A 576,716-nucleotide genomic window follows, 5' to 3' on the forward strand; every position below is an offset into this window, starting at 1 on the left:
TTTTAGAATTTGTGTTCTTATGTCCTATTAAAAATTATTTGCCTTACCCAAGGTCACTAGGATTTTCTCCTATATTTTCTTCTAGTAGTTTAATAGTTTTAGATTTGACATTTAGGTCTATGATTCATTTTGAATTAATTTTTTATATGATGTGAGGTGAGTGTTCAGATTCATGTTATCTTTCTAAATTAACATTCAATTTTTACAGAATCATTTTTCTTCTTCGAGTTTTATTGAGATGTAATTGACATAAAGCACGATGTAAGTTTAAGGTGTACAGCATAATGATTTGACTTATATACATCATGAAATGATTATCACAATAAGTTTAATGAACTCCATCAATTTATACAGATATAAAATTAAAGAAATAGAAAAAATATTTTTCCTTGTAATGAGAATTCATAGGATTTACTTCTTAACAACTTTAATATGTAGCATACAGCAATGTTGATTATATTGGTCATGTTGTTTTACATTATCTCCCTACTACTTCTTTATCTTATAACTGAAGTTAGTACCTTTGACTGCCTTCATCCAGTTCCCCTTTTCGCACTCCCCCATGGCCTGCCTCTGGTAACCACAAATCTGATCTCATTTTCTATGAGTTTGTTTGCTTGTTTGTTTGTTTTTGAATTATAAATGACCTACATCACTATATGTTACTTCCTGTTATACAACATAGTGATTCAATATTCTATACATTTCAAAATGATCATCACGATAAGTGTAGTTACAGCATGTCACCATACAAAGATATTGACTATGTACTCCACACTGGACATTTCATATCCATTTATTTTGCAGCTGGAAGTTTGTAATCTCCCTCACCTATTTCTTTCCTCCTCTCAACCCCTTCTCCAGGTGGTTGCCTGTTTGTTATCTGTATCTGTAAATCTGTTTGTTTTTTCTTATGTTTGTTCACTTAGCATAATACCATCTAAGAGGTCCATCCATGTTAGTGCAAGTGGCAATATTTTATTCTTTTTTATGGTTGAGTAATATTCCTGTGTGTGTGTGTGTGTGTGTGTGTGTGTGTGTGTGTGTGTGTGTATGTCTCATATCTTCATTATCCATTCACCTATTGATGAACATTTAGGTTGCTTCCATGTTTTGGCTATTGTAAACTATGCTACAGCAAATATGGGCATAGTTCTGAATTCTCATAGGTACTTTGAGGCATAATCATCACATTTCCGCAAGTCCATTTGGTAATAAAATCTTGCTAAAGAGCCACCACAGGTAAAGTAAGAAAAAATAGAAGGCAATGGTGAGAAGGTAGAAAGCCAGTCCTAGAATAATAGAATTTCCCTTCCCATCTTTTCTTTGGTCTTTTGCCATTTCCATACATTCCTTCTATTATTTTGTTTTCTCTTTTTTTTCCTCTTTTATAACTTCATCCTAAACTTGTGTTCTATTTTCTATGTTAATAGGCTATGTCTCAGTTCTTATGCATAAATATGTGTATATATGTATGTATATATATGTATATATATGGGATGTATGTATATATCTTCACACATGCACATCTATATTCAATGGCCTTATCAAGAAAATTAAAAGTTCCTTTTAAATTATAATACGGTATTTCCTATAACTGGTATTTTTGGGGTCCTAGGAATCTCATTGCAACATTTGTTCCATATTTCCAGAGTTGCAAGTACATAATTGTTAAATAAGATAACTTCAGATTTCCCTTTGATGGATTGATTGAATGTGATTCTGTATCTCCAAAATCCTGATTATCTGCTTTTAATAATGAAATACAAATGCATTCTGATTTTTTTAATCCGTAAAATTTCTTTGCAGATACTTTTAATCACAATTCCTGGATTTTTTATTAATTATATCTTAATTCTTTGGTATCTGGCATCTGTGAATAAATTACTTTTGAAAACCACCCAATGGTTATTATTTTCAGCTATCCTTATGAGTTCAGATCCCATGCTGACTGCAGCTGCTGTAAGAGACCTTGGTAGGTATAATTTTATCTTTTATTCTATTTCAAATTTTGTCAATATTTAAATTGTCTAGCTTTAAGATCTTTTGTTCACAGCTTTTCTCTATGTGAAGTGGGGTGCTGTGGCATTAGGGACTGAGCATAGAGATTCAGGTGGTGATGTTTAGAACAGAATGAAATGCCAGTAATGGGCTTCCTAAAAAAAAACATATGTGTGTGTGTGTGTGTGTGTGTATAAAGTCTTACATTCAATTGTGGAATAAGGAAGGGGATTATTTGGAATATTTGACTTTATACATGCTTCTACCTTGAGCCAACAGAACGGTTCTGGGGACATTACAATATTGCATGTACATTGTGGTTACATTTCTATTGCCCAGCACCTCTTTTCTGTTGAAAACACTGTCCTTAGGATAATGCCATTTGATAAAAACAAACAAACAAACAAACAAACAAACAAACAAACAAAACCTTTGGAGTCATTGTCAACATTGAGACCAAAAGCCTAAAAAGTCAAAAACAAATCACTAGGGGCAGTGTTTTCAGTGTGTACTGTTTTAGGAGAAAGAAACCTGTATTTAAAAGTAAAATACCAAGTCAACATAACCCAGAACAAAAGCCAAGAGCTTCATTCAAAAAAATGAATAACCTGTGTTTCTTCAGTTTCTTTTTAATAATGAGGACTAGAACATTTGTTTTAAAGTAGAATTTTAATATGGCCCATACATGCGCGTGCGCACACACATGCACATAAAGAGAAAAGAGCTATTTTCATTTTGTTATAGTTCCATTTTCTAAAATGGAATAGTTATACAACAGTATCAGTTGGTTTGGGGGTGGTTTTTGAGTAAAAGTCACTCTAAAACAGTGGCTTAAAACCACAATTATTCATTATTTCGGATGAGTCTGGCAGTTCTGATGATATAGACTGGCCTCTGCTGATCTTGGCTAGGCTCACTAAGGAAACTGCAGTCAGCTGGAGGGTCATCTGGGGGCTAGGTGTAGGATGGCCTCAACTGGATGACCCACTGTTCTTCCACATATTTCTCACATTCCTCCATAAGGGTAACCCGGGACTGCTGCCATGATAGTGGCAGGGATCCAAGAGAGAGGAAGCAGAAATCTTTCTCAAGCCTCTGTTTGCATTAAGTCTCAGAACAAAACAGATCTCTTGGGTGAGAGAAACTGCAGAGTCTTACAGCAGAGGGCATGGATGCAGGGCAAGGTGAAGACCTGGACCATCAAGGCAAATGAACTTTCACAGAAACAGACTGCCTTGGCTTTTATTCTCTTCCAACTGCATACTTACTGTATTGGATTGTGACCACAGATTGTTGGTTCACAAAAAGGGCTTTTACCATTTCCTTAATTATATTTCCTTCCTGTGGACATTTTGAAAATCATTAAAGATGCTAAAAATTATAGTTTTGCCCTACAGACACACTGAATAGCAAAGAAAAATGATAACTGATGGATATCTAAACATAGAATATCATCATAAATGGAGGAGAATTAGGATGAAGGTAGGTAATATAAAGGTGCCGGCCATTCATGGAGCATGATTTCTAAAACCACCGAAAGGGATACATGGGAAAGCCAGACAATTTCAAACTATAGTGAGATTATCTGGACAATTGCCTTAATATTTGACTTAAGTATTGTGGTATAATGCCTTAGTTTATAATTGACTTTATCCCTTAATCACTGCTTTTTGTCTTGTCTTAAATTCACAATCTGTGTATTTACATAGGCTAAGTCTCAGAACAAAAGAAAATAATAAATTTTATGTTTTCATCTGTGCTTTGAAAGAAGGCATGAGAGCTCTGGTTGATTATCTCACTTAATCAACCACAGTTAATTTGGTACCTAATTATGATGGTCTGGACTTCACTTATAGTTGATCTATAAAGAAATTTTTCCTTGAAGGGAGTTTTCAAACATGACTAAAGTTTATTTAAGTATGTAGGAAAAATATGCAATACAAATCTGTAGCTAACAACATCCTTCTACTTGCTGATAAAATTTTATTCTTTATTATTGATGTTTTTCCCACCTTAAAAAAAAATATTTTCCCCTCCATAGGTCTTTCTAGAAGCCTTGTCAACTTAATTAATGGAGAAAGTCTGATGACCTCTATAATGTCTTTAATTTTGTTTGATAGTATTGTGGATGTTAACTTCAGCATGCAAAGAAAGACAAACTATTCCTTAAGTAAGGACTGATTTTTTTCTTAACTTCTTAAAATTAGAATCCTATATTTTCTGGAAGCTGACATGGATTTCATAATACCTTACCCTAAGCTATGCTTGTACAAACATAATTGTGAGTATTAGTATAGTGATTTACCCTTTACATACCCCTTATTTAATATTGGCTGTTGTTTTGTTGTGAGGCTGAGAAGGGACTTTTCCTGAGGACACGTATAGAAGTAGCATTCCACAGGCCTAGGCTGAATCAGAATGCTTGGCAACAACAATGAGAGATAATGAGATTTTTATGTGTTGAAGGTGAACTCAGAAGATAAGCTGGGTAGTGTATCCACTGGTGGTGAGAGGAGGTGGCTTCCCTTCCCTTCACCCTGGGACAATCTCCTTGCAGGCAACACAGAAAGCTGTCAACCCAGGGAGGAAGTGTGAGTTACAGGGCCACTTACAGGCCTGAGATCAGTGCTTGTAAGCAGAAAGATTGCAAGGTGCACATGAGCTCATTTGCCACATTCGGATAGCCCTGAACCATAGTATGTCTTTTCCTTTATCATATGTATATGTGTGTATAAAATAAATTACATATGCACACTATAATGAGTGATTATAAAGTACACAGATGGGTAATTTTCACTCAAGACAAGAAATACAGTGTTACCAGCTTCTCCAGGGGTATCTTTCATGCCCCTTCCTGATTAAAACCCCATACTTTCTATGATTCTCAGAGTACAGTCTCTGAGTTGGTGTGGGAGAGGGTCTACAGGACCTTTTAAGGCTGTCCAAGAGGTCAGATATTTTTGTTAGAATACTAAGAAGTTATATGCCTTTTTTACCGTGTTGCCATCTATACTCATTTTGGGAAAGCAATGATTATAATCTTCCTGAGAAAATTGCTGATGTATACTATTCCACTCACTGGATGTCTTCTGTGTTATCATTCCACCCTCCTACCCAACTGAAAAAAGAGTGTTTAGGAGGTGCTTATAGACTACATTCTAGTGTATCAAGAGGCTGTATGGTGCCAAATAATCCCATATACTGAAGTGGGATCCTTCTACTACCACCTGTCTGCAGCGATCAAGCACATCCCAAGTTACCTTCCCAACCACTCAGGAGAGGAAGTTTTAGCTACGACTGTTTTCCCCGTCCCTGGAGAGCACTTAGTTGTTGGGCAGCCAGGGACCCTGTTTACCTCTATTCTGACTCGCCCATGCCTTACATGATAATAATCAATGCCTAAAACTCAGAATTGAAGACTATTGTTTCCCAGAAAGAATCAAAGGAGCTGGTCCAGATGGTGGTGAGTTACCCTACTTGGGCATAAGAAGCACTTGCCCTCAGCCTTGTTCTGTATCCAACTAGTTGACCCAGACCATGGCAGCTTGGAACATCTGTGGTGATCCTAGAGCCCAAATTTAGTGCAGGAAGGTAGGTACATCCTCTTTAAATGCTTAGTTTATGCCATCAAAGTGGTGAGTGAGAAAACCAAACCAACTCCATTAATACAGCCTTTTCCAAAATCCAGGGTACAAAAGGAGGTGGCACAATACAGCACTCAGACAATTTTTTACTATAAAACTTGGTGTAGATAAGGCCTTCCTGAAGATGACTAAGGTGAGCAAAAAAAGAAATGTTTATATTCAGAAGTGTCTTAGAAGCTCAAGAACTATCCCTGGGGGAAATAAAAAATGCAAAGGAGTGCAGGCATTGTGCTGGTCAGAGGATCCATGCCCCACCTCTGTACCCACTCTAGTGTTCTACCAGGTCCCTTCTAAGTAAATACTGACCACAGACTTTCAGGGAACTTTATCAGAGATGACATCTATAATCTAATCAAGAGAATTTATTTGATATTCACTGGAAGAAAAAAAAGATATTGGTATGGGAGTTCATTCATTCATTAATCCAAAAACTATTTTTGAGATAGACTATGTGATAGCACATATTCTAGGCCCTGGTGATTCAGCCATGAACATAACAGTCCTTGCTTTTGTAGAGCTTGCCTCATAATTTTGACAGTAATCAAAAGAACAGAATTTTGGTTTTGTTTAGGTTTCGGAGGAGTAAAAACTGTTAAGTAAGCACTCTTAAAATAATCATAGTAACAGCTATAATAATAAAAGTTCTGCTGTAGGAGGACGAGAACAATGAACTTGTTACTGAATCAAATGGGTCTGCTCACCCGCCCGGAGTGAAGCCAATATACGGACACTGGGTTGTGTTGAAGAAAAATGCAGTATTTATTGTAAAGTTGCCAATACAAGAAGGTCGGGTGGCTCATGCTCTAGGACCCCCAGATTCCTCGAAGGGTTTTAGCAAAGCATTTTTAAAGGCCACATGTGGTGGGGGAGGGTCACAGGGTATGTGATCAGCTAGTTCACAGTTCTCTGGTTGGTTAATAGTGAGGTAACAGGGCAGTTAACATTATCAGTCCTTAGACATCAGTAGGTCTGGGGCTCATGATCATCAAGTAGTTAATTTCTTCTATTTGGTAGTGGTTTTAGCATCTGTAAAACAACTCAAGAAGTGTGCATCAGACACTATTATCTAGGTACTTCAGAGAGGAGCTACAGCAGAAGATATGAGGGAGGGGCTTATCCTGGGCAGGCCCCATAGGGTCCTGCTCAGTTACAAACTTTTTTCCTTTGCCATTAGGACTTTCTCTGAATTTTTAATAGAAGAATTTCTCTTAAGAAATCTGCTTGATAAGTTTTACTGGTATTTCACTTATACCAAATGACACAATTACGAAATAATTTTCATACTAATTATTCTTCTTCTAACTTATGTAATTATTTAAAGTGTTGCTCTATCTTTGAAGTTAGCACATATTTCATAACAGGGAAAAACAGGAAGAGTTATTGCACTCAGAGTTCCTGCCTTTTCCTACTTGTATGTTAGAAGTTTAAGAACACTGGAAGAAATAATGGATTTGCTTTGAGGCTTTTCCCGGCCTAATAAATCCATTTGGCAAAACATTTTACTCATTGAGAGCTATTTTTCCTTCTTAAAAGAGAAAGCAGCTTTTAAACTGGGCCTTTTAACTGCAGTTTCCTTCATCATCCGACACCACAGTCAGCCTCCACCTTAAAGGAGGTGCTGGACTTTCAAAATTGTTACCAAGGCCAACTCCATACCTAGAATGGATGTGACCTAGAGGGTCATTTATGAAACTCTCCTCCCAAGTTCACACTGATCCCTACAGAGAATAAATCTTTCTACTTGGCATATCTGGATACAATGGCTCTCTTTCAGCCATGGGAATGAGACTAGGTATGAAGGAATCTAAATCTTGTCAGCATTCTTAGCAGTGCCCTCCTCAGCAGTGGACATTTATGAATAAGGGTTCATAAAGGGATTCTTTCTCCTTCATATTACTACAGCTCTAGGATTTCCTTCCCCAAATTTAGCCTGATTTTTTTGATGTGGCTGCTGCTACTCTTTTTTGGTGGCCATTCTTTAGTTTGGTTTTGTTCTTGCCCTCCACATATTCTGTTGGAGTTGACCCTTCAGGCTTTCCTGACCCCAGGACCCACTCTCACCCATGATTCAAACTTTGCTCCACTGTTGCGCACCCTGTAAAGGTGGGAAGGCCTTTCTCACCCATGGCATGCCTGATTCCAGCCATCGAGGCTGTCAAGGCCTCAGGCTTCCTGGTTTTCTGGGAAGGGCATCATAATGACTGTAGAAAGCAATTTGGCAAAATATAGCCATATCAATAAAGGATCAACTATCCTTTAGTGTAGTGATTCCACTTCTGGGTCCTAAGGAAGTAATCAGAGAAATACAAAAATTTCTATACAGAATATACACTGTAGAATGGCTTCTCAGGAAAAACTGGGAACAGTGAACCGGCCAACATTAAGGAACCAGTCAGGTTGGTTTGGCAGGTCAAGGCGGTACAGGAGATTCACTCAGCTAGGACCCAGAGGCATTCCTTTTTCTGTATCCCTTGTGTGTATCATGTTAGACCTAGAATATGAATTCCACGAGTTTAGAGACTTTCTACTTCTTGTTCAGTACTGTTTTTCTAAAATGCATTATACAGTTTGGCACTGAATAAATACATATGCCTTAGTGGGGACTGGAAAAAAGCTCTTAAACTAAACTGAGCAAATTTTACAAGCTTAAGTGTGGCTTCTAACATTTGAAAAGAAACTCTCTCAATTTAGGAATAAGAAAATACCCTACATCTATTCTGAAGGCTATGAGCTATTTTTAAAGATAATGAAAAAGAAAAGTTTGACCCAGATTATCACTTAAAATTAAGAACAAGTAAATTCTATTAATTGTTTTCTATTTACTCTCTTTTCTTGCAGACTATAGCATCATGACTAAAATTTGGTCATATTTTCTAGCAAGTTTCTTGTTTGGAATTCTAAGCTCAAAACTGATTCAACTGTGGATGGCTACTGTTTTTGGTGATGACGTCAATCATATAAGTCTCAGCTTTTCAATTCTGTACTTCATCTTTTTTTTCTGTAAGTGAGGGGACTATGCCTAAAACTAGAAATGACATAGAAAATGTCAAAATAAAATGACATAGAAAAATTCAAAATAAAAATGTAGGAAATACATACCAAGCCAAAAAAAAAAAAAAAACGCAACTGATCTAGAAGGAATATTTTTGAAAATAATGTATCAAAGGAGATAAAAATATTAAGATCTATACAACAGAAAACAATACACCAAGATATATAAAGTAAATTCCAGTATAAAAAATGAGAGAAATTTGACAAAACCATAATTACAAGAGATACTTTAGCATGCTTTTCCTAGATAATTTCATAACCAATCAGAGAAAAAAATGATTATGGCTTTAAAAAGATTTAAACAAAAACTTAGCTTGGTTTATAAGCTGTATAAAGAGTTTTATCTCCCAAAACAGGATGCTTATCCTTTACATAGACTTGTAGATGTTAATAGAAATAAATGACCTAGACTAGGAGAACATTTCAATAAAATCCTAAACATTGTTCAACCACAATGCAATTAAATGCTAACTACAAAAGGAGGGTCTTTAAAAATAAACATTCTAATTTCCTGAAATTAAATACTTTTCTTGGTAACTCATAGCTCATAAAGGAAATAAAAATAGAAGTTACAGATCAAGTAAGGCTAAATATTAGAAACTCTATCCTAAACATTACTAATCCATTTACCACAACTCCCTTCTCAAGAAGTACAGCAGACATTGATAATTAGCCACATGCCAGTTTCCTGATACAGCCTCAGAATCACGTTCAACCCAGCTTTTCAGACAGCTCTACAAATGATTTGAGTTTGGTATGTGTGATAGTACCTACTTCTCAACTTACACATGTCTTTCCATTATGTTTAAGAATAAGGCAGTGTTGCCTAGCCTCATATCCATGATTATAAATGGTTCTGGAAGTTCTAGCTAGTATGATAAGAAAAAAAGAGAGAAGTTTATATATATTTTGAAAGAGAAAATGGTTACATTAATCACAACATTTTAGATTACACAGAAAACCCAAGAGATTAATTAAAAAACTAAGACAGCAAGGCTGTTTAATAATTTGATATAAGGTAAATACACAAAAAATCAGTAGTATTCTTATAAACCAGCAGTAACTAGTTAGAAAAAATTGATTGTCTTTGTATTGGCAAAAAGTTACGGAAAAAAAAAATCAAGGAATAAACTTAGCAAAAAATTTGAACCTAAACAGAGTACTACAAAAGTTTTTGGAGAAGTATAAAATTCAAATAAATTGAGGCATTTCTCTTTAGAAATGCTAGAGTAAAAAGATTCATTATTTTCATGTCTGAGGAAGGAAAGGCAGAACATGGATTCTCGAAGTTTCCTCACTAATCAGTGGGTTCAAGCCAATTAAAATCTAGTGAGTTTACAGAATCAGGTTAATGAATTAATAGAGAGTGAGAGAATGATTGGTCAGTACGAGTATATTCATTATGTCCTACTTTAACTATGTATACCTAAATCTACAAAATATGTATTCCAGCAAAAATAATTTCCTCTAACATCATTAAGTAAGTAAGCATAGTCTCAAGATTAAGCATTATGCTGAAGGAGAAAATTTTTTTATTTATTTAATTTTTTAAATTGAAGTATAGTTGATTTACAATATTAAATTAGTTTCAGGTGTACAACACAGTGATTCAATATTTTTATAGATTATAATCCATTTAAAGTTATTATAAAATAATAACTATATTTTCTTTTGCTGTACTTTATATTTTTGTTGCTTGTTTATTTTATATATACTAGTTTGTATCTCTTAATCCCTTACCCTTATCTCCAAGAAAGAAATTAAAAAATTTTAGAGTCAAGATGTCTCAATAAACATTTCAGGAAAGAAAAAAAAAACCTGCCTAGGACAGAATTTCATGAAAACAAGATGAAAGGTAAATATAAATCTAATGTAAAAGAGCTGTAACTCTGACCTGGCTTAATGTTTATGTTATTAAGATCTTCAAGATAGTCATCATAAATATTTTCCAAATCTCACCATTACCTGACAAGTTACAATGACTAGTCCAGGATCTGATCTGCTCAAAGCACCCATGTTCACATCTCCCTTTTCTTTCATGATTCAAAAATGACTGACTAAATTGTTCATTTTTAGCTTAGGTATCATTCTTAGCCAGGACTAAAATAAAGAATATAAAACTTGTAATTTTCCATATCAAGAAGAAAAGAGTCAGTAATGTGATAATGATATTAATTTCATCAAACTAAGATTATCACAATCTGACTCAATGATAGAAATTTGGGGGGATGAAATTTTACAAAATAATTTTAAAAATTCATCTGGAAATATAAACTGTGAGACTATGTGAGACAACTTTTTAAAAGTGAAGAATTTTCCTACTAGGTAGGTATGAACATTTAATAAGCCTACAGTAATTAAAATACAACTGATGTAACAAAGGAATACATAGTAAACCAAAGAAACAGACGGGGCACAGAACTGATCCATGTATGACAATTTGATAAACACGGCAATATGATAAAAATGGCATATCCATAATATTCGTTAGCAGTAAAACAAAAAATGTTGATTTATTAACTTGAACAATTTCTGGTAAACATTAAAAGAAAAAAAGAACACTGTTAGAGAACTGTGGTACTGTAAAATCCCTTTGAGTTTTTTTATGAGTGACTTTGAGTATATGTATGTTGAATATGTGCTGCTGTGAGTGTTCACTGGGTATCCACTCCTCTCAAAGATCTTGATCCAGTTATCTTAAATTTCCAATTCTATAGCCTATGAAAACCCAAAGATATCTCCTCATAACTTTCTGAAAATTTCTGGGGTATTCTTCCTTATAATCTCTGCTACCCACTCTTAAATATATAGAAGTTTCTGGTACCTAATGAACTTTACTGAAGATGCAGACAAGGGAAGCTCACAGGGAAAGTTACATTGTGTAGCTCACGGTTCTATGAGATCTATCAGCTCCTCACTTTTCCATGTTTCCTGCTTGATTTTTACCACTTGCCTCCAATATAGAAATTCAGCAAGCAACCTTTCATGCTTGAAGCTGCCTGTGGGTTGCATTCTCTATTCTCAAGTAACTTATCAAATTATTTTTTCTAGGTGAATGTAGTCCTCTCCTCAATAGAAATTTCAATCAAAATTGTCCTTAAGTCTTGGCAGTGGAATTATGGTGTTCCCTCTTCCCAAAAAACTATGTAATCTCTATACTATACCATGTTATTTGAATTTTTCACAGTGATAATATACTACTTTCATAAGCTACTGTCAGAATTATTTTCCCCCTCTAGCTCATGAATGCTAAGAGAATATTTGAGAATATTCTACAGTTTTTTTTTACACTTTTCAGTCCCCCACAGTAAATATACCAAGCCAAAATTAAACTGGAGAGGTCGATCCATACTGGGTTTCTGCTGGCTCCACTCCCTTAGTCCTGCCACGAAATCAAACCATTTCTATCTCCTGCTGTCTCCCAAGAAGAAAATGTGAAGCTCTCTAATCTGTAGAGAGCTCATCATCTCACTTCCATTTAATTCATCCAGATCCCGTCTTAAAAAAGATTAGACCTAACCTCACTAGGGAACATGAAGAATTTTGTGAGTTCCACACTATTGCCAATGATCAGAAACCAAAGCAGTGCAAGGATGTCCAGTGTAGACTTTTCTACATAGTTGGGTATGAATCTGAGAAGGACGAAGGACATTGGGTGGTGGTAATAATATGCAATATTATCCAGTTCAAACCAAGTGGGAGAGCCTCTCTATAAAGTCACTGTACTGTCAGGTATCTGATGTTTTCGTCTCTGGTAAAATTTGTGCTACTGCTGATATTGAATTAATACTTTATATTTACTTCTTCTAAAAAAATAGGTGAACTAGTTGGAATGTCTGGAATATTTACCCTCGCCATTATGGGCCTATTTTTAAATTCTACAAGTTTTAAACCAGGAGTTGAAGCACCCCTTCTCGAGTGAGTGGCTAGCATTATTTTCACTTTGTTTCTCACATTAGAAGTTATACTGTTGTAATAGTAACTGTATCTACATCCGCATGGTCAAAGTAAGATACAGACTTGAAAACCAGACAACTAAAACACTCTCTAAAAACTCTATTGCCTGTGCCTTCTAAACCTCTAATGTTAGGGAAAATTTGTAACGTCACCTTGAGTTCATGTTGACTTTATTTCACCACTAATTCCCTAAGTCTTTGATCATATTACTCAGTAAAGTTCAATGTAATTCCTTAGACAGGGCCAGGATTAAGATAAGGCAAGTGAGGCCCTCATCTCAGGCACAAAATTTAAGAGGGTGCCAAAAACCTCAGCAGCCAAGATAAATAATATTTTAAAATTGAAATGAATGCAAAAAAATCCATAGTGAAAAGTACAAAATTTTAAAATAAAGAATGTTTTAAGGACACTGAAGAGAACATGCAAAGTCAATTAAAAGATTAAGCTCAGGCATTTTATAAGATTGTCAGTGTTATAACAGAAAATAGAAAAGTATGAACTGTGCCCCACTCAGCTGAGGGATGAGTGGAATCTGTGTCAGTCTTGAAGAAGGATGCATTCTGTAATGTTCCAATACATGCGATGGGAGTTTGGTCTCAATCACACAATGGTAACATATGTGTTAACAGAGGCCCTGAACATAATCAATGATTTTTTGGAGTTTGGGAGGACATTATGGAAGATGAAGTGAGTTCAGAAGTCAGAAGCTTAAAAATACAGGATTTTATAGGATTTGAGAGCACTCCACACACACACATACACTAGTACATGTACACATCTATTAAATGGGTTTGGAGCTTAGTTGTTCGGCTCATACCCACTCTCAGTTTGATGGGCATTGCTTCCTTAGAGAATCTGGTTTCCTTTTGTTGGGTTTTCTCCCATTACTTTCTACCATATAGGAAAGGTCTTGACAACTCCTCAATCATTGTTGCCTAATTGATTTGATTACATTTTGTGTTAATGAACAAGACTGGGATTTTTGGTATTTGGAGGCATTTTTCAGTGTGTTAAGGATAAAAATTTAATTATGTAATTGTTACATGAATAGTGAAGTATGCCAGTGGGTCATAGTCACCACTCAACTGACCAAATTATCCTGCTCAATATTTCCTAGTGATTTTATCAATTACATGGGTAGGTTGGCATACTGCTTTGAAGAATATTATTTTTGGTGCCTATGTAGGTGATGTAACAATTGGATCTGCTTTTGATAGTATGGTCAAAAGAAGGTTAAAAAATGCAGGAATCACACAATTGTCATAAAATATGTCTTAGTGTGTTTCCCTTCAAGTTAATGTTGTATACAATACTTAAATCCAGAAAATAACAGAATTAAAACTATGGCTATATAAATACAAGAAAGGGATGATAGTTCATGGCCTAGAGTAATTAGCCTAAGTTGAGTCATAGAAAAAATATTTTTAAAAATTTGATTTAATGTTTCCTAGGCTAGAATGTTTTATATTGAAATGTTCTTTGATAATGCCTTGGTATTTGTGTTTCAGGGACAGAATCTGGCAGCATATGGGTAAAACCAAGCTATTTGCCTCTCATAAAATGATATTCATGTGCCTTTTTAATCTTTTCAATTATTTTGCTGTAAATATAATGTTGACATTAAAGACATGAAATACATAGAAAGGTAACAAGAAGTAAATTTTAAATAGCTATGGTCTCAACACCCCAAAATGACACATATTGGTGTCTGAATGTACTTTTTTAAACTGCTTTGCCTGCAGCTAGTGAGAACATGAGCTTTGGGAATAATGAAGTCTTCCTGGGCTCTGGAGTACTTGAGTAAGCGCAGGCTCAGAAATCACAAAAGGAGAATCTACAAAGGGCACATTCTTGTGAATAAAAGAGTCATTCACATCCTCTAAGTGCTAGCTAGATTTTAGGCAAAGGCTTAATTCTGACACTATGTAAATCAGACTAGCAGTTCAGAATTCCCTTTCAAAATGTTTGATTGTAGCTCTTCCTAATGATACAAGGACTTCACAATCAGTATTTTTGAGCTATGTGAGCCATGGTACCCGAATGAGCTTAGTCGAATACCATGGCTACAACCTAACATGTCTTTCAAGGTCAATCCAAAAAGAAAGATACTAATTTACATTCGGTGTAAACTGGTTAAAATTGCTTTAGAATTATTTGTTTACTTGCCTTAGTGCTCCTTTCTCCCTAGTTAAATTATAAGCCCCTTGAGTGTTGATGAATGCCTTATTCACCTTTATTTTCTTCATAATGCCTAGCACAATGCCTCCCATAGATAAGCCTTGTGTTAAATGTTAGATTAATTAACTATATTTACTTTTTTTTCTGAAAACGCAGGTTCTGGAATTGTCTATCATTTGTTGCTTTTCTTATGGTGTTTACTTTCGTTGGACTTCTAATTCCTGCACATACATATTTATATGTATCATTTTCTGATGTGTATTATTCATTAAATGTCTACTTAACACTTATGGTTTTCAGGTAAGAATGTCATTTGAATTTTTCTATTTATAGAACATAAACTAAGCCTAAAGATATTGTTTAAATAACAGAAATATTTCCTTCCTTAGAATGAAAAATTCACTCTTAAGCTTCAAGGAATCATCTGCAAATTAGTGCTTAGTCCCCCCCCCCCCCCCCAGTTTTTAACTACATTTCAAACAATGCAAACACTTTGAAAAGTTTTTGAAAATTAGAAAAAAGAGAAAAAAATCTTTCATTATATTATTTCCCAGAGGCACCCATTATTAACATTTCGGATATTTTAGCCAGTGGTTTTTTTTTTTTTTTTATTCTATGAGGTTTCATGAAGTTAAATACCTATCACAAATAAAAATTTTATCTTGTTTTGTTTTCTTAATATTATATAGCAAATAATTTCCTATTAGTAAATTATAGTTGGAAATAGCTTTTTAGATATTGTAAGGAAGTCCTCCATATAAATATCTTTTTTGCCTAATAAATTTTGTAGTCCCTTTCTAGTATTAAGAGGCAGAAAGCAGTCTGCCCAAGTAACTGAAAAGGACATAACATAGAAGAGGAAAACCACCATAACAATCCTTTCATCCCCATCACCCAAAATGCTAACATTCTGCCTCTAGCGGGGAAAATTAGTTGGGAGTCGGCATCAAGTCAGCTAGTGCCAAGTACATGGAAATTAGTTCCAAATTATCAGAAACAATTACTGTGAAATATAAGAATGATATGTGACTGAAAAAAGAAATAGAAACGAATTAACCAATACCAGACAGATTCAGTAAGATTAAAATCTACAAAGAAAGAAAAAGTGAGGACATTATTTTGTGACTTCTTATTTATTAGATTTGTTTTTATTTGTTTGGGGGAATCTAAGATAGAGTATATTTACAAAACATCTCCAGTATGAAGAAGCATCATTCAAGGGCAGTGTGGAATCACCCTACTACTTACCTGACAGAAAGAAAGAAAGAAAGAGAATAATGCCATTCTCTTGGTGTGTCTGTCTCTGTGTGGAACGCCCTTCTGCCTTCCTCGGGTGCCATGCTGACGGTGTGTGAGAGATGGCTTATTTGTCTAAGAGTTGGCAGTTCCACGGGGGATAGATTGATCTAGTGTAGAATGGAATGGAAAGAAATTTCTATGACAAGAATAACTTTTTAAAATTTGTTTTGTCTTTTAGACTTCTGGTCTTTCTATTAATAAGCCCTCTTTTGTCTCGACTTGGTCATGGTTTCAGCTGGCGCTGGGCATTCATAATGGTCTGGAGTGAAATGAAAGGGACTCCCAACATAAACATGGCCCTTCTGATTGCCTACTCTGAATCTTCTCTTGGATCTGAGAGGGAAAAATCTCAAGTAAAGGAAGTTGTTTTTTTTTTTAATTTGAATATTTTATAAAAATTGTTTCTATGTACTAAAATATGCTTTTGTCATGAGATTTCTCAACCCCATTGGGGCTGTGGGAGTGGATTACCCACGATGAGAAAACTGGGATGAGAAGGAACAACCGACAACCTTCCTCTTCTCCATTCTAGTTCAGGGATCCCTGAATGCCTCCATGACACTCCAAAACATAGGTTTATTGTGAAAGTCAAGGCATTAAACCTTATAAATCATTTTATAATTTCCTCATTCCAAAACAGACTTAATAATACTACCAATGGCTTGCTAGTAAATATTTAACAAGTAACTTTCTTGGAGAGGGAGACCCTAATTGGTAGTGTTTGCCAGTTTCTGTTGTGTAATCACTTTCATCAACAGAACATCAGTCCACTCATACACTTCCTGAAAATTTAATGATCAGCCCTCAGAAACTGATAAGAGCCAGGTCTGTCTGGCTATCTCACTGTCTCCACTATCTCAAAGGGTCATTATGAGAAGCTGAAAATATACATAAAATGATGCACACATTGTTTAGCATATAGGAAATGTACAAAATATCTGAGCGATGATGATGATGATGATAATGATGCCATGCTGACCTGCTTTGAAATAAAACTTTAGTAAATAAAATCATTTAGAGAGATTACCTAGAATAGCAGTAACAATTTTGAAAAAGAAGAACAAAGTTGTAGGATTTATCTTATCTGAGATCAGGACTTATTATAAAAATATGGTAATTAAGTTGGTATAATATTGGCATAAAATAGATAAATGGAATATAATAAAGAGTCCAGAAAAGACTCACAGTTATACAATCAGTTGATTTTTGATGATTGTCAAAGCAGTTCAGTAGGGGAAAGGATAATCATTTTGACAAATGGTTTTGAACAATCCTGAAAATGGTGGACATTCATTTAGAAAAAAAAGAAAAGAAAACTTCTGTTTTTACCTCACACCATATGTAAAACTGATTCCAGGTGGATCATAGACTTAAATATAAAATCAAAACCTCTAAAACTTCTGGAAGAAAACCTAAGAGAACACCTTTGAGAACTTGGAATTGACAAAGGGTTTTTAGAACAACAACCACCAAAAAAACCACAACAACAATTGGAGGTCAAAAACAAAACAAAACAAAACAATTGGAGGTCATTAACACTAAAAATATTTGCTTATCAAAAGATAGCTTACAGAAATTGATAAGGTAAGTCACAAACTGGGAGGAAATGTCTATAATATATATATATGACAATGTACTTTATCCAGAATATATTTTTCAAAATTCCTACAATTTTATAATAAAAGAAAAACAACCCAATTTTTTTAAGTAGGCAAAAGAGCTGAATAGATGTTTCAAAAAAAAAAAAAAGAAAGAAAGATATATACCGCTAGGCACTACATCATTAAAATGCTCAACATCATTACTCTAGGGAAATGCAAATTAAAACTACAATGAGAAACCTAATATTTAATTTATGTGAAAGTTTTAAAATTGGCAATTCTCATCTATAGAAATAAATATAAGAACAGTGGTTGCTTCTCATTGCATGAGAGATTGACTGGGAAGCAGCACTAGAGAAATTTGGAGGGATATGGGAATAGTCTACATCTTGATAGAACTGAGGGTTATGTGGGTGTATGCACTGTCAAAACATCAAGTGAAACACAAGTACATTTCAATGTGTGTAGATTATAGCTCGATTTTTCTAATTACCACTGCTTGGGCTGCAGCCTTGAAGAGTTAAATCAGAGCATTCAGTGGGAGCGTCCTGGGCATCAACTTTTTAAAGTTTCTTGAATGATCCTAGTGTGCAACCTTGAGAGCCTCTGGTGTCGTTTCATGCTCTATTTGTAATCCCCATCTGTGGCCAGAGAACAGAGGACTGGCTAGGAGTCTAACATAAGTTCTGAAACTTAGAATTCCATAAGTTAATGGAAATATGTAGTATCAGATTGAAAAGTGGTTTTCAACCTGTCTGTGGAGGCCTGCTTGAGATTAAAGTGGAGAAAAATAATCCAGGGGCACAAAAGACATCAGTTGCTCCTCCCTGCTGGCAATGAAGGATGCCAGAGAGAAAAAGTATGAGGTGGAGCAAATGTATCAAGGCCTTTGAGTTCTCTTTTCCTAGGTGGGGAGAATTATTTGATACAAATGTGCTGGTAACATTGAGCAGAGAACCGTGTGGCTACGTACATGGAGGTGTGTATGTCAGATAAGAATTGATAAAGTACAGGTATATTTCCAGGGCCCAAGAAGTGCAGTAATGGAATTTAAGAACAAGTTTTTTTTTTTTTTTCCCCTAATGTCTCTATAAGTATATCAGTACTTGTCAAACCATGTGTCTTGACTTTTGGTTTGGTTTTAAAAACATGAATGCAGTACACACAGGAAGAAAGTGAGTCCCCAGAGTACTTTCGTCATGTCTGATACCCAATTCTCTTCTGCCCTGAGCACCTACTGACATAGTACAACCTAGCTTAAGTTACATTGGTAAATACAGAGTGCATTATATGAAACTGTCATGAACACTTATTTGTATTTTTTTTCAATTCCAGATATTATTTCATGGAGTGTCAGTATGCTTAATTGGCATGATTATCAATAGATTTATTTTGCCAATGGCAGTTAGTGAACTAGGTAAGCCCTGCTAATTCCTACTCTGAGTGAAGAGGAAAATATTCCAAATATGCTAAAGAATTGCTAATAATGAAGAAAGAAGCCATATAAATACGAATCAACGGTGTCTGATTGAAGAGGAAACTGGAATGGAATGGAATGTCATTTGAATTGTTTGGGCCAATAAGCTTGTTTATTTTTAAAGATTACTTATTTATATTAGTCCAGTTTAAGTAAAATAATACAATAAGTTTATTTGATTATTTAACAAACTTTTATTAAGAGCCTCCTATAGTGCCAGGCATTATTCTAACAATGATGCATTATGCAGACAGACAAAATTTCTGAGTTGATGGAGCTTACATTGGAGAGAGGAGAAAAAGACAGTAAGCAAGTCAAAATAAAGTAATATCAGTGAATCATTTGTGCATCAAAGTAAACAAAGCACATAAAACTAAAATAGAAAACACAACAGGTAGTAGATTCCTGAGGAAGTCAGAAAGCGAGTGTGTTCAAGGACAGAGGGTGAGGTGTTGGAACCTTCGAGAACAATGCCGACAGAGGAGGATGGCTGGTGGAAGAGGTAGGGAAGGAGTTAGATAAGGAAAGCCCTTGAATTTTGAGATTTTATTCTAAGAGCAAAAGGAATTACTTGGCTGGTTTTAAGCAAGTTAGTATAATTTTATGAATAAGGTCTTAAAAACGACAGCTCTAGTTCTGTGGATAGCTGATTGGCTTTGAAGAGAATAGAAGCAGAAATACCAGTTTTATTGACTCTGAGGATGCAAAACAACGGATATGAAGAGCCAACTGTAAATTTATATACAGATTTTCAACTTCGTGGAGTGTTGGCACCCTTGACTCCTGTGTTGTTTGAGAGTCAACTGTATATATCTGGAGATAAATAAATATATACCATAAATACTTGTCATATGTATGATCTTACATATAGGTAGGAAATATATGTATATGTGTACACATACTCTGTGTACACATATATGTGTATCTATACCTCCTACATATGTATCTCCTTCACATCTATGTGTATATATGTACATATATTCTGTGTTTACACAAACACAGGATATATGTACATATACATATAGATGTGTAGGAGATACTTTGTAGGAGGTATGGCTATACATGTATACATATATAAAAACCCTAATATATGTAAATGTACATATATTCTCCCTCTCTTATCTCTATACATATATATATATATGTATGTATTGAAAGAGATTTATTATGAGGAACTAGCTCACGTGATTATAGAAGCTAAGAAGTCCCAAGATCTTCAGTCCAAAGGCCTGAGAACCATGAAAGCCGACAGGGTGGGTTCCAGTCCCAGTCTGAAGGCAGAAGAGGACCAGTGTCCCAGCTCAAAGACCATCAGGCAGAGAGAGTGAATTTTCTTTTGCTCAGCCTTTTATTCTTCTGCTTAGGCCTCCAGTGAATTGGGTGAGGCTGCCCACATTGTGGAGGGCAGTCTCCTTTTCTCAGACCACCAATCTAAATCCAGAAATACTGTCACAGACACAGTCAGAATCATGTTTACCCAAATAGCTTTTACTATTATCATTATGTACCTCAGCTTTTGTGAGACAGAGTATGAAAGTATGAAATTGTTAGTATTCCCATTATCAAACAATATGAGTCTTTAACTTAAAAAAACACTAGTGACAATAAGAACTAAAGGCAGCTTATTAATTCGTATCAAAATGATGGTGTTTTTACTATTTATAAAGTGTGCTCCTTGTATCAAAGGTCTTCGTGATGTCACATCAACAAGATGTAAGTCACTGTATTACACATTTCAACATTTTCAAGAGCTAACCAAATCTGCAGCCTCGGCACTCAAATTTGACAAAGACCTTGCCAATGCAGACTGGAACATAGTGGAGGAAGCAATTATACTTCAAAACCCATATGCGGTAAGCAAGTAACACCTTTTGTTTATTCCTTCAAGGTGGATATGATTGCTTTTAAATAAGTATAAATGTTATACTTATTAATTCACAGCTTTTAGGGAATTTTGTGATCACTGTGGGACACAGTAGAGGGGACAGCTCCTTTTGAGTGTATAGCAAATATATATTGTAATTTCAAAAGAAGGAGCAGTGTATTGGAGCTGCCTTTAAAAGAAAAAGAAGAGACTGAGCCTTGGAAAATGGCTAGTTTTTTTGTTTGTTTTTTTTTTACTAGATTGAGGGTGGACAACATTTATTCAGCATTTATTTAGGCTATTATACAGTATATAATACACTTACATATGTAAGTACTTGCTAGCTTATAGTTAATATCATTTTTAATATAAAACAGGATCCAAACCAATATCGTAAGATAGTATGTGGTGAAACATCACCTCCTGCTTCTGAGATATGCTGTAGAATCTCCGTGGTCAGATTTCTTATTCATTTCTGAGTACGTAACTCATCAGTGGTCATGATTGCCTAGGGGGAAATAATAAAAGTTGTTCTGGGATCTGCTCAATGCTTCTTCTGGTTTGCCATCTCCTATATCACATCCAGTTTTCACTGCAATGTTTCTGCATCACACAACATGAGGGGTCAACTTCTAGGAGTGTAGATATAATTGGTTGCTATGGAATAGGATTTCCAACAATCCATTTTATATCCTTTAAAAGGTACCTGAAGCTCCAGATGGGGGCCCAGAATGAAACCCTTTACCTGACAGGAATACTGCCAAGATTTCTGGATAAGAACACCAAGTCAAGTCTATGGACTTTAGAGTAGCTCCCAGCATCTGATGGTGGCCTTTTGCTAACCTGGCTGCATCAGAATCACCTGCAAAGCTTATTAAAAATACAGATTGATTTCCCAACCTCTACCCAGGAGATTCTGATGCAAGATGGTCTGAGGAGGGTCCCAGGAATATGTATTTTTAATCCATTTACCCAGCTAATTCTAACGCAAAGCCTCAGGGTTAAGGCTACCACTTGGGCACTTGATCTGTTTCAGAAGGCAGGTAATTTTAAAAAGCTGCATTCTCTTTACAATGCAGACACGACGGATATTCTAGCATTCCAGATAGAACAATGGCTTTGGATTCAGAAAATCTGGGTTTGTGTCCTAGCTTTGACACTTAATAAGCAGCTTTGTGATCTGTTGTAAGCCTTTCTTTTATCTAAGCCTCAGCTTTTTTCATCTGTAAAATGGAGTTATCCATATATCCATCTCCTAAACGCCATGTTCACTTTGTATTCTATCTTAAGTGATTAGTTTAAAGCAGTGGTCGTCACACTTAAACTGTAGCAGAATCACGGAATAGGTTTGTAAAAACACAGTTTGCTGCTGAAACCCCCAGAGTTTCTGATTCAGCAGGTCTGTGGTGGGGCCTGAGAATGTACATTTCTAACAATGCCCAGGTGAGGCTATGCTGCTGGGGGACCTCACTTTCAGAACCACTTGTTTCAAGTGTGATCAGAAATGTAGTAGCTTTTACACACTACTAATGATGCCATTAAAGGTAAAGCTTAACTCCTTCCCCCCAAAACTGGCAATTATTTTACCTTCTAGATGACTGTGCAAAGATGAGGAAACTCATCTGAACATTTTTCTGTATCTAGAAGATTTTGTATAATTTTTCAAACCAAACAGATATGTGAATTGCTTAAAGTTTATGCTAAAAAATATGTTAACATTTATGGGTTTGTTTGTTTGTTTGTTTGTTTTTTGGTTTTGATTTGTGTTTTACTTAGTTGAGCCAAGGAGAAACAACAGAACATCAAAAAGTGAGATGTCTAGACTGTAACAAGGAAATAGATGAGACCCTTAACATTGAAGCAATGGAGCTGGCCAACAGGCGTCTCTTGTCGGCACAAATAGTTAGTACTTTATTATATGCTTTTTAAATTACTGGCTATCAGTCATATCATTTGCAAATATGTTTCTCCCGTTCAGTACGTTGTCTTTGCGTTTTGGCAATAGTTTCCCTGCTGTGCAAAAGCTTTGAAGTTTAATTAGGTCCCATTTATTTATTTTTTGCTTTTGTTTCATTTACCTTAGGAGACAGATCCAAAAAAAATATTGCTATGACTTACATCATGGACTGTCCTACCTATGTTTTCTTCTAAGAGTTTTATGGTTTCTGGTCTTATGTTTAGGTCTTTAATTTATTTTGAGTCTACTTTTGTATATGGTGTAAGAAAATGTTCTAATCTCATTCTTTTACATGGAGCTGTCCAGCATTCCCAGCACCTCTTTTTAAAGAGGCTATCTTTTTCCATTGGATATTCTTGCCTCCTTTGTCGTAGATTAATTGACCATAAGTGCATGGGTTTACTTCTGGGCTCTCTATTCTGTTCCATTGATTTCTGTTTCTGCTTCTGTGTCAGTACTATACTAAAAGAATTAAAATTAAAAAATAAATAAAATGCTGGGCTAAAATTATACTGAAAATTTCCTCCTTGCTTAAGACATCTTGGTTATATTCACCTGCATATTTTAATGGATTGCTTAGAAAGGCAAAGGGAAGTTTGGCATTGTCTTGGGAATCTGCTTGACTGCAAAAAGGAAAAGAAAAGGCAAAAAGAAAAAAAAATCCACTTAAATTAGCTTAAGTAGGTGTTTTATTTTGAGAAACTGGGAATTTCACAGATCCCAATGGCAGGAATTACAGCTGAGCTCTGCCTTCTGATGTGTTATGCAGTCAGTTCCATGACACTGCCCATATCTGGGTCCCAACCAATTTTTCGTTGAAGAATACCACCAGGTCCACTAATAACTGTGGGTAGTATGTTTTCATATCAAATCTTAGGTAAAAATTCAAGAAATTCTGTAGCACAGCAGCATATAGGACTCTGTGAGAAATTGTTAATAGCCCAGTTAACATTTTCTGTCCAGGTCAGAGTCTTGACTAGTTGGCATGACTCATCCTCTTGAAATGTTCATGCCGGGCCTTCATTTCTCAGCTATTCCATGCATACAGGATTCTGCTTGCTCAGTGTAACATGGAAAATGGAAGTTCTTTAGGGTACGACAGTTCCCTCTTCAGCAGTAGTCCTGGCAGACAAGTTGAGTCTAAAAGACAGCTTTCCAAGGTCCTCATAAAAAACTTCTTTGAGTAATTGAGGTAGTGCCATGAAGGATGAACTTATGCCTATGTGGTGCTTTGTTCCACCAGCAGATTTTATGAGATCACGTTCTTGAGTCACTTCCAGATTTTTAATTTATTTCAGGAAATATGATATTCAGGAACCCTTAAAATCAATGCAGAAGACTCAATTTTGGTTTCATTATTAATATGATGTATGACTCAGGGCTTATTCTTTTTAGTCTTCTTTCTCCCCATCCATAAAAGGGGAAATTTATGCTAACTGAATGACTTCTTAGATTCCCGCCATGTGTGATAATCCTATGTTTTCTGCAATATATACTCCCAGATCCTTTTTGATTTATTGCCTTAAATGTTTGTTTTCTGTTTCTGCTGTTATATCTTTGTTGATTTTGTGCTATGTGTTAGGTCTTAATCTGGAAATCTTATTTTTCAAAGGAGGTTGGATCTCTCTGTTCTATTCTCCAGATCTTCATCTCACTTCATGGCTTTTTAGTCCGTCTTCTTTCTAGACATGTTTTCTTGTTTATCTTGGCTTGTTGATTTGATTTCTACAATCTTAACTCTAATGTTCACGGCTCCCAATAGTATTATTCATTGGTTATTACAGTTTTCAAAGCTTTGAGAGTTTTTATTTAAATCTCAGCCAGTTCTTACTAACTGGAGCAATATCTCTTCCACAACTGTACGTTAGAAGAGAAATAACATCATGGCAAGATAGTGGTACCGGAGAGACAGCATAACCTAATGGGGAATGGGGGACAGACTCTAAATTCAGAGAGAACTGAGTTTCTGATGTGATCTTGAGAAAACTACTTGACTCCCTGAGCCTCAGCTTTCTCATCTGTAAAATGCCAATTAAAATACCTTACTCATAAAGTTGTTGCAAGAATTAAATAATTTTATGTAAAACATAAATTATGATGTTAGTTCAATATTATATTAGAGACCTCAATGAATGGCAGTTATTTTTAGGAATCAACCATTCTCTAAATTGTTCTTACATTTTGATGTGAACGATCATTTAAGAATTAACATTTTTCTAGGATTGAACTCCTTCGTTGTTTGTGTGACAAATGACATGAGTTCCATATTATTTTCACCTTCCTTATTTTTCCCATTTTTCCCACAAACTACAGTGTTTATCTTTGAGGATACTGAAAATATGTTAATTTCAGGTTATTTTACAAGTATTCTAATGATGTTTAAAAAGGAAAATGATACTCTACTGAATTTCTGTAATTATGAACAAATAGCCTTTTGATTTTTCATCTTTAAATTTAGTTCTATCCCTTTCTAGTATTCCCCTAAGAGCAAAACCATGTTTTAATGTCCATAAATGATTATGCAGACAGAATGTCTTCTGTAGAACCTGGGAATCCTTAATCATGTCATGCATTCCAATTTAGGAAGTTGACTCTCAATAATGTTCAACACACTGAAGCAAAGTGGTTCTCAGGACATGGACTGACTGAATGAATATCTGTGTTCTGCACCACAGGGGAAGTACATTTCATGCTTGAAATAAATTGGAGATGAGAGAGTGCTGTTGTCAAAATATTTGGGAAACTGGAATTAAGCAAAGGCATAAACCAGAATCCCTTACTGTAAGATTTCTCAGTGCCTCTACTGTTCTAGTATGCATTATAAACTTTTCAGATGGGGAAAGTTTGTAGCAGTTCCCACACTTACTTGGCCACAGAACTCCACTCATTTTTGAAAATCTAATTAACATCTAACAGGGGCCTAGTTTCCTGCAGAACCAGTTTCATTCCACCCAAAGCTCTGACCTACTTTCTGCACTGATCTCATAGTATGGTCTCCATAGAAAGAGTCTTTATGTAAAGGTACTAGATTACTTGGGGATTTTGACTTCCTTCTCACAGATTATTTTTCCATAAAGGGAATAATACATTGTCATTATCATCCATATTATATAATATTTGACACAATATTTCTTTTAGGCGAGCTACCAGAGACAATACAGGGATGAGATTCTGTCCCAGAGTGAAGTCCAGGTGCTGGTAGGTGCAGCAGGAAGCTTTGGTGAGAAGGGAGAGTAAGTATATTTCCAGGAGAAGGTTTCCATCCTAAGCCACTGCATTTAGGAAATTGTGCAAATGAGTTTCTCACTTTTGTCTGGTAACTTGAGGATATATGTGTGAGCCCCTGCCTACTCTGGCCACCACAACCAGACCAAATCACCTCCTTCCAGTTTCCCAAACTTGCTCTGCTCATTCCCACCCTTGTGAATTTGAACAAGCTGCTCCTTCTGACTGGGACGCTCTTCCCTTTCTCCCTTTGACCCCCAAAGCTAAGCTATTGTAAACCACTCTTCCTTTCAGGCTACTCGAATACCTCACGAAGTCAAAGACTTCCAGGCGCACCTTCTCAATGCACATCTTCTTTTGCTACACTTGTAATGATTTCTTTAGATGGAAGCCTCCACAGTTAGCAGTGAGTTCCTCAAAGTCAGTGTGGTAGGGAGTACCCTCAGACCATCCCCTGTGGCTGGATGAAGGCTGTATGACTGGGCAGGGGGCAGAGTTAAACCATAGGGCAGTGCAATAACATCAACCCCAAACCTGAACGTACCTTCTTGTTCTAAACCTCACTCCTAGTACCAAGGACACCAAAAGTCCCTGCTCAAATGGTCCTAAATTTATTTCTAGGGTCTTCTTGGCCCTTTTCCCCTGTGCCATCATCTCACAAACAATCTGGGCCTTTGGTGTGCACCCCTCAAATCCTAAGAGATGTGCCAGCCTGGTGTCCACGTACGTGCACCAGCTTGAGGTTCAGTGAGGGATAAGTCATGTGTGGGAAGAGAAGCAGCCAGACACTGGAGCAAGTTCTCATTGTAGTGCAAGAACAGATTTTCAAAGAGTCTGAGGGTTTTCATTTCAAACCCAGCCCCGTAAATCATTATGACATTGTATTTCCATATATGGTACAAGGGCTTCCACTGGCCCTCTTGCTCTAGGCCCTTCAGATCCTTAGGGGACCTGAGTGATGTTCACAGAGTAGAAGGAGGGGGCTGGGCATATGGGATCAACTTAGAACAATATGATTCGTACTTTAAAGAAGACAGATGTACAGTGTACAGTGGAAATTTTTAAATGTATAGATGATATGCTGAAAAGCATTATCACTGCATTGTCCAGGAGAGGTGAACACAGATATTTTATACATATATATATACACACACACACATACATACATACACACACACACACACAAACACACAGCACCCGTATAGAGCAATTTAGCTCACCACTTTGATTTTTCCTTTTTAAATCCTCCTTGAAGGCAGAAGCAACATATGCCTCTGAGGATCCAGATTTAATGGATACAAAGAGGAGATAAACAGTGGGGAAAAGGGGTTAAGGGTTGAAAGGACTCATGGTGGACAGAAAAGGCAAGTTTTGCAATGTATTACACTTCATTTGTACATGCAAGAGATAAATATTCAACACTAGTGTGTGCAAAGCTATATGCCAGGCACTGTGGAGAACATCAAGATTATTGAAATGGTGTTCAAATCCCAGGAGGACTGTCTATGAATTACACTTGTATTCAGTAGTTGCTTCTTTGCTGGGCTGCCTTAAAGCTGATTTTGCCATTTGCTGATCATTCTTATCAGTAGCCCTATGGGCTGGGGTGTCCTGTGGCAAGAGAAGAAGTCTAAAAAGATAGAATGGTTGGTTTAAACAGAGGTCCCGAGACCTGTGCTAAGTGCCTAAGAAGAAATGCTTTGAATAGAGATTTTATTTATTGAGTCTTATGTCAGACACAGTTTTAAACATATTACTTGTATTACCTATTTAATGTCATAAAATTCCTATAAGTGCTTTTATTATTATCATTTTGTAGATGGGCATAGTGAGGTTAAATAATTCACCCAAGGTTACTTGACTAATGAATTACAGAGCCCGGATTCAAAGCTAAGCTGCCTCTCTATCCAGTTAAAGAGATCATACTGTTTTCCTAAATCAGGTGTAAACAGTGAACATGTTGATGTAACATAGGAATTCAGGACCTTAAAAGACACAGTAATTTGGTCTGTAAAACATCACACACATTGATATCACAGAATTTTAGGATTCATAGGAATTTGTGAAATGGTCAGATCTTAGCTTAGACATTAATTCCTTCAGGAAGTTTTCCTGATTCCCCAAGACTATATTAAACACCCCACCTTCATGGGTCCAGAATGCCCTCTTATTTATTATTTCTGTAGAACACTTACTGCAACCTACTGTAAATATTTTAAAAATCAGAAATGAATAAAGTCATATACACATTCATGATTTTCCATATAACTACTACATGGAAAATTATGTTGACTCACAGATAATTGAATAACTTCCTTGTTTTAAATTATATCAGTATTCCTGTAGCAGAGAAACTGCCCAAATTTTAGAGTGAGAACGTTATAATCCATAGGGAGAACAAAGTCCAACTTTGACCTTAAGCCCCCAATGCCCTTCCATTAAGGTAGGGCCCCAGATCCAAGACTGGAGCCCTGTCCTCCATCCAAGAAAGATAATGAGCACATGTGGTCAGCAGCAGATAAATTCCTCATAAAACAAAGGAAGTTCGCTAAGCAAGCAAATCATAGCACATTGATTTGAGCTGTCTCAATGGAGAAGTCAACAGAACTTTATAGGCAACTTGAGACAAGTGCTACCAAAATGTTTTGGGAAGGTTATGAGCACTGACTTCTCCAAGTAACCATTTTGCTCTTTCATTTCACTACTTGTATTTTCCCCATAAATGCCCTGATCACTTGCCCAGAAGGTAAAAGAAAAGAGATGGGAAGATATGCAAGATGGGTGCCTCATACATACTTTCTCATTGAATCAGCCCAGGCTGGCATAAGTATTTTTATCTCCATTTCACAGAGCAAATAGGTGAGTGAAGTGATTCACTCATTGCCACACCAGATAATGGAGGATCCAGCATTAAAACCCACATATATTTGGATCATGATATGCTTTCTCTCCCTGAACCTTGACTTCTCTACTATTTTGTACCATTTCTCTCCAATTTTTTATACTCCCTGTTTGATGTCCCACAACCTAACTTCATAATTATATATCCGCTTATATCTACATCTTCATGACTTGCACCCATGCCCATGAAAGTGTCTCATTTCCTCTCATCACTGGACAAAATAGTCTTTCTGCTTCCTGACAATACTGCATTAAACATATTTCAAAAATTTTAAAGTATTTTTTTAAAATTTGTCTTTTTTTTTAGATATATTAATGCTGATACCATAAAGAATTATTCTGAAAGCAAAAAAATTCTTGTCTTTACTAGAAAAGTATTGCTCAATTGGGTGTATAATACAAAAAAGGAAAAAGGGATACCATCAAGGTAAGTGCTTTGAACCTTACCAGAAATACTATTGTATTTGAAATTTCCTTTGTATTGTTCTTTAAAAATTTATATTCTGAATACTTTGCAAAATACCTGAGGTAGTTTACAACTCAATTATTTACATACATATAAAAAGTTACTTAAAGAAAAAAGATATGGTGTCATAACTTTTATTATTGAGGTAAATTTCACATAAGAGGATTAATCATTAACCATTTTTAAGCATACCATACAGTGTTACCTAGTACATTCACAGTGTTGAGCAGCCATCACCTCTATCAAATTCCACAACATTTTCATTGCCCCAAATATAAACCCAGTACCCATTAAGCAGTCATTCTCATTCCCACTCACCCTACTCCAGCTCCTGAATAGCACTAGTCTGCTTTCTGCCTCTATGAATTTACCTATTTCAGATATTTCATATAAATAGAATCATACAACTTATGAAAAATCATACGATCATACCAATAGATGCAGAAAAAGAATTTGAAAAAATTCAACATCCATTTATGATAAAAACTCAACAAACTGGGTAAAGTTGAAACATATCTCAATATAATAAAGGCCATGTATGACAGTTTCACAGTGAACAATATAGTCAGTTATGAAAGACAGAAAGCTTTTCCTCTAAGACCAGAAACAAGACAAGGGTGCCTCTCCTTATCAATTTTATTTAACATAGTCCTGAAAGAGAAATTAGGCAAAGAAAACAAGAAAGAAAATTATCCACACAGAAGGGAAGAAGTTAGTGTCTTTATTTGCAGATGACATGATATTTCATATATATATAAGGACCCTACCAAAACCTGTTAGAACTAATAAACCAATTCAGATTTTTAAAGAGTCAACTCATGGGAACAGTAAAAATCAGTTACAGGAGCTGAGGGGTTGAGGAAATAGAGAGAGGTTGGTAAAAGGTTACAAACTGTCATAAGGTGAATAAGGTCTGAAGAGCTAATGAAAGACATGGCGACTATAACTGAGAACAATTTTGTAATTGAAATTTGCTAGAGAGTAGAGCTTAAATGGTCGCACCTCAAAAAAAAAAAAAAAAAGAATTCTGTGCAATCTTAATGAATGTGTTAATTAACTAGATGAGGGACTCCTTTCACAGTGTATATGTGTATCAAACCACTATGATGTACCCTTCAAATGTCTACAATTTTGTATGTCAATTATACCTCAATATGGCTGAAATTTTTTTAAAAAAAGAAAGAGAAAACTGTCTGGAGAGAGGGCTGAGAAGGGCAAAGGCAGTGTTACCATGAAGTTAACAAGGCTTACACTCTAGGGCTTCTCTCTCACTGGCACTGCCTGAGGCCTTGGAGGGTTTCTGCAATTTGATGACAGGATCTTAGATGTAGTCATAGTTTTTTTTTCTTTTTCTAAGAATAGCTAAGGAATCCAGCACTTACCCACTCTAATCAGTAATTGATTAATCATTTCATTTGAGTTTTAGCAATAATAATGCATTATTATACTGTGTGAATAATTTAAAAATAAAATTAAAAATACATTAAGTAAATCCTCTCATCCACAATTCCACTCTCTAGCATACTCAGTATAGAAGTAGTTTTTAAAGCATATACATTAATTTATATTTTTTGATAAAATGTGGATGCATCCTGTTCTACTACCAAACATCCTGGGATTTGTTCCAGATTATAGGCTTTGACAAGGAAAAATGCTCCTGATAACACTGCTAAAAGGAAAAAATAGGTTATAGAATAATACATATGATATAATTCCTTTTGCATTTTTAGATAATGATTATATAAACAAAAAGACTGGAACAATATTCAAGCTAGTAATAGTAGTCATCTCTGAGAAGTGGAATTGCTAGAAGGTGGGAGGGATTTTTACTTTTTGTTCTTAATATTTCCAATTTGAAATATCCCTGTCTTACGACCTAAAATATTTGTATTAAAAGTATAAGTAAAAATGAGTAAGAGGTGAGGTGAGGAAAGTCAGAAGAAAAGAGGGAAAGCCAGCCTGGAGACATCTAGCAGAGGAGGAAATTAAAGGGACAGTACTGAAAGTAGGATGCCAGAAAGTGCCTGGAAGTGATGGCTACTTCTCAGAATTAAGCTGGACTCTGTAGCTATTGATGATTAAACAGAACTGAGCATACAATTAAAATAATTCAGTGTAATTTTTTATCAGATAAAACTATCTCTCTCTCTTTTTTTTTTTTTTTACAGCCATTGCTTTCTTCGTGGATGCCATAGAATAGTTTTTGCTGATGAATTTGAGTATGTCGGATACCTTGTAACACTAATGAATATATTTCCTATTATAATTTCTTGGATACCTGGGTTAAATGTTATCTATGAGCATGAATTAAGACATGCTAACTACTTTTTTCTTGCATTTTATATTGTGGAGGCCTTACTTAAGGTAATCTAAAATGTGTGTGTGTGTGTGTGTTTGTATGTGTGTGTGTGTGTGTTATATGTCTAACAGGGAGATTTCTCAATTTCATTTTTCAACACTAACTGCAGTCAGTTTTCTACAAAATTCTCTCTCACTTCTCAATACAAATAAACTTTCATTTTTAAATGTGATTTTTTGGGTATTTTAGAAAATATTCATACTTTAAGGACTGATTTTTATTTGCAAAAAAAATTTTAAAATAGTGTGTCAAGGGGACACAGAGTGGGTTACAAAGGTATTGACAATGTTCTTCAACTTAGCAAGATGGTGAGCACATGGATGTTCATTTTATTATTTTTAATACTAGGTAGATAAACAGATGAAAAGGTAGATGACAGAGATTCATTTATACTTGAAAAACATTTTGTAATTTGATTTTTTTAAATCCCATATAAAGGTAGTTGTTAAATGATGGAAATGTATGCCCACAAATTGATAATAGTATTGTTTCATAGTAGATCAAGTTGTAATATAAAATGTTTTAAGCCAGAGATTTAAATAGAAGAATTATATTTATGTAGACAAAATAGATGAATCTTAAATCTTTAGTGGAAAATTAAAATGCTACTGCAGAGTTATGATTGGTAAGGGGAGGGGAATGAATTCCTATTCAATCACATTGTGGGTAATAAATTACAGGTTACTTGTAAAGACCATGGGAGAGGCCACATAATTAAGAAGAATTTAAGGAGTTAGGGTTAGAGTTAGTACTTGGGTGCGGGTGAGAGTAAAGCGTTCCCTAAAATCATATAATATGTACTGTCATGGAAAGAGCACTGAGCTGGGGTGCAGCAGAATTGATTCTGGTTTCGATTTTCTCTGACAAACCTGTTAGCTGTTTACCACGTTACTCAACTTCTCCCAATCTCAATTTCTTCTATAAAACGTCAAAGTTGGCCTAAATGATAGATAAAGATCCTTCTAGCTCTGTTGTCTTTGTGCTTTGCCAGGTTTAAGCTGCTATCATAGCTGTGCACAGCCGTAGCTCCATTCAGTCAGGTCCACTTAAGACAGCAGAGCAGGACCGCAGAGACACCATTACACCCTGTAGCTGAGAGGATACTCCCAGCTGTGCACTCCTGTTCCTGTCTCTCCCTTCTATTTAACTCAACATTCATCTTCGCTGCCCAATTTGCATGCTTGCCTTCACGTATCATATCCTTCAACATCTTTTCTTTTTAGTTGAGTTTTGCCCCTTTGTACTGTGCCTTTTTAAATATCATGTTAATAACAGTAATAATAAATGATCACCCATAAGGTACCAGTCATTTTGATTACAACATTTCAAATCATTAAATTAACCCTTTAATGTAGACACTATGCCATGCATTTTACAGGAGCGGGACCCAAGTCTCTGATAAATTGTGTAACTTGTTTAAAGTCACATAGCTCATGAATAGTAGAGTTAGGATCCAATCCCTCAAACTTTGTCTTCTTTCTAATATACAATTATGCTTTAACTTTCCTTTTTGTATTTTCAAACTTTCCCTCAAACACTCCTCAACCTATTAGTGTGATGGGTCTTTGGAAACTTTCTCAGAAGAAGGTAATGACTCTTCTGCATCTGAATGCCACGGACTTCCATTACCAGAGCTTCCAACCAGCCTTTTACAGCCATATATTCAACAAACCCCTCTTCCTTTGAAGCCTACACTAGCCTTTTACACCAAGCTCTTCTTTTCCTGTGGCTGTGTTCTACTGACCTCCAAATAACTCCTTCATGTGTCTGAATACTTGGTATCTGGATAAGGTCATACTCATTATACCAGTTTTTTCACGTTCCTAAGAAAATGATACAGCCTATGCTCTGTTTCAATAAGAATGAAATGAAGCACCTGTAGGAGCTAAATTGTTCCTTGAGCAGGACCTAGTAAGACCAGGACCTGGTCTTCTGCTTTCTAAATTTAGACATTGAATTTCCTCCGCCCTGCCAAATATGAGCAGATTCAAGGGAACTGACCCTCTACCACTAAACACACAGGAGTTGGTTTATAAACAAGTTATGGCTGCAGGGGAGGGTATAGCTCAGTGGTAGAGTGTGCATGCACAAGGACCTGGGTTCAATCCCCAGTACCTTTATTAAATAAATAAATAAGTAAATAAACCTAATTATACCCCTCCTCAAGAAAAAACCCCACAAAGTATGGCAATCTCTTAACTTACAATGGCACATGTGCTTTTCTGGCCTAAATGTGTCTGTCTCCTATACTTTCTCTGAATCACAGTGAGTAGGGGAATCAGGCTGCTAAAAAAAACCCAAATTAATCAAAATTACAAGTTAGTATCTTAAGTATTATAATAGAGAAATACACAGGGTGCTATGGGGGAAAAAAAAGCAGTTCTTTACACAGAATAGTAGGGTCAGAGAAGGAAGGCGATCAAGGAAAGGAGATGCTTGAGTTGAATTTGAATAATGAATAGGAGTCAAAGTAGAGATCGAGGATGTGAGTATGCAGCACGGTGGACGAAAAGAGCAAGGGAAAAGTTAGAAGCAACGGTGTGACAAACAGCATTATTCCTAATGACAGGAGCCTGGGGATGGGTTGGTCAGGATGGAGACTGCAGAGATGTTAAATCAGAAGACTTTTCCATATCCTCCACACAGGAGACAGGAGATAAAGACGTGAATTAAACAGCAGGTCTCGTGGGCCATGCTGTCTCAGCCACTTCCCTGCCACCAACGACCATTCACAGCCTAATGACTCCTCAAACCATGGCTCCAGCTCAGATTTTATCTAAAGCCTCAGATCACACAGACCACTGATGACTGGATCTCTACAACAAAATACTGTGCAAACATCCCAAACAGCATATTCAGAACAAATTTGATGTCTCTAAATCTACTCTTGCTTTAAAATTCCACTGGAAACCCGGTTTCCCAGGCTAGAATCCACAGTCATCTTTGATAGCTACTATTCTCTTAGTTAAGTAGCTTTTCAATAAAACCTTTTTTTTTAATAAAGAAAGAATGAGTGAACTATCATAAAAGAATAGATATTTTGAATATTTTCTCCATTGGAGGAGATGCTTCAATATTTTAACAATTAAATTTCAAGTTGATATGACCACTTACTAGTATTTCAAAAAAGGAGTCTGAAGGTAGGTCAGAGAAAACGCTAACTCGCAATGTTTTAATTATTATGGAAAGTGGTGTTGTAAAAGCAAAAACAAATAAGGTAATGCAATTTCTTTTTAAATCAACAGGTAGCAGCAATGAGGAAGGAGTATTTTTTACATGCCTGGAACCTATTTGAGTTAACAGTTACATTAGTTGGCATCATAGATGTAATGCTTATTGAGACAAATGCTACTAACTCTAGTTATTATTTGATTCAAACTGTGGTTTTTATAAAAATTGTTCGATTTCTTCGCATTCTACGCATTTTGAAGGTAAAGAACTATGAAATTCATGCAGTTGCAAACTTCTCCTGACAGCTTCACATAATATGGACTAAAATCAATTTACCAGTTTTGTGGCTTCCACTTTCTGTTGGACTGATGCTTAAATTTTAAATTTTAGATCTCTTTGACAAATTAATATTCATAGCATTATGAATATTCAAATTACATTAGAAATTCATTTAGCACATGAAAGTACAGAAATATTCATCACAGCTTTTCCTTTGAGTAGAGAGCACATAAAAAAAAATCTGTATTAGTGTAAGTACAAATTAACCCAAAAGTAATGTTTATTCATATGAATACCAAAAATAAAAGACAGAATCAACAAAACAAACTGTACACACCATTCATATTGATAAAGCAAATAGTATACATTCATATACATTAAGAAACCAAAAAAGTACACATTTTGTGTTATATGAATTCATAGTATTATAGAATCACAGCATCAAAAATGAGCTTGGATTGTCTAATATGTCTTTCTATAGCAAGAATAATGGGTAGTTATTTATTTTCTATATGAATGTGGAAACTGTGGAGCACAGAGAGGAAAACATAGGGACGAGCCAACTCTGCTGAAATTAGGGGACTGTACAGGGGTAACAGATAACCTGGAGGCTTAAAACTTAGCAAAAAAACAACTAGAAATTAATGGTGGGGTCAAATAAGGAGTATAGCTGCGGTGGGCTCAAACCCAAATGAACCACCTAGTGAGAAGGTTAGGAGGAGGTTTAGCAGGTAAAAGTGGCAGTACTTCATAGACAGTCATTTTATGACCTAAGCCCAGAAGAGTAATCACATGTTTTTCAAGGATTTGAACCAGGTGCAAATAGCATGCAATTCTCTAAGACAAATAAGTAAAGAATAAATCATAACTTACAAAGGAGTCTGATATTATCAGTTATGAGGAAATTGCTCTAGCCACGAAGTTATAGAGATACTAGAAATAAAATAACTAAAAATCCTGACCAGTTACTATAGTTACCATTGACAGCGTATCATTTCCTATTATTACCTATCTTAGTTAAACTAACCAACATAAAATCAACTAAAATTTGTACAATCTGTGTTAAACGGCAGTCCTGTTTTTTCAGCTCGTGACACCAAAGTTGCTGCAAGTAATAGACAAAAATATGAGGCATCAGCTGTCCTTTAGGTATGCTATCCTAAAAGGGTATGTCCAAGGCGAAGCAGACATAATGACCATAATCGATAAGATTGCAAGTTCTAAACAGATTAAACAGGTGAGGAAAACTTTAAATACCAAGAACAGTGTATATTTACCCCATCCCTCAGTTGCCCTCACTCATCATGTCTTCTGCCTATATGTGTAGGTGTGATCTTTGACTCCTGGTTTGCTAAGAAATTTCTGTAAAAACTTAAAATAGTCTACATTTAGATTACTCAAATGGCTCCTCACTGCAGTGTCTGTACTGTATTAACAAGTTATGAGTGTTTTGGAACACACCTTTTGATCCTTGTGGAGCTGTCACAAAACCCACATGCAGTTGTCAGCTTTTCTCAATGCAAGTTCCAGGATCTGTCAGGCTACAGATGCATTAAATAGGAAACACTGGAGGATGAGAAGTGATGGCACGGTTGAGCAAACAGACCTAACTCATCATTTCCAAAGGCTCCTTCTATTTCTGTCTATCCCTGATTTTTCCATAGTGAATAAAAGAAGTAAAGGATGGGGATCTGGCAAGTGGAAAGAAGAACCAGTAACTTATTTAGAGGGAAACCTTGTCTAATTCTCTCACACAGATGAGAAAAATGAAGCCAAGAGAGGTTAAATGATTATGTCTAAAGTCACGTACATAGCTAGTAAACAGCAAAGAAGGTTCTAGGACCTTAAAGTTCTAGATCTTGTTTTTTATTTTCTCTGTTGAGGCAGATTAACACTGATATGTGCCCACAAGCTTGCCAGTTGTGTGGAATTAAATGATCACCTTTCAAGGTAATTTAGAACATTTAAATGCTATGTGTTATATGCCAAAATCTTTGTAGTTGAAAATATTGAGCATTCAGTATGTAGTAGAACACAAAGAGCAGTATTTTTTCTTTCTTCACTGCCTATAACTTTAAAACTATTTTCCGGAATTTTGTTACCTTTTCTAACCACTCATATTTAGCACTGTAACTTAAGGATACACCGTAGAAAATACAAAAGGGCTTGAATCTCTAAGATGTTGGCCGGTTTTAGTCCTCATTTCTGCTCTCACATGGTTTGGCTAAAACTACCTCATTTAAGGTTGAATGCCACCCCTATTTCCCAAATTTGAAGGCTGTCAGAAGTCAAATGGGAAAGTACCTAGCATGCCTGCATTTTTCAGAATCAATAGTATCTTAAAGGAAGCTACTTTAAGAAAAAAGATATGACTCATCTTTAGGCTTCTCAAAATTGGTCCGGGTAATGCCACTTCTTACCCTCTCCACCATGCTTGCTGGCGTAAAATAAAATTCACAGCACAAAATTCAATTCTAATTCCTGAAATGATCTCCATCATATTTCTCTATAAAGTTATTAATTTATGTTAAAAATTCATCAGTTGCAAATGTAAAGATATTTTTGTAACATTTACTTTCCAACGGGGATAACATTTCTTTTGTTTTGTAGATGTTATTAAGGAGGGTAACGAAGAACACGGGACGTGCTATGAAAGAACTGGGTAGGTACCTCTCACCCTAAAGATCCAGCATGACCATCTCTTAGCATTACTACTTCAGAGAGGCAATGGTTTTGACAACTAAACTAACTGATCTTTGAGGAAGCCTACCAACTATCAGTAATAAAGTGGATAAATTCAACAATCAACATGATCATATTTTTAGCTGGCTAGGAACAGTGAAATACTACCTCTTCACATTTGTTTTCTCTGTCCTATACCACAGTGAAGGACTGTTAATTTCTGCTTAAAGAAAACACATTAGCATGTCACAATTATGCATGGTAGTATCATCTTATAAATTCTAATTTCTTTCAAACCAGAGGTACACATACCTTCCGGAGCCACACAAGGAAAGAAGTTATTTTTTCCTCCTTTTGCCACAGAGTTGCCAACTGGGGATTTAGGCTTTAAAATGAGTTGAAATCAGAACAGTCTAACAGATCACTGGTATGACTGCTAGGAGGCTCGATGCCCAAACATGACGACAGCCTATTTTGTGAGTCATGCTGGGTAGACAATAGGTCATTACCAGAAAAAGCCAGACAAGAAGTCATGACCAAGAAGAAAACCAAACAAGAGGTCATGACCAAGAAAAAGGCCAAATGTGGAATTTAAGTGGATGAAACTCTGATGAGCATCCAGAGATCTACATCAGACAGGCCGAAGAAGATAGATGGATAAGTCATCTGGATGCCCAAGCAGGGTGGGTGGAAAGGACCCAGGCTGAGTGACAGAACTTGATCAGAAGCCATATCTAAGGACACAAACTGTAGTCAGAAATCCTGGTTCAAACAGAACAGAAAAGTGGGTCATGGTCTCCAGACCTAGAGCCCTGAAGAGCCTCTTGGTGTCCAGGGCAAGTGCATTAGTGTAATTGTTAATCCCAGGACCGCAGCTATCTGTGCTTCTTCATGGGCTTAGAAACAAGTATGGGCTGCTGACAAGAAAATGTCAGGCAGAGCTCTGCAACTACTGGTAAACTTTGATTGACTATAGCAGTCTCTTCAGGGAGAGATACATTTCCCGGTGATGAAGGTTGTATTCTATGAATTTGAGCAGAAATATTAGCTTATTGTTCACATGAAATATTTAAACAATATCCTTATTTCAACTGAAAATATTTTGGGTTTATTTAGGCTACTTAGAATACGATCACCCAGAAATCGCTGTCACTATGAAAACAAAGGAAGAGATTAACGTCATGCTCAATTTGGCCAGAGAAATTATTAAAGTCTTCAGGTTAAAAGGAATTCTTCATAAAATTGAAGGTTCTGAAATTAATAAGGTAAGGTAGAATATTTTCAAAGCAAATATACTTACTTGATATAGTCAAGTATGATCTTCAAACCTGCTTTTGGCTCTTCCCAATATAGGCCATCCTTCAGATATAAACATCTAACTTAAAATAACTGTCTAAAGAAATCACTCACCAAAGAGAGTTTCCTTCCTGCAGATCCAGTGGTCAACTTCCCTTTCCTTTCCTGCCGCAGTAAGGGACCACCTCTTTCTATGCTCTGCACCCAGGTTAAAGATATAATGAAACTATTCCTCATCCTAGGCTACACTGGATATCAGTATGTTTGTGGGAATTGCCTGTGGCATAGAAACCATGATTTATAAGAACACTCAACTATAGGGTAAGAATCAGTTATATTTCCTTTCTCTAAGTTATTTAAATGTGAAAAAATAGAGAACAACCCAACTCACCCTGTAAGTACAAATTCGGAATAGCATAAGAAAAAACATTAAGCTATTGTACTTGTGAATACATATATAAAACTTCTTAACATAATAGTAGCTAATTGAATCTGGCAGAATATTGAGAGCATAATACACTATGACTAAGGAGGTTTTATCTCCCAAAATAGCTATATAACTCACTCATTAAGCAACTAAAGAAGAAAAATCACTTGATAAAATTCAATTCTCATTCATAATGTTCAGAGGATAATAAAAGAAGTGACAATCTTAACTGGATAAAGAATATCTAGTAAAAATCTGAAGCAAACTTTGTATTAGATGACAGAACATTTAGAAGTATTTTCATTAATGTTAGAAACAAAAGAAGAATAAACAGTGTCATTCCAAGTATTGAATGCTGTGCTGTAGGTCTTAGCCAGATCAAGAAGGGGAAGAAAAAGGAACTTGAGAGATGGAAATTTTGGAAAAGGGGGAAAACTATTATTACTTGTTGATTGTTTAATCTAAAATCCTAGGGAATTAACTTAAAATTAGTAATATAGGACCAATAAGATAATTCAATGGGATATCCAGCAATAAGATCAACATTCAAAATTCTTCCCTAATGGAAGAAAATGTGGAAAAATATTATATTCACCGTATCATTTAAAAACATTAAATCCTTAAGTATGAACCTAATATAAAGTATATATAGCACTGTGTGGCTAGAACTAAAAGGTATACTTGAGCAGGCAGAAGAAAGAATCAGTCACCTTTAAAACAAAACCATGGAAATTACAGTATCTGAGAAACAAAAAGAAAATAATTAAGGAAAAGTGAACAGAATCTAAGGGACCTATGGGATATCATCAAGAGGACCAACATATTCATTGTGGATGTCTCTGCAAGGAGAAGAGAAAGAGGAAGAAACAGGATATTTGAAGAAATATTTGCCTGAAAGCTTTCTAAATTTGATGAAAATTATGAATATCAATATTCAAGAAGCTCAATGAATTTCAAGTAGGGTGAACTGAAAGAGATCCACACAAAGACACATTCTAATCAAACTGCCAAAAGACAAAGAGAGAATTTTGAAATCAGCAAGAGAAGAGCAATGCATTACATGCAAGGGATCCTCAATAAGATTATCAGAAATTTCTCATCAGAAACTTTGGAGACCAGAAGGAAGTGGGTTGATGTATTCAAAGTGCTAAAAGAAATAAAAAAATCAACCAAATATCATATATTCAGGAAAGCTGTCCTGTAGAAGTGAGGGATAAATTAAGACATTCTCAGATTTTAAAAAAGCTGAGAGATTCATAACCACTAGACCTGCCCTGAAAGATGATAAAAAAGCATCCTGCAGATTGAAATGAAAGGACACTAGACATTAATAAAATCTATATGAAGAAATAAAAATTTCTGTAAAGGTAAACACATGGGCAATTATTAAAGCTAGTATTACTGTAATAATGATGTATGATTCCACTTTTTGTTTTCTACATAATTTGAGAGACAAATACATTTTTAAAGTAATTATTAGTCTAAAACCTAGAATTCTTATAGCTTTGGCTTATAACTCCATATTTTGTTTTCTACATAATTTAAGAGATGAATGGATTTTAAAATTTATTAGTTTATGTTTTAGACAGACAACATATAAAAATATAATTTTATGATATCAACTACAAGGGATGACGATGGAGCTGTTAAAGGAGCAGAGTTTTCTAAGTTACGGAAGTTAGATTGGTATAAATTCAAATTAAAGTGTTATATTCTAGGATGTCAAATGTAATCCTCATGGTAACCAAAAAGAAAATAACTAAAGAGTGTACATAAAAATAAATGAGGAAGGAAATTTAAATGTTTCACTACAAAAAATCAACAAAATACAAAAGATGACAGTAATGCAGAAAATGAGGGACAAAAAAGCTATAAGTCTTACAGAAAAAAATAGTAAGATGACAGAAGTAATTTTGTCTTATCAGTAATTAAATGTAAATAAATTAAACTCTCCAAACAAAACACAAAGAGTAGCAGAAGTGATAAAAATATTATTCAACTATATGCTGTTTATGGAAAAAATTGGATATCTACGTACAAAGGAATATAGTTGGATCCTTACCTAACACCATATACAAAAATTAATTTAAAATGAATACATCATCTAAATGTAACCCCTAAAATTTTAAAACTCATAGGAGTAAAAATAGGGCATATCTTCATGACATTGAATTTGGCAATGATTTCTCAGAAATGACACCAAAGGCACAGACAACAAGAGAAAATAATAGACAAATTGCATATCATGAAAATTTTTAAACATTTTAAATGCACATGATTCACTTCTTGTGCATCAGAAGACAGTATCAACAGAATAAAAGGCAACCTACACAATGAAAGAAAATAGTTGCAAATTACATATCTGATAAATAATTAATATCCAGAATGCATAGAGAACTCTTAAAACTCAATAACAAAAACCAAACAACTTAATTTAAAAGTGGGCAAAGAACATGAATAGATATTTCTCCAAAGAACACTTTGACAGATAAGCACATGAAAAGATACTTAACATCACTAGTCATGAAGGAAACATAAATCAAAACTACAATGAGATATCATCTTCATACCAATTAGGATGGCAATTCCCCCAAAACAAAAATAAAACTAAAAAACCTTACGCTGGTGGGAATGAAAAGTGGTATAGCCACTGTGGAACACAGTGTGGTGCTTCCTCAAAAATTAAAAATAGAATTACCATAAGATCTGGTAATTCCACTTCTGAGAATATATATTAAAAAATAGAAAGAAGGCTCTCAAAGAGAAATTTGTACACCATATTCATAGCAGCATTGTTCACAATAGCTAAAACAAGAAAGCAATACAAGTGTCCATCGATGGATGAATGGATAAGCAAAATGTGGTATGGGCTTCCAATGGAATATTATTCAACCTTAAAAAGGCAGAAAAAAATCTGACATATACTTAAAACATGGATGAACCTTGAGAACATTCTGCTAAGTGAAATAAGACAGTTATGAAAAGGTAAATACTGTACGATCCCATTTATATGAGGTACTTAGAGCAGTCAAAATCTTAAAGATAGGAAGTAGATGGTGATTTCCAGAAGCTGGGGGTGGGGGGGTGCAGAGAATGGGGAATTATTGTTTAATGGGTGAGGAATTTCAGTTTTGCAAGATAAAAAGAGTTCTGAAAATGAATAGTGCTGATGGTTGTACAATATGAATGTACTTAATACCAGTGAACTGTACACTTAAATATGGTTAAGATAGTAAATTTTGTATTTTGTGTATTTTATCAGAAGTGAAGAAATGGGAAAAAGAAACAGTGAGCAGTAGTTACCCTACTAGATAGTAAAACATGCTATAAATCCATAATAATCAAATAATGTGGAATTAAATAGAATTAGAAAATAATACGTAAATGGCACAGACAAGTTCAGTAGCAGACCTAAATATACATAGTGATCCAGTATACAGTAAGGTGGTATTGCAAATTAGGAAAAGCTATAGATAATTCAATAAGTGATGCTGAGACATTCAAGATTCATATGGAAAAAAACAACTTTGGGGTCGTATCTCACAACACATAGAGAAGGAAAATCTTCCAGATTTAAACATGAAAAATTATGCAAATATCATAATCAAATATAAAGAATATCTTTGCATTCCTGATGTGTGAAAAGTTTCGGTAAACCATTCACAAAACCCAGATACCAACAGAGGAAAGATTAGTAGATACTACTGAATACAATTTAAAACCTTATATGTTGAAATATATTACAAACAAGTTAAGAAGCAAGGCACAGCTTTGAAGGTATTTGCAACAAAAATTACACAGTAGTGATAGCAATAATACCTAAAAAGTTCTCACAAAACGATGAGAAAAGGACAAAGAATGCTATAGAAAATGAGAAAAGAATACAAAACAGGCATTTCACGATGTGAGAAGAAAATTTGCCAATGTGATTGAAAAGATATTTAATATTTCTAGTAACCAAAGATAAAGAAACTAAAGTATTAACAAATGCTATATTTTGTCCATGAAATTAGCAATAATAGAAAAAACTGACAATGTTCAATGGTAATGAGGTAATGAGAAAGTGTCAGACTTAAATATGGCAGAAAAAAATGCAAATGAATACAGTGATTCTGGAGGGCAATTTAACAAATGATAATTTTTAAAATACATACCTTTAAAACCAGCAATTACACATGTATAAATGTGTAAATATTCAAATGTAAACAAAGATATATGTTCGAACATATACTAGGAACGACCTAGTATGACCATCAAATTGGAATGATTATGTAAATTGTGATAATCCACACAAATGAACATTATGTACAAAATAGTATTACATAAGAAAAATCTGTATGTACTGACACAAAAAAATTCACCAAGATATATCGTTAGTAGGGAAGAAGTAATTTATAAAACAATATGTATAATATGATCAACTTTGATTTTTTTAAATTGAAGTATTGTTGATTTACAATCTGTTAGTTTCAGGTGTACAGCAAAGATTGATTCAGCACTATATATATATATATGTATATGTATTTCATATTCTTTTCCATTATACATTGCAAGATAGTGAATATAGTTCCTAGGCTATACAGGAACTATATAGCCTGGGAACTGGTTGTTTATCTTATTTTATATATAGTAGTGTGTATGTGTCAATCCCAAGATCCTAATTTATTCCTTCCCCCCCCTCTTACTTTCCCTTTGGGTAACCATAAGGTTGTTTTCTATGTCTGTTAGTCTATTTCTGTTGTGTAAATAAGTCCATTTGTATCATTTTTTTCTTAGATTCCATATATAAGTGATATCATATGATGTTTATCTTTCTCTAACTTAATATGATAATCTCTAGGTCCATCCATGTTGTTGCAAATGGCATTATTTCATTCTTTTTTATGTCTGAGTAGTATTCCATTGTATATATACATCTTCTTTATCCATTCATTGTCGATGGACATTTAGGTTGCTTCCATATCTTGGCTATTGTAAATAGTGCTGCTATGAACATTGGGGTGCATGTATCTTTTCGAATTGGAGTTTTCTCTGGATATATGCCCCGGAGTGGGATTGCTGGATCATGTGGTAACTCTATTTTTAGTGTTTTAATGAATCTCCATACTATTCTCCATAGTGGCTGCAACAATCTACATTCTCATCAACAGTGTAGGAGGGTTCCTTTTTCTCCACACCCTCTCCATAAGGGAGAATAGAAAAGGCCATCCTACCCCCCTTACACCACAGTGGAGCCATTGTCATAAACTGACTGTGTATATGCTGATGAGTTTCTGGACTCTTTTTGTTTCATTCTTCTACTTATCTATCATTGAAACTTTTTCAATGTATATCATACTGTCTTATACTGAAATTTAATAATAAATCTTCATATCTCACTGTGTATATCTTCCAGCTTTGGTGTTTATTCTTTGTTCAAGATTATTTTGACTAGTTTTGGCATTTTGTATTTTCAAATAAATTTTAGAGTCATCTTGTCAGTTTCTACTCATAACCTCCTGAAATTTCTGATGGGATTCCAGTAAGCCTGTACATCTATTTAGAGAAAATTGACATCTTTGTGATATTGATCCAATCTATTAACATAGCTCTTCACTTTATTAGGTCTTAATTTTGTCTCAATAGTTTATTTTTTCCACGTTAAGAGTACTTACACCTATCTCATTTGTGAATCTGAACTCTTACACCACACACCAGATGGATAGTACAAAGGTAAAACAATAAGCTTCTGGAGGGGAGGATATAGCTCAAGCGGTAGAGCGCTTACTTAGCATGCATGAGGTCCTGGGTTCAATCCCTAGTATCTCCCCTAAAAATAAATAAACCTAGTTACCTCCCCCCACCAAAATAAAAAATAATTAAATAATACAATAATAAATAGAACATAAATAGACCTAATTAAAACAATAAGCTTCTAGAAGGTAAAATAAAAATTTTTATAATTGGCTTAAGCAAAGATTTCTTGAACAGAACAGAAAAGTGGATTTAAATAACATTAAAATTAATAATTTCTTTTTATTAGAAAATTAAGGTAATGAAAAGACAATCCACAAAAAGGTAGAGAATATTGTCAAAATAAATATATCCAACAAAGTTCTCATGTCCAGAATATGTAAAAATCTCTTATAAATCAATAAGAACAAGACAGAAAATTCATTTTTTTTTAAAAATCAGCAAAAGACTTGAGCAGGCACTTCACAACAGAGGATGTTCTAATAGTCAATAAACGTAAGAAAAGGTGCCAATATCATTGTCAAAAGCTTAATGCAAATTAAAACCAAAATGAAAATACCAATACACAACCACCATAATACCTAAGTTTAAAAAAAACAAACAACCAGACAATACCAAGTGTAGGCAATGATGTGGAACACATGGAACATTATTAGAATGGGAGTATAAATTGATGCAATTACTTTGGAAAAATTGTTTGGCAGACTCTACTAAACTTGAACACATACATATCTTAAGACCCAGAAATTAGATTATATAACCATATATACAACAGAAATGTGTACATATGTACAGCAAATACTTCCAGCAGCATTACGAAATTCCAAAACTAGAGCAATCCAATCTCAATCCACAACAGATAAATAAAACTGTAGAGTATTCATAAAACGTAATACTAAACAACAGTGAAAATGAAATGAATGAATATTTGCTCCTTGCAACATCATAGATGAATCTCAGAAACATAATGTTGAGCAAATGAAACCAAACACAGATAAGTACATACTCTTTGATTTCATGCAGATAAAGCTCAAAACCACACAAAGCTAAAGTGTGGTAATAGAAGAGTGATTAATTTGGGGAAGAAGTAATGATTAGAAGAGAACATAAGGGAGGATTCTAGGGTGCTATAAATTTTTATTTTTTAATCCGAGCACTGGTTACATCTGGGCGATGTTTTCATGTTGTAAATGTTCCTTCAGTGGACATTTATGATTTGTGCACTCTTTTGTATATTTCCTATACTTTGGTAAAAAGGTTTACTTTTAAAAGTTCAGAATAATGATAACAGGAAAATGCTGTAACAGAAGAGGTTAGAGGTTTCCATGAATAACAAAAATCTCAGAAGAACAAGGAGAAGAAATAGTACAAAGCCATAATTATTTTAAACATTCTGTGAACACCGGTTTTCTTCATCTCCTTTCTTAAATGTTGTGGTTTTAGTTAATAACAGCCAGAAAAAGAGAGATACTTGATCTTCAACCTATATACAAACCGATTACTGTTGATGAGGCACTCCATCATGTTCCGTGGCTAGATAAAGACCAAGACTACATAAGCTTTATTCAGGTAATATTTTTATTTCTTAGTAATACCATCTTTAATGTACCAACAAATGATCTTTTTAAAAATAAAGATTTAATCACAATATTCTTCACTTTTAAATTCTTTAAATACCCTTTATTGCCTATAGGATAAAATCAAAATCTCTTTGAATGGCATGCCAAGTTCTCCCACAATCTGCCTCCTCCTACCCCTCCATCTTTACCTTCTGTCGCCCATATGTCATATGCCCCATACTCTATTTACACTAAACCACTCATGGTGCCCCAGGCACTATATGCTGTTTTCTAAGTCCATTCCTCTGTGAGTGCTATTTACTTATCTTGAAGTGCCCTTTGCTTTCACTTCTTTTCCCCCAAAACTTTCTCTGCTATTCCTTCTCTGGAAATAACCCCCCCAAAGCTACTCAGAAAAGCAGGCTTTGGAGTCAAACACCCCACCAGTAGAAGACCATCCTGTGGTCCATCCTGAGTTTGGAGGACTAAAGGTGTCACCATTGTCTCCATATATACCTTTATTATAGCATAATTACATTACATTACAATTATTATCTTTATATCTCTCTCCCCTACTCTATTTTTCACCTCTTTCAGCTTTTGAATACTCAGCCCCTACAATGTTGCATCTCACATAGTGGGTACTCAATAAACGTTTAGGGGGTGAACAAATAAATGAGTCTCACCTGTTATAATAACATCTTTTTCTATATCTAGCTAGTACCAAAAGAACGATTATATTTTTCCCCTACTTAAAATATTTTGAATGAATAAATTTTTTATTTACTTCATCATTTCAGAGCATGGGTATGTATAAGACATATATGTACCATTAGCTTTCATCTGTCCTAATTATTTTTCATCCAAATGAAATATTTTCATCCTTCCATTACATTCTTATTCGTAGATTAGACTGTTTCCTAATCTATGCATAAATACCCCATCTGAAATTGTACATACCCATGAATATCCACCTTCTTCTCTTTATTAGCCACAATTCCTATCTTCTATTACAAATTTATTGCTAACACAGTATCTCAGATCTTTTTGAGTAGTATTTACTTTAAAAGTGTAAAACTTTTATTAAAATGTAAACTCCAATCATTGCTAAAATATTTGTAGCTTATGTATTTGGTGATATTTGTAGGAAAGAGCCAGAATTATAACATATGACTGTGGAAATAATATATTTGAAGAAGATGATGAGCCCCAAGGAATTTATATAATTATTTCAGGCATGGTGAAGGTAAGGCAGAGTTATTTATAAATGCACTTGTGAGCGTTAGTTAAAAACATCATATGATTGAGAAAAATATCTTTCAATGTTAAGAACTCCATTGTTCCTTTTTTAGGACAGCAGCTACCATCCAAACAACAGTTTTCTTCCTCAGACATAATGGATAACACCACCCACTACCTTTTAAGCCATACCTTCCTGTAGATAACAAGAAACCTCAAAAGGATCATCATTAAGATGGAAAATTATAATATAAATTGTTATTTATCTTATGTTTGAGTTGAGCATTTAGCCATTCTGAGTAGGTGGAACCAGAAAGCTCAGAGTATTTAAGAGTATTTAAGAGTGCTTTGTTTCTAAGTCATTGCTTATTTAATAAATATACCTTAAAAGGTATGAGTAATACCTGTTCTCAAAACAGTATGTCAATATTAAAATTGTTAAAACCAAAGGAGAAAATGCCATAAATCAGATAGTTTTGATAAATTAACTGGTATATGTATTATTTTTCTTTCTTTGTCCCTGAACAGCTTCAAAGATCAAAGCCAGGTTTGGGAATTGACCAAATAATCTGGGAGTCAGAGGAGAAAGATTATCAGATAACTTACACAGACTTTGTGATCAGTGGGGCAATAATAGGAGAGCTAAACTGCTTGACTAATGAACCTATGAAATATTCTGCCACCTGCAAAACTGTAGTGGAGGTCAGAAAACATCTCTTTACGACTTACTGTTGAATCTTGTTAAATATCTAGGACCAAATTTAAGGTTATTTCTGTGCTTGTATATGTTTACAGTCTAGTGATAAGTTACAAAAACTGTATGTACTTATTGTCATTTTGTTACCATAGTAACCAGGATAACACAGATATATGTACATATTTGTGTGTATGTGGCATACTACTTGATCAAATTAAAAACCTATGATAGATACACAAAAACTAAAAATAAAGGAACACCAGTCCACTATTAAAGAAAATCATCAAACCACAAAGGAAGAAACAAAAAGAAAAAAGGAACAAAGAAGAATTACAAAAATAAGCAGAAAACAAGTAACAAAATGACAATAAGTACATAATTATCAATAGTCATTTTAAATTTCATGGTACTAAATGCTCCAATCAAAAGACATAGGGTTGGGTGAGGGTATAACTCAAATGGTAGAGCACATGCTTAGCATACACAAGGTCCTGGGTTCAATTCCCAGTACCTGCTCTGAAAATAAATAAATAAGTAAACCTAATTACCTCCTCCCCCTACACACAAAAAAGATTGGATGAAAGGCTGATTGGATAAAAAACAAACCCCATTTTTACGCTGCTTACAAAAGACACACTTCAGAGCTAAAGGCACACATAGACTGAAAGTGAGAATGGAGGTAAATATTTCATGTAAAAAGAAATGACAAGAAAGCTGTGGTAGCAACACTCATATCAGACAAAGTAGACTTTAAAACAGAGACTATAACAAAAGACAAAGAAATTATATAATTATAACAGGATCAATACAAGAAGAGGATAGAACATTTTTAACATGCATGCACTTAATATAAGGAACACCTAAATATGTAAAGCAAATATTAACATATATAAAGGGAGAAACTGACAATACAATAATAATAGGAGACTTTTAACACCCCATTTACATCAAAGGATGTATCATCTAGACAGAAAATCAATAAGGATACAGTGGTCTTGAACGACACATTAGACCAGTTAGACTTAATAGATATCTGTAGAACATTACATTCAGTAACAGTAGAAGACATTTCTTTTCAAGTGCACATGGAATGTTCTCCATGATAGATCACATACTAGGCCATAAAAGAAGTCTCAACAAATTTAAGGGGATAGAAATTATATCAAGCTTTTTTTTCTAAGCACAATGATAAAAAACTAGAAATCAATTACAGGAAGAAACCAGGAAAAACACAGATATATGTACGTGTGTGTGGGGAGCATATTACTTGGTCATAAAAAATAATGAAATTCAGCCATTTGCAGCAAAATGAATGGACCTGGAGGGTATTATGTTTAGTGAAATAATTCAGACAGAGAAAGACAAATGCTATATGTTATCACTTAAATGTGGAATCTAAAAAATTAAATAAAGGAATGTAACAAAACATAAACAGACTCAAAGCTTTAGAAAACAAAGTAGTTACCATTGGGGAGAAGGAATAGGGTGGGACATGATAGGAGTAGGGGATTAAGAGGTACAAACTACTATGTGTAAAATAAATACGCTACAAATTTATATTATATAGCACAGGGAAGAGTCCATATTTATAATAACTTTAAATGTAGTATAATCTATAAAAATTCTGGTTTACTATATTGTACACCTGAAACTAATATGATACTGTAAATCAACTGTGCTTCCATTTTAAAAATTAGGCAAAGGATTTGAGCAGATGCTTCACAAAAGAATATACACATGGCCAACAAGCACATGAAGAAGATTCTTAATATCTTTAGCTCTCAGAGAAATGCAAATTAAACTCATGATAAGGTGTCACTACCCACCTACTACATTGGCTAAAAACAAAAAGACTGAAAACCAGATATTAGTAAGGATGTGAAGCAACTGAAACTCATATATGACTAGTTAAAGTGTCAAATATTACAACCTCTTCTGAAAACAGATTGGCAGTTTCTTATAAAGTTACACACTCACTTCCCATATTACCAGAAATCCCTGTCAGATTCCTACCCAAGAGAAATAAAAGCCAACATACACCATGGCTTGTGAATGTATAGGAGCTTATTCCCAACAGCCAATAGTCTGTTCACTGTTAATATCAGTATTTTAGTATTGACCAAAATGTTTGCTCCCCTGATATGTTTTTAGAAATAATTATGTCTCTAGTTTGAAAGGTTAAATGATTTTGATACTTTGCTTCCTAATTTTTTCAGAACCGCCAAGAATGATAAAGAACGTCTCATTGGATCATGTGGCCTTTTAAATTTAGTGTATGACAAGATCACACGAGTATTTATTAAATATGCACATATTGTTAGGTTTCCAGGCAATAATATGAATCTATATCACTTAAATTCTTAGTTTTAATATTACAAATGTAAGTGAGAAATCTTGTTCCCTTAAATCACAGGTGCACAGAATGAAATATTAAATTGATATCTTCTCTCTTCCAGACATGTTTTATTGCCAGAAATCACTTGTATGAAGCTTTTGAACAACTCTGTCCTCACATTGAATATAAAATGTGGCTAAAAATTGGACTTTCTATTACTGCCAAAAAAATCAGAGAGCATTTATCTTATGAGGTAAGAGGTATTTAAGTAAAATTGTCCTTCTCTCTGAATGAAACTGCCCTGAAGTATTGTCAGAAATTAACTATTTAGGAATTTATTTTAAATTTTATAATGAACAATAGATTATGAAATTGTTTTTCTTGTAGGATTGGAATTACAAGATGCAGTTAAAACTCCATAACATTTATGTAAGAGATATACCAAAGTGCACCAAAACTGATATCTATGATGAAACTGTAATTTATGTCATCCTCATCCATGGAGCTGTAGAAGATTGTCAGTTACGAAAAACTTATAAGGCTCCTTTCTTAATTCCTATAACATGCCATCAGGTAAAGAAACATTGGTTCATGTCTTCAGGTCAATGTGCCATTTTTCCAACAATGTGTTAATATTAGCAAAATCATCACTTTTCCACCTTCTCATTCTCTCCTTTTCTCCTACCACTCCATAAACACACACACACACCACACACACAGCATACGCACCTCAAGTCCACTGATTGCTTTGGCACTGGGTAGCCCAAACACCAAGCTATTCATGTTCAATGTCAATGAAGCAAGCTAAGTTATACATTTTGGCCACAGTTAGATTTGGATGCAGTTGTAAATAGTAAAAGAGGGCCTATTAAGTTCATGTACATATTGCAGAAGGATCACCGTCTCTCTGGACCATATGAACAGTACTCTAACAAGGTTCTGCCAGCTCCATGCTGAAGTGAGTCCCAGTAGTATTTCCCCAGCTACTTTGAAAGAGAATGTGAAAGTGAAGGACTTCTCGTATTTAAGCTGTTAAGTTGCACTTCCAATCAAAATGAGAAGCTGTGCCCTGGGAAGGAGGAAGACGGTATATATGCATGCTTGTGTGTGTGTGTTTGTGTCTGTTGGGGTAGAGTAAGAGAGGCACTTGTCAGGAGGAATCAGGGAACATATGAAATAGAGCTACAGAAAGTAAATTGGAAGAGGGACTTAGTCAATTAAATAAGGCACATATTCTTTTAAGCAACTGATACATGACAGAACAGTGCTAGATGCTAAAGTGGTCAAGACAAATGAGACTTGGGACTTGCCCTCAAAAATCTCTCAACTAAGTGAAAATATATATATACACACACATACATAGATTGATAAACATTTACAGCTTTGATAGAAGTACTTAAAAAGTAGATTTGAGGTGGGGATAAGAGGACTCCTGAGGTGAGAACAGTCACAAGAAAGTTTTCTAAGTGGACGCCACCGGCACCAATGTGACGTTCAGTGAGAAGAAGCGAAACATTATTCCTAATTATTCCTTACCTCTATTCTTGAAACCATAACAACAGACCTCAGTTAGGGGTGCTGGTTGGGAATTTAGTTGGTCAAGCAAGAGATTCCCAAGGCAACCCAAATCTGCCCAAACATGTCCCATGCCCTGGGCATAAAGCCCTGCTCGCTGTGGATCTGGGTACCAATGTAATTCAAAGCATACCGAAAATGGCCATGAGGTCAGAGGATTTCTTGAAATCCATTGATTTTTAAACTTTCTTTTTGCCACAAAGAAAAACTCTCTGGGTGATATTTTAAAGGGTTTTTGTTGATTAACTCTTGAACACTTTTCCCAGTTGTCAGAAAAATGAGCAAGATATTTAAAAGTCAGTGAAAGCATATAGAATGTTGACTTTCACAAAACCAACATATCCAGGTATTTAAAGATATGTATCTAATATGCATTAATATTTTCTATTTATTAATATTTAGAAAGGGCCTGAGATAGTAGCTTACTAGAAAGACATTTTAAATTGTATGGGATTTACTCAGAAATTAGCTTGTAATCTGTCACCTTTCAGATACAAGGCACTGAAGATTTCACAAAGGTAATGATTGTTCAAACTTCAATTGATGTGAAAAGATTCAGATGGAAGACTAGAAAAGATATACCGTCACAAAAACCATCTCGTTCAACAACCTCAGGTATGTGAGTGACACTTCTCTGAGTAACTGTGAACTTACTTTCCCTTCATAAAATAGTCATATTTGTATTTGGAAACTTACATGCACTCAGTCTAGAGTACTGAGGAATCCTTTTAACTGCCATATTTGACATTCAATGTGTGAATTAAGACTGATAACATCTCAGTTGTAGTTACAAATTATTCTGTATTTTCCATCTTGCATTTTTTTGTTTGTTTGTTTGTATGTTTGCTGGTCCGTCTGCTCCAAGAAAGCATGGATCGTAACTCGTTTGCTTTCTCATGTATCCTCATTACTTACCAATGGGCCTGGCACTCTCAATGCATATTAATATAAAAGTATTTGGGGGATGTTGGGACAATACATGATATTGTCTCTCTACTTTCCAAACTTTCTGCATATTTGTTACCCAATCCTTAAAATAAAAGACTTTTAATCTCTTTCTAAAAAGTGACCCTACTTCTTACCAATTGAAATTTCCACCACTTCACATCACAGGCCCTGGGCCTAAGTGATCCAAACCTGTTTGAATTTGATGGTTGGACTAATTGATGCGGTCCTTTGTTTCATTGCTTGACCTAACACAGTCTTTTCTGAACCAGCTGCAGGCAGAACAGATGAAGAACGCTCTCAAGATGAAATAAGTACTCAGGTAAACTTAAAGCAGTCTTCTGAAAAGTTTTATTTTGGGTAAAAGGGTCTCTGGAATTTATGGAAACTACCAGTGCGTTTCTCTTGCTCTGAAGGAGTTCACCTGCTAATTATTTTATAGATTTTGATATGAACGCTTTCCTCCAGCACACGGTACAGTGGAAACTGTATTTATATTTTTAGGTTAATGTCAGAGAAATTACAAAGAAAAATAAAGTTCAGGAGATGCCAGAATATTCTTGAATTACATTAGCAACCAGGCCCCACCAGGGTGCGTACGGTCACAGTGTAGAGAGCCCTTCTCCACTTGTTCTCAAACTTTGATCTGAATACGTTACTGCCACCTCAGCTACGCATTTAGGATCTTCCGATTTGCAGGTGGTTTGCCCTGGTATTCACAATGCCTGTCACAAAGCAGGAGCTCAATAAAAAAATGCTCTAATCTAGCCTACCCCAGGCTAACTCAAGTTATGCAGAAAGCCCCACAAATATTGATTAATTCCATGGTCCATGGTGAACTTGGATAGGTCGTTTGGGGATGTAGGAATCTTTAAAATCCTGGGCCAACTTTGTAGCAAGATCCCAAGTTATAAAACACTATCAGGCCATGGAATTGACACTGGGACAAAGAGAAATAGAGTGAAAGTACAATTGACTTTCCAAATTCTAGAACGTGGAACCCATTCCCATTTTACATAAGGGACTTGAGCATCTGAGGATTTGGGTTTTCACAAGGGGTCCTGGGACAAATCCCCTGCGGATACCTAGGGACAACTGTACCTCATTACTTCTACCTGAGCCTGTCTGTAGACTGGATTTTAGGAAGCTTCAGGTAGGGTAGAGAATTTACTTTTGATTCTAGTCTTTGCCAAGCTGTTTGTATTCCTGCGGGAGATGCTGATTATAATACCCAGAATCTGAGAAATATCTGCTACCAATACACAAGCCAGAAAATTGTATATTTGATTGTTAAAAATGTCTACATTAACCACGTCCATTTGCTCTACTAACAGTAGGCACAAAACTCAAAACACATGGTCCCTCTCCCCCAAACCTCTCCTCACAAGTGTATGTTGAATAAAAGGTGATTATCGGTTCTGTGGCGGATGCTAAAGGTGTTTTTCTCATGTTTGTCTTTAAGTCAAATGTGTCCAGGTTCTCAGGCCTTCAAGAGGCCAACACTTGTCTTTAATACACAAGTTCCCATCCTGCATGAAAGCAGGAAGTGGACTTCCTCCCTAAGAACTTTGGAGTCTTCCTGGGGAAGCTTTCCCCAAATCTTCCCTGGTTGTTGCTTCTTGCCTGGAACTCCTGACCCAATAGCATAGGGGCTAAAAGCAAGGGCTCCAGCATGAGACTCTCTGGCTTGCCTCCTGGTTCCATCACGTATTAGCTGTGTGACCTTGGGATGCATTTCTCATCCCGCCTAAGCATCAGTTTCCCTGTCTGTAAAACAGGGATGTAACAATCCCTGTCTCATATGGTGCTGCTGTGGGGATTAAAGATACATGCTGCATTTGGCATATAACAAGCAATACATGCATATAATGTCCATTACTCTCTGCTGACCCCTCCTTACCATTGTAAACTACTTCTCCAAACTTCTCTTACTCTCCCCATATTAATTTTCTAAAAAAAAATATATACAGTCACCACCTCTAATTCTAGCAGTGGCTGCTGAAGACTAGGAAATAACAAAGGAAATTACAATTAAAAAACAACCAGAAAAAAATGATGAGAATGACATTTAAGATAACACATTAGATGGCTTCTAAAACTCACCAATTAGGCCACCATCTCCTCAGCCCTGGCAGGCTGCCAGACCTGTAGGATTCCTCTGAATAGCCTATTTGGGGGAATAGAGGGAGGAGCCAGGTAAGCTAATGCTCTTCCAGTACATATTCCCCTAAAATGCTGCTTTTTCTTAATTAAAAAAAAAAAGATTGCATGGTGATTGTTAATGTAGAGGAAGCAGTGTGGAAGTGAGAGACAGTCCATTAAATGGTAGAAACATCTGCTAGTGAGACAACCAATTGTGTTACTTAGTAGATGCTTTTCCTCCCTGATGTCAGGTCCTAGCTGTGTTGGTGGGCTGGCTCCCTTCCCACTCCCCTCAAACCATTCCCCCACCACCACTGCAGAATTGTGGCTTTACCTTTACACAGTGAAAAAGCCTTTCACAACATCAAGCAGCCCCTTACGAAGGTTCTGGTCCCCAGGATGGAGCACGCAGTGTCTCCACTGCCAGAAGTCCCAGTTCTTGGTCCCCTGCTCTACAGACCAGATTCAATACCAGTCCTGTTTTATAAATCTTATTAAGAGTCTCGCTCTTTGACTCCTGTCTCCTATCTCAAATTCTAGAATCAACATCTCAGAGAATCAACTGATATTACCAAGGAGGAGATGAACATCTATGAAAACCTCCAGAATAAACCTGAATGAAAGTCTGGTAAACTGCCTCAGTTTCCCCGACATGATCAGGAGCACGCCTGTCCCTGGAGATGCAGACTGAAGCCAGAAGTTTCTTTGTCCTTTGTGTGATAGCGTGCATTATCCCACTTTCCATGAGCCAGCTGATCCTTCTAATGACACTAGTTCTAAACTCTAATTTGGAGACTTAACTTTAGAATAAGATTCCTTTATCTAGATTTCTGAAAACTTTATACTCTCATGGTTTTTTCTCCATATTCTGTTACTTAATCTCGAATGCAACACTGATTGCTCGTAATTCGGCAAGTCATTTTTCAGGCTGCCATGTCTTGTGGAAGATAGAAACAGGCCATAAGCTATGACTTCATTTTCAAGAGCGTATGTTCTGCTTAAGGAGACAAAACATACCAGAAGACAATTAAATAACAATACAAGATACACTATGAATAGTGCCAACTGAAGCTAAATGAATTTAAAAGAGAAACAGGTAGAGACCGAGCATAAACAAAGACTTTGTAGAGAAAGGAAGCAGATGTTCAGAACAGAAGACACAAGAGAGCGAGACTTTTGAGGAACAATGACTAGACCGGTCTGGCTATTGGCTATTCAAAATGTGGTGTCTATGGGGAAATATTTGTGTATATATGTGCTTTATATGGCTCTATATTACATTAAACATATCCCTGGGTTTAAAAATGACCTTCAGATAAATTGTTTTATTTCTTTTTTTTCCTTTTTCAGTTTTATTATGTAGAATTATTACAGTTCAACTGCACATACACATTATATTGCATGTAAATACATATATACAGTATACTTTGAAATTATTTTATCTCCATTTCAAAAATGTTAGCTCTTGCATGCCACTTCCTATGATAAAGATCATATTTAAAAATAGATTTAATGGCTAACAATACACCATGAAAAAAATTATTTACAAAAATTACTTGCAACACAATGAATATCTTTACATGGGAAAGATGTATACATAATGCCTAGGAAAACACTGTGATTCCAACAGGTAGACTTATGAACAGCCATTCAGAGACAAGGCAATAACCAGTACATGGAGAGAATTTTAAACGCAAAATTAGACAACATAAAGTATCAACATTTGCTTTCTTAAATGAGCAATTTTATTCAATGGTAAAGTTTATTTCCTTTGAAATAGATGAAAATAGAGTGAAACTTGTTTTCTCATAGACAAGCAAAAGTAATTTGTAACAAAAGTCATAAAAATGCTCACATACAATTCAGTGATTTTTCTTCTGAGAATTAATCTAAAGAGAGTAATTCAAAGTATTCAAGTAGATATATGTACAAAATGTCTAGTTACACTACTATTTCTAGTAGCAAAACTTTTTAAACGTCCAAGTGTTCAACAATAAGAAAGTGTAAAATTTCACTACAGAGCATCTGCACAAGGAATATCATACAACCATTAAAAAGACTGGTTGGAAAGGGGAAAGGGGGTGGGGGAGGGATAAATTAAAAGTTTGGGATTAGCAGATACAAATTACTACACATAAAACAGATAAACAGCAAGGTCCTACTATATAGAACAGGGAACCATATTCAATATCCTGTAATAAACCATAATGGAAAAGAATATGAAAAAGAATATACTTGTGTGTATAAGTATAACTGAATCACTTTGCTGTACACCAGAAAGTAACACAACATTGTAAATCAACTCTACTTCAATTAAAAAATAAAATACAAAGAAGGATAAACACAACTTAAATTATGTTAATTATATTACAAAGATTTTAGGAATATGCAAAAAAATAAAATGGTTAAGTAGTCCAATATAAAAGAGGTAGGCAAAATTGCACAAACAAATTTTTTAGCATGAAACAAGGCCAGAAAAGATAAATCCAAATGATGCAATTGTATGTTAGAAGGTGAGATTGGGGAAGGTTTTGTTTACTGCTCTTATCTTAAGTGGTTTTGTTACTTTTATAGTGAAAAAATATGATCATAAAACTATCAAGCATGATTTAATTCACAGTGCTAGGAAAAGGAGTGGTAACAGCCAGCGCTGAATCAGTGAGTGATAATGACTCCAGGCAGTTATTCCCACAATGGGAAACCTTCCTCCTGAAAATCCATAATCTAGCCCTGACCAGTTCCACAGACTCCCCTGGTTTCTTGGATTTGGGCTCTCAGTTTAAATCACGCTGCCACCGCTTTATGACGAGTGATTCACACTCACCTGCTCAACTTTATTCCTTGGCCTCATCAATAATGATCCAAAGATGTTTCTCATGGGAATGAAACTGACCCTCTAGTACATCCTATTCTGGGTTGTGGATCAACATTGAAAGATTCCAAAGGTTTTGTTTTTTTTTTCCTTTGTTTTTTCCCTTCTCCTTTCCAGGAATGGTTGACAAGACTGTTCTGAAGACTAACACACGTATTGGCACTGCTGTCTTGAGACGCCTCCTGTTTTTGAAACACATTTCCCCCCCTCAAGAGGGATCAACTTCAAGTCGAATCTTGTGTGGATATTCTCGGTGCCACAGGGAAAGAAATTTGGTCCTTGCCACCATTCCATTTAAAATACGTTTTTTGCAAAATTTCCTTGATTTAAAACATCTATTATTTAAAGTGTCTAAAATATCAGAAAATCTTTAAGTTTTAGTTTTAGAGCCAGAAAATAAGCTTATGCCACTTAGATAGTTTGCATATTATTCTTAGAGCAAAAATGTTTTGATTCACTTTATGAAAAATAAAATGTTATTAAAATGTAGTTAAAATGTTGCTCTTGAACCAAGGATTGATTTTTGCCTTTCATTACACTTCACTCCTCTTGGAAGCACTCAGTGAGTTCAAACAGTAGTGAATGGAAACGGATTTAGGCTAAACCATGTAACTCTGTCCTAAATGAAACTTCCAGTATCCACTTTGTTCACCATTACATTTATAACCATGAGCACAATGCCCAGCATGTAATTTTTACAAATAACCTTAACAGTGAAAAGTTACTGAGTGCTTTCTGTATGCTAGTGTAAAACAAATGCTATACAGTTATGAATATATTTAAACTTCATGGCAACCATACAAGGAAGGTATTATTATTTCCGATTTACAAATGAGTGAACTGAAAGAGTGAGTGTAACTTGCCAGAAATCTCACAGCTAGTGAGAGGCAAGCAAAGATTTGAAAACCAACCCTAAGATTAGCTATTTTACCATATATCCCTCCAGTATCTGAAGAATTAATAAAAATTTAAATATATGTCTTCAGGATCGTGCTTCCACTCAGGGGTTGGGAAATGCTGTTCCAAATTTTGTTCTTGCCACACCTGGTGGTGGGCACGTTTTCAGAAGCTGAGTGGGGAGACTCTGTTCACAAAATGTGCTTGTGGAGAAGACAGTCTGGTCAACTGCTGTTGGGTAAATTGAACCAAACTATCGCTTCTGTGCAAGACTAACCCCAACTGGTTGTTTTGCTTCCCCCCCCCCCCCCCAGTGATAATTACATGAAAGCTGTTTTAGTGTCTGAAGAATCTTATTAATGAACACCCTTCCTCTCCTGATTTCTGAACCGATTGAAAATTAAGGATGAAAACAAAGGATGAAAGCAGTTAGAGCCTAAGACACCTCCAACCCTTGCCCTCCGCCCCCGCCCCCACCCCGCCGCAAATACACACACCTTTATTAGTAACTGAGGTGACATAGAGCACGTGGTCCCCTTCTGACCCCCAAATTTGGACAGATTGACCACTGCAGGCATTTACCATTCACTGAGTGCATAACTGAGACCAGCAGAAAGTAGATGTCTAAGGGCAAGCTCACTTCCAAAAGAAATCAAGAAGGGGTTGGACAGAGAATATCCAGGTTCTGCTTCCAAATCTATCAACCTGATAAGTTACTACACCTCAGCAGAACAGACAAGGAGGTGGTGATAAGGCAACGGGGCGTTAAGGCAACGGAGAGTGAAGCCCTCAGTCTGGACACCGAGAGAGGAAGACGTGCCCTCCCTCAGTGACAGCGAGCTTAGTGCGCACCAGACCTCTGCAGGGGGCGTTGCCCTCATTTTAGCTTGGGCAATCAGTACACGAATTTTAGGAGGTAGGTACTATTACCACCCCGTTTTAAACAAAGTAATGGAGCTTAAAGAATTCAGGTAAATTATTCCAAGTCACAGCTAGACGTGACGACACTGAGACCCAAATCTCCCAAGCGCATTCAGAATAATTTACAATGCTTTTAAACTTCTTTAGATTTTATTTTGGAAATCTAAGCCATTGGAGAAGAGAAGGATACACTCCTCAAACGTTAGTCATTGTCAGTGTTCGACTAGGTCTGTGTCCTCGAGCCTAAACACTTCCACGTGGGGAAAGAAGCCTGAACAAGGCACTGAGATGTGAAATAATCCCAGCACCTTGCGTCCCCACCGTCGTCAGCAGGGTACTGTGACTGGGTGCCCAGGATGCTGCCTTCACAGGAAGGAAGGTGTTGCTCAGCCTTTGGCCTGAGGAGGGCGCTTGGAGCTCACTTTCATTTACTCTTCAGGGGAAGTTACTTATTTGCTTACAAGGCCCAGAACACTCTGCCTTTAACATTTTTAGATAAAAGATTTTCCTTGGTCCCTTGACCACTGGGATTTTTTAAATTTAGCTTTTAACTTTTACAGTGCTTAAACCTCGTTTGTATTTTTTTCCCTCTAGTTACATAATCTATATTCTATGTTAGCCTTACTGATGAAAAACAGGAAACTTTGCAGCTGAAGGATCTTTCTTCCCAAGAGCCATTCATTCCCACACAACGGCCCAAACAATGACAGGGAAGTGTTATGCCATCCACCTGCCCAGTACATCATTAATCTATTAATATTAATCTATTAATATTAATATTATGTTATATTATACATTAATTTATTAATGTATACATAATTAATGTATCCCCAGTACATACCTTAAGAGTCCTCTTAATGAGCTGAACAAATTCCCATTTTTGTTTCCAAACAGTCCCCTTCCCATTAAAAACAACCTTCTGTTTTATTATTGCTCTCAAGAAGACATATCCCCAGAAAGCAAAATCCCCAGTCCCAAAGTCCACTTAAAGAGGTCTTGGAACTGTGTTGCTACTTCCTTTTTAAAGCCAAATACTCCCTAATGAGGAATATCAGCCATTAACAGTCATAGTTTTCAAACACATAACTCTCTGACACTAGCCAGGACTCCTAATCGACTCACATTCTGGACCACGGAGTAAAGAATTAGAAAATCACACTCAGGGAGATGTCTCAGTACTACCCCCCAGGCAGGCCTCGCCCCTCTACAAGACTTCTGCAGGGAAGCAGGCTGCAGAAGCCACTAAACTCTTAGATCCCCGACTCCAAGAATTCTTAAATGAGCTAGCTCTTGTCCTGTCATAAGAAGCTCCAAAAGAATTCTTCTTAGCATAAATAGCTCTCCCAGCTCCCATCTCTAATCACAAAAGCCTAAAAAGGAAGGACTAGGCCAGAGGTGGATTTACACCGTCTAGTTCTTTGAGGCTGAAAGGGTTCAAAGAGTCACTCTTAACCCAAAAGGCCTCTAAGCTGCCTTGGCAGCTGAAGTCAGGCTGGACTGGAAAGTGCCAACTAAAAATCACTGGCCATGGGGCTCTGCAAGAGCTAAGTCATGAGCCATGGCAGCCACTGCCCTTAAATGCACCCTGCCAGGGGCTCGGGGTCGGGGTCAGGAAGGAGGAGCTCTGTGCTCTGGGAAGACAGGCGGGACAGGACTTCAGGTAGTTAAATATTTTCAGAAGAAAATTTTATAAACTTATTATTTCTTCCCATACTTAGAGAAGCAATAAAATCATTAACTGAGGTATCTGTTCTTCATGACTACCAGTAAACTTCTACTGAGATGTGTGCTTGGTTGCAACCCCTCCTCCAAAATTACGTGTGTGCTGACCTCCCCCTTACCTCTTCGGAGCAGTTCCTCAGATCTACCTGAGAGGCTGTCTCCTGAGCCGTAGTCCTCAGTAAATCCCCAAATAAAACTGAACTCACAGCTCTCACGCTGTGCATTTTTTTTGGTTGACAAATGCACACAAGAACTGGGAAGTCATAACATACTCCAACCACTTAAATATGTTTTAGACTTTCTGAACGCAGTGGAGTGATACGGGCCCAAGTTCAAAGCCAGACCCATCCTTCCACAAGTACTTATTGAACAGGACAATGGATAAATAAAGTCATGCCCTGTTTGAACTTATATCCTAGCTCTCTTACTATTGGGGTGTCTGGAGCAAGTCCCTTGACTGCTATGAGCTTAGTGTCCTCATCCACAAAATAGAGGAAATGGTATTTAACCCACAGAATTCTTACATGAACAAATAAGAAATTGTATCCAAAATGTTTTAACACAGTGCATGGATTATAGAAAGCTCTCAACAAATGATTGTTCTGATTTTATTCTCCTGTGATCTTGCAGGTGTAGCAAAACAGGCTTAGCATTGGTCATGAATTCTTACAGTAATGCCTATGGGTAGGAAAGTAAATTTAAAGATGCCAACTCGTTCTCCCTCTGATTTCACCATCATCCGCTTACAAACATCCAGGCTTTTATTTCTAGTTCAGTTAATATAATTTCTCATTTGTATTAGGCACTAGAGTAAAACCAAAAAAGATAAAGAGAATGTATGATTCAAAGGTTTGTTATTTTGGCTTCTTTGTGTGGATGTGTATTTGCTGTACTTTTATTTGTGGGATAGAAGTACGTTACTTAATCCAGAGTCATTTTCACAGCAATAAATGTGTATATTGTAAGTGCCCTGCTCCTTCCTGCTACCTTACACAATCATAAGACATTTTCATGATCAGTAGCTAATGCTTCCACAGCTCAGCTTCTCCATCTAATGGCCTGAGTGAAACTGAAAGTTGAAAGTTAGGGCGCAATTCCCTAAATTACAATGGCAGACTGATTTCTAACCCTCACCCCTATGGTGTTGTCTCTTGGATTCAAGCCTTTGCTCAACCTGGAAACTAACTAAGCCAGTCCTGGGGCGGCGTGCAGGCTGTTTGCTCAAGCGGCCCCACCCTGGGTGTGGGATATCTTAATTCATATTGGTGAGGAGTCACCAACAGCCTCACTGACCGCTAAGCTCCCCTGCCCTTTTTGCCTTTCTCCAGATGCTGAGAAACTCTGGTTCCTGCTGCTGACCTCTAGAGGGTGCAACAGGTACAGAGGCCACTGGGGAGGGAGACTTTTAAATTGAATGTTAATTTTTTTCCTGAAAGTAACAGGGAAGAGAAGGATTAGTTACAACAGTGTATCAAGACTCCTTCATCTCCCTCACACACACACACACACACACACACACACACACACTCCTTCTTTACACACAAAATGGCAGACCATTGGCTGTTATCTCCGATTTCCTATATATACCACAGTGGAACAAAACTTGCCACCCCAGAATAGCTCTTTGGCTTGAGGATTATTGGGGGCTGATTGTTTTTAAAAAACAAAAAGAGCTTAAGAGCTCTTTCTTTTTACCTCTCTCTTAACTGCCTAGAAGAATTTAGATAAAGGGCCTGGTCCAGGAAGAGTACTATTACCCAAGACCTCTACAAAGAACATGGGCTGGTGTGGCAGGGAGACCTCAGCAGGTCCCGGGGACCAACGTGCTCTCTGCATCCCACTGTCTCTGAAGGGCCCAGCAAGCATCTGTATCTCCAGCTCCATGTGAATTGCCTTCCTCCTGAGTCTCAGACCCTACCCCCTCTCCTTCTCTCAGAAGGCATATAAGCCTCAATTGCCTAACTTGTCCTTGAATGTCATATTCTTATGGAGCCCGCGTATGTTTACAATTAAATTTGGGTTTTTTTCCTGCTAATCTTTCTCCTGTTGATTTAATGCTTAGACCAGCCAGGATAACCTAGAGGAAGTTTTGGGGTTTCTTTTTTTCCCTCCCCCACAACAGAATAGAAAGCTTTAGGTGACTTGTAAGGTATTCCTTAAAATTTATGATAATTATCCAGCCTGGGGAAAGAAGTCATTTTAACAGAGAATGGGAGGAACAGACTAGGGCAGTCATAGATTTCTTAGATCTGTATGCAGTGGACATCCTTAATTTTTAATAGATGCTTTGTTTAGGATTTTCTTTCTTACTTCACTGCTTCATCTAATTTACTGAGGAGTGGGTTTCCTCACCCTGAATTTTAGTTATTCTGGAAATAAGAAAATCTGCTATCTTAATATCTTTCCTAGGGTTAATTACCTAAGAGATTAATGAAAAGTTGAATGGAGGTATGGTTGGAGAAACATAATTAAAAACAAAATCTCCTGCCACCTCAGAAAACCTCCCACCAAAGTAGAAGAAAAAGAAAGTTTTTATTATTGAATAAGCATTAAACCAGAATGTAATGAGAATTATCGGCAACCCACTAAAAAGATTACAAAAACAAAGAAATCGTGCCCTTTTATATAGACAAGCAGATACAACCCATTGTATACATTTTCTCAAGATAATGTCTAGTCCTCCAATAAGAGGACTTCACTGCACTATTTGTCACACATTTTTCATCCTAAATGCATTTGGCAATATGTTTAGTAATTGTCCTTAAAAGACAAAATTTCCTCTTATCTTTTTGTCTGGAGGTAGGTTTGCAATTTGGAGCCAGGTGCCAGATGAAGTCTGGCTCCTCTCCTCCCAGAAACCTGGGAGATAAGGGCCCTATTTTCCCTGATGATTACATTTCAAAAATATGGCCCCCCAGGTGCTGGAGGAAACATGCTTGGATTGCTTATTTAGCTCTTTAAGAGATTTACATGTATTTTAAAGATGGAGAGACAGAATTTACAAGTTTTGGAAAATAACTGCTCTAAGAAACGGGAGGGGAGAAAGTCTCTGTCCTTATTTTCAACAGACAGAATTAGTCTTCTTATTTTTCATTTGTATTTGTACTGACAGTACTAAAATGTAAATATTACATTATAAATTATAAGTAATAACATATTTTGATTCAAGCACCAAGCCCTCCTAGGTTGGCATTACCCTCCTTTCCCTGTCACAGGCCCCCCTCATTCCAGAATACCTTCTCCTAGGCAAGGGGTGTCTGCCTTTTGGCCCATCTGAAATAACGTGCTCCTGGTAATCCCGCATAGAGGCAGCCTGAAGTCTGGAGAGCGGCTGCAGGGCCCAGGGTGCTTGCTGCGTGATGGGTCTGGTGTTGCACAACTGGTACCCAATTTCTCTAACGCTCCTTCTTCTAAACTGCCTCCCCACATGGCCCTGCCTGTCGCGAGTGTGACCTCTGTATTACTCCAGGACAAGCCATAAAGTCTTTTGCACTTTGTTCCACTTCAAGGAGCTCTACAAAGGCAGGCCTGTATCTGCTCTGTTCACTGCTGAACTCACGGTGGCCAGCATACAGCAGGCACTCAGCATATCCTTGTTAAAGGAATGAAGGAACACATGTGTGACCAAACTGAAACTAACCATCAACTATAAGAATAATTCTAAAAATCCACAATTTCTGCCCCTAAGTTCATTTCTTTCTTTTCTTAACCTCTTTCTATTGAGATATAATTTATGTACAGTAAAACACACTCTTTTTGGTATACAGATCTATGAATTATGAGAAACATACACAGTTACGTCACCACCACCACAAGATACAGAACAACAAAAAAATTCCCTCCCGACCCTTGAAGGTCAACCCCTCCCACCCTCCTCTTGGCCACCACTGATGTGTTTTAGGTCCCTATGGTTTTACTTTGTCCTGAATGTCACAAAAAGTAGGCTTTAAGTCTGGCTTCTTTCACTCAGCATAACGCTTTGACATTCACCCATGCCATTGTATATGTTAGTAGCTCATTCCTTTTTATTACTGGGCAGGATCCTATTGTGTGGATGTGATATAGTTTGTTTAGCCAGTCACTACTTGAGATCACTTGGGTTATTTCCAGGGTTTGAGGGGATGGCAATTGTGAGTCAAGCAGCTACAAATATATGCATACAGGTTCTTAGAAGTCTCAATTTTCTTTTTCACTTGGGTAAATGCCTAGGAGTGGGGTGGCCAGGTTGTATTTAATTTTATAAGAAACTGCCGTACTGTTTTCCAAAGAGGCTGAACAATTTTGCATTCCCAGCGGTAAGACTTCCAGATGCTCTGCTTCCCTTGTCAGCACTTGGTATTATGAGTTTTTGTTTTTTATTCAGTGTTAGCCATTCCAGTAAGTGTGCAAAAAATACTGCACTGCGGTTTAGATTTACATTCTCCTAATGACTATGGTGTTGAGCATCTTTGCATGAATTTATTTGTCAATTGTACATTTTCTTTGATGAAATACCTGTTCAAATATCTTGTCCATTTATTATTGGATATTTGTTTTATCCTTAGTGAGTTCTGAGCGTTCTTTATACACTTTGGATAAAAGTCTTTTTATCAATGTGTTTGCTAATATTTTCTACTGGTCTGTGGCTTGACTTTTGTGTTAAGCTTTTTTGTTTTAAAAACAAAGTTCCCCTCTCTGACGTTTCTAGGTCTACAAAGTGGTTTAATAAGCTTAAGGCATCTGAAATTAAAAACCCTCAGGGCCTGTTTATAAATGCAGACAGGGCTTCCCCATTTGCTCATTGACGAATGGCTTCTGGTTAAGGGCAATAACCCGGTTCTTTCAGCCTCTGATATTTTAGGAAGTGGTGCATGTGACTTTTCTGAATCTCCTCCCTCTGGGCTCCCCTCCCCTCTGCAGAGGAAGACTCTTCTGCATTCAGCTCTCTCTGCACCGGTGGCCAGAGCAACGCAGCCCCGTCTCTGAGTCAGGAGCTGCTGCTGTCAGGGCACAGGGCAGGCTGGGGGAAGGCACCAGGAGGACTGAGAGGATGGGGAACTCTCTGCTGAGGGAAAACAAGTGAGTACAGACTTCCCAATTGGAAGCAGAGGAGATGGGTAGGGCAGAAAGAGAAAAAGGGATCTGCTCTTGGGAGAAGGCAATTGGGTAAGGGACTAATGAGAATGAAGTGCCTACTATGTGCCAGACACCATGTTCAATTCCTTGTAGGTTGGCTTTCTCCTCAGAATCATAGTGAGCAGCTCGTAGAGAACAGCTGGAACGCAGAAGGACTTTATCAAGGGAGGTCTGTGCAGTACACTACCACCTAAGAAATGGGACAGCTTTCTGGGGCATGGAGGGGATGCTCTCCTGAGCTCTTAATGCCCCACAGAGTGCTCAAAGACATCACCACACTTTTAGTTGCTATTAAAGTTCTATTAAATAAATAGCAAGCTCCTTGATACCATAGACCTTGGCTGGTGCACACTCTCTGCAACAGGTAAGCAGAGGTCATTGAAATTGGTAGAGAACTTGGCCTTTCTTGACCTCAGTTTCCTCATTTTTAATGGAAATAATAACACCATAGCTACATTGGAGGGTTCTAGTGTGTGTGTGATACATAGTAAAGTTCAATAATTAGAAGATACTATTTTTTGGACCATCATCTTCATTAACATCAAAGCAGCCATTGTAAAAGTTAGTATTACCCAAAACAGGGGAATTTCTCAAGTATGAAGCGAACTGGTCTAGACAGAATGAGCTAGCGTAGCGGGTGGAGGGCAGGAATCTATACAGGATTGTGTTTGTTGTCCCAGAGCTCAGCTCATGTCACTGGGAGCTAAGACACAGAATCCAAAATGCCACCTGCCAAAAGGAAGATTGGCAAACCCACAGGATGTATCCTAGACCTCATGAGGGTCAGTGTTGTCTGAGACTTCTCCCCAGATCCTCACGGCGGTTTGTCAGACTGCAAATCTAGCATTCCTCTATATAAACCCCTATTTTTATGTCTAGATGTGAGACCCTTATTCATCTTCGAATTTCTGTTTCCTAGCATCATTTCTGGCATACAGTTGGCTTTCAATAAGTGCTGGATGAATGATTGGAATCATAAATAATAACTGTCTTGAAAAATAAAACAAAATCCCGATATGATGTGACTGTGAAAGTTATGATTGGTGTCACAATTGTAATTTTGCTTCTTAGAACTTTGGTATGAGGTGAAGGATTGTGACACTAATACATGTTAGTTGTAAAAGAAACTGGAAAATACATAAAGTATTAACAAGAAAATAAAATAAACTGGGGAGTCACAGTTATAGCTACTGATACCATTAGGAGCACTAGCTTTATTTTACTGTTTTGTGTTTATCAGCCACTTGTATTCCTTCCTTTGTGAAGAGCCAGTACTATCTTTCGCCCATTTTTGCTTTGGATTTTGGTCTTATTGATAAAAGAGTTGTTTGTCTTATTGGTAGTAAGAGCTATTTGTACTTTGAAAAAAGTAGTCCTTTCTCTTAAATATCATGAAAAATATTTTTCCATTCTGCGTGTCTTGTGCCTCCCAGAATTTTTGGTTTTTTCTTATCATATTTTAAGCATAATTGAATTAGCTCTTGAAAGCTTTATGATTTCTGCCAATTTATGCTTAAAATTCTTTTCCCATCCCAAGATAAGACAAATCCACAACATAATTTTTATGGTTTTATTGCTTTACATTTAGCACCATACATTCAAATGTGGTGTCAGATAAAAATATATATTTCTTCCACATTGTTAATCCGTTGGCTCAGCGTCTTCATTTCTATGCTGATTTAAATTGTCTCCCTTTATATATTCAAAAGTCTTATATTTACTGGGATCTGATTTTTAACTTCACCCCTGCCACCTGGTTATCATCCAACTAGCATCCCCACCCCAACCATGTCTCTCCAGATCAAATTTGTTACAAAAACCCAGGCAATTCCCCCCATCAGGCAGAATGGCACCTACCCCTTCCTGAGAGGTGCTCCGAGTCTTAGAGAAGGAAGGCAACTGCCAGAAGCAAACTCAGCTCCCCCACCTACTTGTCCTCAGACAAGTCGTCTAACTTTTTAAACCTCAGTTTCTTCAACGGTAAGAAGTAGAATCATAATATCTACCTCATAGATTTATTCTGGGATTAAATGAAATATAGCATAGAAACTGTACGTTATTTACTTCTAGTAAGTAATATGTATAGTAAGCAGTATTGATGTATAATAGTGAGTATTTATAGTGTGTGTGCATATATACTTAGTAAGTACATGGTAAGTTGTGTGTCATTTTTAGTTTCTTTTTGTCTATACCCTAGACTCCCCACAAATAAAAAGATAGTTATACAAAAATCCAACTCAAACAATGAACCAATTCGTTTTCTTTATTTAATTCTTCCCCTTTTGTCCCATGTTCTCTGCTTTGGTGCTTTTGTGAAAATAGCAATTCACATGAGACAAGGCCAGTACCCTTCCCCATTCCTGTGCACAGTCCCTGAAACTGCGCCAGGCAGATGGCCTTTTCTAGGCATTAATGTTCTCAGGGTCATCAGCGAGGATTCCTGGACGTTTGGGAACAAATGGTTTACAACTGATTGTAGATGGCGGTTGCTGGAGAACGTTGAGGGGCTGTTGCTATGGAAATGAAGAAAAGGTCAAATCAAGGACAGACTGAGGATAGATCGAGGGCACGTTAAGAGGTGGGAGAGCAAGAAGGAGAAGCCGAGGCAGTTTGGGGGTTCCGCATGAGCAGCAGAAATGAGGGCAGTTGGAAAACTTACAACGAGAGGTGGAAAAGGAAAGACTTGGCTGGTTCCCTGTGTGTGGAGTTCTAGGTGGCACCAGAACACTCAAGAGCTACCCTGGAATCTGAGGAATCAAAGCCACCAGCAGAGAACATCCAGGTGAGCGCAAATCCAACAAAACTTCCCCCAGCCTTTGCCCATGACGAGTGAAGTCTGTCGGGTCCTGGAATCGCACACCCTGCAACAGAGGACCCTGCTCAGACCAGACCTAGCAGAGGTCGTAATGATAGTAAATGTGAAGACAAGACAAAAGAGTAAAACACTTTGAACCTTTGGGCAGGAGATGTGCCATTTTGCTAGGAACCTAGTGCAACCCCTGGCAACTGTAAATAAGGATCTGCTTTCTGCTTGTTTGTCTCAAGTACCTTTGTGCTCCAGCTCCATCCTGGCCATTTCACATTGAGTTCTAAGTTTCTATTTCTGAGGTAACCACATCCCCTACATGGCTACAACTGCTAAAAGGTTTGTGGAGAGAGGCGCTTGTGAATACCCTGATGCTATTCAACAAAACCTGCCCCATCAATCCTTTCTGACCAGGCTTTTTGAGTCCAGGAAATCACTACAATATGGAACAAGGGCCCCTGAATCCAAGAATACCAAAGACTGGCAAAGTCAGTTGTTCTGTAGCTTGAAGGGTTATGTGCACTTCCCCATGGTTTCAGGAGAAGTTCTTGAAAGAGCATCAATTAAAAAGTGACCACAGGGCCAAAGCCGGTGTTAGGAGCTGGGAACCTAGAGATCCTTCCCAGCAGAGTGCTTTTCTTCTGTGCAAACTAAGGATCATGCATTTGAGGGGTATTGGATGTATGTTAAGGTACTCAGTCCAAATGATGAAACAGACTGGGAGGGCATTATAACAAAAGAAGGACTGGGGAGACTGAGGGGCCAGGGAAGCTCTGTGTAAGAGACAGGAACCTGGAATTGCTGGTAACATAGTCTGCTGTCATAGAGAATCACCTGGCCTCCTTTATGGAGGTTGTCTGAACCTACCCTAGACCAAAACATCCAAATTGAAATGCAAGAATATATTGCAGAAAGGTGGAGTGGAGGAAATAACCAGTTTAAAAATAGCTTTTGCCCATGTTTAACTTTGTTCGACCCTTACAACTCCATGAGGTAAGCAGCGTAGGAATCTTCATTTCGTACATAAACTGTGGCTCAGGGAGTCCAGAGGTATCAATCCAGTAACTCAAAATCATCTTTTATCTCACACCCATATCTGCTCAGAGAACCTAATTTCTTAACATTGTTGTGATTTAATAGTGTCCTCCTAGTGTTTTTTTAGCCACAGAAATAGGAAGTGTAAGCAAATGGGTTAAAGAAATCAGAATATAGTCTGAAGAGGAGAGAGAACCAGCCATGCCTCTCAGCCCCAAAGGCTCCAATGGCACACGGACCCCAGAGGCTGTCCGGGCACTCAGCCACGTTGGCACCCACAGCCAAGGTCACATGCCCCAGCCTCTCCTCCATTGTCCTCTCCAAGAGAACTTCCTGAAACAGCTCACTGGGGGAGATATTTCTGGATGGTGTTTTCCAAGCCTTTGTATATTGTGTTACTGGTACATGCAGTACTTTATAAAAGGCTTTCCTGTTCAACCGTGTAGGTAGTTAACTCTGTGTCAATTCAGAAAGATGCCCACAATGATACTTAGACTTCAGCCTAGGTGTCTGAATGCAGAGAGGTCCTGAGCCTTTCTGCCATTAAATCCTTTTTATATAGCTGTACCTTGGGGTCAAGATGGTGGATATGATGATCTGAGCCGGTTAGAGTTGATCTGTTCAGGGCTACTCCTTCATTTATCAAATACTTACTGGAAAATGGCACAGGCTAGCGATATATACCATGATGAACAGATAAATATGGTTTCCCGACCTTGTGAAGCCCACATTCTAGTGTAGGATATAGACAAGTGAGCAGACATGGTAGTGTAAATAGGAGAAATTCAGATGCAGTGGAATCATGTAAATATTGCCTACCCAGTGCCTGGAAGAAACTTCTAAAACAAACATACCTTGATTTCCTGGAGATAACTCTTATGTGCCCTTCATCTCAAGATGAATAAATAACTGGAGTTGGGGGTGAACAAGCCTCTTTCTTTTGCTAGGAATACAGCAGAAAGTTCCTTCTCTGATTGAGAGTTGATAATGTCATCTTCGTCCTTCCAAAGGGCCAGTTTATGTCCTGGGAGGACAAAGGCATTCTAGTATGATAGACGCGTCCAAGTCACCTAGAACAGATTTTCTCCTGGGGGAAAAAAGCTTTTTTCACAGAAATGAGAAAGGGAAGGGAGTCACCCTAACCAAGCTGCAGAAACTAAACTTGTGATTTGTCACCTCTTGGGTATTTTAGACGCTGGGACTGCCACTTCGCTGAAGGGTGTTTCTGCCTTCCGTGGTGAGTGGAGAACTGTCTTCCAGAGTTCTTTCCCCAACTGCGTGTAAGTTATCTGTGAACTCCCCTCTGTCTGTGACCACAGTGCTGCCTGTGACAGTAGAAGCCTCTCACTAACCCAGACACCATTGTCTGAGAGTCAGTCAGGGAAGCGATGCTCCAAGTTGGTAAGAAACAGGAACAGTAGTCTCATGAGTGGTACTCATTCTTCAAACGAGAAAGCCTCGGAAGCAAGGATGAAACTGGCTACCCATGGAGAGAAAGACCACTAATCACTTGCAGATCTCAGAGTCTGCCTTTAGGAAGCACGCATTTCTGTCCCTTGCACAGAGAACATATAGCTAGGATGATTATATAATTCATTGTCCAAACTAGGAAACATTTGTGAGTGAAAAGGAGGCTAAAAATAATTAAGGGTCACCAAGTGATTGATAACGACATTAACTAGACTGTCTGTGCCAACCAGGACACATGGTCATTCTCCTTAGAGCAGATGTCGTCCTTGTCTCCTGAAATGACAACAGGTTTCCCTCATATTTATACTGTGTTTTTTTCCGGGGGTCATCTCTATAGCGTAGTTACCTCTGTGCTCACATGGGGAGGGTGGCGGGTGCTTGCTTGGGTATCATAGATTGGGGTTGGGATTGGGATTGGATATAACAATACCTCCTTAACTCATTGCTATAAAATAAATTGATATTTTTATCAGAAAAAAAAATCCAAAAAAGTTACCCATAACATCACTATAGTTCTCCGTCTATAAATCAATTCCGTATCAGCCTCAGAAAAAGGAGAAGGAAAGAGAAAGAGGGAGAGAAACACAAAGGAGTAGATTTCTACTTGACCTTGTCTTTCATTTTTTCCTTTTTAATCTTCTTTTCTGTGCTCTAAGGGGTATCACAAAAGGCCTATAACTTTAACAAGTAGGTAAAAATAAGTTTGTACAGTTGAGTGTCACGTCCTTGAGTTTCTGAATACTGGAGCAACCAATTGCCTTTCCTTTTCTTTTACAGGAAAAAAATGCACATTTTTAAAGCAAGACAAGATTCCCCAAAGCAAAGTAAGTTATTGCTTTCACATCATTTTTACTTTTGACACTTTTATTTCCGAGCTGCCCCTTCCCTGTGCTCACAAAGGTCCTTGGGCATATTTTGTCTAGGATAATACTTAACACATTTTGCTGTAGTTTGTCTGATTGCATGTCTGTTTGGCCACTAGATTGGGAGCTCAGTGTGGGAGGAACTGGCTTGGTGATCTTTGTATCCTTCTGTTAGTCCCTGAGGCTGAAGGAGTTAAATGAGACAATAAAAGCAAAAGGTGGGGGTGTGAGGCACCTATAAGAAACTGTGAGGAGGCCAGCGTGGACACAGGATGCACAGAGGAGGGGCAGAGCCTTAAAGTCAAGTTTAAGGTTGAAGTTTTTGTCTTGAGAACCACAGGAGGTACTGAAGGGCTTTAAACAAGGGCCAAGTACGCTCACATTTGCATTAAAGACATCACCCTGTTTGCTGTGTGGAGAACAAATTGCAGTAGGGAGAGGCAAGAGCAGGGGCTGGAAGACCACTTAGGAGGCCGATGCCATGGTCTCTGGTGATGGAACAGGGCTGAAGTTAAGGAAAGGGAATTCGAAGGAGAGGGTGGTGAATAGAGCCGTAGGTAAGAGAGGAAACAAAGAAAGTACAGGCCTGCGGACAGGCCGCTGCATTTCTAAAGAAAAACAACTGAGTTTTGCCTGTGCCTTCTTAGGTTTAAAGAGGAGAGCCTTGTTTATGAACCCTGAATCTTAAAAACCAGCCATGTAGGCGTGTAAATAAATAATACAGCCCTCCCACCCGTAGTCATTTCACCCAGGGGAGTTGTGGGTGCCAGGAATCCCTGGTCTCCACCAGAGCAAAACATGGTGGAAATAAGGCCCCTAGTGCAGAAGCTCACAGAGCCTTTTCTTTTTTGAAATTTTATTGGTGTTATTGACTTGCAATGTTATGTTAGAGTGATTTGATATTTTATACGTTTCACAGTGATCACCACGGTAAGTCTAGCTACCAGCTGTCACCACACAGTCATTACTATACTAGTCACTGTATTCCCTGTTCTGTGCATTACGTCCCCGTGACTTGCTTATTTTATAACTGGAAGTTTGTACCTCTTAATCTGCTTCACCTATTTACTGATCCCTCCACCTCCTCCCCTCTGATAACCACCGGGTTGTTCTCTGTATGGGTCTGCTTATGTTTTGTTATTGTTTGTTCACTTTTTTTGTCCTTTAAGATTTCTGGGGTTTTTTTAAACTATTTTTTTAGAGCAGTTTCAGGTTCACAGAGAATAGAGCAGAAAATACAGAGTTCACACATAGCCCTCCCCACACATATATACTGCCCTACCCTCAACATCCCTCATCAGTGTGGCATATTTTGTACAATCGATGAGCCAATGTGGATACATTGTTATCAACCAAAGTCAACAGTTTACATTAGGGTTCACTCTTGATGTTGTACATTCTATGGGCTTTGACAAATGCATAATGACATACAGCCACCACTGTAGTGAATAATAATAATTATTATTATTTTTATGAATAATTTCATTGCCCTAAAAGTCCCTTGTGCTCCATCTATTCATTCCTCTCTCTCTCCCTCTCCCCAAACCCCTGGAAACCACGATGTTTTTATTGTTTCTGTAGCTGTGCTTTTCCAGAATGTCATTTGGTTGGAATTGTACAGTTTGTAGCCTTTTCAGACTGGCTTCTTTCATTTAGTAATATGTCTGTTAAGTTTCTTCCATGTCTTTCATGGCTTGATAGCTCATTTCTTTTTTTTTTAACTGCACATAGATTTTTTAATCTACATATATGTAACACTTATTGTTTCTAAGAGTTTTGTTTTTTAGATTCCACATGTAAGTGAAATCACATGGTATTTCTCTTTCTCTCTCTAATTTATTTCACTTAGCATAATACCCTCTAGGTCCATCCATGTCATTACAAATAGCAAGATTTTATTCTTTTTCTGGCTGAGTAATATTTATTTGTATATACATATTCCACATCTTCTTCATCCATTCATCTGCCAAGGAACACTTAGGTTACTTCCCTATCTTGACTATTGTAAGTAATGCTGCAGTGAACACTGGGTTTCATGTATCTTTTCAAATTAGAGTCTTTGTTTTCTTCAGATAAATACCCAGGAGTGGAATCCCTGGATCATATGGTAGTTATATTCTAAATTTTTTGAGGAACCTCCATACTGTTTTCCATAGTGGCTGCACCAATTGACAATCCCACCAATAGTGCAAGAGGGTACCCTTTCTCCACATTTGTTATTTGTTGTCTTTTTGATAAGGGCCAGTACAGCAGCCACTGTAGTAGCAGTACCATAGTGCTATAATAGTAATAGAGTTTGAAATCACGGAGTGTGATACCTCCAGCTTTGTTTTTCCTTCTCAAGATTGCCTTGGCTACTCTGCATCTTTTGTGGTTTTATACAAGCATTAGGATAATTTATTCTAGCTCTGTGAAAAATGCCATTGGTATTTTGATAAGAATTGCATTGAATCTGTGGATTGCTTTGAGTGGTATGGACATTTTAATAATATTAATTCTTCCAAGCCATGGGCTTAGTATATCTTTCCATTTTGTGTGTGTGTGTTGTCCTCAATTTCTTTCATCTATGTCTTACAGTTTTCAGAGTACAAGTCTTTTACCTCCTGGGTGCGATTTATTCCTAGGTATTATATTCTTCTTGATACAGTTGTTTTCTTAATTTCTCTTTTTGATAGTTTACCATTAATATATAGAAATGTGTCAGATTTCTTTATATTAATTTTGTATCCTGCAACTTTATGGAATTCATTTATTAATTCTAAGAGTTTTTTGGTGGTCTTTAGAGATATATATATAGTATTATGTCATTTGCAGAGAGTGATAATTTTACTTTTTCTCTTCTAATTTGCATGCCTTTTATCTCTTTTTCATGTTTGGTTGCTGGGCTAGGACTTGCAATATGAGGCTGAATGAAAGTGGTGAGGGTGGGCATCCTTGTCTTGTCTCTGATCTTAAAGGAAAAGAGGTCAGCTTTTTGTCATTGAGTAGGAGTTAGCTGTGGTTTGATGTGCATGGCCTTTATTATGTTGAGGTACATTTCCTCTATACCCAGTATGTTGAGAGTTTTTATCCTGAATGCATGTTAAATTTTGTCAAATGCTTTGTCTGCATCTATGGAGTTGATCGTATGATTTTTTAGCCTTCATTTGGTTAATGTGATGTATCACACTGATTGATTTGTGGATATTGAATTAATGGAATAAATCCCACTTGACCATGGTGTGTGATCTTTTTAATGTATTATTGAATTTGGTTTGCTAACATTTTGTTGAGGATTTTTGTTCCATACTTTCACTTTCAGTCTGTGTCTGTCTTTAGATCTAAAGTGAGTCCCTTATAGGCAGTATATAGATGGGTCTTCTTCTATTTTTGTTGTTATCCATTCAGCCACCCTGTGTCTTTTGATTGGAGCGTTTAGTCCATTTACAACTAAAGTGATTATTGATAGGTATGCTGACTGCCATTTTGTTCATTGTTTTCTGATTGTTTTTATAGTTCTTCTCTGTTTCTTCTTCCCTTGTTTCTTTCTTTGTGGTTTGATTATTTTCTTTAGTGTGATGTTGAATTCCTTTCTATTTCTTTTCCGAGTCTCTGCTGTGGGACTTTGGTTGATGGCTACCATGAGATATATGTGTATCTAAGTTTGTTTTAAGCTGATAGTTGCTGATGTTTGAATGCATTATAAAAGCACGACATTTTTACCTCCTACCACGTTTACATTTTTGACATCATATTTTACATTTTTACTCTGTGTATCCCTTAAATACTTACTGTAATTATAGTTGATTTTACTACTTTTGTTTCTTAACTTTCATATTAGTTATTTAAGTGGCTGATTCACTGGCTTTAATATATATTTGCCTTTACCAGTGAGTTTTTTTTCTTTCATATACTTTCTTATTTCTAGTTGTGGTCTTTTCTTTTCTGCTTAAAGGAGACCCTTAAACCTTTCTTGTAGTGCCAGTTTAGTGTGATAAACTCCTTTAGTTTTTGCTTGTCTGAGAAATTTTCTCTCTCCTTTGGTTCTGAATAATAACCTTGCTGGGTAGAGTATTCTTGGTTGTAAGATTTTTCCTTTCGGTGCTTTTATTCATGCCATTCCCCTCTGGCCTGCTAAGTTTCTGTTGAAAAGTCATCTGACAGTCTTCTAGGGGCTCCCTGGTATGTGACTGGCTGCTTTTCTCTTGCTGCCTTTGAAATTCTCTCTTTAATTTTTGCCATTTTAATTATAATGTCTTGGTGTGGATCTCTTTGGGTCCATCTTTTTGGGGATTATTTGAGCTTCCTGGACCTGGATGTCTATTTCCTTCTTAAGATTAGGGAAGTTTTCAGCCTTTTTTTTTTTTTTTTAAATACATTTTCTGCCCCTTCCCTTCACTCTTGTCCTTCTGGGACTCCTATAATGTGAATGATAGTACTCTTGATTTTTTTTTTCAGAGGTCCCTTGAACAGTTCTTATTTTAAAAATACTTTTTTCTTTTTGCTGTTCTGATTGGGTGATTTCTGGTCTCCAGTCTTCCAGATCACTGATCTTTTCCTCTGTCGTCTAATCTGCTGTTGATTCCCTCTGGTGTATTTTTTATTTCAGTTATAGCATTCTTCAGCTCTGATTGATTCTTTCTTACATTTTCCAAGTTTGTTGAGGTTTTCACTGTGTTCCTTTAGTGTTCTCCCAAGTTAGGTCAGCATGTTTATGATTATTATTTTGAACTCTATCAGATAAATTTCTTACCTATATTTTATTAGGATTTTTATCTGGTGGGGGGTTATCTTGAAAGCTTTTGGAACATTGCTCTGTCTCCTCATTTTGTTTGACTTTCTGTGTTTGTTTCTATGAATTAGGCAAAACAGCTACCTCTCTCGGTCTGGAAGTCATGGCCTTATGTAAGTATGTCCTCTGAGTAGATTGTATGTGTTACGCAGCTTTGGTGGGATGGCTGCAGCTGAGGTAGACTTGTGGGGGAAGCGGCGGGGTCCCAGGATGCACCTTTCTGGTGTTGCCTTCAGGGGACGGCTGGAGCTTCTATGGACATGGGGCACATAAGGGCAACGTTGGCAGGCTGGCCGCAGCACCTGGTCTGCGTTCCTACCTGTGCTACCAAGGTGGAAGGGGAATGCAAAAAACGGTGCTTTCCTGTGCCTTTGACCCTGAGGATTGTTCCAACTGTTCCCCGCCCATTTGGCAGGTGTTCCCGGGTTAGTAAATGGATTTCCTTCACATACTGTCTAGATGCACTTTAAACTGCTGTTTTTATTACTGTGCCCCAGAAAGGATAAGTCTGTGCATGGGCATCCCAGTGGTCTCCCTCCCTCCTGCAGGTCACTGCATCAGGAATAGGGTTCCCATCGATACCACGTCTCCATCTCCCCTACCCACCTCTGTGTAGTCCTTCTGGCATTTATTGTGCAGAAACTGTTCAATCAGCCTTCAGTTCTTCTTCAGAAGGAGTTTCTCTGTATGTAGGTATAGACTCAATGTGTCCATGGGAAGTGCTGAGGTTAGGGTCTTCCTATGCCACCATCTTGGACCCCCACAGGCCCTTCTCCTGTAGTGATAATCGTGGAGGTCCTAGATAGCCACAGGAATTTATGCAGATAGGAGAATCTGGAATGCCAGTGTTGAGGGAATCAACATGTGGTAAGGTGGCACATCTGCCTCCCGCGTCGGGTAGTGCCCTGAAGCTTCCACATGGAAGTTCAGGCTTGCTTTTTGAGCTTGTGCCCTTGCCTCTTTGCTGAGTGGCCAGAGCCAGCTGGTTTTAAGTAAATTGGCCTGCTTATGCTTGTGCCTGCCAGCAGTTTCAAAAATGGGAACGTTCAATTAAAGAGTTTCCTCCTCTGTAAAGCTTTCGTTGCACAGCAGGTTCCACACTGCCATCATCCCTTGTCACCTACTAGAAATAGCAGCCGTCCTCTGCATTGTGGATCTCTCTTAGGTCCTTGTCTGCCTCCTCTGCTAACCTGTGAGCCCTTGAGGACAGGGACTATTTCTGATTCTTCTTTGTCTCCCCAGGGCTTGGTACAGAGGAGGTATGCAATACGTTTGGGGTAACGAAGGACAAGGAGGGGAAGGAGTGAGGAAGGGAGGGAAGTGTGATTTCCTGTCCAAAGATCTGTGAATGTGTTTCCCTCCACCCAGCCTCTCAGCTCAGCGCTGGATGTTTCTTGTGCAGATAGCTTGTCACTCCCCAGCGATGTGTTGTAGATCAAGATAGCCTGATAAGAGCTACCCCCGCTGTTCCTTGGCTCTCTGCTTATATTTCCTTGCCCCACCTCCCCCCTCCCTGAAATCTCCCTAGGACCTGAAATTCATTAAGTGTATTTTCTTTCTCCAGATGAAGAGACATCATCTGCTCCCACTCAGGTAATGCAGACACCTCTGAGCCTTTTCCTTTTTCTGAGATGACAGTAGAAACGCAGGCACCTCAGACGGCAGGAGAAGGCTTCCAGGACGTCTGTGATGTTAATGTGAACCACTTTAGATGCCAGTGCTTGTGAGCCCAGGGGCACGTGCAGGGCCTGGAGGTGGAAGCAGTAGCCACCTCTGTTGCTCAGTTTATTGAAAGGAATGAATACTTATCGAGCATTTAGTTTATGCCAGGCGGTGGGCTGAGTGCTTGGCCTGAATCATCTCATGTAACTGTCACAACAACCCTGTGAGATGGGGACTGTTATTTTCCTACCCATTTTACAGATGAAAAAACTAAGAGATTAAGTGATAGTCTCTCAAAGCCAGACAGCTGACAAGATGGCAAGGGCACGGTTCAGAAACGAGCCTCACTCCTAAATCTGTACTCTTTCCCCTGCGCTTTGCTGTTTGGCTGTTTATCTCCTGAGATTTCACCGAATGACACCTTCTCCTGACTGGTTTCCCTTTTCACTCATGCAAACATCTCTGGAATAGGTAGTTAAATATCATAACCCAAGCACTCTAAGGTGTCCTCAGATTGTTCTCTTATGAAAGAATGAGCTGCCTCAGGGTCTTTGCGGACTTTGGGAATTATATGGGGCGGTCAGGGGTCACTCTGGAGCCCGGGGCAGAGAGGACATGCCTGAGTGGGCTGAATTCTCTGAGCAGCATGAGGACTCTGGCTGCTTGGGCTAGTGGTTGGGGTGGGGGCAGTCATTTAGAAAAAATAGCCAAAAGATGGAGGGGAAGTGGCTGTGGAAGGGAGACTTTGCCCCAGGCTGAGCTGTGCTGAGACTGGAGTATAAAGGGAATGAGAAGAGGCCAAGTCTTGGTGATGGCTCTCCTTTGACCCGCAGGAGAATGCTTACCGGAGCTCCTCGGAGGACTTGTGCTATGCCTCCATCAACCACAGTGTCGCTGGGAGAAGGCCAACAGGGAACTTGGCTGAGGAGTGCTATGAGAACGTTTCCCTCACGGCTGAGAGGCCGAGAGAGTCGCTGGGAGGAACTGAGACCGAGTACTCGCTTCTTTGTGTGCCTGCCACCCCCAGGCACCCATCCTCCCCAGAAGATCAGTATGAACTTCTTATGCCCAGTAGAATCTTCCCTCACTCTGTGCGACAGCCGCACTCACTTACGTCCCCTTCTCAGGCTCCATTTTCCCATTTATAATGAAGTGGTTGGACCAACTTTTAACACCAGCAAATAAAAGCCAGTGGTAGGGAGTTCTGGTTGAAGCAGGTGTGGAGCACAAATTACCCCAACACGCGCGCACGCGCGCACACACACATACACCAGTTCTTTCTACAGGGGTCTCCGTGGAACATGGTTTCCAAGCCACAGGGCCTCTTAGATCCTCCTCAGTGTCCAACATCCAAAGATCAACAACTATCTTGAACACCCACTCTTCGAGAAGGGAGTGACCATCTTTGGTTCCAAGTGGCTTTGAAAATGGGCCACACTATTCAGTGGTGGGAGGGACTCCCTAGTCCCCTGCTCCTCAGTTCAAGTTCTTCTTATAAAAGGTCCACATGATTGTCCTCTGAAGTCACAAGGAAGCTTCATCCATCATATTGTGTACCCAAAAGAGAGTCCTCATTCCACCAGTGTTTCTGGACCAGACTCCTCACCCATAGCCTTCCAGGTGGGCACCTGTGGCATTCTTGTGTCTCCATGCCTCTAAGCAGCGTCTTTTGCATTGAGTCCTTTGACTCATTGGCCGTGGTGGCTTGGTTAGTTACGTTGGTTGAATTAGTAAGTTCCAGGCCAGGTTTTTATATAATTTTTCATATAATTTTAGACCATATTTTTTAACTTTGTATTTCTCCCTAGAAGTCTTAAGAAAATCATAGCATCAGAGGAGGATAGAGTAGAGTAGAAAGATCTTTGGAGATCCTTAAATCCCACTATCTTTTTTTTGGCTCAGAGAGGATAACTAGCTGAATGTAACATTGCCAGTGAATTGCAGAACTTCATCTAGAGCCTGGTTTCCTGGCTTCCAATTCAGTGCTCTTCCAATATACCACATAGAACAGCCTCTATGATAAGGCATATGTGCGTGTTAAATAATATGTCATGTATAAGCTGTGAATTAAGTGTCCTCATGAGAAAGATTGACACACACATGCGTGCTCACACACAGACATATATTCCTTCTCTAATGAGCACTTCTCCATTTGCCCTGATTATTCATTTTCCCTCATTTTTTTTTAATGTTCCAAGAATTGTGTCTATCCCCAAAACAGGGGTCAGCAGACTATGGCCCATAGGCAAAATCTGGCCAACTGCCTGTTTTGGTAAAGTGTCATTGGACACAGCCTGCTCATGTGTCTATGTACCATCTATGGCTTCTTAACCTCAGAAGAGTTGAAAGGTTATGATACACACTGCAGGTACTACAAAGCTGAAAATTTTGCAGACCTCTTCCTAAACAATCATAATTAGAGATAAACTGAACAAAAATGTGTTTGAGTATTGGTATAACCCTTAAGAGCTGGTACGAATAAAATGGTATGGAAATTACTAAACCACAAATTAGATGAGTGAGACCAAGAACAATTAGCAAATTAGACTATTTCTATATGCACACCTGTGTTCTCAACTTCCTGTTTTATTTAACGCCTGGCCATTGTCCTAATTTTAGGGATGTTAAAATAGGAAGAAGTTCGTTGAGACAAGCAGTAGATGCATTATGAGTTTAATTACTGTTTTGTTTCCCAAACGAACCAAGGTTAAATAACTTTGCTATTTAAAATGTGCTAAGTGCCCAATGAGGATGAATCCAGTGGCTTGAGGTTGGATGTATCAACACAGGTTTGCTGAGACTTCAGCCAGCCAAAGAACCAATCACATCTTAGAATCTTGTCCTCCACTAACTTCCTATTTTCAGCAACATTCTTGCACATGGAATCTTACCTTTGACCCTTGGCCAGGAGTCACTCCAGTTCAAAAGGAGGCATGCGTGGTAGCAGGGAATACAGTACAAGAGGCACATGGCTTCAGGGGTGGGGGGTGGACACTTGAGTCAGATAATCAGTGATTAAATCCTGGTTCTAGCTCTCCCTCCCGCTGTGACCTTGAGCATGGAACTCAGAGGCTCGGCTTCATCACCCTCAAACAGGAGGATTCCATCTAATGGACAAAAGTCATCTGTCACAGACCCTGAACAAATGATATCAAAGAGCAAAAGGAAACAGAAATCTTTATGACACAAAGAGAAAAACGTGCTGACATGCTGGTGCTGCAGGGTTACCACAGTCTCCCAGCAAGGCAGACACACAAAACTGCTGGGCCTTAAGCTGGGATGTTTCACTTGGACATTGCACCACTGTGGAAGTTGATTGGTTTAAAGATTCTTACTACAACATGATAAGTTATACCTGATAAGTTATACAAGTTATATTTGTTTGAGTCTTATCTTGTGAAAGCATTACCTGTCCCAAATAGCCTTTTGCAGGGAACATATTAAGTATAAATGTTACCAAGAGGAGGGAAAAGGGCAACCCCGTTACAGAAAATGCACATTCATACACACACACACACACACACACACAATATTTGTATAGAATTTCAAAGGGTAGGGCATGCAACCCCTAAGTTAAAAAATCCCTGTTCTTGATAAAGAAGTGAGGCTGAGGATTTAAATTGCCCCCTTAAGTCACAGGGATAATCAGAAAACTCCCCTCCCCAGGGCTGGTCTTGAAACTCAGCATAGTCAAAGTTCACAGAGGCATATTTTACGCAGTAACTGCAGGCTCTGTGGTTTCTGTTTTACGTTCATACTAGTATCTATAAATAATCTGTATAAATTCTTAGGTAGAGCAAAAGAGAGGTACAAGAAAAGGACAAAGATAGGTCAGGAAAGTCTACCGTTGACAACAAATAAATTCAAATGCTAACAGTTTTAAGACAACCTTGGGTGACAGATGCTTCAGATATCCCAAGGGATGGAAGGGCCCAGGGAGAACAGGAAAGCTGAGTCCCCAGGATTGCACAGGAGCCTTTAGAGAAAAGGAGATTCTGTTTACGTTTATCTGACTCTGTGCTCTTCCAAGCCAACCTGTTGAAAGCTGCTTGAAAGGCACTTGACCCGAGTGTGCCTCAGTTCTGCCACCTGTTAAACGGATCAGCGTTAAGTCTCTCCCATGTTCCCAGTAGGGGGTTCCTTTGTAAGGCACTTGGAGAAGTGTTGAGTGGTCACTGTCACCCCAGAGTCTTCTACAGTCTGATGACCACGTGTCTCAACCCAGCCCTTCCCCCTCACCACCTGTGCTTCTCAGGGGCTCCCAGATAGCCGCTGTGCCCGAACTGAGCGTGACCCTGGGAGGCCACCAGGGTTGGAGGCCAATGATCATGTGTGGTTGTCTAGAAGGCTGGACTTTGGGGTGCCAAACTGGGACCCTGGGCTGGTCATTTCACCTCTCCAGACCTTGATTTCCTAACTATAAGATGAGGGGGTCGCCTTCTGATGCTAAGAGTATAATGAGCTCAAATTATAAAGGATAGATTAAGGAGTACTACTGCCAGCAATGCAAAGTGTGGGCTAGCTTATTTCCAAACAATGAAACAGTAATGGGAGCAGAGAAGGGAAGACTTACAGAGATTTCTCCCATTCCTCTAAGCACTACTCAGACTCAGAGTAAGGCAGGAGTCCACACCCAGAGTCCACATCTAAAAGGGAAAGGAGAAAATGTGCACCTCATCCAAATAAACCCTAGACACATGCAAAGGAAGACAAATCTGTTTATTCAAGTCCCACCACTGCTTGAGGGTTCAGCTTGAGTCCTACTTCCTAGGCAAAGCCTTCTCCAATTAAACCATACTGATCACCCTTTTCTCTGACTGCCCACAATGCAACAGTTTGTATTTATTGTTAACACTTGCCTATTTTATCCTGCTGTTTCCTGTTTCATCTGTGCAAAGTCTGACTTCCTAATAAGACTAGCACCTTTTTCCTTATCATCGTCCTCTTCTTCTCTGTTATCTCCTGTAGCCTTCTGCAAAACACATCATTAAAAAATCTACAGAACTAAGTTAAATTGAGAGGCAGAAAGAACTGGACATGTGTCTAGAATTCTTGTTGGGGACGGGAAGAGGCATGGGTTCCACTGATCTGGCTGTATCCTTTCTGCCTATACCTAAGTGACCTAAAAGACCAGTTTTTCCTCTCAAATCTTTTGGGTGATTTCACAGGCATTTGTTGATACTTTATTCTGCCCCAGGCGCTCTGCTCATCATGAAGATGTGTGGTGGCCAGTCAATTCATCTCCTATAGCAGAGCGGTGTATATGTAAGTGCCATTTTCCCCCAAAGACCTCAAAATGCTCTTAGTCACAAAGTTCAGTTCTTTCCATACCATTTGGGCAGAAGAGACAAACCCACAGAAAATCCTCTCCATGCTTTCAAGTGGTCAGAACCCAAGCCCAGGTGCTTGCGTCTTGGTGGTTTCCAGAGAAAAGGGAGGATCAGAAGGAAGCCCAGTCCTGCCTGCAGACAGGAACCCACCCTTCCTTCCAGCCCTGGGCACTTCAGACTCCTGGTCCTGCCCGCAGGGTCCGGGGGGGAAGTGGAGAGGAGAGTCGCCCCCTGCTCCCCAAGGAACAGGAACAGAGAGAGGAGGACCCAGCCCAGCCGGGTTCAGTGGTATTCATTCAGAAGGGGAAGCCGCCCTCAGGGAAACACAAAGATCACTTGCAATACTATTTACTATGAGAAAATGCCAGCCCAGATCCTGGCCCTGGAGAGCCGGCCCCTACGAAACAAACGTCAAGTCTGCGATGCAGAGGCAAAAATAATTTATTGTCAATATTTTAAAATCCTCATCCACTGAAGTTATTATTTTCTAAAAAGTACAAACACACGGAAGTTTACGTCTGACATGTAAAAAATAAACAGAAGGAAGAGAAATTCATCTGTCTGACTAGTTTGAGGAACTATCCTCAAAATGAGACTCGAGTTACAATAAATGTATCTTCTAGTTAAATAAGAAAGCAAATCCACATTATCCAGAGTCCTGGGTCATAAAGAGCTCAAGGCAAACCTGGCCTGAGACATGCATGCGGACACATCCCCGCACACAGCGGCCCCCACCCCGACGTCCCCCCAGGGCCAATTTAGCCAAGATACTGAGGCCAGGAACCTCTCGTCACATGACTACAAAACTCTCCTGGAAAATTTCCAGCAAAGTAGTTTTCCCAACAAAATACTCTCTTCCCCCACGGCAGGCAGTGCTCTCTCTGGAGATGACCGAAACTGTTGCTGTTGTGCAGTCCCCACCCCGGCCCCCCAGAGGCCCTGGCACTACATTTCCCACAGTTTATTTCAAACGAGAGTGGGTCTTCCTGTTTCACGACCTTCTTCAATAAGACACACAGCCAAGGCCCGAAGACACTGAGTCCCACAGGAAGGCTAAGAACGCCGGACATTTACAAAAAGCCAACATGTGCGATCTACAGCAGGTGGGAAGCAGTCTTAAAGACTCTCCGATGGAAGCTGGTGACAATATAAATGGGGAGAGTAGTGTGTTCCAAACTCACAGGGGCCCATGTTTCCAAAAGAGGTGTTCAGAGGTCACAGGAACAATGAAGAGAAGATGAAATGAAGAAACATACACCTCCTTCTGTAGCTCCATATCACACAGTGACATTGGATGACGTGTCTAAGGCTGGTCTGCTAAGAGATGCAGCTACCGGTCATGGAAGCAGACACAGCGAAGCCGCTTACGTCTGCGGAGGTGCCTGCCTTTCCCTCACAGCCTTGCTCAGAGGTAGATCAAACGTCATGGTGGGAGGGCGCAGGTGGGAGGCGGATTTCAGCAAGTGATCGCTTGGGCTCTGCCTCACCTCGCCACCTGCCTGCCTCTGTTCTCCACCAGCTTAGGCTGGTGGGGTCCTGCCGGAAAAGGCCACCTTCACACCAAAGAGAAAGTGTCCACATGTGGGTAGAGGCAGCTAGGGCTTCAAGAACAGCAGGAACCTCCCACTGCAAGGCTCACCTGCCACCTCGTCCCCCCACCCCCGCCCCATCTGGCTTCGTGCCTTTGTCGAGACTGGACCCAGCCGGGGCAGCGCTCGGGGGCTGTTCTGCTGGACGTAGGGCCAGACTCCGTAACTGTGCAGAATCAGGAGAAGGAGGACCGTCTCCACCCCTCCAGTCATTGTGAGTCCTTATACGTTAATTCACAGGATCCTTTCTGGAAAATGGAATGAATTCTCTTCATCCCAAAACTCAATGGAGCACTGCTTCCAGACAAAGGTCGGCCTCCACCACTTCATTCTGGAAAGAAAATGCAAATGAAAGTCACCACTTTAAAAAAAATAATAATGGACTATTTTAAACATTTCTGTTTTTATTTTATTTCATTGGGCTTGATTATAAACTCTTAAGTAAAATTGGAATGTTTGTAAATTTCTAACAGAGGACATTTTGGACAACACACACACACACACACACACACACACACACACACACATACTCACACAAAATTCTGAATACTTTCCAAAAGGCAAATAACACATTGTTTGCTCATTTGTTTTGGTGTAATTCCTGATAAGTACCATTCTGATGAGACATTTTGGATGCTGAGGCCATTTTACAGTCAGTCTTTTCTCATAATCTAATCATACAAATACCTCTAAATTTTCAGTTTTTTAATACAGGCACAATCTGATTTGGGAAAAGGTGCAGAGCTGGCCCGACTAAGGGGCAGGTGCCCTGGAAGGACTGGGGACACAACATAGACTGTGGGCTGCACTGTGGAGCGCTGGCAGGTGAGGTCTGGGGCTGGACAGTTCTTTGCTGCCAGGAGCTGCCCTGTGCGTTGCGAGGTGACTGGAAGGACCCTCGGGCTCCCCACTAGATGTTGGTACCTCATATACACTCCCAGTGTGACACTTAAAAATGTCTCCAGACTTTGCCTAATACCCCTAGGCAGGCAAAACTGCCCTGGGTGAGAAGTAGGGCTCTTTGGCTAATCTCTCTGCGTTTCCTGGGGAGTCTATACACAACCTTAAGTGAGCTCCCTTGACACCCCAGGGAGTCCTTTCCAGGGCAGGACGCACGCGCTGGCCTGTCCACCAGCAGCCGGCCCATCAGTTTCTCCCCAACTTGCACAGAGTTCACTGTTCTTACTACCTGGAGCTTTTTCCTCTTCTCACATTAATTGGTCTCTGCTTTTGTTCCTTACCCAGTCTACTGGCGACTTCTTCACGTGTGAGAAAACAGTACAAAATAACTAGCCCGTGTCCAAAATAACTCATGAGGTCCAAAACAACTCACGAAGTTATTTTTTACATTGTTTTACCTTGTAAAAGAGAATTCCCCTCCCTATGCCTGGGTCCCACCCTCCACACAGTGAAGAAGCTCAAAGATGGGGAAGAGGGGTGATCCATTAAAAAATTCCCTTAATCTCAAGGACATTATGCTAAGTGAAATGGAGGAAGCCAAATACTGCCTGATCTCACTTAGATGAGGAATCTAAAAAAAAAAAAAAGCTCATAGAAAAAGAGATCAGACTGGTGGTTGCCAGAGGTGGGGTGTGGAGGAGGGCGATTGGATGAAGGTAGTTAAGACAAGTAAGTCCTGGGGATGTAATGTACAGCACGGTGACTGTAGTTAACACTGCTGCATGGCACATGTGCACATGTGAAAGTTGCTAAGAGAGTAGATCCTAAAAGTTCTCATTACAAGGGGAAAAATGTTTCATAACTATATGAGGTGATGGATGTTAACTAGACTTATTAGGCTGATCATTTCGAGATATATGTCTCAAGTCATTATGTACCCCTTAAAGGAAACCATATGCAAAACAAAATGACAGCCTATGGAATGGGAGAAAATCTTTGCAAATGATGCAACTAATTAATTTCCAGAATATACCAACAGCTCATACAACTTAATAACAAAACACCAAACAACCAAATCCAAAAATGGGCAGAGGACCTAAACAAGCAATTCTCCAATGAAGACATACAAATGGCCGATAGGCACATGAAAAATGCTCAATATCACTAATTACCAGAGAAATGCAAATCAAAATTACAATGAGGTATCACCTCACACCAGTCAGAATGGCCATCATTCAAAAGTCCACAAATAATAAATGCTTGAGAGGGTGTGAAGAGAAGGGAACCCTCCTACACTGTTGGTTGAAATATAGTTTGGTGCAGTCATTATGGAAAACAGCATGGATATTCCTCAAAAAATTAAAGACTTACCGTATGATCCAGCAATCCCATTCCTGGGCATATATCCAGAGGGAATTCTAATTTGAAAAGATGTATGCACCCCAATGTTCACAGCAGCACTATTTACAATAGCCAAGACATGGAAACAACCTAAATGTCCACCGACAGATGACTGGATAAAGAAGTTGTGGTATATTTATACAATGGACTACTACTCAGCCATAAAAAAGAATAAAACAATGCCATTTTCAGCAACATGGATAGACCTGGAGATTGCTGTTCCAAGTGAAGTAAGCCAGAAAGAGAAAGAAAAATAACATACCATATGACATCACTCATATGTGGGATCTAAAAAAAAAATTTAAGACACAAATGAATTTATATACAAAACAGAAACAGACTCACAGGCATAAAAAACAAATTTATGGCTATCAGGGGGAAAAGAGATAGGAAGGGATAAATTGGGAGTTTGAGATTTGTAGATATTAAGTACTATAAATAAAACAGATAAAGAACAAGCTTGTACTGTATAGCACAGGGAACTATATTCAATATCTTGTAGTAACCTCTAAAAAGAATATGAAAGGGAATATTTGTATGCAGATGTATGCCTGAAACATTATGCTGTACACCAGAAATTTACACAACATTGTAAACTGACTATATTTTAAAAAAATAGTAGATGAGTAAATTTATTATCATCATCTAGGGAAAGAGATCAACTTGTATTTTTATGCCCTTCTATTAATTTCTTAATGGACTCTGTGGCTTTCAACAGAAAAAGAGATAGTTTCCGCATACTGAAGTAATCTTTCAACAATTTGGCTGTATTATTTGTTTTGAATTCTTCAGCACTTCTTCTCTTGTGAAACCACAGTGTTTCCACGAAGGTTTCTAATGATATTGTGACGTGGGATACGTGCTTAGAACGTGGGTGAACCACAACAAGGAAACACGTAGCAACCCTCATCTGTAGTTTATTTTTTTCTGTGACTTTTTTTTTCCAACTGTTTTCTGTCCGCTCATGAAGGGCAGGGACTGGGGAACCTCCCCAGAGAACGGAACATCACCCGCACAGAAGTCGAAGTGAGCCACCCGTCCTGTCTGGTTCGTTTACCGTCACAGCTCTGCCTGCTGAACTTGCTCGACTTACCATAGAGCAAGAGGGACCCTGGAGCAAGCCCCAGCGTCTCACAGCCAGATACACTCTGATCATGGACATCCTGGCGTAAAACACCCAGCACCAACTCCTCACTCATCATATACTTCATAAAACTGTCCTCTTCCGACGGAACCCCAAACTGCAGTTGATAGGTTATTGTGGCGTTTTCACCACTGAAAGGCAAACCAAACAGCGACCATTAAACATAGCAGTTGAATCACACTGCAACTCAGGAAGCTGGTTTTAGCAATACTATTTTCTTCGTTCTGCATGCTCTTCCAGTACAGAAGAGCAAGGCCTGTGCTCTCTAAGACCCCTGGTCCACAGGTCCATCACACAAAGTTGGGTGGTCCTCGCCTCCTCCTTCCACCAGAACCCATCCCCTAGGAGTCCACTGAGCGAGTGCTGGTTGGGAGAGGCTGACTCAGCTGCTGTCAAGGGTGGGCACAGGGCTGCCCAACACCAGGCTTTCCGCTGAGGCAGCCCAGGGAAGCCGTTTCTCCTGTTACAAATCCTCTCCGTGTCTCACATCCCAGCCTCTCCCTGCCCCCACAGGGCGTGTCAGAACTCCTCGGTTTAACCACTTCATTGCTTAACCTATAAAATGCTCAAGGTAGGGCCCAAAGCTCCCTGCCATCGGCCAGGTACAGACTCCTGAACTCCCACAGATGGCCCTGGGTACCAGCAGCAAATCAAGCCTCCCTGATTTGTCCCCAAAGTGAGACTTTTTCTGTCCTATTTCCACTTCACAAAGTTTCGCAACTCTCAGTAAGGGGACCTAAGGAAAGGGAGTTTTCATCTTCCTAGAACATATTTTTCCTGTTTCCAAAATAAAGATAATCATAAGGCTATCCTTAGTTAATTAATAGCTTATACAGCTTGTTAAATGCTACCACAACGTGAGGTTTCTTACAGTTAGCCTTTGGCTCAAGAAGGCCCCGATTAAGAGCCAGCAGTCAAATAATTAAGCGTGGCCACATCTAAGACTCTCACCCAGTGGCAAGTTTTGCAGAGGAGCCAGTCCCAGTAACGAATCAGAACGCTGTCCCTGCCAACGAGAGGCAAAGAGCTCCTTCTTGTGGCCAGAGGTCACATAAGCCAGTACTCTTGGATGCGGCTGACAGCTGAGTTTACAAACCCTACTAAAGCCAAATGTGCCAAACCTTGGGGTTCAAACGAATTACAGTCAGGACTTGAGAAACACACAGGTTCAATGACGCACTGCTGAAAGGTGAAAGATGTGCTTTCAAACTCTAAGCCAGCGACTCTGGTTTGGGGGTGCCCTGTCCTCCACCTTCTAATTATGGGAAACAATGGTCAACATCCTGACACGCAGCCACCCTGCACTCCCACAGGCAAGGACTGGGGTCGGCTGATGGTAAAGGGCCGGAGGCTGGCTTTCAGAAGACCTGGCCAGAAGCTGAATAAGACGGTCACACTGCCTAACTTGGCCTGACCAGACCCACGCAGTCCCTCCAAGTCAGGTCGCTGGGTGAATTGACATAAGGCTCAATTGTGAGGGGAGAGGAGGGGTTTTCAGGGAAGCAGAGAACGCTGTGGGCTTTGCTTCAGCTGCCCACCACTAAACTGGGCCCAGCAGCTGACGAACCAAAGGGCATCTTCCCAGGTTCCTGCAGGCGGGTCCAGGACCAAGGTCAGAATCCCCACGGACACAAGTCCGTCTGCTAGGGATGTAGCCGCCTCCTGCCCACGTGCAGCAGCAGCCTTTTGGAGACAATGGCTGTTGTTTCTCAATTCAACATTGTTGAAAATCTACCTGGACTTTAAAAAATGCAACAAAAATGTTTCTCAGACATTTCTTTATCCAAAAATCATAAAACTCTTGGGTTTTTCTTTCAAATAACTTTAAAAAATATATTCTCTAACACTTAATCTTTAGATTTCTAACACATTTTACTCAGTTTTCTGATGGGTTTTACCCCAACCCATCATGGAATCCCACCTCCTCTAGACCCACAGTGTAGGCTGGATTCTTGGAAAGACCCTTCAGGCTCTGAGCATCTTTCCTCTCCCGACTCTGTCTTTGAATTGTAGGTTAGGGCAGGTGCACAGAGGAAAGTTGGGTCTGATTATGTATTCCTCCCTTTTCTATTAGCATTTTAATGCTAATAATTTATGATTAAAATAAGCAAGGTCAAAGGTGTCACCATAGGTGATATGCACACTGGGGTTTTATAAAGAAGGAGGACTAGTGTTGTTGCCAAGGCAACCTGTCACTGGATGCGTTTTCAGACTCCGGTCCCTTTGGTTCTGCCCACTGTGCACCACAGCTTTACATGCTTTCCCTCCCAGGTTCGAAATTTATGGTTTGAGAGGGGGAACTCAGCATAAAATTGCCTTTGATGGTCACATTCCAGGGATACCTTAGGAATAGGGGCTAATAAAGCTTTGCCATGTAAATCTTGCTCTAACTATACAAAAGAATAATAAAATGATTCCTCTACATGCATACACGCTTTAATCTAGGTGTCTGTAGACATATATAAAAACATTAAAGATTAGGAGAAACTAAAAAAGGAAAAATATGTATGTGTGTGTATCTGCTACACATGTATGGTACATAACGTATATACGGTAAATACATGTATAGAAGAAATCACACAGACGGCAGATGGCTGTTCATTTTGTAGAGAGGGGTAGAATTCACTCAGTGTATGGAATTGACTGGCACGTGAAGTGTCCAGGGGACGTGGGGCGGGGGAGACAGGAGGTGGACTTACCCTGTAGCATGTGTCTTTATCTTTAATATTATACAAGGAGCATGGATTTATGTATGACTTGGGTTCCTCAAAAGCAAAAGCCAGTACACGCAGTATATCATATCACATCGCTATCTGAGATGTGTTTCTAGTTCTACTCTCAGCTTATTCAAGCCATTTGCTGGGGAACAGCCATGACTTATCTGGGCATTTCCTCTCCTCCCTGTGCACTTGTCGGGTTGTAAAATTAATCAGTTAGTCTGGGCTTCCTTTTCCTCCTTTATAGAGCACGGGCATTGAACTAGTTGGCCTCCAAAGACCCTCCCGGCAGTGACACCATGGTTCTATCTAGCACTGGTCCCCTTTGTGCTTTGAGACTTGGGAAGTCATTTTTGGTAACTGGTGATGGGTGTCACTTTCCAGAGAGAGACCAACACGTGATGCTCCACATTCTTACCTGAAGTCCATCAGTTCAGCAGAAGTAAAATAACGGCTCAGAGCTGGTGATGAACTGTACACATCTGTGATCTAAAACAAACAGGAACAAATAAAGCACCACACACATTACCGCCAGACCATCCCGCATCACCTGGCAAAGCAAAACTACTCCTAGACAAAGGAGGGTCCACTCTGGCCAGGAATTAACTTATCTGGAGGCTCTGGATGAAGAAACAGGAAGGAGCAGGCCTCCCACCAACCCAAATTCAAGTTAACATTCTTTCAAAAGAACTTCATTTGAAAGGACCAAGTGACCAGGCTGGCATTTTCAACATCTCTTGTATGTTGTGCTGACACCTTGTGGTCTTAATGGTCCCACACAGACCCCAAGCACCACGGGAAGGAGGGAACCCTTTAGGGGGCTGGGAAGACTGCAGAACAGGCCGCTCAGGCCTCCATATCACGGAACAAGGGCCTCTTCTCTCCTTTCTCCAGAGCTTCACTCCAAGGAGAAGCAGTCACACTAAGCCACTTTCCCCTGCATAATGGAACCAATGTTATAATGGAATGCAATGGTATAATTGCCAAGATACAGAGTTCTTATTTTATGCATGAAATGTGGTAACCATAAAGAATAATGACACCTATGTGCCCACCACCCAGATGTCAAGCCTTCACACTTTACCATACTTAGCTGAGCCCTTTACCTGAAGAAACAAAACCAAGCTAAATCTACCCTTACAGACTATCCCACTTTTCCTCCCTCGCTCCCCACTGCTAACCATTGTCCTGAAGTTGGTATGTATCCTTCTCATGCATGTCTTTACAAATGTAATGCTTCCCTGTGTAATCATAACCAAACATAAATGTAATTTCCGTTTATATTCAAAAAAAGGTACCCTATTTTACACAATCTTCTCCGACTTGCTGTTTTTCACTCAGAATCACATTTAAGATTTACCCATAATGGTCCGTCCAGATAGAGGTCATTCAGTCTAACTCCTGGCTCTGCAGAGATTCCGTGAAATGACTGCACCGCCCATCCCTCCCCCCACTGGTGGCCATGCGCTTTGTTTGCGATTTCCTCCCGTTACAAACTATGCTGAGCTCATCATCCTTGAACACATCTTCTTGTACCTGGAGGGGTTTCCCTGGGGCATATACCGAGAGTTGGACTTGGGTCCAAGAGTTAGAGCATCTCCACCTTAACTAAGTCTTTCTGAATCAGTGTCCACTTTACTCCCCTCCCAGCAAAGTATAAATACTCCACTTTCCACAGACTTGCCAGCACTTAATATTACCAGATCTTTTCATTTTTGCCAAGGGATATATAACATTGTGTTTTTTACTGTTTTAATTTGCAATGTCTTGCTTGTGAGGTTGAGAATCTTTACATGTGTTTATTAACTCCCTGGGATTTCTCACCTTTGAATTGCCTATTAGAGTCGTGTCTTTGTCTCAGGTTGTCTTTTTCTTGCTGGAACGGATTGGTGTTACATTCCAGATACCAGCTGTTGGTTTTATGTTACAAATACCTTCTCCCAGTTTTTGATTAGTCTTTTCGTCATATGTCAAAGATGTGAATGAACTCTAACCTTTGGTACCTGAGAACATGTGGCTGAACGTAATTACATTGCATTTTTAAAATTTGCTTTGAAGGTTAAATGCCTTGTTCTTAGCAGACAGGAGCACTGTGCTGGGATCTGGTTATAGCCCCCAGCATGGACCCAGCGCCGAGGCTGGAGCAAGCCCACAGCCAGGCCTGAGAAACCAGCCAGACCCACTCCTGCCGGCCTGAACCCTCAGCTCTGACATTCTGAAATCTCACAGACACCCGCAGTTCCCAGCGCTGAGCCCGGTGCACACAGCTGCACCCATCCCAGTTCAGGGCCCCACTGCCTCACCCAGCAGCAGGCGGCAGAACTACCCCGACAGCAGGTCCCCCAGGGGAACGAGCCCATCTGTCTCCCATCCGAGTCCCAAAAGAATCTCAAGGAGGCTGAGTCCACGGAACACTTCCCGCTTAACTCACTGGTGACAATTCAGCCTCTCCAAGGCAGAGCAGAGAGGATTAGAGCTCCAAGTCCTGTCATTATGGCTGTGATCTGCATAAGAACCTGCCAGAAGAGGCACTGCTGTCTCTCCCCTTTTCACTGATTAAAAAAACAAAAAATTCTAGCCCCAGGTCACTCTGCTAGTAAGGACTTCAATCCTACCTGTTACAGACACTAATCCTGGCTTCCTCACATTTTACCACACTACCCAGGGGCCACGAAGCAAGGAGGAAAGTGTCTCCTTCTGAATATTAAGAAGGAAAGAAGCATAACTTGTTAAGAACTTTGGGGCAAAGAAAGAATAAAATAATGCCATTTGTAGCAACATGGATGGACCTGGAAATTGTCACTCCAAGTGAAGTAAGCCAGAATGAGAAAAAAATACCATATGATATCACTTATGTGTGGAATCTAAAAATAAAAAGACAAACGAATTTATTTACAAAATAGAAACAGACTCACAGACATAGAGAACAAACTTATGGTTACACGGTGTGGGGAAGAGGGTGGGAAGGGATAAACTGGGAGTTCAAGATTTGCAGATACTAACATATATAAAATAAACAACAAGTTCATACTATGTAGAACAGAGAACTGTATTCAATATCTTATAGTAACTTATGGTGAAAAAGAATACGAAAATGAATATATGTATGTTCATGTATGACTGAAGCATTGTGCTGTACACCAGAAATTAACACAACATTGTAAACTGACTATACTTCAATAAAAATGCATATATTCAAAAAAAGAAAGAAAAAAAAGAGAGAAAGAACTATGAGGCAGTCATCTTATAGTTTCTGAGCCCCAGAAAAAAGAAAGTTGCCAACAGGCCAACAGCCATTTCAGAAACCCTGGAAGTCGGAAAGCGGCTCTCACCTGGCCACTCAGAACGCAGGGAAGGGGGTGGGGGTGCTCTAGAGGGGAGTTTTTTCAAGCACTAAAAATGATAACAATAATGTCGCTCCCTTCCTTTCAGACTGAGCTTCTTCTGTCGGGAATTGTGCTTGTCCTTCCTTCTCTGTTCCCTCCCTCTCATCCTTCCTTGATGAATCCGTAGGGCCCTGAGCACTGTGTTTTGCACAAAAGAGGCGCTCAGAAAAAGCCTTAAGGTAAAATTTTATGTTCGGAGATGGAGCGGTATACCAGATCATTTTCAGTGTCTGCTCTAAGACTCTTTTTGGTGGCACGGTTCCCAGCTATCACTGGGACATATTTACATATTTGGGAGCTATTAATCACACTACCCATTTTGAGGCCAAAGAAGCGAAACAAGGCACTCCTCACCCCTTGCTCTGGTGTCTCCCTGCTGTGCCCACGAGGCTGGGTGCAGACTGAGCTCAGAGCCAGTGAGCTGAACCCCAGTGTCGGGCACAGTGGCTCACAGAAATCAGCTTCCAATTACTTATAATCGCCAGGATATGGAAGCAAACTAAGAGTCTATCAACAGATAAATGGATAAAGAAGCTGTCGTATACATACACAAAGGCATTCTACTCAACCATAAAAAAGAATGAAATTTTGCCACTAGCAACAACATGGATGGACTTAGAGGATATTATGCTTAGTGAAATAAGTCAGACAAATACTGTGTGATATCACTTATATGTGGAACCTAAAAAATAAAACTAGTGACTGTAACAAAAAAAGAAACAGACTCACAGATATAGAGAACAAACTAGTGGTTGCCGGTTGGGAGAAGGCAGGGGGAGGGGCAAAATGGGGGTAGGAATTGAGAGGTACAAACTTCTACATATAAAATAAATAAGTTACAAGGATATAGTATACAGCACAGGGAATACAGCCAATATTTCACAATAACTATAAATGGAGTGTGACCTTTAAGAATTGTGAATCACTATGTTGTACAGCTGAAGCTTATAAAATATTATACATCAACTACATCTCCATTTTTTAAAAAGAGATAATGTTAAGAAAAAAAAAAAAAGGAAGGAAGGAAGGGAAGAAACCAGCTTCCAGAGTAAGAGGGATACCTTCCTGCATTATCAGAGGGGTCACTGTTAACTCCTGCATCCAGCATGTGTGCTGAGGTGGGACCCACACAGCTGATGGACTAGCTTAACCAGGGTAATGGCCTCAACCACAAAAGAAGGAAACTGGCAGTGAGATATGAGAGGGGCCAGGAAAACTGTGTTTAGAAAAGCAAGACAATAAAACATAAGAGGGGGCACAGGGTTTCAATATCCACTCCCATTTTCCTTCCACAGCCAGAAACTTCTGGAAACTGGCCTAGCTGGAGGAAGGAGGTTCTTGACGTGACAAGAAGGTAGTACTATCTCTGAGTTCCTTATTTTTGTTCTGAACACATTTGGTTGGGAAGCCAGGGGCAGGAGCCTTTTCACCTCACTGCGCCTTATGTTTGTCATCTATAAATCAGATCATTCTTTTAAAAATGCACCTCACAGGCACCTGTGGGTATACAGGGAAAGTACGATGATTTCCATTTATCGGAGCAGGAACCAGCTCAGAGAGGCCTGTGAATTCGCCCCAGGGACCCCTGATAGGCCCTGTTCTTCGGCCACTGCACAGTGATGAGCTAAAAACACCTGTAGAATCTGCTCATGTCCACTTCTGTGCAAGAGATATGGCTCGAAGGTGAGTGATTAATACGGTTTCCCTTTGACGTAGATTTCCCTTTGACAGAGCTAAGTCCCGTCTGTAACAGGTGGACACACAGGGGTGCTGACTCATTTGGTTTCTGCTCAGCCAATGCAAAACCCCTCTGTTAAAAAAGCAACCAAGAGGAAAGTAGCAAGAAGTATTCAGTCAGCGACTTGCTCTGGAAGCAGGTGGAAGGAAAGGCCCTGCAGATAAGATAGTAACCAAGGGGAGGAAGGAGGAAGAGAAACCCGGAATAATCCTCCCAGGTACAAACTCCTGTGATCACATGGCAGGTATACGACACCCAGAAACTGACTCTGGGGTGACCTCAATGGAATCACCTCCTTCAGCTTTTGTAGGAGCCCAACAGGAGCCAAATAAAGAGGACTCACTCCACTCGGCCTATCAACTGCAGGGAAGAGGGGAATGGATGGCAGGCTGATCATACAGATTTTCTCACCAAAACGTTTTTCTGGGTCTGGCTGTGAACCCCCCTGTCTTTGACAGGGTAACCAGGACCACCCTGACCAAGCCTCGTGGTCTGGCTGCAGAGCCAGTATGTTGCACGGAGCTCAGGGTCCTGCATCTCCCAGTCCATGACAAAGTCACCACCCACCCACGTGGCCACCTGACCAGGAGCCCAGAGCCATACTCTCCCTCAGCACCATGTCCAACCAGCCACGACGTCCTGCTGAGTGAGAAGACCTCTGAAATCTCACTTGAACCTCAATTATTCCCCCACCATTGCCCTAGTTGAAGGCTCCCTCCTTTATCACCTGGATTACTGCAGTACCTTCTAACCAAGTGTTCCACCTCCAGGGGTTTTCCATCATCACACAGAGAGACTAAAAGGAGAAGCTGACCATGTCGACCTGCAGATTAAAATCTTTCCGTGCCTTTCCAAAGGACATGGAAACCTTCATGATCTGACCCTTCCCTTCCTGTTCAGCCTCACCTCTGCAAGTCTGCTACACAGTATGCGGAGGCCAGAGTCCACTGCCAGGCAGATCCCCTAGTGTTTCCTGCCCTCTAATCTGGAACACCCCTGTCTCACATTTTGAGACTTATCCCGAGTATCACCTCTTCCAGGAGGCCCTCCAAGCCTTCATCCCCACCTCAGGTAGTTTAGATGCCCCTCCTCTGTGGCTGTAAAACACACTGTACACATCTCAGTGATAGAACATATCACACTGTTTATACCTCTCTATTTAATTGCTTCCTCTACCTGGACTGTGAGTCCCCACTGAGGGCACAAACTCTGGCCCTGGCATTGGGCATATTGTCTAGCACATCACAGACCCTCAGTGAAACTTCAGGTTGATTCAAAGGTAAAAGCAGAGTAAGGATACAGAACGCTGTCCTCTGGGAAGCATTTAGCTGGAGGACAGGGCTCCTCCCTCTGGGTCCGCACTACAGAAAATCCATTCCTAAGCATCAGTTTCTGCCAATATCCAGACCAAGAATCCAACCTTGAAGCTACTTACTTGCTGCATAGCACTAAGCCAGCTGTTCCGGAAGAATTCACACATACTCCAATGCTAAGAACTCAGTGAACAATGCATGAGATATCTCACCCTTTCCGTGAGCAAGTCAGGCAATTCCTCTTCAGTGACACATTCTTCTGGAAGCTTTAGCACCAGTAAGAATGTTTTACTTGACGATAATTCAAATGTATCATTTTCATCTTCATCGACATAAGTCACTAAAGGGCGGGAGGTGGAAATAAAAAGTAAAAGTAAACACATGCATAAAATAATAAACTTTTTTACTCCATTGACAGTCACTATACTTAAAAAACAAACCAACAAAAACAATGAGCATTCAACAAGCATAAAGCCTGGACACAGGAAGCAAGTATCAGCTGAAATGCTTTCTCTTCTCAGTGAGACTGAATAAAGACAGGGGCTTGCCTCCATCATGATAAGAATTTTGCTTCTTCGTTTTATGCCACAGGGGTGTCGACTCCACTGAACAGGGCTGGGAGGAGGGCGGGAGGAGGAGGCGGGATGAACGTCTTTGTTAAGCTGACCCTGTAGCTTAGCTACCTGCACAGGTGTCAAGGCAGGTGCTGGAGGCAATCTGGAGGGATGAACAAACAATGGGTGCGGCGGGACGGGAGCAGAGCAGGGAACTTTGTTGAATCGCCTTCCGTCTGCGCACGCGCTGAGGAGTGACATCAGCGAGCAGAACTGCGCAGGGATTAGAATCTGAGCGAGTGAGCGTGAGGTCATCACCCACAGTCTGTCCCCCGGGAGGGAATGTGGACACACTCTGTTTGCAGAAGGAACCCAAACTACACCCAGAGCCTCAGGGCCCATGGGACTTACCTTCCTGGGACAATGAGTTCTGGGTGACTGCTGGTGTTCTAAGGGCTGTGAGCTGACTGATTTTTCAGCAGTTAGAACCAAAGGAAAAACACACAGAGTTGGGAGCCAGGAACTGGACGCTGGCGCACTGGAACTAATCATGCTCTCCTGGCTCCCTGCCCGCCTCCCTGCCAGGGCCACGGGGGGGACCACCTCTCGTGCCCTGAGAAAGGCGTGGGTGGGAGGAACCAGGGGTTCCTGTCGTGTGTAATTTTCTCTCTGATCCCACGCCTCAAACATAACATAATCAGCCTCTTTTACTGGACTTTGAAAAGGACATGGTAGAACCAATTCCGGGTTTATGATGGAAGTAAGAGCCTGGGCCTCACTCCCTGAGGACGTCTGGAAGTGTGAGGCACCAGGAGCAAGGGAATGTGCAGGAAAGAGTTAACAGAACAGGCTGGAGGCTGCCAGCCTCAGAGAGGCCATTAAGGTTGACCCCTGGCTGGAGTCTGGAACTTGGATTTCAGTTGGGGGATAGGGAGGTGTCCCACATTTGCTGGTTAGAGTGGCTGGCTGGGTCTCAAATGTTTGCAGGGACAGCATGGGTCATGCTGAACCTCTCCTTTCCTTCTGGGAGTCTGGAGTCTCAGAAGGTGCCAGACAGAGGCGGCCTATGTGACAAGCTCCAATAAAAACCCTGGGCACTGAGTCTCTAAGGAGCTTCCCTGGTGGACAGTACTTCACACGTGTTGTCACAATTCATTGCTAGAAGAATTAAGTGCACTGTGCCTGCACCGAGTGAGGACTCTTGGAAGCTTGCACCTGGTTTCCTCCACATTTTGCTTTACATCCTTCTGCTGTAATGAATCATAGTCATCTCTGTGACTGTATGCTGAGTCCTTCCAACAAATCACTAAATCTGGGGGTGATCCTGGGGACCCCAACACAGGGAATTATCCCTGCTTCCTTATTTGTTGTAAGTCATTAAATTATTTGTCTGACAATAAAAGTTATGCTCTCAAAGCAGGAAACATGCAGAGTATAGGAAATTGTAGCAAAGCAAGAAAAACATTACAAAAAATAATTCTTTAACCAAAAGGCTTTTTGCCCATATTTCATATTATATATTTGAGGTCTTAATGAGAAGGTAATTTGCATACTGCTTTTTGTTGCTTACTGTGGTCACTGCTTATCTGCCTTGATCCTTTGTTGTTGCTGTTGTTAGCACGTCAAAAAGCCACTCCCCAGATGTTTGAAATTCCTTGCAAAGATTGTTTTAAAGGCTGCATTAATGTTCTGAAGTCATTTAGTGTGTTTAGATTTCCAGTGTTATAAATAATGCTGCAGTCGGTATCTTTGAGATCTACATGCACCAGGCACATTTCCAGAGTAGATATCATTGCCTCAAAAAGGAATAAAGATGCCAGAAGATGAATACAGGAGTCACAAAACTGCTAAACTCAAGGGCACTAAGAAATGCCAAGTTCGAAAAGAGGTCTCCAACAATAGCTTTAATGACATACACTTAACTTGTTAGTACAAGTATAATGAATCCATATAATGCATCTGTACAAGACCTGGCTCAATGGTTGTGTTTGTCAAAACACTATCAACAACAAAAACAGGCTTACTCAGCAGAAGTTTACGTCACTAATGACTTAATCTGCGCAGTATTTACACGTAGAGAAAATGGCTTTAAACAAAAATCATGATACATACACAAAGCACATTGGAAGTACACAAAAACAGCTCTTTGGCTGGAATATAAGAAATGAGGCTGGAGAGGGAGGCCTTCAATGCCAGATGTCTTCGGGAGTAATGGAGGTTGTCAAAAGCCTCCCAGGAAGGGGGTGGAGATAAATCTGCTGGTGATGGATGAGATAAAATGGAACTGGGAGAGACTGAAGGCAGAGAAGCCACTGGACACAAGAATGGGAGAGAGAGATTTTGATTGAAAGCAGTGGGAAGTGGAAGGGAGGAAGGAAGAGAGGGAGGAGAAAGTCCTGGATGGTGGAAACGGAGCTGGCTATCAAAGTCTTATTAGCTACTTATTAGCCATGTGTCTTGAGCAAGTCACTTAAATCTCTGATGCAGTTTCCTCAACAGAAATATCAAGCCTACATTGTGGGTGATGGTAAAGATCAGAACCACTACATATAAAGTACCCAGCCAAAATACGGTACCTTGGAGTAAGCAGGTAGTTAATGTTAAAAGTTACTATCAAGACACTACAAAAGGATGATTGGTAAGACTTGGTCATTATCTAGTTATGGGGGAGAAGAAGAAATCAAAAGTGTTCCAGAGTATCAAGCCTAGGTGACAGGAGGAATAGTAGCTACCGTACTAAGCATTGTGCACAGACTCTGCTATGCACTTGTAGTTCTTACCTCATATAATCCTCAAATCAACCTAATGAATTAAAGATTAATGTTTTCATTTTAAAATGAAGACATTGAGGCTTAGAAAAAATATACATAATTTGCTCAGGTCAGTTGAGCTAGGAAGTAGGAGGGTTAGGGTACATTTATAGACAAAGATTCAGAAATCATTTCTGTTTTACAAAGGTGGAAACTGAGACCAAGAGTGTTGAAGAATTTGCCTCATATTACACAATTGGATGGTGGCAGAGCTAGAATAAACCTGGCCTCATGATTCACTGTGAAAATATAAAGGGTGAGCTCACTGGGGAAGGGGATACACACAAATGGTAGTTTCACACGGATAACGATTGAGATGATGAGTTATTTCCAGGTAGAGATCTCTAGCAGGACTCAAAGTCAGGAAAAGCATGTGCATCCAAGAGAGGGCAGGGAAAGAATGAAGAATGAGAAGAGTAAGAAGGTTGAAGACAAGTCTCCAGCAACCACCTGTGTGGAGGCTAAAGACAGAAATGAAGTCCTAAAGCCCACGAGTTCTGAAGATGTGGAAAAGTACAACACAGTCGACAGAGCTGAAGGCTGCAACCCGGGCAGGGGACGCGAGGCAGGCCATTGGGTTTCATGATCAGGCACTTGCTGGTGACCTTGGGAAGGACAATTTGGGACCAATGGATACAGGGATTTAGGAGTGAGCAGGAGGCAGGATCCAAAGGCAGATCTCACTTTCTAGAGTTTGTCAGTGAAAAAAAGGAGAGAGAAAAATATCTAAATGAAGTAGCAAGTTTCTGATGGAAGACTGCTTTGAAGGAGAGACTGCATGAGCACATTTGAAGAGACCCAAGAGGATGCTTACAGAGAGAGATCTGAAGGTCCACCGGTCAGAAGAAGTGGAGAGAGGACCCTATGCAGAGCACAGGTGAAGAGGTTGGTCCTGGGAAGACAGAGAAACAGAGAATTGAGGGAATGTGAAGAAATTTCAAGGTACTGGGCTGTTAAGTTCTGCCCCCAAGGACCTTACTGTCTGCCTAGGATTTTCCCATGAGTCACCCTACACCAGGGAGCAACCTGTGCAACCAGCTTGTCCGCCAGGATTGTGTGACATCATAAGATGTGGCTCCCATTCCAACTGAAGGCAATGCAAATCCAACCAGCACAGCATCACGCAGGAAGTCCCTTCTTATGTCTCACAGAAAAGCTCACACAGGAAGAGCAAAAATAAAAGTGTTTCCCTGATTTAAAAAAAAAAGTAAACGTTTGAAAATCTCTTACAGCATTAACAGTTTTAAAACACAATTTTATAACCAAACTGAAAACGAAGTTTGCACCACAAGTATTAAAAAGTTCTTCCCTGAATATTACCCTATGAACTCTCACGTCCCCCCAAGAAACTGTGGCGAGAAATGGAATCCCTTCCTCTGCAGATTGCTCTTAGTGTTTTGAAAATGTCCGATGACTTTTTAAGAATGGAAGACAGTTCTTGGGTCTTGTGCTTTAGAATCCTGAATATCAAACCAACTAGATCTATTGCATCTTCCTTTGTTATAGGTCCCAGATGCCAACAGACAAATCAGCCAACTTTGAGGACAGCACTGGCTGGTTATGATAGGATGAGGTGGTGTGACTCAAATTCAGTTTCAACATCCACATGTGAGAGTTGATGGGAAGAGGGAGTTTCAATGCTTACACCAAGACTACTGTCCTCAGCATGATGGAGGAGGTACAGCACCTCCTACCAACTTCTCCCTACCTCAGGACCAGCCTATGGTCTCAAAGACGCATCCATGCCACCCCATCAATGCCTGAGTTACTCAGTAAACATGGTGCCTGCCTGAGACGTTCACACGCTGGAGGTTGACACATGTCAGAGTTTTCCTATTCCTTTAGGGACTATAAAACCTTGAAACAGGTGATGAAAGGGTTGGGAGAAGGAGGAACAGGGGGTGAATGACAAATGCAGTTCCTGAGAATTCCTAGGGCCCCCTCTGGAGAGACTCAGGGGCTGCCCACTCTTGCTCTCATGCGATGACCAGGTTTGCTATGGAGAGCCCGGCTCAACTCCAGTCCTGTGGTGACTGGGTCACCCTCACAGGTATCCCAGCTCCAGAAAAGCACCCCCCCAACCCCCGCACCCTACCATCACCCCCACATACAAGACACTTACTTTCCTTCCTATTTTGAAATTGAAATGACTGCCCACTGGGGGGTGCTATATTTATGCATTGTAAAATCCTTAATACTCATAATCTGAAAAAAATTAGCAACTACCTAAAAGGCTTTAAAATGGTGTGGAAGACTGCATCATGCAGTCATTAAAAAAAAAAAAAAGAAAGATGTTCACAAATAATTTTTAATGAATTGGCAAAATGATCTCAACATAAAATTAAAATCCTAAAAGTGAGCCACAAAATGATAAAAAAATCTGATCTCAGATTTTTTTTTTGATCTCAGATTATTTCTAAAATGCAATTAAGAAAAAGACTGGAGAAAAATACAACAAAATATTAGTGTGGATGGGTTTTATGGGTAACTCAACATGTTAGTACAGACATGTCTCATACTCATAATAAATAATAAATAAAATGAGATAATGTAAAATATATAGTTAGCACCATGTAAGTTTTTGTTTTGTAAGCATATACAACACACATATAATAGTGATTTCTAAAATACGCTAAAATAATAGTAGCTTACAGATACATGGTTCTATAGTTTTTTAAATGCTTTCAAATACATTATCATTTTATCATTACAATAATATACCAAATACATCAGATAAAGTTATCTTTATACAAATAATTACCTTTTACAGTAATTATCTTTACTTAGCAAATTGTTTTAAAATTTTTTCAAATACATATGTGTAAGATATAATAAAATACAAATTAAGGTTTACATAATCAAAAATTTAAGAAATCTTTACCATCCAATGGGTAGAGTTTAAAGTAAAACACACTTCTTTCAGAGTTTATAAAACAAACAAAAAAATGTAAACAGAAAAACATGAATCGTGTATATTTCCCACCCATACGACATACCCCAAACCACTTTTAAATTCATATTATAAACGATAAAATCGCGGTGAGTCCACCTTCGATTTCAGCACAAGTCATAAGCATTACAAAGTTCTTAAAATGCATCGACTTAGTCATGTTAAATGCTCTTACCTCCCATAAGACATAAGCTTATGATGATGACTATAATGAAACCCAGGAAAATGGAGGCCAGGACCATCCACAGTTTGCATCTTCCAATCAAAGTCCTATTACAGGCGCTCCAAGGGCTTTCCTGGTCAGCCTGGAAAGCAGACGGAGACTGTGAGGCAGTCATCTGGTTTCAACAGTCGTGTTTTAACATGGGCCGGGTATTCAGAAATGAAGGCAGCAGGACCCTGACCTCAAGGGGCTCCGCTCTATTGAGTCGAGTTTACAAAGGGACAGAACGGAACCTCAGGGAGAAGTCGGCAAGAAAATGCTCTGGGGACTCTGAGGTGGGAAGGACAGGCAGGATTCTGAAGGGTGGACAGAGAGAGGCATTCCAAACCCAGGAAAGAGCAACCTCCGTGTTGACTCGTAACGGAACTGGCCACAAGAAGCATCTGATGGGAATGCGGGTTTCAGAGGCTAGTAGTGAGAGTTATGATTAGAGAATGAAAGGCTGGAGCAAATCTGAGAGGGTTCTGAACGCTGCAGGGCAGTTTGGACATAATTTGGGAACCAGTTGAAGGTTTTGGAACACAAAAGCTGAGCAGAAGATTAAGAGAAAAATGATGTGTAGTTTAGACCAAGAAAGAGCTAAGAAAATACTGCTGTGGCCTGGCCTCTAAGTAATAAGGGCCTGGAAAGGGGAAATAAAGGGAAGGACAAGCATGTGAGAGACACCGGGAAATAAGCTGCAATGGGTGTAGTGAGGCAGAGGGTGGGGTCAAAGTAAATAATTACAACCGCTGTGGTCTACTGACACCAACACCGGTTCACTTCATCCCAGCAACCCTGCAAGGGCGGCATTAGCCAATTTCAAAGGTGCATTTGGGAGAGATGGACCAGGACTAACTCCCGCTGCATGTCACTGCCCCACTCACACCCTCTCCCTCCGGACCACAGGCTCCCTGCATCACTGTGTGGAGCTCCTGGTTAGGAGGGCGCCTGGCTGCCTCCACTCCCAGTGCCATCACCTGCACTCTCCCCCTACTTCCCACTGGGCCGTTAGGCAATTCCTACATGAGGACCATGGGAAACAAGGGAATATGATGGGGGAAATGTGTTTCCCTATCAGGATCCCAATCCCAGTTATACCACTTAGGCAGGGTGACTATCATCAGCAAACTACTTTGTGAAGAAACTCACCGACCCCAAGGTCCTCAAGTGTAAAATGTACAAGTAACCAGTCTAGCTCACAGGGCTGCTGTATGAGGTCACGTACATGAAGCACTTTCTGAACAAGGGTAGAGCAGAGATCGCACTTTGGAGCCCCTGAGTGCACGTCACAGGGCTCTCAACACACGGGAGCCAACAGCCAGGCAGAGTGTTCACCAGCTCCACCAAGCAGCGGTGGGCACTTTCGGGGACTCACTCCTGAACCCATGCCCTGTTCACTTTCTCCGCAGTCATGATTTGAGTGGCAGCCATCAGCAGAGGAAACCGTTCATGTTGGGACTGCAGTTCAATCTTTCTCAGTGAGAAGGTCCCAAGCCTGGCTGCATATCAGAATTACCTGTGGAAGAATTAAATGACACACATCCAAGCCCTACCTGGACCGAGGGAATTAGACTGTAGGGGAGGTGGGGGCAGACCCCAGCTTGTAACTGTGAACGTCCCAAGGTGCATCGATGGCTTTACCAGAGTCGAGCCCCTGGTCTGGAGCCTCTCTGCTCTTCGGAAACCAGGTCAAACCTCTCTTCTCATGGAGGCCTCCCTACCAGCCCACCCAGGGAGACTTCTCCCAGGCCGTGAGCTGTCCACATGGCTCCTCCGCTGCCAGCCTTGTCTGGTTTCATGTTCAAATATAAACAGATACCGGCCTTATCTTCCTAGGGAAAGTGAAACCACAGAGAGGGAGGGGAGGCTCTGAAAATGCCCGACACCTCTGCCTCGTACAGGTAATAGGCGCTTAATAACTATGTGTTGTTTCTTTAGAGCAGGCTTCAAGAATTGTGACAATGTACTGTGAGAAGTTCTAGAGTAGTGGTCACACTTTGGAGCCCGTACACGGGCTCTTCGGGGTGGTGGTGGTGGCGTGAGGGATGCAGTAAAGGCCCTCGCAACATCTGGACAGAGGAAAACCCTCTTGAGGTAAGTGTTCCTGGAGTCCAGGGAGAGAGCCCCCTCTCACCCCAACCTGAAGACTGAGAATTGCTCCAAGGTCACCAAAGCCAGAGGCTCGATAAGGCCTTCGGGAAAGAGAAGTCCCAGGACAAGAAGCCTTTAATGTCTCAGGGCACAGAAACGTAACTTTCTGTTTACAGAGCTCCTGAGACACGGCCATTTTCCCTCCTTCCACAAGGGACGGCAGGGACCATAAAAATTAGTACAAAATGAAACGGTCTGGAGTCTGAAATGAGCCGGAGAATGAGGGTCAATGTGCCTCCTTGGCCTTTCGTGCCTCCCCTTCTGCTGTCCCTCAGAGATCATCAGCGAAGACCCTGGTGGTTTGAGGAGACCAAGACTCTGACTTCCTGGGGGAACTCAGCTCAGAATTACACAGCCCTCCTCTATAAGAAATGCCTCTTCCTGTCCAGCCCAAAGATGCTATCCTGTAGCCTACCCTCTTCGTCGTCCTGTCATCAGCCCCAAGGCAGAGACCACTATCTCTAGAGTGACTCATCTTCACATACTTAAGTCAATGTAAAACAGTCCGTCAGCTGCTCCCAACCCAACAACAGAGTACAGTGCTTCTCAGCTGTCCACACATCAGACCCAACCAAGGAATTCTGTTTTTTAGAAGTGCCCCCAGGAGATTCCGCTGTGCACTGAGGGTGGAGAGCCTTGGATCCAGCAGATGCTACCTGTGCGCACTGGGTCAGGAAAACATCCTGCTCCTTGACTGCCTCCTTCATTCTGTCTTGCCCAGATTCTAGGTTATGAGGAGAGGCCACAGGCAGGCTTCTCTTCAGGATGGCTTCCAAATATGTGTGCAAACCGCAGCTCACATTCTGTAATGGCATTATATGGCCCAAGAACTTTGGTGACTTTCCTCTGAATATTCCCCCAGATACTCCCATCCCTCTTCAGATAAGGTCCAAACACATGATGTAAGGTCCTGCAAAAATGGCAGGACTACTGAACTCTTAGATACAAAAAGCTTTTCTTCTCTTTGGCTCAATCAGCAGGAGATATTATACAGATCAGGGGAAAATTTTCTTAGCACACAGTAAAATCTATACTTTGTAATCTTCATTGTGGGATTTAATCCACCTGTTGATCCAAGCACAAAAGTCAGTTGATTCTTGTCCTAAATTCTAAACAACACATGGCAATGGGGTTGATTTTTAGCTAGCCCATTCATATAGGTCTTGTCCGCCTCAAAACTATCAATGTACTGGATTATTACTGCCATTAATATAATGATGCTGCCATCCCTTAAAATGTCTTTGGGATTTCTATTTGGAAACTGAGGTTAGAGCCCATGAAATGAGCCACAAAAGTAAACCAGTCTCCCTCAATTATCCCTGAGGCCTTTTCTAGTTTTGATCCACCTGTATTGCCATGTTTACAGTGACAGCAGGCAAAGTGAAGTTCAATGGCTTGTCTTCCTTTCCCTCAAGGCCCAAGCGCAGATCAAGAAAGGGGAAGTTCTTTCCACTGCCTTTGAACACTCTCCCAGATAGCTCTTCTGAGTAGGTAGATACCCATGATGTGGAATGTCTTCTTCCCAATGACCCCAAACTGTTCCCTACTCCTCACCATCTACCCATCTGCACAAAACCCCCTCATCATTCCAGACACGCTACTCAACTCCTCATATTTCACCCACATTCTGTAACTTACAGAAATCAGTAATAATATACAATTTAGGCAATTATATATAAATGAATATAAATTATATATTATATTTATATAATGTATAAATATGTGTTTATATACATATCTCTGTGTTTTTATATATATATATGTATATATACATAAAATAAATCAATAAAAGCAGCTTAGGTCTGAAACCTAAAAAGCCTGCATTCAATCTTAGAGCCACCATTGCATGAACTTGAGTATTTTGGTAACTCCTCTGAGCTCAGTTTCCTCATCTGTCAAGCCAGAATGCTGCTACCTTCTTCTGAAGTTTGTTGTACCAATTAAATGCATTTATGCAGCAGAAGTATTTGGCACATGATGGGTACAAAAACATATAGATAATAAAAACTCATGAACTTACACCACATTTCAAAGTTGGAAATCTTAACATGTGGTTTAAAGAGACCTACACACAAAATTCTGAAGAGTCTGGATCTGGTGCTTGTGCCACCCACTTTAAAAGGCTCTATGTTAGTTGACTTTTCAATTTAAAATACACTTCAGCTGATTCCATGGAACCGAAGAGAACACTTGGCACATTAGATGAGGATTTCTTTCTCTCTGTTTTAAGTTTTTCTTCGTCAAGCATTTCTAGAATGTTCTCCAGGTGCTCATGTAACCCTTCATCTTCACGCCATTCTGTCCCTCACACAGCTTTCTTATTCAGTGACCTACAAAGCTAGTTCACAAGGAAGTCTCAGATATCTGTATACACCTGGCTAACGAGGAAGTAATTAAAACATGAAAGAGCAATCTCTACTGGGTAAGTACTAAACGACTATAAAATATCGACACCCTGCATGTGTTCCGTACATTCTACTCCTCAGTCGTCTTCAACACGCCATCCCCCGGCCTCACAGAGAAGACTGGTTAGCCACGTTACATCGCAACCAGCTGACAATGGGAAAATCCAGACCTTAGTGCCTTGCCTCAGGACATAGCTTTCAGTGGGGAAGCTGTCACCAGAACTCAGATCTCTGGATTCAGTCCCAAACCAAGAGTCTGTGGAGTGTCCTGGGTCTGCCTAACATGAGGTAAGCACCCCCAATTCCCATTCCTAGACACTGGCTTGGAGGATCCAAACTGTGAGTCCACGGTTATGGCCACTTGCACAGAGATCAAATCATCTTCCTCCCGCTTCCATTCTTCTGTGTTGTTCCTCTTTCATTCAAATATAAAGTACTAATCACTCTACAGGGTAACCATAAAAGCAGACTTTACAATCTTTCCAGGAATCAATGACGAAGCAAAAGCAATGCTTTCAACTACTGAATTTCCTGCTTATCCCTGAAATCAACAGTTGAGCAGCCAAAGGGATGGGAGTGGAGGAGTGAGACCTAGAAAGGTCAGGTTGGAACCACACACAAACACACACACACACACACATACATACAAATATATGAGGCTTTCCAGATACCCAGTAGACATCAAGCCAGTTTGAAGGGTTAATCAGAAGACAGATGTTCAGAATTCAAAGTCTCTGCTGTTTTATAAGCATTTGATGAGAATGAATAATTTTCCTGTTAACTGGTAGGGCTGAATTAGAAAAGAGTTCAGCCTAAACATCACCAGGGACTTCCTTGGAAACTGAGATGAGCAAATAAGGCATAGTTCTTTGAGACAAGAACTTGGAAGTTATTTCCCTCAGTTGAGCAGGGCAAGTTCACAGCCCCCACCGCCCCTGCTCTGCCAGCCTTTCTGTACTTGCCCCCACCTCCACCCTTCATCTCTTCCTGCGAAGTCAAATAGCCAGATTGGGAAGAGATAAAGTGTGGGTCTAGGTGAGCCAGGATGGGGGGAAGGTGGGAGATGGGTGGAGGTTAGGGGAGGGTGCGGACAAGCGGCAAGGCAGACTAGGAAAGAGGAAGGCAGAGAGATTCTGAAGAAAAGGAGACTCCAGAGATAACTGGAGTTCTCCCTGCTGGAAAAAGGAAAACTAAAAGTTACAGAACTTTCTAAAACCACCTCTATCTAGGGGAATTCTCTCTCTGAAGAGAGGAGCCGTACACCTCCCAGATAAGATTCCTCAAGTTCCCCGGAGTCAGAGGGGTCGGAGGGGCCTCGGGCAGCCTCCGCCTGGAGGGCATTCCTGCGTCCGCTCCATTTAGAATATTCCAGCGCGCACCGCCTGCGCTCGGGGTCTGCTGCGCCCGGGGAGCCGTGCGGTGCCAGGCCCGGGTCCTAGCCGGCAGCCTGGCTCACAGCCCCTCGGATAACGCCGCCAGCGCCGAGACGACCTTACCTGGGCTGGGCAGGGCTCCTCGGTCGAAGAATGGAAGCCCTGGACGGCTCCATTGAGAGGCGTCTGCTCGTCTGGCTGCCCTTGGAGCGCCGAGAGCTCCAGCCCATCTCCTGGCGATGGGGGCCTGGCCCCCTCCATGGACGAGTGGAGGAGGACTGAACAGCCCGCCAGGAAGCAGGACGCACACACCCGAGGGTGCAGAGTCCAAAGTGGCCTTGCGGGTGGCTCACACTCCACCCCGGCGGGCGGGGGCGGGGGCGGGGAGACCTCAGGCTGCGGCCGGGGCGGGCGGGGGGCGGGTCCTCGCGCCCCGGACGCGCCCCTCGCTCCTGCCCCGCGCCGCCTCGGTGCCCTGCTAGGAGCAGAGCCAAGGAGGGCTGTTTTTCTGGTTTGTTCAGGGCGCTGTCTGCCTTTTTCTCTTGGTACAGATACAAAGCAGAAGCTGACTGGGGACCGGAGTGGGCGGCGGGTTGTGGCCTGGATGGGCCCTGTAGCCCCTTGCCACGGAAAAGTTTGGCGTTCCAGGCACCCCAGGAGCTGTCTGTTACCAGGGCTTGCCCCGGCTTTCGCTGCCTGGCAAAAGTTCATTCAGTTAATCAACATATGACTATGAACATATAACTTTCGCCTGCGTGCCAGGCATCCTTCAGGATTCTGAGCATACCAGAAAATATGCAGGTGAATAATACACAGGAACACACTTCTTCCTCCTGTAAGTCCGGAGTCATGCAAAGAAAGAGTAAAGAGGGGTGGAGCGGACAGTAGGCTCAGGAATCAGGCTGCCCAGGCTAATCCCCTCACAGAGTTCCTAACGGTGAGACCTGCGTCAGAGTTCCCTCATGCGGGAAATTGGCATAATGTTAGTACCCACCTAATTAAGATGTGGCTAGAATTTAAAGAATTGGCATCAGCGAAGTACTCAGACACTAACAAACATGCATAAGCATTGATTATTATTATCTACCTTAGGGAAGAGGAGTCACAGACACCCCATCCCCACCCCCAGCAAATACACACACACACACACACACACACACACACACACACACACACTGAGGAAAAAGTATATGCACCCAGCCACAATCCACAATCCATAGTTCAGAACTTCCAGTCTCATGAGCCTGAAATTGTTTGCTAAGCAGGTGTGTGTTGACCCTCTCAAGCGTCTGTTCAGAGCAGGCTTGCTTCCTTATTTCTCATCCCTGCCCCCAACAATCACACATATTGAGATGAGTTTGAGATGTGGACGGGATATACATAAATCAACTTCATTTCAGAAGATGTTGACTTGTGTTCAAAAGTCTGGCATCCTCGACACCTGCTGTTCAGTCTCTGTCTACATACCAGGTCTCTAGTTGTCTCTTGCTTGCTACCAGATCATCTGGGTTTTGGACTCCATCTGCCCACCCAATGGGGTCATGCTCACTGCAGCCACTCAGCTGCTAGCCTGCTCAGACTTCTGCTTTCTCTGCTTTGAAAGGCTGATTCTGTAGGACTCATGTTGTATTCTCAGCTGGGATTTTGTAACAGAATTTTAAATCAAGGAGCAAGGGTTAAGGAAATCAAGAAGGGGCTCCGAGACACCCAGAGACTAACAACAGTCGAAAGCCCTCAGTATCCTGAGACCTAAAAGGGACTGAGCCTGATTAAGGACTGGAGCCATCAAGGAGGGCTCCAGATAGGATCTGTAGGCACAGAAGTTTGCAGCCACTGTTAGGACTGGGATCCAGAGGGGAGGAAGCCAAGAGGAAAAGTACTCTGAACTTTCTCTCCACCTGCCAGTGTCCTGCTGGTAACTCCCACTGGAAACTGGTGACAGAGGTTGGGGTTCAGCCTCCCAGGCTCAGAGCAGAGAGTAAATCTGCGGTGCAAAGAAAGGGGAACCTGCATGTACACCTTTCTCTACAATAACTGACTTTTGATCTTCCTTCTCAGACATTCAGTAGTCAGTAGACTCCTCTGGTCTGACCAGATTCCTCTTCCTGGCTGGCCCCTTCCTGTCCAATTCTGTTGCCACCCCCACTTCTTTGTATATGATGTTCCTTCTGCTCAGAATGCTTTTCCTCCCACTCCAGCTCACTTTCTGCATGGATAACTTTCGTCCATCTTTAAATCCTAGCTGAAGCGTACTTTTTCCATTAAATCTTCCCAGACTCCTCCTCCACTGAAAGTCATCCACATTCTTCTTTATTACCAACACACATTGTTCCTGTGCTAATTACATCACATATTCAGTTCAATTTCATTCCACAAGCAGTACTGAGTGCTTGCTACAGTCTTCTGGATGCTTGAGACACGTCTGAAGAATATGAAGCAGAATAAAACAAAATCACTGCCATTGTGAGGCTAATATTTAATGAGGGGAAGCAAACTTAATAAATAATATTTCTAGAATATTAGAAGGTGACGTGTGCTATGGAAAAAACAAGGTAAAGCAGAGTAAGGGAGGCTGGAGTGCTGATTGGTGCAGGTTGGGAGTTGTCATTATAAAGAGGGTGACCGACCTATAAAAACAATTTCATTATTTTGGGTCCTGTGAAAACCCGATTTACTATTTTGGGCCCCATTTGAAAATAGAATTACTATTACTTTTTTGACTTTGTCCCAGCGAAAAGAATAATATCATTCTTCTTTCTGCTGTTCTTACCTATTTGGTGATATTATTAAGTCCGGCCTCTGTTAATGAAAAGATTATTCTGAGATTAAGTGTGAAACACTCTAAATCGAGATAAAATAAATCAATAACTCTGATGTATGGAGCATGTACCACAGGTTTACACCTCTGCTAGGTATCACAAGGCTCTGAAAATAAAAGAAAGTCTTGGCCGTTGAAGTTTTATAGAAGGATCAGAAGTCAGACGATATTTCTGAAATTTTTCTCTTTCAGAACAATCATCCAAAAAGTCCTTAAACTGCTGACCAGCATTACCACAATTTTCTTAAATCCCATGTACATATTTTCAATCCAACTACCACAATGCTTCAGTCTATTATTTTAGTGAAGATTATTGTCAGTTTTGTTGACTGATATTTTCTCTGCACACAATATTACCATTTTTCTCTGAAGAAAAATACCCTATATGTTAGACAAATTGGATTGGAAAATAACAATAGAGGTACTTTCTCTGTCAATAACTGAGTTTAACGTAATTTGCATTTGTGAAGGAGTCATTTTCATGCAATTAACTTCACTAGAACACTGAAGATCAGGCATGGGTTTTTTAATGGAACTTACTTCAATAAATCAGATTTGCCTAGATCTTTATAAATACCTGCACCTTGAATGGGAACATAAATTAAACTATGGATTCCTGAGCATCTCACTCATTTCTTATTTTGGAGACTTGGTTGATGACATTACTTTAGTTTTCTTCCATTCTTTAATTAATGGCCTTCTGATGCTTAACAATGAATACAGTTGTACCCTTGAGGTAATATTCCATGGAATAAAATACATATTAATCTTTCTGTCTTTCAATAAATACCAAATGCATGCAATCTGAAATTTTCAGAAGAAAAAAAAATTGTGTCTCATTTTATTGATAATTACTGCATTTTTTAAAAAAGAATCTATCACATAAAACACAGTCAAAAATCAAACTTGTGCAGTTACAAAAGAGAAGGGACATATTTATGAATCCAGGGAACAAACTTTGACACCCTTGTATAAACACCAGGAAAGTTTGGTCTTCCGCATCCATGTCCCCAGCTAACAATGCCAGTCAAAATCCATGTTCCATCACTTTTTCTTCGACAAGATAAAGGTCCACCCGAATCTCCCTACACAAGAAGATAAATAATGTCAGTATAAAGTACACTTGTCCCATGATCATCAACTTGTCATTAAGTGTCTAGTAAATTGTGTTCAGACTCCCACCCTGACAGGTTTTTGCTTGACTAACTACTATGCAGTTTGGGGAAGTGTCAAGAAATAATGTGAAACTTCTAATGTCATTTTAGAATTATTTTTCCTATCATCAAAAAGACGCATTCATGGTTAAGAAACTTGATTCTTTAGGCCAAGAATAACATTAGAAGATTCTTGCAAGGAAATAACACTCACATACCTGCGAATAAACAACAAACCTCAACAGTAGTAGCAATAATGATAATAATAGCTAAAGCTTATTTAGTGCTGGTATGTGCTAAGCACTGTTTTGGGTCATTTAATCCTCACAATAACCTTTCAAGGCATGGTTATCTTGGGGGTAGGTTGACCTCTACCTCTGCCCATGTGTTGCCTCACGCATGGCCCTGAGGAAGAAAGGAAAGGAGACCCTGTTTAGTTGGTCAAGTCCAATGAGGCACGTCTAAGGATCACTGGCTGACAGTTGTCACAGGCAGATCACCCTCACTTGAGAGTCCTTTCTGATATCTCAACTCTAAAAGCAAAGGCTGAAAAAATTCAATATTTAAACTGAATTCCTGCTGTGTTCGTTGTTTAAATTATAATATCTGGGTTTTCATTTTCTTATATTGGAGGATAGCTAAAGCTGCAGCTTACTCAGAAAGTGTTTCAAATTGGCCCCTGAATTCTACAATTCTAAACCTGATTAGGTAAATTCTAACTAGTAGAGAGACTGGGGTCTTTTAATTTTAACCGTTGCCACACCAACTCTGCTTATTTAACCTGTAAACCCTGCTGGTTGTGTGGAACAGCACTATATAACTGACTAGCTGCAGGAAACATTCAAAATATCGTAGCTTAAACTTTAGAGAGATAAGGGTTCAAATCCCAGCTCCACAGACTGTGTGACCTTGGGTAATTTACTTCTCCTCTCTGTGCCCTAGGTTCCTCTTCTGTAAAATAGGGATAAAAGAATAATTTGAATGTAGGTAAAGGACCTAGCATGGGGCCTGTCAGAAGATAGAGGTCATAATTGTAAGGTGAATGCTTGTGGCCCAGTGCCGAAGGTTACGGAAAGAGGTGGGAACAGCTCCCACTGCCCTGCCCTCCTCATCTTCTAAATAATCTGTTCACGTTTTGGCAAGCAAATTGATATCTGCATAGATTGGAATCTGAGGCTCATAAAAATGTCCCCCTAAAAGTGACCTTCAAATATACCACCGTCAGATGCGTAAAAATAAGAGTTCCTGACACTTCTCCCATTCCTCTTTCCTTTCCCCAGCCTTTGCATCAAAGAGTAAGTGAATACAATACTTCTTACTTTAGAAGGTAAATAGCCACTTTTAAGGAAATAGGTAGCAATCCTAAAACACTGTGTGTGTGTGTGTGTGTGTGTGTGTTTCTTTATTTTTCAGTTTTTGGTTATAAGAAAATCATGGCAAAATGATAAATGCTGACTTCACTCTCTAATTGTTGGAGTAAAATACATAGGGACAGGAAAACAAGTGTTTAAATCCAATTACTATTTAACCACATTTCCCAGATCTTAGGCAGTGGGATTATAATTAATATCTGAATTAAAGGAAGCACCTGCCTTAGGCATTGCCCAGTGTAGATTAAATAGGAAAGCATTTATGGAAAGTAGGTTCCATAAATGGAACCTACTTTCAGGCAAGGGAAAATTAAGATGACTTACTCTGCAGGCGTCTCTCTTGCCTGACAGGACTCCTGCACAGAGCATCCTTGAAGTGATGATCCCATAGGTGGAAACACAGAGGGTTTGGTCAATGAGCTCTACCTCTGCTTGCTGCAAAACAAGGGAGCCTTTATTGTCTGGAAAACACAGAGAAGTAGAAATCGTGGCAATGATTACATTTACTTTATTAGACAATTTATTCATATTATCTCCTTGTACCTTTCCAATTTTTTAAGGTAAATTCTATCATGATCCCCATTTTTCTGATGAAGAAATGGAGGCTTAGGAGGATAAAGGACTTATCTAAAGGCACACGACTAGCAATTAACAGAGCAGGATTCAGACCCAAGTTGTGACTCAGCCTTCCTAGCCACTGTGCCATATTCCTTCACCATGTACCTCCCGCTCTCAGTAGGACTGTGAGTCAGCAACAGTTATTACTGATACTCACTGGTCAAGGGGGCCCCTTAAGTGGAGCATTATAACTGACAGATGGGAGTCCCCTAGGAACCATAAAAACATAATAGTTTGGATATAGCCCTCTCACATCCTTTTTAACCTGTCTGGCTAAGATGATTCAGAAAAATCAACTCTCACACACTCATGCTTGTAAACAAAATGTCCCATGATAAACTGGTTGAGTAGACTCTTATCTTTTATAATATATGATAATGTCATTAAAGCCCTGAGCCCAGTCCTGTTATGTTATGAATGGTGTTATATATAATTGAGTAGTTTTGCTGCCTTCCCTTGTTGGGACCCATGACCTCAGCAGGTCCAGACAGGTGGTAAATTTCATGACTTCGATAACTAATTGGAGGCAGTGAGCACTTGAGATGCTACCCATGGTGAATCTTTAGAGAGTCTTTAGAGACTATCAAAGCGAGGCTAAGGGGAAGGTCAAGAGTTACAGAAAATGTATCTGTCCTAAACCCTTGGAAATGACTGCGAGGGAATCTCAGGTGACTGGGAGATCAAGGGAAAGCACTGGCACCCATCTTCGGGGAGATGTCCACAAGGTTTTGGATTCTTCTTCTCACTGTATGTTTAGCATCCTAGACATTAAAACCTTGGCAGGGCAGATATAGAGACTTCCCTACCATACAGTCTGACCTTTGTGCATATGAAAAAGATGCCCCCTTCTGGGTGGACCACTTCTAGGCTAATAAAAACCCCAGGCCTGAATTTGCAATCTGGGGAGCTAAGGGCAGGCTGGATTTCAGCCCTCACTCTTATTTACTTGGCAGTTGCCCTTCTGAAGGACATATTTGCATAATCCTCCACACAATTTTCTATGGGTTGACACAGTCAGACGTGTGAGTGTGTGTGTGTGAGAGAGAGGGAGGGTATCCTACTCTTCTTTATGAAAATGAGTCTCTTTTTTTGGATGAAAGGAAACCTAAAAATAAGAAGGAATTGCTCTTCTATAGTGAAAACCCTAGCAAACCCCTCAGAGTTTGAAAAGGACCCATACTATCTATCCAATCCTGCCTTGCTCGTAAGAAGTGGGTCCCACTTCTTTTGAGCATCAGGGGGAGAATCACGAAACAGGAATTATAATACTCTCCTCCATTCTACCTCTCAGAGTTGTTAGAAGGTTCAGATGAGACCATATACAAAACTCCTCTCCATGAAGCCCAAAGCACTACATCAACAGCCGTCAGTGTTATCTGGAGGGGAAGGGCATGGCCATTCACCGAGACACACACCTGCCTCGTGCCTCCGCCCCCAGCCGGTCACCCAGCACTTCACTCCGCCTCGCACTTTCTGGCCAGCGGGAGGAATGCATATCGGCTGAATGAGCTGTTTCAGGGTCTCGGGCCAGGCGATACTGAGCTGTAGCAAGGCAATATCGTAGTCAAAGGTCTGGCTGTTATAGTACTCATGGACCACAATTCTTCTCACTGGGGAGACGAACTTGGCAGTCCCCTGCACATACATCCCAAGGTGCGCGGTCCACGGTGTGGGGTCGGACAGTCTGGTGCAAAAGGAATGAAGAATGAAGTCAGAGGCAGAAGAACCGTACAGGGTTTGGAAACAGAGGAATGAGGGCTGTGGAGAGGGCGGTCTGACTTTCAGTCCCTATTGCAGTCACTGGCTCTGCCCTGTGGATACAGCAAGAGGCACACTGTCTCGGAGCCTCCCTTGTCGCCTTAATAAACCAGAGATGAAGTAATGTGTAGTTGGGCCGGTGAACAATAGCTATGTTCCAGAAAATGTCCTCAATGGCATCCTAAGGACACGCTGAAAATTTCCTTGCCACTGTTATTTCATGAACCACATACGGGTCAAGACTGTTAGTCAAGGAATTAATTTGTTTCATTGTCCCTATTGATGCTGACAGTGGTATTTGATGGAGACAGACAGGGCCAGTGAGTCAGTGGTTTAGGGATCCTTTTACGAAATTCAAATGACACGAATACCAAGACAGGTTAGAAATCAGTGCTACAAGCAGGAATTTAATGAAATTCCTTCCTGCAAACTGCCAGAAGCCTTAAAGATTACTCTGCTCTAACTGCTCAAGCTTGACCATTCATAGGGCCCCACCTCTATTAGTCCTTTCAGAATTCTAATCCTGACCCTAGTGGCCTTGCATGAAGTCACTGAAGGGCTTGTAGTCTCCATCTGAGGTTCCATCTCCATCAGCACAGCAACCTTGCTCTGGTGGGGTGAAGAGAATGTGGAAGCGTTGGGAGAAAAATGAGGACAGATCCCAAAGAGTGTGGCCCCTAATCTGCTTAGCTGACATCTCACAGGCAGCACTGGGGACCCGGGGACATGTGACTAAGGGTCACATATTACTCGGAGCAGTTTCACTGCATAAAAGATTAAAGGTAGAACAGAAATGTAGCCATTTTAGTCATTAACATGAATCCTATCATCTCCAGGAGAAACAAATATCCTAATTGAATAAATTCATGGAAATACTCCACTTTAAAGAATGCTGAATGAGAAATGAATGATATATTTGTGTACCTAAGATCCAACAGATTCCAAATAAGTTTACCTTTTAATTCAAGTTGTTTTCTGAACTTTCTTTTCACCCTTATCTGGGAGACTGTCTGCCCCATAATAATCCCACTGGTAAAGGCAGACAGAGCCCTTCCAGTAGTGACCCTAACAGACTTTTTCACGACTTCTCCTCTGTGATACTGTGGTTCATAACAAGAAATACGTATGCGGTCTACTTTCCATTTCTGGCACAGAGCTCCTAAAACCCTTGGAATTTTGTAAGTGATGTGAGGGACCAAATGTCTTTTGTTATATTAATGAGGTTACTTTGGGCCAGCAACTAAGACTCGGGAATGGTCACCAGGAGAACCAACCAAGTGATTGGAGTGCTAGAACTTTCAGTCCTACCTCCTGACTTCTGGGGAGGATGGAGAGGCTAGAGGTGGAATCCATGGCTAATGACCAATGATTTAATTAATCATGCCTATGTAAGCCTCCAAAAAAGCCAAGAAGGAGAGGGTTTGGAAAGCTTCTGGGTTAGTGAATGCACGGAGATTCAGGGAGAGTGATACACCCCAAGAAGGCAGGGAAACCCTGCCCGCTTCCCCCATACCTCACCCTATGCATGTCTTCCATCTGACTGCTCCTTAGTTATATCCTTGTATAATAAAATGTGTCTGTGAGCTGCTCTAGCAAATTAATCAACCACCAGGAGTGGGTCATGGGAGCCTCTGCTCTATAGTTAGTCAGTCTGAAGTACAGGTGACAACTTGGACTTTCAATTGGTGTCTGAAGTTGGGGGGGTGGGGGTAGTCTTGCAGGACTGGGCCCCTAAACTGTATAATCTGATGCTGTCTCTGTGTAGAGAAAGCCAGAATTGAGTTGAATTGTCGGACACTCAGCTAGTGTCAGAGAACAGCTTGGAGGGGGGTGTGGGAGCCCTTCCCACCAGCACATTGGAAATTGGGATGCCGATCATCACCTCCAACTCTAAATAAGGATCCCTGGACTCCAGTCCTCCTCCAGGGCCCATTTCCCACGCAGTCCCACACTCCACATTCCTCACACATTCGCACAGAATTCCTTCTGACTTGAAAGCCCTATCCTATTTTCTTAGCCTCGTAAAAGCCTATTCATTCTTGATGTTCCTTTGTGTTCTTATATTTATATCAATAATACCTAAAAAAAAAATGTTTGGCATACAACTGGTGTCACAATAAAAACAAAACAAAACAAAACCACCAACAGAACTGATTAAACAATTCCAACAGGGAATTTCTTCCCACAGTGTGAGGGCATTTGTATGGTCTGTGGTCAGAGACTGTGCCCCTTTAGAGTAAGGATTGAGATGCCCCACCTGTTTCCATGGAAGCAGTGGGCAGCGGAGAGAAGCCACTCCCTGGAGATGACTGAGGCCCCGCAGTAGGCAGATCCGACAAAGTGGAGGCTGACTTGCCACGGCCAACCCCCTTCTTGGGTGTCGATGCCCCCAATGATGCGGTGGAGGGTGGAGGAACTCCTGCTGCAGCCTTTAGGAGAGGAAGGGTCACATGATTTAAAGGCAGACTTGGAAGAAAAACTGGAAATACAGTCAACTTTTGAGCTATTGGGAACTGACTAACCAGGTAGGCAACTTGAAATCCCCTGCTTATCTGGAAAGGCAGTTTGTGGGTTCATCTAAAACCAGCACCAACAAACCACTCCCTCCCTCCCAAAAATAGGCCTTGACACAGAGTTACTGACTCCCCACAATAACACACACAAAGGGAGGAGGGGGCCTATTAGTAACAGCTGTACTGACGGGGACAGCAGACGTGGGGTTCAGGTTGTTAGGTAGAGAAAAAAATTAGTTTCAAATGCAACAGAATTGAAAGTGTCACTGAAATTGTGCTGATTGGAGGGAAAGCATTTGGGGGAAAATTTGTAAGTCCAAAACAAATGAAAACCTAGTTAAGAAAAACTAGCTAAGAAAAACTGGTTATCAGAGCAATTACTTTCCAGTGTAAACAGTATTGATAAGGATGTATAATTAACATGTTGTCACATGGCCAGTTAGAGATCACACAACTAATAATAAAAGAAAGCACGTTGGAGTTCTCAGGTCATAGCTAAAAAAAGAACCATATCTGTGGTTAAGAGGGCGCAGTAGTGAGACCAAGAGCTCACCTCCTCTCACAATGACAACAAAACCACAACTGACTACTAAACAATCATCGATAAAAAAAGACTACAACCTGACAAAATAGATCTTATTCAACTGGAAACATAAAGAGGGAACCACAGCAGGATGATAGGAGAGGTGTGTTCACGATATAATTGGGCCCTATAACCCCTGGGTGAGTGACCCACAATCTGGAGAATAATTAAATTACAGAGGCCCTCCCATAGGAGTGAGAGTTGTGAGCCCCACATCAGGCTCCCCAGCTCAGGGCTCTAGCATTTGGAGGAAGAGACCGCAAAACATCTGGTTTTGAAGGCCAGTGGGGCTTAACTCCAGGAGCTCCACAGGACTTGGGGGAAACAGACACATCACTCTCTTGGGAAGTGTACACAGAATCTCGTTTGGACTGAGGCCCAGGGCAGAGCCCTTCTAGTAGTGACTCTAACAGGGTCAAAGGACCTGACTCCAAAAACCACAAGACACTGAAGAAAGACATTGAAAATGACACAAGCAGATGGAATGAAATGCCACGTTCTTGGGTTGGAAGAATCAATATTTTTAAAATGGCCATACTACCCAAGGCAATATACAGATTCAATGCAATGCCTATAAAATAACCAATGACATTTTCAGAGAACTGGAACAAAAAATATTAAAATTTGCAGGGTAACACAAAAGACCGTGAATAGACAAAACAATCTTGAGAAACAAGAATAGAGCTGGGGAATTATGCCCCATGACTTTAGACCATGCTACAAAACTACAGTAATCAAAACAGTATGGTACTGGCACAAAAAGAGACACACAGATCAATGGAACAGGATAGAAAGTCTAAAAGTAAATTCACACACTTATAATCAATTAACCTATAATAAAGGAGGCAAGAATATACAATGGAGAAAAGACAGTCTCTTCAATAAATGTTGCTGGGAAAACAAGACAGCTACTTGTAAAAGAATGAAATTAGAACATTCTCTAACACCATGTACAAAAACAAACTCAAAATGGATTAACATACTAAATGTAAGACTGGATACTATAAAACTAGAGGAAAACATAGGCAGAACACTGTTTGACATAAATCACAGCAATATTTTTTTTCAGACGAGCTCCTAGAGTAATGGAAATAAAAGCAAAAATAAACAAATAAGACACAATTAAAGTTAAAAGCTTTTGCACAGCTAAAGATACCATTAACAAAATAAAAAGACAACTTACAGAATGGGAGAAAATATTTGCAAATGATGCAACTGACAAGGGACTAATTTCCAAAATATACAAACAGCTCAACATAAAAAACCCCAAACAACCTAATCAAAAAATGGGTAGAAGACCTAAATAGACATTTCTCCAAAGAAGACATCCAGATGGCCAGCAGGCACATGAAAGGATGCTCATTGTTGCTATTTATTAGAGAAATGCAAATCAAAACTACAATGATGTATCACCTCACACCACTCAGAATGGCCATCACTAAAAACTCTTCAAATAATAAATGCTGAAGAGGGTGTGAAGTAAAGGAACCCTCCTACACTGTTGGTGTGAATGTAAATTGATGCAGCCACTATGGAGGACAGTAAGAAGGATCCTTAAAAAATTAAAAATGCACTTACCATATGATCCAGCAATCACACTCCTGGGCATACATCCAGAGAAACTATAACTGGAAAAGACACATGCACCCCAATGTTCACAGCAGCCCTACATACAATAGCCAAGACATGGAAACAACCTAAGTGTCCATCACCAGATGAATGATAAAGATGTGGTATCTATCTATCTATCTATCTATCTATCTATCTATCTATATTTGTCTATATATATATATAAAATAATGGACTGTTACTGAGCCATACAAAAGAATAAGTAATGCCATTTGCAGCAACATGGATGGGCCCAGAGACTATCATATTAAGTGAAGTAAGCCAGGCAGAGAAAGGATACTATTATATGATGTCACTTACATGTGGAATTTTTTAAAAATGATACAAATTTTATTTATAAACCAGAAATAGATTCATAGATACAGAAAAAAAAAACACTGGTTATCAAAAAGGAAAGGGGAGAGGGATAGATTAGGAGTTTAGGATTAACAGATACACAATATTATATATAAACTAGATAAACAATAAGGACCTACTGTATAGCACAAGGAACTATATTCAATTTCTTGTAATAAACTGTAATGGAAAAGAAACTGAAAAAATATATATGTATGTATATGTATAACTGAATTGCTTTGCTGTATACCTGAAACTAACACTGTAAATCGATTAAACTTCAATAAAAATTAAGAAGTAAAAATAAGGCAGAGAAATAAAATAAGAAATAAAATAAGACAGAGTGGCTGAGTGAATGAAAAGAAAAGCCCATATATATGCTACTTACAAGAAACTCACATCAGATCTAAAGATACACTAGCCGGAAGGTACGGGGATGGAAAAGGTATTCCACACAAATGGAAATCAAAATAAAGCCAGGGAAGTGATACTTATATCAGACAAAATAGGCTTTGAAACAAAGATGTAACAAGACACAAAGAAGGACATTACACATTGATAAAGGGATCAATCCAACAGGAACATGTAACAATTGCAAACATATATACACTCAACCTAGGAGCACCTAAATATATAAAGGAAATAGTAACATACATAAAGGGAGAAATTTACACTGATACAATAACAGTAAGGGACAATAACACCCCATTTACATCAATGGACAGATCGTCCAGACAGAAAAATAATAATGATATAGTGGCCTTAAAAAACACTTCAGACCAAGTGAACTTAGTAGATCTATATAGAACATTCCATCCAAAAGAGCAGAATACATATTCTTTTCAAGTGCACATGGAACATTCTCCAGGATAGATCACGTGCTAATTCATGGAAGAATTCAAGTCGCAGTAAGTCTAAGAAGATTGAAATCACATGAAGCATCTTTTCTAACCCTGAGGCTATTAGACTAAAAACAAACTCTAAGAAAAAAATTGCATAAAACACAAACACATGGAGGCTAAACAATACGCTACTAAATAGCCAACGAATCACTAAATCACAAAGAAGAAATTTTAAAAAACACCTGGAGACAAATGAAAACACAATGATACAAAATATATGGGACACAGCCAAAGATTTCTGAGAGAGAAGTCCAAATGATACAAGGGTACCTCAGGGAACAAGAAAAATCTCAAATAACAATCTGATCTTACACTTAATGGAACTAGAAAATTAAGAACAAACAAGACCTAAAGTTAATAGAGGGAAAGAAGTCATAAAGATCAGAGCAGAAATACATGAAATAGACTTAAAAAATAGAAAAGATCAATGAAACTCATTGCTGGTTCTTTGAAAAGATAAACAAAATTGATAAACCTTTAGTCAGACACATCAAGAAGAAAAGAGAAGTGTTCCAAATAAATAAAATTGGAAATGAAAGAGAAGTTATGACTGACACCACAGAAATACAAAGAATCATAAGAGACTACTATGAGCAACTATATGCCAATAAAATGGACAACTTTGAAGAAATGGAGAAATTTCAGAAATGTGCACTTTCCCAAGACTAAAGCAGGAAGAAATACAAAATATGAATAGACCAATTACCAGTATGGAAATCAAATCAGTAATTTAAAAACTCCCAACAAACAAAAGACCAGAACCAGATAAATCACAGGTGAATTCTATCAAACAGTTAGAGAAGAGTTAACACCTATCCTTCCCAAATTTTTTTCAAAAAATGCAGAATACGGTATGTTTCTGAACTCATTTATGAGGACAGCATCACCTGGATACCTAAACCAGATAAATATATCACACAAAAAGGAAAATTATAGGCCAATATCACTGGTGAGCATAAATGCAACTTTCCTCAACAAAATATTAGCAAACTAAATTAAACAATATTTAAAAAGAATCATGCACCATGGTCAAATAGGATTGATCCCAGGAATGTAAAGATGGTACAATACCTACAATTCAACCAGTGTGATACACCACTGTAACAAACTGAAGAATAAAAATCATATGATGATCTCAACAGATAAAGAAAAGCTTTTGATAAAATTCAACATCCATTTATGATAAAAAAAACTCTTCAGAAAGTAGGTATAGAAGGAATTAACCTCAGCATAATAAAAGCCATATATGATAAGTCCACAGCTAGGCATGCACTCTGCCACTGAGCTATACCTTCACCCTTCTTCCAAAGAATTTTTAAAGTAATATTTATTTTCCATGATGGCAGGAACTTTTTTCCCCTCTTTGGTTCACTCTTCTGTATCCCAAGTCTCTATCTTTTGTGTTTGTAACTTATTCATACATGTCATAATTACTAATAGGGCATTTTTTTCCATTTAATTTTTTACCTTTATATGTCATTTTGGTAATATTTTTCTATTTTCTCCTGTGCTGTCTTTCATTAGGTTAAATATTCTTTTTCTAGTTTCAGTCATACATTATGCTATTCTTTTGATGCTTTGCCCTAACTTACTAAGAATAATACTTATATTTATTTTTTAATGTCTATTTCTTAAGCATATACATCTTGGCATAATTCTCACCTACTTCTCATAATCTTATTACCTAAACCCTTATGTCCTTCCATGTAGGTTTGAATTTTTGTATTATTTTATTATAGATACATGATTTGGGGGAATCTTGCTTTTTTAGGCAGTTACAAATTTTGATAAGTTATATGTCCTTTCTGCATATCTTTCTATGTAGCATCCTCCTGGGTTCATTTTTCTTTTTTCCAGAATGCTTTTTTCAAAAGTGTTTTCAAGGAGAGTCCTGATATAATACATTTTCTGAGGTTTATATGCTTAACAAAATCTTTTTTCATCCTGTCATTTTGTAATATTTTGCTCTTAAAATTTAGGACAGAGTCTTCCAGTAGTTTTAAAAAATTGAAGTCCCACAAAATATCATCTACACAATTGGGAAAGAAAAGAATAGAGAAAGATTAAAAATGAAGAGGAAGAGATAAAACAAAAAATAATCTAACAGAATGATGTACACATGTTTAGGAAAAGCCATGTATAAAAATGTTTATAGCACCACTATTAAAAATAATCCCCAAATGGAAAACACACAAATGTCTAGTAACAGTAAAGTAGTAAATAAATGTGGTGTTTACAGAATGGGATAGTATACAGCAGTGAGAATGAATGACTCACAGCGACATGCAAAATCATGGATGAATTTTTCAAATCTACTGTTGAGTGAAAGAACCCAGATACAAGTGAGGACATACTCCATGACGTCATTTATATCAAGTTCACTAACAGGCAGGCCTATTTCATGATGCTAAGAGTAAGAGAGCAGTGGGTGGTGGCAGAGGCAGTAGTGCAGGAAGAGTGAGCAAAGAGGGTGGAACCGGCTCTGTGGGGCTGGGAACCGTCAGGGTTTTATCTGCTCACAGCTATGCAAGCATGTTTACTCTATGGCAATTCAAACTGTGTACTCATGAGGTATGCACTTTCCTCTATGAATAACACAATCAAAAGTGAAAAGTATTTTTTAAAATATACCTTTGTAGCAATATTTATAAAAGGCAAAGTGGAATTCAAAGCTGATTTTCTTTAATATTTTGAAAATTAGCTCATTGCATCCAGCACTGCCTTGTGACAAAGTCACTTTGTTTCTTTTCTTCAGTGTCTCTACTTCTCATTTTTGAAGCTTTAAGAATTTTCTCTTCGATTTCCTTACTTTGATCTTCTTCATTTCATTATAATATGTCCTTAAGTTGGCTTTCTCTTATAAATGCCTGTTTGCCACTCTGTGAATCTTTTGGTCCTTTCAATGTGTACTTTATGTTAATGTTTTTCTGAAAAAAAAAATCAGTCATTTTTTATTTACAGCCCTGGGATTTACAGCCCCATGAATCCTTAAGTAAAGGCTCTGTTCCAGCACCTTGTCAGAGGGGTGCTGGTGGGCAAACAGGAAAGGCTTTAGGAATTGAGCACTTCATTGATCTGTTTGTCTTTGTTTATTTTTTAAGAGCCAAGAACTCTGGAACTTGTTAAAATAAGAAGAATCCTCAGCATCAACGCAAGTGTTAGAAAATGCCTCACAGAAAAGAAATCCAGTCACACTGGTGAAAGAGCGACGTTGACGGCTTAAAGATACAATTTGGTTCTGGATAAAAATAAATATACATTTGTTTTTTGTAAAGTGCTTCTTGGTTAGATTCGGCTTCAAAATATTTGCATTTTTCAGAGGTGGTAACTGGGGAAACTGTAACACTGCTCAAAAATCATTTCCTACATGCCTGCTCCACAGCGCAGACTGCCATTCCTCCCAGCGCGAATGCCGTGAAACGCTTCACGTCCTCCGATCTCGCCCTGTATCCTTTCTCTCTGTAAGATGAAAATGGGAAAAGTGTATATTTTTTTCAAACACTTTCTCCGTTTCCCCAGTTGCCATCTCTGAAAAATTCGAACTGTTTGAAGATAGAAAAAAGATGAGCATGTTTTTAGAAGGCATTTAATTGCCTAGCACTAACCTACCTGGCCTCGGCTCCTTTGTGTGTGTGATGTGTGTAAGTGTGTGTATGTGTGTGTGCAGGGGAAAGTAAGGGGGCGGGGCAGGGGGAGGAGTGAGGGGCGGGGAATCACTGCGATTGCGGGGGGCTTCCTAGTGGCGAGGACCTTCCTCCAGCACCCCGGGTCTGGCGTGAGATCCCTCCGGACCTCCAGCTGAAGCCCGCCAGCGCGCGCGGCCGGGAGCGAGGATGGAGAGGCTGGTGAGCCGGGCCAGGCGAGGGAAAGAGGGCTCGGGGTGGGCGGTGTCGCGCCGGCGGCCCTGGGGCGGTGGCGGGCTGAGAGCGCCAGGCTGCGGCCCTCCTCAGGCTGGTCCGGAGCTGGGATTTTTGCTAGCGCTTTCCTCTCAGCGCTTATCCTTGCAGAGAAGCTGATTTTGCCTTCTAGCTGATGGTTTACAGGCCGTTCTGGCCATCCGGTTCTCTGTCTCAACGTGCTAGAGAAAGGATGCCGCCGGGCGGTGGCTCCGCAGGCGCTTCTCCGAAGACCATTGACATCCCTGGAGGGGAACCGGGCCTGGGGGTCGCGCGCTGGTGGCAGGGATAGAGGGTGCTGTATTGGCTCCGTTTAGGCCCTGAAAGCTGGGGTGGGGTTGTGAATTTCGGGATTACTGTCCCTGGGAGAGCTCGCTCCCTCCATGACGCTCCAGCCTCTTTCTCCATCCTCTGCGCCTTTGCCTTGGGAAGCCATAAACGATTGGCTACATCAGGGTTAAAACCCAGGCTATGAGAGACAGACATTTTGTTTATTCAGGATCTGTATACATGACAAAATGAAGGAGAGGGTTTTCATTTACACTGGTATAATTTTAGAAAACAATAAAAATTAACATCCAAATACAGGTAATGCCTCAGGGTATATTTTTTTTTCATATATAGTTTATTGGCAAGACCCCACAGCCGGTTATTTCAATGTCTTTCTTAACAAAGGCCTTCAAGTGATGTTTACCATGTGCTAGATGCTCTTAACCTTCACAACTATCCGTCAAAGGAGGAATTATTACCCAATTTCACAAAGAAACAGGCAGAAAATGTCTCCAAGTCCATGTGACTGTGTAATATGTCAGGGTCAGGATTTGGACCTAGAAGCTTTCAGGGAACGAGGTACGTATAGGGACAATGGAGCTGCCAGGCAGGCAGCTGTCAGGTAAGAGCCAGGGCTCTGTGAACCCTGGCGCTTTTGGCACGGGTTATAAATGGACTTCTCCATTTCCATTACTGTAAAATTTGATTAATGGATTATTATGACCACGTAACACATGTTGGCATTTACCATATCTTAGGCACTATATTAAATTCTCAGTGTAACCCAATGAGATAACAGCAACATTGATTTAGTACTTACTTCTATCAGTCACTGTTCCAAGAGCTTTACATATATGACCGCATTTAGTCTTTTTAACAGAAAGAAGGTTGGGAATATTTTTACTGCATCTCAGAAATGTAAAATGATCTGTCCCAGCTTACACATCTAGTCTTTGTGCTCACCTGAACTCAAGTCAGCCAGAGGAAATATGTATATATTTAATAGCAGGCCTTTCCTTCTAATTCCCTTTGCCTCAGTCACTGTGCTTCTGTTTCTTGACCACTGCTGGCTCCCAGTTCACATATCTTGTGTTTTGGCTTTCTCGCCTATCCTAAAACACAGATTTTTCACGCTGAGAGCTAAATTATTCTGCATTCCTCAAAACAGCCTTTGCTAAAGCCTGGATTTCCATGTGGCATGATGGTTTAAAAAAAATTGATATGGGATTAGAATGCCAGAAAAAAACTTTTTAGTTTCAGAAGTCAAAGTTGTTAAATAGCGAGAGCCTAAGTATTTGAGTTTTAAAAGCCTAAATGCTGAAAGACCAAGGATAAACGTTCATCCAAGAAGGAGTTGATGGGAAGAATACAAGGTGATGGAGGAAGCAGCTTTTCTGACCCTAGGCTGGGGGAGCAAAGAGGGACTGACTAGTGTCTATGCTAAGACACCAGTTTGTGTCCTGAAAAGGATGCTCTGTGCCTGATCCCCAGGAATGGGGAGTTCAGGAGGATGGTAATAGAACTTGGTTGAAATTCAAGGGCAGAAAGCATCTGTGCCTTGCTTTCCTGTGTTTTCTGTTTCACTGTTCCCTTGCCGTGATGCCAAGGCCTCCCATTGCTAGAGACCACCGTAATGAGATACACGCTGCTGCTTTTCTGCCACAAAACCAAAGGTTTCCAGTGGTTAAACTGTAGCTGCAACACTCCCTGACATAGTGATCAGATCAAAGTTTCCTTAGCCTTGTCCTCATGCAAATGCCCATTTCTGTCCTTTGCTTTCTGTCTTCAGGTGTTCAGGAGGCTCTTCTGTCATCTGTTCACCTGCAAACTGATCTGGTTCTTGTCAGCTCTGATGCTATGCGAGGCACAAGGTAAAGATACTCCATTGCCCTGCTTGGAATCCAGGAAACACAATTTCTAGAGTGGAGCCATTTGGCCACTATTGTTTGTGCTGTGCTGTTTCGTCTGTCTGCGTGGATTATTTCAACGTGTGATTCGTTTGGAAGAGTTTTTCTTTCTACTTTCCCCATTTTTGTTATCAAAGACTTTGATATTTAGAAACTGTTTTCATAGATAAAACAGACATAAAAACTCTTTCTAATTTAAGATATAATTTTTCATCTATCAAGTTGAATAATGTTTAAAATATTAATTTTCTATGTTTGTAAAGAATTGGGAATACTTGGGGGAGTATAAGTGAATAGGGCCTTTTTGGAAGGTAATTTAGCAATAAGCCTTAAAATTGGGTGTGTCCCTCTTCTACAGAAAAATATTAAAAATAATGAAATAGGGAGGTTACATAGGTTCACATAGTCTATTGCCTAAACCATACACCTGCACTGCCCACTTATCTGCTGAGTTTCCTACTTGTGTTAGACCTTTCTCCATGATTCCATAAGACACCACCCCTCACCTTGCTGCTGGCGTGTTTGGTGTTTTTTTATTGAAATATAGTCAGTTACAATGTGTCGATTTCTGGTGTACCCCATAATGCCCCAGGCATGCATATACATACGTATATTCCTTTTCATTAAAGGTTGCCACAGGATGTTGAGTGTAGTTCCCTGTGCTACACGGAAGGAAGTGCTGCTGGGCTTTTATCTCCTCCTGCGTGCTGTTGCTCTCCATCAGCCTTCACGGAGTGGGAAGGGGAAGCGTCACACCATCTACAGCGCAGGATTTACCGACTGGGGGACTCTAAATGGAATTTCATACAAGCAGCAAAGAATTGTAGACTTTCCACTAAATTATTTCTTCCATAGTCAAAGAGGAAAATCGCCCAAGATGTTAAAACTCTAGCTTTGATACCCTTTTCTCCTCTCCATTCTAAAAGCAGCAATTTCTTCACATCTCTGCTCTGCAACATCTCAACCAATGTTTAGGAAACACCTGTCCTAACAACGGGTGTTGCCCTGGAACTTTGCACATCCACTGAGAGTACCCCTCACTGAAACAGGACTTATGCACCACTCGGGGCTCCTGATTTGTACGTGTCGCTGTGCCCATCTCGTTATTCCTGATGTTCAGGGTTGTTGAGAGGATGTTGTTGGGCTGCCTTCGTTTTCCCTGATTACTCTAGCCAGTTTATCTGTATCATTAGCATTAGAAAAAACAGATTTTGGTGTTTTTGATTAAGTCTACATTTTGTGTACCATTTTATTAATTTGCGCTTTTAACTTTATTAACTGACTCCTCTTATTATTTTGGGGGGGATGGGAATTTTGGATATATGTGTGTACTCATTTTTCAACCTTTCTTATTTCTTAATAAATTAAGTTAGGATTAAATATTTCCCTCTGAGAACTGCCTTATCAATTTCTACAGATTTTCTACAGATTTTCTACAGATTTCTCATTGTCATTCATAGTAACTCGTAGTTCTTGCTATGATTTCTGGTATAATTAAAGAGTGAAAAGAATTATGTAAACTTCTAATTTTATTGCACGATGGACAGTGTTCAACATCATTTTTTGTGTACTAAATTCAGGTTTGGGGTATTTTCCACGTGTTGCTTGAAAAGACTGTTTTCTTTTGGGTAAAAGAGGCTACCATCACTCTAAGTCCAAAACCAGACAAAGATATCACAAAAAAGAAAAGAAAATTACAGGCCCATATCACTTATGAATATATATGCAAAAATTCTCAACAAAATACTAGCAAATTGACTCCAACAAAGCATTAAAAGGAAATTAAGGAAACAATCCTATTTACAATCACTCAAAAAGAATAAAATACCTAGGAATAAATCTACTAGGAGGCAAAGGATCTGTACTCCAAAAACTGCAAGACACTGAAGATGACACAAGCAGATGGAAAGAAATGTCATGTTCTTGGGTTGGAAAAATCAATATTGTTAAAATGGCCATACTACCCAAGGCAATATACAGATTCAATGCAATGCCTATCAGAAACCCAAAAACATTTTTCACAGAATTGGAGCAAAAAAATGTTAAAATTTGTATGGAAAAACAAAAGACTCTGAATAAACAAAACATTCTTGAGAAAGAAGAATGGAGCTGGGGAATCATGCTCCCTGACTTTAGGCCATACTACAAAACTACAGTAATCAAAACAGTATGGTACTGGCACAAAAACAGACACATAGATCAACGGAACAGGATAGAAAGTCCAGAAATAAACTCACACACTTGTGGTCAATTAATCTATAATAAAGGAGGCAAAAATATACAATGGAGAAAAGACAGTCTCTTCAATAAATGTTGCCGGGAAAACTGGGCAGCTACTTGTAAAAGAATGAACTTAGAGCATTCTCTAACACCATAAACAAAAATAAACTCAAAATGGATTAAAGTCCTAAATGTAAGACCAGATACTATAAAACTCCTAGAGGAAAACATAAGCAGAACACTCTTTGATATAAATCACTGCAATATTTTTTTCAGACGAGCTCCTAGAGTAATGGAAATAAAAGCAAAAATAAACAAATGAGACCTTATTAAACTTAAAAGCTTTTGCACAGCTAAGGATACCATCAACAAAATGAAAAGACAACCTACAGATCTTAACATACAGCATAATTAACATAATCATTAACGGCATTCCAGTACTTACTTCTTTTTTCATAGGTTTTTTTTTTTAAAGAACTTATCTGATTAGAGTTATTAGACAGTGAAAAATTTTCATTATAAACATCCGGTGCATTAATGCTTGTCAAAAAAGAAGATAGAATCCACTCTAGGATTTTAATTCTGAGAAACCATTTCAGATTCAGTTAATTAATATTTACTATTCTTCCCTGGCCTGTGGCAACTTCTGCCAGGGAGATTATACCAAGAAGGGAATGCAAATGCAAGACAAATCAACTGTGGAGGAAAGTACAAGGAATCAGGGGGAACGTGTTTCTACTCACTGCAGCCTTCCTCGTCGCTTCCATCTGGGCAGTCCACAGTCCCATCACATTTTGCATTTTGTTTCCTAAAGCAAATATCATTGCCACACCTAAAAGTTCTGTTGCTGCATAGAATACCTAAAAATGAGCAGAAGAAGGAAGAGTTTTTCCTTCCCAGAAACAATTTTGAGTGAATGATACTGCACTCCATCCATGAAGGATGGCTTAGCTACAGGATCAGTGTTTGCTGCTCTGGGAAACATGGCAGAAGGAAATGAAGCAACCCCATGTGTCCTGTCCCTGCATCTCAACAGCTTCACTGGAAGACAGGCAGGGGCACCTGTTGAGAATCAATCCAACAGCCTCTCCTTTCTTCCACTGTAAGTGAGATGCAAGGCAATTGGCCATATCAGTGACTTAAGCCATGATCTCTTTGCCATTACTTTGTCTTATTCTCCAAGAAAATGTTTGAGCAAAAGTCAACACCATACTTAGTCCTTTTATGCCATTAGAGGCAGGGGAATGGACAGATTTTATGAATTATAGCATATTTGTTCACATCTCAGGTTGTGTGTGTTTCTGCAGGGGCTGGAATAGAACACGCCCCATTATGGTATCTGGCAAGTCCTGCTGTATCAGAATCTCAGTATCCTTTAGTCTGGAACAGCTTTAAAAGCAAGTAAGCAAGAAAAGTTTTCCAGTATTCACACACACACACACACACACACACACACACACACACACACACACACACACTCACTCCACCCCACCCCAGATAAAGTGGCCAACTTTTCCATTTTGTCTGCATCCAAGAGGATTCTTGGGACCTGGGATTTTCAGTGCTAAAACTGGGGGAGTCCTGGGAACACTGGGACAAGTCAATTGCCTTAGCTCAACAGTTATTTCAGTTCTGACTTAGAAGAGTCTGCTAGGAAGAACAGCAAAGTACAGAGGGGTCTTCCTCACTCTGAGTGCAGTTCTGCTCATCCTGGCCATCCTCACAGTCCCTGAAGCCATCGCAGACCAGAGGGCTGTGCTGCCTGAAGGAGCTGGCATTGCAGGCAGGTTTAAGGGTCACTGGAACGAGAACAGACATGAAGTCTTGTGAGCCTGAGACATCAGCAGACTGATGGCCAGCAGTGCCCTTTAAAGGTGCAAGTGTTTAGGATGACTTAAATCAAACAAAACTGTGTTTCCTCAAAACTGACACCTCCATGAGGAAAAGCAAATGTTTACACTTTGGTGTGATTCCTAGCGCCCTGAGTGTGTCAGATCTGACTCTAGCTGTGCGTTAAATATATGAAACTCTGGTGGTTTGTTTATCTAATTACAATTAAATGCATCGTTAAGATTTTAAGGAAAATAAAAATCATAAGCTGTTTTCTAAGTTGAACTTGTCTACCTTCCTAAACAAAGTGGGAGTATCCTGAGATTGGGGATTTTGTCGTATTCATCTCTGTATTTCAAGCCCCTGATCAAGTAGTAGGTGCTCACTAAGGATTTGTTGACTAGGTGAACGAATGTGAGACCTTAAAAAGCAGCAGACTTGTAGTCTATTGGTAAGGAAAACTCTCTTTTAAATTATTTTATCCTGAGAAATTTATTTCCTGAATTGGGAAATACCAGTGTAAATCTATTACAATATTTCTTCTTTGGTATATTTTTATGAATTGCCTATAGCCATGTGACAGACACAGTATATTAGCAAGCACTCTTATAGAGTATGATTCCTTAGACATTTCTGGGTTTTTTTGAAAAGTTATCATTTTTGTTATCTGCTCCTGTTTTTTCAGATGTATGTCTTGTGAGGGGCAGGGGGAGAGCATTGCTGCCCTGAAACAGTTATTAAGTCTCTGAGAGTACCAAGTCAACGCCTGGAGAACAGCTTCCAAATTGGCATGATGAGAAATAAGGATCAAAGAACGATCCTTGTTATGAAGTAACAATAATCACTTTTGTTTGGAGCATCGTGGTAGGGAATCATAATAATATAAAAAAACAAAAGCAACCTCAATCACTATAATTGTATCCTTTTCTTAGGGAATAGAAGACCCTATAGATTTAAAAGGTCAATGAAGCATAAGCTAAGAGGGTTATATTTTGTTTTGTCAATAAAAAAAATGTAGAGTCACAGGTTATTTTTCATGAATATGATTTTTTCATGGTTAGCTATATTAATTATAATATTTTCCCAACAATATGAAAATGGTTAAATAGCGTCACTATTGCAATTGTATTGAAATCTAACTCTGGATCTTTAGGAGAAAGTGCTGCCAATGGTGTCATATGGTCGGGTGAACACTTCTCCCAGCCCACTAGCTCAACAAGGAGAAGAACCATGAGGAGAATAGTGACCCCAACCTGTGAAGAACCAAGCTCAGGGGGACCACTGCTTAAAGCAGTGCTACCCCACTGAGCCCAGCCTAGATCAGTCATATCTCACACAACCCACAGATGGATGATCCGGAACAAGTGATTGTTGTAAGTCACCGAGTTTGGGGGTAGCTTGTTATGTGGTCAGAGATAACAGCTACAAAGACCCAGGATATGCAGCATCAGTAACAATGGTCCTGACAAGCTCTCTGTTCCTGAGAAAGTCCTGGTAAAAGCTTGAATACCCACCACAGAAAAGTTCATCGCTCTCATCAAAGCAGTCATTTACGCCATCACAGCGCTGGGCTTGAGGGACACACAAACCGGAGGAGCATCTAAAAGATCCAACAGGACAGGCTAGAGATAATAAAAAACAGGAAATGTTGTGTGGGTCCCTAAAAGGCACCAGACCACATTAACAAAGAAGTATGAAGTGTTAAATGGCTAAGCGGTGGCAATGCACCAGTAGTAAATATACAATTTCTCCCTCAGAGGAGACTATTGAAAGGTCATTGAAACATATAAATTAAATAAATATAAAAATTGAGTTAAAAAATTGAAATAATAAGCAAGGTCACTGAAAGACCAAAATGGAGAATTTAAGAGAGCAAAGAAAGCAAACTAATCCTGCAGGAGTTCTGGGTCGACACTTCATCCAGGTCACATGTACAATCTAATTCCTACTACCTCCATCCTTGACTCCTCAACTTGACTTTATCACAGACTTGAAGAAAGAGAAAGCTGGATGATACGTTCAAGTCCAGCATGCCCAGTGTGTTGTCTTCAGACTCCCCAGGGAATTACAAATGGTCTTCTGGTGTCTCTGAATCCTCTATGATCAGATGCATTATTCTGAGGAGTCTGTGCCTTTACTTACATTTTCAAGTGATCTTTGTCCCAAAATGTAGTAGTAACCACCGACCTTAGAAAGTGGACCTAAGGACATTAGTGACTGGCCTCAGAACTGGGGCTCCTGCTTCCTACCTCCCAGTGCACTTCAACTAGGCTACTCATTGAAGATCCATTCCCTGCCTGGTCCAGAATCATTATTCCTGGGCTTACAGCCAAACATGAGGAAAGTAATCAATCCTTGCTCTCTGCCACAGTCTGAATTTTGTGTCCACCTCCCACCACCCATTTCAGGTGTTGAAATCCTAATGCCTAACGTGATGATGGTTTGAGGAGGTGGGGTTTTACGGAGGTTTTACAGAAGTTACGAAGGCAGCTCCCGCACGAATGGGATTAGTGCCTTTGTAAAGGGGGCCCCACAGCACTCCCTTGCTCCTCCCACCATGTGGGGACAAAACGGAAAGTCTGAGATCCAGAAGGGGCCCTCACCCAACCAGGCTGGCACCGTTATCTTAGACTTCCAGCCTCCAGAGCTGTGAGAAAGAAATTTCTGTTCTTTATAAGTGACATTGTCTGTGCTTTGTGCAAAAGATTAGGGAGAGTGCACGATCAGATCAACCACCATTGCAACTGCACACGATGGAAAGCGTGAGTCCCTAGGAAATATTCCTGGTTTGCAAAAACAGTTAAAAATAAGATGGCTTACTATATAGCTGGATCCTTGCTGGAAATTGTAATATTCTGATATTCAGAAGTGTAATATTCTGAATCCAGAAGCAGGTATATTCGGATTGGCAAAGAAGGAAGGGTCTAAAAAGCCTTATCCTCATAGTTACCTAAGTGGCTAACCCTTACTTTTCCCCTTTTAAAACGGGTTGAGGATTTCCTGAGTCAGTATCTACTCCCTCCAGCACTAATGCCGTCCCTCAGACGTTGCCATTTCCGCTGACTGCTTCCTGCCCCCTTGCCAGCGGTTCTCAGTGTGAAGTTCAACATTCTGAGGGCTGGTATTTGGGCTCTCCTTGAGCGACCAGCTCTCCCTACACATCAGAGGCCACAGTGAGTCGAAACTGTTGCCTTCGGATCCACCAAGTCTTTGTGTATACCTCCCATCTACCAAGAATCGTGGCTAGCAAGAACAACAAATCAAGAAATGAGCTTGCCCTCTATTTCAGGAATGATGTAAGGAACTATTTTTCATTTGTAACAACTGTGTTACTTCTTCTATAATTTAAACTTCAGCAGAATAAACACATAATTGTATGTATTATTTATCATCTATTTTGTTTACATTACATATTTATTTATATATTCCTATAAAAATATCCCTTAAATTCTCAAAGTTTAGAGTTGTAAAGGGGTGGCCTCTGCTTAACCCCTTCATGAAGGTGTTCTAAGGAGCTGATCCCCGGCTTACGTTGACTGATGTAACTGCCGTATTCCACCAAGAGGGGCTTGTCCAAGAGCCTTGAACTGCACTGAAGCTGCACGTGAACGAGGGGGCTGGGCACTCGGAAGATGGTCTGGTGATCCATGTAGGAGCCACAGTACCTGAGGAGCGAGGGTCAGAGACACACAGCATGAGGGTCCATCAACCACACTCCTGTTGACAGTGAGCTCACTGATACTTTGGTCATTTGAGCTTCGTGAACGGAGATGCTTATGGTGGAGCTGACGGTAGCTATCCGTTCTATGCTAAGTGCCTCTGAGTCACTTCTGTCCCCGTGATTTTCTCCTCTGCTAAAGAAAACAATGGCAGTACTATCAGCTATCATGTTGCTTTCCCACAATACAGAAGAGATATGGGTTTAATGCTCCTAGTCCTCTCTTCTTTAGGCATAAATAACTGCCTAACAAAAAGCATTGACTGCTTTGGCCACAAACCTCTAGGGCAGAGTGGAATCCACGAACCCAGATTAAAAATATGCAAAGAATCCCAGCAACACTTACAGCCAAAGACAACAATATTTCAATCTAAATTCAAGTCTGATGTGCAGTTCAGGGCTTGTCCTTGACAAAATTTCAAAGTAGTGATGTCTATCTACAATGCTCCCCTACCTTGATTTTTCTTACTTCTCATCACCTAAGAGAAAATGTCTCTCCTAGTAGTAATTCTAATGTGAGCACTGTGGTTACTGGGACATGTAGTACTATTACCCGGGGGGCCCATGGCAAGTTAGGCTCCTGCCCTTTGTGGGCGAAGCTCTTCCCTGGTGAAACATGCAAGTTCTTAAAGGGAAACAGCAGACAGAAAGCTTGAGGGGGGACGTCCTCCCCTGAGATCTGTGAATGACAGTCACTCCAAACCCTCAAGGCATTTAGGAACCACACATGTTCCATGGATCAGACACTGGCATATAGTGGGAGGAGTACAGGCGGAACCTATGGTTTTACGGTTTAAAACATTCGTGTATATTTCAGGAAGACTCTTTGGAATTGGCTGAAGTTCAGGACCTGATGGGTGGGATACCAGGAAGAGGCAGCAGCTGCAGGTGACTGCTAGGCTAAGTGGGAGCCAGGGTATGAGAGGCACCTGAAAGGTGAGTCAAGATTTGGGGGGCCAGAGTCTACTCTAGTTGGTCATCCTGGGATCAGAGTCCTGCATTCTGAAAACATGATGATTGCTATCTGTCTCATAGTGATTTTATTCATGCTCTCCATAAACATTTACTAGCGTTTTCTTGCAAAGAAGAGCCTCACTTGGATGTTAAGGAGGAGTCAGGAGGAAAGGGATAGTTGAAACTATGCATGGACCGGAGTCTACAAGGCTTATGTAATGGGGCATAGTGGTAGTTTATGGAACAAAAGTAAAATAAAGTGAGAGACTGGAGAAACCCAGTGAGAGCTAATTTACATGGACAGGCACGTGACAGGCAAGAAAACTGAGGTGGAAAGAGGTGAAGTAATTTGTTAAAGTTCAAATAGCAACTGAGTAGAAAGGCAGGATGGAGACACAGTCCACCTGATACTAAATCTGAGCACTTCCTAGCGCACCAACAGCCTTCCCCTGAGGAACTTTGCTGCACACAAGCTTCGCTGGAAGGCTGTTCAATTCTGCAGGTTTATATACTGCATTTCGGCTGCCCTGAGCAGTCACACCCCTCCCCCACCCCCGCCTTGTTCTCTGAATTCAGGATCACTAGGCTTCCCGGTGTTGGCATTACTTCTTCCCTCCCCAGCACAGACCCAGTGCTAACTTACCAGCAAGGTGTCCCAAATTCGTTCAATTAGAGCCTTTCTGATGGAAAGGACTGATAATAGGAAGGGCTGGCATTTTAAATCCCAAGGGTACAACTAGTGTCAAAAGAATCTGATAGGATTTCAGCCAACCCACAAGTGAAGAGCTGGCCCTTCAGGGAAAGTATTTAGGGCAGAGAGCTTTCCTGGTATTTGTGGGAGGAACTCTAGCACTACATAGTGGGTGGTCGGGGTTGTTACTTAGCGGAAAAAAAAAAATCTCATTTTCAAAGCACTGCTCTGTTTTAAGCACACAAGTTTACAAAAGAGCTGCAAAGATTTGTTTTCTGGACCTCTAATTAAATACCAAAATCAAAATGCAGTATCTTTAAAGCCCTGGGTACATTCCATAGTATTTATGCGTTCAATATCATTTCCAAAGCAATTTTATTAATCGTATTAATACAGTTTTTGGTGTGTGGTAAGCATCATTTCATTGAATACTTAACAAAAAATCCTCACCTTATTACCTCATTTTACAGACTGACAATTAAAGTGGTTAATTAATTTGTTCTAGTTAATGTAGCTACCAAATAACAGGGCTGCAATTTGAACCTAGGTCTACGCAATAGACCCTTGATTCAAAAAATACTCCCAAAAGGAGTACAGGCCACATCTTGATAATGGATCCGAGGATGCCTTTAAATCAGGTAGAATCCATTCCAATGAAGACAGGATCAGTGACTATTTGGCAAGTCGTGTAAGAGTCTAAAGGAAATGAAAGAAGATTGTTCAGGAAGATCATTTAGAAAGAGAAGGTTTCATTCATGGAATAGCAATGAGCAAAGAATTAGCAGATTGATCCCTCAGGCCAACTTCACAGGGATCCTTGAAGTAACTGAGAAGCTGTTCTGCAAAGACGGAGCATTCCTGTATTTTTAAAAATAAAAGACCTATTATAACTTTAGAAGCAAATAAACAATAACTACAATCAAAGGACGAATTAAGGGTGAGAGTGAGGACCTACTGGGTCATGTCAGGAAGCCTGGGCAATTAGGTGTCTCTCAGCTGCTTTCTGGTCCGCCTCAACCCCTGTCCCAGCCTCAGGATACAGCCAGGACGAACGGGCCTCTCCTGCTGCACGGAACCAGCTAATGGTTTCTAACCTTTGTCATCACCAGGACCTGTACTCTGTTTCCCTCCATGGGTGCAGTGGCTTATCTGCCAGTTACGTCTGCACAGGATAGAGTGCCACAGCCCATTTATACTCCATCCATAGCCCAGCAATAAAGAGCAGTGATAGAACTTGGGGCCATACGGACTTGAATCCCGGCTTAGACACTTAGGAGCTGAGCGACCTCGAGCAAGTTATTTAATTCCCATATTCCTCAGTTTCCCGGTCTGTTAAGTGCAAACTCTTTAGGGGACAGGAATTCAGGGCTTTGAACTTCTGGGCAAGGCTTGTCATTGGATTCTTCACTCATGGAAACCACTTACATGTGCTCATTAATTTCCCACCATCCATGGTCACAGCCTTTCACACTCTTCTTGGCTATTGAATAGTTATGGAATTTCAGTGCTATGCCAAGAGTTGATAGGGGAGTCTGTGAACAACGAGCAGAAGTCAGAAAAATGATTCAGCTGAAGAATATGTTTCAGACTAAGATTTTATTACCCAGAGCTCATTCCCCAAGCTTGCTGTTTTAAGGGTGTTTTATTCCTTGTGCCCTGTGGCCTTTGATGGGGTAGACCAGTTCTCCTGAACAAACTGACCTGAGAAGAAGAGCAGGCAGAGAAAAAGTGAGCCTCCCAGTGCTCAGGGAATAGCTGTGAGCCCCAGTGTGATGAGCTGGGTGACGTGGGACACATTAGATCACCTCTAGGTTTCAGTTTCCTCCTAGTAAATGAGCTTAACTTTGAGAACACCCACTTACTAATGAGTGTACACACTTTCCTCCTCCAATGACAATAATGGTGTAGTTTATTTAAGGCACTGTTCTGATTCTTTAGGCAGAGGGATGAATCAGCATCCTCTTCATATTAAGCCTGTGTGTTCTGGAAGGCAGTCACTGAGTCATTCCTATGTCTTCTCCGAAGAGATAGATCAAACAAGAGAAGTGGCTGCTTATTTGAAGCATGCACAAGTGACCACACACACACACAAACACACACACACACAATGCAACTGACCTTGTTATGTCATTGTTTGATAAGCACATACATCACGACCAACATGCCACAGTTTTAGTTTTAATTTTCACTTTAGCCCAGGAATTATTTAAGAGAGTTCTTACATTTCTAGGGAGTAGAATTTTGGTTTGTCTATTTTCAAATTTTAAAATTCTATCTTAGTTAGAGAAGAGATTACTTATTACAGTATAGCTTTTGATTTCTTAACTTATTAAGGATTTTGTTGTGATCAAATTTATAAATGCTCCAATGTAATTTTTTAAAGGGTGGTTTCTGTTTACATGTATTACCAAATTCATCATTTGTATGGTTTAATAGTCTCCCTTGCCTTATTTATTGTCCCCAACTGTCTCTGTCATGAGCCAAGAGAAAGGAAAATCTCTTATCAAAGCACTCTTCTTTTCTCTTTGTCTGTCTTACAGGTTTTATGAGTGTTAGTTCTCTGTGCTTTGGTGAGTAATTGTCATAATTAGATCCTTATGTTCATCGGCCTCTTTATCACCGTAGATTGCCTTCCTTTTCTCACTGAATGCTCCGATTTCGGCTCTGCCTGGCATTAAGTTTGCGATCCCTGCTTTCTTATTGTTTACATTTGCCTGGCATGATATTGTCCATTCTTTTATTTTCAGCCTTATTAAATCACTTTTTAAATTCATTTTGTCTTTTGAAAACAACATACAGTTAAGTTTTAGGCAATACTTTGTGATTCAATCCTACTGTCTTTTTCCTTCAATAGATGAATTTTGCACGTTGTCTTCTATTGTTCTGATAGACATTTGGCTTTTCAGTTATGTTGTCATATTTTGTATTATAATTTCTTTGTTGTGCTGTGTGCTTCTTTCTAATGTGTGTTTGGGGTAGCCCCTCTCCTTAACCTACCTTTGAGAGGGGATGGATTGGGTACAGTGACTCACATTGAAACACCACGACAGGGGAAAGGGAATAGCTCAAGTGGTAGAGTGCATGCTTAGCATGCAAGAGGTCCTGGATTCAATCCCCAGCACTTCCTCTAAAAATAAATAAATAAATAAACCTTATTACCTCCCCCCTCAATAAAAAAATAAATATCACAACAGCACGGTTAGGCAGGTAGTATGATTCCCAACTTATATAAGAAGAAACCAAGACTAACCAAAGAGAAGCAACTTTCCCAAGGTGAGGAAATGCTGACCAGAGACTTAAACCAGTCTTGCATTTCTCTGAGGGCCTCCCTTCCTCAGTGCTGTTTAGAGACCAATGTTGGGAACTCAAAAGGATCGGGACTATCTTTTGTTCACCATAAGACTCAGAAGGCTCATGAGAACATGTATCACATTTTTTCCACTCTGGTCATCTGGTTATTTCTTCCCATGTAAAAAAAATAGATGCAAACTGAGAGGTCCCCTCCCCTACTTTATTCTTCTCCATAGCGTTGCACCATCATGGAACACACTGTATGTATTTCACTGGTATATCTGTTTATCGCCTGTCTCCCCCTACTTTATAGTATGTTCTGTGAGAGCACAGCCTGTGTGTCCTCTCAGAAATGATTTCGCACATATATAGCGAAAGAACCAAGGTGACTGACTCCTTGCTGTATCTCCCTCCTCTTGATACTATAGGCAGAGAAAGAAAAATAGTTTACAGACTGAGATTCTAAAAACAAACAAACAAAAAGCAGGAACTCCTTGTCTACCATCAGAGGGAGATGTGTATTTCATATAAATCTACCCTCTGATTTGCTTAGACGACTGAAATATATGTTGCCGAATTCAATTTATTATTTCTTTATTATTCTTGTTATAATGCTGATGTAGTAATTAAAAATTAACAAATGAGCTCTACCATAATGAAATAAATTGTCTGATCCTGTCACAATGTCTTTGCATTTTTTAATACAAACAAAATAATAGACTGGAAAAATGAGCCCCAGTCTGAAAAAACAGTTAATCCGGGCAGAGGGTTGAAATTACAACAAAGTTTCATGTTGTAGGTAATATATTTCAATAAGGTTTAAATATTATAAAATTAACTAACATTTTGTTTGGAATTTAAAAACTAAGTATAAGTAAATTCAAAAAATAGGATAATAGTATTTTTTCTAAGATAGTGGTAAAACTAGGTTACCTGAAATTTCCAGGTACACTTGCATTTCGGAGGATAGTAGCTGGGGTAATACGGACTTGAAATTTTCCCTTCAAAGCCAGTGATTTCTTTGACCAACACTGTGTTTTCACATTCTGAAAAATATCCAATAATACACAATGATTTGTAGTCGCAAGATTATAGGAAATACACTGCATACATTTCTTTAACTATAAATGCACACTTCCTTAATCAAGAAGATTATATATTTTTTGAAATGCAAACTAATGTTTTAAAAAGCAATAGTACTCTACAGTTGTATAGCTAAAATACTTGTACAAAGTCTTTATTTGTTTTCAAATTATACATTTTGGCTACAGATGTATAGGATGCTATTACTTTCTTTAAAAACATGGTTTAAATATACATTTTTTCTTCTAGTTTTACTGAGATACAATTGACATACAGCATCATACATATCTTTTGACATGCAGCACTGTAAATACATATTTTTAAAATTTCTGAGTTAATTTTCTTCAAATTAATGTGTATTTGTTGTTCAAGAAAAACACTGTAAATACATATTTTTAAAATTTCTGAGTTAATTTTCTTCAAATTAATGTGTATTTGTTGTTCAAGGAATATACCCAGTTTACATAACATGTTATTCTGCTTAGATAAGACAGTCTAAATGCTTATTCTTACTGAGGTAGTCATTTTTTGCTAGAATATAAGCTGCCCGAGAGTATTGATTTTTGTCTGTTTCGTTTACTGCTGTTTCCCTAACATCTAGAGTCATTTCTGGCACACAATAGATGTTCAATAAATATTTGTTGAGTGAGTAGAAAAATTCTAGTACAATATTTCTGATATGATTCTATTTTTAACCTTTGGAGTTAGAGATAAGTTTTGACCTAAAAATATTTCAAATATCTAGTTCAATTTTGTACAATAAATCTATTTTATATTTGGTTTTGTAATAATTTGATAGAGAAAACCTATCAAAATGAGCCACTGGCCTAAAATATAGATGAACCTGAGGCTCTTACCATCTACTTAAGCCAAATTCCCTTCCCTTCTCACTTCCATCTCTCATTCTGATCCCTTTAGCTTTGTTGATGCTCATAAGGACAATGTGACCTCTAAGATCTGACCAGTTTCCAGGGCAACAAATATTACAAAAACATGACAGTTTCAGTGAAGTCTCTTTTTATTCTGTTCTGTTTGCATCAAACCAAGTCAAAACGAGAACGCAGAAGAACGCACTTTTTGCTCACTAGAAAAACCCATTACATCGTCTGGGTTCTGCATCACAAGCACCTTCCAGGACGGCACTCTCTCTATAAATGAGAGCCCACAGAAGACAGCCTGTGAGCTGGTTACTGAGCTATTATTGTCTCTCACCTCCAAACCCACTCCTCTCTACTCTATTCTGCAAGGCTGGGCTGGGACTCTGCAAACCCCTCTCTCCTTTCCTACCTGACAGGCTCTGCCAGTAGGGGGTGCTAAGGGGAGACCAGAAGCCTGGAGGCAGGAGAATGGGACTTCTGTCAATTTCTTATTCCAGGGAGTGTCACCCAGCAGTGCTGCCCACCCCCGCAGCTACTCTTCCTTCCTGCAACAGAGGTGAATCCTGCTAGCAGTTTTTCCAACTTCCGCTTTATTGCATCTCCCTCAAAGATGCCAGCTCAGCTGCCTGGTACTCTCTTCTCAAAGATCCAGGTCCCCAGTTCATGAACACCTGCCTCTGAACACACAGACACCAACATCAGCTGGGCAGCACCCCCTTCTCCGAGGTCTGAGTTTCATTTCACAGACACCCTCCTCCATACCCTAAGTTGGAATCATTAAATCGCTTTCCTTTGTTCTTTCATACCTACAGGTGTTAGTTGCTTCCTACACGTGTTACATCATAATACTTGACATTTTTGTTTTGTTTTTGCCTTTTGCGTTACCCAATTAACACCTTTACACTGAGTGAACAGTTGTTTATCTTACATTCTCTCTGTTAGAATAGCTAATGTGATCTCTCTCTTCTTACTGGACCGTGAATCAAGGTCCTGATTAATGCAACTAGTATTACAACACAGCCTCGGGAGAGGTAAGACTGAAGTATCCATCAAAACAAATGTTTCTCATGACTGTTTTTCAACTAGGGAAGACTTACTTTGTTCTGGAATGACCTCAAAATATGCCCGGATTCCTGACAGCCTCCGTATCTGAGGAGACTTTAATGTCACCAACATCAGATTATTTGTAGAAACAAATGACATTAATGTTCTTGTGGGTTCACAAATTCTGAAACCAGATAACCAAACAAAAGGACATAAATAATAGGTCATTGAGGACTGGACCCCTACATCCACCATGAATTCTCCCTATTTCCCGGGCCATTTGCACAGTTCTTGTGAATCAGAGTCTGTCAGCCAGGTCTTCAGTAAGTGACCACAGGGCATTACAGATGGAGGGGCACTGGTATAGGTACAGAAATTTTTGTCCAATAACTACTGAAGAATTTTCTGTGATGGCCGTCAGAGGACGCTCTTTGAGCACAAACAAGGTGCACAGACAAGGTATTGAATGGCTGAAGTCACCGGCTCTTCACCAGGGAAAATTGGGTTCAAATTCAGCTCCATCACATAACTGGCTGAAAGATTCTGGGTAACGAAGTAACTAAATCTTCATAAATGCCAGTTTCCCAACTATGAAATGGTAGTGATAAAACAGTATACTCCTCATAACATTGAGGTGAGGATTAAATGAAATAATAACTAAACACACCTGGGAATGATTAAAAGAAACCAAACTTTTCAGTACAAATCTTTAGACATGGTTTGAATTTTTAATGTGTTCATTCACCACCAAAATATAAATTCATACGTACATAAAATACTATTGTATGCATACATAAACATTAAAAATGATAAGATAATTCATATGCCTATTTAGCACAGTGAGTAAAAAGAGCAAATTCTTAATAAAGCCTGACATTATTAGATTATCAAAATATTAAGTACTTATAAAAAGATAGCTACTAGTAAAAAAGAAATACTAGGGTATGTCTATGTATATGTGTGTGTGTGTGTAATTGTGTATATGTATGAATGAAAGAATGCATGCAAAAATATAACATTTATCCTGGGTAATGAGAATGTAAAGTCATCGACATTATTTTCTCTGATTGACCTCACTTTCACAATGAACACTGTATTATGTTTATAATAAGGAAAAAATGTAATTGTTTTACTAACGCTAGGCAATCATAATAGAATACATACTCTCACATTCTATTGAAATAGTAGACTTCATTGTGATTGCAATAAAAGTAAATTTAAACAAACAAAACATCTGTTACCTATCAGAAACACTAGCTGAAGCTCCCACTGTACTGATTTTGACTAGGGCATGCTACAAGGGAAAAGCAAACGTTGTGTTGCTAAACAGGGCACGGGGCAATCTTTGACCTCATAAGAATACACAAAAATGGTTTTAAAAAATCCAAAAGGAACCCAGATACTGCAAAAGAGAGATGTTGTAAAAATTCTTTTCACTCGCCAGCCAGGGTGCCTGGGTGATACCTGTACAAGACTGTGCTCCGGAGGGGCAAGAGGGAGTCATAAATGGTCAGGGAGTCGCTGACACAGTTGTCGGCCTCAATCTGGACAGACTCTATGGAGAGACGAAGCAGATGGCCCACTGTAGCCACCAGCTTGAAGTGGCACGTCAGCCTCCCTGAGGTTGCAGAAATCTCCAGAGGGTAGCGGAGAGACAGATGTTCTGCGTAGAGGTACTGAGAGCAGCCTCTGTCTGTGAAGACGGCACTTGGTTTGGTTTTGTTTTAGGAACGAGTTTTCTAGAAATCTTTATAGAAAAGAGCCAAAGAGGTCACAGGGAGGACATCTGCTGTCTTTGCCAGCCTGGAATCCACTCTCATCTCTTCTGATAACAGCGTCTAGAATTTACTTTGAGAAACTATTCCTACCCTGTCAACCTGGCTTGCTTGGAGTTAAACTCACCCCCAGGTCCAGAGGTGGGCACACAACCCAGACTGACCAATGAGTCAAAAAAGCGGGTTCAGGAGTAGGCATGTCAGTCAATTTGAGACAGTGAGACTCAGCCCCAGGACTTCTGCAGGAACCATCAGGTGAGGTTTTTTTTCCACCATGACTGCTAAACTGATAAATTACAAAGCTTGGATCTGCTGGTGGCTATTTATGCCTCCACATTGGAAAAACCCATTTGATAAAGCCTCAACAGAGGAAAGCAAACATGCAGAGTCCTGATATTTTATCTCTTAGAACCTGGATCCAACCATGCCTGCAGCCAGCCTCCTCCATGAATGTCCCAGTTATATGAGCCAATCAAGCTGCTTTTGTGCTTAAGCTGGTTTGAGTATGTATCTGTTACTTGCAACTGAAAGAGCCCTAATACACACCGTCATCTGAACAGGAAAACTACAGTCAGAAAGCATACTGATTTGGAGGCAGTTGGGGAATGGGAGGAGGGAGAAACCACATGATATAATTTACCAGATCCTATGGTTGAAGAGTAATCTGACCGAAGCCCAGCTGCATCGAAAAAGCACATAGAAAAGAGTCAGTCCCAGCATTTCATTTTGTTAGAATCTTGCTTAGTAAAAGTATTTTCAGTCATTAAAAGCAAACCAACATACCTGAGAATTTGCTGTAAAATAATCCTGAAGGGAAGGGAGGTTGTTTAGGTATTTAGAGCTCAAATAGGAGAGCCAGGAGCTCCCAGTTACTGAAGCTGAGCAAAGGGTGTGAGAGAGTTCATTAAACTCTTCTCTTAGCTTTTGTGCTTGAAATCACCCATAGTAAGAAGTTTTAAACATTTTTTAAAGATAAAAAAGCAACCAGACATGATAATTAGTTCTGTATCTCAAACAGTATATGTGGTACAGAATTTTCCACCAGAGATTTTGTTCATTCATTTGTTACTTATTACAAATACTTATCAGCCACCTACTATCTGCCTAGAATATACATAATTTAAATCAAAATAGAAAGCTGAATAAGTTTTGAATTAAACAATGATTAAACCACTTTACTGTCAAGACAATTGATGGAATTTGCATTTTGACTGTGCTACGGAGCAAGCCACCTTGAAGCATTGGGACACACTATGTAACACAGGCATGGCTCTGTCTCAGCAAGGGAAGAAACGAGGAAGGTACACCTCTGCAACACGTTCCTTCTCCCAGACTTTGTTCTGTGGAGCCTTAGTCTGAAGATGCATGAAGCCAAAATAAATATAGAGAGGGGTACACTTTAATAAATTCAGTTTCATGTATATGACCCCAATTCTATTGTCCAATCACTGTGTGTAACATCTAGCAGGTTTCTTTATCAACAAAGCTCCAAAGTCTTCAGCTAATCCTGCCCCATGGGATTGGGGAAAAGAACACAGTTATTCCTCAGTATCCAGGGAGGATTGGATCCAGGACCCCCACAGATTCCAAAACCATGGATACTCAAATCCCTTATGTAAAATGGTGTAGTAATATACAAAATAGGTAAACAACAAGGTCCTCCTGTATAGCACAGGGAATTATATTCAATATCTTGTAATAACCTATAATGAAAAAGAATATGTATATCTATAACTGGATCATTATGCTGTACACCAGAAGCTAACACAGAATTGTAAATCAACTATACTTCAATTTTTTTAAAAAGCTATTTGCATAAAACCTATGCATATCCTCCTTTATACTTCAAATCATCTCTAGATGACTTCTAATACCTAATACAATGTAAATGCTTTGTAAATAGTTGCCAGCCTGCAACAAATTGAAGTTTTGCTTTTTGGAGCTTTCTGGAATTATTTTTTCCAAATATTTTCTATCCACAGTTGGTCGAATCCACAAAAGTGGAGTCCATGGATACTGAGGGAAGATGGCACTTTATTACAATACTGACTATGATAAGGGCATAACAGGAGTGCTGCAGGAAGGAAAGCTTAAAGAATGACTTCACAATCACCATTTAGTACCACAGAGTCCATGTCCACAGCCAGACCCTGCAAGCTTCCCACCGAGGTCCGGTTTATGATGCTCGTCTGGATGGAGTCCTTCAGGATGGCAGCCACGCAGTCCTCACAGAAGACATGGCCCTTGGCATTTGGCATGACAAACACAAGCCAAAAGTGCACAAGGAGCCCACCTTTGTTGTTACTGCTACAGTGAAAAGAGAAAGAAGTTCAGGGATACCTCTTAGGAAGCGGACTTTCCTAAGGAGCCAGTGACCCAACTGATAACCTCAAGGTAAAGCCAATGCGCACATCCTTCAACTGAGCACCATTTCCTTCTTTAGGAAATCATTGACTCCTATTAAGGGAATTTGAAAAGCAAAGCACCATGATATGTGTATTCTTGTGCTGGGTTCAAATCTAGAACAGTTAGTATATTTTGCATCTCTATGGAGAATATACTATTTCTGCAGAAATCACTCAGTATTCACTGCTATTACAAACAACAAGTTAGAATGTCTGCTACCTCACCATGTCCAGACACAGGGCTACATCTGCTTTATCCCACTTAATCTTATGAGGAAGGTCTTATTATTATCCCAGTATTACAGATGAGGAAATTAAGGTCCTCTACAGCTCAAAAATCACACGACTCCTAAGTAGCAAGTCTTGGAATCAAGCCTAATTTGGTTTTCAGTCTGACCCTGGAGCAGAAGCTCCTAACTACACAAATATTGCCATGTTTTACGGGGGGAAAAAAAACATAGTGTTGTAAAGCATAAATTTTGGAAATGGAAGGTGAAGGAAAAGAAACAAATTGCTTTACTCCAAGACTTCTCAGTGCCTTTAATCTGTGAATTTCCACAGATCTATAGAGAGTGGGGGAAGGTGGGATGCAGTTCACGATGCACAATGTTTCTTAAAAATTATTTGACCATGGGATCCTTTTTTTTCTCAGAAGATCTCTAGTGATCAGTATTTTTACATATTGAACATGTTTAGAGAGACATTGGCCTGTGTTTTATTTTTGCCCCCACCCAATATAGTGGCCATGTTTACAGCCATTTTGCCCAGTGGCCTTAATGCAGAAGTCCAGGGTCCCAGTTCTGGGGAGACAGCAGGCTTTAGTAAGTGAAGAGAAAAACCCAGCATGACAGCTTGGCAAAGAATTGGGTCACTAGTGTGCTAACAGGAAGTTACTTGAGAATGGCACTATTTCAGCCCTTCCACAGCCTTTCAAGGAATTTACAGCAATGAACGGACAAGTCCCAAAGCAAGATGCACTCATTACCTGACCTCTGCAACGACAGACTGCTTGTAGAATTTGGAAAAGGCAGATGTTGTATAAACCAGGTTTAACTGAAAAAAAAAAAAATGAACCAAGGTGTCAAAAGTCTCTTGAACTTGGTACCCAGCGTGCTGTAGTTCCAAGCTTGGACAGCTAGCAAGGAGAAAAGCAAGACTCCAACTAGAAGCCTCTAATGCCAAACCCAGACATTGTATCTTGAATTCAAATAAATTCTTACTTTCTGTAGCAGTCTTGGGTTACCTACTGTCATTCCGCTGTCTGTGAAGATTCATCAGTTACCTTTACCCATTTATTGTTGTCTTTATACACCCTAATCAAGCTTAACTTCTGCATTCTGCCTACTCCAAAGGTTCATTTTCTCCACAATGAGTAAATCAAACTTCTTTAAGCACATTTTCAAAATATTTGACCCAATCTCTTTTTTATCAATGCACAGTACGGAAAATTTATATTCTCAAGGACACGTTCCTATATTAGCCACTAGAGGGCAGAGGGTGCCCACAGTCAGGTCTTCATCCCCTTCAGAACTCTCTAGTTTCCAGGGAAGCACCCAGCTTTTAAAACACCATAAATGAAGCTCAAAAGAGAGCTATTTCGATCAATTGACCTTTTTTTATTTTGCCATTACTTAGTATTTCTAAAACCAATTTCTTCTGCCAAAACTTCTCCTGTATTCCCCTTCTGACAAAGAGGCAAAATCACCTACCAGGAGAAAAAACAAAAAACAAAAGCCAAAAAACCTTAGAAATAATATAGCATCATGAAAAAAAATGGGCTGTGGAGTCTAAATTCACCTTGCAACACATAACACGTTACCTAGACCTGCTGAGCCTCCTTTTTTTCCTTTTTCTCTTTTGTTCTTTCTTTTTTAATCTGTAAAAATGTGATCAAAATGCCTACCTCTTTGGGCAGGTTGTTGAATAACTGCAATGAAATGTATTGAATGTAATACAAACTATACAAACAGGGTTTACTCAAAGCCAGCATTGACTCTGCAGGAGGCCGGGGAGGACTTCACAGAAAAGGAGGCCCCTGGATGGGTCATGAATGATGGATGAAATTTCACTCAGTAGAGATTGGACAGAAGGCTTTGGGTCCAGAGAGAATAGCACTAAATCAGGGCCCCCAAACACGCAAGAGCAGTGATTATTCATAACACAAGTAATGACTGCCTTAGGTCACAAGGTTTCTTGTGGGAGAAAGTGGTAAGAAATGAGACTGGGACAATCAGGGGACAGAATTAGAAAAGTGCTTGCCTGCCATTCTTAAGAATCAGTACTTTATCCTTCAACTGAAGGTGAAATACTGTTTTTAAAGGATCGCTCCAGCAGTAGAGAGGAATGGCTTTGGGTGGGGAAGGAGGAATACTGCTTGTGACTAGGAAAAATGGTAAAGAGAATTTTTTTTAAATGTCTAGCCCTTTGGGCTAATTTGAGGAATAACTGACATATAGGAAAGGTGAAGGGTTCTGCGATTTACCCAGTACATAGGAGGCCTTCGGTCAGTAAGAGCTGCTATGCCCACTGTAGCCTTTGCTCTCTCTCGGTTCTCCTCCATTCTATACCCCAGTGTGCCTGTCACCGCAGGCGTCTCGCCCCCGCTAGGCCACCCTCTCCATCACTGTGAAAGTGCAAACTGGCAGAAGCTTTCTAACTGGCGACAGGTACCAAGAGCCAGGAACAGATGTCTTTCCATTGGACCAGTTGTGCTTTTAAAAAAAATTGGAAACAAATATCCAATAAAAAAGCACTTGCTAACTTTGTAGCTATCCAAACTTATGCTTTTTAAAGAATGTTTACTTGCATAGAAACATGCAACCTAATATGAAGAGGAAAAAATCAGATTATAAAACTGAGTATCTACGAATACCTCAATATTCAGTTATGTCCTACGTCCACGTGGTCCAGAATCAAAAGGGGCTCTGTCTCTGGAGACGATGTTAAAGATTTTATTTTTTAAATACTTCTTTAAATTTTTTAAAATGTTTTACAATACATATGTATTAGTTCTACAATATGAAAGTTTTTTTTTTTTAAGTAAAGAGATGCCAGTGCATCAGGGTTGAAATAAATGTGTATGGGTCAAAGAATCATCAGTATGCACGTAACTTCTGTACTACAGGGTATTTTAAAGATCACTTGATCCAGTTCCTTTATTTTATAGATAAGAAACACTGAAGCTCAGAGACACATTTTGTTTTACTTTCAGCAGAAAAAAAATAAATAAGCAGTTCTATCAAATAAGCAATTTTATCTTACAACCAAGATGCACTAAATCCCTTGCTTCCCTGAGTTCTTCCTTCATCCGCCCTGCTCAGCTGCAACACAGTGACCCCCACCGCCATCTCCTGCCCCACCCCCAACCTCACCTTCCCCAGACTCTCAAGCTCCCCCCATCGCCTCACCACTTGCTGCACAGTCTGTGCCACTGACAGAAATTCCCTGGACTCCTTCTGCCGGTATTCAGGAAGAAATTCAATGTTGGTGAGGCGAAACATCCCCACAAAGTAAAAAGCATCTCTGCTCTCTGTCTTACCTGTAAGCCAAGAGAGAAGGTGGTTAGGAGGCTTTTCCATCTGTGTGGCAGCGAGGCAATGTCTGATCTCTGTCAGTGCAGGCTCCTAAAATGCCTTTATTCTAGACAGCTTTGTAGTTTACTGGTCACAGCCTGTGAAGCTCTAAATGTAATTAACAACATCTCTTCCATCAACAGTAATCAGCCTACCTCTTTATTCTTTCTATCCACTCTGGCCAATACTTAAGAACAAGATTAAAAGGTAAAAGATAGACCTGTTCCCGGATTCGAGTTCTTGTGCCCGAGGAACCGTGAGGCTGAAGAAACCGAAACGCCGGAGTTTGCAGCAGAGAAAAGTTTACTGCAGGCCTGAGCAAGGAGAAAGGGGTGGCTCACACCCAGGAAAACCCTGAGCTCCCCAAAGGGTTTCAGCAAAACATACTTAAAGGTCAGGTAAGGGAGGGGCGTCACAGGGTACGTGATCAGCTTGTGCACGACTCTCTGATTGGCCGATGCTGAGGTCACAGGACGGTCAACACTATCAACCTCTGGGCGCCAGAAGGCCTGAGGCCATGTTCCATCCTCAGGTAGTTAACTTCTTCCCTTTGGTGGTGGGTTTTAGCATTTGAAAAACTCAGGAAATTTTCGTGAGATACTATTATCTGGGTCCTTCCGAGAGGAGCTGCAGCAGAGGAAGTTGGGGAGGCATCTGTCCCGTGAAGACCTCACAGGGTCCTGCTCAGTTACAGACTTTTTTGACTTTCTACATGTTCTAGAGTTACTAAGGGGCCAAAAAGAGCAGAGACAACGTTCATAGATCTCGAGTCTGTGGAAGGTAAGGAGGTAAGAAATGCACACAGCCAAGCTCTGAAGGGACATGAGCCCAGTGGGAGGAGGGGGAAGGGCCCCCTCACCCTTCACCAAGCCGCAGGCACTGAGCCCCTTTCTGACTTGTGTGGCTGATGCCCCGGGTGCCGGGCCAGTCTTCAGCTCTGGGCAGAGCGTGGAGAATTCATCCACAAAGTGTGGTCCTCAGCCCAGTATCAGGTCACACCTGCTCAATACCCTGCCCGGTGAGGGCCATGGGACGGGGCATCAGGTGGGGCCAGAAACTGCTGACCAGACAGTCAGCAACAATGCTGGGTCTGAGCTGCCTACAGGCACCTGAGAATAGCTTCAGGAGATGGGGACTTTCCTTTCAGCCTTTCCTCTTTGTTACAAGGTCTTACTGCTGTCTTTCAGTCCATAACATAGGGTAGTGAGTGCCTGATTTAGCTTGGAAGCTCAATAGATGTTCACAGGCAAGAAGGGAGAAAAAAGAAGAGAGGGAGAGAACAGTCTCTAAGCACAATGCCCAGCAGGTGGAAATGCTAAAGAAGTGATGGCTGCATTAAAAAGAAGGTGCATTTTTCTTTCTCTTTTTGGCTTACTTCACTTAGAATGATGATCTCCAGGTCCATGGATATTGCTGCAAATGGCATTATACTCCATTTAAAGTTATAAAATATTGGCTATATGCCCTGTGTTGTACAATATATCCTTATATCTTATTTATTTTCTACATAGCGTTTGTAACTCTATTAATCCACTACCCGTATCTTGCCCGTCTTCCATGCCTCTCCCTACTGGTAACCACTAGTTCATTCTCTGTATCTGTCAGCCTGTTTCTGTTTTGTTACGTTCGTTTGTTTTATTTTTTTTAAGATTCCACATATAAGTACTAACATATAGTATTTGTCTTTTTCTGGCTGACTTATTTCACTAAGCATAATATCCTCCAGGTTCATCTATGTTGTTGCAAATCGGAAAATTTTGTTCTTTTGTATGGCTAAGTAATAGTCCATTATGTATATATACCACATCTTTATCCAGTCATCTGGTGATGGACATTTAGGTTGTTTCCATGTCTTGGCTGCTGTAAATAGTGCTGCTGTAAACATTGGGGTGCATGTGTCTTTTCTAATTATTTTTTTCTCTGGATATATGGTTTATTGTACAGAAATTATATCACAATAAAATTGCCTTAAAAGTATTTTTTTAAAAAAGGTGTAACTTATGTAAACAGCAGGAAGCAGCCTCCCTGTGTGATCCATGCCAGGTCACATTAGCCCCGGGCAGCGTAGTGAGGCTGTGGAGCGTGGGGAAGCGGCAGGAGGCCTGAGCACCTCTCCTACATTTGTTCTTTTGACTTATGAAACCAAGTCCCCTTAAAACCGACCTTCTCTGCCAACTTCATGACTAACGTCTCTATCCAAAATTTATTCCTTCTCTTGTCCCACGCCTGCTCACCTCAAGATGAAGGAGTATTAAAGAAAAGGGGGTATGAAAACCAAGCAGGAACCTATGGGCCCCTCCTGGGTAGAAAAACCTTTCCATGTTCCTCATTTCTTGTTTGTAGGAAAAGGACTTCGACCTCCCAGACCTTCCCTGAGTTCCAAAGAGCAGATTCAGACTGCTACTAATTAGGGAAGTGAGGGGATGCAGAAACAAATGAAAAGCAGTCAAGAAACAATAGTGCAGCAATAAAGCGGGTTTCTAGTTCCTCCTCAAAGGATGTACATGACCATCTGATACATCTCTCTTCTACAAGAAGTAAGGCCCCCACCCAGGTGGAGGACAGTGACGAGGCTGAGCACAAGCAAGTGGACCTCAGACTGGTTAGAACCAGAGGCTAATGGCTGGGATTCCTGAAACACAGCCCTGTTACCTCACCACCAACCAATTAGAAGAAAGTCACACACACTGCAGCCCTCTTCCAAAAATGTGCCTTTAAAAATTCTTCCCTGCAGACCATCAGAGATTTGTGGTCTTTTGAGCACAAGCTGCCTTTCTCCTTGCTTGGTCCTTAATATAAACCTTTCTCTGCTCCAAACACTGACATTTCGATTTGTTTGGCCTCACTGTTTGTCAGGCACATGAACTTGGTCTGGACAAGCTTTGTGACCTTGGACAAATCACCTTTCTTTACTAGGACCCTTGTATAAAGCAATAGTAGTTTTCATCTCTGATTTTACCAGGAATGTAATTCTTAGATTTTCTTTTTCCCTGTAGATTCTTTAAAATTTGAATGAAAGTGTGAACAAAAAATACTGCAAGTCATATCAGTAAACAAAGAATGCTGTGGCCCTCAAGTCGTCAGCCACTACTGCCACCTCCGACAGTGAGCTGGGGGACTCAGATGCAGACAAGCAGGCAGCCTGGCCTCTGCAGCCACCCCTGCAACAGTGCACCCTGAGATATGTGAAAGCACAGGATTCTGGCCCTGGATAGTTGGTGTGTATCAAAGGAAGGGTTTCATTGAGCCCAGACCTTTGCATCTTCCCGTGCATAGAAAAGCACTAAATTCCTTAACTTAAGCTATCTGGTTTTCTTTAATTAACAGTAATCTATGATGTTCTAACTACCTGGTCTTTGTTGCAAAAACTCCTGTGTATCCTGGCTCTTCCCTTACCTCTGCAGAGCAGTCCCTCAGAGCAATCTGAGAGGCTGTCATCCCAGGCTCGAGGGGTTCAAGTCCTCAGAAACGTCCACCGAATAAAACATAACTCTCAACCTTTCTGTTGCGCATTTCATTTCCGTCGACAAAACCCGAGACTTCTACTTAGAAGCACATATATCCTTCTTCTATCAGTAAGTTCTCAAGGGGTTAACAATGCAAGAGAGGTCAGTTTAGCCTTCAGCAAGATTATGTTTATCTCACTCTGAGCTCAGCCCAGTGCACAAGCCACACAAGGTCTCCCTGATGAGCTGTGCACCTCATTTCTGTTAAAAAGAAATCACAAGCCCCAAATGGAGTCACTTACTCCCATGACCGACTGCAGACCAAGACTTAATTGCAATTTCAGTCTCTCCCAGGAATGTGACCTTTAAACAGACAATTGGAAATGTCCAGATCAACTCTAGTGAAGTAATCTGCATGATAAAGAGCCCTGCTGCTCCCTACCCCCAAAAGAAGATGGCCTGTCCCTGAACAATCCTTTCTTTTCTTTCACTATTGTGCTTCCTTGCCCCACCCTCCTGCCTAAAAAAATGGTCCATTTCACACACCCACTCAGAGTGCCCTTTTATTTACTAGATGGGATGTTACGGACTCATGAGCCATTGAATAAAGCCAGTTAGATCTACAACCAACTAGATTTGCTTGGTTGAATTTTTGTTTTTTAACATTTCTCAAGGCCACCTTCCATGCCCAAATTTCTTGTGTCAAAACTAACCTCTCTTGTTTAATTGAAAAATTCTCACTTTTTCATAAATTTCTCAGTTTTCCTTTGCTCAGACTGGTCTGTCTTCCTGAAATGCCCTTGTCTGATTCTCACACAATCAACAAATTACCTCTACACAGTGATGTCCCAAAACTGTACATAGAAATGCTAGGGTAGTGCAAACATATCAGTTCAGGGCTAGCAGAGAACTGATGGGAAATAAGTTGGCCTGTTCTGGGTTGGGATTGTGTGTAATTTTGTGTTTCTTAGTTGCTTATTGGCTTGACTTCCCATACTAGTCTGTAAAGACAGAGTCTTTCTTGTCTATTGCTCTATCCGGAGCCTGTCATGGGGCTCAGTTCATAGTGGGCCCTCCCAAGATGTGTCTAAGGAATTTTCAGGAACCAGTTCATGAAGCCTTATCTAGACTCTATCCCTGAGCGGGTCAGATGTCTCCCTTCTGTGATTGCAAAGTAATTGCTCAAGTGAAAAAAAAAAGGAAGAAAGAAAAAAAATCAACTCACATTCCCTCTCCAGCACCAAACTGTGAGTTTTTTGAAAGTAGAAAGTGCATCTGTGAGCTTTTTGAAAGTAGGAGACGCATCTTGATATGCCTAATGTCTTACACTGGGCCACGAAAAATATAGGTGATCAATTTATATATTGATTTATATATTGATATTATAAGTGACCTGAACAGCTCAAGACAAAATTCATTAATCCTTTGCCTATAAATCTGGCTTTCCAACCAAATTTCCATATCCTTGAGAGTACACATACCTTGCATCAAATATATTAAGATGCATAAGGTGAGAAGCCCAGCATGAATCAATAAATACTATAGTTCCTGAGCTGCACAGGTAAGTGCTCTCTAAGGAAGAACTCAGTTATGACTCCTATCCAAAAGGATCAATAAGATTGACAAAAATGTAATCCATTGGATAGACAGAAATACAAAAACGAGAGACAGGCGCAGGAGTAAAATGAAGCTCAGGGAGCTGGAAATCCAAGGTTGCCTAGGAACAGGCAGTGGGTGGATGAGGAAATACAACAGCCTAGCATTCCATTCATTTTTTTTTTTTAAGCTAAAAATGCATTACATTTCTGAACCAGTCAAAGCTCCCAAGCATTCTCATCCTATTCCCCATCTCTGCTCCTCTGGGAAGAGAGCACTGGTGGCAAAAGAAGAAATAAGAACGACCATTCGGGTTTCTTCCTCCTTAAAACCTCAACAGTTTTGAAAATGGCTATCAGTCAGGGAAATAAGAAAATTCTACCAGACACCCCCCAGGGGCAGATTGAGCCTGCCTTGCTGAGCAGAACCCACAGGGCAAACCCTAACCCCAAAGGCACACGGATTTAACTCACTGATGTAGAGCCACAGCAGTGTCCAGGCTGTGACCGCTAGGATGAAGAGAAACACCGTGAAGAGGATGATTTTGTTTTGGACGTTCCAGAAGGGAGCTTTCTTCTTGAGCTGCTTCTTGGGTTTGGCTTTGCCGATGGGCTTTCTTGGTGGTCGTCTCCCTGGTGGCCTCCCTTGGGCACTGACCACCTGAACTGAGATATTGGATATCTTCCAAAAAATAAAAGAGTTATCAATCAGAAGCAGTCTAGAGCTGAAATGCAACCACCCCGGCAGGAGAATCTTAGTGCTGAAAGGCCTAAATGAGTCAGTCAAGTTATTTATGTAAGCGTCCTAAATTGACTTGCATTGAATCACATAGTGAAGATCAATCAGAGAAAAAAGACATTGTATGAACTCTAGTGAAATGGTTCCCAAGTCCTTTCCTCAACTCTCTAACTCCACTACATAGATGCTGTAGAGGATAGTCCTGAATTTTATGGAGTGTAGACCAGAGGACCTGAAGATCCCAAGGTTAGGCTCCTATGTGGCTCGAGTCATGCGTGCACAGCTCTGGGGATGTATGCACTTGTATCATATAGCTTTTCTCCCACAATCAGTGTCTTCTGGGCTGAGGCAGGATTGAAAGTAAGAACATAAGTGAGTTCCTCAGAGAAATGAGTTGATTTCCTAATTAGGGTTTCCTGACCTGGTGGTAAGAAGAAAACGTTAAGGAAGATGCTCTGGTTTGTGTAGGGCTGTAGGACAGGGATCAAAGGGCTTATTTCACTGTTGCCTCACGTGCATGTACTTCAAAGCCAGCCACCGAACTGATTGTGACTCGGGTTCTCAATTACAAATGAAAGAATGATTGAAAAATAAAGACTGAAACAGAAGCCTCAGATTAGAAAATTACTGGTATTATTGCACTGATGTGCAAAGTGTTCTGTGCGACAGGAAAAAAAATACATTATTTAACTGTTTCCCCCTTCTTTTTTTTTCTTCTCTACCCTCTGTCATTTGATGCTGTAAATTCTTCAATAATGTAAGCGAGAGTTTAGCTTCTTTGAAGGAGAGATTTAGACATGTCAGGGTAACTAAGCTTCAGTGACGGAACAACTCTTAACCACACATTCTTTTAAAGGCCAGAATCTAGAACACCAGTTCCAAAGAAATCATCTCTCTTTGGCGCTCTCCTCTAAGAGTTGCCTCATTCTCTATTACTCTCCTTCACTGTTCCCAACAAAGCACATATCTTCCCATCTTTAATCCTACCAATGAATGGGCTAATATGTGGCCAAGTACATTCTCAGTTATTCATGGCTCCCTCATTCTTTTTGCCAAACACCTTTGTCCACCCCTGGAGCAAAACGTAGCTTCTATCCCTCCTGGTGAAATTGAACTAGACCAGACCTCATTTAATGCGCTTCCCTGTAGGAGTAAGGGTGCTGTTTCTGAAGAGAAAAACATTCTGTTGGAGGATGAGTTGACTGCGGTGTCAAGTTACTTTCAAACATTCCCCCAAAGAAGTAAAAAAAGGGAAACACAGAAATGCTAGCCCATGTAGGACCGACAAGGCCGAGGTTGGGTCTTTAAGCACAGTAACACATTATACTTTATACACTTTAAGCTCAGTCTCGGTTAGCCCTGATTAAATTTTAAAATGGAATTTGTGTAGAGATCAGCACAATTACCCTGGAGTTTTAGAAAAACAGCTGCAAATCAATTGCCAAGTAAGCACTTTAAAACAAGCTCACATTCGTAAACTCCATTAAGTACCAAAGGAAGATACAGTATTTTATTCTTGTTCCCTTTTATTTTTATAAAGTAACCCAGTCTCATTTTACTAACAGGGTCAACAAGAAATGGAATTTGAGTAACAGAGAAGGCGTCTCACTCTGTACTTACATTCACATCAGCAGGTTTTGATGAAACATCACTGTTTCCTTTGTCCATTTTTAGGTGTTGTGTTCTGCATGTGAACTTCTAGAGGTGCCTCAAAGCCAGTTCTCACCCCCTCACATTCTCGCTTGAGAAGGATGGGCTCCCACATGCAAGCTAGCTTTCAGAGGCAAGGAATCAATTTACCTCCGCCGGGTCCAGTTCAGAAACTGAGCTGCCTCGTTGCTATACAATGAATGTTAAAGGGACCTAGCAGTCAGCTTTGCATACCCAAACTAAAGATTTCTGAACGTTACTCTAATGTGAGTTAGTCCTCTCAGAACCCAGCCTCAAGGCAAGGTTGCCTCACAAGGACACAGTCCAACATCCCTCAAATATTTACAAGTCATTTAAATTTTTGCCTGCATCTACTCAAGAATATTAAAAAATCTAATTCCTAACCCTCAGTGATGCTTCTTAGAAAGCCCCACACTGCACAGGGGTCGGGGCTGAAATGGGTGAAGGGGTCACTTGCATGGTGGAGGATGGTAACTAGACTTAGGGAGGTGATCACTTTGGGGTGTATATAAATATCAATTTATAATGTTGCATGCCTGAAATTTATATAATGTTTCAAACCAATTTTACCTCAATAAGAAAAAAAGAAACCTCCACATCCCCATTTCTTTTTTTTTTTTTCAATTCTTATGTTTTATTGACATAGTGTATTTACAATGTTAGTTTCAGGTATACAGCAAAGCGACTCAGTTATATATATACATACATATGTATACATATATTTTTTTCAGATTCTTTTCCATTATGGCTCATTACAAGAAATTGAAAATAGTTCCCTGCGCTACACAGTATGTGCTTATTATTTATCTATTTTATATATAGTAATGCCCACACCCCCATTTCTCTTGCTCACATCTCCTGCCTGTTCCAGAAGCTTCACTCTCCAGTTCTGCTCTCAACTTTCCAGCTACACTCTGTGAAAATCCGTCTCCAATAGGTTTTTTCCCCCCTTTTTTCTCTGCCTCCTCTTGCAGTCCTCAGTAACCCAGGCCCCTTCTGATGAAAGTCCCCTGTTCCCATCTCTCCTGCTCTTCCTGTGTCAACCTGCATTAGGTTCAAGGGCAGGAAGAGGAGAGTAACCGTGAGGGGTTGCTGTCAGGACCTTCCTCAGCAGACAGGGGTGGGAAAGGCCCACACACTGCACTTCTTGTCCCTGTGACACAGCCGGGCTTCCCTCTGGGCACTGGGCATCCGTGGAAAGCTGATCAATTGCACTTTAATGGAGAAACGCTGCTCTGCTGACCCCGACACAAACTCCATGCCATGCAAGGGCCAGTCATCAGGAAGCAAGGGAGAACCTATCTGCTGAAAGCCGTGGAAGGTGTCATGTTGTGTCATGTTGTATAGATTCACTTCCTGGCTTTGTTATTTATTAATAATACTAATAAAAATGACTAATAATGCTTTAGACTTTCTAATGACAAGATTGGGAAACTTAAAGATGAAGTCTTTTTTAGTTGCCCATCCTTTCTGTATTATTTCCCTTATTTCTAGAACTACTCATTTTGCCAGTATGAGTAAAATGTATGTCCTGGGCACTTTGCACTGACAAAGACATCAAACTTCACACAGGCTCCTCTGAGCCCGCTTTACCATCAGGTCTCATCCTTGGGCCCTGACGTCAGCTGCCTACCCAGCTGCAGTAAGAACCCTGCCGTCAGGTTAGAGAGGATCGATCCCCCCACCCTGATATCTGGGCAAGTTCCTCATCCTCTACTTTTGATGTGCAAATCCTTGGCCTGCCTTTAGCAAATCCCCCTGTATATAAAAAATACTTTATATTTTTTCTTAGTAATTTTCCATCTATTGGCCCCATCACTCTGCTTGTCTGCCATAAATCACCAGCTGTCTTTACTGTATTTGGAATTAGCAAATTTCTATTCTGAATCTCTTTCCCCTATTACACAAGTCCTGAGTAAAATCTGTCTTTCCAGCCTTTCACTAGTGTGTGTCTCTGTTTCTCTTTGACACCAAGAATGGTGGGAACAGCAAATCACAGGAGGCTGCACTGTGTGCACAGAATTTAAAAGTAATCATAAAACCAACCACAGTCTACTATTTTATTATCATCATTGGCCAGTAATTTAAAATTATGTCGGTGATAAAATACTCCTCTCTGAAAAAAAAAACAACTTTGGTGTAAGTTCAGACAATTGCTGCCTACAACCGAGTTTTAATAATATCTACATAAGCTTCAAATGAGCACATTTTAATTACTCATCATTTAATACATAAGGAATGTTATGTAGAAGTTAGCTAGAAGAACTCCTGTTGGTAGAGTTGGTCTCGTCTCACACACGAGAGGACCCTGGGACACAAGCTCATTTTGAGAGCACATTTCTCACAGTTTGGAATCATCTGAGCTTATCTGGGGGGATAGAATCTTTCTTCAAGAACCCCTGTGGGACAAGTACTCTTGCACTTAAACAAGAGAGACAGCAGAAGCAATAACAGCACAATGGTTGTACAGATGAAGAAACAGAACTGCAGTTATTTCATTCCTGTTACTCCACGTGGCCATTTGGGATTTATTTATATTTAAAATAACTATACAGAGTGTGAACTGCAATGTACAATATTTTGTATGCAACACTTATTCTGTTGAATTTATTTTTGCTTGTATAATTATACATACAAAATTGAATAAAATTTTTCACTGTATTTTTTCTAGACATTGTCGTTATTCATTTTGTTTCATGATTATTACTGAAAATGTGTTCATTGTGTCAAGACAAGTGTTGTAAAAAAGTGACTCCCTCCAGATGGGTAGATACGGATAAATCAAGTATAGCAAATATTAATGGTGGAATCTGGATGTGGGTATATGCATTTACACTATAGAATTCTTCAGCTGTATGTTTGACATTTTTCTTGATAAAATGTGGAGGGAAAATGATCATCTCCAGAAGTCAAAACTCCAGATAAGCCTCTGGTTTTGAGAGGCAATAGCAAAGGAAGTGGGGGAACAAGATAAAGGCTTGGTGAATGAGTTTGCAGTCATCTCCTTTTGCTTTTACTGGTGTGAAAGTTCTGGGGCAAAATCCTTTGAATTCCAGAACACATGGCCAAAGACAATCACAATGGCCAGGTGTAGTCTGGTGCTTCCAGTTACAAACAGCTTGAAAGACAGTGAAGAGGTTTCTGTTCCTTTCTGAGGAACAAAGGCCCCTGTGCTGAGGGAAGGGGGGCAGGTGTCTACCCACTGAGTGGATGGTGTGTGGTGACCTGGATCAGAGGCAAAACATCTCCCCATTGGAGTCTTAAGTGATGGTTAGGAGCACATAACTTACCCAATATACCAATACATCACATGAAAACATTTAAGATGCTTCAACCTTCTGTCCCAAAGGTGAGCCCAGCACATCTGAAGGCCTGGAGGAAGGGCCAAGTCATCCACCTCACATGAGCAAGGTTCTGAGCCCCTGGCATAGAAGGCACTTGGGAGTAGGGGTGACACTTCTGTCCTTGCCTAGCTGGAGGAGAGGCCAGCACTCCCGCCACAGATGAAGTTCATTTCTGCTACTTAGGATCCACTTTTCTCTGTTATGACAAATGGCCACGTACAAAGTCGCCATCTGATCACCACTCACCGCTGAGCAGTCTCTGCAGCGGGAAGTGGATCCTGAGGAAACACCAGGTTGTGCAGGAGCCTGGGAAGCCAGCCAGCTGTTTAACACTATTGCCCTTTGTCCTGTAATAAAATGACATGACAGTGATCCTAGCCTCTCTTTTCCTGCTGACTCACAGGGAGCCTGATCCTAATCCTTTGCATCACATCACATGGATCTTTTTGAAAAATGAAATGACGTGGAGCATCTTAGAGAACCCCTAGATCTAGACTGTTGCAATATTCCCTTCACAGGTGTTCCTCCTCCAGGCTTATCCCTCACATGTGCACATCACTGCTAAATAAATCTTCCTAAAACAACTCTCTAATGGCACCTCCATCCTTAGCAATGGCAGCCTGGTCTCCTTTGGTTCTGTCCCCTTAGCCTGACCTTCAAGGTCTTCCTCCGTGTGCCACCAGGCTACCTTTTTGTGTCCTCCCGTCACATCTGCTAAATCTGCTCTGTCAAATCATGTGGTTTCAATCTTTAGCCATCCATTTATCCACCCACCCATCTGTTTACTCAACAGTTATTTCATGCCTACTATGTGACAGGTGCCAATATTTTTTTAATGAATAAAATATACCACTGCTCTTAAAAAGCTCTCAAGAGTCGGGGCAGACAGGCGAACCACTGACTACATTATGTAATAAGTGCTATCAAGAAGGTGTCAACAAAATGCCATGGAATCACAGAGGCTGCTATAAGCAGCCCTTTCTTCTAAATTTGTGCCCCAGTCCACAATACATTATTCAAATCCTAACCCCTTTCAACACCCTACTTGTAGCTCTCTTGCCAGCATCTCCACCCAAGCCCACGGCACTCCTTTCTTCCTGCAACTCAAAATCTTTACTGTTCATATCAGTACTTGACACTTAAATAATGTTATAATAATCTATCAAACACTGTCTTGTGGTCTCATGTTGTCTTGTTGGTTATTTAGCTTGTCATCTGTATATTCTGTCTCCAAGCTCCTTGATCACCTATTAACCTATTAAATCTGCAACATCCTTATTTGCAAGTAAAGTCATGTCCTGAGATTGTGGGAGGTAGGACTTACCTTCTCTTTTGGAATGACACAAGCCCATAACATCCTGGAGATCGGTAGGAATAGGGAGACCATTGGAGGCTCGTCATTCTCAACAGAGTGAACTTGCCTTTCCTGGACAGCATTGCAAAAATTCCACAGCCTGCGCATAGTCTGGGGCTGCTGCCGGTGGCATTCTAACCATATTATCTAGATGTTATCTTGAAACCTCGCCATGCTCTTCTGACTCCTTTTCCCTCCACGGTGAGGAGGGTGAAGGATAGAGCCCTATGACTGAGTCATGGTCCAGGAGGAGCTGTTAGTACATAATCCAAGAGCAGCCACATCAACAGCAAGAGATGAATGCTCAGACGAGATTGTCCTGCATTGGGCCAGTAACGGGAGAATAAGGGGCTGGATGGCTAATGCCTCTTTTCTTTTTGGTTCAATGGACACATTAAAAAGACCTCTTTTTCCTTTTCAGGTGCCTGATGTAAAGAATGTTCAAATTCAGTAAGAACAAAACAAAACATGTGGTTGGGCTAAGGAGCGCTTGGGTAAACTAGTCCAGAAGTCATTCTACAACACATCTCTACCAGACAGACCCTAGGGGGTTGGATTGGTCCAGATGGTGGGCAGAACCCTCCAGAAGCTATGAACGTGCTGAGCTGGCAAAGCTTCAGCTCAGAGTTTGATGAGGGAATGAACTGCAGCACTAAAAAGTATTGATTTTGGAAATTATGCAAAGGTCACTAGAATACAAAAGAATACTTTGGAAAAACCAACTTTAAAATGAGATTAATCAGATGCAAAGGATAGGATTGGGGAAATGACAGATGATGAAAAACGAGAACCATTAGAAAGAATGAAATAAAACAGATGAATCAAAAATGAATGTGGCATAGGGAGGCAGGGAAGAGAAGGAGGAATAAAAACAAGAGGAGAGGAAAACAGAGGGACAGGAGCAATTAAATCAGTTTGAATGTGTGTTCCAAGGCCAAAGTCGGCCTGGGGAACATCCCCTTCTTAGCAGAATCAAGTCCTACACGGCTCTCTGCAGAACTGGCTTCTTCACCAATTTCATCTCTCACACTGCTCGATGCTCTAAGCTCCTTTGGAGTTTAGCCCCTGGTCATTCCAACTTCCCCAGAGGCTATGCACATACTCTGGAATCTGAAATAAATACTGTTCAGCTATTTGCTCATTATCCTAAATTGCTCACAATAAGATCCCAATAGCCTTGATGAAATCTACAAATGGCGAATGAGAAATCCTTTGTTATATGTTCTGATCATTTCTGTAAAAGATCAGACGCTTGGGAGCACAGCTAAAATCCAAATTAAAACATCAGTGATGTGGTAAAACAAAATCCTACCCTCTCCACCCCCTCACCCTCAAGAGAGAATATTTCTGAATTGAATTAGACCCCTTCTCTTAAAAACAAGATCTTGGCTCTCCAGCATTTTCTACCCTAATTGTGGGCAATTATTTAGTGTCGAATAAGGGGGTTTTTCCTTTTTTTTCAAGTACAAACTTTAGGTTCAGGTTTTGTTCCAGCCAGCACGTACAAGGTCTGTGTGTGGTTTCTGTAGCATCGGCTACTAAATTATTTTTTACTACTTTATTCCTTTTCACTGGTATTGCTCTTTGATTAAGCTGACCTGCCGAAAACCTCAGGGTATCTGAGATACGTGTTTATTTGCCAGGATGTCTCCTGCCCATCACATGGTTTCTGATCTCATCTGAGAATTCTACAATGTGGCTGAGGACATTCATGGGCCTCGCACCAGGATGCAGGAGCCTCCAGGGGGATTTTATCACCTTTCCCAACAAGCTAAGTGCTTCTGACTTATTGAGGCAATTGTGGCCATCCTCTCGCTTTCTTGTCAAGCATAAAGGGCATAAGGGTGGATGTCTCTGCTAAGTGATCAGTCAGTGCATCAGTTTGCTTCAATGGGCCGGAAAGTTTTTTTATCTTAAATGGTATTTTTGCACTTCTTTTGCAAGTTGAATGTCACTAGAAGTCCTTGATAGCGTCAACTGACAGTTACCCACAGCTGCCAAATCCTCTTCTCAAGATACAGACTTTTCAGCCTCACTGATAAAATGCCTTAGTGTTTTAGCAAACCAGTGATGGATGGAGTCTATCCACTGGGCTGGCATCAGACTGGGAGAGTGATTATTGTCCACAGTCATTCAGAGCCGCGAGGCAGGGCTGCTCAGGGAAGGGGCTCTGCTTCCTGACTATCCTTGTGATAAACCCACATCAGCTGAGTCTCTGTTCCTTACGAACACCCTGAGGGTGGCACGGGGCCTGACGTACAGCAGGTGCTCAGTAAGTCTTGGCTAATATATTAAATATTAATTAATAAAATCTATTAATTACTATGAATTAATGAACACGACATTGCTAAAGACCTAGTTTGCCTTTTCTTATTCCTTTTACAGTATTCTAGACTAGGCTGCTTCTCATAATTAATTTTTGTGCTCCAAGAGAATACCTCTTGCACCTTACCCTAATCTTGGCCCTAATTAAAAGAGTCAAAAGAAAAAGAAAGATTTGCATAAAATTTGCATGGTTTTGCAGAAATAATTCTGATCAAAAATCATAGGTTAAAATTTCATTTGTAAAACAAGCTACCATAAGTGTTGGTTACTTGTATACACAAGGGTGCTCTGAATTCAGGAAGGAATTAAGCCTATCCTTTGATGAAAATCAGTCATATCTGTGCTTTCCTGAATCATAAACAGGTTAGCTCTTCACTGTGAGTTCCTACTGTAGAGAGATTAAGTGCTAGTTCAGTACAGGGACCACATCTTTCCCTGTGTATTCCCTAGAGCCTAGCAGTGTGTTTAGGATGTAGCAGTATTCATTGAATTTCATAAAATTTTGGAATCATAATGTTCAGAGATCAAATTCTATTTTCCTCTCTTACTGTGAGATCTTGGGCAATCCTTTGACCTCTTTGATCCTCATTTTCTGGATCTGGAAAGTTATGTCAATACTCAATTTGCAGGATTGTTATAAGCATTAGAGGAGATGAATTATATAGATCGCCCAGTCTTTAGTATCTACTCAGTAAATATTTTTGCAGTGAAATTCCCCTAGGCCACTGTTTTTCCCTGCAGTTTTCTGAAGCAGGATTTCTTCTCCAGCAGAGTTTCTCATTTTGCAGTCTATGGGAGCCAAGCTTATCCCATCTAAGACTGATGGCAATGTTCTCCCAAAGAATTATTGGTCCAAGAATGTGGAACCAAAATAGATTCTTAAATTTATCTGACAGATGGCCATTCAATATCTGTTTCATTAATTAAAGGGCAGCAAGAGCCATATTCAGCCCAAGCTCATTGGAACCATTGTGAGATGGGTCCTTGCCCTTCAAAACAGCTTTATGGTCTCAGCTCAGGGCCATGAAAGTTGACATATTTATTTTGAGAATATATAATTGGCCCGTTTCCATAGCAGAACTTTGATTTTGCTGAATGACAAATCAATTTCACACTCTGCTTTAATTCTCTTGCCTCAGACATTCAAGTTAAATTCTGGAAACAATAATTTCTGTTCTGGTCCCATGTTTTGGATTTTTTTTTTTTTCCAGTTGGCTCTTCTGTCTTTGCCAACCGTGTCCACTTCAGAGTCATTAACAAGCATGAACAGCTCATGGATTTACTGTGCTCTTTTGTAGAAATGAAAAATGCTGGGATCTGGGGCAAAGACCGAGCAATCATAAAAATCCTTTGCAGCTGCCCAGGAAGAACATCAAGTTCCATTGACATCCGAGTATGCAGACAATGTCTTCCAGAATATTCACAAATATACATTTAAGTGATAATGCTGGTGAGAGTGTAGAGAAATGGCCTCACTTGTCGTTTACAGGTGAGTGTAAACTGGCAGTGTGGATCTGACTTGACTGTATTAATCAAAAACGGTTGTGTAGCATCTAGGAAGTTATTTTAAGGAAATTAATGTAAAGATATATCTATAAGAATTTCTTTTAGCATTAATTTTAGTGGTGAAACTTGGAAATGTTTCAAAATTCAACAATAAAGGATCAATTAATTGAAATGTGATACATCCATTCAATGGATTTTCAATGGCAAATTATTCAGTCATTTCCATGTGGAGGAGCTTTCCATGTAGGAAGTACTACTTCCTCTTCCTGTCCTGTTAGGACATCCCCCTGAGCCACATCCTCCTGTTTCTTGAGACAGTATCTGCCCTCCCCTTCCTATGAAGCTTTATGGTGAACAGGTTGTATCCAAGAGGAACTAGTTCCCTGCAAAGGGATAATGAAGATGGAGACATTCGAAAAACGTTTTGCTGATTACATATGGATTTGAATATCCTATGATGATATACAGTACACTGTGAACAGTGGTTATCCTGGACGATGAGATTGAAGTGTCACACTCCCTGAATTGTTTGGATATTTTATAAAGTTTTATCAAGGGGGGAAATATGTTTTGAAATTTAAAAAAGGAATAATTATTATGCTGACCCAATGCACAGATACGTTGAAGCTAGGGTGATAGTAAAGTGTGTTAAACATCAGTTGAGATCAGTGTTATTAACAAAGCAACAGCAAGATAATAAAACAACAACAAGCCAACATCTAGAATCTCCATGTGCTTCAAGGAGCATTGCTCAGAGATGCTAGTATGGATTACATCATACCTACTTTTTGCAATACAAGGTAATTTTGACTTATATATTCCAGAAAGAATTTATGTTAGAAAATATTTAATTATGTTTCTTTTCTTTGTTGGGTGCATACCATGGCAAATAACTTATTTGACATGAAAATTCCCATTCTTACAATTTACAGCATGTCATATCACATGGAGAAAAGCTAAGCACCGGAGGCCTAGAAGAAAACAATTCAGTTGGCCCCCTTAGCCAGTGGTTTTAATGTCGCAATAGGGTCCCTGGGGAGACATGGGATTTGCATGATTATTTAGAGTTTATTCTGCCTCAATCACCACTGCTTGTAATTAGAAAGAATCATAGCATGCTAAGTAGATCTATAATTTGAGAGAGAAAAGAGCCTGCTCTTTTAAATAAATGGACTTGACTATACTCTAGAGCCAATTAAACCATTAGATTATTTTATGGAGCTGAAATAGGTAAAGAAACTATCAAGCATTGTCACTTGCCATTTGAAGTGGTTCTTAAACAATGCTTGGGAGCAGAGAATCTTACCTTACTCAGGGCATGTAGCGGCCTTAAACTTAGTCACCATCTGCACATGAGGGTATCACCAAGCCCGTGTGAAAGACGGTCTTGTATCTATATCATTCAAGGAGCTGGACTGTTCAAATGGAGAAATTTAGCCTTCAAAATGCTCAAGGGAACTAGGTATACAAAACAACTTGCAGGAATGATGTGCTTTCTGCCAATAATACTATTATAATTTAAAATTTTATCTTCGTGCTGTTACCATAGCAGTGAAAGAGTCACAGTCAGCAGGATTATGTCAATTTCAATTACGATGAAATCAGCAGTTTAGCTAATTTGAGGCCATGGCAATTAAATTCACTATCAGCAATAGTGTTCTAATCTATTATATCATTAAAGCTTTCTGTAAATGTCAACCAAAATGGCAGCATGCCTGGAAACAAAAAACAAGACCTTGTGAAAACTGAGCTTCGTGTTTCTATTGACGGAAGACCCAGCTTTAGCCCCAGCTGTTGTGGGAGGGATGGAATCAAAAGTAGAGAACTCTGGCCTAGTCTGTCTGCCTGCAGTCAGACATTTTCTTAATCCATCTTTCTGTCTTTGACATATCAGAAACGGGACCTGCATTCACAGTGCAGCCTGGTGCGACCTGGTGGCATGCCTACAGATGTCACTAGTTGTTAGCAAGCCTTTCTGTTTCTGTGACCATCAGGAACCTTGATCTTGGCTCCTGGGTTGAGGTAACAGATATGTGAAGCTGAGACGGGGTATCTTGGTCCTGTGGGGGACCTGCAACCATCACCATGGAAAGTTCTGTATGTTCCGCATCAAGGTGAGCTCTAACAATGGTGACCGAGTTTGGCCTTTTGAAAAGTAACTTGAAAACAAACAAACTTTATGCCTTTCTTTAAGGCTTAACCTTTAATCCTGCCTCCCAGAGGTCTAAGATGGAATAAAATTCCCAGACATGGGTACCACAGGGATTTCTCACATCACTATGGCCCTTGCCCAAGTCCACCCAGGAAGGATTTGTCTTGAAATCCAAGCCTCTTCTTCATTACTTTAACTCCTTGGGGTCCAGGCAGGTTGGGACAAGTGGTAAAATGGCCAGTACAGTCTCATAATGGCAGAAGTTCCTGAGTCCAGTGTCCTCTAGCAAACATTCCCTGCCCATCTCAGGCCAGAGATGTCTTCCTTCAGAGGGTCTGAGTGAACATTGTGGTCATTTGGCTCTTAAACAAGCAACTAATGATACAAGGAGCCATTCAGCCTATTCTGTTTGTTCAACTCGGCTCTGAATTCATTCAGTTAAGAGCCACGTTTGTATTTTGGTGTATCTCCTAGTTCATAATACAAGTCCTTAACTGTATTGGCAACTCAGTAAACTCTTGACTGATTGATTGACAGGGATGATTTTTCTAGTCATTTTCCTACATTCAGCACATTGACAGCTTTTGCTGATTACAGCTTTTGAATAAATAAATAAATGAAAAAATAGAATGAGACATTAGCACATTAGTTAGTAATACCTCAGGAAGAATTAGTGAGAGAGAATTAGCAGAAAGGCCATAGAAAGAAATAAGCGCTGCTCTGGGAGCCTAGGAAATTGGATCTAAATCTCCCTCCAAAGATTAATTCACTAAATGACGTTAGAGGAGTCATTTCTCCCTTGGTCTCCAGTATTATAAATAAAATTCAGGGCTTGGAACAGGTGATTTCTCTATGACTTTAGAAGAGAAAAAGGCAAGGAGTGAAACACGGGTTCAAGTTTTCCTCAGGGCTATCTCTGGCTCTATAAGAGAGTGGGTCCCAAAGAGCCCATTCATTAAAAAAGAAGAAGAAGAAGAAGAATTTTCTCAATAGAAAAAAATGGTTCATTTTGATAGATTTTTGAAATACATTGTTGGAGTTGGTTAGATATTATTTTGTTTAGAATTTTCATCTGTGGTCCCAAGTGAAATCAGTCTAATCTTTTCTTAACCTCACTGGGTTTTGGAATCAAGGTTAAATTAACTTCATGAAGTGAGTTGGACTCAATATGTTTGTCTTTTCCAGCCGGGCTCTGCGCCGCCCTAGATTGAGCTGCTTTTCTGCCCCTTAGTGTCTCTGGCACAGCACCGGTGGAGCCAGGGCGATGTGGGGAACAGAAGAGGCATAGCCTGAAAGCTCTCTCCCACACCTGCCCTCCCCACCCCACTGATGGAAGCTGTTTCCCATGGCCCCCCAATCCCAAACCCAAACAGGGGCCCAGCCAGCTTCTATCTCTTGCCAAGAATTTCTTCCCAGTTTTATATCATTTTAGGGAGGATCCATCAACCTTCCTCTCTTGCTTTTGTGGCAACTCCAGGGTAAGGTTTGAGGAGGAAACTCAGTTGCATGTTCGTATAACATCCTTCCAGGAATGGACAACTCACCAGTGGTTGTCAGAGGGTCAATAAGGCTCTGAGAGGACACATTAGGTCCCTTACAAGACTCACTAGCTAATTTCCTTTAGCATAATCCTTTTTTCCTGCTCTTTTTTAATATTAGAAGTCTTTTATAATCTTGTGCTGAATCCTAATATATAAAATACATAAGATCAGTAACACTTTTCACTGAAGCACAGTGGAGACTCAGAATTCAGGCTCCTCCCCTCTCCCAATCACCCACCCACCCGACCACCCCACCGTGGGAACCCCTCAAGACTCTCTATAAAAGCCTAGAATTGCAAAGAACACAGTGTGAAAAACCAGCAATCCAAACATTTAGACTATGGCGGTGTCTATAGCTTCATTTATTTTACCTTTTCTTGTTAATTAACAATTCTTCATCCTACACTACTGGTGGAAATGAAGTTTGGTGCAGCCACTGTGGAAAACAGTATGGAGTTGCCTCAAAAGACTAGGAATAGACTTACCATATGACCCAGGAATCCCACTCCTGTGCATGTATCCAGAAGGAACCCTACTTCAAAAAGACACCTGCACCCTAATGTTCATAGCAGCACTATTGACAATAGCCAAGACATGGAAACAGCCTAAATGTCCATCAACAGATGACTGGATAAAGAAGATGTGATATATGTATACAATGGAATACTATTCAGCCATAAAACTGACAACATGATGCCATTTGCAGCAACATGGATGTTCCTGGAGAATGTCATTCTAAGTGAAGTAAGCCAGAAAGAGAAAGAAAAATACCATATGAGATTGCTCATATGTGGAATCTAAAAAAAGAACATAAATACAAAACAGAAACAGACTTATAGACATAGAATACAAACTTGTGGTTGTCAAGGGGGAGGGGGGTGGGAAGGGATAGATTGGGATTTCAAAATTTGTAAATACTGACAGGCATATGTAGAATAGATAAACAAGATTATACTGTATATAATGCAGTATATATATGCAAGATCTTGTGGTAGCTCATAGCGAAAAGAAAATGTGACAATGAATATATGTATGTTCATGTATAACTGAAAAATTGTGCTCTACACTGGAATTTGACACAACATTGTAAAATGACTATAACTCAATAAAAAAGTTATAAAAAATTCTTATATGAATAAAAGACCTTATTTCTTTTCTTACTAAATGTGTCACTTTTTTTTCTTGTTTCTACTGGCAGGAAAGTGTAAGATGACTTGGTGGTCCCCAGGCTTATTTGCTTTCTCAAGTTTTCTACAGATGAGAAAATCTTTAAACCCTATCCCATCTTAACTAGATCTCAATCTTAGGCAATGTCCAAGCGTTTTAGGGGGTTAGACCTTACAAATGACTGTAAGAGAGCAATCTACATTCTATCACTCCTGGCTGATGAAGAAACTGTGTGAATGTCTGCATCAGACCCAGGATCTGGCCTCTGGTGTGGGAAGATTTTTGACAGAGAAGTGAAAACTGCTCTTTCCTTCAACCAGTAATCACCTGCCCAGTTGACAAAACCACCCCTCCATCAGACACTTCCTGGTCATCTCTTTGAGAGCTCCTAAAAAACTGAGGCTTCATCTTGCTCATTCCTGTACCCCCAGAGAGTCTAGCATAACAGGTACAAGGTAGGTAATCAAAAATATGTGGGGGTCAAAGACCTCATACTTGAACTCTTGGCTTTCGGCTGTCAGAGAGGGCAAAACTATTCCTACGCTTTCTACTTCAGTTGCCAAGGTAAACCACACAACCTCACAAGCCTTCCTCAAGGTTAACCTATATTTTTACAGCTACCATTTAAGCTTAATTCCATCTTGCTGGCCTCCTGAATGAAATGAAGACCAGCCCTGCCCGCAAAGTCCCTAAGACAAAGAAGAAACTTTACACTTTAAGACGCAAGACTCATTCATTTATTAGGTGCCTTCTATAAGTTGAGGAGCGAAATTTCTGGCAAATAAATAAATAAATAAATAGTCAGACAAAGGCGGGCTTTCAGGGAGAGGGGGCTCGGGAGGAGGGAGCGGAGTCTTTGCATAGTTCTGAACGAACAGAAGGTGGCGGCAGTAGGCAACGTGGATTTGCGGCAGAAACGCAGCACTTGCAACAACCAGGGACAGGAGGCTTTGGGACGAGGAGAAGGCCGGAAGGTGACTAGCTATTTCTTGATCACGGAGACTGCGGCGTGGAACGTCCGTCCTCTCTCCGTGGGGCGGGCGCGGCTCCTCACATGATCTGCCTGGGCGTCCCGTACCCGGTCATGCCTGCCTGGGAGGCCCCCTTGTTGCTGCCCATCTGCAGGCCTATCACGCTCTGTCCCTGGCGGAGCTGCTCCTCTGAAAATCCTCTCCGGTTCTGCTGGGCTTTCCTGGGCAGAGGGAGTGAGATGGAACAGGGTCATTCTGACCATTTCCAAACCTTTCCCTAGATGAGCAGTTAGGCAGGCTCTATGGGGGATCAAGGGTCACCAGGTAGAAGGGCAGGCCTTTTGCTGAACGACAGTCCTTCTATGAACTATGCTCTCGCCCTGGGCGACGGTCCCACCACGAACAGGTCCTACATCTCTGCTCCTTAGAAGCTCAGATGATTTTCCAGAATTTCGACAGCAAAGAAACCAGTGATGCCTCTCTGGGGACTTTACTCTCAGACAGCTTTCCTGTCCCCCCCTCACAGTTACCTCAAGCCCTTGTGAAAATTGAAGTCAGCTCTTCTTGCAAAGTCATTAATCCTGTTCCACCCCTCCCTGTATGGGACCAAGGGTCACTGTTCCCCTTTAGAGCTGAGGGGTGTGGGAGCAAAGCAGGGGAAATGCCTCACTCTAGGCCAGAGGGCTGCAAACTTCGGTGAAGAGTCAGATGGTGAATAATATGGGGCCATGTAGGACTCAGTAGGTCACTAACAAAGTGGGAGCTAAAAGCAGGGCTTCAACTGGCCAATACACAGGAGTTTCAGACCAGGTTCCTTTAAAACGCCACAAGCTGGTACCTTTTTATAGTTGTCAAGAAGCAGAGGGGGTTAGGGGCATGAAGAGTTAATTACCTGCTACTACGTGTTCACCTCCCACTGAGCTACTGGGTTGAGTTTAAGCTCTCTTTCTGCACCGTGGGTCTTTCCTTGCTCCGGGGGGGACTCGGCTGTGGGGCTGGGAGTGCTTGCCCCTAGGGCCTTTGCGTCCAAGCACCTCTGGGCCCTGACAAGGCTTCTGATGCTCCTTCTCGCTAACATTACCCTCTGTTCCTGGGGGGCTGGGAGGGAGTTTTTACCTGTGAAACCAGGATGGCTCTCCCCGGTAGCAGCCATCATCCTTGGTGACTGCGACACTGCCTAGAGCCATCAGGGTCCTCTGCACGGCCGCCATGTCCTTCCCTGGAAGCCAAAGGAGTGATTAAAGCCTAGTATGTGTCAGGGCCAAGGAATCCAGGATGCGACTGGCCCTCTGGGAAGGAAGTTCCGACAGGAGGCTGTAGTGACCTGAAGACCACATAGCCAAACTTCTCAGAAAGGAATCTGGCTAATGATTGTCTAGATGGCACATACCAAAGATCCCGTTTCTAATCCACTCGCAGTTGCTGCGTGAATAACACATTCCAAGCACTTAGCAGCTCAGATAGAGGTCCCTGCCCTACTCAGAGGCCCTGCCTCAGGGGGTCCCACAGGTGGCCGTAAGGTGAGGTCCTGTGGGTGGGTTGGCGTGGGGGTCCGCACAAGAGGGTTCTCCTCATGACTGGGAAGAGAAAAGGAAACCGGGAAGAAATACACTGGATGGATGAACCGCACCAAACCCCAGGTGGCTTCTTTCTTTCCCTTTATCTGGGTTAAAAGGGTCTGAAATCATCCATGTGCATCAGATTGAGTATTCACTTGGCCCTTTGGGCTGGAGGCCTGGCAGATGAAGAAAAGCAAATCAGCACAGAAAGCACTCCGACAGGACACGGTGAGAGGCCTTTCATTCTCTGCTGCTTGAAAGGAGTTGAATGGAGACAATAAATAAATGGCATGTGTTGGAGGGGAGAGTGTGTGGTGTGCCCGGCACACAGTGGGAGGGGGCGCACCATCACCTGAGGAGCCCAAGGACCCTTAACCCACAGAGAAGGCCCCTGGGCTACAAGGCAGCCTGCTCCTCCCATCCTTTCTCCTCGCTCCACCCCTTCCTGCTGACTGATGAGTCCTGCACAGGGAAAGGGAAAGATGCTACCATGTGGTTAGCCCTGCAGGTCAGAACCAGCTTGAAGGTCCACGCACAGCACGAGGGTGCAGTACAAAAGCTGAAGGACCAGGGTGGGGGAGGGGGCTATGAAAGTTAAGGGCAAACATTAAATGGCGCTCTTCAGACCGAGTAAACCATCTGTGGTCTCTTGGGCCAGGCTGCTGCAGGGAATACAGAATTACTGGGGAAAGGCAGACAGAAAGGGAGAATGGAGCATAACTCTGACAAAATAAACAATTAAGGCCCACAGAGGAAGTCCAGTCCAGGATGCCCGTTTGTTCAAAGAGGAGAGAGAGACAGCAGATTCCTCTCTCCTGGTCCCTCTCCTCCACCCCCCACCTCCCACGTGAACCGAGGGACGATCTCCTGGATCCTGAGGCTCTGCAGGGTTGATGGATGGATACAGGGATGAAAGGGTCTCTAGGGAGCACCCCCCAGACTCAAGGAACAGCTGGGGTGGTGGAGAGTGGAGGATCTGGGCAGCAGATGGAAGGGGGAGGGCACAAGGAATACTGGGAAGTAAGGGAGGGGAAGCGCAGAGGAGGTTATGAGAATGATCCTTCTCTTCCGCAGAGGAAAAGCGTTTCTGTAACTGTCACTCTATAACAGCATCCTTTTTTTTTTTTTTTTTGATAGAACCATCGTGATGATATTCTGAAGGATCACTGAGGGAGGACATAAGGAAAGGTTTTGCTCTCAAGCAGTGAGTCCTTAAAGAACACCTAGAGAGACGATGGAGCACACAGAGGCTTGGGAAGGTCAGGGTACACCAGTCATCTCCACTCTGCATGTATAGCAGACCGGAAGTCTGGTTCTGGTGACTGAAAAGAGCAAGTCTGGCATGTCCAGGATCTGGGGACTGTAGAGCCTGACAACTGGCAGCCAGCCACAGACACCACGCTGGAGCCATGGGTGAGGAAACAAGCCCTGTTAAACCACAGACCCAGCCCCCGTCACCAGTAGCTTGCTAAGGTGTACACTACATGACCCCAGAAAGGACGGAGGGAACTAAGTTAGGGGCAAGGGTAAGATATCTGGGAACCTCGGACTGTAACTCCCACCCACCCTCATCCCTGGAGAGTGCAAAAGGAAGCAATTATACGATTGGGGCAGAAGAAGTTGGGGAAGGAACAAATTGGAAACGCTTTTTTATTTTATTTTTTGTGTGTAGGGGGAGGTAATTAGGTTTGTTTATTTGTTCATTTTATTTTTTAATGGAGGTACTGGGAATTGAACCCAGGACCTTGTGCATGCTAAGCATGTGCTCTACCACTGGGCTATACCCTCCCCCTGGCAACACTTTTTAAAAAGAAAGCCCTCAGGACAAGAGATTTGATATAAATGGTAGGCTAGACACTTTGCTATATGTGACATCAACCCCATGGACTTGTCATTATTCCTCCCAATGTGTGGATGGGAAAACTAACTCAGGGAGGCTAATTAATGTGCCAGAGCCACACAGCAAGTAAATCAGGGCTCAGCTCCAGCTCAGGTTGGTCTGAACGCAAAGCCCACGGCAGTCTGCAGGGGGCGCACTGCCATCTCCCGTGGGTCCCCAGTGGAGGCTGTTTGGGAGGCACGTTCCTCGGTGATCAGGGATGACCTGAGGGGTGGCAGTGGCTGCTTCAATGCCAGGTGGAGGTATGGAACTGGGGCATAGTTCTTGGGTCCCACAAGATCTAGGGCACCAACCCCAAATGATGGTAATGATGATGGTTTAGCATAATTTCTCAAGGTCTCAACGCAAATAAAATTAAAGCAAGAAAAAGCAGCTGGGGTCCAGAGTCCCCCATCAGTGTACAGATCAAGTTAAAATAATTATTGTTAAGATTCTGCGTAACACTGTGAACAGAAATCTGCCTCCTGTAATCAGTTCATTTCTAGTTAGTTATCAAGTAGACCTCCCTTGGAAAGAATCCCAGTATTCTGGCCTAACGAAATGTACCATCTGCCTAGAACACAGCCTGCTTCAGAGCATGGTTTCCCAGACTTCTTCAACTATTTGTGAGATGGGATGGGGAGGTCTCTAAAAATACAAAATTTGAGGTCAGTCCCAGGAGAGACGAGTTCAGTAAGCCTGGGGGGTGGGGGTGGGGGGTTGGAGTTTATATTTTTAATAATCTCCCTGGGTGATATGCCATCAGGGAAGTCTAAGAAATATGAGTTTCTTCTGGTGACTCCCAACTAGACTAGTCATCAGAATTACCCAAGGATCTTGAAAATTCAGATTCTGGGATGATCTGTGATGATGCGGATACAGCCAGACGGATAGGCAAGCACTGCCCCAGCAGCTTGGTTTTTAATTTTTAAAACTATCCCAAGGTCTGGCATGTGGTAAGTACTAGATTAAAGTTGTTAAGCAATAACTCCTCCCTTCAGAGATATCTTCCACAAAGTCAGATCATAACCGCAGCCACTGAAATGGCTGTGATCCAGGCTGGGAGCCTGCTCCGAGCCCTGGAAGCTTGGCATCCCTTTGCTTCTTGAAAGCAACCCCTAGATACTTTGGCAAGGCAGCCTGAAAACCACTGCTTAAGGCCATTCTGCCAAGGGAAAAAAAAGAAGAACAGTTCTAAAAGAACTACCAACTAGGTGCTGGGAATTTTCTAGATGCTGGGAGAGCAGAAATGAAACTGAGTCTGGGTGGTGATCTATGAATAAGACCGCTGGCCATAGAAAGGAAGTGAGACAAGAAAAGAGAGGGGCCACATTTACACTAACGGCTCAGGATTTTAATCAGGCTCCTGGACTCCTCTAGCCCCTAGCATAGGGGAGGCTAATATTAGTCTTGAAGTTGTAAAAAGAGATGGTGGCAGAGTAGCTTTTCCTGTCTCACCTGACAAACCTCTTCAGAGTCTCAAGAGGAACCAAAACCTTTACTAGAAGATACTGTGTCCTCTGTTTCCTGCATTATCACAAGGCAGTGTCTTCCCAGGTGTGATCTTACACCCCAGCTACCAAAATTCATCTCTGGGAAGAGGGACCAAGGGCTCTGCATTGTAAGGACCACCCCCAACTCCCATCCTAATCCAGGGTTTCTTATGCTCACAAATTTGAGTCTTATTACCCTAAAGATACTTGAACAAACATTTTGATCTCTTCAGACAATGGTTACTGAAGGGGAAAGGGTGGGATGGACAAATTAGAGGTCGGTGATTAACCGATACATATTACTATATATAAAATAGATAAACAACAAGGACCTACTGTACAGCAGAGTGAACTACATTCAGTACCTTGTAATAACCTATAATGGCAAAGAATCTGAAAAAGAATATATATGTATATGTATTACTGACTTACTTGGCTGTACACCTGAAACAAATATTGTAAACCAGCTACATGTCAATAAAATTTTTTTTTAATTTTATTCTCTTAATTTTTTTTATTACTTTAATGCTATCTTATGCATCTCTTTGGGAAGGAAAAATAAAAAGAAGTGTAAAGAGAAAGGAAAAAGGCCAGAGAAGGCATCTGGGTATGTAAATCCAGGTTGGACATTCTAATACTAAAGATCAGTCTTACACTCAAAACTCTGCTTCAGAGCTACTTCTGTTTTGTTAGTCTTGACTCATCTTTGGAATATTGGGTTTTTTTTTTTAATCTTTCTGGGACTTATATAGAGAAAGTGGTCAGTGGATGAAGACACCATTTCTTATTTCCCTGAGTAATAACTTAGGCATGGCTCCCAATTCTCCACTGAAGATAGAAAAACTATTGCTACAGATAAGGGAGAAATGTCAGAGGGCAGGTTGGGCTTGCTCTGTGGACTTTATTAATTTTTGTTGCTTGCCTCCCTGGAGAAACTCTGTAGGGCAGTGGCTCTCGAAGCAGGGTTCCCGGGCCAGCAGGAACACCCCAGAATTGGTAAGAAATGTAAATTCCTAGGCCCCAACCCATATTTAATACTTCTGAAACTCTGGAGCTAGGGTCCAGCAATCGGAGTTGTAACAAGCCTACCAGATGATTCTGGTGCTCACTGGAGCCAGAGAACCAGTGCTGAAGGAAGAACCCGCCAAACGTTAAGTGTGAGCAGCACTTGGAGTAAATGCAGTAAAGGCTGCTCTGATAGAAAAGGAGCTTCCAGCAACAGGTGTTTATTTCTGTGATGTCTCGAGTCACTACAGGTACCGTACCATATCCCCAGATAGCTCTCAAATCAGGTGAAATGTCTCTTCTGTTCTTGCTGCTGAGGAATGACACACACAGTGACACCTCCCAGAGAAGACATTTGGACCTTCCAGGCACTCTGCCCCTGATGTAAACCAGGCTCCTCAACACCCAGTCATCAAGGAGGGGAACAGTGAGGCAGGACGAAACCACGTGTCTGCATCCTTGCCACTGGATGATGGAGAAGAGCAATCAGATCTGACTGATCTTTGAGTCTTGCCTGCTCTGACATTCTAGAATTCTAGGTGTCTAGTGCTCATTACCTATTTATGCACAGGAACCAAAAGGGCTACTTGCTGTTGGACTGACAACAGAGGAAGAAAAGTCCACATTTATCGGGTTATCTCTTAGCCAAGCATTGTGTTAGGCATTTTATACATTTACTTCTTGCAAGAATCCTGCAAGGGAGGTGCTAGACCTGTTTGCAGAGAAGGGAACTGAGGCTCTGAGAAGCTAAGCAGCTTAACCAAGGTCACAGAGCTAGTATGTAGCTAAAGTGTTTCAACCCACCCACCTAATTCCAAAACTCATGCTCTTTCCGCAGTATCAAAGTCATCCAGGTGTGAGATGGGGAAAGCAATAATATATCCTGGGGAAAGGCATAGAGGGTAATGACCACGAGGTGGGAAAAACTCAGTAAGAAGACTCATAAAGGCAGTCTCTCATTTTGGAGAATGGCCAATGAGGTGACACGCTACAGGTGACAGAGGGGCAACCCTACCAGCCGCTGTGTGAAGCTGTTAATGAAGTCCGTTTGTTCCAAGACAGACTATGTGACCTTACCCCTTGCTCCTACTGCTCTCATTTTCCATCAGTCTTAAAAAAAAGCCAACGACAATAGTCATTTTTACATTGCCACCACACGTGATGCTCGACTCTTGCCAGCACTATGGTGAGCACTTTCAATGCATGATCTCATTCGCTCCCCATATCAACCTTATGAAATCAATACTATCATCCCCATTTTACAGCAAAGAAAATCGAAGCTTAGGAAAGTTCATTGGTAAGTGATGGAACAGAGGTTTGAACCCGGCAGTCTAATTTCTGACTTAGGAGCCTGCACACTTCTACCCTCCAGGGTGAGCTCTCTCTGCAGTCCTTCTGACCAACACACTCACTCTCATGTTCTGTTTTACACACACACATGCACACACACACGCACACATCCCTCCTTTCCTGGCTCCTCGCTTTCCCTCCTCCCTCCTTTCCCTACACAGAAGAGATGCTGAAACCTAACCTCCACTGCGCTCTCTTGAGCTGAGACGGCCCCGCCCACCCTTTTCTAGGACCCCGGGGGCAAATCCCAAAGTAACCCACCAGGCATCCACCTTCTCTCGTCCACAAGAAAGACCTCCCCTGTCCCCTTCCCTGCTCTAAGCCGCCCTTACGTCTCCCCCATCACTGAAAGGAGCTGGTCACCCAGCTTCCTCAGAGGGGAACGTCAGTAACCTCGTTTGTATCCCTGTGGTTGGGTTGTTTTCTGGAACATTCAGTCCTGGGTTCCTCCTTGAAGCCTTGAACCTTTTATTCTGGTTGACCCCGAGTCCATTCTAAGCATTTCACCTTGTGTCTAAAAAAAGGTTTCAGGATAGAGGGTACATCTGGAGCTTGTCTATCTAAACAGTAAGAAGACATTTGGCAAGCCCGGGCTCCTGCGGCTTTATTCGGCCGTGACTCAAGAGCAGCGTGGAGTCCCTGGGCAGCCGTGGATAAGCACAGCCCTACTTAGAAAGATGGCGAGCAGGGGAGACCGAAGACCCAGAGCTGCGGAGTATAAAAAGCCTGCAGAGGAGGAAAAGAAAGATTCAAGAGAGAAGGACTGGCCCCTCCAAGCCACGGCCACCATGACTGCGATGTGTGGAATCAGGAGTGAATGTGAATAATCTAATACGTAAGCACAGCACTAAAACCACAGCCAGGGTGCAGAAGAGGAGGGAGAACGAGATGGCGAGTCGAAGAGCTGTGCGCACAAACCCTCGGACACCTCCCGTGCACACAGGCACCGCAACACACGCCAGCCCTGCACACAGCGTCCCTTTGATTTCAGCTTATTCATCCCCATGTTCCCAGGCGACAACCAGCTCTGGCAGAAGGACCCAGCCTCGGGCACTGGTCCCTGCTGTTGTCGAACGCGTCTCGCTGCTGGGCTCGCTCAAGGCCGCCACCCCTCCCCCTTTCTCTGCTCAAAGCAACCCACTTTCCTTCCTCTTGCCCCACTGGAAACCACCTCTGGCCTGAGCTTCAGACAGCGCTTTTGGAGAATACCAAGTATCCCCTTCAAATCATAGAGTGAATCTCCCAAACCTAAGTCCCGGTTCCCCTCCATAGGGGTGGGGGCGGGGCGGAGCACCAGAACCTGGGGCCTCTACAGGACGTTTGGACTCTCCCAAGCATCTGCTTCCCCTGTTGCCAGCTATCCCTACCTGCTGCGTGACCTGTCTACAGCCGCTCAGCCACAGCGCCCTGGGAGAGGTCTCCTTCCTCCTTTCCTTTAAAGCCCCACCCTTCTTTGCCCTGAGAATGAGAGCCCTCCGTGTCTGCCCTGTTCCCTTTTCCCAGGAGCAATACCCTGCCCTGGACTCCACGTGTCCACTACCCGATCTCAGACTACTGCAGTCACACTCATGTCTCTCAACCTCCCTCTTTCCTAAGAGGTGCCCTAATGCACAGGACTGGGGCAGGTGGTGTAGACGTCCACTTACTCTGCTTATTAGGAACCACTGCACCCCACCCGCTTCTCCTTCACTGCTAGCACCTCCTGGGTATAAAGTTCACCTGTGTGGTCTTTGGGAAAAGGGGAAAGGCAAACAACGCATCCTCAGAACAGAAAAGTACCCTCTGGATCCCCACCTCCCACAGAGGTCCCAGTTTCTTCCTCTACCTACACACTTCCTGCATGTGGGGGGCCTCCCTGGGTCCCCTCCCATTCACACACACCTCCTGGTATGGGGCCTCTAACCTTGTGTCCCACAGAGCCCTGAATCATCCTTCCCTTCCTCTTCATCTCATTAGTCTCTGCTATGACTCAGCCACACACTCATGGTGCAGGTGAAGGAAACAGTGTCCTGGCCCCGGCACGGCAGTTTGGTTAAAGTTCCCTTCTTTGGCATCATAGAGCCTGGGTTTGAGTCCTGGTTCTGCTACTTACTAGTTGGTCATATGATCTATACAAGTAATCATACAAGTAACCATGGGCAAGCTTCAGTCTCATCACCTTTGTGATGGGGAATTTATAACACCTCCTGGACTTGTTAGGAGAATTGATTGGCATTATGCAGAAAAGCCCCAGTACCGTGCCTAGTGTATAGGAAAATATCGATAAGCAGTAGCTATTTTTATTAGCAAGGAAAAATCATCATAGTTTTGACCTAAAAAGCAAGGACCAAGTCACAACTGTGACATTCCATGGGGATTTGGAGGCAAGTGTTCATGAAGGCCAATGGCCTGGCCTGAAGGTCTGAATATATGAGTTTCTAAATAATGGCAAAACATTATTGATAAACTGATTGGCGTCTTACGATTTTAACTACTCATTTGTGAAGGAAACGGGAACTGCCAGCTCTCTGTATGACACAGAGGGGGTGAGAATAAAGGAATTAAGGTTGTTTAGTTGGATGATTCTCTGTTAGAAATCGTCTGAATGCCCCTTAAAATACCATTGTCTCTTGATCACAGGGAAGTCAGCCCATTCTCACTGTCAGCAGAGCCATTTGGGTCACTGCCTTGGGTATCCTATTGGTTGGGCCAGTGACTGAGGACAGCCAGTGACAATAAGGATGAGAGCACAGATGGGTCCATGCCTCCGGGTGGGCCTGATGTGGGTAGAACAGTCACACCGGTGGGTGTGCACATCTGGGCTCAGGGGGACACTAAGGTCTGTGACCATAGGTCCCAAATTCTCTGGCGATATCTCCATTCACATCATTTCCCCCAATAACGCTGGACCATTAAATACGTCCAGAAACTTGATTTCTTTTTTATGCCTTGTTAGATTTCTTATGTCAATTCACAAATATGAAAGGAAAAAGTCATTTGTCACCCTCTCTGAGAAATTACACATCTGGAAGTTATAGTCACCAAGCTGCCAGGTAACCATTTAATAAAAGGGTGGGGAGTTATTTATTTCTTGGATTGAATGACAAAATTGCAGTAGGCAGCTTTGTCTATAAGCCCGGCTGCGGGTGAGTCAGAAGCAAACTCGCTGCCCCCTTCTCCTCCGGCAGCTTTCATTTGTGGGCTCAGAGTACATGATGGGAGGGGTAAGAGAAATGAGAGGCATCCACGTAACCATATTAGCTTCCTCTCCACGGAGGCTTCTGTTTACATGTTAGTTTGCTGAGGTCCCTGCTGTGTGGGGTGTGTGTTCCTTAGAGGAGGAACACTTTTAATAGAACAACACAAAGGGGAGGCTGACAGTGCCACTGGGTGACAGCTGATTACCATCTCACACACACAATCATATGTGCACGCACACACACAGAAACACAGGGAAGAACACTGTGAGCAGGCTTCACAAAGAGAAAAGCAACTGGGTGGGGGAGGGGAGGATGATCCTGGGGGCACGAGGCATAAGGGCTGTTTACCTTCCCATAGATCCACCGTCTGAAAAATGTCAGTGGTCCTGACGCCATAGATCTCCGCAGCTTTTAGGAACTGGGAGATTTGCTCCATCTGCTTAAAAGCCATCTTTGACTCTGAGATCTTGGGAATGGGTTCTTGTCCTGGTGGGTATAAACTGTTTATCAGCTTGCACAAGACCTGAGGAGGGAAAGGGGGAGACAGAATCAGCATTTCTCTTTGTGTGTGCTTGTCCCTAATGCAAAATGAGCCTTAGCCCCCGCGGGGCACAGCCCACAGGTTAGGGCATGGGCAAATCTTGCACCCCAGGAAGGCATGGGCTCTGGGCTGGGGGGCCAGGCTACCATACCCAGCCCTAAAGACCCAGGCGACCCCACTCTCAGGGCTGCTCCTGACTGCAGTGCGTTCAGTAGCCTAGGAATCCTCTTCTCCCCTCGCTCCTCCCTTCCTTTTTCTGGGTGAGGGAAAGAATGTTTACAGAGAGGGAATGATGTGCAGTGATGAGGCCATGATTTCAGACTTTCAATGGAGGGATGAGTTAGGGATTCCCAGGAGAGGCTGAAGGATAGAGTCTAACATTATTTCTTCTATCAAAAGGCAGGTCAGAATCAGGCTTCAATAACTCATCCGGTAAGGGCTAGTGATGTGTAAAAGAACTGAACGGGGTACCCTCCTCCCAGAAACCTATAACCCAAGTGCTGGGCACAATCCAACAGACGCGTGGGCTAGCATTATGTAACAGTAAGCACAGCCTGTGAGGAAAGACAGGCTTGTTGGAATCAGCAGAGCCTGTGGTACCCAACCCCCTAAACACACAGGAGGATCTCCATAGAAAAGCAGTTATCAAATAAGGATTCCCTTCAGTTTCATGAGAACAAATCCATTCAACAGACAGGCATTGAGCATTCCCAAGGAGTACGGCTCCAGGAAGGATGGAAGGTGGTTAGTCCTCCCCCTCCACCCCTTCCTTTGTTTTACTATGTAACCAACCTATTCCCCTGGGGGAAGGGATGGCCCCAGAGGAGCTGATACACCAAGAAGACTGGAGAGATCTCAGAGAAATGCTTATCTCTATTCTCATTGGAAAGAGCAAAAGGGCTTTGAACTGGCCAACAACTCAGGAGGAAGCTGCGATATCTGGGATGGGTGGAGAATCCTCTAATCTGGCGAGGGAATTGTGCAGGGAGCACAGATCTTCCAATCGCGAAGAAATAAAGGCATCCCCGTCCTCTCCCCGTGAGACAGAGCTTGGCAGCCGCAGCTGCTCCCGCAGCCTCACGTTCAAGAAGACCCTGGAGTGTTTTCCCTGCCCACCGCCCCAGCAACCAAGATCGCTGCCAGCCTTACCGTCCCGTCCATCAACCATTTCTGAAAATGGGCCCTGCCGGGGGGCGGGTGCTCTATGTCCTCGGCGCACTGCAGGATGATCCAGTCCACCAGCTTGTTCTCCAGGTCCGCGTCATACTTCTGCTCGATCTTCTCCTGCACCTCTCGGCTTAAGCCGTAGCTGGGACCCCTGTTAGCCATCTCTGCAAGAGAAGAGAGGACACGCACGGCATCCACACAATAGCAGCAGCAGCCCGGCTCCCCGCAAACGGGGCTGGGATGTGGCTGGTCGGCCTGGCCCAGCAGCAGCAAAGCGGGCAGAAAGCCGGGCGTGGTTTAAATCGAGGAGCCAATGAAGCCACTGGGGTTTCACCTACAAACGGGAAAGAAAAGCGCAGCCACGCGCCAGTGACTCTTAGAATAAAGCCCCTGCCGGACCAGGGGGGCTGGAACCCCCCTCTCAGTCCCGCCTATCAGATATACCAGGACTCACGATCAAGCCCCAGGCAGCGAGGGGGCGGGGTGGTGTTCTTTCTTGCCTCCTCTCCGGAGCACTTTGCAAAGGCAGGAACCCTGAGATGAGAAAGAGCTGGTAATTAACACGCAGAGAGGAAGGCCCCCTGGACGTTGAGCTGCTGATGCTGCATCGCGCCTGGAAGAATGGTACACTGATTCAATTTTCTCATGGCTGAGGAGGGTCAAACCAGGGCCGTTGCTAAGAGCCGTCCAAAAAGCCAGCCCTCTGGTATGTCAGTCAAGGCCGCCCGCCTCCCTCCCTCTGAGAGCTGCTTTCTCAGGCACACAATTCCTTCCCCTTCTCTGGGGGACGGCCGATTGGACACCAGGCCAGAGCACAGCTGCACAGGGGATGGGGTTTGGGGGAAGGTCCATTGTGTCAGCTGTCCATCTGTCAGGACTTGCCAAACCACTTTCCCCCTGCCTTGAGGGAACAGTTGTCTGGCAGGGCGGGAGGGGCCGAGCTGAGAGCTGCAACCATGAACTTGTTCAGCTGCCAACCAGATTTGATCCAGAAACTTCCATCCTGGTGGGAAACTGTTGTGCCTCAGTTTGACTTAGTAAAGGAATGTAGCGTTTTAACACAATTTTTTAACCGAAAAGACACTGAGAGCACATTTTATAAATTACATGGAGCTCAATGCACTAAGAACTCTTGAAGCGAAAGGTTTGGTTAGAGCATAACGATTGCATCTGTTTATCTTAGTTAAGGACCAGGAAGGCACAACTGACACACTGTCCGTGGGAACTGAGTGTTTGGTGCGAACAAACAAGACCACAGGAGAAATCATGAGACCTAAGTTGGCCTGAAATTTTTATAACTGCTGGAGGGCTTGGCAGTTTGTCTTCCCAGACTGTAACATGCTTGGGGGTAGAGATTGAGTCTTGTTGGTGTTGTCTAAGTCTCTGGGTAATTTTCATGAGAAAAACACCACACATTTTGTTCTTTGGTCCATTCAACATTTTCTCTTTTTTTTTTTTTTGAGCACTTAACTCTGCCAAGTATTATACTGGAGAGAAATAAAATGATTTTTTTCCTTGAGAAAAGAATGATCAATTGATTCAGGAACATTAGCACAAACAATTCTAGGACATGGGATAGTGATTTTTCTCCCTGTGGGAAATTGATGAGAAGCTATGCAGGAAATGACCCCAAATAATACATGTATTGAGAAAAATCTCCTGCCGGATGGGACCTGGACTTGAGAAAATTTAATTACTCAGTAGATATGTGGGTGGTTTGCCTGAGAAAAGACTTAGCGGTCAGTAGCTGAAGGCACAAAAGAGAGAATGCTGTAAAAAACAAATGCTCGTGAGAGAATCAGAGATTTGAGGAGAGCAGAAGGTTTAGGAAAAGGCATGAGAAGGGCTGGCGAAGGGCTGGCGAAGGGTGGGCCTGGATGCTGCCTGGAATCGTGAGGAAGCTCTGAAGAGAGCAGAGCTGGCTCTGGAGGCTTGGAGCTGAAGGGAGGAGTTTAGAGCAGGGAAAATGTCAGCAGAATTTCAGAAGTCACTCAGCTGCATCTTGGGTGGCCGCAAGAAGGTCACTTCTAACCTGGGACTAAGGAAACAGAGACCCAGACAGAAAGCATGTTACTTCCTCCTTGGCTTGGAATTGCTCTGGGGGAGATGTCAGTTTGTTATCTCAAGTCAAAAACAATTCTAAAAGATGTACCTTTGCCTCCCCCCCCCTTTTTTTTTTCCAGACTGTTTTACAGATTTTTGTACCCAGAGGTTTTTTTCCCATTGTAACAAAATATGTGGGGTGCTGTAAGTGAATGATCAAAATCACGGCTCTGGAGAGGATACAGTGGCAAAGAGGGGTGTCCATGCAAGGCATAGGTTAGAAGTGTCCAAAAATCCACAGGAAGTCTTTAGAGAAAAAAACCGCTTGATCCCCTGGGGACTGACAGTGGAAATTGGCTCAATTTTCCATTTCCTGAATGCCTTTTAATATTATAGTTAATTATTTCAACAATTTTTTAAAGGGTCTATGTATCTGAGATTAAAAAATAGAATGAATGAGACATGACAGCATGGTCTAGTAGCAAATTAAACTTGTAAACAATAAATGAATCACTATGCTGTACACCAGAGACTAATACAACTTTGTAAATCAACTATACTTCAATTTTTTAAAAAAAGGTAAAAATATTCTAGTGTCAACAAAGGAAGGGTTAAAAGGAAGAGCCACACAGAAGGAAAACTATAGCTGGAATGTCAGGCAGGCTACAGATCTTCAAATAGTGTGCTTGCAAGTGTCCATGATTAAATTTTCAGGAATTTTGAAAGCCAGTTGTTAAACTCAGCCACCATAAGCAATTAAATGATGTAAATTTATATTTGAATAAATTATATCACAAAAAAGTCACTGCCTAATTTATTTTGCTGTATTTGACTATCTCCCATGTTTTTAAACATATTTATGTTTATTGTCTCTATATTGTGTATATACTATATAATGGGCTACTGGTTGTTTATTTCCAGCTTCCTTGTGTTCAGTGATGTCACTGTGGCAGCTTGAAATCAGCTATGATGGGAATATTTATGCCATAGATTTTGGCAAACGTTATAAATCTGGGCTTTTTTTCCCCCTGGGAAGATAGTTGTTAAATATTTACTAGCCTTGCCACTGGACTTAATGTATTGTGCAAAAGAGTTTGAGTGTTTTCACAGGGAAAGAGAACAATCAGATCTGATTTGGGCGAAGGAAAAGGAGATGGTTAAGTGGTTAGAATGACTCACAGCCTGGACTTGTATAACAGGGGTTATACATTTATTGTAAGGGGACTGATAGGTGGAGGGGAGATCAAGGCAGAAAGATAATAGGGCTTATTGCATTTGGGAGGGCTGCCACTGTCAATCTCAGTCATTAGGCAGTTGGTTTTATGCATCTGGAGCTTAAGAGAAAAGTCTGGAGTACAGGAACGTACTTGAATCATCTGCATGCAGGTAGCAATTAAAACCAGGAGCGTGGGTGAAGTTGCTCAAGGTGAGGAAGCTGCGTGAGAGTCGTGACGAGGCTGGAGCGGAGGGAATATGAACATTACAAGGTGGGTAAGGAGATGAGGGAGCATGTCAGGGATGCCTGGGGATAAACAATGTCACTACAAAGCTCCTGATCTCAATGGTCCTTTGAGAGAGGGAGGTTGGCATCTAAACACAATTTCAAAGCAGTAAGTTCTATCAAAAAGGCGTGAGCAGAGTGCTGTTCATGGGAGAGCACAGAGGACCTAGCGACAAAATTCTTGGACAGAGAGATGAGGATGAGTCAGGAAAGGCTTTACTGAAAAGCTAAGATTTGAGCTTCTTTTCTAGTAAAAGTTTATCTGTCAGTAAAAATCTGAAAGCCCAAGAAAAGAGTCCATCTGGGAAGGATAATTTCCTCAAAAGACACATTTGGTTAAAAACAATTTCCTGCATTTTTCTAGGTATATTCTCTAAATGCACCAACACATAACATCTTTTCATCAAATCAAATCATACCTACTACATGATGATGCTTCTAAACTAAAAAGTTACCTTAGATCTGTAATTAAAGGGGATTTTAAAAAGCTATGTCTAAATCCTGCCCTTCTTTCTTTAGGAAATTAGTTTTGGGTGGTTTTTTTTTTTTTTTTTTTTTGACAGTTTCAAATGTAATGAAAATTCGACACATCCCCTTTGGGCACTGCCTCCAGAACGGCTATCTTGCAAGCAATGTTCTCCTTGCTCTCTATCTCTGTGCTTTATAAAACTCAGCCTTGCCTGAAGCTCTTTTCCTCCGCTCCTCCTCACAGAACTTTCTATTGGCTGCTCAGAGAAGAGCATACTGTGTAGATTTGAGTCTGGAAATGCCTCCAAGCTCAACAGATGCTGCCAAAGCAAATGTATTCCGTGGCCTCACTAGTCATCCCCTTCGTGGGCATTGGCTTCATCACCTTCCGCAGCATGTGCTGAGACTGTTTAGAGGGTTCATGTCGTTTTTAAGTCAATGCTGGAGTTCCAGAGGCACTCTGGGCTGCTGGCTTTTCAAGCATTTTCCGTGTCACTGAATCTATGGCATGGAGTGGTTTTAGGACAAAAAAGAGCTTTGGGAGAAAGTAGAAAGGAACAGTAAAGTAATTAACAATGTCCTAGAATACACTAAATCTCACTGCTTCAAACTCATTTGGAATTTGTGATGTTAACCTCTGCAAAGCAAAATTAAAATTTAAGACAGCTTTTCTTATCTTTAGACAATGAAAGATCCTCCCCCTCCCTTTTCCTAGCAGTTGGGCATTTGAAAGGATATCATACAGTTAATATTCCAATTTGGGGTCTTGGAGTTAAGAAGGTCCAATCCAGTTCAGCTTTAGAAGCCCTGCTGCACACTTGCCTGCGTCCACTTTCCTTCCTAAACCTCCATGAACTGTGTCTTTCAGTTTCTCAGTGGACTGTGCTTGTGCATATTAAAAAATACAAGTGAAAAGGTAGTGACTCCCATGTGTCATTGTGCTAAATGTGTTGTGCTTAATCCTTACACTTTATGATATAGTTTTATATTATGGCCTTTTACAGATGAAGAAGCCTCAGGGAGGTTAAGTAAATGGCTGTCACAGGGCTAGTAAATGGTGAGCCAGGACTGAAACCCAAACACTAGGGTCTTTGTCTTTAACCACTGTATGTACTGCCTCTACAGATGTACTGTAAGTCGCTAATCATACTTATCACACCTTATTATAATTATGTTTACCCCTAGAAAACTCTCACGGACAGGGGCCCTTTCTGCTTCATCTTTCTAATCGTGCCTGTCAGTGTCTGGATGGCGTCCGCCCTTGAACCACCCTGCCATCCTTCCACAACCCGCTTGAAGACGGTTTGTGTATTTTTGGTTTGTAAGTGATTTTTGTTCAATATAAAAGATAACTCCTAGGTTGTATTTTATTGCCCTGTAGGATATTAATCTGCTTTGGATGTGTGTCAGGTGTCCCCAAGGCCAGCCCCAGGTGTGACAATTTGTTTGGAGGACTCTCAGAACTCAGCATATAGTTCTACCCACAGCTATGATTTCTTACAGTGAAATGATACAGAGCAAACTCAGAAAAGGAAAAACGCACATGAAGCAAAGTCCAGGGAAACGAGGCGCAAGCTTCTAAGAATCTTCTCCCAGTAGTCACACAGGTGGAGCTTATTTCCCTCAGCAAGGCGTTAGTTGTGCCAGCATGTGAGGAATGCCCACCAAGGAAGCTTGTTAGGAGACTTAGTGCCCAGGGTGTTTACTGGGAGCTGGTCACTTAGGTAGTCTCCGCCTGGCACCTGCCAAAGCTCCAGACTCACAGAAGGAAACATTTGTCCAGCACAAACCATATTGTTTGTACAGACAGTGTAGGCGCCGTGAACCACTTTGACCAGTTCTGGGATTGTGGAGCACTCCTAAAATCCGAGTTCCCAGATGCCAGCCAAGGGGAAACCTGGTAAGTAGGTCTCTCTGAGGGTAAGTGGTCAGTTCTGCTATGTTAACTCTTTTCTGCACAGGAATTTTATCCCAACATTCTTCAATACCTATGAATGCTTCTTGAATTGTCCTTGGATCCAGGTTTACCATCTGCTTGCTCCCTTATTAATGAGTTAAAGAAATCTTTAACACATGCCCATTATATATAAATATATATATATATATGCATATGTAATGTGTTTGATGTGTTGTCAACTGAAAGTTTTACTCTGACAGATGTAACCTAAGCAGGCTGAATAAAGTCCAGTCAAACTTAAAAGCCTAGAGACACAAACTCAATAATATCAAGACTGATTACTACACAAGCTTATTTTAGGTATTAAAAAAAGCCTTTGTATTTCCATTTCATATTTTCTTACTATCTCTACATTTTAGAAAGCCCTCTGATTTAGATGGCAGTCACTTGGCTCTTTGCACTTAAAGCACATATTAATAAAAAAGGAATGTCCTGCAAGTAGGTAATAATATATAAAGATTAATTTCCTCTTTTGGAATGTGAAATCCAAATATGGGAATATTATATCATCACTTAAGATTAAGCTCCCTCATTTAACTGCATAACATATAAGCCAAAATTTAGAAATGAAATATCTTTTATATTACTATAAAGTTTTGAGCCCTTAAAATAGAATAACCTTGATTTTAAGCTCAAATATAACATGCAGACTATATAAAATAATAGTTTTTTAAAAATTTATTATGCTTCAGACATTTCTCTCATCATTTCAGATTTATTTCAATAAATTTTTTCCTATATTTTGTGAGCTGCATTTTAAAATCAGAAGTAATTTTACATATCTCTGTATACAATGATACCAAACATAAACAAAAAAAATCAAGCTTTATTAGGAATTCTAACTAGAAGAGAACACAAGAGCTGGCACAGTAAACATAAGCATTACAAGGTAAACATCTCTTGAATACAAAAATAGGACATACTTTAATGACAAAAAAAAATCAAAGATTGAAGGAAGGAGAAAATTTTCTAAGTAGCAGCTGTACTTTCTTCACAATTTGTATTACGTGTGCAAATACATCATTCCATAAATATCCACATGATATTTACAAAGTAGGGATAAGAGGAAAAACCTTCTACCCATCAGGGTCCTTCATCTATCATCCTTCTGCCAATCTTCTGGGTCCTTTAGTTTCCAAGCAACTAAAAATGTGATCCTAGTTAACTACAGTTGAAAGCTTATCAATTAAGTCATCAATAGTGTAAACCAGAAGTTGAAGGTCCGCTTTTTCCTTCATTCGGTGATTGCTGTGTTTTCGGAGGATGACGTCCACATCTGTGCTGACTATCCGGTCAGCAACCTGCACGGACGTTTGCCACGGAATGATGTCATCCTTCATGCCGTGGAGCAGCCTGACGGGGCAGCTCACGGGAATAGGACTGTGCAACAAGCAGTGGTGCTCAGCTTCTTTAACGACACTGTACTGAACGCGATAAACTCCCTCCTCACTGTATTTTGATGGCATGGACCACACGCCTTTCATCTCTATTTCCTTTTTTGTCTATTGGGGAAAATGAAGAAGATAAAAGTATTTATGCAACATTAACACATGCAATAGTCTTAAGCTAAGGAAAGCAGTTCTTCAAGAAGAAGAAAAGAGCTAACATGTAACAATGATCCTTATCAAAAATTAAATACTCTGTGCAAGGAACTGTGGTAAGTATTCTACATGCAGTATCTCATAAGATCCTGATAATAATTCTGTTATTCATTTTTACAAAAGAGGATATTAAACAGAGTAGTTAAATGTTCCAAGTTAAAAGGCAATAACTATTGTGGCTAGGATTCAAACTTAGATTTAACTAACTTTATCATGTAACATCTTCAATCAGGTGATGCTTCACCCCAACTGAAAAGGAAAATGAAGGGGAGCAAAGTACAATAATTCCTTGGAGTAAGTTCAGGTAGCATTCATATTACATAAAATCAAACCTTAGAAATAAAAATTGTTCAGATTTCAAAATCATAAAACTAAAATTAGCCTACAGGAGAAGTTACTAAAATAGAGGATGTGGTGGGGGGAGGGGGAGAAGAATCAAGCACGAAACTAAAAATGAAAAATAAGACAGTGGTTATTCTGGGGCAATTATACACACCCAATTTTAGGCTAAATGTAAAAAAAAAAAAAGGGTAGTTTTTGCCTTTCAGAGTCTTTTGGAATGAGAAAAAATTTGTTGTTTTGAATGACAAAAAAGTCTTCTAAATACTTTCTGAAAACGGAGCAATAATATCATTTCTGCTCTTAAAATGAAACACTGGGGATCCTTTTATTCTTGAAGAATTTCTACTCTTTATAATTTGTCTTAAATAATCTTTCTAGTTTAAGTAACATATACTCATTATAGAAAACATGAAAAATCTAAAAAGTATAAAAATAAATCATAATCCTATCTCATGTATATAATAACCACTAATATTCTGGTTTATTTCTTTCCATTATTTTTCTGTATGTGTTTGGTTTGGTTTTTATATATATAAAATATGCAAAATTCTTAGCTGTTACAATTTATATGTAGTTTTCAATGCTGCTTTATTTATTTAATACATATATATTTCTGGATTTTAAAGAATGCTATTAAAAGTTTTTAAAGACTGCATAATTGTCCACCATAATCCATCTAAGATAATTAATTTGACCATTCCCACACTGCTGAATACTTCCACAAAATTCTTTGAACATAAAGGTTTATCTGTATATAATAAATTCTTTGGAAAGATGATCACAACTTGAACCAACAACTCAAAATGTAAACAGCTTTAAGCCTCTTGCAACCATATAATATGAGAGGCATTTCTGTCTAGAAAAACAGGTGGACAGCTTATCAAAAAGAAAGAAAAATATAAGGAAAGAAAAGCTACAAACAATGTATTTTTAAAATTTTGTATTTTAAATTTTTAATAAAAATATTATGATTTTTCCATGTTTAAAACTGTTGATTTATTAGAAATACATAAAAGGAAAAAAAGAACTTACATAGGAAAATAATATATGATATAATCTATATGTATTTAGGCATTTTAAAATATTTTATAAAATTACAGAAAGATCTGATTCAGTGAAAAAGATGTATATCTGAAAGCTATACATCTAAATATCCATCTCCAAATGATTTAAAATAATTCAAAGCCTAAAAAACTATAAAATGTATGAACCTACATTAATATCATGGGGTTCTCTGCATTAAAGCAACATGTGAACCAAATATTTAAAGCAAAAATGATGTTCAGTTATCCTCAAACTACTCAAGATTGTTCTTGAATTTGTAATTTCAGTAATAGAACTTAGTTTCATTAGTTATTAGATGAAATGAGAACTATGTTAATTACTAAGACACAATAATAGTTGCATTTCAAGCGTCCTTGTCCCCAACCAGCTGTTACCTGCTATTGCATCAAATGAATACTGTCCATTTGAAGAACAAACTTAACTTTACAAAATCTTATATGTCCTAAAGCCGTAAAAACAGAAAGTTCAGAAATAGCAAAAACAGTATTGATCAAAGAAAATGTACAATATACATAAGTTGTACACCAAGGAGAAACTACCAAGGCAATATGGCTGTAAAGCTTGGATTCCAACAGCTGTGCCTCCTGTCTGACGCCCTCTAGTGTCCAAAGAAGGAGACAATGATCAGAGTCAGTTAAGAGGTAAGTCAAGCTCCTATACAATGAGTAGTGCTGGGTCTTAACATTCTCAGGGCTAAAGAAGATGGTAAAAATCTCCACTTCTGTTCCCTTGCCTTTGTTAAGCTTTAGCTGTCTGTGTGAAGGAGAGAGTGATCCTAGAGTCCCTGCTCTTTCCTTCCATGTGCTTTCAAGTTAACAAGGGCTCAACATGTTCCTGTTAAGAACCTTTTGTTGGTCTGATTTAGGATTAGCAAAGATATATCCTGATTTACAGGCTACAGATCTTCTCAGTCACTTAGGGGTATCTATCATAACTTCCCTCTGAGTGATATGGATACACAGACATAAAAATAAATTTACACAGATCTTGTCATTTATCAATAACCCCCCAAAAATTGTTTACCCAGTTCTTTTCCAATCTGCCATGTTCTTGAAATAATTTACTACCATGAGAAGCACTGTATTACTGAGTTAAAGAACAGAGTAAGGGGTACAAGTTTAGATGCAGAAAGATGCAATGTTAGCATCATGAGGAGACTGAATAACTATGCATGAGTGAGAAACAATCAAGAAAGTGAAAAGAAATTCAGAAATAAGAGATAAGTGCAAGAAAGACCAGATTTGTAATTTTATCTCTGATATGAAATCATATGAAGAACCTGACTATGCAGACAATGCCATTTCTTAAGGAGCTAGAAAGAACAATGCGAACTAATAATAAACTTAGAACAGATAGTATATGGCCCTGGATTCAATGCAGAACTTGAGGCAAAAGTCAGTGACATGCTACTATTCAACACCACATATGCTTTCTTCTTTTTATTTCTTTTCCTCCTTCTCCTGCTCCTCCACTCTCTAGAGCAGTGGTTCTCAAACTTCACTTGGGGGCCTTTTTAAAACAGATCACTTGCTGGGTCATGCTCCTGGTTTGTGACTCACCAGGTCTCAACGAAGCTCAGGAACATGGATTTCTAGAGGTTCTCAGGTGATGCTGTCACTACTGGCCTGGGGACTACACTTTTTGAACCACTGCTCTGGACTGTTTTTCTTTCTTTACTTTCTGTCCCTCAGGCCTGCTAGGATCTTAGTCCCACAGGTGAAATTCAGATCCCTAGGAAAGAGATACCCAAGGAGGACTTAATTGACTGCAAAATGAAAAAATAACAGACACGGAAATAAACAGTTGTTATTTACTATTTCTTTATCCTTGCAGACAACTTTAGTGCTTAAACATATGTCCAATAATAAAGTATAATAAACTAATCACCTTTCCAGTTATTTCAGAAACCTCATTTCTATCATGATTTGCTTAAGAACATGCTTATGATGAAAAGCACTTTTTTTGAAAGGTGAGAATTAAGGGTAGAAAAAGAATGCCAACTTAGTGTCTAAGCCAGAAATGACAAATCTCATCTCCTATATGTGACTGGATAGTGTATGCATGCAGAACTCTGCTGAGAGAGGATCTCAGGCTTTCAGGGTTAAAAAAAAAAGTTTCATAATTGATTAGCTAGTCTAACATGGTCAAAAGAAAAGGTACTATTTCCAATGAGCCACAAAATAAGAGGTACAAAAAATGAGCCAAAGAAATAAATGTGATTAATAAAGAAATGCTGTTAAAACAAGGAATTTAAAGTGTAATTTCATTAATGTGGCTCCAATATTTGGCAGAATGATTTGAAGGGACTGTGAAGAAAAAGAAACCTTAAACAAGAGATTAAATACTTAAAGGCGGTGAAGAGACCATACGTTAAAAGGCAGCTAACACAAAAGATGGGTCAACACAAGTCAAAGGACGGGTGCCACACAAACAAAATTTAAAGAAAGAGGGAGCAGAAGAGGGACAGGAGGGATACACCGAGGTTGCCTGGGACTCACCTCAATAGGAAGCTGATTAAACTGTGTCACTAGGCTATCAACAGCTGCAGCTATGCCAATAAGAGCAACAACCTTCTGCGGCCGAGCGATTGCAGCATGAAGCATGAGCCATCCACCGAGGCTGGATCCAACCAGGATCTAAAAATAAAAATACACACAGTTCTAAAGAGGAATTCTTCTCTTCTGTAGGGGTGTCAGTCATTTCATAGAATGTATATAGTTTTTCCCCTTATATCCACTGGCTCCCAGCCTTTTAATATTTGGCACAAAGTAAAATTAAAATCGTGATTACTTTTTGTTAATGTATTAGGTCTATAATAGAAAGCAAACTAGACAAATAAAATTTGTAAAATGAAAAGTAAAATGCTACTTACATTTTTTGAGAAAGTGAAAGTGGTAGACCTGATTTACTGATTTGATATTGAAATATAAAAAGTGATTGTTAAACATTTAAAATATTAAATATTCATATCTAAAGAAACAGCTCAAATATCATTAGTTACAGTCAACAAGTATCGTAATTAAGAAGTTACCTGTGGTCCTACAGCTAACTCATCAATTACAGACAGAACATCTTTTCTCCATTTTCCCACTGTGCATTCTTCTAAGTTACCATCTGAATTTCCAATTCCTGAGTAATCAAACCTTGAAAAAGGGAAAATATTATCTATATTTAGATATCTATGTATTTGCTTCTCTCATTTTTATGGAAGATAGTACTTTAATCATTATGCCTAAAAAATATTACAGTGGTGAAGTCAGTATGTATTTCAGCAAATCCTATTAGCTTAACCTTCAAATTATTTCCCACATCCACTCACTTTCTCACCTCCTGCACTGCTGCCAGCCTGGTCCAAGTCACTATTCTCTCTCTCTTGACTAATGCAACAGTCTCCTAATAAATCTGTTTCCATTTTTTACCCTCATAGTCTACTACCCACATAGCTGTCAGTGATCCTTTTAAAACAAAAATCATGTCTGTGCAAATCCTCTGAAGGCTTTGTATAAATCTTTAAGTAAAATCCCAAGTCCTTACCATCCTCTAGCCCCTAACTACCTCTCTGATCTCATTTCTTACTGTTCTCTCCTTCCCTACTGTATCCTCACTTTCCTTCTTGAAGTTAATGGAATACATCACCCATGTTCTTGCCTCAGAAGTTTTACAACAGCTTCTCCGTCCACATGGAATATACTACCTCCAGATATCCACCCATTGCTCTCTCGCTTCATTCAGGACTTTGGCTCCATCTCCAGAAGCCTCCTCTGGCCATTCAATCTAAGTTGTGCTTCTTTTGTCATCTTCTATTTCCTTACCCTGCTCTATTCTCTTCCTAGCAAATACTGCTACTTGACATTATATATGATGTTTGATTATTCGTTCGTGGTTTGTCTCCCACACTAGAATGGAAGACCCACATGGGCACAGATTTTGCTCACCACTGCTTTCCCTGTGCCTAGATCAGTCCCCTGCACATTACAGTACTTGGTATATATTTACTGAGTTAATGGAAGGAAAAGAGAAGTCCAGAATCAAGTTATCATCACTAGCCCGTCCACTTGGTTTTCTTCTCCTCCAACTTCCTAGTTCACTGGGCTCAAAGTCTGTCTGCTCTGTGAACTTTACCTCTCTTTCATGATCTCAATTCAATAAACCATGAAGCATCACACCACGCCTGCAGATTGCCCTAAACCCCAGTCCCAATTCCTGGGTAAGCCCGTTCCTAACTGAGCCTTGGCATGCTCTTCCACCGCCTAAAAAAGCCTCTCTTCCTATTCAAACTCCTAGTCATCCTTTGAGTCATGTTACCGACTTTGAGGAATTTTCGTTGACATATAGGCTGTTTAGTACTAGTCACTTTCTTTTGTATGTACTAAATTAACACTTTTCATATTGTGTGTTGTAATCAAGTTTTAAATATTTGTCTCTCTCTGACTGGAGTATCAGTTCTTTAAGGGCAGACTGTCCTAATCAAATTTGTTTTTCCAGGGTACAGAACACTACCTGTCCTGCAGCATCCTCACTCACTCTCTCATTTCTTCTCACATTCATCCCTTTCTCTTCAATTTAGGAGGACCAGCATCTTGGTGCAGGTCTTTGTCACCTTAAACCCAGCCTATCACAGTGGCCTCCTTACTGTGTCTCTATGACTCTGTTCTCTCTCCAAATGGACCTACTTCATACCTGTCAGGCTTCTTCTGAAACATTATATTGATATGGCATTAACCTCAATGGCTCCTTATGACATACAAAAATTCAGAGCTTTAGACTTTTTTTTAGAACTTCATATTTTGATCATTTCAGATCTCGACCTTTTATCATTTCCTTTTATAAAATAGTGTTTTAGCCGAACTCATCAATTTGCTGTTCCTACAATAGACTGTTTTCTGTCTCTGTTTCATGCTTCATCCTTCACCTGGAATACCTTCTCCCATCATCTTCTCTCTGAGCTTAGTCCAAATGAGCTTTTGTTGGAAAGGCTTCCCAGATAAGTTGGAAAAAACTCTCTACCTAATGAAACTTCTGTAGAATTCACTTTTATTAGTCACAATCATTTTATTATGCCTGCTCTGTAAGACAGTTAATGTGTGTATATGTGCCCCATTGTTTCCATGAGATTGTAAAGGTCCTGGAGGGGAAATACCATTATTTAATTTTTGTCTCTGCGCTCTTCATAGTGGCTAGACATCATACTGGCCAAATCCTACGCACTAAGTATTCTAATACATACTAAATGAATAGAAGTAGAACGTAAAAGTAAAAAGAATTATTTTATTCAAATCTAAAGCTTTCCTTTTTTTCTGATATTTAAAGCCTAGTGAAAACTAATAAATTTTAGTGTTTTTTAGTGGATATGTAAAAATACATGTGATATATAGTGTATACATATTTTCTCAGAGATAAGGAATTTATAAGCAATAGAGAAAGAAACTAAAATTTTCTTTAGGTATGAAGTGAAAAGGTTTTGGATCCTTGGGAAATAGTGTAATAAAGCAACTGCCAAAGTCTAAATTACAGTTATTATTTATCCTCAATCCAGGAGATACAGAGATAAGAGGGGAGAAAGACTCTGATTCTCCTTTAACCCCCGCAGTGGGCAATTGGACATCACTAGTTGCTGCACTGTCTACAGCTGCCTTCCAAATACATGGTAAAGATGCAAAACATACGGACAGAGCCCTCAAAAAGGAAAATATAAGCATTCAGTGACACTAATAGGTTACCAGTAAAAAATACAGTTCATTCTTGCTGAACCCTAACCAACAGACAAAGATAACTCAAAAATATTTATCAGTTTAAAACCTTTAAACACAATAACACAATTCTGTCCTAGCAGCCTCAATACTCTGCGACCTATTCAGAAATCTAGAATTTAAAATTCTGTTAGAAATAATCATGAGACAATACCAGTCTTAAACCATGTGTCATATTCCTGAGCTCTGACTCAATCTTATTGTAGGCATGGTGACAGGACGTTAAGAAACCATTTCATATAGTCATACGTACTATTTCTTGTATATTTCCTCCTCCAGGATCTAAATTTCATGCCTCAAATCACAACAAAAGTAAACTGAGAAACTGGGAGTATAAATAAAAGATAAAATCTCTTAAAAACAAGCTAAAATGCAATCAATAGTTAATAGTGGTTATACTGCATTAAAGTTTGATAAAAGCAAATAAAAAGGCACTTGAACAAATTAAAAAATTATAATGAAGGGCTATACTTGAAAAAGGTTAATAAAGTTACGCTTAAGCTACATTTTAATGTAGTATCACTTAATATGTCTGTATACCTTTTGATTTCATCATGACTACTTAAAATACCTTTTAAAAGAAAATATATTTCATAGGCATCCAAAATGCAGAAAACCTCCCCTACATGTTTTGTAGGGAGACAGAAACTGGTTATTGCTCTTACAGCTTCAATTTATGTTCAAGAACTGATAAAATGGTGATTTCTTGATTCAAATTCTTTTGGGGACACACAATAAGAATGATGGCCATTTTTCTGATACTACCCTGTTTTGCTCAGGGTAGTCCCCCTTCCTGAAGAGCTCTTCCTTCTGACCCAAATCCTAGTTTTCAGTGTTCCTTTATAAAGTTCAGTCTATCCATTTCAATCCCCAGTTTTCTCTCACCTTATAAAGTATCCTGCTCTTGACACAATCATATTCTGATGAACACTTTTGCCTGATTTCCCATATGTATTTTATCTTGTGTTCCTCAACCCTGATTAAAAGATCCTTAAGGGCAATGACCGTGTTTTATAATTCTTTGCATATTTCACAGCACCAGTATAGTGCTAAAAAGTCTACTTGCAAAAGATACTCCAGTCTTCAGAGTAACACTTGGGTCACAACAAATTTTTATGAGTTCTGAGCATGAAAATGAAATAATTCAGTTAATTTGATAAAAGGAGTAAGACTAAATCCATATAATTGACATAATTTCTGTTAACACATTAAATAGATAAAAGTCTTATTTTTAAGTCTAAAAGTTTTAATTTTTATTTCTAATTACTTATAATTTTATTTCTAAAAGCTGTATTTTCTAGACCTATTGAATGAATGTTACTGAAACCCTTCTAAAAACTAGCTGAATAGATTTTTAGGCTGTTAGTGCTAGAAAAGAATTCAGAAATTATCTTTAGCCCTCCTCCTTTTTTATGAAGAAAACAGGTCCGACATTTATTAACTGACTTATCTTGTCACACTTTTTGCTAGAATTAATTCTAGAGCCCATGTTTCTTGAATTCCAGGCCAGTGCTCTTTTTTACTAAACCATACTATCTCTTCTGGCAAATTAGGCACTAAATAAATGATAACAACATAAACAGGTTATTTTACTAAAATCATCATCAATAATAAAGATTAGGGAATACGAAATCAAGTTGTAATTAAGCAATACATATCCTTATTTATGCTTATACATACTCAGACTACAGAAGTGAGAGGAAAGAGGAAACTCAGTGGAAACATGAATTGTACAATACTAATTTCACAATGCTTTTAAAGCACATACATTATTCTAAACTACGTATTTTAAAAGTAAGGAAGTAAACAATGGTCAAATAAAAGTCCTTAAATCCTCAAAGGAAAACCCACAATATAATTATTGAAAGAAAGCCAACCTGTACACTGGTTTGTTGTCATGCTGGAATACTGTTTTTAAGGAGCTTAATTACCACTAGTTTCCTTTTCTGCCAGCATTGTCAGTGTGGCACAAAGACTTTTAAAAATCATCTTTCAAAGACTGCATTTTACAAAAGATTAAAGTTTACAGACCATTAAAATAAATTAATCTATAAAAATGCTGCCATTTGTTTCAATTGCTTAGAGCAGAATTTTCTACTGCCATGCTAAATAGTAGTAATATTTTCTCCAAAATGTGTTGTTCCTACCTTATATAGGCGTGACCTAGAGATTTGCAAAATTCCTCAATCGCCAATGCTTTTGTACCATTCATATTAGAAATATAGCCAGGGATGAAGATAATTCCTGGACTTTTGCCTTTTAGCCTCTTATAAGCCAGGTTTGGAAGGTCTGGTCGACTAAGGAAAGAGACTGATGACTTTTGTCTGCAAGCTAAACAAAGTACACAAAACATAACTATAGTTTGCAAATACAGTTTTTGGAAAACCATACATATTTTCAAACTTTAACTCATCAAACTGATGTCAGATACTATTTCCATCTAATAGAAAAAATAAATACAGACTTGAAGTATTAAAATCTTAAGTCTGTACATGATACATTTAAAAATCATGTCAAAATCAGTACCTTTTTAGAGCAAGGTCCAGTCTTGATGCTTCTAAAATACACAATGAGGAGGAAATTTCAAGGCAACAAAAGAGAGATTAGGGCAAAAATGTCTTCCTGTTGCTATTACATTGTGTCTTAAATATTATCGATCAACATTCAGATTTACCTGCACTAGTTTTAGCCCTCTCTTGAGATTTTTGTCTTCTTTTAACTTTTTTTAATGTTTGAGGAGTTTCACATCCTCTACTTTTTGGTGGGGAGGGGGAGAAACAAGTTGGGTCTGCCCTTGGGAAAGTGCTTCAAGGGATGTGCTGTGCCCCTTTTATTGCTCCCTCTCCACCCATAAAATCATGGGCCATGGTCGTAGCTAATCATGCTTCTGTATCCACTGAAGTGGGTTCAGTGAGCAATTTCTTTACAAGTAAACTTGTTCTCTTTATTCTAAGGGTTTTTGTTTGTTTTGGGGGGGCAGTTAGGTTTGTTTGTTTTTGTTTATTTAACGGAGGTACTGGGGAACCCAGAACCTCATGCAATGCTAAGTACGGACTCTATCACTGAGCTATACCCGCCCCTCTTCACAAGTAACCTTGTATAAATATATGATTGTCTCATTTTTGGAAAAACTGTTCTACTTATTGCTTTGGTTTTTGTGAATGGTGCACACAAATCTTAGTGCAATTTAAGTACAAAGGCACAAATGGTAAACCTTAACAAGGATATTTCATTTCATTGTTTTAAAAGCTCTTTCCCTACCATAAAATCAATACTTGCTCTTAAAAAAAGTAGAAAGATATTTAAAAAAACAAAGTCATTTATAATCCCACCCTCCTCCCTCCAAAGAAATTAGATTTGTGTATTCCCTTAAAGTCTTTTTTTGGACCAATGAAACCTCTTCTTTGTATTACATGAAACTTTTCTCCACTTTATTGTGGCAAATGAGAACTTCTCAGTCTCCTCCATGTGAGCCGATGAAGTTTTCCTTGTTTTGGATTTAAGAAGTTGATTTAAAAAAAAAAAAAACTGAATTGAAGGCCTTAAAGCTACCTCCCTTCTACATGTAAGCCTGTTTGAGAGTTTCAATGTATAGTGAAATATGCCAAATTTAAACCTTTTAGTGAAAAACAATGCTAGTAGAAGCCAGTTATGTTGGTTGGCAGGCTGTAGCAGCAAACATGTTCATTTTCCATTTCCTTAACTCAGCACTCAAAAACTCCTACCTATCCTCTTCTCCACATTACTTCCCAAGAATTTCTCCATGAACCAATTATAATTTATTTAATCTTGGTGAATTATAAGTGGTCAGGTTCTCAGCACTATATTCATAAATGATCTTTGTACTGTAAGGATTAGCTTAAAGCCTGGGGCTTAAGTGCTCAATAAATGATTACTAAATAGATGAAAGAGTATCATACTCTTATTAATGAACTGACATAGTACACTTTGCTAGAGGAACAGATACATAATAGCCTTTTGGTTGTGTACAATTAAATGTAAGTTAAACGGATTATGTTTAAAATTTTTAACTCAAAACAAAGGGTATTTGCTATGACAATTCCCATTCCAAGTACCATGCATATGACAGCTGTGTGGCAAGGGTGTGAACACAACAAAACCAAAAAATAAAAAGACACATTTCAGAAAGACGGACTGTTTATGCGGGGGTTGGGAGTAGAGGTGGGGTTAGACGCAGAAGAATCAAACACAAGATAAAAGAAATATTCAGGTGCTCTAATTTTTGGTCCAAATTCTAATTTCCTTTGTAGTGTAATGATTATGCTTTTTACTGGGCTGGGATAATCGGGAAAAAAACCCCCAAAACCCTAGAAATTAGGATTGATAACAGCGTCTACACCTTTACAAAGAAAATGTTCATACTGTAAAATCCCTCAAGCGGGGGCAGTAGTCAAGATCTATACGCCCCTTAAAACCTGCAGAAAGAAAAAAAAAAAGCAACTAACAGTCCAACGCATTAAATACGCATCTAATTTTCCTTCTGTTGGCACTTCACGCAGGGGAGGCCGGGAGAGAACAGGATCCTTCGACTGCAGAGTAACTCCATCAACCGCCCCGCTTGTCCAGGATACCCCAGGGCCCGGCAGAGCTCTCCTCACAGCCTTCACAGAACTGTCGAAAGCGCTTAGAACTGGGGTACCGAGAACCTGAGAACAGCATTTCCGAATGTGGCGCCAAAAGCGAATGGGACAGGAACTGACAGAACTAGGGATGCTCGAAAGAACACGTCCTACACCAGACATTCGGACACTGACCTGGGAGCCACCGTGGCGCCCGCTCGGGCTTCCGTGCAAGCAACGCGCCGAGACCACGGTGGACACCGAAGGAGACGGCCGCCCAGCCCCACCTGCGATAAGGTTCCCAAGCCGCCACAGCGGCCTTGCCCAGCCCCGCCATCTTCCCAGCGGTCCTTTCGCCCCGCGCCGACCTACGGAAACGCGCACAGCGCTCAGGAACCGAGGCTGCGCATGCGCCCCCGGCTGGAAGGCGGAACTTGGTAAACAGCGCCTGTACGATTTTCACCACCCGGAGGGCGCACATGCGCAGAGCGTCCTCGCTCCTCCCAGCCTTTCGCTATTGGGCTGTTCGGCTGTGGAGGTTTTGACTATGACAGTTTGGAACGTTTTGAACGTCTCGGTAGGCTGCTTTCTCGGTGGGTAAACACTCCAGGATTGGAAGCGCGGAGAGCAATCCTATCCACTGTTCCAGGAAACCATCCCATCATCCCAAGGACACTAAGGAGTGGAAACATAAAATGCTAGTCTCGCTGCGTTACAAGTCGTTCTCATCCCTGACAGTTTTGACTGGTACCGGAAATGGTTCCAAGATTTGACCTGAAACCTGCTTGTGTAAATACTTGGAGTTGAATCGAACATTCGCCGCTCTTTCGCCCCATTTCAGTTTGTTTTTGTTCTAGCTATTTGTATGCCGGACTGCTGAACTATTGAACTCTGACTCCTGCTTCATAACTGTATGCAAAAATAAATGCCAGTAGATAAAACGATCTCAACGAAAGAATAAAACTGAAAGGATTAAATACACTTTAGGAGAAAAATTTATAGTTCAGGGATAGAAGTGACTTTTCTTAAGCAAGATTTGAAATCCCAAAATCATAACGAATAAAAATGTATACGAATTTAATTTTTGGCAAAAAAAGGCACCTTGAGTCAAATGAGTCTATAAAAATTGCTTTTACCGCATAGATATCAGAACATTAATACTTCTCTTCAGTTAGAAATAAAAAAAATGTAATTCCAATAAAATTGGCCAGCAGCTGTGAATAGGCAGTTCATATATGTAAACATAGTGATCAACCTCACTAATTGAAAAATGAATTAAAAAATGCCTTTTCCTACCCATCAGATTGGCAGAGGTTAAAAAGAGCAACTATTGGCAAGGATGCTTGGAAACTGTCACTCATGTATGGTTGGTGGGAGGGTAAACTGCTAAACTCTTTGGACAAGTGATCTGACCACACCTATGACAATATAAAATATGCAGCATTTTCAATACTGTTTGACCCAGTGGCTCCAATTAGTGCCTGTCCTGCAGAAAAAAATACTAGTTCATAAGGATGCGTGTTATCTACTATAGCACCATTTTTAAGAGGCAAACAGAAAAAAAAAAGGAATGGACAATTAAAAAGATGGTTGAATAAATTCAGTACAAGGATTTCTAGATTCTAGCTCTTAAATCCTTCAAGGCAATTTCTGGGGGCCTCAAGCATCAACAAAGAAGGCCTTACCTAGTTTTTTTTCTTTCTTTCTATTTAAAAGTTACTGTGGCTGGTTTAATACTTGGAGTGAAAGCCACTTTACTATCTTGGTCATAAGTTTTGGAGCAATGACTGGTGCTAGAGTTAAAGGCAAAGGCTGGGTACAGTGAATCCAGCCACTCTGGAGTCTTGAGAACCTGTCCTATTAAAACACAGAGAAAGTTGGATAAATAAAAACTCCATGGATCTCTTAAGAGGTGTAATGCCAGAAACAGAGCAAGGACAGCTGCTTGATTTTAGCAGCTTTCTCCAAAACTTACTGAGCTATTTTGCCAGCTCACCATTAAAAGCCTGTTGAAGACTCCAAAGGGACTAAATCACGAAGGTGATGCCCAATACACATCACTAAACCATCCTTTATATCTTAATAATAAACACTTCTTCCTATGGTTTTGGATAATTTCAAGTATTCTCAGTCATTCCTGTTCCTATTCTCTCCCTTTATTTTTGCAGGTATTCTTACATTTTATAGGCAACAAAACAAACAAAAAGCTGACTTGTCCTCAGAGTGGGAAAAACATGGCACAAAAAAAACAGGGAAACTCATGGATTATTTTCTCTATCCACCTTCATCAGTGTAAGAAATCAGGAAAAACTGTGGCTAGTGTCAAGTGAAGATGCTTTTACTGACAGTCATGGGCTTGAAGTAGACAAATTTATTTCCTACTGTCAATATTGCCTTCATTAACAGGTTTGAAAGACATGTTGTTGAAGGCAGTTTTTCTGAAATCTGCTGCCTTAGTTCAGAAAGACAAATGATATCCCCACCAAGTAAAGCCCTAGAGCTTTAACTTCACACCAGCGTGATTTTTTCCCCCGTCAGATGGAAGGACATGTAGACACAGTCCTTCAGTCCCCAGTAATAATTGCATCTGTGCAAAGGGACAATAAGATGTCAGATTTTTCAGGGGTTACTTCCTTTTGTTATCAACAGGAACGTGACCAGAGATGCTTCTGATTACTTCTGTTTATAAAGTAAAAGTCATAACGTTGGCACACAACAACCTTTATGTAAATTCTGTAATTGACTTTTGCTGATTACGCCATCCCCTGTCATGTTACCAATAGGTAACTTCCTGATGAGAGATGCGTTTATTTGCAAATGGGAAATCTGGTCAACATTTTAATCCAAACTCAACATATTTTAACACACATATTTAAAAGGTTTACTACATCATGCAAGATATAAAGTTGATTAGAGTATCTTTACAATCCTTTGAAGAAAGTAAAGTACAGTTCAGAAAAGTTGTATGTTTACATTAACCAATAAAATTTTAGCAAATGTATTTCACTCTCTTAGATCATTACAGGGTTTGGGGGATCTCTGAAAAAAAAAAACAGATGATAAAGATGTCTTCTGTGATTTTGTCTTTCACTGTTCAAGTAAAATCATGTGTCATCCAGTTGCAAAATCTTATTATTGGCAACATGTATACAAACCACTGCAAATTGAAAAAAAAACTCTACTCCGTCAGGCCTGACGATTTTACAGACACTTCTAATTTACTCGTTTCACTTGTACTAGCAAGTAACATCATTATTCTCTACTTCTATTTATTAGGTAAGTTTTAGGAGAGAGTACATTCATACTTACAAACACACAGCATGACAAACCAGGATAAATGGCATTTAAGAACCATTACAAAAGAGACTTGCCTGAAGTCATTTCATTCAACAAAAATTAATTTAACTCTAAAAAAAGGCTAATCATAAGGAAAAACATAATAAAATAGTACATTACAGAGAACATTAAGTTGAACTTCATTTGCCTTTTAATGGAACTACAATACTTCCGTAAATAAGTATTTTAATTGGTCTGTTCTTTGGTGAAAACAGAGCTCTGATTTCATGGTTATGTCATCTGAGGCTGCAATTGACAATGTGTACTCCACAACAGAGAAATCAGACAATCTAAAGGAAATAGGCTACTGGTTGCCTTTATTCTCAGCACTGGGAATGGAGAACGTCTCAGCAAAACAAGCTCCAAAATATTCTCTTTATTTTAAATTGCCCAATGTGACAGAATGTCTAAGACCACTTCTTTTCCTAAAACACATGGCTTTTTATTCTTTCTTCTTTTACAAAAAGTGGTTTGCTACGTATGTACAGCAACTTATGCTGTTGGCAACTCTTCAAAGTCAACTTCTTGGGCACTTGTTGGCGTCAAAGTACTATTAAAAAATGTAGAGTAACACGAAATGCAGTTCATCACTTGAAACTACTACTGTTAGACAGAAGTCATGCCAAGTCTTTGGTTTTGGTGTAGTACTTAGAAATTAGGACAAAACTCCTCTTACAACATATTCCCCATCAAGCCCTTTGCTTATATTTATAAAATAACCTTCAGCAAAATGCTCCTTAAAAAAAAAAGCCAGTTGATTAGATTACCAATAATGTCAATGCCAATGATTTGGGTGCTAAGACAATTTCATATTTCCAAGTACATACAGACATTTTGTAAACAGTTTAGTTTATTTCACCAAAATCAACAACTGATAAAAAATAGTTTGTAAGAAATGTTCCTACAAGTGATGCTATTTACCAAAATAGTTTTCTTTCTCGTAGGTGCTTCAATTCTTTTGCTTTTTATGATCAAGCTTTGAATTATTTATGGTCAAGCTTTGAATTAAAAGCCCCTTCTTTCTCATTTATAAATGAAAACTTCCTGTGAATATGAAAGCAGTTCTGAGTATACACAGTTAAAGGGATGGGTCTGTTGGGTCATTCCACCTGGGACTGAGTATGGCTTCATTCTTGTAAGAGATTATTGCAGTCTGCCCTGAAGTGGACTGTTGGGCCAGTTCACTACAACAAGAAGTGAGTGTAGCCTTCTGCCCCGGTAACTATGACATCCATCCAGATGCGCATGGCTTCTGGCGATGGGGCCACCATGTAGTAGATTCTGTCATGCGTCTTGACGCTGAAGGTGAGTAATGGATTAGGACTCTAAAAATTAAAAAAAGGAAAATAATGTAAAACATCTTGAAATGATACCATTAAATACAACACAGAGATACGTGAGGGCTTCTTCCTCATTAAAAGTTCCAATTTATAGAAATCTACATAGCTATTACTTTTGCTCTAATACAACCTTTCTCAAGATTGGCTATCTTTCTGGCCTTTCTGCACAAGAACTCTCACAAAGAGCTCACCAATTTTCTTAGCAGCTATTTTATAAAGCTCTAGCAGGGTACCTAGCTGCTTGTGGGCGCTCCATAAATAGCTCAATAAATTGTTCATCTTTGCTTTACTAAGACATTTCCTCATGATCCTTCTCATAGCTAGGTAGTAGCTCCTTCTTAGGACCCTAGTAAAGAGTTACTTGGCAGGGTCTTCTAAATCAATATATCCAGAATACTTCCTCATTTTGTCGTGACTTTTTTTTTAACAAAAAGATTAGCTGCACTAATTACTTGTATGTTTACTTTTTCAACACTATTCTGACCATATCTGTTATGTCAGAAAGACAAATCTAAATTGCTTAGAATTCAAAAAACATCTTCTCCCTAACTTAGTTATGCATTCACATTGCAGAAATCTAAAATTCAACATTTACCTTGTTAGCATTCTTGAGGTGATCATAATATACTTCTTCAATGGCTTGAAAGTATATTACTCCTTTTAATTTAGCTTCATGCTTGTCTGCAATGGTAAATGAACGTTAAAACAAATACTGTATCACCACTAATGGTCAGAAAAAATAATTTCATTACAATTATCATCATTAAAATATTTATCTAGTATTTAAAATATCTAAGATTAATTCAGATAATAGAGGTTATGCATTAGCCCCATCCTATATTGCAAAAAAAAAAAAAAAAAAGAAAGAAAGAAAGAAACAAGGTTAGAATTATCAGGCCCAAATGAAAATGACTGAGTGACTTTGCCCAAGGCTCTTCACCAAATTAGCAGTCAGAATTTACCCAGAACTACTGAGTGTCAGGTTAGCACACAAAGTGTAAACACTACTGACATCAATACAAACGATTTCCCCACATTCTCCAAGACAGTGGTTGTAATGCAAGTATTAATATGTAGACCTGCTGTAGTGAAATTTGTAACGAGTGCATTTTTTGACTTTAAAATTATGTTCTGCTTATATTTCTTTCCTATCAAATCTCTTGTCTAGCATGCCTGATTTTTTATCTTGTTCCCAACAGAGCTTCACATCAATAATTTAATGTCCTTTCAGTGCAGTGTTTTCCAAACTGTTTCCAAAGATTTCGGACTTGCCATAAAGGCAAAGAAACTGTAAAACAAAACAAAAACAAACGACCAAACCACCCACCAAACAAACAGCATCACTCTGTGATGACTAATAAGAATAATAACTTCTTGAAATATTTTATCATTTAAACTCTGCAGGGATCATAACGCATGCAAGTGTATCAAAGAATCTCCAAATCATGGTTGAGGATGCAGAGGAAGCGACTCTGCCATATCCTGTTGATGGAAATGCAAATAAGAAAGCCTCTTTTGGATGGCAATTTGGTAAAACATACACAATGAAAAATGCCCAAATCTTACTCAGTAATTCTGCTTCCAAAACTGTATTGTGTAAGAGCTACTGAGGCATGTGCACGTGGATTTGTGTTTGTGATGGCATAAGGCTGCAAAAGGTCTGCTGCAGCTTTAATAGGGAACTGATTCAATTACAGACCAGCCTTACAACGGACTCCACACAACCACTGAAAAGACTGAGGTAAATCTACATGTACTCATTAGAGAAAGTCTTGAAATACTGTTACGTGACGAAAAGTAGAAACAGAGTGAATAATTTGGTCCCAACTGTACTGAAGAAGAAAGAATACCTATTCATACTGAAAAATATATGAAAAAGAGCAGAGAAAATCTGAAAGGATATTTCAGGTCTATCAGTATTAGAGAAGGTCAGAACTTCTGTGATTGGAAAGAGACTCCTTTCATTATACAGACTTAGTTTATGTTGAAGTTTTTACTACAGTGAATGTCCTTTTCCCCCAATAACAATAATAAAAAGCTAGATTGAAAAATAACAGCCTTGAGGATTCAGTAGAAAATAAATCTGTTTAATTGCATTTAACTCAGCATTTCCTTAACTTATTTGAACATGGACCATATTTTTGTGTTTGTCTTTGCTCTTCCTGGGGAAACACTGTTTTAATTAATACCATGCTCTGTGGGTTTCCACCAGTTTCTGTGAAAGAGAAAGTCTGTGTATCTCTCAAACATTTGCTGTAAAAGATCTTCCAATAGTTCATGGGAAAACGATAATACTTTATTTTCTGAAAACAAGTGTGAAATAAAATCTGGAGGTAAAAGTAAACCTTGTCAGTGTTTCAAAGCAGGCAGAAAATTGAGCAATAAAACTTTTGTCTGTAGGGCACTTCATATATGAGAAAGAATCTGAAAAACACAGGCCTCCCAGCACACTGTGAACTCAGAGTCAATAATACTATTGCAAATTGATGAGATAATGCTAACCATTCCGTCTCAGTAGTATTATCCTACCAATTTACCGACACACTTTCTGTGCCTTAGTTTACAGCTCTTCTAAAGTTACCCAGTTAATATTCGGGAGGCCAAGCACAGAGGCCGGGGCACGATCCACATGGAGACCTATGACTGTAGCTCTCAACACTCACGTCTGCTGCCCTTCACGCCTACCAGGGCCATTCACCTTGCTGACAGGCTGAAGGGGCGTGGTGCCTGTGGGGTCAAGTCCAGCCTGAACCACCGTCTGTACAACCCTCCTGTGGGCTGGTCTCGCCCTGTGCTTGGTGGTGTCTGGGAAAGAGCAGGGGTGGGAAGGGCGGGAGCAGACAAAGCTGAGGATGGCTGTAAACAGAGCCACATGAGCAGTGTCTGTTATATAACATGTTAATATTAACAAGCTGAGTTAAATATAATTTTTGTCTGTTTTGTGTATTAGGGTTCTGAGTAATCATTCATATATCAAAAAGATTTTTATATTAAAAAAAAATTGAAAACCAGTCACCACGAAGTTTAAATCTGGAAAAATATATTTACTTGGGTCAGAAGGAGCACTGAACCTTTCACTGGCTGACAGATGAAAGTATGAAATGAGGTTCCCAGAGAAGAGGAGCAGACAAGAGTGAGGCTGTTTTGTCTGAGTTATTCTAAAATTTTATTTTTGGAAAATTCTGGGTGAGGTTGTCTGTGGAGACTAGCACACAGCAGTTTTATTTACACATTTTGCAGACACTAAATTGGTGTTCCTTATTACATAGGCATCTTTTCTGTTGTACTAACTGAAGAGACTGTCTCTGGATTCTTTTTTTAATATCAAAGTGTATATGCATTTGTACTTTATTTTTAATTGACGTATAGTTGATTTACAACGTTGTATTAGTTTCTGGTGTGTAGCATAGTGATTCAGTTATACACACACACACACACACACACACACACATACATATATGTACATACACATATTCTTTTTCATTACAGGCTACTACAAACTGTCTCTGGATTCTTATAAAACCCAAGGCCAGAAAGCCCGAGAGGCAACCTGTGAGGGTTATTAGACCACTTAACTCAGGCCACTCGCCCTTGCAGCAACTGGAACCCTGCCCAAGGAGCCCCTAACTGAACGGCATGCACCCCCTACCCTCTCCTCACCCCCATTCTGGGGCTCATCGCTAGTGTTTCCTTTCTTCCACGTGCTTCTTGGTTTCTCACTCTTCTCTTCCTAAACATGCCCTGACCTCACACTACGATTAAATGACTGGACTATCCTTTTTAATTTATTGTGCTAATACACTTTATGACAATTCTATACAATGCTCATCAATGCTGGCACCGTCACCCCAAGGCAGGGGCTCTCTGAAGCCTGGCACGATACTGCTTACGCAGCAGTTGGAAAGGGAGCAGAGCTATACTTGTGCTGATCACAGACATATTTCAGATGTGAGCTCAGAGTTAATAAGGGGCTTCTTAATAAGTACACCAGTTACACAAATATTCCTGCATTTATAGAAGATTCATCAGGGTATGGTTCTCATACTCCCTCATTTAAAGAATCTAAAAATATTCCAGTCACTTAATACACACTTACTTACCCACTAGTTCACTGATGGGCTTTACTCTCTGGGCTTAAATGACCACTCTAGTTTATAAACTACAGCTAAATGACTGTCAGCCAAGCTGCTAATTGTGTGTGACTTAAACAGGGCATTGACTGTAAGAAAATAGATAGAAACCTTTTTTCCTCCCTGGTCTTGTGGTTTAAAAGACAATATTTTGGGCTAAAAAAATTAAATTCAATTTAATATTTATTTGGAATTGAGCTTATTTCAGAACTAGAATAAACAAACTCACACTGTTTAAATAAAGTAGGTTTTGTCATTTCTAGGGAGGAAAATCATATCATGTGGGCCATATAATCTGGATATAAAATTATACACATCTACCAAGCTAATACTGCCATTAGTCTTATTATTTACCACTCTACTTATTGATGCTGAATTTGACTGCCGTCGTCCCTAAGCAGAGAGTGATTCAGTTCCTCCTTTGGATATATCACTCAGACTTTTTATCACCCACCTGCATAGTAAGAGAAGGTGCGCTTGTTCCGATCAAACACAAACCAACGTTTCTTCCAAGTTTTAATTTTTCCACCCATTTTGATGAGGAATCCTCTGCAGGTCTTCTCTGTGATTGACACGTGATAGCAGGTATCAATATTGTGGCCAGCAGTCTCCACGTGGCTCCGCAAATCAAAGTCTTCCTTCCGAATGGGCAGATAGCGGGTCAAAGGTCGAGCCTGGAAAAGCACAAGCCCATCTCATCCACAGCTCGTCACTTGTTTTGTTTCAGGTCACAGATGTTTAGAAGTGAAAATGGACTTAAAAGCCAAGGTGTTAAAATGCCCACGTGATAATCATAACTTAAGATTAACATTGTCATTTGGAATCTGAAAAGTGGACAGCATTTTAAGAATGCTACAGGATAGGGGAAGAAAATGTGGATAAACTCAGGCCAACAGATTCTATTCCTTAAAATGGCCAGATGAGAAAAGGAAACATGCCATTTATTTTAGCTTTAAGAGAGGCACTTATCACTTAAAAGCACTGGGAAATGAAGCATGAAGTTATCTGGGCTGCTGCTTCCAGATGAGGGTACAGTTTCCAGGAGCTCTCCCTGCCACAAGTTAACAGTAGTTCTCCTTAAATAACCTCACACATGACACAATTCACTGAACATTATTTAGTAAGTACAACCCCCATCAGATCCCCAAGTATGTATGTACGTGGCAGCCTGCATACACTGATAGAAACTGAAAGCAGAGACGTATGTTTTGAAAAGCAAAGCTGAAATAAGGGAAGAAGTGGAATCAAAGCTGTACCCAATGAGCTGTCCAGGACCAGACACGGAAGAGGGGTACAAAGATGTCTTTTGTTTTACTCTGGCTGGAGCAGGGGTTCACCTAACCTAGGGAGTACCTATCGCCACGGGTAATATTTCTAAAATGGCCTTTTTATTTTATTCTGTTACATTATCTCACCCCTTTGCCCTGGGGAAAAATATCGTAATCATATCTTGGAAACAAAACTTAGAATTAGAATTAAAATAGAACTTGTGCCTTTTGGTTTGGCCTCAGATACCAAATGGGCACAGATGACCTTTACTGCAAATCAAAATCTGACAGAGGTTTGGCATAATGAGATAAAACGAGTAAGTTTTACTTTGTATTTTTCCTTTATTTTGCCTTTGATTCTATGGCACTTTGACTCTAGACAGATGTCATGGATTTACTGATACCTCAAAGCACACAAAGTCTTAAGGAGAGTCTCTCTCTGCTGTACCGATCAAACTGCCAGCAACCGTAAGGAAAAGGGGCATTGGTACCTTTTACCTTTGAGTCTAGTAAACCTTGGTAATATGATTTGAATTTGAATTTGAAATTACATGGTTCTTAGCAAAGCTTTATCTCAGTTTCTCAGAGAACATACATTATGTTAGCAGTTCTAGTGATAAGAACAGAGATTCAAACTGGACTATGATTGAGATGGGAAGTTAAACAAAGTGGCTGGTCTTCCTGACTTTTGCTTGAGTCCAGGAATCCTGTGCACATGTCTGTGGACTGGTGCAGCAAAGGGGACACATGTGACAACACAGAGATTAGAAGGAAAAAAAAAACCCAAAGCATGAATGCGACCTCCAAGAAACCAGGCTGGTAAAAGGATCCCATTCTGGAGTGCTTGTTCCTGAAAGATGGCTTAATAGAATCTTTTCTCTCTCAGCTAAAACAAATACAACACCCAACTTGGTCTGGGTGTTGTGTTTGCTTTCAGTAATGAATCTAGCTGCATTTTCAAAGCTGGTCAAAACACATTCTCCTTTTAAACATACACCCCAAAATGGGTAGAAGCAAAAATGCCCCTCCCATCAAAAGGTTCCACATAACTAAAGAAAAATGTCATTTTGTTAGTACTTCCCAAGGAGTTTTGAAATAAACATACATTTTTTTGCCCACTAATGCACATCTTTCTCTCACCCATTCCAAGTCAAGGGCTAATAGTCAGCACAGCCAGAGGCATCCTCAAAACACAGCATGACCGTCTTCTACAGAACGACCACCAGGGGGCAACCTACTCCAATCCATCCAGATTGACCTACCTGTGCCCTTTGTTTCTCCCTAATTTTTACTTCCTTTTCAATTAACTTCTGCCTCTGGCTAGTTTCTTCCTGCAATCGTTTTTCCAGGAGTTCTCGGCGTCGTTTTTCTTCTTCCAGAGCTCGCTTCTTGGCTTCCATTTCGCGTTCCTAAATATCATTTTGCAGAACGAATTTTCAGACATACTGGTTACATACCTGAATGATTCCAACTAATATATACAGAAAAATAATTCTCACTAGACAATTCCTGGCTTTAGAGCCTAAGCTCTTACATTATAGAACCAAGATTAAAATACCCGTAATCACCTCTCACATAGCTCCCAAAGTCATCCAATGTAGAAATGCAGACCCTACACTTAACTAACAATTGAATATTAAGTGAAAACCCAGCTTGTGACTATATTCAGTCATTTCATACTAATGACCACAACTCTCCCATTTTTAATTTTAAAAAGCCTCGCTAATTGTGACCCAACACTAGTCATGACATTTAGCCTTTCTTTTGATGGCTGTCTTTTTTTTCTTTTTCCAATGGAGGTACTAGGGATGGAACCCAGGACCTCATGCACACTAAGCAGGCATGCTACCACTGAGCTACACCCGCCCCCACGATGGCCATGTTCTAACTGAAGGCCATGGGTCCTTCCAATTCCTGTTGTTGCTCTGTGGCTTCCTGACTGAAGGCTGCAGAGGAAGCACACAGGGAAGTTAGAAGAGGAAAGGAGGTGCCCTTTCAGGCAGGATGCACAGGCATTTGGGGGGATTCCTAAGGAAGTTCAGTTGCTGGCCTGAAATACAGTCACAATGACATGGGATTTTAATATTGCAATAGTGTAGTTACTGCAAGCTGACAAGGCAGGGAGGATGCAGAGAGACACAACATTCCTCCTACCCCTTGGCAGGCAAAAAAGTGGCCACTGGAGGGAAGATACCACACAAAACACTCATTTCAGTTTCTGTCCACACTACATGTATTTCACACTATGAGAAATGGTAGTGCGGTAAAGAGCCTCAGACATCATCCCTCCAACCCCCTTACTTTACAGATGAGAAAATGAGGCCAAGAAAGGTTGAGTGACTCCTCCAAGATCACACTGCTTATCGAGGCCTGAGGGCAGTTCCCCAATGTCAAGTGCAGGGTATCCTGAACCACCACATCACCGGCCCCTGGCACACAGACATCAGGCCTACCCTGGATTCAAGCAGCCTGGTCTTCTCCGCATGAGCCTGCTTCAGAAGTCTCTCCATTTCTTCTATCCGGGCAATATTCGAAGTGCTGGCACTGAAGAAAACAAAAGCCTTTTAAGGATATAGCTTCTGACTGTTGTCTCTTCACACACACAGGTCCAGAAAGGTGTATGACAAAATCCAACACAATTTGAAGGATGTTACTTACAAGAATCACTGGTCTGAGGAGGCGAGTCAATTCAGCTCTGAAAACTGTAGGTGAATCTAACTTAAGTCAGCTTAGGCAACAAAAATACAGGCGAGGGAAATAACACCAAGTAAAGTGCTTTACTCATGAATAAACAAAAGCCAAACTTTATAAAGTGTGTTCTCAAAATGTTTCCTCCAACGCCTGAAAGTTTTTGGCCCAAGGGAGGCTTTCCCATTAGTTTAATTATTCAGAGATGCCCAGACCCAACTAAATCACCACCAAAGTTCTTTGTCGATGGTCCCTAAATTTGGAAGTCACTTTATTTGGTTTGGGAACAGGAGTCACCAGCTGCTTTTTCACTGAATCTTTATGCATGTGGACATTTTATTTCCTGAATGTTTTTTTTTTCAAAATGGCAATGTATGTTTTATCGCAAAACTAAAATATGCTCATTTTTAGTAATGCATAAAAACATAACACACAAAAATCAAAGTACCAGTAATCTTATCTTTCAGAGCTAACTTCTCAGCAGTTTTTCTGTATGTCTGTTTACACCTATGAAATTTACTTCAGAAAACGGGATCAGACTATATAACCCTCTAATCTGCCCTTTTTACATTAAAAACATAATTTGAGTACTTTCATGTCATTAAATATAAATATAAATGTCTATTTAATGGTGATTTAAAATGGCCAATTAAAAAATGACTTCTCCTACAGGTGCATGAGGAGGGTGGTGGCCAGTTTTGCCAGTTAAGCCCACTCACCATGCCAGTGAAGAAACTGCATTCAGGGATCCAAAGGCTTTAAGAGAAATGCACCTTGAGAAAGATGTCACACAGACAAGTGAAGGAAAAAACCAAGGGGAGTGAGAGCTGCAAGAACAGTTAGGGCAACTAAAAGAGAAAGAGGAGAACTTGGAAATGCTGAGCACTAAACAAAATATTTTACATTTCACTTGTTTACATTTTATTTGACTATTTTGGAAAAAAAGGACCATAGCCTGGGTCAAAATTATTTATTCTGATGTTGCAGCCACAGAGAACCAATGTTGTTTCTTACACATGTACACTTGCCTAGTCACTTAAATATATGCCTTCTTTTCTAGACTCTCTTGGGTACAGAGAGGCTTTTGTCCCTGTATCCTCCATAGCACAGAGCCTGGCACACACAGGAGGGTACACGTTTGCTATACCCATTCATATAAAAAATAATTCACATAAAATGAATAAGATAATTGTTGTATAGTCAGTCTCCCCAAATCATATTGTTGATCATCTCAACCCTAGGATATTTCAGACACAGGGCTAAGAGTTCTTTTAAAGAGATAAATGACCACAGTAACACAGGACATATGGTTTATCTTAAAATCAGTATTGTGCATGCAGATGTTTACAGCAGCTTTATTCATAAATGCCAAACCTGGAAGCAACCAAGATATCCTTTTGTAGGTAAATGGATAAATAAACTAGTACATCCAGACTATGGAATGTTATTCAGCACTAAAAAGAAATGAGCTATAAAGCCATGAAAAGACAGGGAAGAACCTTAAATGTATATTATTAAGTGAAAGAAGTCAATCTGAAAAGGCTAAATATTTTATGACTCCAATTATATGACATTCTGGAAAAGAAAAAACTACGGAGACAGTAAAAAGATTAGTGGTTGCCCATAGTTTGAAGTGAGGGGTGGGAAGGGAGAGATGGACGAGCAGACAGAGCACAGAGGATTCTTAGGGCAATGGAAATACTCTGTATGATACTATAATGATGGATACACCACATTATACATTTGTCCAAATCCGTAGACGGTACAACACCAAGAGTGAACTCTACATAAACTATGGACTTTAGGTGATAGTGATGTGCCAGTGTAGGTTCATTAATTGTAACAAATGTACCACTCTGGTGGGGGATGTTGATAATGGGGAGGCTATGCATGTGTGGGCACAGGGGGTATATGGGAAATCTCTGTACCTTCCTTTCAATTTTGCTGTGAACCTAAAACTGTTTAAAAAATTTAAGTTAAAAAAAAATCAGTACTGCCAGCCTCATTACAAAAAGCATCCGTCAAGGAGAGGGACAGCCTTAGTAACATTGACTCCATAGAGGCTTAACAACTAGGCTGCACTCTGCAGGGTTATCTTGGGCCAATTTTTAGACAGGTGTTTTCTTCTGAGAAAGACATGGACAAGGCAATTTATTTCTCATACTTCCATGAGCTGTTGGGGGACGTACAAAAGGATAAGTTCTGTTCTCTTCAACCAGCAAGGATTAAGGGGAAAAAACTTCAATTTCTGTGCAGCAATTTGCATTTCCCTTTATTGAGACTATCTGACCTCATGGATGGAAAGGGGACAAATTTCATCAGCTCAACTGAGAAAGCCTAAGACAACATGCAGGTCATTCAACAGCACAGGACACGTTTATGTTCTGTAGTGTCGTCTGTGACATTTCATATATACATATATGGCTTATGACTCCAATTAATTTAGAAATAAATAATTAGAGTTTCACTAAGTCTCAGGTCTTAAAAAACAATTAAAAAAACAAAACACTCACTGATACGCTAACCCCCATCTGTCCCTTGGTTCTTTCTATGACACCCCCATTATTCATCTAGCTTGTGCCTGAATGTTGTTAGTTACAAGAAACTCACTGTGCCTGTTCCTCCATTGTATGGACAGCATTGTTAGAATACTGATACTCACGCGGAATCAAAAATCTGTCTTCCAACAGCTTCCACTCACTGGCCTAAGTATGATGTTGAGGCCATAGGAAGCCAATCCAGATGAACTGCTTGGAAATAACTTGGTTAGAAATAAATATTTCAGTACATGTTTTTTCATATATGTGTTATTGGGGCATATCTGGGGCAAGTTTTCAAATATTTATCCATCTTTAAATATTTCTGTTCATGTTTTGAGAATTTTTCAGGGTGTTTTCTATTTATTTGATAATATTTCCAGTTAAATCTCTGCCAATTATACTCAATCTGCTTATTTGGCAATGCTTCCATAAATGTCTTAATTTTTTTCCCAAATGGTCTGAATTTTCTGAAAACAGTTGATAGAAAGTACATGTCTACATTTCTTCATAACTTCATACCTTTTAAGCACCTGAAGTCACTTAAAAAACTATACCTTCTATACTTTAAAAGCTACTTTGGTTATTTTGTTAAAAAACTTAATTTTTATCTATGGACACCTACTTACCTATTTGTTCTCTACAGCTACACTTTTGCTACTGTTGATTTTAATATTTCCTTGACATGTAAACCACTTTTACTCAGCAAAACTTTCGCTGCTCTATGATGTTACGTTGCCACTATCTGATGCTTTTTGGGGAGTCAGAGTTGCACCTGCAGCGAAAACTAAATGGGACTGCCACAGGAACTTAGGGAGAAGTCTAGGCTTGTCAATACCATGGCCGTGAACAAAGGAAATGCCATCTGGCTCGCACCTCCCGTGCAAAGCAAGAGCTGGAAGTCGCTGAAGATACACTGTGTGATGCATTCATTACCTGTAGCACAAGACATCATAGTTACTTTCTCCAGCCCATCCAGATAACAAGAGGGGTAATGCTTCCTTCCATTGCTCCAACTTCTGACCTTCTTCAAAAGACAGGCACACATTTCTGATCTCATATGTGAGCGCTGATACTGAATCACTTGGCCATTAATGGTCTAAAGATAATTAGTTTTGCCTACCTTCTCTACTCAGCCAATACTCTATTTTATCAACTGACGATTACTTTTTGATGTGACCAACTTTGGTAAAAACCATAGCCATAAAGAAAAACAAAACTTCATTCAAGGGAAAAGGAATCTAAATAGCGGATTTAGTTTTCAGTGCTGGGTAATATCTTTCAGCAAAATCTGAATTGCCTTTTAGAATACTCACTTTAGAGGCAAAGGCAAAAACAGGAAAAGGAAGGAAAAAAGCAAAAAAGAACAGTCATACAACAAATAAATAAATAAGCAAAACGTAAAGCATGCAGCAAAACAAAATTCTCCATACAGTCGTAAAACTTCTCCCAGACTGCCTTCAGTGCACCAGTTTGCCACTAAATGAAGAGCCAGTGTCCCAGACCATCAATTTTCAACTCATCTTCTCAAGTACTTTTTCAGGCTAAGCAAATTATTACTCCTTATAAAACATCTAATCTCTCTCTAGTCAGTAGACTATCTGGTCCCTTTAACAGTTAGCTGCCCTCCTCTGAAATCCTCTGGCTTTCTGTATCTCTTCTGAAAGAATGCCCTAGAATAAAACGCAAATACTGGGTTTTGACTCCCTAGAAAGAATACAAATCTTTGCCTAAAAGGAAAAGATTAGAAGTACCTGAAATCCTGGTTGAAGTATCTCTTAAAACCAAGCTCAGCCCCGAATGCCCTCAACCCCATACCCAGTCCTGTCCCCATTCCACACACAAGCTGCTGGTAGGTAACAGTTATCAAGAGAGACCAACTTCCTCAGTATCTTCTCGGAGCACGACCACAAGGTCAGGGCTCAACAGCAGTGCTAATGATATCATATTGTTGCAGGTGGGATTCAGAACACAATACTCTATGAGCTCATTCAGTCATGTTAGCAGAATGGAGACTTTAAGCAGAATTGACTTTCAGTTGCTGTTTTCTAAGACCCAAGACCCTTTTTCTTAGCTTTATGATTGCGTACAGTGTAAGTAATGATGCTGAAAAAGCAAAAACACTGTGTGACTCAAGTAACTTTCTGGTAGACACAAAAATGATGTCTCAACAAAAAGTGAAGGTACCCACAACTCTGAGTAATTCTGTAATTCTACCAGTAGCTCTTTGTGACCTAATAAACCACAAGACTAAGTTTGTGTTGCTAGAATTTCAGCATGGAATTACCTCTTTAAAACACGTATTATTTCAGGATATTTTAATACACAATTTTAAAAAATCTTAGAAAGAGGAAATTTTTAGTTTTATTTCTTTCTACTTATCTTCAAAAAGTTCGCATTAAGAATGTGCTGTCCTAACACACATTTGAAACATTAGCTTCTTACTATCCACTTCCCTGATGTTTGTCACATTAATTCCCATCATAAAAATGGGTACAAGCTTATCTTAGGGCAGCATGAATGTTTTTTAGGTAAATGGTGGCACAGAAGAGAAATGCTTGTTTTTCTTCTTTCTCCCTTTTATTTAAACTAGACCTTTTACAGGCATCTTCCACTTTGGCTTCAATTTTTGGACATTCAGAGAATCTGACGGCATGTTTCAAGTAATACTATTAGTAATTTCTGACCACGGTGATTGATTATCTATGACTGCTAGCAGCACTGGGTCACGCGTGTGAAGAACTATGCAAAATGATATGGCTGGAAATTAATACTACATTGTAAGTCAATTATACTTCAATAAAAAATAAATAAACTGGGGGAAAGAAAGAAAATGACCACATGTAGATACCTGCCAGGAAAGACCACTCTGCAGTAATGCTGTCCTCTTAACAAGGCACATTCACTGGGGTCATTCTCATTTTCTATTTTTGGAAAACATTTAAAGAAAAAGTTAAGTGGGTAAGCTGATAAATATAAGTTAAGATTTTGCTGGCCACTGTGCTTAATTAGTCTCTAGATCTAAACTTCTAACGTTTGGTAAATCTAATTGAAGTGGTCCCTTTCTAGGTAATTTCCTGTATTCACTGCTGCACTGCTGCTCTCACCACCATGAAATCTGACAGGTGGGTCTGGGGAGCGATCATTTAGAGGGACACATATTTACTTTTAATTTCTGGAGGGGTTGAAGAGGCGGGAGCAGATAATGGAGAGAGAAAACCACGATGATAGGAAAACATATAGAATGTATTTACTTATTAAAGATGGCTCAAAAATAGGAAAAAAAAGGTCAAGCTATCAAGAGTTCACCACAGGGATACTATTATAAAATGTTCAAAATCATTTGGGAAGAGGGTAGAGTAGTCGGATGCTTTCAAAATAACAACTTTCCAAAGTGCAGAGTGCCTAAGAACCCGGAAGTCCCTCTGAGATCACTACCCTGGGAACGGAACGGCTGCGCGCTGTGCTCCCCTAACGTCAACTTTATTCCTCCCGTCATCATTTTATAATAGTTGCTGGGCTGCTGACTTTCGTCTGCATCCTGTTATTCAAAAGTAGCAGGTCCATTCGGTCGGTTTACTGCCATTTGTGAGTAACCCCTCAAGGCCTCCGCCGCCGGCACGCGGGCGGCTCTCAGGCCCCTCGCGGGAGCAGCGCGCGCCCGGAGCGCTCGCAGTGCCGCAGGCGGTGTGACGCCCAACGGCGCCACACACTCGAGTGCCTTGCCTAAAACGGTCACACGAGATTGTGTAAAAAGTGAGATATTCCATCTTCTCACATTGAATAAAGTGAAATACTAACCCTTCTAACATTAAATAATAATGGCAGCAAAAAAAAATTATTCTTTATTTTTACATAATTCCCTCCTTAAATTTACGTCATTTCATGCGACAAGAAGCAATATATATAATTCTCATGGTCGCTTGAGTGTTTTTCCCCAGGAACTCCTTTCCTTCTCTGAGAGGATATACCCAGTAATACCATTATTTCACCCATTATGATGTCAGAATTACAACACACCGTATTCTATTCACCACAAAATACAGCATCTATCTTTTTTTTCTTCTCCCCGACTCCCCAGATTTCCTAGCTATAATATCTGGTTACATGTGGGTCTCTCACACTCTTTATTTATGAAACACTAACCCGAAGCTGAGTCGACTTCGCTGATACTACTTTCCCTCTGTCTCTGTTACTCCTTTTTTTGGGGGGTGGGGGACAAATCATTCAAACTTTTGTAAAGGAATTCTATATACAGGATGGTAATTTTCTACCACCATGTTTTAAAATCCATCATCCCCTTGCATTTAAGAAACCATCCCTCCCTTTAGCAGATTAGCAAACCAGGACCGAGAGAGTTCTGTGATTGCTTCAGTTAGCACAATCAGTTGTCAGGAGGAGCCCAAAGGGCATGAGTGCTCCTGCCCCAGCCTGTGGCTTCACTACAATGCAGGGAAGTTCGTTCGATGGCCACTATCCAACTAGACATTGTCACTTGAGAGAGAGAGACATGTGCTCAATGACCACTTATTGAATACTGGACATTTCTTGTGTTGAAATCATAATGGCTCGCTCTCAGCCAAGTGAAATAAATCAAAGAAGAAAAATCAAAATTGAAAATATGTCCATTTTACTACACCCTGAGGTATTTATTCAGCCAGCACTTACTGAGTGCCTACTATATGCCAAGATCTCTGCTGAGTGCAGAAAACAAAAGATAATTAATTAGATATCCTCCTTGGCATTGAGGAATGCACTGATTAATTATTGAAAAAAAATTGTAGACTGCAATGCGATCTGTGATATAATAGGAAAACGCATCAAATGCCATGGAAACACGGAAGAACAACAACGCCCAAAAGGGAGACGTTTTCACGAGTTTCCTACTTGAGTTTGAGCCTGAAGGATGCAGAGAATTTCTCCAGGCTAAAATGGGAGGGGATGGGAGATGAGAAGATATTTTTCCCAGTGCTCAGTGAGAAGAGGCTGAGTGGATAAACACAAGAAAGGATGAGCTGACTCTTGACAGCGGTGCGCTGGTCAACCAGCTCTCCGGAGGAGAACAAAACCCCTGACAGGTAGCAAATGTCGACTTATGTGGAGTGAATACTGCCTGCACGACCAGCTTCCAGCTACCGACATGACATCACCGATCCCTGGGTCAGGAGGAGGCGGGCACATTCGGTGCTTGCCAGCCAGTCTGAGCCAACTTCAGCTCGCCATTAATGGTAGGGTACTCTACAAGAATGTGTGGAATGAATGAGCATATAAATAAAAGAATGAACAAAGGGTGTGATCCCAGGGCTAGAACCAATAATGTCAAAGGCACGGAAGTCTGAGAATTCATTGCCCTCTAAATGAATAAGAAGCTCTGTGAGGTGTATCAGGAGGAGAGAATGACTAGTGAGCTGGGCCTGTCCTAGAATGCCAGGCTCTGGGGTCTGACTTTAAAGGTAGCTGGGCACCATCGCAAGCTTTGGAAGAGGAAGAATACTCTCACTAGCTCTGTATTTCTGATGCACCTTTGGCCATCATCACACATGACCACCTTTGCTTTCCTCAAAGTATGAACACAAATATGAATGTTTAAATCCTTACAAAAATTTTAATATGCAAAGCAGCTAAAGCCTTCTTTTCAACCAAACATAAGAGCAAGACAGCCTTCAAATTCTTCCTGTATCACTGGAAATGACTTCTTTACTGAATCAAAAGCAGTCCAAAAGAAGATTGGAGTCAACCAACAGAGGTAAATCGATTTTGCAGCACAGTATGCAAGTGAAGTCAAATGTAGAGAAACAGAGCAGAGGAGAAAATGGATTAGTCACATGGGATACAGAGAAAAAACTACTTTCAAAGGCCACCATGACAGTCAACCTTCTTCTATATCGTAGACTCTTTATGCTCTGAAATTTGGGCTTGTACATATGCATTGTCCCAAATTGATGGCTTTACTTTTTGAAACCAGTAGGTGCTTTTCCAAACCAGAAACCTTTCCCAGGAGTACATCTTACCTAGAGATATTGTCAGGTGAGCAGGCAGAGATGCTGGTCTCCATGCTGTCAGAGCTGTCTAGGCTCAGCGTGTCGAAGGCCTGGTCCTTGTAGCTGTGATCTGGGTAGTGGAAACTGTTCAAGTAGACATTTGATTCGGATGCTGTGCGGTTGTAAAATTCAGAAGACTTCTGCCTTTGTCCCTCACTCATCTGTTGGTGATTATATCCTAAGGAAAGAGCCATAAATATGTTACTATGCCTCATTTTTCAGTCTTAGATCTTCTAAGACATAAACCAGCAACCCAAAACATCTGCCTATGAAACTGGGCCTTGGTCTAATTTGTTTTGAAGCCAAAAAGATCAAAGAGACAGCATCACGCTCAGTGCAAGCAAGCGTTTCCCAGAACCGGCCTTGTGAATGATGGTCTTTGTCAGCGGGTCACTTGACACTGCTGTGTCATTTCCACTTCTCAGTACAACCAAGGATAATATATCAGCACACACACACACCCAGAACACGATTAAAGGCCCCGAATCCTCTAGAAATAGCTGAGTTTAAGTGAATCAAGATGACTCCTCATGACAAGCAACACCAGGGTCTTAGGGCAGTCATTTCTTCAGTGGTGTTCCAACTTAAGAGCTACTCAATCTGGTCACAAAACAGAAGCTGGACCATCTAGGTATAGGATTTGAGAAACCTGCATGTCACTCCTATCATCACGAACACTTGTAGTCTGGTTAAGATGCAAACTGCACATTTTTCTCATTCTCCCCCCCCCCCCAATTTGCCTTGTCTGCCAATTACCTTATGTAAGACATGCAGAGTCCATAACCCTTCCAATGGCTGTGGTCCTCCTAATTACCACATATATGGCTTTCTTTTTTTTCCACCTTAACCGTCAGCCTTTGGCTAGTTGGTGGTATCAACCATATGAAAATGTAGGGATCACATTAATAGAAGCAAAAGTACCATAAGTAAGAGGGGTTTCCCTTACCCTGTACCTGGTCAGCTGGCATGTCGGTCATTTGTGTTATTGCTATGGCTTGCTCTCTGGTAGCTGATTTTGGGCATCACACATTGAATTATTCTTCCTTTTGATTCTCTATTTACCATGTACTCAGGAATTAGGGATCATACTGATAAATAAATCCCTTGATTCATTAAAAAGATGTTTTCTTTAGCCGGTACCATAGTTTGCAATCAAATCAAATCTGATCAAATTTCCTACTAGACTTATTATTAAGAGTTTACAATTGGACCATCTGAATTTTCCGTTTTCTTGTGCTCAATCTACCTCTCAATGAGGCTTTTAATTAGTAATGAAATGGTCAAAAAGAAGGCCAAAGGGCAAAAGAAGACAAGTGATTCCAAACAACTTCCTCAGCTGTTGACTAATATTTCCATTTAAAAACAGAAGCCAAATCCATGATGCTTTAACAAAGCACTATAAACCAAAACTAAAACTGTAAGATGATTTTAGTTCCATGAGGAATTTGCATGCCGTTCGTATTTTGGAGTAGTTTTAGATTATCTACGTGAAAATGTTAGTACACATTAAGGCAATTCTGGGAAAATAAGTTTCTTTAAATATAAAATGTAATTATAAATGATAAACAAACACCCATACGCAAAAACTACATATCACTCTGCTCAGGAAACATGCAAAATGTGAAAGCACACCATGAGACTTCAGAGAGCATGTCATTAATTGCAATGATTAATGCATAAAGCATCACACGAAGCCAGTGCATTCATAAGCGTGGAGCATGTGCCTTTTATCCCCTTAAGAATGGCAAAATAATTCAATATTCAAATATTTACCTTTGATACTTGAACTTTTGGAATTACTAACTGCTCCTTTTAAATTGTTTCCAATTATTCATCATGGAAAAAGGGGGGACAAGAAAAACACACCAGAAATTATTTGAAAAGGTCATACACATATCTTTCCTTATGTTTTCCAAAAAGGCTTGTTGGCAAAGAAAACCTCACACTGGCACTAATGACATGAGAGACATGTCCTGGTTTTAGTATGAAAAACAAATCCCTAAAGGACAGCCCTATAATTAAAAACATGCAAGAATTATCTCCTGTGCGATGACATGTGCCAAACCTCCCTTCCCTTCAGTTTTTCACAATGAGGAAAAGTCAGTTCCTACAACGCAACGAACACTTTCGGGAAAAGCAGAAAAGAGAGTGAATATATTTCTTCTTAAAACAACTGTATGCCCTGCTCCTCATATCTTCTAGGAATTTTTTTTTTCCCAAAAGTATCACAAAATAAGAAAATGAACTTACCACCTTCATGAGAAGTAGACAGTAAACTAAAATGGTGCCAATGTTTTGGATGCAGGCACAAGGGACAGCCGTGTTACAATGTGTACCGTGCTAAGGACTGTGACCCTAAATCCCCTAGGTCACCTCCTCTGTGTTTCGCTGTATTTCGCTGCTCTCAGTCCGAGGGAACCTTCCATCATTCCGGTGGTAGGATGAACACCTTGCGTTTTCATGGCAGCCTGAATGGGAAGTGCTGCTGCTAACAAGCAGCTTTCCCAAAGCAGGACTTTTGCTTCCTGTGGACCCAAGTGTGTTGAACGTCCATCTTATGAGCTGCTCCCTTCCCCCCACCGGCAACACTCAACTGATCACGATGAACTCAGCTGTCACCTGGCTGAGCCTCCTCCCTCCTGAACAACCCCCCCAAAAAACCAAGTTACTCCTGCAATTACAAACGAGGGCATGGACCTCCTCCTTGGGACCCCAGAATTGCACCAGTGTGACTCATAAGAGCTGGCTTTAGGATCCAGGCTCTGTCCCGGCCCTTTAAAGAGACAGATATTTTCAACAGAAAAACCCTGCAGGAGATCAGGATTCTGGGGGAGGGTTCCCAGGTAGGGGCCCAGGAAGAGCTGCTGGTGCAGTAAGGTAGCATCAGTACCATTGTGAGCTGATTAAGCCTCCACTCAAGATAAGTTATCAGGGAGGGGGACATGTGTATCCTGTTCACCCCCATTTGCTTGGTATTCAGATGTCACAAAATAAAGACTCACTGAATGTATTCACTTGTTCATCTGTAAATTCTAACCATGTTAGTGGCTAAATAAGGACGTGGAATGCATCTACTGTTTGGGGTGGGGCAAAGCAAGGGGGTTGGAAAAAAACCTGAGACTTTCCCAAATCCTTGAGACTGCTTGGTTTTTGTTTTTGTTTCAAAATTATGTAGCAAGAATAACATTCAGCAGTGGGACAGCAACTAAAAAGGAAAAAAGGCCTTGTAAATGCTCTAAATCCTTCCTATCCAGGCAGAAATGTCTGTCTGAATGCGGTATTTTATAGGCTTTATAAAGTGAGACCTGATAATACCCGAGGCTGGTCGCTAAGCACAGCACAAACATGGAACCCAAGCCAATTCAACTCTCTTCACTGCCCTGGAAGAGCCAACAGATTGGCTGTGCAAAGCCCATTTATCATTATTTTTCAAAATGCTCATCTTTATGAATTCTAGCTAATTGGATCTGAAAAGTCCTTTGTGAGTTAACCATTGTGGGATACATAATCTCGCCAGTATTTTCCAAATGTGTGTTATAGACCTTCAAATGGTTATCTGGGCCTTAATACAGAAAATTAGATGACCAAATTATAATCTGGTTTGAGAGGATAAAATTAATGGGTATTTCCGACCATTTCTCACCTGCTGAGAAACTCATTCTTCCTACCCACAGTCCACAGCCGGAAGACGAAGGCGCAGGACAAGTCAGGAATGAGGAGGATGACAGTGAAAGGGAAAAAGATACAAGATCAAAAAGGATGGCAAAGGGACAGGAAAACAGACACTTCAGCATGCAGTCGTTGACGGGGTTAGTCACAATACCAGCTTGATGAGGTAAGATGTTCACAGTTTTAGATTAAATCTGAGTTTATAGAGAAGAACTCAAGAAGTTAAAAAAACAAAAGTAAGCTTATGAAACATGCACACAGTCAAAAATGAGAAAACCTTTCGCACACATGGGTCAACTAGAAAACAGGGAGACTAAAGACAAGATTCTATCTATGAAACAGTTCTTTTTGCTGAGAGGACATTAACAGATAGTTTTTAAGAGCTAAGGTTTGCAACATGCCATTCAATTATTTGAAGCACAACCCATCAAACTTTACAAGTCAGTCCTGTAACATCCTCCGTCTCTATCACCCGGCCACATAAGAAGCGTCTTATTTATTCCAGCCAGACATCTAGACTGCTCTTCACTCTCTGCTGAATCTTTCCTATAAAACTGGCTTAAATGGAATGAACAAGTTGGAGCCTCCAAAATCCTTCCATCCTCCCATGTAGCCTCCTTATTTACACCTGGCCTTTATAAAGGAGAAACATCCTGTTTGACACTTAGCCGACATACATCACAAGGCCCGCTCTTTCTTCATCTAGATCCTGAGTCTTACAAAACAATGCTTCTGAAGCACTCGTGTTTCCTGCATGGTCTGACCTTGCAACAAAAAAACAAAACAAAGAGGGTCGTGCAGCTGCCCATGAATGCACGGCAGCTGCACCCAGCATTGTGTTTCTAGCAAATGTGCAACAATTTTCCTCTATTGTGTAAAAGGAATAATCATTAGACTGAAAAATACACCATTGTACAGTTTTAAATCTGATCACTTCTTAAAGGTGACTTGACAATGACCTTTCACTATTTGCTGGAAACAAAAACACCACACAGGGAGGTTGTCATACCTTTCTTGGACTTTCCTGCATTGAACAGAAGACAAAAGGACAAAGATTTCATTCATTCTAAAGCTTACAGAGGAATAGTTCACAAGTTGTACAAAAGCCAATAACCATTACAACTTTAAGAGCTGAGTTCCTGGGCTCTCTGCTTGAAACCTGCTCTCAGAGATCTTTGTCGGCAGGATCACGTTGTCAGTTCTACTAAAACAGTGCTGACAGAAGGAAGGCTGATACTTACACCATTGTCCTTGATGTGTCCATTACGAATAAGCAGCAAAAGAATAGTTCATTTAAGTTAATTGTGCAAGTCATAAAAATGGTTAAGATTTACTTCACTCGAGTTAATGAAAATGTGCAAGGTCCAGTTTGTTTCAAAAATGAAATTTTACTTGGCGTTTGCTAGTTGAATGAAGCCAACACGTGCTAGTGAAACAATTCCAAATGAAATTATCATTCATCTTTCTTGGTCCTTGTGGGCCAGCTGTATGGGCCTGGTAGAAAATCCCACCAATTTGATGGTCTGTTTTAACTCAAAAAACTGCAGTTCCCAACTGCTCCTCCTCTGGGTGGGGGAGTCAAGGGTGGCAGGCTGGCCTCACAAGATATTTACATCACATCCTCTTGGATCAACACATACATGATGGTTCTCTGTTTACTGGGGAGCTGTCTCATCAGCACCACATGGAACTCTTTAAGAGGAACACCACTTAGAGCTGCAGCAGGGAAAGACTGAGGCTGCAGACCTCTCAGATGGATAAAAGACCTACCAGTGAAGAACAGAGCACGAAAGCTAAGTCAAAGACAACAGATTTCCCAGAGGGTATGTCCGTCCCTAATGTGACCTAAGGAATTGGCTCAGTTTTTTCTTCATGAACCTAACATGAGGATTTCTATTATTTAAGGGAAAAACAAATTAGAAAAATAGAGATCAAACATCCCTTCTGTTTCACTACATCTCACAAGAATCTTTTTACATGATACTGTTAACAACTCGATTTTTACAAATCTATCCATTTGGTATAAAAGTCTAGTTTTTCTTACTCTCTAAGGAAATGCTTTCAACATAAATATGGCATAGTGGCTAACCCAAACTTTGTTGTCTTCAGCCAGAGGGAAAAAATTTACTTAAAAAGAAGTTTATAAATATCACAGAAGAATGCCTTAACAGAAAACAGACTTGACCCACAAGTGAACAGTTATAAATGAGAGCCAAAAAATAATCATTTGTTTATTATTTATAAACTGTAAGAGATATTTTTAGCTTATTAAGAAATTATGAAAAAATAAAGGAGAAGTTCACTCAAGTGTATTTTATTCAAATGTTAACACTGTGAACCTCTCACACGTTATAAACCACATGTATGAATACCATGGCCTCTGTTAGCTCTTAAATCCCTTCTGGTGATGATGAAAGCCTCACTCAAGTGACATATATATTCCACTTATCCACACACATATACACACCATTAATTATACGTACACTAATAATTACACATTATTTCTCATGGTATCAGTGATTACTCCCTGGTGACATTAGTAAAGAGGCCGAGCAGTCTGAGCTGAAACCCAGCCTGCTTAGAGGGAAGGGTATGAATCCCACTAACGAATGCGCTGAGAGGCCACTGCTGGCATCCCCATTCACATCCTGGGCAAACCTCCATCATTGCATTTACACAGTTTACTGAAATCGTATGTTTTGTGTCTCTCTTCCTCATGAGACTATAAGTATGTCAAGGGCAAAGATCATGTCATTTATGTGCACTCTTGCTATCTAGCACTGCGCTTGTTCAAAAGTCAGGGCCAATATAAATTGACCTAAACTTTACTATGTTAACACAATAAATCGAATCTTCTCAATGAGAACCTCACCTCTGGAATTGCATTATAGCATTTTCTTCTAGTCCCACAAAGACTACTTGAAAAATGCAATGTACTATTACAAAGAAATAGACTATGCTGAGAGTCCAAAACATCCACATAGAATGAAAGCTCAGTCCACATTAAAAGCCCTCTGGGAAGTTTGTCCTGGGCCACTGGTGCTCTGTGTCAGCTCAGTGAGCCTTTAGCAGGGGTGAAACAGAGTGGCTCAGCCACAAACCAGGGCAGTGACTCAGTTAAGTGCCCTGGGAATCTCTCAGGACGTCAGTGGTCTCTTTTTAGTTTCTCCCAATCAAATACAAAGGTTAGTAACTCTCTACGGGCCTTTCTTATCTGAGAATTCCATTGAATTTATAAAGTACAATGGGTATGTTTAAAATGTACCAGCCATGTGTGTATGTGGGAAAAATCATCTTAGGACAATAAGGAGTATATATATACACACACCCCTCCCTAAAGGGGATACATGAAGAATAAAGTTGAGGACAGTGGTTGATTCCCTCTCTAATGACCCCCAACTCTGCTCCGACTCACTCTCCCTAAGGAACTCTAGTGCTTGACAAAGGACATGACACTCGGTTTAAAAGGTACATACATACCTCTGAGCATCCTCCGAGATTCTGAGTCTTTGGTCATGGTTGCCAGGGAGTGGGGGAGCACGCTGCCACAGCTGTTGCTTTGTCCCAGGGGCAGGTGGCCCTGTGAAAACCAGGGAAATAATTCAGGCAAACAGCAGGCCCAGTGGTCCTTCCGGACATGGTCACATCGCTGTTTCCACAGCTCCTATCTTGGTACAGAGGGCAGGGAAGGTAAGGCTCTGCATCCCGTGTGTTGATGTCCCTCCCCAGGAGCTCCACAGCAGTCTCAACATCACAGCCATTCCTCCAGTGGCAGCAATTCCCAGACTGAAGACAGATGGGGAAAACACTGTCCAAAACCACCTTAGAGAACAACTCAAAGTCCTTCATGCATGAGGAGCAGAGGGCAGATGCGGGGTCAAGAATGCATGCACATCATGCACAAGGACAGAGAAGATCTACACTCATTACAAGGGCACCAATTTCCATCCACTCCTAGTTATCAAATGGGCTGACAACTGGAGAAACTTATTAATTATCCCTGTGGTTTCAGCAGTCTTTTAAAATAGCAAAATCCTTAGTGTAAAATATACCTGGAATGCCAGTTTATAAAATAGATGAAAACAAAGTTACTCTGATTAAGGGCAAGGGAAGGATCCCAGAGTATGTCCCACTCAGGACCTCCTTCTCAGTTTCCCTTCCCCTCTTCCTGCAATGACCCCTGGGCAAGTCAGCAGAACAGAAGTGAAGGCGACTCAGGCATCACACCTCAAGGGTTCACATTCTTGCGTCAGTGCCACCAGCTGAGGGCACGGGGGCCAGCCACGTGGCTTCTCTCCACCTGGGTTTACCCACGTGCATAATGGGGATGATAATAATTAGTACTTTCACTGCATAGTGCTGTTGGGTTTTAAAATGAAACAATCCACATAAAAGGCTTGGCCCAGTGTCAGGCTCAAAGAAATAACTCAGTAAGTATTTGTTGCTATTATTCCTGGAATCCAGGGCTTCTATCCTCCAATTTCCAGATCTGGGATGCAGCTATGGGAGTGTGTCACGGAAGTGAATGCTACTCACCACTGGACTGGGTAGGTGCTTTGGTACCAGAGTGTATAATTTCAAATGTCCTCTGAATGGGTAGGAAATGCAATTTAATTACGATGTCTGCCTAACAAGCAAACTTACTGGTTCATTATAGAGCATTTTCTTTAAGGGCCTTTGCACATCAGTCAACAAGAGGACAAATGGACTCAGTGAAGGTGAAGCCCGTGGTTCTCCCCATGTCCTACCTTCGGGGCGGTGCTCCTCCCCATAGTAGCACTGCTGAAATGTGGGGATATGGAAGGGGTGCTTTTCTTTCGAGGCAAAGTGTCACTCAGATAGAGGCCTTCTTGATGCTGTTTTTTCCTTTCTTCCAGACTTCTAAAGTGCTTTAAATGCAAATGTAAAGCAGAATAGCACAACTTGACTAACTGAAACAGGTCACTGAGGAAATTAGGAAGTATGCATTTACAAGGAAGCTTTGGAATTTTAACACAGAATTAAAAAAAATTATTCAGCTTGTACTCGTGTTCACTAAGAGACTTGGGCTAGCATTTGGTAAGATACATAGATACTGGAGGAGTCTACTACTGAACCTAGAAAAATTTTTTTTAAAAATCCACCTGTCCCTTTCACAGTAGTGCCTGCTGCCTTGGGGCCTCAGGACAACTTACAAATTATTATGATGGTTGCCATGTGGATGGCGGAACAGCCAGTGGACAAAGCAAGTAAGCAGTTTCTCCCCTTGTCTGTCTGGACAGTGCTGTGTGATGGCACAGATCCCAGTTTGAGGAGAACACGAAAAGGGAGAAGAAAGAAGACGGAGACAAAGAGTAAACAGGGAAGTTGCTTTAAAGTTGGAATCATTATCTCAATCACATAAACACACTCCAATCCACATAATGTTTCCATGTAAGGCATCCTTCTCGATTTAAAAAAGATCCTGGCCAAGAAGCCCCTATTGTAATCCCTCGCATTTAAAAATCCTCCTGTTGATGATTTTATTATTTTTTTTTCTTCAGATTCCTAAGGCAAAATTTTGGCCAACTTGAAACTTCTCCAAAGTTTTCTTGGCCTCCCCCAAAAATGTCTTTGATAGAAAAGTTACTTCTTAACTACAGATTCTTTCGGTTTGACCATTTTTATACCAAACTCAGGCTTTTGAAATATGTCACAATGAGTTCAAATCTGAGTTATCAAATTTACTATCAATCTTCAAACATGCCAATCATGAAGAATATCTGCATTTTAACTTTACAATTATCTATTTATACGTGATATTTATGAACCTAAAAGTTGTGAGGAGATACAGTCTTTTAACAGAAGGTAACAGATAGTGAGGGTTCCTGCAGGAAAGGTAAGGGCCGGGCATAGTAAACCAGGGGGCGCCTACTTTGGGGGGCTAATGACTGACCCCTGGGGCCAAATTCATATATGGATTTGATGATAGTTGAAAGGAGTCTTAAAACAGATTTTTTTTTTTTGAATACCCACACGTGAGTATGCACTGAATGCACTAAAAGGAGGTCAGCGTCTGGAATAATAAATTATTTACTTTAAAATGTTAAAACAGTTAAAAACTTATTGTTCTCTGGACCACATGCCCTGCTTGTGGTCTGACCCTGGACAAGCTACTTACCAACGCTGAGCCTCACTCAGTTCCCTAAACATCAATATGGAGATATTTTATACATCACGGGATTGTTGGAAGGAAGAAACTGGTAAAGGAAGACACTGGTAAAATGTTTTGCAAATTTTGACTCGTAGCAGAGGAATGCTGTCTATTATGGCTTCAATAATGTGTAAGGAAAATATTTTGTGTTGACACAGCAACTTTTTACACTGTGGATATTATGGAAATAATTATTATTTTGAAGAATATCCGAGGCAAGTTGCAGTATTTTGGTTGAATGGGATCTGAAGCATGAGGATGTGAAGCTAGGTCAAACATGCCAAACGCCAGGAGGGGACAATCAAAGTCTCAAACTTTCTAACAATCCCCACACTCTTAGGACATAATAAAAAATGTCCTTTAAAAAAAAGGAGTATGCACCTTGTTTTTTTAAAAAATACCTTTGGAAAAGTTGAAGAAGAGATTTCCCATAAGTAACTCTGTTGTGGAGATAACATTCCCACACTCTGACCACCAGCTCCTAATTACCTGCTGCTCCTGCTGCTGCTGCCTCCTGTGTTTCTTAGCTGGTAGAGGAGGAGGTGTGTCATTTAAAGGGGAAGGATCGACAGATGTAGCCACGACTTCAGGCCAAGAGGCTGATGGAGGTTGAGTGATAGGATGAGGAGAAAGGGTGGAAGGAAACATAAATCCAGAACAGACAGGTGATCTTTGCTTTATAGGAGAAAGAAAAAGTATATATGTGTCCATATGAAATGAAAGATTAAGACAAAGAAATGAAATTGATAATATGATTGTTCTGTTTTCTTAAATGTTACCCAAGAAGTCATAAATGATGGGCAGTATTTTTCAATTTAGCCTCTTGTTAAAATCCTACACTGTGAGCAACTTGAATCAGTACGAGGTGTTTTAATTTACTATTAACTGCCCCTGCCCACATGTTTTAAGGCAGCATAGCATTAAACAAACAAACAAAAAATCCATACTGCAAAACAAAACAGAAGACAAAATCAAACTGGAAAGATGATTCAAACCAACAATTTTAGAAAGGCTTTGTGGTTTCTAAGAAAACTAGGTTGGGCTAGAGTGCTGATATGTAGTTTCTTTTCTGAGCTTACTTCTCCTGGTGCTGCATACTCTGTACCAAGTTTCCTGGTTTCCAGGATCATTGGTAGAGCACTACCCCCGAATCGGTCTGTTTCTCAAACTCAGCATCACCCTGGCCCTCTGGTCAACCAGACATGTCCTTGTCTCCCACACCCTCGTTTTCAGGTAACCGTGGGTTAATTTCTGACATGAGAAAAGCAGTGAACAAATGAAATGGCATGCCAACACACCTCTTTATTTTGTGGCTGGCTGACCAGCACAGCTGTGGTAGGCCCAGTGGCAACAGCGTCAGCGTCAGCAGGGAACTGAGTGGAAGGGGAGAGATTCGTGGAATTGCCACATGGCTCATTAATTTCATTTACAATGATATAGCCCTAAAAGGAGGAATTCAGAAGTTAAACACAAGGAAAGCAAGAGCTGAGGCATGCAAGAGTATTAATGGTCCCAGTACAATGGAGTTAGCTCAGAGCGGCACAGCCTGGTCTCTGTGGTATTATCAAATGTTTCATTAAGGCAACATGAGCAATTAAAATGGATTTATGGTGCTTAATCTTGAAAATGAGATTTCAAACACTAAAAGTAAAATTTCAGGTGAAATCAAAATGACTCTATTGTAAATAGCTTTGATTTAAAAGTATCCATCAGTATCAGCATCCATTCCGTTGACTGAATAAGGTTGTTACTACACAGCATTTAAAACAATCGCAGGCAAAATAAATCCAAGATATAAAATCGACAACGCAATCACTCTCTAATTCAAGAGGCTTTTCCACAAATCTTTATTCCTAGATTCTCCCCTCTACTGCTCCCTGACAAATCAGACAGTGAAGAAATGTAGACTACTGGTTCTTGGGTTTTGCACTAAGATATTTATAAAACATGAATTTATTTGCCATGGAATCTAGCTTTTAGGCATCTCAACAAAATGAAAATTAAAAGGCCACTGTCCTCTTGTGAGTATTTCTACATCCAGCTAATTCTCTCCATCTCTCTTCATTTGTTTGAATCCAGGCCACCAGCATCTCTGGCCTATACTATCTCCATCACCGCCATACTGGTTTCCCGGCATCTCCTTCTTAAAATCCACAGAGCAGCCCAGAGTGATATTTAACAAATGGACCTCAGATAATGTCACCTTCCTGCTTAAAACCACTCAGTAGCTTCCCATCTACATAAAATAAACCATATTTCTTTAACATGACTCGCAAGACCCGGCCCCTGCCCACCTCGCTAACATAACCTTATTCCACCACAGTCCATTCACAACCACTCTTTATTTACTGAATCTGCCGGATCTGTGTTCTAAATAATGGAGAGAAACTATGAAACCTATGAAACCAAACAGTCTAATAAAGCTTTTGCAGAAATATTTCACGAAGTACTTCTGAGGCACACATTAGTTACAACTATTATGTGATGAGCATTTACTTCACTTACCTCACACACACACACACACACACACACACACACACACACACACACACAGTGTATCTGCATTAGACACAAAGATAATCCCTGAAATCCTCAAAGCATAAATAATGAAAGGCAGGAAGACCATCAAAGCATTGAGTGCTTTCATAAGTCATTTCTGTTAGTGTTTTTCCTAGTCAGTGAATCACATAGAACTGAGGTGCATCTCCTGACTTCTAAGGTGGTACCAGTGGACATATAAAATCATAGCTTACCTCTTTCAGAGTACTGGGGTTGACAGGAAACCCTTTCCCCCCTGAAAGGCTGGAGTACTTCTTTTCCAAATTACAAAGATTTTCCTTTTCCTGAAGGAACACAAAACCTATTAAGCTGACTCAACCTTGCATTTCCCTGACGACTACTGACTGAATATTTTACCACGTGACTTATTGACCCTTCTCATATCTTCTTTTGTGAAGTGTTTGTATTCAAGTCTTTTGTCTGATTTTTAAAAAATTTATTTATTGGTTGTTTATCTATTATTATTGAGTTGTAGTCGTTTCTCATATATTCTGGATACAAGTCCTTTGTCATTTCCTCTTTAAGAAATCCTTGCTTACCCCAAGGCCAAGAAGAAGCACTTGCACACTATATCTTTTAGAAAATTTATCATTTTAATTTTTATGTTTAGATCTAAAATCTGTCTTGAATTAATTTATATGTGTGGTGTGAGGATGAACGGTGTAGAGGTTCACTTTTTCCCATGTTTACCCACTTGATCCAGCACTTTCCTTTCCCTAGTGGATTGTCTTGGAGCCTGTCAAAAATCAATAAACAGTACATGTGGGGGTCTCTTTCTGGACTCTGTTCGTTTCCTCTTATCTATATGTTTATTTGTATACCAGCACCACACCATCTTAAACACTACAGCTTTAGAGTAAAACTTGAAGTCAAATAGTATAAATCCTGCAACTTTATTCTTCTTGCTCAAATTTGTTTTGGCTGTTTGATGCCTTTTACATTTTCATGTACAGTCTATTCTCATTATTTGCAGTAGCCATGTTGCCACGAACACTGAACTAGTGAATCCTGAACCACTGTTTCAAGGGGAAATACAGGGCTGGGTTCCTGTGGGCTTATAGTCACAGTATTTTCATCAATTGATCAACACATAACTTTGTTTTATGTGTGTTTCTGTTTAAAGACATCTTATTAACATAAAGTTGGCTCATTAACATTCAACTCATAGCCAACAGCACTATAATTCAAGCCTGAATGAAGCTTATCTAACACCTGTATTTTCTCCATAAGGCACATCAAGCCCTCCTGCTCTTAGGAACACCAGACAGTACTTTTGCAGTAGGCTTGTGAGCCATTTTAAATAGCAAAATCACTAACAAAAAACACAAAAAATGTGAAAACATGGCACTAAACCATCCACAAACAGAACACTTGTTTACAGAGCATTGCCCTGTTCAGCCTAAGCTGGTAACATGCATGTCCATCAAGTGACTCAAAACATTCACTGCTCTGTGCATGTCCATCAGTGACTGCATGACAAGTATTAATCTTATTTTAAGGTTACAAATAAACTTTAGTGAACAGGTGGACTCACAAATATGGACTCCACGAATAATGAAGAATGACTGTAAATTTCAGCGTCAACTTGTCAATTTCTTCAAAAACATCTATTAGGATTTTTACTGGAATAGAGATCATCTATAGGTCAACTTGGGGTAATAAAAATCTTAAGACTTACGAACCACAATTTTTACAGTAGAATCATATTTTATATATTTTAATGAGGACAGAGTATTCCTATTGTGTTCACCTATTTAAAAAAATTCATCATTGGAGACTTTTTCCCTTTTTACTAAAATTTCAAAACCTTCTGAAATACTGTGTGTTACACTATCTAATTTGAGTTGTGCCTTTGAATCTTGTGAGCAAAAGGTGATGGGGAGGCTAATGGCACCAGAGTTCACCCCCAGAGCTGAGCACAGGGCTGGAAAATACAGCTCCAATGGGAGATTTCTAGGTGCTGAAGAAGCAGGAGGAGGGGAGCTGTCAGGGGTCCCATGTGGGCTACAGAGGCACCCCAAGTGAACTCATCATTTTATATGAAGGACCAATCTCTTCTCTGTTCTCAACCCAAAAATGGCTAAGTAGCTACACTGGGAATGCTCCAACTACACTTCTAGGCGGGACCATGGGACAGCCTCATCCTTCATCCATCATTCTAGATTTGATCTTTCTCCTGCACTCCACTCTGGGCCGATCGCGTATTTTCATGATCCCAAGTGTCAAATTCCAGGTATTGATTGCGGGTAAGGCTCAGTCCTGAGACTAGCCCCATCAATTTTAATTTTTGTTGTCTTACTCCTGAAATTAGACCAGGGACTACATCAGAAAATTGGGCTGCAGGTTAGGCAAAGTCACTTTAGGTGCTGGACAGAAGGGGGCATAGTCTGTTTAATGAGAATGATCTTGCCACACATGGGGTTTCTACTTTGCCAATTAAGCCAAGCTAAATCCAATGTGGCATTCTCCGAGAAGACCCACATGCCGATAATTGGAGTTCAAAACTCCAGAGCAACTGAGCCAAAATGTTTGACAGCAGTAAAAAGAGCAGAATGCATTTTGCCTATTCAACAAAAAAAAATGAGCTTTTTTTAAAGAAGAAAATCAGAAGACAAACAGATTTTCCATAGTTTAGATTTTCACATTATGGAAGAAAAATGAAGAAAACATCTTTGCTTATTTTCTGAATTATAGTTAACCATTCACAGAGCATCAGCTTATTAATGCTCTTACTCATTATTATTTGGAGGATTAAATAAAAAAGTATATAGACAATCCTTCCTTAAATTAGAGCTCACTATTCTTTATTAAATGGCACTTGCCTTGATGGAGGCAACTTTCCCTGAGTTGGAGCCCATGTGTCACTGCAACCAGCACCGAAAAGGGAATACTTACCCTTTGCAGCATCATTAGCAGATTATTCTTTTCTTTCACAAAATGATCTTGTTCTCTCTGAGCCTGCTGGACAATGTGATTGGCTTGCTTTTTCAATGCAGAAATTTTTTCCTGGAGGAAAAAAGATGGCCATAGAAAGATGTACATTAGACATGAAAAGTTTTGTCAGACTGCCCTAGAAAAGGGAGGAAAAGTGTTTACAACTAGAAGAGCAGTGATCACATTTCCCTGATGGTGGCTAGGCAGTGATTACTACCCAGAGACAGTGAGGCAGTTTCTTTGAACTGCCAAGTTCAAGGCTTTTCTCTACCTAAGGTTAAGTGATTTAAAATCTATTTCAAGAACCCAGAAGTCAACAGGAAGTCTAGTTTTAGAATATAAATGAATTTTTGACATCATCTTGGGAGATGCCTCATGGGAAAAAAAACAATGGAATTTCTTATTTAAACCGAAAGTTTAAGTCACTTTCTCCATCTTTGTTTCCCTAGTTTTATCAGTTGAGTACAGAGCACTGGGGTGTGATTCTAAATTCTGGAACAAGAGCTGAATTTTGGGCTGGATATCTAGGTGCTAAGGGTTGGGTGGAAGCAGTAATCTGCACGGCATTACACGAGGCTATTTCTAGTAGTAACCAACTATCGGCAGGCTTTGAGAACTACTGAGCAACAGAAACAGAGACATTCCAAAAAGACTGCGCATAGAATTATTCCAAGTTTAGTTACCATGACTGCAAAGGCAAGTAATTTAAAACATATATCTAGATTTCCAATTTTCTCTACCTTGGTTTTCACATAAAAGAAAAAATTAGGTATTATTCATAAGTGCATCTACAGCATTAAGTAACAGTGACCGTAACACGTCTCAGTTTACCTAGTTCGCAGCACCACTCACACAGATGGCAGGCTCCGTAAGCTGCCAAATGTGGCATGTGATTGAACACACAAAGGTATTCAGGTAAAACAGATAACAGACAGAAGGACACACACTATCGCTATATAAACAATCGTATTGTCACGTAGTGAGGGGTGTAGTTTGACTTTGTCGCTGAAAGACACCTGGCAAAAGTACCTTTCTAGTAACAATGTTCCGCTGATACTCAGCCACTTCACGCAGGAGCTGTTGGGTCAGGTTCTCCTTTTCCTCATCTAGACGGCTCTCGCGCTCAAGCTGCTGGAATTCCAGGTCTTCAAAGTGTTTGCTTTCGACATCCAACAGATCGGCATCCTTTGGAGAAAAGGGAATGAAAACAAGACACTCCAGAATGGCTGCAGACTTCTTAATGTGAAGAAAAAATTATTAAAAGCAAAAAGTCCCAAAGTATCTTTCCAGTTACAACACTGACCAGGGTTAGAACATGATAATCCTCCCTTTGTAGTTAAACCCAAAACAGTGACTTAGAATGAAATAAGGGACTGGGGTGGTGGGGGCAGGGGGGAACAACGTTCATTTCACTGTTGGTTTTAGTTTGTTCTTTGGATGTTGGAATTCCTGCTTTAAATCTACCAGGTGGCTTTAAAATGGATTAAGAAGTATAAAATATTATAAGACCAAGGGTGTGACATAGTCTCTTGAATAAATTTCTACTTTCCACAATTTTTCAAATGAAATGAGACTTTAGTATAGAGATTAAATTCAAGATTCCAAAGTTGTTGACTATTTAAAAAAAAAAGGTTCAAAAGGTGGCATACGTAACAGCTCAGAGGTCTCTGAGAGGGAGACATGTGCCCCAAATGGCATACAACACAATCCACTGGGATGTGAGGGAGAAATATTAGACCTTCTTTATATTTATTTTTAGTTATTCTCTTCTTTTACAATTTCTCAATAAATGTTCTCTAATGTACATACAAGTAGAGTGTACATACAAGTAGAGTAGTATATGTACATTACTGAAAAATGAATATATATTTTTTGAGTAGGTATGCAATATGTATTATATATTTATAATATAATATGACCTATGTGTATATATATAGGCATGCATGCTCAAATAATGCTTTTGAAGGGAAAAGTCATCAAAAACATTTGAAGATTGGAATTCTTAAACTGGGCTTCCATGAATCCCTTAAAATTGTTGACCCATCTATTTACTAGAAAGAGTAGAACCACAGCGTTCATCAGGCACAAAGAGTGACTCAAAAGGTTAAGCCCTGCTATTTGAGGAACAATCTTCAGGACACTTAAGAACAAACAAATCATGAAAGTCAGATGGTCGACAATAGGCCTTCTTCAGCCCATGAGATGTCTGAAGGCAGGAATGAATCTGTATCTGTGCAGAGTGGTGCATGTTGTGTAAATTATTCTCCAATCTACTTAAAAAATAAAAAACACCTCCTTATTTTGGGAGCCTTTTTCAGAGCTATAAATGAGGTATGTATAGAAGATTTTTTAAAAAATCTAATTTGTAAATAATTGATGACCAAAAAGAAAAAGGCAGCTGGGCTATATGGCTCTCAGCTCTACGAAGGTAAAAGTGTCAGGGAATTTTTTTTTCAATCAACACATTAAATAAATGGATAAAGAAATATATGATAAATTGGATCTAAATAAGTGGGTAAAGAAATAAATGATAAATTAGAGCTCTATCTTTAAACACATCACTCCCTCCCCTAGTTTTTCATGTAAGTGATACAGTAAGTCTTTTAATCAAATGGAATACAGTTCTGTCTTCTGGAATGAATTTTATTCTGGGGATGATTCACAGGACTATTGGCTACCATGAAATTACAACCAACACTATAGCAACACGATTATTATGTCAACACAGTGGATTCTCAAGCTGAAGAAAATCTGAAAAACATATTTAGCATTTCTTAACACTTCTTTACATTTTAATTAGCCAAACGGAAAGTGGTCTTGGTTTGAAGTCACTGGGTGACATTTCAAGTTTATCAGATATTTCATGCTTATAACTCCAGTGTTATGTCTTGAAACAAAATACCTGTAGTCTTAAAACATCAGCAGATATATTCATTCACAAAGGCCTCCGTACTCAAGTTTTTCAGGTCTTTCAATTTAGCTTGGTTTGTGGCTAAATGTTATTAAGATAGAAATTTTAATAAGCATTTTTTTTTTTTTTTTTTTTTTTTAGTTTATAAAGAATCTTCATCCAAAGTGGGCATGTGGCTCACAATAGATACACCACGCTAGTCAGTCACTTACTCTACATCTGGGTAATATGCACCATGTGTTATTTTAACCACATGAAGGTCACAAGAGTCACTAAATTATTTGTAGTAAATATTTAAACCACTGCATGAAAATAATAGCACACTAGGCAGGAAAGTTGAAAATTAAAGCTAAACTCAGCACTCAGATTCTTCTGGTGTAATCATCTGATCAAGTTATCTAAACCATTAAAACATGTGCATATAAACTTACACTGTGAAAGAAAAACAACTTAGGAAGGGAAAAGACTTTTACAAGACTTTAGATAAGAACAAGAATTCAAGAGATGGAATTTGGGGACAGGAGTAGTTTAATTGAGCATGGAATAATATATACAGGAAGCTCAAAGTCAAGTATATGACTAGTTGAATAAAAATTTTAATTAAACTTCTCCACTAAAAGAACATTACAAATCTCTAGTGGCTGGCAAGTTCAAAGGCCAGGCGTGAAAAGAAATAAAACAGCTGCACTAAAGGAAATTCAACAGAAGTCCTTTTCTTTTTCCAATAACTTTTTTGATAATGTATATGGCAGGAGTTCAATGCCCAATTTTATGTTTTCTTTGCCTGGTAGAGGGATAGAAGAAGCGATGTGGTATGGCCAGGAAACCTGATTACCAGTAATAATCTCACGACAGCTCAAGGCCAACTTTGAAAGCAAATTTAAACGGGGCTCAGGGCTTGTTACTGTTTCTCCATCTGATGCACTACGTCAAACACTTCACTTGCATACTTTTGGAATTTGGAAAAATACAATGGAAATCATCAAGTACAACCTTCTCATTGTATACATGAGGATGCTGAGGGCCATAGAGGTTGAATGACTTGTCGATTAAAAACAAACTAATTGTAGAGCCAGTAAGAAAAAAAAAGGTCTCCTGTGCCTATTGGCCATTTGTATGTCTTCATTGGAGAATTGCTTGTTTAGGTCTTCTGCCCATTTTTGGATTGGGTTATTTGTTTTTTTCTTATTAAGTTGTATGAGCTGTTTATATATTCTGGAAATTAAGCCCTTGTCATACTCATATTTTGCTAATATTTCTCCCATTCTGTAGGTTGTCTTTTTGTTTTGCTTATGGTTTCCTCTGCTGTGCAAAAGCTTATAAGTTTAATTAGATCCCATTTGTTTATTTTTGCTTTTATTTATACTGAATAGAATTTTTAAAAAATCAGGAAACCAAAATCAACCATTCAGCTGAATAAATATCAAAACACAAAAAACTATCCTAGCCAGGAGCCTCCTAGCAAATGAAAGGCTCATTTATCTCTAGTTTTGTTTTTTTTTTTCGTCCCCCACACTTCTTGTATTCCAGAGAATGATTCGGTTGGTGAGCTCACTATCAACTACATTAAGCCACAGGCCATGAAATCAACATCAGATGAAAACTGTATTCTGCCTACAGAACAATGATTCAAGGGTAAGAAGCCCAGTCATAAATCCATAGTGTAATATGCACAAAATCATTCTACAATTTCTGCTTAAGTATTTGGGACAACGTACAGTGAAAGAAAATTATTTCCTTCCTATTCATTTATTTTCTATTTTGTCTAACTTGCCACCTAATGAAGTTAGCTGTAATAAAATCAACTTTATTGAATCTAGCTTACATGCCTTGGGAAAAGCTTTGTAATGGAGTGCTATTCTGGAGAGTTTGAAGTCCGAAGGGAAATGGGCTGTAATAACACAGGAAGTTCCGAGTATGAATGGACTTCTCATGAAATAAATGAACTTTTTACTGATTAAGACAAGGGACTGGTGAAGAGTTATTTTGGTCATCATCCATCTCTGGAAAACAAGAATTAGTAGCTCTCTTAATATAAGATGAACAGAAGCTGCCACAAGCCATTTTTCTCTTCTAAGAAAAGGGTTTTATGATAAGAATTTTGCACTCTGCTTGGAAAGGAAGAGGAAAGAGTCTTTGCCTTCAATTAGTGGAATAGGCTGTCTGCATCATTTCCTTTCCTCATTTGTAGTCAAAATCCTTGGAATGTATACAAATTTATAAGTTTTTCTACAGAATCTAGATTAAGCAAACAGTAATTATTTATATCAGCCTGACTTCAGGTTATTAATAGAATCTACCAAATTTTTTTTGAAGCAATATTTGTAAAGAATAGTAGCAATAACTGGGTAACTAAAGGAAGGCAGAACAAAGTACATAATCACGCTTCTGACTCCAAATAAAGTATTATGGTGACTGCGTAAAATCTTCAGTAATAAAGAAAGCTGGAATAGAGTAAACAAATATAAAAATGTTTCCCAATCTCTTTTGTGAACTGGCATAAATGCACAAAAAATTACAAACTAAAATAATTTTACAAATACTATTCTTTTCCCAATCATTTTTATCACAAGATTTCCAGAGAACTGTGACACTGAGGGTCAGGAAATTTGATGATCTTACAGCAAATTAAGTTGTACACAATATAATGAGTAAAGGGGAAGAAACATTTTTGAAGCTTTGATTCAATACTGTAAAAACTACAGATATTCAAACTGTTATGCTGTAGTTTAACCTGTCTGTACTGGGTACTTTTTATGAAGGTGCTTTCAACCTGTGCAATACACTGAAAAGTTTCACCTGTAATTTTTCATAACCTAGTGACACTCAGAGGTATCAAACATTTTTGTATGCAAGGACATCATACACATTTTCAAGGCTGTGCTCTTTTAACTGATCTTGTCCAAGCTGCCCATTTCCAAGAAGGTACAGACGTAGTAACATGAATGAACTAGTCTTCTTTGCTACTCACATGGAATCGTAAACTGTTAGTCACTTAGTACTAATCACGTGACTCCTCTAGAGGTCCCAGACTGTTAATGACTGTCTCCCCAGAGTCACGTCTATTTGGGCCGCTGTTTAGAGCAAAGAACTCAGCTGTCAAGAGGCTATGAAATATTAAGTGGCCTTACGGGTGTTTGCGAAACTCTCCACCTAGGAAGTCTTGTTTCCAAAGATAAGTAGCGAGGTTGTGTTCAACACGGCCAGCGTAAAAGATTGAAGAATAACCTGATGAAGTTCACCTAGAAGGTCTATGTGGCACTAAAGTTTAAAAAATTACAAAGCTTGTATGAGAACATGTTGAAATGCCCTGCATCTTGGGTCTTGTTTGACTACTGTGATCAAGCTAATGAGTTTAATGTTACTAAGAAAGAAAAAGAAAAACAAAATGATGAGCAGTGGTGGGGAGCAAATCAGAGAACAGAAAAATCTGTGGATGGGAGTATAAAATCAAGCTAAGAAAAATACATTTGAGGTCAAACAGTACTCACGATGCAGCAGAGAAGGCAGGGAAAGATGTCAGCTGTTTTTAAAACAGCTACAATCTTGACGGTTACATGTCCATAATAGCTCTCTTTTGTTACAAAGAAGGACCCCAGAAATGTTTTTCATTGTTAATGAGGTGAAGGATTCCAACAAGGAATTTTTAAACTGATTGGCACAGAATAATATATACTGTCAGCATGCAGATTTCTATTTAAAACGCATCTAATGACCAGAATTTATGCGAATTTATGCAAATTTATGCTATGTGAAGTAGAAAGTCATAGGTAAGCGGAACTTAATTGAAAAAAATAAAAATAACGAACAACTAGCACATTCCTGTTTGCTACTGACCCTCTTCAGTTGTTGTTGTAACTGTTCCCTCATGGACTCAGGACAATTGTCCAGCTGGGTCTTCTGCTCGGAGTAAAGCTCCTGAAGCCTCTCTAGTTTTTCCCTTTCAGCATCAAGCTTTACCTTCTCCTGAATTTCAGAAATCAGAAAATAGAAGAATAGAAATTACCTTCACACCCCAAGCAGGCGTTAGCGAACATTTCCCAAGGATAACACAAATAAGCAAACACAAGCAAACTCCAGACATCCTATGACTGTAGAAACATATCTTGTTAGTGACTCGGATTAGGGGGTATCAGTGGCCGTAAAGACGAGGGGCCCCAGTTTTGCGTTCTCCAAACCCGGTCCACTCATCAGGTATTGGTGACGACCCTCGTCCTTCCTTCCTCCCTTCCTTCCTGCCAGCACATTACAAAAGCAGGGGGAGCAATGGGAATGTTGGTCCATGGTCAACAAAGAACAAAAGAAATGCCAACTGAATTCCTGAGATAGCCCTGCAAAGAGTCACTTGGCAGAGAACCAGACAAAGGGAAGCAGGCATTTACCTTGAGGACTGTCAGAGTCCAGTTTGCTGAAGGCAAGTGTTAAGCAAGCTTTGGAAATCATTGAAATTTTGTTCTCAGGTCAGAGGCACATTAGGTGCCCAACTGATATACAGGTCATCTGGAACAATTTTAGCTATCTGGCAAACTTCAGAGCTTAAGCAATTGGAGAATCAGAGCGTAAGGAGAGCATCTAATTCAGAGGCAGAGGTCTAGTAAAAATGAAAGACTGACAAAGCAGCACGAGGAAGATGAGCGAGACGCAGATACACCAAAAGCGTGATGTTTCCTGTAGAGACGAGGACGCCCCCTACAGTGATTGAAACATGGGGTCTAGAAGAAGGAAAGGTGAACACCCAGGAGTCAGAGATAGAAGAGAAAGGAGATGATAACACTAAATTCCTCTCAAGTCACACACTCCAAAGTGACCCTGGACGTTCTCCAAATCCTGTAATCCAGCATTACACGGTCTTACAAGGCCACCTCGTACACTGAGAAACAAACTTCAGTCTGTTTAGTGCCAGTTTTCCCACCTTATGTCCCCTCTATGATACTCTGAACCCCTGAAGTCAATCTTAGACCCAACTGTCTCCCTGTGTGACATTCTCAGCCTAAACCAAAGCACTGTGTGAAGCACCACCATCGTCTGACCCTCAGCAAGCAAAACACCACCTCATGACTTTCCTTATGTTCACTATTGATTTGGTAGGAATAAAACTGGCTTCTAAGCATATCACAGAGGATTTTTTTTAAAGGATGAAGCTTTGAAGTAATCCCATAAATTTATACTTACTATTATTTCCTCATCCAAATGGCCATGATTTCCTGTGTAAACATATCTTTAGAGTCTTTATAAATGATGTTACGGTTTAAGTTTGAAACTACATGACATCAATACCTACACCAGTTCACTTGAGTCTCCATTGGTGGCTTACATTTTAAAATTTCAAGGGCATTTTAGAAATGTCTATTTTGCTGCAGACATGCCTTTTTACTCTCAAAATGATTAAACCCAAAAGTCATGAAACTGAGAATCCTACTTCACCTATCCATCGAAAAGTGATTCTACAACCTAAACGCTAGCAGGCCGCAGAGAAAGCCGCCTCAGTCTTCAGTGGGCAGGGTGCTCCCTGTGCTCAGCTGCGGCGTAGGAGGGAGAGAAGTGACGCGTCACTCACACAATGAAGGATTCTCTGTGTTACCGCACAGGAAGACTGAAGCTACTGGGGCCGGCTAGATTGCCTTTAGCTTCAGAATTAATACTTTTTTTTCCCTTTAATAAAGCCAGCAGTACAGAATACCTGTTTTCTGTTGGCTAAGAAGCATGTTAGTGCCGTTGTGTGCAGATCAAAGACTGCCCTACTACAGAGCAGAAGAATTTTATCCCCAAAGAGTTCTATTTCTATATCATCGGATTTTGTAGCCATTCTCATTCCAAACAGAAATTTAAACAAAGAAGAAGACTATTCATTCCAATTACACAGCAAATGTGCAAAGCCCTAAAATGTAAAGTTATCTTTGACAGAAAATACTGAAACGGTATTTAATAAGGTAGAAAGGCACTGGCCTAAAACACGGGTCTCCAATCCGAAGAAATAACCAAACTATTCCTCTGATGTTGCCAATTTTTTAATCGCTAATAACAAGCACAAATAAACAGCTGATAAAATATACCTTATGTTTACATATTGCCTTCCTTCTGAGGTGCTCAAGATGTTTCACAATTCCAGACAAGGGGGCGGTTAGAAGAATTACGCAAGCAGGCACCATCAGAACCTTCTGCAGCTTCCCTGTGGTTTATCTGTAACGCTGTGACCACTACCTGGGTCTCAGGGCAAAAGCTTAGTGGGGCCAAGGCTAGGGCAAAGGAAGTAAAGGGAGGGATGAAAGAAACACTGGTGGCAGATGGGCCCGGCCATAAATCACAGGGGACCACAGGGGTGATATCACTCCCAGAAGAGCCAAAAGCAGACCAACTCTGAGCCAGAATGAAATCAATATACCTTTCTTCTATTTACTGCCCAGGAAGTTTTCAAAGGAAAATTAGCTTTAGGCAGGCAGTTAATTAGAGCTGAAAGTATCACCTTCTACAGAGAGTTGGACAAGTTAGATGGCTTTCCAGGGTTCAGGGATTCTAGTTCCTTACAAGTAAAATATTAACGCCAGGTGTTATTCTCTTCCCCTAGAATTAAATTGGGAAAGTCACCTATTCTAACTACAATAGGCACAGTGATATTTTCCAAACATCAGATTGGGACATTTTTTTCCTTAGGATTCATAAATCTATTTTCAGGAAACAAATGAATTAAAAGACATTTTTAATATATTTAACAAATTGAATTTTGTTGGAAAAAATAATATTATAAGGAACTGGACCACTCCAGGAAGATCCAGATGTACAGGGGGGCGTTTATAAAACAAAAGACCAGAACCTGACTTCCCTCAGACGTGGCTGCCTCCAGCCTCCTCAAATTGATTTGTCCTCTCTTGACATACTGGGAAGATCCAGCTGGTTCCCAAATTCATTGCCAGATTCTGCCTATTTTGCATATATAAGACTGATATTCCTAAGTGTGTAAAGGACCAAAGCTAAATTATTCACTAGCAAACGGAAGTGGAAAGCAGTATATAAAATCTGGCCTACGTCTGCTTCCGCAGTATGCTTTTCATTCACTCAGTCAATCAATCTTTAAAAGAGGACTAGAGACAGAGAAAAGAGGTAACTTGATCCCTGTCCTCATGTGGTACAGGCTGTTTAGCTCTCTGCTGCTCAGCCCTGACCGCACCTTAGAATGAGCTGGCTGAGCTTTTAAATGTACCATTTCCCAGGCTTCCACTTAGAAATCCAGGGGTGTAAGGCTAGGGAACAAGCACTTTAAAAATCCTTCCAGGTTTTCTCATATGTAACCAGGTTAAAAAAAAAAAAATCAGTGATTTAGCCACCTAGGATGATGTGCAAGGCAAAGAAAAATTAACTATAATTTGACTTTGCTAATGAAGACACAGGACCATTAACTTAGGATCTATCAAACCTTGTTCCGAAAACATGTGGCCTTAGCACCTTTCCTTCGTAGTATAAAAGTCCTCTCTTAGAAGTAGCACCGCAGTTGTAAAAGTTTTACATTCAGAATAAATGCCTCAAGTAAACAAACAAAAAAAGAACTATGAGATTCCAATATCCAATATGCATTCAGAGAGGAACGATGCATCTCAAGTTCAGATGTAAAATGACTCTTTTCTAATCATATAAGTCATCAAGGGTGGTTATAAACTTACCCTAAATGATCTGAATGAGTACACAAGAATTCCCAATAATCTTGAATGAATTTAATAACCTAAGGCTTGTCATAGATAGGACAACTTACTTTGCTAGATCTAAGGTTATAAGACAATAACAAATATTCTCTAAGTTGTATTCTTGAATAAAGGAATTGAAATTTAACTTGCTGGATCTATTTGAATTCCACTACTAGACAGGAAATTTTTGAATACCAATAAAAATACTTTGACCATATCTAACTAATACTTAATAAGCAGATGGTTCAATGTTGCCCTGAAAAGATGCCTTTGTGACTTGTAAAGTTGCCAGATAAATTAAACACCCAGTTAAATTTGAATTTAAGATGAATAACAAATGATTTTTTAAATGTAAGTATGTCCCAAATAATAGATGGGGCACAATTACACCAAAAATTTTTCTCTTTATTTGAAATTTAATTTCTATCAGCATCCTATGTATTTTTCCCTAAATCTGGCAGCTCTATTAGCTTGACAAAGAGTTTCTTAAAAATTAAGATCCATCATTGTAATTTCCAAACTGTTTAGCACAGAAACCAGAACACACAGCTCAGGCCATGTTTAATGAAACACTGGATCAAGACTGGAATTGATGCAGTCATGTGCTACAATTCATAGCACCTAAGCCATCATTTTTAAGGTCAGCCCATCCACAGTCCTCTCCATACAACCTGAGAATCCCTTTCCTTTCAGTTCCTAAGCCCCGTAGGATAGTTTGGGAGGCAGGCATCCTCAGAGGTTCAAGATTGGGCAATTGTTTTAAAGCCAAAATCACTTACTTGAAATTCTTAAGACCAGATATGTCCTGTTTCAGAACAGTCTGCATTTGATAGAGGTAACACAGTTCATGCTGCATACACTGTAAGGCATTTCAAGGTCTGGGGCAGTTCCCTGTGACCAAACATGCTTCTATTTCTGCAGCTATTTATGAATATTCACGCCAAGTGTGAATATCACTCCAAGTCAAGTTTTGCAAACAATTAAGTTTTGGTGCCACTCTTACAAAAAAATTTTTTCCCCATGAAACTTTTCAGAATTGCAGAGGGAAGATTATGGACCTGTGTCCACAGATGGAGATTGTTGAGAACTCATTCTCTGCCTGCCTCTAAAGAAGCACATTCTTATATTTCTTTCCTGGGATATTTTTTCCTTTGGCTTTGACATTTTAACTACATAATTGATGGACATCTAGTGTAGAAAACATTGGAAAATCAGAACACTAAGGCTTTATGCAATCAAACAACCAACCACCAGAAAAAATAACCGTAATCTGGAATTCTGTTGATTTAATCCCTAAATCCCAGGATATATTTCCACTTCCTCTAACCAGGGAGCTAACTTTGAAATGTAAGAAAGAGGCACGGGAAGGGATGGGTCCCTTCTAAACACTGCCTGTGACTTGGCAAACGTTCTGCACTCAAGAGGCATTAACACTTTGCTGAGGAATTCTGGGCAGACTCTCTGTCTTCCCCTGGCTCTGAAGGAAGGATTGGGAGGAAGTAACAGGTATTTTGGCAAGATAATAATGGAGAATACAATTGAACCATTTAAGATACAAGTATATACGCTTATATAGAAAAATAAGTCAAATAATTCAAGATTTCACTCAGGAACTTGCTTCATGGCACAGAGTGACTTAAGCTTCAGTTCACATATTTAAGTGTGTTTAGCTATAAAAATGTGCAGGCCAGGACAACTACAAAATATCACAGTCTGTCTGGATGAGGGCAGATTCTTAAACAAAAGGATAGTTTGAGCTGTATGATTGCCATCTGGGTAATGGAAAGACTCTTCAACAAGACTCCAGAAGCAGAGACTTTCCTTAGCCATTTTATTTAATTTCAGTACGACTAACTTTTGATTGTTGGATGTTAAGGAGCAGAGATGAGACAGATAATCTAAAAACACAAGAGAAACTGAAAAACTACCCTTAGTTTTGAATTTTTAATACAGTCAGAAATAGACAAAGACAGAAGTTAAACTTGCATAAACAAATATAGAAATATATCCATACTTCTCAGCAGTTGCCCCAAATCGGGCTTTGCCTTGAGGGGGAAGTGAAGGGGAAGAGAAGCCACTTTTGTCCAAACTGAGCTTCTGGTGGCTTCCCCACTCCCAGTCACCAAGCCCATCAAACCAAAACAGTTTACCAGTGCAGAGATTAACAAGTCTCTCTCCCTTCCCTTGCCCTAAGAAAACATTGTGGCTTTTTGCTTACTGCTTCATCAAATAAACATCTCTCTCTGGGTTTATGTTTAATTCAGTTACTTGTATTTGTTCAGGGTTCATCCAAGTTCGTAGAGACTCTATTTGTGATGTGGCCACTGTCTGAGAACACAGCAGGCAGGTGTCTCAGAGGCACATGGAAACAGGTACACTGATGCTCTTAACAGTGGTGCCCGTAAGGGCAGTGAAGGTCAGCCCAGGGAACCGCTGCAAAATTGTTCAATATTTATAATTGAATACATTACCTATACGTTATGTCGAATACATCATCTATATGTTGTATACATAACTATGTCTATAGTTTATGTTTTATATGATAACATGTAATAAATAGTAGTCATCTACGACATACATTAATCTACACTAAATATGTAACATGGGATGATAGTTCCCAAATCAGCTGAAAGAAATAATGTTGAAGACTGGTCTCAAGAGCCAAAAAATTGAGGTCAATAGTTTCACAGCAGGATCTGACCTCTGAGATGCTACTAAACTTTCTTCCTATGGCTCCAGGCCTTGTCCCCCAAAAACCAGGGTCCAGCTTACAGGATGTGCTATCGACGTCTGAACTGGAGCTTGCCCAACAGGGATATCTTTTCAGGTGTTGGTTTTCTCATTCCATAGTTTATATCTGACAGCAGCAACAGGTGCATGGAAGAGGAAAGAGATCCAAAAGGGCAAAGGCCACTTCCTTCTCTGTCTTACACTCTGCACGTTGGGCAGCGTGATTCAAGTGCCCGGGCATGACTGCTTGTGTGGACCATCCCAGCTGTCCTGAACTTTGGCTGCACGTAGCTCTTGGGCAGGTGTTTGGCTCAGTGTTTCTGTTCGGGCCCAGACTGGACTCGCCGTTAGCGAGAGATCCAAGGACAATATTCCCACTGAATACTGGGCAGTGTTCTGGCACCTACCATGAGCTGGATAAACAGTGGATACAGTGGACAACAGTTCCTGCCCCTACTGCACAAGATAGAGAGGGAAACAGATACCGAACAAGCCCAAAACAAATATAAAGAGTAAAATGTGGTTTTCAAAAGGACTCAAAAAACAACAGGGAAAATATAATCTGAGCTGGAAGGGGCTAGTAGGGTATTTCTGAAAACTAACACTGAACGCAAGCCCTGAAAAACAGAACCAACAAGGCATAGAATTCCAGGCAGGGGATGCTGGTCTGCAAGCGGTCTTGGCATGCAGGACAGTACGATGAACATTTAAACAAGCAAAGAGAAGGCCACCAGGGGAGTGAGAGGGGAGAGCGGTGACAGAAAGGCTCATGGCAGGTAAGGAATTTAGATTTATATAAAATACAGGGGAACACAAACCAGGGTGATATGACCTAATTTATATTTTAAAAAAATCACTTTGGCTGCTGTGAAAAGAACAGACTGAAGGGAAGCAAATGAAAATGGAACTCAAGGGAGATTTTGATGATTTAGAAGAGAATGCTGTGAGGGGGGACACAGAGAAGATGAAATTATTGAGAAATATTTTTGTAATCAATTAGAAGTGGGAATGATGGAGAAAGAAGTGTCAAGATCTACTTCCAGGTTTCTCTTTGGACATAGAGGTGGATAGAGATGCCATTTCCTGGTGGAAAAACAGAGGAAGAACAGGACGGGAGGCAGGTGGGTGTGTGGAAGGCAAGGGGGAAGGTGAGACTAAGACACAGTTTCGGAGAGTGGAGTTGGACACACCAGTGAAATATCTCAGTGGAGATGTCAGGTAGGCAACAGGATCTGAGTCAGACGTCCAGAAAAGGGTTGTGGGCTAAAGACATACATTCGCACAGTCACCAGCACGTGCAGGTTATTTAAAGCCATGACTATAAAAGAATGTGAGAGTATAAGAGAAGAGAGTTCTCAACGAGAGCTGGCGGATGTTAACCAGACATACCGTGGTGATCATTTCACAGTGCATGCAAATATCAAATCATTATGTTGTGTACCTGAAACTAAAATCATGTTATATGTCAATTATATGTCAATTTTTTTAAAAGAGTGAATGATTCAAGGCATGTATCTTAGTTCAGACCAATGAGAGCGAGCAGAATTTTTCGGTGGACTTCTGGGAAAGACTGAGCTTGCTTTAAAAAGAGAGAAAAAAGAAGACAAGAGTTCAGATTAGAGACAAATACTCTAACGACTGGTTGGATTAGGGCAGAGGAAGAAGAGAAGGGAACTCAGATGGAGAAGTCAGAGAGGTAAGTAGGAGAAAGAGAAGAAAAACCAGAAGAGTGTGGTACATGGAGGCGGAGGGGAGGGGAGGGGAAGTGCCAAGGAAAAGAGCTGCCCCCTGTCTCGATTGCAGCTCAGGGGTCAGATCACAAGAGGACTGAAAAGTGCCCAGTGGGTGGACTAGGCAGCAGTGAGGTCTTAACAGGAGCAAATCCTATGGAGCAGCAGAACAAGGATGGAAGGAATGGTTAACTGGGAACTGAGGAAGAGGACACACGGTGCACTGAGAAACTTGCACTGAAAAGCTTGGCTATGCTGAAGAGAAACTAGCTAAGGTAGTTGCTAGAAGGAATTTTATTTTAAAATAATAATAATTAAAGAAATAATGTTGACATACTGACAATAAATACCAGTAAAGAGGGAGAAGCTGGGGGGAGTGGGGCACAGAAGGACTGAAGACCTCAAGACGGAGAGATGGCACTCTGAGCACACCTTAAGTGACAGATCTTTGAAGGGAAGAGAGAGCCTTCCTTAGCTGGGAAGAGAGGATGCTCTAATCTCTCACTGAAGTAGGTGGTGAGATCATCTCAGAGCCAGGGGGGGAAAGTGAACCAGAAGTTTGAACAGAGCAAAGGTATGAAATAGCCGTGCCATGAAATGGTGGAATAACTTTATGTGAGAAACAGTAATGCTGCCAAGCCGCATGGAGTCTCTATTTGAGTCTGGTTGTCAAGAATCTGCAGTAATATCATCTAGCCCGGTCTGTTCCCACTTCCCTCATTCTCCCCTGGAATCCCTCAACCAAAGCCAGTTTCTGCCATTTTTCACACCACGTGATGACAGATAATAATCCCATCTTCCGAGACCAACTAATCCCCTGACAGCTGCATGAGTTGTTTCCATACTTCAAGCCCCCACCGTCCCCTCTCCCATGCACAGCCTCTCCCAAACCACCGACACAGTAATAGGAAAGATGTGGGTGGCCTCCTTGCTTGTTTCCACCCATGTTCCTGGAGGTCCGCCTTTACTTTAGGTCTGGAAAATACTACACAACTGTCCCTGGGAAGTGAGATTTAGCATTGACTCAATTTGCTTCACTTTTGTTAGAATCTGATGCTAATGACAGACAAACAGAATGTACAGGCCACGTCATATGTGGGTTACACAAAGATGAACAGCTACCTGGATGGAGAAGGCAGACAGGTACAGAGGGAAACTGACAACCGATTCCTCTGTCCCACAAGTTTCCCAGTATGACATAAATAGTAAAATACTAATAAGCACCAAAACAAAGACATTTGATTCTTCCAGTGAAAGTTTCATGCTGTATCAGTGCAGAATCTTTGAAAGCCATAATCCTCCTGGGCGGCAGAACTAAACAATCAATCCTTTGGTACAGATTTTGAGCTTTTACAGGAAAATATACCCACTACCCAAATGGATTCTTTACTACTTTAAAGTCTGGAGCCAGAAGGAACATACATAAAATTTAATATGAAAAAGATGTGCGGTTTAATCTTGACAAGCAGGCAACCAAGAAATTGATACAGAGCTTTTAAGTTGATTTCAATTTCTAACAGTACATTTTTGAGCTCACTCTCTGGCACCAAGATCAAATGCCCTTATTTATAGGCCTCAAACAAAGAGAAGCCCCCAAAGGAAGCCACATTCAGCAGAAATCTTTTCCACATATTATCACTCAAATTTATTCAAACTGAATTTTTTTTCTTTTTCTTAGCTTAATGGAGAACATGATGAGCAAGAAAGAATGTGTTACAGCTCACTTGCTTTTTTCTTTCCCAAATTAGAATTTTAATTTTTAATTTAGGCTTAGTTTAGCTGTAACTAACTCAGAATATGAGAGGAGAGTAAGTGAAATATTTCCCAGAGAAAATAAACAAACAGAAAAACAAAACAACAACAATAAAAAACTCAACTGCCATCCTGAATTCTAAAAACTGCAAGAGGTTTTTTATACTTTCTCTAGGAGGTATTGGCCAACATTCAGGTTGTGGCCTGAAATGTGTAAGGTTTTTTCTAAAATAAGTGTCAACTGTGTCACAGACAGTTTTCACTTGGCAGTGTGTGAGGATCCCCTGAAGACTGCAACGCATCTTCCCAAGAGCAGTGCACTTGCATTGAAGCCAATGGCAAGGCGAGACAGATGAGATGCATGGTTCTCATTCATCTTTTTAATAAACAGAAAAATGAAAAGAGATGAGGCAACCATATCTGAATATGCTTAAGCCATCCCTACAGGACATCAATGGTAAATAAGTTCCAAAGTACTAAAATGATTCTTTAAAAACAAAGTGGAAGCAGAGGAGCAGAAAGGCTGATGGAAAAACCTACTCACTCATCTCCAGCAGATAAGCCACCATGACTATCAGCTCAAAGATCAGGCACCACTCTCTCAGCCTCAGCTGCTCTGTACCTGATGGCTCTTAGTCTGCGACAACTTACCTCATCTTAGGCCTTGTTTCTGGTGCCACTGTCTCCAGGAATGTGACACACAAATCCCAAACCATGGTAACTCATACAACATTTAAATTCAATCAAAGGGGACCACCATCTTGCCCATAAAATTAGCATTCAAATATAGTTTTCTTTTACCTTGGTCTTTTCACCAACAATGTTCTTTTCCAGTTCTGCTATTTTCCGGTTTAGATGATCCAAAATCTCCTTCTCTTTCATGAGTTCGGTTGTTTCCGATTTCTGTTCTCCATCCAAGAGAGCACATTCCATATCCAACTGAGGACACAAAACAAAACTCAGAGGTGTTTCATCTTCAGGGAAATTCCTCAGCTGCCCACTTTAGAGGTGTATTTTTAACAGCGATAAGTTTCAGGAAGTACTACCGTTATTAGCCAGACTGTGGAACTTAGGGAACACTCCACAGAGCCCATGTGAGACTCAGGATTCCTGTATCGGAAAGGAGAGGCCAGAATATACTTGCTAAGAACACTGCTTATCTTCTAATTTAATTTTTCTGTGCTAACCCCTTTTCTGCTTACTTCTCAAGGGTACTTTGCCTATTCGCTTAGATTCAGGCTCAAGTGTGAACCATCTTGGGAGCTGCCACGTCTTTGTTTGTCCCCAGAGCACGGGAAGCGAAAATTACACTCAGCCCAGCATGCGAGCATTGCATTCCTAGCGACGCCAGCAGGAGGGGCTTCCAGGGTCTGTGCAGAAGATGACAGCTGAGCAGTCCCCTCCCACTCATGGGCTACCTGCAACAACTGTGAGTACAGACACACACAGATCCTTCTTAGGCAGAGTCAGCCGCTCCGCCTCAGTTCATGGAGGTGTTAAAAAAATTGCCTCTTTCTTTAATTACAATTATAGAATATGTCTGTCTCCTCCCTGGTTTGTAAACCTCTAGAAAGTGAGGTCTATGTTTGGTTCACATGTAAATTTCCCCACAGTGTCAAGATGATACCCAACTCATATTTAACATGCTCAGAAAATGTCTCTTGGATTTGAACTTAAACATCTAAATACATGGCACATCACCTGACAGATCTTGAAGCAGGTCAGAAAGTATATACTAGTTAAGACAAAGTTGGTTATCCAACACGTACATTAAAAATGGCTTCATATGTGCATCTAATTGGATTTAAAAAAAAGAAACAGAAGGAAGAGGGAAACGTAAAAAAAGGGCACTTTCCAGTATGGAGGTTCTTTAAAAAACCAGAGTTACCATATGATCGTACAATCCCACTCCTGGGCATATACCCAGAGAAAACTCTAATTCGAAAAGACACCTGCACCCCAATGTTCATAGCAGCACTATTCAGAATAGCCGGGACATGGAAGCAACTTAAATGTCCATCAACAGAGGACTGGATAAAGAAGATGTGATATATATATATACACACACACATGTAATAGAATATCAGTCATAAAAAAGAATGAAATAATACCATTTCCAGCAACATGGATAGACCTAGAAATTATCACACTAAGTGAATTAACCCAGACAAAGATAAATATCATATGATATCACTTATATGTGAAATCTAAAAAAAACCAAAAGATACAAATGAACTTATTTACAAACCAGAAATAGACTCACAAATATAGAAAACAAACTTATGGTTACCAAAGGAGAAAGGAGGGGAGGGATAAATTGGGAGTCTGGGATTAACATATACACATTACTGTTCATAAAACAGATAAACAACAAGGACCTACTGTATAGCATAGGGAACTATACATAATATCTTGTAATAACCTATAATGGAAAAGAATGTGAAAAAGAATATATATGTATATGTATTACTGAATCACTTGGCTGCACACCTGAAACTAACCTAGCATTGTAAATCTACTATACTTCAAAAAAAAGTTTAAAACAAGGCAATTTTACCCATACATGTACCCACTGAACATATATTTGCTCATGCTGACTTCTATGCATTCTGCCTCCCAAGGCCTGTGCCCTAATAGGCATTGATATATTTAAGCTAAAGGAAAGAAAGAAAAAAGGGAGAGGGAACACGTGAACTCATGGTTTATACCTCTCTGGAAGATTCCTCCATCTGGTCATTTATATCTTTGATCTTTTGTTCAAGCTCCTCTAGGTTGTTCAGAATTGCTATCCGGGACTCTTCCATCGCAGTCAACTCCTGAATCCTCTGTTCTTCACTTAGACCCTCTGGTGTCTGTGATTAATGAACAAACACAGAAAATTCACACTTCAATTCCAGAATTTCCTAGTTAAAAAAACAGTCATAAGTCTAGCGCTTCACAGTCTGTGTCTGTTTGGATTCAAAAGCATCCACATGATTGTTTATTCAGAACTCTGCATTTTCCCATGGAGCCTCAGCAGGTAGGCTCTTAGGTTAGCTCCTACAAACCAGCTTCAGTGTACAAAGTCATATCCTTCTAAAGGCAAAATAACTAAGAGCCAAATGACTCAGAGGAAGCTGTGGCCCACAGAGATTGTAGCACCTTCCCTTAGGTTAAGGACAATGTTTGGCAGAACAGAGAACTAGAATCTAGATGAGATTTTTGGCATTTTCCTTAGGGATGACTCTTGGGCACGCTGCTACCTTCATCACAAGCTCCATTTTCTCTCCCATCTCCAGGTAAGTACATCTCCTACACAGACTCTAGAATCTCCATTGGTTCCCACTGCTAGGATTATCTGCAAATGAGCAATCATATTTATTTCCTTTCCAACACAAGGTGGAAAAGAAGGACACATGGCACTTGTCCCCATCTTACTGAAATGTTCCCCAAAGTTAGTAACCAGGACAATACAGGCTTTATTACTTTGGTGACCTCCAAAATGATTTAAAACTACATCATTAATATTATGTTAATTCATGTTTCACTTTTTGCACCAGCACACTGTTTCCTAGTCTTTATACTAAGGGCCTTCTTCCTATGTAGTGATTAAGACTAACTGGGCCAATGGGCTTTTGTAAAATAAAATAGAATACTGGCCATTGTTCATAAAACTATTTCACGGAAAAACTGAGTTCTTTAACAAGAAATGAGAACGTCATGAAAGAAATTAAGTGAGAGAAGGCATACTTACACCCTTGAACAGAGTTGTAACAAATGCCCAGCAAAGAAAAGAGTATTTAGATCATACACACGGTCAAAATGTGACTGCTGATTATTTTAAGATGAGAATAAAGTGAATTGAAAACAGCTTCTTCTTTCAAGAATTTCAGGTTAGTTACCTTGGGTATCACTTGGTGGAGACCAGTCTTTCTAGAAATCAAAAAGTACCAGGAGTGGGATATTATTTATTTAACTTTATCTCTCTTTGAAAAAGAGGTAATTTCTTTGCATCAGTAAGTCAATAATTATATCATTCCACAATTGGAAGTTGAAAACAGCAGCCCCGGTAAGTAAATTATTGAAGAATACTCACTAACCACTGAAAAGAATATTCAAATTAACCAAAGAAACCATTTAAATTCTGTGTACCTCATTAAGTTCATTTACTATGCTTAACAATCCTAAAAATTACTTTAAGAATATAGGCATCTTGTCAGATTCTTTATTCATATTCTTTATTCTTTTTACCCTACTTTGCTGCTCAAGGAGATGAAACCATTGAGAAGTCACATATGTCAGGTTGATTTAGAGCAAAGGTATGCAGGCCTTCCAATCTTTGACATTCCACTTTTTAATTGTCCTCTTAAATCTTATCAACTAATGAAACAATAGCTGACCTTTTTTCACAGACAATGAATCTCATCGACCTAATACTTGGCTGCCTGTTTTAGGGCATGAGGGGTGCCTGCAACAGTGAATGGCATTCCTAAATCACTGATGAGTAATCCTAGCAGGAAAGCCTCAAGAAGGCCAGTATCCTGTCGGGTCAACAGTTCATATTAGGTTTCAGCTTCCAACATGGTTTAAAAATATCTCTCTCATTGGTGGAAGCAGAACATTAAGAGAAAACAAAAACTGAACAATCTGCAAAACTATAAAGATAGGTAAAAGTGGCAATTATTAATATCTGTATAACTCAGTTTCTAGAAAATTTATCATGATAGGTATATTTAATAATAGACAACTTGAGAGTTTGTAGCAATAAATGCTATCTAGGAAATGACTGTGTTTTTTTTTTTACTGTTAAGTTACTTATAAAAAGCAAAAATCTTCAAAAGGCACTCTAAAATTTTGGTTTGTAATAGAATGGGATGAGGATACTGTAATTTCATTTATATACAAATTAAAAAAAAAAAAAAAAACCAATAGAGAGCCAAGGGTGTGGTAGCTTTAGTTTTATGGTGACAGAAAAAGGTGAAATTTTAATCTATCTGGGACTTTTTTTTATAGCAATGGATAGGATTTCACTGAGAGTGACGTGTTTGAATAAAAGCACATGTATGTGCATCCCCAAATATGCTGTATTCAGGGTAACTTGACACAAACACACACAAAAATAGGAGAGGGCTGGGACAACACACTCTGCAGCCACCTTTTTTTTTGGGGGGGGGCATATTTCTTCTTAGAAACTTCCTATGACCAGAGAAGGTTGCAGGTGTGAGGACTTTCCACTGCAGCTAGAATGATTACTCAAGAAGAAAAGAGTGAAACAGTTTTTATCACAAGGGAAAAAACATTTTTTGGCAAAAACATGAGGTGATGGACATTAACAATTTATTGTGGTAATCATTCTGCAAACTATGTAAGTCAACTCATTACACTGTACTCCTTACATTTATACAGTGCTGTGTGTCAGTTATATCCCAAATCTGCATGGACCGTACACAAGAAATTGACACAATGCTATAAACTGAACTATACTTCAATAAATTTTTTTTTAAATTGCATGAAAACAAAAAAGAGAAGAGTGAGCTATATCTGCCTTTCACCTCAGATGGTGGTAGACAGGTTCACAAAAGGCAATTAAAATGAACATATTTCCAAGGTCATCTGCATTTTTTTGGTCACCTGCATCTTTGTGTTAGGTAAAGCAAAGTCTAGAATGGTATATCTTAAGTTTCCTAAATATCATTAAAATTTTTGTTTCATTAAATCAGTTTAGAGTGTTTTTCACATTCCTCTCTTCTCCATTAATCCTCAGATCAGTTAACAACAAACACTATACTCTAAATAATCCAGTGAGCAGATTACTCAGAGGAAGAGCATCTAAAACAAATAATCAGGACTTTACAAATGAACTCCTCTATCTCCTGTCTTAAAGTCTTCAAAATGCAATACATGAAAAACCTATTCCCTGGAACCTATCACGCTCTCAGCTGCGTGCTGTCTAAGCCGCTGTGCGGTACCCAGCAGTGCCCTTGACATCTCCTGTCTCTAACAGAGGCACAGTCTTCTATCACTAGCTGCAGGGAGGCTCCTCCAAGCTGCAGAGGCCTCCTATTCCACAAAGGCAGATTTGAGCGATGGAGAGCATCTGTCATGATCTGCTCATTGACACTTCGACAGCTCTCTTGTCACAGCCCTCTTCAGGAGGGAACTTGTCTCCCAAAAGTCAGTCCTTAGAGCATGTGGGTCACCATTTTAACAAAAGTCTCCAGATCTCCATGCAGGAAGAAATATGAAAGGATTTACAATGAAAAGACAGTGAAGGAAGCCCAATGGCTGATGACAACAGATCAAATGTTTAAATGAGGGGTCATTTACTTTGCCCAACACCAGTAACTTTAGATTTTTACCCCAGATCCTAGCATCTAACAGTTGCAACTTTCTGGCAATAGGGACAGATGTCCTATTCATAATTACTCTCCACTGAGAATCAGGAAGGCAAACATGGTCATTAAAAGAAAGCAGGATTGAACGGTCCAGAGTCCTGATACATATGATGGGAGAACTCAAGAGGTAGGTAAGGACTTCCGACTAGGAACATTCAGTGCACAAGTCTTGCTACAGCCAAACAAACAAAAGTAAAAACAAAGACACAAACTCCCCTAAATAATACTCCATGTGATAAACTACCTGGAGAATTTAGTACAATGATAGCATCTTTCTCTTAAAAGAGTCAGTATGTATTCTTCTCTTATAATAAAAATCTAATTAATGTACTTTTAAAAAATTATTTGTTCTTTGGGCATGATTGCCAAGAATCTCAGAGTTGAACTTAATGGTCAGAGTTACTTAAATAAATTAACCAATCCCATTTATCCTTGAATAAATAGATATTTATGATTATGGTAACTTCTCTCTTATATAATATTTTTGGTGTTCTAATTTTATTCTAATAAATTTTATATCTTTTATTATACAGTCTCAAATACTTTCTAGAAAATGGGTAGGGAAATAGATTTTTTTTTAATTTCATAGAAAAAAATATTCTTAACTTGTTGAAAAAAGTAATACCAAAAGAGTTTCCTTGAACTTTTTTAAGAGATTGTCAAATTTGGAAGACATGTTTAGATCAGCAAACAACAACCAGAAAACTAAGTAATGATTATGACTACATATAAATGTTAAACTCCTAGACACCCCCAAAAAATCAATAATAAAGTCAAAGGGAAGACCACTCATGATAAAGGACTAATTTCCTTGATTTCCTTACCATCAATAGTTCCAACTACTGAGTAAAAACAAGACAAAACATTTTTTTTTAAATGGGTGAAGAGGAAGACAAGGGATATCAAGATGGTGGAACAGGAGGATGCTGAGCTCACCTCCCCCACAAACACATCAAGAATACATCTACAAGACAACAAGAGTACACCTACAAGACAAAGACAACAGAACTCCTATAAAGTTATATCTCAACATACCCACAGCTAACAACATACTCGATGGTAAAAAGCTGAAAGCTTTTCCTCTAGAATCAGGAAGAAGACAAATATGCCCACTCTCACTACTCCTATTTAACATAGTATTGGAAGCTGTAGCCATGGCAAGCAGACAAGAAATAAAAGGCATCCAAATTGGAAGGAGAGAAGAAAAACTGTCACTGTTTGCAGATGACATGACCACATATACAAAACTCTAAAGTTTCCACCAAAATTTAATTAGGTCCCTCCCAAAAAATGGGAACTAATTAAACTTAAAAGCTTTTGCATATCAAAGGAAACCACCGACAAAATGAAAAGACAACTTATTGAATGGAAGAAAATATTTGTAAATGACATGACCAATAAGGGGTTAATATTCAAACTATATAAACAGCTCATACAACCCAATATCAGAAAAACAACCAACTCGATTAAAACACGTGCAGAAGATCTGAACAGACATTTTCCCAAAGACATACAGATGGCCAACAGGCACATGAAAAGATGTTCAACATTAATGATCAACAGAGAAACATAAATCAAAACCACACTGAGATATCACCTCACACCTGTCAGAATAGCTATCTCCAAAAAGACCACAAATAACAAATGTTGGCAAGGATATGAAGAAAAAGGGACCCTACTACACTGTTTGTGGGAATTTAAGCTGGTGCAACCACTGTGGAAAACAGGATAGTGGTCCTCAAAAAAACGAAAAGAGAATTACCATATGATCCAGTAATTCCACTCCTGGGAATAGACCCAAAGCAAAAGAAAAGTAATTTGGGAAAATATATGCACCTCAGTGTTCATAGCAGCATTATTTACAATAGCCAAGATATGGAAGCAACCTAAGTATCCATCAACAGATGAATGGATAAAGAGGATGTGGTATATATACATAATGGAATATTACTTAGCCATACAAAAGAACAAAAATTTCCCATTTGCAACAACATAGATGAACCTGGAGGATATGCTTAGTGAAATAAGTCAGCTAGAAAAAGACAAATACTATATGTTGGTACTTATATGTGGAATCTTAAAAAAAAAAAAACAAACATAACAAAACAGAAACCGACTGACAGATATAGAGGACAAACTAGTGGTTACCAGTAGGGGGAGGCATGGAAGAGGGGCAAGATATGGGTAGGGGATTAATAGAGTTACAAAAACTATGTATAAAATAAGTAAGATATAAGGATATATTGTACAACACAGGGAATATAGCCAATATTTTATAACTTTAAATGTAGAATAATCTATAAAAATGTTAAATCATCATATTGCACATCTAAAACTAATTTAATATTGTAAATCAACAATACTTTAAAAAGTTAAATAAATAATAAGTAAAAAAAGGTGTCCCCCAAAATGAGTGAAGAATATGAGTGTGTCAAAATAAAAATTAACAACTAAAAATATGAAAAGATGTCCAACTTTATGCACAAATAAAAGCAAGCAAATTAAAACACCATTAACTTAGCAAATTGAAAATTTTTGATAATACACAACCTTGCCAAGTGTATGAAGAACAAGCTGCACGTATAAACTGTTACTCAAAGTGTCACCAGGAAATACAATTTTTTGAGAGTATAATTTGGAAATTTGATTAAAACAAATAGCATGCAAACTCTCTGACCTACCAATTTCACTTTTAGTAAGTGATCCTACAGACACACTTGCACAATTGTACTAATATAATATATATATTCTAGAATGTTTGCTGCCTATAGATTTTATTAGTAAAAAGCTAGAAACAGTTTAAATAGTATTTCCAAACAACAGAATACTAGTCAACCATTAACAAGAATGAGGCAGAGCTGTGTATAGTGATATGCAAAGATGCTCAAGACATTCAGGGAGGGAAAAAGTCATGCAGAACACTGTGCATATGTATATGTGTGTCTATGTCTGTAATATATGGCTGTGCACAGAAATATTGGGAAGGCATGTCAGACATTTTGTGCTTCTCTCGCAGGTGTACAACTGGAAGGGGGCAGGGAGAAGAAAATTTTTTCTCTTTCTACTTTTCTGCACTGCTACATTTTCTGGAATGCAAATTTGTTACTTTATAGTAAACATTCTCATTTGCTGTGCCATGTTTAGCTAATTACCTCTTAGATTGAAGGTTCACTGAAAACATTTTGGAAAACAAGCGTGATAAACCTGTGATGTCTAGGCCAGCGCAGATGCACGGCCCTAGGTCCTAAGTCCCAGTCTCTGGGCCCTGCCAGCTTTACCTTTGGTAGGATACTTAGGTACGTGGACTCGCTGGAAGTTTTCAGAAAGGCAGAGGAGGGTGGTGGGGGAGTCCTGGTGAGGTCCCTGAGCAGTTCATCATTCCTGGTGCTCCTGGGGGAAAGGAAGCTGGCACTGCTCTGACTGAGGCTCCCAAAGACAGCCAGGTCCGCATCGTGGAGAGAGCTTTTCTGGTGGCACCTGTATCTGGTATCAGGGCTCACCAGGGCTTCTTCAAACACAGACTCCTCGTCAGAGAGCTGCAGCTTCTCCAGCTCCTTATTGATCTTCTGCACATCTGCCACGGTGGTGCCAGTGGACAAGCGACTGTCAGGCTTTGTGTATTCAGCACAGAGACTGAGGATGGTCTCCAGACGCTGTCTCTCCTAGAACACAGAGGAGGGAAGGTCAGTGAGTTTTTGAGAAGGAGACAGCTCCAAACAAGAAGACTAAAGAGAGGCTGGGATTACGGGTGATTTCAACCCACACAGACAACCACACAGATACTCAGCTGGTGATGATTTTCCATCATCTTTGATATACCCATTTATAGCTGCAGATGAAGCCTGGGTTTACAATGCCTGACTTTCCTTCCAAACTCAATTCTGGTTGCCCCTTATATCTGTATACCCCAGTGCTGGTCCTAGCACATACAAGCACCCACTGAGCCTTTTTTTGATTTATCAATGCTCCAAATATTTCAAAAGTTTTTTAAGATTTCCCTTTAAAAATCTTCGCCCTCTTCCTTCCCTTTATTACCTAGCTTCAACAATACCTAGCTCTTTCATCACTGTAGACTTAATGTTTGTGCTTACAATTAATTGTCTGTTTCCTAAAGAGATATTCTACTGTTAGACACACAAAAGGAAAACACTACTTTAAAGATGTTTTAATTTAAAAAAAAGTTTTAGTTTAAAAGGCATATGGGATCTTCAACTTTTTTCTTGAAATACTTCACATTTTTCAATTTTTTTTGTCTTATCACCATGTAAAGGTCTTTTCCACCAATTTCTCATATGAATAATTAAATTAATTTTTAAAGTGTTGTAAGAAAAAAAAGAACATTTAACATCATGTCCAGATAAAGGACATCAACATATTTCAGATTGTGAGATCATTAAATTTTTTATTCATTTAGCTGGAAAATAGAATGATAGTTTATTTATTTTTTAAAAAATCAATACATATGCCATTGATGTAGATAATGGTACCACTAACTGACATTTCACCAAGGTCCCATGCAAAACAGGTAGTTATTTATGATTTTGGACTTTAAGTACATTAACTATACATTTGTGAACAAGGGGATATAATTTACAAATACTCATCATCAGCACTTTTGCCTCTCACATTAATTCCAATGCCAAAATGAAAAGAAAAAAAAATAGCCAAAAAAAAAACAACTGTTGTGATTACATCTACCACACTGAAAAGAGAATTCAAAAGCCTTCCACAGAAAAACATTTTTCCAAACTAGTTATCAGTTACAAAACAGAAAAATGCTAAGCAGACTGGGCTGCTGTTTTTCATGTCTAATCGCAGCAAATTTGTAAAGAGAAAATTCTGAAGGCAGTTCACTCTTTATTAGTTGAAGGGGATCAAATAGAAATGTCAAATAGAAACAGACTACCACAATTCCCTGGTTTCCATTAAATACATTCGTTATAATGACAAAACAGAATAAAATGACTTTTATCCGTCCTCTAAAGTACTCTCCCCAACCAAAAAATACAATAGCTCGATCAAACGGACTATTAAGCTGGTTCTTCGAAGCCCCCACCTCCCATTCACTGCCTGAACTTCTGGACTCCAGCTGCAGCTCCGTCCTCATGGCCTCGCCGCAGGGAAGGCACTCAGAGCTGTTCCACCTCATCCCAGGCATGTCTGCACAGGTCCATCCAGGAGCCCTGGTGCTTATTTATCTCCGCAGCTGCCACCAGCTGCCAAGCCCTACCCACCTCAACGTTGTGGGGAGGGAGCTGGGGGTAGGGGAGACACAGCATTCATCGCGTTATTTAAACTTCTCCAACAATCTAGAAAGGTCTGCATGGGCATATGCAGAAACAAGTGCAAGGGCACATATGAGGAAGGGACAGGAACAAGATGTTGCAATTTACCCCTTCTCAAGAGTATCTGCATTAGAGGCTAATCTCCAAAGAAAAGTTCTCTTTCTGCCATGTAAGGTGATTTAAGTTGAAGCATCTAAACTCAGTCTTTGCTAATCTTCATGCATCAGCCTTGACGTTCATGACATTTGGGATTATTGGAAAGTTAGCAGTTTCTATTCACCAGGGCACTAATGAACAAGTGTGGTCTTCAAAAGCATGACAAGTATTTCTATAATACATAGCAAAATTCCTCCCACATCTCCTTCCCAAAATAGTTTCTTCTGCTGCCAGTGCTATTGCTTAATTCCAGAGGGAATAAACGATCCCAGACTTAAGATGGATGCTATTTCAGACAGTGAAACAGTATTCAAAGGCTGGTGCACAGGAAGTTTGGTCTACTGGTATGTGCTCCTCTCTATTCTTATCACCCCACTCCCAGCCAATCTGTTCAGGCTTGGAGCACACACGCAAGCAGCACCGCTGCCCACGGGTCTAACAGAAATCCAGGCTGCGCCGAGACACACTGGCCCCGTAAAAGCTGCACTGAAGAAAAATAAGCTGCTGATGAGACCTGCGTCACAAGTCTGCAAGGCACTTCAGAAAGCATGAGAAGCCTTTTAAGGAAAAGCCTGAACAGAATTTGCCCTCATAATCCTCCCTCGAGCCCACTTTGTCCTGCCCATTCATCACACCAATATTCTCCACTCTGCATGACCTAAAACGAGGGTGGCCATTCCACCCAGGACACTTTTGAGAATCAAATGGGGGCACTATTAATAATTATGCTGGGACAGCAAGCACAAACTGGGACTGGCAACCTGAGACGTACGGCTCTCTTCCTAAAATTCAGTTTTCTTTGACGCTTCACCTGACAATCTGCTGAGTTAGGCGGCCACCCTCTTTAAGATCTCCAGTTCCCACCCACCTTTCCAAACCAGCAATCCACTGCACACTGTCCTGAAAAGGCACCAGCAGAGAGCCTAAATGGCCCAAAACACTGGTTTTCAGGGAGTAGAATGTAGGTCACTTTGAATCACATTATTTAAAACACATTTTAATTTTTTTCTCCCTCTCTATTTTCCCTTTCCTCCATCTCCATATACCACATGCATCAAAGAAAGCTGTGAAGGGGACACAAGAGCTTAACAAATATACCTGAAGAACAGGGTGCACAGTTCTTTCCCTGAGTGGTCAAAAATAAAAAAGCTGTCTTTTTCACCTCAGAGCTTGCTTTCTTTTTCAGAGGAAAGCATCTGGTGTTGTCCCACTGGAGTTCACAACCCTCAGTCGGGGACCTCATCCATCTCCTCTACCCATCCAGTCCTCTCGTAACCAACAGCAGCCAGCCCAGGCCGTGGGACCACAAACATAACACAGAAATAAATTATGCAGAAAGTCAGGTGCTGATACTTAAGCATAGGTAAAGTTTTTGTCAAAATCCCTCTTTTATAATTAAATGTGTTGGGTCATTTATTACCTAAAACGAAGGGTCAACTTTTAATGATTTAAATACTTTAGTTGAAAAGAGTTTTTTTTTTCTCTATTTAAGATGACCTATTACAACTGATAAATGTGACCTCTCTCTTCTGTTAACTCTAAGGATTCAATGTCTCCATATCTTCAGTTCAGTGATAATCTATTGAGTTACTCTCTGCCCAGTAATGTGCTAAGGATACAAAGAGGAAAAAAGACAGCATTTCTACCCTCAGATCTTTAACAAGAGGCACAAATAGTCAATCAAAGACACAGCGATAACAGAGGTTTACAAAAAAAAACCCTATGGATTCTTTTATGGGAAAGCAATGCACAAAAATTACAGAAAAAGAAATTTGAGTTGAGTCCTCAGGATAAATAAGTCTGCCTGGTCTGCTGGGCAAGTGGACAGGCATTTCTGTAAAGGAACCATATAAACAAAGGGCATAGAGTTGTGGATTATCATAGCATGCTCAGAGATCAGCAACTACTATGTGACAAGAGAGATGGGGTTCTTTGGAAGAAGAGGGATGAGGTACCTGCAAGACATGGGCCAGATTTCTTCCTCTTTATATCAGGACTCAATGATCCCAATATTCTAAATTAACTCTGGGAATAAATTCATAGAGTTCACCAGCAAGAGTCACAGACCTTGGTCTGAAAGTGGACAGCAGACTGAAAAGAGCTGGAGTTGACAGCAAGTAACCAGAACTTCCAAGTTTCCACGATCTAGTCCTGACATCTCAATTAGGTAGGAAGGTCATCTCTGTCCTACCCGATAGGAGTGTTTTTGTTCATTAGGGCAAGGTTGGCCACACCAGATAACCTAAGGGTGGGGACTGGCCACTCTAGAAAGACCAACCAAGTGATTTAGTGTGGAAGCTTTAGGTCACGGGGTATCAATCAACCTGGAGACAGAGATTAACAATGTGGGCAATCAATCAATCATGCCTATGTGATGAAGTCCTATAAAAACTCCGGACACACTCAGGTAACATTCCCTGGTGGCACACTCCATGTGTGTTGTCACACACCAGTGGGAGTACAGTAACAAATTCTGACTCCAAAGGGAGGGGACAGTGGAAGCTTCATGCTTGGAAACTTCTGACTCTGCCTTCTGTGTCTCTTCCTTTGGTTGATACTTATCCATAGCCTTTCCCTGTAATAAACAATATTGTGACTATAATAGCTTTCAGCGGGATCTGTAAGTCTTTCTGTGCAATTACTGAACCTGAGGGTGGTCTGGGGAACACCCTGAACTTGCAGTTAGTATCTTGGAGACAGTGCCCTTTAACCTTGTCATTAGCCTTATAATGACCCAAACATGGCCTCAGTATCGTTTTTATCAGTTGAGAAAAACGACCTGATTAAGAAACAGTACATATAAGTAAGGAGTTCTTATTGTTTGGTTTTACAAATTATCTTCATGGAAGTTAGTTCAATATCTAGCTAAAAATATTTTATTTTATAAGCTGGCTGGGAAGTCTGCATTCAGGCTTGTGGTGAGGAATGTGCTTTACTCTGCCAGCCGGAGTTTAAGCAGGTGTGTGTGTGTGCCCCACCAGAAGGGCTGAGCTGGAAAGACGCACATCCGACAAATAAAAGATGATTTTGTGGGACTGTGTCTGTTCCGGAGGCAACTGCAAGATATTCGAAGAGTTACTAATAATGTGACAGCTACTAATTGATAAACAAACATTTGTTATACACCTATAACTAGTAGGACGTTGTATCACATACACCTACCCTCCCCCACAGTAATGGATAACCAAGGACCAACGGAGAGTAAGACATGTGCAAGTAACTAGGACCACTTACCACTCAGTGAGTTTTCAGTACCTGCTTCTCAAATATACTCAATACACTCCAATGCACAGACACTGCCGAAGGAGATCCAGGCCATCTTGCTTAAACTCCGTAAATATCCCTCCTCTGTCATCTTTATCGAGCTGGTCCTCCTTTCCTCACTGTACCATAGTGGCTGAAAGCAGGAACTCTGGGGCCAGACTGCTTGGACTTGAATGCTGACTCCATAGCTACTGGTGTGGCCCTAAATGACTCGAGTCATTTAGCTTCTCTGAGTCTTAGTATAAAACAGGGGATTACTGGAGTATCTATCTTACAGCGTGGTTGTGAAAATTAAAAAAAAAAATATGGCTGGCATTTAGAATGGTGTCCAAGACACAGTAAACACAATAAAAGAATTAGCTCAGTTTTCTAAGGACAGTCTCTCAGTCTTTCCAAGGCAAAGCCTTCTGTCTGCACTACTGTACCCGTATTCCCTCCCACCATCCTTGTGGCTTTGATCAATCAATTATCCCGTCTCCTAAACTCTTTATTTCCTTTCTACTGACTTCTTCCCCTGTCTGAAAATGTACTCAAATTCCTTATCTCCCCACTCAAAGTCTAAACAATAAATTATTCTTATCAGGTCACGCAGTAGCTCTCTCCTCCTACATCCCCTCTTTCCTTCACGCCCCAACACCCTACACCCCCATCTCAAAGAAGCTGCCAATGCGCAACACTTCACTTCCATCATTCCCAGCCCTTTGCAGTCTGGGGCAGTGTGCCCTGCCTTTGTGCAGACTGTACGTCCTGTAAGTGAAGACACACCTCTCACTTCTCCAGGAAAATTAGGGGCAGAGTGACCAGAAACAGGAGAACCACTTTGAAATAAAGATAGGAGGGGAGCTCAGTAACTCTGTCATCTTATATTTTATGATTTGTGGGGCAAATTGGCTTCTCTTTCCCACAGAACAGCTGGACTTTTAGAGGGGAATCTGTGTTAAGTTTGATTAAGTGGAAAGAACATTTATTTGGATTTGAAGCTCTGGCACTTACCAGATCCATAACACAGAAGTTTTTTTATCAAGTTCAACCTTTCAAGTCTACTACCTGGCCTATAAAGCAGAGATGGTAAAATTAGCGCCCACTTTAGGTTCTTGGAGAAATCAATAAGGGAGTGTGTATGAGAACACTTTATACACTTTATACCATAAAGTTTAAAATTGGTGCTATATAGCAAGTGCTCAGTGTTTGTTAACCATGATTAGGGATGGTTTCCATCAAAAATTTGATGTGAAGTAGATAATTGCCCTGTCGGTCCTGGGGAACCATCTCTAATACTGGTTTAACAAGCAAACCTAAAAACCGAACCCGATTGTTTTCATGCAAAGGAAATACAGGAAAAATATGTTATGCAGCCAAATGTCTCTCTGAAAATTCACACATCTGTGGGATTCTTTGCCAGTCTGGAAAGAGAGAGAATTCCCTCACTGCCCCAAAATTTCTCCCTGGGGTGGATCATGTGCCTGAGCCCAGTCGCCATAATAACCTGGGGAAGGAGTCTTTTCTGTCTCTCACTGCCGTTTGGTCCCTCTATCCCCAACAAGACAGAGCATCATGTATTCCCTACAGCAGAGCAAGTCCAGTGGAGTAACTTCTAGACAGAACTACCTTCCATGAAATCCATTCTTCTATCCAGCACATACACTTCACCCTTGACATAAAACTCAAGTGTCTAGTGTGAACTAGACACTTGGCTCCAGCTCCCTTGGCTCCAGCTCAAACACCAGAGATAATCAGTGTCCCTGCCCTATGAGTGCATGCCTCTCTCAAATACCTGAGGGACTTATCACATCCTGCCTTTCCTCATACCCAAAGAAATTCAGTTTTTAATCTCACTTCATAAATCAAATCCTCACACTCCTGATTGTTATTTTTAATTACTATTACTCACTGGTGTGTAAATAGCTCCCTTAAACCCACTTGCCTATACTTTCTAGCTGTCCTCCTATTCTGGAAGGAGCTTATACTTGAAAAAAAAAATCTGTCTACCTACTTATCTATCTATTAATAAATTTACTAAATATATTCAATTAATATATTTAATAATTTAATAATATATAATGTTATACAATTATATAGATAATATATAATACATATATATGCTGAGGTAACATTTATTTTGATTTTCATTTACATCAGACGTGTCCTAAAATGTTATCACTTGAGTAAACTAATGCTGTTACTTTTTCACCCTCGAGAATGTTTTCTCAACTTGCTTTTTCTGCCTCTAGTTATTCCTTGCATCTGTTAGGTAGACTTAAGTTAATCTCTGACCACAATGACTATCTAACTAGGATCTTCTGCATTTTAGTCCTTTTCTGATGCCTTTTTGCATCACGTTGCCGTTTAAACTCAACTGACAGACATGAGAGCTATGAAAAATTTTACTTTTATAAAATATCGGGGTTGAGGTGAACTACTTAAAATTTACAAGTCATCATTTGAAAGAAAAGGCCCATTATGAATTACCCCACAACATTATTGCTTCTACTCAGGCATTTTAAGGTGGAAAATAATACACTTCTCCCTGTACACTAAAAAACACTGGCTGTAGAGAAAGGAAATTCATGTGATTAAAATGACCATAATTTCCACAATGTCTAAGAAAAATACGCCAGATACTACATGAACATAATATCTCTTACATGGACAGTGTTTTGGAAGAAAATCTACATGGTGCCTGAGCCCCTTCTGTTAAAGAGATTATGCTATTACCCACACCATTAAAGAAAACATGACAAAATAAAGTCCGATAGGGCTGTCATTTGTTTACATTTTCACCTTGGCTTAACTAAGTTTCAGAGGATCTTTTTGTTTTTTGTTTTCCCTGAAAGACCACAGTTTACAAAATACAACCCATTGACATGCTTTTAGAATTTTATGTAGTGTTTTATTTTGTTCAATCAAAACCAGTGCATGAGAGGTACCACAACTCAATCTTCACATTTGAAAATCTATCCTAAAAAAAATAAAAGAACTCTTTTTTTTTTAACGCATAAAGAAGTCGGTGAAGTAAAAAAGTAGGAAGTCTAAGGTGTGAAAAAAGGGGGGTGAGCTATCACATATCAACTGAAAGCATTGCCATGCAACTATTTATGGGAGATACAGCTCATGGAAAATGCTGTGTGTTAAATTTTAAAAGCATGCTATAGAGTTTCATATATAGAAAGTCAAAATAAACAATGACATGTCTTCTTTCTATACTGGAGTTGCTGGGATAACTTTCAAAAATTCTAATCTCCGCCTAACATGACTTAGGCCTTGTTCTTCGTGATCTGATGGAAAAGGCAGACTTTCAAAGTTATTGTTATTCTATAACAGCTATTATTCTATAATAACAAAGTCCCTGTTATTCTATAATCAAAGTGAAAGAATAATAAAGGAGAAACTTGTTCTTTTTAATTTTACTTAGCATTTTCTTAAAATTGTCTTTTCTCTAAACTGCAATCTAACCTACATCTAATCTAATCTAAACTGCAATCCCAAAGCTAGGGTAGGGTCTTAGCAATTTTGAATGAGAAAAAATATCCATTTTTCCAAGCCAAAATTCCTCAATAGAACATGCTCCCACAGAAATATTTCCCCCTCATAGTCAATTAGACTTCACCAGAGCAAAGTTTTTGGCTATTTTGAATTTTAAAAAACCAATCTTACTGATTTCTCCTTCTGGGAAGTTGGTGTAGAGGTCCTTTTCCCTATTCTTCTAAGCACAACTAAGAACCCTAGACATTTTGTATATAAGACAAGTATAAGACCCTGAATGATGGAGAGAAGGCAGTAGGTCAGCTAGGAATCTAGGGACTCAAGGAAAAGCAGAGATGGGTACCCTTGATTTTCTTTGGCCTCATAAATCCCAAACTTGAAGCTGGAGAAGAGGCAACAACATGCAACAACCTGGCTCAATCTCTAGACAGAGGTGCAGAAATGAAAAAAACCCAAACTCAAAAGGCTGCATAGTATATGATTATGCTTATGTAACATTCTGGAAATGACAAGATTATAGAAATAGAGACCAGACCAGTGGTTGCCAGGGATTGAGGAGGAGATGAGGGTAGGAGGAAAGCAGGAGTGGCTAAAAAGGGAAAACAGGAGAAAGTCTTGTGGTGTTAGAGCTGTTCTGTACTTTAACTGGATCACTGTCGATACCCTGACTCCATAATAGATTTGTTTCTTTTACTTTAACCTTTGTATTTTATTGCTTTTGCTATAAGTTAAGAATGCAGCCTATAGCCTGAAATATACAAGATAACCAGTTCTCAAGGCTCTGACCTTTAAAGATATAACGCTTTTCCATTCACGTAGACACAAAAAGTTGCAGAACAGAGAATAACATTTCTCTCACTGGAGGTTTACAGAAGCATCCTGATCTGACCCATGCAGACAGCTGCAAGAACAAAGTCCACCAAGAAGTTCGCAAAAACCAACCCCATCTCCTCCCCTTTTAGTATAGAAGAAGCCTGAATTCTAACTCTGGTAAGATGGTTCTTTGGGACACTAGTCCACCATCTACTCAGTCTGCTGGCTTTCTGAATAAAGTCGCTATTCCTTGCCCCAACAGTTTGTCTCTCAATTTATTGGCCTGTCACGGGGCAAGCAGTACAAGCTTGGACTCATTAACATTGGTTGTGACATTACACTAGAGTGTGCACCATACAAGATGCTACCTCTGGAGGAAACTGGTAACGGGTACATAGGATCTCCCTGAATTATTTCTTATAATTAAATACACGGGAATCTACAACTACCTCAAAATAAAGAGTTTAACTTTTAAAAATGCCTTCTAATAGGTCTTACCTTATGCACTGAGAAGGCTGAATCAAAATTCTTCCATTAAAAAGCAATGAATGTGTCTCACTTCTAATACTTGTTTTGGACTTTTTTTTTTTTCGAAGAGTCAATCTTAAAATTTAAAAATATTCTTCATAGCAAATTATTCCCATAAACTTTTCTAGAATTAAGGAAGAAAATCTCTCATTACAAGAATTAGCCAGCATAGTCACTAAATCTATTATTTGATGAGAGATTTTTAAAAGGCAGGTCAATAAATGGCTTTTAATTTAGAAATACTAAATAATTTGACAACAAATATGCAGGTTGTTTTTCCTGGGAAGAATCAATAGTCCTCCCTCATCAGCCCTCTCCCATGTACCTGTTGGTATTGATATGCTGCGTTTTCCATTTTCATCTAGTTTATATGTTTTTCTATGTTGATTTACCATTTTAGAAAAAGAATGTGACTTTTCCTATAAGTGACATAGTGGCATACAGGGCCTCCTTTTAGTTTAAGTTACATTCTGTATTTCAGCATTTAGCCCAAGAATGCTAAATTATGCTACATAAGAGGCGCTGTACACATCCCTCGGTTCTAAGCAGGGATTTTTAAATGTGTGGCACCATCAAGAGGCAAGAACTTGTACTGCCACTATAACAAGAACCCAGGGTTTTGCTCTCAAGTAGTCAGGAGCCTGCTTTTAACAGCAACTGTCACAGGCTACTGTAACACAGAATTACACTGAGACTTTGGCTCTGTGTTTCCCCAATGTGGAGTCACTAGATTATTGCTAAATGGTATTTTTTTCCCTTCCCATTCCTCTTCTACCCATTTAGCCCTCCAACTGAAGAAGAAAACAGACTGGCAGCTGTTTTTATTCTCAGTTAACTGAGGACAGTTGACAATCTCAATTTGCTAATGATTAATTCAATATTTACTGAACATCTACATTTATGCCAACAATTTGCTATTTAAAAGATAAAGATGTTATTCTCTAATGACCCAAGGCGATCTGACCATAGATAAGTCTACTTTATATTGTCCACTGGTTATAGATTTACTCTTATTTTATTAGAAATGATAGAAGTTGGGCTTAGAGAATGGATAGTTTATTTAGGTGTAGACAGTATCACTAATCTAATCCTGTGCTGTCCAATATGTTACAATTGATTTCACTTTTTTTTAAAGTTTTTTTTCAGTGTAAGAAAATCTGAAGTTACATGGTTCTCATTTACAGCTCACACTGTATCTCTGAGCTAGACTCCATAAACCATCCAAACAAGGCAGACAATGGCAGAGAGTTGACTGGCTGTTTTAAACGTAAGAGCTAAGAAAAGCAAGGCTCCACAGAAACAAATCAGTCTGAGGCTTATGTTAATTCTGAAGATCAAATCAATTAATGTAATAATGGGCATTCCAATTCAGAATACAGGAAGTAAGTCATAATATCTAAATATCCCTTTAAAAAGTCTGAGTCACCAAGTTTATTTGGTTTGTAAACCAGCCTCTCACCCCATTTGCAGTTTAAGTGGGTCACTTCCCACTAGGGTAACCTTTTTTTTTTTTTTTAAACTAAAACTGTAGTCAGGATGTAGCAAGAGGAAGGGCCACATCAGGAAGGAGATGCCTTTCAAGTCAGATTGGGGTACAAAACAGTGTTCAGTACTTAAGCTTGCCTTCACATTTCAAACACATTCTTCTTAGGGGAAAATAAAAAAAAGATGGCTAGGCAGCAACAGACATTCTAATAACACTGTCCATTCTGCCTCCAACTAAGTAATGCTGTCCAGTGTATAGTACAGAAAGGTCTGAATGCCCAAACTGTCTTTCAGGGTCAGGAGTCACTAGGAAGTGGAGGCAGCAAGAAGCAGGTACAGAAGTAAAACACACCTACAGGGAGAGTAACTTTCACCTAACAGTGCTCACTCATCTTGGGTTCTCAAACAATTTTCCCTAATCAGAAAACTGAATTTTAAAATCTGTTTACTCTCTGATCTTTAAAATAGTATGTGTCTATTGGAGCAGAAGACCTAAATAGACATCTCTCTGAAGAAGACAGACAGATGTCCAAAAACACATGAAAAGATGCTAAACATCACTAATTGTTAGAGAAATGCATATCAAAACTACAATGAGATATCTCACACCAGCCAGAATGGCCATCACTAAAAAGTCTACAAACGATAAATGCTGGAGAAGGTGTGGATTAAAAGGAACCCTCCTACACTCTTGGGGGAATGTAAATTGGTGCAGCCACTATGGAGGACAGCATGAAGGTTCCTTAAAAAACTAAAAACAGGCTTACCATATGATCCAGCAATCCCACTCCTGGGCATATACCCAGAGAAAAGTGTAATTCAAAAAGACACTTGCACCCCAATGTTCATAGCAGCACTATTTACAATAGCCAAGACATGGAAAAACCCAAATGTCCATCAACAGATGACTAGATAAAGAAGACGTGGTTTGTATATACACAATGGAATACGATTCAGCCATAAAAAAGAATAAAATAATGTCATTTGCAACAACATAGATAAAATTTTTTTAAAAATAGTATCTGTCTTACCACCTTAGGGAGATTAAAGAAATACACATTTTGATAAAATTTCATTTTACATTTTATACAACTCCTTAAATATGCTCAATTATACTTCTATTTAATTCTAGAATCATTAGATCTATTGTCTTCTCAGAAGTACACAAGCCTTGGCTTTGTATGATCCTGAACAGCACCAATTCTTACAAAGAATGTCACAAAAGTTTCAACAGAAAGAAAAATATCTCATCCTCACCTTTTTATTTTTAATTGAAAAGTGGAAGGGAATTTTGCCATTTCTGGAAGAGAAGGATGCATTTGTGCTGAGATATTTGCATTCTTCTGTATAGGGCTTCATTGTTACCTAGAACTAAGTGTATAAACGTAAGATGTCTGGGAACTAGGGGTGCAGTCTACAACCACAGAATAAGGAAAGCCAGGACGAATGTCATTTACTCTTTCCAAAGACATGTGTAGAATGCTTCCCATACTCTAGTCATCTGGCTACTAAGTGAATGCACAGCAGTCAGCAAGACAGGCATGGATGGTCCCAGCCCTTTGCAACTTAAAATTCTTCGGTTGTAAAGTGCTTTTGGAGACACCATTAGAACAAAACACCTTCCAAGTTGTAGAGAATCACTGACCTAGACATTTCACCTACTCAAATAATAAATGCCATGAAAGTGTTAATACGTGTCTTGAAAGAAAGTCAACCTTATCTTCAGGGTTGTAGAGTACGTAAAAAGCCAGAAAGCCTTACTCCATGGTGCCTCATGAGAACTGGCATCATATTACAATATGTTTGAGAAATAAATGCCAAGTGTGGCCCCACATAGTTCTAAATGGCGACAATGCTGTTTATCAAGGCACCGCTGATGACCATCATCAGCCAGAAAGAAAATATTAGGTTGCTACAAAGCAATTTGTGGGAATCCACTGGCTCTCCACAATAGCACACAGATGCTTTTGGTAATGTAGCCAGATGAATACTCTTAATAGCAGTAGGGTTTGCTTTAAGTTTTTTATTTTCCCTTTCTCTTTTTAAAATGACTTTAACTGCTCTAAATGAACTAGAAGGCCGTCACTACCTCTGCGTTACTGGAAGGGATGCAGGTATCAAATGAGATAAAGAAAAGAACATCCCACTCCTATCTACTTTATAGTGATCTATTTCACCTTTTGAACATCTACTTTGTTAAAAGATCAGCACCCCAGCCCACTAGACGTGCCTTACCCATTACCCCTGCTTGGAAACCAGCTCAGAGCTAGGAAGTGTAAACAACCACTGACCACCGCAAAAGGACGTCCCAAGGTCTGCGAGCTAAAGGGCACACACTTCATGCACACAGACCCTTTCAATGTCTCGCTTGCACCTCGTTACTCTCAGTTTAGAATATTTTTAAACAAATCTTGATAGCCGGTTTCTAAAAATCATAACTTAAAAAAGGGCTGGCATAATGACAAAAGAAAAATTGAAAGTTGAGAGCAAAAAAGAAGGAAGAAAAATTATAAAAAACTAAACATCTCAAATAGCCCAGCAGTTGGAAGCTATTTAAAGTTGACTCACTGGATAGTTATTTCTCATTAGTAGGTCCTGGAGGTTCATGATTAGAGTGCAATCTTTCATACTCAACCTTGAGTTTTCAAATAAAGATTACACAAGTTAAAAAAAAAAACCTCAAATGAAACAATAGTATAATCACAACTAACCTAAAAAAAATACTGCAGAAATTATGTTTAGTGAACTAACTTTATCCTGCTTAATTTCCACGTCAATACATTCATTACATCTTTGGCATCTATTAATTCAACATTTGTCTAAGAGTTGGACTTATTTTTTTGAAAATTACGCTTTGACAATTTGGAGGTCCCAGTGAATTGTGCCAGTGGACACCTATAGGGTCAGTTAAACTGCACTGCTCACCAAGAATACCTCATAGGCTGGAAGCCCAGGCACGTCTTTTCTTGGCTCTTGGAGTAAATCCAAAAAGGCAGGAGAACTCTACCTTCACTGACTCACTACTCTCTGAAGTTTTTGTTTTCCTGCTCTGCACTTCTGATTCTTGGCCACGTCTGATTGAAGTTTCAGTCTGCACACAGCCAACAATTAACCCCATCAGTGGTGCAGTGACTGGGAATCTGGTTTTGCAGTCTGACCACTTGGCGATCTGTCAGGCAGAACTGGAATCTAGCCTTGCTCAGGTGAGAGAAGGCTGAGCATTTGTCTGTCATCGTTTCTCATTTGTTTGTTGTTTTTCTTTCTGTTAACTCAAATCAGGACAATATTTTTCACCCAGTCTCTATACCTGAGAAAAAAATCACTGTGTGAGTGAAATATTTTCCTACCTCCTGAGGATAATAATAAACTAATATAATGGAGCTCTATTATGATCGGTTTATAGAGACTAGTAAGCATTTAAATAAATCTAACATTCCCAAGATTCCAAGGGAAAAAAAAAAAACAAAATTCTAATAATTTAAATGTGTTCTCCTTTCAAGAAAGACTTTCCTCATCAAAACTGCCGACTTCAGATGCAGTTTTTTTCTCCTTTGGAATACAAGTGCACATGATTAAAGTGAATCCTTGCACAAATTATCAAAGACTGACCTGATTTTGGTTTAAAATCAAACTTGACTGTATTTGGCTTAAAAAACAGCTATATATCTTTGCCTTATTTTATCGGTGTACAGTATAATACAAGTGTAATTTCATTTTTAAAATAAGTTTGGATTTGTTTTATCATAAAGAAATTAGTTTATCTGAACTTCTTAAATGTTTTATATTAGCCTACTGAAAAGATAAGCTAAGATTACTTCCATATACAGTTCAAGATTTTAAAAAATGTAAAATTTGTGCTCAACTAAACTGAATTGTAATTGTGACAAATATTTTCATAGCAATAGTAATGCTGTTCTGTGATGTGTCAGCTTAAACTAAATTTCCAATATCTTTAAGTGCTTTCGTCTTAAGTATCTGGTTGTTCCAGAAAGTGAAAGAAGACTGTGAAGAACAAAAGTTGAAGGAAATTAAAAAATTGTAGATTTGGATGTCAGAGAGATCAAGAAGTCAGAGAAGGAGGATGCTGAGTGACCGCCCAAGTGAACACAGCACAACTGTATCCACAAGTGGAGTGACTCTCACTGCACACACATTGGAGGCTGGAAGAAAGGCTTATCTATAACCAAGGCTGTGAAGAAAGATCCACGTGGAGTCAGGTAGGGAGCCAGAAAGAATTAGGTCAGGGCCTGCATCTGGGAACACAGAAGCGAAGGGGGATACCATGGGATCAGGGATCCTCTCTTGAGAGTGAGGTGTTTGAGCCAAACATTGGGCACCCCAACCCTGGGGTCCAACACAGAGAAGATGAGTCCCCTTAGCTGGTTTGAAAACCGGTAGGACTTATGGGGGTGCTGTAAGAAACTGAGGCTCCACTCATGAAGAATGGGTACACACGCTCCCTTACCTTCAGGAACAAGGGGGAGGAAGCAGACTGAAAACTGCCCAGGAATCTGTTTCCTGCAACCACCCCACCCTGTCCCCTAGTCTGCACCAGGTGCCTGCTCCAGCCCCTCTTGCTCTGTTGCTGCTCGACACTGGGGCAAAGGCGCCCTTGTTGGGGGAGTGGTGCACACGTGGTGGAAGCGGAGCCAGATCTACCAGGCCCTGTCGCTGAACAGGGTGAGGGCAGGCTTGCCCGTGAGTGCTCACGAAAGCAACAAATAGGAGACAGCCCGGGGCTCTGACAGGCTTGCTGGGACTGTCCCAGCATGCAACCCAGCCTCAACCAAGCTCCACTTCAGTCCTTCTTGCTCAGACCTGCTTTTCACTAGGGCGGAGGTGCCACTGCTGGGAAAAGTACACAATCAGAGGGAATGGAACCAGTTTGGACCAACCCAAAGGGTTTCTGCTGCAGTACCTTGGGACCTGACTGGGTGGTGTCAGCCACTGAGCAAAGGAGAAGTCCCTGTTCACAACTGGCTCTGGCTCTAGCCCCTCCATCTCCAGCCCTACTTCCCACCAAGGTGGCAGCTGACAGCACACCCTAGAGGAAGATGTGATTCATGCTCACTTCAGATCTCTCTCTCTCAACAAGGCCAGTGGACACATGCAGAATGCATAGGGATGCTCCCCCACAAAGACACTCCTTCAAGATGACTGCAAATAGTAACTTTTCACCTAATTCCACAGAAACAGAGACATTTAAACAAAGTGACAAGACAGAGGAATTTGTTTCAAGTGGGAGAAAGTGAAAAAAGTCCTGAAAAAAAAAAAAACCCCAATGAAACAAATAATTTACCAGATAAAGATGTTATAAGCATTAGTTATAAAAATGCCAACTGAATTTGGGAGAAGAATAGATGAACACAGTGACAGTTTTAACAAGTTAGAAAATATAAAAGAGAACCAGTCAAAGCTGAAGGATACAATAACTGAAATGAAAAATATACTAGAAGGAATTAACAACAGACTAGGTTGTGATACAGAACAATACATAAGCCATCTGGAAGACAGAATAAGGGAAATCCCCCAATCAGAACAGCAAAAAGAAAAACAAAATGTTTAAAATGAGAAGTTGAAGAGACCTCTGAGACAACATCATGTGTTATAACGTTCGCACTATAGGGATCTCAGAAGGAGAAGAGAGAGAGAGAGGGGAAGAAAATGTATTTGATAAAATTATGTCTGGAAACTTCCCGAAGCTGAAGAAGGAAACAGATTTCCAAGTACAGGAAGCACAGACAGTTCCAAACAAGATAAATCCGAAGAGACTCACGTCAAGAAATTACTGCAATTAAAATGGCAAAAGTTGAAGATAAAGATGGAATTTTAAAGGCAGCAAGAGAAAGACAAGAAGTTACATGCAAGGGAATCCCCATGAGGTTATCATCTGATTTTTCTGCAGAGAATTTGCAGGTGAGAAAAGAGTGGCATGATTTATACACAGTGCTGAAAAAAACCTACAACTCAGAATACTCTACCCGCAAAGTTATCATTCAGAAGTGAAGAAGAGATAATGAACTTCTAAGACAAGTAAAAACTAAGAGTTCATTAATACTAAAGCAACCCTCCAAGAAGTGTTAAAGGATCTTCTCTAAGTGGAAATGAAACAGCTACAACAAGAAGTGAGAATTTATAGGAAAGAAAATACATAGTAAAGATTGTGGCTCAACCACTTAAGTAAGTGAACATGGAAGTTAAAAGACAAAAATGTAAAATCAACTATAACTACAACAAAAAGGTAAAGGATAGAAATGAAGATGCAAAACATGACATCAAAAACACAAAATGTGGGTGAGGTGACTACCAATTTAAAACAAGTAGATGGGGGGAGGGCGTAGCTCAGCAGTAGAGTGCATGCCTAGCATGTACAAGGTCTCAGGTTCAATCCCCAGTACCTCTATTAAACATACATACATACATACATACATACATACATACATACATACATAAATAAATAAATGAATGAATGAATCTAATCACCTCCCCACCCCCACAAAAAGCAAATAAATAAAATAAGACAAGTAGATAAAGCTATAGGTCAAACATATATGAACCCCATGGTAACCACAAATCAAAAACCTACAGTAGATACACAAAACTGAAAAGAAAGGAACACAACCATACCATTAAAGAAAATTATCAAACTACAAAGGAAGAAACTAAAAGAAGAAAAGAACAGAAAATAACTACAAAACAACCAGAAAACAAGTAACAAAATGGCAATGAGTACATACCTATCCAGAGTCACTTTAAATGTCAGTGGACTAAACGCTTCACTCAGCATTATGCTGCCTACAAGAGACTCACTTCAGAGCTGAAGTCACACACAGACTGAAAGTGAGAGGATGGAAAAAGATATTTCATGGAAGTGGAAAGGATAAGAAAGCTGGGGTAGCAATACTCACAGCAGACCCTGTTTAATTCTCCTTCTGGCTTATACTGTTGGTTCAATTAACCACAGATTAAGCAGAGCCACTTACTCTTATCCTCACCAAGTAGTCTCAGCTTTCCTCTCATGCTTGCCTAAAGACCCTGCTTACGTTACAGAGCAGAATGTCTTTAACACAGAAAGACAGTCTCAGAGCCTGTGGATAGAACTTTACCAGGCCCTCTTCACTCGCTATTTTGGAGAACAGACTCATGGAGAGAGGCTGAAAGAAGAGCTGACATTACATAGACAAGTATGAGACAGTCCTACGCTTAAGCTAAATCAAATTTTCAGGACTTCTTTCAGTCCAGAAATAGATGACTTCATGAAATCAAATTAATGACCCAAGATTAGAAGAACAATTAATTACATAGAGATGTTTGAACTGATACCAGAAATCTAATTTCTCTATGTGAATATGTGTTTTGGAAAATTATTGGCATCATTTTTAATGTTGTATTTTCTGGTGGGGAAATACCCTTTCAGCGTTCATCTTGATCTATCTCTAACCCTAAACTTAGTTGACTCCAATTTCGCAAAACTAAATGAAACATTCTTCTAATGGTAGTTTGTTCTCCTTGGTCCCTCACAATTCAGGAAGAAATATTTTTTCTGAGTCACTTTACTTTTTCATGGCAAGAACATTATTTGCATGGGCTCAGTAAGAATCTGTCCTCCCTTTTACTGGGATGTAATCAGACAAACAGACTACACAACAGAAGCCAAAGCTAGAGCGCCTTATTTAAAAATAAGCCCCATTTCATCAAATATGACAAGCCCCTTATTAAGGAAAAAGAGCTATAACCTCATATCTGGAGCTAATACCCACAAAGCTCTCTCAAGAGGTTGAACTAGGATCTGTTTGTAGCTAACAGGGCACCAACCTTACAGGCAGTAAGGAAGGTCACTTCCTGGATTACCAGGAACCTTAGAAGATTTGAGAAAACTAGAGGAAAGAAAAATTCACCAATACTTTTAAGTGTTAAAGATGAAACCCAATGGATATGAACTTAAAGTATGGTTTCCTATCCTTTGAAAAGTAAATAAAAGCATTTAAGGAAGACCTCTGGAGTGATGAAAGCCACTCAAATGCCCTTCTAGATTCCTTAATCAATCATCATCTAGAAGTCAGTTCTCTGGCTTTATTAATGGTAACTGTTCAGCACAGTATAGCACTAGATCTGCTATCCATCTAAAAGAAGGCTTTTATATACTAATTAAAACTATTTCTAACCTACGCCAATGAATCAAGCCCAAATATAATGCCTTTTTGTGACCATGAAAATCTTTGGAGACTATGATAACAAAGGAATTCTCATACTGGAACACCATCTAACATACCCACCCAATCCTCTAGCGGTACACACATCTGTTTTCATTCACTATTATCGATTAGGATATTTGGAAACTTTGTAAGGATGGACATTAACCTATCAAAATGTGAGTGATGCAAATAAATCTTTTTCTAAAAATTCAAGCAAACACTGTCTTGTATAGATGGAAAAAACTTCCGTTCATTATAAGCCAAAGGCTACAATTTTATTGTCCTGTAAGGCATTAACTAGTTTTGCATGTGATTCAGAAATCTTATTCCAGCATACCTTCTAAAATACCTTTGACACCCCTATACTTCTGTAAATCAGGTTTACCATTCTGCCACTTCCCTCATTAAGGAAATCATTAATCACTAATGAGTCAAAATAATCTAACAGGTATTCTTCCTAAAAAACATATGCTTAAAAGCAAAGGGCACAGAAAAATGCAGCAGTTTGTTCTCATTTGTTAGTAGGACTCTTCTGTTTCCTCTTTTCTTACTATTTTCAAAAATTTTTTTACAGTAAGCATAAATCCACAGGCAACTCAATAATTTTTTTTTTTTGCATCTGTGTGGTTTGGAGTCACTGTACCTATTAAGACATGTCTGAAAGGAATATGGTGCGTGTATGTGCTGTGCAGAAGAAAGCTTATGCACCATTGGGGCAACCTTTCAACTTTCCAAATAACTTGCTACACAGAAAAATTTACTGCCTAATTTCTAGTGAGTTGTGATTTTACTGATTGTATTTTATCGTATACATGCCAATTTGATGATATAAATAATACAAATCAGTGTTTTCTCATAGTTTTAAAAGAAAAGTTCATAAGACTTTCAAAGAAATTCAGTAAAATTCACAACTGCCTTAGTTAGATTTATCAAGAATTTGTACTTGTGAGACATCTTTATAGCGATTAATGTAACATGAGGTACATGCAGGCCTTCAAAATATCCACGTGACCAATAATAGTGATCTGGGAAGAGGAAGGTTAGCAGGAGGAAATCTGGGAAGGGACACCTGGCTAGTGCATATGGAAATTCTACACGCCCATATATATCCTTGGAGTTTGTCTCCAAGAAGCTGTTCAATGAAACAGTGAGGTTAAGTGAGATGAAGAAGATTACCAATCGCTCCATCTCCTGCTCCCTGAGTCTCTCCTCCCTCTGCCGCCGGTGATAATCCATCAGGTCGTCTCGTCCCGAAATGGAGCTAATGCTGCTTTTCCGTTCCCGAAGGACTGGCTGGGGGGTTCCTGAGGCCTGTCTGAGGCTGTCCAGGTCTGCATCATCAAACTCAACAGATCCACACGAGAAATTCCTCCTGGCCGCACACACTCTGTCCAGCTCTCCGGGAGGAAATGATTGACCCGGGCTGGTCCCTGAGTAGGAAGCCCTGTCAAGGTCATCAGAGGTACAGGAGGAGGTGGAGGCCAGAAGCATCTTCCGAGCCACTCGAGGACTGGCAGGGATGCTGAGGGTGGAACTCACATAAGGACTGCCCTCAGGTGCGGGGGTTTTATAGGGTAAAGCTCCTGAGCTCAAAGAAGAAAAATTCAGGTAATTGTCATTGTCTATGATGCTATGAGGTAGATCCTTTTCCCCCAGTTTCGTTCGTTTGGAGTTGCCCAGAGAGCTTCTTGGAGGCAAACTGAGAGGCGTCAGTTGGTTCTCTGTGGCCCTGTGCAACCTGGGGAGAGATCGGCTGTAGGCACCCATGTGACTCAGGCTGCTGCTCGAATACTTCCTGGTTCTTAAACTGATGTTTTCGGAAGCCGGCTCCTTGTGTCTGGTCAACTTGGGCTGAAGTGTCAGGTTGTCCTGGATGCTTATTTTCCTGGCTTGCTTTGGGCTCGAAGGCATGCTTGCCGCCCCTGACCTGCTGATGGGCGAGGAGCCAGCATCACTCAGGGAACTTCCGTTCCACATGGTCAGGAGCGAGCCAGACGTTTTTCGGCCTTCCAGCCCTCCCAGAAAGTAGACATTGTCGTGGGATTTATTCCTTGAGCTATATTTGGAATAGGGAGGCTTCTCTGTGAGCCTCAAGGACCTTTCAGGGTCCCGGCCAGTAAAATGATCGAAGTCCGCTCTCCCAAGTGGATATCCACTGAGAGAGGGCGAAGTGCTAAGTAAAGGAGTGGGAGGTTTCATAGAAATACTTTTGTCAGTTCCATCGCAAGAGAACTGCTTGGCTCCCTGGATTTTGGCCACAGAGGGGCTACTTCTGACACTGGTTCCCAAAGGAGAAGGACTTCTTTTAGTGGGCACAGGTTGTGAGAGGGTTAAATAGGAACCAGAATAGTCTCCATTGGCTTTAAATCTCAGACTGGAAGAATATTTCTTTGGGCTCAGGCTCTCCATCATGTTTTGCGAATCGTTCTCTAGGAAATTCGCTGCAAAGTCTGCCTCTAAGCTACCATTCTGTAAATCCAGCTGCTTTTGCATGTGGCTCTGGTCTGCCATAATCTTGTTGGAATCTGTAAAGAAAAAGAAAAGAGAGAGAGAGAGAACTTCACTTAACAATGAAGATCTATTTGTTCATCAGGACAAATAGCCTTGCAGTCTGACCTGATGTGATTAAAAAACACAAATGCTGTTTTAGTAAGAAACCTAGTAAAGCTGTACTGCAAAATGAAGACAAATAAAGATCACTAATCTGGGATTTTTTTTATACAAAAGAAAAATAACTCAAGGGGACATTAATGATATTTGAGAGGAACAAATCCCCAACCAGTTACCGGTGCAAGATGAGTCTGGTACCTAAAACAGACCATGTCCCTCTGTTCTAGTCCTTGGAGGACCCCCTGCTTCCTGAGAACCTAGCAAATACCCAAAGGGATGATGCAGTGGCCCTTCCTTAGATGTCTCTGTTAGAGTCATTAACTGCTTAGAAGTAAAGTCCTGAGGAAACTAAATTCACATTCTAGCAGATAAAAAAATTTCATGTTAGTCACTAATCAATAACATGAGGGTTAGAAGATGGTTCTTTAGAAAGGGCTATGAGAGTACCTTCCCTTCTCAACAAAGACTTAAAGCTCCTGCACCCATTAGAGAAAGGCAGGTATTAGTAGAGGAAAGAGTGTTCCCCAGGTTACTGCCAGATCAGGGTTAGGGTGGAATATTTAAAAACCTGAAACTGATGTCCCCTTCAAGTTCCCAGGCACCCCAAAGGCACCATGCTCATCCTTGACTTAAGTCCTCTCACAGAAACAACTTTCTCCCTCTTTTGCACCCATCTGAACCCACCCATTCTTTGAGGTTGAGATTAGGATTATATAATCCATGATGAAAAAAAATTTTTTAAATGGACACACCCATAAGAATATGCTTTAGACCCTAGTTTGAACAATTTAACTTAAGAACTAAAGTTTTAGTCTATGAAAATGTCCTTTAATTATAAATTATCACTGCAAATGTGAATGCTTATATTTCAAACTGATAAAAATATCTTCTTTAGATTATCATCAAAGTGCAAACACAATTTACACATTCTCATTGAACTCAGGTACCGCTAAGAACATCCTCCATCTCCTTAGGCACCTGAGACACTAGTTACCACATCTCTGGACCATATATAAACAGTAGCACTTATGGTTAGTAATCAGCATCAGAATGAGCTTGTTTCTGTAACTAAGACACACTTTAAGGAGGAGGGTTACGTCTAGTGCTTCTCCTCTTATCTCCAACGCCTCCTGACTCCCACCATCCCACAGGTGAGACACTCAATGAACATGGATTATTCAATGTCAGCCACACCTTCCCCATTCCCTCCCAGACACAGAGAGAGGACCTTCACCTTGCTTGTTCAGTCTCACAGGTTCCTGGGCAAATGAAAACAGCCTAAGAAAGAACTGCTTCTTATCCACAGAATGGGACCAAAAAACAGTTTGGCTGCTTAATTCTAGAGATGGGCCGAGTCCTCACACCCCACAAGGCTGCAGCTTTCCCCGACAAGCTCTGCCTCAGGTTCCTCACCGTCCACCCAAAGCCCTGCCCTGATGGATAAAAGCGTGGTTATCTTTTGAAGTGAACCTCAAAAAAACTGAGATTCTCCTTTAGAATTGCCTCCCTGCTGGGATCTGGCCCTGCCCTCAGGCTCTTGCGAGGTGTTTCATTATTTAGAGACAGGACCATCTCTGCCACCGAGACAAGTGTCCCTCTGAGCACTACCAAGTCTGACCTTGAGAGCAGCACCAGCCTGACTTGAGATTTATCTCACCATGCCCTCTTGGAGGACTGAAACCAAGATGACCTTCAGTCTTGGTTCCTTCTATTCCCAGCTAACTTTATCACACGTTGGTTTGCCGTGATGAAATTCCAGCAAATCTTGACCAATTCCCTCAAGTTAAATATTTTTGAATTGAGGAAACAAGGAAATTCGTGGATCCTGAGAACATTACTCTGTTATTTATTATGGGGGGGGAACACCCTAATTGTCCAACAATAGGGAGAAAGTTAAGCTACAGTACATTATATGAGTGAATAGTAAACCCTTTGAAATCTTATTTTGAGGTATATTTTATAGCATTAAAAAGTACATTCATATAATGTTTAGTAAATTTAAAAAACCATATATGCAGTGAGTGCAGCCTTCTCATACACACGCCCACCTATACACGTGGTTTACACAGATGTTCAAGCCAAAGTCCTGCGAGTCATCACTGATCTCCTCTCCCTCCACCATCTCCTTCACTCCTCTATTACCTCCTCCTCCATTTTATCCATCAACAAATCCTATTAACATTGTCCTTAAAATATATTCTCAATCTGATCATTTCTTGCCATTTCCACTGTTAGCCCCCATTCAAGCCAATATCCTCTCCTCCCTTGTCCATCTGCCTGTTCTCCAAGAACAGCAACAACGGGATGAAAGAGATCACACCACAAAGTTGGCAGTGGTTTTACCAGGTGGTAGTATTGCCAGTGATTTTTAATTCACCTTTCTCAAACTAGTTTGTATTTTCCACATTTTATACAGTGTATTTGTGCCAAAAACTGTGGATGTGCTGGCTCAGCAGCCTCAGGACCAAGCTGTTGCTTACTTTTAATTCATTGTTTTTTTATTAAAAAATCCAGATGAAAAGGTGTGGGCCTAGGTAGGCTGGCCTGGCCCAAAGGCTCTGAAGGGCCATCTCCTAGCAGCCCCAGGCTGGCTGTGGGGAGGGCCATGTCACCAACTGCTTGTCATTCCGTGGGGGATGTCGGCCTTCGCCACCCCAACACGGAGAGGCCAAGGTTGGGGACAGTCCACACTCCACCGCCCTCCTGCCCCTCCCGCCCTCCCCGGCTCTGGGTCTGTGTCTGAACTGTGGATCTTGCAGAAGAACCTGCAGCCACAGATATGTGACTATATCTTGACCAACAGCTTGCAGTGCAAAGCCAGGCCAGTGTCATGCATTACTTACAAAAAAAGGGATCATTTTTAAAAAATTGTTTTTACCTTGACAATTAAGAAAAAAAGATTAGTGTAAAATACTAGCAGACAATCTGTACTGATACTTTATTTTTAGGTGGATTACACTCTCATTTTCCCTAACTCTTGTCCAGTTTTTGAGCCAGATATGAACTCTTCCAAAAAAGGTTACTTTAAAGAACTTCTTGATCAGACCAGCTTAATATGTAAATATCTGAAGACTTTAACAGTTTTTCCAGATCTTCTAAATGACTGAGGCAAGAATTATAATTATGTGAGTTTGCCATTCCATACTTTTTGCCTCTGAAAAACTACACAATCAAACATAACACCAATCAAACAAAACACCTTCCCTAATATGAGCAAGGTGAACAATGGTTACCCAAAGTCTCCAGATGACAGCTGAATATAGTCAGGTAATATTAGTATGTTCATTTTTAAATGTAGTTATTAGATTAGTTCATTATTTGAGGTGATTGTTTATTGTATAGAAAAAAAAAATTAAAACCCTAACAGGTAGTTGGAGGCACTTCATTCACTAGCTGGGTACTAAGTGCCTGCCGTGTGTCAGACACTGGTTTACCAGACGTTAGCGCTGCTCACTGTCATTCCTGTTCTCTCCTTTCAGAAACGTTAGCAGTGCTGTCCTTCCTCGTCCCCATGACATTAGGTGTGGCTATGTCCCTTGCTTTGATCAAGGAAACAGGAGAGAAAGTGGCATGTCGGTTGCAAGCTGAAACAGCACAGGCTGGAGCATGAGTCACCATCTCATCCCCTGCTGCAATGACTAGCCTGCATCCGAGTCTTTAGGGCCTTCCTTTTCCTACCTCCCGCAGCGAGGACAGCGTGGAACGGGGCCTTTGCCAACCCAAGATTGTCTTAAGCCACCGAGATTTGGGGGTTGTTTGTTACTATGAAGGTGCTAATCTTCACTAAGTGCCTACTATAAACCAGGCTTTGAGCTAGGCCCTGGAAAGTTTGTGGTCAAAGACATCATTTCCTGCCTTTACACAGCTTACAGTCCAAAGGGAAAACACACATGTGAATCAATGCTATACAGTGTGACACCTGCTGTAACAGGATTTATTGACAGATTGGTAAAGGAGCACAGAGCGGGGCTAATCCGATGAGAGTGGTAGCCTGGGGAAGTTATGATAGAAAGAAATGACAATGATGTTAAGTCCCACTGAAGGAAAAAGAATCTGATGGGTATTATCCAATGATAGCATAAAGCTACCTTCATACCTAAAATTTTGTGGTGTTAAGGACATAAACAAAATCCCAAGCCCATCTGAGGTCAGACTGTGGTCTATTCGGCAAGCACCCTGTCTCTGACAGAATTAATAACAAAAATTGTGTAGGAAAAGGGAACAGTTATTTTCTATGTTTAATAACCATGTAAACATGCTCTCTGGGGTCCAAGCCTATGCCTATCTTAAGTGCAATTTAAATTGGACAGCAATCTTCCAACCATTTGGGACATTTCAGACAAGGATACAAAGGGAAATCCACAAGTAAGATGTCAGAATAGACAAGAAAAGAATTAAAGTCAAGTAGTGTGGAAGATTTCAGTTATAAGCTAATGCGTACAAAATGGGAAACAGAACGAAGTTAGACAGAAGAGGTTTTCCCACCAGGTGCAGAGACAGCAATCCAAGAAGGAAGCCAGAGCAGATGTTGCCAAACAAAAGTCAAAAGCTGAGCACTGAACCCAACTCTGGATTTTCAAGATTTACTCAAATGGTACAGAATTTACTCTAATGGTACCTCATGTTGAAATGGATACTTAAAAGTTCAATTTTTGACCCAGCAATATGAGACACCAATGTCAATTTAGATGATAAAGTGGATTAATATATTTCAATCTGTTTGCAGTTGCAAATGCTACTTAAGCACCCAAATGAAACATTACCAAACTCTGTTCCCTCTTCATTTGGGCCAATAAAACTACAGAGGGTCAAACTACAACCCTACAGGGTGGCAACACTTGGTTCCCCCCTCTTCCTCACACTTTTTTTAATCAAAAGTATAACTGCTAATGCAGTTTTGTTGGCCAAACAAAATACAACACAAAAATATTCCACCAGAGCACTGGCTGAAAGAAGAGCAGTTCTACAATCTCCAGGGAAGAGACGGGCAGGACATTTGTAAATAATAAGCCACATCTAAGAAACAGCCATGCAACGTTTCTCTACTACAGAGATGCAAAAGAAAGCTACAGATGATTCGGAATGGAAGTACATTCCAGAGAATGGTTTACAAGACAGTCATGTCTGATACCCCAGTTTTTCAGTTCAACCTTGTGGAGTTTGTTAAGGACGTGTAAAAGGTTGCACATTTAAAGGTGTATCATCAAGTACAAATATGGAATTCACTCACTTTCCAGAAGCTTAGTTTACCAGCCATAGTTGAGTGCATATGTATGTACACTTGTCTCAATTTGAGATCTCTTAATCCCACAAATCAATTCAACTCAAAAGGTGGAGAATCACACAGGTGGCCTTTCTGACCCTAGGAGTGACGATAATGGCTGGTGATACCTCTTCTCCTTCCCGACTTCCTGGGTGTTCTTTTCACTGCTGGTGAGATCATGTGAGGGGAGGCGGAGAGACGGGACAAGCATAGGGAAATGTAGAACAGTAACCAGGGACACGCTCGGAATGAGGATGAGCGGAAAGGCAAGGATAGCAGAGGCAGGAGGGGAGAGAAGGCGACGGGGGAGGCTGGGTTCCACTCCCCAGCAGTGAGGGAGAGGGGCGGTGATGGAGCACTGCAGACAGAATGCAGCAGACACTGCAGTGGAGTTCAGGAAAAGAAAGAAGAGGAAGGTGATGGTGGGAGGTCAAAGTGACAGACATGAGGGAGGGCGGCAGGGAGAGGGGTCTGTGTTAACACGTGTAAGAGAGGAGGTGAGGAAGACTCCAGCGTTTCCAGCCCGGCCTCTTGATCTCCACTGGTGTGTTTACTTTTGGTTTCCTGTACATTTCATGTAAACAAAAAGAAGTCTCCGGGAAATTATAAAATCACTGCACTTTGTTATTGTGGAAGGAAAACAACCCCAAGGGCCTTCGTGGCCCCATACCCTGCGGAGCATCTGCACAGAAACAGAACCGGGCGTGGAGCCGGCAGGAGGCGTCTGGTGCCCATCTGAGAGAAGGGACACGCCGGGAAGTCTAAACAGGAAAGAAGCTAATGTGTGTTGAAACGTTTGGGCTGACTTTCCAATCCATAAATTTAATCCCTCCAGAGCGCTGGTTGCTTTATCACCTGAAATGTACATCATCTCACTGTCAATTAGAAAACACCAGGCGTCATTCAGAGCTCTCTGGGAGGTACCATGGACAGGCAGCATGTTTCCCCTTGAGAAAAAAATTACTTGAAAAACTATCTCAAGGATCACGCTGAAAAGTTTCTTGGCAGATTCTTTTCTCTTTGGCACAATGCTGGCATCTGTTTTAAAATATAATTCTCTGGCTCCGTTTGTACCAAATAACACCACAGTGACACTAACCCCATCCACACTGTAAGCCACCAACAGTGAATTCAGGGCACTGTGATGGCCAGAGCTGTACTGATCTTGGTTTCCAGATAATGAAAACACACCCGGGGAGCAAAGGTTTTAAAAAACAAAGAAATTAAAGAACTATTTGCTGTGCTGTGCTGCGTGTGTTTTGTTAGAGGAAAGGGACTTACAGTCTAGCCTGTTTATATAAATCCAGTTTTCCACGTAATTTATGCCAATTACATAACACATTACTTGTCACTTTTCCTTGCCATGCAGCCATGCACAAATGGTTCTTAGGATAATCCAATATAGCAGGAATTGATCAAAGGGAGACTGCCAAAGCAAGTGAAAGAAAAGTGGAAATCTTTTCATACTGCTGGGAAAAGGAGATGGATGTAGATTAAAGGAGCAAATTCAGGAAAAATAATCTCAAAATGAAGTCAGGAGGGTTTAGGTTAAAATTTCCCCTTTATAAAAAAGTTTGAGTCTCTACCATGCCCCACAAGGGTGACTCAGAGTGGAGGTGCTGGCTCTGGGAGCACAACTTGTCACGGACAGTGTTCGATGCCTGGGGTTTCAAGCTCTCGCAGCACACTGGTGGTCCACAGGCTGGTCTCTCTCAGCACTGATGTTTATGATATGGCAATGTTTTCAAGCATGTACTGATGACATGTAATTGAATTCAGACACCAGCTTAGAGCAGTGTGTCAGGAGCAGTGCCATTTGCGGGATGGGGAAGGCACCTACTGTGGTGACCACTGGGGTCTGAGAGAAGAAGCTTTTAGAGGACTGAATAAGAAATCTGTTTCAGATGTCCAAACGGACAGAAGAACCTCCCTCTTTTTCCACTAATCCCAACATGAAAACATGACGAGGTGGGAAGGGCGCTAATGAGAAGCTTCAGGAACAACCACTCCCTTCTCCAGCAATATTCTGATTTCAGAAATCCAAAAGCAGCCTGTTCTCCCCACCCTCCGTTATCCAAACACCATCCTTAGTTAAACCCCCCATCCTGTCAATCTGCCTTTGCAAACACACCCTCCTTTTCCAGAAATACTTCCTTTCATCACTAAACCCTCTTCAGCCTCCTGAATCTCTGCAAAGAAGCCACACCTCTCCACACAACCTCATGCCCACTGGTAAACACCTCCTCCCAGCAAATATTCCCAGATCCTCTCTTCTTCAAATGTCACCTCCCATGCAGTTTCTGCAAGCACCCGTACGCCTAGACCTTCCCACTGTCTCAATGTCCATTCCCATAGAACTTTCTCGTCTCCCACCCATGCAACCTGGCTTCCTAAACTCTGCTCCTTTAAACTCTTCCTCCACATTCAAGATTTTATATCAGCGCAGAGAAGAAAAAACAAATAAAACCAAAATTCTGTTAGTAGACACAGTGCCCTTACTGTTTTCTTTTTCTTTTTTGCAAATAAACATAGTGGCAAATAGATTGCCATCCTTTGCTCATTGTATCATGTTCTTTGTCATTTAAAGATCTACATGTTTGAACAAAATAATTATTATCCATTAGATACATGTAGATGGGTTGATGATCTCCAAGGAGGGCATTTTTATCATTCAAAAAGATCCAAAAAAGCAGTTCTGCAGGAATAAGTGCATTTTAATGGCAGAATTAGGATGTTTTATTTTGCAGACTGAGCCTATTATATCAGTAAATCTTACTGTGTAGACACACACACACACAGCCACAGACACACACAGTCCACCTGCCCACAGCAGACTAAAAAGCATAAAGGCTTTGTGACTGCCAGAAGAGACTTTTCACAACCTGGGCAAGCTGAGGCATCCTCAGAATTTGCCAGGTGTCAGGGTGATGCTCGGCAGGGCTGGGGAAAAAGGAAGGGCCACTGGAATGCTGATATGTGTCTCAGAACGCTGATTGCAGTTTCCTTCTTGGTTTTCTTTTTTTTTAACTCTTTAATTTTTACTTGATTGTGTTCTGAAAACGTCTAAAAGAAGAGGTAAGGGAGACCATGAAAGAAAGAACAAAAGTATCAGACAATGGCACAGGGAGGCAGGAGGACAGAAGGGAGTGGGCAGTGATGGGAGGGGGATGTGGTTATGAGAACATTTAATGCAGACAGTGGAAGAAAGGAAAATAAGTTAAAAAAAAAAAAAAAGGTTCAGCTCCTTCCTATCACAATAAAGGAGTATAACCCCATGCTACCATTCCCTGTCACCTCTAGCCCCCTGAAGTCTAAGCTCCATCAAAAAAAAAGAATTCCACATGGTACCCAGTGGTTCCTAAAGGTAATCGCAGTCAATAGCAATACCCATACTTCAAATGAGGATCTTTATCTCCTGTGATCAGAGGCTCTTTTTAAATAAGTCTAGATTGTTTTATCTTAGGAATTCTTAAGAATCTTAGAGGACTCTTAGTGAGGAGGGTAAAGTATCACGTACAGGGATTTTAAACACTTTAGTGAGAGCCCCTCAAATAAGACTTGTCCGCATGAACTTTAAAATATTCTTTAGACTATCCAAGGAATTTGGCTGCATTTTCCTGTGATAACTCTCTTCAGCCAGTGAGGAAGGCAGGGGAGGAAAGACAGAAAGTAGGAGCAACCTCAAAACACATTTGTGTTATTCCAATTCTTTTCCCATGTGCAGAACTCCAGACTTTTACCTAAATATTTAAGATGTGACTTTTACCAACTGGACTCACAGTTGTGTTTATATCATTATTAAAGAAGCTTTACCAATATTTAAAGAAGACACAATATTAATTTAATAAGCACAATGATGTGGTAGGAAAGTTCACAGATTTAAAGCACGCTGTCTCCGATGACAGAAAACAGAAGGAACAGGGGAATATATTAAACAGCATGATGGAGATGCTATCACTAAAATCTAAAATATGAGAAAGTCTACAGAAAAATAAAAAAAACCAATGTCTTTAACCAGGAAATGGTAAGGAAAAAACAAAACAAAACAAGAGAGGGAACCGTTCTAGATTAAAAGAAACTCGGGAGACACACAAGTTAAATGCCATGTGTAGACCTTGTATGAATCCTGTTTTAAACAATCCAACTATTAAACAAAAATTCTATGTGACAGAGAATCTGAACACTGACTGGAAAAAAGATCTTTTAATTACTACCATTTTTAGGTGTGATAGTGATACTGCTATACTTTTTAAAAGTCCTAAGCTCTTAGGTTTACATTTTTAATTATTTTTGAATAAAATACTACAGGATGTGGAATTTGCTTTGTAACCATCTATGTTGGGGGGAGGGGGGTAAAGTCTACAGATGAAACAAGATTAGCGTGTATTGAAACTGAATGTTGGGTACATGAGCTTTCACTGTATTATTCTTTAAATTTTTGTGTTTAAAATTTTCCATAATAAAATATTTGAAAAATAAAAGATGTGTGTGCATCCTGAAAATCAATATGAATAAAAATATATTAGTAAGTATTGGCAAAAATTACAGTGAAGGATGTGTTCTTTACAAAGAACGCTTTACAAAGGAAGATGTGTTCATACTTCTACGTGATTTTTTTAAAGTATAAAATACTAACTCTCTATCATGTTGAATTAAGCTCCTAAAAGCCAATTTTTTTTAAGTACCTTCGAGCAGTTTGAAAGAAAATGCACTGTCCAGATTACAAGTATCAGACCATTATATTTAGGATATTTACAAGATAATGGTAGGTGGGGTTACTAAGTTTCACCACTACATGTGCCCAAATAAAAACCACCTCTTCAGAAAGTTGAAAAATAAACACAAAACCAGCCAAACCTGCCATATCTTGAAGAACTGCAGCCTCAGAAAACATTAACACACACACATACCTTAACATATTTATGCTAAGAGAGAGACTGGCATACTTCATATATTCTTAAATTATGTGATGGCTTCTCTGAAAGTGGCAGAGTTCTTTAGGAAGGAAATCAAACCTGTATTTTCAGTGTTCCTTAATGAATCCTGAGAATCTTAGTCCAAAATAAAGGTTATTAAAATTTTCCCAAATAAAGCAAATGTTTATAGATGTTTCCTGGCCTTTGGCATAATTCATCCCCGGGTTTAGGTGATTCTGACTGTAGACCTTGAAGAATCCTCCTCTGTTATGTGATCACCACAGTGAAGACAAAGCCGAGAAGCAGAGAGGCACGGAATAACTACGTGGAGGTCCTGAGTGTCTGTGTGCGCCTGTACTTCAGATCCACTTCCTGAAGCAGGAAAAATCATCCTTTAAAAATAGTCAATTTTATGCAAGGAAAATATTGACTCTGGGATCACATGGGGATAAAGATGCTCTCTCTTGACCCTGAAACCATCACGATGGGCTGAAATTGGAAGCTGAGAGCCTCTGGGAGCAAACTCTGATCTTCACACCATCCTGTCCCCACTCCACGCTACTGATCAAAATACACTCTCTTAAGAGTCATCTTCTATTTTTCCACAGTAATATTTACCAAATCCAAACACGCTGTGTTCCCTACTCCCTTCCCTAATTTCTATAAACTGGGAAGAGTCAGGGCATAAGTAGCCTCAGGAGAGATCGAACAAACAGAAGTTGACCCCATCACCCACGGTCACAGTGCTTTTCCCCTTTAATTCAAAAGCAGAGAGGATGGGTTTTTAAAATACTATAAAATAAACAAAATAATGACACCATCTCTCCATTACTTAACTGTTGACTGTGCAAAGTGGGTGTTAGAAGACATTTAAGTTTTCCCTTTCCTGCTACCTACCTTTTAACCATTTCTTTTGCTTGGAAGGAAAAGGCAGAAGGACGTGAATCAGCAGAGATCAATAAGCAACTGACTAAATTAACTTTAATCAATGCTGTTTTCTGTATCTAGCCAAAAGACCCAATAAAGGAAATGGTTACATTAGGATGTTATTTTTATTGTAATGGCTAATCTAGTGCAAAGAATACTGGACAGGCTGCCAGGAACATGAGTCAGGAGACCCGTCCCTAGTCCCGGTTCTGCCAAAATAACCAACAGAAGCAAGAGCCGGAGCAAGACACTTGGCCTGTGTTCACCCTGTTTTAGCAGAGGTTTCCTCATGTTTAAAATGGTGAAGGTGAACTAGATGTTCTTTCGGCTCCAACTTTCTAGACTCCCAGAGATGCAAGTTAAATAACATAGGAGTGCCAGCTATCCAAAGCAGGAAATGGAAATGACCACAGAACAGAAACATGTTTTAGTGATAAGGTAGCAGCTACCTAATTGGGAAAAGATTGCACAGGCGCTGTTGCTCATGACATTCCAAGGGCATGGTAAATTATTTCAGCACAACACAGTGAGAAAAAGGCCTGCTCAGGGCTATGTTAATGTAATATAATATGGGTATTTCATTCAGCATGATGTATAAGAAATATTTTGCCTACATTCCCATGGCTTGCAATTTCCTTAATAAATCTTAGGCTGTTTTTGAAAAGCTACTTCTGCAATGATGTAAGCAGTGTGGCAGCCAGACCTCACTTTCCAGTCCCCTCTGAATATCTCTTGCCCAAGAAGCACTACTCAGGCTGCGTCTGACCTGGTCAAAAGCTTGTAGAAGCTGGCCTTCCAGTGCTTTTACCTGCCCTTGTTTTAGCAATACAGTGGTCAAGAAGCAAATCTAGGAGAAATCTTATCACCTTTAGCATTTTTGCTCTTCCATATGCTAATTCCATAAGCTTATTGCCATCTGGAGAGGTCACATGCTGCATGCAAACAAAATATTCTAAGATGATCAACACCGATTTCCACTGAACTCTAGATTTAGCAGCAAATTTTAGAAAAGACTGACCTTGCTTGAGGTCACAATATTAAATATTGGCGTGAACAAACTTTTTCTTCCCCCTTAATTTGTTAAGTAAGGAAAAGAAGTTCATCTAATAAATCAACCTACCCACACGAAGCAAAACAAGTATCTCTTGTTAAAAAAAACTCTAAAATGTCTCCATATAACTTTGCCTATTACTCTATATCTTTTTTATCTGCTTATTTGTATGGCCAGCTTCTCCAGCCCCTAGCCTTCCCACTGAATCTCAATAAAATGATTTTTATACTTGGGTTTCTTCTATTGACCACTCGCTGCTATAGGTAACAATTTTGCCTTTAAAGCAGATTCAGCACAAAGCTTCTTTTCAATGTCTAAGAAACATTCCTAAAGATCATGAAAACTGTGCAAATTAACCTTCTAGAAGATTTGAGTTCCTGGGTGGCAGAGACAAGCTCTGCCTTAGTAAATGTTTATTTTGAAAGGATTGGAAACCTGAACTGTCCGTTTTGGTTTCACTCACTTTCAAAAGTAGAGTCACATTCACCAAATGCCAATAAGTATTTCTAGCCAACAGTTATATTAAAAAAAATAAATAAATAAACTCTTTATCTCTCCCATCCTATGATAAATAAGAATGACTAGATGAAAGGTGAAAATGAAAAGGGTATTTATACCCCTTTATTGTAGCACCTGCAGAGAGCAGACCCCTTAAAAAAGTCATCACTTCTGAATCATTTCTAAATATACTGCTATGTACTTGGCTTTGAGGTGCAACCATTGGCCAGTTGTCAAAATGATAAGAACCTACAACATTGAGGTTCAGAGCTCTTCCAAGAAAGGCACACTAAAAAAATTCTTCTATATTGCCAGAACCTCCCAGATTTGAGGGTTATAACTACCATGGCAGGACCACTTAGCACACAAGACTAGAATCCCTAATCACTGGCCTATTGGCTAATCGTATAATCGTAGTAATGTAAATGTGAGAGTGGTTAAATGTGCACAACTTTTCTGATCAACAAAAATTCACTGAGATCACTCCTTTCCATAACCAGAGCCATTCACAAATACCATGCTTTAAAAACTCTCCTAGGAAATGAACAAAAACTTTATATTACTATCATTCTCTTCCCTATTGAGTAAACAGATAGAATGGTAGAGACTGGGGGTGGAGAGAGCAGAGAAAGTGCAATGAAACAGGACTTTGGAGGTCTGGTTTGCAGGTTCTCACCAGCCAAGTGAGTGGATGCAGGTAAGAGGACTTTTGAGATTCTTTTTACCCCCTTTATTATTTTGCTCTAGTCCCTCAAAGAGCCGATTCTTAACCAAAGTTCTGTGCAAATATCGCATTCACCTTAGATAGCCACTCATCAGCTTATGAATTTCCCCCACAACTGTCCTAAAGCATGCTCATTTTCTTATATGACAGGTGTCTTTTTTAACTCTGTACTCAGGAGGCCTCTCTCATCCTCCCTTCTGTCCTATCCATTCATGCCCTCTACTCTTAACCCACGAAGCAAGGAGGGACAAAAAAAAATCTCAAATGTTCTGTTTTGTACCTGGATTCAAAAGCAGCATCTGCTATGTCTGTGGAACCATCTGTTGCCCACTTTGCCACGGGAAGGATGGTGCAGGCATCAGACGTGGAGTGTCTCAGGTCACACAATAGAATTGTGCCTTTCTTGGAGCTGACACACCCAGGCATATGTTCCACAGTCACCATAGTTAATGCTACCCTTCCCCCATCAGAGTCTATTTAATTCTTCATGGAGAATGCTACCTCTAAATTCTCACAAAAGGTCAGGTCCTTTTTTTAAAAAAATTACATTTGCCCAAAAATCAGTTTCTAAATTCTCTAATCTTGGGTTGTTCCTATAACTAACGTCTATCACTCACTTGAGACCTTACTAGTCACTAACCTCTGGGCATCTCAGTTTTTGTATTTATAAAATGAAAAGATTGAACTCAGTGATTTCTGAGGCTCCCTTGCACTGTAACATTCCAAAATTCCAAAATTTTAAGCCAACTCAAAGTCAGTGAACATAAGTTCCTTCACATCTATGGTTATATTAAGACTTTTACTGCCAAGGGCAAAAGAATCTGCTGCAGACAAAAAGGTCTCTTTGTGTTGAGGAAGAACAGTCAGTTTCTTGAGGATCCAAATTAAATTAAGATCGCTAATCTTGTTAACATATGCCCTCAAGGTGCTACTCTAGTGAAGAGTTTGGGGCTGGATAATTCAGTTTGAGTGGCCTGCGCATCGTAGGATATTACATAGTATCTGAGGCCTCTACTCACTAGATGCCAGCCCAACTGGCAATTGGGGTTGCCCCTAACTCCCAGTTTGGACAACCAAAAATGTCTCTAGACTTTGGTCAGTAACCCCTGGGGAGCAAATTCTCCCTGACCCCACCTGCCTCCATTTAGAACCACTGCTGTTAATGTGTACCAGGGCTTCAAAATAAAGCACATCACTTGAAAGTTGTTTTGTTTCAAAGAGATGACATTTACACAGTTAATAAGTAAAGTACACCAAGGCCTAACAGACAGTCAGATTTATAAAACACGTATTCCACTTGGAAGATGTACAAAACCACTGTCTTTCCAAGTTATTCATAGAACCACCTTCCTGCTAAGGGTTGAGAATTAGCATGCAAAGTTATAACCTCAACTGCTCTTTTAAAGTATTTAAAAGGAATCCCGTTTTTCACAGGAACTCCTCTAGTGCACTCCAGAATCAACCACTGCATACAGACCTCAAAATGGGGCTTTGAAGAAAATAATGAAACCCAGTGGTGGGTTTAATCACTTCAGCTCTTTTTTCCCTCTCTTGTGCAAAAGCCAGTATATAAAATGATTATGAAAAGGTTGCTAAAGCGTTCCAGCTTTGGCCCAGGGTTCTTTAAGATAGGAGTTAGCAAGCTCTGAGCCTAATTTCCCAAGTATCTTTTCCTCCCCCACTTCAAACAGGAATCCAAGAGACAAACCCTAAAGTCAGTCCTCAGCCCAAAAGAACAGCAGCTGCCAGCTGCATGAAACAGACAGAAGCTTGCAAACTGACTGAAATGATGACTGCTCCTAACCAAACATCTCATTTTTCCATTTGTGAGAAAGGCTGGGATTTGCAAACCTCTGGGTCTCGGGAGGTGAAGGCTACACTAGTCAACTAAGCAAAAACTCAACTCCGCCTCAATTTTAAAGGAAACGCCAGTTATAAATGCGTTGGGGACTTTACAGAGTTTCTTAAGCACATATGTTTAAAATTCCACATTAAATATGTAACACAAAAACAGCTTTAAAAAATTTTTTTTAAATAACTTAAGTCCAGGATGTGAAAGGGGAATCATGAATAGACACAACTGTTACCTTTCAAAGAACCTTAGCTCTTTATTCAAACAAATATTTACACAATTGAGGGCAATGGTACCAGGGATGTAGCCATTCTGTTAAAACCGCGGGCAACTCTAAAGGTTTATTTATCCCAAATCCAACTACTCTGTTGCTATCCTACCGAGAACCAAGAATTCAAGTGCTCTCGGGGCAAAAGTTTAACCCTCTGAAACTGTGAACCTCATTTAGACCTCTCCCAGCTGAATTCAGGTAAGTTAGAATCTCAGACACATCTCAAACGCCTAAATTAAACCAAACTAGGAAGCTTAAAGTTACACGTCCAATACTAGAAAATAAATATCTGTAATTAATACGTTCATAACGATGAAGGGAAATGCGGCTGACACATATTTACACTAAAAGCACATTTTTATGCCTCATCTCCGAGTTCCACTCCCAGCAGCGTCTGGCTGTGACTAGCTGCGCATTCTAGAATTCCTGAGAGCTACTTCAGAGCAGCAGAAGGAAGACTTCTAGGGATGAGGGCAGGGCCAGGCGAGAGGATTTCCAGCCCAGGGCATGTCTACCGACATAAAAGGCTGCGGGCGCAGTTCCCTCTTTTACATAAGAAAAGTAGATGGGGCGCAGGTTCGACTTTCGAAGCTCTTTCAAACAGGAAACCCCAACCCTGGAAGGGACAGCCGGTCAGCTTTTTAATTTCCTGGCAGTGGCGGGAGTTAGCCAGGTCCTCGGCGCTTTAATAAGTGATGACTGCTAGAACTAAGTTGTTCAGTGCACCAGCAAACGTTTCAGTTACGCCTCAGCCGTGCCGGGCGCGGGTGAAACGGGGGTTCAGAACATTCCCCACTTCCAGCCGCTATCTCTTGGGGTTCCGAGACCGCCATGCCGTAAATTTGAGGGGGATCCAAGCCAAACTGGAATGCAGGTTCTGGGCGGTTCAAAACTCGAGAGCCCCACTCTTGAAACAAAGTGGACCAGAAGCGCAGCTAGCTAGATATTTGGGGCGGGGGGGGGGGTCGTCCTTGAATTCCGCGCCCACACCCTCCAGCAACCGAACTTCTTCCTCCGCCCACGGCGACAAAGCAGCTCTATCCCGAAGACCCCGATCTCTCTCTCCTTGGGAATTCCAGACTTCCAGGCAAAAGTTGCCTCCGGTCCCCCCAAATCCCTCCTGTTCCCTAGAATCGTTCTGTGAGCTTCTCTTCTACCCCGACACGCCCTCCCCAGGATCTTTCAACAGAGGTCCACCCATTCCGGGGGTTCGGGGCCCCCCAAAGCAGCGCAGCCCAGGCTCTGCTATCCCAGTCCTGGCTTTTGTCCCTGCAAGCTTGCATGAGAAGCAAAGAAACTGCGCCCCGGCACCCACTCACCGCCTCATCTTTCCTCGGAGCCGCCGCTCTCCACGCGCCCCGCCGCCCGTGGCCTGGCCCTTGCCCCCGCCTCCCTGCCTCCCTCCCTCCCTCCCTCCCTCCCTCCGGCCCCCGGCCCCCGGCCCCGCCGCAGCTCCAGCCGCAGCCGTCCGCGACTCCGGACTCGCGGTGTGCAGTCAGCGCGCCCCTCCCGGCCCGGGCGGCCACTGCCTCCTCTCCGCCCCCAACCCTCCGCGGCGCAAACGGGCGGCGACCAACTCGGCGGCGGGGGAGGCAGCGCCCCGGGGGAGCGGCTGGGCTGTGCGGATCCGGCGCGGCCCCCTCTGCCGCGCCGCCCACCGCCCCCTCCTCACCTGGCGCGTCCGCGCGGCCAGGTCCCAGCGGCCGGGGAGGGGAGGCGCGCTCCGGGCGCCGAGTCGCCGCGTGCGGTCCCCCTCGGGCCGCGGTGGTGGGCTCCGCGCGGCTCGGTCCCGTGCCCCGGCCCCCTTCGTAACCACCGCGGCGGGCTCCGAGGGACTCGGAGCCGTGAAGTCGGTGAAGCTCCCGGGCAGTTTGCAGTTGGGGCTGTTACTGCTGCCGGGGGGTCCTGGCCAGTCGGCCCATTACGGGACCCAGTTTCTCCCAGCCGCGTTTCCAGCCGCGCAGTAGACTTTTGTGGCAGGCTTTCTTAATGAGCTGGAAGAAGGGTGGGAGGGTCCACGTCCTCAGGAGACGATTTCCTCACCCGACGGTGATGTTTCTACTGGGAAACTCCAGGTGACCGCACCGCCTCCCAACAGTTCGCCCGCGGGCAGGTACCTGATGCGTCAGAAAAGCAGTTATGCAAAATCGTTGGAGAACAGCCTTGGCTGAGGATTTTAAACCAACTTCTACTGATTTCCTTTCAGTTATTTCTCTTGAAAGTTTTTTTTTTATTTCCAACGTGTTTTGATCAGTTGCTGCAGCCAATGAAAACCATGCAGATGGAACGGTGGCCGCTTTCGCGGAAGACGACCAACTGGACCCAGGGCGACCTCAGTGCCCCTCCGCACGCGGGCGTGTGACCCTCTGCCAAATCCTGAGCGACACTCTAGGCTTACAAAGGTGAAGGTCATGGCCCTCGAGGAACTCAAAACTGCAAGAAAGAGCACAATGAAATGCAAACTAACTTGTGATCAGCAATGACAAAGTATGGCTTTGGGCAGGTGGTTTTAGTTCCCAAGAACAATTTCATCTACTGTGTAGTAACAATGATACTGATGTTGCAGGATTGTTAATAAGCTTCCAGATAATGTATGCCAAGTGCCTGATACCATGAGTGACACTCAGTAGGCACTCAACAAATAGTTATTTGTTTATTAATTGCACTTATTTAATGCACTTTTCTTTTGTACAAGTAAAAATCTGACTTCTAATTTAAGGGAGTAATTCACCTATGAACTGCTTGGTGTTTTACAGAAGTTTTTTTTTTTCCTGTCCTGGCTCTTCTCCGCAGGAACATACAGGAATCAGTCCACCACTTAAATACTCCAGCAGTTCTCTCTTACCTCCCACTTCATCAGTTTCCCCCTAATTATTGAATCATCCCATCACCATAAAATCATGTCCTTTCTCCCACCTTAAAAACAAAAAACTCTCTCTTGAAGCCACTTCCCTCTCCAGCCACTTGCCCTGTTTTCCTGCTCAGCCACAGCAAAACTCCTTTAAAGAGTTGTTAAGAAAAGCTGTCTCCAAGTGTTCTCTTCCCATTTATTCCAAACAGGCTTTTGCTTCTGCTCTGTCCCCTAGAACTTCTGTCAAGATCAAACTACTAGATTAGAAGTTTTCTCAGAGCTCATCTCACTTGAACCATCAGCAGAAATGAACTCTTTCTCCTCCTGGAAACGATTTTAGCTGGACTTCCACAGCGTTTTCATGGTTTTGTTTTTTTGTTGTTGTTGTTGTTTTTCCTACTCCATTGCTTGCTCCTTTTCAGTCCCCTTTGCTGCTCCCTTCCCTTCTCCCAGCATCTGAGCAGTGGAGTCCCCAGAGTTCAGACTTTGGACCTCTTCTCTATCTACACACACTCCCTTGGTGACCTCATCCTGTCTCATGGCGCTAAAGACTACCTATGCAGTAATGACTCCCAAATTTTGCCTCCAGCCTGACCATCTTCCCTTTAACTGCTTGCTCCAGTCTACTGCCCACTTAGGGACTTCTCCTAGGTAACATTTCTGACACTGAAATCCTGAAATTCCTCCCTCCATCTCCCTTTGCCAACTGAAGTCTTCCTCACATCAGGCCAAAAACCTTGGTGTCATCCTTGACTTTTCTGTTTCTCTCACCTTTCAAATCCAATCCATCAGAAAAAATAATTTTCAGCTCTACTTTCAAAATAAATCCAAAATTCAACTGCTTACCACCTCCACTGTTATTACCACCTAATTTACCCTCATGTCTTGACTTTATCCTCACCCTATTTCTACTTTTGCCCCCATGCAGGCAGTTCTCAACACACAGCCAAAGGGATCCTTTTTAAATATGGAGACAACTCATATCCCTCCTCTGCTCAAAACCCTGCAATGATCTTCATCTCAATCAGAGCTCAAGCCAAAAGCTGTGGAATGGCCCAGAAGGACAATATGTGATCTATCATTCTTTGACCTCAGCTCCTGCTTCCCCAACTTCCCTCACTTAGCCTCACTTCCACAATGGCTTCCTCAGTATTCCTGGACCAGATTCCTAGATGAATGTGCTCCCATCTCAGGGCCTTTAAGCTCGGTGTCCTTTCTGCCAGGAATTCCTCCCCCACCCTTAGTTATCTGCAAGGTTGGCTCCCTCACTTCCTTCAAGATGCTGCTCAAATGTCACCATGTTCCTCAGGCCTGCCCTGACCACACGATTTAAAATTAAAAATGCATTCCCCACACCAGTGAGCTTTCTTCTTCTTCTTCTTTTTTTTTTTTTTTTTTGACAGAATTATCACCACCTATCATATTAAAAATGTATTTTTATTATGTTTATTATGTGATAGACTCTCCTCACTATAATGTAAGTTCTATGCAGGCAGGGACTTTTGTCAGCTCTCTACAGTGATTTATCCCCAGTACTCCTAGAAAGATGCCTGGCTTGTAGTTGGTGCTCAAGAATGAATGTTTTTCACTCATACAGCTTTACAACAGCAACAACAACAGCAACAACAACAAAACAACAACAACGTAATCCAAAAATGGTCAGAGGACCTAAACAAGCAATTCTCTAATGAAGACATGCAAATAGCCAATAGGCACATGACAAAATGCTCAATATTGTGAATTATCAGAGAAATGCAAATCAACCCCCCTCCAATTTGTGAAACAACTGTTTGTACTATAGTTATCTTTAATATTATGCCTAGATAAAGAATCAAGAAATGTTTATTTGTGGAGTGCATTGAAAAAGATCATTGATTTTAGAATCATGGAGACCTGGGTTTAAACACTGACTCAGCCCCTTTACCAGTCAAGTAATTTGAGTGTGCTGTTTACCTTCATTGACAAATTTCTATTCTGAGAAATGGGACTGATAACACCCAACTCATATTTGTATTAATTAATGTGATAATGTAGGCATTCTTTTCACAGAAGATAGATAGCACCCAAGGATTACTCAAAAGTGTAGTTTCTTTTTTAAAAAATTCTTTTCTTTTTCAGTGCAAGTGGTATATATTTAAGGTGTACAACATAAATATTTGATGAACGTAAACATAGTGAAATGATTGCCACAGGTAAGCTAATTAACATATCTTCTCACATAGTGATCTTTTTTGTGTATATAATGAGAACACCTGAAATCTGATCTCTTATCAAATTTCCAATATTCAACACAGTATTAACATTAGTCATCCTGCGGTCACATTAGATCTCTAGACTTACTTATCCTTTAACTGCATCTCCCCATTTCCCCTGTCTCCCTGCCCCTGAAAACCACTTTTTCACACTCAGCGTCAGCATCTATGTAATCCACTTTTTTTGAGTTCCACATGTTAGTGAGATCATGCAGGTTTTTTTTGTTTTTTTTTTTTTTCCTTTCTTTCTGCATCTGGCTTATTTCACTTTGTATAATGTCTTCATCAAAAGAGCTGTTTCCAACCACACTTGCCCTTCTGTGGAACTGTTGTCAATGACATCAACCATTGAGTTGTACTGCCTTCTAGAAGTTGAGTTCCACTTCATAAACTCCTTCCTTTTAGAATTTAATACTAAGATGAAATTTCTGTCTCAAAAATATCAATGTACTTTCATTTCTTAGAAAAGATACCTTCATTTATTTTCACATTAGATTTGCAATCATTGTTAAGGAGAACTGTATAAACCAAAGTTTCCCTTTGCATCCTGGGTTTAAGGAAACACAGTGTCAAATTTTTTATTAAATTATTGTGCTATTATAAATTACAATTTAAAATATACAGTAGTGCAATTAATGTATAGTAGTACAACTTGATTGTACTATTATAAATTATGTTATTAGATTTATCGTACTAAAAAGATTTTGCTCCTTACTCTTTTTTTTAATGTCTTCAATGTGTTCTTATTCCAATAACCTTATTGGATACTTGGATTTTACTCTATGTTCTCATATACATTAAGTATAAGTAACACACTAGCTCTTCAAATTAACACTAGAAAATTAACTAAAATTAAAGTGGAAATTTATTCCCATATGCTGCTTTATGTTCAAACTTTTGTGAGATTTGTTGTCTAATTATGAGAAAAATTTCAATACATTTGGAACGTCTGATTAATTTCTGCATCAAAGAGTTTCTTTCTGTTGTGCCCCCATGTTTTTTTCTGTGAGTTTATATTGGAATCAAGCAGGAAAAGGATACTGGGTGTGTGTGTGTGTGCGCACGTCCCCTTAGATTAACTTACCCTGCTGTGTTTATCTGGTTTACTTTTCTAATCACTCGAGGAACCTGAATTGGTCTACTTTTCCTGCATGGCAGACCTAAAACAAAGAGTTTTCTTTGTGGCTTATCTGCTCACCAGAGAAAAAAACAGTGCTCTATCCATGGTAATCCTTGATACTGCAGGGAACTCAGTTTCTCTTCTCTGCTGCTCCTCTTTAATTTTCCTTTCATCTGACTTTCGTTATCCCATACCTTGAATCCAAATTCACCCTTAGTATAATATATTACTAGTTTATTTATGTATTTGTGTATTTATTTTGGAGCCATGGTTCTCAGGGATGTTTGAATTGATGTGTCAGATATATACAGACTTCACTGTATGCCCAGATGGGTGGGAAGTGGAGATTAAAAATAAGACATTTGTGTGTCCATGTATAAGGAATTTACTGCCAAGCACATAACTGTAACATGATAATGTAATTAAAAAATAAAGGGAATGATAGAAATGAGTTCAGAGAGAGAGTATCTCCGCCTGATGGGTCCACCAGGGAAGACATCGTGTGTGGCCTTCATATTGAAAGGAAGGCCTTGAAGCAGAGGAGACAGCATGAAAAAAGCCAGGGGCAGGTTGGGAAGCAGTGAGTAATGTGGCCTGCCTGAACCCACAGTACGTGGAGGGAGGCTCCGGAGATACGATCGAGGGAGCTGGGGCCAGATGAGGAAGGGAGAGATGGGGCCTCGAATTTTAGATTTCATGTCTAATACCATTTTAATTATGTCATTTCCTTGCTCTAAACTTGCACTGGCTCCTCCTTGCCTGAGAAATACAGGAAAAGCCAGCAGCTTTATGGGAAGTGGAAACTGATTATATACAGCTAGGATGAAAGAGAAAGATGAGCTCCAGCCACAAAATTTAAAGATTCCAATAAAGGGGTCCAATTCTGTTTCCTAACATGTTAAACAAAGCTATCAATCCAAGACAAGTCTGCTCAATTGAATTTTCACTAAGGACGCAGTTGAGATACTGAATCTCTCTGCCCACTGCTGCCTGCCATCTGTTTTTCCATCTCAGGATGACCCCATAGTTACAGATCCTGATTTTCACAGAAGTAAGTATGAAACAGATAGGTTTTGGCTATTAGGTCAAGTGTTGAACTGGAAATTCAGTGACTTAATATTCCAATGAACCGGCTGTGTCACCAGGGACTTAAGGCTACTTGCTTGACCTTTTTTAATGTTTCACATTATGGGGATAATTTTTCTCAGGGTTGTTGTTAAGAGAGCTAATAAAACATTACCATACAGCACCCAGCTCTGACTAGAGATTTAACGTCGGTGCTCAAAAAGTTCTAAACTGTTGTTTGAGCATTTGTTTCTAAGGTGCAGATAGTGATGCTATGACCAGGACAGTTCTTTTAGACTCATTTGAATGTCTGGCTATTCACAAGAACTAGGTGTTTCTGTGAGTTACAGACACGTCTAAAGAAGACAAGCAAAGGACATTTACTGTGTTTCTCAAATGGGAACAAAAAGAAGCTCTGTTCATAAGGTCTTTCTCTTATTGTTCATCTCAAAATGATGATTCCCAAGGGATAAGTATTGTATTTATCAGACTGTCATAGACTCTCCAAAACTTTAACATGGGTAGATGGATACACTATACCTTTAATGTTAATATTAAAAGTTAGCTTTATAAAAAGCTTTTCAACCCAACAATTCCCAAGAAGAAAGTTACAGGTAGTGAAGAAAGTTACAGGTATTGAAATGAATTTGCTAGTCCAGAAGGCAAATATGGATATGATTAAAGGGTGCATTTCCTTCCTCCTATCCCACGCCTGCTGGTAGGCCTTTCTGTGGCTCTCCCTTTGGTTCCTCTCCCAAAACCCCAGACAAGGTCTGAGGACCCCAACAACTGAGTGCTGGTAGAGGGAAATCACCTAATAGCTTTTCATTCCTCTAGTCTGTTGGGCACTGATAGGTAATGTTATCGAGACAAGCCCTGATGTGGTTTATTGCTTTCCTGTCACACAGCCTAGTTCTGTCCTGCATCCTATATGGCTCCCAAAGGTAATCAAAGTGACTAGGTGGAAAATTCCAGGCAATTTTTAAGGATCCATATGGGTGGAGGGCAATGTTACTTCCAATGAATAATTCACTGGTAATTAGTCTTCAAAAGAAAATTTTCTCTCTCATGGGCTATTAGCATTCATGTTAAATTCCCTATGACCTCGTAAATAGCTAAATGCTTTGATCCTATTGGAAATATCAATCCCTTGTTTTCCATTACAACTGCCCCCACCTTCAGTACAAGGAAGGAGGGGAGCGGTATGGGGCAATTGCTGAGGGATTACTCAGTATTTGAAGCCTGCACTTAGGGCATGGATGTGATGGCGGGTGGGACAGGAGTAGGCAGACATTGGAATTATAAGCTTCTAAATCAAGCCTCTGTTCTCAATAGCACTAATTAAAATTTGTAATTATTTTATTTTGTTTATTTTTTTATTTCTCAATCCCTCAACTCCCCCACTGCTATAATTCTAAGCTTTGTGAGATCAGGGACCCTTTTATGCTGTTCATCACTGTACGCCCTATGCCTCCCACAGTACTTCATAAATGACAGACACCATAAAATATTTGTTGAATAATTACATAAATTGGTCTTGAGAACTGAAAATCTAATTTCATCACTTCAATGCTTAAGAATTCTTCAGTGACTCTTCCAAGGCATTAGGATAAAATAAATCCAAAATCTTTGGTTTAGCATTAAATAAATAAATGAAAAGTAAGTCATCTGGTTATTCCAGATTATTTCCCCAGCTAGTAGCCTATGGTTCCCTCCACCTTCTCCCTGCAAGGAGGGGAAGTTTCAAACACAATAAACAACCTGCAGTTATTCCCATGTCATATTCATTCACTTCTTTCCACATAACCAGCAATAGTCAGTTCAAGGGGTCATTCATCCCAGAAAGCTTTTCCCAACTCCCTCCCTGGTCTTGGAAGTACCTAGATGCTAAGGTACTTCATGTTATTGCATTGCAACTCTTCTGTTTTATCTTCTACCTCTGCTCAAAATTTAAACTCCTTCAGGAAAGAAGCCTGTGATGGTTAATTTTGTGTCAACTTGGCTAAGCTATGATGGTCAGCTGTTCAGTCAAACACTAGGCTAGATGCTGCTGTAAAGGTATGTTTTTAGATATGATTTACATTCAAATCAGTAGACCTTGAGTAAAACAAACTACCCTTCATGACGTGACGGGTATCATCCAACAGTTGAGACTTTAAGAGCAGAAGATTGAGGTTTCCCAAAGAAGGAATTCTCCTCAAGACCGCAACGTGGAAACACTGTCTCAGTTTCCAGCCTGCTCTCCCCTGGAATCAGGATTCAAGCCTGCAGAATTAACTCTTACCTGAATTTCCAGCCTGTGGGCCTGCTCTACAGATTTCAGACCTGCCAGCACCCACCATGTGAGACAATTCTTTAAAATCTCTCTCTCTCTCCCCCCTTTTCTCACTCTTTTATGTATATATTTACATTTACATCTCCTATTGGTTCTGCTTCTCTGGAGAAACTTCACTAACACAGGAGCTTTCTATTTTAACTCCTGTGCATAAAACTTAGCACAATAAGTAAGTGGAAAATTAAATCTAGCTTGAAATCCCTTAATAGAAGAGGACTTCACAGTGCAGCTAATATAAATGAGGTTGACTGAACCAGGTCCCCAGCAAATCCCCGAGCACCGCCCCTGCCCCCTGATAACTAGATCATCTGACACATAATAAAAATTAATAAGGAGAATATACATTTTATGAATCCATTTATTTTGTTTGGAATTCTGGAGACCACATTACAAAGATTCCATCCAGTACCACGAGCCCTGTGAATAAAAAGCAGTTGGGTTCGTGTCTCGTCCTTCTGAGAAGGGAGACAGCAGGATCAGCTGCTCTTCTAGAGCACCTAAAACTTTGTACCTTTCTCTCTGCATCCCATTCCACTCCTTTTTATATGGGCTTTGACTTTTGTGTGACTGATAAGTCACTGGAAAAGACCTCTCCACACCAGCTGCTTTGGCCTGCCTGTCATTCAGTATCTGGTCCAAACAAAACCTCAGCATGTCTTCAGTGGGGTAAATAAGCATGTGACCAAAGCTCCAGGCTAGGATTGACAGCCTTGGGGTATCTTCCTGGTGTTTGCTGGATTCCTGGGTTTGTGCTGGGAACTGCCAAGTCATTCCCAATATGCACGGCAGAGAGTAGGTACTCATAAATATTTACTGAATACCCCTGAGAATGAAGTGCACACCAGGAGGGTTCTCACCAACATGTTGTCCATCACCGACTCCATCCTCCTGAGTCTCCTCTTTATGGGCATTATCCTCCTCCATCAGGGTCTTCTGATGAGTCTCAAAGGAGAAACTTGGATTGATGTCAGCCTGTGCTCAGCAAGAAAAGAGAGGTACCATGAGTGGGAAGCTGGAAGCTGAGGTGACCTCTGAAAACTGAAGGTCAACAGAGCTGACGTCTGGGGAATACTAACTGCTATTGAATTTGTTGAATTCCCACCGCTGAATATCCTTTAGAATGACAAAACTTAAACACCATCACCACCAACCACCACCACCAAAAGCATACTTTTGGCTAGAATAATTAAGGTTTTTAAAAAAATGATGATGGCAAACAAGCAATGGGCAATATTCAGACCAAGAGAAGAATCAGTTTTTCAGCATAGTTGTTTCTGCTTGAGGTTTATTATTGCTTGTTTTCTATTTTCATCCCATGTTAATTGTTTACTAGTCACCTTGTTAGACATTATGCCTTTGTTACCTCTTTTCATTTTATAAAATCTCACATTATAGGAACAGAAACCAGTGTCCTTGTTTTTAAGAGCTCCCCAAGGAGCTCCTGACTTTAAGTCAGGCCTCCCACAGCTCTCATCTGTTCAGTTTTCTCTGCAGACTTCATATGCCTCAGGGGATGGTATGGTCCCACCATCATATTAGGGCTCCCATTTGTTGTGTACCTATTTTACCAAATATTTCTCATTTGATTTTCACAGTGACTCTTAGACTAAGTATTATCATTCCCACTTTACAGATGAGAAGCCTGAGGCTCAGGAAGAATAAGAGAGTTATCAAAATCACATAACCAGTAATGTACATTACCTCATAAGATAACAACCCCCATCTCCTAGTCAAATGCTAAAAAAATCAGAGTTTGTTTACATGGTTCTTAGTGTATTAGGGAGGATGGATTTTAATGGTGGCAGAATTGGAGGCAGAAAGACCAATTAGAGGTCTACACAGTACTTCAAGGGAAAGATGTTAAGAAACTAAACTAGCACATTTGTTTAAGATAGCAAGATTCAGGCTGTGATATATATGGGAGGTAAAGGTCATCAGGTCAGGATGATTTACTGGTACTGGGAGGTGGGTGCAGGGGAGAGTATGGTATGAATCTGGATAAGTGGTGGATGATGGCACCATTAGATAAGAATGGAAATACTGGAAGTGGAGCAGATTTGGAGTGAGGAGGGGAATTTGATTTTGAACATATTGAGTTGGAGGATATCTGCAGATCATTCAAGTGAAGTGCAGGGTAGAGATCATGAGCCAAGCTGGTTTATAGGCTGAGGGAAGATAGAGAGGGAGACAGTAAAGATCTAGGAGAGAGGGGATTAAGTGATGGAGCAAGTTTCTGGGAGAAGAGAGAGAGGATGAGGTCAAGAACCCAGCTGAGGGCTGGCCTTGACCAGAAGACGTCCTCCTCGTCTTAAGAAGCCGGGTGGAGGAAAGGAGAAGAGGATGGACGCCCACGTAGATCAAGAGCTGTGTGGCAGGAAGAGTTTAAGCATTCCTCATTTTACATACTGACGGTCTCACTTCTGCCAATGAAGTAGAAGGCCAACTCTCCATGGGAAGTCTACCACTCTGAATATTTTTGTAGGAGATAAATGCTGAAATATAGACTTCAAAACTTGAAAAACTTTCATGCTGCAAATAATACCCAGAAAGAGAAAAGACAATCCACAGAATGGGAGAAAATATTTGCAAATCATATATCTGATAAGGGACTTGTATCTAAAATATAAAAGAACTCTTAAAATTCAAAATGGTCACAGATCTGAGTAGAATTTTTTTCCAAAGAAAATACACACATGGCCAATAAGCACACGAAAAGATGCTGACATCATTAATCATTAAGGAAAAGCACGTAAATGCCACAATCTGACACCAGTTCAGACCCACTGGGATGACTATGAAAAAGACAGATAACGGCGCATATCGGCATGTAAAATGCCACTTTGGAAAACAATCTCTCAGTTCGTCAAAAGGTTAAACACAGAGCAGCGATAAGACTCAGCAATTCCACATACAGCTATTTACCCCAAAGAAAGGAAAACATATGTTCACATATAACTTGAATACAATGTTCATAACATCATTATTCATAACAGCCAAAAAGTGGAAATAACTCAGATGTCTGTCCTTTAACTGGTCAATGGATAAATAAAATGTGGTATATCTGTACCATGGAATATTATTTGGCTATAAAAAGGAATGAAGAACCGATATACACTCTGACATAGATGAACCTTGAAAACGTTATGTTCAGTGAGAGAAGCCAGTCACAAAGGAGCACATATTATATGATTCTATTTATAGGAAATGTCCAGAATAGGCAAGTCGGTAGAGACAGAGTAGCTTGGTGGTTATCTGGAGCTGTTTGTGGGGGACATGGTGGAGGAGGGACAGGGAGGGACCACTGATGGTTATGGGGCTTCTTTTGGGAGTTGATGAAAATGTCCTAAAAGTCGATTGTGGGCAACTCTGTGAATATATTTTTAAAAAATGAATTTTACACTTTAAATGGATGACTTGTATGCTATGGGAATTTTACTTCAGTAAGCCATTTTAAAAAAACAGAAATTTGAGGTCTGAGGAAAGGATTACTGACAGAGGCAAAAACTGAAGAACACTGCTGAAGACCAGATATTAATAATAACTGTCATTATCTCTGAGGATTCACACGCCAGGCACTGTGCTAAGTGATTCACCTGCATTATCTCCTTTCATCTTCACCACAAATCCACACATATTAGGTATACTTCCCTCATTTTACAGACAACACAATTAAAGCTCGGAAAACGTAAAGAACTTGTTCAGGGTCAACAGTGAGAAAGAGACAGACACAAAATGTAGCCCCTCATCTTTGTCAGTCTGGAGCCTGTTTCTTAATACCCGTACTCTGTTGTCTCTCACAAATTTTGCCTTTCTATTTGACTTCATCTTTCTAGGTTCAGCACAAATGCCAGTGTCTTTATGCCAGCATCCCCATAAGTCTGTGTCTACCATTCTTTGAGTGTAGCAGCCTTTCATCTCTGCAATGCTAATAAAGAGTCGCAAAATAAGTGCATCAATAAATTAGCACTCTCTTTACCTCCTCCACACTCAGGAGTCCTAGAAGCATGACCACTGCTCTGTACTGAGCGACTTCCCAAGCTTCAGAACACTAAGAGATAAAGTAGCCAAGAGCTCTACCCAGAGATAATGCTTCTCTCCCTACTCCTCTGTTTGGAGAGGTTATGGGTGAGCAGAAAGGAACAAAAGCCAATCTCATCTCTTAGATAATGGAGACAGAGCACACACCCACGCCCCTCTGGAGCTGGTTCTCTCAGGTTTTGAGATCTTGCTGCTCTCCGCCAGCTTTCCTCACCTATTAAATGCAGATAGACCTAAATTAGTCCTCACCATGTAGCAGGCATTCAAGAAATTTTATCCTCCTTTTCCATTCTTTTCGCAGTCCCTCATCCCATCCCCATGGGGCTAGAACTTACTGTTTATATCCAAGCATCTAGTCTGGGGTGGGGGACTAAAAGAAGAGGCAAAAGACGAACCTGGCTCGCCAAACTGGTCTACCTAATCTCCTCTGTGCTCGGTAATCACAGCAGAACGCTGGGACCCAGTTAAGCTGAAACGCTAAGTGTTTCCTGAGGCAACTATGACATCTGTTTACATATATCTTAATGCCATGTGAAAAATAATATAAGAAGCAGCAGAAGAAAAATAGTCCTTTATAGTAAAATGTCCCAGTGTTTATGTGGGTTAGATTGTGCCAGACATCGTACTGGTCTTTTTTTTTTTAATTGAGGTAACATTGGTTGGAAGCATTATACACTTTCCATGAGTACATTATATTTAGACTTCTGTGTACACCGCAGTGTGCTCACCACTGAAAGCTTAGTTTCCATCGATCAGCATACAGTTGACCCCCTTCACTCATTGTGCCTTTGCCCCCTGTTAACCACTACCCTGTTCTCTGCATCTGTGTGTTCGTGCTGGAGTCTTTACAGACATCATTTAGTCCTCACACAGCCCACTGGGGTAGGTTCTCCTGTCGGACAGATGAGAAAATACAAGGTAGAAGAGCAGGAATAATTTCTCCAAGGTTATTCAGTCAGGAAGGGGAGGGAGGCAGGAACCTCGCAAAGGTCTGTGTGACTCTAAAGCCAGGTCTCTCTGTCTCTCTGTGACACCGCCCCCCACATCCTTTCTGTTATCACCAAGCCCCATTTCATGGACATTGTTTTCCTAAAAACAGTGTGAAGGAACATGATTGTAACACGTAAATATATTCACAAGCAGTCATCCTACATCACTGCAAAATACTAGATTAAATATTTAAAAACAGAACACAATATCACATTAAGAAAATGTACCATGATCCAGCGGGATTCATTTCTGGAATGTAAGGATGATTTGGTGTTAGGAAATCTATTAATATGAACATGACATTAGTAGATGTAAGAGTAATAATCATATGATTATTCTGTGGATGAAAAAAAAAAGCTTTTTGAAAGAAATTTCCTGAAAAAATCACTGAAGAAAATAGAAATTGATGCGTATTCTCTAAAAAGCCAGAATTGTGCTTATTGGGGGTAATATTAGAGGCAATTCTAATAAGATTAGGAAAGAGTCAGGAATGCTCACTATCTCTGTTACTATCGGCCATTGTTCTAGACATATTAGTCTGCACAATTTAAAAAGAGAAAGCAATAAGAGGCCCATGAGTTGGAAAAGAAGTAAAAACTATTTTGGGGCGATCTGGTAGTTTACCTAGAGAACCAGAGAAAATCAACAATAAACTAACACAGACAGTAAAATTAATGTACTCTTTTTAAAATGTTAAAGATAATGTTAATTTTACAATAATTTCAGAGATACTTTCAGAAATAATTTCAGAATAGCTTCAGAAAAGCTACAAGAATAGCACAAAAAACAATTCTTTCTGGAATCACTTGGGGATAAGTTTTGAACATGGTGCCCATCATTCCTGAATAGTTTAGGGTGTAACTCATCAAACAAGGACATTCTCAGGTAACTACAACATAAGGATCAAAATCAAGAAATTATCATTGACACTTACTAACACTGAATTCACAAACTCCATTTAAGTTTAATCAGTTGTCCTGGTAATATTCTTTCTCAGATCTAATCTGGGATCATGTGTTGCATTTAATGATCACATCTCTTTAGTCTTGTTCAGTCTGCAAAAGTGCAACCTGGGTGGCCTCTCACAGACTAATTTATCCTTACTTCGACCCCCCCTGCACCAGGGGTGATGGAAACGGCAGAGAATGATCGCAACCAAATGCCATCCTGCCAGACATATAAAATGAGTAATTGCTTGAGTGTGTAACAAGAAGCCTAGAAGTTATATTATGCTTTTATCTTCTTTTATTTTTACCATAAAGGTTTTAAAAGAGACTGTAAAAATAGAAATATATTAAACCATTCACTCGTTGTTGAATTCTTTCTAGTTAGGATGCTCACAAGCAAAAAATGTCTTGTTTCCAAACGGTCTAAGACAATCTCTCTTAAGTTCGATTTAACAGTATATCTCCTAGATCAGAATATTCTCAGACCTGTTTTGCTCTTCAAGTAAATCTCAGTTAAGGAGCCTGTTTTTAGATTAAATTTTAAGTGAGCACACAGAGAACACAACTATCTCCTTTGAGTTAGACATGAATTCTAAGTCAGTTAAAAAAAAAATCTAATCTGACTGCCTCAAAGTTCTGTTGGGAATTCTTGGAAATCTGTCAGATTACTACTAATTCCAAGGAGTGGTAGTTTGAATTTCTTTATATGTAAAACTTACAACTACTTTTGCCTAATTCTATTTTTATGATAGTCAAATCATTAGATTTCATCCTAGCTGACTGTCGACTCTCTGAAGGGTTTTGAAAATACACCAGGTCTGTAGGTAACTGTCATGTTTTGCTTGCTTGATGAATCTTTGTCCTCATTATGCTTTCTGGATGACTTACTCAGATACATTATTGGACATTTCTTATTTCTTTTTTCTTTAGCCCAGATAGCTTTCTTGAGCTAGTGTAGTTAATCACATTGAGAGTTCATAAGAGGTTTTTTGTTTGTTTGTTTGTTTGTTTGTTTGTTTGTTTGTTTTTTAACAGCAAATTCTAGATATCCTGGAGTGCCTGGGGTCTATGCTTCTTTAAGTTGACTCAGTGGGAGTGTTTATGAATACAGGGTTCTATTTTCTAGTCACCTCCTTGATGACAGAGTACCACCCCCCCACTTTTTTTGGGCTACATTTCTCTGTGGGAGCCATTTTCCTCAGAATAGGTTGGAAAGAAAGAGAGAGAGAAGGATTGTGGGAGAGGTCAGTTCCTCTTCCAGGCTGTCTGCAGGTAAGGCGACACCAGGGAGTTTTTAAAAATACAGATTCCTTAACCTCACTCCAGACTTTCTAAACAGAATCTTTGGGGGTGTGTCCATTAATATGTACTTTTAAGGAGTGCCCAAAAGATTTTTTCCTTGACTAGCATTGAGAAGTTGTATTCTACACATTGGTTTATCATAATGATGCCTAAAAAAATCAGAGTTTGGGAAATGATGCTCTCTATACCTCCTTCTCAGTAAGCCATAACTCACACTGATATATGCATTTAAGGAAAGTCTATTTAATTTTGTTGAACTCAGCATTTCCCAAATTTCTTTGAGTATAGAACATATATATATATATTTTTGGACGCAACACATATTACTCTAGCACACCCCAAAAACAGGCTTTGTGAAATAATGGCCTAGAAAATATGACTCACCATGTCACCCCATCTTTATTAACAGTCAGCAGCTCTTTGATGTTTGGCCACTCAGCAATGAATGTAACTGCAGCTATTCCTCAGGGCTATTACACAAGGTTTCATAAGGCCTTCATGCCCAGTGTTACTCTCTGACTCTCCCTCTGCTTATTCCTAACCTTTAGATGTTTTTCTAAAAAAACCAACAACAGTTATGAAAGTTAATACACATTGATTGCTGACTATGTGCCAGACTCCGTTCTAAGCACTTTGCAGGCATTATACTACTTAATCCACAGCCCTGCAAGCAGCTTTTATTATTATTATAACAATATTACAACAGGATGCAGAGGAACAGAGCGATTAAGTAGCTAAACCTAAGAACATACACAGAAAGTGGTGAAGCAGGTATCACAGACATTAAATCCAGGTGTTCAGACTCAGAGCCTATCACATTAACTGCTCATTATTTTGCTTGAGCTTTAGCCATTGGTCTTCCTCTGCGTGCTCCTCCTTGACAGTGGCATTCAGCCAAAGTGTCACCTTGCCCATGGCTTCCTAAGTCCTCTCCCTAACTCTTGCTCTCTCTTCTGAGCCACAGACCCACCTCCCTAACTGCTTTTTAGACGTCTCAGTGAGGAGTTACGTAACGGGAAACTCAACCTATTTCTAACAGAATCTCATTTTTCCTCTCCAAACTTACCCCTCCTTTTGTGTCCCCTCTTTTCAGTCATTCATATATGTCTTCACGGGGCACATATGGGCATCTGCCATGTGTTTGGTACTGTGCTGTCTTGAGGGTACACATCAACGTGAACAGGACTTGGGTTCTCAGCCCTAGTGTCTGCTGCTCCATAACGTCAGTGTTACGTGCTCCGTCAAGCCCTCCTCCTCCTCCGTTATGTCCTTCCAGATTAAACCCCAGCAGCTGTTTTATTCCCTAAATTATTAATGAATTACATTCACTTGAAAAGACACTTGATTGTCCTGGGTTACCTTCCTGTGACAGGTCACCGGCACTTGTATTCTAAGAAGGGGGCACCATCCACACACTCTTCTTACAATGTGACGTCAATATTCCTTCATCATGAAGTGGGGTCTACACTTCCTCTCCAGGATCTGGGTGGTCCTGTATCTGCAGAGGGAGTGATACCAAGTGATACTTTCCAAGGTTAAGTCCCAACAGGCCAAACAGCTTCGGCCTGGCCCTTGGGGATGCTTATGCTTGGAACCCAAGCCCCAAGCCAGAAAGACTGCAAGGAAGGTATTTCAGGTGCCAGTCCCCCCTGAGAGCCCAGGTAACAGCCAGTGCCAGCCTCTAGACTTGTGAAAAAGCAGAATTCTGACAATTCTCATCACTCTAGATGATGCTGAGTGTAGAAAAGACGTCCCCCTGGGCAGATTTGTGAACAACATAAGTGTTGCCATTGTTTTAAGCTGCTGAGTTTTGGGGTGGCTTGTTAGGTAGCAATAGACAACCAGAACAGGCGCCTGCTGTTCTTTCAACCAGCTATTGCCAGGGGACAGTTACCATGACACAAGTTTCTCTGCCGGAAGGAATTGTTGCCAGGGAGGCAGGCACCATGACTAAATGTCAATTATGTCCCATTCTTTAAAATTTTTAGTCGTCTATAGCACATAATAAAGTATTTTATACAGACTATCTGTCAAATAAGTATTTACTGAATTGAAATATGGTGTGATAGTAAGAACATGCATTTTGCTGTCAGATATACTAAATTTCGGTCCACAACTCCAGCTGCTATACCTCTGGGGTAGAGAGTAAATTGCCTTCCTAAGTCATTAGTTTCCCGTCTTCTGAAACTGATGTGACGATTAAAATACTTCAGGCATGTGGAGTGCCTAAGAGTGTGTGGTTCATGGCAAATCTCTTCCCCAGCTGCTTTCTCACTCCCAAATTTTTAAATAGGAGAAATAGGGATAAAATGAGAAAAACTGAAACTTGATTGTGAAGGATCCCGAATGTATGGCTAAGGTCCATTTTTCAGGCAATGGGAACTCCTGGAAGATTATAGAGATGTGATACGCATAAGACAATTAAAAAAGTTTTTACTGACGTGTAGTTGATTTATGATGTTAGTTTCAGGTATACAGCAATGCGATTCAGTTTTATAAATATACATATGTATATATATTTTCTTTTCAGATTCTTTTACATTATATGTTATTATAAGAAATTGAATATAGTTCTCTGTGCTATATATTAAGTCCCTGTTGCTTATCTATTTTGTATATAGTAATATGTGTGCATAAGATAATTTTTGAGGTTAATATGACCATAATGTTAGAATGAGAGACCAGATATGAAAAAACCAGTGAGGAAGCTAAAGTCAGTGTCTAAGCATGTTGAACACTAAATAGTGTCTAAAACATGTAGTCAAGGTGATATCAGGTCTGGGTTAAATGGCAGAATGATACTACAAAGGAGGTTTCCAGAGACTTGAGTTGGGGTCTACAAAGGAGAAGAATAAAGACATTAAGTCCAAAATTGGCCTCAGTAATGTGACAGCACTTATTAAAAATTGTTCACATAGGATTCCCTATGATCCAGCAATGTCACTTCTAAAAACCAGTCTTATAAAGAAATGATAACAGGAGTACTTAAAGTCATATGTGCCAAGATATTTACTGCAGTCTTGTGTGTGGGAGCCCAACATTAAAAAACTGAAACCACCATCAGTCAGGTAACAGTTAAGTAAACTATGGTATATCTATGCTATGGAATCGTCTGAGAATGAGTAAATCTAAATAAACTGACCTGAATACGTTTTAAGTAAAAAGAGTAACTATAAACCAGAATGCATAATTTCATCTTTTGTTAAAAGCAGAAGAAAAGCCTAAGTGTCAGAAAGGAAAAACTAAACTCGTGCTGTTTTCATCTGGGGATTAAGAATGAATGGAGGGGTTTAGGGTAGAGTGGTCTGAAAATAATTGAATATTTTGTATAATTTTACCTTTTGGCATTCTTTGTTTTTTTCTTTAATAAAAAACATTAAAAAATTTTAAGTTTGCAAACTTCATACCAATACAAGCAGTATCATTGACAGAGAGTCGAGGATTCTGGGAAAAGAGGATGATTTGATGTAGGTTAGTATATTTGGTACAAAGAACTAAAGTGTGGTTGGAGCTGTAGCTGTTGGCAGCAGTCACAGGTGTGTGTGGGCAGGACTTCTAGGTTCTGGACCTGGTAGGGCTCAAACAAGAGATGTGGTCCATCTGGGCAGCTGGTAGCTAAGACCACAGAGTCAAAGGCAAGACTCCTGAGCTAGCGTCATGGGAAACAGCACCGCAGATCTCTCCTGTTTCTACCTGCTCCCAGGCTGGGAGGGAATGACCCTCTCTGACCCGGCTTGCTCATGCTATCTATGAGATGCCCTATAATCCACTCAGGGCCTTCCAACCTCATAAGAATATTGGTAGGTAATGCAACATCCCACTGGTGAGCCTAGTCTCTGTGAATTTTTCTATTCCCCACCTTAGACTTAATCATATTGTTAACCTGTGATACACCTATATCTAAACCATGCTTGTATTTATGTCTCTATTTATATCATCTCTATTATCTGTGTATCTGTATAGATAGATGGATGAGTAGCTATAAATGGATATCTTTATCTGCATATTTTCATATCTCATTTAAAGTCATCACCATTTATTGAAATTTACCCTTGAAAAATAGGAGGTATTGGGTCATATTAAATACAGGGTAAATATACTGTAAAAATGGGGTATTACAGTTGTATGTTGTACAGCCAGGGTTTTATTATGAGATTGCTGATTGCTTCTCCAGATGGATTTAAATTGATGGCTCTAAGAAAATTTTTGCAAAACAGCCTCTTCTAGCTTATTAACCCTAGAAATGTGCTTTCCACTGCTTCTGGGAATATTCCACTTTTTTGTCATGGCTTCAAAATGCTTTGGACAAAAGAAATACTGGGTATTTTATTAAGTGAATATTATCGCCAAAGCCCAGGAATGACTTTTTTTTTAGTACATGAAATCTTCTTTTAAAATCTGTTCAATACTGAATATACATTCTATTGGGTAATTATTACATAATACATTTGAAATTTTTAAACATGTATTTGCAAAGTGATTTAGAGAAGCCCCTATAATATTTGTGCCTCTATTGTCTACAGTTTCTTTTTATTTATCCTGTCATCTCCTGTAGATTCTGAACAGACATAGGAATAACAAACAACCATCTCATTGTGTCTTTCTTTTCTTCTCCTTTTTCCTTTACAAGTCTAGAAAAAGGCATGGAAGTATAGTTAGTTACCTAAGATCATACAGCCCTTTGTGGAGGCAAAGGTAGTCTTAGACTCTGGGATTTGTTGCCTTTTTTTTGACATTTTCCTTACCCATCACTTTAAGAAACAAAAGATTTATACATGCCCTCAAAGTTACATATATATATATATATATATATATATATATATATATATATAAGCACACACACATACATATATATACACACACACACACACACATATATATATATATTTATTTTAAAATCATTGCTCTGAATCCATATGCTATCTCATAAGTCAATAGAATAAAGACTGCATTTCAGGAAAAGAATTTTTGGTTGCATTAACTTTGTTGGTCTCTTTTTTTTTCCCCTAGCAGAAATACCCATGCTGGCTTCTCTGCTATTCCTCATGCTGTATATGCTGCTAAGCTGTTCCAAAGTGAAAATGAAAATTTTCTTTAGAAACTACTTTGTGTTCCTGCTGTTAATCTAATAGAAGTTCAGAAGTGGGAGAAAGAACAAAGTTGCTTTTTTGGTGATAAAGAACAATTCTGAGAGCATGGAAGCTTGCTCCAAAATTTAGTAGCTTTATATACATCATTTAGTATAGCCAAAGGGAACAATATTACAAATTTCTCTGTAATGATTTGGCTAAAAAGTTGAAGTTGAAGTTGAAGGTAGACCATGAATCTGGATCTCTTAGGAATTAGAACCGTATCTAATTCCTGGTGGTTTTTTTTTTTTTTTTTTTTTTTTTTTTGACTTGTTTCAGCCAATTGGTGATGAGAAGATGTAAGACAAAATGAGGTAAAAACAAAACAGAACAGAGAAACTAGTGTGAGCTTGAGATCTAGTAAAATAATGTGTGCAGCCTTCTAGAATCTAGTTAAATAAAAAAGCTACTAAAATTCTTAGAAATGTAAGATCTCAAGATTTTTTTTTTTTTTTAAACAAACAAAGAACAATGGAAGATCCAGGAAGCCAGGCTAGGAGAGGAGTAGGTATGATGCCTTCATGTGGAAGGGGAAATCATCCATCCGCTAGTCTGAGCTGTTTTACAGTTGTGGTGATGGATTTGAACAATCTGTCCAAGCCTTTTTGCCCAATTCCTCTCTTTACCAGTTGCAGGCCTCTGTGAGATGGAGCAACATGAGCGAGATGAGGGAAGTTAAATGGATCTCCAGTGGTTTCCATGACCTTTGTCATCCGTCTCTTGGCTCTCATGCTGCTCAACGGGGAAGAGAAATATCCTAAATTCTGGGTGAACAGTCACTTAACTACTGAGAAAAACATGGAAATTAGAAAAAAAAAAAAAAGGAATATTTTTCTCTTGCATTTTGATCTCATAAGTGACCAAGTTCCCTTTTCTCTAGTTCAGAAAAAAGATCAGTAGATGCTGTCTGGATTGTAAACTCTAGAGGATCACTATCATATACTTATCTTTATATTTTACTGTGCTTGACATTTGGCAGGGTCTCAGTAAATATTTGCTAAGCTTCATTGAATGAGTTGAGTAAAAAAAGAGGTCTAATTTTTTAGAAACCAAAACAGTTATAAAACCTTGATAAGAAGTATGCTTAAGTACATCATTCAATCTGTGTTTACAGATCAATTGAAAAGGGGGAGTTAAGGAGAGAAAGTCGAAAGATACTCCATTGACTGATATATAATTTGGGAATATCTTTGTGATCCACTTCTCCGGTCTCTTGTGGGACATGAGGATACTGGGGATGGGAGCAGAGCAACTTCCCCTGGCTCGACTTACAAGTCTAAGTGACATCAGTTGCTGTAAGCCTTTTGGCCTCTCTTCCCCACTTGACTCACTCTGTCCCAGAGGAGAAGAGGTAAGTATTTCATTGGTGCATTTGGAAAGTAAACTGGCTCTGGGTGGTTGGCAGCCAGCTGACCTCAGGAACTACACATTCTGGTCTTCTCCTTCACGCTCTAAGTTATACAGAGGCAAGTCCTCCAGCAGGAGGGGTGTGGGGTCTGGAGACTGAGTCTAATTCTAGAGTGCAGTTTCAGGAAGTCTGTTGTTGTCCTGCACCTAAGCCATGTCCTTCTTCATTATCTTTATCAGTAATAAGGGTGACATTTTTATCTCCTTCTGCCAGATTTCCATGTCTATCTTTTCGTTGTTTTCAAACTAGATTGGGAAAAGAATGTTCTTTTTCAGTCCCCTTCAAGACTTGTAAGGTACTTTACTGGCTCCAGCAACTCTGCAAATCTATATATTTTGCATCTGGTTATCCGATGTGTATTCATTCATTTATTCATTGAGCCATTCATTCAGAAATAGTTATTGAGCCCCTAAAATATGCCAGGCACCATGGTAAGCCCTGGGACCCTACCCATAAGGAGCTCACAGTGTAGTGTGTTTATAAAGCAATTTGACAAGTGGGTATGCATGTAGCTTCCCAAGAAGTGATAGAATCTGGGCTGACTTGCTCATTTTTTTGGTGTTTTCTCAAGTGAGTCGTAACAAATCAGTATTTGTCCAGGAGGTAGCCAGGTAGGTCCACCTGATTTACCTGATCTGATCTGGTCTACCTGGTCAGACGTGAGGATGAAGGGGCAGGCAGGGGCTCAATTCTGAAAGACCCTCCCTGAAAACCAGAGCAAAGGCTATGGACTTTGCCTAGTAGGTAACAGACAACTGTGTAAGAGATTAGAGGAATGATATGGTCAGGTTTCTGTCCATAGGTCACTTAGATTTCGAGGACCATCCATCTGAGGAAGACAAGCCTGAAAAGACCAGTTTACAGATTGTTCTAAGTGAGAGACTCTAAAAACACATTTTAGCAGTCATCTGCCTATTTTTGTATTTCCTTTCCTTTTTTCTCTTGGCAGTCTTGACATTTTGTAGGATTAGCAGTAAGGGAGAAGAGACCACTTCTGGTGGTGGGTGGTGATGAAGATGATGAAGAAATGGAAGATGATAATGTGAATTAAGTTCTTGCTTTGAATTGCCACTGGGCGAAAATGCTTTTGTGCATTAGTTCATCTCATATTTACTAAATCCCTGTGAGGAAGATAGTGTTCTTTTCCATTTTATGTATGGGAAAACCAAGGCTTCAGGGATGAAATAACTTGCCCCAGGGCGGACAGCCAGCCAGCAGCCGACCTGGGAGGGTCTGACTGTTCCAGCCCGTCTGACTTCAGCTTCCATTGTGATACCCCTGTGCTTTAGGGACAGCTTCATGGCACTTTACAGAGCACTTTCTTACACAGTGTCTCGCTACAGCTCTGCCAGGATCCTTAGGTCAACCTTAAATTCACTCTAGACCTTGCTTATTCTCATTTAACAGAATCATGCTCATGAAAATAGTTTGTAATATATTTTGAATGCATATTGAAATCACAAAATATATTGCTCCTTATTTGGACATAAATGACCAATTTAGTGCCTTCTTGGCCAAATTTTGATAGTCAAAATGTCTTCACTTTATTATCAAACAGATACATATACAATGAGATTCAATGTTAACTTTAAATATATAAGAAATTATTCTGTAAAATATAATTAAAATATTGCAGATGAAGTGTGTTCTAGTTTATCCTTTGCTGTGGGTTAATTTATTCAACATTCAAAAATACTACGTACTTAACACTACTGTGCACTATTCCCTTTAAAGGTATAGAAGATGATAACTTGTTTCAGCTTGCTGTGTCACGCAGAGCCCAGCTCCATACCATTACACAGAGATCCTCAAGATCTGCTCTCAGTACCCACAAATCCAGTGAAAGAAAGTGAAGGAAGTACACTGTAGGGGCCCAAGCATCAAATCAACTTAATTTCTTTAAATCACTGCGTCACTTTAAATTTACCAGTTTTATTCCTTGGAAATCTTCAAATTAGATTTATTTTTACCCCATCCATGTTGAAGCTAAAGGTGATCGTGTTGCTTTACATTTACTTAGCATTAGCTTAGATAAATAAATCAGATACCTGTTTATCCGGGATTCTGAGTGCTTCAACAACTGTTAGCATTACTCATTCCAAACCTCCTCGTTTTAAATAGAAACCCCAAAGGTGTAATGAACAACTTGAATGACAATGAGTGGATTTGTGATCATTACAAGTGAGGGGTGATTCCAAACCACCCAGCAAGTCCTGGCTGGAATCACCCTACAGTTAGAAATTGCAGATACATAGCCTGCTTTGTCCTGGACTTAGGCTGTCTCTCCCAGAGGGCTCTGGCTCTGGCTCATCTGATCTTCACTCCCTTCCCCTACTCTTCCCTCCTCCCTATAGGACCACACCTCCCTGGGCAGAATTGCCAAAGGAATGTGGGATGGCAGAGTTTCTGATTTCCTTCCCTGGCGATGGAGAAAAATGACGGCATTACTCTTGGGCTTTAAGAAGTTCCCTTTGTTCCACTGTTGTCATGCTCTCTCACGTCCTGACTACCTATCTGAGAGAAAAGGTAGGGTCCAACTCTTGTTGTAGCAGCCACGATTCCTCAGCGCCTAGGCAAAGGAAGGGAAATAGCACAGGCGTTTAAAATTACTCAAGTGACTCTGAAAACTACACTTTAAAGAGGATGTGACTAAACTTATCCCTAATGTGCCAGGTTTATCCTTTGGAATAATTGGATAATTCCAGCAAATACCATATTGAAAGAATTTTACCTGCCTGGCTTATTTCTAAGGTTTTTTAAAAAAGATGTTAATAAGACAATCAAATATAAAGTTTTATATAGTATTAATATTAACAATAATAAACACATTAAGAAGAGATGACAAAGATGAACTTAAAGAAAACCAAGATTTTATTCCAGAAAACTCTTTCCTAAAGTAAGCTTCTTAAAACAACTAAAGAGAAGCTAATTGGTTACAGTTAAACTTTCCTTTCCTTTTCCAGCTTCTTATAGGCTCATCTATGGGCTGATTTAAATGAGCCAAAAATTGAGAACATTCAAGTAAAAAAACCTTCAAAATAATGTAGCACTTAAGGGATTATTTAAAAGAAAGTGTGGTTTGTATTTTCCTCCAATAAAAAATGCTTGTTTATCTAATACAACTACCTAATGTTACTCTAAGCATTTTCTGGTACAATTGGTTTCATTAAGAGTTCAAAAAGATGAACCTAAATGTCCATTGACAGATGACTGGATAAAGAAGTTGAGGTATATTTATACAATGGAATACTACTTAGCCATAAAAATGACAACATAATGCCATTTGCAGCAACATGGATGTCCCTGGAGAATGTCATTCTAAGTGACATAAGCCAGAAAGAGAAAGAAAAATACCATATGATATCCCTTATATGTGGAATCTTAAAAAAAAAAAGAAAAATGAACTTATATATAAAACAGAAACAGACTCACAGATAAATACGGACTTGTAATTGCCAGGGGGGAGGCAGTTGGGAAGGAATAAACTGGGGGTTTGAGATTTACAGATACTGACTGGTATATATAAAATAGATAAACAAGTTTATACTGTATAGCACAGGGAAATATATTCAATATCTTGTAGTAGCTCATGGTGAAAAAGAATGTGAAAATGAATATATGTATATTCATGTATGACTAAAGAATTGTGCTGTACACCAAAAATTGACACAACATTGTAAACTGACTATAACTCAATAAAAAAATTAAGTTAAATTTTAAAAAAAGAGTTCCAAAAAATGAGAATCTTTTGAAACTAACATTTTAGTGTCTCTCCTTTTGATGGGGTAAGAATCTCCACATATTACCAAAATAGAAATATATTGACAGAGTAAAGAATCTGGATTCAGCTTATCAGAGAAAATCTCAGCCATTTGTATGTTTGTTGTATTGTTTGACACTGATTTGTGACAAAAACCTAGATTATGGAAATTCATGGGCATAAGCAAGTCTTTTCCTTTTCTGTTTTCTCACCTAGGCATTATTGACACTAAAGCTAAAAATACTTCTTGGAAGTACACCACAGAATAGCCATTCTTTGAATTTATGGATTAAATGTTAAGTTTTTAGTGTGAACAGGTGACTCCATCAAAATATGGTTCAGAAAGGTAAGGAGTCTAGAAATAGAAACATAAGGAAAAAATCTCCCTTGGTTTCCAGAACATGTAGGCAGAATGAATGATTTACGCAACTATGACTAAACAGGCTAAACTGCTCTGTGGCTTTTTCCCCACGTTGTATGTACTCTACATCGGCCACTAAAGTTTGTATCTGTTAGAATACTGTCAGCCACAAGTCTATCAAATTAGTTTAATCATATAGAAAGTCACCGCCTCATATAACTGGACATCCTAGACTGAGTGGGCTTCAGCACTTGGACTCAGACGCATTCATCCCTGAGCTCTGCTGAACACAAGCTTCCTTTTAAGGAGAGTTGTCCTCATAATTGTTAGATATCTGCCTGCTGCAGACAGGGCTCCATGCATTTTTCTTCCACTTCCGCTGTAAGGGAGACTTGCTTCCTGTCGAGTCCCCTAAGAGCAAGGAAGCTTTTCCCCAGAAATATCTAGCAGAAGCTCTTTGAGCCCCATCAGTCTGATTTGGGTCACATGCTCATTTCAGAGCCAATCACAAGAAAAAATTAATGCAATAACCGTTTAGTCTATCAGGCCACTGAAGGACTTGGACTGTGTTAGAAAAGGGTGGGTATCTAAAGAAGTATCACAGTCTGGCAGAAAGGAAGAAAAGAGAGTGAATGCTGTAGGCCCCCAGAAATTTCTGGAGTTCCCAGGAGGAACACGGCTAGACAGTAAGTACTATGACATGAACACACAGTAAGATTGGACATTGAAGCTACCAAATGAGACATAGAGAAGATCTAGTTATAAGAAGATGTACTGACCCTGATTCCCCAAGGCCCCCGTGGCTTACAGTGTGCCTGTCATGCTGTTTTTGGTCCAGACTGCCAGGCGGAAATGTGCAGCTCAGCAAATGGGTTGGAGCATGAGAGGATACTGCTAAGGATTTCTTTTTTCTTCACTTCTCAAGGAGAGAATAGAGCATGGTTATAAGTTGTCTGCAAAAAGGGAAGTAATTGGGCAATGATTCTGTGAAAGCTCTGCTCTCAAGTGTTATTTATGTCCGGGCTTTTTGCATCAGATACATGTGCTGACCCTGCGATGTGTGCGGGACTTAGAGTCGTGAAGATGATGAGACAGTCAGTAGCCAGCTTCTCGCGTCTCAAATGTGATATTTGAGTCTGAGGGAAAGCAAGACTCATAGCCCAGATCGGTTTTTTGGAGAGAAAAGTATTTTCTAAGTTTTTTTCTTTCCTTCTTTTGGTTTTCTTTAATATATCAAGAGGTAAGGCTTGATGGATTTGATCACAGACTTTAGAAGAGGGGTATCTGAGTCAGGTAGGAAAAGGAAGTGAGGAAAACTTGACCCTTTGGGTCCTGCTTGATTGTCAGGAGAAGAAAGAAAGCAGGCAGTCAGCTGTGTGCCCTGAACTCCGGGGAGTGCAAGGTGATGTTGGGGGTGTGTGGGGCAATGTCAGAGCGAGGAGAACCCACAGGGTCTGTCCTGCTTCCTGTTTGGGATGCTGGAAGAAGGCTCCCTCACAGGACCCAAGACATCTCAGCTCTATCCTGGGGTGGTGTGTTAGTTTCCCGGGGCTGCTGCAGCAAAGCCCTGCAGACTGGGTGGCTGTAGCACTTAAACCACGGCAGACATTTATTGTCACAGAGTTCTGGGGGCCAGAAGTCCAAAATCAAGGTGTTGGCAGGGCCACGCTCCGTCTGAAAGTTGTGCATGAGCTGCATCCTTTCTTCTGGCAGCTGCTGGCAGCCCTTGGCTTTCTTTGGCTTCCAGCTGCAGCATTTCAATCTCCACTTCTGTTCTCACATAGCCCTCTCCCCTCACGTGCCTGTCTCTTTGTGTCTCTGTGGCTCTTCTTATAAGGGCACCAGTCATGTTGGATTAAAGGTCCACCCTATTCCTGTATGACTTCATCTTAAATAATTACATCTGTAACGACCCTATTTCCAAACAAGGTCACATTCTAAGGTACTGGGGGTTAGGACTTCAAATATCTTTTTGGGGGGATCACAATTCAACCCTTAACAGGTGGCCCCATAAAAGTAAAAGTGGTGCAGACTAGACAGGGACAGGCCTGGAATTTAGCTTTTTTCCCAAATAGCATAGACAGACTCAAAAACTCCCACTTGCCCCTGGGGGGCGTGGGTAGTGGTGGTGAATTGTGCTGAAAATCAGCAAGTAGGGGCAAAGTGGCTCTGGGCTACAGAGCCGACACCTAAACTTGGAACCATTAGGGAAGAACAGTCAGACCTCTGGGGGGATGCACAGCATCACTGAGGACTGAGGAAGGATTAAGTCATCAGGAGAAATTCCTGGGCCCAGACTAGCTGACAGAACAGACTGCAAATTATGAATTACACCAGCTGTGATCTTCAGTCGCAGATGCCAACAGAACTGTCAGTCCCGGGAGCAGCTGAGATCAGCAACCCCCCCCCCCCGAAGGGACCCCACGAAGACTCAGGCAGCACAGCATAGCTCCTTGAACTGTGCCTCCTCTCAACCACCTCGAGCTATGGGAGCCACATGTCTACACTCACGTGTCATCTTGGAGATTAATAGGGGAAGGAAGTTGGGCTCTGAAAGACTGAGTATTTTTGTGAGTAATCCAAGCTGAGACCAAGCTAAAGAGGCAGATGGAAACTACTGGATTGAACTATATCTCCACCCCCTCTCCCACTGCACCCGCCCGCCATCTCACCACACACACACACACACACACACACACACACACACACACAGACACAGACACAGACACACACACACACACACACACACACACACACACACACACACACGCTGCTACCCAGAGGAAAGGGGGCTGGTGAGGAACAACAGACCAGTCACATTTCTCAATCTAAAAGACATTTTCTTTACATCGGCATACGTTCTCCCTTATGTAATGACAGGTCGTTCTAAGGATCTGAAATGTTCGTGCATACTGATTGTGATTTCACATTTGTCTCCAACTAGGTTTGCTGTGAATGTATTTGTCCCTGCAGCTGTAAATAGACAGGCCTTTGCTAGGTTTATGAAAGGCTGGTGGGCTCTGGTCAGTGTGGAGCTAAGGGCTGGTGAGAAAGCTTCGTGCAGACTCTACTCCACAGTTCCAGACTGGCTACTCTGATACTGAGCAGGACTCTGTGGGGTCCTCCCTGGTGCACATCTTTCCTGTTCCCTGTTTCTTGTTTGTAGAACATAGGTTTCATTCAGCCTCCTTGACATTCACTGAGCTGCAAAGGGCAGATTCAAGCAGTTGCTAATCAGGGAAGGGGGAGAATGCAGAAACAAAGAACAGTCAAGAAACAGTAGTGCAGCCTTGGGGCAGGGTCCTGTTTACCAAGGCTTGCCCCCAGGATCATACCCCTGCTCTGCCCTCAAATAGAAACCAATTACTCTTATTTAAGTCTCAGGAGGAAAAAAAAAGAAACAAGAACTGGTTATAACCTGCAAAGCCCAAGACAGTGGAGGATCTGACTTCCAGAGGACCTTTAGTCTCATTATATTGTCACTGTAATGTATTAGCATGTTAAGTGACACACCCACCAGCGCCATGACAGTTGATGATTGCCATGACAACAACCAGAAAAGCCCACGTACAAAGATGGAAAACAAAGGCAATCAGCTCCAGCATACCTGGAACAAGGACATGATGATGGAAGCCTCCCATAAAAGTCCACGTGGCCCGAGCCACAGCTGGAGCTGTCTCCACCAGTCATCCTGCTGATGGCTCCCTGCTAGAGCACTTTATCCTCGTTAGAGCACTTTCTTTCCTTTTCCTCTTTTGAGCAATCAAGTGGCTTTGTCCCTCTGCCTCTGTGGCTCAAATTCTTTCACCGTCCATGACAAGGACCCACACTTTGGTGGGCTTCCTAATTTATGAGCCCCTCTGTCCACTAACAACTCTAAAGAAGACTTAAGATAGGTAATGATCTGCCTTAAACTCTATCAACTGACATACACTTCCACAACTCATCCCACAATAGATACCTTTTCTATAAGCATTGTGATATGATGCTGCTGTATTTCAAATTTCTGAGTTGAGTTAATTCAGATGAAATACTGTCCGGAAATCTCTAAAAACATAACAAGCATTCTCTCAGGGATACCGGCCTGGGGTGCAAGTGAGGTACAGATTACAGAACATTCATTCCATATCTCAGCCCTCCTTCATGGGAACTGTTGGAATTGCAGCTCTTTGAATCATGAATTCTGGCCTGAAGTGGAGGGGATAATTAGGATCTTTCACAACTCCCATGTTCCTCCTGGTCCCTGAGGTCACCCAGCTCATAGGCTATTTTGGAACTTGCCCCGGCTGAGCACTCCAGCATCACCTGGTGATCCCATGTGCCATTACTATTACTACTGCTGCTCCTTGGGCCATCTGACACAGCCATCATCTTGGAGGCTCCTCCCAGGAATGCAAATTGCTTGCCACCTTGAAAGCCCTTCCTTTACTCTCATAGTATCCATTACAGAAATCTGTTATTTTACTTAACCAGGTGTATAGTATAATTATGTGAATTTTTTTTCCTCCAGGGGTAGACAGCAAGTTCTTCAAGACACAGGGACGATGTCTTTCACTTCCTAGTTGCAGTACCGTGTCTGATATGTAGTATGTGATCAATTAATGAAGAAAAGGATAAATGAAAGAGGAAGAATTTTGGCTACTTTTGGTGTTGGTGCCTGTCACTGATTTGGACCAAGGAAGAGAGATAAGAGTGAGGAAAGAGCTCAAGTCATTAACTTGATCCCTCAGACTTCCTCTTCTGCAACTCACCAATCTTTCCTAGAGCTCATTGGAAAAGATACTGTCCCTTAACTTTGATCTTTCTAGTTGGATTGTCACTATAAAGGGATAAATTTCCACTCTTTAGAATAAAGTGAGAAAATTCCAGAAACTGGAGGTGTCTTGGAAACCATCAAAGGGATTTTCAGTCCTGAGAGTCAAGACGACTTTGTCCATCCACTGAAAGCTCCTGAGTTTCCTGACACTCCTGGGACTGAGGGGAGTCTGAGCTGTATCGCTTTTACACCTGCCTTTTACTTTTCCACAAAGAAAACTGCTGCTTAAATCCTGGCAAAACGAGTAGTTTCCAGTGGACCTTATGCAGGACGTTTCAACTTTCTGAATCTTAATCTTACCTTTAAATAGGGGAAAATGACACTTCCTGCCTTGTATTTAGAATTAGCAGTAATGTATACATAGTGTGTCTGGCAGAAATATAGTTGGTGTGAAATCCAAGCTATTATTATTGTACTTAATATTTTTACTTTGCATCTTATAAATTTCTTTCTCTTTTCTTCTCTGGTTAGTTTATATTGAACAGATGGCATATAGCCCCTGTGACTTCTGATTTGAGTGTCTATAAAGTATGGTAAATTTTATTTGGAATCTTAGAATCCTTAGTGAATCCAGATTGTTTATATAGATAGAAAAATATTATTTCCCCCATTTCGTATTATCTCCCTCACTATATATATTCCCCCTTCAGTTGCAAAGTACAAAAGAAACAGAGAACAGCACCATGTGAGAAACTAATACCTAAATTTACTACCTAAGGTTCTGGCTTCAAAAATGGACTGGAAAAGTAATCAGTGCAGTTATAAGTAACCTGGCCTGCTTTTATTTATGGGGTTTGACATAGCTCCCCAATTTGCCGAATATAGGATTTCCTAACAACTGAAATTCAAACTCTTCCTGTGGAAACGTGGTCCCACCTAGTAAAGCAGTTAGCCCTGGAAGTGGTATGTCTTTTCAGGACTGACATTTTTGCCTGCCAGCAGTTGAATGGAAATAAAACCTATAGTGTGTGACCATTAGACAGCCCCCTGGGCCTCCTCGAGGTTACTGGTATTTCCCTAGGTAAATCAAGATGGATGTATTCAAATTTAACTTTAAAAAAATGTGACAGCACTTGGCAAACAAGGTCTTGTTTTTAGCATCATCACTGCTGTTGCACCTAAGAAGATATGCACTGTCACGGAGCCTACGAGGGTTAATTTTGTGTCAACTTGGCTAGACTATGAGATCCAGATATTTGATCAAACACTGGTCTGGATGCTGATATGAAGATTTTTTTAAGAGGAGATTAACATTTCAATGAGTAGACTTTGAGTAAAGCAGCTTCCCCTTCATAATGTCAGTGGGCTTCAGCTAATCAGTTGGAAGTCTTAAGAGAAAAAAGACAGACATCCCCTGAAGAAGAGGCGATTCTGCCAGCAGACTGCCTTTGGACTTGAGCAGCAGCTTCAGTTCTGCCCTGGCTCTCCAGGCTGCAGGCCTGCCCTGCAGAATTTGAATTTGCCAGCCTCTATACTCATGTGAGCCAAATTCTTAAAATAAATCATAAATATTTATTTGTTTTATAATAAAATAAATCATATATATATATATGCTGAGTCCTTCCTCAAGGACCCAACTGGCCAGACCTGGAGCCCTTGAAACCAGTGGCTGTTTCTTGGTGGTACTCTGCCCACCTGGCTGGTGATATGGCCATCTGTCTCAACGGTACTTATCTCCACTTCCTGCCCTTAGGCCTCCTTCCTGAACCTGTGACACCCCTTGTTCTGGTTCCTGAGACAGCCTTGTGGTAGGTGTTCCCCAGAGCAGGCTTATGCCTGCTGTTCTGGGGGGCAAGGTGGGGACAAGACTGTGGCCCACAAGTGTGTGTGTGTGTGTGTGTGTGTGTGTGTGTGTGTGTGTGTGTGTGTGTGTTGTGTGTGTGTGTGTATACATATCTTATGTATAAAATCTCAAATATTCTATTTCTCTGGAGAACCCTAATACAGAGTCTTTATACATTCTCCCTTTGAAAACATAGAAGAGCCAATCTCTTGGATACCCTAGCCTAGTGCCTTGGGTCTTAGAAGAACTGAGTCTGGCCTGGCCTGGAAAAGGCATATGAAATTCATTAAGATGGTAGGACATCGGTTTCTTTGTGTCCTATCTTGGAAGTGTTGCTGAAAGCAGACCTGATTTGGCTTAGAATTCCACTAGACGCTCAGAATCATTGGGGGTCCTAAGAAAAGATCCACAAGGAGACTTTCTTTGAGGTCTCCAGGAAAGGAGAACTTCAGAGACTATCCTTGAAATAACTCTGGTTCTGAAATTGTACTCTCTAAGCTAACATATTTTGGCTACTGAGATCTGAAGGCAGAATCTTAAGTAGAAGTCTAAGGGGTCTGAGAATTCTAAATTTGGACCTTATTTTCCAGGTAGTTATGAAGGTATTTTTATCAAGGAAGACAGAACATATCTATTTAACAATTTTTTAGCTTTGTGTTTAAATTTAAGATATTTAGACATAGGGTATTCATTTGTACTCTTGACCATCTGTATCAATCATTGCAAGAGTGAAGGAATTTATGACTCAAAGGTTTAGACTAGCTGATCACTCGGTCCCCTGCCAATTCCTATTCTACATGTAGTTGTTAGAGGCAGAAGAATATGATCAGACTTTCTCTAGAGAGCTCAAGAAAAACAAAAAGGAGCAACCTCAAGCCACTGGGGCAAGGATGGTTTGATCTTAGTCCAAGTTTCCTTTGGTTAGACCCTTGGCCACTGCTTTTCTGCAAAGCTTCATAATCACTAATGCCTGAGAGATATTTCATACCATGACAGATGTGGTTGCTAAATTATGTCTAAGCCCTCACCAACCTTGCTTCGTTTCCAGCTCAATAATTTATTTGATAAATATAGATGCATCTTGAAAGTTAAATTCACAGACCCTATTGAGGTTCATTTATCTTTGGGGTACACAGATGAAAAAAATCAAAGTGAGCTATGGTAGGATAGTGGGGTATCTTCTAAAGGATAAACAACATAAGGGTTGAGAAAATAGTGGGTTTGTTTCCTGAAAGGAAGTATATTATGTCCATAAAGAATGTCCTAATTAAAACTTTGGTTTTATGGACGTTTTAGGCAGTTTCTCAAAATTCCCTATTATATAAATTCTCCAAAGAAGAACAAACAAACTAGAATTTTGAATAAAGCGCTCCTGTACCCAGTGTCACCCAGATGGGAAGCAGTCATTGAAGGGTATACCTCTGGCTATGCCATACATTAAAGTGGAGATAGGCCTTTCACTTCGGGTGATTCCACGTGAAAGAGACTAAGTGGCCTTGAATTCAGATGGGTTATCTAACCTGGTTTTTTACAGATTTTCTTGCAGAACAGTGAGTTGAAATTCTACCTTCCCGAAGTTAAGAAGATGAATTACTGTGAACTAGGGTTCATGAACATTGGAAATTATATTGGAAGGAAAGAGCAACAAGATTTGTAAAATAAAACTAACTTTGAGGAAAGAAAGCATGCAGTCTAGTGACCAAAGTTCAAGATGTAAAGGGAGGATTGTGGCACAGCATGGAGCTGATGCCAGAACTTCCTCAAGATTTTACCAGTCTGCACTGCTGTCAGTCTGGTAGAATATGACATAAAAGAGATGCAACTGTAGAGCCTTACTGCTTGGTACCACTGCAGCACTAGCCAGGCCTTGGCTGGCAAGGACATTACTACCAAAAAATGTTAGACTTTGTGGGACACAACTTCAGTAGTGACAGTGTGTGATACTGAGAAAACCTGGCCACAGTGATCCAGTGAGACTCGTACCTTAGAGAGTAGAAGCAAGACTGGCCCACTTGGGATAAAGTCAGCCCCTAGATTTCTTGGATAATGGGGTTAAGTAGGAGACTTGAGAGTTGATGCTATTGGGAGAAACTGGACTCAGTACTAATAGCCCAGGTTGGGGGAGAAGGTAAAGTAAGAAACAAAAGAAAATGGACAAAGAAATTATGTGAGCATATCTTGTGAATGTACTTGTACTGAGTTTAGAAAGTAGACTACATCATTTGTTTAATATATAGCCTCCAAAGATCTCATTTCCCTGGTCTCACAAAGGCTACCACATGTCCATTTGCAAGGCCACTACATTTCTCTCTGATACTTTACTGAATAGAAACATAAACACCCACATAGTTAATGTTTTATTTATTTTCAAGCAAGGCTGGCTTCCCAAAGCCCATTTTCATGAGTCAGCTTGTATTAACAGAAGCCACAACTTTCTACCGAAAGTTTTCATGCAAGAGATCAACCTCAGAGATGAGCATTACTGTATAAATTGAGAAAACCATCACCAAATAAAAAGAAGGCACCATAACTTATCAGAGAAAAAATAAAGGTGTAATGGTCTACAAAACTTAATTTGTCTTGTCCTTACTAACTAGAATAATTTATGATCAGCCTATCTTCTCCTTCAAGAGACATTACTAATAAAGTGGGCAAAATTTACTGTCTTTTCTACTCATTCTGAATCAGTTCTCATAACTCAGTCAGCTAAGCAGTGTTGTTAGTAGTGTGTCTGTAAGATTTGAAAAGCTAGGGTCCCTAGCAGTTCAGATATTCTGAGCCTATTCTCGTATGCTGGGGTCCCTCTACCAGGGGAACGTGGTCCTAAACATAGTTGGCTATGAGATAAGATTTTTGGAAAGGTACAATATAAGTGTGAGAAAATATGGGAAAATAATTTCAGTCAAGGGATCCAAATTGTTCTTCAGACTAACTTGAAGAGTAAAGAATTAAAAGCTGGAAGTCGTAAAGGGTTTACATATCCTTAGAAAATGACCATCCCAATGATTCACTTTAAGCACCAAAAAATGATAAAGAGCAGCAGCTATGCTAATTTTAAATAACGACAAAATAACAAGCCCATATCAAGCACTTTCTATGTGTTGGGCACTGTGCTTAGTTTATAAACATATACAAAATATATGTAATATATTTATATATAGTATATTACATATAACTATATATCTATACATAGTATATTATATATGTTTATATGTATAGCTTACAAATATAAATATATTTACTTAAATATATATGTACATATGTATGTATATATTGTGTATTGTGGATATGTAATTGTTTCAAACTAATAAGCAGTAAAACCAGCCCATGCCCTTAACCTATAAACAACTCTTGAGCTTTGCCATTTTACATATGGTTCGTAAAAAGAGAAATTGGCTTTTCCTTCTCCTTTATGACTATGAGACAGCTGGTGTGGAACCTTACTCGTATCTTGCATCGAAGAAATGCTAAATGAATTGTTCTTCTTGTGCATAAAATATCAATGTAGCAAACTCAGCATCATGGGGTACAACGGGAAAATCTGTTTTCTCATCTTATTCTAAGGACCGCTCTAACCTGCTCATAGCTCTTCATCTAGAACTAGATACTAGACAGTTTTTCTGAAACTTTAGTTACTCATTTGCATCCTTCATGATCTTTGCCATACCATATATTACCTGGACCATTATTTTGCTTTAAATCAACTTACTGTTTAACATTTAGATATTTAATAAAAGGAAATGTTATATCAGTATATATACTAAATCAAAGAAAATAATAAAGGTAAGTAAACAAGAAGTTACAGAATTCATTCCACTCCAGTTAAATACTGTTGCTTGAGAAAGCTGTAGCCTGAAACCTACTCTCTCTTTATTAAAAAAAAAAGACAGGTTGGGAAGTGCTAAGCAGAGTGCTTGGATGGTGGTGGAAGACACCCAGCACCGTTCTGAGACTTACTCCTTGATGTAGTCAGAAAGCTTGAAAGAGGAATGGAAAGAATGTCACTTTGTGACTCATTGTTATTTCATGCCACGTGAGGATGCCATTTAAAATCCTCTCTCAAGGTCAACAGCAAGTGCCTTACATTCTGGGAATCATTGACGTGAACCTATTATTCATTAACTTGAAGTGTTGGTTATTTAAGCCAAAGGCTCGTCACAAATTACTCCAGTTACACTTGGTTAGGTACCAATTTCTGCACTAGATTTTCCAAAGAGCAAAACAGGTTTAAAGTTGAAAAATACCGTTGAGGTATTTTTCAGGTGCTGTGAAAAGAGGCACATCCATTTAATGGGACTTGAAAGGTGGTGACAGCAGAGTTCTGCCCTAAGAGCCCCAGGCACTTTTCTCAGCCCAGGTATATGCTGCCTTTGGCCAGGATTCTCAAGCTTTATGTGCCTAAGAATAGTGTAAGGAGCTTGTTAAAATGTGAATTCCCAAACTCACTCTTACAGAGTTTGACTTGGAAGGTCTGGAGTGAGGCATCTGATGATTCCGATGTGAGAGGTAGCAGAATGATACCCTGAAAGGTTCCAAGTTGGGAGTTGGTAGTCAATTGGTGGGGATGGAACTGGTGCTCTGAGCATAGGTCAAAGGGATGGCTCAGGGGTAAGGAGAAACAGGAACTGAGAGGTGGAATCCTAGACAAATACGGTCTTGCCTTTAAACGGGCTTGAAAAGCTGTCTTATACTACAGTGAGAAAAAAATCAGGCTAAAGAGAAGGGTCTCAAGGGACTCAAGGTATTCATGCACTAATGTATACTGATCTAGAAGGCTTCTTGACCTAAAAAATGTTCAGGATAAACTAATAGGTTATCTTCCGCTGCAATCGAAAGGAAAACACAGTTTAGATTAATGTTTGGAATAGAAGAGTGAATATTTAGTGAGAGGGTCATCACATTATGCTGAGGTGTTTGTATTTCCTTACAGTTTACCGTAAATTTCTACAAATAACAACAACCTTGGTGTTTGGTGCTTTATCTATTTGAGCATAAGATCAACCCTGAAATGTAGGGATTGCAATTCCAGTTTTACAGATAAAGAAACTGAGATTCTGAAAGGTAAACCTGTCCTAAGTTACATAACTGTTTCTCTTTATGATTATTTTAGAAAATGTTTTCCTAGTGATTAATTTGTATTTAGGTAGCTGTTGGAGGATTTAGTTCTATTTTTAATAGAAGCAGCATAATTGGGCCGGGAAAGCAGGCTTAGCTTGGCTTCTTCTCATCTCAGTTATATGAGCTGCACCCCTTTCAGACCAAGGGGATGTGGCTCAGCAATTCCCTCCGTGGGGCAGAGGCTTGTTCCAACAGGAGGAGATAAAAAATCACACGTGTTGATGAGATCACTCTTAAAAACACAATGAGCAGACATCTGAGTGCTGTCATGTCCTGTTCCGCAACAGTGTCTCCAAACTTTAGGCTGGTCTCACCCACTTCCTAAGCCAGTCATGACCAAGCCCTACCCATGAGAGGGCCCCTTGGGACAGATGAACTTCACCTCTTTCCCACATGTTTTCTGAGGTTCTCACTTCCATTACGTTATTCTGATCTGAGCGGCAGCTGGTTTGATGTGCCCCCTCTTCTCAGCAGTTCACACCTCTCCTCATGGCTGGCCCAGAAAGACCACGTCCATGTGCTTGTCATGAACATTCATGAGTGATGACAACGTGCTGTGCATCAGTCACTCATTCACTTATCCGTTCATTTATTGACTGCTACTGGTGCCAGACTAGGTCATGTGGTGGGGATGTCACGGTGTCCCCATTTCTGCCCTCAGGGAGTTTAGAGTCTACTAGAGAATGTTAAATAAGTAGTAACAACAGAGTTACAGGGGCTGTGAAAGAGGAGGCTATGAGGTCATACACCAAAGGCACAGGTGGAGATGGAGGGGCGTTTAAGCCAAGACCTGAACAACGAATAGTAAAAGTTAACCAGACCGGGGAAGATTTGTAGGAGGAGAACCCTCTTTGCAGACAACAGTAGCATGGGCAAAGTGTCTGTGAGGGAGGCATAGAGTGCAGTTTTATCAACTGTCATGATTTCAATCACCACTAATAGGCTAACAAGTTCCAAAAACCCATTTCCAGCTCATATGTCTCTCATCACATTTAAATGTTGAATGATTCCCTAGGAAGCTTTGCCTGTACATTAAAATCTTTCTCTAAAATAGGAGTAGATGATTTTGAGTCATGAATTGAGTGGGGAACATCCAGGTGGAAAGGTAGGCTTTTATCCCACTATTTCAGTCAACCCTGAGGAATGGATTTCACAGCGGATATACCATGACAAACTGCATTTCTTGAGCTGTCCATTCTCACCCCTCAACCACCTCCTTTTGTCATATTATTCATTTATGACCATAGATTTTGAAGTATTTCTGCTAATGTTTGTGTTCTTTCCTTCCCCTTCTTTAAGGGTTAAACCAAGGGGATTGGTCTCCCTTGGTTTTCAATCTCTATTTCCCCTTGGCTAAGTTTTCATCTGGTGTCCTTGTCTGACGTTCAGACAGCTTTCCTTAACTTTAGCAAGTTCTCAAGCTCTTCCCTTTTTGTGTGAAGATGGTGAGGCTATTTCTTCCTAACTCATGCTTTTAGCTTTCAGGGAAGGACCTAGATATGCGTGAAGTCTTATACCATCCTTGCCTCCCACGACTCCTTGGATCACGAATGAACGTGTGTTTGTTGGGTCAGAACTTCTAATTCTTGTATCATTTTGGCTAGTGGTTCTGTCTTGAATGTTCTCTCTTGTTTTTTAAAAGATTTCCTTTGTTCCTACTGACCTAGTACCTATAATATTATTTAAGCGGTTCTTTGTTAAACTCATTTTGAAAGAAAATAGCATTATTATAAATGAAAAACCAGTATCACTTGCAATAAATAGATTATCTAAAAATAAATACAAGGAAAACAAGGTCACTATTTAATTTAAGTGACACTTAGAAACTGTGGGCTAGAAGTCAGTAATGTCATGCAATGAAAGATTAATAACCATTAGAGAGGGGAGAAAAACAAATTGGCACCTAAACCCAACTTTCTGCTTTGTGATGTTATTTTGTGCACTGTCCTTTGTCCTTTATGACCCCAAAGCAGCCTGTCACTTGGTCATGTATTCTACCTTTTGAGAAACACTGGTCTGGGCCATGTCCTCACAGCTGGGCTGTGAATAGATGTGTTTGAAGCAGACTTCTGTTCATTTCAGGCTGGCCTAATGTGGGAGGCCAATTAAGATCTCCCTTTGAGCAAAATACAGAACATCTTGAACAAAATATACAGAATAAGAGGCAGCCCCTTAAGTGGATGGTGAGTAGAGCAACCATATGCATTGAGTTGTCTGAGACAGACCTGGTTTAGTGCACCCTTTCATTTGCAAAAGTGTCCCAGATTAGATGATAAATTATATATTCACCCTAATTAAGTGACTTAAATATCACACTCACATAATGAATCATGGGTTGCAGAATACATTACTTCTTTATTCAGTTCAAAAACTAATGGCAAAGCAGAGAAAGTCCAAACCAGGTTGGGGGCCTCACATGTGCTTTATAGCTTTTCCAATAGGTTTATAGTTATTAGCAATTTCTGGCATTCTTCCACTTTCTTCCCCTTTAGCTGTTCTTTCCACCTCTTTATGTAATTTCCAATTTTATATACCATGCTATGTTTTGGACTTTCAATCAAAACATTTACATGCTGGTAGAAGAAGAAACTTGTCATAAAAACATAAAGCCTGATAGGTTAGCTTGAGCCTTAAACCATATTTTTTTCCCTCTCACTTATTTTATATTTGTAAAAGATTAACTAAAGACCAAAAGGAGAGGAAACTGAAATATTCTGAAAATACCACTTCCTTACTCCCTTTCCAAAAATTTCTGAGCCACCAAAACATGAAAAAAAGTCTTGTACACTTTTTAATACTTGAGCAGAAAGTTTCAACATAGCAGAAATCCTTTCACTGAAATCTGCTACAAAATACCATGATGTGCTAAAGCACTGGGCTAGACTTGGATCATTGAAGACTAGGTCTCTTCTTCAGAGTCGCTCCAAGTCTAATGAGTGATCATTATGTAAATAAGCATCACAAAGCCACGCGATAATATCATTAGAGAAGCTTCCGGCCAGGCTTTGTACTCTTTCTCACAGCTCTAGGGCCATTTACCTCATTTCTGGATTATGGCTATGAAGGCTGCCCCACTTTTTCCCTCTCACCAGTCTCTCTAAGTGTTTGGAACACAATTCAAAAATAAACAGAAACTGTAAAAAATTAACTTGTCTGACCCTGTATTCATTAACTTCCTCTCCGGATGGTCAAAGGCAAGTGGTATCTGATGGATCACCAATCTGAATCTTTCCCTCTGGGACCTGTCTCCATGAACTTGCTTAGAACAGTGAGGGGCAAAACCAGGCAGCAAGTGACCATCCTAGGATGACTCCAAGTGAGTGAACTCTTATTCTAAGCCTAGAGATGGACTCATGGAGCAGAAGAGACCAAATGAGGATGTCCTAATGAGTTCATTATTCCTCCCTCCTGCATTCGTTCCTTCTAAAGTTGAGCAGCTCCATAATCCATAAACTTTGGAATTGGAAAAAATCGGTTCCCTGGTCCTTCCACTGGATCATTGAATGAATCTGGGTTTCATTACACAACTCAGACATCATGTGTTTGTGCAGTCCTTCCCCCTTCCTCTTCCAGAGTGCTGCTCTTATAAAGGACTAGCTTTTGTGCTCACTGTAGCTTTCATAGAGACACAGTCCATGTACAGCATACCTCCCTTCAAGAAAACAGTCTTAAGTTCTGTTCATATCACCTGAAAATAAATGCTGATCACAGAAAGATGCCCTGGACACCCAAATGACGTTCTAAATGATCGGGAACATCCTAGAAGAGGATATAGCGTTAAAAAAAGAAAAAAACCTATCTGACCCAAAACACATTAGTGACCTTGGAAATGGAATTGGACATAATGGACAGTCAGAGACCCTTGTTTCTTACCCGAGGACTGGAATCCAGGTTCTGAGAACTCAGAGGGACATGGTTGGTGGTAGGGTGAAAAGGAAGAGAGCAGAGAGAGCCGAAGGAGTATGCCCAATCGCCTTAGGGCATTGTTTTGAACATAAAAATGAAAGTGGAAAATCACTAGCCTTCACTGGATGAAGGCTGCAAAAATGAATACTGCTCAGGCATCATTACTTCCTCTCTCTCCTGGACTTTGTCACAGTGGTGTGGTCCAGTGTGCTTAGAGTGAGCAAAAGATGTTTGTTTTTAATAATTCTGTTGGAGCTAAAGGGTGAGGAATGCAGGCCTAATATCACACTTTACTAGCTTGAGTCTGAGAAGCATAAACTCATAGGATCTGCCAGGCGGAAGGATTTTAAAGATCATCGGTGTTTCTCAACATGTGTGGGGGTGGGGAGGAATCTTCACTGTCTTTATCGCAATCAACAGGCTGCCAGTAAATAAAGCAGATTCCTGGGTCCTGCCACAAAGCTACAGAATCAGATTTTTTTTTGGGGGGGGCATGGGTGACGGGTAGTTACAGATCAGAAAACCTACACATTAAATAAACTGTCCAGCTAATTATTATATACATTAACGTGTGAGACTCACTGGCTTAATCCACCCCCTTATTTTACTAATAAGGAAACTGGGCCACTTCTCCAGCCAAGCTAACTGGTGGCAAAATGTGGATGAGATTAGAGTTCTGACCCCAGTCCAAGACATTTGCTTTATGATTTGATGGATAGATTCAGACTCTCCTATCACAGAGCACATCTTGTTTGCAAAGTTTCCCGTTTTGCAGGTACTTTGATTTTATCAGTAGGCTGCTAAAGGGTGTACATTCTTGCAAGAGGCTTTAACTTGCTAGACCAGTTGCTTAAATCCCCCTGCAAAATACCCAGATGACTCAGGATGAGACAGCCTCTGGCTGAGTCTCTTCATGCAGCCAGGTTCCTGTTGGCTCCACTCTGCTGCATGGTAACCACAGAGGTACAGCTGCTTTTACAGCAAGGAGAAGTCTGCCCTGGGGGCTTCAGGGGATGTGCCCTTGAGCCATTTGCCCAGGAAGGCAGCTCCTTGAAATCTCCTATGTGTTTTCTCACAGAGCTATGTTGGTGCAGAAACAACTGTCCACACCTGTACAGGCTGAACACATTTTCAAACGTTATCTCCCAGTACATTATTTATTTACAGCGACCCCCCCCCCCAATCCATTGTTTCAGTTACTCGCCGTTTCAGTTACCTCTGGTCACCTGGTGATTCTAGAAATAAACAATTCACAAGGTTGAAACTGCGTGCTGTTTTGAGTAGTGTGATGAGATCTTGTGCCTTCCTATCTGCCCCGCCTGGAATATGAATCAGCCCTTTGTCCAGCATACCCCGCCTGCTAGTCACTTAGTAGCCACCAGGTTATCAGATTGGCTGTCGAGGTATCGCAGTGCTTGTGTTCAAGTAACCCTTATTGTACTTAACAATGGCCCCAAAGCTCAAAAGCCACAGTGATCTGGTAATTTTGCCAAAGAAAAACCGTGAAGTTCTCCCTTTAAATGAAAACGTGGAAGTTCTTGACTTAATTTTAAAAAATAGTCATATACTGAGGTTGCTAAGATCTATGGTAAGAATGGATCTTCTATCTGTGAAATTGTGAAGAAGGAAAAAGAAATTTGTGCCGGTTCTGCTGTCACACCTCAAATTGCAAAAGCTACAGCCACAGTGCCTAGTAAGTGCTTAGCTATGATGAAAATGGCATCAAATCTACACAGTAAGATTTTTTGACAGAGAGAGACCACATTCATATAACTTTTATTGCAGTATATTTTATAATTGTTCTAGTTTATTATTTTATTCTTGTTACTCTCTTACTGTGCCTGATGTATAAATTAAACATATCATAGGTATGTTTTTATAGGAAAAAACATAGTATATATGGGGTTCAGTCCTAGCCATGGTTTCAGGCATCCACTGGGTTTTTGGAACCTATCCCCTAAGAGGAGGTGGGGGCTCTCCATTTATTTATTTATTTAATACTGGACATCTTTGCAAAATTTATTTTGGACAAAAGTTTCTGTTGTCAAAAATGAGGCATTTGTAAAATGTTGATTTCTGCATTTGGGGACATTCTGTGTGGGTTGCTGGGTCGTGCTACAGACTGGATCATGTTCCCCTAAACTCATATGGTGATGCCTTAACCCTCAGTGTGGCTGTATTTGGAGGTAGGGCTTTTAGAGGTAATTAAGGTTAAAGAGGTCATGTGGGTAAAGTCCTAAGAGGATTGCTGGCCTTACAAGAAGAGGAAGAGGTCCCTCCTCCCGGCTTCCCCTCCCTACAATGTGAGCACGCAGCAGGAGGGCAGCTGTCTGCCAGGTAGGAAAAGGGCTCTCACCAGAAACGCACTATGCTGGCCTCCTGATCTCAGATTTGCCAGCCTTCAGAATGATGTGCCAACCACCCAGTCTATGGTATTTTGTTATGGCAGCCTGAGCAGACGAAGGCCGTCATGAAGAGGAGGTCTGGTGCATTCAGGAATGTACAGGAAAACACAGTAGTCTGGCCCCAGATAGGCCCCTTCCTGGAACATGCATTTTCCACCTCAGATACCCTCTTTGGTTGGTGTGTGCAGCCCCTGTTTGAGGAGTACCATTGGTGGGACAGTAAAACCCCACTGGGGGTTCCTTGGGATTGCCAGCCATGAGATGAGGCACAGAGTCATGTCATATTATATACACATATATTTTTTACTTTTACAATATTTTATTTATTGTTTGTTTGTTTTTTATTTTGGGGAGAGGCAATTAGTTTTATCTACTTATTTATTTTAATGGAAGTACTGGGGATTTGAACCCGGTACCTCGTGCATGCTAAGCATGAACTCTACCACTGAGCTATACTCTCTCCCTCTTCATGTCACATTATATTCTTTTTTTAAACCTCTTCAAAAATTTTAAGTGAACAATACAGTATTGTTTACCGTAGGCATAGGATTGTACAGAAGACCTCTAGAACTTATTTATCTTATGTAAGTGAAATTTTACCATACAATAGCCTTAGGTTAGTATCTAAAGTCTTGGATTTGTATAATCTCTTTGATTACATCATGACTAATGTCCTCAAACCTCTACAAGTGACTGGACCAATGAACTTAAGGTGACTCTTTTAACCTAGTACCACCAGAAACCAGAGCCTCTATACAACTGATAGACCTGCCAGGCTGTGCCTTAGAAATGAGGATGAGGACTCTTACTAAAGAAATTTCAGGGGCAATGACCTGATATTGGCATTGAAGAAAGAGAGTCCATCTTAAGAAAAGAGGAAGCTAGTACGTATATAGGTTTTTGTGGAAAAAAGAAGGGGAAATCGAGTTTGTGTGGCTGGGAAGTGGTTCATTGCATAACTACAGAGAGGCTCTCCAGAATTACTAACATGCCACAAAACCACAGGCTTGGAGACAGCATTCTCATAAGGGAAGAGGTTGAGCATAAGGTCACCCAAAGGCAGAGGAAAATATTTACTTTACTATTTAGAGTAGTTTTCCTTTCTTTAAACAAACTCTCCCTCAATTCCATAGCAAAAACTCTCCTCGACACTTCTGGTTTGTGTGGATTTATTAGTGATTTTCCCAGGAAGACACAGCATCACACAAAGGCACCGACTCTTTTCACCAGGTAATGATCAATGTCATGTCACAACCTGGCAATACCACGGTTGACCAATTAGTAAGTCAGTAAGTCTGTCATTACTTTCTCTGAAGGGGATAATAATTTATTAATATAGCATTTCCTCGATTACATCTGTCAGTTCCTTCTGGAAATTATGTACGGCGCCATCACCTTTCTTGGGAAATATAATTTAAATATACTGCTCGAAGATTAGATATATCATTTATATGTATGTGATAATGACAAGTGAAATACTGGGAGACTAGAGAGGGCGGAAGGCTTGTCCAGGCTTTCTGGGTACTGAGAGCTTTTTCATTAGAGCAGCAGTTCATGCAGATTTTATTTATCTCCTTATAACTGTTACTCATGAGAGATGCACTTAATGCTTAGGAATGCATGTTAAAACCCAGTTCTGACTGAGGAGTGAAAAGAACAGTGTCAGTGGAGGTGGAGGTAGAGGACAACCTCCTCTTTCTGAGCAGAAACAGCGAGTATCATTCATACAAAGCCCTCAGGCTTGATTGCGCAGACATCCAGCTCTGTTTAGGAAACTGAGAAAGCCCATTTGCGGACGGAACATCTCGGGCAGGGAGGATGGGCAGGCTCTGCGGTTTGCCTCTTCCTAAGGTGTTAAAGTGGTGTGCTCTAAAGACAGTTTAATCCTCAATTTTGAATCTGTTCCCTAAATCCCAGGAAACAAATCAGATTCTCAGTCTGGCCACGGCTTTTTCACAATAGCTGTTCATTAACATTGCTGGGGTTGGGGTGGGGGGCTTTAAATCCTCAGCGCCCAGGCAGCTCCTCAGACCAATGAAATCAGAATTTCTGGGCTGGGGCCCAAGCATTGGTAATTTTTAACACTCCCCAGGTGACTCTAATGTGCAGCCAGGACTGAGAACTATTGAGTTAGGCATAAAATCAGGCCAAGAAAAAAAAAATGATTATTCATAAAGTGTTCCTCCTACCAAGAAAATAAAGCAATGTTTCAGTCAGCTACCTTCAGCGAAGCATTCACCATTTTACTGGCACTGTCTTTGAGCTGTGGGATTCATTTTTCTTTTAAATAAGTCAATGGTTCGACCCTAATTTTCAGTTACTACCTTGCATTACTTTCCCTCCCTATGTCCTTGTTCTCAAGATGGGATGTGGTTTAAATGATTTTCCAGTCAACCATAACTATCATTTGTTAACTTTTTAATATTTGCCTGGCCCTGTCTTATGCACTTTGTACACTTAATTTATTCCTCACAACAGAGTTACACACTGGGTTTTGTTATCCTCATTTTAAAAGCGGGAGAATTTAGCTTCAGAGAAGCTGGGTTAGTTGCCTAGACTACACAGCGAGAGAGAACAGCGGATCTACCTCCTGAGCCACGGTTTTCTTCTATATCCTGGCAATAGCGTGGCACCGGGGAAAGGTCCTGGACTGAGAGTCAGCTAATGTGGGCTCTTGTCCTAAGTCTGCTACTAACGCATGACCTCAGGCAAGTCCCACGTCCACTCTGGACTTGAATTTCTTCATCTTAAGAAAACAAAAAGGTGAAAAAAGAAACAAGAAAAGAACACAAAAAAGAAGCCAGTCACAGAAGACTACATTTTACATTCTGTAAAATTCCATTTATATGAAATTTTTACAAAAGGCAAGAGCATCCGGAGAGCACCTGGGAGGTCGCCTGGGGCAGGGGTGGGAGTGGGAAGGAGGCCTGAGGGGGCTCTCTGGCGTGATGGGTGTGTTCTAAACTGGGTGGTGGTGATGGTTGCATAACTGTGTACATTTACTAAATGTCACCTATCTATGCACTTCCCAAGGGAGAATTTTATGGTATGTAAATCGCAGCTTCATAAAGCTATAAAAAGTGATACTGAGACTTGTGCTGTAATAATTCCATAGACACTACTTGCAGCATTTTCACAATTGGCAACTTCCATTGCTGTATCTTTATCATTTTGGCCTACTTTTTTTACGCACCCATGTTAAGCTGATAACTCTTGACAGAAGTATACGTCTATATGCCACTAGTACAATCAAGATACAGACATTTCCATCACCCCCAGGTTCCCTTGCGTCCTTCCCGATCAACCCTCTTTCCACCAGCCCTGCCCCAGGCACCACGGACCGCCTTTCTGTCACTATAGATTAGATTCGCCTTTACCAGAGTTCCATAAAAAAGGAATCAAACAATGTGTATTCTTTTGTGTCTGGCTTCTTTCACTAAGCCTATTGTTTCTGAGTCTCACGTATGTTGTTGCATTTATCAGTAATTTGTTCTTTTTATTATTACTGAGTAGTATTACATTGTATTTCATTGAATATATCACAATTTGTTTTTTTAGCCTCTCTTTTAAACTTTTTTTAGAATTGAAGTAGAGTTAATTTACAATGTGTTAGTTTCAGGTGTACAGCAAAGTGACTCAGCTATATATATATATATATGTGTGTGTGTGTGTGTGTATATATATATATATATTCTTTTTCGGGTTCTTTTCCATTATAGGTTATTAAAAGATACTGAATATAGTTCCCTGTGCTACACAGTAGGTTTTTGTTGTTTATCTATTTTATTTATAGTAGTGTATATCACAATTTGTACTTCACTATTATGAAGAAAGCTGCTATAAACGTTTGTACTCAAATCTTGTGTGGACTTATGTTTTCATTTCTTTTGGGCAAATACCTGTATCTAAGATTTGCTGGATAAAATGGTAAGTGTATATTTAACTTGTTAAGAAAAATGCCAAGCTGTTTTCCAAAGTGGTTGTATCATTTCGGTTTCCACCAGCAGTGTACAAGAGTTTTAGTTGCTTCACATCCTCCTCAAGACTTAGTATTGTTCTATTTTGTCGTTTTTTATATTATTATCTTTAATTTTACCAACTTTGGTGTTGTTCTGTTGTTTATAGTAACAAAATTCCATTTTTCAATGAAATTTTTAGTATGAAATTTTGAGGTTTTCTCAAAAAAAAACTGGCCTACTTTTTAGAAGCTCTGTGTACAAATGAAGTCTTACTAATTGTCATCAGAGTTATTTAAAAAATTCAAATAAATGCTGCAGTCTAGTAAAGTTCTCCAATAAAAACTTCAGTAAGACGAAAGCGATCCCAGCTGTAATTTTAAGTGGGGAATAAAAGTGTAGTTGGGCAGAGTCTGGACATCTTCATAGAGGAGAGGAGAAACCATTGTGCCAGTTGACATAAGACTAATTTCTGGAGGTTTAGCCCTATTATCTGTGTACTCGAGCTGCAGATGGTGTGTCACAATGTCCCCCAGGCAGGGAAGCACACATCGGAGGGTTAGGGCCTAGTGTCATTTAATTTCTTGCATCCCAGGCTTCTTTCTTTATTTCTGACATGTTGATCTGGACCTTGGTGGCAAATTATAGGAAATAAAAATTTTGTTAAAACTTGGCCAACTCTCTTGTAATTCTAATAGCTATGAGATTATGGGAGAGTGCTCTGAAATAGAATCCCAACACTGTCTTCCTCCACAGTCATTAAGAAATATGTCCTCATAAATCCTCTAACACTTTTACAGAATAGACCATTTATTTTAAGTGGAGGTAATATCACCCCGAAGGGGATGAAAATTGATTCTTGGGAGGAAGGTGAAAAAATTTGCTTTTTTTTTTAATGTAAGAAGCACAGATATACATATAGTACATTATCAGATATAATAGTATATTTGGTATTAAACTTCATGCGAGAGAGGATGATTAGGAAAAAAATGTCTATAAAGGCTCTTGGGGCGTGGTAATGAACAAAAGGTTTAGAAACACTGGAATAGACAGAAGATAAGAAAGTCCTTGTAAAGCATTTCAGGAGATTAATTAAGTCAAATGTCTTCTGTGAATGTGTGCATTTGGTCTGTGATTGATCCCTCAGGACCTCCCCACTCTCAAGAGACTGCTTGCCCTGAACTCATTATTAGAAAAGGAAGGGAGAATCTAAGATTCATTAGGAAATACTTGTAAATTGAAAACTTTTATTCTTTATCTCCCTTTCTTTCAAAATAACACTTGTAAAGAAAGACACTAACATCTCCATTATTGTAGATGAGAAAACTAGGGTTCAATGAGACGAATCCTAGTTTTCGTTCAAGTTCTATATAGAATACAAGGCAAAGTTGAGATAAACTTCTGAGTTTGTTTGATTTCAAAGCCCATCATTTCCTATACCCCATATATCAGCCACTGTTTGCTGGGTGGTGGGAGGTTGTCCCACTTCATTATCCTGAGTTCACTGATAACTGGTTCAAGTGCCTGAGTCGGGAATCAACGTGTTCTCACAGTTCAAATTCCAGGGCTGACGGGCAGATGAGGGTGGGACTGTCACTGAGCTATCACAGGAGTTCTGTGAGTGCATGGGGAATGGTCCTCAGGGAGGCTCAACAGACTGGGGCTAAGAGGAATCCAAGAGGTTTGGTTAGAATGGAGCCAATCTCAGGATTGCAGAGAACCCATGAGTCACAACCTTACATTCCATTCCTTGTCAGTCAGTGAGGGAGAGGCATTCTGATCCTGACCAAAAGTTGAAGAACCACATAAATTTTGGCTGGTTGCCTATGATTTCTGCCTCACAGCTTAAAGGTGGACCTTTTGTTCTTCAGCGTTCTCCCAAATTCCACTCCCAGTTAATATATACATCAAGGAATGGCTGCTGATTTCAAAGTAAGAGTGATGAGTATGCAACAACAACGAGCACGTAGACACTTCTGCTTTTTTTGTGTGTATGTGCCTGGAGATGAGTATAAAACTTTTTGTGTAAAAATCTCCTACACACGTGTCGAGTTAAATGTTTCCTCTCCTTGGTGTCACCTGATATTACATATCTGCTTTATTTGATAGTTTTGCTTTTCCTTTCCTTTTCCAGTGACATGTTGCTATTTTAACTATGATTGATTGTCTATCTTTGAGAGCAGGACCATAACCTTTAGCTTTTCCTGGGAGGACAAAAACCACATGTCCCCATCACTCACCTCCCTTATACTTTACTCCAACCTTTGTGCAAAAAGTTAAGCATAAGAAAGACTGCTTGAGCCCCTTGGTAGGGGAGAAGAAAGGAAAATAAAATGAGTTAGAAAATAGAGGTTTTAGTGCTACGTTTATTTTTTATTTTTTATCTTTTTTTGCTTTAGAAGAGAGGTAACGGATGATGCTTGCCTCACTCTGCTGTGACAAATGAATGTGTGTACAAAATAGAAGAAACCTTAGGAAACTTTCACATATCACTCATAAGCAAGGACAAACTGTGATTGTTGTTATTTTGTTATAGCCAAAATAGGCTTATTTGTCCTGAAGGACAAATACCAAGCATTTCACAAGAGTTTATAGGTCGTCTTGCTCTATGCTAGCCTAGAAATAAATTAGACTTGAAAAAATAGGAAATAAATATTCTAAGGTACCACGGAATATAGCAGAGGCACAACAGGGATATTGCTAGCTATCCTGGATTCTCAAGAAAGACCTGAGATACAAGGGCTACTAGGGAGATGTCTAGGATGATGGAGGGAAAATGAGGAACCTCTTGGAAGGTGCTCTCCCCTTGCTTTTTCTCTACCCTGCTTTGTACTGCACCGCTCACAGATCAGAGCCTCGGGAGTCAAAGAGCAGCCTCCTCTGGGTGAACACCATGGTCCACCTGGTTTCCTACACGTAAGTACTATCCTTGCAGAAATCGCATCTGTAGGTTTACACAGGCCTTTTATAGGCTGCCAGTTTTACACTTTGCAACATCATATGCAAATAAAGTACTACAAATGGGCCAATCAGAAGTTAGGGAAGTGGACCAATCAGAAGTGAGAGTAATATCCAATCAGGAGTGAGGGAAATAACCAATCAGAAGTGAGCTCAGGGAACCAATAGAATTCTAGGTGTAAGTTAGCCGCTTTAGAGGCAAAAAGTGAGATAAAGCCTCTGGGCCAGCGAACCGGACGCTAGTGGGAGGAGAGCAGCGGCCCTGCCTAGGGGTCCTGCCAGTCTTTTTATGGGGCTTCCCGCCTCACTATGTCCATGGCACCTTAGAGAGGGCTGGTGGTGCTCTGCAAATTTCTGGGCAGCAGCCTGATAGACTGGGAAAGCCCTAGGTAGGAGCCGGAAGTCCTGGTGTTTGACTCAGAATTCCACTTACTAAATATTTGATCTTTAGTAAGTTAGTCTCCATCTTGGTTTAGTTATTTTAAAAACTTAAAAAACTGAGGTATAATTTACATACTATAGAATCCACCCTTTTTAAACAGTACCATTCAATAGTTTTTAGTACACACACAGGGTTGCACAATCATCAACACTTTCTAATTCCAGGACACCTTGATCACATGAAGAAACCCCAAACATCCATACCCATGAGAATCCATACTCTCCACTCCTCCCTCTTCCCTGCCCCTGGCAACCACTAATCCACTTTATGCCTCTAAGGACTTGCCTATTCTGAACTTTTTATATAAATGGAATCACACAATATGTGGCCTTTTGTGTCTGGCTTCTCTTACTCAGCATGTTTTCCAGTTTCATCCATGTTGTAACATGTATCAGTATTTTGTTCCTTTTTATAGCAGAATAACATTCCATTGTGGTTCTTTATTTAGTCATTCACTTTTCCATCATCACCCACTTTTCCATCAGCACGACTTGTCACGGAACACCTATGGAGAACCAGCCTTGTCCTAAGCTCTTGGCATGTATTGACTCACATTTATTCCATGAACAAATAAAGGCATACATTTATTCATTTATATATACAAATAAATATTATACTGTCTTATCCCCTCAGTTAAAAAAACAAATTTAGGTTAATGGATTATTTATGAGTTTTTAAATTTTGACCATTGTTTCTCTACACAGGTAAGAGCTGAGTGTACCAGCACCTCGTTAGAAGCATGCTTTTCTGCCATCTGTAGGGCTTTTGTATTGTAATCAAATACAGTATGAGCTTTCTTATTGTAATCATTTTTTAAAAAAATAGCGCTATAAATTCAATTGTTTTTTATAATATGCAAAAAATGAAAATGTGAAAGGCAGAATCCATGACCCACTGCATTGCCTAAAGGCCTGGATTATTTAACTACTTGAGCAACTGACATAATGTGATTTTGTACATTTCTTAAAATGACTGTGCAGTTGTGTGCAGGAAAATTTTAAAAAGCATTACATAAATTACCACTTTAGTTGGGTTTTGTTCTAAATCTGAATAGCACAAGGCATGAAGCAGGGTCTGAGGAGATCTGGGTTCTTGTTTGGATTCTGCCTCTAGGGTCTTCTAGGAACTTAGGTAAAAGGAGGGAGGGACCCTGCGTCATGAGCCTGAGAACTGTGTGATAGTCGCACGGGCCCCATGCTCTGAAAGGCGCAGGTTTGGTTGAATGCTTTGTTGTAGCTAGCTCGAAATTCTTCATCATTTTTGAACAAAATGCCCTATAAATTGTGCACCTGGTCTTGGAAGAAAGGAACATTTGTTAAATGTCTACTCTGTACTGACTACTTAATCTGAACCACCAGCCCTTGTGGTTTTAAAAAGTTATGTTTTAAAAAGTAATATTAAAATATATTTTTTTAAATAGGAAGATTTGATTTCATATTCTTTTTTTTTTTAACATTTCCATCAATGTATTTTATTTTATTTTATGTTTTTGAAGTACAGTTGGTTTACAATGTGTTAATTTCTGGTGCACGGCATAGTGACTCAGTTACACATATATAGACATTCCTTTTCATATTTTTTTTCATTATAGGCTATTGCAAGATATTGAATATGGTTCCCTGTGCTATACAGTAGCACCTTGTTTATAGACTTCATATTCTTTTAAGGTCACTTCTATGTCTAAAATTCTCTAATTCTGGATCATATAAAGTATTCTAATGAAGGTAGTGGCATTGTACCAACTTTTTTTTTTTTTTTTTTTGAGATTCATGGTAATTGTTATGTTTTCCTGGAAATCTTCCTTGATCCAATGTAATTTTGTAAATTTTCTTCTGTACCTCACACCCTTTTGTGTGATAAAAGCTTTTTTGGGGAACAGGTTGTATAGAGTAAAACCAGTTTCTAACTCTCCCACTGCATTTCATGTCCCTTAAAATCAGATACTTTGTCTCAATCAACTTGTAACTTGTAACATAAAAAATGCTACACAAGTAATGCTATGTTCATAAAGGACGGTTAAATGAATGGTTAGTTAAAAGACCAAGGGTCTCATACAATTTTTAATATTAAACTTAAATTTAGCAGGAACCTTAAAATTTACTATTTTAACAGGTTTCTGTTAAGAAACTAGATAGAGCTTCTTAAAATAAGCAGGATTAAAGAATTTAGTAACAGCAATGAAAATTCAGATCTGCCCATACACACTATCATTAGAGATGGGGCAAGCTAAGGCAAGTGCATAGCCCACAACAGTCCCTGAGAGAAAAGAAGTTAGGACATTTTTCCAAGTAACTTCCATTTAAAAGCACTATAGCTTTAAATTGATACATGTATAATAGTATAAGAATCTAATAAACAAAAAGTAATACCTATTCATGATTAAAAGATAATCAAAAGGTACATAAGGGTATAAAATTAAAAAGAAAAGTTCTCTTCACCCCTAGCCATTCTCTCATTTCCCAAAGATACCCAGAAGTGCTTTTTGAATTGTATATTATACAATCTTATTTTTGTCAAATAGGATTCTATCATATTTTTTTCTTTGCCAATTCATTTAATAATATTTCTTAGTCCTTCTCCCATATTGGTACTTGTAGACCCCCCTTGTTCTTTATCAGGAGGGTATGGTATTCTGCTTCATAGGTTGAACACGGTTGATTAAATCAACCCTTTCTGATGAACATTTATGTTGTTTTCAATTTTGAGAAATTTCATAAAAGCACAGTGGGTATCATCACATAGGAATACATCCAGAATAAATTCCCAACAGCGAGACTGCTTTAAGTCTCTATGATTTGATATGAAGGAAAAATTAATTCAGTTACCAACTTAATGACTTAGGGACAACTACAAATATACTTGTTTATCCTTGTCCTTGAACTGTTTTTAGAAATATTTTCCAATTGGTATGACCTTTGTTTCAGAGTAATACTTAGCTTTAAAAAAATAATTTCCAAGCAATCAGTCTGTATACTTTTAAAAAACAGATGAAACTTTTTGCTTCACCAATGTGAAGAATTGAAGTAAGATTAATTTTCTTTTCTAATACTTCTTGTTTCCAAAGATAAATTCAGAGGCTGCTATTACTCACAGCTATACAAGTCCTTTTTCCACTTGTGCTGTCGGTAGATTTTGGGGTGAGTTTCTGGCTATATGGGTCACCTTCCATCATAACAGAGTATAAGTTCTTCCAGGTGACCCCACTCTAACTCACTTTCCCAGCTCTCCTGGGGCCCAGTAAACTCTCTTTTGCACAATAGGAATTCAGTAAATGTTTTTACAATTGATCATTTACATTGTAAACATCAAAATGCCAGATCCTAGAACTGTTCAGATTAAAGAGAAGGCAACATTTTAAATAAATGACTTAATAACTGCATTGCAGAATTGTGGTCCAGATAATTTTCACTTAATCTTACTTGATTATAGAAAGAAATACAAAAGGTAAATGTAAACAAGCCTGGAGTATGTGAAGATTTTTCTGCATGGAATGATTTGATTTTAAAATATTTTGAGGTCTTAGTATCTTGGTTTCTTTAGCTTGATAGGAACAATTAACTTTTTTAAAAAAAAATCCTTTGAAGAATTAGAACACTCTCAGATTTAGAATGTTCCTTGCTTCTTTTTTTTTTAAATAGAAAATCTGGGAGCCAGTCATCAAAACTATGCTTTTATAAAAGCTCACCGTGTCACCTTGTTTTCTAGTCCTTGACAGTTGTCTGATCAGAGTTGGGTGGCCTTTGGCACATCTCTTCATCTCACTGAGCCTTGGTCATATGTAAAGCTCAGGGGGTCTCGAATGTCCATTCTAGTCCTAAAGTTGTGTGACTGACTCCAAGGTGGGAATGGAGAGGGGTTATTATGGAAGAGGTACAGTGAAAGGGGAAGGATTGCAGGATACGACCCAAGAAGCTGATTCTTCTTAAAACTGATTAAATCCTAGGACAACTTTTTCTCAGTCTGTGCTTGGAAGTAAATACATGTTTATTCCCAAAATATCTTCCTATTATTCCAGCCTGTAAACATATTTGCCAGATTTATAGAGGTCTCCCAAGTATCAAAAAAAGTCACATATAGGAAGGATTTTAAAAGTGACAGATTGTAGCAAATATAGAACCAAGGCATTTTTGCCTTTGTCTCATGACTGTCGTGGAATCCTTGCACACGGATTGAATTGCTTTTAAGTAGGCAGTCAACAGTAACATGAAACAGAAATGCTGTGACAATGGCTGGGTTAGGCCTCTCGTTTCCCAGTTTCTGAGCTGAGAGTTAGGAGAGGGTGGGGCTGCTCAATAATCCACAAGTACCATGTGTGCGCGTGTGTGTGTAGCTAAATCGAACTTAAGCCATTCAAGTTTCTGTATCTTTCTCTTTCATTTGTTACCTTCTTGAGTGTCCACTATCTGTTGGGCACTGGTGCTATGTGCTCAGGGAGGAAGCAGTTACTAAGAAAATAATCACACCAACACATAGATGATGATGAATCATGAAAATGCTAAGAAGGACAATGAAGGCTATAAGGAGAAACTAAAACAGGGTCCCTCATTTAGATTATGGAATCAATGAAAGGCCCCTCTGAGGAAGCAGCATGAGGCAGGAGCAGGGGGTAGACAGGAAGAAATTTCAGGCAGAGGGACAGACTGAGCCTGAGGTAACGAACAGCTAGGGGGAGTTACAAACAAACAAACAAACAGAACCACATCCAGCCCCGAGAGAAAAACAGCAGGGAACAGGGCTGGAAGGCTCGCAGGCCTCACAGACCTTGATTGGGACTTTTAATTTGAACACATTATTATTCTTACTGTTTTATATCTTACTAATTAGGGCTCTAACACATCTGGCTTGTGTTTTTAAAGTCTTCCCCTGGCTGCTCTGAGAATTTGTCTGGAGGAAATACGGGAGGTTTGTTTGTATTTGCTGTAACAGTGCATGGACGACTGAGGGTGGCTTGAATTGTCGTAAAGGAGCTGGGGACAAGTGGGCAGATTTCTGATGCATTTTGAGGGTAAGAATAACCAGAACAATGACACAATGACAAAGTAAACTTTGTCTTCGCTATGCTGGAAGACTCTGGAAAGACAGAAGGGCATTCTTCCATTTCCACTCAGAGAACAGGCCTTTCCGCGTGGCAGCAGGCCAGCTGAGGCACTTCGGAGGACTATCGGGGGAGGCAGGGGAGGTGGGGGAGGACTGGGATCTCTCATGACTTGAAGATGGCGGAGGTGAGTGGTTTTATTCAATGTGTATTTTATTTCAAATAGATATGGTAGGGGCCAAGTTCTGCTGTCACAGGGCTGCCTGGAGACCGACAGACCTTTGATGGAGGCCACTGTGAAGCCAGTGTGATGAGCCCTGACGCAGGGCCCCTGACTCCAGCATTCCACATAGAGCAGAGGCAGCTGCATGCCAGTGGACACAAGCTTGGACAGCCGGCACTTCGCCGACAGACTGAAATTTCTAGTCAGGGTGCCATCTCTTCTCAGCCGTTTCTATTCTCCTGCCATCTCTGGGAGGGAGAGGGTCTCTTACACATTGCTGAGATGCAACTTCTCATGACTGGAGGGTGGAGGCCTATTTATCAGATTAAAAATAAAGAAATGCATACAAGTATATCTATTCTCATTCACATACCTAACACTTCTGGCATCTTCAGCAAAAACCAGACATTCATTGTTCATGTTAATGATGTTAGTGGTGGACAGCAGGCAGTTTTTAGAACAGGATTGGCAAGTAAAATTTGAGAAAATGTTACTGAAAAGGGACTGTGCTGGAGTAAACATGGAGACAGCTGGAGAGCAGGTGGCTCTCTTCACATCTGGGAGCCACGGAAAACAATGGTAAAAGAGGCATTCCATCTGGTTCCAGCCCTCAGCCAAATGCTATATAGGCCCTGCTTCTCGTCCCACCTTCCAACACGAGACCAAAACAGGCAGGCCTTCAGCACAGACGAGAACGGGAAAGGCAGACCAAAGGCCTCGCCATTAGTGGATCAGGGCAGAGGTCCCGGTTCACTCCGTACGTCATGGCCCAGGGGGTCCAGCCCCATCCCTTTGGCTTTCTCAAATAATTCAGAACACATGTTGGTGGGAATATACGTTGTTTAACCTTTCTTGAGGGCAGAGCCGGGGGTATCTCTAAATAACCTTAAAATGTACATCTCCTCCCCTCTCCTCACTGGAAATGAATCAATCACAATCTTCACTCATGACCTACACAAGGTCTTCTTTTGCCTCCTTGTTTACTTGTTTGTGATAAATCCTTAGAATGCGCCACCCAGAACAAATGCTCAGACATTAATAATAACTGATGTTCAACCGTAAGGCCTGTGGATTTTGTCCTTCTGGGTCTCTCCGCTCTGAGGTAGCCTGAATCTCATATTCATCATCATCTAAATGCTTTCTCTTTTATATAGATTTCTGTGTAGCATTTGTATTTCTAAAATTTAATTTTTGTTCTCTATGTATATTTGTGTACATACATATATATGTGTATTTAATCTTTATGAATTTATTTTTTATTTACTAATATATTGTTGAGCTATCCATAGTGTCTCATGATACTCTGATGAGCTCATTGTGGCAGCTGACTAATGTCACATTTTATACAGTGAACCTCATCCATGCCTTCTCCTTTTGATAGGCATCTGGGCTGTGTTCAGTTTTTACTGGCTTAACCCAAACATCCCAATAGGAAGTAGTCAAAAGGTCTGACCAAGCACTTCAAACAAGAGAAAATACGTATGTGGCTAACAAAAATATAAACGATGTTGAACGTCAACAGAGATCAGGAAATGTAAATCATGATTTTAATAAAATAGCATTTTATGATCATTTGATGATAAACATGAAAAGGTCTGGGAAAAAATAGGCATCAGAGAGGCTGCGAATCCACAGTATCACTTACACATTATTGGGGTAGTTCAAGTTGATGCAACAATTTCAGAAACAGTTTTCATTCTCTCTTAAAGGAGAGCACTCATCTACCCCATGCCTAGGGTGACTATCTATGTACATTGCCTAAACCAAGACACCTGTGAGAGTAAAAAGAGGCACTGACAGCTAATTCCTGGGTCAGCAGGAATTAATTGGGACTGACTTGGGAAACCAGAGACATGGCTCTTTGTGCGAGACCTGGAAAGTCCACTCCCCGGAGACAAACGTTGCATCTGTCCAGAGGCGTTCACAGCAGCCTTATTCATGGGAACAAAATCCTGTGCACAGCCTTTCACTCAGCAAATGCAATATCTAGGAACTTATTGTTGGGAAAGGATACTGGCTAAGAACAAATATTTATCTGCTAGGTCATTCATCAAAGTACTCCTATAATACTGAAAACCTGGAAACTACCCAAATATTGACAGTTCAGGCTTGGAGAAATGATTGTGGTACCTTCATAAAATGGGTTATTAAGCAGTCAGTTGAGATTAACTGTATATATAAAGAGACCAGGAGGATGCATTTTACAAAATTCATAGTAGATGTAAGTGGCTTCCTAGGAAACATTTAATTTTTTAGTTTGCTTCTCCATATTATTATGCTTCCCTACAAAATCATTTATGTCCTTATTTATTTACAAGTGAAAAAGAGAAGCAAACCAAATGAAAAACAAATCCTGCCACAGCAGAGTGCTGTTTGTGCTAGAAGCTGTTCTGTTATTGATGCTCTGTTATATGTCATTTTATCCAGTGTGCCCCGGACAGGCAGCTTTCCTTACACTTTGCTCACCTCACTAAACAAAAGTTTCTTCTGCATCCCTGAAAGGTTATCTCTCTTGGTCAACACACCACTGCTTAGGTGGCCACGGACATGAGTGAGTTCACTGTCATGGTCTGGCTCCTTAACTGCAATCACTCAGCGACCCACTGAGAGTGTCCTAATGCCGTAAGTGCTGTGAAGAGAGTGTGAAGAGGCTACTGATTATGTGGATTAGAAACTTCTGGAAGGGAAAAACTTAACTTTTCAAGGACTTTGGGGCTTGGTTCCTTATCAGAGAAGAGATATTTACCTGAGGAGCTGGAGTCAGTTTGCTTTCGTGGTCAGGAAGGAGGCAGCTGGAGCCTGCCTGGAGTCAAAGGGCAGCAGACCGAGCCGTCATGCTCTGCAGCAGGAGCCTCTCGCTGGCCAGTCTCCAAATGGACAGTTGTGTCTATTCCTGACAGGGGAAGCTGAATATTCAGGGCTGTGCTGCAAGGCCTTCAGAATTAGGAAAACTGAGGGTCCAGCCTATTTCTAAGCAGGAACAAACATTAGGAAGCTAAACTTCTACCTCCTGGTAGCTGACTGAGCTGAAAGACCTCTGAGGTGATGGTAAGATCCAGAGTGGTTTGAAGCCTCCAGCTGGCCTCCTCACCCCACCCCACTAAGCACCTCAAGCTCATGGGGACACTACAGCAGCTATCCCAGTGATGGAACTGCATTCCAAAGTTCTGACGTGGCTTTGGCCAATAAACTCTGGCCAGATCATGGACTTCACCATATGGAAATGGTGATCATCAAAGAGGTCATGTTTCCGAGATCTTTCAGGGACTCAGTCTTGCATTGTTCAGGTGGCAAAAGTAAGGGTCAAACAAAAATGCTCAAGGCACATGGCCCCAGGGACAGTAGCTTGGCCAACTTTGGCACAACTAGCGGTCATCACTACCATACTAAACACTGTTTATTGATGCATTCCCTATGTGAGGCAGACACTGTATGCATTATAAGTATATAATACACATTGTCTCATGTAATTCTTTTTTTTTTTTTCTTTTGGAGGTCCTGGGGATATAACACAAAACCTTGTGCATGCTAAGCACGCAGTCTACCACTAAGTATTACCCTCCCCTCTCTCATGCAATTCTTAACAAGAATTACTTACAAGGTAAGCTACTATCACTACCATTTTACACATGAGAAAACTGCATCTCTGAAAGGTTAAATAACTTTCCCAAGTCCACAACCCTAGTAAAGAAATTTGAGCTCAGGACCATCTGAACCCAAAGCTTACTCTCATTCACTATAGTTCATGGCTTCCTATGTGGATATGGCAGAGAATTTCTTTCTCTTTTTTAAATAGAGAACATACTTATACGCACTTAGAGCAAAACTGTTTTGTTCTTAATAGCCTTTAAAATCATCCAGACAGGAAAATATATGCTAAACGTGTAACCAAATATGAATGGTGTGTCCTTAATTGTTGGTTGACCAGATGACTACCTAATTCCCATAGAAAGTATATTATTACAGCTTCTAAGAAAGAGAACTAATCAGGAGTTCTACTGAAGACAACAATCTTTTCTTCAAAGGAACTCCTAATCTGATGCCAGGAATCTCATAGAACCTTGAACTACAGGCATAATTTGTTGTTTAGCAGAACCCTCTTTGGTTGCGAGGAGCATTGCTTTGTTCAAGGCTTTGTTCTAAAACCTGCAGCAATGACTGGGAAGAATAAAGCTCAGTTTGCAAAAGAGTCAAAGAGGGATTCGATGTGTAAATTTTGGTGTTCCTTTCTCAACAATTTCACTCCAGCAAGGGGAAGAACCTAACGTAGCTCTCATAACGACACTTTTCTGCCCACAATCTTGCAATGCTTTCCCTCTGCCAACAAGGGAAGAAGATTTTTTTTTTTTTTTTTTTTTTTTTTTTACTGAGCATCTACTATGTGTCTGCTGGATGCTTTCCCATAAGTTATCCTTTTAATCTTTAAAGCATCCCTATGGGATATGTTTATTCATTCCATTTTACCACCTTACCTCAGTCTTTTTTTCAGAGAGAAAGAATAATAGGTAGATAGATTGCAGAAGGAAACAAGAGAAGAAACAGTTAAGTGTCTTAGAGGGGCCTTTTCACTTAGAGAGTGTCGCATTAATGTCATTTAAAATAATGTTTACATATCTTTTCTCTTCCTGGACTTTTTTTTTTTTTTTTTTTTTTTAACCTTTAGAGGATGAAGGCCTTGACATTAAATAGCAGGACTGATGTCCACAAATTCCAGGTCGACTTCCGATCTGGACCAAGTCTATCACAATGTCAGTCTTTTAGTTTTCTGTCAGAGGAGGCAAACCACACAGATCTAACCCCATGGCACTCATAGGACACAAAATAACGCCTTTTCAAAGCATCACTTTGGAATGATATTAAAACGGAAAAGGCATAATGATTCTCTAGGCCTGGCAATTTCTCTGCCTGAGTTTCTTTCTCTTATTCTTTAACCACATTTAAAGTTAAAATATCTAATCCACTCTCTTCCGGGGGATCAGTGGCCTGCTCAGATCAAAATGCATGAAGTGATCATATTGGTTTAAGTGAGGAGCCTATTAGTGACCAGGAGTTTTGGCTCATTTTCTGTTCTTGCTTCCATTCCAGTCTTCGCCAGATTAGAGGATTCCTAACCATCTATTTCTAGTATACTTACTGAAAAATTTACTGTTTTATTCTCAAAGGTTTATTTTGGGAGCCTACAAAGTCTACATTTATTTTAAAATTGTAGAAAAAGAAGTATTTCATGTATCTTCAACTTGATGTTTTATCTTAGAGAAATATGCAGTAGGGCTGGATCCACCCCAGAATAGCCTGGGTGGGCTGCCAGTGGCTCTGCCCTGGGATGGTACTTTCTTCTGGGCTGTGTCTGTGGAATGACTTTCCTTTCTCCCCTGGGGGCCTATGTCTTCTTGGAGACGAGGTGGGCCAGAAGGGAAATGGAAAGTTCAGAAGCTCGGGCCACCAGCCATGTCTTTGGAAATGGATGGAAGCAAATTGAGCACTGTGGTTCCAGCTTGGAAGTGCTTTATTCGGTGGCATGTACTCAGCCATGGTCACACACCATCAAAAGTCAGGAGAAGAGTCTGTGGATGACTCAGTGTGGAAAGCCCTTACTTGCAGCCTTTGAAACTCAAGTGCAGAAAAGTATCCAAAGAGAAAGAAGAATCTTCAACATATAAGGACCATTTGATTTTAAAATATCTGCACTCTAAAGAAATTCTGTTAGCATAGCCTGCTATAGAGAACACGATAAATACCCACAGTGGTGAGTTATTGAGCTGTTTAGAGAACATATCCATCTTGAGTAACTCAAAGCCATGAGGATAAGACTTTCTTGGAGTTTCTCAGGTTATATGTGGAGTTCCTAAAGGCCAAGTAGCTCATCTCAGGTAGACAACATAAATACCAAGAAAACAGGAGGACTATGATATTCCTAAGGAATGAGGGAAGCAGCCAATTCTTGAAGCGTGATACCCTGATAGGTTTTGTCCTTGTCTTCTCTGTGCTGATTCACATGAGGTCATTGGTTCCACCCAGTGTGGATGCGATCCACTGACACCAGACATCAAAGGTCACTGATCTATTCATATCTTTTCTTCTGGCCCCAGGAAAACTCTTAATGATGTTTACTTCCACTCTTTTCTTTATTCTATTTCTGAGCATCTCTCTAGGGAGACTCTGACTGGGTATGGAACTCTGGCTTGGTTTGGGAAGTTCTTTGAGATGGGAAAGAATGTGTCAAATATCAGCTAACCATCTTGTAGGGCAGTGGTTCTCAGAGTTTGGTCTCTACACCAGCAGTATCAACATCACCTGAGAACTTGCTGGAAATACAAATTCTTAGGTATCACCTCAGACCCAGGTGAATCAGAAACTCTAGGTTGTGGGTCAGCACTGCATGCTTTAAGAAGCCCTCCAAGTGATTCTGAGACCACTGCTGCATACCTGTGAATGCTCTTATTTGAAAGCTAGTAATGGGAGAAACAATCACATGTGACACGGCCTTGTTGAAACGTTCTGTTCTGCCAGGTAATGTGCTTTTTCCCCTCTGTTCTTGATCAGGTACTGCTAGGTTATTCCTAATGAAACAAAACCTGAAGTTTCATAACATGGGAATGTGAGGGCTTAGTGCTATTTAAAATAGTACGTGAGAATCCTGCCCCAGTAGTTTACAGGCTCCAGGAGGCAAGTCATGCAATTATCTCTGCAAAGGCCAACTTCAGACACTTAGACGAGCCACTTCCCATTCATCATTTGAATCAGTACATTCTGCTAATAATATCACAAAGGTGTCATCGGACCCTTCCCTCAAACAAAATGTGTCTTTATTGAGCACATTACTAAAGCACAGAGAGGGTGTCTCCTTGGGTTTTATTTATACCATACTATGAAATCTTAGATGAGCCAGTGCCGTGGAAAATGTCCATAGAAGGTAATTATCGGGAGAGATTTGTGGAGACTGTGGTTTGCTTGATTGAGACTCCACAGGTCTCCTTAATCTTAAATAGGCTGTTGTGATTCAGTCTCTGACTTGAGCCTGGGGGGCACTGCTCAGCGTCTGTCTTTACACAACCACTGGTTATCCCTGGTGCACTGGGTATAGCAGGCTAGTCTTTCTTCTGATGTAGAAGCATGTGCAAGACGTAGAGCTGGAGGAGTATTTAGATATTGCCTAGACCTACTATTTAGAGACCTACACAGAAGATGCATGTCCCTGGACCTACAGCAGTTAAACACTCAACACCATTTTCACATTGTATTATAGTCTACTAGGCTGTCATCACTACTAAACTGTGAGATCTTTGAGAGCACAGACTTCATTTTAATCATCTTTGAATCTCTGATAACTAGCATAGTGTCTGGTGTGCCATAGATTCTTAAAAATTTTCATTTCTAATGAATATATGAACCTTGAATTTAACCTCTGGACTTGTTTGTAGGTTCTCTAAGATAAGGCACTGAAATGATCAGCATTTATTAGAATAGGCATCTGGGTTTCTATCTGGAAACCTGATTAGGTAGTTTATTCCACCTATTTATTAAACATAGAATTATAATATCTTAGATTTTGAAGGGACCCTTAGATTGTCTGGTAATGATATCTTTGCTCACTTTGCACATTTTTTTAGAATGACAAATTGTAGCCCAGGCAAGACTTCTTACTGGGTGGTGGGGCCTGGGCCAGTACACAAATGCCCAAAGTCAGTGCACCTGCCCCTCAACTGATGCTCTATCATAACCTCTCAGTTTAAGCCATTTTCACAACTCAGACCTAAATTTTTGAAAGGAACAAGGGTATTTTTAGTAAGCCACTTTTTTTTCAGACAGGTCAAACATAGTCCAGAATTGTAAAATCTAGGATTTTAGAGAGGGCCTTAGAGATTATTGGTCCAACATCCTAACCCAGACAAGGATCTCCTCTATAAACTCCCTGATAGAATGACATTTAGTCACTGTTTAAAATTCTTCACTAGTGGGAATGTCAGTAGCCTATTTTTGAACAAATCTAACTGACACAAAATTCGTCCTTTTATTTAAGAGAAAGAAGTGTTGCCGAACATTTTGATGCACCACATGCTGACATCTAGAACTGCACAGCATGAATCTAGTACTTCCTCATGGCAGTTGTTCCTGAATCCAAATGTAATTTTCATCATCAACATCCATCTCTTCTCCAAGCAAAACATTCCTTGAGTTGTTCTTCAAAAGACAGGGTTTCCAGAACCACTATCATTCTGGTTGCCCTTCTCTGACTATCCTCCAATTTGCCAATATCCCAATTTAGATGTAAAACCCAAAACTAAATATTTTAGATGTGGTCTCATGGGTAGAGAATGCAATAGAATTTGCTTCCTTTTTTTGTGTGTCCTACATTTTTGTTAAGGAAGTTTAGAATTGTATTAATTTCTTTGCTTCACTACTTGCTTCTTGTTGTGTTTTAGGTCAGTTAAAAACTCCAGGTCTTTTTTTGAGTGGGGAAGAAAAGATTCTTATTACATTCAGTATTCATAAATACATTCCAGAGGGATTAAAAGTGTACATGTAAAAAATAAGAAGAGTACTAGAAGAAAATATTATATTTTATTTGGAGATTTGAGAAGATATTTTAAGCATGACTTTCAAAGACATAAGTCATGTACAAAATATTGCTATATTTTGTTAACTATAATTTATAACTTCAATATGGAAGAATCATAAATAATATTAAAAAGTTGGAAACCAAGAAATACGTTTATAAAATATATAACAGGGATTTAATAGACCTAATATCAGTTTTTTAACTTAAAAAATATTAGAGGGGAGGAGGTAACAAGTTGTATTTATTACTATTTTTTAATTATTGTTTTTTCAGCGGAGATGCTGGGGATTGAACCCAGGATCACACGCTTGCTAAGCATACACTCTACCTCTGACCTGTACTCGCCTCCCAATAGACTTAATATCAAATAACATCTTGTGAATCAACTGAAATAGACAAAAGAAAAAAGGCCATGAATCATAGAGTAACAAAGAAAGAAATAAAATGGCCCACAAACATGATGAAATGTTCCAACAAACTAGCTTCCAAATGTGCTGGCAAACTTAGACTGGTAATAATGAAAATAGCCAATATCCTGTGTAGAAAAGTATCTGGCAGAGCTGGGCTTCTCATACACAGCTAGTGGGACTGTATCTTTGTGTCACTTATTTTAGGATAATTTGGAAATGATAATAGAAGCCCAATAAAGCAATAGCCTTTCTTCCTATGATATTATTGTCCTAAATTCATTCTAAGTAAAATATTAAAGATGTGACAAAGAATGTCATTATAGCATTAATTATCACATAATGGGAATAATAAAGTTCTAACAGTAGGGGATTGGTTGAGTAATGAGTTCAATGTCTGAAATTATAAAATTGATGTTGTAGAAACACATTTACTTCAAAATATAATGAAGTGAGCCAATATGTTACAAAATAGAGTGGTGGCATTTTTACAATTTTTGTGTATATGATACATGTGTACTAAAGATCTGGGAGTTAACTTACCACAAACACATCTCATCTTTGTACTCAGAAATATCAGTTTTATCAATCAAAATAGGTTAGGTTTTGTTGCAGTAAAAAATAGTCTCCAAATCACAGTGACTTAATGCAACAGCCAAATCTTAACAACAAGCGATGGGTTCTGGCTTGTGCTGCAAACCGACAAAGGTCACAAGAGAGGGGGTCTGCTCATCAGATCCACTCAGAGACATAGGCAGATGGAGGCTCCAGAAGCTTCCATTGTCACGGAGGCAGAAATTAAAGATGGGACAACTTGCACACACTGCATGACACTTTTGCTATTTTGTTGTTAGAAGGAAATCACAAAGCCATGTCTTACTTCAAAGGGAGTCAGGAACTGTAAGCTTACAGTGAGCTCGGAAAGAGAGCTACAGTTTTTGTGGACAGTTCTGATGACTCTCACACTGACAATTTTTCCTTCCATTTGCTTGTTTGTATTTTCTGATTTTTCTAAATCAACATATAGAATATTGGATGAATAAAAATTACTTCCTACACATGTGTCCTTAATTGTAAGTTCATGGGATGTTGGCAATGAAATTTATTGCCAGTTAAAATATCTTTCAATCTTGATCTTGATTTTATTAACCAACACATTTTCCCTCCCAGTTTGGTGCTTTTGGCAGTTTTGAGAAGTATCATCTAAATTATCATCATCATAATACCAGGCAGAGTGAGCATTATGACACGTGAGAGAGCTCCTTCCAAAGGACATGGATCTACTAAATCATTTCCTTTAATAGGTTTGTTCAATCAACTCTGAATCTACCCCATTGTGCTTTCATATAGTCCTCAGTTTACCATCTGGTTCTTAGTGATATGATAACAAACTTTGTCAAATGTCTTACTGAGATAAAAGTTCCTCTTTGGTATTCAACTGATGTAGTGTTTTCAGTTTGACAAAACTTGATTTTAACCAACTTCTTTGGGACAAAGTCAAGATATTCTGACCCAACAGCCTGCGAATCGGCGATTTAATGCTCTAGACTCTTGCTCAGGATCAACAGCAAGCTTGTTCGTCTCTCTATCAGGGTCACTTTTCTGTCCCTGGAGTGCAGGTGTGTTCAAAGTCATGCATGTTTCCCTCAAACAGATTTCTCTCCCTGGGAGTTTCCTGATTGATCTGCAAGTTTTTTCTGAATAATCTGGACCTGAAGACCTGAACACACTTGAAGGAGATGTTTTGTCTTATCTCTTAACCTTGCTCCTGCTTCAGTTTCCTCCTAGCAATGCTTGTTCTATTCTTTCCTTTTTAAAAACCGGTCACTACTAAGAAAAATAGAAGTAAACTCAAAAGCAAAGTGGACATTTTAGATGAAATTGCCCACTGAGGTGACCCATTTCAGGGAGAAGTACTCTAAGCACAGGTAATCAAGGGTGTCTCTCCTACTAACACCCAGTAGAGCATCTGCACATACTCATTGCCAGGCTCCAGGAAGCGCCTTCTGAACAGTAAGGATTTTCCCATGACCTTGAAGTTGAAGCCACAGACCTCAGAACTCCCGCAAGCACAGTTTCTAGAAATAAACACGTAAAACGAGAATTCTCAAAATTCTGAAGTACAGAGGGCTTTGGAATTTTAGAAAGTTCTGTCCTGGAATGGCCCCTGGGGACAGAGGAAGGAAAAGCAGATAGGATCTAAGAAGAAAAACAAAAAATAAAACTGGAAGTAAGACAAGCTCATATGTAACATGAGGTTAATGTGTAAAGACTAATTCAAACTAAACAATAATAGCAAATAGATATTGATATAGATCCCTAAAAAAGAGGAGACCATGCATAGAAATATTTCAAAATTTCTCTTCTCTCTGAATAGGCGGAGAACAAAACCAAAGCTCTAGATATCACCTCACGTGTGCTAAGCACTTGTTCTAAATGGTGCGGAAAGCAGAGAGCGTCATTGCCCTCACCATCGATCAGAAAGACAGACAAATCACTGAGCAGGAGCAGACGTGTCATACGTCGTCTGCCAGGATCAGCACTTGGAGCTACGGAAGCTGTAGCAGGAATTCACCTAGTTTAAAGGCGGGTGGGGAGACCCAGGGAAGGCTGTTTGGCATAAATGGTGTTTACATTGAAACCAAAAAGATAAGCAAGAATTTGCTGCAGTGAAGAGGAGGGTGAAGAGCAATCCAGATTGAGGAAAATAATGAAAATAAAAACTTAAATTCAATTAATTCTAAAAGCTTGAACTTGAGCTCTTGAACTCAAAGAGCAGTCAGCATTTCTGCGGACACATGCAGGTATAGAGCATCTCACCTTTTCCTCCCTCTCACTTTCCATTTTGCAACTGGGGACCACGAGCTGTGAGACTAGATCAAGGTTTGACGCAGTTGCCAGGAAACTAGCATCCTTTCCAAGACCGGCTATTTAACTGGGAATAATAAGTTTCATGTTTATCTAAGGCCATTTTCAGTAGAAATCTGAACACTTGCTATCAAGTGCAAAGTCAGTCCTTGCCTATCTCCACATTCTATTATTATCGTCATTTGGATGCTAGGAGCGACTTTTAGCTTTATAGTTTGTCTCTCTCCTTCAAATCCTCTCACCACCCCTTGGTCCTGGCCTCGGATCCTGTCCCATTCCTGAGATACTAAATCAGTAAACAGAGATTTTGCCTGAGGGAGCTAGAACTAAGCCATTCTCTCTTTGTTTGATAAATTCAAAATAGGAGATTGCGACACAGCCCTTTGTCCGGAGTAGCTTGGTGCTATAAGGGGTACTGCCACTGTCTGCATCCACCACCGCAGACTTCAAACACAAGGGACTGCATTTCTTCTGCACTAAGGGGGGTGTTTGCGCCATTTGAGAAAACCTTGCAAAGCTCTCTTGATTCTTTTCTAGATTAAATATAAAAACCCTCAGAACTTCCATGCCTAAGAATTTGAGAGTTGAGAGTGTGGGGAGAAAGAAATGCACCTGCAGAGCAGAAGCTGAAGAGAATTGCTTTCAACTGAATCATTTTGGGTAAGTTACTGATCATTTTCATCATCACATGAGCCCAGCCCTTTTGTGAGTGTCCACCTTTGAAAGATTCAATTGTGATTTGACAAAAATACTTCAAAAGCTAAAGCAAAGCTGCTTAGAAGAATGGGCTCTTGGGAAGAGAGTATTGTTATTGGGGAGTCCTGATAAAACTCCCAAATTAAGTTCAGTATTGGGGCAAAACATGGGTATTCCAAACTCTTCCTGCCTTAGGAGGGCACTTGATATGCAATTTGTTACAAAACTAGGAAGAAAAGGGAAAAGATACAAAAGGATGAGAGGCATGTGGGCTGGAGCTGTGGGCAGGAAGCTTTCCTGGGAGTGTCCAAAGAGGCTTGGGTGTGAGAAAAGCAGATGGAGAGAAGTAAGGAAATGAAAAAGAAGTGATCACCATGATCAATGGATTCCCTTGATCATTCTTCAGAAATAAGTAAAGAAGTTCTATTTTGAAATTGTTTTAGCAACTAGACTTTTATTTACTTGTGGTATCACTGTCACCAGGCCACAGGATATCAGCTTGAATCATAAAAGCTGAAAAATGACTTGAGAGCAAATTCCATACATTAAGATGATGACAGAGATAATGCCAGTGGAAGGACTCCAAGTAACTACACAAATGTAAAGGATGATAATCATTTATTCATTGATCAAGTGAAATCATTCATTTTACTGTATGTTATAGCACTATGCTTGGCCCAGAGCGGGGACCAAGATTCAGTATGCCGTAGGGGACAGAACTTGACTCACACTCAATTAATTTACCCACGTGTAAGAACACATACTAGCATCCCTTGTAGATTTGGTCTCTACCTCTGATGCTATTGCTGAGTTGGACCCCACCCTCTTGCCGTCAAAGCTACAAGTCTGCCCCGGCCCACTGTGATTTACCTGAAGAATCTCGGTGACATGAGAGTTTGGAGCAACCTGAGTCAGGACTATGAATGTGCTTTTCCTTCAGTATGATGCTCTTCAATCTGATTCTGAGACACTGTGGCTTTTAGTAATGTGTACTATGAAGCCAACGTGTAAGAACTAACTGTGACAAATATCTGACTTACAAATAAACTTTCGGCCCACATCTCATAAACTAGACACACGTCAGAGCCCTTGGCTCATGGCTCCACCTATAAAACCTACAGAATGGACGGGGCACTAGCCCCTAAACATGGGGCCACACAACCCTGTCCGTCACTGGCCACAGCTGATTGCGCTCCTTGCCCTAAGTATTCCAACATCGGGGATGGCTGCGGACCTATGTAGCTGAGGCAAAAGATGATCTGAGCCAGAGCTTTTTTAAGCATAGAGACCTTGGGAGCCTGAGAACTTGCAGGGACGTAATCAGGGAAAACTGAAACAGAAATGTCATATTGCATAGCAGTGGTTCTCAGAGTGTGGTCCCCAGACCAACAGCATCAGTATCACCTAGAAACTTGGTAGTGCTTCCTCAGACTTACTGAATCATAAACTCTGGGACTAGGGCTTCATAATCTGAGTTTTAAAAGCTCTTTCAAGTGATTCTGATGCCATTAAAGTTTGAGAACCACTATTGGAGGAGTAGCCAAAGAGAGGCTGCATGAGTGGCCTGATGGACACAGTGAATGCAAAGGTGAGTCACTAAGGAACTCCGTGTGAGCAAAAGAGAACTGCAGAGGGATAAAAGTGGATCTGATGATGGAAGAGAATCGAGGAGAAAGCATGATCTCCATAAACTTCTCAGTTACAGGTTTTGCCCAGGTCTGTCTACAAAACTGTCATGTTTTCTTTAGGGAATCAGAATGGATCTTGGGTTTCTTAGGCCCAAACTGGCCTGTCTTGAGTCCTGGGTAGTAAGCAGAGATGCTCTGTACAGGATATCCTAAGGCCATGGACACCATGGTGAGGGTGGAAGTGCATTTCACACGAGAGCTTGAATTGTCTCAATTTCACTGAAATTGGTCAATTGCAGTGTTCTAGGAAGGACAACTTCAGCCCTGAAGCTGGGTTGGACCCTGGAATATTTCCCGGAACCCTCAGTATGGCCCAGTGAGGTGGATGTGTAATAGTTATCTGTGTTAGCTGACTAGGGTTCCCGTAATAAAGTACCACAAACTGGGTGGCTTAAACAACAGAAATTTACTGTCTTACAGTTTTGGGGGTCGACTTCTGAAGTTAAGGAGCTAGCAAAGTTGGCTCCTTCTGAGGGCTGTCCCATCCTTCTCTCCTTGGCTTGTAGGTGACCACTTTCATGTTCACGTGGTGTTTTCTCGGTCTGGGGGTCTGTGTCTAAATTTCCCCATTCTGTAAGGACACTAGTCACATCAGCTTAGGCCCACCCTGGTAGCCTCATTTTAACTTCATTACTTTTGTTAAGTCCCTGTCTCCAAATAAGGTCCCATTCAGGGCTACTGTGAGTTTGAACTTCAACATATGAATTGGCGGTGGGTGGGGGGACCTAATTCAGCCCATGACAGTATATCTGTTTTCAAAATGAGAGGCTATGGGACTCCTTCAAGGAAGCAGGTTGGTTGTGAAGGCAGGCGAACTGAGCGCTCTCCCCAAGATTGTGCTGACTCCGGCGCTTATAAAACACACTTTGTAGGGCTTGTCAAATGGTCTTGATTTGCCAAAAGCTAGTCTGTTTACCAGGAAAAAGGGAGGGCAGTGATGTAAAAGAACATGTAACATCTACATTATGGGAAAAACACGTGTTTCACATCTGAAACTAGTTAAAGGATTTAGCACCCATGATTTTTCCCCAGTCGAATAGTGCCATATATTTCTTTGGAGGGGGATCAGATGAATTCAGCTGATGTGATAGGGCTCCTAATTCTTTTCTGTTGTGTTAAACAGATGGCATCAAACAAAAAGTGGAGAGTATGACGCATATGGAATTATCACAAGCCAGCATCCTTTAGAAGGAAAAAGAAATACAGCACATAATGGAAGGAAATCTCATAGAGATGAACAGAGAATGAAAGAACTGTTTCTAGAGATCTGCAACCAAAGTGCCTTTGGCCACTTTGTTCTTCTAAATATTCACATTTGAGAGAAGACTGGTCTGATTTATGATACAGTACTAACTGTCGCTTTGTGAGAAAACAAGAGAAAAGAAATACCATAAACTGAGTCTAAAGTTTAGAGCTGAAGATTAATTTCAAATGATATTCTGCATGATTTGCATTGTTTTATAAGAAAAAAAGAACATAAGTCCTTATTTAAGAAATCATGTTGGTTCCGTTTCAGTAATTGACTCCTTATTTGTGCGACGTAGTGGAGATCTCCTTCACTAGCAGATACAGCTTTCACTCGCAAGCAGCCCTGTCTTCATAGAGGACTCATTTTCTCAGAACTTCTGTGACGAATGCTGCTGTCTTCTCCCAAAGCCCTTCTGTCTGGGCTTCCCGTATGTCCGCGTGGGACTGACTCTCGGCTTGCCTTTCTGTCGTCTCTTTTTTATGCTGTGTGGTGGCTCTTCCTCTTTTGGCTCTTAAACTGTGCACACTTTTCCAAATTTTCTTAGCTTGACTATAAGCTTTTTTAGGCTAAGAATCTGTCTTATTTCCTTAGCAACATACAAGCATATCTTGTTTACTTATGCTTCACAGATACAATGTGGGTTTTTTTGTTTTTGTTTTGTTTTGTTTTTTTAATAAAATGAAGGTTTGTGGCAACCCTGTGTTAAGCAAGTCTCTCAGTGCCATTTTTCCAACATTTGCTCACTTTGGATATCTGTGTCATGTCTGGGGTATTCAAACCCTCCACCAATAAAAAGATTATAACTTGCTGAAGGCTCAGATGATGGTTAGCATTTTTTAGTAATACAGTATTTTTAAATTAATGTACGTACATTTTTTGGAGACATAACGCATACTCTAGGCTACAATATAGTGTAAATGTAACCTTTACATGCACTGGGAAACCAAAAAAACAGAAAAAAAGTCATGTGACTTGTTTCATTGTAATATTCACTTTATTTTGGTGGTCTGGAACCAAACCCGTAATATCTCCAAGACTTAAATGTCTTCAGCCTCTTTGGACAGAATGTATTTCTCTCTTCTTTTCCTGAGAAAGACCAGGAAGGAGCAAGCACAATAATTACCGCTGGCTCCAGGGCCAGTTGCCAAACCTAAAGGAAACGCATACTGTTAAATTTCCCCACGGCCGAGGCCAGGTGAAGTTCGTGTGCAACATCCAGGGTGAACCGTGACTACTTTACACTCTTACACTGACCTGGATTCTTCAAGTTCCACATCCAGGTGGATGAATCATTACAAATCCCTTCCTTCACATCTTTCAGTTTCTAAGTTAAGTTGCAGTTGATTCAGTATTTTGGTAAAGAAAGAGTCACCCTCAGGAAGGTGGACTTTTGGGGGATGCTGATGGGAGATCCCCACTGGATCAACCTGGAGGGTGAGACATAACTGTAGGAATGTGCACTCAGATAGGAATTTAATATTTGGCATGTAAAATAGATATCAGAGCCTATAAATCAGAGATACTTTGGAAATATGTTACAAGAGTAGAAAGGGACTTCCCATACATTGAAATGTTGTCCTATGGGCCGTACTAAAGAAAGACTTTGCTTTTCTATCTTCCTTTTCCTGTTTCCTCTCCTCCCCCCCCCCTAGTCCCACTTAATTGACTAACAGAGACTTAGACTAGGACTCTGCAAAGTTTACATAATAAAGGGGATTCTTGCCCAGATCCATTTGTACTCCAACTGTATAGGTAATTCCCCAGTCCACAATTAAATAACACCAGATCTTCAAGAACACCGTCTCAAATAGCAGTTCTCAGGATTCCTCATTCTAGTTACTCACAAGCGTCAGCCCAGGAGCTTGCTCTGTGCTGGACACTATGCTTAAAGATCTCCTGCCTTTGGCATTGCTTTGGGGGAGCTCACTCTCTCTGAAAAAGAGCTAAATGCATTCCAAAACTTGCACCAGCGGCTCTGAGAATTCTGGGCTAATTTTACAGCAAAGCAGTGAGGTGTATTTAAACATCTTAATTGAGAAATGAGTGCCCATTTTCATAAACTCAACACAGATTCTGGGCAACAAAGTGTAAACATAAATGCAGTTGTAGAAAAATATAAGAATGCTGCTGATTTATACACTAAAGAAAAGCATATTTAAAATAATTATTCTCTGGATAGAACCTCAAGCCAAAATTTCATTATATCCCGTTCTATAATTACATTTCTGGGTCATTCTACTCAACTTTCCTTTTTATTTAACCTTCCAAATAAACCAGATTCCATGCACGTGAATTGCATGACATTTAAAAAATGTACAATTAGAGGACTATCTGGGAGAGGCTGCCAAAAACCTGGATTAGCTATCGTGGGGAGTTTCCAAAGTCCTCTTCTAACATCGTTTCTGCTATCAGAGTGCTTGGGGCTGCATCCAATTCAGATCACACCTTCAGCACCCATACTCTGCATCTTCCCACTCTTCATGACTCACTCAGTACATGCCCTTCTATGATTCTCTTCCATGGTTACTCACCTTTTTAATCCATGGAGAGAAACTGTCTCGACTAACTACATTAGACCAGGCTTCTTGAGGTTTTTTTTCTAAGGGTGTGGACCAGCCAGGCACCTGGCAAAATGATAGGTCAAGTCATCTCCCTTTGATCTGTCTGCTCTTTGCTTTCATTTATAAATGATGAAGATGATGATGACGACGACGACGACGACGATGATGATGATATCTACTAATAAGGTTATAAGGAAGTTGACACGTCTGTAAAGTCACCAGAGCAGCGCCCTGCAATAGTCATTTTTCGATAACTGATACCTATGGTTGTCAACATTATTAGCAATTCTTATGATAAAGCTCTTTTACTGTCTTTAAATCACACATAATACTATTAAATATAAATATCTGAATTTGGCTCCCCTGTTTCTGCAACTCATTCCTTGTGGGGTGTCTCTCACATCAGACACAGGTGGAAACCAATGCATTGAAAGTATTTTCTTGTTTCAGGGCCATCGTGTTTGGTTTCTCAGCAGCACAGAGGCTTGGCAAGCAGGGGACTGAAGCCACACCCGAGCTGTGGAGTTGATAAAAGAGCTGGATAATGAAAATATTTCTCTTAGGGCTGGGTTTGGCAAGACCCTCTGTTTAAATTAAAAACACCATGATGTTTGGGTCCAGTAAACTGAATGTTCTTTGCAATAAAGAGAAGTTAACATGATAAAGAATGTGCCAGAGTTAGGATATACACATGACTAGAATTATTTCAGGTCAACTTTATTTCAGCTTTTTGGGGGGAAGAAAACAGGAAAAAAAAAAAAAAAAACCATGAAAACCAGCCCAAGCCCCGCAGCAGTGCCCTTTCCCAGGACCCTGTGTTTCTTCTCACATTTCTAGTCCTGGCACTTCTTCAGTCAGCACATCTCGAACCAGATGTGCCAAGACACTGGGTGCTTTCATCTCCAGCATTTTCCTGTCTGATCTCCATCAGTTTCCTGGACCTAGAGTGTTGATTGGCCCCAGAACTTGTGATCAAACTCATTTGCTTCCTTCTGACTTTATCAATTTCCTAAACCACTAAACCATCCCTGAAGTGTCACTCGTCAGAGGGTAACTCTGCAGCCTCACAGCATGTTTGGAGAAGCACCCGGTGGGAAATGCATTTCTAGAGCTCAGCAGCCAGATGCCTCTCAGCGTCTCCCAGAGCCCCCCTGAGAGCTCTGAGAGCGCTCAGAAGGGAGGGAGGGGAGACAGCCAGGAAGGCACTCCCCCAGGCACTGGCTTTCTCTTCTCTCCTGAGTCTGCAGTCCCTGTGCACTCGGAGAAGCAATGTGCAAAGGGCCTCACCATCAAGGTGCCATCAACAGTTGTTCCTAGACCTTGGCTAAACTGAGGGGTCACTTTCCTACTGAATACAGTCAGCCCTCCGTATCTGCGGGTTCCTCATTGGAGGATTCAAACAACCCTGGGTCAGAAGCATTCGGAAAAAATTCCAGAAAGTTTCAAAAAGCAAACTTGAATTTGCCAGGCACCAGTAAGTATTTACATAGTATTTACATTGCAGTAGGTATTGTAAGTAATCTAGAGATGATTTAAAGTCTACAAGAAGGTGTGCGTACCTTATGTGCAAATACCACACTATTTTATAAAAGGAGCTTGAGCCACCCGAGGGGACCGCATATGCCAGAGGCTTGTTCCGCATGAAATTTCTGCTGGGGAAGGCCTTTTCTACCTCCCCACTCAAGGATCCTGACCAAGATCTTTCACCCAAGTGTGGACGCCAATGGTAAGATCTGTGTCAACGTGCTCAAGAGGGACTGGACAGCTGAGCTGGGAATGTGGCATGTGTTGATGACCATCAAGTGCCTGCTGATCCACCCTAACCCCAAGTCGCTGCCTGCTCTTGGAGGGCGTTGAGGGGTACCCCTCCAGCTGCGCCTGCACGCAGAGATCCATGGGCTTGCAGGTGGGCTCAGAAGCTGGAGGGCTGAGGGCCAGCGTGGCTGCAGCCTCCTGCACCCACCCCATGGCCCTTGGGGGCCAGTGAGGGGCCAGGGGTCCCATGGCCAAGAAGCACGCAGGCAAGTGAGGTAAGAAGCTGGCAGCAAAGGGAAATAAGGACAAGAAGCGGGCCTTGAGGGAGTGTAGTGGGCTCTCATCCATCCCTCCCTCCCTCTCCCACACTCCCCCCACCTGACCCCAACTCTGTCTCTAAATTATTTAAATTATGACTGGGGTGGGGAAGGGCACAGGGTTACTGGGACCTGAATGTGTTTTTCTAAATAAATTTGGAAAAGAAAAAAAAAAAAGGTTATGTGCAAATACCACACCACTGTATCAAAGGAACTTGAGCAGCCTGAAGGACACAATGGATGAAAATATTCCTGGAACCAATCTTTCCACGGATACCTAGGGATGACTGGATATATAAACTACACTAAACATTATTTTCACTTTTTTTCTCTACTTAGGCCCGTTTGGCTCCTTCTGGCTACCCTATCCACTGTTAAGCATAGCTTTTCCACTGAGGAGTGAACAGAGGGTGGATAATCAAATTTCTGACTCAAGAGATGGTGGTGGCAGCATTTGTAATGAAACCCTACTGGTTTTTGTTTTTGTTTGGTTTTCGTTTTTTAATTTTGTATTGAAGTGTAGTTGATTTACAATGTTAGTTTCAGGTGTACAGCAATGTGATTCAGTTATACATATACACACACATATATGCATTTTCTTTTTAGATTCTTTTCCATGAAACGCTACTGTTGTAGGATATTAGGGATAAAGCTAAAGATCCAACAAGACCTGGCCTGATATTAAACCTGTTCTGCAATAAATCTCAGTAACTTACTAACAACAAGCAGAAACCCTTTGCTTTGCTAATTTTCTGATAAGGAAAGCAGCTAGGTTTATTTATTTACGCAACAAAGGTTTATTAAGCAGGCACTCTGCCAGGCAAGAGATATATAAAGGCATAAAAATAATAAGCTCTTGTCTCTGACTGAAGGAGAAATTCAGGTAAACAGTTCATGATAATCCAATGGTACATAAGATCTTCGAAGTGCAGCAGAAAACATCAGGGTGCAGAAACACATTTTGCAAAGATACCAGGAGTCAAGAAAAACCCTATCTAAAATCCAGCTTTCTAGAAAGGCTGATTTTATCAGTCCTCGAGGGACCCTCAAGTACATACTGGGACCCGTATGCACAGAACCCTGGGCTGTCCTCGTGTGCATTTGGGTCACACTGTGGAGCTCATACTTTAATGTGCATGGAAGGCACCTGGGAAACTTGATAAAAATGAGATTCCTGAGTTCCCACGCCAAGAATTTCTGATTATGTTGGTTTGGAGCAGAGCCTGGGGCACCGTTAATTTTATTTAACAAGATTTGCTGGTGTTTGGGCTAAAAGTAGTTCTCGGACTATACTGAGAATAACACTGTCAGAGCATTGAACTTCCTGCTGTCTTCTTATATCAAGGACTCATCTCGGACCTTTACAAATTTAAGTCTTGTAGTGAAAAAAAAATAGCTTCTTACCTGTTTACTGCATTGTTTGCTTCTATGCTTAAACCCAGGAAAAATATGCTGGGAATCAGAAGCATTTGGTTTGCATGAGTGGGATGAAGAGAGGAGGGCTCCTTGGCCTCATCCAAGAGCTCTCATCTCTCTGCATTCCTCATACACCCCACCCCCCTCCAGGGGAGCAGACCTGTGGGGCTGTGGAGGGAGTGTGTGGGGAGGGGCTCTGGGAGGTGTTTCATTTATGAAATCCTGTCTTTCCCTGAAGTATGTGTATATACAAGGCAAATAGTTCTCAGGGTAGAGGTAAGCCCTTTGATGAAGAAAGCTACCCTGGATGTTCTCTGGAGGGAACTTTTACCTGTGAATTTGAACCAAGAAAAATGCTAACTTAAATGAAAAAGAGATGTTAGACTTGGCTGGGTTCCTGGCACAAACTTTATAAGAAGCATGTCATTCCCAGTGTCGAGCTAGGACCAGGCTGATCTAATCGCCCATCAGCCCACAGAACAGACAGCAGACGGAGCTCTAAAAAGCTTTCCAGCTTTGAGGTTAACCCACCGACACAGACACCTGCATTCTTCATCACTTATATGCTACACCCTTTCATGGGTTTACTCTTCTACCTCTTTTCTTCCTTCTAATCCTTCTCTTTTCCCCTCCCTCCCTTAAAAAAAAAAACTTTCTTTTACTATAAAGATAATTTATTTTTAAAAAAATCTATCAGAAGTATTGAATTAAATCCTTTTGAAAATACAACTTGTAGAAATTTCCAGTATCATATTGGAAAAGACTTTCTTCTGACCAGGGTCTCCTTTTAATAATAATAATAATAAATAATTAATAAGTAATAATAATGTAGATTTTGAGCCTTTTAAAGTATATTTATTGTTCTTGGCAATGTGAATAGTTCAAATAAGAGAGAAGTACTGAATTCTTGTGATGATGGTGGCCTTTGTTAGTAGAGCATTTATCTTTTTTCAGGGATGAGGGTATCTGATACCAAATTCAAAGGGTCATTTGTTAAAATGCACAAAGTTAAAAAAAAACACTTAACATGAAAGAAAAATTATCTTTATAAAAAAGATGGCTAATCATTATGTTTGAGGCAGGTAAAACCAAATTCAAGGATGACTTTTGGGATTAGGAGATGTTTTCTGAGGAGAAACGTTTCCTTTCTGTTATGAACTGAATTATATTCCCCCAAAGGTGTTGAATTCCCAGCACCTGTGGTGTAGGTGATTATTTGGAAATAGGTTCTTTGCAGATGGTCAAGTTAAGATGAGGTTATTAAGGTGTACCCTAATCCAGTGTGACTGATGTCACTATAAAAGGGGGCCTGTGGACACAGAGACAGACATGCACCTGGGGAGAATGCCATGGGAAGACGAGGAAGAAATCAGGATGATGCACCGTAGGCCAAGGAACACGAAAGATTAGCAGCAAACCCCTGGAAGCCAAGGAGATAGGCATGGAAAAGATTCTTCCTCAACCCTCAGAAGGAACCAATCTGCCTAAACCTTGATCTTGAAAATCTAGCCTCCAGAAATGTGAGACAAAATTTCTGTTGTTTAAGCCACCCAGTCTGTGATCCTTGGTTACAGTAGCCATAACAAACGGATACATTTACCTCACACAGCATCTTCTTCCTCAAGGCCCTGGATTGCCAAGACCCTGGTCTGAATGGGTTGAGCTGTTCCAGAACTGCCATCAAAAAAAGATCTCCGCACACAGGTGTGTGATGGGCCCTGCAGGAAGGTTCTGGGTGCCTTGAGGCTGTTGGGCTCCGTTTCTTTGCTCACCCACACCAAGCCCCCTTGCCAACCTTTGCCCTGGCTTACTGGATTTGTGTCAATAACTGTTTGATCTCTTGGCTCTAGGTGCTCAGATCCTTGACTGGCCCACTGGGACCAGGAGTTTTATTATTGCCTCCCTTTGCTTTTCTTCCAGGAGGCGCCTCACAGCATATACTGGCAAGTTCCTGGATTGAGATGTCAGATTTTTACTAGGTTTCCAATTCTATCTTTGTGATGTAAGAACCATGTAATATTGGCAAGTCACTTTGTATCTCTGAATAAGTTTTCCCATTTGTGAAATGGGTACAGTAACATAAGTTCTGTCATAGTAGTCCTATAATAGCATAAGCTAAAGTATTTTGTACACTGTACCCTGGGTTTTTTTAGTCTTATAACCTGTTGTGTGTGTGTGCGTGCGCGCACACGCGCGCAAGCATAAGTGTGCTGAGCGAAAATAATTGTTATTTCTGGGGAAAAAATAGTATTAAAGTCATAGAATCTCAGAGGACAGCCACTTAATTTGCATTAAAATAGTAACAGATAAATGTCGAACTAAATTCATAGTCTTACTAATTGGTAATCACTAAGGAAAAGGATTCCCAAATATATACACACACTGGGAAAACAGGAGAAAAAATAATGAGCAAACAAAGATCTAAATACTTCTGAGGGATGACAAATGTTTCCTCAGACAGAGTTTCTACATCCCAAAGGAGACTGGTATCTGGAAAAAAACATTGATGATGTAATGAGAACCTTTCCCAGAGGAAGCACCTTCTACTGAGGAAAACATAAGCCTCTGGTTGCAACCAGTGATTTTCAACTGTGTGGCTCTGGTCTGTCTTTCTCATTACCTCAGTTTTCCGCTTATGAATTGATGATTCTTCTTCTTTCTCTAAAATACTATATAGGAATACTGAAAAGTGAGGTAAGTTCTGTAAAATTCTATAAGAGGCTAAAAAAAAATAAAATAACTAGAATTCAGTCATAGATTTCATGGGTTAATTTATCTTTATCTTCTAAACTGCTGAGATACTGTGGCAATCACTAGTCAAACAGACCCAACCCGGCAGTGTTCTTAATCTCTGTCTCTGTAAACATCTGTGTTTCATCAGTTTACATCCATCTGCCCAAACACTTACTGGAACAGAGCAGCTAAGGATCATACAGCTTCGAGATGGAATGAAACACAGGGGGTTGATGGGAAACATACTAAAGCAGCAGGCTGTGGACAGCATTGCTCATCCAGAATCCTAAGAGTCTACCATCAGTTTCCACAAGTGCATTTTTCAGCCTGGGACATCCCGGAGATGAGGAATCCCATTCTTTAACATCCTTGCCCCTGATGTTGAACATGCCTCAGTGCCATTGGCACTTTGGCTTTTATTGGGAATATATTGATAGGACTCCAACAAAATCTTAATTGAGAGCTACAAAATGTTCAAATTGGGGAAAGGCAAATGATGAATAGTTGATTGGCAGTGGCTCGTGAGATAAAAGAGCTTGTCTTTATCATCTCGGGGATGTCGGAATATGGGGAGGACAGCTTAGCTGAGCAAGGATTTGGACTGAAGTGAAAATATTTATTTGGGCATTGGGCTCCCTCCTAGGCTGCTGGCCCTAAGAATTTGGACTGGTTTCCCCATCCTCCTTTCAGCCTAGGTGCTTGGTTGAGGCACTTCAAGGGAACACGTTTTTCTCTCTTCCATAGGCTGAGCCATATCCAAACACGTAGGGCTTCACACACAGGATTGAGATCACTTCTGCACCAAACAAGTCCCGCCCATGGGGTTACTGATGAGTGTGCTCTTAGGTCATAAGTAAAAGTCTTGTTACATGTGGATCTTCACTAACAATTTCCATCTGGCAACACTCACGGGTCAGAGGTGAAAGGGAGGCAGCCGTTCACTGAAGGCATTGTTTTCATTGGTTTGGAATTAAAGACTCAAGAAATCGCTCCTTGGCTGCCAGAGGGCTCCTTGGGTGTTTGTGAATCTCTTCCTCTGGCGAAAATGTGAGTGGGAGTTGGTTCCATGGTATGTTGAAGCATTCCAGACATGAACCGACGTATTGTCTCAGAGGAGCTCTGCACGTAGGCCCAGCTGGACAATGCAAAAGAGAAGCTGGCAAGGCAGAGCAAACTCTAGGAATGTAGGTGGTTTGGGGCGATGAGGGTTTGCAGGAAGACATTTAAATCCCCGGCAGTTGTATGGACCTTTATTCGGCATAGGTCCCTTAACATTGCTGTGGTGGTGATTCATGTATTTGTGGCTAGAGCAGAGGGTGCGGGCGGGGGGCTGACTGGCCAGCTGATGGGTGGACAGGCAGCTCTCCAGAGTTCCCCAACTGCCCCTGAATCCTTGTGGCTGATGAGTTCCATAGTTTTCATTCATGGGTTAGGGCTTGGTCTAAAAGAAGGAAGGGTCCTGTTTAGGCCATCTTTAATTTTTTTTTAACTTTATTTTTTATTTTTTGGGGGTGGGGGAGGTAATTAGGTACGTATGTATGTATGTCTGTATATGGAGGTACTGGGGATTGAACCCAGGAACTTGTGCATGCTAAGCATGCACTCTACCACTGAGCTATACCTGCCTCCCCCACCCCCTGCAAGGTCACCTTTTTAACACCAGAGCTCTCACCAACTGCCTCTTTCATTGTTTTCCTCTGAAGATGCATCATAACCTTAGTCTTTGGTTTACAGAAGATAATAACCTGACTTCAGTGAAAAAAACATTTGTTACGAGCTATGTATATGCAGGTAACTCAGCCACTGAATCCAGGTTGACTCAAAGGGATTTTACATTAAAATCTCTTCATTCTCCTCAACATGTGGCATCATTTCCTGATTCTGCTCCATGCAGAAATTCTGTTGTATTCCTGCAACTCGGTTCCAGTCAAAATCTAAATGAGATTATCTGCCTAGACACTACGCAAATTACTAACACAACTTCTTTCCCTAAGCCCTTGCTAACAGGGGAAAATGGGCCCACCTGCAGCTCTCTACTCTTGCTTTTTCCTAATTGTCTTTCAGGCACTCCCCGTCAGGTCAATCATCTCTCCTTCTGATTCTTCTTTTCAAATTTACCTTCCTGTCCTCATCCTTTAGCATATCCCACCAGCTCTTCCCAAATCCCACTGCTTCCCCATACAACCCGACTCATAGATCTTTCAGTCTGGAGCTTAGAAAATCAAGCCTAAGTCATTCCAAAATTACCATGTCTACAGGCAAGTCAGTGGCCGTATTTTTTAAAAATGATATTTTGGAAAACAGCAGCTACAACAAAACTTATTTCCCATTGCTGGTGAAACCCATGGGTCTGTGACAATAGCTAAGGATAGAGCTGGTAAGAATGGAATCAATGATTTGTTGAGATTTCACTAAGTGCCAGGCACAGATTGAGCACTTTATGTAAAATATCTCATTTAATCTCACAACAATTAAATGTAGTCACAATTATTCTCCTCATTTTCAGATAAGGAAAATACATTTCTTATGCTTCCCCAAACTAGAAAGTCGTAGAGTGATTTAAACCCTGGATTGCAGGAATTTAAAACCAATCAACCAACCAAATCAACCAACAAACAAATCAAAACCAAAAATCTCTCTGCTTATAGTGAATATGGCTGTTTCTGATTCTGAGTTATGTCACCAGAAATATTTGATTTGCTAGTTTGGCAGCAACAATCTACAAGAGGTATACTTAGTGGAATGTAGCAGAATGAAAATGTTTACAGGTACCTTTTCGCTGGCATGAGAGGTTCAGAGCAGGAGATCCCAGAATTACAAGGAGTTGTGTTCACCCAGAGTTGAACACAGCTCCCCTCTGCTTGTCTTTTGATGCATCAAGTTCTGGGGCAAAGAACACCTTCATAGACCCGGGAAAATCCCTTGACCTTTTTGTACACGGATCCCCTATCTCAAATCAGAGGTGACTGCTACTCTCAATCTGACCGGAGCAACGAGACAGGGACTTTGAGGCCAGATGCCTTAGTGAGGTGACCTTCTCAGTTGATACAATGCATGTGAAGGGACACTTCTGCTTCAGTTCTCCAAGGATATCTGTGCCCTTGCAGACCCCAGTGCCTAGTAAGAGCCCAGTATGGGTTTATCAAATAAATGAATGCCTCGTCCTAGTTTATGCCAAGTCAGGAAAATACTGCAATACAGGCTGGAATAGTTTACATTTGGTGAGCACTTTTTAGAGCAGGTATTAAGTGGGGAGTCTTCAGACACTCTGTGAACCCTGAAATTACATGAAAGATGTTGTATCTACATGTGGGAATTTCCATGAAGCTCTTTAGCATTTATCACATTTTAAAGAAGGTCCTTGAACCAAATTATTTAAGAATCACTGCTTCCTGGTTTACAAAGCAGTTACGCTTCATTATTACTATTATTATTTGATCTGTACAGCAGTGCGATGAGAAAAACATAATGATCCTTAATTTACAGAAGAAAAAAATGTGAAATTGAGAAAGATGACACTGGTGTTAAATTTAAAAGCCTGGTGTTCTGATTCCAGACTTCTGTTTTTTTCCATTTGCAGTGTTTGTGTGTGCATGCGCACGCGCAGGGGGAAAAAACAGCAACGATGCAATGTTAAAGTGGATTCCACTTAACTGATTGGAGGTGGGCTTTTTTCCCTCTCAAGATTCAGAGTGGATCCATGCATTCCCGCCCACCTATCAGCTTTAATTCTCAGGGAGCTGGCTCTGGTCAGCACAACTCTTATGTCTCCATAGATTGCCAAACCCAGCAGAGTAGTTTAAGAACCAGGAAAGAAGATACATCACCATTTACTTTTGAGCCTTATCTTCTTTATATATAGAACAGACTTTACAATACCACCTACTCTGACCTGAATACATTTCTCTCTCCTTTAAAAGGCAGCTGAAAGCATAAGTGATTTCTCGATGGCCTTTCCTGGATGCTTTGTTCTGCCTGACATCTGGCACTCATTTCCGCATCGGAAAACCGAGGGCCTTAGGACCAGATAGCTTTGTGGACAGTTTCTAGCTCTAAAGAGCTCTTTCTATAATCTTATTGTGGAAGAAGTGAGTAAGGTGGGGGAAGGGAAGTATAAAAGCACAAAACCAGCCGCTTGGTTAGGGTTCCTGGAATTATAACTTCGCATTATCTCCCTGCACCGGTGTTGGGTTCATCCATTTTTTCCTCGGCGCACCTTGCGCGCCAACATCACGCCTTTCTCCCGCATCTTCAGGAAACCCGTTAGTCACATTAAGGCGCTCCAAACAAAGGTGCTGGAGGAGGGAGCCCAGGGCGAAGAGGCTTCGCGCCTGCGCTTCCCCTCACTCTCCTTCCGTGAGAACCGAGTTTATAAAAAGCTAACTCTCCTTGGAAGCCATTGCCGGAAATTGTTTTTTCCTCTTGATAAAGGGTAAATGGGAACTGCGCTGGCTTGTTCCCCTGGGGCACTGGGCGGTGTCGGCCTGATGACCTGTGTAGGCCTCTCAACTCTCGGAAAACTCTCCGCATCGGTGATTCTACAACTCCCCTGGATTATATCACCTGGGGATTAGTACGTTCTCACTAAGCGAGGATAAATGAAGGCTTGGAAGACAAAGTTGGACTGATGAAAAGTAAGGGGAAGGGGAGTTGGGTAGAGCCCAAGTCCGAGCAAGTGAGCTTGATTTCCTGTGCTTTGGGATTGGAGCTACCCTGGCGCACAACTCCAGGAGGCGCCCATTCTCTTGTATGCTCTGCTAAAGGCACCCCTTGGAGCACAGTTTTAATACGATGTGGTAGGAGTAGTGCCCGCTGGAATTGCGCAAGGCAGCTGTCCTGCTTGTGTTGCCTCAAGTATCTTCATTTCATAACACAAAAGGTCACATCTGCTGGAGGTCAGGGGAGCACTGTCATCATAGTTTCCTTATGAAATCTGGCAAGATCCCATATCAATATGCCTAGTCTGGGACAAAAATGGGGTTGATAAAGAAGGGAGGCTGGTTTGGGGTTAGGGGTGATGAGTAATTTATAAATCCAGACAGCTAACCAAGTTTACCACCAGAGACAGAAAAATTTACAAAAGACTATTTACCCTGCCTTCTTTGACTACATATATGTGTTGTAAGAATCTTAGATGTTGGAATGATTTTAGTCAGTTGTATTAAGCAGGGTGGTTGTAAGTGGTTTCAGCAGTTAGTGGGTTTCTTTGTTTATGCGACCAGTTTACCATATAATAACCACTATTCCCTGGCTGCCGACCATTGGCCAACTGCTTCCCAAACATGACTTCACTGAATCTTCCCAGTGACTCTATCAGGTAGATGTTATTATCTTTATTTTATAAACAAAATTGGATTTCAGAGAGGCTTATAACTTGCCCAAGGTCATACAACTTAAGCAGCAAAGTCAGGGGTCATATCAAGTCTATCTGATTCCAAAGTTGTGCCGTTACCAGAACCCCAAACTGCTTCCTATTTAGGCATTATTTTTTTTTAGCAAATATAGCCATAACTGTTCCTTTCCTTGCAGTAGAAGTAGTAACAGTAATCATAGCAACATATGTGGAGCTTATTATGTGCCCAGAACTCTCCTAAACACTTAATAATTTATGACATAACTCATCCCTTGTCAAATCTTACAGTGGAGGGTCAAGCCCCACTTATGGATGAAGAAATGACGACACGGAGAGGTTGAGAAACCGGCCCAGAGCTACCCGGCTAGCTGGTAAGGGGAGGAGCTGGGAACCAAAGCCAGAAGGTTGGGTCCAGAGCCCGTGCAGTACACGGAGAGCTGAGCAGGCTGTCAAAGAGGTAAGTCACTCAGTGACTTATCAGAAAACCTATTGTACTTTCGGCCTGCTCCAGGCTCGCATCAGACAGTGTTTGTGAAGGGTTGGTGCTCTAGGAGAGACGAATGCGAGTGAGTCAATGAGTGAAACCTCTAAGTCCTTGGTTTCCGTTGCTTGCTTGGCCAGCATACCCAGTTTCAAGCAAGATCATAAATCTAAAGGCAGCCATGCTCTCCTGTCTTTCCTCGGGGGTGCCTGGGGGAGTGCTGGGTGAGGGGCACAGGAGAAGAAGATGGGCTAGCACAGGGATGTTCCTGCATCAAAAGAGCGGGCAATTTAACTTTTTCAGAAAAGTGGGCACTGGGAAGTGAGGCTTTTTTTTTGCACATGAAGTCATAGTTTAACTTAAACCAAAAAAAAAAAAAAATACTTGAGAGTCTGCAGGGATCAGAGCTGGTTATTGTGTTACAGAAATTTTCCATTTCAGACACAAACTACACATAGCAGTACGTGGGCCAGAAAAGGCAGGCAGAGTCTCCAGGAGGGCCTGAAGAAATAATACACCTCCTCCTTTAATCCTGAGGAGTGTGGCTAGGTTCTCGGGGAGGGCTGTCCAGAAGGTCTGGACCAGATCACACTTAGACGTCTGCGATTAGAAGGATGCTCATGGCAGCGACATCATGGGGCATGACTTCAGGGAGCTCCTGAAAATGCCCTGGGGCAAAACAGTTTCTCGGTGATGCAGTTTCCAATGTCTGAAGATGAGACAAACACTTCAAAGCTTGTTGAGAATAGTAAAAATGGTGTGATAATGGTTTAATAATGCTACTTACAGTATTGTTAAACAATGCTTATTGCCAGCATTGCTAGCATTTAGTGAGGCCTTGTTCCTGAGCCACTGTGTTAAAGCTCTCTAAACATCTCATTTAATCCTTCCAACTCTGTGAGATCACTGGTATTAGTTTTCTGGTTTTATATTTGAGGAAACTGCAGTTTAGAAAAGCTAAGTAACTGACTTGAACAAGCTTATCACCTGAAGTGGTGAACTCGGGTCTCAAATTTAAGTCTAGTCTGGGAGTGATGAACTCATACCTTATCCTGCCTCCCCAAGGACAGGCTGGCCCTGACCCATCGGCTCTGGTCCTGAGCTGAACCTGGCAGGCAGGATAGAGACATCAGTTCATTGACAGTGTGTTCCTTTGACCTCTCATCCTATTATTATTTCTTTTTTTCAGCAGTGCCCCTTTCAGGTTAACATGGAAGCACCTGTTTTTCAGAAATGTTAGGCTGGTTTTCCAGGTAAATAAACTAGTCTTGGCCCCTCAGGTACCAATTCTGAAACAGGTATTACCTAGAGCAGGGGTTCTTATAGTTCAGTATCCCCAACCAGCCTCATCAGTATCACCGGAAACACAAGAAATGTGAACTTTCTGCCCCTGGCCAGATCTGCTGAATCAGAAACTCTGAGGGTGGGGCTCAGTAATCGTGTTTTAACAAACCCACAAGCTGATTTTGATGCGGCTAAAGTTTGAGAAACACTGGCCCTGGGGTAGACAAAGGAGAGAGTTAAATCAAGAATAGAGGTCTATGATTTTTAACAGCTGCTAGTGACTCATTCTTCCGAGTCACTCCCTTCTGGATTTCTGTCCTTTTTAGGATGAAGGATTTGCTCGCATCCCATCGTGTGTGATAAATTTCATCAACAACGTCCATTCCTTTCTGAATCGATGTGCTTGAGGAGACGCTGAGCTTTATCCACCCCCATGTGTAGGCATAGCCTGTCTGTTTTTGGAACCACTTGCTCATTTTCCATTCCAGATAATTAGCTTCAAGTTACTGTTATGCAGAAGAGAAAAATAAGGTTTAACAGAACTGTGGTTCTAGGTTGAATTGAACAATTGCATATTTGGGGTTGGAGTCTCCAAATGTGCTTAGTTTTAAAGGTTCCCAATAGTGTTACCAGCCAAGTGTGCCCTCTCCCCCTCTCTCCTCCTGACCCTGCCTGAGATTCGTAACAGAGGGTGAAGCAACTAAAGCTGAACATGGGGAAAATCACTGCTTCAGGTTTGTAATGTAAGTTCTGACTCAGACTTTGCCTCCCAGGCTCACCGGTCCCACCAGTTTTCTCAATGGGAAAACTAAACTGAACGCACATCGCAGAAACAAGAAAATGTGAAAGGTTTTCTCTCTAGTTCCTTCTCCAGAGAGCAGTATAAAATGGGTCCCCAGTCCAACACAAATCTGCCGTTTAATACCTGTGTAAATATAACTTTTAGTAAAAATGACTCCAAGACTGCTCGTTGGCTACAAAAGCCTTGTTACCTGAGATACTGCTTTTCCTAATTGAAAAATAGTGGGAAATTTTATTGAGCTTTGCCAGAAAATGGAAATGATGGTTGATGTGACCTGTATTAGCATCTGAGGTTGAAGGACATTTTCCTTGTCTCAACCAAAATTCACTGACACTTAGGTCTGGTTTGAAGGGTCTCTGGAGCCCATCTTACACCTCCAAATAAAATCAAATAAGAATTTTTAAAATGTGAGCATGGTTTCTGTTTCTGGAAACTGTTTTTAAATTTCAAAAGAGCTTCCCTCAGCACTTTCTGTTGTTATCTGGTCTTATTTTAATTCACTGCAGACATACTGAAGAATTCAGTCATGAGTGTGGGTTAGCAATGTGCAAATGAAGGCAAGATGTGTTATGATTATTAACCCTGACCTAGTGGAAGTGGAGACTGCCTAGCAATGTCTGTCCTGAGATGCTTTTGCTGACGTGTTGTGGCTACAGCCTAAATCCAACAAGGGAGAGTGACAAAACTGGGACTTCCTCTGCCCTTCCCTGGTTGACAGAGACCCCAAGTTCTCTGCCCCCAAAGACCATTGTGTTACAAATTGCATGTTGTGGCTGTATGAGCCAATAATAAATATTTCATCTCAATATAAGATTTTGAATACAAATTTTGGAGAGAGATAAATCCAAGTCCAATATGTGTGCCTTAGGACAAGTAACTTAACGTCTTTGAAAATAAGTTTCCTTAGCTATAAATTAAGGATAAAAATATCCTTGCTATGAAGTATGATTCGGATAACGTCCAATGTTGGCATTTAGTAGCCGTTATTTTTTTGCCGTCTTAAACTCAGTTGGTTCAAACAGTAAATTTACATGCTAAAACAAATAGTCCCTGCCTAAACACACACACACACACACACACACACACACACACACACACACACGTGAGACATATAATAGAGAAACAGATATGTAAAATTACTTTTTTACTCCATCATCTTTGAAAAGCAGTGAGTTTCCTCTTTTCTTTCTTTCCTTGAAGTTCACAGTGAGCTCTACAGACTTACTCCTGGCTTCCTGAGTGATGCTTACAGGCTAAATATGGCCCCCAGGCCCCACATTGATAAGACCCAACAGCAAATTGCAGGTTGCTGTGTCTGTCTCTCTGGCATCGAGTAGATTATAAAACCAAGTACGTGGTTTCATCATGGTTGTTTACTCACCCCTCCTATGGATTCGATCTTATGCAAAATGTCATGTCATGGATTATTCAAGCTATACTCAGCAGAAATGCATTTGGAGAATATTGTTAGAAAAGAATTTCATGACAAGTTGATGTGTCTAATAAACCCTGATTCTGGTATTTAAAATATAGCTTTCAAATTTCAAGAAATAAACTCTTCATGCCATAACACTATTATTTCTATTTTTCTTGTCAATCAACTTATGAAGGCACTTCACAAATTCAGTACTAAAAAAGTGAGGAGTCTGTAGGGAAAGAGAATGGTAGAATTTTAGAATGTATTAGGATTTGAGTACAGGCATTTCTTTGGTTAAAAAAAAATGTATATACATGCAAACACATTAAACTTTAGAAATTCCCACTGACCAGAGGAATGCGGCGAGAACCAGGGCATGAATGAGGGGGGCTGGCGGAGAATGATTAGGTCATCTTCTCCGTCCTGCCACAGGGAGATTATCCCCCATATGGTAGTTTATGTTTCTGTGGTTTGCTGAGGGCTTGGGCTAGTTTTAAATAATTTTCTTCAAGTTTCTCTAAGCCAGTTTAAAATTATTTTGTGAACTAGTCATTCTATCACATGCTTTAGCAAAATCTACCACAATCTAATAAGCATCTGGCTATGTTCTCCGAGCTGCAGCTTTGAGTCTCCTTTTCTTAAATTTCAACTTTCTACCTCACTGCTGCAAAATCTCTTTACCTCCTTGATGTTTAAATGTTTCCCAGGCACTGAGTGTTTCGACCGAGCCAGTCTTGCTACACAATCCACAAAAGATTAAGATTCATGGTCTGTGTCTTCAGACTGATGTTTCACAAAGTGGATTGGACATAAGGTGGTAATAGATGGGACATGAAAGTTTGAGGGTTATAGCTTACTTTGTTCTTTGCTTCATTTTTAATTCAGTTGCAAGGTCTTTCTTGAGGGTCTATTATGTAAAAGACAGTGGCCCACAACTCTTTGGTCCTGGACCTTACACGAGTTTTCTCCCCCGCTCCACCCCAAGGGCACTACTATTTGTCTTATACACATGCGCGTGCGCGCGCACACACACGCTCACATATACATCTTTGTCTCCATCTGCTTTCTCCTCCTCCTTCTTCTTTTTACATTTGGCTATTTGTTTAATGTTTTACTTTCTGAGATCACAAGGAAGGCTTAGAACAGTTTTTCCTAAATTTCCCAGTTGAAAATAATCACCTTAGGCCTGAAAAACAAGTAAACAAAAAAACAAAGTTTCTTGGGCCCTCTGAGCCAGTTTAAAATTATTTTTTAAATATAAGTTAAAGAGGGCTCATACATTCCTTGGCACCTATGATTCAATAGGACTGAGGAAAAGAGCTGGAAATTTATTTTTAGGAGGCTTCTCCTATGATTCTTTTTAACAGGTAAGTCTGGGAAGCCCTGGGGTAGGAGGTGATCCCCTTGGTCACTTCCAGCTTAGCAGATTGCTCCTCAGACAGTCCCGGTGACTTTTCTCAGGGGTCTCAGTTGACAAATTCCATCAACTCTGTCTCTAACCTCTGGCCCTGAAGCATTCTTACCTCCTGAACTTCCCTAACAGCTGTGTGTATAATTCAGCAGGTACTCACGCACTAACTTCTTCAATGCCTCAAAACTTTATTTAAATCTTTAATTACATTTTACTGTTCCACACTTTTTCATCTTGCCCTCTGAGACTATGGTAGACTCCTTAAGAGGAGGGGCCACATTTTATATATTTCTGTTTACTCTTCATTTGTATTCACACAATGCTTTGGGCTCAAATGAATGAGGTTTTGTTTTTACTTTAATTTTCCCTTTAAATACGAATATCTTGCTGCACTGGTAAAGAGTATGTCTTTTCGTTTCATATATCAAGAGGCATACATACGATTTGGGAACCCTAGTTTTAATCTAGCTGCTGCAGCTGTTAGGTACTCATATAACCCCCTAATCCTTTATAAAAACTTAATCGGACAGCTGTCTTGATAATATGCAGTTTCAATAACAGCCTCTGTTGAGGAAAATAATATCCCATTGTAGTAAGTCTCACAGATTGATGATGTTTCCTTGCAAAAAAAAAAAAAAAAAAAAAAAAAAAAAAGTCTAATGGACAGGCTTTCCCTAAGCAGAGATTCAAGCTACAAGCTGAAAAGAAAGTCACCTTTAATTTCTACTGTGAGATGGAAGTGTATTCTTTGGATTTAGCAACTATCGGTATCTTTGTTATATTAATGGTTTAATTACACTGCTTCACCCTCGTGGAACAGCTCTGTTAAGTACTTTCAACAAGGACTCTATTGTTAAAGCAAAACAGCTCTTTCATTTGAGCCATTAACATTGCAGAGGGAGAAATGAAAAATACCCCGGCAGCATATTTTTCAGTTCAGCTGCAACTTTTTCAGCCTAATCACCAAGAAGCCTCTCCAAGGCAGTGCCTGTTTATATAGCAGTTTGATCTGGATCCTTGTAAAATTAACATAGGTTGACAAATTAAATTGAACACCACCACCCTCCAGGATGTTGTGAATGTAAAGGAGAGACTAAAACAAATATTGGGAATGTTATTGTAATAGAGCAGGGTGAGGTCAGACCCACTGAAACATACAAATCTTGCTTATGAATATAATTTAGTACAAAGAATATCAACCAACAGTTGGTATTAATTGTTTTTAACAAATATGTACCTACATCATCTTTCATACATCACCAAACCAGATGTGTTTGCTTCCCCACAGATTTTTTTTTTAAAGGAGGTTCTGGGGATTGAACCTACGACCTCGTGCGTGCTAAGCATGAACTCTACCACTGAGCTGTACCCACTCCCCCATCACAAAATTTTTTTTACCAGAATTTACCAGAGACATCTACTGAGTTTTGGAGTTAAGCAGTTCAGTGGGTTCCTGCTATCCCAGTTTAAAGTCACCTTCAAGAATTCATAAAATTAGCATCTTACATTGCTTGTAGTTAATTGGATTAGAACATTCCGTCTCTCTGAATTTATCCCTACAATGGAGTTTTTAAAATGAAAGAAACTCACAGGGAATCTGAAACTTATGTCCCAGTAGAATTTAACAGTAAAGACTCCTTAGATTTGTCCAGGTTTATTTAGGAGTACAAATAAGAAGACTCTAAAATTTTAGATGAGAAACTTGTGTTTAAAGTCTGACTTTGAAAGAAATAGAAAATATATATCATGTAAATGTAACCAATCAGACATAAATATCCTTATTTGCAAACTGCTCAATTTAATGAGAGAGGAGGTGACAGTAAAGGTAGGCTGCCCTGGCAGAACCTCAGATCACCACATGAAGCAGACTTTCCTTGTGTTTGCCCACCCTGCCTCCTGTGTCAGGGAATCCCAGTAAGGAGACCCGGGCCCAAAGGGCCAGATGTTTCCTTCTTTAGTTTATGGGCAGCTCAGGCTACCAGCTACATCTGCCTGAGTCTCTGTGTCTTCATTGAGGAATGCAAATGTCCAAAGGGCCCTTAGAATTTATGGTCAGTGCCTCTGACGGAGGGTAGAGTCCAGGTGTGGCTGGTGGGACCATAGCTGGTGTACGTGGTGACAATGCCAGCGTCAGCATCTTGAACAGACCATCAGTCCTGGGGTGCCATCTTGGCCCTGCTTTGCCTCTTCTATTTCCTTCCTACACTTCTCTCCACCCTTCCTAGCCATTGGGTGAACTATCTGACACATTCCCAATAAGTTCCTTTTCTGCTTAAGGCTTCAGAATTAGTGTTTGTTTGTGGAACTGAGAACCCTGACTATAAGACTGAGGTTTAATTCCAGAAATTTGGGACCAGAAACTCGAGTGTATCCACATGTCCTCAGGTGATCAGGACCTGGGGGGCTGTGACTCTCACAAGAAACTGAGATTAGTGTGACTAATTTTATTTAGATAAACTTTTCCTCACTCCAAATAAGATTTGAGATTACAAAGAAAGATGCAATCTAAAAAGATTAAAATAAATAGTAGAAAGAAATAGGAGGAAGTAAAAATAAAGATCTTGGCACACGAATCAGATTGCTAAATGTATTACTTTATAAGGAGATATGGAACTCGTGGGCAAATGAGAACACTCAGTTCAACCGGTCCTCACATTCCCTTCCCTGCAGGAGAGGCTTCCTGGGAAGCCAAAGCAGTCAGAAGTTTCTGTGGGGAGGATGATGGATATGGACTCTAAGCAACGAAAACTCAGCTATCTTTAGGAGTGTCACCAAATAACGGTCCCCAGGCTCCTCTGCCCTGGCATTGCTGCGGGTGATGAGTTCTTGCTTTTGGCTCTGCAGTGTTCTTTAAGTCTTTTCTTTTAAAATGTAAATATATTTGGAAAAGATAATACATTAAGTCATTTACTTTAGCAAGATATTTCCCAAACTTCACTCATTCATGTGGTGTCTTCACAACCCTGCCATGTTCACATACTATCTTTTTTTAACTGTGTTTCTATTTTTATTCTATTACATATCTGTACTATATTTCCTTTTTTACACCTAAGTACCTACAGACCATTGTTCTAAATAACATACATGAATGTGAAAGTGTGCTATGCTACATCTCTTTAATACTCATGGAAATAAACTTGTAGTATTAAAATGATTGTCCATCATCATCTTGCCTGATGCAGAAAGTTTACCAGGTTAACTAGGATTTTCCCCTTGTACATAGATGTTAACATTTTGGAGTCCTTATCTACCAGAAAATGTCCAGATTTTGCTTTAACCCTTGCTTTAGAGTTTGGCTAGGTATAGAATTCTAGATTGAAATCATGCCTCCTCAGACCTTTGAAGGTGTTTCCCCAATGCCTTCTAATATCATACAGTCATGTTGGTGAGAAGTCAGAAGCCAATTTAACTTACATTCCTTGTAGGTTACTTTTTTCCTCTCTGAAAGTTATGTTCTCTTAACCTTCAGCATTCTGAACTACCATAAGACCGCCTCATTGTTTGCTTTTCTTTTTAATTCATTTAGCTGGACACGAGCCCTTTTAATCTAAGCACTATGACTTCTGAGTGCTAAGATTCTTTTTAATAATTTCTTCCCTTCAATTTTCTGTGTTGTTTCTGAGGCACCTGTCGGTTAGATATAGGATTTCCTGGACTGGGGCTCAGTGTTTGGAGCCTCCCTCCATCAGCGTTTGGTCAGCAAAATAAAAGCCTGTCTGTGTGTTTCCAGAAGGATGTTTTAATACAAGGAATAAGTATTGGAAGGGCCAGAAGAGTGGAAGTTTTTGGACTGTCACTGACTAGCTCAGTCTGCCATGCCAACGTGTGTGATTTTCTAGATGCTCACCCTGGAGCTGCTTCAAATCTCATGGGGACCTTCTGCCCCTGTGTCTGCCTTGCGCATACTCTAAATTCACCATATACTGGCCATGTGGCCGGGGGCTAATTTCTTGATATCTTAGTGCTTTAATATCTCCAACTATCAAAAGGGAATAATATCCCTAGCTACTTCATAGGTTTGCTGGGAAAACTTATTGAAATAATGCACATAATGGATATAAATCAGTGGCTGGCACATATTCAAGTGCTTTTAGTATATGTTTGCTATTCTATTTATTTTAGATTTTATATAGTATATATTTTATATAAATATAATTTTTATTTTTGTGTTTAATTATCTTTTTATTACATCTCCACTCATGTCATTTTGCTCTACATTTTGAAAAGCTTCTTTAACATTTTCTAGTATGTCTACTGATTTTTTAATAACAATAATACTTTTAATCATTAAGGGAACTTCTTTTTCCTTATTTTTGTTTTTGTTTTTTAAGGAAACTTTCTTATTCAGTCCATTCTATTTTATAGTGTCTTCTTTACTGTTATAAGTTTATTCTTTTTTTAAAAAAATAGTTTTATTTCAATAAGGTATTGGGAAGATAAGAGGCAAAGTCACGGGTCTAGTTTGCCATTTTGTGCAGAAGCCAACAGTATCAAATCAAGAGACTTAGTCACTAACGACAATTCTGTCCTTCTTGTATGTCAGGTATAGAGTTAAGAGCTTTTCTTTCATAGTCTCATCTAATTCACCTCATCTTAACACGTAGAGACATGAGTACTAACATTATCCCCAGTTTTAAAGATGATAACCAAGGCTTACAGAGGTCAAATGACTTACCGAAGGTCACGTATCTGTATCCAATAGGGCTAAAAGGTAAACACACATCCTGTCGGAGTTCAGGCTCTAAACTGCTGCTGCTGGATAGATGTCATCTTTAAGTGGCTGCACAGTATCCTCGTTTGTGTGTGTGTGTGTGTGTGTGTGTGTATCCAACCCTCTGATAAACACTTTGCTGTTTTTATAATTTGCTGCTATAAACAAATCTTACACAAATATCTGTGCACTATGGAAAAATTTTAATGCACTCCTCTATTATTGTCTAAAAATAAGCCTGAGAAGTGGATTTGCTTAGTCAAAAGCTACCCACACTAAAAATGTTTAGATGAAACATTAGGTTAAAAAGTTTAACAAGCTGCACTTAAGAAAGAGGTTGCAGCAATTCACACTTCCACCATCCCAGTGTGTGAATGTCCCTATTCCCCATGCTCTCTGATACCTGGTGAGACCAAATTTTTGCCAACCTTATAAAAATGAAATGTTATCTCACTGTTTGAATTTATGGTTATTTCATTTTTAGTGTGGCTAAAGGCTCTTCTAATCATTATGGGTCATTTATTTGCCTTTCTTTCTTTGTGAATTGCCAGTTCATTTTCTGCCCAACTTTCTACTGGGGTATTGCCTCTAGCTGGTACAGATTTGTAAATACTCTTTAAAGATTGTCACATTTTTGTCTGTTATTTATGTTGCAAATATACTTTCCCAGGTGACTGGTCCTTTTTTACCTTTGCAGGTAATATTTGTAAAAGCAGTTTTAAGTATTTATGTAGTCAAACCTATTTTAATTCACTTTTACTTATATTCTTTGTTTCTGTGGATGAAAGACTGAAACCAACATGAAAGCTGGTCCATTAGATGTTTGATTTATGACTTGAGTTTCTAAAAGAATCTGACCACTCAGCAATCTCTTGGCCCAGCTTCAGGAAGCAGGCAAATTGTCTAAGATGGTAAAAGTTTTCACTTACACACTAAATATTTATCTAAGCTAACTTAAGAAGGATTTCCAACCAGGCTAGGGTGAAAGCTACTAAGCTTGCCCTTCCGGTTTGTACCCTGCTTAAAATGTGTGATATTAAAGTCGGAGTTGGACTTGGATGTTCCCAGAGGCCATTGCGCTGGGTGCTGGGTGCTGGGTGCTGGGTGGCTCATCCCCATTCTTTAATGCTGAGCTTCCTACACGGTGCCAGCTGCCGACATCAGAAGACCTCACTGCTGTTTCTACAGGGTTTGGCCCTTTGTTCTTCGTTTTTATTTAAAGTTGATCCCCGGATAAATGAAATTCAAATTATAACTGAGCAGAGGTCAGATTTATAACATGACTGTTCACCAGGCAAAAGACCCCAGGGTTTGAGAGGGCACGTGGGGTCTGGATTACACAGAATGTTTCTAAAGTAAGTCTCCAGGTTCAAGGGCTGTGAATTAGGTACAGGCTCTGATTCAAGGTAGAGTTCTGGTTCTTACCTCTTAATTAGAAGGCTCTCTCTGGACCCTCTTACCTTCCCTCTCCAGGAAGCAAAACTTCCTCAGCCTGCCTGTCACAAGTGTCTCCACTCTTATACTTTCTCCTCTGTAGGATATTCAGACAAATTCCTGAAAGGAAGCAGCTTTCTCTTCAAAGTCAGAATTCTTAAAAAGGAACGATGCAAATTCTAGTTTCCTTTTCTTTGAAACACCTCTTGGACCTCAACTCCTCTGAAGGTCTTCCTGAGCAAACCATCTAAACATTCTCTGTGTTGTGTTCAGTCATCACTGTCCGCACAGCCTCACATCGTGCTGCCCCGGCTCCTCCCCTAGCTCATCGGCTCTACAAGATGTCGGTCTTCCTCTGGGCAGATCTGTGAGCTGCTCATCTTTGTATCTAAAGCACCTAGCACAGGGTCATGTGTACATTAGATGCTCCAAAAGTGTCTTTTTTTTGGATCTATGTTAGAACATTGGAAAACATCTGATTCCAACATGCTGTTATGGCCTTGGCTTGGAGCAAGTGGGAAGTCACAGCGTCTGAAATAAATGCATGTGAAAGTAGTAGCATCCCAGTTGGAGGTATATCAGATAGTGGTTTAAAGAGGAAAAATGGTGACCCGCAGATAATCCTCTTAGGAGAACAGCCAGAGATTAAGACACAGTCAGAGTGCATGTCTGTAGAACAGAAGAAAAAAAAAATACGCCTGGAGATTGGGTTAAGCACCTGTGTAACCAAATAATGCTCAGGCCACTGTATCCATTGATCAGTTTACTCGAATTTCATTGGTTAATCTTACTTATAAGATCATGTAAAATAAGATGGTAATGGGATATAAAATTTAGCATGCCAAGACTTACTTGAAGACATTTGAAGTTCATTATAATTAACCAACCCTGAGATTCATTTAGACATCTCAAAAGAATTTTTTTCATGCCAAAGGTTCTTGTAGTTTGCCTTTTCTAAAAATGAGCAAAATGTGTTGTAGTAATTTTAGAGAAAGAAGTATGCTATCAATAGAAGTCTTTAAGGCCCATGATTTGGACAGACGTTGGCTAATTAATTCCAGAAATTAAGCAAGTATCTAGATTTTGTGTAACCCACACCCATAAACAGTCCAGACAGAAGATTTTTCTTTTCACAAAATTGATCCAATGCTTTTCTCATATTAAAATTCTTTCCATGCATTGTACACACACAGACACACATATGACTTGTAAATTATTTTTGTTCCACTGAAATTACAGTAAAACACTTGTGCCCCCAAATGCCTGAAGATTTATGCATGAAAGACTCCTCTGTTCAAAATGCTGCCTCCTCCCTCTTGGCTGGTGGGCAGTGAAAAACAGGATTATCAGGAACAGTCCTACATCTCCTGGAAGGGCCTCTGCTGGCTGTGCCCCACCTTACCTGCACTGTCTAGCAGAGTCCCGGGCACAGATGGGACCCCCAGAGACTAGAGGCACGTGTATATGTGACCAGATGACTTTCTGAAATTAGGAAAACAGAGATCCACGCTGCCTCATGCTCTGAAACACTTTTCTTCCCGCTGGAAAACTGGCAGGGCTGGAGAATTCAGTCCAATATTAGGAATTCAGTTCAAGTCAAGAAGCAATGGTGTGCTCACTGGCCCTGTAGAAAAAGCTGTGATGGTGCCAACTGGTGCTTGGTCACTGGTCACTAGCATTAGAGAATATATGAAACTGTCCCATATTTCAGGACCTTGCCTGTTTTTTTTGTTGTTTTTTTTGTTTTTTGTTTTTTGTTTTCAATTTGATGGGAATCCATTGTGGTCTGCATCTGAGCTAAGTTTGGCATTGATAATGATTGTTGGAATCATGGGCCATGTTGGTTCTCTGGCCACATGAAGAGATAGTTCATGGATGAGTCATAAGCCTACCCTCTTCCTATCCTGCCTTGGCTGAATGGATGCAGTGGGCAACCCAAGGGTGACTTTTGGTGGCTTTTTGGTTTGTTTTGTGGCTTCTAAAAAGTAAGTGTAGCCAATATGTAGCCGGTATGTAAGCATTGTTTATTATTACCCATCCCTCTCGCCAAGAGGCTACCTAAGAAGTCAATTAGATATTAGGAATAGAGTCAAAAATGAGAAATGTGAAAACTCAGTAAGATTTTTGTTGAATCTAATAGAAAGTCACTTGAGTATGCTGCCAGGAAACCTGTTCATTTTGATCAAATTCAAGGCATTGCCTCATCACCTGGAAAACTGCTAGCTATCTTTTGATGATAATAATTGATACTGTCTTTTCCTCTCCCATCTTTAAACAGGGACAAAGATGGGCAGCAAGGTGATGTAGTCTCTAACTGTCACTGAGACTACAGAACATTCACGCTCAATTCCTCTGAGTGCTTTTCTTGTTGGACCAGAGGTTCTTTGTCGTTACTTATGAGAGCAGATCTTCCGGGCCTTAGAGCTCCGGGCATGGACCGCGGCGAGGACGTGAACCAGTGTAGGCCAGGATGCTACACGCTGTCTTTATTAGAAGTTCCAGCTGTACCTTGGTGCAATTAGCAGTTTCCTTTGTACAGTACTGCCCTGGGCGGCTTTCTCTCATACAATGTCATAGTGAGCAAGCATTTCTCGTTCCTTTTTATGGGAAAAATAGAGCAGAGAAGGGTAAAATAACCCGAGGTTAAAAATAAAAAATACCCGTGCTTGGAATGGAATGTCATAATTCTGTCAGTCATTTTGATGACCATTCATTTCTACAGAATATGAGAGGGAAGTCAGTCTCTCGCCAAAGAAAAGTGCCCTTTCAGTTCAGGGCCTCAGGGAAGATCTTTGATGCATTCTTCTTCCTCGTTATGCCTCCCCTTCATTACAAATAGCCTTTCACGAAGCTTACAAGAAGGGACATGAGCAGAGGCACCCAGCTGGCAACAACCTGGGTGAGTAACCCTGGGCAGGGCGGCTGAGCTGGCTTAGGGAGGGGCAGGAGGACAGAGATGCTCTCAGCATCCAAAGCAAACTTACAGCTCTTCCGCAGCCCTTGACCATTGTTTGTGAACCTCAGAGAAGGTGTAGGTCTGTCCCTGATCCTTCCGCCTTTTGCTTATAATGTCAGCCCCTTCCCCCAAGCATGCACAGTTCCATCTAACTCACCGTCATGTTTCTGTAACCTTGGGCAAGTCACATCACCCTTACGGACCTCTGATTATTTACAGTGGGAGGATAACAGTCATGACTGCCTGCTCGCCCGAGCTCACATTAGAGACACATGGGTGAGGAAAAGCTGAGTCTCAGTGCCAGGGGTGCAGCTGGACAGAGTACTCTGATGTGGTTCCCGGCATTTTCCTAGCTGAGTGGGCTCCTTCCCTAATGAAGGTCAATGCTCAGCCTCTCCAGTTTGTAACAACCTCAAAGTTACATCCCTGAGATCTCTTTGGCAGTTCTTCATCCCCTCCCTGGTTCATTTACCTGAGAGACAGAGATAATGGTTTCAGAGACAGAAATCATTTGTGTGTTTACCTTTGAAAACAACTTTGTGATCTTAACTTTTTCAGCTTTTCATAGAAGACATTAAAACTAGAGGAGACCTCCAAAATGTAAAACCATTTTTGAAAGAGAAATTGAAGCCACGAGAGCTGAAGGGACTTGCTCAGTGTCCTATGAATAGGATGTAACAGCAGCAGAACGGAAGACAACCACAACCTCTAATCCACGGTGCTGTTCTGCTACCGGATGGCAGGAGGGCAGTAACTCCCTCCCGTTGCCCCCTTCCCTTCACACCACAGGTCATACGTCTAGTCTGCTCTTAGTCATCCCTTGACATTCCAAAGTCTTTTTTTTTTTTAATAAATTATCTTTTCTACTGAATGTACAGTCAACTACTAATTTATTATCACCAATGAATATTTATTGAGAACTTGTAATCTCCAGAATACAGTACATATAATTAAAAGTGTATATGTATACATGTACACACCCAAACAGGGGACTCTAAGGAGGCTGTGGTTTGGCTCACTTGATGAATTTAAAATCGCCAAGATTATTTAATCCTGTTTCAAAAAGATTGTCTAACATGTTTCCAGGAAAGAGTGGGTGGCTGTTACAGAAGTGTGGATGGCCGATTGATAAATGTTTAAAGTTCTTCACTGGAGGGATGCAGATGGTACAGAATTGAAACTGAGTCACCACCAAGAAGTTTAAAAATTGGCACCAATACACAGAGCAGGACAATGATGGAGTCAGGGCTGGAATGCCTGTGTTGGACTATGTTTTACATTCTATTTTGGATTGCAAGTTACCAACACAACTACCTTCTGTAATAATATCTCTTCTCAGGGGGCACTGCCATTTTGCAAAGAGGAACAAAAAGAGAGAACTTTTGGTAGACAACAGCCAGGTTTGGGGAAGTCTAGCCATTGGTTCTCGCCTGTAATTGGGATTCCTGGGAAGTGGAGCTAGATTTTGTGCAGTATGTGTGTTTGAACTTGAGGGTGCATCTCTGTAGAATTGAGGTGCGGGTTTTCCTTTGGTCACAGAGAAGCATGCTGTCTGCTCATTCAGTGCAACATGTCTGGTCAGTCTCTGGGTTTTGTCTTCTCTTGCAACCTGCTCACATACCAACTACAAGCTTTCAGCTGCTTACCTTGTGAAATCTAATGGGATCACCACAAAGCAGGCCCCGTGGATGACATCCATCATCACCCAGAAATACACAAGTGCTCCAGCTAAATGTACCACATACGGCTTATCTTACGAAATGAGTCCTTGAAAACATCAGCCCAGTGATGACAAAAAGAATTCTGCCTAGTTAGAGTGCTCTACAAGAAGTGTTTTTGATATTGTTTTGGCTTAGGAAAAAATAAACTGGACTTTGGGGAGTTACCTAAGTGCACAGTGAAACTGCATATTCAAACTTTTTGAATCCTGTCCTCCAAATACAGAGGTCTTATGTGAAAACAATCTCATTTTCATTTTGCTTTCTGGGAAACCCTCCAAAGCAAGGTGAATTGCCAACTTTTTGTGACCTTTAGTTCCTCAGCTGCTCCCAAGAGAAACTTGACCTTGGAACTGTAGAAAAGAGGGAAACGATTTTCAATCTGGTGTGGGACAGGGACAGAAATTTCATTCTCTCTGTTTTCTCATTGCCCAAAGCTTATGGGTTCTCCTGCACCAAGATCCTTAGAGCCTCTGAGGTCACAGAAATGAGGGCAAAAGGTGCAATAAAGATGCATATTGACCCGAAAGCAAGGATGCAGATGAGAAGACTGTTGCGTGGGAAGGAGACTTAGGTGGGCAAAAGGTGCAATAAAGATGCATATTGACCCGAAAGCAAGGATGCAGATGAGAAGACTGTTGCGTGGGAAGGAGACTTAGGTGGCCAGCCAGGAGCAGTTCCCAGTGAAGCATTAGGAATAAAAAATGTCTTCACCCAGATTCAGATTCCACAGAGCATTTTAGTACCAAAATGGAATTCATAGGGTGCAAGAATTCCTCCTGTAACTTCAGTTGGCTTCTATAGGTATTGGCACTGTATGATGAATTTTCAATCTGTAGGAGGACTTCGTTAGGTTTCCTAACATTTGGCGACTGCTTGACCCATTGCAACATCCATCTGGTAATAGAATCAGCCAAGAGAGGAGTTGTGTACATCAGGAGACCCCGCGGGGGCTGTGTAAGCCCTGCTCAAGGATACTGTCCCTTACATGCAACAGATTAGAGAACAGTGGATTTGTTAGGCAGTTTAGGTAGAAATGAGCACTGGGCAGGGGGAGAGGAAGGGGAAAGGAACAACCCAGAACACAAGGAACCTGAGCTGTCAATCAACCAGAGCACAGGGAACCTGGGTTGTCAATCAATCAATCATGAAACCAGGGTATAAAAACAGGAAAAACAGAGGAATGGTGCCATTTCCCCCTTTGGCCTGGCCCGCTCCCAGTTCTCGGGAGTGGACTCTCTGTCACTAGTTTTTCCTTCACTAATAAAAATCTTGCTTATCTCACGCTTTTCGTCTCTCATCAAAAAAATTTTTCTTTTTCGAGTGACTAAGAACTGAGGTAATTCCTATTTCCCTTTTCCCAGTAACAGTTTCTTACCACTGGTTTCTTGGAGATTTTTACTTTGCTCATGGGCACATGAGTTTGAAAGGCTTTTTACCTTTAAGGCAGATTTTATTAAGTAACAATTAGTGCCTTCACTTCCATTCCTTAATGAACATCTAATTAGAATAGCAACATTACCGCACGGACCTGATAGAAATCCCAGCCCAAAGCAGTCAATATCTGAGTGGGTCTCTGTGGCCCGAGAACAGGCTGTGTAGTCATTCGGCATTTTTAATTTCTGAAAATAGCTTGTGTGTCCCATCCCTACCATTTGTAAGCCTTAGGAATCCAGGGAACTGTTGGTGTATTAGGAAAAAAAAACCGCAAAGACTCTGGAGTCCAAAGCCCTGTGGGGCTTGCTGGCTGAGTGATACTGAGAAGGGTGCTCACCGTGAAAGAGGGTCAGGTTCCTTATCTCAAAAGATACCATCGGAAAATGACACTCCTCCTACAAGGCTCTTAATGTAGATTAAATAAAACCAGACTGGAAAGTTTTAACATACTTAGCTTTCTCAAAGACAGAAAGTTTGACTATAGAAATAAACTTCCAAAAAAAAATCCTGGTATAATAAATGAAAAATTTGTTTCTATATTACATTCAAATCAAACAAACAAACTAGACAATGTTTGTGAATCAGAAGAAAACAATCTTCTCTCACAGTTTCAGAATGGGATAAATATGCTAACCTGTGGCAATTGTGTGTGTGTGTGTATGTATGTGTGTGTGTGTGTGTGTGTGTGTGTGTATGTTTGTAGTTACTTTAAATAATTTACAAAGGATTCCTTAGTCTTTTACAATTAAAATACAAATAGTGTAGATACTGCTGGGCAAGTATTTTTCCTAGAACTGAGGAGCAGAGAACATGGGCTTTGGAGTCAGACAGACTCCACCTCAAATTTCACCCCATCTCACTAGCTCTGTGGCCTGAGAAAGTAGCAGTATACATTTGTTTTAGGTATTAAGTGAAAAAAAAAATGCAGATAAAAAGGCAATAGTTTAATTCCTGGTCCTAAGAAGCACTGGATAGAGGTGAAATGTTGTTTTTCATCCTTATATTTCAGCTTCTACTTTTCTCTTTATCCTAATGTTTTAGTGAACAAAAATGATGGCATGTGAGCAGAGTTCATGCGAGGCCAGCTGTATTAGGAAAGGGTAGTCAGTGCACGCGGTGACGCAACCCCTGTTTGTAATGCCTTTGCTATCACACTCTGAGGTATGTATGGGGCGGGTCAGTGACAAGAAGAAACTCTTTGTTCAAAGATGTTTAGCCAAACGCATTTCGTGGTGGCATGTCTTTATCTTGATCTTGTAAATGTTCAGGATGGTGGCTGCTTTGGAATGCCTGCCAGACAGCTAATGGAATTTTTAGGATGTATCTAAAAAATAGTGATAGCCTCTTTCTGTCCATATCCCTTGGATTTAGATGAGTGGATATTAGCTGAAGTGAGATAAGCTAGTAATTAAATTCTTGAGTTCCCAGAGAAAGATTAAGATGGTGTCATTTATTCCCTTGGAAGTACCTAGATGTTGTGCTTGAGTGGGACTCATGAATTTGAGCCTCTGGAATAGAAAGGGGCAGAGATCTAGCCTGAGAATTGCCTGGGTTTCCTTAGGAAATATTCAGGACTGGGAAGACTCCAGTGACTGCCACCCCTAGGATTGGGAACACTTTGTTCCTCACCCGTTCCTTCCCTTACCTCCCCTCAAAAAGGTCCAGTCTAGTCAACATTGGCCTTTTGGTTATATGGAACCCAACTGGCCTAGGGCATGGCACATCCAAGGGCCAGTGAAGAACCTCTGATTTGTTAGTCAGCTTTGCTTTTCTCAGTGACCCCCCCACTCCCAAGTTAAGCTCCTGTATGTGCCTCATTCCATGACCACTGGGGAAAAGCCGCGGGTGGGAGATAAGGCAGAGGTGGATAGAATCCTGGCTCAGCCTCTGACTGAATGAACTTGGGCAAATTAATTAACTTGAGTTCTAACTTCCTGGCATGTAAAAGGAATAATAATGTCTGTCAAGTCTAGTCAACCTCAAGACTCATCATCCCCCACCTAATATCCAAAAGGCATGAAATGGGAAGAGAAGCTGGGTACACTTTTGGGGACCACCAGATGCCACAGGGAAAGGATAGGTAAGTCCTGAATGAACGCCCCGAGGCCAGCCTGCAGTGCTGTGGGTAAATCTGGCCGACGCATTTGAATGCTCTGACACCTTTCCCCCTCCTCAAAACCACCTCCATCACTTGCATTATCTCCAAAGATTCTCTGGAAATTGGCCAGATGCACACTTCACATTTTACAGAGCTTAATTCCGCCATAGAAACCTATCATTTCTCATAATTCTTCACCACATTCCTGGGAGCTAGCCCCAGATTCATCCAAAATCACCCATGGGGTATGTTCCTGGGCCGCACTCTCAATGGCCTCAACTCCTGTATCTTGTTAACTGACAGAGCCACTTAAAATAAAACAAAACAAAACAAAACTTCTGGCCACAAACCTCACCAGAGGGGTGTCACTTCAGTTCCATAGATGATTGACAAAAATAGTGTGGAACATTACCGTGTCTAACACATGGCCCAGCCCCATCCTGAAAGGGAGTTCAGAAAAATAGGGCCTTCCTAACAACAGGTTTTTCAATAATTGTAAGAACCAGGAATCATTGCAAAGACCTGACAAGCCTATGTGGTGACAATATGACAATGTTTCTAGAGGAGTTATATTCAGACCTAAAGGAGAATGGGTCATGTTCACTAAAAATAAAATTTCCAAGTGCATAGAGGGGGAAATTCCACGTTTTCTGATAACTGTGTAATAACCTCATTCCCCCTCAGTGATCACTTGATACCTTGTTCTAGAGTTAGTCTGTTCCTTCCCTATAGATCTCCAGCAGTTGGGGCAGCTTCTCCAAAGCCACAATCTCTTATGCCTGAGGTGGTACCAGGTGCCCAGTGTGTGTAAGTCTTGTTCACATTTGTTTATTATCAAGCTGGGAAGAACCTCGGCTCCTCTGGGCAGGATAAAAATGCACTCTGGTCTGGAGAGAACGTGGGCTATACCTTCACAGAAGGGTATCTTTTGCATTGTCTTGTATCTATTCTTTGAAGAGACTCAGTCAGGCAAGGGCTTTAGTGGTCGTCCATCAAAGGTAGGAAACAGACTTGCATCAGTAAATGATTGACCGGCTGCCTGGGGTGATAAGCTTAGGTAAATAGGCTTGATTCTGCTCCAGCAATTTCAAGACTTTTAACTCCCTAAGTTCTAAAGAAAAATGCATGTGGCTCCCTGGGACATCCTGTCATTTGAGGTTGACAGCTTTCTGCATGGAGAGTGTGTTCCTCAGAATTAGATGCATACTGTCCTTGCTGGTATATCTTGAAAGTGAAAAGAATTCATGCAAGCAAAATTCAGGAACAAAGCCAAGTTTACAGAGCCATGAAGAATTTCAATAAATCATAAATACGATTTTTTTTATAATAAAAGATTAAAAAAACCTCTTGAAATACGTAGACGAACAACAATTTTCAAAGGAAAGAGGAAATGGAAACGAAATACAGCAGGCTTTCCAGAACACTGGAGAACGAATGATTGGATTTGCCCAACACATGCCCACATCCACCACACCTCCTTCAGCAGACCATCATCTGGCTAAAGGTGATGGGCTGAGTGCTTGTTTTGTGAGTTTGAGAGGAGGGTCCATGACCAGACCCATCACCTACCTTGAACGTTATTTTTCAATCTGGACTCTTCTCTCAGCTTTCTTCTGGATTCAATAGGGTTGGCTCACGACTGTTCCAATCCTTGCTGAAGATTTTTGGGCTGTTCGGAAGAAGCATCAGCACAGGCTTCTACCTTTTCCCCAAGCATGAAATCGACACGTTCCTTTCCGTGTCCTTTCTCGGTCTCCCTGGCCCCTGCAGACAGTGGTCACAGGCAGCAGTTTGCTTGCAGCCAGGTATGTTGACAGATGTGAAGGCGGGAGCCCAGGCTGGTCTCGGCTGCCTGATCTGGCCAATCATTACACACCAGGTCGGGCTCTTAGTCCTGCTCAAATGCAAGCAGAGAGCTAAGTGACAAAATCAGATAGCAGTAACTACCACAGGGAGCAAAAAGCGAGGTCTGCTAGCTATTGACTATCCAGAAAAGCAATTACCTTGCAAACAAATCTGTGAAATAGATAAGACAATTACATCTCGGAGGAAATCCCTTTTATTTAATTTCTTTTTATTTCAGTGACCTCAGAATGGAATTTGGAGGTGACTTTATCAAATCTCATGGAATTTAATAGTGGAAGGTCTCCTACTGAATTCCTGTCTGGTGAGAATCATTTGGAAGTTCCTGGAACAAATATGGCTGCCGTTTACTGAGTATGTACTATCTGTTGAGCATTTTATATATATTACCACAAATCCTCATAATAGTAACCTTGAGATTTTATTCTTTTTTATGGATGAGGGGATAGAGGCTCAAAGGTGTAATGCTCAGGCAATGAGAGGGCACTGAAGCCAGGATTTGAACTCAGACATGCTCTAAAACCAGTACCAGTGTCAGTGCTCCTTTCAGGATACACACTCTAAGTAGGCTGAAAAAGAGCCTCCAGAGATCCCCATGTCCTAATCCTCAGAGCCTGTGAATATGCCACCTTACATGGTAAATGGAACTTAGCAGATATGATCAAGTCAATGATTCTGAGATGAGAAATTATCCTGGATTATCCAGATGGGACCAATGTATCACGAGGGTCCTCACAAGAGGTTAGAATCAAAGATGTGAAAATAGAACCAGAGACAGAGGGAGGTTGAAGATGCTACACTGATGGCTTTGAGGATGAAGGAAGTTGGTTCTAGAAGCTTCAAAGGCAAAGAAATGGATTCTCCTCTAGGGCCTCCAGAAGGAACACAGCGCTTCTGTGTTCTCTCTGGTTTTCAGCTTTCTCTCCGGTTTTCAGCTTTCTCTCCTGTAACAAAGCACTGGGACAAATGTTCTTTGGTTCCTGCCACATCTAAAGTCATAAGACTAAAACCTCAGCCATAAATATCCTTGTCACCTTTTTCTCCATCTGTTCTAAATCAAACATTCCCACTCTCTCATCTGACACCTCTTCTGGACCTTCACTCCCTCGGTTGCCTTTCTCTGAGAAGCGCCAACATAGTCATCTGCCTCTGAAATGTTGCTCAGATCTGTGTGTGGTGCCGAGCCATCCCTCCGTGTCTGTTGGTGTGCATGTATTTTGTGGCTTTCCTACCACCCTCTCTTGCTAGAGCTCATCTAACTATCCTTTAGGATCCTTTGAACTTGGCTTAGTCTGTTCCTTTTTATCTTGGTTTATCTAATCTTACATCTTGAAAGAGAGGAGAGAGGACCTATAGTGAACAAATGCCTGAGTCTTAATTTAGTTTGTTTTTGGTAACAGGAAGGACCAAGGCTTTCTAGTGCTAGCCTCAATTGGCCATCTTTGCTCACTTAACCATATTTAAATGATAATTCGTTCTCACAGGCACTCCAAAGGTGATGGTATATGTTTTGGATCATAGATTCCTTGATGAAAGGTGTGGGTCCTCTACCAGGAGAAAGTGCACATACATCTAAAATTTTGTGTGTTGTTACAGGGAGCTCTGGCTCCGCAAAAGTGGTCCTCTGCCCCCACTGACGTGCGGCAAGTTAGTCCTGCACCCGCGAAGTTGCTAGTAGGGGATGCTTTTGTAAAAGACAATCTAGTCTTATACTTCACAGAAGCCTAGAAATAAGACTCTTTGGGCCCTGATTGAGAAACCACCTACTGGAGATCAAGACAGGAAAGTCTTTAGGCCAAAAAGCAGAGAAGTTCTCAGGTTAAGCAAAGGACAGTTTTCGGTGGCCTCCTTTTGCAGCAAGAGCTCTGCTTCTCAGGGCCCTTCTCCACAGGACAAATCCTGTTCTTTAGACACCAGTCCCCTTAGATGAAAGCTGTCTGCTTGCCAAAGACTTCTCTCAATCACATGATGCTACCGGACAGAGGCTGACACCTCTGCATCCCCTTCCCCACCCGTGCTATCCCCAAACACTGCCCAGCTGTGCAAACACGCTGGTCTGACCAGCACTTCTGTTTTACTGGCGCTTGTCCAGGCCATCCTGGGTGAGGTTTGAGGCACATGGGCTCTGGCCACCATTCCTCCTCTGCAATCCTCCACTGTCTCTGTGAATGAAAGGTTTTCAAGTCTTAAAAATAATAACACTCCTTTAGTCAGAGTGAGCAGATTTGCAGAGAGGTAAACAAAGAACATACTGCTGATCAAGAAGAATTCCTTTGAGAGGAAAAAAAAAAAAAACAAAAAACAAAAAAAACAAGCCGCAACAAAAATCCAGACCATCCAGGCCCATCCCAACCTCAGGGAGTCACAGAAGAGGAATCCCCTTCCAAGCTATCCGCATTGCCCGTCGGTGGGGGTGGGACTCCCGCACTCCTCTCCCCCTAGTTTAAACTGCTGCCCAAGACAACATGGTCAGAGGATGGTCTGAGCGCGGACCTCCGCAGGAAACAGGAAAACATTTTCCTTTATGAAAAAAAGAAGTGATTTCCTATCTCGAATAGCAGCTTATAGATTTATTTGTTTAGTCAAGATGTTCAGAAAGAGCCCGGTCAAACTCAGTTCTCGGCAGAAGTGCGCCAGCATCAACTGCAAGGTCTTTTTTCAGTCTGGAGAGGATCATAAACTTAGGTCGTTCCCACAGCTTCTTCACAGCAGACTCTTTAAAAAAAAAAACTGAAATTTATTTCGAAAGGAAACTGTATGTGGTTATTGAAAAACTCTTATTAGTTGTTACAGAGAGAAGGTAGCCACAAACTAAATACAATACAACAAAATGATATTTAGTTAGATATTGTTGCCATTTTTGTTTTTCCTGAAGAAAGAAGGGTAAAAGAGATTTCATCACTAAGCTGAGACTCCCCCCTCAACTGATTGGAACAGTTAAGTGATGAATGATATAAACGCTATGAGGATGGCCACCTTCCACCTCACGCCATCCTGCAGGCCACCAGTGGTGGGAATCCCAACCCCTGAGCAATGTGTATTTCTCTGTGATTGTGTGACTTTCTCTTTCACTGTCTGAATGTACCTGCTTTATCTCTCATTAATTAGTTCCTGTTAAATCATTTACCAGTGGACACAATGGTTAGCAGTCAACCATGTAGAAGAGACTGTGCTGGGTGCTCTTTGGAGGGAGTGGGTGCAAAGTCCCCACCCTAGTATTAAGACTGATAGTAATTCTTGAGTATTATTTACTATGTGCCGGACTCTGTGCTGAGATGCTCTCCATACATTTTCTTAGTTAGACTTCTCAGTAACCCCACAGTAGGTATTTTTAGTCCTATACCCTATATATTTAGAGATGTTAGTTTGCCTAAGATCACATAGCCAGGGCGTGATTGAGTCGGGTTAGAAACCCAGGTCTGTGCCTCTCTGTGACGCCTGTTCTAACTTCCTATGCTAAATAGAATGTTTATAACACAGTTGTAATATGACAAATTGTGGTTAGATAGTAAAGATTTCATATATAATGTAACAGCTCCATGGTCGTAAGGGCAGTGTCTCAACCCAAGCGGATGTTCAGAAAGTGAGTCAGGGCAGCAGAATCATTGCAGTTTCACTGTGCAGGTCATGTCTGTTTCACTTAATGTTTGGACCCAGCCCTGTCCACATCATGTCATTTTTTAAAAAATTAAAACCAAATAGGATTGACTGGAAATGGTGCTTATCAAAGCCAACCAGAGGACAGTATGGTAGACTTACTAAACAGTAAAGACAGGCAGGAAGTTCTGACTATGACTATGTTCAATTGCTATGATAACTTGAATAGAAATACAATTATCCCTAATTACCTGTTCTAATATTCGACTATATGAAATGAATAATTACTTCGATTTAATTTGATCTCTCTTAAATTCATAAATAGGCTTTCATCTCAACTCATTTTTCTTGTGGGCGGTAGGGCAAAAAGAGAAATTCACCAAAACTAGGTGGCCTCAGATACACTATTAAAAAGAATTAAGAATGAGGAAAATATTGGAATCTTCATTGCAGTTGCCAACAGAAACTGTCGTAGGCCTGCTTTTATCTATTCTTGGTACGCACAAACACATAATCTCTGCAATTGTTCTATTTCTGGGTATTGGCAACCTCTCAGAGTGACGCGGGCCGGGGTGGTGGTCAGATAAGAACACATGTGTCAGCAGGACTGAGCCTAAGTTCAGCGGAAACAGCCCAAGTGCTGAGGATGAAGCTTGGAAAAGCATGGCGGACAAGACTGCGTGCACATTTATTTCATGCACGGCCCATGCTGGGAACTGCAGGCGTGTGTGGCCAGCTCCGGTGTGTGCCAGCCATGGCTGAGGGGCCTTCGCCCAGTATCCTATTAGGTATCTGACTGATGAAGAGTCTGTAAGTTTTAAAAATCACATTAGAAGTGGGCCAATAATAAAATGTGCATACAAAGGAAAAGCACCTGCCAAGGTCTTATATTTATTATTAGGTTTAAGCCTATTTAGGTAGTTCAAATCCAATACAAGAAAAGACATCATGTCATCATATCTACTGAGCTTTTTTCACAGTTAAAATGAGGTAATCTGGCTTTACAATGTTGTAGCTTGAATTAAGCAGTTACATCCAGGTTACAAGAAAGAAGAAGAGATATTTGAACAATTATTTCCTACGAGAAAAAAAAAAAAGCCATGTGAAATGCATATGAATAAGATAATTACACCACAAAATACAGTTCCGAGTGTCAAATACCACATGCAAAAATTTCATTCTAATCTTAAAACTGGTATAATTATTGTTTTTTACTTAGAAAACAGCATGCATTTTCATATAAAACAAGCATAGAGGACAAAATATAATATCTAATGGAGCATTTACCAGATTCACATTATCATCTGAATTGACCAAGACCTGTTTTCACTATGACGATCTCTGTATTTTCTAGTTGCTGATCAGTGAGCTTAAGTATTACGGTTGGCATACACACAAACAAGCAATGCATACACAATCTGTATGTAATACTTACCAATATTATAGTAAGTATAATAGCAGCAAGGTACCACTGTTTGTAGAACACGTTCTAAGATTTATCTTATTGATAATATAGATTTATGACTGAAGTGTTATTAGTGCTACAAACTAGTAACAGATGTAATACTGCAAATGTACAAAGCTACTGAAGGCCTACTTGACTTTTCAAAGTGCTGTGCTTCTCATTGGGCTCAGAGCTTGTGAATGAAGTACTGGCCCCCCAGTTCTGGGCTCCAATCAAGTATAGTTCTAGTGACGGGGGTGGGGGTGGGAGTGGGGGTGCAGGATGATGCATTCGAGGGGAATGAGATATAAAAACCACTGTGATAAGAGTGTACCCGCACATCATTGACTGTATGTGCTTTTTTACTGTTAAGTTTTGTCAGCATCCTGTGGTTAACAGTAATCAGCAGATGTCAGAGGATGGCCAGGAGACACGAGGAGGAAGGGGTATCCTAGGAAGAAGAAGAGAGGGAAATAGACAGAAAATGCCTCTAGACACGGATGGGGGCCTCAGTAGAATGTGGGACTCAGTTCCCAGTGATGAGAAGGGAGATATTTTATCAAAACTATGCAGCTTAGAAACAAGTTTGAAAAGCCCTAAGAATAAGTTTTGCTGGAGCAAAGACTGGAACACTATATCCACTGCAGGATAGAAGAGTCAGAGTATTTTTACAGTGTCTGACATTGTGCTAATTTATCATTGACAGCATTTGTACTATACTGTTCAGGTTTAGGGCCGATTCAGGGATATGATGCCGTCAGTGGCACTATTTCTAGTAGGAAGCTGGGGAAGCTGGAGGATAAGAGATAGTGGATCTCTCAGAGCAGTAAAGAGCTGTTCAGTATCATTTGGAATTAAGGGTAAAGTTTCCAGCTAAACCACTTATCACCCAATCAGTTCACTCCTGTGTGTCCCAAGGCAACATGCGTGAGTGACGGAGCCCTGGTGGCAGACACTAGGAAGCAAACTGAGGCAGAGGACCAAGATGTGCAGGGACGGTAGTGGAATTTAGTGGACAGCCAGGTTCTGTACAAAATAAACTTCCCGTCAGTTTGGACATTTTATCAATTTCTACTCATTTCCTTTTGGTATCATGTGATTATTTGGGAAGGGCCGCCTCGCTAGGTCAGATATTTCTCTCAGCCCTACTCATCTCATCTGACCGATCACTAAAGGTGCCACAGATGGACAAGGCCTGTCACCCTAAGTCACACATGAGAAATGAGCCCAGGTAGCGTCTCTCCCCACATGCCACACAAGGAAGAGGCCACGACCGTACACTCCCTGAGCACAGGCATTTAACCGAATTATTAGGAACCTGATATTTTGGGGAGCTAGTCAACTGTGGTTTGTCAAACACAGTCCGGATGGAAGAACCAAGGCAGATTCACACAGGTTGGCTCTTTGCTCAGCCAAGGGAGGGGAGGCTCGTGGTTGTGCCCGGATCATTAGCCCGTTCTGTTTCCCAGAACCTAACACTAAACACCTGTAACCACCCAATAAAGAACGTTACAAACACTTGAGCTGTGGCATGAACTATCTCTGTAAGATGGCCTGGATTTGTGTAGTGCTTTTGCTTCCCAGGAAAAGCAGCAGTTTAATCTCAGTCTTAACCTCCTCTGTTTCCCCACCTTCAGTTTTGTGCTAACCTTCCTAGCTGGGCTGTAATAATGTCTCTGTGGGAAGCATTTTCTTACGGTAAGATTCAGAAAGACAGAAGTAGGAGGTCCTGACACACCTCAGAACTGCATTTAACTCTAGACTGTTGCACTGCATTTTCTTGAGCAGAAAGATCAACTCTTTTTTCAGTTGGAGGTGCCAGGGATTGAACCTAGGACCTCATGCATGCTAAGCTTGCGCCCTACCCCTCAGCTATGACCCTCCCCTCAGAAAGATCAACTTTCTGATGTGTATATAAGGTCATGCTAGAATAAGCAGGCTTCTTAAGAGTGATCATTAACTGGGCTCAGATCTTGTGCTTTTCTTTAAGTTTATATAAAATACTGGGTTTGGACTGTGGCTTAACTATTCTCAAGAACTCAGGAGTCTGGACTCCCTGCTAAGGAAAATAATTAAACTTAATTACTAAAGTGTCTAATACAGCAAATATGTAATATTTTTTGGCATAACCCTCTTAGATCCACCATTAATTTAAAATTTAATCGCCAATAATGTGTCATTCCCTTCCATCAATTCCATCTTGACCTTTCTCTCTAAAGCTAAGAATATTTTCTGTACCCACAAAACCACAGTGGTACTTCTAATAGGCTCAGAGTTCAAGGCTTTAAACACTGCTCTACTCCAACTGCAACTTGTGATTGTCCCCTTGGCCACAAAGCCATGGGAGTGTGGCCACGTGGGAAGCGGTCCAGGGAGCCCATGCAAAATTCAGTCTACGTTTCAGAATAAACGCAGCCCCAAATCCTGTGAAACTGAAGTCCTCTTTGGCTCAATAAGTTGCTTTTTAGCTGATCTTGAAGTTAATTCTGAGCAAATATGATAGCCCTGTTTGATCTGAAAGGTTCCAGAACTTGCGAGAGTAAGTGATGTAGTTAGGTCACCATTTTTATTGTTGGCAGTTGCAGAATGAGTCATAGACCTAAAGTTTATTTTCCTTCTGTCCCATCACCGAGTCTCCTGCTTGGCCTGAGGTCAAGGAGCAGAACACACACACATCCTTTACAATATGTGAAGCAACTCGGTCTTGGGGCAGAGAGTCCGCCAATTCAAGGGTGTTTCTCAAGGGTGAACTGCAAAGAATCCTCCTATCTCCCAGAACTCCTGCACAGAACTTCCAGAGGCAAACCAGGCTGGCATCCTAACGCAGCACGAAGGAGTGAGTGCTGGCATCTTCCACGCAGAGCAGGGCTCCACGCGTGTGACCTTGGTACCGTTGCCTGTGCTTGGCGACTTTCCTCTTACCGTGCACGCTTAAATGTTACAACCCAAGTGAAGGGCAACTACATATATTAAAACTAAAGGAGAAAATCAAGTAAACATTTCACTGAACAGTCAGCAGCCCTTGGGTGTCACTGGCATCCTTTGTGGATACCTGTCAATACACCTGGCCATAGCACCAAGCAAGCACCTGGACAAAGCTGAGGCTCCAATAAAACAGAGCAGAAGAATTCTCCTCTTGCCTCCTTATCTCTTTGCCAAGTAACAAAGGGTTAACAGAGGGGAAATGGTCTAGTCCTTAGCAATTGACCAAAATCAAGACCAAAAGGAAATGACAAAGAAAACCCTGAGGGTCAGCCAGGGAAGTTCAGAGCTCGTCACTGGAGTTTAATATCAGAATTGAAGGAAAATTAAGAAAGTGAGGGCACTCACGTTCTCACTCCTTTGCAGAGAAGACCCTACAAATTTGACAGTGGAATCCCAGAAACTTCTCTGGAGAGGGATTCAAATATAAGGAAAGGAAGAATCAAACCAGATCTCCCCAGAGTCGTTTTTGCTGTGACCTCAAGGTGCGGCAGCTAAAGGTTGGGGCTTAAATTACTTTAAGCAAAGCAAAGGCTGGCAGACCCAGCAGGGGGGTGTGCCTGTGCTCCTAGCAGCTCGGCTAAGACATCCCCCACTGCAGGCAACATGCAAAATCCAGCTACGGAGTGGCAGAGAACAGGAGTGGGAAGCGACTGGGGGGATGGTCCAACCGTCTGTACGAATGCACACATCCATTTGGGTCCCATGTTCTCTTTCCTCCTTAAGAATCCAGAAGCTGACACCGGCTTCGGGGTTCTCAGAGAGTTCTGAGGCACATCAAAGTGCACACACTCACAATGCCCAGTTTTCTTTCTAGCGCCTTTCCTTTCAACCCTCTTCCAGAGGGTTTACCTTGGGACCTGAGAGCCCTTCATGACCCATTCGGTCTTCTGTTACAGTGCATGGCTTGGCCGCGGCCTCTCAGATCTGGACCCCCCCCCCTCCCCACGTGCACACTGTCCCCGGCATGGCCGGGGGAGCGAGGAAGTCTGCAGCACCCACAGCGAGGCAGAGGTCTCTCCCGGTCCTGAGACGCGTGGTCCTGTTGAGGCGGGAGGACCGGGGCGGCATCTGGCCTGGGTGAGGGAGCTCCCTTGTGAGTGCTCTTGAAGTAAGAAGCATGGAAGATACTTAATCTATAAATAAATGAATGAATAAATAAATAAATAAGACAAAACACAAGAGGGCTTTTTATAGATAAGCACCTCTTATCAATAATAGATAAAAAAAATCCCCTCTTGAGTTTCAAAGCCCTTCTGCAGTGGTGATTAGTAGGCTCAAAACAACCTGCAGAAAGTAGAACAGTCAAGACATGAACTGGAAATACTCCCACACTGGGTATTTCTCACTTGATGACACACAGTCAGCCTAAAGATCCCCGAGGTAGTCTTGTTTTCAAGGAGTTACAGCATGGCTCCCAGCCCACTTGGAGCTTCCTCCTTAAACCCATTGCACTTTCCCCTGCATCCTGTGTCTGCCTCCCCGCTGTCAGGGACAAGGTGCCTTCCATTAGGGTTGTGTCCCACAGGGCAGACCCGAGTCCCAGGCAGACAACAACGAGATGCAGTTCCAAGATCCGGCTTGAAGTTCCCACTCCAAAGAGGACTTTGCCAAAATGAAGCAGGCGCTGGCCTGGCAGCCATCTGGGGAAAAGCTACAGAATTAAATCAAAGAAAGCTGGCATGCAACAGCCATGCACGTCTATCTCTTGTTGGGCCCCTCCTTGAAACGATGTGCTATCATTGTTTCTTTCACTTTAAAGAAGGGGCCAAAAGAAATAGAGAGGAATCAATGTTTTAAAACTAGGAAATGCATTCCTGATACCGAGGACAGTATACACTGTTCATCTAAAGAAAGAAGGCGACCAGCTCCCAAGCACAAGCCCTGCAAGAACAAGCTTGTGGCTGAAATACCTTGGTGATAAATACGTCTCACTCTCTCCGAGAAGTGGTGACAACCCGCACGCCTAGAGAGAACTAGTGCTTGGTCCCTTCCCTGCTCAGAGCCCCAGGTTGGAGGTAGAGCCACCCCCCCAGGGCAGTCCACCCCTGCCACGAGCCATTCTTTTGACCAGGAATCCCCTTCTGCTTCAACCTTCTCTCTGGCTCAAACACAACATCCTGGAAGACAATGGGGAACTGGGCCAACGAGGGGTCACTCGATGCCCCAACGGAACTCGGAGACCCCGTTCCCATATTACATTCAACATCATATGACGTTGGGGAGATCCTGACCTTCAGCACATGAAACAGGCTTTCTTCCCTTGGACTTAAGTTTTGAAAAAGTCTCATTTGGGAAAAATGCAATGAAAAGCTCTGTAATTTTATCCAAATGGCCCTCTGAGGAGGGACAAATAAATGTGCCCTCCTCTCACTGACTTCACTGCCCAGGGGCCATCCTAACAGGAAACCCTTCAGACCTCTAGCCAAGATCAACAAACTCAATATTAAGTTAAATTAAAAAATTAAGTCAGCATTTAGCCAAAGCTCTGTCCTCCTGGAGGAGGTCATTCAACTCAATGACAGTCGTGGCAAAGTCCACCAGGTCCACAAAGTCAGACGTGATGATGTTGACGCCCGTGGCTCCAGGCTTCTGAGTTTTCACCCAGTCAAGGATGGCAGGAAGATTCCTACACAGGAGAGAGTTGGGGGAAGAGATAAGAGAGAGCAGCCTTTAGAAGGACTCCTCCAGAAAGAGGAGCAAACCAAACATTTCTGTTAATGTAACAAAAGTATGCCAACAGAAGCACAAGCCCCCCTGCCCCTAATTTGTCCATTTAAACTTAAATCTCTTTCAGGGACAGAGTGATGTCTATTCCACTAGAGAACAGGACTTCCAGGGTTTCTGTGCTGGAAAAGGAAATTGTTTATCTCAGTCACCAAAGAGATACCACATCAATGGGACCTCAAAAAACTAAGATCAACAGTCTAATTATTAGTAGGTTAATTTTTTTTTACCATGAATTGTATCATGAAAATTTTCAAACATATTGCAACATTGAAAGAAATTTACAGTAAGTATATCCACCGTCTGGATTCTACCACTAACATTTTACTAAACTTGCCTACCATATATCTGTCCAGCAGTCCATCACTCTATCCTTCCATCAATCCATCTTACATTTTTGACATATTCCAACTGCAAACATCTATACACTATACACCTATACATCTATCTATCTATCCATACATAATATCCCCTCAAAACCTCAGTATGCAAATCATTAACTAACGTTCAATATCTGTTTTCAATTTGTTTTTTTGACATAAAGTTTATACCCAGTAAAATGCACAAATCTTAAGTGTATACTAGCTGAGTTTTGACAAACATATATATATTACCCATGCCCATCTCAAGGTACAGAACGTTACCAGCGCCCCCAGAAAGCTCCATCATTCACTTTCTCCATCAATCTCTGCCCCCATTCTTCCAGAGGAAATAATTATACTGATTTTTTTTTCTACCACAGGTTAAATTTGCCTGTTCTAGAACCAAGCATGAGCCATGCAATATGTATGCTTGCATGTGAGGTTCTTCCACTCAGCATTAAGGTTTTGAAATTCAACCCCGTTGCTGCATGCATCAGCAATTTGTTCCACCTCTTTATTTTTTTTAGTCACTGGATAGTATTCTATCTTCTTTCATGTTATAATTAAGGGCTTTCCATGTGACAGCCAGAATGTTATCCCCAAAGAAGCTCACAATTCAGTGACATAGACAAATGACGACAGTTAATGTGATATTTCCTATATTAGCAGTGAGTATAAAACACCACCGCTGACACGGAGGAGGAAGCAATGAAGTCATCACGGTATTGCATCATGGTAAAGACAGCTCACCAAGTTCTGGCTACGTTGAAGATGCTACGGGGAAGACAAACTGGAGCTTATGTTTTGGTAAAGAGACTGGAGTGTTTTGAGGAAGAATTTGCTCTAGACCAAAACTGAAAATAAGCTAAGTTTATTGCTTACTGCCCCCTTTCTCTTCTTTTGGTAACGCTCTCCTTGGTTGCCATCTCCTTGTTTCCTGTCTCCTCTGAAGCTGCCCTCCCTCCGTTGAGCATACATACCGACTTCTCAGTCTTCTAGGAAACCCTGCCAAGGCTTTGGTAGCATTTTGTCCTTCTCCTCTTTCTTTTCCTCTTACAGTGACAACAATAATCAGCCCTGGGCCTCTTCCCTCACTCAGCAGACTCTCCAGTCAGCCATGCACTAAAACACATCTCATGTATCTGTCTGCATGTTTGTATTCATAGCTGACTATGACTTCATGGGCCACCAGCACCGGGGTACTTCCACTTTTAACTGGGACTACTGAAGACAATAATAAACTTGATTTGTCCGTAACTTAATTTCCCTGTGCCTCAGTCTCTCCCTTGTAAAATGGGGATAATAATACTTACTTCACACAGCTTTTTGGGGTAATTAAATACAGTACTAGGTGTAGAGCGCTTAGAGTAGTGCCCAGGACGGAGGAAGTACTATGTGAGTGTTTGGCAGGAGGGAAGGACTCGTGATTGGTAGAGAGATTCGGGGGCTGGGAGTAAGAAACTTTCCTAAAGGGGCCACACCCTGCTGCTTCGGTGACAAAATGTTGTAGCCTGAGAGGGAAGGGTCACAAATACAGACATGCCTTGGGGATAGAGACCTGGAATAGAGTGGCCCAGACGAAGGCCACGGCAGCACTGAGCCTGATGCATTCAAGCCTTCTTCTTTTTCTCCTTCTCCTCCTCCTTTTTAAATCAGTTTACAATGTTATGTCAGTTTCTGGTGTTCAGCATAATAGTTCAGTCATGCTTTGAAGCCTTCTTTTAAAAACCTCGCTAGGTCGTGTTTAAGTATGGGGTGCAGGCGCCACCTTCTGGTCATCACAGGGAAATGCGAAGGGAAGGTTTGGTCAAGGCCCCTGCGGCGACTCCAGCCAAACCTCCTGGATGGAGACTGGAGGCTGAGCACAGGGATGTGGGAGGGTGAGCACTGGCTGTCTCCCCTCCGTCACAAAGGCTCTGGGTCAGCTTCCAGGCCAGGTGTCGGTCTTCCCTTAGGTAAGGATCAAATAACCAGGATTGGGAACAAAGAAGGGGAAATGCAGAACTCAAGGCGAGGAGGAGCCACTTTGTTTTCTTAACTCCTGGCATTTACCAAGAGATCAGTGCGGAGGGCTGAACCAGGTCCTGCTGATGGGCCGTGAGGCCCCAGTCCCTGACCTCCCTCCCCTCCGGCTCTGAGGCCCCCGGAGAGCAGGGCTGTCACTGTGGGGACAACAGGGATGGCAGGCCTGTTTTGTGGAGGGCACTGTGGTCAGCACTTAACTTCATGTTAAGACACCACGACCTGGTGCGACATAATTAACCCCCTTTGACTGGTGAGAAAACCAAAGCTCAGAGACCTCGGGAAACTTGTCAAAGGCAGCTTGTTGTTAACAGAGTTCGTTTTCCAGGGCTGCTGTAAGAAACGCCACAGACGGGGTGGCTCAAACAACAGAAATTTACTCCTCAGGGCTCTGGAGGCTGAGAAGTCCAGATGAAGGTGTGGGCAGGTCTCGGTTCTCCTCTCCTTGGCCTGCAGATGGCCACCTCCTCCCTGTGTCCTCACAGGGTCTTCTGTCCGTGCACACCCATCCCTAGTGTCTCTGTGTGTCCTAATCTCTTCTCATAAGGACACCGGTCAGATTGGATTAGGGCCCACCCTGATGGCCTCGCTTTAACTCGACCACCTCTTTACAGGCCCCATCTCCAAATACAGTCACATTCTGAGGTACTGGGGGGTTAGGGCTTCAACATAGGAATTTTCAGGGAACACAAGGGACCAAGTCAGGCTTCAATCTTGGGCCTCTAGTTTCAGTCCACGTCCCCTTCTCTGGCCCCATGCTGCTGGGCCCTCAGGCTTAGGCAAAACTTCCTTTCGTTTGATTGCAGTGGGAGTGCAAGGTTTCTAAGACTCTCAGGAGAACTAGCAGAGAGATTCAGTCAGAATGGCTGTGTGTCACCCCTGCGTCACAGCAGGCAGGCGGGAGAAGCCATCAGGTGACACCCCTTGAGTCCCGAGCTCCAGCGGCCAAGGGGGAACTGAGCGTCTGGCTACACAAGGCCACTCCTAGATGGGGAGGTCACTGACACAGCGCCAGGCAGAACGAGGAGACAGAGGCAAACATTCCCAACGGAAGAACAAGACAAAACCTCAGAGGACGATCTTAGTAAAATGGAGATAAGTCTATATTTTTCATGGCTTCCTTTTAGGGTGATGAACCAAAAAGAACAAAATCTCAAGCCCTAAGTTGACTTAAGAGTTAGAGGGAAGAGAGGTTAACTCTGCTGAGAAACCCACCTCTACATTTGTATGAGAATTGACCTTGTCCTTTGCTCTCAGTTGGGCTGATAACCGGTTCCCAGCACCAGTTTGACAGCATCCCGTGTGCCTCAGGACAGGGAAGGCACTGTGACACGGCTTCTTCCTTATGCCTGTTCAGTAGCCTGGAGGAAATGACTGCCACACATTATGCTGGCGTCTGCGAACAAACTTGTCCAAAGCAGTTGATGTGGAGGCCTAGGAATGCTGATGCATCTCTGCAATATTCTTATGACCAGCAGGGGGCGAAATGCTCCAGTATCCTTCCGATCTCGGAGACCTGCTGACGGGCTTGCTGCCCGCGGGCCAGGGCTCAGGCGTGCTAGGACGCGGGGGCTCTGGGGGCGTGCGCCATCATTACCACCGAGTGCAAGAGCAGGTAGATTAAAGTTCTAGGAATTCACAAGTAGGAAAAGCATCGCGACTTTGTGGGTTCAGAGTTGTAGCCTCCAAGAGCTGACCAGACAAATACAGGCCAGTGGAGCAGAAAGGAACAACAGGGCACTGAAATGTGCTACGTCTAAGCCAGTGCTGAAGGCTGAAAAGGCCAACCGTCCAACAAGCAGCAGTCCGCAGCTGAGACAATACTGACTCCTACCAGCTATGCGGGTCTGGTTTGCTCGACCTCACTGAGCCCGTTTGAAATGGGGGCAATAACGTGCTTCAGACAAGGTGCCTTCTAGAGACTGGCTTAATTTAAAAATCAAATGAAATCATCTGCAAGGGGGTACTCTTATGTTCAGAATACAGTTTACAGAAATAACTGCTACTTATTTTTAAAGACTTACTCCCCCTTATTAGCACAGCTCTCTGCACAGACTTCATTACAGCGATAGGAATTTACACGTTTATTTTTCCTGATAGACTGTAAGTTCCATGGGGCAGAGACTATAACTATATGATTCCTCATGTGTGTGTGGACCTAGCTCCTATTCACTGTTGAATGAATAAATAAATAAATAAATAATCTCAATCTATACACATGAGGAAAATGGTATAACTATATGAACCTATTATTATAGAAAAGAAAGTTCATAATTCTGATCTTGGTTTAGGAAACCCTTTTTTCCAAGTTAAGTACAGGTAATTCAGCTAAGACTTAGCAGAGTCACACAGAAGGAGGTTTCTGGTTCTGTTAGTGGGCAACACAATCAGGAGCTCTCAGTCTGTTATCCAAACTCCTGCCAGGTGAACTCCTATTATCTGAAATCATGCTACCCAAACTCAGAACCAAATGGACAGGGACACTTTTTTTTGGATGACTCTTTCATTATCGGAACTCTGGTGCTCAGCACCTGGAACTGGGGAACCAAAGTGATTCTTGTAAATATCCTCGGACTGCAAGGGCCGCCCTATTATCCAAATATATTTATAACATTCCCTTTAGTCATAGGAATAGACATAGGCGCAGACATAGGCGCACTCACACACACATGTACATATGTACAAGCCATCCTTTTCCTCGACAACACCTGTCATTTATCAGTGCCCAGGATAAAGAACATCATCTAATACAAAATTTCTGGAGCCTCTCCTGCCTAATTTTACAGTCAGGATCGGCTGCTCTGAGGAAGATTCTGAAGCTATGGCATGGTGGGTGGCGTCCTAAGCTGACAGGGACTCACTGTCACTGAGGAAGGGAGAAGGACACCCTAAGTCCTTGGAGGGCCATCTCTGAGCCCCTTGCACCTAGCACAGAAGTCTCATTTAATGCTTCTTAAAAGAGCGAGTTCTTGGGCCAGCTTCAAAGGCAGGGGCAAGAACAAAACGTGACCGCGAGCCAGACGCGAACAGACTGGTGGTGGCTGAAATTGCTTTGCCTTTGTATTGAAATTTAGAGAGTATTTATGGAGTAATATGTACATTTTAACAGCATATTCAGAGATCCTTTGGGTACGGTTAAAGCAAGCCACCTCAAGTACACAACTTTTTCAACTATAAGGTTTTTTGTTTTGTTATTTTAATCCTTTTAAAAAGCAAACAAACTTATTTACAAAACAGAAACAGACTCGCAGACATAGAAAACAAACTATGGTTGCGGGGGAAGGGGGTGGGAAGGGACAAATTGGGAGTTCGAGATTTGCAGATACTGACTGGTATATATAAAACAGATAAACAAGTTTATACTGTATAGCACAAGGAATTGTATTCGATACCTTGTAGTAGCTTATGGTGAAAAGAATATGGAAACGAATATATTCATATTCATGTATGACTGAAGCATTGTGCTGTACACCAGAAATTGTAAACTGACTATACTTCAATGAAAAAACAATATATGGTTTTACTGCTATTTATTCAGAAGAGACTCAAGATAAAAAAATTTTTAACCCTTGCTCATGGGATGGAAGCAAATTCTCACCTATGGACCAGAGTGTTCTTGAGGCCACCAACCAGGCCTCGCGCGATGGTCTTCACCCTGGGCGTGAGGATTGCTTGCGAGACGTGGAAGGAGCCGCGGGGGGCGCGCTCGCTCAGCGTGGTCTCCAAGAAGAGGATGAGTTTGCTTACGCTGGTGGTGTTGGCCCAGGGCGCTGGGATCTTCTTTCCAGGCCACAGGAAGGGGTATTGCTTGTAGAAGGGACAGTGATAGAAAATGAGAACCTGAAATATTCAGAAAAAAATAAAGGAGGGCAATTTATGAACAAGCTGAACGTTAACTCCTTGGCTTTACACTGATTGCTAGGAGGAAAGGCACACAGATACAAACCCATGTGGAAATTCAAGAATTGTTAATTTTTTTTAGAAGAATCAATAAGCAAAGATTTAAGAACTTGCTATATGTCTAACACTAAGGTTTTTAACTTTTTTCGGGTCATGAACACCTTTGGAAGTATGGTAAAATCCTGACCCCTTCTCAGATTGCTTGAAATGAATGCTTAAAATAAAGCAAACAGGATAACAAGGAGAATCAATGAGATGGATATATGGCCACCAACAGACTAGTGAAATTTGTAATAAATTAATAATGTATGTGCTTCATCATAAACACAGTCAACAAAAACATTTTGCTGTAAGTCTAATAGTTTCCCTAATTTTGAGTGAATGATGAAGATCTGTGATATTTCAAGATATCTGCACTAAATGAAATGTGATACGGGAAATCTGGTTTCTATGGGGACAAAGCCACAGGTGGTGCCAGCTCTGCCATGGGTGCCTGCCCACACTCATGATCAGTGGCCAGCAAGAGGCTAAGAGGAAGTATGTAGTGCTTCTCCCATCCAAACTCACAAAATTCTTAAATTCCACCCATACCCTCCCTTGGGACTCTTTGGACCACAGCTGGAGAAGCCCTGTGGTTAGTCCTGTCTACAAGGTGTGCCTCCTATGCTTTCAAAATTGACCCTCAGCTCTTGGGGTTGAGATCAGCCCACTGGACTAATCTGGGAGGACTTCAATCGTGCCTGCTGACTCTGAAACTGCCCTTCCCAGGAGAGGGAGGGAGTCGGGGAAGACTTGGAGTCAGTGGATGGGCCTCCAGCAGGGCCTCTGAGGATGGTGGTGATTTTGAAAATAATTAGCGAGCCACGTCCACAGCATTAATTAGTTTCTGAGACGCAGCTGAAGGACAGGGAATTGCTATTTTACTTGTCCCAATTCAGAGCTCTGCTGCTTGGGTTTCCAGAAATACTGTATTTTTTCTCCTCCTGGCACCAGGAATCCCTTCCTGGAGGAATGTCCAGCGTGCGTTTATACTCCCTGGACTGCAGTCCTCGGATAGCTGGCTCAAGAGCATAATCCTCCAGGCACCCAAGGATGAGGGCTCTGAATGTGTGTCTCATTTCCAGGCGCATGCAGCTCGTGACTAAGGTGCCTGACTGACTGCTCCTGAAGGCCGAGCTCGGAGCACCAGGCTCCGTGCACTGAACAGGCTAATAGCTGTTCTTGTTTTTTAATGGTTCTGCGTAATGTCTGACGGACTGCTCATGATGTCGGTGGTAAACACGTGTGTTAATGAGGTTAATCACAGGCTCATCATAAGCAGATTGCCTGGGAGATTGGGGAGGATTTCCTGCTGGCTAGCATTCGTCACTGGCTAGTTTGGAAGGCTGGGGTCTCCATCATCCGAAAGTGTGAAAAGCCGGGCTGTGAAAGGGACTGCTGGGGAGGCGGGAGGCTGTGTGATCCTCAGTCAGGGCCCGTCAGACCATTTTCTGTGCCTCCTGGGCCGAGCTTAGGGTCAGGGGAGGAAAGGACAGTGCTGATCTTTACTCTGCCTTGGAAAACGAGTAAAAAGTACAAATTATACAAAAGCGGCTTTCTGCCTTTCCCCAAGATCCCTTCTCGAGCAATCTGATCCCGAAGGTTAGAGGGAGAATTTCTGTTTACAGTAGGAGGTCGTCCTAGCAAACCAACTCATCCTACAGAATTCTGGGGGCACTAACACTGGCTCAGGGCCTGCATTTTGCATCGAGCTCCCGACCTTGCCCTGCTGGATTTTTCTTGAGATATTCTTCCCTCCAGCTCATCAATTCATGTGCAGATTGTCTCTTGAGGCTCAGATTTTAAATCTCATTTCCTTTAAGAATTATTCTTAAACTGACCTCTTCTTATTTTGATGGTGCTTATACATGGGCCCCTGGGATGTAGATTTATATTATGTACTGTTTTTCAGTTGGTGGACCACAAAACCCTTTTCTTCATATAATATACATTTGAGGCAGTTTTGTCTTGTGATTGTATAAATCAGCTGTTTTATATTTTACTAGTGTCATATACTCTTACCTTCTCGTTAAGAGTCTAAACACTGCCAAGCTATAAATTAAATCCTCAGAAACCATGTCACTAATGTACAGACGCATACCCATGAGCTGGGATGTAATTGCATACTGAGTAAATGAAATGTGACTGAATGGTGGTACACTTCTTGCTATTAAATTGTAGTAATAAAATACTCTGGGGATTACATGCAAGGCAGCTCATTACATGATGAATACTTAAGGTTTAACCATCAGCATGGCACGGCCCCAGCAGGAGGGGGATGACTGAGGACTCTGAGATCTCTTTGATTAGCTTTTAAGAAGAGACATGGCAGGGAAAATTTGAGAAAAGGAGAACAGAGAAATCCTAGAATCAAGTTGATGACATGTCATCACAGTCTCTTTCCTTCATAATTTTAGGAGTGTCTGTAGTTGGATGACACAGATTAGCCATACTTAAAAACTATAATAGATCTTCACTCTTCTGCCAGAAATTCACTGTCCACATGATCCATTATTCCTGCAATTATCTGTTATTCTTACAAACTTCAAAATGATTTTATATGCAATGTGGCAGCCCATGCAGACTACTGTGTATAAAATTATAAAACTATATTTATAATAGATATCTGTTTATAAATTTAGCCGTACTCCAATTTAACCTCACCTGAATCCTAGTATTCAAAAGCTCTCTTACAGATCTTCCCTTTCTCCCATTCTGCTAACCCTCTGAGACCCTCTGATAACAGAGGTTCATGAATAAAGAGGAAGTGTTTTTATTAGCATAATCAATGACACTATTTGTGAAAATCACCAAAACATGTGAACAGCCCTGGGCGAGCCCTGCATGCTGTGGGAACGCTGGAGAGCCCCACTCCTGTGATTCAGTCCTGGCCCTGGAGGCTCACTGACAATGTTCCCTTGCAAGTTGCGTAATTGCTCCCTGCCTCAGTTTTCTCACTTGTAAAATGAGGATGATAATGAAATACCTACGTCGTAATGTTGCTGAGAAGATTAAATGAATTCCAGTACTTTGTACATTGCAAAGGCTTAGTAAATGTTATTATTCTTGTTATTACCAGTATTTAATATCGTAAGAGATTTCACTGGGGAAAAAAAATCTCTCCAAATTAGACCCAGGAGTCTGCACAGATATAAATTTAGGTTTAGGGGAGAGGTGTGATAAATATCTGGCAAAATAGTAGTGACGGAATACAGCTTAGATCAACCTTACCAGATGCTAAGCGTTAACTCATTAGTCTCAGTGCAGTCAGACCTTTAGCACGTTTCCGGGCGTGGGAAGCCACCTGGCTTCCCGGCACTCAGGCCAAGGCCGGGAAACACCCTTAAATCCTCCCAGTCGCAACAGTTGGGAAACCCTGTTAGCTCCTCCTTCTGACAGATTCAAAATCCGGCCACTTCCCACTGAGGGTCTCCTCCCTGGCTTCCCTCCTTCCCCAGCTGTCTCTGCTCCAGATTTCTTCCCAGCAGTCAAAGGGATACCATCAAAGCCCAAGTCAGCTCACAGCACCCTGTGCTCAGAGCCCTCCTCACTCGAGTAAAAGCCGAGTCCTCAGCGTGCCCTCAAGGCCCCACGATCACCCATCATCCCTGCCCAGCCTCCTCCGCTGGTCTGCGCTCCAGACCCACGGCCGGCCCCGCTTTCCCTCAAAGATGGCACGTACCCTCCTGCGTCGGGGCTCTGCACTGGCTGCTTCCTCTGCTGGGAAAGCTCTTCCCTCAACAGGTTAACTCCCTCCAATGAGGGCTACCCTGATCAACCTATTTAAAACTGTGACCAATCCTCCAGCCCACAGAACCCTGACCATGCTTGGCTCTCTTTTCCCATCACTCTTATTACTTCCTAACATTATATAAAGTATATTTATCATGTTTATTATCTATGACCTACCTCCCTTCACCGCAATGAAATCTCCATAAGGCAAGGATCTTTGTTTCATTTACTGATTTATCCCAAAGGCTTAGAATGGTGCTTGGCACCTACTTGGTATTCAACATATATTTGCAGATGAATCATCTTTAATTGATTTCTAATGAAAAGTTATTTCCTTAGTTCAAAATAACTGCCTTTTTAAGATGTTTTGGCTAATGCACTTATGTGTAAGGGAGCAACTGTGAATGAAAGGTACTTGCTTTAAAAAAAATGTTTTTTTAAATGGAAGTACTGGGGATTGAACCCAGGACTTTGTGCAGGCTAAGCATGAGCTTTACCACTGAGCTGTACCAGACCCCACCTTTTTTTTTTTATTTTCCTTTTTTAAAGAGAGTATATATCAGAGCCTGACCATTCCTGAAGCTCTCCTCTCGCACTATCCATCATCCTCTGGGACCACAGCAGAATATATCCGAGGCCCACACTCTTTTTTCCAGAGTCTGTCCTTCACGGGTCAAAGTTAGGGCCCTTCTCGACCTGGGGGTGCTCTGCCAGCCTTCATCCCTTTGTGGGCTCTTCCTTCCTTAACTCCGTCTCCCCCTCTGACCCAAACCCCGTGAAGACAGCCTTTTCAGTGTTAACTGTTAACACCCAAGAGGAACTACTTCACACGCCTTTGTCAGCCAATGCACTTACCTACCAACTGCTATTTGGCAGGGATGATCTGACACTGAGCTGAAGGCAGGATGGAATAGACTATCCCTAAGGGGAACTATGAGGGTGAAAATGGACTCACTTGGAGATGGGTGGTAATGGTAATGGCCAACTGGTCCTATTTCACAACTGTGCCTTGGGCTGGTTCTGGCCAGGCCATCCAGCATCAACTGAGATGCTCAACAGGTTGCCCAACGAGTTATGAATATTTGGCAGGTGTTAATCCCAGTTCAACGGTGCCCAGGGGAGCCCTTGATGCTGTCCTAGAGCCCAGGAACCAATGCACAGATCTTCGTTATACCAAACAATCTATGCCTTCTAGCCCAAGAGCCCTGGAGGGAGCTGTCTTAGAGCCAGTGACAAGAAAGAGAGAGAGTTACGTTCTTGCCCTTGGAAGCTCTTCTCTGTCCCCGCCTACCTGGCACTTCTTCTCCCACAGCGTCTGCAGCTTCATATTCTCCACACTGCAGGCTGAGCACAGCTTGTTCCCAAAGGCCTCCTGGATCCGGAGAATCAGGCGTTTGTGATGGGCCTCATCCATGGCGTAGAAGTGGTTGAAATCCAGGAAGACAATCTCTCGGGGGTGCTGCATGAGGAACGAGTCAATCTCCATCAGCCCATCCCAGACCCTGATGCCAAAAAGCCCATGAATGAAGTAGATTTCCTGGTCGGCATCCCCCGGCTTGGAAGACACACGCAGGTCGAAGTAGCGGATCCCAGCTTCCAGCTGTTCTCGGAAGCTCAGGTTCTGAGTCACAGACCACTTCTTCATGAGCTTCTTCACCAAGGAGATCCTGGCGAGGCGTTTGACGGCAGGGGTTTGGTCGGGCCCCACGGGGGACTTTTCATCTACCCAGTAGCTGAAGGAATCATGGGAGCCTGCACAAACCAATACACGGGAAAAAAGCAGCTGAGCCTGGAGCTGGGAAGGGTAAGCCGGTTGATCAGAAAACCACAAGAATTAAGAGCCAAACACACGCACAGAATGTAGTAAACGAATACTTGTAAGACTCTTCAAGCTTGCTGGGAATGAAATACACACAAATAAAAGGAACGCAGTCTCATTAGCAGCTTGTTTAGCCCGGGGTAAAACCATAATTTCATACATTGCTAGTGTAAGGTAAATTAATAAATGCCCTTTTGGGAAAGCTATTTAAAAATGTGTTTGGAAAGAGGAGCTTTAAAATATTCATGTCATTTGATCAAGTAATTTTGTTTCAGGAAAGCTATTCTAAAGAGCTACACTAATGTTTGGAAGAACAAAGATGTGTGCTGAAGACTATTTGTAATAGAGACAAACCAGAGGCTGCTGAGGTGATTCTCACAGAAAAATGCTCACCGGTGGTGCAGGGGCTGTCTTCACGCAGGTGCTGACACAGAAGGTGGGGAACTGCTGAGCCCACCTCAGCAGTGCTGGGGCAGGCATTTAAATTCCAGGAAAGAATTTTATGCTTCTGTACACAACATTTTCCTTTTATGCTTTTGTATATACTATTTTCCTATTGTAAAAATAAGTCAGTAGGAATGGTTTCTTGGCAGATAAGAGAAACATTTTGAAGAGCTCAACATGGGTAAGTTAGATGTCCCTCTTTCTGAACTCATCTCTTAATAGCCCATATCTGCTATTCAATAATCAAATGCACGTTCTATTTCTCTGCCTTAAAGAGGGTAAGAATCCTCCCAGAGACTGAGATGATCTTACTGATGTAAAGTCTAAGTGACCACGAGAGGCACATTTCTAACTATAGAGAGAAAATACTTCAGTAGTAAGAAGGTAAAAATTAACTCGAACAAATGCCTTTCATTGTGTCATTGGTTTCTATCGAATGTCAGCCATTATTATTTGGTTGGCTTGGTGACTGGCCCTGACCCCGGGGGCTCCATACAGGTGGCTGCACTTTGCCAGCAAAATCTAGGAGGAAACTGCCTTTGTTCTGACACTGCCAACCTTGTTCTTAACTACTGCTGCCCACACTAGAGCCAAAATTCTCATGTTCATATAGAATATTCTTGACTGTCACCAGTTATCATTTTTACTAAATTTTAGAGTAGGTGTTTCATACACAATACAGGATTTTATACAACTCTACTACTTTAGGTTTTATTATTTCCATTTACTTGGAAATAAATCATTCTGGGATGGCTCTACTGTGTTATCTTCTCAGAAATAAAGCAAAAAAAAGAAAAAATGGTGACAAGCGATGCTTTATTTTTATGTAGTCTTTAGAACATGGAGGGTATTCCATAACTATTAAGAAAAAGCGTATTTATTAATCCTTAGGCAAAGTGAATTTTTCAAGCAAGAAAATTACTAGCACATTTCAGGTTAAAAAAAAATTGCTGTTACTAATAGAAACGTGGAGCAAGTCCCCTTGGATTTCCCATACTGGTTGTCTCTGTTAACGAGACTCACTGGATACACGCTGAACGCTCTGCTTCCCTGGACTGCACAGAAATAGGAGATCTTTATACCTCCTCATTGAGAGATTTATTATGAATACATTATGTATAGATGGAGAACAGCCAGTTCTCTCTTCTTTTTAGATTTTATCAGCAGCCCAGCTGTTTGGGCTTGAGTGTGTAATATTGGGCGAGGCGTGCGTTGAACTTGATTCTTCCCTGGGAATCAGGGCATAGCCATTACCCAAGCATGGAGGAGAGGCAAATCCCCTCTGGGATTCTCTTGTTGGTGCTGAGCCCAGTTTCATGTCCAGAGGGAGATGTGCTAACAACCTCTAAGGCTTTTCTCTGCATCTGAGGATTGTGCAGCAGTGAGACAGTGCTGGGGCCCAAGGGACCATTTCTGAATACACAGGGACACACGTGGTACCCAGCCCATTCCATGGATGAGGGAAGGTGTGCACATCCCCTGGGAACACAGAGTCTCTCTTCATCTCTTTGCTCCCGTTTCCATTCTGACCTCCAATGCCCAGAACTGCCCACTTTCCTCCCCTTGACAGGAAAGGACAGGACACTGGAGCAGATCGCTTGCTGACTGTTTTATAGCAGTTGCCCTACCTAAAACTACAGCCATCAAAGCCAGCAATCATTCATTAACCGCTATCAATATTTTTGCCTTTGTACTTTTTTTTTCCCCAGGAAGTTTTTGGCCTCATTCACATAGAGTGAGAAAAATAACATTAAATTTCTTAAGTGCATTTGACTACTTATTTCTCCAAAAACGAGACAAAAATGTCTCCCATCCCCACACATAGAGTATTTACAAGTTATACAATGTGCAAATAGTACTTATAAAAAGAAAATCTTAGTATTTTACCCCCTAGATTTATAATCAGTTTCCTCTTCTTCCTATACCTGAAAGAAGGTATTTTACTCTTCAAAGTCTTCAAGGCTTCTCCTCCTCCTCTGCCCTGGGATGTATGGACTAAATTCATGCCAGGAATTTCCCCCGGAAGAGGTGGAAGACCCTGCTCTACTGGTCTTCACCTTGTTCGGTCTTCACCTTGTTCTCTAAGAGGAGTGCTGTGCAGGGTTGGGAGGGATAGCAGCTCCCATGAGTTCTGGCTTGTTTTATGATAAGGTCAGAAACCAGTGCAGGACCTCATCCCACTGTGACTTCTGCCATGGGAAGTGTTTTTGACGCCACTCCCTGGCAGTGCCTAGGCATCTCCACTCATCCCTTTCTGTGCTCCTTTCTCTCTGTCTAAACTAGGTTTAAGTGGTCCTCCTTATCATAAGAACAAAGCAAGCGCTTTCCATCACGTCTTACCCCTTGAAGCCACTGTCTTCTCTTTCTTCCTCCCTCTTGCAACAGAGGCCAGTCCTGCGGCCTCTGTCTCCCCTGATCTCCCTCCTTCCCGCTTGAGGCCATCTTCTTTCCCTCTATTGCTATTCTTGATCCGTATAACCTTGGAATCAACGACTCCAAATGGCTTTATTATTCTTGGTTTCTCTGAGGGTTTGCTAAGTCAGCTGTTTTCTGGAAACTTCCATTCCCTTGTGATCCATGACGCATACTTCTAGGTGTTCCTATCGGTCTGTTACCACTCTCCTTTGGCCTCCTTTGCTGGCTCCTCTTCCTCCTTCTTGTCCCCCAGTTTAAATGTTTTCCAACAGTCTTTATTAAACACCCTCAGAGATTTCATCCACTTCCCATTTTTTTTTTTTTTTGACCACAGCACCATTATGCAGACACCAAAAGTTTCATTTCTAAGAGGGGAGGGTATATAGCTCAGTGGTAAAGCGCATGCTTAGCATGCACAAGGTCATGGGTTTGATCCCCAGTACCTCCATTAAATTAATAATAATAATAATAATAATAATAATAATAATAATAATAAATAAACCTAATTACCTCTCCCCCCCAAAAAAACCAAAGCAAAACAAAAGTTTCATTTCTAGCCCAGACTCTCCTGAGTTCGAAATTTAAAGTTTCTGACTTCCTGCTGTGTTTCCACCCTGCCTGCCTGCTCACAAGACAAAACACAGATTTTCGAAGTCCAGCAACTTACGCTGTCCCTATCACCCTCGCAAAGTGCCTCTTCTGGATTTCTACCAACAGTTCACTCAGTTACTCAGACTTAAAACCTTGGATTCTATTTAAATCCTTCCCTGCCCCTTGCCCCCTTCATCCAACCAGCTACCAAAACTTTGCATTTGAGTTTTACAACAGCCGTGAAACATGACTCTTCCTTTAACCTTCAACTGCCACCCTCTTTTTACCTGTTCTAAAATCCGGACCAAAAGAACCCTAACTTGTCCTTTCAGTCCAGTCTGTCTTCAATTTGCTGACATTCAAAAATCAACCACCTCAAGATACAGTGCTGATCATGTCATTTCCCTCCTCCTTCCCAATCAGGTTCAAACTCTGGACACTGGTGTTTAGGACTCTCTTCAGTATGACTCCAATGCTTTATTTCAGCCTCATCTCTCACCAGGCCTTTACATGCACCTGGTGTCTGCTGGTGTGCAATACACGTGCATTGCAGGCGTTCCCCCTCCTGGACTCTATGCACTTTCTTTTGCTGACAGCTTCCGTAAACTATTCTCTCACCCCAACTCTGTCTACCAACATTTATAACTCATCAGGCAAGCTGCTTACACTATGTGTCAGTTTCTTCATCTGTAAAATGGGCATGATAGTATCAATTGTCGCACAAATTGTGAATATTGGAATGTATGAAAAGTGGTTGGAACAATGCTGATACACAGTATATGCTAACTATTGTTATTATTAGTTTTTCTCTGTTAGCTAGAAACTAGAAGGAGGAGGGGTGATTAATTGAAATTCCTTATCTTAAATACTTAGGCTCTGGAAGATTTTCTTTCCTCTATCTGAGGTACTGCTGCTCCACACCATCTTATTGGTTGACACAGAATGATAGCTTAGCCTCTACCTTATTGACAGTAGCTGCCACTCACTCTCTTGGTCACAGCCCAAGCTTTGTCATCACCCACTTCTAAAATCTCAAAATGCAGTATCCTACTTTCTGATCACAGCTTACTTGTCTTCTACCTCACTGTGACTCGACTTCTCTTTTCCCCCAGTCTGAGCGCCCAGAGTGGGCTCTACTTCATCCTTCAGCTGCAACCAAGGTTGTCAGCTGCCACTTTTACCTGCAGAATTGTTAATTACAACCCTCTGAAAGCTGTAAGATCACTGTCCAGGCATATCGTCTGTCTGTACATGCAGGTCATGTGCACAGCCCCAAAATGCACATGGAAATATTAACACGATATTTTTAACAAACTTTTTGACTAACAACAAATGTTCTGCTTCTCTTCTCTATTATTTCTCATTTATAGAATGGACTAAATAAGGTTTTAGAAAATAATAGGCATCAAATATTGGGTAGCTACTCTCAGACTTTACTGGGTAGGGAATTTTGTTGTCATCTCAAGAATATTCCACACAGAGCCGGAAATACGGAAATATTCAGGCCCTTCATTAATGTTTTACACTCCATGGATTGATACCATCCCTAATTTTAGCCTTACAAAGTTGAGGCTTTTTCCTCCAATTTTTGGAAACATTTTTCGGGAATCCTTTCATTTTCACAATTACCACAAAAGGCACTAAAAATGTTGTTTCCTCTCTTTATGGACACAAAACCCTGGACAATATATGTGAAAGCACTTTGTAATCTAAAGCAGTGATTCTCAACCTTGGATGCACATCAGAATCCCCTGGGGGAGCTTTTAAAAAATATCAGTGTCCAAGATCCTACCCGAGACCCATGGAGTCAGAATCTGCCTGGGGTGGGAGTTGAGAATGGAAAACTTGAAAAGCTCCTCAGGTGTTTCCATGAGGCACCCAGTTTTGACACCCGCTGCCGTAGCTGTAAGATTTTTCTTTGCCAACAAGCTCTCTGACTTCTAACGATCAGCTTCTCTGGTTGGTCTTCTAGTACTTTAAAATCTTTAAATAATAACCTCTGGTGGCCTGCCTTTCCCATATCTGGATAGAAACTCTCTTCACCGTCCTTCCTGTTCTAGGAATCCCTCTTACCCTTTAACCAGATGAATAACCATAGCTTGTTTGTGGAGAAGAAAAATAATGGGGTGCCTTGCTTTCTTTATCATGCCTTCTAGTACATAATTAGATGAGGATATTTAAGGTAAATTAGGGCTCTTAAGAGGTGTGCTGGGTTACAAAGTTCAGAATAAAGTCACTGAGGCAGCAAAATCACAAGGAAAGAGACATTTGAATGAGAAAAGGTTAGCAAGATGTTTACCCAGTGTTAGGGTTATTTCTAAGGGACCAGGTAGGAGAAATGAGCTGGCCTTGTAAGGACCAGGGACAGCCAGTTTGCTCGTTATCTGAAACACCAGTTGCTGCTTGACTCTTTCTAAGGTTTGCAATTTGGGAATTAGGTGATCTCAAGTGAGCACACAAGAGTTTTTAGTTAAAGTACTTTCATTACCCACTTCTTGCAAATTGGAATTGGAGCCATTTTGCTGGACTCAATCAAAAAGAATTTAAAGCAAGCTTCTTAGGAACCTGGTCTCTAAATAAAACAAAAGGAATTCAAATCACATACCCTGAAATGATATATATCATCACAACACAATGGCATTTCAGATTCTGCAACAACTATACTTAGAGCCATGGAGGAAGAATGAGACAAGAGTTCAACGAAGAATATGAGAAAGAGCGAAAATCTTTGTCTCATCTCTGGGTGGCATCCGAGGAGGTGGGGATGGTGACCCCAGGACAAACAATGCCTAATTAAGAAAATCTCTTTTCCTCGCCTCCCTTAGGTACTAGTCTGCCTTTTGATGGGCCCTTTAACGTTGAAGCCCGTCAGCCCCCTCCAAGTCCATTTCCTGACGGCCACCCTCCCACCCTGTGTTTACTCACACCATTCAGGCTGTTGGTGCCTCTAGGCTATGCACTCTCAGTGGGGTGACACTGCCCCAAGGGAACAAAAATTGGTTCTTGGGGGATGAAAAAATCTTACTCTTTTAATGTATAAAGTATATAGAGAGTATCTAAACAGATACTGTATAGTATATCTGTGATAAAATTTCATTTTTGTGGGGGAGGTGAGCAGGGTAGAAATGGCTAGAAAGACTTAGTATGGCAATAAAGAAACAAAGGTTGAGAAATATCACTCTAGACTGAGCTCCCTGGCAGCCAAATGGACATCTGATTTGTCTGGGCTGGATCTCAGCCCCTGCACCTCTTTTATCCTTAATTGGCATGTCTCTCAATGCCTCCAATAACTGTTTCCCACTGGACACCATCCATAAGTTGACCCGGCATCATAAGGTTTTGTTTGCGCCCCCTGCCTCTAGACACTAATGGTTCCCAACCAACTCAGTTCTCTCTTTTCCAGTGATCCTTTAAATATTCCCACTTGGCATCTCCAGACTCATCAAACCTACCAGCCCTGAAAAACCCAGGGTTGTAGTTTACAAGATACCAGTTCAGCAAGAAGAGATTTACAAATGGTGAGCCCTGAGCCCTAACTTAATGAATCACCACAACACCGGAAAAACTAAAGGGAGGTTCCCACAGTGGTTACGAGCATGGGTTCTGGTGCCTGGCTGCCTAAATTCATAATCTTGGCTCTACTGCTTACTGGCTATGTGACTGAAATGCTGTGCCTCGGTCTCCTCGTTTGTGAAATGGGGACAACAGTACAGAAATCAATGGTTTATAGTAAAGGTTAAATGATCAACTCGAGTAAGCATTCAGAAGAGTCCCTGGCCAGCAGAATGAGCTCAAACATGTTATTATTAGTAATAGTAGTACTTTTCATTATTAAGGAATCTGTGTCATCTTCTACTTGAATGATACTACCTGAGAAAAAAATAATTCTGATTTTTAAATAATGTTGTGAAACCTCATTAAATATTTATCTTCAGGGATCTCGTGTGGCAGTTACCTGAGAAAAATGAAGTTTGCAGTTTAAAGGGATTTATTTTAGGTTACATCCAGGATCAACATCAAAAGGAATAAATTCAAATCACAGTACTATACAGGTTAAATATAAACGGGCACTAAAAGTAAAATTATAAGTGATCTCTAGTCTGCTCCTATGTCAAGAACTGAGGAATAAATAAAGTCAGTGTTTATACAATTTGAAAATATAGGAGAAAGAATCTAGGGTATTCTTGAACTTTTAATTTTTAACATCATAGAATGACATATCTTCAAGGGATTTCTAAAGAAAAATAAACACACAATCCCCCGCCCCCTCCACCACCCAGATCCAATCTGTTGCAAAAGGCAGGCTGGAGAGCAGATTTTTGGAGCATGAAAACCTATAATCCATTATTTGAAATGGAAAAACAGTCATGCTTTCCTAACCCATCAAAAAAAAACCCTACAGTTTTAATAAATATCATTAAAACACTCAAACACTCATATAACCATTCATAAAGAATCTTTCCAAATATAAAGTATTTTAAACACTGAATGCCAGTCTTTCTGAAGTTTTCTTCAGTAATCTGAAGTAATACTTCCAGAAGTTTTTCTGTATTTTCTTACACATTGAAAATATTAGTGCACAATTCTTAGAAGCTGAGCATGACCACTTTATGTCAGCCCCCCTCTCTCAACGAGCTTTATCACTTCGGTTTTTTCCTTTGCATGTATGGACTGTTCAGTCCTCTTGGGTTCACTGATTTTATTCACAGGCTCTTCACTTTCTTAGAAGACACTTCCACTCAGTAACGTGGTAAGTTGAGAGCACTAATGCGCCTACCAGGAGAGCAGTGGGGCCAGGGGTGGAACACATTATCCAGCTTCTGGCCTGGCTCCACCTGTAACTTGAATGTTTCTGCTAGCCCACACGTATGAATTCACCATAATGAGATCTTTGATTTAAGTCGTGAATTCCAGGTAAAACAAATCTTACAAGCTGTTACAGCAAATGTTTAGATAGCAAAGCTTCCTAGTGGGGATGCCTACAGAGGTGTTTGGAACCGGTGTCTCAGTTGCTAAAGCATTTATGTGCATGTCGACGAGTATATGTTGACACTAAAACTGCCCCAACTGAAATGAAACCCAGATAAAACTCTCATTCAGGAGGGAAAACAAAACAAAATAAAACAAAACAAAACATGCTTCATTTACTTAGAAAAGTGTGCTTAAAAGAATTGAAAAAATCCAGTTTCAGAGAAGAATTTTTACTAATATCAATAAAGAGATTCTGATAGACATAATCATTCTGCAAAATTTCTTTTAAAGACAATTATTGTTTTGAGCTTATTTTTTAAAAGAGCCATCTAAACTCCAGCTTTTTATTAGGACTTCATCAAAATACTTCTATCAAAATTAAGATGGGCTGGCCCACTGCAAGCTTGGTCCTCAACATACACTGAATGTGCATGCTTTTTCTGTTTAGGAATAGAGTGTTCATTTAGGACTTGCCTGTTTTAGCTCAGTTTGAACTTTAGGTCATATGATTTATAATCTCATATTCTGTCTCTGATTAATAGTCCATACCCTGTCAAGAGAGGCCAGAGTAATGCAGGCAGCTTGCAAGGAAACGAGTGCATAAAATATGGTATTGAATGTCAAATCAATTTTTCTAAATTAATGTAAAATATACATACCAAGAATATGCTGGGAAAATTAATAAGACCTTAGCTGCAAAGACTGTTGCCTGTCCAAAAACTACAACAAGAGGATACTAAAAGTGCTAAAAATCTTGCTTACACTCTATTTTAATGAAGCTAGGCCACTCCGATGACAAGAATGTGTCTGGGAGGGAACAAAGGCTCAACTAGATCCAACGACAGTCAGTGCAAACAGCAGAAGACAGAACAGTATCGGGCTTTATAAACAGAGAGAAAAGCTAAGGGTCCAAGTCAAAGAAAGAGAGTAATGTTCTCCCATCTCCTAAGGAGGAAGAGAGAACAAACCTCAAATGGAGTTGGGATCAGAAATGAGAGGCCCAGCTGAACCACAGCTCTTCCTGATTCTGTCCCCACCTCTTGGAGAGTTTTGGGGACAGCGTGGGGATGTATTAATCCATTTTAAAGGGCTGAATTGTTTTGAGAAAATAAGAGGATTTTATGCTTTGATTTACATACAGCCCAGAAGACTCTATCTTCATAGAACTTCTAAGAAATCTTTCAACAATATTTCTTAGAAAATGAGCTAAAAAAATGAGGTTTGGGCCCTCAAACACACGGTCTTACTAAAAGTGTTTGTGTTTTAATGAACCTGTGATTTTTAAGAAAAATTTTTTTCAAAAGTACTAAAAATAAGGCAATCAAAACATTCCCACTCAAAGTCATTCGATCAAAAACTCTGGATATTCTCCTAAGGTTTGGAGAGACCACTATTTAATTTTATAAATGACTAAGAACATATGTCTTAAGTTGCACATGGAGCTTCTCAGCAAGGTCGAGTTTCCAAAGAAGAGCCATTTAGGAACTGCTCACTCCCTCAGCGTCAGGGTCCACTCTCAGACTCAACCAGTGACAAGGAACATGCAGGGACCCCTCTATGGCCCTTCCAAGAGCATTGGTCCAGCTGGACTCCAGGTCCCTTACTGCTCGGCTCTGACTTCCAGAGGAAGCTGTCACCAGCTCACCTCCCTCCCCGCATCTCTCTGCCTCTTGACAGCAGCTCTGGCAGCACCATGGGCTTCCAGGGAGAGCTACGCTGAGGGGTACAGCAGCGGAGCAGTGGCTGAAGGGACCCATGAACATGGGATGTCAAAGTCGCTGGGACATCTGCCAATTTGGTGCCAGCTGATGCAGGTTTTCACCAGTGACACTTTGCAAAATGAGCAGGATGTTTAAAAAGAGAGAGAGCGCTCTCTTTAACTCACATAGTAAACTCTTTATCTTGAATATGAACACGTGATAAGGAAAAAAAAAAGTCATTTTCAGTCCATGCTACCCTCTAAGCAGAGGTCCTGGTAACTGTGGTATCTTTTGTTTGCCAAGCACAACTGAAATATTCATCTTTGGCATTAATGGCTTTTGCATACTTGCAGCAGGATTAAGCAGTGGGTGGGGGTGTGCACATTTGGAGACAGAAGCTTAGAAAAACCTAAACTGTTCTGCGGAGGAAGGGGAGGGAGGTTGGGAGCCAGGAGGGAAGGCTGAGAGAGACTGGGAAGGGGAAAGAGAGAGGGAATCCTAGGGGAAGCAGGGCTGAGGAGAGACCTGGGGCGTTTTCAAAGATATGGTACAATTTCACCTGTACATTTCTCTATAAGCCATGACATATATTTTTAGGGTTTTTTTTTTTTTTGTGGGGAGGGGCGGTAATGAGGTTTATTTATTTATTTATTAATGGAGGGACTGAGGATGGAACCCAGGCCCTCGTGCATGCTAAGCAGGCACTCCTGCACTGAGCTATACCCTCCCCCCAAGAATTCATATATTTTAAGTGACAGTGTGAAGCCATAATATTAACCTGTTGGAAGCAAACACATGTCTTGGTCCATCCCTGTTTTCAGGCTCCATCCTACCATGAGCTCTCCTCTGCAGGACCGTCACTCCTTGCTTCATCTTACCCAGTGCCCGGCCCAGATCCTGCAGGCAGGGGCAGACCTCGTGGGGGAGTGGGCAATGTCACATAAAAGGGACAGGAAGGTGGAAACGTACAAGAGGAGGCTCCTCTGGTTGAGATGGACTTCCTTCATGAAAGACCTTTCCCAAGGTATGCTGGAGTTAAAACTGGACCACAAAGGCTAATTATATAAGCATCGATAAGCAAGATGCATAGGTTGTGGGGGGGCAGTCTAAGGAGAAAAACGATGTCTAAAAGGACAAAAGCATAAAGTAGAAAATGAGATGAAAATCAGGAATGGAGTGTTGTAACTACAGCAGCTAGAAAACGTATTGTTCAGTTTAATCCACACAAATATGGACTTCCAAGTATGAGGCACGGAGTATCTTTTCCTTCGCTGACTACAGATTTATGCCCACAAAGGGAGCCCAGCTCACGCCGCACACTGCGGGGACGAGTCCCGCACGGTCCACCGCTGTCACCGCCGCGTGCGCACGCGCCGCCCAGCACCCGGAGGGCCGCGGACGCCCAGGGGCTGCAACTCCCATCCTTCACATCCACGCGCCGGGCGGAGAATGAACTTCCAATCAGTAATAAATGCCTCGGCCTCACGTGCTGTCTTTGTCTCATGTGAAGGTAACAGATTCCCCCAAAGGATGCAGGGCCTCAGGAGCGAGGCGAGCAAACTAAGCAGCCTTTCATCTGCTCTTGCAATGTTATCATCTACATTAACCTTCCAGCGATGGTGGTGTCCAGGATAAGTATTTGGATGACGGAGTCCAGTCCAATTTCCTTTCCCCTGGTTAGGTGAAAACAAAGAGGGAGGCACAGGTGGAGGTGGGGGTCCCTTCGCCCGTCCCCTCCCCTCCCCTCCCCCCTTACACACTATTATCGGACTATTTCCCTCAACTCTCCAATAAGCTAGTGAAGAAAGATGCAGACAGAATAGCCAGACTCCACACTTCCGCTGACATTTAAAGGTCAGGTCTCCTTGTATTACTGTACATAATGATATCTCCCTCCCGCATGTGTGAAAAAGATGGCTGTCAGAATTACTGGAGGGAGGGGGAACCTTTGAAAGTTCTCTGGGGCAAAAGGACTGGATTTAGTGCCACTCTGCCCAACGCTTAGGCTGAGATAGCTTATTTCCTAAAACAAAGAGTTAAAGAAAACGAAAATCAAAGGATGAATTCATCCAGCTGTTGTTTTTCACTTCTGTTCTTTACTGATTTTAATATGGTTACCCTCTCAATAACGACTTCTAAAAAAACTGGACCAATGCCCTAAGAAAGTTCCAGTTTTCAAACCTTTTCTTTCAGAGCAGAGTCTTCTTTGACTGCTGGGCCCTTAGTGCCAAAGATCAGGTGTCACCTCTGAAAGAGATTTCATCTGAGGGAAAGCCATTGGGCTTAGTTCCATTCAGACTTGCCCATCTGAAGGAAGAATTTATTTAGGAGGAATCATTTATTCAGTATGTATTTCTTTCAAAATGTACTCTCTCTGCCCTCAGCGCTCATGGAAACCTCTTAGTCCAAGAGCTAAAAGCATCCCAAGGACGTTCTGTTTACTCCCTAGAGTCTTCACTTCAGTTCCTTCATTGTGAACTTGCGAGTGATCCTTGGTGGAGGCTCACGTCTGATAATGAATAACAACTTCAATTGTGTTTATTGTATACCAAATGTCAGGCTTTACTTACGTGATCTCATTTGATCTCTGCCACAGCCCTTCAGGGCAGGAATTATCTGCATTTTACAGATGAGGGGACTGAGGTTCAGACTGATTTTTGCAACTAGTTCAGGGTGGCTGCCTGAGACACAAACCCAGGTCTGTCAGAGCCGGATCCACACAAATCTACTCCAGCGATGACGTTATTGCCTCCAGATCCTCACAGATGAAGCAGGTCAAATGCACTGTGCATTTACTTCCGGTAACACGCTGATCACGGGGTTTGTTTTCAGAGCTAAATGTCTGACCCTTACCCCAAGGCAGGAAAATTGACGGAGAGATTAAAGTGATTTTAAATTTTATAAAGACATGAAGAATTTCCATGTAGGGACACACGAGGGCACTCTAACCTTCTCTCAGTTGAGGACACAACTGTTTTTTGTTTTTTTGTTTTTTGGTTTTTTTGCAGTTACCACAGCTCAGAGCCTTGAATCCCAGTGCTGGGTCTGCTCTGATTACTTGTATGAACTTCAGCTTTTAAGTTCAGACTGGAGCTCAGTTTCTCCTTTTGCAGATTTAGGAAGGTGGGTGAAATGAACTTCAGGGTCTCTTCTATCTTAAGAGTCAAAGGATTCTAACTTATGAACAGCTAATTAAAGGAATTTATGACCCTATTTTAACAAGGATCATTAATCACTGGAAAGAAATAAGACATTTCTTTTATACTTGCTACACTTCAGGAGAAAATGTGCTTGTAGATTTAACTCATCATATTTGCAAAAAATCAAATTATTCCCAGGCCTGACAGTGGCATTTATTTATTTTTGGCTTATCCGAGAATTTCATCAAACTGCTGGAGAAATTCTCTCCCCTCACACCGACTTGGATTCTCACTTTCAAGAGGACCAACTTCTTGGATCTGCACCACGCTGATTGAACACATCGGCCAGTAGCTCATTTCTTGTTTAGCATTTAGGTGACAGTTCCCTTCACTCCAAAATGACTGGCATTTCATTGCTTTTTGGGACATTTCTATGAAATATATTGTGAAGACTTTGAAAAAAGAAAAACACCTTCCTAATCACTTAGCTCGGCTGAAAGTTTCCACAGGGCAGGGTTATTTTAAGATTCATTTGACAAACAGCCGAATGGCTGAGATCCAGGGAAGCTCCTCAGCTAGATCCCCTCAGAACAAGAAGGGTTTTTCCCTCTCCTGTAAATGAAGGGCTAAGCCAGGAGCTCTGACAGAGGACAGGGGAAAAAGGAGGAGGGAAAATCCAACAAGGAGGAATCTAAATTACACGAAATGATGGGTTTACAGGAAATTTGTACATTACACACAGCGGGCAAAGTGAAGGAAAACACATTTCCCCTGGAGGACGAGGCTTCTGACAAGCACACACCTGCAAAAAGCCTCTGCCAGTCTTTCCGCCGAGAGGCAGAAGGACGTTTTCTCTGCTGGAGCCTTGCTGAGTGATTACTACACCGTCCACTTAAACCACTGGGTTGCTTTTGTTCTGAGTCAATAAAAAGCCTCCTAGATGTCTGTTCTTGGGGGAAAAAAAGTGACTTGTTCAACTGGAACAGGTTAGCAGGCAGTCCTTCAAACACAACCACCCTCGTGGGCGCTCAGGCATTAGAGTCCTGGCATGGAAGCAGATGCCTCGGATGAAAAGAAAACTGCTCTGTATTCCAACCAACAAAAGGAACCAAAATTACAGCCCAGCGCTAGGTCAATCTCCAACTCTACAAATACCTTTTATTCAGATGCAATTAAATGAATTTAGCAAGACCAAGTTTTTACAATTCTAGTATTGTTATTGGGATTTTTGTTGCAATTTGCTTAACTTCTCTGTACCTCAACTTCTCCATCTGTAAAATGGAGATAATAGTACTTACATCACTGAGTTGTAAAGATTAACTGGGTTTACAGAAATCAAGTGGAGAATTTCTCAAGTGCCTAGTAAGTGCTTTGTAAGTGTTATGTAAGCAAGCTCTTCTGCATATTATTATTATTATTAAAGCCCTGGGACCCCGTGAGAAGACTTTGCAATGCAGTTACAAGATTTTGTCTCCCCCTAGGCACTGTTACTGCATGTCCTAGTTTCTCCTTAAATTAACTAGAAATATCTGCTCTTTGTGCTTAAATTCATTGTAGCTATTTCAAGATTGCATGTCTCTCTCCTCTTTTGTTCTGTCTCTTTTTTCTATAGGTACTTATTCTGAGACAAGCATACAGAGATGACAAAACACAGTTGTGTATGGCAGAAAACAGGTCCCAAAGGCATATACATGTCCCATAGTGGAGGTGTGCACAGAAGCAGTTCTTGAGCTGTTTCTCGCAGGATGAATTATAATTGGCCAAGTGAAATAGGGGGTATTGGGAGGGAGGATGATATGGTTGTGGAAGGATCATGCTGAAAGACTGGAGACTTGAAAAGAGACAGCACATTTTCTTTCGGCCCTAAATTGTCACTGGCTCCCTAGAGTCTACGAGATAAAGCTTAGAGCACTCAGCACCACGTTGAAAACCTCTCTCAGTCTGTATGTCTAGTCCTTTTCCATTTCTTTCTCGTGTCACAGTAAGTGACAGTCCTGCTCTGTTCCCTGAAGGTGCCCTTGCTCTCCCATCTCTAATTTTACTCGTGTGGTTCCCTCTGTCTGGAATGCCCTCCTCCCCATATGGAAATCCTGCCTCCCTCAGTGCAGCTCCCAGGTGCCCTCCTGCCACAGCTGTCCCTTAACCCCTACTTGGAAGGAACCTCTTTTTTTCCCTAGGTCTCTGGCACAGTTTGCTTGTTTCTTTACTGTGGTACTCACCTCTTTCTACTTTTATTGGTTTTACTTGATCCTTACTATCTCCCCTACAAAATTATAAACTACACCTTGTTAATTTTTTAAAGATTTCCTATAGTATCTAGTGTGATGCTTGGCACATACTAGGCAATCAAAAAGGATTGCTAATAATAATAGCTATATATCCAAAATTTATGCTTGGCTTGTAGTAGGCAATATTCTAAACACATTGCATGTATTACTTTATTTAATTCCTAAGCACATTTGTTGTGTAGTAAAGACTTTAAGCTTGCCCAGGCAGAGGTCTGGCTTTTGTCCTTGGCCCCTGGGAGGTAATCTCTTAAGCCCTTGGAATATCCTGCCTGATAAGAGTATCTTTGTTTACCTGGGAGCCTTGGGGCCACATCAAAAAGTCTAAGGATGAGATTTATGGTGGGGAGGATTGAGTCACTCAGGAACAGGTTTGGCCTGGGGGGCTGAATGCTGAGATCAGCCATGTGGATCCTCAACAAAGACTCCGGACACCAAGGGTAGGGCGAGCTTTCCAGGTTAGCAGTGCTTTGTGCATACTGTCACATATCAATACCAGAAAAGCAGCACTGTCCATGACTCCAGCGGAGAGGGCAACTGGAATTTGCACGTTTGAGACTTTCTAGGACTCTTCACTTAGCTGGCTGTAGTCTATGCCTCTAGCTGTAAAAGATGGTAATGGAGTATAGCAGCTTCTGGTGAGTTCTGTCAGTCCTTCTAGCAAATTATCGAACCTAAGGATGATCTTGAGGACCCCCAAACTTGCAACTGGTGTCAGAGTGAGGGTGCTCTTGTGGATTGTGCTTCCTCTTTGCACTTGTGAAATAGGTACTATAATTATTTCTATTTTACAGATGTGAAAACTAAGTGACAGAGAGGTTAAACGTTTTATTTGAAGTCACATGACTAGTAACTAGGATGTGATCCTAAGTCCACCAACACAGAACCCATACCCTGAACTATTTTTTCTACTGCCTCCGATGTGAATAAAAATTAAAGATAGATATAAGCTAAAAAACAGTAAGAAAAGACATAAAAATGAACATGTCCTTAAATCTGAAGATGTTTAGGGCAGCTTTTGCACAAAAGCACCTCATATTATGACTCAGGTATTTAATCTCTATGAATATTGCAATAAATTTGATCTGAACAGATTGTAATTGTGCATATTACAATATTTCTGTGGCCTGACCTAAGAACACACTTATTTGTAAAAATATGTACGAGAATTGGGCCTTATGGTTATTGAACATAGCCAAAGATTTATTTAAAAAAAAAAAAAAGAAAGAAACCCTTAGAGTCCCCGGGAACATGGGAACAACCTCATTGTCTCTTGTCTTTCCATGTTAATTACTTGTATGTAACTCAGGTCATGGTCATTTGTCTGTGACTCAATCAAGCAGATTTAACTGCTCTTTGCCCTGTGTTTCTACCGCATCTTATTCATACCTGATGAACTTGGGACACTGGCTTGGATTATCTACATGTCTGTCACTGACAGCTGACTCTTAGATTTTGAGGGTGGGATCATGTCAAATTCACGCCCATATCCCCATACTTGGTAAGTTTCTGGCAGATAGTAGGTGCTGAACACACGTATATAGAATAAGGGCAAGCACTCTCGCTTACTTGAACGAACAGCTGTTTAGAGAGTTGCTTGGGGCAGATGAGCCCAGCTCTCCTGATCCTTTCCCCAACTTCTCTTTGGTCCATTCATCTTCTTTAAGTAGGCAGAGTTCGCTCTCCGCACCTTCTCTCCCCCAGCACCTGTATGCCCCCAGTTCCGTTTATCCCCATTTGTCCTTCTATCTTGAGTTATCTGGGTCAATGAAGAGGAATGTGTTAGAAAACACAGAGGACAAAAATAAACCAGAAAGGATGACGAAAGGAGCAGCTAGAATAAAATATTGCATTAAACAATTTAAAAGGAAAAGTCCCGGAGAATAGATTTCCTGCAACTTATGTGTGTATAAATTATCTCATAATAGCATCTCCTTGGGGCTTCCTGTCTCATGCACTGAAGTTAAGTCCTTGGGAAAAGTCAGCATTTGTAGAGAACTTGACTCCATGTTGACCATTGCAGAAAGGCTGAGGCATCTCTAGGATATACAAAACAGAGCCAATATGGGCCCAAGGTTCAAGATCAGGGGACTGGTTAGCAGGTTCCCAAACCAAAGAATAATATCTTTAAAGCTTGCTAACCCAATGGGATAAACTTCATCCATCAGACTTGATTATTTTCCATGGGGTATATGGGGGAGTATTAATAACCATTAAACTGCCAGCAAAATCTGACAGGGCCATGTGGACAATTTAATTTTTAATCACTTGCCTATTTAATTCATAATTATTCACAGTGCAACAAAGCAACTGTGTTCTGAAGCAAGGCAGAACATGTGGAAGCAGAGGATGTTGATCAACATATTTTTCCTGGGCTGAGAAGCCAAGGGGCATCCCACTGGCTGAGGTCAGACATCAGCCTGGGAATCCAGAGGGCTGGTCCTGGTCTAGCCCAACTGGCTAAATGAGCTAGAAAAAGTTGAGGTAAATCAGAGCTTTCCAGGGTACTTTCAGCCTGGAGTGCTGCCAGATGAAATACGTATATATAAAAACAAATGCAAGTGAGTGTCTTTGGTTAAAGGCTTGTCCAGACAGTCCCACTCCTGGCCTTAAGGTGTCCTGGAGGGCTTCAAGGGGGAGGCAAGCCTCCCAAGAACTCTGCAGGCCGCCAGGGGAATTTACTGCCGTGGATAGTCTATCAGCCCCTAAGGCCTCTGATTTATGTGAGTCAAAGGGTTTTTAATTCCGTGGGAGGCATTTTAAAGCCCTCTAGGTATAGCTAGGTATCTATTTTTCTTTGAAAGACTTTCTCTTCCTTAAATGTTCAATAGACTCTAATCCCCAAATAAGATACTGTTATAGGTAACTCATTAATAAGAGATTCTTCCTCTGTTTTTCTAATTATCCCCCTGCTCTGTCTCTGAACAGATGGCATCATCTTTGGTAAAGTAATACCTCACAAGGGGCACTTGGTCATCCCCTGATGAGCCTTCTCAGTTTTGTGATAACCAAGTTTTAACAGCCTTTCAGGTTTAACACACAAAAAAGGACTACTTTGAAGGTTTAGGAGGAAAACAGGGAGATGTTTAGGGTAGGGGAAAAAGTGACATTAAACATTTTACTACAAAATTCTCCTGCTTTTATTAAGCCCCTTCGTGTAACCCTGGATGTCAGTGTGTGAAATAAATGGTATTTGATGATGTGGTAAAGGAATAACAGCTTCCATTTCGCAGCTGGTTTGTGGTGTAGTGCACACAGCTAGACCCAACCCCACCCCCAAGTTGCCAGTATGGGAGGGGAAACAGTGAAACAAGAAATGACAGAATTCATGCAGAATGCACACAGAACACTAGATGAGCTTGGGAAGGTCACTTATTTGGGACTAGAAATTCAGGATGGATTTCCTGAAAGAAGTAAAAATTTAGTTCAAATCTATATATATATATAGACACAGATTTCAAACTCAGAAAAAAATGAAGCACAAATTTCAAACTCAAATCATCTTAAATAGAACTTAATAGTAGCTGTGAATGAGGGTAGGGGTTTGGGCAAATTGTGAAATGTAAGATTTATCTCTGAAATCATTTCCACAGGGAGTTCTCCATCCCTTCTCCCAATTCTGATATGTCCTACAGGTACTTCAAACTCAGCATGTTCCAAACTAAGTGTATTTGCTTCCCTCCATCACCCCTAAACCTACTCCTTCTCCTGTATCCCTCTTTCTGGGAATGCCGTCGTCCTTCTCCCAGTCACCCAAGACAGTTGTACCTTCTCTTTTACCCTCCAACAAATCGCCAAGTCCTGCTGATACTTACTCCTATATATCTCCTGCTTCTGTCCCTTTCCCTTCATCCACAGTCACTCTCCTTCTCAGGTCAGCATCATCTCCCACTCGGATGACCTCATCAGCAACCTAAGTGGTCTCCTTGGTTACAGTTCTTCCCACTTCCAACCCCTTTTGTGGACTGCAGCCAGAGTGATCTTTCCAAAACACAAAGCTGCCGTGTCATTCACCTGCCTGGCACCCTCCCCACACCTGGGCAGGTAAAGCTAAATCACTTTAACTTGGCTTATGAGACCTCTCAGTCTCTGCCACTTCACCCCTTGCCCCTCTCCTCCTTGCTTACACTAAGTGTGACCATTTTGGTTGGTTGAATGGGCCATCTTCTCTCTTTGAGGTCTCCACCCATATTGTTTCTCTCGGAAGCCCAGCCTCCCTCCTCTTATCCTGGGGGCTGGTTCCTCTGCATTCTTCAGATTGCAGTGTATTTATCACTTCTTCCAGGAGGCCTCCCTGGACTCCCAAGTCTTGTTAAGATATCTCTGCTATATGCTTCTTCCAACAGTAATCTCTCCCTCCCCTATCATCTTACATATTGTGTTACAACTGTTGATTGAATGTCCATTTCTCCAACTAGACTGGAGAAGGCAGGAACCATGTCCGTACTGATCATCACTGGATCACCAGTGCCTAGGAGAGGGACTGGCATATGGAAGATAATCAACATAGATGTATTAAATAGAATAAAAGAAATAATGAATTTCTCATATTACCACTCTGCATCCCTAAGAACTGATGGGTCATTTTTTTTCTCTTCACCCTTATGCAGTTATTTTAGGGCTTTTAATCCATTGCTGACCAAGCCTTTCCATGGCTGCTTTTTTGCCTTGGGATAACATTTAATGTTAAGTCTTGGCATGACACGTGGCTCATTAGCCTACTTTCCCAGAGTCATCTTCATTACCTTCTTTAGGTGAAATCTATGCTTGGGTTTCCTCAAGGTCACCCTCTCTCTCAGTCCTTGGTACCTCCGCACTATACCACCCTTCTCTCTACCTGTAACACCAGGATATTTACTAACTGCTCTTTATGACTCAACCCAAGGGTCAGCCCCTCTCGGAAGCCCAACCTACCAGGCTTTCCGCCTCCTACCAGAAGTGGAGTAGGCACTTGTTCCCTGAGTGTTACTGAACCCTATGCATTTTTCTCCATAGTGTTTGAATTTTGGCTTTCTTCTAAGATCATAACTTCATGAAGACCAGGGAAAAGAATCTTATTCCATATTCACTTAATTTAGCACAGTACCTGACATAAAAGGGCACTTGATAAATACCCTTTGAATAAATACTTTTCCTTCAAATAAATACGTTTTGAAAATACAGGCGATGAGAAACCCAAAGAAGCAAAAAGAGTAAACAAGCACCAATAATTTTTTTTAGTTAAACTGACACAACGTGTTCATTTAGTTCTTATGAGGCTCTGTAGGGACACCTCCTGCCAGGACAATCACTTAGACGTAAACCCAGGGAGAGAGGGAGGGAGGGAGGCTGTCTTCACCTTTATCTGTTCATTTTTTAAAATCTGGTTTCAACTGTACTTTAAGAATACTGCTTTCAGTAGATAAGCCTTCAGATCATACATGTTTGTAAAACAGTCTCCCAGAGTCCAGGATTTCTCATTGCCACAGTTACTGCAGACTGTCGCCTCATGTTATGGGGTGCAACTGACTTCCTACTTTTTCTTTTATTTAGATTTTGTCAGGTCTGTACAGAGAAAAACATACTGATAGAATTTTCTCCGAGAAGACATAATACCTTCTAGATGATAGTTCTAGAATAACTAGAAACTTTTTTCAAAACCCTGGTAGTCTCTTAGAATATGTCAGCTGCTTAGTAGACAATGAATCCAAGAAAGACTGCCGATGTTTCATGGAGAACAGAACCTAGATATCCCCGAGAGCGGTGCAGGCCTCTGTGGCCAGATCCAGGTCATACCTAGCGGCCTAGTAATGCCATCCCCCTATTTGAGCCTCATGGGTGTTCAGCAATATAACATTCCTATAGATGTGAGAATGTGTCAGGACTCCTCCTTATCCACAAGTGGAAATACTCAAACAGATTTAGTCACAGTTCTCCTCCACCTAAATTTGGTTCTTGACGTGTGTTCAAATTCTTTTCACACACACAAACACACCCACCTATGACAATGTCTATAAATACTCCCTCCTCTGCAGGCCTGGTTTGGATCTCTAATTAGGGTTAGTCAGCATTTATAAAGTGGTTTGCGCTTTTCCCAAAAGCAAAGTTACAGGAGCTAAAGCATTTCACCACCATTCCCTCTAGTGCGTCTGTACTTATAAGCTCTTAGGGGCCAGGGAGAGACGGGGGGCTGAGCTGACACGTGGAGGAGAGGTCAGCTCAGAGCACGTGTCAGACACCAAATCCTTAGAGTCAGAAGTGTGCTGAAACAGCAGCGTGCAGGTGACAGCAGCAGGCTCCTAGGATCTGAGATGTTAGGGGGCCTGTCTGGCAGGATCCTTATAAAGGGTAAACAAAAGCAGGCAGTAGAATCTGGGCTCTCTTGAGGGTGAGGCTAAGGTCATGGCTCAGTGTGCGTTGGGTGATGGGTAGTATGTGTGTGTTTGGGGGGGGGGTGGCGAGTGATACATATGTATCACTATTCCATGGCTGGGGAGGGCATGATCAAATATGCAAAAAGATTCATTTAAAGGAAAGCATTTTGTAATATTCCTACTCTTGATCTAGGAATAACATGGCAGGGTTAGGAGGGTAACTGATGGGGCCATGGGGAGAGCAGAAGCAGAGTCAGCAATATGGTCTTGTCACAGAGAGTTAAATTTTCCCCAAAGGCCTTGGATGTCTGGAGATGGCAAAGTGTGACAGCTGAACTTGGGATGGGAGGACAAAGCAGCTAAAGAGGATTTTCTGGCTCTCGTAATCAGCTGCCCTCAGATTGCATACAAGACTCCCCTGGTCCTCTGGGCAACCCTCCAGGTATCCTTCCCCAACTCTAAGTCCCCTTGAGGGGATGCGCATCCTGGTCTGATCAGACGGAGGACTCGGAGCCACACAGCTTAATGGGAAGGTCAGCTCCTTAACTAGACTGCAAATTACCTGAAGGTACAGACTGCACTTTGCACCTTGCTGTTGCTGTTGTCTGTTCCAGACACAGGCTTTCAATAAATGACCATCATGATTAATTTTTTTTAAAAAAGACAGGTTATTTTGTGACAGAGACTGCTGTTATTCTGCTATATGAATTCATTCAATTCTCACACTACCTGCATGAGGTAATGCCATTATTCTCTCTGTTTTACAGAGCACACTGAGGCGCAGAGTGGTTAAGTACCTTGCCCAGAGTCACAGAGTCAAGAGGGGCAGGGTTGGGATTCAAATCCAGACAGTATGGCTCTAGCATGAATAATCTAAACCAATCCAGGATTCTGCATCTTATAGACACGGGTGATTCCTGAATTCCTTGTGGCTTTTATGTGAATGGGGCAGGGAAAGGATCTCGGGAAGAGACAGACCTTCTTAGAAACCTACTAACGCAAATACCAAATCAAAGCCTCTTTTTATTCCTCACCGTGACTACCCAGAGAAAAAAATGAAAAATAATAACAAGAAACAACTATTTCCACTTAAGAGACCATTTTGGTCCCATAGGACTCTTTTTCTTGATTGGGTCAGCCCTGGTAGAGTCAGCAGTCCTTGGTTCTCCACAGCCTCAGATTCTGTAGGGGAATGAGTCTCCTCTAGGGCCAACTCATGGCTCATGAGATCCCCAAAGTGGGGCTAACCTAAACTTCTTGTTCCACAATGCATCTTGCACCCTTCTGGGTCCCCATCTCTGTGGCATGCACCAGAGCTGACCCAACCTCCAGAAGCAAGATTTGAGTGGTGATTCCCTACGTCCTGCCCCCATGGTGGTTTTGTTTCCTGTCACACCTGTGCACAGGAGACGAGCTGTAGAAATCACCAAGTGGTCAAAGGCAGGACTGCCCAGAAAAAGGACAGGATTCCAGAAAGTGGAACAGGAGAGAAGGGAGTAGAGTATCATCAGCCAACGAGGGCAGAGAACCGGCCTGGGAACCAGAGAACAGTGAGGAGCGTCTGAGCAAGGCTGGCCCTGGAAAGGGAGAGGCTGGGGCCGAGGCCAGGTCAGTGGAAGGAAGGGGGAAGAGGGGAACAAGAAACGAGAGCAGGCTAGGCTGCAGCCAGACGGGAAACATGACACGCTCACATCTGACAAGGAAAGAAGGGAGGCAGAAAGGATACAGGGGAAAAGAACTGTTGCCAGGGCACAAGTGACACCAGAGCTCTGCTTCTGACCCTTCTGACCATCTTACTCTGCCTCAGAATTCCATTTCTAATAGGGCTCAGTAACAAGCCTTATCTAGAGCTATAGGAAGAGTATGCAAAGATAACACAAAATGGACTGAAAACTGTTCAGAGCACTTCATATGGTATTCACAAAAGGGGAACCTAACCAATCTATTCGGTTTAGCTCCGGTCACCATTGAAAAGGATGGTGGCTCTAAGCCCCCTTTCCAGTTTTCTTACTCTCCGGTTTCACGCACTAAACCATTCACTCAACAGTCACCAATGCCCAAGCTGCTCCCCTGTACTAGGACGTGGGATTACAAAGGGAATAGGCCACTTTCTCCACGTCAGGCTGTGCACAGATGATGTGGAAGTCAGAGACCTAGAGATAACAACGTGTGGGGAAGTGCTATGATGAAGATGTTAACAACGCGTCACTGAGGGGCAGCAGAGGGGGGTCACTCCCCGTGTACACCCCTTAGCTTACGTGGTTTCTTTCACTTGGAAAGCCCCCTTCCCAACCCTGATCCCAGAGCCATATTCCTTGAAATTGTGACTGTTCTTCAAATCCTAGGTCAAATGCCATTTCTTCAACAAAGTAGTTCCTACTCCTAAAAAATGGAATTAATCTTTCCATTCTGTGTGCTTCTATGGTACTTTATTTATATCTCTGTTTTAATACTTACCCCAATTAGATTTTTAAGTTGTGTATGGTGAAGGTATATACGTGTGTGTGTGTGTGTGTGTCTCCAGCACTAGGTTATAAGAGCCTCTGACAGCGGGGCTGATGCCTGATTCACCTTTGCGTCTCCCACAGGCCTGAGCATGGAGGTTTCTTAAAATGTACTCAGCCTGTTCAGTTTAAACTACTCTAGTCCCTTTTAGGATGCTAAAGTGAGAAAGCCCTGCTTCATTCTGGCAATAGTGAGTCTTTGTTTGCACAAGCCAAAATTAATTTCTTGTTCTGAAGAGGCATAAAAAAATGGCCTTCAGACCTAAAATGACCCCATCATTCTTCTATGTTTGGAGACAGGCAAGAAAACAAAAACCAAACAAACCCCTTCAAACTAATCAAAGAATTTTTCACTTGGAAATGACTCTACATTTCCCTATTTAATCCAATGTTTTAATTACAAATGAGGAAACTAAATCCCGAGAAATTCAGATAATGTTTCAGCATCACATAGCCAGAGTCACCGATATCAAATTTCCAGATCCTTAAGTTCAAGGCTCTTTCCAATAGGCCGCATAGTTTACCCTTCACAAAAAGAAGGGGAAATGCACGGTTAAAAAAAAAAAAGAAGAAGAAAGAAATAGCATTAAAATATACAGAGAAAAAAATTCATTGAAAAGCAGTATACACTATAGAAAAATTTTTTCCTATCGGTCCATTTGTTCATGAAGAAAACCATGCTTTCACTAACATCAGCAAAATTGTTTGTAGAGGTTAAAGTTTTAATTTAAAAACTAGACTTTTGTAGTTTCCAGATTTTTCACCCTTAAGGTCTCCAAACATTCTACGCAGTCAGCAGGGAGAACTGTCCTGAGGTTCTTCTCCAAGATATGCCAGTGTATTTGGGTGACACTAGTCATTAACAGGTGTTCTTAACAGTTGCGGAGGTAAAATAATACATCAAGGCTATGTTGAGAGATGCGCGTTCACACCTGCTCTCTCCCATCACGACTGAGGCAAATGCAGCAGAGGCACTCGAACCCGAGCGCTCACTCCATCCCAGTTCTGCTCTTAATGCCGGAACCCTGCCTTTTCTCTGCCCTTTCCCAGGTCACTGCCGCCCCACCCCGACCCTGACAGAGCTGACCCAATATCACAGATGCCCTGGGTTGGCACGCACAAGCACAGATGCACACACAGAATAGTAGGTGTAAGCACTACATTTGAATTTAAAACTTACTGGGTTCCAACTCCAAATAAGGATAACTTACTGGGTTCCAATGCTGAACAGCAATATATATATATATATATACATAACAGGGAAATATTATATATTTATGTTACTCAGATACATAATATATACACGTATTATGTGTCTATCTAGCTGGCCAGTGACATATATGTCACTCAGATAAAGACCACCTAGTTTTAAAAATTCTTTCAATTGCTGCAGAGATAGACTGTGAAAACCGGTTTTCAGTTAGAGAATTCTCCCCCACCCTCCCTGCCGCTGTGCACTTCCCCAGGCCTCCCAAGGACAGAGACAGGGCATGGGGTTTGGGGCCAGCTACATAGGGGCTTAACTATTAGTCCTGCTATTTACCATTTGTGTGATCTGCAGAAAATGACTTAACCTTTCTGGCAGATACTTTCCTTCTTTCTAAAATGAGGATGTTCAGGGTCGAGGTGACACAGGCCTCGGAGCTGCATGGGAGTGCTCAGTAAATAACAGCTATTGTGCTGAAGGTGATGAGGAGGAGGAAGGGGAAGAGGGAGGATGACGGTGGCCTCCACTTAGTGAGTGCTGTCTGAGTTTCAGAATCTCTCAGTATGTCTTGGAAGAACTTGGCTGCTAGTTGGGGAATGTTAAGCTGGAGGTAGAGAAAAGAGAACTAGCGACAAAGCCGTGTCGGAGTGGGCGTCCATAAATGGCTAGCACTTAAAGTGTGATTTTCCTGTCTTGAGCTTATATATACCTGTACACATGTCCCTTCCCGCTGCCGGGAAGAGGGCATTCACATCGTGAGTGCAGCATCTTTTGAGGAGTCAAAGACATTTTTCTTTTTTCTTTTTGCTTAGAAGAACTGGACTTTACAAATCAGGGTGAACAAATTCCTCTGTCTCTCCATGGTGGCTAATCAGAGAATTTCCAGTTACAGCAGCAGGCCCTGCTATTTGCAAACTCTGGCAATCCTACTAACTGGGAGATACACTGTAGGTGGCAGAACAAATACCCTTTCTGGAGTCAAGGAGTCAGAGTGCACAGCCAGGCGGTGAGCTGAGCTGCTGCTATGGTCTGGACTGTCCAAAGTACCACAGGAAGGAGGAAGCCCCAGCCTACCCGGTTGTGCCCTGAATGATAGAGCCATTTAGCGCCTGCCTAAGATGCCATTCTGTTTGCAAACACATAGTACTTGCTGTACTACCTGACAAAACAATTCCATCAGAAAGCCTGAAGACAAATGACTCATGTTACAAGAGGCCTGTGCATCATGTCAGTGATGACTCCACAGGCGTCAATTAAGCATGGAAAAGACTTGTTCTGAAGCACGACCATCTGGCATTTCCCAAGGAGCTGTAGTCAATGGCTGATAAAAACACAAGTGACCATAACTAGAAAGAGATTCAGCAACCCTCTCCTTGCTCAAAAGCAACAAGAGCCCAAGAGGACAATGAACATGGAAAAGCCCCCAAAGAAGAGGCGAGTAAGGGAAGGCTGCCAGCACGGCTCTTCCTCCTGCATAGAAAGCAAAGATCTGGGGTTGCATGAGGTCATCTTGTCTGCCACCAAAAAGCAGACTGCTCCTGGGGCTGCTTGGGAGTTTGTCTGGTCGTCCAGGGATGAAGTCAATTGTTATGTCTCCAGGTGAGAGAAAGGATTGGCAGTGGTCCATCTCCTGCTCCTGGGACTGCTTTCCAAGTAACAGAATCTAGGACTTTGCCCAGCACATGAGACCAAGATTACTGTAGTCCAAACCTCCTTCCCTAGAAACCTTGTGTTAACCAGCTTTTGAGTGGATGGAAGAGGATACATTTAACAAATCTAATGCGAGTGGTATTACAGTACAAAACCCCCAGGAGAGAGAGAGTGGCTGATGCAGAAGTGCCTTTCAAGGCTTCGGTTCTAGATCAGCTGGCAGACACCTGTCTAAATATAGGCGAAGCTTCAAACACCACCACCTCATCACACCTAATGACTACCTGTGATGAGAGCCTGCATTCTCTATTTCTGGCTTTTCCAACAACAAAAATAAGCGTCTTTATACTCAGTCCTAGTTCTGGACCTATTCTTAATGCTAATCTGTTTTTTGTTTCTTTCTCCACTATCCAAGGTCAGATAAATTAGAAGGGAAATACTTATCAGCATCAATTTTGATCCAGATCTAAATTGTTCATGACTTCTTATTCATCATCCTTGATCTCTCCTTTTTTTCTCTAAGTGATTCAAGTAATGCACCACTCACACACCCTGGTCCCCACATTAAGAAAGTAATGTTCTTAGAATGAGTCTGTAGAGTAAAAATAAAACAAAAAGACCCAAACAGCAAACAATAGTGCTTTCATTCTCTTGAGTCCCTTTTGCAAATGATGCAGTGTACTTAAATCTCTTTACAGCGGTCGCATCAGTGTTAAGTTTTTGGTTGGAAATAAAGAGGTTTTAGTTAAGGTCACTGACAATTATTTTCTCAGCACAATAGAAAAGCAGCCCAACCCATTAACAACACTAAAATGGCAGAAGCAAACACAGTGGGAACAAGTAGGAATAGAATACCTGGGATTGCCAGATGGGAAAGGGGGACGTTGTGGAGGTGAGTAGGGAGCGAGGCCATCCAGTCGGCATTGCAGACCTCCAATGATGTCTTTGTCCCGCTGGGGTTGGGGGAGCAGATGGTCCCCATCCTGAGTTTCCTCCTTACCTTCCTAATAGCTAGCATCCCTCTCTGTCAGTCAACTGCCCAGGCTCAGCCCAGCGCCACTCACTCAGCGATCATCATTGCCCCGGGCTCTCAAGCATTTCAGAGCCACCTTTGTCACGCCAGTCTTGCCAAAAGGCCGTTCCGCTGGGTAGACGGGGCAAATAGGTTCCCTGGCCCCCGGCACCCGCAGTCCCTACCCTCTCCGGCCCAGCTGCTCTTCCACTCCCTTAATCTGCTCAGCCCCGGCTCCGTTAAACTTCTTAGGTTCCCCCTCTGGGGCCGGGGGAAGGTGGGCTCCTCGAGTTAAATCTTACAGAAACTGAACGTCCTACAAGCAGCCACGCCCGGAGCCACTCACACGACAGGTGCCCACACGGCATATGGACACGCCGGTGGGTCTATACACATGTGAGCGCCCGGACGCAGCATCCTCAGCCCGATTCACACTTCTGTGTGTGTCTCTGGGCTGGCACATACGCCGGGCCTGCCTGCTATCCCTCCCCCGGCTCCTCAGCCCAGGTTCCCCCGGCCCTGTGGCTTCCTGAAGGCGCCCAGAAGTGTAACCGGCGGCACCCGGACTCCGGCAGCCCCGCCCCGCACTGCCGGGCAGATTTGCCGGGCTAGGCGGCCGGTGATTGGCCGCTGGCGGAGCGCGCTCCGATTGGCCCGCGTCCTCCCGGGCTGCCCCTCCGAGCGGCGCCCACCCCTCCACTGCCCGCCGATACTCCCGCCTTCCTGCTCGTAGACGGACGCCGCCGCAGGGGCTGCGGGCCGGGCAACCTGCGCGCTCGGGCTCGTCGGGTCTTGGGTCAGAGAAGTCTTCATTCCTCCGGCTTTTCACGCAGTCAGGACTCAGATGTCAAACGCAACCGTACGTTTCCTTCTTTTTTTCTCCGACACACAGACACACAGACACACACACAGACACACACACACACACACACACACACGGCAGTTACACAGAGTAATTCATTTTTAATAAACCACAGAAGCAGCAGAAATATGAGGTAAAAAGGCCAAGGAAGGTGAAGAATATCGTATTTGGATGACAACGTCAAGGATGATTTGTGTTTCAACCATTACTCAATTAAGATTCATCTACACACCACTTCTTCCCATTTTACAGGGAAGGAAATAGATGCTTCACACTTGTGTTGCCCGTTGTTTCGAACCTTCTAAATTCTTCGTCCCATTTGCTCTTCACTGTGTCCCATAAGGCAAGGAGGTTTGCCGATATGATCCCCCTTTCATAGATGAAAGTCCAGGCGCCTTCTGGGAGCAGTTTCTGTGGTGGCACCATTTGGAAACCCTATTTTGGAATGAGACCCTGGAGCCCTGAGGTCTGTAGGCATACCAACCCATTTCTCTGCTTTCTGCAACATTCCCTTCTCTTTCAAATGATCCTTTTCCATGGTGCAAACGTTATGGTCTCTAATGGTAAGAGAATCTTGCACATCAGTAATCACTGAAACACCTTGGCAGCCAGGCCAGTCAAGAAAAACACCCTGACCTTGATGTTGGGGCCCAGCAGGGCTTCAGGCCAGGCAGCTCTTCAGTGACTCAGGATGGGCTTATGGGAAAAGGAAACTGCAGTCAGTGCCAAGACTGAAGGCTCAGATACAGACAGATCTGCAGGTCAGCTGACATTTAATCACCAAAAGTCCTCACCTCCTCTCCGAGGTAACCACACAGCAGCAATGCAGCTACTTTTCTATACACGTAACTTCTGCTGCATGTTGCCCCCTTTTGACATCTTACTAAATTTCCTCTTCTGGGCTATTATTAACATTCACTTAAGCCTGCTTCTCAGCCTTTTGAGCTGTGTAACATTACCAAAAGTCTGTTCATTTGTTTTTTACTGGAGGAGTATGCCTTGGTTAATAAAAAGAAAGTCTACACTATTTATCATATAGCTTCTAATTCTTAAAGAACACTTCAAGGTAGTTCTCTACATATTGGGATTAAGTCACCTAGCTATTTTAGTCGATGGAATTCCCCCATCTCCACCACCACCCCTCAAAAAATAACACTATGAAGGAATAGCCCAAGATTTATTTTGCAAATGTCACCTTTCTGGACTTCCTTTGAACTGAAAAAAAAATTTGTTTTAATTCCCAAACACAAAACTTTATGAAAGCAGCCTACGGCAAACAAAATGTGTTCTTTAAGCTCTACTGTGGAGTGTCAGTTTCAATGTCTTTTTTCCCCTTATTTTTCAGCTCTTAATGGGAGGAAGGAGCATAATAAAAAAGCATTAAGCCCTAGACTTAGAGACATCACTGTGTGAGAACTTGAAAATAGGAGAAGTAGGACCACTTCAGAATGAGATGTTTTACACCTCTGGCAGTGTTTGCAATTAAAACTATTTGCTTTGTCCAAGGAAACAGTTCAAAAGAAGGCAACACCCTCCATATGTTCTTGAATCAGTCATGGAGGAAATTTTGCGGGTGAAAACACAGTCTCCAGTATGGTACTCGGCACACAGCAGGGGCTCTATAAATATTTGCCAGAAGGAGGGAGATGCTCAGGAGAACACACTCTGCTGGGTTCTGGGTAGCACCTCAGAGCAGCGCTTTTCAAACTTTAATGTGCAAATCAGCTGTATTCTGATTGAGCTGGTCTGAGACAGGCCCGAGGTTCTGCATTTCTAACAAGATTCTAGCTGGTGCTGATACTGCTGGTTCAAACCCATCTTGAATAACTAGCAAGGCTTTAGGAAACAGACTCATGTTTGATAGGTGGGAACATGTATTGCGTTTTCCTTCTCTTTTCTAAGATTTTATAATATTTTGTCACTTTTATAATGAAAAAAATAAATTTGCATTAAAAATCCCAGCTAAGAATTTCTAACTATTAGAGAATAGTTTTTCTGTCGTACATTGTAATGGAAACCAAATTATCAGTGGGATTTTTATATTATGACACAGTTGCTTTCGATAAACTAATTTTAAAATAAGAAAAACTTTTATAATTTGGATAGTTAATCTTTTCTTCTACTGTATTATGAAATTTATCAAAGGGAGAGGAGACCAAGTAAACAGGAGGACTGAAATTTTAAAGCAAGTCAGTCTCTCTCTCTCTCTCTCTATATATATATATTATTGAAGTATAATCAGTTTACAATGTTGTGTCAATTCCTGGTGTACAATATAATGCTTCAGTCATACATGAACATACATATATTCATTTTCATATTCTTTTTCACCATAAGTTACTACAAGATATTGAATATAGTTCTCTGTGCTATACAGTATGAACTTTTTGTTTATCTATTTTATGTATATTATCATCAAATCTTGAACTCCCCAGTTATCCCGTCCCACGCTCTTCCCTCCCTACCCCCATAACCATGTTTGTTTTCTATGTCTATAGTCTGTTTCTGTTTTGTAAATAAGTTCGTTTGTCTTTTTTTTTTTTAAGATTCCACATGTAAGTGATATCATATGGTATTTTTCTTCCTCTTTCTGGCTTACTTCACTTAGAATGACAATCACTAGGTCCATCCATGTTGCTGCAAATGGCATTCTTTTATTCTTTTTTATGGCTGAATAGTATTCCACTGTATAAATATACCACAACTTCTTTATCCAGTTATCTGTCGATGGACATTTAGGTTGTTTACATGTCTTGGCTATTGTAAATAATTAGAGAAAGTCAGTTTTAATCAGTAATTACAACCAAGGGAGTGTTTATCATGTACAAATCATGCTGACTGGTGCTAGGAATGGAAGAAAAGTTAAATAAAAGTTGGAATCTGATGAGCCTCAGATAATAATTCAGGAGAAAACAGAGTAAAATATGTGAATTCCAAAATGTAACGTGAGGCTGAATGCAGGGATAATAGAGATACATGTGGAGGACAATAAAGAGGTACGCATTTTTATGAGGGAAGGAACAAAGGATGCATTATTAGAAGAGGTAGCATTCAAGCCAGGTCTGGAATTCTGAGAAAAGTTTTTGCAAGTGGAAAATGGGTGGAGGGTTTTGGTGCAGGAAAGGGATTGTGTAGCTGAGAAAACATAACCAAAGCTGTGACAATGAATGGGAGATGTGAGAAACAAAAACCACACAAGAGTGGCAGCACGTGGAGTATATGGGGAATACAGCTCACTTACTCTCACGAACCTCACAAGAGCCCAACGAGTTAGTTCTATTCCTACCGACAACAGACAAAGGCCACTGCTGCTTAGAGGCCCTGTAACTCTGCCCACGAGCTCCTAGCTGGTTAGTGGCAGAGCTGTGACTCCAAGTCTCTTGATCATTATGTCACTGGCTTCTCATTATATGTTACCTATTATTATTGTAAACCCGGTAAAGGATGTTTATGACCAAAGTACATTAAGGAGTTTTGACCATTTTTCCCTATAGATAAAAGGGGCCATTGCAGGTTTTTGAGAAGGGGAGTAGAATGATCCACGTTGTATTTTAGGAAGATAACTCTGGCACAGTGAACTATTGGAGAAAGACAGTCTTTCAGGTAAATCACTGAAATCGGCTATCTAAGCAAGAACAAAGTGAGAAAGCACACTGCAGTGCTGGCGCACGGAGACCGCGTGCTGGGCCTTTTAAACTACGGCGCTTGCCACCCCAACCCCACTTCTCATCTCCAAGGACCTATAACTCAAGGGCCTGAGTGGACCACTTGGAATTACTTTCATCACATGAAAAGTCTCATCAAACTGTCCATTCATTTTTATCATATGTGACCAAACGTGTTTCTGTGAATACGTCTACAAATTTTGTTTTCTTTTTTGGAAATGTTTTTCTCCATTATTTGATCCAGGACCCTACTGAATTCCTAAAGAGGTGACAGTAGGCTTTGCCTTTTCTTAGAAGCTACATTATATTTTGGAAATGTTTAAGATGGTTCAGTTTCTTTTGAATGATTGCATAAAAGAACACCGATGGTCCTAGGGCAGCTTGCCATTTGGGCAGATCTGGTTGGCAGGGCAAGATGGCCTGGATTTTCCTTGACTGAAGGTACCCTAAGAGCCTTGGAAGAAACTCTTAATGATACTGGGGCTGGGGCTGTCTCTGGCCCCACATCTAAGACCCTGTGCTGTCTTACCTTCGAGTCTGTGTGCTAGATGGGAAAGGAAGAGACCTCAAAGAGCATTAGCATCCAGGCATGTGTTTGGCCCAGGGACATTGCCTGGAGGTGAGAGAAGTGGTGTGATCCTTGAATTCCATAGTAATGTCTCATTCACAATTTTTTTTTTCCTGGCTGGAGGGTGTGGGGAGGGTGAGGGACTGACACGAGGCGCCCAGTAAATGAAAGATGGGGTGGAGTGTAAGCCTGCTCTGCTTTGTGCCTCATACTCGCAAAGTTTATCCCTAGTCATTCCCAACCTCCTTTCCCCAATTCAAGACCAGAAAACTATGTGATAAGGATCAGAGTAGAATGAAGAAATGTCACCCATGTGGGTGGTGCTAAGGACATGATGACAGTAGCAACAATTACCTTCAGGAACAGTGACATCACTGCAGCAGCTCGAGACACTCAGGAGTGTTCATGTAAGGGCAGGTAGCCAAGCACACTGCCTTGGGAGCACAGATGATACAACTCAGACATTCAGGAATGAGTCAGGAGCTGGGGATCAGTTACTTTGTTGATCAGGGCTAGAGCCAGGGACCACATTATTGTGACCCAGTTCCAGATCATACCCAGGTGAGTGCCTTTAAGAATGTGAGTAAGAGAGCAGCGGCTGGTTAAACAGGAAGTCACTAGTGTGGTATCACCTCATGCCCACCCAGCATTTAAGCCCACACAGGGATTCTGTAGGAGACAGAAGTGAATGCCACAGTAGCCGGCCAAAGCATTGTTCCTCCTGAACGTGAAAGCTTGGTGGTCAGGCAGGTTCTGGGAGCCTCTCTGCCTTTTATATTATTAGACATCAAGTGTTTCTGGTATATTTAAAGAAAATTTCCTTTAACAACACAATGTTGCTATCATACTTCTTAATCATTTATTTATTTCTTTACTTATTTACTTTTGCTACACATTAAAAAAAATTACATATATGTACTGCTCATTATTTCTAAGGATGTTTAGAGCTTTAGCTTTTTAAACTTAGTTATCAAAGGAATAAAGCCAACCACAAAATAAGAGTTAATTCAAAAAGATACATACACCCTGCTATTAACAAATGTTGTTATAATACTTTTGAGAGAAGCTAAAAACAAGAGATGATGGTAAAATTAGTTTAATGTCCATTTATTCCTTCTAGTGCGCCATACTCCTGCACCCTCTTGCACTCCCCCTTCCCACCCACCCCGTCAACAAAAAGGTAACTGAGAGGCTGAAGACCTTTATTTTCCAGTTAGTTAGCTGGTCAAGCTGCAAAGTGCCTGATTTAATATGTTATGGAGCCACCTTCTGGTAGTAAAGGCACACTTCATGCGCACAGTGAGTTTGCTCTGTTTCAATTACCCTGAAAAAATATCTCCATGTCACCGGCACCCGTAAGAACAGCTGGGAGGTTATATAAAATACAGATTCCTGGGTCACACTGCAACCCTACTGAATCAGATCCCCTGGGGTGCCTTTTTTTCTGCCTTTTAAAAAAATTTCCTCGGGGGACTTTTACGTCCCAAAAGCTTTAAATCAAGACTTTGAAATGTCAATCAATTTTTGCAGTTCTTGTCCATGTTGTATGTAAATTTAAGCAATCAGAGAAAACCATTTTGGTTTAACTGGCAGGAAAACCAAGTGCTCTCCCTAATTACCCCGCCCCAAGGTTCCTGGAATTATGAGTGACATAAGCTCTTAGGAGAACGCGTGCGTACTAGTGTGTATATTCTTAATCATTTGACCTGCAGTCGAAATTAGAATGACCTCTGTACATTTGTTATTCATTTAGCAGAGTTAATTTTTAAAAGGAGTACATTCTTTTTTAATGACCTGATTCTGCATATTGGGTTGCTGGCATCAGTTGGAAATACGATGATGCCGCATCACCCAAGGAGTAAATATCAGGGTAGCTGGGAGCAGATATTGTCCTTCTCTCCTAACTTCATTATTAAAGTTACAAGTTTGAAAAAACAACTTCAACCAACGTAAATAATTCTTTTTTTAAAAAGACAAAGTAAATAATTTCTAAGTAAATAAAAATAATAAATCTTTGGTGTTTTTCCCTTATCAACTCTCTCTGAAGGTAGCAGGGTCCGATGGAAGATTGACCTTTTTTCCAATCATATTCTGTATTTTCCCTCCTGCAGCTGTAAAACTGCATCTTTACACACTGAAGCCATTCCTTCCTCTCCTCTTTATTACTTTGCTTTACTCAAATCTTTGACTTCTTTTGCTAGGCCTGGGATGACTGGAACATTTTTACATAAATATGGAACTGATATTCTAAGGTCATGCTGCAGCCGGCAAAAATTTGAATTGTGGTTTTGGGAGTAGTTTTCTAATAAAGTGTTTACATTGGTTACATACTCTAGCCTCTTGGACAGCTCAACATTTTCTCTACCCCCTCCCCACATTCAGCACCCAGGATGAGATGCTCTGACCTCAGCAAGCCAGTCTCAGAAGACACTTAGTGATGTTCTCAGAGTGAGGAGAATGAAAGGCCAGGATAGGAGTCACCTTTGGCGCTTCCAGCACCTTCACGGTGGCAGGACTGGTATGTGTGTGGCCCGAGAGCAGAATTCCCCAGCTCTTCCACCTGAGATGCCCTAACCCTGGGGAACGGTAAACGTGTACTCTCTGGAGCCCTGTAAGGCAAGCACTTATCATGGCATTTCTTTCAAGTTGCATGTTTTGTTTGTTTGTTTAACAAATTCATTCAAACTTTGTTATATGTAGACTACACTTGAATAAAATTGATGTTCTAGATGTGCTATGTTTATCTTGTGGCTTCGAGTCCCTTCTGGCACACACCCATATCCCTGGGCATTCATGTCCCCCAAGATGAAAGTCTCAGGTCTGAGGGAAAGGTACCAAAAAGCTTATTAGACACAGCAAAGATTCTTGGTTCACTCAAGCTCCAACCCACTCGGTGAGGTGGAAGACCACACGTGGATGTGAGGCCACAGCTTGAACTAGTATCCATTTGCCCAAACCTTAGGCAACTTGGAGCAACAGCAGGTTAACAGTCAGTGACACAGGCCAGATTTCTCTTGCCACTGGAGACGTAACTATCTCCTTCAAAGAGCAGGGGACCAAAAAATTCCTACCTAAGACTTCTACTCTCCATCAGGTAAAAGCTTCACCTATAGAACGAACTCCCATGGCTATTCTCTGACATGTTGAGATCTGTTCTTGCTCTCAGAGTTTCAGACCACAGCTCCTCACCTGGCTAACTGGCGTTCTTCCCCCGGGGTCTTACTGAGAGTAACTGACACATGACATTGTGTAAGTGTGTACAAGGTGATGAGGTGATACATGCATATGTTGGGAAATGTTAACCACAATAAAGTTAGTTAACACATTCTTCGCATCACATAATTACCTTTTTTTGTTGTTATGGTGAGGACATTTAAGATCAATTCGTTTAGCAACTTTCAAGTATACAATACAGTATTGTTAACTACAGTCACCCTGCTGTACTTTAGATTCCTCAGAATTTGTTCCTCTTACAACTGGAAGTTTGTGCCCTTTGACCAACATCTCATTCCCCTCACCCCTGATGGTGTTTGTGTGTCCTTAGTTTAGTCTTCACCGATTCCCTGGGTCTGGCTTTCTCTCGGCACCTGTGGATATCTGACTGATTCCACCCACAGGAGTGAAACTTTGAAACTGACCTAGAAACCTGTTCAATCTAAGGCATCTGTCAACCCACCCAGATTTAGACCCTGATCTCCTCTAGCCTGACTGGCCTTGCACAATAAGAACATTTTGAAGAATATAGATGTAAGTGGATGTACTGATCCATGACATGGAATGAGTCAAACAAAATCTCAGCTCACCAGATTTAGTTAGAGACTGTCACCTCAGTTCTCTGTTCCACAAGGGACTTTTCTATCTCTCCTTCACTCATTTGCCATCACCCAGACCATTCGTGCACACAGTACTGAACTGAGTGCTAACCTGGCCCAGGGCTTCTGCTCACTCTGGGGGTGCTGAGCTGTCTCCACGGCATTCCAGTCCCACAGAGGAGTTCACTGCATGCATTTCCTTAACTCTGAGTTCTGATTTGAACATGCTACCCAAGCAACACAACAGACTAAAAAGTTTGGTCTCAGTAAACCAAACTTAAGTCTCAGTGCATCTTCAAAGTAAGTATTTACTGAACACATACAAATTGGTCAAGCTGTTTGGTAAAAACTTGGAGAGAGGAATAAAGTTCTCTAGGAGAAGAAAGGGAGGTGGTTGCTGGGTCTTCTGCCCCCACTTCTGCTTGGGGAGCCCCAGGTGGGAAGCTGCACCCTGAGCCAGAGCCCGCCCCCACTATGCCCGTGGGCGGGGTCCCGCCGCGGGCACTGCTGTAACTGTGAACTGTTTCCATAATTTCTGCTAAGGTGTCACTTAGCAGAAAACACTGCCCAAGGGCTTGAGCAGGAACTGGAGTTTCTCTCTTGGGTGAATTCCGGAGAGACAGCTTAGTCTCCTTTGATATAAAGTGGTTTAATGGTGAGAGGAAAAGTCTGCCCGGGAGTTCTGGGGAAATCAAAGGGCTCCATTCATTTCCTTAAGAAAGAAAAACTGATTGAAGTTTTGGTGGGTCCCAGCCAGTACCTATGGCAGAATAGGACCCAGAAATGAAACAAAAACAGTCAACTTGCAGGATGAATCCTCATTTATTTTATTCTGAACTTTGAGATTAAATAACACCCAGAAATAGAGAGGAAACTCCTCCAAAGAAATGGATCTTGGTATCTTGTCATAATGACTAAGGGCTGTAATGTTTGGAAAAATAGGCTGGTTTTGAATCAAATTAAGCATTATTTATTAGGGTCTTAAGAACTTTCTTCCTTAAGCTTTCTTTTTGGAAAAAACTTTTTAAAAAGTTTGCAAAAATAAAAACAGTAGAATAAAAAACCCTGCATATTCCCTTTACCTAGATTTATCTATTGTTAATATTTTATCACCTGCTGTTCTCTCTCCCTGCATGTAAATGTACATACGCATGCACGCATGTGTGTGTATTACATACCCATGCGCACATACCCACCTGAGAGTAAGTTATATACATCATGGCCATTTACCCTAAATACTACAGTGTGCATTTTCTAAGAGTAGGAAAATTCTCTTAGATAACCACAGCAGAGTTATCAATACTTTAATCTAGTTTCATGCTTTATTTCAGTTTTCTCAGCTGCTCTGACAAATGTCAGATCTGATTTGCCAGATTTCTTTTATAGCTTTTATTCTCCTACAGTAAAGGATCTAGTCTAGAGTTACATAGTGCAATTAATTGTCATGTCTTTTTAGCCTTCTTTAATCTGGAATATTTTCAGAGCTCCCCTCCTTTTTTGCCTTTAGGCATTTCCTATTTTGTGTCTTATTTGATGCTACTTTGTGACTGGATTCAGGTTATTCATTCTCTGCCTTAATATTACACAGGAGATAGTGTGTCCTTCTCAGGGTATGACATCTAAAGGAGCAGGGTGTCCATCTGTCTGTCACTGATGTTAATTTTGATCACTTGATCAAATGGTTGTCTAATTTCTCCACTACATAATTACTGTTTCTTTTTTCCTCCCTTGTAGCTAATAAGCTTACTTCAGGTGGACCATTAGAGACCATGAGAATAGCCTGATTGTCATTAAAATTTCGTTAATTTAGTATTTGATGATGAATCTAGACTGATTCAATCTTTACTATAATGATTATGAAATGGTAAGTTTCCAACTTCAGCACTTCGGTACTTACTAGTCAGCTCTCAGCATTCTACTGTAGGCAACAGCCCTCTATTCCCTTCTTTCCCTTCTCTCTCCCTTCCTTTTCTTTCTTTCCTTTTCTTCCTTCCTTCCTTTCTTTCCTTTGCTTTTCTTTTCCTTCATTCATCCCTTCCTTCCTCCCTTTTCTCTCTCCCCCTCACCTTATGTCTGTCATCTATTACTGGTAAGGATTCATGAATTCCTACTTTTCTCAATGGGTTCTAACTCATTGTATAGGTAATTATATTGGTGCTTAAATTGTCCTAGGTTTGACCAGCAGGAGATGTCAAGCTGACCCCTGTGTCTTTCTGACATACCCCTAGCATTTTTTGGAATATGTTCTTATTTTCTGGCGTAAGAAGATAGTCCGATCTCATATTGTATCTACTTTGTCCCTCATCAGATATTTCTCTGAAAAGTTTTTATTCCTTTCAGCATGAAATTATATTAGTGGCCAAAATCTGAGTGTCAGGCATGTTTACTGCTACCAGAATATCTTTGCCTCTTGGTCCATTCAAAAGACAGATCTGGGGAAACTAGGCATGCACATATACTTGCAATACAACACACGTGTCCACTGCACTGTCAAGCTTACCACCATCATAGGGATAGATGGACATCATATAATATAAATTATACGTATTTACATAAATATACTTTTTAATTTTTCCTTCTTTCTTACACAGAAGTAGCATATTACATACTCTTTGCACTTTGCTTTTTTTCTCTTCATACTAACTCCCGGAAATCACTCCATATTAGTCAATAGAGATTTTCTTCTTTCTTGTTTTCACAGCTGTGCAGTTTGCCATTTTGTGTATTTACTATAGTTGATTCAATCAGTCTCCTATGTTTGTACATTTGGATCGTTTTTAGTAGTTGGCAATGACAAATAATGCTCCCAGGAATAACTTTGTGCATATATAGTTTGATGTCATTGGAAGCTGAGCTTCAGGGTAAATTCCTGAAGTGAAGTTGCTAAGTCAAAGGATAAATTAATATGGAGTTTTATTCGATATTGTCAATTCCTCTCTGTAGTGGTGGTACCATCTTGCATTCCCTTCAGCAATATATGAGAGTGCCTGTTCCCCCACAGCCTTGACAACAGAGCATGTTGTCAAACTTTTCAAATTCTTGACAAGTGAATGAGGAAGAAACAATGTCTCAGTGAAGTTTTGATTTGCATTTTTTTCAATGTGAATGAACTTGAAATTTTTTCAAGTGTTTAAGATTTACTTTTGTACCTTTTTTTGGTGACTCATTGGTATCATATCCTTAGCCCATTTTTCCACAGAATTTTCCAGCTTTTTTTATCCTCAATATTTGTAAGTTCTTTATTACTTTTTATTCATGAGATATGTTGTGAATATTTTCACCTAGTTTATCATTTGCCTTTTGACTTTGCTTTTTTTCCATGTGAATTATGTTTAAGTAGTCAAATTTATCCATCTTTCCTTTCATTGGATCTGGTTATATACATATATTTGCATAGTTACAGTTGCAGTAATTTTATATACTATAATTCTAGTATAGTATATAATATGGCCATGTGTATATATACACACTATAGTATATGTTTGTGTGTGTGTATATATAGTTATATATTAATAGGTATAGATATGCACACACATCTTATGTACATTTAGAGTTAAGGAATATCCCATTTTCTCAAGAGCTTTTATTAGGAATGAGTGTTGAATTTTATCAAAGGCTTTTAAAGCATCTACGGAGATTAATCCTACACTTTTCTTCCTAAACCCTATTTATATGGTAAATTACATTGAGAGATGTTCTATCATTGAGCCCTCCTGGTATAATCCTTCGGTAAGGTTTCAAGTCCCATCACTATGTCTCAGATATCAAGGTCTCTACTCAAGTATATTTGCTCTGTTGGACTTTGTTACATCTTCCTGGCTGTAGCATGCAGCTTGGTAGTTATCACAGAATCCAGAAAAAAGCCTCTTTGCAAGAGCTGAGAAATAAAATGCTCTGTTTCCACCATTTCACCATGTGTTTCTGGCTGGAACCTCAGCCCATTTCTGCCAGTTAATGTCTTTTCCTCCCATGGTGGTAACTTTCACTCGGCATTTCAGCTGTCTCTGCTGGACACTTGAGCTTTAGCTGGTTGGCACGGCTGTGACTGCTGTTGCCACAAACTCGGGCTATGTATGTCCACCCTCAGAGAAGTTTCTCCTCTGCTCAGAGCCCCTAAGACAAGGCTCTTTTCACTGTCACTGGCCATGATTAGTTTTTAAATTTTCTTTCCAGCTTCTGATCGTGATCACTTTCTTTCCTCTTTTCATTTCCTAGTCATTTTTTCTGCACACTCTCTTGGCCATCCCACTCCAAGGGCTCATTATCTCTACTTTTCTTTGTTATCTGACAACAACATTTGGAATATACTACCTGGGCATTAAAAAAAATCAGTATTTACTTAAGTGCACATAAAACAGCTCTTGTCTATAGTAAAAGGAGATACCAAAGCAATTAGATATCATGATATAATGGAGACTGATCACACTCTGGACTGGAAATCAGAGAGCTGGGTCATCATTTTGGCTCTATCACTGCTAATTACGTAACCTTGGGTAAGTCAACGTTACAGAGTTTCTAACTCTTTATTTGTAATATGAATTCTAATGCCCATCATGATCAAATATTTTATGATTTAAAGACCTACACCGTAAAGTTAATTTGGTCAAGCCAACCATATGTTCATCAGTCAAAACAAAACTTAGGCTGAATCAAGGGAAAGACTATTTTGATTAGGTTAAGTTTGATTTTATCTCTCACCCTAGGCCTAAAATATGCCTGCCTTGGGACTTATGTGTATAGATTACTTTTGCTACAATAATGCTATGTAACAATCACACAATTTCAGTAGCATATAACAATATTTAATAATGCACATTTGAGTTGCATTGGTTGGTTGCATTGGAAGTTGGTTGGTCTAAACTGGGCCTGGCTTGAGTGGTTCTGCTCTGATCCATGATTCTCTCATCTTCTTCTTGGAGCTAACAGGCTAGCCTGAAAATGTTCTTCTTATGGTAATGACAGTGAACAAGAGAGTGAGTCCAACCATACAAGTGCCTTCCAAGTCTTGGGTTAGTCATGTTCATGATATTCCACTGTCCAAAGGAAATCATATGGCCAATTTCAAAGTCAAGGAGTACTTATGATACAGGTAGGTAAAGAAGTGAATACTTCTGAACAACAATGTTATCTAACACACTGTGCTTTGGAAATGATTGATGAAAATGCTTATGTACTATTTCTTTCAGTGAAAATGAAGCCAATGATGAAGACATGTAGAAACCTTAGGGATTAGAGTCCAGTGTTGCTACTCCTGCGGGAAAGAACTAAACCCATTTCTAGTGAGAGGAGCGGCTGGTTTGAAACAGGCTCTAAGAACTTATTTGCACACAATTTTAAGGTGCAGGTGAAAGCATCATATTAGTCAAATGAAGGAGGTTAAGATCATAGCACTGCCTAAAAAATATCTAGAGTCCTTCTATGTTGCAGAAGATTCCTCTGAACCACTGAATGAGTATCCCTCCATGAAGGAGCAACTGTTCACTCTACTCAAGTTGGAGATGGATTTGCAAATGTGAACCAGATCTTACTTATAAAACCCAAGGAGGGTACTTCAAAGAGGAGGTTAAGACAAAAACATTGTAAGACACTCGTCATGTGATAGACTGAAAGATTATATGACTTGTACTGTACACCGTCTATCCCTTTACTAAAATAATCCAATTCTGCCACTTTCTACCCCAATACTTCTACCTGTATTCATGTCACCTAAGGAAACAGCAAAATAAAACCACAATGACCTTTCCATAAATTACTGATGATTAAGGTTTATTAAATAAAAATAACTATACATGAAGCAATAGTCATACATATAGAAGTTAGTCTTATTTCTTTCTTGAGAACGAATGAGAAACTGAGGGTCCCCGCCAAAAGATCAACTGAGGATGCAGTTATCTGAAGACTTGAGTTGGGGCAGGAGGATATATTTCCAAGATGGCTCACTCAAAAGCCTGGCTTCGTTCCTTGGCAGGTGGACCTCTTGGTAGGGCTGCTTGTGTGCCCTCACAGCATGGTGACTGGCTCCCTCCAGAGCAGGTGATCAAAGAGAGATCAAGGAAGAAGCTACAAAGTATTTTGTGACATAGCCTTGGAAGTCACACTCTGGTCATTTCTGCAGTACCTTCTTGGTTATACCAGGCCTGGGGTTGGTACTCACTCACAAGATTGTGCAAGTGCATGACTCTGAGTGTGAATTTCTCCTTAAATTTTATAGCCTAGGTCCTTTGCTTGCCTTATCTTAGTACTGTCCAGCCATAGAAGCCAGCTGTATCAAGTGTCAGAGAGGACCACATAAGAGGCAAGAGTCCTGGGCGACATCTTGGATCACAAGAGTTAAGCACTCAGCCAAGATTCTGACTAGTGAGAAGGGACTGCCACTGGTTTGGCAGTTCTCAACCTTGGCTGAAAACGTGAATCATCTAGGATGCTGGTATTCGTGGGCTTCACTCCACAGAGATTCCGATCTAATTGATAGGGGTTGGGATGGCCATGATGTTTCAAAAAAATAACAACTCTGCAAGTCATTCTCATGTGCAGCCAGGAGTAAGTACACTGCAAATGAGCTAAAGGCTCCTATTGAGACTGAAATCCACACAGAATGTGCCTGTCATATCTAACAGCAAGACCTGTTCTTCTCTCCTAGGGCAGTGGGATGTGGGGAGGTTTAGAGCAACAAGGGGTATCAGTAATTTATTCACTCATTATTGTTGCCAGAAACAGAGCAGGTCAGGTTGACGAGATTTCTTCTCCATCACCTATATGTTCTGTTTGAACTGTTCTATAAAAAATGGGTGGGAGTAGGGTTAATTCATCAATGCTAGTCTGATTTGAGGTGCTTTATTTCAGGATCTGTTTCAGGACAGACCAAAACAGGCAGATTGGATGAACAGCAAAGTCCCAAAGGAAAAGGAGAATGATGGGAATTTGATGAGTTGGACTGGGTTTAGACTGCCTGTTTACTTACATAACACGTTTGCCAATAGTCTGATGCACGCACACACACACACACACACACTCAGAGGTAAAGCTGAGGATGAGACCACTCAGCTCATATAATTCTAGAGGCCAGCAAAGTGTTAGATCTACTAGGCTACGTGGCTGTGGTTGTCAGCTAGTCGTCCTGCTGCTCCCTCCCCCTTCCATGAGCACGACGGGAGGCGGGGTGAAGGAGGATTGGAACCGGGGTCCTTGTGCACGGTATTCTCTTCTCCTCCAGGGAAGATAAAGAACTGAATTTCAGTTCAAAGACTAATTGCACATTCCCATTTTTCAGAACTCTTGTTACAACTTTCACATTTTCCTCTTGTCATTTTCCTAGGGAACGTGACAAACAGAGATTATCATAGTATTGGCAAATTGTTCAGAATGTTGGCAGATGCCCAAAGAGAGGAGGATCTGGTAAGGACATATGCTGGAAACCATTGTCATCACCTCAATCAGAGAACTGAAAGTGAAAAATAAAAAAACACTGCAAGTATTTTTTTGACGACAATAACCTAATTGACACTTCTTACATAAGCAAGAAAATCCCTGCAGGTGGCACCGGGTGTCGGCAGGACATAACTGCTCACTCTTGTTTAAATTTCGGGCACAGGCTGATGAAAGAGGGTGAGTTGCTGGGAAGACAAGTCATTCACTTCTGACATCTGTTTCAGCTGCAGCAGAGGCTTGGCTGGAGGGCGATTATACTAACAAAGCACGGTATCTACCTTTCCCATAGGATTCCAGCAGAGTGCGGCCTGCGTGGCGAAGTCTCAGAGGACTAGAGTGTCTCCATCTCATGACAAGGCAGATCACTTCCGATGGACTCCTGAATGCAAGTGTACTTGATGGGAGGTGGAGGGGGCTTGAAAGGCGGGGGTCTTTCCATGCTAGGAACAAAACATCACTCATTCAAGGTGATATATGTATGTATACGTTTTAAAAATAGGAAACATCGAAAGGGAAAACATGCTCCACTGAAGAGAAAGGGAAAACAGCATGCTTTCTTGGTTCCCTCAAAAATTCTCCTGGCATAGCCTCCTTGTTAGTTGTGTTATGATAACACCATTAATTAATATTTGTGCGGTATTTTACAGTTTGCAAGGCATTTTTACCATAGCATTATTTATTTTATGTTTAGGAACTGAATATTATTGTCACCATCCCACAGATAAAACTGAGGCTCAGAAGTTTCAAGCAACTTGCTCAAGAGAACCAGACCAGCAATTCTTTTAACTTTCAGCTTTTAACCAGAACCTACACTCTCTATGGCAACTGCCTCCTAATAGAAGTGTTTCTGTTATGTAGGTTAAAACATTCCTCCAGAGACAAAATTTTATAATTCTCAGACCAAAGACTGAAGTTTTTCAAATAGCCCCTTCACCAACCCTACCCCCGGCCCTCACCCACACACACACTGTGTACTGGGGGGAAGGATGGAGTAGGGGATAAAGCTCTCCTGAATCCCCGAGTTGATTAGCACTGGATGGATCATGCCCAATCCCTTCTGTTTGTATCAGTGAACATTCTTGAAGTCACCTTTGTATTGTTTAAAGTGCTGTTCTGTGTTAGCACAACTCATCTCTTTGTCTAAAATGATTCAAGCATACGAGCGTGAGCTTAGCTGTATAAATGCTCCAGCTGTGCTGATATCAGGAAATAGAAGTCTGTGAACAGATTTATGTCCATGACTCAAACACCTCTACACCTTGTCTATCAACCCATATCACCATAATTTCTCCAGAGAGATACAGATTGTTTCTCATCTCTATATACCACAGACATTTGAATAGAGAAAAATACAAAAAATCAATTCAGATTTTCAGATTCCCATTTTCTTATTTTAGTATAAAAATCCACAATGCCTATTCCCTGATTTTCTAATGCTGTAATGGGGACTATATCTATCTATCCATCTATCCATCTATCCATCTATCTATCTATCTATCTATCTATCTATCTATCTATCTATCTATCTATCTCAAAAGGTGGATAAAACTTAAGAAATTTGCACTTCCATTTTTTCAGGAAAATTAAGAACTTCTCAAGGTCACAGGTGGTCAGAGACTTGTACTTGGACAGGAATCCAGAATTTATGACCGCTGATTTGGTGCTTTATTCACCACAAAACACTTTCCTGCGTGTGGCTGTAGGGTCTTGGAGGATACACTGAGAAAGTAGAAGAAGGTATTGCACACAGTCAGTGTTCTCTTAGACAGCAGTAGGAAAATGCACAGAAGACCAGCTCTCTGTATTATGAGGCTCTTTTCTAAGCACGGCCTAATCTAGGCTGATCCAAAATAGCCAAGTCAGAAAAGTGAGGCTTAGCCTTACATGTTATTTCAGACTGCTGAATGGAGGGAGAAGGGCTTTGGAAAATATTTCAGTAAGACAAAAATGGGGTAACCTACTGCTTACTTTCTTTTCCCCTGGGGAAAAAAGGAAAAGGGCAGTAAAAGCCCATTCTGCTGAAAAGCAGCTGGAAATTTCTTAAAATTACCTTTGTCACTCAATTTCACACTTGAGTATCTAGGCCCAGCTGGGCCCTGGCAGTTCAGAGGTGCATGAAAATGAAAAAAATAATGAAGATTAAAAAAAAAAAAAAAGATCAGTTTCAGTTTTGAGGTGAGGTGAGGCTCAGTTCTCATTTCATGCCCACTGACCTATTCCATCCAATGAGTGTTCTAGCCTGAACAGGTAGAGGGGGACCAAGTCAGAAGCTGCACATCTAATTCCAACTGTGTGGTGCTGGGGAGGCTAGGCAGCCTTTCTGAGCTTCCCTGAGCCTTACTTCCTCAGTTAAATCTGAGAGAAACTCCATATAGAGATGATACTTACGTGCTGGGTGAATATTCTGTACGGAAAATGTATCTATTCCTGCATATCTTAGTATTGTACTCACATTTCTTTTTGGTACTGACACCATTTCCTCACTCCAAGACCAAACAACACCAGGCAGGAAAAGAGCAAAGCTGCTACGATCACTGGCCAAGACATTCCATCTTTGGGCTTATTAACCACAATACCTGACAGGGCATAAAGAGAGACGAACCTTAAGACCAAACTTGGGCAACTGGAAAGTAGGATGAATTATCTTGCTCACCTGAAATAGGCTGTATCGAAAGGCCATGGAGTACTCATTGGTCACAATCATGCTCTGGGATCACATCTATGCCTTGTTCTCATTTCTGTTTTTGCATTTATACAGTTGCTTTTTTTTTTTTTTTAACATGAATGTCTGTCTTGTTAAAATGTTCCAGAACTGATTTTCTTTTCCCAAGGATCTGGACAATTCCTGGCACATGGTGTCCAATGCAATGTTATTTGTAAGAATGAACAAAGAAAACTGACAATCTGCAAATTTGTTTTCCAAGTTTACTTCAGCAAAGAAAACCTTATATGTGAAATACTGGTCTAGCTTTGGATTTTCTTATTCTTTAAGGAGTCATTAAATGCTTTATGGAATATTAGTGTGTTAAGGAAGAGGAAGAAGCATTATGACATTGAAAATGCTGAGAGTCCAAAGTCAAGAAGGCCTGGCTAATACCTGTGGAGCTGTTGTGCTCAAAAGCCTATCATCCAAGACTTTCCATTTGGATGACACTCAAGGAATGATCTCCAGGGTAGCAATTTTCTAATCCTTTTCTATAGCCTTCCTTCTTTTTCTTTTTTTCTCTCCTATCTGTTTCAGCAATAGAAAGGGGAGAATTGACAAAAGGGGTAAAACTGAAACCAGCTGCTCTTCCTCCTTCTATGGTCTGAAAAGAGAGGAAGTTGAAAGTAGAGGGCTGGCGAAAATTCCACTGGCGGGTGATTAACAGACTGATCTTTCTCATCCATGCTGACTGTACACATATTCAACTCATTCATTCCCTTTCTGGCGTTTGAACACCAAGTCAAATGGTATGAATCAAAGACTTCCAAATACTGTGGATTCTAGACCAGAGGCAATATAAATACAATATTCTAGACTGTTTCATGTTTTCTCTACCATAAAGGGAGAATTCTTTTTGGAAATAAGATTGTTGGGTTCTGCCTGGCAGAGAATAAAAGGGAATGTTCATAATTATATGGTTACTTAATTTTTCCCTTTTTAAAAAGTATTTTATGGTCATGTTAAAAATTCAAACAGTACAGAAATATAAAATACAACGAAAAAGAAGTGTCCTTACGACTTCAGGGGCCAGCTACCTGCACTGGAGGCAATAACTTTGAATAGTTAATTATGTATCCTATCAGAAATTTTTAATGCATATGTAAGCAAATGTATGTATTGTGAACATATATCCCTTTTATTACAAATGGGGGCATACTATACATACTGTTCTGTTCCTAGCTTCTTTCTCTTAAGAAACATTCTTGGAATATTTTTCACAGATGTGCACAGAGGTTTACCTCATTCGATTAAATGACTGGGTTGTTGCCCAATGTATGGATCTGTCATAGTTTATTTAATTGATTTCTCAATGTTATATAGTTAAATTGTTTCAAGGCTTTTGTTTTTTCTAACAACACTCCAGTGAAATTCCTTATACATTATAGATAGATCTTTAGCTCTTTAGATTACATAGATCATTTGGGCAAAAAGTGCACTTTTGTATTAGAATTATCTGGATTGCTTTTCTTTCATTGTTTCAGCTAGATTATAAACTGTCCATAGGTGGAGACTAGTTTTTTAATTTCTTTGTTTGCCTCAGATTTATTACACTGCTTTTCCTAAAGGAAAGTCTCAAAAAATACAGGCCAAAAAACTGGATTTAAAGTATTAGTTTAGCAAATCTTTTCTATCTTTTTACATAGTTTGGACGGCCGCCACATGATGTTGTTACGTTAACACTGGTTATCAGTGCTGAAGATTTTCCCTTTTACAACACATATCCAGGGATTCCAGGTCTTCCTCATGCTCTCCCGGCTTCAGCCCTGTCAAAGCAGACACGGAGGGTCCCCTGGAAGCCCACATAGTCCTATAATACATAACCATGTATCACTGTATGTAAAGCTGGCTAGAGCCCTCGCAGTGGTTCGAAGCGCTGGATTATTGTGATCACAAAAGAAGCAATGATGCAGATGGTCAGCTTAGTAAAAACTGACCGGGCCCTATGCTAGTAATATGGCAGGATGTAACATTTTACCTCCAAAGTTTTAGAGAAATGAAAGAACAAAAGATTTTAAATAGGTCTTACATCAATGCTTACAAATTTTCTCCCAATCAAATATAGAAAATTAGACCACTGACTTCAGGAATGTCTCAGTGGAGAAGTGGTCTTGCCCCATCTCTAACCTAGGTAGTTCTTTAAAGCACCAATATCTTAAAGACATTGGTAGGACCTCAGTTTGCCATTCTATTGCCATGTTGTGTGCAGGGTGATACAGTGATCTGGGGACTGTATGACTTTTGATATGAAATAGACTAAGTACCTAGGTGGAGAGTTCACAATTAAGGAAATACTTCCTAAAGTGAAATAGTCGACTATGCCTCTGAATTTACAATCAAGATCTGCTTTGGGAGGGTCCTAACTTTACTGAATACCTTGATCTCTTATGATACACAACAAGAGATTTCATTTAGCATGGATAAAATTTTACTAGTTGAATTATAGGAATCCTTTGTTCCAACAATTAATTGCTTTCTTGCTTCAGATTTTATTTCATAGGACTAAAATGTTTCTCATTACTTTTCATCTGGCTAATTCTTATTCACTTTTCAGATTTTAATTTGATTATATTCTGAGTCATTTCCTGTTCCCCAGTTAAAATCAGATCTTTCTGTTAGACTCTGACACCTTGTGCCATATTATAAGATCTGTCACAAATAAATTTAATTGCATGATGATTTATTTACTCTGTGTCATTTATAATAAATTAAAATCTTCAGGAGGCCGGTATTTTCAATGTACACCTAACACCTGGCACAGTGCCTGACAAATGGTAAGTATTCAATAAATATTTATTGAATGAATAAAACATAAAATAAAAAAAATGATAAATGACTCACCAGTGATATGGATGTCATTATTTTTAGTAGACCCATTGGCAGTTGTGGGAACTTCTGAAAATGCTCTGGTTGTACTGTTGAAGACATCACCTAGGGATATAAAGGGATATCTGAACTGATCGTAATGGCCATCTCAACTTCAAGAGGTATAAAATCATGACTGGATTTCACTTGCCATTAGAAGAGCTCAGTTTGAATGGCCTAAAGCTCTTAAAATACTATGTGTAAAGTTCACTAAGGACCAGTTTACACAAGGCTAGTATCCAAGGATCTGTCTACCAAAAGAGTGAAATTCTTATTGGCTTAAAGAAAAAAAGAGAAACAATACAGTATATACAACAAAATAACATCTGCTAAAGCATGTCCATGAGAAAGTGGTCATGGGAAAATGCCTGACGTTGGGGTCATGGAAAGATGAGGCTTATCCACAGTGTCCCAGGGTATCAGAGGTCCAGCCAGTCAAAATACTGATTCTCCCCACTCTAATGTGTTTGATAAGGTCAATAAAAATTGGTAACATTCAAGTAGATGAATCCATGCTGACAAATCATTCCATTTTCCAATGGAACATTAAAACTTAAAATTTATCTTAATGGATTTAATTGCAAAAATGCTATTATGTAGATTTCACTTTGAAATAAAATAGAGAAAAATTTAAGTCTTGGTCTCTGACTATCTTTTTTGAGTGACTGGGAAGAATTTTGGTTCCATTCATTATCACTTTCATCATCATTGTCATTTTCATCAAGATGAACTTTTAAACACCTATCTGGCATTGGTGATATCAGTTCTTGTTTTCCCACCTCTGCCCAAATAAAGCAGACCATGACCTTCCCCAACCCTAAATCTCCCCTAAGTACTCACCATGAAGTGTCGAACCTGCACTTGAGGCGGATGAACTGTACGTTTCACTGGGCATCCATGAAGCTATTAAAGGAAGAAGATATTGGAAAAGTTAATCTGTATAAGACTGATGATTGTATTGTCTCTTCTTGATCTTCAATTGAATTTAATAATTATGAAAAAGGGATATTAGTGAACATTTAAAGCAAGATCACCAAACTATTCTGCAACACACATTAGAATGTCCCAATGTAAATTGGGTGTCCAGATGTTACCAATAAGGAAGGTTTTGATCACAGCCATTTAAAAGCAGGAAGAAGAAATGGAAGGAAAACACCAGGAGGGGCTTCTCCATCTACAGAGAGTGTGTTGTGACTGTTCTCCTGTCCATCTCATAGATGAGCTGAAAGAATGGGAGAGAAGGAAAGCCCAGGTGTGTCACAGTGGCCTTTGGTCAAGAAAAGATGCCATCAGCACTTTGACGACCTAGAACACACACAAGGGAACAGAGCAGTTTGTCCTTGTGGGTAAGCTGACATTCTTGTTTGACTATGAAAACTGAACTGTGTTGATTGCGAATTATCAGACCCTGTGGTCACAGGCTTTGTTAGCTGCTAGGTGAATCCTTTTGAAACATTCAGAGGCAAACTCCCCTCGAGTGGACGGCAGAAAATTCCAGCAGCACATATGGCTTTTGAAATAGATTTATCAACTCATTTTGTTTAGTTCTCCATCGCTGGCAAGAAAGTTCCACTTCCTGGCAGGCTCCACATATCTGTGTTTGATAACAAGCCTATAATGTGATGTAAAGTAAGATAATTACAGTAGTACATGGTTACAATCAGTAGAAGGATATTACCTTCATTTAATTAAAACACTGGTATACACAATTTTCCCAGTTAAATTCTTTCTTTTGTGTCAAGACCACAAGAAAGCAAAACCAAAATAAAACAAAACAAACATCAAAAACTTCCTTAGCCTGACCCTTTTTTGGTTTCTCTCGAGATGCCAATGGCAATACAGCTGCAGACAAAGGCATGTAATCAGGCCTTTAGAAGAGGTGCGAGTCAGTGCTTTACAGGACTGCTCGCCCGCAAGTCTGTCACAGCTGCTTCCACTTGGGGTCCCCCTCAAGGGTAGGCTGATTTTGCATATAGCTATTTTGAGTTTGTCTAGGTCAGGGAGATGCTCTTATTTTCAACATAATTCTATGATCCTGCTCATGTGACCTTGACTACTTCTCATTCTAGACAGAATGTCAAGCTCTGCAGGTGATGATGGACTAAGCACTTTTTAATGCTAATTTTTAATGTTTAGGCCATTAGGCCAGGAGTTTGATTGACATAGAGCAAGAAGCAACTAAAAAGAAACTGGAACCAGGCCTGGATTTAGGTGAAATTATGAAGAAGGCAGTTTGTTCTGGAGAATCCTACAGTTTTTTTGGCCCAATATGGTGTCTCGTTTACTTCCTACTTTTAAGGCTTGATGCCTTTATTTCTTACCTCTTCAAAGGCTTGCAAGAAAGGATGTGATAAATTAATTTATGCTAAGATATAAATGTTTCAACAAGTGCTATCACTTTGAGCAAAATGGGTATTAAAAAAAGATTTTCTACTTTATGTTCATTATCACCAAGTCGATATAAAACATTTATAATGATAAGTTACATATGGACACCAATAGTTTTTTCACCAAATACAGAGTAGTCTATTCTGTTTAATATTGATTTTCTCCAAAAAAAATAACCCTACATACATAACACAATGTCAGAAGATGGTAATACCCTCAGCATGATCCATCTGTTAAAAAAATACAGTGGAGAATGTGTTGAGAGAGGGAAAGAAAAAGGAGCTTACAGTTGATGGAATCAATGTGTGTGAAAATAGTTCAGTAATGTAAAGGAACAACTTCAAAAGCAAGCATATATTATATTATGAGTCTTTCAGCAAGATGAAGAGATGAGGAGTTCTTGTACCACTTCTCCCATAGGAGACGGGGCTTCTTGAGGAATGCTAGTTTACAAATCTTCAGTAAGGTAGGATTAGCTATCTCCAATGATTTATCTTTCCATAAAACAATACTTTTCTAAAAGCTCATCCACTCCATCATTCAGAGATCCAGTTTTTAGAATTTGTTACACACTGGCTACTCCATCTGCTCTTCTTAAGTCTCCCTGTGAGTCTCTCAGCAGAGTTACATTGCTATTGGCCTTTAATTGACTGAAATATTCTGTGATCTTCAAAGTATCATCATGTTGGTTAAATACATGAGTTAGTTCTCCTTTAAATCTTTTGAGAACACAGTTTCATTAAAATCCATGAATGAACACTACTTTGACACGTGGATGATAAACACCAGAGTGACGGATAACTTCCTCTATGGTACCATTATCAGCAGAAAATATGAACATAGGATGATACTGTGTGGTTGGAATTTCTCAAATAAATTCTTATATCCCTCCTTTAGCATAACATCAGTTTCTCCCACAATTCCTTTAAAGTTAGCTTTTGATAAAGATTGTTCAACAAGGAGACTATGTGACTTAGCACACTACCATAAAAGGGCATTTCTCTTCTATGGTAAACACAAGATCAACTTCAATAACACTGTATTTTTCCTTGAGTTGCAATAACATTTTTTGACACTCATCTGTAATCAGCTCATGGTTCTCAATAATATTATGACATGTTAAGCATCCTTCCCTTTGTAGGAAAATCTATTTAATGTCATATCAAAGTCCAAGATTATCTGGTTTGGCAGCTTCTCTTTCGACAAAATCACAGAAAATTTTTGACTCATAGGGTTCTTGAGGCAAACTGAATTTTTTGAAAATTCTGGCATTACTTTATGTGTAGAGACTTTATTTTGGGTAACGAATCTTTCTTAAGGCACTCCAAGTTCTTCTGTCCTGAATTTTGTCCTGGAACAAAGGCATAGGCAGCAAGCAATAACCACCAGATGCAGGGCTTGGGGACAGAGATCTCAATGATCTCGGTCTTCTGCCCCATCTTTCTTTCTCTTCAAGGTGGATATGTACTGGGTCAGCACCACTCCTTCCACCAAGATGCAAATGCTGCACTAGCTATGGTGTCCCCTCTTGCCATGACCATCTAATCCATAAATGGGACCCACATGCTCTTCCTGACCACAAAAAGGAGATGACACCCAGGAACTTTGAAAGGATGGGGCATGTGTGCTAGCTGTGGAGAAGCCCCCAGAAATTGGTACTTTAACAGAAGACTGAATTTTAAGTCAGAGGAATAAATCTTTAATTTGATCTAGACAGGAACTAGGTGACAAAATGGGAGCAGAATAGTGTTTTAGAGAAGAGGAAAATGGAATGAAATGTAACCTGGGACACAGAAGATTTTAAAATGTGAAGACAAGAGGGGTGAGTTCAAAGAATCAGCATCCCGGCCAACAAGGAACAGAGGGGCCGCAGGGATTATGGTGCAGCCTGAAATAGCGCCCAGCCTCGTTGTAGGTCCTGGCATTGCTATGTCCCTCCCACTGACCCTCAGCTCCTCAACTGTAGCCTCTCCCTCACCTTCTGCCCACGGAAAGTAGAAGGCGCTGCTATGAAATTATTAGGCACTACTACCTGGAGCCTAAGAAGAACCAGCCAGGACCAGGGGCTGGATAAGCAATGCATTTGTAAGATTTAAGAAGAGTACGTAGATTTTGAGGAATATGGGATGCAAGGTCAAAGAACAGAATAAAGATGTCATGTGAGATCAAGAAGACGTACTCTGAGGCCTGTGTGTGTGTGTGTGTGTGTTTGTGTGAGCACGCACGTGCATGTGTGGTGACAGTGAACTTGATTTTGGTAATGGGATAAATTGGAGGCTTAGGGACCCATGGGGACTTGTACCATTCTTCTGCTTGTCTAACTTAGACAGACTGACTGATTTCAATGTGGCTTTAGGCTCCACTGGGTCAGGTGGATGACAGGAAAAACCAGAAAGAAAAAAGTAATTAAGCTTCAATTTTCTGCTCCATAGCCTGATCATTTGAGGGTCAGGATGAAAATGTGCCCCAGGATTATTAACCTTATACATTCTGAGTATTTAGATGACCAGATTTGGTACCCTCATTTCATAGGTGGTTAAAGTAAAATATGCATTCCTGTTCTAGACTGAAGGAAATTTGGAAGCTGAACTAGGATAAGATTCCAATATTCTTCAATCCCAGCCTAGACCTCGTCAAGTCAATAAATAAAAAAAAATGACAAAAGAATATATTAAAATATACACTTATAAATTTAGTGTAAAGGCAATGTACTCAGAACCTTCTAGTGACATCCAAATATATACGAGCTACACAAAATGCACGTATAAGCAAATATCCCATAGAATGTGTTCACAAATAGCAAGGGCCCTAGAAACACTGCAAGTAGGTTTATTTCACCAGAAATCCATCCATTATCATTCTTTTTCTGCCTCTGAATATTTCATAAATCTACTGAACTAAACATACTGGGAAAAAAAATCCCATTACCAATGCCTATTTGCGAATCTTGCCAAATGTATCATCTCATATTGGATGTCACATTACAGTCCAATCCAACGAGCAGAAACATGTTTCAAAAACAGTTTGGGAGTGAGCAATCAATATTAACTTGTTGGATCTTAACGTGTTCTTGTGAATGATTATAAATAGAGCAACTCACTGTAGGGAATTTTCTCTCTCAGCTTATAGATAAAAAATGGCAAGTGGTTAACAAGATCTTTTTATTCCTGTATAAATAAGAATGTGGGTTTTCACTGCCAGAAAAAATTGCTTCTTGGGTTTTAGAGGCGCTTCCTAGATTTCACAATTTCTATTTTTATGGTAAGAATAATAAAGAGATGTCTGAGGATAACTGAAGTTGTCAAGTGGGGAAGGACAGAAAAAGTGAAGGATTATAACAGTTCATTATGAAATCTATTTAAAAGACCAAGAATATACTTGTGTAAATTATGAAGAACTTTCAAGCAAGACCCTTTCAGTTTTCTAGTTTCTGGGGCAAAAAGCACCTTGGGTGGCCTCTGTGCTTCGTATTGATGTGATGCATGGGATGAAAAGGAATTTATTCTGGGCGCACATGCCAGTATAATAATTTAAATAAAGAAAACAAGTAAAAAGTTCAAAACTTTCAATTAAGCAGATAATTTCTTTTCACTGTGCGTGTTTTCTTCCTTGCCCATATGTACCGGTATCTTTTCAATCATTCAGCAAATACTTGCTAAGCATCTACGGCATTCCTGCCACTGTTACAGACACTGGAACACTACAGTGAAAAGACAGAAAAAGGGTGAGGTCTCTGTTATTGTGTATCCTAGATTTTAATATATTTTCGACAAACAATCAAATAATTCGAATAAACAAAGGAAAACATCAAATGCTAAGTGTTATGCTGAGACTTAAAATGTAGGATAATCTATACATCATCATAGCATAAATTTAAGCTGGAGTTCAGCATTTCCTATAACCCTGTCCAATCAACTTTTATCCTCAGTGTCACATGATTTGCTCCCTGTAACCAAGAAGTACTAATTCACTTATTTATTCAATAATATTCATCGAGCCCTAACTCTATGTCAGCCATTATCTCAGGCAACAAACAAAAAAAAAGATCTTAGGGAACTTACTTGTATTACAGTATTAAAAATAAAGGGTGACAAACCAGTGTAGGTAAAGTAGAGTTTCAGCACAGTTTATTATAAACAACTCAATTTTATGTTAACACCATATAGGATAAACGTTGATCTAGGAAGTATGAACTTTTATCCCCAGTCTAATGTTTTTATCCTCAATTAATATCTGATTGGTAAAAAAAATTCCAGCTCATACCCTTTTCTGTATAGCTTAGTATGTTACAGCTATTGTTCTGATTGGTTTCATAATATCCATTGAGTTATGATCTTAGCCTATTCCACATTCTTTTATTATTAGACCTATTTTTCTGAACCCCTCCCCCAACTCGTACGGATTTTGGAATTATTATAAATAACTTTATAAATGTTTACTCCCTGTCCCATCCCTTGTATGCCCATTCAGAAGCAAATGCTGTTCTGAATGTTTTGTATTAGTCACTTATATAGTTTTAAAATTTTTATCACATATTACATCTAAGCCATATACTGTTTGGTTGCACTTGCTTTTAAATTGTATTTAAAAATATCATTCCATGTACTGTCACCTGGCGTTTACTTTTTTGCCTCAAGACAGTGTTATCAAGATGCACTCATGCTGTTGTATGGGGCTGACCTTCACTCATTTTTCATTGAACCATAATATTTTATTATATGACTACAATACTATTTATTTTTCTACTCTTCTAACTATGGCCATTTAGATTATTTACAGTTTTTTGTTATCATGAGTAGTGTCTTCCCCCCAACATCTGCGTACATATCTCCTGGATACATGTAATACTTTGTCTTCAGGCGGTGTGTACCTAGGAGTAGAATTGCTGGATTGTATGGTATGACGATGTTCAGCTATAAAACATAATACTTAAGTGATGGAAAGAGACGGTACCAATTGATACTCTCATCAACAACACATAAGAAATTGTATTGATCAACATCCTATATACCACGCAGCAATTCCAGACTTGTTAATTTTTGCAAATGGATGACAAGCACAGTGACAGTCTTCCCTGGCATGTCCTGATTATTAGTGAGGCTGAGCATCTCCAGATGTTTTCTAGCTACTTGCGTTTCATCTTCTGTGATGTGCCTGTTTGCTCATTTCCTATTGCTCTGTCTTTTTAAAAATTGATTTGTAAGCATTCTTGATGTAACGTTTTGATCCTTTGTCAGCTATATATTCTTGATCATTTTCTAAACTTGTGTGGCAAATATCTTCCCCCAGATTATGGCTTGCTTTTTTTTAAAAAAAAAAAAAGCCAACAACTTTCTTTTGAATTTTCTTAATTTTATTGTATTCTAATTTTTAAATCGTTTTTATGGCTAGTGCTTTATGTCTCTTCTTTAAGCCTTTCCCTATGCCAAAGCCAGGAAGAAATTCACCCTTATTTTATGACATGTTTTAATATTTAGCTTTTGACATAAGTATCTTAAACTATATGGAGTTTATTTTTGTGTAATGTGCATGGTGGAAGTGCTTTTTAATGCTTTTTTCTTATAAATAATCAGTGTTCCCATGTCCATTTACCGTTTAGTCTCCCCTTTTCACAGCCACCTCTGGCATAGATCTAGATTCTGCTGCCTGATGGATCCTCCTCATGTCCTCGCTCTCCTGACTTTCCAGACAATGCCTTCTCAGGTCTTGTATTTGGGTACTGAGTTCATAGGTGTCTATTATAATAGCAACATATTTGTTGAGAGAAATATGTTGCATTAAATTATAGACGGTGGTACCCAGACTAATGATGAAGGTGTGTCATGAATTAAAGGTTACGATGAATGTAAATCTGTGAAACTGAGGCCCATAAAAGAGATGCAATAAATAAATTATGCTCAAAGAGCGATTTTACGCAGGTTCCTTTTCTCTCTTTGATTTATTTCCTAAGGACAAGTTCCCAGCAGTGAGATGACTGAGCCAGCGGGTATAGAAGACTTTCAGAGGTTTTCAATGTACAACTTAAATGCTTTTCAAAAGGGGCACACACATGTATTCTGTAGCAAAGAGCCTGGGAGTTAAATTCAGAGTTCTGCACCCATGAGGTCCAGGATCTTCGTTCTCTTGGCTTCAGCCACATCCTTTGTCACTTCTTACCACACTGATCTTTGTCACTTCTTACCACACTGATCTTTGTCTAACACCACTGAGACACAGTGTACTTCCTTTCCAGACCCTGCTAATACCTGCTAAAGCAGCATCCGCAGACGCTGCTGATACGTGGTCAGATTACAAGTAACAAACCATTTCTGTCCCTCCTACTGACCTCCCTCTTTTCAGTTTTGTTAGTAATAGGCATAGTCTAGCTAATTTCCTCTTTCCCCAGATCTACTCAGTTTGCTTTTAAAAATTTCCACTAGTTGTAACTCCTAACACAGATGTCCCCTTCCTCGGTAAGTAACCCTGTTTAAAATGGCAGGGCCCCCTCACCCCTGACCCTCACTGTCTCCCTTCTCTGCTTTATTTTTTCCATATCACTTATCACTATTTGTCAGTCTCTCCCCCACCAGAATTTGGTACTTAGACCCGTTTTGTTTGCAGGTGTATCCCCCAGCAACTACAACAATCCTTTAAACATGACAGATGCCTTGTAAATATTTGTTAATATGATCGTAAACAAGGCACAGAGTAGTTGTTCAATATATATGTTGGATGAATGAATGAGACCCAGAGGACGCCAAGGGGCTCATAGTTATACTTACAGTACTTGACATCTTTCCCACTGGAGGTCTCAGAGTAGCTGAAGCCTCGGGTAGTCACATCGGAATTGCTGGCTGAAAGACAAAAATTTTAGAACCCAACCTTCTTATAAAGCTATTATTTAACTTTACTTTGATGTGCTGAATTTTTAATCTATATGATTTTGGGGGAAATCTGAAATTGAAAATATGCTTCTTTATGCATGAACACTGGCTAGCATATTAAGCCAAAGTCTGTAGTTTATGTTTAATGCCAACTTGTCTCTGATTTTCTTTCTTTTTCTGTTCCTGTCACCAAGTCAGATACTGGGAGTATTGTCAAGATTACTTTAATAGTACCTTAAAATCCCACAACAAATGAAAGGTACAAAATAATAACAAATCATCAACCTATATTTTTAAGATTATAGTGACTGTCATATCAATATATAGTCATCAGATTACAATTTGCCACAGAGTAACTCAAAACCAAAATAACAACATCAAATGAAAACACTAAGCCTTTTGCCCAAATCTCAGTATTATCACAGCTGTGGTGAAATTTGTGCGTATGTTGTCTCTTTTCAGCCACATGAGGAAAGCCCTGCTCTTTGAGCACTTTGAGGGGTGACAGTTGGAGTCGATGCACTCACATCCACAAGGGCTGTTGAAGATGGAGCTGGATATCCTATTCTGAAAACAAAATTCCCAAACTGTCATAGGTATTTACATGCACATGTTTAAATATGCCACTATACTTAACAGGAGTGGCATGTAGAACATGGAATATTAGAGTTGGAAAGGATCTTGGTGAATACATAATGCAATGGCTTCATGTTACGAATTATGAAACTGAGTTCAAAAGGTCTATGCTTGTGGTTAGATACCTGTGGGAGCCCATGATTGGGTTAACAAATTGTAACAGATCCCAGCTGCTTATCTCCTTAAAGAAGATGTGCTTAGTAACTGCCTTGAGGTTTTAGCAACGACCCAGGCCCCCGGCTATAAACGCTGGGCATGCCTGCTGTTAGATAGTCTTCTATCCCCAAAACAGCCTTCGGCTGGAATGGTATACAACTTATAAAAAGCTGCAGACTCAGAGGTGAGAAGGCTGGTTAGCCAATGACCGGTAAGATCCTCTGAGAGGGGCAACTTAAGACAGGCACAGCCTGAGTCCAAGTTGTTAAGCAGCTGATTCTCATAGTTCTGCCCTGATAAGCTGAAAGGCTCAACATGAACATGATTCACCAAAAAGGGTCTTCTGACCTTGAGCCAAACACCAACAATAAACAAAGCCATTGTACTCATCGTGATCCCACCCTGTCCTTCCCTAAATTCCTGCATTCCTCCTTTGACTGTACTCAATAAATACGGGAGATTTCAGAGGCTCGTGGAGTTGGCTCTGGACTCCCTCTCACTCTCTTGACTTTTCCACAGAGTCTTGAGTAATTCGTTCCGTCTCGGTGGGACTTCTGCTGGCCAGAACCCACAACTGGTGACGGACCCACAGATACCCGTTATTCAATATCATTTTTTGATATTAACCCAGTTCCCCTAACTCCGAGTATACTACATTCACACTTTAAAAATACACTGTTCTAGTATCTGCTATGTGCCAGGCTCTACTCCGCCTGCAGTGCGTAAGGAAGACTAAGCCCTCAACCTCGTGGAACTTACATTGCAGTGGATTTTCCCAATTACCCGTAACATTTTCACATGCTAAATATGGTTTAATAAGTACTTCAATTTTTAGCTTTCAGAATCATCTCCATCTTCACAAGCCATCATTTCCCATTTTCCACTTCCCTCTCTTCCCCTCAAAATGAAAGACTAATTCATATTCATTTGAAAATATCTCTAGAGATAAAGCAAAGTAGACTGAAGAAGAAAAATACCCAGCCACAGCCCACTGAAACATGTTTATGTCTCTTAGGAAGACAAATCTTTAATAGATTTTATTTATATGTGTTTCTCCCTCGTTCCCAAACACATTTATGGTGGTTTCCATAAATATGCAGTGCCGGAAGATAAAAGAAGTGGATAGAAAGGGAAAATAGGTCAAAGAAAAAATTATTAGAAAAAGCAAGCTGAGTTTCGTTGAAACCTGAGTGGTGATATTACATTAAATGCGTTTCTTGATGTGGTTTTCTCCTAGTAGATACGGGCTGCACATTTGGCCAGAACTTTCTAGTGACAATGCTAAGAAATAAAACATATGTTATGCCATTGATGAACACTATTAGAGAAAAACAGTCAATTTTTAAAAGAAGCACAATTATTTGTTCTATTGTGATTAAAAAGAATTCCCCTCCCCCCAGTCTTTATAAACAGGATACTGTATAATGTGTACAACACTCTCAACAATATCCTTACAGTGTGTCAGCCATGATGCTCACTCACCCTCACACTTTAGTTAGTGAAGAGCATGGCAACTTGCCGGGTACCTCAATTCTGGGAAAGGGCATGCCTTCAGTAGAAACCATGGGTAATCACATTTCTAAAAGAAGTATATGTAAGATAAATAGGTAAACTGGTAACATGCTTTATAAGTAGTCTACACAAGAGCTAATCAACAACAATCATTTTGCAATACACCCATGAATGCAATCAACACCAAAGACACACTACACCCTAGCTCCATGAACCCAGTCAGATATGGGGAGATGTGTTAGAGGCTGCCCCACATGATGCTGTATGAGGAACAAAAATGGGCAGCCAGCATTGGGGTGGGCAGAAAAATGTTCTCAAGATGGGATATGCACAGCTTCATTTGTCCAACAAACAGCCAGTTCCCAGCATGTACCAGAATGGGGGATGAAGTGAAGAGAAAGAGGAATTTCGCCCCTATCCCATGGAGTAGACAGTTTAATGAGACTAAAGTTCAGGGTGGTGGATTACGGGGTGATCACCAAACCTAGTCCTCTTCTCCTCACCACAGAGAGACTGCACTTCTGAGCCTCCTGAGCAGTTAGGTGTGGTGGCCGGGAACCAAATCCCAAGCATTGGACTGTGAGTAAGAGTGATGGTTGTCATCAAGGCCTGACTACAAAACGCCCCCTGTGTGATCTTCCATGATCTGTCTCTATGTACTATCCAGATATTATGATGCAGGGTGACAGAGCTGCCACAGCCTGGGTTCTTGAATGACTATGGAGCAGAGAACCCAGCTACTAGCTTGGCCCTTTGTTGGCTCTTTGTTAGGATAAACAAATTTATATCATATCAAGTATAAATGAACAAAATGAAATTTTGGAATTTGTTGTTACTGCAGTCTCCTTTCACTTACAAACAGTCAAAACAGAATTGCAGTATGAGATGTTACATATTATGGCAGAGAAAATACACTGTGCTGTGGGATTCCAGAGGAGGAACACACAACCAGGACATAGGAGCTCAGGGGAGGCTTTTTGAAGCAAGTGACTTATCAGCTAGGCTTGAAGGATGACAGGAATTAGCAAGACAAGTTGGAGAAGGAGAAGTGGTAAGGAGAAGAGTGTTCCAAGCAGTGTGGGCAGACGAGGTGGGAGAGGACTGAAGTCTGATCAGAATGTTGGAGGCACTCAGCATGAAGTAAAGGGATGATGAAAGAGAAGGAAGAAGAAGCTATATCCCAAGATCCCATGGAGGAAGTAATATCCAACTAGTCCTTACAAGATGCTCCGATCTCCAGGTAAATGAAGGGTGGCTTGGACTATACGTTTAAGGCTGTGGGGGAGAAGGGACGTGGACAGGTTTCAAATGTGGACTCAGCAGGGCTTAGTGAATGGCTGAATGTAGGCAATAAGGAAGAGAGAGGTCAAAATAATCCCAGTTTTCCAGCTTGGGCAGCTTTTTGGATCAAGGTGTCATTAGCTGAGAAAATAAACAGAGGAAAATAAATTTAAGAAGGGCCAGAGGCATGAAGATGAAGTAAATTTTAGACAGATTGATTTTGAGGGCATATGAGACATTCAGTTGCAGCAAAGGGTTGATCATGTGAGTCTGAATCTTAGAGTGAAACCAGGCTGCAAATGAATTATTTGTGACATCAGCATGTAGACAATAATTGGAGTAACTGAGAGCTCCAAGGAGGATGGGTCCAGGGAGAAGAGATGTGGGCCTAGGATGGATCAATGGGGAACACTTCCATGTAAGGTACCAGCAGAAGAAAAGGAGATTGAAAAGGGGGAGACAGGGACAGAAAGAAAGCCAGGGGGTATGATGTTAGAGAAACCAAGGTGACTGAGGGTTTTCAGACGCAGGACCAGTCAGTCCAATTCAGCAAATGTTGGTTGGTGAACACTGTGTACCAAATGCTGGGTCAGTGGAGTCAAATGCTCCTAAGAAGACAGATTTCCATGTAGCTGTCAACTACTAGGAAGCCACCGCGTTAGACCTATCAACTTGCATACATGCTAGGAAACATTTGCAAACCATTTGAAGATTTGCAAAAGTGGTATACCTTAGCTATTAAAAGCATGAGTGCCAGAGCAAGACTCTTGGGGTTGAATCCTGGCTTTGTTCTAGGTTAGATGTATGATCTTGGTAAACTCTATTGACCTTTCTCTCTTTCTCACATTCCCCACTTGTAAAATAACAGTACTTTTCTAGTAGGATGATTGTGACAACTGAGAAATTGTCACACATATAAAGTACTTAGAAGAGTGCCTGGCATGAGGTGAGTGCTGAAAGCTATATAATATGTCATCTGCAGTTTAGTTCAGGTGTTGAAAATACAAGGATATTATAGCAATAGTTGACTTGAACCTCTTGAGTTCTACCATTGCCCCATTTCCCTTGGTCTTTCTAGAAGGAGGCTGATTTGAGGTAACCAACCCCTCCTTCCTCAGGCTAGCCCAAGTCAAGAACTACATTCCAAAGCCTGCATCAGAAAGGGCTACCTGTCTGGGGTGAAGAGAGCAAGAGAGCAGCTGCTTGACAGGCATCAGCTCTGTGAAGAGATTGTAATTTCTATTGGCAGAGTCACCTACAACCATCCTCTTTCACCTTACTGAGCCACCAGTGGTTCACATTCTTGTGTGGTCACTGTAACTTCTGGCTCACTGCCTCCCACCACTCATTAAGAAAGGTTCAGTGGAACAGAGTAGAGAGCCCATAAATATACCCACAAACTTATGGTCAATTATCTTTGGCAAAGGAGGCAAGAATATACAGTAGAGATAAGATCATCTCTTTAGCAAGCAGTGTTGGGAAAGCTGGACAGCTGCATGTAAATCAATGAAGTAGGAACACTCCCTCATACCATACACAAAAATAAACTGAAACTGGCTTAAAGACTTAAATATAAGACATGACACCATAAAACTCCTAGAAGAGAACATAGGCAAAACATTCTTTGACATAAATCACAGCAATGTTCTTAGGTCAGTCTCCCAAGGCAATGGAAATAAAAGCAAAAATAAATGGAACCTAGTCAAACTTATAAGCTTTTGCACAGCAAAGGAAACCATAAAAAATGAAAAGACAAACTACAGACTAGAAAAGAAATTTGCAAATGATGCAACCGACAAGGGCTTAATTTCCAAAATAAACAAACAGCTCATACAACTCAATAACAACAACAACAAAAACAAATAATTCAATTACAAAATGGGAAGAAGACCTAAACAGATATTTCTCCAAAGAAGACATACAGATGACCAGCAAGCATATGAAAAGATGCTCAACATCGCTAATTATTGGAGAAATGCAAATCAAAACTACAATAAGGTGTCACCTCACATTGGTAAGAATGACCATCATTAAAAAGTTCACAAACGATAAATGCTAAAGAGGGTGTGGAGAAAAGGGACTCCTCCTACACTGTTGGTGGGAATGTAAATTGGTGCAGCCACTATGGAAAACAGTATGGAGGTGCCTTAAAAAACTAAAAATAGACATATGATCCAGCAATCCCACTCCTGGGCATATAACTGGAGGGAACTCTAACTTGAAAAGATACATGCACCTTAATGTTCATAGCAACACTATTTCACAACAGCCAAGACATGGAAGCAACCTAAATGTCCATTGACAGATAAGTGGATAAAAAGGATGTGGTATGTATATACAATGGAGTATTACTCAGCCATAAAAAAGAATGAAATAATATCATTTGCAGCAACATGGATGGACTTAGAGATTATCATAGTAAGTAAATCAGAGAAAGATGAATATCACATGATATCACTTACATGTGGAATCTAAAAAAAAAGACAAATGAACTTATTTACAAAACAGAAAACAACTCCACAGACATAGAAAACAAACTTATGGTTACCAAAGGAGAAAGGGCATGGGAGGAGGGATAAATTAGGTGTTTGGGATTGGTAGATACAAACTTCTATATACAGAATAGATAAACAACAAAGTCCTACTGTGTTGCACAGGGAACTATATTTGATATCCTGAAACAAACCATAATGGAAAAGAACATGAAAAAGAATATATATAGATATAGACATATGTATAACCAAATCACTTTGCTGCACACCAGAAACTATCACAGTACTATAAATCAACTATACTTCAATAAAAATAATTAAAAAAATAATATCCATGAGACAATTAAAAAAAAAAGGTAGGTAATACGAAATAATGCACAAAAAGACTGCCTTCAGGATATATGAAGTATTTGCAGAGAAAGCTCAGATTGCCTCAAACTGACTGGGATCACGTTCGTAGTCACTGCAGAACTGCACTTGGGAAGTGAGCACTGGCATTAGACGCTGGCGGGCTGCCTAAGAGCAGGGCTGCTGGCAGAGGTCAGCCATCGTCACTCTGTGAGTCTGTTGCGGGCTGTGCTCCACCGCGCCCTCCAGAGGAGGGTCCGGGCAGTCTCTGCATCAGGAGCAGCTATGCTTCTCCTCTGCAACTGGCTCACTATGATTTTGTGAACCTATAGATCACCGAGTGAATCTGAATTTATCGCTTTCATCGAGATGGCTTTATCTTTGTCCCTCTTGGCAGTAATTCCTTCAGTTACCTATTTTTAAAATTTTGTATTGTTACATATTTTTAAAGTTATCTCATATCTATACAAGAAAAATGCACAGAACACAACTAGCCATAAGTAATCACTGGATACTGTGAGATCCTGAGAGAGGTGATGTGCTCCTCCTAATTACTAGAGAAAACAGGTGAAAGAGGAAGTGGAGCGGGGAGGTAAAAAGAAGAAAGACTATCCACATTTTGAACAATTCTCAGAAGGATTAGAAAAGAAAGATCCCTTTTCTCTGGGAGTCCATTCCTTGTGCGGGAGAACGTGCGGCTTTCATTGCCAGTCAGCAGTCTCTTATCTCCCCTCCCGCGGGCCAGCAACAAGTCTTCGTTCATTCATTCATTCATCCTTCCTCTCCCCCACCCCCTCCCTCTCATGCCTAGAACTGACCTTCACAGTAGTCACCAAATGACTTAGTAAGTGAAAGCAGAAGGGGATGGTTTCAACAGTGGTGATACGATCATAACAATGGTGATAATTGTGAAGAAAAAGACCGAGGCAATAATCAGAGAATTAGTATTTACTTATGAGCTGTACCACCATTACAGAGAAATCTAATAAGCAACTGCCAGACACCTTTTAAAATACTTCTTACTTACAAGCATCAGACAGGTTCTGATTGCCCACACTGGGTGATAGCACTGATTAGTAATTCATGATTTAATTCTGGCAGGATTCACTGGAATCCTGATGAAGTGTGATAACTGAGAATTTCATTTGTATTGAAATGACTGATTAAATGTTCTTTTCTGGAGGTCAGAAAGTAATGTGACATAAATCCTTGCTTACTGCTGAATTACTGCAGGGTAAGGAGAACTCATTCATTTGATTCCATCTAAGAGTGTTGTTCATGGGAAGAGGAATACTGCCCCGGGCATGCATCCTGCCTCGATCCTTGAGTCACTGGGTCTCCTGCCTGGCGTAGATATCAGGGCTGCTCTAAGCCTCCCCTCACAGGTAGGCTTATGGAATTTGCTGAGGGCTGAATATGTGCCAATAAGCTTCTGGGCACAAAAGGATCAGTGAGACCCATCACTATCTCGAGGGAGCCCAAGGTCATTTCAGTCTTATTGGACTCTAGCTGAATTTTGTTTCGGTCTTGGCCTGAGGGTTTGTTCCAGGCTGCATAGGTTAGTGGAAGAATGATCCCTTTACTATGAGACCTTGCCATCATGCAGAAGTCAGAGCTGAAGCCTGCTAGAGAACTATTTCCCTAGACAGATTAAATCCTCCCATTCCCATTGGCTTTACACCATGGTTCAAGGTAAAGGCCCCTGGGTATTACATGACCTAATTGTTAACAATCTCCACACTGTTATCTCTTGCTACTCCCTGCCTATATTCTTTCATTTATTCACCCAGCATTTGGGAGCCTCTATCTTCCAGGCATCATGTCTGCCACTGGGGACACAATGACGAGCTCCCCTGGAGTTTAAGTTCATGGAGGACATGGACATTAACCGGAGAACCACACAAACCAATCCAAGTATGAGAACACATGAAGGAGGGAAGACCAAGTCAGAGTCCCAGGAATGCTGCCCTGAGAAATATAGAAGGAGAATGGAGGCAGAAAGGGGGCCGTGGGAGCTTTCAGGCAGAGGCCACAGCAAGTTCAAAGGCCCTGCACGTGGTCTCACACACTGTGGTTTAGTAGTAGCAATGTGGTACCTGTCTATTCCAGGGCTGGGCCATTACAAGCATCCAGGGAGCATTTGTTCTGCATGTTGAACTGAACTGAGAGCTGTCACAGTGCACACCATGGCCTCAGCAGTGGCAGGACAGTGATCGAACTGTGGCATGCCAGCAGCAGCCAGCGCTGCTGGTTTCTCAGGGTTGTTTGGTTTTGTTTTGCTTCTGTTTTAAAAGCTATCCCTTCCTAGAGCCTGACCTGGAGATTCTGTAACTATAAGAGGACATATGCATCTGACAATCTCTGCACATCAAGTACAGCATGTTAAAATAATTGTATTCATATTATTTTCAGTCACGTCTTTAATAGATTCATGTTAGATACTTCAGCATGTGAATAAGCCATGTTAGCTCTTGTCTTTTCTGTTTCAAGGTTATGTTTACACTTACGAGAGCAAAATCTCTTCAACATTCCAGAGTTGGTTCTACATTATGACATATCATGTTGGCAAGTAGAATGCCAAACCCAGCAACAGACAGTTGTTTGATGGTTGTTTATTTCTTCTTCAGTTTGGGTGTTTATTGTTACTAAACCTTGTACGTGTCCAGAGATACATAATAATGATCCTTTGTTTCCAGGAAAGAAGAAGGGTTTTAGAAGAAAACACCACTTTGTACAAGATGTCTTGCTGTATTAATTCACAAACTACCAAGAGGTTAGATGAGATCTGAAACCTTCCTAGCCCATGTCTATTTCAACTTAAAATTTTTTTCACTAAGATGAAAAATTTCCCTCTATGTTATCCCTGGAAGTTCCATTAAGTCAGAAGACAGCTCTAGGCAGTTCTGAGTCGAATGGAGGAGACAGAAACTTGTTCTCTAAGAGCTAATTCTGGTCGCCTCCTTGTGACATTGTGAAGCAGAGCCAAATCTCTTAACCTGGACTCCTGCCATCTGCCCAGTGACTGTCCCTCTCACGGCCGGAGAAGGGAAAGGCAGGGAAACGCTAGAGGCCCCACAGCAGATTAATTGGGGGGAAATATTGAAATAGTTTCCAAACAATTTAAGTTAATTATATAATAAGGATTACTATGTACCAAATAAAAGAGACAGATGAGAAGTGGTGATAGGGTAAGGACTAAAGAGAAGGGTAAGGAATAAAATGGTAACAACAACAACAAAAAAGAAATATTGATTTGATCATTGCTTACTCCCTCAAAGAATTGAAAAATATAAGTAAAGGTACTGATTTATTTTAAGATGAATTTTGCTCGCTGGACCCTTCTTTTGATCACGACATCCTTCTCAGACTGGACTGTGTGAGCCTTTGCTTTATCATTGCTCTTTATGCATTTTCACATTTCCTAGTCATAATAACTATATGAGCTAGATGATATTACTTCTGTTTTTTAAGATAAAGAAATAGTATTAGAAAGGTGAAAAAACTTGCCCTGGGTTACAGAGCTAGTAGGTGGCAGAGGTAAGAATTGAACTCAAGCCTGTCTAACACCAAAGATTATATTCTTTCCAGTCTGGTAGCCTTAAAGTACAGGCAGCCTTGTTACAGGACACGTCATCAGAACCAGGGCTTAGCCACGGAAGGGCTCAGTCCTGGTCCCTAACATGCATCCGCCCAGAGTTGAAGGCATTTACAGCCTCTGCCTGTCTCCTCTCGCCCATCATCACCTCTCAGTTTCCTGTGATGAGACTACGCCAACTGCGGGCCCTGACCAGGTGCCTTTTTCTTTAGGGAGCTTTCTTCTGCTCTTTCCAAAACTCTTCCATTGTTAGTCACATTCTACTTCATACTTTAGAAAATATTCTTAACCCCTCAAATATTTACTGAGTTATCAATACTTATTGATAACCATGTGTTATCACTCTTCTAGGTGATCGAGATACATCGGTAGACAAATCAGACAAAAAACCCTGCCTCATGGGATTTAGTTTCTTGTAGGGAGGAGCCAGAAAAATAAATTATACAAGATGCTAAAAGATGCTACGGAGAAAAATAAAACAGGAAAAGGGGACGGGGGTAGGATGGGGGTGTTGTAGTTTTAAATGAGTTGGTCATGGAAAGCCACACTGAGAAGGTGACGTGTGAACAAAGAGTGGGAGAAGACGAGGGCGTGAGCCATGTGGATTTAGAGGGAAGAATTTCCAGGCAGAGGAAACAAGTAAAACGGCCCTGAGGTGGGGGCAGCTGAGGCACGTTGGAAGATCAGCAAGGAGACCACTTCAGGTGAAGCACAGTGAGTGAGCGGTGGCTAGAGTAGTGGGAATGTAGTAAACTGGATGTAACCTGTGGCCTTTCAGGCCATTGACAGATATCTGCCCTAGCTCACTGCCCCCGCCTCTCCTCCACTCATGTGACCTAGATCCTGGCGGGTTTTATTTACATCTGAATCTATTTCAAGTAGAAGTAGGACACATAATTCTAGACTTTTTGTTTTTATTAAAACACACAATTTAGACAAAGACAGACTGGTTAATTAATCAACCACTCTATTTCCTAACTTGGGTTCCTACTATGTTCCCAAAGGGATTTAAGGGAACTAATAATAAAATGCAGCTTTCTGACACTTACTATGAACCAGGTACTATATTAGGTGTTTTGCAGGTCTGCCTCTTCTGCTGCTTTTAATAACCCATGAGGAAGGCACTATCCATGCTAATACTCTTCCTTTCCTTCTTTCTCTTGTCTTTCCCCATTTTCTTCAAGCATCCTCACCTTGGCCTCACTTTTAGAACTCTGTCTATTACTTTTCAATCCATCACACTGTGCCCAAACCTATAGCTTTCAGTGGGCCGTCTCAGTAGGTAAACCATCAATCACCTCATCATGTTTGCTTCATTTTCACTACATTTATTTTATTTTACTTACTCATTTTAAAAATTTTTAAATAAAATTGAATATATTACTGTGTACACATGATGATTTGATATACATATACATAGTAGAATGATTACTATAGTCAGTTAACACACCATCTCCTTTCGCATACTTTCTAGTGTGCCAAGAACACGTGAAATCTACTCTTAGCAAATTTCCAATATACAATCCAGTAGTATTAACTATAGTCATTATGCTATACATTAGCTCTCTAGACTTACTAGTCCTACTTAACTCCAACTTTGTACACTTTGACGAACGTCATCCCGTCTCTCCTAGCTCCCTGGCCCTGGTAACTACTGTTCTACTCTTTGCTTCCATGTAATTGACTCTTTTTAGATTCCACATATATGCAGTTTTTTTTCTTTTTGTGTCTGGCTTATTTCACTGAAGCATTATGTCCTCTATGTTCATCCACTGCATATGGCAGGATTTCCTTTTTTAAGGTCAAATTATATATATATATATATATATATAAATTTTTTTGGCCCCATCAATTGGAACTTAGGCTATTTCCATATCTATTTGAACATGGGCGCACAGATTATCTCATAGAGGTGGCTGATTTCATTTCCTTTCTGTATATACCAAAAAGAGAGATTGCTGGATCAAATAGTAGTTCTATTTTTAAATTTTTTAGGAACTTCAAAGACTGGTTTCCATTAACAGCTGCATCAATTTACATTCTCACCAACAGTGTACAAGGGTTCTCTTTACTCCATATCCTCACCAACACTTGTTTATCTTTACTTTTGTTGCATTGTGACACATTGTCACAAGTGTGAGGTGATATTTCACTGTGGTTTGATTTGAATTTCTTTAATGATTAGCAATGTTGAGCACCTTTTCATATACCTTTTGGCCATTTGTATGTCTTCTTTAAAAAAATATCTATTCAGATCTATTGTCTCTTTTTTTAACAGTTTGTTTCTTGCTTTGCTATTGAACTAAGTTCCTTATATATTTTGGATATTAACCCTTTATCAGATTTATAATTTGCAAATACTTTCTTCCAGTCCATAGGTTGCTTTTGAATTTTGTTGGTTGTTTTCTTTGTTGTGCAGGGTTTTTTTGGTTTGATGTAGTACACTTGTTTATTTTTGCTTTTGCTGCCTGAACTTTTGGTGTCACATCAAAAAAATCATTGCCAAGGCCAACTGATGTCAAGTTTTTCCCTATGTTTTCTTCTAGAAGTTTTATAGTTTCAGATCTTATGTTTGTCTTTAATATATTTTGAGGTGATTTTTGTGTATTGTGTAAGAAAAGGGTCCAATTTCATTCTTTTGCATGTGGAAACATATCCAGTTTCCCGAGCACCATTTATTGAAGAGCCTTTCCTTTCCCAGTGTGTATTCTTGGTAATTTTGTTAAAAATTAGTTGACCGTATTTGCTTGGGTTTATTTCTGGGCTCTCTATTCTGTTTCCTTGGCCTACGTGCCTGTCTTATGCAAGTATCATACTGTTTTGATTACTACCCCTTTGTAGTATAGTGAGAAATTAGGAAGTGTGGTGCCTCCAACTCTGTCCTTTCTCAAGATTGCACTGGTTATTTGGTGTCTTTTGTAGATATGCATTTTAAGATTGTTTTTCTATTTCTGTGAAAAATTCATTGGAATTTTGATAGGGAACTGCACTGAATCTGTATATTGCTTTGAGTAGTGTAGACAATTTAACAATATTAATTATTCCAATCCATGAACACTGGATGTCTTTCCACTTGTTTGCATGTCTCCAATGTCTTTCATCAATGTTTTATAGTTTTCAGTGTACGGATCTTTCATTTTCTTGCTTAAATTTCCTAGTGTTTTATCCTTTTTTGATGCTATTGTAAATGGATTGTTTTCTTGGTTTCTTTTTTTGTTGTTGTTGTTGGTGTCACTGAATTTCTTTTAATTGCAATGGTTAATGCAGAACAGAATTTTCAAATGGAACTCTTCGTACATCCCTTTTAGGTGAGGTCCCAGAGGCTAAGAATGAAATTATAGGCAAGTCATTCTCACTTCTGGAGCAGAGTTCTAGACCACCTATGAAGGACATGTGAAGATAGAGTAGAATGGGTTCTGTCAGTTCAGGTCCATCAACAACCTCAAGGCTATGAACAGGGAGAGAAGCAGCCCTGGTGAGGATTTCTTTAGAGAGAGCTGTCAGGGTGCTGTGAGTTAAGTCCCTTTTCATGGAGTAGGGAAAGAAAGGGATGCCGCCTCACCTTAGTCCAAGTGAAGTGTCATTTCAAGAGACCCCTCAGAGCTCTTGGCCTCTGTGTGCTGGAGTCTGGAACAAAGGAGGCTGGTGACTGACTCAGGCTAAAGAGACTACACTGGGAGCCCTGCTTGGGCAGCTGTGTTAAATGGGCATAGAGAGGAGAGGTACAGCCCCCCTGGGAAGAGGAGCACCTCCCCCAAACAGGTGGCCAAGGAACACGTTTTCCCAGACAAAACAGGATGCTACGAAAAGAAATCTTTACTCCCCAAAATACTGAGAGGAACAAAAAGCTCCCAAGCAGACAAGCCTCCAGATGCTTACAGGCTGCAGGGATGGGGTAAGGAGGAGACCGAAAGAGAGGCACGGCCCACAGCAGGGGGACAGAATCTACAGGCCAGTCACAGATTTCTGAGAAATCTGCCAAAGTGCCCCATGACATTAAAGTATCAATTTTTATTCTTTCCATCCTTAGGGCACCTAGGTCAGATAATAGTCAGCCTGGCAAGGAAGGTCTTTCCTTACTTACTTCGCCCCTGTTTTCCCCACGCTGTGGCTGCCAAAGAGAGTTCCAAGCCAACAACTAGTAATGGAGGAGAAGATGGGGCCAGGAAATCTCAAAGATATCTCCCTTGTCTCTCCTTGACCCCCACAGACGGAAAAGACAGCCTCACGTCCCAGACTTTCAGAGCTGAGTGAGACCACACTTGGTGAGGAGGTGGGGAAGTCCCGGAGTGAATTAAGTTTTGCAAATTTTGACATGACACTCACAAGCTTTTTAAAATTACTGACACAAATCTGTTCTTGTGGCTAAAAGGGATCAGACAATATTTATTATGTGAAAATCACCAATAAAGTCAAAGAAAAAATCACCTAAAATTTCTTTCAAAGGCTAGGAAGAAACTCAATAGAGCTTGCTTGGACAGGAAATGATGCACAAAAAGAAAATTATTTTTTGCTAACCTACAGAGTTCAAGTTATTTGTTCAACTAAACACAAAGGTAAAAGTTATTTGTAAGTTCAGGTTGCTGTTGTCATAGGGATCTGGTTCATCAAGCTCAATGTCCAAGACTTTACCTATGCTCATGTAAAATTAAACCTAAAAGTTTAACTTATTTTCTCAAATAGTAATATTTTTCACTTGACCTTCCACTCTGTTGACATCACATTTATTGACACAGCTACCCAGAGTCTCCTTGACAAATGTGTAATTGTATTCCATCAATTCACCTGCAGCACAAAGAGCCTTTAAACCCATAATGGCATCAACTAGACAACTGCACTGAAAAGAACATAAGTCATCACCTACATCTAAACACACGTGAGTCAGCCCCGTCAACTCCTGCTGTCAGGATAAAGTGGATAACGACCCTCAGTCAGCATAAAGGAGGCGTGTGTTGTGAAACCTTAATTTCTGCATACAACTGTTTTCCTGTGGGATGCAGATTGTTTGGTGAACATGTGCTCACTGAATGGCTAAAGGCAATGTGTACTGCTGGATTAACCATCTAGGAAGGATTTTTAGAGCTCCCTTGGGGGGAAGATGACAATAAGCAGGACAGAGCTCATCATACACCATGTGGTACATTCATCAACACTCAATAACTATGAAACGAATGGAAGAATGGGATGTCTAATAGATTTTCCCTGGAGGTACCTCACTTCAAAGGGGGGAACTGAGTAAACAAATACCCAGAGTAAATCAGTCATTGAGGAAACTACCCTTGACTTACAGGTGACAGGTATAGAAAAAATTGGGAAATTCTTTAACAATCTGTAATGTGTGCCCCAGATAAAAGGTTGTGAGAGATGCAAAATCTAGAATTCCCAGGATTCAAGGGAGAGCACTGGAGTTTGTACGGATTCTGTACGCATCTCTGCGAAGTAAGGATTATAGTATAATTATGCTGAGAAGAGAAAGGGTAATGGATGGAGGAGGGCCTTTTCCTCCAATTTATTTCCAACTGAGGACCTGTTAGCCCACTTCCAGAGGCTGCATTTCTCGGAAAGCACTGGCCCAGAGAAGGGAAAGATTAATGAAAGCATAGCTGCCATATTGACCTTTTCAGGGCAGCCATGCCAGCTTCACACTGGAAGGGGTATTCAACGTCTAAAGACTTATACTGAGCACCCAACATGCACTCTCAGAGGCAGTTTGAAGTCGCTGTCTGGACTCCTTTCTGTCTGTTTCACTTTCTGCATGACTTTGGGTGAGTTTTGTAACCTTTTTATGCCTTTGTATCTTCATCTATAAAATGGGGACGGATAATAATAGTACATATATTACTGTGTTTTGAGGAAGCTTAAATAAGAGAATACATTTACTAGTTGAGAATGGTGCCACACAAACAGAGGCACTCAAACACTAACAAGGATTGTTACAATTATTGCTTAGTCCTACAATACAACCATGCCAGTTGGTGAAAAATTTTAGGTAATTACTAGTGAAAAAAAAAAAAAAACCTGGAAGGCCTTTGATGATAGTTTTCTAAGCAGCTTTTATTTATCCCCCATATTGAGGCAGACAACTCTGCTGAGTCTTCTGTCACACACAGTACTCTCCACTTTTATATCTGCCCATTCTAGTTCAGAACATTATCACTTTACATCTACATCATTTGGTCTTCTATTTTACTTACATTTTTCATATACTCAGAAAGCCACAGTGGCTGCTTTTTGTTGTCCAGATCACAGCCCAAATCCACAGCCCATTATCTTAACCTTCACCTGGTTCTACCTCACCTGAGCAACTTGCAGCCCCTCCCTAACAAGCACTGTAGAACTCACCCTGCTTGTCTTTCCATGTCCTACGCTCATTTCATTTTATGTCTTTGTCTGAGGATCTGTCTCTCATCTATCTTCCATTTGAGTCTATATTTCTTTCCAGACCCGCTGTGTAACTTCCTTGATTCCACTCTCTGCCTCAGAACGCATTTATTTTTCTTAATTTTTGGTGTTTGGATACATATGATAGAGGCAGAAACTATGGGACAGCAGCAGAGGTGTCCTGACTCCTTCACTGCATACCCTGGGTAACTGCTTCCTTCCGTCTGTACGCCTCAGGTCTGACCCCCTGCTCTCCAAGGATCAGGTGTGCTCACCTGGAGAGCTGGCCCATGGTTAGAACCCGAGTGGACCTGGTATTGCACTCAGAGCTTCCAGGAGTAGGAGGATCCAGACTGTGAGGACTTGCTAAGTTTTTAGAGAGGGTTTAATATCAAAATCAATGCCCTCAGGTCAAAGAGTTGTGCACAGACATATAAATAGAAGGCTGAGCCAAAAGGCCTCTGGCCTAGTGGCCAGTGAAATGGGAGGCCAGGAAGTGGGTCTGGCTCAGTCATAAGCTCTGAGCAGCTGGGGGCCTGCCTGTTTCATTCGTCACTGTCTCCCAAGACCTCAAAAATTCCTGGCTCATAGTTGGCTTACTTGTTGAATGAACAAATGTCTTGGATGATGATCATAGTTGGGGCTGGTGTTTCTGAGGCCTGCTCTCTGAGGAGCAATTCATAGCCAGTGAGCTGGGAGGCACAGGGCTCTGCTCGGAGTCCTGCAAGGCCCGGAGTTACCAGTACTGCTCCTCCCTAGATTTGTCAGGGGTCTCTGATGGTTCCATGTGGGCTTGTCTCATCTCATCACGTCACCTGTCAGCCTCCTGTCCTTCCCTAGGACAGTGCTGAGAACGCCAGTTAGTTCAGGCTGAATTGAGCTAGGCTTCCCTGGGTAGCCCTTGCAGTGGATTATGAGTTATAAGGTTCCATTGTGTCCATTATTTTCTACAGTTGTTTAAAAAATATCCTTTCATTGAGGAAAAAATATGAATTATATGTTTGCAGCAAGATCTGTGGCTTAAAAATTCAGACTGAATTATACAGTTCACTATATCTTAGAGTCTGGAATGAAACCAAAGCCTTTTGAAGTTGGTTTCCATGACATGTTTCATCTCGCTTCCTTTCTTGAAAGAACACACAAGGGCGAATCCTACCAGCTTCCGAGGCAGTTGGTCATCGTGTGACTTCACAAGTTACCCTCCAGGTTGCCAAAAAAATTTAGATTTTTCAGTTGTAATTCAATGTTTATTCTAAGTAGATAAGTTTTATTTAGATATAACCAGCCATTGATTTAACATGTTTTTTGACATATAAAAATCGGACTGAAAATTGTTCCAAATATAATCTTGTTACTACCTTGACAGAGGTGCAGATTTTGTAAAGTGAGAAATAGCTACTTTTATTATATTGGAGCCTGAATTTAAAACAGGGCTTCTCAATCTCAGCCCTACTGACTTTGCAGACGGGATAATTCTTTGCTGTGGAGGTTGTCCTGTTCGTGTTGTAGCATCTTTGGCCTCTGCCCAACAGATGCTAGTAGCACCATCAACCCTCTAACTGTGGCAGCCAAAAATGTCCCAAGATACTGTACATGTCCCTGAGGGGGGGGGGGTGGAGGCAAAATTACTCTGGTGAGAATCATTGATCTTTAATAGTTCTGAGGTCCAATGTGGTGGGTGTTTATAATAAGGAGGTCTTTTGATTCTTCAGAAATTTCCCAACTGTATCAGCTTAGTATGATAGTAGATCAGGTAGCATGCTTTCTGCTTTTTAACAAATATGTTTATTTGACTGTGCCCTTTCAACCTCTCTAATACTAGAGCTATATTAGATTGTAGATTTTTTAGGGTAACAAGTATCCTTTTCTTTTCCTTGAATTTCTTCACAGAAATAAGAATGGTATTTGATCTGATGAAAGAATTTAGTGTATGTCAACTAACCCCACAGAAAACTCAGCTAGAAGTAATTCATTTCTGTGTTCAATTGGCAGAATGTACATGCCATGACAGTGTGAGTGTTTTTTTCTCTTTTGTTTACTGTTATATTTCCAACACCTAGAAGAGTACCTGGTGCATAGTAAGTGCTCAATAAGTATTTGGTGAATGAATTATGTCACTTCCCTTCTAAAAAAAGGTTTAATGGGGTCCCTCCCATTTCCTAAGGGATAACATTTAGAATCCTTAGACTGGGGCTTAAGGCTCTCTTTAGTCTGCATTTTCCAATCTTCATCCTTGCTTCTCTGCTGCACAATCCCACTTCTCTGACCCAAACTTATCTACTAATATTGTCAAATTCCCATGAATATTTTTACCAGTGCACAAAGGCTCACTTTGTTTTCTTTGTTTAAAATGTTTTTTCCAGCTCTCAACTTAGTCAAATAAACACAATATGTAATTCAAGGGTCAGCTTATTTCATCTGTCTTAAGTAACACTTCCTGACTCCAAAAACTCATAGGGACCTTTCCATACTCAAAGCCTAAGACTTCTTGGTCTGTTCCTCTCCCTGAGCATTTTAATTCTATAAAACATGGCACCTTGTATGCTACTGTTTAGACTGATACTTTTCCTATGTGCGTATCATCTCTCTCCAAGTGCACTGCAACCTTTTTGAAAGCAGCAAAACAAATTATCTTTTTTTGACAATGTTTTTGAGTCTATTAACTGATATTTACATAGTGAAGAAACATTATTCTCATTCATTATTTTTTATTCATTTATTCAACTAATATTTTTTGCACGCCTACTCTCTGCTAGGCACGTGTAAGGAAGCAAAACAAATACCATCTCTGTCCTCATGAAGTATTTAGCCCAGCTGGAGAAAACATGCTACCTAATGCACTGAGAACTAGATTTAGAGTCAGAAGACTTTGGTGTGAATACTAACTTTGCCACTTACTAGTCATGTGATCATTTAAGCTCTCAGCAACTCAGTGTCCCCATCTGGAAAATGGAAATAATAATGTTTGTTCTGTCTACCTCTCACAATAAAAAAGATAAAACCACATTGAATTTTATGTGCAAACATTTTCTAAAAGTTACAGGATGTGGTTGTTTTAATTTGTCCACAAATGCTTTGACACCCTTTCTTTCAAGAACTGGAGCCCAATTTTCTCCCTCTTGAGTATGAGTTGGACTTGGTGCCTTACTTCTAACAGATAGAATATAGCAGAAGTAATGGTGTGCAAGTCTGGAAGCTGTGTCATAAAAAGGCACTGTGGCTTTTGTCTTGGTGACTCTATTTCTTGAATTACTTGGTTTAGCAAAAGGTTGCCATATTGTGAGCAGCCCTGAGGAGAGATCCCAAGTGGTGAGGAACTGAGTCTCCTGCCAACAACATGCTCAGCTTGGAAGCAGAGCCGTCATTTCCAGTCAAGCCTTCAGATGACTAGTGTCCCAACCAACAGCTTCACTACAACCACATGGAAGAACCTGATTCACACCACTCAGCTAAGCTGCTCCTGGATTTGTGACCCCTGGAAACCACGTGAGCCAATATGTATTTCATAAGTTGTTAAGTTCTGGGGTAAATTTGCTATACAGCAATGGATAACAAATACATAGAACACTAAAGAGATTTAAGGTACCATTGTTGAATATACCAATATTTGTTGAATGAACGATACCATAATCTACTATGGTTTATTGCTGAATGATGAGTTAGAAGTAGAAGAAAAAGCAGCTTATAAAGAAGAAAATGACAAAGCCTTAAGAATCAGGAGAAACCAGATGGATGTAAAACTTCTGCTGGGTGATTTGCAGGCATTTCTCACCCTGCCACATGCCTCATTTTCTGAGAGGTATCAACCTGTGACAGTGGCTGCAGGCTACGTGCCAAAGGCTACAGGCTAAAGGAATTGTTCATTCCTCCTGACTGCTTTGTTTTATTCCATTTTCAGTTCTCATTTTGAGCTAAAATGGATAGTTTTAATTAAATAAGAAATGAAAGCCACACTTCTACTCTAGAACATACTTTTTCTGTGTGTTAGTGAAAGTCACTTTGGTTCTTTGTTAGACACAAAGGCCATGGACATGGGGATTTATGATTTGTTTGCATCAATGCCAACTTCTGAAAGTCACTGCTAGCCCTCTGCCATAGTAACACTGACCCAGCCTGACCTCCATTATTAATAATGCCACTGGGAGGCTGGATTCATAGTTCTCATAGTCAACTTTGTCAGAATTAATTTGCACGAGAACAAATTTAAATTTAAAACTATCTATCTACCTCGGGTCCACAGGATCCCCATTGACAACCAATTTCTTTAACACCCCATGGAGAACACAATTGTGGAGGAGGACTGTCAATTTATTAACTTATCTAACAATAAATACAGAATGTACACTTCTCACTGAATATTTACTGACCCTGATTTTGCCAAGCCTTCAAATGAAGGACTTTGGAAGTTGTGCTAACTCTTTTACGCCACAAGAACTGTACTCAGTATGTTTATCTAAAATGCCATAGATAAGAAAAGGGCATGAGTTATAAATCTTCTGAAATCTTTTTCTTCATCAGTCTACTTGGTTAAAGGGTTAATACCTCGGGAAAAGTAAAGCAGTGTGGAAACATCCTTACTTGTAGGAGATATGCTGTTGGCTAGAGAAGGCTGGGTGCCCACGGTGGATTCCACAACACGGAGCAGAGGCTCTGTGGGAGGGTTCTCTGGGCCTGAAAGGATGAAGCAGACATTGATAATGAACAAAATATGGTTCCAAAAAAATACAGTATTAACTTAGTTCCCCCCAAAACTTTTATTTATTCATCTAACAGAGTATTATTGATTAAAAATCATCATTATTGCCCTGCTATGGCTAAGGCAGTGGAGCATAATGGTGGATGACAAAGACATGGAGCAGTCTTCAGGGAGCACACAGCCTGGAAAACAGATAGGTAGCCAGGCACCGTGTTGAGTGCTGACAGCGAAGTGCAGGGCACCATGGGAATGCACAGGAGAGGCACCCACCAACAGTGAGAGGTCAGGGAAGGCTGACCTCTCAGAGAAAGCAACATTTAACCAAGACCTGGTAAAACAATTATAGCAGCTAATGTTTTGAGGTATTTGAAAAGTAACCATACAGTTTGCAAATCCATAAACCCACAAAGGTTTTAATCAGTAAGAGTAGAAACAATGGTACAGCTCCCCAGTGGAAAGGAAAGTAGAAACTCTGTCTTGGTCAAAACAAAACTCAGGGGGTATAAAAAGGAGTGGTTAAACCAAATAGGGAAAAATTATTCCCCAAAACTCAAATGCAGAATTCAGCAGAAACATGTCAGCCAGTTTTCAGAACATTATATTTACCATAACGTTTTAAGGGGCTGAGTTGCTGGCCTAAAGCCACATCATCTATTCCTGAGAGTGTCTGTTCTGCACAGGCTGGGCAGGGCTCTCAGGGCCACCCTCATGGGCAGCAGTGGCCATGTGTCTGTTCCACAAGGGCAATCGGGTCAGTTCTGGAGCCTCCTCAGAGCTTGAATCAGCCATCAGCTGGTCCACCCAGAAATGAACCAAACCTCAGGGTTTGCTAGGTCCTTACTTCTCAAAATGTGGCCCATAGCATCTCTTAGGATCTTTTTAGAAATGCAGAATATCAGGCCCTGCCTCTCCCAACCCCTCAACTAAATGAATCACAATCTGCTTTTTAACAAGGTCTTCGGGCAATCTATATGTATAGGAAAGTCCTTTATTGACACTCTCTGTATTCCTGGGGTCAGTTATGGATATGAAGGAGATCATGAAACCAGAAGTATTTGTCTGGCATATCTCACCTTAAGATTCAGTGGTCCTCTCATCCCACTCGAACTCTCCGTTTTTAATCCTTTCTCCACATACCAAAATACACATGGACACTCTCTCACACACACTAAACTACTCATCAACCCTTAATTCTCTTTGTACCCCAAAGGTCTTGATCAAAACAGTTACAGCTGGAAATCTATTTAATAAACAAATCTCTGATGAGGCTGATGGTAATCAGAATATCACCCACCCCAGGAGGTAGTGTTTGCATTCAGCTTTTGAATTGAAACAAAAGAAAATATCCCCTCCACCTGACCCCAAACAAAATAACTCTTGTATAAGCCAAAACACTGACTCTGTCGTGCTGCAACATTAGACATTCTGATAGAGCAGGCTGGCATCATAGGATATTTTTAGAAAGAGCTTTTTATTTTTCTTTTTTTTTAAGTTGCTGTCGAATCATGAGAATTCTTTAGGCCCTGGTACTCAAATAGCTGCCTGATGAGCCACCTTCACCTTGACCTCTTCCCCTTTCTGAGTTTTTAGACTAAGACTCACTGAGAACTTGAACATCCTGGGAGACTGGTGGGTAGGTGAGGAAGGAAGCACCTGAGAGGACTGTTATCTTCAGCCTTCCAATATTATTACTCTTTTCTGGGAACAAGAGAGAGCAAAAACTCCTCCCTTGCTCTCCCCAAATCTCCCTCGTGTTATGTAAGGGTCTCAGAATTTCTCCATGTTGGCACTCAGAGACAGGTTTTCCTCCTGCATTTTCATCTCAAGATCTGTCAACAGTAATAACCTGACTCTTATACAAGGCATCAAAAGTTTACTCCAGAGTTCATAAAGCATCCAGCAGTACTGCTGCAGGCAGAAAGCACATTTGGAAGTAAATGTTTAAGAACTTGTAACAAATGGGAAAATATGATACGATAATGACATTGCTTTGCAGAGCCTCAACTGCATTTTCTAAATCATTCACAGAGATAAATGTGAGAATGTGACCAGAATACAAGCTGTAATTTTGGGAAACTGAACTCTTCAAGATTTATTGTCTTAAATATTTGATCATAAAGGAAAAAAACTTATTTGACTATTTAAAATTAACCATCCACTCAGAGCCTAAAATTATACTAGATCAAGGGCTGTCCTGTAAAATTGAAATTACGGTGTGCTCTGAGTATCTGAATCGGTGCTCTTTCTTATGGCCTTAAATATATTCACTTTTTTTCTGATCTTAAAACCAAACACAGTTTAAGAGAATGAGAAGATAAGCCTGGAAGAAAATATCTGCAAAAGACATATCTGATAAGAACTGCTATCAAAATAAACAGAGAATTCTTAAAACTCAATAATAAGAAAACAAACACCCTGATGTAAAAATGGGCCAGAGGCAGCTATCTCACCAAGGAAGATACAGAATTGGCCAATAAGCACATGAAAACATGCTCTGCATCAAATGAGATCAGAGAAATGCAAACAGAAACAATAATGAAATTCTGCTACACATATTCCAATGGCCAAAATCCAGCATACTGACAATATAAAATGCTGACAAGGATGTGAAGCAACAGGAACTCTCATTCGTTACTGGTGGGAATGCAAAATAGTACAGCCACTTTGGAAGACAATTTGTTGGTTTCTTTTAAATCTAAACATACTCTTACCATACAGTCTAGCAATTGTGCTCCTTGGTATTTACTCAAAGGACTTAAAAACTCATGTCCCACAAAAACCTGCACATAAATATTTATAGCAGCTTTATTTTTAACTGTCAAAACTTGGAAACAACCAAGATGTCCTTCAGTAGGTGAACAGATACATAAATTGTGGTATATGCACTCAATGGAGTATTATTCAGTGCTAAAAAAAAACAAAAAACCAAAAACGAGCTATCAAGTCATGAAAAGACATGGAGGAACCCTAAATGTATATTATTAAGTGAAAAAAGTCAATTTTAGGGCAGTGAAAATTTGGGGCTTTATGATACTATAATGATGAGTACATATCATTATGCATTTGTTCAAAACCCATAGAATGTACAACATCAAGAGTAAACCCCAAGGACTTTGGGTGATTACTGTGTGTCAGTGCAGGCTCATCAACTGCAACAAATGCACCGTTCTGGTGAGTGATGTTGATAATGAGGGACAATACGCATTTGTGGGGAGAAGGTAACGAGAAATCTCTGCACCTTTCTCTTAATGTTGCTGTTTATCTAAAACAGCTCTAAAGAAGTCTTTAAGAAAAAAAAGAAAAACAAGAACCAGTTTTAACATCATAAAATACTGATTTTTTCAAACATGGTTCCGTCTATGATGAGAATAGGATTCTCTTTAGAAATTTGAGGTTACTTAGTCCTTAGCTCATGTCCTTAGATTCTGTCACAGCTACTGGCAAATCTGTGTGAGAACCAGCCACCTTTCTACTGTTCCAAGACTGCAGCCCCCACCATGTCTAGTCCTGTAGAAAGGAGGTGCACTTATTTCTGAGGGAATTAGGCAAAGTTGAGTATGGATGTTTCATGACCATTTCCGACTGATAAAGTTCACAGAACGGTATGTTCATGCACGCGCGTGCACACACACACACACACACACACACACACACAAGCAGGGTTGCAGGGATGATGCTACTGTCCCGGTATCTAAGGCTCGCATTGGTGACAGGGCTGGGAGGGACCTAATACACAGACTACAGTCCTGAAACAAAGGAAACTCTTTCCCTCATAGATTATTCTGGTTTTGATAAGTAAGTTATAGACCATAATATTTCTGAAAATAGGAAGGTGGTAAAAGATGTTAACGGTCCTGCAGAGTTGTAATAATGACTTGCAAATCCGTTTAAGTTTTATAGGTGTTACTTTACTGGTACATATGCATATTTGACAGTTGTCATTACACACTTCTATTTTTTATGGGCAATCTGTTGTCACAATATTTGTGGAGGCATTTGCTCATATCTTTTATGTAGTAAGCTTTTATTATTTGATCTGGTTCAGAGTAATGAATATTCTGGTTAATCAATGTTGTAATAAGTAGAATGACCCCACATGTGAATTTTCAAGTCACAATCATCTTCTGTGTCAGATTCTGTGCTTCAAATTTAGGGATACTAAAATCAGTATATCTCATACATGGATTATCCATTCCTAAGTATTAGAATAATATATGCTATATATAAATGAATGCTTTTAGTAACTCAGAATTAATTTTTAAGATTTTAAAAACTCTCTTGTATTAATGTTAATTTTTGTCATATGGCAGAGTAACATAAATGCTAGTTAATTAAGAGTTATTATTAATAGAATTTGAACAAGAAATTGCTGTATTCACCGGAAATTCTTGGAAACAGAAATCAGCTACTTTCTATTTGAAGAAATTCTTTTCAGTAGAGTCCCTTCAGTCAAAAAAATATTAGCTACTTTGAAATTTAATAATTTTGAGTTGTGTAGAGCGAGTTTTCAGTATATCATGGAAATAATCAGTATCCTATTTGTTTCAATTAGAAATGTTCTGAACTTACAGCAGTCTTGGCCACCCCTTGTTGACCTTATTATATAGACAACTCACCCAAGGAAAATGTGATCTTTTCTGATGAGTTATTCCACACTTTGTTTCCGGGGACTGGAGACAGAGCCATACACCAGATGGTCAATTTGTTTAATTGGGCTGGTTTACTATCATACACATATGTCAACACAGACTTCAGTTCCAAAAATCCACCTCTGTCTTTTCTCTCTTCATTAGTAATGTGCATTTCTATGAGGCAGATAAGAACAAGGCTGGTCACCAACATTTTCTATATGAGTCATACAATGATGCCAAGGCATGGCTGGAGACAGTTTGGTTCATGGTGATGTAGGGTTTAAAGTGGTCAAACCGTAGCTTTTGCGTGGTGAGCATTTGTTTTGGCAGGCCTGGAATTAACCTGAACTGTTCTTTCAAGCTCCTGCATGACACCGATCCATGGTCAAGGTATGAAAAATGTTGATTAAAAGTGTTGCTTTACTTGTGAGCATGGGTCCAGTGGGTCTGCAGCAGGCCTTCCCAGCTCACCAGCTTTGTTTATTGATAATGGTGAGATTGATGATTGGCCCCTGGCCTGGGTGAAAGTCTGGGACGACTCTGCTGTTGAATGTGGGTATGTAGCAGGAATATACCTAAGTGACCAGTAAAATTTAAAACGACCTCAGCTGAGCATCCCTTTTGGGTCCCCCCACTTTGAGGTGCTATAAATGTGTACGTGTGATGCATATCCTTACTTTAAGGATATTGTTGCTAGACTGTATCCTTTTCCTGAAATAAGCTGTAGATTTATAAGCACTGTCACTGTGGGTCCTGTAAGCCTTCTTTAGAAATAGAAGCCTGTTTAACTGCCACTGCTTGGACCACCTTCCAGTAGCACAGATGGTGGCAGGAAATCAATATAAAACTCTGTCACCATAGGTCTGAACTTTCTAAGCTATCACAACTTCTTTACATTGAAGGTTCTAAATGCTAGTTCTGAAGTTACTACTTGCCAAAGTGATAACTAAATGCAGCTGTATGCTAGTAAACTTCTGGGCACACTGTCTGGCCTCACAGTTGCAAGGGTAATGGGCACATTGAATCGGGGCTTATTTAAGACAATACGTGTATAATGACCCATAATAGATACTTTCAGGGTTGCCTCCTGTCACTATTGTGGGTGAATTCTTTTAAAAGTGACCTAATAACAAAACCAGGAATGGTCTGAAAATGAATCAAGTGGATCAATATGACGATCATTCATCAACATAAACTTTAAATTTCATCAATTAAAAATATCAAGGCAGCAAGAGCTATGTGACTCAGTTCCTCTTGAAAATGTATGAGCTTTGAGGAAAAATGACTCAGGAGAAAGGAGAAGGGCTGTTGTTCCAGGCAGGAGGGGCTGGGTGGTTCCGGCAGAGGCTGCTGCGTTTACCGCCTATGGAAAATACGGCTTTGTATGTTCTCACCTGAGCTTGTCTCGATGTGTGTCCCTGCTCCAGGAACTTTTAATCCTCCTGGTGAACAGGTTCCTTGTCATGAAGCCAAGTCCTTTATGACACTCCCTCCACCCCTCCTCACCCCCACCCCACCCAGATCCTTGTAAGAAAAAGTAGAAATTGTTTGTTCATTGATTTAACGTAGTGATGCTAAGTTAATTCAACGAAATGAAATTACTAATACATATGTGTTGACTTAAAAGTGTTTGCCCTCATATAAGAGATCTGCTTTTACTAACAGTTAAAGAAAACAGTGTTTATATGTGAATTGATGACATCAACTATATTTCTGACATTCTGGGAAATGCTACCTCGCATCTCCTTGGAGGAGCCAGATGAGGTGTCAAAAGTGACATGGGAGGCAAGATGATGTTTTTCTTGGAAGGAGAATCGTTCTTACATGCCAAGGTCAACTTGGGCAGTGGTAACGTCTATTGTTCTTTGTTTTCTTTCTTTCTTTGCCAAACCCACTTCCATTGACTGATTTCCTTACCTTCTCTTTCACCTTGAGGGAGGCTTCTCTCTATAAACCATGTAAGATTTGCTGTGGGAAATACATTCCTCAGTGAGCAGGTAAATGTTCTCTGGGGGCAAAGACAGAATGCAGAAAGAATTATTTGCAAATTCGGAAGGAACTGGTGCCCCTTACATCTCCACCAACCCGCACATGAGGCAAACTGGCACAAAAATGAGGTTCTCCTCTTTTAACAAGGCAGCGTTTGTTCACCTTTAAGAGGTTGTGTAAAACGTGAACTGTGAGTAGGCAATCTCCTGTAGAGATGTTATAAATTAATGGCTAGAATCCTACGTCAACTTAAGAAGAATCTAGGACTACACTAATGTTGCAAGTCTGGACTCTGGGATCTGGAAAAGGGAAATCACATCTCCATACAGAAAGAATAAAATGGTATAAATGGAAACCAAAGAATAGAAAGAAGAAGCTGTAACAGGCAGAGAAGAATATTCTGTTCCACCAAAAGGTAAAAGAGAGCCACACTTCGGTTGTTTCCATTCTCCAAATAACATAAAGTACTATTTGTAGCAACAACTGCAGAAACCATTTAATATAAAAATCTCTCTTTTGACTTGTAAACAGTCTTCCTAATTAATTTTTATTTATCATCTTGACAATCCTATAGGGAACGTAAGACACTCCTCATTATTGCCACTTGACAGATGGGGAAACCAAGGAAAAGAATCACAGAATGGTAAATGGGAGTGGAATGTTGTTGAGGGCATCAGTTAGAAGTGTTACCTCAATCCCAGTCTGAGATATTTTCTAGAAATAAGAAAAGAGCAGAACAGATAGCTTATGTTACAAAACCAGAAAGCTCAGAGGTGGGGTAGCTACATTTTATTTCCACCATTGTGTTTGTTCCTTGTGAGATGGTGGTTTCTTCAAGAGACTGGTGAAAATATCCAATAAGATTTATTGGATCTTCGTTATTTTATCTGAGACACTGCAAAACTATAATCCCATTTATAGTTACTTGTTTTCTCATCAAGAGACGTGTATCTTACATATGACCAGCCCCAGTTCTTAGTTCTCAAATATCTTCCACAATTGAGGAATATATTAGTTAACTAGTAAAGGACAATAAACTATATTTAATGCTTGGGGTGCCAATTTCCCCACAAAGCTTTGCCCACAGGGTCTGGTCCTGAGCAGTACTGAGAAACCAAATGTAAGGATACTAAGTCACATTTTCCTGGTGAGAGCCCACTGAGGTGCCATTTAACATCCCTCAGTACATCACTGCAAAATCCCGGAGGAAATCATGAGACTTTCAGAAGAGGTTATCTATTATATCCAAAATGGTAGGTAGCAAACACTGCAGCCTCCAGTTTTCCCACTCATTCAACATTTGACAATGGCAACACAGGCATGTGACAGGAATGCAGATTCATGAAATTATGCCACTTTCTGTCCTAGAAAATCAAAAGTGAAACCAAGTCCCCTCAAATATATTCTTATTAAGTAAAGGAAAGAGAATTCAGTTATTTTATCCAATAATATGCCAAAGATCAATGTTTATCTTCAGGTGGTCCATGAAGGGATATAAAAGTTACAGGAAAAATTTTTTTTGAAATGTTGTAAAGGTGTGTATTAATGCCACTACCTTTAACTGCTCTCATGATTTATTTTCCCCATGCTCAGCCACCCCACCAAAAGATGATGACATGGTAATATCAAGAACAAGTAGGGGTTCCATTATTTTATAAAGGCAATTGGCTCCCTGTAGAAATTTCTTGTCACCCTAATAAAAATGTTAAAAAGCTTTAACTCTTGTAGATTTTTCTGAATTCAGATTTTATGGAAAAACTCAGATGTCATATATTCTATACCATCTCCAGACAGTCTTCCAAGGCTTTGTTTAGGGATATGGTCCTGGTCCTGAAACTCCTCTAGTCTCTAAACTTGAAAAGCTGCAGACTAAAGTAGTTCACATTGAAGTCAAACATGTTATGAAACGTCAGGCAGTACGGTTTTGCTGAGCAGGCAGAGCTGTCTTTATTTGGGAACTCCCAAATGATTAAGAAGAGAAACACGTTAAATTTGAAAAAAACATGATGTCAATATGCACAAGAGTCTACGTGCACATGCGTACAACTGCACACGCACACACGTTCCTCTGCTGAGAAGTCAAAATCACCCACTCACTCATTGTGGACCTGCTACATTCATGAGACAAGCCAATTAATTGGTTTCTCTAACACATTATTCTAAGTACATATGGAATAAGTGAGCAGTAGCACAAAGAATTATGCAGTAAGTGTCAAAAAGTTTGGATATTCTGTGGGAGAGAAGAGAAGGGTGAAATCTGGGAATAATGTATAGAACAGAATTGTACTTCGTGGGCAGGGAAGAGCTGGGCCTGGATTCTACAGGTGGTCTGTGGTGGAGAGTGGCGGGGGATTCACAAAGATGGACAGATGGAAAGGCTCATGGGCTTAACTATGAGCGGGCGATGTTGTCCTGGAAGCAGAGGTTGGAGCACGATGAGGTTGGTGAGTCAGGAAAAACGAACCCAAGTCTGGCTGTGAGACTGGTCATTTTGTTATTTCTGTAGGTGAAAGACTGCACTGGGGACCATTTGCAAGTTACCTCATTCTAAATTGGCTCAAGTTTGGACAGAACCTTTTCCAAAGGGCTTTTCACTGAATCAGTTTGAAAATACTAACTTTTCAGTATAGAAAGAGAAATCTTTAAAAAAAACAAAAAGAGTTTCCCTGTTTGTTTCCCAGCTCCTCATTTCTATTTGGAGTCTCCCCACACCCATACACTTATTTTTCATTTGAAATTTAAGTTTCAGTCTCCACATGCTTTCTACTCTATCATTTCTATATTTTCTCCTATAACTCAAGGTTTTTTCTTCCATAGATACCTTCTTCAAAAAATGCCTGTCTCTTCTTGGTAGGTTTTCCTTCCTAAACATTTATATATATATAAATGTGTATACACATACATTTATGAATCAAAAATGTATATGTACATATAAATGTCTATGTATATACATTAAGTTGTGATTACCCCTTTATTTAACTCCAAATGAGAGTAGAAGCCAACAGATTTTGGCTTTTCCAATTCTAGTTACATAATATAATAAAAAGCAATCCCAAGTCTGTTTCTCAGTTTGCTGTATTTCTCTAAATTAAGGGGGTAAAATTCTTTTACTTAATTTCCCCTTTTCCTCAAGTTCTTTGGCTTTTCTACTGACTATATTTACAACATCAATAGTTTCCAACTAAAAATGAAACTCATGGTCTAACAATTGGACAAAATACTTGATACCACAGATGTCCTTGAGGAATGTGCATTCTTTGCCCATATTTCACGCTTTCCCCCTCTTAAATCTCCTTCTTTGCTTGAGAGGCCAGATGATCTAGTCCTCTGGAAACAGAACTAAGACTTGTAGGCACTTGACTTACTGTTTCACTGCATGACTTTTGCCAGGGACATCTTTTTTCCACGGTGGAGAGGGGCGGAGAAAAGGTCTGCATTTGTGTCTAGAGGTTGCAGAAAAGCCCCACAGGCAGGAACACGCCCACTTGGAAACACGGCTTCCCTGGAAGTGGGAGGGAACAGGAACTGGAGGGGCCCTCCTCCTGGAGGCCGGAGTCAGCTAACAGCTACCCAAGGTGGCAGGAGCTCTCACCCTGCACTGGAGCCGCCAGAGACCAGTCCGGAGCCTTGCTCGCCTGTAAGTACCCATTTGTAGCTGGCAGGGGGGGTTGTTTCCTAACTGTTCGGGGTTGCACAGCTTGACAAATAAGGCTCTCATTCACTTAAGAAATGGCCCAAGAAAGGAGAAAGAAGTCAGGCTGTTTTTAAAACGTAACATAATTTCCTACTTACTTATTTACCCTTAAAATGGGGTAAATAAGCCGAACATCTGGAGTCAGCTGCTGTCAGGAAGGTCTCATCAGCTGTTGGCTTTGCAGGTCACGGTGCCCGGGAAGGCGGTGGGCTGGCAAGCTGCTTGCCGAGGACAACTGGGCACGACCAGGTCCATGGGGATGCGCTCCACCTCTCTCCTCCCTGCTTGCCAGTTCCTCCTGCTGAAAACAGCTAAGCCTGCTGTTTGGAATTCTTAGAATCCCAGCCCCAGAGCGACCTCCCTGGAGACAAACGGACCTCACACTGAGAACTTTATCTCCCAGACCCTGGCAGGCTCTGTAGCCTCCGGATGGCCTATTGCAACCGTTCTCAGGAAGCACGAGTCTTTCCTACATCGGCACTCGTCCAGGCTTCTACCCACTCTGAGGAAGACCCAGGGAGGCCCCAGCCCTGGGTGTCCTGAACAGCCTGAGTCCTGAGGCTGCTCCTCCTGCCTCCAAATCGCATTTTCTGGGTCTCCGTGAGCAGAGGAAGAGCCGGAGCAGCCAGGAGGAGAATCGAGAGAAAGCCTAAAATTTTCAATATTCAAAAAGCCCCTGTGGTTCTGGTTGACGCAGGGAACACCGAGTTCACTGAAGAGCCGTGTGACTGCTGCGCTGGTTTGTTTCGTCCTCTGGCCCAGCCAAGGCGGGCTCAGGCGTCCCCGGGTCATGGAGGGAGCGCAGGAGAGCCTCGCAGGCCATTTTGCTTGGCTCTGACTCACCCTGACTCTCCGCTGAAGCAGAAAGGAGGAAACATCACACTACCAGGTGTGGCCAGCCTTTGGCCATTATTGTGAATCCTCAGGAGTTACCACAGTCCCTTCCCGAGTACACATTTAGCCTTCGTTGTGGTTCAACTCAGACTTTTGGCTCCAGGAAAGCTGTAAAGAGGAGACAGGATGAGGCGGGAAGAGGAGGAGGAGGAGGCAGCCAGGACGAAGGCAAAAGGGCACTTAGAAATGAAGGAGGAGGAGGAGGTCGGTGAGACGGGAGAACCGGTTGGCCCTTTTGCCAGTGCCATGCCCACCCCAACGCCCCACAACAAGGGGACCCGGTTTTCTGAGGCCTGGGAGTACTTCCACCTGGCTCCTGCCCGCGCTGGGCACCACCCCAACCAATATGCCACCTGCCGCCTGTGTGGCAGGCAGGTGAGCCGTGGCCCTGGGGTTAACGTGGGCACCACAGCCCTGTGGAAGCATCTGAAAAGCATGCACAAAGACGAGCTGGAGAAGAGTGGCCATGGTCAGGCCGGGCAGCGCCAGGACCCCAGGCTTCAGGGGCCCCAGCTCCCCGTGGGCCTTGAGGGGGACTGGGCCAGGCTCCTGGAGCAGGTGGGCACCCTGGCTTTATGGGCCAGCCAAAGAGAAAAGGAGGTGCTTAGGAGGGAGAGGGCAGTGGAGTGGCGGGAGAGGGCTGTGGAGAGGAGAGAGCGAGCCCTGGAGGAGGTGGAAAGGGCCATCTTGGAGATGAAGCGCAAGATGAGGGCTGAGAAGGAGTCCTGCCAGAGGGACAAAGAGCAGCCTGCAGCAGCGCACCCCTTCCATTTCGTTTAAATGGGGTTGGGGGAATCTAGTCCGAAAAGCCTGACTTTAGACTCCTAGCAAAGAGCCATTTTAGTTCCAGCTTAAGTATATAGAAAAGTGGGTTAGAAGGATTTTGTTTCTAGGAGAAAGAGAGCATAGTATTGGTTAATCTCAGCCGGTCTGAACTGGCCAAATGCTTATCTATACGGTTCCTACAGCTGTACTGACCAAAACTTTAAAATATACTAACTAAAGAGAAATGTTGTTTTGCCACCACGGGTCTGTGAGTCGCCTGGGGGCAGATTGTACCGGCCCGTCAGCACTGATGAGTGAACATAACAGGATTTGTGCCTAGCACTTCGTTTGTGGGGAGCTGACGGTTTTGACGGTTGAGGTTAGTTGGGTAGCCAAAATGCGCCGGTGTGACCCGCTCACTCTTCAGACCCTACCATGAGCAGAGCTTAAGCTTTCTAGGACAGAGGTGTTTGCACACATGCTGGTGTTGATTTGAGAACTGGATACAAAGCTTGTTCTGTGGGGCTCAGCGCTGTAGGGACAAAGGAGCTTGAGCCCAAGATCTCCAGATGCTTCCAGTGCGTATATTTCTGTCATTACTGCAGTGCTTACTTAAAGCTGTTTCATTGGTACAACCTGTTTGAATCTTGTAAGTCTTGCCAACAATCAAACACGTAAGTAATTCATGCAGAATCAGCACAGGGAGAATTAAAGACTTTTCAACTCCCTTGAATTAAACATTAAGAACAGAGGATATAAAAATTTGTTCATAAATATTTTAAAACATAATTTGATTCCCTATTAAGCTCTGTTAAAGAAGGAGTTTGTGAGGAAGAGATGAAAAAGCTCAGAAAGAAAAAGAAAAAGGTGGAGAGATGGGGTAAATGGGAGAAATAAAGAACAGAGGAAGAAAAGTGAAAAAGTAAAAGGAGCAGAGAGGAAATGTGAAGATAAGAGGGGACAGCCCCTTAGGAAAAATTCACCACGGAAAGGTAAGAGACCTTGACTGTCTGGGAGAGTGAAGGACACAGAACATTTTCTTAGCTTCTGAGGTCAATTTTAATGAGTTAAGCTGCTTTTGTTTTTGTCCCTGTAGACCATACAAATCGCTCATTCATTTGAGCAGTAGGCTTCAGATTATATTCCTGTCTTTAAAACACTAACTGCATGCCAATGCATTGTTCTCAGATTTGTTTTTCTTTAAAGCTGTTCATCTTTAAATATTCAGAGATGCTTTGAAGAAAGGGACTCAGTAGTCCATATGGAGGGAAAAATTCCCTGGGCTGCTGAGGACATGCTTAAAATGTTAACTCGGGAAAAGAATAAAACCAAACTGGAAATTGCTCTGGCCTTTGTGCTGAAGCTGACTTGTTTTGGATGATTCCCGTGGAACCTAATATTTATTTATTTTCAAACTGGGTTGGGAGTGGGGAGGAGGGGAGGGTGAGGAAGATCAGAGGAGATAAAGACAGCATCTCATCTTGTAGATAGCCCGAGTACTTTCAGGCACGTATCTCCCTGAAAGCAGACAGGATCCTGGTATAACAACGGCGCTGTGCCTTGTGCGGTCCTCACCTCCGTGGCTCCTTTTTATTGCTTGTTCTCAGACACATCAGCAGCACTAACAGCCAGATCTGTCCTCACTGTGAGCTGTTTGTGGAACAGACACAAGTCCAAACACCAGGCTTGTGAAAAACCTGGGCTGCACTGCAGTCCCATGATCCCCCTTTTTTCTGGAAACATGCCTGCTAGAAAAGATTTCACTTCCCTTGTGGTTCCCTCACAGGGGTGTGGTGCCCCTTGTAGGGCCCTCTCCATCTGTGTGAAAGCTCAGGGGCTCACCATTGCAAATGACGAGGCCGCTGGGATTCACACGGCTGGAGATTTGGACTCAGAGCCTTATTGCGCCACAAAATATGCTGCAGAAAAAGAGGCTGCAATACCTAATACACACACACACACACACACACACACACACACACACACACACACACACACACACACACACACGGCAGGGGGGATGGAACTTAAGAAGGTTAGGGAATTCACAAAAACTCAGACTTTGCAAAACCAAAATTAAATAAACAGAAATAATCAAATTCTGTAAATAGCGACTGGAGCTGTCCTGCTGAACTCTGACATGGGGTTTTAGGTCATGGCATCTGTTTTCCATGGTTCTTGTTATTTGAGCCTCTCATCCTAGTTAGACATTTCAGCCCCATCTGCTTTTGTTTCCTATGTTTCATGTGAGGTAGTTTTCTTTGGACTTTTTTCCTCTAAATTTTGTCAAACATAATAAAGTTAAGAGAGTGACAAGGAGCTGATGGAGTGAAAGCACAGGCACTGGAAAGGAAGCACGTGGCTCTGGGAAGGACTGTGCTGTGGCGCTTTCCTGGATGTCTCGCGTGCCTTCCTCTGCTGTATCATCAGAGTGGGGCACGGCGGCTGGAGGCCGCGACTGAGGGGCTTTCTGGCCCAGCATCTTTGCTCCACTGCAACAACCTGCCACATGGGGGCCTGGGGCTTAGGGTAAATAAAGACTCCCTTTCCACTGAGCTGTGGGAGCGAGGCTGCACGCCACGTCGGAGCCCCGGCAAAGCCAAACCCTCGGAAACATGCAACAACATGACATCCAAAGGGGTGATACTCTCCTTGGACATCCCTAGCGTGTCTAAGCCTGAAAGGCATCACTGTTAGAATGGTTTGGGGAGGTTTTCTATTCTACGGGGAAACTAACCATAAGCTTTGCAACTTTAATTAATGATGTTGGAAGACACGGTTCCCAGCTGATCAAATCCCTATTGTCCTAACACTAAGGGCTTGGTGCAGTGAATATATATGTAGCCCCTAGTAGGCATCCAATAAGTGCATGTTGACTTGGTTAATTTCTAAGGGATGAAGGGAGGTAATTCTAAGGGATTACCGTTACTGAACACTTATGGTTGCCAGATGGTAGATACTTTGCCTACAGTATCTCATTTGATCCTTATGTCACCATTGTGAGGTTGAGCTCACTGTCCCTGTTCACTGATGAGGAAGCTAAGAAGCTGAGGTCCAGGGCTCAGAGTTAATAGTGACGGAGGAGAATTCAGACCCAGGTCTATCAGATTCCATAATCTATATTCTGTTTTTTCATTATCCACCCCCACCCCGTTTCCTAGAATCAATCACATAATAGATTTATGAATATACATGCAGAGAAAGGAATAAGTGACAGAGTGAGTGAATGATAAATAGTGGGGAGGGAAAAAAACATTTCTGAGACATCAGTGATGAGCTATGTACTCCACCACTGTGCATAAATTTAATTCATCTAAGAGCCCTGTGGATTATTTATCATGATCCCAGTTTTAGAGATGAGTTAGTTGGGACTCATAGAGCTTAACTACTTGATGAGGCTAAGTAACTATTAAGTGGTTAAACTGGGATTTGATCTTAGTTCCATCTGCCCCTGAAGCATGATGTCCTTTCGTCATGCCCTCCTGCTGGGATATGGGCGTGCTGAGTTCTCATCCCAGCTCTGCCCTTTGTGAGTGGCTCGGCCAGTGGTTTAGACTTTCCAGGCCCCGGATTCTCATCTGTGAAATGACAAACGCTCTACCTACTTCAGAGGCTTATTGTGGGAATACTACATGGTAAAAGTATGCAAAGGTGCTTTGAAGAGTTAATAAATTATTCAAAATACAGTGCGGATTATACGACTATCAGAGTGAGAAATTACTAATGTTTGGCAAGGTCTTAAAAGATCCACAGACAAGCTGTGTCCTGTAGCTGGTTATGTGGAGTTGGTGAGAGATTATTCACTAATTCCCCAGGAAGGAAAGTTCCCTGGTTTTACTAGTCAGAGCCTAGGGAAGCATGGGTACAGAAGAGGAAATCTGATGATACAGAAAACAAAATCCTTTAAAAAAAAAAAAAACCCCAAAAAACTGGAATTCTTGGATCCAATCCTGTGGTTCTCTATCTGGACTGAGTCCATATGACCTGTAAATACTGGCCCAAGAACCTACCAAAAATCCTTACAAGAAACAAAAGTACCTTCCAAACATTATATCATTAGAATATTTGTTTCATTTAAACTGTTGAAAAGAAGTCCACTAATAAACTTGAAAATTAATTGTGCCAGAAAAAACCCTGAAATCTTTCCTATGTACTCAGGATGTAACAATTAATCCAGGAAACTAATACATAAAATCAACAAAAGATACAAGGACCTGAATAATGCATATATACACTCATGTAAAACCACACCACAGAGTCTGAGCTGTGATTTGTATGCAGCCATCAAATTACATGACTGATACTCAGTGAAAATATGACCAGAAATCATAAATTATTTAATGTTCTTGGGGCTAGAAGAAACTAGAATATGAGTTTAATTTTTTCTCATCCCACATAATAGGAAATGTTTGAGAATTAATGAGAATCTTTATTCCACTTGCAGTTTTGAAAAGTTTGAATGAAGTCACAATGTCACAAGACAGCTGAACAACACACATAATAGTAATAACAACAAAAATGCTTATTGAGCAAGTAATATATAGCAAACAATATACTAAGAACTTTTCATACATTATTTTGTTTCATTCTTAAAAACAACAACTGCAGATTACTCTCCTTAACCCCTTTCAGATAGATGGGAAAACTGACTACAAAGGTGTGAAGTAAGTAGTCTCAGGTCACAGCCAGCAAGAGGAAGAGCCAGGACACGAGCCCAGATCCCAGAGGCTAGAGGCTGGGAACTACCTACAGGAAACTGAAGCCAGAGGGCCTATTCTAATTTCCTTTTTCTCCTGCTCTTCCTCCTACTCCCTAAGAAACAGCCAGGGTTCTAAAGAAGTTCAGAAGGCACATTTTCTCTTGTCACTTAAAAATAAAAACATTGGGAAAGCTGGTATAGGAAATGAATTAGAACAAATTAAATGTCAGCTTAGCAAAAAACCTCATTCTTACACCAGGATTCACACTGCTTTCTGCCCCACTTTTCCTACACTATAGGCTTCAATTTTTATTAAACAGACATTTAAACAACTGAGATAATTTTTCCAGGAAATTTAAGAACTAAGGATCACAAGATCACATGTTCTGAGAGCCCTAAGTCAGAAAATAAGGATTCCTATTGGGATTCTACAATCAACTCAGCGTTCCTTCATTCCCCCCCAGACATTAATTGGAGTAAAGTCCTTTGAGACAACATTCTGGGCAAGGATGCAAACTGACATACCTTGGCACATTATGCTGTAGATTTTCAAAAGCTTTAATGTGACTTACCTCTCCGAAGACATCCATGGAATTATTTTCCACAATCATGGGGGTTTCTGGCTTAGCTTAATGGCAAATAAAACACAGTTAGTTATATGGCACTGAATGCTACTCTACCTGGTCACTAGTGTGTGTGTGTGTGTGTGTGTGTGTGTGTGTGTGAAAAATTCATAACTCATCAAATATTTATTAAACTCCCACTACATGCCAAGAATACACTAGATGCCTAGGAAACAGAGGTGAACAGATCATATTCATCATCCTCAAGAAACTTACATTTTCATGAAAATACAGATGCATCAACTAGGAATTAGAATGCATGGGTGTAAGTACCGTTACTAAGGACACGTAGTATTTGAAGAAAGCTTTTAGGAGAAGCTTCCAAACCCAACCTTGCAGAATAAGAGGAGGCTTTTGAAAGAGGCAGCATCTAACTGAAACTTGACTGATGACTATGGAGAGTCAGGTGAAATGAGGAAGTGGAGGAGAGGAGGGGCTGGCAGTGGGGAGAGAGAGAAGAGAGAAATATTCTATGTGTCCAAAGGTCTAGAAATAGAACTTAAGTTATAGGCCCCTGAAGAGGACAGGAAGAACACTTTATTATTGTTTAGCTGCCTGGCACTAGAAAATAGGGAAGATTTCAGCGATCTTCTTTTTGTCCTGCTAGATTGTAAGTGCCTCAGAGCCAGAGTACTTTATTCATTTCTCCATCTCTAGCACTTAGCAGTGCCCAGCACAGACAGTGAGAACATCACGTTGACCTGAAGTGGCTTCAAGTAAGTTCTTGAGCACAGCAAACAAAGCCCTCCATGAACCAGGGGAGAAAACATGAGACCCCCCATCACAGGTGCAGTCAGCGTCCACCACATCCACTTGGTTTCTGCTTACTAAGGCGCCTCACTGGGCATACCTGTGACGCTCTCCTGAAGATTTACTGGGGCTATGGGAACACACTCAGTCCACAAGCAAAGCAGACTGGAAACTGCAGAGAGTACATGGTGATGACAGATGGGGAGTTGGAGATAACACCCCAGCTTCCTTGGGGTAAGGCTGACGTGTGTTCTCCCAGAGCTTCCCTGGTGGGAATGAGCCCTAAGTCCACAGTGATAACTGGCTGGATCATGTATATTTTATTATCTTCCTTCCCTTCCTTGACACACTTTCCCACTCTATATTTCCTAGGACTACCTCTCAAATAAATTAACTTAACTCAAATCTTTGCTCAGAGTTTTCTTTCAGGGGAACCCAAACCAAGGTACAACCTAAAACAGTAACAGAAGGAGGGCTGTTTCTGATCTCCTATTAGCAACAAATGCCAGTAGTTTGAAAGGCCTGAAAGAAAGAACAATTACTAAAAGTTGCAGGGGTGATAGAGACAGATTCTTTGGGGGGCTCAGGACAACTATGTTTAAAGCTCAAGAGTGCAGTAGAGCAAACTTGTGATGGTAGACGACTCCCCACTAAGGAAAGGAACGTCAAAGGAGATGTGAGGGGGATGCAGGAAGTGGCAAGGGGAAGCTTCTGGTCCCTAGTCCATCAGAGAATAAAGGCGTTCAGGAAGAAGCAGTAAACTGGATGTAGGGCATGCAGAATGGCTTTGTGATACACTTGAGTATTTATCTCAAGGTTTTCATGTTTTTATTTTTGGCTTATCCTATTTGAGGAATGACCCAGGGATGCAGAGTAGGTCCTAAATAAGATAGGAATTACACCGCTGTGCCAGGATCGCTATAATGTACAGGCGGGTGACACCCCCAAATAGAGTAAAGGCTGGATGAGACAGCCCAAACACAACCTGGCCCACCTGCTAAAGGAGAAAGCCAGGAAGCAGGAAGAATCCAATTCTATGAACAGGCGGGCAGAGTCTCATATTTTCAAACATCCACTGAAAGGAGTTCAGAGAAGAAGCAAACAAATAGAAAAATGCAGAGACAAGGTGATAAGGATGAGAGTGTAAAGGATTCCAGACCAAGATGAAGGTATTTACATGCAGCAAAGAGATTCAGGACACGGTTTAAATGTTTACAAGGCAATTAGATCGAGTTATGGTAAAAAACCCTTGGTCAAATGGGGCACAGTTTGCCTAACACAGAATTATTTCTTCTCACATCCTGGATGGCTGCCTTCATCGATTTGCCAATAGTCAGGCCAGATGAGTCAGTTTCATGTTTGTGCTGAGACAGTCACACCTTATAAGTGAGCGAATGGTGGTATCAATAAAAGAGGGGAACAGTCTTTCCGACTCTTCAAAGGACGTTGTTTAGTCTCCATAAGGAAACTGACATCAGGGGCAATCAATTATTTCCTAGCCCACGCCCGAGGAGAGATGGAGAAAGAGGGAGGGAAGGAAGGAGAAAGGGAGGGAGGGCAGGAGGAAGAGAGTGAGAGCCGGAGAGAGAGACAGGAAAAGCTATCAGCAAGACTTCCAACTAAATAAACGTTGGCTGTATTATTCCCATCTTTATGAACTAAAGGGTTTGTGTTTCCTTCAAGATACTGAATTGTGTGACCTCTAATAAAAATGCAATAAGATTCTAAGTAAAAGCAAAGATTTTTCACTTATCCTGTCATTCAGAGAACTGAGGAAAGAAATCTAGCAGCCCCTGCTCTTAGGTTTTGTGAATTATCTTCTCTTTATCTCATTTTCAAAAACAATTAATTGCTCACCCACATCACTGTTTTTCTCTCTGCCTTTATTTAAAAATGATGTTTTAAAAAAACACAATTCTTGGTCACAAAGATAAAAAATACCCAAATCCAGGGGTTTCTGTTTATTAATATTTCCTTGCATCACTGAGCAAAATAGAATTCTCACATTTCCCTTAAATTTGCACCGTGCAGAGCCTCTGCAATTTGATTGCAGCCACAGTGGGGAGTTCAGCTAAGCTCCACTCTCCCGCGAATGCAGGGTCAGAGGGCCATCCCTGCAGGTTCCTTTGCTGGAGGAGCTGGACAGTCTCTCACCCCAGCTGGCCCTAGTGGGGGTGAGGGCACTCATGCAGAGTTTCTCTGGAGCTGTGTTTATCTTCGTCCTATTCTCACAGTGGCCTTATTCCATGTTGCCCCAGCAAGCAACTAAGACAATTAGATAGCTAAGGAATTAGACTTTGGCAGTTATAATTAAGGAGACTTCCAGGATTCTTAGGAGACATCAAAATTGCACATAAGGTACCAGGACACTGACTGACCTCTGGCTTTCTATAGGATTTTATTCTATTAAGTGAAACATCATTCTTTAGCATTCTACCTTCATCCCCACCCAACGTGAATGACAAGTGTCAAGGCAAACAGAACTCCAGAATAGCAAGCCTTGTGTGCCGGCTCTCCAGCTAACAGGCTGCTTCCTCCCTAGGGGAAGAAAGCAGGAGGCATTGACAGAAACACAGCAGGGAGTCCAGAGAACGAAAACTCTTACCGAAAACCTTGACCGTGGTGAAGCTCCTCAAGATTCTGCCAGGCCTGACTTCAACGTGGCAAGAGAACTTCCGGTCATCATCGTGGATCTGGACTGGAGAGAGGTAGAGTGCGTAGTCTGTACCTAGCTTGACTCTGTCTTTAAATAGCGTGGAATTGCTGATGGGGTGATCTTGGGTAATAAGTGTTTCCTGAGTTCCACTGTCCTCCTGATGAGACAAAACGGTTACCAGCTTTGAGTGCTCAGTCGTGCCAGCTCTGAACTAGGTGTTCCACATGCATTAATTCATTTACATTTTGTAACAACAGAGATGATGAAGAACTGAAATTAAGAAATATTGAGCATGTTACTGGAGAAAATACCATTACACTTGACTTTCAATTAAAAATTGCTGTCATTCTCTCCCACACACATAGAAACTTGCTGCTCTTCTGACTAAATCTTCTCCTTCATAACCACCCATATGCTGTACAACAGGGTTGGGATTTGGGGGGCACAGGACGGCGAGTTAACGTCAGATCGTAATTCTTATTTCAAGTTCTGACATCTCAATGCTAAGACGTGCTCACAAGGCTGTATCAGTTTTCCTTATCAAATCTTCACTGAACTGGATGATTACAGTCATCCTCTCTTCCTAGCATGCCTTTATTTTAGCTCCCCTCAGAAGCCAGGACTAGAAGGGGGTAAAGAGAGACTGCTTGGGTGCAAAATTTAAAGAGGCACTGACTCTCAGCGTCCTGGTAGTACAGGGTGGGCACGTGAGAGTGAGTGCCTCCTTAAATTTTGCATCCTTGGTACCTCCTTCCCTCAGCCTGGTCGTGGTCCTCACCCTTCTCCCCTTATTTCTGTGTTTGTGACCTTCAAAGAGGACTCATAGTGGGCTGTTAAATGCTCATCTGAATTTTGGAGATCAGAGTTTGACTGGAGTTCTTTGTTCCTCTAGTCCATGTCTTTCTGGGTCTGTGAAGAAGAGCCCTCATTATTCTTGCCTTTCCCTGAAAGTCACGGACAAGGTCCGGGGGTGTCACAGTGTTGGTCAATGTCAGTAGAAGTGCTGACTAAGGGCCTAGTGAGGAGGGGACTCCGAGGGGCACAGGGATGGAGGAAGGGTGATGTCCTCATAGTCCTTCAGTATAACTCAGTGTTTTCAACTGAGTTGCTCTGAACACATCCTGATACACGAGCTTCTGCTGTGGAGATTCTAATGCAGTCGTTCTGGGATGACTCTCATCCCACGGCACGCTTGTTTTTATCAAGGGTCCTCAGAGGAGCCAGGGCTGAGAACCACTGGTCTGACTCTAAACAATGGATGAATCATTGTGCACAGGGGTCAGGGGAAACGAGGGAACTGACAAGGAGGAGGGTGAACAGGAATGCACTGGATGTGGAAGAAGTCATGAAATAAGAAAAACAAAGGCCTGTGATTTGAAATCTGTAGTTTAAAAAGTGAGTCAGATTCAGAGCAAAAGAAGGGAAGCCAGGTGAGGGAGGGAATTCAAGTACGGGCCAGGAGCAGAACTGGCAGAAACAGGAAGGCAGACTTTTTAAACAGTTTCTATAAATGCCCCCAGGATCTACTGAGTAGGAACTCTTGTGTAAGACACAACTCTTCAAAGAGTATGGCAAGGACTGGTATCAGCTTTATCTACGGACGTACAGACGGTACCATCTGCAGAGAATCACACCCTGCTTCAGACTCACTCCTGAAGCAAAGTACATACCTTTATACCCACATAAAGGATCTAAGAGTCTGTGATGCTGTCTTCCTAATGAGGAAGGGCACAGAAAATTAAAGGGAGAGCACTTATGTTCTGGAGACATAAGGGGCCCCTAAAGGAGCAGAAGTATTGGGTGGTAGCAGCAGAAGAAAGAGGAAGGCATTTTAGTCAGCTTCTGCAGATCTTGGGCCAGTGATTAAGGAAGCAGGCTCCCCCTGCAGGTCCTTCAGCACAAGCTAAGTTTTATAGCTCTTATTTTATGCACAGAGACTGTTTTTGTGAGAATCTTGGAGCTCAAATGTTTCTTGGTCTTGCGGTAAATGACGATATTTGGAACATTTTCATCTGTCACTTTGTTGGGGGAGCAAGGGCAGTCAGAGGCTAAGAGACTGGTGTGAAAACTGCTTTTTCCTTTATTGTGTAGCTGGGGGTGACTGGCCAGGGTGGTTTAATTGATGGAGAAAATATTTTTTTTTAAATTATGCACTGGGTTTTTTGTTTGTTTTCTGGGCATTTGACTGCTGTAGAGGAGGGCTTTGTTCCTTTGTTGGGAAAGACGGATTAGTTGCAAAGTGTGCCCTGTAACCTGTAGCTGGAGATGCCAAGAGATCCTAGAGTCCCCAGATATAAAGGGGCTGAGGTGGGAAACTGCACATGAGTGGCTACTTTTACAGAGCAAATGGGAGGAAAAGTGAAAAACAGCATTGCAGGCAAACAAAGAAATGTCTAGAGCTGGGAGAGGGAGAGACAATTCTAATATTATGCTATGACCACTACTGAATTTTTATATTCTTATTATTCACAGCTTAAATTTACTCCTGTGTTTTAGGCACTGTGCCAAGTTCTTTTAAGCCTTACCTTATTTACTCCTTACAACAATCTGGAATAAACTGAGGTTAGGTAACTTGCTCAAAGGTCACACAACGAAGGCCCTTAAGTCACAGCATCAAATAAAGGACAAATAAGAATCAAGATGTATTAATAAAACCAAACCAAGAAACATATAAATTTTTTTTCTGGATTTGGGAATGAAAAATTTAAAAGAAATTTCAGGCCCTTATACAGATGGGAGATTACAGAGGTGTGAACAGTTTGCTGACTGAAAGGAGCCTTTTTATGTTATACTGACCTACCTTTGGTGATAGGGGTCAGAGAATATACCTCAACTCCCACCTGATAATAATGATCTCAGGTAACCTGTTCTGCAGGAAATAGACTGGTAGGGGGTCTTATTATAGAGTCTTTATTCTTGCCAGTTTTTCTTTTCTTTCCTTGTTCTTCAAAGAAATTATTTTGATGACTTTTAAAATATTAATAAATATTTCTAAAACTTCAGGATTTTCAACTTGGACCTTTATGATTTAATGAGGAATGTAGATTGAACTAGTTAATGTATATAATACATCTCCATAAGTCATAACATTTAACAGATATTTGATTACTACTTACTGTCCTTCAGCCTCAACTGGTTAACCTGCTGTGAATTCATGAGTGTTCACTATCTGCCTGGCTAAACTGAAGAATTATGTAGAGTCCTAAAACTAAACCTTTAAAGATGCGTTTTTTAATACAGACTGACTACAGGTGCCATGCTGCTATTCAGCACCTCATGGAAACAGGAGGCTGACTATGCAGGATGGAATGAAACCTGAGGCCAGGCAACGTATCCAAGGTTACACTGAATTCTGAGACAAAAGGAGAATGTGTGCCCTTTTATGCACTTATCAAAATATCCTCCCATATTTTGACTCAGTGGAAAAAGTTAATAAAAATTCTACAATTAAAATTTTTGGAGAACAACTACTTAAAGCCATGCATTCCTCAGTCCTTTCTCCTGCCGTTGTCAACCGACATACACACACTCGTTGGGGGCACGATGCCATGAAGGCCCAGGAGCCACAGGCGGACTGGGAAATTCTGTTCTTGGAGCAGCATAGCAGAGTCTCAAAACAAACAACAGCCTGCATTTATTTCAAAACTTAACATTTTGTTCATTATGGATTTCCCCTTAATTTTGATTTTTACAAATATTTTATTGAGATATATACCTTGGCTACTAATTTTGGGGGCACTCCCTTAAATTTTGCACCAAGGTGAGGGTCTTGCTCACCTCACCCCAATCCTAGCTCCTAGACCACAAAGCTAGCAGAGCCAGGGTTTGAAAACAATAATTTCCCTCTAAAAGCCATGCTGTTAATGACTTTGCTACATACAGCCTCACAAAAGTAGTAGAATGGACAGTCCTTGACTTCTCTGCTGACAGTCTGAGGAGAAGAACAAACTCACAAGAAAAACAGAAAATCAGGACCCAAAGAAGAAAAATAAATGCATAATTAACTTATGTCCAGGAATTGGATAAAATAATTAACATGATGAGGGCTGGGTGGGATCACAGAGAACTCCTCCTCAATGTCCTATAAAGACCTGACAAGCCCTAAAATAATTTGTAGTTTTCTTATTTTAGTCCTAGACCCAGAATTTTCAGTGCAGAAAAGAGGCCATGGTGCCATTTGATTTAGTGAGGTTACCTCATCTTGAGGCTGTCCTGAGCTCCTCGTCAGAGCTGGCAACGGTGGCCACGACACTGGTACTGAGGTAGAGAGCCCTTTCAACACACTCTGTTAACTGCATCCATTGCTACTTCTTTATCTCTAAACAATTTCTTTTCTTTTTTTTTTTTTTTTTTTTTTTTGGTGGTGGGTGGGAGTAATTAGGCTTATTTATTTTTAGAGGGAGCACTGGGGTTTGAACCCAGGACCTTCTACATGCTAAGCATGCACTCTACCACTGAGCTATACCCTCCCTTCAAACTGCTTCTTACCTTTACTTTTCTCCATTTATTCTCTATCCAGTCGGTGCTATAAAATAGCTGCTTGCAAAGCTCCCTACGTCCATTTTAAAAAAATCCAAAGCAATATGTTCCCAGTCATTACAATTGGTTGTCAACACTTTGTAAGCTGGCCAGCACTTTATTTTTGATTATGGTGAAGACAATTAGGGTCAGCTACCGTCAGGTGGACGGTGACAGCTCTGTTTTCTGAATAGCTAGGTTTCCCACAGGCATGGTAAACCAACACTGTTTATAGAATCACTTCAGGTTTTGTTTACATACAAAACATTACAAGTACTGAAGAAGACTATATTGAAAAGATACATTTATAGATAAAAAATTGAAAAAAATATAAGCATCTAGGTTTAAGTTATGTGTCTTTATTACTAATATTGAGCTGTCTGAATCTGATTTTTTTCTTACTTTATTTTCACGACTTTAAAGAGAAACATCATGGCTTTCTCTTTATCCACCACCTTTGAGAACAAACATTCCCTAAACACCTCTCTCACCCCTACTACCAACTTGTGCTCACAGGTCCTGGGTCTTGGTGTAGTACATGCCTATTGTTTGCTGGTTTGAATTATCCAGCTCACATATAACCTCAGTGGTTTTCCAGGTCCATTTAGTCAGAATCAAACTATTTTCCCTCTATGCTCTCATTTTTTACATTTTTATTCAAGTTGTATTTCATAGTAGGAAATATGTCCAATACAGTTTTGTGTCCCTGCAGGACCTAGCACTTAAAACAGATTCACATATGTTTGTTAGATTGAATGGAAATTTATGCTGTAGGAAATCAGGATGATAGTTTGGAATGAACACAGAATATGAGACTGTATTTAGAAGCTCCTAGTGTAAGCATGAAGAATTTCCCTGATGATTATATCTTGTGCCCCAGGACATAAACTGGGAAAAAAATTTAACTTGTCCTTTCTCTATCAACTGCATTCCATCTAAATACACACATTGTACAACTTCTTACACATCATCCCACCATGCTCATGGACCCTCAGTGTCCACTGAAGGGTAACCCTTTGTGTTTACTTAGTCACTTCTCATGCTAGATAAATGGTGGATACACTATTTGCACCAGATGCCTTTTCTACTTCAGTGTAATTGTGATCCTGAAATGTTACTTCCCCAAATGCAAAAGATCTGCTCCGTGAACACATTTAACACAGCCTCAGCATGGGATCAGGTACACACAGCAAATAATATTTTTATGATAACTGAGAATCCCAGTAATAACCCTTCCCATGAGGGTCATAACTGAATTAATTTATAAAATTTCACATACAGGATATGCATGGCTTTTGCTTTCCAGTGACCTCGATTTAAATGATTCTAGTTCATCAAATTGTTTCCAAGGTTTGACTCAGCACCTGAAGCGGGTGCACTCTGCAGCTCCCCGGAGTTACTGAGTTCAGTATAGCAGTTTCTCCCCTCCTGAGCTCATCTTCACCAGTGCTACTTTTTAACCTTTTTCTAAAAGCCACATTATATCATGTCTGTAAGAACAATTGGTTATCATTATGATGATTACTGCCAGCTTAACGGGAGACTAAAGAACTAAAATATGAGTTGAGGGGATATTTATGCCCTCTGCAGACCTATAACAGTCATGACATAAAGAGCTGCACAGTTTATTCCTTAATAATGGGAGATTTGATGATTTCATCTCAGGCTTGCTGAATCCCACCTCGCCAACAGCGTGGCGTGCGGATGTAAATCAGAGGAGCAAATAGATTTTGACATTTAAAAAGGTAATGCACAGTAGGAATTCAATCAGTACATTTGCCAATACAATGTTCCCTTTGAAGAGGGGTTTCTTTCAAAAAGATTCCCCAAGTTGTCTCCATCATGATGCACTCTTTAAAATCAGAGCATGGCTCCACGTTCCAGCAGACGTTTAGGGGACCCTCTCTCACTATGTGAGCTCAGGTACGATCTCTCTGCTCCTCATTTATCCTAAATGTGCTGGCAGGATTCAGAGATAATGTCCATGTGCCTTCTTATCAGGTATCTTATCACCCATCAGGTAGAGGACACCGTATCAGTTATCTAGTCACTGACACTTAATGAGCTGCTCATTAACCAATCAGCCAGACAGCATGAGGTTTAGTGACTACCAATTTAATACCAGGCGAGTGAATAGGACTATGAAGAAAGGAGATGAAGAGAAACAGATCCATTCAATTAGTTACTAAATCTTTATTGAGTGCCTATGTTCTAGACACTCACTATACTAGATGACAGGGATTTTTGAAATGAGTGATGCAGCTTTCTTGTCCTGGAGGAGCTCAGGGTCATAGAAAAGGCACAAACTGCCTGAAAACTTTAATTGCTTGGAAAAACTAGTGAGACACCCTCCAGATAAGACCCCTACAGATCAACTTGCAAGCCAGCAAAAATCTCTACAGTAAAGCTTTATTAAACTTTAGTCTTATTTATTATTATTAAACTTACCACTCGCATTGATAGCAAATTTGTGATAATTAGGGTAGAAACATTGTGGCCATTGATGGAAAATATTAATAATAAAAACAAGGTATAAACAGTGCATTTCCATTACAGTAATGTTTAGTATAGCAGGTTTCTGCCTTCTTGAGATCATCTCCACTTGTATTTTCTAAGACCCACCTTGTATCACATTTGTTAAGAACAACTGACTTATACTAATGAAAGGCATAATGTCAGGCAGGAAGTCTGACATTTCGGAAACTTAAAAATGTGGTTTTTGACAGATAACAAAGAAGCATTGTAGATTTTAGAGCAATTTGAGAAAGTTATTTTATAATTTTTTTGATCCTACTGACTAAAAAATACCTGTATAGTCAAAGACGATCAGTAGGTTGCATTTTAAGGCCTATTTGCAAGTCAGTTATTTTGGATTTGGCACATCCTCAGAGAAATCATTTTATACGAAGGGTCTAATTTCCAAGGCAGTCCACAAAAATCTAGTAACTTGTCAGAGGAATGATAAGTCATGTGAGTACAGTATTTTGCAAACTGTATCAGCTGCTACATTCACGGACATTCACTAGTTCTGTAAGAATTTTTAAATCTTGTGTTTCCATTTTGTTGATGATCTGAGATTAATATAATCATATTCTGGACCATCTTAATAAACACCCTATTACATAATTCTTGAAATTGTGTTTATGGTTTTTATAACTGTGTCAGACTTCTGCTACCAACTGACTTCCCGACAGTATCAGAGGTCTACTATATATAGTGGTGAATAGCTGGCTGCCGTTTGGTTGCCTTGCCTTGGGAAATTTCTCATAAAAATCAATTTCTGTGTGTATGTGTTTAAGTCAGAAAACATGGCAACTTTGGGCCTGGCTTTACCTGTGAAAATAAAAGAGCTGAGCAGCGGCTGTTTCTGGCACAGGTCCTGCTTCTCTGATGTACATTTTCTCCCTGTGTTTGATAAGCATTAGAGTTCGTGTGTCCCCGTCTAAAGCACTGTAGTGTACTTCCCAGGATGTAGTGGTAAGGGTTCTGGGAAGAGCAGGTGCATGCCTCTACACATGTTGTGTGTGAAACAAACGTGTGAGCAGGGGCTTCTGCTGGACGTGGCTCCACTATCACACATCTTCTCTCTGTAAGCAGGGTTCAGTGTATAGCTTGAGATAGAAACTAAGCTTTAGGAACTACTTTCTAAGTTACTGCATCCAAAAACCCGGAGGCTTGCTGAGTTAGAAGGAATCCTAGGGTCCCTCCTTCCCTACCCCTCACCGTTCCCCAGCCTTTGGCATAATGCCTGCCTCTTGTCCAGTATGTTTCCTTTCCTATTATTACCTGTTATTCACTTTTACTTCATTAACATTTAAAGATCATTGCAGTTATTCACTGAAAAGGGCAACACTTACCACCAACCATGCAAAGGTGAAATCGGATGAAATTTCTAAGGAGATATTTTGAAAGCATGGTATTTCCAGAGTTTGGTTTATCTCTATTTCTACTGTATGGTTGCTTCTCCATCCATCCTGTGTCACTGTAACAAAACATAAGTTGGAAAATACATGGATCTGTGACTGGTTTGTAAAGTGCTTTTAATCTAAAAAGGTTTTAGTATAGACGGTCATCTACCCTCAGGGTACACCTATAAAGAGTACCCCACCTATAGTCCTCATTGTACAAATGGCAAAACAGAGCCACTAAGAAACAGAGTTGCTTCTCGCTGAAAAACTACACAGAAACTAAAAGAATCCAAATTACAATTTGGCCCCTCCCTCTGCTTTAACCCCAAATTGGTGCCTTAGGTTTCAGATCATATTTCCTTGATCTGGTAGAATATAAAACTTTATAACCCAGCCTCTAATTTTTTAAAAAAAATTAATAAGTATTTTTAAACAGATATTTTAGGTTCATAGCAAAATTGAGTGGGAAGTACAGAGCGTTTCCATATACCCCCTCCTCCTACGCATGCACAGCTTCCCCCACTCTTAACATCCCTATCAACAGCGATACCTTCCTTACAGTCAGTGAGTCCCCATCAACATGTCACTATTACCCAAAGTCCACAGCTTATTTACGTTAGGGTCCACTCTTGGTGTTGTAATTCTATGGATTTTGACAAATGTATGACATGTATCCACTATGGTAGAATCATACAGATAGTCTCCCTGCCCTAAAACTCCTCCGTGCTCTGCCTGGTCATCCCTTCCTCCTGACATCCACTGATCTTTTTACTGTTTCCATACCTAATTGTATTTTTAGAGCTTATAAATATTTCTCCAAAGAAGAAATGATACAGAAAAATATATACGGAAACAATACAGAAAAATATAAAATATATAAGGATGTATCTGAGAAAGCACCACTCACGAATTATTTTCATTTTTAAAGTGATATGAGATGAATAGTCTTATAGTCTCCCTTTTTGAGAAAGTTATATACAAATATATATATACATTTGTGACTGAATTATAATAATACCAAAATTAATTTATAAATGAAAATAATTATATCATCCCAATATCCTGAAAATCGTATTTCCTTTTATTTACATCTATATAAATCTTGTTTGTATGCATGTATTTTTTCATACTTTGCAATTTTATTTATCAAAAAATGTTACCTACATTTTTACTTAAAATGTTTTGTATTGTTCTTAAACTACAGTTGGTTGACAATTTTAGAGGCTTTATGTCTTATATACACACCATCATTTGTTTAGTCATTTTCAATAACTGAATCATGATCTTTCAGTTTGGGTTTTTACTTTATTTAAACAATTACAATCTATGTATTAAGGATCATCCTTAAACTAGCTTTCTTCTGACCATTCAGCTACTTAAGATAAATTCCCAGAAGTATAATTAATGGATCATGGGGTATGAACATTCTTCTTATTAACAGCACATCGGAATATTTCTCAGTTTGAGAATGTTATATCTAGCCTTAGAACTCTGTTGTATTTCAATTTGTCACCAATGTCAGCTGTCCTGATAACTCCTCCTCCCCTTTTCCTTAACTGAAGCCAGCCTTGCCATTAGGGTCCGTCTTCTCTGCATCATTCTCAAAAAGTAGTAGTTATTTATTTTCTTACACCCTTATTTCCTCAAGATCAGGAGGTGGGATCAGTGCCTTCTTCACTCTCTATTGGTGCTTCCAAATATTACTCCAACTCCATAATTTTAAAAACACAACAAAACAAAACAACCCTGTGTCTTTTTTGTCATTTAACTATAATGGTACTTCCAAATGTAGTTATTTGTACACCACCATCAATTTTTAATGCCATATTTGCATACTACCATTTATAATATTTAATTTTATTCTTGAAATTATTGCAGTTTAAACTGATAGGCACTAATATTTGTGAAGTTGACTGAAATCCACTTGATACGTTAATTATATTTTAATGTGCATTACTCAGATACGTAAGTATTAAAATTTTGTAAAGCTTGCCCAGATTCTGGGAAGTTGGCAATACAAGTGGCACAACTTTCTGAAACTCCCTGTAACAGCAGACTAACCAGAGTAGCAAAACTAAGACCACAAAGGCAATGTCTACGGGAACACTACATAACAATGTATATCACTATTAATAGGTGGGGACAAACCACTAGGCCATGTGGTATCAACAACTGTGCAAAAACAAGCAGAGGAAGATCAGCTGGGCTTCTGAAGGGCCTTAGAACTAGAGAATTACCCCTCAAAAAAACAACAGGCAAGCCCTGACAAGACAGGCAGACTAATCTGGGAAGAGCAGCAGAAATGGAGAAGGAAGAAGTCTGTAGGCACCAAATTACCAGTGCCTTCAAGGGAAACAAGAAAAGGCTTGTCAGTGGTGGAGCAGAGGGGACTCTTCAGACTTATCCCAGACTGAGAAGAAATCCCTGGGAGTGGAATCCAAATTAAACAGGATGGGCCCAATAGGAAAAAGCAAAGAGGCAATTTAGATAAAAGTGAGGGACAGGAGGAAAGGAAGTACATCTCAGAAAGAAAAATGGCACATAATTTACCTTGGAAATAACTGAAGAGAGCACTCTAGAGACACAAGCAAAGATAGTGTGGCCCACCCTTTCATGACAAAAATCAAAATGCATTTAACTTAAACATACTTAGATAGAACAATAGAAAAGAGATGGGGCAGAATTACGTATAAAGATACCACAAGAAAAAGAATAGAGAATAAAGTAACATTCCTACAACAATAATAGCACATTAGAAAGACATGACTTCAAAATAAATAAAAACTACAGCCTAATCATTCAAAATGAGCTAACAGGAAGAAAGACAATGATATAACCTATGAAAAATTTTAGATAGACTGGTAAATGAGTCAGTTGGAGAGAAGAAAGTTTAGATAAGTGAGAGAATTCAGGGAAGGGCTGGAAATAATAAGTTTTGAAAATCATTCCAGAAATTAAGAGCAAACTAGATGAAGACCAAGAACATATTAACACAAAAGCTAACGCATTAAAAGAAATTTTTAAAAGATAGAATAAGGGAAATTTTAAAGTGAAATAAGGTAATAAATAATGAATTTTAAAAGAAAAAAGAGGTAAAAGAGATTCAAAGAAAGAGACAAGCAAAGAAGATAAAAATGTTTAATAGAAGATACTAAAGGAAATAATAGAAAAAATACTAAAAATTATAATTCAGGTAAAATATCTTAAGATAAAATGACTAAAAAATACATATTAAAAGATTATACTGCAAAAGTAGGCAAATAGGCTCAGAACAGACATTAAGCATATTCTTATAAAAGTATTAAACAAGGCCAGATGTGGGAAAGAAAATCAAATTGTTATTAGCTTTTTGACAGCAATTCTTTATGTTAGAAAATAATAAGGTAACATATTTAATATACTCATGGAAAGAAAATGTGAGTGAAGGATGTTATATTCAGTCTTTAATATAAAGACTATGTTAAATCTGTTGCATCATGTAAGGACTCAGGGACTGTTGCCTTTGTGAGCACTCCCTGAGGATCCTGCAGTAGAATACATTTCAAACTGAAGAGGCATTTACATAAAGGCTGGGGGTAAGTGAGGAATGTGTATTTACCTTTAGCACTAAGAATAAATAATTGTTTTAAAAGAGTAGTAATGAACATGTATTTTAAAATAAAGATACAATATAAGAATCAAAAACAGGGTTGGGGGGGGCACTTGAAGGACTCCTGGCTTTGGGGCCATGAAGATGTCAGTGGAAAAAAACTGTGTAAAACTGAGCAAATGTGTTAAAAAACCACCATGAAAACTGACCAAGGCAAATATTTAATTAAGAAGCATTTCTTCTTGAAAAACCACTAGAGTGTCAGTAAGAATTGTAGGAGTCTTTAGCCTTCTTGCTTACAGATCCTTCCATCCCTTGCCTTGGTTGGTGAGAAAAGATAGTTTCCCCATCTTGCAGCTGGCTACAAAACCCAGCAGCTTTCCTTCCAAAAGGGGCAGACTTAAATTAGGTCTGAGCATGAAAATCCTTCTGTCTGTCAACTAACAGGAACGAGCTTGGTCAGAAACAAATAGAGAAAAGCTGACGCTTGGTTAGCTTGGATTTGCAGTCCCACTGTGGGTGAAGGGCAGACCAGAGAGACATTTAACATGGGGATTCTAGAAATTAGAGGGTCATAAACTAGCTGAGATAAATTCCCTACATGTCCCAAGCTGACTGGGAAAATATACACACGAGTGGGGGAGACCTGAAAGAGCCCAGTAAAAAGTAAGAGCCAAGGGAGACGAGATGGTATTACTGTCTTCAACTCTGAATGCACTCCCTAACTCCCTCCCACACACAGCTATGTGTAGAGGGTGGAAGCCTAATGGACTTGAAGTATTTGAGCACAATTTTTGCCAAATTCATCTGTGGACCAATAAAGGGGTTTTGTCAATATACAGGAACTCCTTGGAAGCCAAACTAATATCATAAGAATTATATAGTAAAAAGCCAAGCAGAGATAATGAAGGTTACACACTGCAAAGGAGACAGATTTTGCAATTTAAATATGGGTAAGTTACCAAAATTTAAAAAAAAAATCAGTATCTAGTGTTGTCACATTATGTTTTTTTGTTGTTTTTTAATGTCTAGTTTTCAACAAACAATGATGACATATGAAGGAAACAGGAAAGTGAAATCCATACTCAGGAAAAAAGCAGTTCATTGAAACTGATTCTCGTAGACCCTACATTGGATTTAGCAGACTTCAAAGCAGCTATTGTAAGTAGGTGCAAAGGATGAAAGCAAAATGTGATGACAATGAATCAATACGTAGGAAATTTTAGTGAAGAAATAGAAAACTATAAAATAAACCAAATGATTATTTTAAAGTTGAAAAGTCAATAATGAAAATGCAAAATTCACTAGAGATTCTCAACAGCCAATTTGAGATGGCAGGAGAAAAAAAATCAGAATATCTGAATAAGGATTAATATAAATTTTCTAATCTGAAGAACAGAGAGAAAGGATTGAAGAAAAATGAACATGTAGGATAATGTCAAGTGCCCTAACATATATGTAGAGTAGAGTCATAGAAGAAGAGATGAGAGGATGACAAATATTTGAAGAAACAATGGCCAAAAACTTCATATTTGATTTTTTAAAAATTTCCCCAAATTAATCTACACATCCAAGCATTTTAAAACCTAAGTAAGATAAATACAAAGAGACACCCACCTAGGCATATCATAATCAAACTGCTAAAAACCTAAACAAAGAGAAAAGTACGAAAGCAGTGACTGAAACCAGCAAGAAAAAACTGCCAGATTTATCGAATGGAGGGACTAGTAATAGAACTGTTGGCTCACGTCTCACTGGGAACAGTGCCGCTCAGAAGACATATTCAATACGCTGAAAGGAAATGCAGTCCACTAAGTATTCTACATTCAGTGAAACTATCCTTCAAAAATAAAAATGGAAAAAAAAACCCTGAGAGAATTTGTGGCAAGTAGATTTATCTTATATGAAATTCTAAAGTAAGTCCCTCAGGCTGAAAGGAAATGACACCAAATAGTAACTTCACTCCACGGGAGGGAGTGAAAAGCACAGAAAATGGTAAATATATGAGTCAATATAAAAGACTATATATATATATATATATATATTTTTTTTTTCTTCTCAGTTTCTTTGAAAACATGAAATTCTTTAAACTATGAACAGTAGCACTGTTCTGTTGGGTTTATTATGTGAGATCATTCATGTGTCTGCTTCTTTTTCTATTTTCTTTTTTTTTTTTTTTCCACAACTTTCACCTCCCTTCCCTTTGGTGTTATTGTCAATAATAGCACAATATATATTCTTTATATATGTAATATATAATAAACTGCATATATAATTTATTATATAATACACATATATAATAAAATAATAACAAAAGGAAGGGATGTGCTAGAGCAAGTTGTGAAAAAAAAAAAAGAAAAAATAGAAACATTGGAGTAATCCAAGAAGGACATTGAAATAACTCTTTTTAACACATTCAAAAATAGAGAAAAAGATGAATGGAAATTTCATTCATCAAAGCATTAAAAATCTATCAAAAACAATAACTTAAAAACATAGTATCAGAAATTAAGGACAAATTTGATGAGGTTGAAAACTTACAGGATATCATGAAAAAGAAGATTTGTGAACTGGAAAATAGGTCAATAGAAAATTTCTAAACTGAACAACAGAAAGGGAAAAAAAAGAAATACAGGAAAAAAGCATTAGGATTAATAAAAATATATTTAGGCACAATTTTTTAAACTAGAAACCTAACATCACAAATTTAAATGCTAATTAAAAAAAGCAAGCGTTAGGAATAACATGAGTGAACTTCTGTATAATCTGGGAATGGGGAAAGCTTTCCTTAATTGTGACTCAAAATTAGAACCAATAAGGAAAAAGACTGATAGATTTTATTTCATAAAAGTAAGAATTACACGCATGGGAAACAATGTCATGAGAAAGTAAGGAGAGATGCCGAACTGAGAAAATATTTGCAACTTCTATGACAAAGGGTTAATAGATTTTACATGGGGGACATTTTCAGCCTAATAAGGATAACAAATTAAAACTCATTAATATGTTTAAATTCATATGAATTCTTGATACTTAACACAAATACTTATTGGTCACCTAAGAATGTTAGTGAATCAACTCATTTTTAAAATTGGTAAATCAAGGGAAAGAATCATGTGTCTATTCTGCTTTTCTTATATAAACTGTACATCTAGTAAGTAATTGGTTCATGAGAGGAAGTTTCTGTTTATAAGAATACTTCGGCTACTAAATGAAGGAATGATAGAATTAGAATATCACTATTTGGCAACCCATAACGAAGGAGTGGATTTGGGCAACACCCATCAGTGGCTGTTAACATTACACAACCAGACGTTATGTACCTCTGATGTAACTATACAACATCATCTACGAAACAGCCTTGTCAAAAAATAAAAATAAAAACCTTAATGTGATCAAATTTGTATATCTAACTAAAAGTGAAAAAGAAAAATGGAGGTATCATGAGATATAAAAGCAAAATCCAGGCTGTGAGTAATTCTACAAGACAAACAATCAAATTTGCTCAACAAATACACTGTAAAAGAGAAAAAAGAAATGTAAGACACCCTTCAGATTAAAAGGGAACAGACTGGTCAGAGGCAGTGGGTGGGGAGTGGGCAAAATGGGTGAAGGTGATCAAAAGGTACAAACTTCCAGTTAAAGATAAAGAAGTTCTTGGGATGCAATGTTTGCTTGGTGACTAAAGTTAAAAATACTGCATCATATGTTTAAAAATTGCAAAGAGACCATACCTTAAAGGTGTCATCGTAAGAAAAAAATTGTCATTGTGTGAGGTGATGGATGTTAACCGAACTGACTGTGGTGACCATTTCACAGTGTACACACATATGAAATCATTATATTGTACACCTAAAACTAATATGATGTTGTATGTCAATATCGCAATAAAACTAGGGGGAAAGGTCAAAGAACAAACAGCCTGAGATTTTCCAAGACTGTATTATCAAGATGATTCTATGCTATTATTCTGTTATCATAATCTACACTACTTCTATTACCAGTACTCTTCCTCCTTCACCTACTGCTCCTAATGACAGCATTAACAGCCCTCAAGGTTTTTGTTTTAATCTGGGAAATTAAAGCCATGTTGTACTTTTATAACTAATCCTAACAACTACACATTTTAAATGCGTTGAAATCTACAATCTGAAGCATTATGGGATCCAGTCGCATTGAATGAAGGAAACCTGGATTACAATAACCCAAGACTTAATTCAGAGAACTGCGTTTCTTGGAATAACTCGAAAGCTAACCTAAGAGGAAAGTCTGTCAAGTGAAAATGAAAACAGAGCAGATGCCATGTTGTGTGTGACAGCTGTGCCCTCATTCACAGTCTCAGAGCACTAGCTCACATGAGGAACAAAAGGAACAGGAAGACGTCACACCCACCCCTGCCCCTCAGCATCTTCATGTTAGATTCATATATACCACTTCAATTTGCATGTGTTCATGTACTTCACCAGAGTTTGCGCTCTTGTGTGTTTTGCTTACCTCACTAGCCTGTTAACTTGAAGATCTCCCAGAGATGTGAGAGGGAAATGGCACAAGTGAAAGAAGAAAGTAAAGATCAAAAGAATAAAGGGGGGAAGGATGTGTCATTAGGTGGGGACTTGACAGCGTTTTCGAGTGACAGCTGCCCCATCAAAGTGTCTACCCCTTAGCTCTAAACCAGGCTTATATATTTAGTCACTCCGCTGTGAAAGAATGTTTTCCCTTTCTGTTTTCCTCTTTTCTATTTTGCTCACTTTGTCCCCAAATACACAGTACCAGAACCATTGCTCTACCTTTTTTTTTCATCTGGTCCATTTCTCTAGCCATTTTTTTTTTCATCTGGTTCAGCTGACCAACAGCAAGTTTACAATCAGAAGACTGAGAAATTGCCAACCACAAAGCAGTAGACTTGGCTTCTGCCTCTCCAGTGATTTGTAGTTTTTAGTAGCTACAAGCTTGGCTCCTTTGGGTTGCCCCTTATTTTAAGAAATACACTTTCCTTAAAGGCAACACCACTTTCCTTTCTGAATAACATGCTACCTCTTCTTCATTGCTGCCTTTATGTTGAGCCATTCCCACATGCTACTTCCTATAGGGCACATCAAATCATGTTGTCGATTCTCCATGAAATAAATATTAGGTCCTCAGATATGCAGTAGCATAGTTTACAGTTTTAGGAAGAAGGTACAAAACCTTTGTCTAAAGCCCAGGTCAATGTGTACTTGTGCTAATATAGGACACGTGTCTGTTGGGTTCCAAATTAGGCAAATATAAAAAGAGAAGGAGGAGGACTCATTTTTTAGTAAGACCAGAGAAATCTAGTTCACTCATTATTACTATTAATTTTCTTAGAGAAAACTACCATTTACTAAACCCTTACTCTTTGGGAGGAACTATGCTAAGTACGCTACACAGATTATCTTATCTAACCATCAAAATATTGGTACCTGTGAAGGAGGTCCTATAATTATCTATATTTGTTGTATCAGGAAACAAAAACTTAGAGATCTGGATTAACTTGGCAAAGATGATGTATACAGTAAATGACAGAGTCAGCATTCAAATCCAGGCAACCTGGCTCCAAAGTATGTGTAGCTGAACATTGTTCTATACAGATTTCCTCATTTCTCTTCACTCAAACCGACCACCCTGCCCCATCCCAAATTGAAATTTTTTTTTCCTGGAAAACAGCAGTGGGAATTGAGCATTGTTGAGAAAGAGACAGAGGAGGTCCTGCTCTATACACAGCTGGACTGCCCAACACCAAGGACTTATGTCTTGATGAGAAATGGAGAGGAGGTAATAAGCCCACACCTATTGCTTGTCCTGTGCCTTCTTTAGCACAGCCTTCATGAGTTGATTTTTGCTGTTTCTTTCTTATCCTACCAGGTCACTTTGCCCCTGAATTAAAAACATTCCGTTTCCAGTGCATTTTCCGTTTGTTGGCTTTCATTTCCATCTTTTCCATTAGTATAAATAGAGGTCATTTATTTTAGGACCAACTAATTTAGGGTAGCCATTATTTTCATCATTTTCCAGATAGGCTCAAAGAATGCACATGACAGGCTCCAGATGAAATTCATTTCTAGCCGGAAAGGGGCTAGTGCTTTAACCCGATTCCTGTCTCCGAATGCAGCCCTCTACAGCAAGTATGAGTGAATGCCGCCTGTCCAGCAGCCTCCTTGGTATCTTTCCCTGCCGTATACTAAATCTATCCAAAGATAGATTGGTAAATTTCCCCCGCAAACCTGTTCTGATTCCTTTGCCTCCCGTCTCCGTGAGTGGCACCAGCGTTCAGGTGTGCATGCCAGACACATGCGTTTTTTCGCACTCCTTCACTCGTGCTGCCATTGTCCTGTATCCACTCTATTGCCAGGTGCTGTCTGTTTAATGCCCAAAGCATCAAATTTGTCATCTTCTTTCTATATCTACGCAAACTACCACTCTGTCTCCTCTGGGCTACTGGGATTGTCCAGCTTGTCCCCACCTTTTCCTTCTTGTCCCCCTTTACTTCATTCTCATACTAAAACCAGCACCATCTTTTTATAATCCAAATTGAATCGGGCTATAAATATTGTGCCATCCTTTGGCTGAAAATACTTCAATGTTTTCCCATGGCTCTTAGATAACAACCAAGACCCTGAACATGGCTGACAAGGTTCAGCATGATCTGGTCCCTTAGTCCTGCACTGTAGTCCCACTGGGTGTAGCTTTTCCCATTTCCTCAAACACACCACAGCCCAGCACACCAGCTGGTCCCTCTCCCTGGGTCACTCACAAACCTCCCACCTCCCAAGTGGTGTTAATACCTACTCATTCCTCAGACCTCAGCTCACTTGTTACTTCCCCAGGGTCACTTTCCCTGGCTCTCACAAAGCGGTTGTAGTCCTTATCACTGTTGTGATTTTACATTTATTTGTGGCATTATTTGATCAATTTCTGTCCTCCTTTCCAGGCAACACCTCTTCTTGCTCAACCGTTCTGTACGTAGCACCATGCCTAGCACATGCTTGGCTCAGAATACGTATTTGCTGAGTGAATGAGAACTGAATGAACTCATGGCTTCTTTCCCCCACCAGGTATGCTTACCATTTGTCTGAATGAACAGGTTGTAGATTTTGGTCTGAATGCCCTCTGGATACATAGTGAAGCTACACTCGTACTTCCCAGTGAGCGAGGAGGACATGTTCTTTAAGTGCAGAGTCCACTGTGACACACTGCCAGGAGTTACTCTGAAAGCCACCAGTGACTCACAGCGACTCCTGCTGCCACAGTAGAAGCCATGTTCAGGATGATAAAGGGCAATCAGGTCTACCTTATTTGTGACCTTGGACCACTGCATCTGCACCAGGAAGCCCTTCTTCCGTGTTTGGCAGGTCAGGCTGACATCAGAGCCAGGTAAAGCATAAATGTCTTCTTCTGCATTGAATGTTTCTTCCAATATTCCTGAAAAGGAAGGCCATAAGCCATCAGTTTGCCTGATTCACATGGAGTGACTCTTAATGAAAAACCTTGGCTGCTGCTGAGAACTTTCCTCCCTGACTGCCTCAGGGGCAGGAGAGAGCTTGCGCACGATCCAGATAGGGAACTGTAAGACTCAACACAAATGAGGAGGCATTTGCTTGAAGACACTAGAGGAAATTATTGACTTTTGAATATCTACTTCTTTGTCTACTGGTCTGTCTGAAAAATAATTTAAGGTCTCAGACTACCTGGGAATAAAATTAAGCCTATTTAAAAAATCGAAGCCCACCAACAAGCGTATTCCTTACAATGAATATAACTGGCTTTTTTGTTTATGAATCAACAGCATATAACACACAAATAGTTTTATGAAACTGAAATATAACTAATATGTATACAGCAGTTTTTAAAAAATATGTTTACAAGAGATTTTAAATAGGCTATTTTTTTTATTCCTCCTCACACACCAGAGTGATGCTGTTAACACTCTATCAGAGAGGAAACTGAGGCAAAGAGAGATTAAGTGATTTGCTCATAGTCACACCTCAGGAAAAGAATATGAATTCGGTTGTCTGTGCTCTTTCTATAACCTTCATGACCTCTGAACTGCCTTCCAAATTGGTTGAGAAGAGTAAGAAATTTGGCATTCAACATATGAGGCTCAAAAGAGCCACCATTTCCACAGAGTTAGGGTTCCTGAGGGAAGGAGGGAACAAAGAGAGGCAGAGGCTTCTACTGAAGGTAGGCCATTGGTCAGCATCATCTCTCATCAACACCGAAACACCAGGCATAAAAGAAGACTCTCTCCCATCAGCTCTCGGACCAAATGGCACAGGACACTTAAAACACGTTCAGCACTGAGTCTTTGACATGCCTTCAATAGTGTAGGTTTCATTTTGGGAATTAACATGGAATACTGTTACAGGAATGGTATATTATTGTGACAAGTACCACTGAAGCTCACAAAGGAAAAAGATAAAAAGATGACAAGCAACTGAGAAAAAACTAGGCTCTCAAAGGTACCTGACAAATGGGAATTACTACAATTTTATGGATGCAAAATTTGGGGTAGGCAGAGGTTAGTGCAGTTTAATGTCGCCGCCTGTGCGCTCGCCTTTGCCTGATGATATTCCTCTGATCCTGTCTACAGCATTATATTCCAAAGTTTCCTTTGATTTAGAAATTCTCCTTAAAGTCTTTGTCGCTGTATCTGAAAAGCACAGTTAATTCTTAAGACACTCAGGCTCACTGTAATACTCTCCTACTATGGAATGCAGAATGAATCTTTCCTCCTGCAATTTTCAAATAGGCCCTTCAGGCACCGGTTCCCACTGTCACAAGGACCCTACTTTGACTCCCAGGTCCAAACCTACACAAGCCTTATTAAAATTCAACATACGTTCAACTCCCAAAGATCTTCGTATTTGGAGGAGAAGTGCTTATTACGTCCCCAAGAAAAAGTATTTGAGAGAGAGGAAAAGTTGAGCCAGGATCTCTGAGCCTTGATGGCTTTGTGATGTTTTTTTTTAGTATTCCAGAGTGGTTCTGACTACCATTTGGAGAGCATTTCATTTTTAAGAAGCACAGTTTCCCAATCACTCCAGAGACCCTCTTAGGAAGGAAATGGGTGAAAATGTCTCAGAGCAGTGGCTCAAACCACCCATACCATTCTTGTTTTTCATGTCCGTTAGTAATCATTTCTAGATTCTAACGTCTCCCTGATAGCTGCCACTTAAATACACAACTGAAAAACCTTAGTAACAATCTGCCTTTGGTGATCAATTTCAGCAGCAGTCACAAAGCATTTTAAATGAACAGAGGCCCCCTTCCCCGTAAAGCAGCCGATGTGACAAGAAAGGACAAACGGAAGGAAGCCTTACCCCTGACAAAATGTATCTGGATGATGGAATAGACAGCACAGTATGTCCATTTTCTCTCCATCTTCTCCTGAAGGCTTTACACCAGCATTTCCACACTGATCACCCAAGTCAACCGATGCCTTTAACTAAGCAAACTCCAGTCGCCCTATTTGTGCTGCAAAACCCCAAACCTACCACACGCTCGCCATCTGTTTATCACTTGGCGAGACCCCAGGAAATGAAACGTAGACAGGAAAGTAATGTGGTTCAGAGCTAAGTATAACCTTCAAGAGAACAATGTTGAAATTGTCCTCTGAAATCCTGTGTATCACCTTCACTAAAAGGATTTTCAGTATCCAAAGATTTTCCCTCCTTCAGGATCTGTGTCAGTCAAGCTGCTTCTAAAATCCAAACAAAGGAAATCATGCAGAGCAGTTCATAATGTGCTTTTTATACATTTCTTTTCAGGAGCACAAAGTCATTTAGCAAATGTGAGCTTAGTGTCTTGCATAATAGTTTTTCTGTTCAGTTTTAAAGTATGTTTTCTTTCCAGAATTGCTTCAGGGTGAAAGAACAAAGAATTAACACATTTAATTTTAATAAAATCTGAAAAGTAACAGAGGAGAGCTCCAGCTAAGAAACAGAATTTTAATGTCTCCCTTCTTGCAGGGAAACCCACATTCCCTGGAGGCGGAGAAGTGACAGCTCCTTTTCCACCCCTTGTCTGGGACAGGCTGGAGGTCAGGTGGGGAAGCCTCCCACACTGCTGGCTGGAGATCTGTTTTGCTGATGACAGAAAAGCTTGTCTGTGCCTCAGCGAAAAACATACAGAACAAGACAGAAGCAATCAGAATCCAAAGGCAGAGAATCTCCCACCTTGGCTGGCTACCAGGCCTGTTCCATCCACCCAGTGACTTCCATTTACAGAGGACTGAGACTGGATTTCAGGGAAGTGACTCCTTGGTAAAACTGTCTGGTTAGTTACAGAAGGACATGAGGACTGTTCCCTGCCAGATGCAACTGTACTGGTTGGTATCTTGGGATAAAGCAGGCTGTCCTTACCTTCCAACACTGAGAAAACAGACGTTAGCCTGGAACAACAGCATAAGCTTAATGAGCAAAGAATAAAAACCAGTAAATATATACAATCTCATGAACGATTGATGAAATCTTCTGCGACCCTAATCTCACTACTACAATATAGGCACCACCCAGCAAGCCTACAGACAAAAGAGAAGGCTGAGTTGTGTTCCTGAGATGGTTGCTCTTTTGAGGTCGGGGGGGATAATTCTGACCAGGTTGTCACCGTGTATCATGACATCATGTATCACGTGTCACGCCATCACATAGGTACTGATCCATCCTATGCAAGGACTTGGGGGGATATGGATGATGCTAAGACATAAGGCATCACTCTTGATATTCAGGAGATTAGAAGTTAGTTGGGAGAAGAGATTACGGTGAAACAGGATGTGCAGGCTGCCCTCTACACCACCATTACAAGTATTTGCCATGACGACTGTCATACTTACTCATTGCTACTCAGCTAATGATGTTTCCTGCAAAGGCCAGAAATTGGAATTATTATTTCCTATCCCAGGGCTCCCCAACTTTCATTCTCACCACCACCCCTACCTCCCCACTAAGTTTCAGGTCACTGAAGGTATTGGGTCAGGTGGGGCTGACAGAGGTATATTCAGGGAGGACCAGGGAGCTCAAATTCATTGATTGAAAGGCAGGAGGAAATACTGCTGCCCTTGATGGCTTCATCTTCCCCTTTCCTAGAAATTCCCGTAAATCACAGTGATGGAGTATAGTGGCAAAAACAGGCCAGATGGTAGAATCCTGATCTATAAGTCGATGTCCCTATTAAAACTGGGACACATTACAAGCCTGGGGAGGGAATTTCACTCCACTTGTCATATTAAGAGGAATCTACCTAAGTGGAAACTACTAAGACTCCAACTATTGAATTCTCTAAGAACAATATCCTCCCCCTTGGAGTATCTAAAGGTCTATCTCTTATTGCTTTAAAGTGAAGCAACTCATCAAAAAAAGGCCCCCAGATTCAGAAAAAGGGAAATCCTCATTTACTTTCCAGAGCTACAGATTCACTTTCAATGGATTACTTGCCTCTCATTGGGGTTGGGATGCCCAGGACCCCCATTTAGTGGCTACTGGGCAAAGCTCCCCCATTGGGTGATTTTTTAATTTTATACTCCTGTGGCCTGGAGTCATCAGATTTGACTGCTTTTCCTTTGAGACTCCCCTAGGCTCTAAGAGAGGAAAAATTCAGATGCCCACAGAATATTAATTGTAAGCACCTGGCGTCCTGCAGCTGCGAGGCCCGCACCAGCCCCTCTGTGGCTGTCTGCGTGCAGCAGGTGGCAGCAACACCCTGCACACCAGCACCGCCAGCCCAGGTGATGGGACTGCCCTCACTGCTTTTCAATCCCGGCAGTATTTTCTAAAGGCCCTTTCAGCATAAGGATAGGCATTCTCTGTACTTAAAAATAACTCTTCTATGGAAGTCATGTCAATCTCTTTCTATTATCCTCCCTGCTCACCAAAACCCAACTGCACAGCGTTTCTTCTGCCTTAGATGATAGTCTACTGCATATAAAGAGAAAACAGAAGCAGCCAGTTTCACATACAAAAAGAAATCCTGAACTTCTTGAACTTCAGAGGAAAACTCAGTTATTTACAAAGAGAAGTGGGGGCACACATTATTTCAGCTAGAAGCAAGCCAGAATTGTGTGTCTGGGGCATACTTTTTAAATGCTCCATCTAAACACTTACCCTCAATGAGAAAAGCACATTTTCAGAAATGGGAAGTTGAGCAAAAGGTAATCTTACTTTTGGGGTTTTCACAGAGGTTAACTAAAAATATTACTGATTTGTCTTGGATTTTATCCTTTAACTACTTATATAAAAAATAAGAATGTGGAGTGTTATACTTTTACACGTTTCTTTCCCAAAATGCTTAGAAAACATGATGCTTAATTAAAAACAACAACAACAACAACATGTATTTAGTGCCAACTTTTAAGGTATTACTGAAGAGACATAGTTCTAGGTGATTTTAAAATACAAATGATAAAACACAGCCCTTGGCCATAAGGCACTTACTATTTTGCCGGGAAGAAAACGTCCATGTGTGCCAAGAGTCAAATAACATAAAGTACAGAAGGGAATGGGTGGGCAGCATGGGTCCTTAGAAAAGGGGGGAATCTGCCAGGGGTCCCATGGGCTAGGAACATCTCAAGTGTGGAATCTTAACCTGGCTTTATATTGTGGAAGTGAGTCTGGTGGAAGTCATGAGGTAAGTCATTCCAGGCAGAGGAAATAGTCAGAGCCAACACTCAGGAGTGTTGAAGTTCAAGGCCAATTCAGTGAGTCAGCAGGGGCTTTACTGGGGGAGCTTGAGGCAAAGTCATGCTAGGGGTGAGCTTAAATTCTGGGGGGCTTTGAATTCTGGACTACAGATTTTTTTTCTTCATGTTAGATTTTACAGGATTTTCAACAAAGGAGTAGCATATCTAAAAGTAACATTTTAGAAGACTGAATTAGGTGGACATGTGTAGATTAAATAAAAGAAGGAAGAAAAAAAGAGGCAAGAGATCTGTTAGGAATTTAGTATTTCTTTAAGCACCTGAGGATGACAGCTTTCCTATTGGCAGTGGTTATGGTAAAGTGTGATGGGGGCATGGACATTACAAAGAAAGAGGGGGTAAGGCTTGATGTCCATGGAATCAAAATCTCTGAATTTTCATGCATCAGAATTAGGAGGGAAGAAAAACTGTGATAGAGCTGGATTCCTGCTGGAAGAGCTACCCTACCCCAGGAGCAATGGTCAAGGGCTCACTGGACTTTGAAGGGGAAGAGAGGGATGACCTGCTAGGTACAGCACTGCCTCCAAGAGAATCAAGTTCCTCCTTTTGGCTTTCACACAAATTTATCAGTTTTAAGAATTACTATCTAATGGAAGAGAAGGTATTACATGAAACTTTATGTACTGCAATCCTTTATCACCATCATTTCCACCATGCTCAATTCCATCCATTAAAGACTGAGTTTCATGTAATACATTTTTCTAATGACAACATCAATATCTGGTCATTACAAGAAAACACTTTAAAAGGATAACAAAGAAAATAAAAATCAGCTGGAATCTTAACTACTCAAAGACAACCAAAGTACTTACATTTTGTCTTGTATCTTTTGAGACATTTACACAAATATGTATAGAAGAAAAACCGGATTTTTATTATTTTTTCTGCATGCACTCTACCCTCTGCTTTTTTTCACTTCATAATATATTGAAGACATATATACATATTATAAAACAAAGGTAAACTTCTTTCTTTTAAAACAGTTATATAATTCACAATTCTACAGATGTACAGAAAAAAAATATTTTTAAGTAAGATAGGTATCAAATTTCTAACTTATGTTTTACTTTGAGAAATAGAATGATGAAATTCAATTGAATAATTATAGCAAGCAATCTTTGAATATCTATTTTCAGTGGCAAGTTGAAATAAGGATAGACAGAGTGGGGCGGAGGGGGACGTTATTCTGATTTTGCCAAAGCCCTGGGAAGCTGATGACTCAATAATCACTCAATAATGTTGACTTTTGCAGAAATACATTTTAAAAGTGATTAACATTTCTAGGGTTAAGTTAGCATAGCCAGAATTAGAATATTTTAAATTTTACATTCTACCTGGTTTCAAAGCATTGAAATTTATTTAAAACGTCTCTTCACATTCAATGGAGAAATAGAAAAAAACACCTTGAGAAACTGAGAGTGTTGCAGTTGATTTTAGAGCTTAAAAAAAAAAAAGACAGTATGGAGCAAAATGACACACCTTGATCCTTTTGTAGACTGCTACAAATATATCCTTAACCACATTGTGTTTTTACAACTACAGATTCACATGGAGATACTGTGCTGCTACACTGGGAGAAAACAACAGGCTAGGTTAAAGCCAACCAAGGACTGAGTCTAACCTCAGTCACTAATCCCCCTCTTCTTTTTTCCCCAATAATTTGTCTTTAATAGAGTTCTGAGTCCAAGAGTAAGAGCAAGTGAGAAAGGGAAAGAGAGAGAGAGAGACCACGTTGGTTTTCTTTTTTCTTTTCTTCTTCTTCTTTTTTTTTTTTTTTTTTTTGTGATGATGTAGCTCAGTACAACCTCAATTAAGTAATGTTATCAGGAAATAGGAAATTGTGATTAATAGCATTTCCGGGGTAATTGAGAGATAAACCAAATTATTTTCTTAGAAGAGGAAGGACTGTAATGGAGAGGGGAAATGGTAGGGTACAAAAATAGTCCTCCTTGCTGAACATCTTTTTAAAATGTATGGCTTCACATTTCTGGCTCAATGAAAACCTTGTAATGAACAATATTTCATTTTATTTGGTGATTGAAGATCTTACAGAGACAACGAACACTGTTCTGAATCTCAGATCCCAAAGTGGAACATAAAAATATAGAGGATAGTTGTGAATAAAAACACACTCCCCTCTTCCAGAAAAGAAGTCTAACTTTCTAAAGATTTGCTTCTTTTGTGAAAGAGTCAAAAACAGGCATAAGCTGCTTGAACACAACGATTGTGTAATTTCTACCAAGATTTATAGAACGTTGGAGCGAGAAGTAACTGTACCATCATCTGACAGAAAACAGAACCCTTCATCTTACAGATGAAAAAATGAGGACCAAGAGGTAAAACCGTCTTGCCTCAGGTCAAAGATTTTCTTATAAAGAATCCTGTACTGTTTGTTATACTGGGTCTTATTTCAACACTATTAAACTGTTCAGCTTAACGTATTCAACAGCTGAAACCAACCATTCTTCAAATTAAAATGAAAATTGCCTTCAACATCTTGACAAGGAGGCAAGAATCTAGAAAACACAGGTTTTATTTTTCCCCCAAGACATTTTTCTCTACTAACCTGCACCTGTACATCACAGGAAACAATAGTGATATATACATGTATACATGTAGTCACACACACACACACACACACACACACACACACACACATATAAACACATACATATATATTATACTTGTTAGAAAAGCTTCTGTTTCTATATTTTTCTTACTTGTTTTTCAAGTTAATTTTCCGGAGGAATTCTGACTACTTCTCTGGGTGAAACCAGGCATGCTTTTTTTAAATGGAAGTTATTGAATTAACCTCACCCTGGTGTTACATAACTCAGCATCAGTTTTATCCTATTTTCATTGTTCTTTAGCCATTTGTTCTGTATTTTTCCCTCAGGTTTTGCTCAGGGAAGACACTATGGGTCTCCTATTTACATCTCCAAGCAATTCTCCCTTTTCAGCCTTCCCTCTGTCCCCATACACACAACTGGTGCAGGCGGGGCACCTGACTGGGAAGGCACAGGCTGGGAGAACGGGATGACCACGCAAACAAGTTATCGTGGAAGACACCGGGAGTGGAGAGTGCTCTGAAGCAAGACGAAGAGCCTCAAAGCTTTTTTTCCCCCCTAAACGAGATCATGTTCAAGAATGTTAGGAAAGCTTTTCCCCCTCCTAAAGCAGAATCATGCCTCATTGCTTCTAAGAAAGGTAGAATCTACTTGGAATTTGGAGCATTTGTGTCAATTTCACACTCTAACCACAGTAATAGAATCAAAAAACCTCAAAAGAATCACCCCCTTATATGATAAATGAGGACTCTGGTGCCCAGGGGAGGGGAATGATGAAGTGGAAGTCACAGAGTTATCTATACCATAAATATTGAGCTCAAGGGTTTGGCTTTACCTAGGGCTACGTTTTTCCCACAGAAACAAAGATTAAAAATATCATGAGTGTTGCTATGTATGTGGCCACGAGTAAAGGACAACAAAACCGAGTTGAAATGTGGGTGCCGGCTTGTCGACCAGACTCACTTCCTAGCAAAGCAAATTACCCCCACACACCAGCCTCACAGCACATGCAACTCAAATGTGTGCCTTTGTGACACAACTGCTCAGAGACCCCGAGAGGGACCCGTGAGAGGTGCAAACCTCAAATGTCAGTTCTGTAAATGTCCAAGCTCCTTTGTTCCTACATCTCTAGGACATATGCATGCTCAAGAGGAAGTCAGCACCTCACTGCAGCTCCCCCCACCCCAACCCCGCACTCCCTCCCTCACCACAGTCCTGCCCCCTCTTTCCTTTCTGTCCCTCTCCGTGTTCACTAAACCCCAGGGTGTCTGCATTTACCATTTTCTCTTTTAATAATGCTCTTCCACAGGCTTGTTACATGACTGGATTTTTTCATTCTGGGGTTGTTCAGATGTCCTTTCCTCCAGGAGGCCTTCTCCAACCCCATGGTTGTGCCCTCCTCCCTCACCATGGGTCTCTGTCACATCAGCTGCTGTATTTCCTTTGTCATGTTTATCACTGTAAGTTAAGTTTCTTATTTTCTTGTTGGTATGTTGTCACTTTCCATTAGAATGTAAGCTTTCTGAGGACAGGGGCTTTATGTATCAGTCTCCTCTATGCCTTGTCAAACATCTTCTCAACTCGCCTTTGCCCTCCAGCTGCTGTGGATTCAACCTGAAAGCTCCTCTCCCCAGCTGCCCTGAGTACCCCTTACTTCCTGACGTGGGCATCTCCAGGGCGGAGACACAGCGGCTCATTCACTCAGGCACATACACAACTTGGGAAGTACCAGGGGTCAGTGCCCCATGGAGGGACACTTGACCAACGAGAAGCAGAAGCTGCTGCATAAGCCCTCCTGTCCTGACGTTTAGATGGTCGATTCTCAGATTCTCAAGTGCTCCTCAGAGGGCACCTATAGGGACACAGATTGTCTACGGAGTGAGCTGCTTAGTAATGCACCCCTGGGCTGGCTTTCCCTCCTTCCTTCCTTTATTCTTTTCAGTTTCCTGTTCCAGAGAATAACACCCCCAAGTAACTGGAAGAAGGCCCTTATCTCAGCTGTGCTCTTGGGAGGAAGGCACACAAAGGCTGTCTCCTTTCTCTCTGCTCTATCTCCAGCCCCCCTTCTCTGATAAAACTCTCTTGACTAAGAAACACCTTTTCCCATCAATAGGAGCAATATTGCATACTCACCTCACAACATGCACAAAATCGAAATAAGTTGGTCAAACTGTCCTAAACATAAGATACATCCTTCTCTCTGATGAGCTTCTCAACAAATATTGGGCTCCAACTCCGTCAGGCACTAGAGTTGACCTACAGAGCAAAGACGAAGAACTTTTCCTCTCCCCTGCCGTCCTTTCAGTGTTATCGAGGGGTTGGGGGACCACTGTAAGGATGGCCAGCCCAAGGACTCCCACGGAATCTACCACCAGTTAGATGGACTTTTAGGTCCTCTGTGATGTGTATAAGATAAAAGAAATTAGCAGCTTGTAAAAGAGCAGAAAACACCTTGACAAAGTGAATATAAATTTTAAGACATTTCATGGCTGACTTGATGAATGCTCAAACCACTGTAGAAAATACAGAAATCCTTGTCACATGAGCATGGAATTCAATAGCAGTACTTAAGATGAAATACGGGTGACAAACCAATGACAAGATTCTTTGATAGCCAGAGTTAAACGGTATAATGCTCTAACTATGGGGAAATGAACATGGCAAAGTCTAGCTCTCTTACATATAGGTATTATCATATTTTTAAAGTATCAGAAAAGTCACGATGCAACTTCTGCTGTCACTCGTGGCTTAGCGTTCACTGAAGTAATTGCTCCCTGGGAGCTGTGTTACTCCAGAGCTGCTAAGCAGAAAACAGAAGGTGCACTCAAAGGTGACAACTGAGTAGATATTAACACAGAATTTATTTATAAATGTGTGGTGGGTATAAGGGAAACAACAAGCGATGGCATAGTTCTCAGAACCAGCAACACTGAGGGGACATGTGAGAGGATCACCAGAGAGGGTGACTGTTGAGAGAGGACCTCCTGATGGGAAATGTGTGTCCATTAGTGTGGCCAAGCCATGTCAACCCCTCAGGTGGGGACATGAGGATTTAAACATCTCGACCTCATTTTTTTCCCTACCTCTATCTTTTCAAGTAATTTTAACAAACATGTAATTTCTATTTTGTCAAACAGAAGAAGGAGAATGGCGTCGAGATGTTTATGTGCACCTTGGGCTGAACCAGAGGTTAAGGGAGCTCATTTACATAGTCCACACAGCGTCGCCTCCCAGGACGGTGAGTAGGATGGACCCAGAGGGACAGACAGGTAATACCCAGCACCCCAGCTGTATGGCCCTCAGTTACTGTAGCAGCAGAGGGCTGGAGGCTTTCTTTGCTGATCCACCTGAACCAGGACAGGGGTCGTGCTGAGTGACCAGCCTACTGGTGAGGAGGCACCTCAGAAACCCCCAGTGAGAGAATGTTCAGCAGGGTGACGGATGAGAACCAGCTGAGCATCATTTTCTTCCTTTAGTCTTGTGCAATGAGGTGTTATGTCCTGTCATGGGAAAGAGCTCCCCCTACTGGCAATAGAGGGGAGGATCCCAGATTTCATGGAAGAAAACCGTTGAAATCAGGAGACTGTGTGTCCTTATGTTCCATACAGAGTGACTAAGACATTCTTTTGAGACTCTCACCATGGTAGAGTAGCATTTAGTTCTTGCCTTTAAAGAGGCAAAGGAACAGCACCTTTCAGCTCCATCAGTTTGTCACTTCCTTGTATGTCAAAAGCATTCCTGTGGAGACCAAGTATAATCATTTTAAAGACTTCTTTTTTTCATTAGGTCTCAGCAGCCTAGGTAGGACCACATTTCCCTGACAGGTAAAGAGGGGACAGAGCACAGGCATCAACTTGAAATCCTTATTTGGGGAAACCCTTGGATTTTTCCAACAAATTCTTTACCTTTATAATGTAGGAAAGAAGCCTAACATGGAGCATGAAATATCATAGGCCAGGAAAATACTCCCGTGACCTATTAGGAGTGGAGATAGATACTTGAGAATTAGCAAACCAGAAACCGATTGGTTTTAAAGCGGGTAGCAGGACCCACTTAGCCACAAACCATGAGCTAAGACTCCTCTTTCACGAGTCTCTATCAAGACATTCTATACCACCATCTGAGGGGGAACGGTGAGGGTCCAGGCAGTCCTGGATCCTCACACGTTGTCATGGTTTACACTAAATCCACTGGATAGAGATATTGGAGATACAATTTCTTATGTAGAGATTGAATGGTACAACATGTTGCATTAGTTTTCTAGGGCTACTGTAACAAATTACCAGAAACTTGGTGGCTTAAAAGAACAGAAATTTATTCTATAACAATTCTGGAGACAAGAAGTTCAAAATCAAGGTGTCAGCTGGGCTGCCCTCCCTCCAAAGGCTCTAGGAAACAATCTGTTCATTGGCTCCTGAGCTTCTGGGGTCTGTCAGCATCACTCCAATGTCATGCTTCAGCCTTCATCTGGCCTCCTCTTCGTCTCACTGTCATCTTCTCTTCTATTTCTAATAAGAAATTAGTCACTGAATTTAGGCCCACCCGGTTAATCCAGGATGATCGCATCTCGAGATCTTTAACTTAATTACATCTGCAAAGACTCTTTTTCAAATTAGGTCACATTTACAGGTACTGAGGATTAAGCCATGGCATGATTTGCTGGGAGGGGCACCATTCCAACCACTAAAGACATCATGAAGCAAAATCATCTCCATATTCTCTAGTCTTTTAAAATAATTTCTCTTACTCATACTCAATACCTGCTAATTGTTCATTTAGCCTTCTAATTTTTGAAAAATATTACTTCTACTTAGAAATTTTTTCATTCTTTTCATCTTTGTTTAAAGTCTTACCACCTCATGTTTCTAACTACAGGGATTATCACACCTACACCTGTACACAGAAAGAGAAATATCTTTATCAATTTGGAGCAACTGAGGGTAGAATGTGGGCACTTGAGTTAGATCTGCTGCAGTTCTTTGCTCTGCCATTTCCCAACTGTGGCCTTAAACGAGATGCTTAACCTCTCTGTGCTGCTGTGTCTGTAAAATAGGGTGGGTGCAAAGAGGCATGAGATGTAAAGTGCCTGGTACCCAAGTAAGCCCGCAGCAAAATTAGCTATTATTAATACAAAATGTGCAGCACTTTCTAAACTGTTTTTCTAATGATAACAATAACTTTTGGCCAAAATGTTAGTTTGCACTTACTGCCTAACTCTTTCCTTGATGAAAACAATCTGAATTTATTTTTCTCTACCTGTATCAACTGAAGATTCAAAAGATCTGATGAAAAGTGACTGGTGTTCTGGTTAGTGCCATCCATCATTAACTAAAGTTCCCAGCTATGTTTCGAATCTCTAGCAGACAATGATGTATGAACCAAAAGCTGGTCAAAGAATGATTTTCAGACAAGGGTTGGAGCTCAGAGCATGAGCAATTTAGAAAATCACAAGGGAGGCCCTGGGGACATGAGGAAAGCACCAGACAGGGCTGCAATGTCATCTTTCCAAGTAGCGTTATGTCCAGGGCATGGTTAGGAACTGAGGGTTTAGAATGAAACAAACTTTTGTTTAACTTCTGGGATTCACTAGCTGTTAGTTAAATGACCTTGGTCAAGTAGATTAAGTTCTTGGAACTTCAGTTTTCTGACCACAAAGATGAAGACTATGACAATACCCATCCTCCAAGGTGGCTGTGAGAGTTCAGTGAGGTCGCATACGTGAAAGCGCTCGGTACAGAGTCTGGCCCATCGTGTAGCGATGCAGTAATATTAAACAAATAACACACAAGGGAGGGGAGTTAAGAGAAGGAAGACTGGTTTCTAGACAGAGCTCTTCTCCAACTCAGTGAGGCTGGACAGTAAGGTCATTTAACTTTACTGGGCTGGGGTTTCCCCATTAGTAAAATAGTAAATTGTTAATTATTACAGAAATGAAACTGGCCTTCTAGTTCATTGATTCAGGATGAATTTAATGATCAACACTAAATAAACTTCTAGAGACCCAACATTTAGTAGTTCACTTGGCCTGCCATTAAGTTATAAGAGATTTCCATGAAATATACATAAGATGACAGACCATATAAAACATGAACAATGACAACAAATTATTTGGATGACTCTTTGCTCTGGCGGATGCAGCTTGTAATCCCTTAATGTGCCTCCTCCCCGCTCCCTGCCCTGGCTAAGGAGGCTTTTTCTCTGATCCTTAAAAAATCAATGCTACAGTAAATTAATCATGGCCTGTTGTAGTGATTGGATTAATGGGAAGATCTTGCTAGGGCTTACATCAAAGCCTAAAGTAAACAGCCACCCAATATACAGATGTTC

At 40.5% G+C, this 576,716-nt stretch overlaps 10 protein-coding genes, 2 long non-coding RNA genes and 2 pseudogenes across 35 annotated transcripts; 6 read left to right on the forward strand and 8 right to left on the reverse strand.

Moving 5' to 3' along the window:
• The first annotated feature begins 8,496 nt into the window (after positions 1-8,496).
• Positions 8,497-57,284, forward strand: SLC9C1 (solute carrier family 9 member C1). Its single transcript, XM_064495476.1, has 20 exons — positions 8,497-8,645; positions 12,515-12,614; positions 14,988-15,131; positions 16,309-16,483; positions 19,067-19,148; positions 20,895-21,061; positions 22,849-22,974; positions 26,168-26,262; positions 29,463-29,582; positions 31,790-31,985; positions 35,226-35,411; positions 36,518-36,667; positions 38,041-38,092; positions 39,229-39,377; positions 47,012-47,137; positions 48,895-49,068; positions 51,520-51,651; positions 51,786-51,971; positions 53,465-53,573; positions 57,047-57,284. Exons 1-20 carry the CDS (start codon positions 8,570-8,572, stop codon positions 57,127-57,129), a joined length of 2,628 nt encoding a protein of 875 aa, XP_064351546.1. The 5' UTR covers positions 8,497-8,569; the 3' UTR covers positions 57,130-57,284.
• Positions 57,285-67,384: 10,100 nt separating this feature from the next.
• GCSAM (germinal center associated signaling and motility) lies at positions 67,385-81,395 on the forward strand. 6 transcript variants are annotated; one of them, XM_064495488.1, is made up of 8 exons: positions 67,385-67,530; positions 69,429-69,567; positions 70,067-70,369; positions 72,621-72,665; positions 73,676-73,722; positions 78,604-78,645; positions 80,097-80,125; positions 81,028-81,395. In XM_064495488.1, the coding sequence occupies exons 3-8, from the start codon at positions 70,224-70,226 to the stop codon at positions 81,340-81,342; spliced, it is 624 nt and encodes a 207-aa protein (XP_064351558.1). In that variant the 5' UTR covers positions 67,385-67,530; positions 69,429-69,567; positions 70,067-70,223; the 3' UTR covers positions 81,343-81,395. The 6 variants fall into 6 exon arrangements, with proteins under 6 accessions (XP_064351558.1, XP_031311761.2, XP_031311766.2 ...); XM_031455901.2 differs by lacking the exon at positions 69,429-69,567; XM_031455906.2 differs by lacking the exon at positions 69,429-69,567 and having other exon boundaries at positions 70,295-70,369.
• Positions 81,396-85,947: 4,552 nt separating this feature from the next.
• C2H3orf52 (chromosome 2 C3orf52 homolog) lies at positions 85,948-112,499 on the reverse strand. The gene is made up of 7 exons (XM_010985090.3): positions 112,284-112,499; positions 106,202-106,331; positions 99,925-100,052; positions 93,694-93,764; positions 90,508-90,689; positions 89,677-89,702; positions 85,948-87,444 (listed from the first exon to the last, which is right to left on the reverse strand). Exons 1-6 carry the CDS (start codon positions 112,419-112,421, stop codon positions 89,686-89,688), a joined length of 666 nt encoding a protein of 221 aa, XP_010983392.2. The 5' UTR covers positions 112,422-112,499; the 3' UTR covers positions 85,948-87,444; positions 89,677-89,685.
• A 3,290-nt stretch (positions 112,500-115,789) lies between these two features.
• Positions 115,790-162,823, reverse strand: TMPRSS7 (transmembrane serine protease 7). Of its 2 annotated transcripts, XM_031455924.2 has the most exons (18): positions 162,776-162,823; positions 160,891-161,098; positions 155,211-155,341; positions 152,789-152,856; positions 151,512-151,705; positions 150,039-150,077; positions 149,088-149,316; positions 147,677-147,807; positions 145,552-145,664; positions 142,753-142,859; positions 139,496-139,629; positions 137,479-137,586; positions 135,823-135,933; positions 134,878-134,994; positions 122,136-122,307; positions 119,536-119,804; positions 117,827-117,963; positions 115,893-116,063 (listed from the first exon to the last, which is right to left on the reverse strand). In XM_031455924.2, exons 1-18 carry the CDS (start codon positions 162,821-162,823, stop codon positions 115,893-115,895), a joined length of 2,487 nt encoding a protein of 828 aa, XP_031311784.2. The 2 variants fall into 2 exon arrangements, with proteins under 2 accessions (XP_010983361.2, XP_031311784.2); XM_010985059.3 differs by lacking the exons at positions 150,039-150,077; positions 160,891-161,098; positions 162,776-162,823 and having other exon boundaries at positions 115,790-116,063; positions 151,512-151,702; positions 155,211-155,303.
• Positions 128,654-133,331, forward strand: LOC116154314 (uncharacterized). Of its 2 annotated transcripts, XR_010384556.1 has the most exons (4): positions 128,654-129,287; positions 130,422-130,586; positions 131,797-131,878; positions 132,544-133,331. It is a non-coding gene; the product is annotated as an uncharacterized LOC116154314 (long non-coding RNA). The 2 variants fall into 2 exon arrangements; XR_004138133.2 differs by lacking the exons at positions 128,654-129,287; positions 130,422-130,586 and adding an exon at positions 129,552-129,686 and having other exon boundaries at positions 132,544-133,330.
• A 14,106-nt stretch (positions 162,824-176,929) lies between the features above and the next one.
• On the reverse strand, positions 176,930-190,069 carry TAGLN3 (transgelin 3). 2 transcript variants are annotated; one of them, XM_010985060.3, is made up of 5 exons: positions 189,814-190,069; positions 189,342-189,523; positions 188,000-188,174; positions 178,303-178,405; positions 177,160-177,407 (listed from the first exon to the last, which is right to left on the reverse strand). In XM_010985060.3, the coding sequence occupies exons 2-5, from the start codon at positions 189,519-189,521 to the stop codon at positions 177,266-177,268; spliced, it is 600 nt and encodes a 199-aa protein (XP_010983362.1). In that variant the 5' UTR covers positions 189,522-189,523; positions 189,814-190,069; the 3' UTR covers positions 177,160-177,265. The 2 variants fall into 2 exon arrangements, with proteins under 2 accessions (XP_031311808.1, XP_010983362.1); XM_031455948.2 differs by lacking the exon at positions 189,814-190,069 and having other exon boundaries at positions 176,930-177,407; positions 189,342-189,759.
• A 5,914-nt stretch (positions 190,070-195,983) lies between these two features.
• On the reverse strand, positions 195,984-209,034 carry ABHD10 (abhydrolase domain containing 10, depalmitoylase). The gene is made up of 5 exons (XM_010985063.3): positions 208,862-209,034; positions 206,234-206,417; positions 201,368-201,479; positions 200,835-200,972; positions 195,984-196,830 (listed from the first exon to the last, which is right to left on the reverse strand). The coding sequence occupies exons 1-5, from the start codon at positions 209,001-209,003 to the stop codon at positions 196,486-196,488; spliced, it is 921 nt and encodes a 306-aa protein (XP_010983365.3). The 5' UTR covers positions 209,004-209,034; the 3' UTR covers positions 195,984-196,485.
• Positions 209,035-211,022: 1,988 nt separating this feature from the next.
• On the reverse strand, positions 211,023-419,207 carry PHLDB2 (pleckstrin homology like domain family B member 2). 14 transcript variants are annotated; one of them, XM_064495515.1, is made up of 21 exons: positions 418,956-419,207; positions 320,315-320,429; positions 292,899-294,247; positions 271,792-272,175; positions 264,848-264,991; positions 262,941-263,078; positions 252,089-252,217; positions 246,370-246,525; positions 245,302-245,412; positions 242,601-242,690; positions 241,146-241,289; positions 240,337-240,522; positions 238,424-238,564; positions 237,156-237,255; positions 231,780-231,815; positions 229,977-230,184; positions 221,194-221,284; positions 220,003-220,149; positions 217,927-218,146; positions 213,938-214,023; positions 211,023-213,327 (listed from the first exon to the last, which is right to left on the reverse strand). In XM_064495515.1, the coding sequence occupies exons 2-21, from the start codon at positions 320,379-320,381 to the stop codon at positions 213,187-213,189; spliced, it is 4,068 nt and encodes a 1,355-aa protein (XP_064351585.1). In that variant the 5' UTR covers positions 320,382-320,429; positions 418,956-419,207; the 3' UTR covers positions 211,023-213,186. The 14 variants fall into 14 exon arrangements, with proteins under 14 accessions (XP_064351585.1, XP_064351604.1, XP_064351601.1 ...); XM_064495534.1 differs by lacking the exons at positions 320,315-320,429; positions 418,956-419,207 and adding an exon at positions 311,507-311,549; XM_064495531.1 differs by lacking the exons at positions 320,315-320,429; positions 418,956-419,207 and adding an exon at positions 311,154-311,235.
• LOC116154339 (uncharacterized) lies at positions 356,467-383,560 on the forward strand. The gene is made up of 3 exons (XR_004138166.2): positions 356,467-356,650; positions 380,407-380,529; positions 383,377-383,560. It is a non-coding gene; the product is annotated as an uncharacterized LOC116154339 (long non-coding RNA).
• LOC116147157 (ubiquitin-conjugating enzyme E2 S-like) lies at positions 386,205-388,200 on the forward strand (annotated as a pseudogene).
• A 4,521-nt stretch (positions 419,208-423,728) lies between the features above and the next one.
• Positions 423,729-470,671, reverse strand: PLCXD2 (phosphatidylinositol specific phospholipase C X domain containing 2). The gene is made up of 4 exons (XM_010985079.3): positions 469,989-470,671; positions 441,346-441,806; positions 435,982-436,223; positions 423,729-429,901 (listed from the first exon to the last, which is right to left on the reverse strand). Exons 1-4 carry the CDS (start codon positions 470,149-470,151, stop codon positions 429,742-429,744), a joined length of 1,026 nt encoding a protein of 341 aa, XP_010983381.1. The 5' UTR covers positions 470,152-470,671; the 3' UTR covers positions 423,729-429,741.
• Positions 470,672-484,797: 14,126 nt separating this feature from the next.
• On the reverse strand, positions 484,798-564,670 carry CD96 (CD96 molecule). Of its 3 annotated transcripts, XM_010985081.3 has the most exons (13): positions 564,452-564,668; positions 562,197-562,553; positions 551,474-551,598; positions 543,048-543,255; positions 539,642-539,697; positions 528,946-529,036; positions 527,014-527,202; positions 522,280-522,372; positions 501,199-501,270; positions 492,890-492,952; positions 492,026-492,115; positions 488,933-489,056; positions 484,798-486,920 (listed from the first exon to the last, which is right to left on the reverse strand). In XM_010985081.3, the coding sequence occupies exons 1-13, from the start codon at positions 564,510-564,512 to the stop codon at positions 486,812-486,814; spliced, it is 1,638 nt and encodes a 545-aa protein (XP_010983383.3). In that variant the 5' UTR covers positions 564,513-564,668; the 3' UTR covers positions 484,798-486,811. The 3 variants fall into 3 exon arrangements, with proteins under 3 accessions (XP_010983383.3, XP_064351664.1, XP_064351667.1); XM_064495594.1 differs by lacking the exon at positions 488,933-489,056 and having other exon boundaries at positions 564,452-564,670; XM_064495597.1 differs by lacking the exon at positions 527,014-527,202 and having other exon boundaries at positions 564,452-564,669.
• LOC135318919 (cytosolic 5'-nucleotidase 3A-like) lies at positions 493,852-496,070 on the reverse strand (annotated as a pseudogene).
• Positions 532,445-535,714, forward strand: ZBED2 (zinc finger BED-type containing 2). Its single transcript, XM_010985080.3, has 2 exons — positions 532,445-532,654; positions 532,896-535,714. Exon 2 carries the CDS (start codon positions 533,732-533,734, stop codon positions 534,383-534,385), a length of 654 nt encoding a protein of 217 aa, XP_010983382.1. The 5' UTR covers positions 532,445-532,654; positions 532,896-533,731; the 3' UTR covers positions 534,386-535,714.
• Positions 564,671-576,716: the final 12,046 nt, after the last annotated feature.

The sequence above is a fragment of the Camelus dromedarius genome, chromosome 2, assembly GCF_036321535.1.
Source record: "Camelus dromedarius isolate mCamDro1 chromosome 2, mCamDro1.pat, whole genome shotgun sequence".
NCBI classification, from domain to species: domain Eukaryota; kingdom Metazoa; phylum Chordata; class Mammalia; order Artiodactyla; family Camelidae; genus Camelus; species Camelus dromedarius.

What these genes read in the sequence shown, in the direction of transcription:
- ABHD10 (XM_010985063.3), bottom strand. Translation starts at nt 209,003, where the DNA reads ATGGCGGGGCTGGGCAAGGCCGCTGTGGCGGCTTGGGAACCTTATCGC. An exon ending in GGCGCCACGGTGGCTCCCAG is followed by an intron (nt 206,418 to 208,861) that starts GTCAGTGTCCGA and finishes TACTTTGTTTAG; the next exon opens with CTTGCAGACAAAAGTCATCA. An exon ending in CTAGGTCACGCCTATATAAG is followed by an intron (nt 201,480 to 206,233) that starts GTAGGAACAACA and finishes CCCTTTTTCAAG; the next exon opens with GTTTGATTACTCAGGAATTG.
- C2H3orf52 (XM_010985090.3), bottom strand. Translation starts at nt 112,421, where the DNA reads ATGGAGGGGGCCAGGCCCCCATCGCCAGGAGATGGGCTGGAGCTCTCG. An exon ending in AGGAGCCCTGCCCAGCCCAG is followed by an intron (nt 106,332 to 112,283) that starts GTAAGGTCGTCT and finishes TCTGCTTTCCAG; the next exon opens with GCTGACCAGGAAAGCCCTTG. An exon ending in AAGCTTATGTCTTATGGGAG is followed by an intron (nt 100,053 to 106,201) that starts GTAAGAGCATTT and finishes CCCGCCCTTTAG; the next exon opens with TGACTTATGTCGATGAAGAT.
- GCSAM (XM_064495488.1), top strand. Translation starts at nt 70,224, where the DNA reads ATGAGGGCAGTTGGAAAACTTACAACGAGAGGTGGAAAAGGAAAGACT. An exon ending in CACCAGCAGAGAACATCCAG is followed by an intron (nt 70,370 to 72,620) that starts GTGAGCGCAAAT and finishes TGGGTATTTTAG; the next exon opens with ACGCTGGGACTGCCACTTCG. An exon ending in ACAAGATTCCCCAAAGCAAA is followed by an intron (nt 73,723 to 78,603) that starts GTAAGTTATTGC and finishes TCTATGAATTAG; the next exon opens with GCAAAACAGCTACCTCTCTC.
- CD96 (XM_010985081.3), bottom strand. Translation starts at nt 564,512, where the DNA reads ATGGAGAGAAAATGGACATACTGTGCTGTCTATTCCATCATCCAGATA. An exon ending in TGCAGGTTCGACACTTCATG is followed by an intron (nt 492,116 to 492,889) that starts GTGAGTACTTAG and finishes TTATATCCCTAG; the next exon opens with GTGATGTCTTCAACAGTACA. An exon ending in TAATGACATCCATATCACTG is followed by an intron (nt 489,057 to 492,025) that starts GTGAGTCATTTA and finishes ATGCCCTGTCAG; the next exon opens with GTATTGTGGTTAATAAGCCC.
- SLC9C1 (XM_064495476.1), top strand. Translation starts at nt 8,570, where the DNA reads ATGGCTACTGTTTTTGGTGATGACGTCAATCATATAAGTCTCAGCTTT. An exon ending in GTTGAAGCACCCCTTCTCGA is followed by an intron (nt 12,615 to 14,987) that starts GTGAGTGGCTAG and finishes CTGAAAACGCAG; the next exon opens with GTTCTGGAATTGTCTATCAT. An exon ending in AGCTTTGGTGAGAAGGGAGA is followed by an intron (nt 26,263 to 29,462) that starts GTAAGTATATTT and finishes CTTTTTTTTTAG; the next exon opens with ATATATTAATGCTGATACCA.
- PLCXD2 (XM_010985079.3), bottom strand. Translation starts at nt 470,151, where the DNA reads ATGCTAGCTATTAGGAAGGTAAGGAGGAAACTCAGGATGGGGACCATC. An exon ending in TTCCCATCTGGCAATCCCAG is followed by an intron (nt 441,807 to 469,988) that starts GTATTCTATTCC and finishes TGGTTTGTGCAG; the next exon opens with GCTCCCATGATTCCTTCAGC. An exon ending in TGTGGGAGAAGAAGTGCCAG is followed by an intron (nt 436,224 to 441,345) that starts GTAGGCGGGGAC and finishes TGAATATTTCAG; the next exon opens with GTTCTCATTTTCTATCACTG.
- PHLDB2 (XM_064495515.1), bottom strand. Translation starts at nt 320,381, where the DNA reads ATGGAGGAGGATAATGCCCATAAAGAGGAGACTCAGGAGGATGGAGTC. An exon ending in GGAACATTGTTACTAGAAAG is followed by an intron (nt 245,413 to 246,369) that starts GTACTTTTGCCA and finishes TTTTTCCTCCAG; the next exon opens with GAAAAAATTTCTGCATTGAA. An exon ending in ACCCCAGTACTCTGAAAGAG is followed by an intron (nt 241,290 to 242,600) that starts GTAAGCTATGAT and finishes TCCTCCTTTTAG; the next exon opens with GGCTATATCATTGTAAATGA.
- TMPRSS7 (XM_031455924.2), bottom strand. Translation starts at nt 162,823, where the DNA reads ATGGACAAAGGAAACAGTGATGTTTCATCAAAACCTGCTGATGTGAAT. An exon ending in CGGCAGTTACATCAGTCAAC is followed by an intron (nt 137,587 to 139,495) that starts GTAAGCCGGGGA and finishes TATTATCTCTAG; the next exon opens with CCTGTCCTGTTGGATCTTTT. An exon ending in TGAGCAGAACTGCACTCAGA is followed by an intron (nt 134,995 to 135,822) that starts GTGAGGAAGACC and finishes GCTCATTTTTAG; the next exon opens with GTATTCTATGCAGCAACAGA.
- TAGLN3 (XM_031455948.2), bottom strand. Translation starts at nt 189,521, where the DNA reads ATGGCTAACAGGGGTCCCAGCTACGGCTTAAGCCGAGAGGTGCAGGAG. An exon ending in GACGGTGGATCTATGGGAAG is followed by an intron (nt 178,406 to 187,999) that starts GTAAACAGCCCT and finishes TTTGGCTTCCAG; the next exon opens with GGAAGGACATGGCGGCCGTG. An exon ending in GAGCCATCCTGGTTTCACAG is followed by an intron (nt 177,408 to 178,302) that starts GTAAAAACTCCC and finishes CCCTCTGCCCAG; the next exon opens with GAAAGCCCAGCAGAACCGGA.
- ZBED2 (XM_010985080.3), top strand. Translation starts at nt 533,732, where the DNA reads ATGAGGCGGGAAGAGGAGGAGGAGGAGGCAGCCAGGACGAAGGCAAAA.